This window comes from Amphiura filiformis, chromosome 8, assembly GCF_039555335.1.
Source record: "Amphiura filiformis chromosome 8, Afil_fr2py, whole genome shotgun sequence".
NCBI lineage: Eukaryota > Metazoa > Echinodermata > Ophiuroidea > Amphilepidida > Amphiuridae > Amphiura > Amphiura filiformis.
In genome coordinates this window covers 24,951,523-25,453,942 of record NC_092635.1, presented here as the reverse complement: position 1 = coordinate 25,453,942, position 502,420 = coordinate 24,951,523, and the positions used below count along the sequence as shown (strand labels likewise).

At 36.5% G+C, this 502,420-nt stretch overlaps 12 protein-coding genes, 1 long non-coding RNA gene and 1 other non-coding gene across 25 annotated transcripts; 6 read left to right on the top strand and 8 right to left on the bottom strand.

Moving 5' to 3' along the window:
* Positions 1 to 9,386: 9,386 nt before the first annotated feature.
* LOC140158850 (mitochondrial import inner membrane translocase subunit TIM44-like) lies at positions 9,387 to 26,486 on the bottom strand. The gene is made up of 15 exons (XM_072182103.1): positions 26,390 to 26,486; positions 23,441 to 23,578; positions 23,191 to 23,286; positions 22,316 to 22,393; positions 21,579 to 21,665; positions 20,744 to 20,893; positions 19,557 to 19,626; positions 19,008 to 19,074; positions 16,985 to 17,070; positions 16,472 to 16,564; positions 15,088 to 15,212; positions 14,135 to 14,185; positions 13,834 to 13,923; positions 13,239 to 13,349; positions 9,387 to 12,438 (listed from the first exon to the last, which is right to left on the bottom strand). The coding sequence occupies exons 1-15, from the start codon at positions 26,420 to 26,422 to the stop codon at positions 12,319 to 12,321; spliced, it is 1,395 nt and encodes a 464-aa protein (XP_072038204.1). The 5' UTR covers positions 26,423 to 26,486; the 3' UTR covers positions 9,387 to 12,318.
* A 2,850-nt stretch (positions 26,487 to 29,336) lies between these two features.
* LOC140159467 (probable ATP-dependent RNA helicase DDX59) lies at positions 29,337 to 57,198 on the top strand. Its single transcript, XM_072182953.1, has 16 exons — positions 29,337 to 29,397; positions 29,714 to 30,333; positions 31,726 to 31,911; positions 32,553 to 32,628; positions 38,160 to 38,279; positions 39,432 to 39,578; positions 40,531 to 40,613; positions 41,605 to 41,653; positions 42,823 to 42,899; positions 44,239 to 44,367; positions 45,453 to 45,556; positions 46,348 to 46,414; positions 51,627 to 51,824; positions 52,920 to 52,988; positions 54,464 to 54,645; positions 56,993 to 57,198. Exons 1-16 carry the CDS (start codon positions 29,337 to 29,339, stop codon positions 57,042 to 57,044), a joined length of 2,220 nt encoding a protein of 739 aa, XP_072039054.1. The 3' UTR covers positions 57,045 to 57,198.
* Positions 57,199 to 127,648: 70,450 nt separating this feature from the next.
* Positions 127,649 to 134,485, top strand: LOC140158849 (uncharacterized). Its single transcript, XM_072182102.1, has 4 exons — positions 127,649 to 127,722; positions 132,013 to 132,098; positions 132,881 to 133,115; positions 134,142 to 134,485. Exons 1-4 carry the CDS (start codon positions 127,720 to 127,722, stop codon positions 134,253 to 134,255), a joined length of 438 nt encoding a protein of 145 aa, XP_072038203.1. The 5' UTR covers positions 127,649 to 127,719; the 3' UTR covers positions 134,256 to 134,485.
* Positions 134,486 to 139,711: 5,226 nt separating this feature from the next.
* Positions 139,712 to 150,584, bottom strand: LOC140158848 (NADH-quinone oxidoreductase subunit B 2-like). The gene is made up of 6 exons (XM_072182101.1): positions 150,397 to 150,584; positions 144,098 to 144,235; positions 142,058 to 142,187; positions 141,066 to 141,292; positions 140,573 to 140,661; positions 139,712 to 140,119 (listed from the first exon to the last, which is right to left on the bottom strand). The coding sequence occupies exons 2-6, from the start codon at positions 144,226 to 144,228 to the stop codon at positions 140,022 to 140,024; spliced, it is 675 nt and encodes a 224-aa protein (XP_072038202.1). The 5' UTR covers positions 144,229 to 144,235; positions 150,397 to 150,584; the 3' UTR covers positions 139,712 to 140,021.
* An 11,736-nt stretch (positions 150,585 to 162,320) lies between these two features.
* Positions 162,321 to 174,612, bottom strand: LOC140158847 (NADH-quinone oxidoreductase subunit B 2-like). Its single transcript, XM_072182099.1, has 6 exons — positions 174,515 to 174,612; positions 168,923 to 169,070; positions 166,361 to 166,484; positions 165,828 to 166,054; positions 165,004 to 165,092; positions 162,321 to 162,918 (listed from the first exon to the last, which is right to left on the bottom strand). Exons 1-6 carry the CDS (start codon positions 174,525 to 174,527, stop codon positions 162,821 to 162,823), a joined length of 699 nt encoding a protein of 232 aa, XP_072038200.1. The 5' UTR covers positions 174,528 to 174,612; the 3' UTR covers positions 162,321 to 162,820.
* A 3,650-nt stretch (positions 174,613 to 178,262) lies between these two features.
* On the top strand, positions 178,263 to 255,349 carry LOC140158845 (SHC-transforming protein 1-like). 6 transcript variants are annotated; one of them, XM_072182097.1, is made up of 15 exons: positions 178,263 to 178,448; positions 207,262 to 207,482; positions 211,483 to 211,553; positions 220,321 to 220,378; positions 223,766 to 223,885; positions 230,927 to 230,980; positions 231,794 to 231,845; positions 232,671 to 232,797; positions 233,905 to 233,961; positions 240,068 to 240,233; positions 241,079 to 241,295; positions 242,642 to 242,938; positions 245,605 to 245,844; positions 246,813 to 247,114; positions 248,117 to 255,349. In XM_072182097.1, the coding sequence occupies exons 2-15, from the start codon at positions 207,312 to 207,314 to the stop codon at positions 248,267 to 248,269; spliced, it is 2,085 nt and encodes a 694-aa protein (XP_072038198.1). In that variant the 5' UTR covers positions 178,263 to 178,448; positions 207,262 to 207,311; the 3' UTR covers positions 248,270 to 255,349. The 6 variants fall into 6 exon arrangements, with proteins under 6 accessions (XP_072038198.1, XP_072038195.1, XP_072038194.1 ...); XM_072182094.1 differs by lacking the exons at positions 178,263 to 178,448; positions 233,905 to 233,961 and adding exons at positions 187,343 to 187,494; positions 234,809 to 234,844; XM_072182093.1 differs by lacking the exon at positions 178,263 to 178,448 and adding an exon at positions 187,343 to 187,494.
* A 2,002-nt stretch (positions 255,350 to 257,351) lies between these two features.
* Positions 257,352 to 261,961, bottom strand: LOC140158844 (zinc finger CCHC domain-containing protein 9-like). The gene is made up of 4 exons (XM_072182092.1): positions 261,316 to 261,961; positions 259,940 to 260,090; positions 259,225 to 259,389; positions 257,352 to 257,803 (listed from the first exon to the last, which is right to left on the bottom strand). The coding sequence occupies exons 1-4, from the start codon at positions 261,811 to 261,813 to the stop codon at positions 257,676 to 257,678; spliced, it is 942 nt and encodes a 313-aa protein (XP_072038193.1). The 5' UTR covers positions 261,814 to 261,961; the 3' UTR covers positions 257,352 to 257,675.
* Positions 261,962 to 262,469: 508 nt separating this feature from the next.
* LOC140159466 (uncharacterized) lies at positions 262,470 to 284,864 on the top strand. Its single transcript, XM_072182952.1, has 14 exons — positions 262,470 to 262,584; positions 265,451 to 266,314; positions 266,813 to 266,986; positions 267,650 to 267,856; positions 269,356 to 269,491; positions 270,185 to 270,351; positions 271,490 to 271,741; positions 271,784 to 272,726; positions 273,316 to 273,421; positions 274,146 to 274,296; positions 275,500 to 275,665; positions 278,121 to 278,340; positions 279,632 to 279,731; positions 280,236 to 284,864. The coding sequence occupies exons 2-14, from the start codon at positions 265,463 to 265,465 to the stop codon at positions 281,385 to 281,387; spliced, it is 4,626 nt and encodes a 1,541-aa protein (XP_072039053.1). The 5' UTR covers positions 262,470 to 262,584; positions 265,451 to 265,462; the 3' UTR covers positions 281,388 to 284,864.
* Positions 284,865 to 289,738: 4,874 nt separating this feature from the next.
* LOC140158843 (uncharacterized) lies at positions 289,739 to 296,947 on the bottom strand. The gene is made up of 3 exons (XR_011859831.1): positions 296,794 to 296,947; positions 295,392 to 295,716; positions 289,739 to 291,104 (listed from the first exon to the last, which is right to left on the bottom strand). It is a non-coding gene; the product is annotated as an uncharacterized lncRNA (long non-coding RNA).
* A 4,497-nt stretch (positions 296,948 to 301,444) lies between these two features.
* Positions 301,445 to 301,518, bottom strand: Trnas-aga (transfer RNA serine (anticodon AGA)). Its single transcript has one exon. It is a non-coding gene; the product is annotated as a tRNA-Ser (tRNA).
* Positions 301,519 to 303,031: 1,513 nt separating this feature from the next.
* Positions 303,032 to 410,571, bottom strand: LOC140158842 (E3 SUMO-protein ligase PIAS2-like). 3 transcript variants are annotated; one of them, XM_072182089.1, is made up of 14 exons: positions 410,514 to 410,571; positions 405,730 to 406,138; positions 371,886 to 372,027; positions 370,601 to 370,691; positions 357,808 to 357,942; positions 350,431 to 350,475; positions 343,462 to 343,567; positions 341,225 to 341,393; positions 331,777 to 331,842; positions 330,858 to 331,009; positions 328,126 to 328,312; positions 312,785 to 312,993; positions 311,352 to 311,392; positions 303,032 to 310,524 (listed from the first exon to the last, which is right to left on the bottom strand). In XM_072182089.1, exons 1-14 carry the CDS (start codon positions 410,535 to 410,537, stop codon positions 310,396 to 310,398), a joined length of 1,905 nt encoding a protein of 634 aa, XP_072038190.1. In that variant the 5' UTR covers positions 410,538 to 410,571; the 3' UTR covers positions 303,032 to 310,395. The 3 variants fall into 3 exon arrangements, with proteins under 3 accessions (XP_072038190.1, XP_072038191.1, XP_072038192.1); XM_072182090.1 differs by having other exon boundaries at positions 312,785 to 312,966; XM_072182091.1 differs by lacking the exon at positions 350,431 to 350,475.
* Positions 410,572 to 414,282: 3,711 nt separating this feature from the next.
* Positions 414,283 to 436,197, top strand: LOC140158841 (katanin p60 ATPase-containing subunit A-like 2). 3 transcript variants are annotated; one of them, XM_072182086.1, is made up of 14 exons: positions 414,283 to 414,372; positions 418,567 to 418,734; positions 420,137 to 420,209; positions 420,788 to 420,824; positions 421,439 to 421,610; positions 423,908 to 424,123; positions 424,738 to 424,914; positions 425,359 to 425,541; positions 426,227 to 426,321; positions 426,722 to 426,829; positions 427,875 to 428,040; positions 431,822 to 431,927; positions 433,457 to 433,489; positions 436,015 to 436,197. In XM_072182086.1, exons 1-14 carry the CDS (start codon positions 414,319 to 414,321, stop codon positions 436,149 to 436,151), a joined length of 1,725 nt encoding a protein of 574 aa, XP_072038187.1. In that variant the 5' UTR covers positions 414,283 to 414,318; the 3' UTR covers positions 436,152 to 436,197. The 3 variants fall into 3 exon arrangements, with proteins under 3 accessions (XP_072038187.1, XP_072038188.1, XP_072038189.1); XM_072182087.1 differs by lacking the exon at positions 433,457 to 433,489 and adding an exon at positions 432,915 to 432,932; XM_072182088.1 differs by lacking the exon at positions 433,457 to 433,489.
* Positions 436,198 to 446,341: 10,144 nt separating this feature from the next.
* LOC140158840 (cation channel sperm-associated protein 2-like) lies at positions 446,342 to 469,376 on the bottom strand. The gene is made up of 14 exons (XM_072182085.1): positions 469,235 to 469,376; positions 467,265 to 467,444; positions 466,358 to 466,537; positions 465,777 to 465,845; positions 464,379 to 464,551; positions 463,323 to 463,484; positions 462,645 to 462,769; positions 461,706 to 461,878; positions 460,543 to 460,675; positions 459,088 to 459,183; positions 451,569 to 451,658; positions 450,178 to 450,266; positions 448,080 to 448,232; positions 446,342 to 447,239 (listed from the first exon to the last, which is right to left on the bottom strand). Exons 2-14 carry the CDS (start codon positions 467,425 to 467,427, stop codon positions 447,193 to 447,195), a joined length of 1,653 nt encoding a protein of 550 aa, XP_072038186.1. The 5' UTR covers positions 467,428 to 467,444; positions 469,235 to 469,376; the 3' UTR covers positions 446,342 to 447,192.
* A 171-nt stretch (positions 469,377 to 469,547) lies between these two features.
* LOC140158839 (mucosa-associated lymphoid tissue lymphoma translocation protein 1-like) lies at positions 469,548 to 501,948 on the top strand. 3 transcript variants are annotated; one of them, XM_072182084.1, is made up of 18 exons: positions 469,548 to 469,706; positions 474,003 to 474,214; positions 474,955 to 475,121; positions 476,445 to 476,762; positions 477,151 to 477,365; positions 477,864 to 477,960; positions 482,858 to 482,887; positions 492,803 to 492,940; positions 493,610 to 493,771; positions 494,337 to 494,543; positions 495,980 to 496,157; positions 496,476 to 496,550; positions 497,239 to 497,360; positions 497,903 to 498,055; positions 498,468 to 498,625; positions 499,898 to 499,954; positions 500,669 to 500,725; positions 500,995 to 501,948. In XM_072182084.1, exons 2-18 carry the CDS (start codon positions 474,054 to 474,056, stop codon positions 501,199 to 501,201), a joined length of 2,502 nt encoding a protein of 833 aa, XP_072038185.1. In that variant the 5' UTR covers positions 469,548 to 469,706; positions 474,003 to 474,053; the 3' UTR covers positions 501,202 to 501,948. The 3 variants fall into 3 exon arrangements, with proteins under 3 accessions (XP_072038185.1, XP_072038183.1, XP_072038184.1); XM_072182082.1 differs by having other exon boundaries at positions 477,148 to 477,365; XM_072182083.1 differs by having other exon boundaries at positions 469,565 to 469,632; positions 477,148 to 477,365.
* Positions 501,949 to 502,420: the final 472 nt, after the last annotated feature.

The following is a 502,420-nucleotide window of genomic DNA, read 5'->3' as shown; positions in this document are numbered from 1 at the left end:
GCCTAATTTGCGTATGTTGCTACTATGTACTGCCCCAATCTTTTAATCTGTTTAGTTTAACATGATCTGATCCTTTCAGTCCAAAGTTGGACATTTTGAATATTGAGTTATGACCATTTCTTACTTGTTCTGTACTGGCATACTTGGTTGCAAAGTTATGAACTTTGTGATATTCATTTTCTGTCATTTTAATTGCATTTTTGCTCCGTATGTTTGCCTATTTATTTTACCAAATTTGATCTGATTGGATCAGTTTATGTCACATTATGTAAGCATTCAATGAATAAATGGATATGTAATGGTTACTCAGTTTATGGAAGTCTTCCTGTAAGAAAATGTACTTAACTGTTTAAAAAAAAGACCTGCTGCATTCTTTTTTGAATTAAGAAAAGATGTTGTTTTTGATGTTAAATATTTATATGACTGTCAGTTTGAGTTACCGAAAATAGGACATGGTTTTGCAATAAGCTGTTGGATGGATTGTGGCATAAGCATCTGGAATAAGTGTAGGAGACAAGTTGTTTTTTGTATTGCCTATTGTGTGTCATAATACATGTATTAAGCAAGTTACAAGGTGACAAAGTTATGGGTTTAAAAAAAATGTGAAAATGAAAGGTGCTTTTGATAATGTAGTAGTTGGCAGGTTACAGAGCCAGTGTTACAGAGTGTTTTTAACAGAGTCCCAGGTTTTGCTGATAAAAACTTGTTGCTTTCTCACAACAAAGCAAAAGGGCATTTTCACTAGGTCTCCTGCCCATTTTAAGTGAAGTTTTTTTCTGCTCCCCCACCAAAGATTTCTTCCCTGTGTATTAATTTTGCCATGTCAGACACTTGAGCCTGGCACAGCTATGTTTTCGGTGAGTAGGTGTTCACTAACTTTGTGGGATTTTAACCAGTTTTATTGCCACATGTCATGATATCTTAAGCACAGACACAGATAAAGCCTTGTATTAAGATGTGTTTTCTATGGACACTACATAAACTTGAAATTTAACACTAGGCCAATCCATGCATTTTTTTATGTAAACGATTAACCACATAAAAAGTCTGTATAAGTGTAACATGATTCGCACCCTCTACTCTACATTCAATTAAGTTTGTATATGACCTTGAATTGGTGGAATGAGTTGTACTATGAAATACAAACAGTTTACTATGAAATTAAAAACACAGACTTTCTTGATTGAGTTATACCCAGTGTCTTAGCTAGTTGTCCGTCTGCCTGCCAATTTATACCGGGGTGCTCCGAGGAAGGGCAAACTTATTGCCTTTGACAGATGCTCCATTGTAAGTGTTGAGAATGGCTATTTACCTTTTTAGTAGACCAGATTTGCAAGTCAAGTCCATAACAACACCTATTAGAACTCTTTGAACCCCCAGTGGGCTGTAGAAGTCTGGTACATATTTTAAAGGTCATATTTAGGACAGGCAATTTTATTAAAATGACCAGTAAACCTCAATTTCTACTAGTACTAGCTAAGAGCCTGGTTATACCATTAATTATATGTAGCATTGATTGATTTTATGCTGCCAATCATGTCAAGAGAGACAGCATATAGTTGTTAATTTATTTCATTGTTCATTAGCCTTTTCGAAGCATGGCGTACATAATAGGAGGGCAGTATTCAATATGGGTAAAACCCGCCAAATTCAAAAGATTTTACCCACTTCGTGCAGTGCCATCCTAGTGTGCCCGCCATACCTCTAAAAGGCTAATAGCATCAGGCATGTGTACATTAGCTGCATTACACATAGGGCTATACAGAGTCCCAGGTCTCTCAGTCTACCATTTTTCAGCCTGATGTGGCAGTGACGTCTGTGCATTTCATTGGGCACAGCTTCAAGTCGCTAGTGTTTGCACAAAGCGCAAGCGTAAACACACACGGTTAAAGATGCCGCATAGATGCGCGAGCCAAACAGCTGCTTCTCCGCTTTGATGTCAATGCTACATCAGGGTGAAAAAATAATTGTTTGGCAATCTGATGGATGCGTCACCCAATCAGCATGTGAAATGTCAAACTAAACTAGTAAAAAAAAAATTGGTCCTGGTTCAAAATGCACGATGGGTCAGTGGATTTTTCTTCATTATCATTGTCTTTTGTATTGGTTTTGATTAATATTTTCATTTAATGCGGGTAGAAATTAACCAATTTAATACAATTCCATGTCAATCATCAGGTCATTTTAACTTAATAACGTGTTGAAACTTTAAACAAAATTTTTGAAAATATAACAATGTATTATGTTTTAATATTGGGGCATAAAGTGTGATAGTCTGGAGAAGAAAATATATGCAGGAATTACTGTACATGTCTGTGTGAATTCATTCTGTACTCTTTAAGCACATAAAGCATTTTCCCGAATGCCACCTTGGGAAAACAAAAATAGCTACATGTATGTGTATAATCGAATGTCCCTCCTTTCTACAGGAGCACCATCCAGATCAAGGATGAACCGGAAATGAGATGAACAGCACATATTTGTGGCATATTTTTAAGCTCATTGCATATTTTCGAAAAATATGTTTTTGCTGTCATAAATCATGTAAAAGTCCGACCCTTACCATTAGCTCATGACCATGTGTTATATCAACTCTATCCCCAAGGGAGAAAAGAGCACATAGTCAGACTTTACTATCCTTGATGTTTAGGCTAGATTCAGTCATAACTAGTCCAATGCTCTTGACCAAGTGCCTCAGTAATTAAGCTTAATTACAGCATATAATTTTGCTATTCATGTTCAACATTAAATATTTTTAATTGCAATCTATTGATGTGGTATTATAGTAGTTTGACATTTCAAATTTCCATGCCAAAGTGATCACTAAGGCCTTTCATTGGTCAGTCTATGATGGTCATTGTGTCACAGACCAGTGAAATAAATTGTGTATTTTGGCCAAAGGGGCATGTAACAGAATTCGGGAGCAATTTACTTGAGTAATAGTAACCATATGCTGATATTATCAAACTCAAGAAGAGTTTTACACCAGAGATGATATCTTACCCTTCCCAGAATCCTTTGCAACATGATTCATCACATCATTACATCAAATGGCACTCCCATTACTTTGTACAGGTTCCCTTTGTTTTCGTTTTGAGAATAAAATGGCTAATCATGTGTCACTAGTCAAGAAATAAACACATTTTGTGAGATCTGGATGTGTCCTGTTCATTGAGGTACTTTTTGTCACTTGATAACAAATTAATACAGAAAATTTAAATGGATGAAATGCATTGTGGGAAGTGTAAGATATGTTCTTTGGTTTTACACTATGAAATAAAATCACTGAAATGTGATGTCATCAAGTAAAATCAGTCCAAATTTGGATACTACGTTTTTACATTTTGAAAAGTCTGAATAATTATGTCGGCTTGATTTCACTGATAATCCCATATTTCTGTCATATATCATAGGAAGTTGTTCAAAGTTCAGTCATTACAAAAACAAAGGAATTACGTAAGAAACACTGACACCCCCCCCCCCCATCTGCAAACTAGAATTTCTGACTTCCGACTAATATTGCTTGTTCACATAAATTAACACGGAAATGAGTAATCATTAAAAATGTAACCATTTCAGTGTAATTAGTGAATTTCAGTGTGATATTTGACCTTTTCAGTGATTTGATTTTATTTCATAGTCTTAGGCCAAAACTAAAATTATTTGGTTTTCCTCTTCCACCAATAAAAATGGGAAAACTGGAAAAAAAGTTTTATTCTGCAAAAGAATAACCTTCCTATTTTTTGAAAATACAGTAATACAAGTGTTTTCTTTCAAAATTTTAAAATTGTTCACAATATAATTATATGGAAGTTCATGCACATCTTATTAGGCCTTATTTGCAGTTTATTACACATTTTTTGACCATGAAAGGCCTGAGGACAACCAATCAGTAAGTTTCCACTTCCCTTTCCAATGCCCTCTGCCAGCATTTGAATATAGCATTTGCAATGAAATATTCAGCCCAAGTGCAGATCAATTTGGCATTTTACCATTAATATCAAACTGATTTTTGTTATTGAATGGACATTGATGAAATACTGTATAGTGGATATTTTCGCTGGTTTAATTTTTGGCAATTTTATCAATTCTGGACAGTTTAGTGGGTGTTTAATTTGTATTTCCAAATATATTCACATTAAGTACTAAGTGTAATACATATTTTTGCGGGATTAAATATTCACGGCAGCTTGTTTGACCATGAAATGCGCAGAAATTAAACTCCCCACAAAAATTTCCCACTATACAGTATATGGTAACTTCCATTACATAACTGTTTTGCTTCAGGAATCTTGTGGTCAGAAGTGTAACACTCAGTTCATTGTTGGTTTTGTTTGACTAATGTGTCTGCATGTATGTTCATTCTATAAAAACTAGGGCATTTGTGTTTATTCTTCATGTCCCAAAATGAAGTTATTTTGTATCAAAATTTAGTTATGCTGCACTCTGCTCAATGACCTATACATCAGGGACTGCCTTTTGAGGAGAGTGAGAGCAATCACTCTCTACTGCTCTCCTTAAATTTGATATATTTGGAGAGTTATTTTTAGCTCTCCTTAGTTGACCATTCTCTCTATTGTAAATGCTCTAAACAGCTCTCCTTGAAGGCTCTAGAAGAGCTATTTAATGCTCTCCTGCAAATTCAAAAAGACAGTCCCTGTATACATCATAGGTATGCTAACTGTGGATGGCATGCTAAGTGAGGATGGCATTGGCAGGTCTAGAAAGAATGCGGAATTCAAGAATCTTGTTCCCAGAAATTTTGATAATCTGGAGGGAAATCCTGCTATGATGGAGGGAAATTTGTCTACATTTCCAGAAAATTAACATTTTTTCCAGGCCTGGGCATTGAGAACATGAGTAAATTTACTGCATTACAAAAATTTAAATTGAATATTTGAATTGAACCAAATTTGGGCATTGAAGTATCTGTGGAGGAAAGTAACATTGCAAGAGATGGTTTTCAAATGTTGTAAAAGTACTCATATATTGAGAAAACTTTGGTTTAGCAATACTGCTTATATTGGTGGAGAGTTCTTTGAACGGATGTAAATTCCTGGAGCTCATGATCTATTTACTGACTTTATTTTGAAGTCAATGATGGGATGGCTCAGATGGATGATATGATGAATTTGTGACTTGCTGAAATTAAATAGGAACAACATTGGAATAATGTGCTAATTAGCGGCGCTATTCTTCCATGTAAAATTGATTAATTTCCAACATAACCACATCCCTTTGTAGGCACATTCCAAAGCTATTTATTAAAGCTGATTCAGTGTAGTGATACCAAAATTCCTCAAAATTAGCATTCTGAATGTTGTCAAATAATCTTGTTTCATTTCATCAAGTCATATATATCGGTGTAAAAAAAGTTAATCCAAATGTTGATGTAAAATTGCACCATCAATGCTTGTATATAAATAATCATGTGACAACTACCAAAGTATTTGCATGGATCAAGGTGCAAAGTGAAAAATATATAACTGCTTTTGTTTATATTATAGGAGACTGATTTTAAGTTGAATGGGATTTCATTTTGAGATGCAGGATTTGGATTGATAGGCAAAGAAAAAACAATGTATTCTTTTACAAGGCAAGGTTATACTCCAACATATACGCCGGTATTTTCTGTTGTGATAATCACACATCAGTTCTCTGCAGTGACTTTCAGTTCTCAAATGATTAGCTGTGGTCAGGGCTTTTGTTCTCCATCACATCTTTTTCAGAGGATGCTAACTGCTGCATCAGTTGCAACAGAAAATTACCTGCAATTATAACCTAGCTTTCACTGTTCACATCAAAAACTGGGACACTATTTGTCATGCATTAGCTGAAAAATGTCATCATGACCCATCACACTTGTGAAAAATGCTGATGTATTCAGTGCATGATGCAATATGAGTTTGCAACTTACAGGACTTCCTCGCTGAAATGAAAGCGCAAAGTGTTGCATTCTTCTGGTCTTGCCTTCTTGTAAGAATCACAGAATTTGTATAACCCTTACTATTAACCATTACCCTAATCCTTACCCTACAACCTAACCGTTGAATTGAATTATATGTGACTAATGCTTACATGAAGGTACATGAAGAAGCACTCTTTACTATTGCATGAAAATCACCATCTTGGGTCTTGCTTCCTGTCATAAATGCTAAGCTTGGTATTGAATTGGTGTAACATTTTAGTGTGTGAAACATGGCATGAATGGATGTTTTTTTACCAAGAACATTAGAGTATGTTAGGTTCTTATCGATTGATAACAATAGACCATTTTGGTAAATCTCGGAATCCTTTTTGATGCGCACATCAGTCACAGCGAATGTTGTGTTGTGCAGTGACAATCAGAAACCATGTGCGCATTGGCATGACATACTTGGATCACTTTCACAAAGGCTTGCGGGATTTACCAAAATGGTACTGTTTCCTGGCAATGTCTTGGCATTGTACAGGACTGTCCCGATTATTTTCTTGGAATGCCATGGTACATATAGTTTCATCTTAACTTCAACATGCAGAGATGCCACTTGGTTTTGTCATAATTTCCTGAAAAATCTTGAATATGCACTTTTCCTTATCCTTTTAGGGTAGAGCAAAAATTTCCTGAAATTGGTAGATTTTCTTCCAAAATTTCCTGAAATCAGGAAATTTCCTGAAAAGTGGTATCTCTGAATATGTGGTGAGGATTGTTACAAATAAACTGTTATTATCTTTTATATCTCCTTCCTTCCTTCCTTCTTTTATATTGAGTTATCAAGTTGATAATTTAATGGTACATAATCAGTTTTAAGTTATGGTAACATATTGTACATTCTATAAATAATAGTCATTTTGTAGGATTATGTTAGAACTTTTTTTTGTTTCTTTTATCTTGCCAACATGGAAAAAACAAGATAAAAGTTGTAATTATCATTCTGGTGATAATAAAGTAAGGAATTTTGAAGCAATTTAATATGACCAGTGTACAGATACTTTTCATTTCTGTTTTGTTCGTTAAAGTTGAGTTAGGGAATTAGTCAAGGTTAAAATTTATCCATGTAAATTCTGTTCTGTCTGTCATCAAAGTGTAACAGGTGTAAGTAAATTCTTCTGTGGTGAAATGGCCAAGTGGGACTTCCTGTTTAACAGACTTGCTGACTGCTGGTCATAAAAAAGATATTGACATGCATGTGCTAGCTTCCATTACCAGTTATTCATTTTGATGCAATTCCAAGCTCATAGCAAACAGTTTCAGGTCACATAGTTAAGTGTACAGGCAACAAATAAAAACCCACCCTGTGTTATGGGTGGATGGACTTGCCAAGTAGGTCAGGATCACACATTTAACCTATACTACAAACAATAAAATGACATGTTCCAAGTAGGTGCAGGTTGGAAACAAGTACAAACAATAACAAATATGCCAAAATTAAATCGGGCTTGAAAAAAACAAATCAGGCATGAAAAAATTAAATCGGACTTGAAACAAATTACTGACATTTATTTTAAAATATTTGATAAGAATTATTATGATTTTATGTCTTGGAAACACAACAAGCAATCAGCATGTCCACACCTTAAGGTGGCATTCTGAGATTTCAAAAATTTGTGCCCTAAATTTTGGTCAAAGTCAAATTTTTAATATGTACGCAATTTTTTGTCCATATACTTAGTAGCATCTGAAATTGTTAAAGCTAAAATCATCAAATTTCATATAAAATTGTATGATTTTGTATTTGCTCGAATATTTATCCTACTAGTGCTGTGGTGAAATTTCGTGCAAGTTCCCTTTAATATGTGCCACACAAATTATTTGAAGATCAGGTGAAATTTGAAAATGGCCGGCCAAAAAAATGTGTGTTTGCCTCCCCCTTTGCACAAGCCAAATTTTTGCAAATCTTAAATGGGCTACATAGTGAAGCGAGCATGAATTTTTGATTATTAAGAAAGTTTCCATACTGTTTTCCCCAAGCCTTTTGACCTTTTCCCCACTTTCTGATTTGCCAAAACCTTTTGACCTGCCAATATTGCTTTTTTCCCCCTCCTCCATAATTATTGCACAGCCTCCAAGTAATGCTGAATCTTGGTGCAAGTCAACTTAAACATGTATCACATTACACAATTTGAAGGTCAAGAGGTTAATCAAAGGTCAAATTAGTTTTTCACAAGTGATTTACCAATTTGTGACCAGCTCCAACAAAACCCAGAACAAGTCGCCAGGCATGTTTTTGAGTTATAGGCCTTTAAAGATGGCATTCCCATAAAAGAAATCAAATTTTGGAATTCTTAATTTCATGGTATTTGACTTTGGGACTGAGTAGACTTTCAAATCCTTGAAAGTACTTATTAAAAAGAGGTTTATTTAATCAATAATTGACAGTTGAACTATGATAATCCCTATTTAATCCTGTGTAAGGCAGGAAACTAATTAGCACATTTCTCAGACTAGCAATTTTTCAAAAATATCAAGGTATCATTTACAAAATTATCCATATCTGAGGTCAGATACATAAAGAGTGATGAATTTTCATGAATTGAAAGCCAGTATTTTGCAAGGTCATGAAGGCCATCCGAAGTCATAGCTAATAAACTTGAATTTTCTTGAAACCTAGTGGAAATGTTAGACCATTTCACATTATTTATCAACAAAGGCAAGGGACTGGTCTATCAATATGCTTGAACGAACCGCTACACTGTTCAATGGCTTTCTTGTACTATATGAAATGTGGTAGGCGATTTAAAATGCATGTGCCCTGAGCAAACTACGATACATACACACACTGCAGGGCAAAGAACAATGGAAATTGCCATAATTTTGTGCGCATACTGCCGGGCACTGACGTCACATGTCAAGTGGTCTATAAACCTTTGGGTACAACACAATGGCCAGGGCGACCAGGGCTGTTATGAATCACTGTCTTTTTTAATATGGTGGATACCCTTAATGACAAATCCAAACAATATTCAACCTGTTTTAACATCACAAACTTAAACAAAATCTACAGATTTCATAGATCACATATTTTATTCATAACATTTTTCTGAAGCAGCATTTCTAAACCATTTAAGGGGGTACTACACCCCTGTGGTAAATTTGTGACTATTTTTGCATTTTTCTCAAAAAATAATAACACACTGGTAACAAAAGATATGTATATTATTGGGGCAAGGAATCCAATTACTACACTGAAATTTCAGTGACTCAAGACAAGCGGTTCAGTATATATGATAGGAAACGAGGTACATCCTAGCGGTACCTTATTTTTTTTATCATAAATAACAAACCGCTTGTCTTGGGTCAATGAAATTCCAGTGTAGTAATTGGGTTCCTTGCCCCTATAATATACAAAACTTTTGTTACCACTGTATTTTTAGTTTTCGAGAAAAATGCAAAAATAGACACAAATTTATCGAGGGGTGTAGTACCCCTTAAGAATCTCTTGATCTATTATGATAGTGTTTCAAACCACAGCAGCTGAAGGGAGTATCCCATCATGCATTGCAGTGTATCTGCTTGCTCCATAGCAAACGCATACAAAAAGTAAGTAAAAGCTGCTTAAATTATGATACCTATGAGCAGTTTTCAAACAAAAGTCGTAAGTACCTTTGATTTAAGGGCTTGGATATGGACGTTTTCACATATTTTTTGTGGGACCTGAGAGCACATCAGACATCAAATTGCATTTTGAATATGAGGAATGTCCTGATATCAAATAATTTTGATTTTTTTTTAATTCGCGATATACTACATGTTTTAAAATGTTTGAAATGTAAGTTCTCAAAGTAAATTGTATAAATCTAATGATATGTACTTACAGTGTATATAGCTGGGATGAAAAGCTGTCCATCATGTGAAACTTTTGACCTTTCGTATTGAAGATATAAATTTTTTCCCCAAAAACAAAAAAAAAAAATGCACCGCCCTGTTAATGAGCGACATACTGCGCCCGAACAACATAATCAACCAATCAGGTTATCGGTCTGTTGTTATGATTGTCAGATGATTGAATCAGCCAATCAAAACCCCATGTTTCCGTGTTTACACTGTGCACGCTCTCAAAATGTAACGACTGGCACAAACTATAAGCACCTAATTATCATTGGATTTATAAAGTTTTCTTTGAGGTCTGTTAAATATCAAAAATATCATATTCAATTAGTTTGCGATAAAATTTATTTGATATCAGGACATCCTTGTGTTCAGAATGCAATTCCAAATGTCTGATGCGCTCTCAGGTCCCACAAAAAATACTGTGCAAACGTTGCTATCCAATTGGATTGTGTGTACATTTTCAATGGTACATGCAGACTGCAGTTCTACTATGGTACCGCAAAACATAATGGGATACTCCCTCAGCTGCTGTGGTTTCAAACTTGCTTGAAAATTTATTTATGATATGGCCTTGGGAGCTCTTGGGCCAATTGGACAGGGTTTAATGTTATGGTATAAAACTGTAGGACATTATAAAAAGATCTAATTCTTAGGGTAAAACTTAAAATAATATGTCATTTAAGTTGCATTCTATAACATAAGAATTTCAGTATGTCTGAAATTAATTTTCAATTAAAAACAAATACTATTATGAGAACAGTATAAATAAATATAGCTGAATCTTTACAGACCAAATTGGTCTCACCACATAGGTGTGTGTGGAAAACAGACATCTGAGAATATTGTGTACCAATATTTTTGTGAATCCAGATGTAATTATATTAATGAGGCCTCATTATCTGAGAATACCCTGGGAATAATAAAGGAGTATTTTGTGATCCTAGCATCCTCATTTTATAATATTTTTCAGTAGATATCCACCCATAAAAGCTTATTACCAAAATTTCAGTTCATTCCGATTTTGTGTTTGTGAGTTATGCATAATGTGTATTACACTGCTCCATATATGACCACTGTGTTGTAATTTCGTTCTGGTGTACCAGAACATAATTCAAATTTGGCAATATTTTTGCTAAATGAATTAATCTGCAAGAAATATTTTGCACATAAACATTATGTAGCCAAAGGTTTCCAGTGGTATAAAAATCTCAATATTTTTGAGAAAAGTGGGGGATGAGGCTGTAGATCACAAAATGCCCCTTTAACATTGAAGTGAACAAAGACTACATTGATGATTTCAGATGTAATGTTAAAAACTATGGATTTTATGTTGTGGACTAATTTGATAGGGGACTTTTTCTGGCACCAGCTTAAAAACCTCACCATAGGCTGATTTCTGTCTAGTCTCGGTCCTAGCCAGGTTGTACTCCTCCGTCGCTCAACAAATTGATCCAAGACCGCTGAATGGTTTATGAATAAAAATGTTTTCAATTGGCTATGGAGCCATGTAACTGCAGAATTAGGATGTGACTTGTATAGCATCGACTCTCAACAATACGTGATGCAATCAAGCAAAATGAGTCGGATGTCGGGAATATTGATTTTGAGATATAATCAATAATAGTATTGTATTTTATTGTTCTGAGCAGAACTAAAATGGCCATATCTCTGGAAACATGATGAAGTTTTCAGCAAAATAAAGCTCTGAGGATGGATCATATAATGATATTGAAAACTGAATTTTGATTTTGATCGACATCAGACACATTTTGCTTGATCGCATCACATATACCGGTTGTAGCTTAACTTAAAAAACCCAAAGTGCAAATGGAACATTACTTGCAGCAGTACTTGGAGCTTGTCACCAGACAGTGTTTAATGATGTAGGAGCACAAGAGAGCTGAGACGGAGACTAATCTCTGTCAATTTCCTTTGTCAAATGATATCCAACACTTTGCCCTCTGTCAACATTTTAACTGTATCAATACTGCTGTTTTGATATATTATCAGAAGCAATATTTCATACAATCTAAGCTCGTATTTCTTGCCTAGATGTGATGGGATACAAAATCATCTATATCTATGAATTATACAATCTCAACCTCGTTCATCCTTGTTACACAAACTGATTTGACATATATTGGTATTCTTGTTATCAGCAGCCATTTTCTCACATCAACAAACAAGTTTTTCAGCAGATGTAGGCTCTACAATTACAACCAGGAGAAGTTACAGCTGCATCAGTGACGCGCAAACATCCAGTGCTTGTATATCACACACAGTTACTGATCATGGTTTTGATTGATTAGGCTGATATAACACTGCAACCTGTCCATGCTGCCTTTGGTTAAAAACTTCATTTTGGTCAATTAGACTGGCATGGCCAATACTATTTCCACCATAGGTGTTGACACTGATAGCATTGTGAATTCATAATGCCATAGGCTACACACATCCTGACCACATGGCCATTTTATTCAAGTGTTTCGGTGTCTTATTTGTCAGTATCAAACCCATTGTTCTGTTGATTGTGCAGACATGTCTAATAGTTTCCATGCAGCACGAGGATCTAGAATTTCAGCTTCTTTACATAATGCCCATACGTACATCACACGTAAAACTTTATTCTGAAAAAAAATAGAAATAAATAAATACAAGGCTTAATGAATAAATAAATGAATATGATATATTTGATACACCCCAATGGTAGAAGTAAGAGTTGAATTCTGACAATTAGATATGCAAAGAAAGCCACCAGCATACCCAGCGACTGTTAGTTATTAGGTTCAGCGTCTGTATGGTACAGGAAATTATCTTACATTCAGTCGGTGTCATATTGGGCTTCACCCAGCCACTATGATACTTCGCGCACAATAATTTCATGTACTATACCGACGATAGAACTAATAATAAGTAACACTGTATGAGAGACTGTATGCATATTCATTCTACCAAGTCAAACTCAGCCCTTCTATTTAGTTCAAAATAAGAGCATACGTGATTTGCTTGTTGAACAGATGATAAGGGAAAGATTTATTTTTAAATAACAAGGGTCAAATTTGAGGGTAAATTTTTACTTAATATTGGAGGTCTCTGTCTGTACAGACACTTACAGCAACACACATTGAATGGAGCACCATATTTTATCAGCAGTACTGTTACTTCATTTTTCATATGAAAAGTGAAAATAATACCAAATGAGAATTTTTAGACTTCTTTACTTTACAGATATTTCTACAAATTTCCAATATTGGGCTATTCCAGTTGGAGTCACCCATCCAGGTAATCCCATTTGAAATTCACACTCCCTGTGTGGAAGATTAAGATCATGTCTTCCATAGGGGGTGTATGGGTCTCAACTAGAATAGCCTATTGTTATTAAAAGGGATCACTGAAAGTGCCGTTAATTATGTACAGGCCTACTCACCGGATCTCCCTCCACTACATCTCCTTTATTGTTCCTCACTACCATTATTTGTTGAGCTAAGAAGGTGATGAGTAACACTGGTCCCTGTTCCATCATCTTAGCCATATGAATCTGGATGTCAAGGCAACCAGGAAAGAAATATTGATAAAGTGGATAAGTGCACTGGCAAAACTTGTGAATAATAGTAGCCCATTGAGCTCTTGGATTAGGCGCAAATAAATAACATGTTTGCTGTGTTTCAAAAACCAAGACGTGAGATGCATTTTGTGCGTGTGGTGGGAGGCAGGTGTGAGTGTGGGTGTGTGCCAGGATGTATGACAAAACATATTCAAATCTCAAATATCGGTTGCAAGGTTGGTTTTAAATGTGTAAACCAGAGACCCTCAACAGGTGTCCTGTGGGCCAAATCCAGCCTGCCAACCACTGATATCTGGCTCTTGACCAAAATGTAAAGGAAAACATGAGAAACTGATGTGTATTTGACAATCCAGCCTGTATGCTTGAAATGGGTTTGGCCAATCTCTGGTGTAAACCATTAGAAAAGCTACAGATTGACTATTAATGTGTTATTCACATCAATTTATGGAATACTTACATCTACACCATCTACATCTAGAACTCTGTTATCATATTTGTAACCCATTGATGTGGCTTGTTTGATAGGGGTTGCTAGTTGATTGAATGGCTGTAGGACAGAAGAAAAAACAAACAAGAGTTCATGATAAAAAAAAAGTTCAGGGAAAAATTGGCACCCAATTACTCAAAATAACATACAGATTTATTATAAATGTTATCAATCTTACACTAGTGTTCATAGCATTGTAAAATGATGTTCAAAAGATTTCAATGTTTTATGAAAAATATATATACAAAATCAGAAATGCATAGATACTTACAGCTTCATAACACCAATCTTTTAAAACTTCTAAGTCACCACGAATAATAGCCTGAAATAATAAAATGTTGACAAATTTGAAATCATTATAATTATGTGCACACAAAAAAATAATATTCAAATACACCAGTCAGGGCTGCAGAAAGGTTGAAAATGTGGGGCGGCCAACACAAAAGTGGGGCGGCCAAAATACAAATATATGCCCAAATTGAAATAAAGATTTAGAGATAAACAGAACAAATTTCTCAAAAAGTGGGGTGGCCATGGCATCCCCGCTTGCTACAGCCCTGACACCAGTGTTATGTTATTTTTTCTTATCTAATAAAAACTTTGCCAACTTTCTTCTTTAAATTTTAAAAATCTCATTCTTTCAGACTGTCACACTGAAGTATAAGAGTCCAGTCAACACAATTAAATATAGAAATCTAGCAGACGACACAAATAGCAATCATTTCTGTAGAAATGGCAGCAGTGGCCCTCTCCAGATTGTGAACAAAATTAAATTCTATGAAAATTGTGTTTTGGGCTATCAAATCATCAATAAGGGTCTATTCATGGACTATTTGAGTGGAAAGTATCTTATTTGTGTGTTGCTTTTGAATTTAAAAAAAAAATGTAACAGATGAAGCCCCTACGGTTAAATTGTTGGCCAAACCCACACAAAACACATCTGTTACATATAGTAACATGGACTCAGGTGATTCCAAACACTGATCCCATTAGACCACTCAAAATTTTAGCCTGGGCCTTTTTCATCTTTTATGACTACATAGATCCTGGTCTGCAAAGAAAATATACATTTGAAGCAAACAGTCACTTTATAACTGAGAATATTGCATTTAAATAGCTCCCATTGTACACAGTAGAGTATAGGGGACTTTTATTGTGGTATGAACCCATAAATACCGAATAATGTTCTGCATCAATAATTGGCTATTTCTGAAATAATCTTACCTCTAGGACATTTGGTATAATTTCTTCTTCACACATCTTAAGGAATTGCTCTTTTGAAAAGGACGGATCAGTTTTGACAATTTCTGTCAGTACTTCTGACATCTCAGTTGCAGAGAAAACATTACCTAAAATCAAATGCAAAATACAACGGGATGGACAATTAAATTAAGTTAGAACAAACAAACTACACATCAGTTTCATTTAGTGAATTTTTTGGAGGTTTTGAGTTGCTTATGTGATCAAATTGTTGCAAAAAATTAGATTCTAAGCTAAAAAGAAAATTCCTTGGTACTTAAAGGGCATTTTGTGATCCACAGCATCATCCCCCCACTTCTCTCAAAAAAGTTGGGATTTTTATATCACTGGAAACCTCTGGCTACATAATGTGTATGTACACAAAATTTCTTGCAGATTAATTTGTTTAACAAAGATATCGTGAAATTTGAATCTGGTATACCAGAACGAAATTACCACACATTGTCTATGGAGCAGTGTAATACACATAATCATGCATAACTCGCAAACGCAAAATTGGAATCAACTGAAATTTTGGGAATAAGCTTTTTTCGTGGGTATCTACTGAAAAATGTCATAAAAAGAGGATGCTAGGGTCACGAAATTCTCCTTTAACAGCAGAATTTGTCAAGTTGAAAGAGAAAGTCTGTATTTACATTGAGATTCATTGATGTCTTGCCTTTATAAAAATGTATACTTTTATATGTCTTGCGTGAATAATTACGAAGATATGGCACTTTTACTACATGCATGTCTGAGAGTACACAGCTGCCTTAATATTAGTATTCCGGACTGAATAAAATAGTTTGCCGGATTGTCCATCTAGTATTACTTTATCTAAAGGTAATCAAAAACATTTATATTTGACAAGTGTTAATGATGAGGCAAAACAAGTCTGCTCAGCTTATAAGAGAGCGCGTGGCCTAGCGGTTAAGGCATAGGACTGTGAACCCAAGGGTCAAGGGTTCGAATCCCAGGTCCGGCTCTTTGTGTCCTTGAGCAAGACACTTCACTCTACTTGCTTAGTGCTTCGGAGGGCACTTTAAGCTGTCGGTCCCGATGTACATGCATATTTTCTCACATTAATGTAGTGTGCACGCTAAAGAACGTAACAGGCTATTCGAAAAGAGCAGGGGATCATCCCGGTCATGTTGACTTTACTTCAAAATACACTCATCTACTCTAGGTTCCAGAGTAAAAAATAAGTACAGCTTGTCTGTACGCAGTGCGACAATACTCATACATATCAGGGAGGCACTTATAAGGAAGAAGAAGAAGAAGAAGAGCTACCCTCTTGACAAACATGTAAGAACTAGCTTTGCCAGAGCAAAAATATATTGAATTGATAATCCCATGAAGTTATTCTTACCAAATAGTTGACCAAATTTATCTGTCACTACTCTTGTTGCCCTGATGACTACATTGTCACTCTCGTCATACTTCATTTTTAAGTCGAAAAATTCTGCAAAAACAAAATCAATCATTAATTAAAGACAGCAAGGTTGAAGTTGAACTCGTGCACATGCTCACAAACTAAAAATTGCTAAATGTTTCTTGTTGTGGTTTTCGTTATGCAACCTGTAATTGTGGATCTCAGAACCGAGGTTTTGTAATTAACGTATTGTTTTCACCATCCAATTCTTGTTTTCATAATTTACTACTTACTTGCTAATTCATTTTACAGAGTGTCATGCGTGCAGGCCACATACAAAATATTTTCCGAGAAAGACACACCTTCTCAGATTTTTGTGGGATTTTGAACATGTATGTCGATTATTAATTAAAGTTATTAACAATTAGGCATATTTGAGCCTTCTTATTTGGTGTACTAGAAGAACTTGATATTTAAAAACTTTTTCTTGGCATCTTCTAACCAACTTACTGTTAAAAACCTGATTGTTCTCCTTGAAATTCTTCCACTGTTGATAATACTTAGAATCCTTGTGTAGCACCATTCCTGTTGCATCCCTATGGATAGAATGAATGACACACAAAGGAAGAGTGTTGCATTATTGAGACATTACAAAGAGCTTACTTTTACTCCCTATTCCAGGAAAATACAGCACTAATGTTTTGGGATTAAAAAAAATATTATCCTGTTTTGCCAAATGAAACATAGGTAAATCCTAATCCTTTAGTTAGTCCTAACTAGCAATAAAATTACAATTTTAATATTTAGCCAATTCTTGGAAATAGGGACAAAAACATGCATTTTTAGAGTATTTTTCGTATGCCATGACAAACAAGCCCAAAGACTTGCACTAAGACTAATTTCAGTTTATGCATTCTAATTTTTGGAAAAGACATGTTTCATTCTTATAACCAATCATTTAATTAAAGTAACATAAAAAGTGAAAATTAGAGCAAAATTTCGGCATATACTCAAGATTTGAATGCTTAGACTTGCTCCAAGTCTGTGATTTTTGTGACTTGTCTGTCAGAAAACATGCCGAAAATGCATGTTTTTGGCTCTTTTCAAGAAATTGGTAAAATAGTGAACTTTTTCTCCAGTTAGGACTAAATGAATGATTAGGATTGAGCTATGTTTCATACGGCAGAACTTGATAATACTTTCTTAATCCCAATTTTTCTGGAATGGGGAGTACACAATGCCAATCTTCTGAGTTCCTAGACTTCATGCGCCGAGCTACACAACAACCAGAAAACAATTAAGCTTCATGGGGCAAGTCATTTTAGCTTGCTTTGTCAGACAAAAGCCTGCACACATGGAAAAGTGGTGTAATGACCAAAAAGTATAATAATTCTAATAAATTGAGTGGCTAAGGAATCTATCACATAACATGCCTTTTTGGTCACTACTTTGTTCTGAATTCACACAATGGTCATAAGTCATTACCGAGGGGACACGCCTGGATGATAACTTATCCTGGGGCTTTATTTAAAACATGATGTTAATTTTATACAAAAAATATAAGTGGATTCTATCAGGAAGACTCTATTGTGGATGTCAAAACTTTGTAAGGATTTAAGTATGAAGGGCAAAGTTGAGTTGCAGTTCTAGGATGAAAACTATTCAAAAGCACTTGACTAACTAACACCATTACAAAGCTAAGTGTCCTTCTCTGGCTTTGTATACTAGTCCTTTTAGTAAATTAGACACAAGACACCACACAGTGTCGACACCCTATATTATAAATATAAACTTAATACTCCGTTGGTGAGCGACGGGCGATGGTATTTCACCGAACGAAAGAAAAGGAGTTCTATCTGATTGGCTAGCAATCGATCGCTGGATCGCTCAGTGGTGAACTACAAAAATGGAGTGATGTATTCAATTCGACTGAAATCGATATTCTATTATTGACGCAGATAAAGAAAGTGTCATAGTGTGTATTGTATGACTTGTGATTTAATTTTCTAATACATGTGTTCCTTTATAGAATTGGAATTCTCAAACAGTTGAATATATCACAATTTTTATTTTGAAGATCAAAATCGTTACTTAAAAAATGCAGTAAAATATATCCACAGCAAAATACCGGTCCCCGCTAATTAGTGTATTTAATTCCCAGTTAGTGTATTAAAAATAAAACCTGGGATTTACCTGACAACAAATCAAATTTTCTTGTAATAGAAATATCATATGGGATACTGATCATGCGCAAATCGAAAAAACATAGAATAGAAACTGTGTGGCAGGCTCTGTGGAATCTCATATCGTGTGTAAAATGGTATGCTTAGCCTGAGTCGCTCGGCCTATCTCGAACAAAATCGCCATGCGTAGCTGTTGAAAAACGAGAGGATTCATCGTACTATCACGGCAATTTTTGACACGAAGATATAGGGATGATGACGCTGTGCACCATTTCTGTTGTCCCTAATTGTGGTTTGCTTGGATACTTGGGACTAAAACAGTAAATCAAACAATCACCCCATATACTCACTCATTGGCCTCGATTGGTCTGGACTCCATTGTGGAACTTAAAACATCTGTTCGCTTCCTAAGTTTTACTGCAATGAAAGCATAGTAATACACAACAAATTTTAATAATACATCAAGATGAACAAATATGAAATTCAAGGACAATATCCCAGGGAATCCTGGCATCTTTAGAAAATATATCCTGCATAGAAAATAGTAAGAATTTTTATTTCAGAGAAATTTACAAAACTCAATCAACTGTCCACATATTGCCCATAAGGATTTTACGATGGGTATTCATGATACCTTTTAGTAAATGGCTCTTTTCAGAGCCGCTGAATCTTCAGTTGGAAAGGGGCGTCTATAGCTACTACAACAGCTTTTTTCATTGGGCAAGGGTGACACACTATGTTACTTTGTTGACAAGGAGCCATCTATATGCAGAACTCCCAATACTTTGTCCTTAAGAAGACAGAGCCAATCCTGACAAGTTCAACAGTTTTATACTTTTGTTGACGGCAATCCTGCTAAAACTCTGAACTTTCCCCTTGTTCACTTTGTTATTACTTACCTGGTGGTTTGTATACCCGTGCACCACTAACAGTACTCTCATCAATCTCATGTTTCACTGCTTTCACACCCTGATAAGCAAAAAAATGAGATTAAACAATGTCATTTATGAAATATGAACAGGGAGTTTCATTGTATTAATTTTGGGCTAGGACCATCTGAAGTAAACCACAAAACATTGTGTGACATCATAAGAATTCTACCAATAAATTTTTTTGTTCAAGTTTCTCATTGATGAATAAGGTCTTTTGGTGAATCTGGTTAAAACTTGTAACAGCGTGCCTGTCTTTTTTGTACTATTGCTGTGCATCTCGCTTCCCAGCTCTAGTGCGAATTCAAAGGAATGAACAGTGTGCCCACATTCCTACTACTCAATCATGACAATGCTCCCACGCAATTATGTGAATGTCTAAAATTGCACACTGTGTCCATTCATTTGAAATTCTTACTATATAAGGCAGAACAACGGAGCTCATAATATATGCACACCATAAATCTACCATTTTTAATTCTACAGGCCTACTCACTTGATGCAAGTAACTACATTAGGGATGCTAATTATTTGTTTTGTTAGCTAGCTCACCACAACAAGTAATTGCCTGACTACTCCCCATTCCAGAAAAATACAGCACTATTTTTTGGATTTAAAAAAATATCCTGTTTTGCCAAATGACGCGCAGCTAGATCCTAGTCCTTTACTTAGTTCTAACCTGCAATGAAAGTCAAATTTTAACCTTTGGTCAATTTTTGAAAATAAGGGCCAAAAATATGTGTTTTTATGGCATTTTTCGTATGCTGTGACAATTAAGCTGAAAGACTAATTTCAAGTTATGCATTTTAATTTTTTTTAAACATATTTTCTAATCTTTTTCATAACCAATTATCAAAAATAACATTTTAAAAATATAATTTTCAGCTGAGTCTTTTGAATGCTTAGACTTGTGTCAAGTCTTAAGATTTTTGTGACTACAATTGTAAGAAAACATGCAAAATTGCATGCTTTTGGCTCATTTTCCCTCAAATTGAAAAAATATATTTAAATTTGATTTTTATTGCCAGTTAGAACTAACTGAAGGATTGTGATTTAGCTATATTTCATTTGGCAAAACAGGATAATATTTTTTTGAATTAAAAAAAATGAGTGCTGTATTTTTCTGGAATGGGGAGTAATGCAGCTAATACACTTACCTTTGACACTGTTTTAAATGCTTGACTCTTGGCAATCTCTTCACCTGACTTGGATACTTTTTCCGCTGCTGATTTGGCCGTTTTACCAAATTCCCTGGTAATGTCACCTGTCTTCTTCACCCATTCTTGCTTCTGCAAGTCCTCTGTACTCTATTGTGAAAGAAAACACAAAGCATTGTAAACACTACATGTATAATAGCAACATATTGTGTAACCTTTAAGGGGGTACTACACCCCTGGCCAATTTTGTGCCTATTTTTGCACTTTTCTCAAAAAGTATAGCACATTGGTGACAAGTAAGATATGTATATTATAGGGGCAAGGACTACAACTACTGTACTGAAAATTCAGCAACTCAAAGCAAGTAGTTATTGGATTTATTGATCAAATATTGGTTTTCCCTCATTTTTGACTGTAACCCCACAACTGTTGTCTGTGCTGAAATAAAATTTATAGTGCAGTAGTTGTAGTCCTTGCCCCTATAATATACATATCTTACTTGTCCCCAATGCGCTATAATTTTTAAGAAAAATGCAAAAATAGGCATCAATTTTGGCAGGGGTGTAGTACCCCCTTAACACAAATAAAGGGTAATCCAGTATTCCTTACACCCAAATGTGTCCAAGGTAGTAAAAACAAAAGTGTGATTTGAAGAAAAATATAACTTTTTTGACCAAATATTTAAGTTTACTTTAAAGGTGGATCGCCCATCGTGATCGGCTGTTTACTTCTGAATATTTTTTCTGAAGATGCTCATTAAACTTCCTCAACAATCAAATACAATGATTAATTTTCTTACCATATCATGTTGGCTAAATATGCAAGTTTTGTTTACCTTTGAAACTTTGTCCTTGATGTCTTCAACTGTCCTCTTGAGTGTCTCTGCTCCTACGGAGGTACCTTCTTCCACAAGCTGTCCAGCCTGTTAACAAACACCACAGGGCAAAGGTCATATGTCAAAGGTTAGTATATTAACTACAAATGTTACACTGTGTAGAGTTTGTAAATAAACTACTGCATGGCTAACATTCACTCACTTGTTACACTGTGTAGTCAGTCAATACACCCCCTATGGAAGACATGATTTTAATCTTCCATACACAGAGTATGAAGTTCAAATGGGCAATAAAATTTGTGACAACAGTGCTCGCTGTTTGGGGAAGTCAATATTGCCCTTTTAAATCAAATTTTCTACTTGTTCAAGTTGCAAAAGTTACTTATGACTAGTACAAGATGAAAATACTTGTTTTCATGGGTATATAAATGAAATTGAGGATAGGTTAAGACTTGTTTATGGTGCATTTTAAAATGTAAGTGTATTTAAACGTAGCACAGCAACCACAATTCAAGACTTTGACATTTTGCCTGTAACTTTGATCCAAAACTCTTACTATACATACAACTTGATACAAGTGCACTGAAATTGAGTGTTTTTAAACTCGACAACTCAAGTGAGTTCAGAGAGAAATACAGGGGCACAAATTAAGGGGTATTTGATTGGGTGAGCACACAATACACATGGTTAACAGCAGGTCTTCACTCAATACACATGAATATTTACTCCATACTTACATATTTCTTTCTTGCTTTAGTCAAACCCATAGACTGTTCTAATTTCTTTCTTTCCTCTGCAAATTTCTTTATATTATCCTGCAATTTACAAATATATTTAAAAATTATTATCTTATTTGCATCTTTTGTAGATGTAAGAAACTCCAGCCCAACCCCATTACACAACTAACATGTATACTGGGTTTCAGAGAAGAACGACAGTCCCTTGCTCAGATTGACGCGAGCGCCCTAATAATGAGCGACCTAGTTACGCGGAGCTTTGTGTTCCCTTCCCTTCAAGAGCGCCAAACTGCGCCAACCAACATTTTGACGCGTAATCTGCCAATCAGGTTATCGGTCTGTTGTTATGATTGTCAGACGGTTGAATCAACCAATCAGTACCCCACTTTCGTGTTTACGCTCTGCAAGCTCTCAAAATGTAAACAACTGCCGTTCTTCTCTGACAAAAACCAACCACCGTCAATGCGGACATTGACACACACTTTGAGTTTCATTCACATTACATTTTATATTGTACATACACATGTACACATTTTAGTTGTATTGGCTTTATACTACTGCCTATTGGGAGTTTAATTTGTCCCAGAGCAGACTGGGTGCATTTTTATGGACTGGGTGCATTTTTAGTGGCCTTCTTTACCTTGTTCTTTGTCTTCAAATCTGTTTCTCACTTCTCTTAACATACAGGTCAGCATGCTTATATAGGCTTTTTAGCCTGGCTTGAGCATTTTGTTTGAGCCTGGCCCCATCAGGACCCAAGCGTGTCAGCCATGTCTCCACACGGAGCGACCGTTTAAACAAACAAACAAACAAACAAATGTCTCACACAAACACTTTACATGATTAATCTGCAGGTAACGAAAATAACAACTTACTTTTAATTCTTTGTTCTTCTCATAATCTTGCATCATATTATCGATGATTGTTTTAAAAAAACCTTTTCTTTCTGGTTGCTGAGAATAACATCTTTCCTGGAAAATAAATAAATAAAATAATAGCTTGGGTAAGATGTAAGTAAAAATTGTAATGAGATGTGGTTTTTGTATTGTCATTATCAATCAATCAATCAATCATGCATATTCAAATTCTTGCTTTAGTTTACTTTTATCTAAATGCTATACTTACATGTTGCAACCTGACATCCAGAGGACCATTTGCACAAGTTGTAAGCTGTGGAAGACATCTATTGATGTTATAAACTCTAGTCTGTGTTGTTGTTGATATTCTCCATACATGTAGTAAGGACCTACTTCTTGTAGGAATCTGTAATCACAATTGAAATAACCAGTAATTAATGGAAATTCAGCTTGTAACTTTACATGATATTGTTCTGGGACTTCAAAAGTTTGACATTCCTGTAAATTAGTAAAAACGTCATAATAAATTCAATTGAATGAATACAGCAGGCTACCCAAGCCAGTAAGAAATGAGTCCACATCAATTCAGTGTTCAGAATACTGTTTTAGCCTGTGTCTCCTATCCTACTATCACTCAAAGAAAGATATCTCTTCACAAATTCACTCACCTTGCGATCCCACATCACCAATTGAAATGAACTCATAACTTCCCAAAAACAAATTTGTCATTCCTCAAAACAACACAAAAATGTATGGTAACTTAAATAAGGGATCTGGAATGAGCGTTTTGACAGTATTTTTTGTGGAACATGAGAGCACATCAGACATACATGTATCGAATTGCATTCTGAATACTGAAGAATGTCTTTCTGATATCAAATAATTTTCATTTTTGAAATTCACGATATAATACAAATTTTATGACAAATTATTAAAATTTGATATTTTTCACATTTTTGATAACAGTCCTCGAAGTAAATTGTATAAATCTAATGATATATTCTTAAAGTGTAGCTGGGAGGAAAAGCCAACGATCAAATTGAAAATTTTGACCTTTCATACTGAAGATATGGATTTTTTTCCAAAAAGACCTAATTTTTTTTGTTTTGGGAAAAAAATCTATATCTTCAATACGTAAGGTCAAAATTTTCAATTGATCGTCGGCTTTTCATCCCACCTACATACACTTTAAGTATATATCATCAGATTTATAAAGTTTACTTCCAGTATGTACTGTTAAATATCAAAAATATCAATATTTAATAATTTACCATAAAATGTGTATTACATTGCGAATTTTTAAAAAAATTCAAAATTATTTGATATCAGAAGGACATTCTTCGTATTCAGAATGCAATTTGATGTCTGATGTGCTCTAATGTCCCACAATAAATACTGTCCAAACGTACATACCCCATCCCATAACAACAAATTGAAATCCTAGATTTAACTAGTCAACTGTATCTTTGTATTTTACAGTCCAAAATTTTGTTCAAGTGCAATTTTAGCAACATTTTTGATGCAATCATCGCCCATCATAATCGGCTGTGTTTACTTCTGAACTTCCAATAGGCTAATGAAAGTCAATGTTATGTTTAGCGTAACATTTTTTTCATACCACAATGAGGCAACTTCTGCATTATTTTATTATTCATTATTTTGCAGCATATCTTATTTACAAAATAACGGCTATTTTATCAACAAGCAGCGCACTCTATACCCTCCAATACTGTGTTAAAACAAAACCCTGATCATATGCTAATTGTTCTTGTTAAAATATATTTCATATAGACCCATGCGATATATAAGGCATCACCAACCATGATATTTGCGAACTTTTGCGTTGATATAAAACATCAAAAAATCACTCAAAAATGTTAGGAAAAAGTGAAACCTTCATATTTTTATACAAAATACAAAATAATGAACTGTTTTGGGATTCTGGCATCTCGAACGTGGCCAAAAATTTATAACGCGGGCGAGTTACGCTAAACATAACATTGACTTTCATTAGCCTTACTTAACACGGACCACGGTGGCATGCTTCAGTGAATCCGACTAGATTTCAAATGCAACACCTCTAGCCTCCAATGTGAAACTCATCGGTGAGCAAATTTGTGGCTAGATTTCTTGAGCCACATATTGATTTGAATTTTTGTGTACGCTCACGCTATTTGCGCTATTTTTGAGTTACAAGTTACGCAAACCTGACTTACCACCAGTGTTCGAAATAGGGAAAATATGGAGGTTGTCCCGAGGACAACTAAAGCATAAATTCTGCTTGTCCTCAAAACAATTTGGTTGTCCCCAAAATGTGTCATATATTTGGAGGTAAAATATAATGGTTGTCCAGGGATAAGTACATAGCTCAATTTGGTTGTCCCCAGTGATTTTTGGACAAGAGGACAAGAGGATAAGTGCTTATTTCGAACACTGCTTACCACCAAGTTGCGCCAACCCCCACAGGCAACATGCCCACATTCCATGGTAAAGATCCTTCGCAGTTTTTATTCCACCTTCAACTCTAGTCCGAATAATCAGACCCAGAACTAAATATTAATTTCTGACATGATCGTGTTCTGGGTCTGAACTGTTTCCATTCGAAATCTTGATGCCAAATTGGACAAAAGAAGCACATGGTCCTACTTCACAGTTTTTTAATCCCCTATTCATGTTGAGTGAATCACTCTATTGTGGACCATCCTTTTGATACTCGAGTATTTGGACAAGTGGAACAGTTTTGACAGGCCCTTTGAGGCTTTGTCTACTTCTCTGTTTGTAAACAAACGAGGTCGAAATTGTCCTGCATCGTAATAGTACGGCACTACTTGTACTCATACGCTCGCGTAAATTCATGCCTGCGTCATGCGATTGATCGGCGATAGACGGCGAATGACATAAATGAGGGGCTGATGTGATGATGACGTGATTCAATTAGTCAATCAGAACCCGACTTCATGTTTACGCCATAAACTGCGAAAGAATTGTGAAAAAGTTAAAAGAAATACTAGAAAAGCAAGGACAAGGTTGTCGAATTCAACATACTTGGCATTTAAATCGTGTGTGTACGTGCGACACATGATCGATGTGCGTAACGCTTGTTTGGCATCACAAATCAGAAGCAAACTACGGCAATCATTTGTGAAATCATACTTAACAATACGGATAAGGTATTGAAGACAATCGTTGTCGTTTACTATCATTAAATCCTACTTACATTTCTTAAAAATACAGTCGTGGGAGTCGCCATTTTGTAATCTGCGGTAGAGTTGCCAGCTCATTGCTAATTGATAAACGCCAAATCTGCAATGAGAAAATCCCTGTGAAGAAACGACGATTGACGAAGAACAGACGCGCACATTTTATTTTTTAAGTCAGTTCGGCAACACTCATTTACGCAAAGCGCTGGCATGATTGCATCAATTTGCATGCAGGCTGTGCATAAAATTCGAATTTTCTGCTGCATGTTGAGCTATATTTATCAGATTACGTCATTCCGGAATCAGTGGTGAGTTTACTGAAGTGGATTTCATCATGTATTGTTTTTTTATTGCACAAATATTTATGACAAAATGAAAATAATTAAAACTCAGTTTTAAGCTTACCTCCAACCATTACCAACAATCAACATGTAGGCAATAGGCATGCTAGTTAGGTGAATTCAAATTTGCCATCAAACTGCATCATTTTACATATCAAATTAAAGCCCTTGAGTAAAGAAAGCCAAAACTGAAAACATTTTTGTCATAGCACTTTCCGTAACAAAGTTACATCTTGTCAAAGACAAAGATTGCGGACTTTCATCAAAAAGATTCTGCTAGCAAAATTCCCCAAAACAGCATTTAGGGGTGTTTCTAGATCTTAGATCTAGATCCAATCGGGCGAGTAGGTCAAAAAAATTACCCATCCGAACAAAATTTTACTCGGCCGCTATTAATCTCGGTCGCCAAATCGTGATCAGTGCTGTTTTTTGTGGGTCCATTTCCTCAGCATGAAAGACGCGGCAGTATACCTGATCTCATGTACCAATACCTTGTGTATTGCCTATTTTTGGTACATGATTCGCATTCGGCGAGTACATATCAGCAATAGCGAATAAATGGTCGTTTTTTACTCTGTTCAAAACGTCACATGTACACCAAATACAGCCCCCGAACAGGGTTCGATTTAGAAAATAAAATTTACATGCACAACTCTGGTTTTTTCCTCAAAATAGGCTGAATAACACAAAATTTTGCATGCACAGGAAAAATTCTACATGCACAGAGCCAAAGTTACATGCATTTGTGCATGTAAAACCCCTCTAAATCGAACCCTGCCCCCGAAATGGTCTACTTTTAGCGTGCCTTAACTCCGAAACAGTTTAGTCAAAGTTAAAAATGCGATCCCCAACCCTTTGCTTACCTTTGGACGAATTTGTTGTAATCTCCGCTTGCTCCGTGTTGAAAAATGTCCGGTACTTGCCCGGTACAAACATAGAAATGGCTGCAGACCCATTCCATGTCAACTCCAGGGATGTGCACCGCAGCACCTCTTCAATTTTTTTCTTTTTCTGTATGGTGGTAGATATTGATGAGAAAGTAAAATCCGGAAAATTTGAGCTTCATACTCTATTTCGTTTTCCCGTGGCATCAATTTGAAATTTAGGGGGGTCAGCATAAAAAATGTGTCGCAACGCGGAAAGACGACGTTTGGAGGTCCATAAATGTATAAAGGAACCCTTTACAACTTTGAAAAGTATGTATCCTGGGATACTTATTTGTGTAGAATTCAAATCTGGCATAAGAAAACTTGTAACTCCTTTACTTTAAAAGATATAGGGACCTCAAAATGCAACTTCGTCCATCCAGGACCAACTTTGGGGGGTCAGAACTCCAAAAGTAAAAATAATTTTATTGTCCATTTTTTTGCCAGTCAGAGCCCTTTGGTAGGACATTACTCTTATCCAATATTGAGCCCATTAGAATACTTAAAGCTGAGATATTACCCATGCAAAACCCCAATTGTACATTTTTTGTACATTTTGAGCCCCTTGAAAACCAATGTCAGACAATTTGATCCACCATCAAAACAGGTATGTACTACAGACGTTCTTTCGCTGAAACGCGATACAGGCTAGTAAGGCAGTCTGACGCGACAGCTGCCATGTGCATGAAGCCACAAATTTATCATTAATTGATGATAAAAATAAATTTCCATTCTTTTATATAAAAAAATAATGCAAGTGTGCGATGCCAGGAAACAGGGTTCGATTTAACTGGTGTTGTGGAGCAAAATGCTCCCCATTTGGACAACCTGCTACACAAATTTCAGCTTGCATAGCAATTTTTTACAATGTCATGAATGTAAACATATGCTAATGTTATAAGGGGCTGTGCAATAATTATGAGCCCTGGGGGAGGGTAAAATTCGGGGGCAAGAAATTTTTGGTGAGCCGAAAGGGGGTGCAAGCAATTTTTGGCCAGCCGAGAGAGGGGAGCAAGCGATTTTTGGCACGCATTCATGGGGGCACCTTTTAAATAAAACACTCTAGAAAGGCTTTTGAAAACAGTACGGAAATGCTTAAATATGCAAATTTTCCTGCTCGCTACGCTCGCAACATACATAGACCATTTGTGATCATCCAGCATAACTGAGCCCTGAAGTCGCCAATCATCATTTTTGAGATATTCAACCAAAATATTCTGCTTGAAATTAGGTTTAAAATGATGTATATCATGTCTAATAGTACTTGACATTTAAGTAGTGAAAAATCAATAAAACAGTCAATAAATCCTTTGTTTCCTATTGTTTATTGTTAAGTTCAATGGAGCATATCTCAATAGTGGCACTGGCGACATCCGGACTCAGTTGTGGAGGATGGTCACATTTAAGGTTTGTAAATTGGGATCCCAAAAATTTGGCATGCGCAAGGGGACCCAAAGAATTTTTGGCAGGCCGAGAGGGGGGGGGGCAAGCGATTTTTGGCAAGCCAAGAGGGGGGCAAGTGATTTTTGGCGAGCCGTTTGGAAATTTTACCCCCCCCTCATAACTATTGCACAGCCCCTAAGAACATATCACCTAAATAAGGTTTTCGCTAAAAATTGCTACCGTACGCAAATTTTTCAAAGTAAATCGAACCCTGCCAGGAAATCTTGCACTTTTTGTATGCTTTCCGTAACGACATGAACGATGGTTTGATGGGGGAAATCTTGGTTGATGAAATTCAGACAGACGAGTACCAATGTGCGGTTAATGTTTATTTTTATTTATCACAACCTGAAAATATTCACCCGGTATATTAAGTTAATTTTTTTCTAAATAATATCATAATTTGTTTTAGTTCATGATGAGCTTTCTTCTCAGGCCTTACTGCTGACCAATTGTGGAAAGACCGTCAAGACGGCTGAAAACCCTGTTTTTTTTTCCAATCAAAAGTCTGGCAGTTTTTTTCGAGTCCCAGCTGCACCCTCCCCCAAAAAAAAAAACCATTCACTAAATCCATGCAATATGTACTTTTGGTGACATTTCATCAATTTCATCATTCATTTGCTTTACATAGATGTTTGTGCCCAGATCTGTGAATCGAAACCTCCACCTAAAAAGCCTGTGAAAAGACTTGCAACAATAGATCCTGACAAAAGCACAGTCAGCAATGAAGAACAAAAGAAACAGAAGCTCACTCATAAATCTGATGATGATGAACTTCGGTTGGTTTCAACAAATGAAGACCAAGAAAAATCCATTCCTGAGCATAAATTAGTTGGTGAAACCTCCCTGAAATTAGACACATCTGACAGCTCAGAATTTGTATTGCAATCACTGAGGACATCAGATGAGTTACAAGATGATGACTCTTCACCAGTCGCTAGTGATGTTGCTAACAGTAGAACTACAAATGCAAGTAAACAACAAGATGAAATAGACATTGCAGGCAGTGCTCAAATTAAACCTGAAAAACAAGAAAAGGATGATGAAGAACAAGAAGGTGATGAAGCACCAATAGTTTCATTCAGTAAGAATCAGAGATGGCCGGAGCCAGATGAACCCAAGTGTGTTGTATGTGGACGTTATGGGGAGTACATCTGTAGTAGGACAGATGTGGATGTGTGTAGTCTGGAATGTAAAGCTAGGAATCTTGCCAGAAGTATCAAGAAAAATACTGCTAGTAGGTTGATGGAGGTATGTGGTTTGGAATTTTTTGTTTGTGTATTGTTATTACTGTGTGGGATGGTACATGTCTTGTATGAAATTCAGGAAGTTCCCGATCAATTTGGGCATATAGTGGTATTTGATATTGGTCAGTGGAAATCATAAAAATGTAAATATTTTGTATTTCAGCATTGATTGCTCAAATAAGTTAAAATTAATTCCTATAGATGAGTTGACTTCTGACTTCAATGCCTGGCAGTATATGCACATGCATCATCACAATTTCCATTGGTATTTGTCTGGCAGTATGCGCACACATCATATTTTGTTCAGGGCTCATGTTTTTAAAACTCCCGCCACAGCACAATAAGGCAATTGAACAGTGTAGTGGTTGCATGGGGTTCACTCAAGCATATCGATATACCAGTCCCTTGCCGTTGTTGATAAACATTGAGGTAAACTCATCTATAACACTGGCATGATATAGTTTAGAGTGCTTTCAGTGGATATCTCCAGAGGGAGTCAGGGGGAGGTGACATTCAGGGATCAAAATTGAACAAAAGCGGTCAAAAAAGCTCACAGTATAAAATATTAAAAGGCCAATATCCTACAGAGAAAGAGGATGGTAAGAGGCTTCATAGACTGAGTGCTTCAAGGATCTTACATGAATCGTTAGCCTACATATTATTAGGCTTGGGCATCGTCAGTCTTTTGCATATTGCATATCGCAGCCAAAAACATATCGCGATATCGCCATCTGACCATATTTTTATCCATACATGCATGCCATCAGAAGTTCACTGGTATCGGTGCAAAACGGACCGGCAAACAGTGAAGCAATTAGTATACAAATAAACAAGTACAAAACATACTTATTCAATCCACTGCCATCCTTCAAAACAGCTTCTTTATACGAAACGTTATTAAAAACAGTCTGAAACCATTTGCTGCCATTATAATTGTGCATGGTTTCCGCTATATTGCATTGCATGAACGGTAATGAACATTTAATAAGTTGATCGTGGCCTGCTGAGTGGATGGGGGACCACTGCTGCCCTCATGAGCATTGAACATTTCGTTGATCGTGGCCTGCTGAGTGGATGGGAGACCAATTATAAGTATATCGCCTGTCACTATTTCTACATATCGTTATCGTGATAAGGATTTTAATATCACAATATATCGCAGGGTGCGATATCGCCCAAGCCTGCATATTATGCCCTTCAAATAACAAAGAATAAGGTGTTGCAGGTGTGAAAATGTGTTTGAGTTTTATTTGATGATTTTGAGAAATGTGGGTATAGTAAAAGGAATTGTGATACACTGAGTAGTGTAGGTCCAGCAAAATGAAATAAAGATGCACATTTTACATTTTTGCATCTCAGCATCTGACAAACAACAAAACTAATGTTTTGATTTCAGTTGACAGGTATTCCAGATGGGTCATCATCATCATCCTCCATTGGTACTGATGAAGTTCAAGAAGAGCTGACTGATGACATTGAATCATCATCTCATCTTCCTGCTCCACCAGTAGGTTATACATACAATGAACATGAAGACATCTCTGATATCAGCAAGGAACAGGTGCAGGAGATTAGAGCACAGGTGTGTGTGTGTATTTGTTTTTATAAATGGTCACTCCATGTGAAAATATATGCAACCAGGCTCAAACAAAATGCTTGATTAAGCCAGGCTAAAAAGTCTGTATATAATTGAAAAAGAGTGGCTCAGATTTGAAGATAGAGATTTTAATAGAAAAAAAAGTAGAAAACACCAAAAATCGAGTAAACAGCCGGTGGGTCAATTGAAAGGTAATTCTTCATCCAGTCTCTAAGAAAAAATTTTCAGTCAGTAACCTCGTTCAAAACCATCACTTTTATTTTGGGTATCATTATTTTCCTCTTTTAGACTTGAAAATTTAACTTTATTTTTTGCTTTCTCTATGAAAGAATCGAAAAGCTGACAAAGGACATACTGCCAGAGAATAAATACACCAGTACGCAATCATGTTATGTCCAAATACAGCCGCGGTCAGCACACCCTTATATTATTCAAGTGCATAAAATGTTATATATCTTTTTGCATTTGGTTGGAATGCCAACTTTGGACCAACATTTAACTAAATGAAACTTGCCCAACTACAGCTTTGGCATCCAATATGCCAACATTGGCCCAACATAGTCTTGCTATCTGGGTGCTTTATCAGCAGTAATATAATACATTTGTTTGTGCTTTTTCTATGATAGGTTGAAATCTTTGTTGAAGGAGTGGATATTCCAAGACCCATAGTTGAATTCTCACATCTAGGCATGCCAAAGACTAGTAAGTACTTACACATACTTAAATGTGGACATGGGATTTAGTGAAATAATATTATACAATGCCATACATGCAACAGCAGAGCATAGCTATAGTATTCTGCAAGGTTCTTCAGCAGTGTCCTGCTGCTCTTCCTGATTATCACATAAAAAGAACTAGGTCGTGCCAGGGTCAGCGAACAAGGTACTGATGTGATGATGACATGTTTCAATTAGCCAATCACAACCCCTCTTTGGTGTTAAAGCTGTAAACAACACCAAATCGGCAAACCACTGAAGAACCTAAAGTAAACTATAGTAATGCTTAGATACTCGGCTTTTCATGGCAACATTCTCTACAGATTCTCTACAGGATCAGCTCCCTGAGTTTTGTACGGATTACAACAAGACAATTAGCATAAGTTCCTTATCAAGGGGAATTTCAAACTAACTCAATTTTTCCGGGTACGGTTCGCTATCTCTAAGGTTCGCTATCTCTAAGGTTACGCTATCTCTAAGGTTCAAGTTATCACTAATTACGAAAAAGGTCCGCTATCTCTAAGGTTCGTTATCACTAATTTCGATTAGGGTTCGCTATACCTAAGGTTCGTGATCACTAATTTTAAATAAGGTCCGCTATCTCTAATTTTAAAAAAGGTCCGCTATCACTAATTTATTGAAGGTTCGCTATCTCTAAGGTTCGCTATCACTAATTTAAAATAAGGTCCGCTATCTCTAATTTTAACAATCCCGGTATCCCTAAGGTTCGCTATCTCTAATTTCAAATAAGGTCCGCTATCTCTAAGGTTCGCTATCTCTAAGGTTCGCTATCTCTAAGGTTCGCTATCACTAATTTTAAATAAGGTTCGCTATCTCTAATTTCAAACAAGGTTCGCTATCTCTAATTTATAATAAGGTTAGCTATCTCTAATTTTAAATAAGGTTCGCTATATCTAATTTTAAATAAGGTTCGCTATCTCTAATTTTAAATAAGGTTCGCTATCTCTAAATTTAAATAAGGTTCGCTATCACTAATTTCAAATAAGGTTCGTTGTCTCTAATTCCAAATAGGGTTCGCTAACTCTAATTTTATATAAAGCCCGCTTCATATCTGTAATTGAAAATAAAATTAAGCTATTTTAAAATAAAGCCCGCTATCTCTAATTAAAAATAAGGCCCGCTATAAGGCCCATCTAATTTAAAATAGGACCCGTTATTTCTAATTTACTGTAAGGTTCGCTATGATCAGTAATTTTATTTTAATAAACATGATAAAGTTTGCAAGATCGCTAACTACGTATACTGGTCCGGTCCGAACAACCCAGAAAGAGATTTGAATCAGTTCACCGTCAGCGTACCAGTATAGGCCTACAATTGATAGCCGATCGCGTTGCGCTCAGGTGTTGGGGATATACATGTATGTTGTGTCCCCCTAAGAAGTGAGAAACCTTTCTAAAATGAAGACCTAATTAAAGTCATTTGGTGGACCATTTTGGCACAAGTTTTTCTGTTATAATTGTAGGCCTATAAAATAATTGTGTTAAACATAAAGTACCGGGTGACAAAAACGAAATCGGCTATTGTCTATGCAGGGGGAGGTGTCTGAGGAAGTTAAAAATTGGAAAATTTTCCAAAATTAAGGAAATTAATTCCAATTGAAGCCATTTGATGCATCATAATTTATGCACCCTATTTTACTTGATCAAACCAGAGAATATCTTTTCTGATCCAGTGGCGTAGCTGCCTGGCGGGTGGTGATGCGGTGGGGGGGGGGGCAGGTGGGACAATGACAAAATTGCCTATTTGGGCCCCGGCCCCTCAGACCCTGCGCCCCCTAGCGCTATTTGGGCCCCGCCCCTAGCGAAGGGGAAAAGGAGAGAGAGAGAGGAAAAAAGAGAAGGGGAAAAGAGAGGGGGAGATAGGGAGAGGAGGGGAAAAGAGATGGGGAATCCATACGATATGCAATACCACACACGATTGTCAATAAGCCTGGCAAAAACAGTGGGCTGTGTACTGCCCTCTCGATAATCTATGCTAATTTTTTTATTTGATTTGATTTGTTCGGGTTTTGACAACCCTGGATAACCCAAGAAAGCCTCTATTGAAGCTTATTTCCATTGGGGTCCATTTGAACACCGGGACGGGTTGGGAACAGTCAGGGGTTAACACCCTACTCATTTCAAACTGGCTGCGAAATACATATACAGGTATGGCTCTCTGCACACGGGACTGACGGCTTAACGTCCCTCCGAAGGACGGAGTACTTTCATGATTCAGTTACCCAATTCTAAATGAACCATGAGGTAGAGCGGAAGTCTGAATTTAATCTACAGAAGTTGCCAATTAATTTCAGACTTTTTTCCCTAAATCTACGTGCTAAATAGGGGTCGCGTTTTAGGACATTAGTCGAGTTACCTCCAACTTTATAATAATATTGTTGATATCATAAATCAGAACAAAATTCCGCATATCTGAAAATTACACCACATTTTTAGGTTTAGGCCCACTTTTTAAGAAAATTAGCGACAGATTTTCCCGTATTTAGACCCTACATCTGACTGCTAACCACGTTTTGAACTCGTATGTTCATGCGCACATAATCGTAAACATTGCTCAAATTTTTGCATTTTATTTTCAAATTTATAGAGATCACATTCACAAGAGCTGTAAAACACGATTTTATGCAAAGTTGGGACTATAGGCGTGATAAACTTTTGCCGGAAACTGCTTCACAATCATTAATTTTGGGGTTATTTTCTTCTATATATACTTTAGACACGCTGGCGAATTCAACGCATTATAGTTGCTGATTTGCAATTTTCATGAAGATATCAATAGATGTTAGGAATAAAAGTACTATCATCAAAAATATCAATTTATATCTTCCAAACAACATGTGATGGAAAGGAAAACAAGGATTTTTTCCCAACAAAAGGGGTCACTTTGGGGTCAGTGTCATTTGGAACATCCTACCATAAAGCAGTTACATCAATAACACATCAGGCTTCAGATTGGCAGCTTTACCAGCCATCCGAAGACCGCAGCCTCCTGCTTCCATCAACAGGTGGTAACTCCCACATCAAGTTTATAGTAGCAGGCCATGAAAATATGCATGACAAAATTCTCTATCTATTGACTACTTTATCTTGTAATTTAGTTTTAGTGTGTTTAAGAAACGGCTTTTTTTTTTTTAAGAGTTCGTGTACTTTATGTGTATATTTTCACCCGTATAAACTATTCAACTCGAGGGCGCCTTTCCCGCTTTATTTAAAATAACTTTTAAGTCAGAGATAGTGGGCTAATTTAAATTAGAAAGAGCGAACTTTATTGAAAATTAGAGATGTATAGTGGGCTTTATATAAAATTAGGAATAGCGGGCGCTATTTAAAATTAGAGATAGCGGACCTTATTTGAAATTAGAGATAGCGGACCTTATTTGAAATTAGAGATAGCGGACCTTATTTAAAATTAGAGATAGCGGACCTTATTTGAAATTAGAGATAGCGGACCTTGTTAAAAATTAGAGATAGCGGACCTTTTTAACATTAGAGATAGCGGACCTTTTTAAAATTAGAGATAGCGGACCTTATTTAAAATTAGTGATAACGAACCTTAGGTATAGCGAACCCTAATCGAAATTAGTGATAACTTGAACCTTAGAGATAGCGAACCTTAATTAATTAGGGATAGCGAACCTTATTTAAAATTAGTGATAGCGAACCTTAGGTATAGCGAACCTTTATTGGAATTAGTGATAACGAACCTTAGCGATAGCGAACCTTCAATAAATTAGTGATAGCGGACCTTATTCAAAATTAGTGATAGCGAACCTTATTTTAAATTAGTGATAGCGAACCTTATTTAAAATTAGTGATATCGAACCTTAGAACTAGCGAACCTTATTTTAAATTAGTGATATCGAACCTTAGAAGTAGCGGACCTTTTTTAGGTATAGCGAACCCTTTTCTCTATTAGAGATAGCGGGATTCTGTCTCCATAGACTTTACACGTTAGTGATAGCGAACCTTAGAGATAGCGAACCTTAGAGATAGCGGACCTTAGAGATAGCGGACCTTAGAGATAGCGGGATGTCACCATTTTTCCATGAGAGCATACTAAACCACCACCAGGGTTTGAACCCACAACCTCTTGCACCCTAGTTAGAGGCCTTATTAATTGAGCTAACTTGACTGCTCTTTGGTTGACAGGAGAGAGTTCTTTGTGGCTTTGGTCAAAAGCTGGTTAAAATCTTAAGAAGCACAGTCACATGCCTCCTGCTCAAAAAAAAGAAAGACACAATAGACACCTTAGAGGAGCAAGCAAACTTGACCCATGCGTGTGCAGTAAAAACAAATATAGAAGATCCACCATACTGTCACAATTTAGAATTGTTTAAAATTAATGCTTCTTATTTTTTACACCCTATGTATTTTTAAATCTTGCTCATATTTTGTTTCACCCTGCTTATTTTTTTCTGACTAGTAACTTCATTGATTTTTTAATTCGATAGCTTTTTATTCTGCTTTCTGACTTTGTTACTGCTCACCTGTTTTCTTCATCATTTCTTTGTTACATTGGGTGTGATTTTTTGCCCTGCTCATTGAAGTGTGTGAGTGGATGAATTTAGATCTGTCTGTGAGCAGTTTGCATCTGACAGTTGAAAGGGATGGATGTTACTGGTGTGTGAGGCCAAAACCTTTTGCTTTGCTTTTCAGCTTTGTGTGACTGGTTTTTAAATAATGTGATGGATGGGAGCTTTTGCATATAAGTTAGGCCTATTAACGTTGACAAAATAATTTATGTGCCTTTTTAAACAAACCCAAATTCTTCTTTTATGATGACCTTTCTGGTAAGTATTTTTTTTTAAAGATTTAGGCTTTCATTCTGGAATTAACTCCAGGATATGTTATGGTGCGATTGTTGTTATGATTTTTTTCATGAATTGTTCTGAAGTAATTTTGTGGCGGTAGTAACGCTATGCAGTGTTTATTTTATTTTATTATTTTATGTTTGGGAAAAGGGCCATTTTTATTTCGGTTGGTGCCCAGAATATGGTCGAAGTGCACATCATCGGATTTTAAACGATTTATTGGCCCAGTATTTTGTATTGGTCTGCAGAAAAACATTTTTGCAGGGGACTTATTTATTAAATATTGTTAATATTAAAATGTTGCAACTTAAAATCTCAGTTTTCAGACTTCATGCTTTTGGGTTGTTGATTCAAAATGTTAAATTTATTTGGTCTCATCCTCACTTTAAGACCACGCTACCCATGACCGGTGAAATGTCTGACTTCATCATAAGTCAGACTTTTATCAGTTTACCCATACCGCTGGTCTGTGATAATACTATAGTTGGGTGATTTATTCGTATACAGTATTCTTATACCATAATAAATAAATAAATTGTTTCAGACTGACTTTTCAAAAGTTGCATTGATTTTTTTGCAAGTTTTGATCAATTAGACAGGTATATGGAGTGACAAGCAGAGAGCCAGATGGACAAACAAATATACCAAATTTGCTTCTTACAAATTCTTTCCCATTTCTGATACAGTGCAAAGCAACCTGGAGACTGCTGGTTATATGAATCCCACACCAGTTCAGATGCAGGTTATTCCAACAGCTTTGTGTAATAGAGATACAATGGTGTGTGCACAGACAAGCTCAGGAAAGAGTAAGTGAATTACATAATGATAAAATATTGTGACACCCTCAATGTAGTGTACAACAAGGCTCAATGATTTGAAGGCAACTCCTTTTCAGTTCTACTGAAGCTATTTCTGGACCTATTCAGGGCCGTCGCTAGAGGGGGTGTGACACCCCCAATACACAATTTTGTCGGCAAAATATGACTGCTGTCGGCAAAACCATGTGACTGTCGGCAAATGTACGGTAGTCAAAGGTATGTGTGATTGTCGGCAAATTGTGAGAGCCATATAAAAGATTAATGTGTTACGAAATTGTGTTGTTACAACGTAATAGACCTACTGTGACTGGTATAATAGTTATTATTATTATTATTATCACTTTTTAGATTTCTGAGCGCCGTCCTGGCTAAAAAAATTTTGGGTCAACAGATTACAAAAACTTTCCATACTGTACACCCCCGAATCATATTGGTCTAGCGACGCCCTGGACCTATTCTCTTTACAGTTACGGTAGTTACTTTTCAGTCCAGAAAATTGCCAAATATTGAACATGAGTAATGAATTACCTCCTAAGCCAGTTGTTGTCAGTTTGGCTAGACCAGGAAGTCCACAAGGTCACCCATGATCTGTATCCAGTACATGCACACTATCCTTTACTGTGGGAGGCAATTTTCTTGTTGGTTTAATTTCATGTTGATGATAATGGTCAATATTCTAAAACTTTATCCAAATCCAAAAGAAGAATCAAACCTAGTCATTTATATGGGCCCAAAATTGTTGGATGCTGCAATAATGCAATATAAATGTGATTTCTTGATGTGTATATTGTTTCCTATTAGATCATCACATGCTGTTGTAAAGCCACGGTCAAATGGCGTTCCATCCATATTGAGCGTTATTCTAAGACTGCTTTTGAAGGTCCAGGTTATTAATCAAGTGATTTTATGTATAGATCATCTGGATAATTGGTTCCGAAATAAAAATAAATGACAGAAACTATACCATTTTTTGCCCTGATGGGGAGGTTTTGTTAGCGCTTTGAGGCAGCCATTTTGCATGCACATCTATGTGGCGTCTTTAATGAAAGAAATTTGTCAAAGCACTTGCTATTAATCTGGGACCTTGTTATTAATGTGTTGGTTTTATTGTATTTTTTTTTTTTAAATATTTCTTTTTAGCTGCTTCATTTCTTATTCCAACAATACTGAACATGTACAATATGGTATGTAAAGCAACAGAATGTAGAACTCCATTAGCAGTGATTCTAACACCAACCAGGGAATTAGCTATGCAAATTGAAGACCAGGCAAAGCAACTTATGAAGGGTAAGTGGACATAGATGTACATGTGGATTGTCTGTCACTTTGCCAGTCTGTGTAATTTTTATTTATATTTGCTCTGTAATGTACATGTTCTATAAACTGGGAAATCATAAATAAGGTGTAACTATTTGTATGATTTTGTTATAGTTCATTGTCAATTGACACATATACAAACTTTAACAAAATCATAGAACATCACAGAATTATTAATAGCTATTCCAGTTGAAAAACATACACCCTGTACAGAAGTCATGACCGTAATCTCCCACACAGGGAGTGTGAATTTCAAATGAGGTTACCTGAATGGATTACTCCCATTTAAAATCTATACCCCTTTGGATTGGATATTATGTCTTCTATAGACCACTTGAAATCAATGTTTATCAACAAAGGCGAGGGATTGGTCTTTCGATATGCTCGAACGAACCGCTTCACTGTTCAATGGCTTTCTTGTACTATATGAAATGTGGTGGGAGATTTAAAATACACATGCCCTGAGCAAACTACGATGCGCACGCACACTGCCGGGCAAAGAACAATGGAAAGTGCCATACTGCGTGCGCATACTGCCGGGCAATGACGTCACATGTCAAGTGGTCTATAGGGGGTGAATGGATTTCAACTGGAATAGTCCAATTTGCCTTTTAAAATCTTTAAAATGCTTAAAATCCCCATCCTAAAATGAAATGGCAAGAAATCCCTGTCAGTATCTAGCTTAAAAAAATCTTCACCTGTAATATAATTGACTTAACCATCACAACGTAGGTATGTACATGTACATGGTTCAAGTACATACTGCACCTGTGCATTGACGTATCAATGTATGGAATAATCTTATGAAAGGTCTGCTGTCATTGGTTCATTCACCATATGCATATTAAAGAGTTTAGTATGTTATAAATAATGAAAACAGTAATGCTGACAGAAATGAAGTTGTTGATATCATATTTTGTAGGTTTACCAAACATGAAGACAGCATTATTGGTAGGAGGAATGCCATTACCACCTCAATTACACAGGCTCAGTCAAGGGATTCAGGTAAATGTCTTTTTTTTTTACCAGTTTCCATTGAAAAAATTGTACCATAAATTATACCATAAGTAATTATTGAAGATTGGTTTTCCAAAGTCACACAGTCCTCTATCAGCAGCCAGGTGACTCTGCTTTACCTTTGGGTCACTCCATACCATATCAAGGAGGGCCCCCACCTGATCCCCTCAGATTTGCTTTATATTTTACTCATATGTTCCTGTAACTTTGAGGTCTGTAGCTCTTATGGATTTTCTATGGCAGCCATTTGAAGTTGGAGTAGGATGGTCTGAAATGACTCCCAAATATGAAATTTATTTTCAGGGCAGCTTTTGGGTCCAAATTTAGACCCCCTACTGCAACTTTAAATGGCTGCCACAGAAAATCTGTAAGAGCTACAGACCTCAAACTTCCAAGTTTTTAATAGTTTTACAGGTACAACATATTAGTAAAATATAAAGCAAATCTAAGAGGGTCAGGTGGGGCCCTCCTTGGTATGGTATGGAGTAACCCCTTTGCAAAACTCACTCAGTCCTCACGCCCTGGTATTGCACTTGCACTGGTATTGCACAACTTACTCTGGCTAAAAGATGATCTCATATTGGGTCAAAGTGGACTTGGTGAGTTTTGGGAAAACCACTCTTCAATTAATTCTAACAGGGTCTTAGTTTTGTTTTGTTCTGGTTTAATTAGAACTGTGTTAAAGAAATGTGCAGACCCATTACTGTTGTCTTAACCTAAATCAATTGAGCTCTATTTAAGTAGATTCTAATAGCCTCAATGTTACAATTCTCAGTTAAAATTCATTGCATCTGTTTCACTGTCTCACAAAAGCACAATGCAAACAGATGGCTGTGTGTTCCCCCTCCCTCTTCCTTCATATTATTCTGACATTGGTGGCCATTATTACCATTACTCAAAGTTTTTTGAGAAGTTTTCTTGATCTAGGTGATTCAGACTATATAATTTCTCTCTTGATATTTATGTTTTTCTATATTAGCTTATCATAGCAACACCAGGAAGATTACTGGAAATAATCCAGAAAAATGGTAAGTACATTGATTACGTCCATATCGGCAAAAGTCTGCACTACCTGTGTGACCATTCTCCTATGGCTATGAACATAAAAAGCAAAAGCAACACTTTTGCTACCTCCTGCTACAGGATTTATGCTAAATATTAAACGAATAGATCATGTCTCCAACACCATCATATGACATGACCAAAACTGATTCTCTTATCAACTGTAAGGAATCGATAGCTGAGATTCCAAGGGAACATCCTTTGTCTGCCTGAGGAAGAGTCTGCCAGAAGGTCTGCTGTCTACATAACACCTCATGGTAAAAGAACACCTACATTTCCATGTACCGTATTCGTTCCAATAAGCGCCCATGCCCCAATAAGCGCCTACCCAGCGACTTTGAAACAAACACAATATGAAATTATTAACCGCCCATCCAATGTTGTCAAAATACTTCCAGTAAGCTTACCTGTCGAGTGATTTTACATGCGTGTATGAGGGAAATTGAGCATCAAAAGTATCCAAAATGTTCACCAAAATTAAATTATGACGCTATTTCATAGTGTGCAGATGTATAGATATTAAAAATACTTCACAATAACCACCTGCAAATGCCTTTAAAAGGCCAAGTTTGAGCTAATTCTGTCTCAAATTCGTATTTAGTGCGCCCTCAAAAACATTTTGTCAATATAATATTAAATTAAGACACATATGAGGGCGCACTAACTGAGAGTAACTAAATACTTTCAGACGGTAATTGATGACTAAAAACCAGGTAAAAAATAAGCGCCCACCCAAAATGACTTTGTTAAGCGCCCTGGGCGCTTATTGGAATGAATACGGTACCTCATATTTAACCTACATCCAATGTGTGCAAGGGTATGATGAAGGTATGATTCAAGTAGTAGCCACACTTGCCAAAGATCGCTGAACATGGAGAAATCTTGTGGGCATCTCCTCCGCAGTGGAAGAATGATGATGAGAGATATGCAACTGTATGAATAGTTAAGAATATGGTTTGTTGTTGAAATGTCTCAAATGTGTATGTACATAGAGCAACAGATAGATTACATATATTAAGGTGTTTCATTACATGAAATGTGAGTGTAGAGTTTTGTTAACATTTTGTAAGGAGAAAAAAAAATCAATTTTATACTTAAATTTAGCCTTAAATTCCATGTTTATTGAATCACACAGGTGTGTCACTGCAAGCTGTCAAAGTTCTAATTATTGATGAATTTGATACAATGCTTCACATGGGCTTTCAACAACAGGTTAGTGAACTTGAATTTGCTATTTCAGTTGAAATTTATATACCTTCTGAGGAAAACATGACCTTAATCTCTGAATGGGAGACACCATTTGAAATCTACACCCCCTGCGTGGGAGATTAAGGTCATGTCTTCCATAATGGGTGTATAGATTTCAACTGAAATTGCACAATGCTAGAGAGTTGTACAGGGTGTCCCTGAAAGAACTATATCATCTGAAACTTGATTGTTTGGGAATTTTATCTGTATATTTTAAAACTAAATAACTGGTGTGGATCATATACTTCTTGAATTTTGACAATTGACCATGCACACCGTTCGTGAATTATAGGAATTTTATGAATCTCCCTCATTTTCAAACCTTTCCACAGATTCAAATATCAATCGATGATCTGGCAAGGAGTGCCAATCACTGCGCATCATCAGCGCATGAGGCGTCTATTGTCATTGATAGATATTTGACTCTGTGGAACAGACTGAAAATGAGGTAGTTTTATTTATTTTTTATTTAAAAAATGGGCGTTCAATTATCAAAATTCAAAAAGTATGATAGCTGATATATTCCTCAACCACATCAGTCATTTAGTTATGATTGGTTTATGCGTTATAATACCCAAACAGCTCAGTGTCCGACGATACAGTTCTTTCAGGGACACCTTGTGCATGTATACATGAACAATTGATTTCTTATATTAGGTGTTGAAATTAGCTAGTATCAAAAATGAATTACTTGTAAATGGCTTGTAAATTTAGATTTTTCGTATTAGAGGCACACCCCTGATCAATCACAGGGTATACACTTTAAAAGTTACATCCAAACAAATGTTTACAAAAAGTTCACAATCACAAAGAATTTACTTCAAAAAAAACTTGGTGTAGTCATTTCACAAAAATAAAAGCAGTATCAATATTCAGTGCAGTCCATTTCACAAAAGTAAAAAAAAAACATCAAACACTTGGAGCTAACAATGTTTGAATTTAAGAGAATGAAAAGCCTTACTTGATTTGTAACCTGCTCCCACAAAAGGAGCGTTAAGTTGCAAGTTGGTATATATTTTTGAGACCTGGCTGCCTAGTACAAGCTAGTAGTAAGTCTTTATGAATGGGGCACAATGAAGCATTGACAAAGGACATAAATATACTACTTGTACATGTACTACTTGTTCATGTGCAATATCAGTTCAGCAGCCAGCAGGAGGTCTCGAAACTACCAACTTGCAACTTTACGCTCATTCTGAGGGAGGAGGTCACATTTGGCATCACAATTTGCATATAAATTGTAGACATCCTGAACAAAACTTGTATTGATAACACCTTTGTTTTACCTTCTTCCAATATACAGGTTATGGATATAGTTGTCCATTTACCAGAGCCCCATCAGACATTATTGTTTTCAGCCACCATACCTAAGTCAAGAGAGCAAGTGGCTTCATCACTGCTAGGAAATCCAGTCTATATTTCTATTGGCACTGTAAGTAAAAAAGTTAACAAATAGGACAAATCGGGTCAAAACAACCTGTCATGTGTTGTGTACAGAATTCCTTGTAAAGACTGTGACAACATGGTGAGAAAATATATACAGCTCACATACGTCAGTCAACAATTCAAGGGTATACCAATTTTCACCCTGATGGGGCAGTGATGTCAACTCGTTGAGGCAGCAGTTTCGCGAGCGCATCTATGCAGCATCTTTAAACGCAGGCATGTGTATGCCATTGCTTTGAGCGAACGCTAGCAATTTGAAGCTGCGTCCAATGAAATGTGCACTGGCGTCACTGCCACATCAGGGTGAAAAATGGCATTGCTGATGACAGGCTGGGGCCAGACGGGACATGACATTGATTTTGAAAATGTTTCAATCTTTAAGGTAAGAGCATTTTTTCTCCCTGCAAGATTAAAGAGTCTAATTTTGATACACAAGTAGACCCAAACCCAAGCTCAATAGAGATAGTGGAAGAGACTTACCCAAGATATATAATAGCTGTCTCCTGTCAGCATCAACAACTGTTAGTTTTAACCAAGCAAGGAAACTCAGGATTGCCAGACATATTTTGCCTGATGATTATAGATGTTTTCAAAACATGAAGAGCTTATTTCCATACTGTGTTAAGTCCACAACACATGTTTCTCATTTACTTATGTGATACAATCACAGTTACTTTGACAAGTTTGACATTAGCAGCAATGAGTTGTATCATCATCAAGCCATTATTTACCACAACAATGCTGGGTAACAATATGCAGACTATTTTTCTCATTTGGGAATTGAAGGCCTCGCACAGAATTGTTACTGTGCATCCATCCACTGTTTGCTTTGTAATGGTGCATCCAACTGAAATTATAATACCTATAGCACCACAGTCCATTGCAAAATCGCACAGGTAAATCATAAACATGTGTTTGTGGACTTAACACAGTTTGGAAATAAGCTCTTCAAATGTTAGCAAGGTATGTATTCCTGCATTTCCTATAAACGTGACTGTCGGAGATACTTCTGACAGTGTTGGATTCAAATTAAAATCTAATAGTAGCTTTGTTGTTTGCTTGTTTTCTCAGCCAAGTACACCGTGTGCATCTGTTAAACAGATTGTCATGTGGGTGGAAGAACCTTCCAAGAAGAAGAAACTCTTTGCTATCCTGCAAGATCCTAGGCATTACAGGTATTGGAACATTCCATTTAAAATCCGCAGGATTTTTGAAATAACTTCAACAGGGGGAGAATGAATTTCAGATGGAATGAACACATTAGGCAGCTCCATTTGAAATGCACCCTCCCTCTGTTGAAGACACAGGGTGTATGAATTTCAAATGGAGCTGTCTAATGTGCTCATTCCATTTGGAATTCATACTGAAAAAATAGATAATTTCAAGCACAATTTTCTCATAAATGGAACAGCAAAAAGACATTAGTTAAAAAACTGTAGTGTAAAGACCACAATTCTACAGTGTGCCCTCTTTTTAAGGGACCTGAGAGGAACACACCGGTAGGGTTGGAAAATCGATGCCCAGCAGATGAATATTGGGGAACTTGTCATCAAAACTGTAAAATAATGATAGAAAACATTTCATTTCTGCATATTACTATGAAATTTGCACATTATTGGCTATTTAGCTTGGTGTTTTTCAGTGATTTTTAAGCACCTTTTTCAGATGCCATACAAAAACAGTCCTTTTATTCAAGTACTGCCCAGCTGTAATTAGTGGCAAATATTTGAATATATTCAGTGAACATTCCATATAAACTGAATGAATTTGTGAGTTGTAAAATTCTAGGCTCTTCCATCACTTTACAGAAAACAACTGTTTCTGGATCAAATGTCCAGGTTTATGTGTGTACATAAGCATGCACGTATGTCGTAGAGAACATACTGTGCTCTTCATAGAGAATGATTTCATCATATCAAATTCATCCATGTGTACCAAGCATATCCCAATTATTTTCTTTTGACAGACCCCCAATAGTTGTGTTTGTAGACTCTAAGCTTGGTGCAGACTTACTGGCTCAAACAATTGAACAGGTGAGTTATAAATGGGCTATTCCAGTTGAAATCCACACACCCCCTTTGGAAGACATGCCCTTAATCTTCCACACAGGGAGTGTAGATTTTGAATGGAGTTACTTTGAAATGTGCATTTCTTGTGTTGGAGATTAAGGTCACATCTTCCATTGAGTTTGAAATCCACACAGATTGATGAAGATTTCGAAATTCCATCCAAATAAGTTATTGGGGTTTTAGACTAATAACACTTCGTACTATTGACCTGTAATGTAAATTCTTTTTGCATGTATGCAAAAATTCAAATTTCTACAAATTAAATATGTTATGTGATCAAGCAAAATCAGTCGGAAGTCGGATATATGAACTTCAGATATATTTATTTATTTATTGGAACATACACTTTTATATCAGTGGCACACACCTAACCAGCGGTGCGTTCAAAAAATAATATACATATATAAAACGAATTTAAACACAATTAAATATACATGCAAAATTATAAGATATATAAAACAAAAGCAAAAGAAATTGCCTGTCTCAACCCAAGTTGACTTGAAATGGGTTGTAAGCAGGAAAATAAAACAAAATATAAAAATATTCAATTATACAGTAGCTAGCAACGCAGAATTCATCACATACAAATAAATACATTAAATATCAGTAGCGTTCAAACTCAATTCGGATCTTGCCTTCCATGCTCTTTTTACGAAGGATTTGCAGAATTTATCAAAGGTGTGATAGAAATCTTCTGCTTTACTTATATTATCAAACAATTTGACACTTCCAAGGGTCATATTATACTTTACGTCTAAGTTACCAGAGATGAATAATTCCCAAATATCTATACCATTTAAATTGATCAGCTCTTTCTCAAGTTTACTGTATTCATCAGCCCTGATTGTGTTAAGTGAGTGGCATGTGAAAAGGAAGTGTTTTACATCCTCGCGATCAATATTACATAATTTACAAATACCATCATTATCTGGTGTCCATTTACAAATTTTACTGTCTAACGGGAGAGTGTTAGAGCGAATTTTGAATTTCAACGAGGCGCCATGAAAGTCAGTTGCATCTAGAAGATATGTCTCCATATATGGAGCGTCTTTGATTGCTAAGTAATCAACGCAGTGAAGATTTAGTTTGAGCGTCCTCTTTCCATTTGTTATTAAAGATGTTATAAATACTACATTTAATCGAATTCACCCAATGTGGATTACGAGGAGGTTTTCCGACCTTTGCGCAGGCGATGACGTCATCTAAATCACATTCGTTTAAAATATTTTGGACACTAATTAGGAATTTGTAACGCAGCTTGTTAGGCTCGAATGTTTAAGCTCATCGTGTTCAAAAGCAATTTTGGCCAGCGATGAGATTCCAAATCAATAACACGAGCAAAATATTTTACTCTGAAAGAATTCTGAATCGTGGAAATAGGGACCCATCCCAAATCGCCATAGAGCGCTGCACGTGGTGTATTGTGGGGGGCTTTGAGAATGTGACGCGCCATCTGAAGCTGAAGATTTTCAATCTTATCAATATCGGATTGACTACTGGGAATCCACACTGCACTAGCATAATTAATTGATGGGAGCGCTATTGTTCTCCATAAAATATCACCATAATAAACACGATTAAAATTGTCGAAATTATCTATTACAGATTTGATATATGCAATAATTCTATTACCTTTTTTTTTTTTTTTTTTAGCGTGACCATGATCTGAGAGATTACGAGATATGGTAACACCTAGATACTTATAAGAGTCTACTTCTGATATGAATTTATCACCTAGTTTCCACAACTTATTTGCATCAGTACGTTGGCCTATTATTAATACATTAGATTTGTCATAATTAAAGCTTAGTTTCCATTCATCAGCAAATGCTGCTGCTAAACTTAACATTCTGTTCAACTCGTGTTCATTGTCGACTAATAACACTACATCGTCGGCCCAAAAAGGCTACCGACACATACGTTATAAATCCTTACACCAATTTCATGCTTTTTAAGCAATTTAGTAAATTCATGTATGAAAATACAGAATAATACAGGTGACAATACACAGCCTTGTTTAACACCTTCAGAGACATCGAAAAAATCAGTTTTAATATTACCAAATTTAACTTGAGCTTGAACATTGTCATAAAGCGCATCAATTAATCTCCACATGCGTCCCATCAACCCCGAGTTCCAGGCTGCCAAAAGAAGACCCTCCCTCCACACCGTATCAAATGCTTTACGGAAATCTAAAAATGCCATGAATGTTTTCTTCCCCTCCGCCGAACGACATGCGGCAATGCTTTTAAGTGCAAATATGTGATCATCACATCTATGGTCAGGGCGGAATCCTCCTTGAACTTCCAAAAGCGTATTTGAATTTTCTAAAAATTTTGAAATGCTCATCGCAATAATCCTATTGAAAACTTTTGAAACGCACGAAGTGAGTGAAATACCCCTATAATTATTCAAATCTTTACGATCACCCTTCTTGAAAATAGGAACGATTATCCCGCGATTCCATTCTTTAGGAGTTTTTTCAAGATCGATAAACATCTTAAACATTACTAATATACTTCTATGCATATAATCTGCACCATTTTTAAGAAGTTCATTTGTAATTCCATCTAAACCTGGAGATTTGTTATTCTTTGCAATGCTCAGTGCCTCTAAAACAATATTCATATTAATATCAACATCGTGCAAGCAAGTATCATCATTTACATTAACATTTGAATTACACCTAATGGAATTAACCATTGTATTTACCATATTTACTCTATTTGTACTCTCTTTGTTTCCATCTTCAATAATATTCATGTACATCTTACCTAAAGTGCGCCAATATTGGAGAATAGTTTGATTCATTTTTAATTTATTATAAATTATTTCACCCGATTGAGGCGCTTTTATACAGTGAACAGCAGACTTATTTTTACTGTTATCATTACTCTTAAGAATCTTCCAAAAGTCTTTACAAGCAGGGCCACCTTTCTTTGCGATATCGACAGACCCATTGACACGCATTTGAGTGATCTTACTCTTTACAAGATTTTTAACATGGACACGTTTGTCTTGATAGGATTTCCATAAATTATTACCTTCTTCCCTATTGTTACATTCATCATGTTGATCACTTTTTACCCACTTCCTGTGCTCCCTTGCTGCGTTTCTACGATCTTTTATAGCCAAATCAATGTCATTATCAAACCATGAATTGCATTTCCCTTTAATCTCTTTAGTCCCTAATCCCTCAGACGCAGCCGCTAAAACTTTGGTTTTCCATGAATCCCATATGACATCAGGATCGTCTAAGGAATCAATATCCCATTCACAGAAATTCAACCGCAAATTGTTTTGATAAGCTGCATAGTCTGTGTCTTTTTTAATATTCCAGATAATCTTGTTGTCAGTGTTACACCTTTTATTATTACCCTTTTTAATGTTTAATGTCAATAAAAGAACATTATGATCACTACCTAACCCATAATTACGGTCTTCATCAACAATGTTTGGCGTCATCAGAGCGTGGGCAAACGGTGGAGAGAACCACCTTCACGTCCGGCGCTTTTACCCTAAGTCCATTAACGAGTTCATTAAGTTCTTTACTCCCTTCAAGCGTAACTTCTGCTCCGTGGTGCAATCATTTGTACCTGCATGTATGCGATGATGCAGTCATATTGGGTGACGCCTGTGTCCTCTAGTTCCTTTTGATGTCAGCAACTTCGAGCGCCCTGTAAACAATTCACTTTGGTATCCTGCAAACCGCCTTCATTGATGTCCCTAATGATAGAATCTCCTATCAAGAGCACAGAGTTGGTAGGCCTATTAAATCCTGAGTCGTCAGACACGCGATCACTAGATTCATCAGCGCTAGAAACAAGTCCATTATCAAGTTCATTATCACTTTGATCTTCTTCGATATGGTTGGGCATATGTTCCTTAGTTTCACTTTCCACACGGCTTTGAAGGGCTTGGATTTCAAGTTGTTGTTCCTGCACAAGTTTTGACAAGGTCGCGTTTGCATTCCGTAGATCTGTAATTTCTTTGCTCAGGGATTCAGAAGCGGAGACCAGCGTTTTCATAGTATTGGGTATATCCTTGCAAAAAGCACAAATCCAAAATGTTGACCTAGCAGTGGGTCTGATCCCGACACATTCTCTGTGAAAAATTGTTTGGCATAGAGTACATTCCACGAGCTTTCCTTTGGTTGCTTGACCGCTCTTACATGTGCTGGTACAGGCGATGAAGCGGGCCGTCAGTTCCGGGGCGGAAGGCTCAGCTTTTGCCGGCTGTTCTGGAAGACGCAGGGGCCGTGGCGGCGGCGTGGTTAGTCTTGGTGTCCCGGTAGTCGCGGCTGATCTCGGCGGAGTTAATAGAAGACTGAAGTCAGGTTCAGAGAGTTCTTGTATCCGTGTCGCTATTTTTTCCTTTATCTTGTTGTACAGTATGAGAGCATGGTTGGCAATTTTTACCGAGTCCATGGTGCTGGGAAGGACGGCGACATACTTTCACGGATTTCACTTAGCATTAAATTTCCGTTTAGACATTTCAGATCATCAAGTTTCAGTGTTTTCAGTTTCTTTTGTTGTGCAGCGTATACAGCTTCTGCTGCCTGTGACACAGAAAGGTATGGATAGTCCTTGCGATTGTCCTTAGAAGGACAGTTTGGTTTCTTGGTTTTGGTTGAAGTTTTTGGTTTAGCAGCTATCAAATGTGGAAACCGCTTACACACGCAATTGTAGCATAGTGTTAAGTCCCCTTGTCTCAGCCCGACGTCCTTTTTGCTATTTTACAGTCCTCACACAAGATTGCATGATGACCATGATGACAGCGAATTAATAATCAGCAACAGCAAAGATCATGAAGATGAATATATAGATGTAGAATATAATTATAATATAAATATTATAATATAAATATAAATTAACACAGCAGAAACTATAACACAGTCGGTTGATCGATTGATCGATTGGTGTACGGGAGCGCAGCGTAGACACGTCTTGACTCCACGGAAGCAGGAGAATATAGCCAAACAAACACAATAATTTCTTTTGTTGCAAATTGTTTTGGAAACAACTGTTCATATCTTTGAACCTACAGTAAATGTTCAATTTCAATGGGGGTTTCAGCAAAATGTAGCTTTGTTAATGTTTTATACAATCATTTAAAAAACTGATAATTGAATATGCCTGACTTCAGACATTCATTCTTAATCATTCATGTTTTCAAGGTGTGTGAAATATCAGCAGTATCTCTACACGGAGATAAACGCCAAACTGAGCGGACCACAATCTTGCAAGGTTTTCTGTCAGGGGAACATCCTGTTATTGTCTGTACTGGGGTTCTGGGTAGAGGAATTGACTTACCTGGTGTTACCATGGTGATCAACTTTGACATGCCAAGTTCAGTTGAAGAATATATTCATCAGGTAAGTTTTCAAAGAGGTCACAGCATAAGAATCTAAAATAAGTTAAGGTTGGTATTTGCCATAGAAGTGACGTAATGGATGAATACAATTTTGAATGCATCGCCGTGCACTACAACCGTAATTCTATAGAATATTTATATCATGCTGATCACTCGCATCTGTAGGATTAGTATCTTTGTAAAGAGTGGTACTGTATTCAATCTATGATTGCAGACAGACGCAGGTGATGAGGGCAACCTGCTTGTAGTGCAGGGCGATATATTCAAAATTGTATTCATCTATTGCTATGGTAGTTAATCCGATTATTACTTATCACTTTTACGGCGAATAGTTCAATCGTGAATTATTATGATGTTGTATACTTTGTTCAACATAACATTGTGGATTGATATAGAATGACATTTATGCAGTTAGGCGCATGTACCTACAATAAGGACGCATTCTGTAATGTTTGCGCTTATACAGAGTTGGCTCTGTATCGACATACATAGTTTAAACAACAAATAATTGTCACTAGTTTAGGTTGAACAAAGTTTAGAAGTATATATCAGAACAACAAAGGTTTTCAAGATTCACAACTTTGCTTTGGGGTCTTTCATCTTGTGGGATAGGCTTTTACGACTGGAGTTCATAACAATTAGTAAGTTTTTAAGCAGGTTCGCCATCAGATAAGTTTGAATTGACTGACAGTGTAACTTGTTGTCTGACTACTTACCAATGCAGCATCTCAGAGTATAAAGAGCATTAAACAGTGCTCATAGAGCGGATATATTGGAATACTTACATGTTGTAATTACTATTCTGGCAGGGCCATATGCATGTGACATGTCACTATGGTTTGGTTCAGGTCAGGTTTGGTAATTTTGTCAATGCTTTAATATCTTTGTTACACCACAAGTGTGCCCTCAAACCACCCTTGTATGTGTGTGTTTACATTCTGTGCGATTAACTGTGCTGGGACCAGTGATATATGCACCTACGCCACTACCGAACTTGACATGAACCAAAGTTTTAAATACAGTCTCTTGTGCACAGTAGTGATATTTTACAGTAAGCCATGTAAATTGTATGTACACTTTTCTCTTGTCATTACAGATAGGAAGAACTGGTAGGCTAGGCAGCAAAGGAACTGCAGTGACATTTATCAACAATGGTGCTAAACATATCCTTTATATATAACTGAAACACACGCACCCCTGCACCCCTACATACACCATCAGAGACGCACATATTTTTAGTCCAGCATTTTTTTGTTCAAATAGGGCATTGTTTGGTCAAAAAATACAAATGTGTGTGTTTTTTTCACTCAACTTGGGATTTAACTAACCCTGTTTGATAGCCCAAGTTGTCAAATGATGTTTTCTTGCATGTTCATTTAAGGGGTGGGGTATGAACCTTTGGACAGTATTTATTGTGGGACATTAGAGCAAATCAGACATATCGAATTGCATTCTGAATACTGAAGAATGTCCTTCTGATATCAAATAATTTTGATTTTTGAAATTAGCAATGTAATACACATTTTATGGCAAATGATTAAAATTGATATTTTTGATATTTAACAGTACTCAGTAAACTTTATAAATCTGATGATTTATACTTAAAGTGTATGTAGGTGGGATGAAAAGCCGACGATCAAATGAAAATTTTGACCTTTTCGTATTGAAGATATGGATTTTTTTTCCCAAAACACCAAAACAAATTAGGTCTTTTGGGGAAAAATCCATATCTTCAATATGAAAGGTCAAAATTTTCAATTGATCGTCGGCTTTTCCTCCCAGCTATACATACACTTTAGAATATATCATCAGATTTATAAAATTTACTTCGAGGACTGTTAAATATCAAAAATATGAAAAATATCAAATTTTAATAATTTGTCATAAAATTTGTATTATATTCAGAATACAATTCGATATGTCTGATGTGCTCTCATGTCCCACAAAAAATACTGTCGAAACGCTCAAAACGCTCATTCCTGATCCCTTAATAGATCAGGTTAACATTTGTAATGGTCTTGATATCTAGAGGTGCTCAATTCATATAGATGTCAACATTCGAAAAATTTAGAAAATATCCTTAATCGTGCAGTTTTACAAACACACACATGGAACAAATACAGAAGTTTTGCCCATGTAATTCTGGATTTCTTTAAGGCGAGCGACATAGCAGGAGCCATATTTTTCAGTTCCATTCATTTATCTAAAAAAACTGCAATGCACTTCTTAAATATAATACATTGAATATAGGGAATGAGTTCAGGGAGCCAATAACCACATTTATATTTCCATAGGTCTTATGGTTCTCAGGTTAGGTCAATAATATATCAAAATATCATCAAGCATCTCTTTTATAAGCCTTAGGATCTCTTCAACCCATACCTTTCTTCTTGTGTGTATGTTTTATTTTCCTCAATATTTGAGTGCAAACACTGCTAAGTGGTGATCCCCTCCAACCTTAAGGATATCCTCCAATAGAGTCTAATGAATAAGACATATACAGAAAGGCAATTACACACATACTTAGGAAGGTTTCATTTTTTTAGTCACAATTTTAAATGTATTGTATGCACAATAGTTTCTCTGCAGTGTCAATCGCTTTGTATTACCCAGAATTTTCCTTGACTAACTTCCTCACATCTTTTCCTAGAGTTTGTCAATACATTGAAGCCCTTAGGAATTCAACTACCTCTACAGTTAGTCAACTCACAGCATCTACACAATCAAAGACAGAAGCACAAGTCCAAGAAAGCACAACAAATGAAGCAAAGTAAGGGCAACAGTACTGGGTACTTTGCCCGTAAACAGAGGGAAACCAACTGGTATGTTAGACAAATTGTGTACTTTCATTCATACTATACATATGATTAGAAATAAATATTGCAGGCCTTCACGTTTAAAATTTGGTGGAGCTCGATCAATCACACTCCTGGTTTTGTTGAGGAGCTCGATCGAGCTCCTCAAAATCACTCTCCTGCAATTTTCGAGGAGCTCAATTTGATGAACATGATGAAAGGTGCTAAAAAATACAAATAGTCAATGGAATCCAACAGGGCCAACAGACAGGCGATAATATTACGTACCGGTGGTTTTTAACATCACCAAAAATCAGTCCTTTTTAAGTTTAAATCTCACTTGTTTTAACAATTGTTTACTGTGCAATTCAGAATTTCCACGGCAATATCTGTGCCCAGCCATTATTATTACATTGACCGATCTTCAAAACGCCGCAGATTGAAAAGAAAATGGCCGTATGTGCGATCTCCGAACCATGCTTCCGAGCACTGCGTATCGTTCTAATGGAGAAACTAACTTCGCACTTGTATTTTCGGAACGATAATGAGATGACCCGATATGATTTGGGTCTCAAGTTGATTGTCGCGCTATTTCGTTCGCAGAACCTTTACTAGCACGCTCTTTCAACAGATCGGTATTCAGAGTGGCTGATGTGATACAGTTCTTGGAGTATTTATTTTTGACATTTCGTCTGAAATGAGCGTCAGTAAAATTAATTATCTCTTCAAACAATATTAAACATGAATAAGGAGCGCTGTTATTAACGCTCCTGACTATGCTTTGAGGTGCGCGGTAGGAGCGCCTGCGCGATCGCGCTCCTTAAAAATGAAGGCCTGATATTGACCAGACGTGTTTCACTGAAGGGTCCATTTTTGGTATTATATGTCAGGCATCGTCACTATTATTAATACTGGACTACAAATATTGTATTGTTTGTAGAATTGTAATAATTGATACACTTCTTTCAAAATGCTTTCTAAATGTTGATGTCAAAGATCACAACCCCTTTTCATATTAAACCTCATTGGTGAGATTATGATGTAGTTGGCAAGTAGACATGGAAAATTCATTGAAAAAACTTGTCTGTAAAGGATGCTTTCATATTTGAAGAATTCAGATGCAAATACCAATGCATTTTTCTTTATTTGAGATTTAGACAAATATAACTCATCATTTATAATAGGGATAACCATCAAAATTTCATGTTGCCCCTATTGCTACAAAAGATTGTTTTCTGGATAGAACTCATCAACAGAAGTATTTTGGTGGTTAAATGATCAAAATCGGTCAAAAACTTTTCGAATTATGAATTATCAAAGTTTCCCATTCTGACCGGTCATTGGAACGAAAATGACAAGGTCCAAAAATAGCAATTGGGAGCAAAATTGGCATAAGGTAAAAAAAAAAATATTTTGAAACAGTTATGGTTGCACATTCAGGTACTTCTTTTGAAAGTCCTAAACAAGGTATAGCCAGCAGCAAGTTGTAGATGGTATAGGCCTAAATATAAGAAAATGTTTAGGGTTGAGATCAGGTGAAAAATGCATCGAATGAGCACTCCAATGTGTCTTCTTAACATGATTCGAAAGGAGTATAGAAATTCCAAAGGAAAGCTGGTGATTTAATTTGTAACTCGAGATCTACACGTTCAATTTTTTAACCTTTTTACAGAGGGTATGATAGAGGTATTACTGGCAACTCTGCCAAATTACAGCTCAGTAGGCCTCGTTTTTCACCTGATCTTACTGATCTGAATATTTTGTGCCATTCTTGAGCAGTGCCATTCTTGAGCAGTGCTGAACTCAGCCACTGGCAATTAAGCGCACTGTGGCGATGGACCAATTTTGACTCGCACTTGCAGGAAAACAAAATAAGTTGCTGTAATTTGCAAGATAGTTACAAAATATAATTGGCTTTAACTTCCCCAATTTTTACAGAAAAATATTGAAAAATAAAAGAATGAGATCAATTTAGAAATGTCTGTGCAAGCAGTGCACAGTTGAGCTCCCTGCATGTCTATGGGAGTGTTCTAATCAAGTTGATGGTTCATTGGTCATCCCTATTTATAAAGAATACAAAAATATGTGCTATTTTTTATCATAGTTTTAAAATTGTGTTTATCGGCTGACTTTACACTTTAGGCTTTCAAACATGTGATATTCAGTGGCATAGATTTCTTTATTTACATTTAGGGGAGGATTTGTTTAAAAATATTCTTGGAAATGAGAGTACAGGCTGGGATGATTGTATGGACCACCAACCCCCCCCCCCCCTTATCAAAATATTAGGGGATTCTCCCCCACCAGATCTATGCCTACGGTGATATTTCTATTATCATGGTCATTTGTTTTCTATTTCTTATTTTGTTTTCAGGGACAGTGTAGGAGAACTGCTTGCTAAAAGGAAACGAAAGACCAAGTTATGACGAGTGAAAACGAAATGCAAGGAATATTGGCATGTACATGTATTTCTAAAAATGACATACAACTAAGAGTACTGAATTATCTAATGTCACAACCGCAACGGTATTAACAAATGTATTATTTCTTGACAACTGTTTTGGTTCAAGTCATTGGGCTATTCTATAGTGGGAATTCTAATTGAATGAAGGCAGCTTTTGATAGCGTGACGAATTTTTGCGTACACTGCGTGATGTACGCCAGCGTGTGCGACTGTGCGTGAGTAACGCGAAAGTGAATCCAACCATGCCAACGCACTCATGATTGGTTAGCATTGTATCCAAGGTCTTGCGTTAGCGTTGTAGTTTGAAATACGCGATATTCGATCGCGGTTGGATCGAGTGCAGCTGTTGAAAGCTGCGTTCATTCAATTGGAATTCTTACTATAGACAGTATAGCAGCCCAGTTGAAATCCATATACCCCCTATGAAAGACATGACCATATTCTCCCACACGGGGTATAGATTTCAGATGGAGTCAGCCATTCAGGTACCCCGTTTTAAATTTACACTCCCTGTGTAGACGATTAAGGTCATATTCCATAGGGGGTGTATGAATATCAATTGGAATTGCCCATTCTATGAGGTGTAAATGCTACATCTGCTGGCTATTTGCAGAAAGATAAAAATGAATTGATCAAATATTTTTTCAGATGCAAGTTCGCAAAATAGTAATTCATACAACTGTTGTTTTAAACCTACTGCTGTACTATTGAAATGTAGAAGTATTATTGGTACAAGGGTCATACAAACAGTTCTGTCTCAACTCTGTGTCTCTGCTTCTGAAAATGGTAGCCCTTTCAATATTCGCTTTTATATTTTTTCATGATTATGAACTTGGGGTTCACATACTTGTGAGACCATTTTGTTTTAATACCTTTTTCTAATTTTTTTAGGTCAAGTTAAACTGATGCCAATAGTCAAGAGCAATGAATATATGAGTGAGATTTAATCTTTCCCTAGAGAAGTCCTTTTCAGAGGGCTGAGCTTTCGGAACTCTAGCGAGTGCCATCTTCTTGGCACACTCTCAGGCCTGCTTGCACTACTCATCTTTTATTTTGATAAAAACAATTTTATTTTGTTAAAATTTCATATATCCTTTGTAAATCTGCCAATGATGTACTCAGATGCTCACAAGCAGAATTTTTTTCCAGAATGTCTGCTGAAATAGGTTTCTTCCGTACTATTGGGGCAGCAATAACTCTTTTATAGCCTTGAAGTGCTAACTTAACCATTGGGTTGTCAGTTGGAGATGACATACCTGCGAGGTTGTGAATAAACTTGATCGGTGGCTGATTTAGCCCCCAATTCTGCCAGATAAGTGATGTAGAGGGCAAAATGGAAGGGATTAACAGGAAATGTGGACCCACCAGACTTCGAGGATGCCCAAATATCCCATTTTTCCAAGCCGATAAGCACCTATTGATTGTTTATGATGTTACGAAGCAATCCTTTCATGGAATAAAGTATTTGTTACACTTGAATGACCTTATACTGTTCTTTTTTGGCGGTAGTTTTGAAGATAATTATTGTAGTAGATCTCCATATCTGCCAGTACTCTGTGTTGCCTGTCCAGCGTGAGCACTGTCAACATAAGAAGTCCAAACTGAGAAAAATATGATAATTCTATATCCATCGATGATGGACCAGATAAAAACAATTTTGAATCAGTCGCAAAAATTAGATGCAGTTCCACAAAGAAATTCTCCTGATTCAGTCGCCAAACCGATTATCTAATAATGATAAAAACAGGCCCAGTTTCCAAGTCGTTACTATGCATTAGTCATGAACAATATGGTGCATGTAGATTCATATGACTCAAGAAAAGCAAACTATCTCTGTATTAATGGTGCATTAAATGCAATGGTTTAATCAACTAAACTTTGGTAACTAAACTTTAAATTTAAACATGTAGAAATGTAGGTGCCATAAGTTGTTTCTTTAAAATACACCTCCAGAGCCTCCTTCATTAAGATCCATATTGGATATTTAAGTTCAGTGTCACTAACACTAACAGCCTCAGTCTCTTCTGTGATCATCATGCCAACATCACTTGGCATCTCTTCCTTAAACATGTTAAAGTCCAGTGCACTCAGACATCCAGTGATTGCAGTCACCACAGCCACAATTATCACAATGTTGCTACTGGCAAAATGGTCATCTTCAAATTCAACATGTTGAAGTTTGTCAATCCCACAGCTTGCCATGAATGTTGTGTTCTTCGGAACAGCAATGCACACTTAAGAATAATAATACAACTAGACGATTAAATATTTTACTTGTATCACTTAGAATAGCACATTGTTTGTTGTCACATGTTACTAGTTCATCCGTTGAAGGCTGTTCACAATAGCACCACAACCGCCCTGCATCTGTGTCACCTTCACTTGCAGTCACTGCTCCGGTGTTGCCCTCCCCTTCTGGTTCCTCAACGATCCCCTCCACATTGCTAACAATCTGTCTTGTGACCCATTTCCCTACAAGTTGTGGTAGTACTGAATACTTAAAGAAATGTGTCACTGCTGGAAGGTGAGTCAGGAAAAATTCATCATCTCGGTATATTCTTTGAACAAGAATACCCCCTTGTGACCAGACAATGAAATCACAAAAGACTTCTTGGTCACAAAAAGTTGAGTTTGCACTTGATAGAAATATTGGTGGTTCTTGTCAAGGACCCACACTGGCCATCGACAAGATTCATGCAGAAGTTCTTGGCAGAATTGTCCTCTAGCAGCTTATCTTTGCAGGAGAAGGGACATTTGACTTCAATGATTGCCACACCACAGCCACGGCGAAAAACAGCTGCTTACCGAATGGTTAAAAATAGACGCTATCTAGATGGAAAAGTAACTGTCGGTTGATGTCCCCTGAGACTAGTAAACTGGTTTACTAGTCTCAGGATGTCCTGGTCACATGACGACTTGTGTGAAAAAGATTGATCCAAACCCGAATTAGAGTACATCAACAGCGCGTTGTATTTTGTACACACAAAGTCAGTCATGTATTGTGAACCCTGACATGCCCGCCTTTTTGAAAATAGTTGTTTCATGGATAATTTGCGCATGGGCATCACCTGTTGAAGAATCTTATCTAATCCACATTAAGGCAGGGTTTTCGGGCGGGCTCGCTGGTACCTGCCCGAGATTACATTATCGGGGCAGAAAATTCTTTGCCCGGGTACCCGAAAATCACAAATGAAAATTAAAAAATTGTTTTTTCGGTAGTGTCCCTACCTGGACCTATAGCTAAATGCTAGGATCATTCATGGTTGACTTTAAAAATTAAACTCAACCATGAATGATCTGGCATTTAGCTCGAGGTCCAGAGAGACACTCTAAACCACCCTTCCCCCAAAAAATAAATTTGTTGTTGCAATTTCGGGTACCTGATTACCCGTACGAAAAATGTGTCGAGTTCAAATTTACCCCAAAATCCCTGGCTTAATCCACATGGTACAGGTCCCTCAAGCATTGCACAGCTTTCTTACTGGCATGACACATGAGAGTTGATACCTCACGGCACCTCTGCATACGAAGCATACTCTTCCCTCGGCGCATAGTATGGTTTTGGAGGCGGTCTGTATGGACGCTTCGGTCTACAATGCTCTTGTTGTGGTGCTGGTGCCTCCTTTGGTTTTCGCCATTTTAAATTCACAAAGGGAGGAATAGCCCATTTCTGTGCTCCAAGAACAGTGTTAGTATGACAGGAAAACCTCTTTATTGTTTTCTGTAGTATAGATGTAAAGGTTTTGTACCCTTTTGATCTATGTAGATGGAGATTGTCTCTGGCAAGCATATTTGGTGTAAAATAGCCAGCTATATTGACAAAATCAACATTTTCATATTTATCACACAGTTCTGAAAGTTTGAAGTTTGCCACGGTAGCTCCTTCCGTCAATGTTTCACAGTCAAACCGTGGTAAAATACTTGTAGCTAAAATCTTTGCCGATGGGTATCTTTCTATTGCAATGTTGATCAAGTCTTTATAGTCCCCTACCAGCGAGCAAGTTGGTTGCTCCAAATTATTGGTTCCAACATGGAACAACACACGGTCTACATCAAAGTCTCTGTATGATGGGATGGTTGCAGTTATGTCAGCAATGTGTGCTCCAGGAATATGAAAAAAATCAAAATCAAGGTTAATCAATATAATCTGCTAAATACTTTGTGAGAGAATCACCATATATGTGTACATAGGGATAAGTGGTCCGGTGATATACCCTGCAATAAAACAAATTAAATATGAATTTATTATATAATTTATGTAATTGACATTAACGCGACAAAAAATAATAATAATAATAATAATGGACATTTATAAAGCGCACAAAACAAAGGGTCTCTAGGCGCTGCACAAAAGGAAAAATACCGTAAACTACAAACATCTTAAAAACTACAGAAGCATAAAAACCCATCAAAAAAAATATCAATTATTAAATCTTAATCTACAACAGGATAAAACCAGCAATCATAATAATACACAAACATCAATAATGTTGAGCCAATTTACACTTAAAGCTAAAAAACGACTAAAATCAGCCAAATATACACATGCTGAGATCATTAAAACACAATCAATCATAGAGTACATAATCAGAAATAATGTGAAAAAACATGGTTCGCGAGCAGTTCAGCAGTAAGCCTGGTTGAAAAGATGAGTTTTGAGATGAGTTTTAAATTGGTAAATTGTGCCGGAGTTTTTAATATGAGAAGGAAGACTGTTCCATAACTTTGGTGCAATCACAGAGAAGCTCCTTCCATAGGTAGTTGTGTGGCTGGAATGCTCGCGAAGCAAGTTCTGTGAGGATGATCTTAAAACCAGACTTGGAGTGTACGCGACAATTAGATCAGAGAGATAGACTGGCGCCTGACTATGAAGATTCTTGAAAGTCAATATCAGTGTTTTGTAGGCTATTCGCTCCCTGATCGGAAGCCAGTGCAGCTGGTACCTAACTGGCGTAATGTGCTCAGATTTCTTTGTCAGCGTAACCACTCTGGCTGCAGCGTTTTGGACGCGTTGAAGTTTTTTGGAGAACACAATTACAGTTATCTAAACGTGAGGTCACAAATGCATGCACCAATGTTTGGTGTTTACAGAATCCAGGTATCGGCGCAATTTGCCAATCCTATGGATTAACGTGCGATGCACGCCCGACAGACACTATTGACATGGCTAGTCATTGACAACTTCTCATCGAACAAGACACCCAAGTTGCGAACCTCCACTGAAGAAGAAATGGTAGTGTCACCAATAGTAATGGTCACTTCAGGCATGTTTTTGGCGTACCGAGACCTTACATGGAGCAACTCAGTTTTACTGTCATTAAGCATAAGTTTATTGTCAGAAAGCCATGCCCGGATGTCACAAATGCAGGCTTCAAGCTTAGCCAACGTGTTAGTACGCTCAGATGGTTTAATGATAACATACAACTGGCTATCATCTGCGTATGACATATATGACAGGTCAGGAAGTTCAACAATGTCTTCTATTGGTGAAGAATAAGCAACAAACAATTCTGGACCAACAACTGATCCTTGTGGCACTCCCAATCCATGGTCGTAGGATCGGACTCTTTGCCATCAATGAGAATAGATTGCTTTCTCTCACTGAGATAAGAAGCAAACCAACAATGAGCAGTCCCTCTCACACCAAAAGCGTTCTTTCAGTCGGCGCAGCAGAATACCGTGGTCAACGGTGTCAAACGCCGCTGACATATCAAGCAAAACTAACACCGCTTCACCATGGTCATCAATTGCGTTCAGGAGATCATTGTTGACCTTAAGCAGAGCGGTTTCAACGCTGTGAAACCTTAAGCAGACTGGCTTTTATTGTACAAGTCATTAGCACTCATGTAAGACTGAAATTGTGTGATTGCAGCACGCTCGATGATTTTGCTGAGCATCGATAAATTCGACACAGGTCGGAAGATTTTTCATGTCTTCAACTTCGAGGTTGGACTTCTTCAATAATGGTGTAACACGAGCATGCTTAAGATCTGATGGAAAAACGCCCAATTGTAGAGACGCGTTCACAATGTCAGTAATTGGTGCAAGTAAATCAGGAAGCACATCTTTGGTGAGTTTTGCTGGCAGCGGATCAAGAGAGCAGGTTTTCACTTGGCTATGAGTGATAACCTTAAGCATATCTTCATTTGTGACCTTCTTGCACCTTATAAAACAAGTAAGGGTTGTCAATGTGGTTGGCGGCTTCTTCAGCAAGGATCCTAATACTGACTGCATCCTCTTCATGATGCTTGTTCTTCTCTATGTGGAAGCGGTGCTTGATGTTATTGATATCATGTCGGTTGACAAGATGATGCCATTCAAGAGTTCTAGAAGCTGGAAGAGAATCTCCAATATCGCCTACAATCCTTTCAGGATTGACACCCATACCAAACTTGCCCAGAATTGTAAGTTGATAAGACTCAGGAATAAGTAGTCTCTTTTTTAGCAGCAGCCAAAACTGAGAGACTGGCGATGGATCAAGCCACATACCAAGGTACTTAAAATGGTCAACATTATCAATTTTTCACCCCTGATTTTAATATTAAGCTGGCTTTGAGTACGACTGAGTCTTTGATGGGTACCAATTAACATATAGATTTTGGGTTTTTTTACATTAAGAGTGAGATAATTGGATTGTAACCACTGGGAAACATGAGCAAGTTCAGTGGTCAGAGTTGTATTGATTACATCGCTAGATTTCCCTTTAACAGAAATAGCAATATCATCTGCATAAAGATACACTCTAGAGCTACTACTCCTTATGTTACCAGGAAGATCATTAATGTAAAGTGTAAAGAGTAGGGGGCCCAGGATTGAGCCCTGAGGAACCCCCAAACTTAACTGGGGCTTTATTAGAATGGTGATCAGTGACTTTTGTAGCTTGATATCGCTCAGTTAGGTACGATAAAAACCAGTCAAGCTCCCGGCCCTGCACTCTATTGCTAATAAGCTTAATGAGCACTTCGTGATGGAGGGTATCAAAAGCTGCCCCAGTAAGAAAGCCCTCCCTCATATTGTTGAGCAAATAATCACACACTTCAACAAGACAGGTTTGCGTGGAGTGCATTGGTCAAGTCTGATTGGTTGGGATATAAAATTTGGTACTTTTGAATGAAATCATATAACTGTGTATGAACTACTTTTTCAAAGAGTTTTATGCAAGCTGGAATGACAGAGATGGGCCTGTAATTGCTGGTGTCCAGTGGGTCACCCTCTTTAAATATGGGGGAAACTCGACTGATTTTCCATGCTGAAGGAACTATGCCAGTAATTTTAAGATGAAGAAAGTTAAACAATTACTCAAAGCTTATTTTTTGCTCACCTGAGAGCTTTCGGAATGTATCACTATTCCTTGTTCACTCAGTTGATGGACTGGTGAATGATGAGTTCCATCACTACTGCATCTATGTCAACTTCGTTATCTCCATCACCCAGGACCAATCTCAAAGACTTCAACTTCAAGCTCGGTTCCCTGATATTCTTCAATCTCAAGCTCTTGTTTCCAGCTGCAGTGACCTTCTTTCCTGCCTGCTTCCTGTTTGGCCTTATATTGCCTCCAATATCCAACAACCACATTCTGACAGCAGCCTCAGCATCAAAGTCTTAAGTATCAGAGGGTCCTTCCATTGAGATGAGAAGCAGATCACCAAGGATCTCAGTTAAACTTCCCATTCCTTTACCGTCCTTTCAACTGTTTGTGAAAATTCTCAAGTGTTTGTTTTAATTCTTACACCATGACAATGGCATGAAGCCCACTGCTCTGGACAACTGGCATAATATCTGATAAAATAACGATTTTGTTGTGTCGCAAGTGGTCAATGATTAAATAAATTGGGCCAAGAGTACATTTATTACGGCAGTGCCAGAACCGTAAGATGACACAATTTAATGAGTAAAGGATTAGACGTTTCTTGGTATACAACAGAAGCTTGTTTATTGTTCGTAGTTATTTTCTCATTTCTTCAACAGTTTACACAAGGTAATCGCATACAAGTGAAGATATCGCAGAGACGCAAGACGCAATACAACTCACAAGCTCCGTGAAACTGTAAAATATAAAACAGTAACCCAGAACACAATTAGGTTAAGATTATAATAATGGGATACGCAAGCAAATCAATGGTAATATCAACGTATTAAATCACCTGGTAACCATAGTAACACCAATATACATGTACTTGTACTGTAAATCGTACCTGACACATTGTACAGTCTGTGGTTTAACCTTTTTTTTTTTTTTCGTTGATAAGCTTTGATAACATCTCAAAACATGACACCATGATGCTACCTTTATAAACGATAGAATATGTATCCCATTAACTCTTCATTCATCATTTAACTCTATGTTAGCTCTTAATAGGGATAACCATCAAAATTTCATGTTGCCCCTATTGCTACAAAATATTGTTTTCTGGATAGAACTCATCAATAGAAGTATTTTGGTGGTTAAATGGTCAAAATCAGTCAAAAACTTTTTCAATTATGAATTTTCAAAGTTTCCCATTCTGACCGGTCATTGGAGCGAAATAAAATGACAAGGTCCAAAAATATCAATTAGGGAGCAAAATTGGCATAAACATATATTTACCTTTATATATTTCTTTATTTTAACATATATGCAAACATGAAACAAGCATATTGTGAAAGTATCAAAGGGTTTCTTATGAAATGGCACTTTACTAGTCAATGGCATAAATTATTTTTTCAAACCGAGGCATTTATCATGCATTTAGAGAACATTTTGCCAAAAATCATCCAAGATGGCCGATATGGCACAAAATCAAAATTGCACTAAGTCCAGGTAAACTTTTTTTTTTTTTTTTTTTTTTTCAATGTTATTGGGTTTAATATGACCAATTAGTAGGTGTATGCAAATTAAATCTTAAGTGTCATTGAAGGTCATTGACTCATTCACAACAATAGAGGTTATCCACTTCACTCATCATGCTCATGTGTGACTTCTAACAAAAGGTGCTGGTTCCCGTAGTATTCCTCATCCAAAACAATTCAATACATGACCTCGGAGTTACCTGCATGACTTTCGCGGGCTATTTTGAAACAGTTATGGTTGCACATTCAGGTACTTCTTTTGAAAGTTCTAAACAAGGTATTGCCAGCAGCAAGTTGTATATGGTATAGGCGTAAATATAAGAAAACGTTTAGGGTTGAAATCGGTGAAAAATACATCGAATGGGCACGAAACTTCACATTTATGTTCAGAAAGGTGTCTTCTTAGCATGATTCGAAAGGAGTATGGAAATTCCAAAGGGAAGCTGGTGATTTAATTTGTAACTCGAGATCTACTTGTTCAATTTTTTAACCTTTTTACAGAGGGTATGATAGTGGTATTACTGGCAACTCTGCCAAATTACAGCTCAGTAGGCTACGTTTTTCACCTGAAATTATTGACATGAATATTTTGTGCCATTCTTGAGCAGTGCTGAACTCAGCCACTGGCAATTAAAGCGCACTGTGGCGATGGACCAATTTTGACTTGCACTTACAGGAAAATGAAATAAGTTATGTTGCTGTAATTTGCAAGATAGTTACAAAATATAATTGGCATTAACTTCCCCAATTTTTACAGAAAAATATTGAAAAATAAAAGAATGAGATCAATTTAGAAATGTCTGTGCAAGCAGTGCACAGTTGAGCTCCCTGCATGTCTATGGGAGTGTTCTAATCAAGTTGATGGTTCATTGGTCATCCCTACTCTTAATTAGTTCTTAACACTCTTACATAAACACTTACCACCTTTGGGAACCTTTACACATAAAAGTGGCACTTTAAGATTACGGAAACACTGACTAAATCAGCGCGTGTCAACATCCGGGCGCAGACATCGTATCGGGTAATTCAGATCCCTTTTCACCGATGACCACCGACGCGACTTCCCTCACAACATTGAACTTTTCTATATTTATCTCTGTACGAATTGTTGTAAGCATTTCGTAGATCTTAGACTGGAGTTGTATGTTTCCAGGTACATGCTTCGCAAGGCATTTTCCATTTTTTGTCAACATGCCAGGTACACAGAAGCTTTCATGGACCTTCACCATTGTAAAACTGATCAGCATCGTCTGACATGATGTATTCCACCTCGAGGTCTTCACAGAGATTTTGTTTGATGGCCTTCAACACAATGCTTAAAGTCACCATGTCTTCCCTGTTGCTTATTATGAATGCCATTGGTATGCCTTCACCTAGTTTGTCAACCACCAAAAGTGTAGTGAAGTATAAGTCATTTGTCTTATGCATTGAGTCCATACATATTTTTTTAACCTGAACCCAACAACTTCATAAGCTTGACCTGAATATTTCATTGAATTACAAGTAATATGTCTTATTTGCATAAGACTTCACAGTCCGGTGGTGCATCATCTCCCTGTGCCTTATAAAACAAGTAAGGGTTGTCAATGTGTTTGGCAGCTTCTTCAGCAAGGATCTTAACACTGACTGCATCCTCTTCATGATGTTTGTTCTCTATGTGGAAGCGGTGCTTGATGTTATTGATATCCTGTTGGTTGACAAGATAACGCCATTCAAGAGTTCTAGAAACTGGAAGAGAATCTCTAATATCGCCTACAATCCTTTCAGGATTGACACCAATAGCAAACTTGCACGGAATTGTAAGTTGATCAGACTCTGGAATATTTAGTATTCTATTCTTTAGCAGCAGCCAAAACTGAGAGACTTCAAAATGTCCTACAGATTGTCGAGCATGACTGGAAAAAAATTCTTTTTCATCATTTGGAATCTGTAGTACAGCCACATGGACAATATACCTGCTGTAAGTGCCGGAGAACTTTGTGCACATTGCGGCTTGCCTGCATTGGATGTCGACATCACATTGGTTGATTGCATAGCTTTCATCCCTGCAGACTGAATAAATAGAAAATAATTAGAGAATACGCTTAGGCACCAAATTTGTTTGATCTTTCAATCGACCGTTGATGCTGCTTCGATGCTTGTTATAGATGAGCTATCAACTAATTAATCAGAATTAATGCTAAATTTATATTGGTCAATATCAATACTGGCAAATATTCATATGATATCACAATTAACAATAGTCAATTAATTGATTTCATAAATAATAAGGATCGACCAAGCGTTGATGGTCAATCGAAAGATCAAACCAATTTGTTTCTATTGCCAAACAAGTCAAAATTAAAACCTGGTTAACTTACCTGCTTAAGCAGTAAGCATGTAACTTGCAAGCGTTATCATACACCACAACATCAGGGACTCTCTTGAAGCGTGTCTTGAAGATATTAAACGGCACTTGAGGTGATTCCTTCTTCCTCATCATTTCAAATCCGTAGCACACCTCATGTGGACAGTAGATTGTGAAGATACCTGCTGAAAGTGTTGGGTGTCCTTTGGCAAACTTTCTGCATGTGGAAGCTTGTCTACATTGCATGTCAACGTCACATTGGTTGATGGCATACTTTCCATCCCTGCAGAGTGAATAAATGCAAAGTAAAAAGTGAAGCACTGTTACAAACCAAAACTAGTAATAATAAGCAGGGCAGTAAACTAGCAAAGAGAGCCGAGAATACACTTACTTCCTGAGCAAGTTAGCAATGGTAATAACCCTATCTTCAAAATTTTCCAGTATAACTAATTCCTTGAAATATTAAAATGAGCTCAAATTATTTATGCAGATTGAAATTAACAAAACACTACACGTAATTTGCTGGCAGGAAGCTATGAAGGGGCTAATTTTAAAAAGATTCTGTTATGTCAGCTTTATTTTAATTACCAAACCCCAACTTTTAAGGAAACTATGAAAAGTACTGTTTCACTGTCAAGTCCACCATCCCTTGCTTACCCAAATTGTGTTGAGCCACAACGGAAGATAATTATCTCAATATTGATCATTATATTCCAGCTAGAAATTAATCACATTAAGTGAAAATTCAGAAGTAGCACTAGCATATATACTGTTTGCTTATTGCAATCTGATTCAAATTCCATAAATAAAATGCAATTAAAAAAAGTAATACCTGTGCAATTTAAGTGAATTTGGAAAGCAGTGAGTCCCTTCAATCATCTCCTCTACAATAGCAGCAGTGTAACTCCATTCAGAGGGGGCATTATAAGCTATCCTTCTAATCGGGATGATGTTTAGAAGCAGATCCTGTACCATACCAGGAATCTGGTCCCCTTGCTTGGAAGCAAAAAGAAATTCAAAGAAGAGTGGGAATTTCTTTTGAAGAAAGGCAATTTAGATGCAAGTACTGGCTCTTGAATATTAATTGGTTCGTCACTGACCAAAACCGTTTCCAAATAATCAAGATCCTCCTGTAAAGCACCTTGAAAAAGTACACATGCTGGACCTGGTGAGGCAATGTCCTTCACAAATTGCTTGTACTTTGCTGGCACTATAAACTTGGAGAGATCAAAATACCAATTTTTCAAGAAATTTGGGCCTATCGATATCCGAAATTGAGCATTTTTGGCCAGATTTAACACAAATGTGTTAATTTTAACAAACTATTATTGAAGCCAATATTTTACAGATGTTGAAAACAATTTAGGAATATAATAAGTATCACCTATTACCTTTTCTCAATTCTTGGAAATGCTGAGAACCCCAAATTTGGGCTCGCCAAGCTATCACTTCAACAACGGTTAACGCAACAAATGCGGTACTGAATCTGGTGTTTAATTTTGCATGGGCTTGGGGCAGGTGTTTCTGATGGATTATCTTCAAGCTTCATCTTCATGGCTTAGGTTAGGTAGCTATGACTTCTTTGTCCTGAATGTAGGCCAATTAGAAAATTTTGCGGATGTGATTGGATCCCTTACAAAGGGATTTCAAGCTATTAATTTGGCACCGGTTCACGCAACAAATACGATATTGAATCTGGCGAATCTTTCGTTTTGCCATGATGGAAATCTCTAGTTGTGTCAAAAGGTCAATGCCATCATCTTGTATCATCTGTCTAATTTTGTCATAGATGGACATGACATCCACATTTTCTGCACTTCTCTTTCTGTTGTCCCTTCAACCAGGAAACAAATGCATGTTTTCCACAAACTTTTATTTCTCCTTGGACTTGTAGATCTTTGCTTAAACAAAATTCTCTTTGAACACCATACATAAGAGCATTGAATATATAGTTTAGATGAATACCGTTTCCTGGTCCATTTGGAATTGAAGCACTATATCCAATCAGATTTGACAAAGAACTGCATGATGGCTTGGGCCAGGTGTTTCTGATGGATCATCTTCATGGTTTAAGTTAGGTAGCTGTTTAGGGTGAATGGAAGAGCTTTTCTTACTGACGATTTTGGCTTGAACTTAGTCCTGAATGTAGGCCTATCAGTAGATTGTGGCTGCAACAAGAAACTTTGCCCAGTTGATGTGGTTGGATCCCTTACAAAGGGATTTCTTTGCTGCAGGGAGGCATTGGTGTTTTGTTATCGATTCGCAGCCAACTATCTTACCTTTGCCTAACCAAACTTCCTGGACACCATCCCTGGCAGTGTTGTGTCTCATGTGATCTGTTACTCTGTGGAAGTATTGATCAGTCAGCTGTTTCCTTGAGCATGTTGATGTATTTTACCTTATGGCAGAGGCACTTATTCTCCTGTAGTACTGCACAGCTGTGAGCCAGTGTCTAGTCAATACAGTTGACAGGTTAACTTTGGTCCCTGTGTTGTATATGGACACAGGAATATCGTCACCCTGGTACTCCTCTGGCTGTGTTAGTACTCTGTTGACGTATATCTCCCATGCAAAGCCTCATCATATCTGCTTCTATTCTCCCATGCTTGGCGAATGTGAAGCTTGAAGATGCGGTTCACCGAGATATCGAGTGGTTGCAGCATCTTGGTCAAGCCGCCTGGTATTATTGCCAGTATGGTATCATGCTGCGTCTTGAAGATTCGTCGTACTTCTTCATCTTTGTGTGATGTCATGGAGTCAAGTACAAGCATAGCTGTCTTATCATAGAACATGTTCGGTCTTGCCCGGTAACACTTCTCTGCCCACGTCTTCATCACATCTGTATTCATCCACCTGCATAAGATAAAAACAAAAGAATGGAGAGAACAAAGCATGATTATGGTTTATAAACAAACAAGTAGGACCTAAACAAAAAGAGGGAGAGAGGGGGAAGACTGTGAAAGGGAAAAAATATACCTTTCTGATTGCAGCCTAAAAAAAAGGAATACCTGTGCAACTTAAATAAACTTGGAAAGCAGTGAGTTTCTTCAAATCTTCTATATCAGGAGCTGCATTTCACTGGGGTAATTGTAAGCTCCACTTCTAATCTGGATGATTTCTAAAATCAGATCCTGTGCCATACCAGGAACCTGGTCCCCTTGCTTTGAAGCAAAAAGAAATTAAAGAAAAGTGGGAATTTCCTTTTGAAGAAAGTCAATTTACATGTGAGTACTGGCTCTTGAATATTGTTTCATCACTGCCTGAAACTGCTTCCAAGTAATCAAGATCCTCCTGTAAAGCACCTTGAAAAAGTGCACATGCTGGACCTGGTGAGGCAATGTCCTTCGCAAATTGCTTGTACTTTACTGGCACAATAAACTATACAATAAAATATGCTATGAAATTGATGAAAGATAACAGACTGGTTACTTATAGCAATGGCAACAAGGTTTCCAGTTCTGGGCCTGACAAGTGGTCATTTGTAATATTGAATAAATAACTTCCTGGCAGAATTATTAGTAATAAATGTTCGGTCTTTGTACTGAGTACCTTGAATATTACCCTCCTTACTGGCTCGAGAGGTAGCAAATAATTGGTGTGATATTTAATTTATTTGATGAGGGTAGTTTCTGCAAGTAGATTACACATTGGCATCAACTGATCGAGTTATGTAAGCTATCCACCAGTGGAGCTTCTGCGACCCCTGCGCAGAACTTCCGATAGTGGATTATCTGCGCACGGTGGGCGCAAAGGAATCCACAGTCGGATTTTCTGCGCGCGTGCACTGAAAATCCCCTCCGTATATAGTTCTGGTGGAATAATTCTGCGCATGGTCGCAGGGAATCTACTGACGGTTTTTCGGTGCTCGTGCTCTGAAACTCCCCTCCGTCATAGTTCCGGTGGATGTAATTCTGCGCACGGTCGCAGGGAACCCACGGACGGATTTTCGGCGCCCGTGCGCAGACACTCCCCTCCGTATAGAGCTCCGGCAGTGATGCCAACGCCGCGCCTTAGGCGCACAATTGGGCTACTTGGCGATCACTTGCCGCTACTCAAAAAGCATGCCGCTACTTGTCTAAAATTGGGCTACTTTTGCCAGTCTCAGGCGCGGCAGTAATTTGATGTATTTTCCTTTCAATTTAGCCGATTTATAAAGGTTTTGAGTCTTTGAAGCTCCAAATTGAAATTACAATGGGTTTTGTGACCATTTATTGATCGGTCAGTAACTTCCCAGTAAGTACCGGAAGCTTTTAAAGTCAAGTGCCCAATTGGGTGTTTTGCGTTCTAAAATCGGGTAAATCCGCCCAAATATCCGGTATTAGGCGCTTTTTTGGAAGCTTAAAAAATCGGGCTACTTGAGAATCCTTTACCGCGGCCTGGCGAGTCAATGCGCCGCGCCTTGACGCTCAAAAGTTTTGGCAACACTGAGCTCCGGTGGAGTAATTCTGCGCGCGACGGTGCAGGGAATCCACAGACGGATTTTCGGCGCCGATTCTTTGTTATGATTTAATATTATTATGGTAGAAAGTAAGTAATATTATTTAGGCCTATATGTTTAGAGTCAGTTCGGTAGCATCAAGTATCATGTTTAAAAACATGTTTAAAAAATAACTTTGAAAGTAAGAAATATTATATATGTATTTCTGCATGCAGTGCAGGGAATCCACAGTCGGACTTTTCGGCGCATACGTGCGCTTTTGAAACTCCCCTCCGTATATAGCTCCGTGGAGTAATTCTGCGCCTGATGCAGGGGAATCCACAGACGGATTTTCGGTATGCGTTTTAATCATCTCATGAATTGTTATGATTTAATGTTATTAAATGTGATTATTTAGGGCCTATATGTTTAGAGTCACTTCTACGCATCAAGTTTCATGTTTAAAAAACCATGTTTAAAAAAATAACTTAGAAATGAGAAATATTATATATATTTTTAGAGTCAGAACGGTGGAGTTTTAATGTTATTAAATGTGATTATTTAGGGCCTATATGTTTAGAGTCAGTTCTGCGCTTCAAGTTTCATGTTTAAAAAACCATGTTTAAAAAAATAACTTAGAAAATAAGAAATAGGCCTATTATATATATTTTTAGAGTCAGAACGGTGGAGTTTTTCTGCATGCAGACGCAGGGAATCCTGATCGGACTTTCGGCGCCGCGATGTCAGAAACTTCCCTCCGTATATAGCTCCGGTGGAGTAATTCTGCGCACGGACGGATTTTCGACGCACGATTTAATCATCTCATGAATTGTTATGATTTAATATTATTAAATATAATTAAATGGTATAAAGTAAGAAATATTATTTAGAGCCTATATGTTTCTACTCCAATTTCGAATTTTATATAATAATGGGTGTATGATGTACAAAGTTTTGAATAATATGGCACCTGTTTACCTTAATGATTTATTTCATGAAATTAGTTCAATAATTTTTAATACGGTGGAGTATTTCTGCGCACGGTCGCAGGGAATCCACTGACGGATTTTCGGCGCACGTTTTTCTTGAATTGTTATGATTTAATATTTGCCTACCCTAGATTGTTTAATAAGTGATAAGATAAAAAGGGTAGAAAGTAAGAAATATTATTTAGGCCTATATTTTTAGAGTCAGAAGTTACGGTTCTGCGCATCAAATGTCTCGTGTTTAAAAAGAATAACTTAGAAAGTATGAAATGTATACATTTTTAGAGTTTATTTTAATACGGTGGAGTATTTCTGCGCACGGTCGCAGGGAATCCACTGACGGATTTTCGGCGCACGTTTAAAAATTAAACGTTAACATTATTAATTATTGCGGAAGGTGCATAAAAGCGTGCGCAGGTTTTGCGTGGGCGCAAAAACTCCAAAAATCGGAGGGTTTGCGTGCGTTTTAAATATTGTTAATAATGTTTACTACTCCAATTTCGGAGCTTTTCCGGATGCTACGCAAAAACTCCGAAATCGGAGTTTCTGCGCACGCCGCAAAAACTCCAAAATCGGAGGGTTTGCGCCCATCTATATAATAATACGCTATTTTGAATGTGTGTTTCTATTCGTTTCCTTGCGTGATAATAATTATTAATCTGCAATTATCAGACATATTGGTCCTTGGCTTCCGGAGTGAATAAGTATTTTTAAATGTATGTAAAGAATTTCACATCATAGTGCCATTTCAGCTATGCATACACAACACCAAAATGAACCAACTTCTGATTGGTCACAGTCTGCGTGTTCCGGAAATCGAATAAATCAATGTCCTTGAACATTTTAAGATCCATTGTTGCTTTGACATAGCTGTAAGCTGGATGACACTGTGTACACTCAATTATATATCATTGTGAATTAACATGTCTTTTAAATGCAGACGAACCGTGTTTAAGTTCAAATATATTCGATAAAATTCCATGATTATTGGGATATGATTCTATGATACAGCCGGGTGCGGCCACGCGTTGCCACCAACTATTAAAGCGCTCCACAGTATTGTACGTACAATATTGTAAGCAACATATCTACGTTATTTAATCTATTGCCATTCTATTTCCAGTAATGTTTAAGTTCTAACGAATGTTTGATGACGAAAAATCGATAATATGTTACATACAATATCTAGTAGAAATATATTAGAATTCGTTAGAACTTAAACATTACTGGAAATAGAATGGCAATAGATTAAACAACGTAGATATGTTGCATACAATATTGTACGTACAATAAAAAGTCTGAATACTGCTTAAATTTAGCTGTAGTTTCAGTCGCTGGAGCTCCGCACTTCAGACGATAAAAAGGCATGTAAATCTCAAAGTGTTTACACTTGATACATTTAATATTTGGCCTTTCTTTTTATAACGAAACGGTATACGAAATATACCAGCTTATAGTTAATAAAGAAAGGTGATTATACGTATTCACTTATCAATTTGGCATGGATGCAGGCCTCGTCTGCATAACATGACTACCGCCCGCAATAAACCAGGGCACAAATTTGAATAACAATACGCTATTTACATATCAATGCGCCTCATGCTAATGACTTGCGCCCTCTCCAGGAATTACTCTATGGTACAAGGGATGGAAGGCGTTTCCAGTCCCTCCATACAAGGTCCCTGATAAAATACAGTTTTACATGTTAAAAGAAAATAAATATTTACATAAACATATAATCCATCCATAAAACCATGATTAAGAGACACGTTGACGTAAAAGACATAAAAGATATGTATATACATTATTGAATATTTGATAAAATCATTAGAAACTTCATAAGAATTGTATAAGAATATAAATATTGACATAAACATATAATCGAACCATAAAAACCATAATATTAAGAGACATGCTGATGTAAAAGACATAAAAGATATATATATATATACATAAATAGGACAATTGATAAAAAACATTAGTATAAACATTATTAACAATATTACAATTGGATTTCTATTTAAACCCATGTCATAAATATTTTTTTTAAATAAACCGAATCTTAAAACCGCAAAACCCTCCGATTTTGGAGTTTTCGCGCCCGCCGCAAAACCTCCGATTTTGGAGTTTTTGCGTAGCATCCGCAAAAACTCCGAAATTGGAGTAGAAACATATAGGTACGGTGTACCATCTCCGTAATTTTCCTTTTTAATTTCCCCTTTTTTTAATTTCCCTTTTTTTTTTAATTTCCCCCTTTTTTTTTTTTAATTTCACTTTTTTTTTAATTCCCCTTTTTTTTTTTTTTTTTTTTTGAATTTTCTTTTTTTTTTTTTTCCCCTTTTTTTTTTTTTGAATTTCCCCTTTTTTTTTTTGAATTTCCCTCTTTTTTTTGAATTTCCCTTTTTTTTTTTTTTTTTTTGAATTTCCTTTTTTTTGAATTTCCTTTTTTTTTTTTTTTTGAATTTCACCTTTTTTTTTTGAATTTCACCTTTTTTTTTTTTAATTTCCCCAAGTAAAATAAAGTTTGGCAGAGGGGGTTCGAACTCACGGCGCAGGGCTTTGGATACTCTGTGGGCCTAGCGCCTTAGACCAGTCGGCCACTTGTCATATTGTTATGCTTTTGAAAATTATTTGAACATATGGTCGCAACTTCAACATAGGCCTACCACGTGACAAGCAAAGGCAGAAAATGCGGGAGAAAATGTACCATATTTTGGAATTTTATTTGTTAAAAACATTAATGTGTATTAATAGCGCTCAATTGTTGAGAAATCCGACAATAATAAACATGATAAATGGGCAATTATTATACATGCATTATCGATTTGAACTCGCTAGGCCATATGGTCACTTTGGCTGCACGCATGCTATAATACTCCTATATATATACCGGGCCGGGATACGGTATATACATGTGGTTCACATTATAGAACCTGCCATTTTTCGTGCATACACGGTCTGGATTTTCGCAATTTATAGGATAATTACACGTAGGTCCCCAAAGTTTCTTCCAGTTATTGAAGTGCTTATATAATGACATGATGTTGCATTCAATAATATAAGCCTACGTATACTTTTATACTTTACCTTTACTGTCACTATTATAATTATATAAACTTTTTCATAACCATTTTATTCTAGTATTTTGATGTAATAAATATCAGTATAATTTCGAGTTCAACTGAATGCTTTCATCATGATTAATAACATGTTTTATTTATCAAAAATCGACTATGGCATAGTCTAGGACCTACGTAAAATTTTCATAAAATTTTTACCATCAATAGAGTGTTAATTTTGACTAAATTCAGAAAATATTTTTAGGGCGTATATAATTATAAAATTGAAATAAAATTCTCTGCCTTGATTTATTTGTTTGTTTATGTATTTATTTAACAATTACCGTAATTGATTATTTGCTTATTTATGTGTTTATTTATCAATCAATGAATTCTTTTATTTAGGCTATTAATTTATTGATCAATTAATGATTTATTTTATTTATATTTACTAGAGTACCTGTAGCTGTAAGAGCACCTGTAGCCATGATAGTGCTCCCGTGATATGGAGAATTACTTTCACCAAGTTTAAGCCAAATCAGACAAAGTTTAAAATGTAGCTCCTGGATGACCTTTGACCTTGGATGACTTTGATTTTAAGTTTTACATGTTCCTCTCATATCAAGGATTGCACCCACCAAGTTTGAGCCCGATCAGACAAAGTTTGAAATTTGACCCCTCCGTAATGACCTTTGACCTCGGTTGACCTCAATTGTATCTCGGGCATATATTCCCTCGTATCAAGGATTCCACCCACGAATTTGAGCCCGATCGGACAAAGTTTGAAATTTGACCCCTCCGTAATGACCTTTGACCTCGGTTGACCTCGATTTTATTTCGGGCATACATTCCCCTCGTATCAAGGATTCCACCTACCAAGTTTGGGCCCGATCGGACAAAGTTTAAAATCCATGACCTTTGACCTTGACCTCCGATGACCTTAAAACTACCCGATAAACAGCGCCCTCCGGTACCCATCTATGTCTGAAATATCGAATGATGCGTCGAGCGCGCGAACGCATAGCCGGACAGACAGACAGACAGACACACTGAGCTCATTATTTTATTAGTAAAGATTTCTTTATTTAATCGTTTTCATTTAATAAATTAATTGATAACAACCGTATTCATTCCAATAAGCGCCCATGCCCCAATATAAAGCGCCCACCCAGGGAAGCTTAGGGATTAAGTTTAAAATGTAGCTCCTGGATGACCTTTGACCTCGGATGACCTCGATTTTAAGTTTTACGTGTTCCCCTCATATCAAGGATTCCACCCACCAAGTTTGAGCCCGATCGGACAAAGTTTGAAATTTGACCCCTCCATAATGACCTTTGACCTCGCTTGACCTCAATTTTATTTCGGGAATATATTCCCCTCGTATCAAGGATTCCACCCACCAAATTTGAGCCCGATCGGACAAAGTTTGAAATTTGACCCCTCCGTAATGACCTTTGACCTTGGTTGACCTTGATTTTATTTCAAGCGCATTATATTCCCCTTGTATCAAGGATGCCACCCACCAAATTTGGGCCCGATCGGACAAAGTTTAATTTTTTGATGAATATGCATTTTTTTTTTTATGAAATAATTTCCCCTTTTTTTTTTTAATTTCCCTTTTTTTTTATTTTCCCCGATTTTTTTTTGATGTGCGTATAATGTTGCAGCTAGTGGATTCATGTTAGTATACCGCTGGGGAGCATTAGCCTTAGTCAAGGCTTCGTCCGTTTCTTTATATTTGAACACAGCTGTCCAACATGGATAGCGCTTCATATAGCTTCTATTTTTTTTTTTGAATTTCCCTTTTTTTTTTTTTTTTGAATTTCCCCTTTTTTTTTTTGAATTTCACCTTTTTTTTTGAATTTCACCTTTTTTTAAATTTCCCAAGTAAAATAAAGTTTGGCAGAGGCCGGGTTCGAACTCACGGCGCAGGGCTTTGGATACTCTGTGGGCCTAGCGCCTTAGACCAGTCGGCCACTTGTCATATTGTTATGCTTTTGAAAATTATTTGAATATATGGTCGCAACTTCAACATAGGCCTACCACGTGACAAGCAAAGGCAGAAAATGCGGGAGAAAATGTACCATATTTTGGAATTTTATTTGTTAAAAACATTAATGTGTATTAATAGCGCTCAATTGTTGAGAAATCCGACAATAATAAACATGATAAATGGGCAATTATTATACATGCATTATCGATTTGAACTCGCTAGGCCGTATGGTCACTTCGCTGCACGTGCTATAATACTCCTATATATATACCGGGCCGGGATACCGGTATATACATGTGGTTCACATTATAGAACCTGCCATTTTTCGTGCATACACGGTCTGGATTTTCGCAATTTATAGGATAATTACACGTAGGTCCCCAAAGTTTCTTCCAGTTATTGAAGTGCTTATATAATGACATGATGTTGCATTCAATAATATAAGCCTCACGATACTTTTATACTTTACCTTTACTGTCACTATTATAATTATATAAACTTTTTCATAACCATTTTATACTAGTATTTTGATGTAATAAATATCAGTATAATTTCGAGTTCAACTGAATGCTTTCATCATGATTAATAACATGTTTTATTTATCAAAAATCGACTATGGCATAGTCTAGGACCTACGTAAAATTTTCATAAAATTTTTACCATCAATAGAGTGTTAATTTTGACTAAATTCAGAAAATATTTTGGTGTATATAATTATAAAATTGAAATAAAATTCTCTGCCTTGATTTATTTGTTTGTTTATGTATTTATTTAACAATTACCGGTAATTGATTATTTGCTTATTTATGTGTTTATTTATCAATCAATGAATTCTTTTATTTAGGCTATTAATTTATTGATCAATTAATGATTTATTTTATTTATATTTACTAGAGTACCTGTAGCTGTAAGAGCACCTGTAGCCATGATAGTGCTCCCGTGATATGGAGAATTACTTTCACCAAGTTTAAGCCAAATCAGACAAAGTTTAAAATGTAGCTCCTGGATGACCTTTGACCTTGGATGACTTTGATTTTAAGTTTTACATGTTCCTCTCATATCAAGGATTGCACCCACCAAGTTTGAGCCCGATCAGACAAAGTTTGAAATTTGACCCCTCCGTAATGACCTTTGACCTCGGTTGACCTCAATTGTATCTCGGGCATATATTCCCTCGTATCAAGGATTCCACCCACGAATTTGAGCCCGATCGGACAAAGTTTGAAATTTGACCCTCCGTAATGACCTTTGACCTCGGTTGACCTCGATTTTATTTCGGGCATACATTCCCCTCGTATCAAGGATTCCACCTACCAAGTTTGGGCCCGATCGGACAAAGTTTAAAATCCATGACCTTTGACCTTGACCTCCGATGACCTTAAAAACTACCCGATAAACAGCGCCCTCCCGGTACCCATCTATGTCTGAAATATCGGAATGATGCGTCGAAGCGCGGCGAAACGCATAGCCGGACAGACAGACAGACAGACACACTGAGCTCATTATTTTATTAGTAAAGATTTCTTTATTTAATCGTTTTCATTTAATAAATTAATTGATAACAACCGTATTCATTCCAATAAGCGCCCATGCCCCAATATAAAGCGCCCACCCAGGGAAGCTTAGGGATTAAGTTTAAAATGTAGCTCCTGGATGACCTTTGACCTCGGATGACCTCGATTTTAAGTTTTACGTGTTCCCCTCATATCAAGGATTCCACCCACCAAGTTTGAGCCCGATCGGACAAAGTTTGAAATTTGACCCCTCCATAATGACCTTTGACCTCGCTTGACCTCAATTTTATTTCGGAATATATTCCCCTCGTATCAAGGATTCCACCCACCAAATTTGAGCCCGATCGGACAAAGTTTGAAATTTGACCCTCCGTAATGACCTTTGACCTTGGTTGACCTTGATTTTATTTCGCGCATTATATTCCCCTTGTATCAAGGATGCCACCCACCAAATTTGGGCCCGATCGGACAAAGTTTAATTTTTGATGAATATGCATTTTTTTTGCGAAATAATTTCCCCTTTTTTTTAATTTCCCTTTTTTTTTAATTTCCCGATATTTTTTTGATGTGCGATAATGTTGCAGCTAGTGGATTCATGTTAGTATACCATGGGGAGCATTAGCCTTAGTCAAGGCTTCGTCCGTAGACTTTTATATTTGAACACAGCTGTCCAACATGGATAGCGCTTCATATAGCGTTCTATTTTTTTTATATCTTGGCCTATAGTGAAGACAAAAATTAAATCCAAACCTAGTAAAACAATCCGAATCCAATAGAGTGATCACGAGGCTTATATTAAAAGAGGCCTAATTTGAATTAGATTAGAATAATAATTGTTAATAATATATTAAATATTTAGACCCTTCCACTGTATAAGTCTTTATTCGCCTATAGCTAAAGCCACAATTTCTCCGTGTTCATGGTGTTCCAAAATCTAAAATCCGTCTTGCAAATTGGACGATTCCGTGATTTTCCGTGTCCACTGTAAAGCACTAGGCCTATGGCCAGAATCTTGGATCGTAGGCCTAAAATGAATGCTAGAATTGATTGTTTAATGGTTGATTACTGCTAAATAATCACTTTTCTTTGTTTTATTTTACAAATCAACACAAAAGTTAGACATTTTATACAGTTTTTCACTATTTGGTGGCATTTTCAAATTTCCCTGAGCAAACCCCGACATAAGATGAGTTTTTAACATCTTTTTAAACATAGTTACATTTTTAGCAGTTCTAAAATATATAGGCAATTCATTCCATGACGTGGAGCTGCAATTTCAAATGACTCATGTGCTCTTATTTTGTTTCTTGAAGAAGTTGCATGTTTCCAGATTGAAGAGTAGGCCTACGAATGGGAACATAATTTGAAAGAAGTTCAGATAAATATGACGGAGACAATAGGCCTATCATTATTACATTTATATACAATCAACATAAGTTAAACAACAATTCATTGGAACACAGGAAGCCAATGCAGTTCCTTACCAGTGTCTTATTAGTTTGTGAGAAAATGCAAAAATAGTCACATAGGCCTAATAGTCATAAAATAGCTCTATTAAATAGTGCGAATATGCCGTCCCTTTACATGGCAATTTTAATGGCAATTTTAAAACATTTGGCATGTGCAAAGGAGGGGGGGGGGGGGCGAAGATTTTTTTTGGCAGGCCGAGAAGGGAAGCAAGCAATTTTTTTTGCACGCCTTGGGAAAATTACACCCCCCTCACAGGCCGGGATAAAACCACTGCGATTTATATACTAGTATTCTTATGGTTTTCCGTGACTTGAAATAAGTCTACGGCCCTAGCACACAGGCTCCGCACAGGCTATATCAGTGGTGTAAATAATACACACACATGGTCTGACCACTGACTTCTACACAGTGGGTCTGTCCATATACTATATCCATGGTCTGTCACACGAGCAAATTCTTGGACCACTATTGAGTATGTGTCACGACCAAAATTCTGCTTTGTGAGAAAATAAAAGGAGAAAATTAAAAAAAAAGAGGGAAAATAAAAAATTAAAAAGAGAAATTAAAAAAAAGGGGGGAAATAAAAAAAGGGAAATTAAAAAAAAAGTGGAAATTAAAAAAAAGTGGAAATTAAAAAAAAAAGGGAAATTAAAAAAAGGGGAAATTAAAAAAAAAAATTAAAAAAAAAGAAAATTAAAAAAAAGGAAAAAAAAAAAAAAAAGGAAAAAAGAAAAAAAAAAGGAAATTAAAAAAATGGGGAATTAAAAAAAAAGGGGAAATTTAAAAAAAAAGGGGAATTAAAAAGGAAATTGGCGGAGATGGTACACCGTATATAGGCCCTAAATAATATTTCTTACTTTAATAATATTAAATCATAACAATTCATGAGATGATTAAAACGTGCGCCGAAAACCCATCCGTGGATTCTCTGCGACCGTGCGCAGAATTACACCACCGGAGCTATAGACCTTTTTCCTTCTATCCCACAATGCACTATTCCAGGGGGGTATGACGTAGCTCATTAACCTCATAGATCGTGTGCATCCGATGGTCTTTGCCAGGCCTTTGCAATTATTTTGTCTTAATATGGGCATACTGATTCCATATATGCGGATTATCGTAAAGGCCATCGATGTTACTAATTATGCAATTATTGAATACACGAATGATGCAGTTACGGAGCGATGCAGAACATCTGTGTAAGAGATTTATGTTTACGTCTTATTTTCATCTCCGAACAGACGCCGACAAAATATCACTGCGTGTCCCGTCATTAGTTTTTCACCATTAGGTCTATAAAATGTATACAAAGTTAGGTTTCAATAGCAGGAAACTTTTTTGGGTGAGGACACCGTGTCCATAAGGCATAGAAATGTTGTTTTTGCCCCGAAAGGTATTAGTGATCGCGCCATTATCGTGATTATCGGGGATTCTTTTTTGCGATGAAGGCACCAGCCGAAATGTCCGTATTCAGAATGTAATGAACATAACTCTCTACTCCCCGGGAGATGATGTATTTTGCGACACTCATACCCCCTGGAATAGTGCATGATGGGAAAGAGGGAAAAAGGTCTATATAGGGGCCTACGGAGGGAAGTTTCTGCGCACGTGTGCCGAAAGTCCGACTGTGGATTCCCTGCGACCGTGCGCAGAAATACTCCACCGTTCGGACTCTAAAAATATATACATGTATAATATTTCTTACTTTCTAAGTTACTTTTTTTAAACATGAAACTTGATGCGCAGAACATAAATGGCGATTTTTTTTTTGCAAAATAACTAAGAAGTATACACAACATGGGCAATCGAATAAATATAAATCTAGGAACTTTCCTGATCCAGGCATTCGATGTTTTTAATATAGTCCATATTCTGAATTTCGAACGATATCAAACTTTATCATGCGGTAGGAAATATAATGAAAATAGTTAGAATATAGAGACAATAAGCATAAGTAAAAAAAATAGACTAGGTAAATAGTAAAAGTACAAAAACAAGAATTATCAATACGTATTATATGCCTATGAAAATGAAATTATGATTCTCGCGGAATCGGATTATTCTTGGTATCATCATTATACCTCTTAAAATTATTTTCAATGCTGCAAAACAGCGGGGTTTCTCATCCCGGCATGACTCTAAACATATAGGCCCTAAATAATATTTCATACTTTCTACCATTTAATAATATTAAATCATAACAATTCATGAGATGATTAAAAGCGTCGCCGAAGTCCGACTGTGGATTCCCTGCGACTGCATGCAGAAAAACTCCACCGTTCTGACTCTAAAAATATATATAATATTTCTCATTTCTAAGTTATTTTTTAAACATGGTTTTTAAACATGAAACTTGATGCGTAGAAGTGACTCTAAACATATAGGCCCTAAATAATCACATTTAATAACATTAAATCATAACAATTCATGAGATGATTAAAACGCGTGCCGAAAATCCGTCCGTGGATTCCCTGCGACAGTCGCAGAATTACTCCACCGGAGCTATATACGGAGGGAGTTTCAGCGCACGCGTCCGAAAAGTCCGACTGTGGATTCCCTGCGACCGTGCAGAAATACATATATAATATTTCTTACTTTCAAAGTTATTTTTTAAACATGTTTTTAAACATGATACTTGATGCTACCGAACTGACTCTAAACATATAGGCCTAAATAATATTACTTACTTTCTACCATAATAATATTAAATCATAACAAAGAATCGTGCGCGAAAATCCGTCCGTGGATTCCCTGCGACCGTCGCGCAGAATTACTCCACCGGAGCTCTATACGGAGGGGAGTTTCTGCGCGCGCAGCGCCGAAAATCCGTCTCGTGGATTCCCTGCGACCGTCGCAGAATTAATCCACCGGAACTATATACGGAGGGGAGTTTCAGCGCACGTGCGCCGAAAATCCGTCAGTGGATTCCCTGCGACCGTGCGCAGAATTATTCCACCGGAACTATTAGGCCTATACGGAGGGGATTTTCAGTGCATGTGCGCAGAAAATCCGACTGTGGATTCCTTGCGTCCACCGTGCGCAGATAATCCACTATCGGAAGTTCTGCGTAGGGGTCGCAGAAGCTCCACTGGTGGATCATGTACATACATGACTGATCACGTTGACTGGTTCCATATGTGACCATCCAGCACAACTGAGACCGGATGTCGCCAGTGCCACTATTGAGATATGCTCCATTGAACTTAACAATAAACAATAGGAAACAAAGGATTTATTGACTGTTTTATTGATTTTTCACTACTTAAATGTCAAGTACTATAGACATGATATACATCATTTTAAAGCTAATTTCAAGCAGAATATTTTGGTTGAATATCTCAAAAATGATGATTGGCAACTTCAGGGCTCAGTTGTGCTGGATGGTCACATATAGGCATCTACAGGTAGATGATATTTTGTAGTCCCTCCACAACACAGTAAAGTTCTGGGCCTGACAAATGGTCTTTGCAATATTGAATAAGTAACTTCCTGGCAGAATTGTTGTTAATAAATGTTCGGTCTTTGTACTGAGTACCTTGAATATTCCCCTCACATGTTTTACTGCATCCCAGTGTGGTACCGTCGCATACCACAACTCTTGGTTTTGGTCTGCACTCTGGACAACAGAAGAGTTTGACTAACGGCATAATTGCGCCTTGGCCTCTAAACTTCTCTGGCGCTTGTCTCAGTACCTCAACACGGTTTTCATAACAGGAATTTAACAAATATGGGTCGTGTTTGGCCCTGCTGTGAACCACCTGATGGAGAGCGGTGTGCACTATCTCAGAGAGACCTTTTCCTTCCATGAAGGATATTCTTTCTCCGTGCGGTTTCTTTCTCAAATCTGTACAGGTGCTGAGCATATGAGTATCATTTCCACAGAACTCACACCACTTTCCTTTAGGTGTGGTTCCAGTCCTTTTCTCATCTGTATTTGCTGCAAAACTTGAACGCTTCTTGTGCACCGGTTGTTGACTCTTCTGGAAGTTCTTAGAGTTGGATTACAATTTTTTTATCTGTGGTTTGTTTCACATACCTTTGGCATCATGTGTTTCTTGCTTTTGTGTTGCCTGGTCAGCAGCATGTACATTCTGTTCCTTATCTGAGTCTGAAAAAAAATGTATAAGAGTTAGGACTCATGGCTGTGAGAGTCTTGACTAAAAATATTCTTAGTCAGTGGCTGTGGTTTAGCGTGTATAAGCACTAAATTTCATTAGTTCCTGCATGCCGTCTATAACACGGTATATGATATGGTTGGCGTAGTTACGGAACACGCTTCTTTAAGTGCGCACTAGCTGCGCATAACTAGTGATTGTAAGCGTTGTGCGTAACATGTGCACCTGAGTTCACAAAGAGCGGATTATTTATCATCCTTGTCTGTTTTTCTATGAAGTTCACAAATTCTTTAAACCCTGCTAGCTTTTCTTCTTGTGACTCATACTAGAGTGGTCAACTACTGATTTCAACTATTATAGCTGTAGTGAAATATTTTCATGTAACAAATTTGGTGGGTTAAACTCCCTTTCTTTCACGTAAAAAAAGTAATTGGTATATGATCCAATGCACTAGTGACCTTTTATTAAAATACTAACTTTAAAGAAAAAACTTCTGCTGGACTGAGAGTCTTTTCTTCCTTCCTTGAAAATGCATGTAAATACACATCATCTATCTTGTTGATTGAAGCATCTAGTATACTAATACTTTGTTCTGCAAGTTACTCATTGTATAGTTTTTTGTGAACACAATGACGTTTCCCTGTTATGTTCTTTATTCTGATGTGTTGCAGCAATTGCAATACAGTATCTGTCTCAACTGCCACTAACAACAGATCAAGTGAAAGCTGCTGAATGTTAGACAGAACCTGTGTGAGCACAGCAGCTGTGGGAACATATCTGATGATGTTCTCAAACTCAAAATTGCAGTTTCATCTTGTTTGATCCGGTAAGTCAAGTGTGAGGCATTCAGTTCTGAGATTAATGCGGGTGTTTGGGGATTGATTCTCAAACTCAAAAATTGCACTTTCATCTTGGTAACATTGTTTGATCCGGTAAGTCAAGTGTGAGGCATTCAGTTCTGTGATTAATGCAGGTGTTTGGGAATTGATTCTCAAACTCAAAAATTGCACTTTCATCTTGGTAACATTGTTTGATCCGGTAAGTCAAGTGTGAGGCATTCAGTTCTGAGATTAATGCGAGTGTTTGGGGATTGATTGACTGCATTCAATTACAGGTTTGTGCCAAACCCAACACTGTTAATGATAGGTGTGATATTTATTTCATATGATGAGGGTAGTTTCTTGGTAATAAGAGTCGCAAAACTCTGATGCATGTAGATAACACATCGGCATCAACTGATCACGTTGACTGGTTCCATATGGGCATCAACATATAGGTAGATGATAGTTTGTAATCCCTCAATAACACAGTGAAGTAGTAGACTAATACATTGTTCTGAAAATTACTCATTGTATAGTGAGTGTTTTGAGAATACAATGACGTTTCCCTGTTGGCAAGTGCACACAATGTTCTTTGTTCTGATGTGTTGCAGCAATTGCAACCCAGTATCTGTCTCAACTGCCACTAACAACAGATCAAGTGAAAGCTGCTGAATGTTAGGCAGAAGCTGTGTGAGCACAGCAGCTGTGGGAACATATCTGATGATGTTCTCAAACTCAAAAATTGCAGTTTCATTTTGGTAACATTGTTTGATCCGGTAAGTCAAGCGTGAGGCATTCAGTTCTGAGATTAATGCGGGTGTTTGGGGATTGATTCTCAAACTCAAAAATTGCAGTTTCATCTTGGTAACATTATTTGATCCGGTAAGTCAAGCGTGAGGCATTCAGTTCTGTGATTAATGCGAGTGTTTGGGGGTTGATTCTCAAACTCAAAAATTGCAGTTTCATTTTGGTAACATTGTTTGATCCGGTAAGTCAAGCGTGAGGCATTCAGTTCTGAGATTAATGCGGTGTTTGGGGATTGATTCTCAAACTCAAAAATTGCAGTTTCATCTTGGTAACATTGTTTGATCCGGTAAGTCAAGCGTGAGGCATTCAGTTCTGTAATTAATGCGAGTGTTTGGGGATTGATTCTCAAACTCAAAAATTGCAGTTTCATCTTGGTAACATTGTTTGATCCGGTAAGTCAAGTGTGAGGCATTCAGTTCTGTGATTAATGCGAGTGTTTCGGGGATTGATTGAATCATTTATCAAATACTTCACAAGATCAAAATATCCTTCATGGCCTGGACTGCATTTCAATTGCAGGTTTGTGTAAAACCCAACACTGTTAATGATTGGCGTGATATTTATTTCATATGAGGGTAGTTTCTTGGTAATAAAAGTCATGAAACTCTGATGCAAGTAGATTACACATCAGCATCAACTGATCATGTTGACTGGTTCCATATGGGCATCTACGTAGGTAGATGATAGTTTGTAGTCCCTCCACAACACGGTGAGTCTTCTTACCATGAATTATATAGGTGCCTTTCAAGTGACCTGTATCTATATCACAGTCAGTAAGAATACATTGTACAATTTGTCCACTATCCTAGGAGATATTACTTGCTGATGTTGATGTTGAAAATCATCATTGAGTAGCAAAATTTCTTCCTCTTTTGAGCTGTATTGTGCATATCTGTAGTGTTTTGTGAATACAATGACGTTTCCCTTGTTGACAAGTGCACACAATGTTCTTTATTCTGATGTGTTGCAGCAATTGCAAACCAGTATCTGTCTCAACTGCCACTAACAACAGATCAAGTGAAAGCTGCTAAATGTTAGGCAGACCTTTGGTGCACAGCAGCAGTGGGAACATATCTGTTGATGTTCTCAAACTCAAAAATTGCAGTTTCATCTTGTTTGATCTGTGAGGCATTCAGTTCTGTGATTAATGCGGGTGTTTGGGGATTAATTCTCAAACTCAAAAATTGCAGTTTCATCTTGGTAACATTGTTTGATCTGGTAAGTCAAGTGTGAGGCATTCAGTTCTGAGATTAATGCGAGTGTTTGGGGATTGATTCTCAAACTCAAAAATTGCAGTTTCATCTTGGTAACATTGTTTGATCTGGTAAGTCAAGTGTGAGGCATTCAGTTCTGAGATTAATGCGAGTGTTTGGGGATTAATTCTCAAACTCAAAAATTGCAGTTTCATCTTGGTAACATTGTTTGATCTGGTAAGTCAAGTGTGAGGCATTCAGTTCTGAGATTAATGCGAGTGTTTGGGGATTAATTCTCAAACTCAAAAATTGCACTTTCATCTTGGTAACATTGTTTGATCCGGTAAGTCAAGCGTGAGGCATTCAGTTCTGTGATTAATGCGGGTGTTTGGGGATTGATTCTCAAACTCAAAATTGCACTTTCATCTTGGTAACATTGTTTGATCCGGTAAGTCAAGCGTGTCGAGGCATTCAGTTCTGAGATTAATGCGAGTGTTTGGGGATTGATTGAATCATTTATTAAATACTTCACAAGGTCAAAATATCCTTCATGTCCTGGACTGCATTTCAATTGCAGGTTTGTGCAAAACCCAACACTGTTAATGATTGGTGTGATATTTATTTCATATGATGAGGGTAGTTTCTTGGTAATAAAAGTCTGCATGTAGATAACACATCGGCATCAACTGATCACGTTGACTGGTTCCATATGGGCATCAACATATAGGTAGATGATAGTTTGTAATCCCTCAATAACAGAGTGAAGTCTTACCATGAATTACATAGGTGCCTTTCACATGACCTGTATCTATGTCATAGTCAGCAAGAATACATTGGACATTTTTCCACTCTCCAACTGGTAAACTCTGTATGTTTTATGCCACACAAGTAATATGTCTCAGGAGGTATCACTATAGAATTGCTGCTGTTGATGTCCTATGTTAAAAATCGTCATTGAGTAGCAAGATTTCTTCCACTTCGTCCACTTCGTCCAGTGCTCTTTCCAAGATAGTCAGCCTCTCAAGTTTTGATCTTCGCAGAGCTTCGGGTGCTGTCTCCACATCCCAGGAGTGGAAGATATCTTGTGTATATCTCACTATAGACTTTGGAAGTAGCAATTATCCATTGTGATGGAAGTTGTTAATAGGGGAGGATGATTGTCATGAACCCATTGTCGTGCAATGATTAAGTGACAGTGCATTTTGTTTGTATATGAGCCAATTATGGTACTTCTCTGTTGTTGTTTTTTTATTCCATCTTGTTATCAGGAAGAAGATGAATAAGCTCATTTTGTACCTATATCCTTCAAGTATTCGCTCCTGAACGCCCTATGCGCCAGTTGCTTATCAGTTGCTGGAGGTTTCCCTATTGTAGCAACCGAAAATGGCTTGGTCCTCTTCCTTCCGTATCCGGCCTCTTTCTTCCGCTTTTCATTCTGTGTTCCAATCCAATTCTGCAACAGGTACCGGTGATAAAACAAAAACAAAATACAAAAATGTTATTTTTTTTACATTTTACAATTGTTTACCCTGGGCAGCCAAATGTGTTCATCATCAAGCTCATTTTGTACCTTTATCCTTAAAGAATTCACTCCTAAAAGCCCTATGCGTCAGTTGATTGTCATTTGCTGGAGGTTTCCCGATAGTAAAAGCAGAGAACGGCTTGCGCCTCTTCCTCCCAAATCCTGCTTCTTTATTCTGCTTTTCACGCTGGGTTTTGAAAACGTTATGAGGAACAAAGAAGTTCCTCATGAATACTCCTGATTCTAGGTTGATGTCGTGTTCACAGCTGGCACGTTGACTCCATCTGTTTGTATACGCCACTCCAAAACACCATGGGCACCTCTAAGTGCTTGTTGAAATAGGATGAATGGAGAGATTGAGATGCAATATAAATGGTACTTGATCTGGAACATCCATGTCCTGGTCTTCCTCATTATAATACCTAGTCCTATAGATGATGTGACTTCTGACGTCAATGCCTGACAGTATGCGCACGCATCATCACGATTTCCATTGTTTTTTGCCTGGCAGTATGCGCGCGCATCATATTTTGTTCAGGGCTCGTGTTTTTAAAACTCCCGCCACATCACAATAAGACTATTAAACAGTGTAGTGGTTTCATGGGGTTCATTCAAGCATAAAGATGATACCAGTCCCTTGCCTTTGTTGATAAACATTGAGGTCACCTCATCTATAGCATACCACTAGTGTAGGGTTTGCTTCTTATTACTTGAATGTAAATTGTTCAGTCCTAGCATACCACTAGTGTAGGGTTTGCTTCTTATTACTTGAATGTAAATTGTTCAGTTGCATGACCAAGACCAGAGAGTTAATACAGGTATTTGCTGTAGGTAGCCACGCAGTTCCTTTAAATACAATACTTGGTTTCATAGAGTAACCAAATGGTGGAAAGTCGTATAAAGAATGACATTACAGCCAAATAATTGAAGGATGTCTATGCCCTTCAATTTATCAACACTTGCAGAGAATGGATAAATCCTACTGCTAAACCATTGATATCAAATGCTGTCCTGAATTAAATACAGCAAACTTATACATAGGCGTTCAAGATATTTCGTATTTACAGAATTGTGTATCAGCAACATTAAAATATATTATCAGGTTATATTAGTAGGATACTTACATTTTTGTATCTTCGACACAGTAACTCCGGTAGTGTTTTGATTTTTCTTCCATTCCAAAACAAGACATGGTCAGTAATGGTATCAGCACGAGCTGTTGGAAAAAGACAATGATTCAAATTTCTTAAGGGTCATGTGGTATGTTTTGATTTAAAGGTCTGTGACCCAATCGACAACCCCATCACCCTGATGTTTCTCATACTGTTGATGAGTCTTAGGTGTCCGGGTCATAATTTTCTCCTTACCATCCTGAAATTGGAAGATGAATAAGCTCATTTTGTACCTTTATCCTTCAAGAATTCACTCCTAAAAGTCCTATGTGTCAGTTGCTTGTCACTTGCTGGAGGTTTCTCGATAGTGGAAACAGAGATTGGCTGATCCTCTTCCTCCCAAATCCTGCTTCTTTATTCTGCTTTTCACGCTGGGTTTTGAAAACGTTATGAAGAACAAAGGCGGTCCTCATGACTATTCCTGATTCTAGGTTGATGTCGTGTTCACAGCTGGCACGTTGACTCCATCTGTTTGTATACGCCACTCCAAAACACCATGCCACCTCTAAGTGCTTGTTGAAATAGGATGAATTGAGAGATTGAGATACAATGTGAATGGTACTTGATTTGGAACACCCATGTTTGCCATGTCCTGGACTTCTTCAAGAATATCACACACCTGTCTTGTCCTAGCTGTTGTTGCTGTTGATAATCTTCTTTGTTTGTTTGTTTGTTTGTCAGTCTGGACGTGATGAATGTTGTGACAAAATATTAAAAAACACAAGTTACAATTTTTTTGGTATACCTATTTCATTTCACCAAGGGTAAGAGTGGAGTTAAGGCACCCCCAGGTATGTTTTCAGGCAGTCATGGTAAAACAAGACTAGTTTACATGCTTCATTACAACACATAACCATTTTACTACTATCTCCTTGTTGGCAGTAACACCAGACCTCTTCATTATTCATTAGCTCTGCTGGAAGTTGTGGTGGTTCAGGTGGCCGTGTGAAATATTTACCAACCAACTCTGGAACAACGCCCAAACTGAAAAAAATTCAAAGATGCATCAACAACTGCTTCCTTCCAAATTGCATCATCTCTGTATATGCGTTCTACGTATAAGTCCTTCCTTGTCCATACGATAAAGTCACAGTAGTACCTATAAGCAACATGCATTTGTGTTTGCACCTGGTAATAATATGCATGATCCCTTTTCAGTTTTTGGTTTGACTTGCCGTCAACTTGTTCAAGACAGAACTTTGAGTCATTTACAGCATCTGTAATCAAATTGTCACACTTACAGTATGGGCATTTGATTTCACAAACCTCAGGACCACTTCGCAGACCAGGGCACTCATAGGAGACAAGGCCACCAGGGGTGGCACCAAACCATGGGTATTGCGGATTAATCATCAATCCTGAGTCCTCCACCTTAACATGACACAAAGAATGTTGTGTCCTCATGTATCAGGGTTCGGTTTTTGCAGGCAAAAACCTGTTTTTGCCATTGCCGGTGGCAAAAACTGGCAAAAACCTGTTTTTGCCAGTTTTTGCCCGGTTTAAACCGGCAAAAATGGCAAAAACTAGCATATAGTTACTCAAATATTAAAAAGTAACACAGAAAGCTCATAAACAGTAGCACACAACCTTTAATGAATCAGTCAACATATTTTTTGTCTCATCAAGTCCTTAAAATGAAAAAGTTTTGAATTTGATATACACTTGAGCAATGGAAACGCATATCTTTAATTTCTTAATATGTTACTTATAATTACAAAATCTGGCCTTGTTACACTCAGAAAATTATTTTTGTAACTTAATAATTTGTTTTGAGATGAAAAAACTGAACTAAAAATCACTTTTTAGTTTTTGCCATTTTTGCCGGCAAAAATTGCCATATTGCGCGCGCATACTGCCGGGCAATGACGTCACATGCCAAGTGGTCTATACTTTTACTTATAAATATTTAATTTCATTCATTTTGGGTAAGAGAGACCATGTATTTAAATGCAAAAAGTGGATACCTTATTGTAAAAAGGTTCATATAAATCATCAGCTTTATTGGTATCATAATCTGTGTAGATGTCCATGAGCTCCACAGACTGATGCGTAATTGATGCTGTAGTTATAGTCCACCGATTTACACCAGAATCCACCGATTTACACTCCTTATTACACACCTAATTAAAATAACTCACTCTGAAGCTTCACGACTTTCTTGTTTACTGTATTCTTGGTTCATAATTACAAGACATGTCCATAATACGGTAGAAAATGGTTAAAACTTGTGTCAGATCCAGTAACTCAGCATGTCAAATTAAATATGATCTATTATGTGATCCATTTTATCTCCTATAAGAACATGTGGCTTGTCACTTGTTTAGTGCAGCAATATAGCACATTTTTGCCCATGTTGTCTCCCCAACTTCGCCAATCAGGGCTGCCTGGACCAGCTACGGCTTCTCCATTTCTTTTGCTTTCTTTTGCAGGTAACTGTCCTTTCAATACAAGGTCCAGGACAGTGTGGGATGCCGCTGATGTTAATTTCCCAAAACCCAAAACTTTCATTTCTTACGCTGTGGTCACATCATGCTTCTTGCTAACCCAGTGTTTAATGTGAGCTTTCATCGGGGCAATCTTACGATCGCATATCTTTCTCTGACTAGGCATCTGAAAAGTCATATTGTTTTATACCGAACCCTACATGTTCCCCAATTGCAAGCAAAGACAAAATGAGTGCAGCATTATGGTAACATCCAGCATTATCACTTCGGAAATAAACCCTGCGTACTTTGCTTGTGTTTTGCTTCATGTTTATAAGAAGATTCTCTATAATGCTGGCAACAGCAAACCAGTTCTGCGTGAAAATTTGGAAAATATTTGTACATAACAGTTGACATTTAAATCGTCTGCATTTTCTTTCTTTGTGATGACTGCTCTTACGTGCCAGCTTACCCCTCGTTTGCCAAAAAAATCCGTCATTTTTTCACGATACTTTTGTGGCATGTATTTCATTGCTCAGTCCATAACGATAAGAGCACCGTCGTCTTTTAGTTGTTTCAAAGCCTCCTGCTTACCTATTTCTTGGTTTACCGTTCGCAATAGATGTGCTTTCCATTTTGCGATATCAGTTCCACATTTCCTGAAATCATGTTCCATTCTCAATTTGTTTTCCTCAAGAAGCCGACTGTCTTTAATCTTGCTGCATATGTCTTGCAATACTTTGTGCAGGGTTCTGCACCGTTCGCATATCAAATTTTGGCTGTGTTCACATGTTGACGAAAACTCGTCTAGAGTCTTAGAGTGCCTCTGTAATTTGCTCCCAGCTCCCCGACAAATGTTGAGGTTTTCAACGTGATGTGAATGGTGTCATCACTTGACAACCACACATTCACTTCAGTTATGAAAGTGGTAACGTCCTCTTGCTTGAAAATGTCCCAATTATCCCAAAGCATTATATCCATGTCTGCGATGTTGTCATTTAAGTACAAAAACACCGACCTTCTTTTCTTGTATGCAAGGTCAAAAAGACCTAGGTCCTAAACTGAACACAAACCTAGATTGAAGCGGTGAACCCACGCAGGACTTAGAAACGCCTTCTTCATTTCCATAATAAACTTCGTGACCACTTGAAAACTCCTGGCTTTATCCCTGAATCCCTGTGGGCCATCGTTGATAGTGTTGACTTTCATTGTTTGTCCATTGGGTAATTTGATCGTTTCCTTGTCCAGCAATTTTGAAGTTGGTAGATGGATGTTGATGTCCTCATCAATTTGGCCATGAATAATCGGCCAACACTTGACGTCCACTCTCTCAAACATAAGTGCTGTCGTTGGCGATGGCCTAACTGGGAAATTTGATCAGATTGTCCTGCAGAGCTGATATTAGGGTCTTTGTGTAGGTTTTATACTGGAATGCTTCTTCCGCCATGGCATTGTTTATAGCCACTTGGATATGACTGTTTAGATCCTGTGTTTGCGCCTCACTATCTTAATTCTTTGAACTTTTCTTCATACATGATTTCATTTTGTCAATCTTATAACTAGCCTTTTCTCCATTGTGGTGGCAATAATAATAATGTTCTGGTTTTGAAGGTCAGCTACTGTTACTGCCTTAGCCAAATCCACCCTACTCCGTTTTGGAGTGTTGAGGTCGGTGGACGCCGCTGAAGGTGATTGTGACGGTGTTGGAAAAGTACCTGTAATATATTAGTCTGATGTATTTCATGTATTTGTGGCTTAGGCATGGGGCTAAAATTTGATACACTTTTGATACACCACTTTTGATACGTATGAAAAATGTATAAATAAAAAGTATTTGAATTGGAACCCTCATTTCATGTATCAAAACTGTATCAAATTAACATTGCATACACATTTTATACATATCAAAAGTGTATCAAATGCCAAGATAATGTATCAAAAAAGTATCAAATGAAATGTATCCTTTCATTTCATACATATTTGATACATAATTATATCAAAAGCGTATCAATACAAAATCTAGGCCTATTCGTATTTGTTGCAAATGGGACATACTGTAGATCTTGATTGTGCTCGACATCTGGAACGGCTGTGCTTTTACTGGCAATGTGGACTTTGGATTTAGCAATTTCCCAGATTGAATTTCTAACGCTTTCGGCACTGGTATCTACTTGAAGGAGCAGTTTGCTATGCGCCTCTTTTCCTGTCTTCCGCTGCTCCTTTCGTCTCTTTAGTTCATTTTCCTGCTTCCTTACCATATCCAGTAGATCCATATATTTGGGAGGATGGTCTGTTCTCTCCCTCAACCGCAAGTTGATCAGAAGAATATCATCATATATTAGCCCCTTGATGAATTGGTTTAATCTAATGGTATCTGCAGCCTCTTCATCAATGGCACCCTTTTTAAGTGCAGTTCCGATTGTCTTCTGCAGCCTTGTGAGAAAAGCAGATGGTTGCTCATCCGTCAGCTTCTCAGTTTCATATGCCACCAAAACAAATTTGTCAGTATAAACCAGTTTCATATAAGCAAATCACATGATCCCAACACACAAACACACCCCGTTTGACAGATATCACTATTTGAATAATTATTGTGGACTAGATAAAACCTACTGTTTTATGTAAGCACTCAGAGTGCCTCTGTAATTTGCTCCCAGCTCCCCGACAAATGTTGAGGTTTTCAAAGTGATGTGAATGGTGTCATCACTTGACAACCACACATTCACTTCAGTTATGAAAGTGGTTACATCCTCTTGTTTGAAAATGTCCCAATTATCCCAAAGCATTATATCCATGTCCGTGATGTTGTCATTTAAGTACGAAAACACCGACCTCCTTTTCTTGTATTCAAGGTCAAAAAGACCTAGATCCGAAACTGAACACAAACCTAGATTGAAGCGGTGAACCCACGCAGGACTTAAGAACGCCTTCTTCAATTCCATAATAAACTTCCTGGCTTTATCCCTGAATCCCTGTGGGCCATCCTTTAAGTCATTATTAAATTTGAAATGTTCTTGCTCCTTGATAGTGTTGACTTTCCTTGTTTGTCCATTGGGTAATTTGATCGTTTCCTTGTCCAACAATTTTGAAGTTGGTAGATGGATGTTGATGTCCTCATCGATTTGGCCATGAATAATCAACCAACACTTGACGTCCACTCTCTCAAACATAAGCGCCGTCGATGACAGTGGCCTTCCTGGGAAATTTGATCAGATTAATGTGTCCTGCAGAGCTGATATTAGGGTCTTTGTGTAGGTTTTATACTGGAATGCTTCTTTCTTCCACTATGGCATTGTTTATAGCCACTTGGATACGACTGTTAAGATCCTGTGTTTGCGCCTCACTATCTTTGAACTTTTCTTCATGATTCTATTTTGTCTATCTTAACTAGCATTTTCTCCATTGTGGTGGCAATAATAATAATGTTCTGGTTTTGAAGGTCAGCTTCTGTTACTGCCTTAGCCAAATCCACCCTACTCCATTTTGGAGTGGGGAGGTTGGTGGGCGAAGGTGATGGTGATGGTGATGGTGACGGTGTTGGAAAAGTACCTGTAATGTCACACTTTGTCTGATGTATTTCATGTATTTGTGGCTTATGCACGTGTCCCCTGGCTGAAATTTGATACACTTTTGATACACCACTTTTGATACGTATGAAAAATGTATGAAATAAAAAGTATTTGAATTGGAACCCTCATTTCATACACTTTTATGTATCAAAACTATCAAATTAACATTGCATACACATTTTATACATATCAAAAGTGTATCAAATGCCAAGATAATGTATCAAAAAAGTATCAAATGAAATGTATCCTTTCATTTCATACATATTTGATACAAAATTATATCAAAAGTGTATCAAATATGTCACTGTATCAAATCAGCGTTCCAATTTAAACTATCAAATTAGCATTGAAATTCTAATCCTTTCATTTCATACATATTTGATACATAATTATCAAAAGTGTATCAAAACAAAATCTAGGCCTATTCGTATTTGTTGCAAATGGGACATACTGTAGATCTTGATTGTGCTCGATATCTGGAACGGCTGTGCTTTTACTGGCAATGTGGACTTTGGAAGCTGCCTCCTGCTGATTTAGCAATTTCCTAGATTGAATTTCTAACCCTTGCAGGCGCTGCAAAATTTCGGCACTGGTATCTACTTGAATGAGCAGTTTGCTATGCCCCTCTTTTCCTGTCTTCCGTTGCTCCTTTCGTCTCTTTAGTTCATTTTCCTGCTTCCTTACCATATCCAGTAGATCCATATATTTGGGAGGATGGTCTGTTCTCTCCCTCAACCGCAAGTTGACCAGAAGAATATCATCATATATTAGCCCCTTGATGAATTGGTTTAATCTAATGGTATCTGCAGCCTCTTCATCAATGGCACCCTTTTTAAGTGCAGTTCGGATTGTCTTCTGCAGCCTTGTGAGAAAAGCAGATGGTTGCTCATCCGTCAGCTTTTCAGTTTCATATGCCACCAAAACAAATTTGTCAGTATAAACCAGTTTCAAATAAGCAAATCACATGATCCCAACACACAAACACACCCCGTTTGACAGATATCACCATTTGAATAATAATTGTGGACTAGATAACAAATTTATACCTACTGTTTTATGTAAGCACTCAAGAGTGTCTCTGTAATTTGCTCCCAGCTCCCCGACAAATATTGAGGTTTTCAACGTGATGTGAATGGTGTCATCATTTGACAACCACACATTCACTTCAGTTATGAAAGTGGTTACATCCTCTTGTTTGAAAATGTCCCAATTATCCCAAAGCATTATATCCATGTCTGCGATGTTACGAAAACACCGACCTCCTTTTCTTGTATGCAAGGTCAAAATTACCTAGGTCCGAAACTGAACGCAAACCTAGATTGAAGCGGTGAACCCGCCCGGGACTTCGAAACGCGTTCTTTAATTCCATAATAAACTTCCTGGCCACTTGGAAACTCCTGGCTTTATCCCTGAATCCCTGTGGGCCATCCTTTAAGTCATTATTAAATTTGAAATGTTCTTGCTCCTTGATAGTGTTGACTTTCCTTGTTTGTCCATTGGGTAATTTGGTTGTTTCCTTGTCCAACAATTTTGAAGATGGATGTTGATGTCCTCATCGATTTGGCCATGAATAATCGGCCAACACTTGACGTCCACTCTCTCAAACATAAGCGCCGTCGATGGCACTCAGAGTGCCTCTGTAATTTGCTCCCAGCTCCCCGACAAATGTTGAGGTTTTCAACGTGATGTGAATGGTGTCATCACTTGACAACCACACATTCACTTCAGTTATGAAAGTGGTTACATCCTCTTGTTTGTAAATGTCCCAATTATCCCAAAGCATTATATCCATGTCTGCGATGTTGTCATTTAAGTATGAAAACACCGACCTCCTTTTCTTGTATGCAAGGTCAAAAAGACCTAGGTCCAAAACTGAACACAAAACTAGATTGAAGCGGTGAACCCGTGCAGGACTTCAAAACGCCTTCTTCATTTCCATAATAAACTTCCTGGCTACTTGGAAACTCCTGGCTTTATCCCTAAATCTCTGTGGGCCATCCTTTTAGTCATTATTAAATTTGAAATGTTCTTGTTCCTTGATAGTGTTGACTTTCCTTGTTTGTCCATTGGGTAATTTGATCGTTTCCTTGTCCAGCAATTTTGAAGTTGGTAGATGGATGTTGATGTCCTCATCAATTTGGCCATGAATAATCGGCCAACACTTGACGTCCACTCTCTCAAACATAAGCGCTGTCGTTGGCGATGGCCTTCCTGGGAAATTTGATCAGATTGTCCTGCAGAGCTGATATTAGGGTCTTTGTGTAGGTTTTATACTGGAATGCTTATTCCGCCATGGCATTGTTTATAGCCACTTGGATACGACTGTTAAGATCCTGTTTTTGCGCCTCGCTATCTTTGAACTTGTTCTTCATACATGATTCCATTTTGTCCATCTTAACTAGCATTTTCTCCATTGTGGTGGCAATAATAATAATGTTCTGGTTTTGAAGGTCAGCTACTGTTACTGCCGTAGCCAAATCCACTCTACTCTGTTTTGGAGTGGGGAGGTCGGTGGGCGAAGCTGAAGGTGATGGTGACGGTGTTGGAAAAGTACCTGTAATGTCACGCTTTGTCTGATGTATTTGTGGCTTGGGCATGGTGTCAGCAGCCAGTCTTGCTTCTTCCACAGTTTGTGGGTCTTTCATACCTACTGCTACAACCATCTGTTGGTCATTCAGCCCCTTAATGAAAAATCGTAATGATATAATTTCTCTTGTTGCCTCATCTGTAGTAGGATATCCTTTATGTACCAGGGGTCGTATGTCTGAAACATATTCTGTTAATATTTCCTTGCTGGTCATTTTGCGGTTTTCTAATTGCGACAAATAAGTTATTGTTGATTTGCGGTCCCCAAACCGAAGTTCTAATGCTAGATCTAATGAATGAAATGATGATCTAGCTTTGTCATCAAGTTTCTCAAAGGCAAATGTAGCAGCATTTCCCTTCAAACTTTGCATCAGACGAAATTGCATTTCTCCATCACTCCACTTGCAACTTTTGGCCAGATTCTTTAATTGGGTGGTAAACCGTTGCCATGGCACAGTGCCATCATATTGGCTCTTGACGTGGAAGTCCGGGTGGAAGTGGTACATCTCTAGTTAGTTCTCGCCTTGTTGCTATAGGTGTGGATTGGTACATTAGGCTTAAGGGCCCATCATTTTGTCTACAATGCTGGCCATAAGTGTTGGGACGGTTTGATAGGGTAATGTAAATAAGCCCCCCCACTCCCCCGATCAATGTTGAATTCGACTTTTTTGGTCACACGAGCCTTGTGGCACCCAACATTGATTGGTGGGGAAGGGGGGGGTTGGGGTGTTAGGAAAGTGTTTAGGCTTGACACCAAAGAAACCTCCACTTTATCACGTTAATAATAACGGAAATAAGGTCATACTATAGTGTACGTTTTCCATAAGTGTCCCAACACATTTTGGCCATGGTTGTATTTGAAAAGTTGAAAAAAAATCATCTAATTTCAGTTTTTTGCTTATAACTCAAAAAGTAAATATGATATTGACACCAAATTTGGAGCAGTTAGAGATCTTATCATGTGGCATTACCAAAAAATTTTTGGATGGCTACATTTGAAATTTAGGGACTGGTCACTTAAAATGTCTTAAAACGATATTTTGGCCCTGTCTAAGTTCACTATTCGTCACTTTAACTGTCAAAAACTTGGGTTTTAAAATGGAAAATTATTGTTTCCACCAATTAAAATGTTACATTACAGCTATAGAAGAAAATAAAAGTTATCACAACATCTCGTGATCAAAAAATAAATAAAGGAATCGAACCCATGCACACTTGTTTTCCCAATTTACCGCAGTCTACCACAAATGAAGCAACAAAATACAGAAAAAAAGAAGAATACATTGGCAAAAATTAATAGAGCAGCGAATATGATATGATGAAGGATATTGTAAAATAATAACAAAAAAGAAAAGAAAAAGATATATATATAAATTCAGGGGCTCGAACCCGTGTCCACTGTGCCTGTGGCAGATGCCGTATCCATTGCACCACAGAGCTGTATTACTTTAACAGGCTAAACTGTAATATAATGCTATTCAAGATGCATGTATATAAATATCTCGCTCTACGTCGATAAACAGTCAAACAAATCACACTTTACGGCATTTGTTTCATTAACTGAATATTTATCATATACATTGTAGCAGGTGTTGGCTGACATTTGTGCTCCACATATATTTCAGTTTTGGGCCGGGGTAAAATGATTTTGGGACAAAAACGAACGATATACACGTTTGTAAAAAGAAAAAGAAAGTAATATTATATTAAAATTCTTTACTCTTTAAAGACGTGTATACCGTCCGATTTTGTCCCGTAGTCATTTATCCCGGACAAAAACTGAACTAAATGTGGAGCACAATGTCAGCCAACACCTGCTATATGATAAATATTCAGTTAATGAAACAAATGCCGTAAAATGTATTTTTGGACTGTATATCGTGTGTAGAGCGATATTTATATACATGCATGTTGAATAGCATTATATTATAGTTTAAGCCTGTTGAAGTTACACAGCTCTGTGGCGCAATGGATACGGCATCTGCCACAGGCGCAGTGGACACGGGTTCGAGCCCCTGAATTTATTTAGATTTCTTTTTCTTTTCTTTTTTGTTATTATTTTACAATATCCTTCATCATATTATATTCGTTATTCTATTAATTTTTGCCAATGTCCGTCCTTCTTTTTTTCTGTATGTCTACCTATATTTTACTTTCTATACTTACTATAAGTTTCTTTGAAAGCGCTTTAATAAATTTCAGTCATAAAATGTAATTTAAGCCTACTCCTGCCGACTATGATTATATTTACACGATATACTCGTTGCAAATACCACATACGTTTTTGATGCAAACGATGAAAATGATTAAGGTTTTGTTTTTTTTCTTCTAAAAATTAGCTTTTTTTTTAATTTTAAGTATTTTTTTCCCAAAATCACTCTTTTAAAAGACTTCAATCAATTCCTGTCAACAAATATCATGTATTTCTGGTGATTAAATCACTACTCTTTCAAAATAAAACGTCATTTTACGCAAAATACGTAGTTGGCATAGGCTAATAATGTTCAGAACGCACTGTAAAATACATGATATTGCGTATAAAACGTGACCGTATCCCTAAATCACATGAGGAAAATGCAATAATTTTTATATAAGTGAAAAGATAAATAGTTTCTCCGTTTTCATGTAAAATTTGATGAAAATCCAAGCTATGGTTGAGGAGATATGGGCCAAAACACACATTTTAAAATTAGATTTTTTGTACCTTATAGACAATGCTGGCCATAAGTGTTGTGACGGTTTGATAGGGTAATGTAAACAAGCCCCCCCCACCACTCCCCCGATCAATGTCGAATTCGACTTTTTTGGTCACACGAGCCTTGTGGCACCCAACATTGATTGGTGGGGAAGGGGAGGGTTGGGGTGTTAGGAAAGTGTTTAGGCTTGACACCAAAGAAACCTCCACTTTATCACGTTAATAATAACGGAAATAAGGTCATACTATAGTGTACGTTTTCCATAAGTGTCCCAACACATTTTGGCCATGGTTGTAGATGACTGAAGTTTCTCAATTTCGGTATCTCCTCTCTGGATCTCGGTTTGCGACGCTTGGCATTCTTGGTGCATAATTTGCTCAGTACATCCACCTCTGCTTGTACCTCTTTGGACATATTGGCAAATGATAAATTCAATTTTGCTCTCTCCTCTAGAGATACGTCTATTTCTGCTTTTGCCTGCCTGAGTTCGTCACTTGCATTTTCTTGGGCTTCTTCCAGGGCTGCTATGGCAGTTTCTTTCTTCATGGTAGCGTGTTTTTTCTCTTCCAGTGCCCTCTCTAATTCTTCATTTAGGGTTGCGATTTCACCGTTAGTATCCTTCTTTCTGGGCATGATGAAGCATGTTAAAGTTCAAATATCCCACCGCTGCCACCAATGTTGTGTTCTTTGGAACATAAAATCCCGGGGAAATAATACAGCTGGACAGATATTTTTACTTGTATCAATCAGTCAGTTATTTTTTAGCAAGGTATAGAAGTTACTTTCTTTAAGAGAATCTGCATTTCGATAGGGTAAAGTTGGGGATGAGGCTGTCAATCAGGTCACCCACCTTTTCACCTGCTGCTGCTTGTCTTTAAGATTCTTATCGAAATCCATGCGGACTTGATTGATAGCTGCATTGGTCTTTTTTCTTCAGCGAAGCACACTCTGATTTAAGTTGCTGGTTTTCAGCACGTAGCTTTTTGAGTTCAGAGTGTAAATTGGCTACTTGAGAAGTAAATACTTGGTGTTCTGCCTGAATTACCCGGTCAACCAAACTGTACTCCAGATCTCGGATTGCCTTCAAGCAGGCAGTGAGGCAACCATTGTCTGTAATAGATGCACCGGTTGTAGCAACTGAGGTAGTTTGACATGAATATAATCACTTCTGATGTGGTAAAATTATAAATCTTGAGTCGCAAATTGCCTTGTATGCAGCCGGTGATTTGCTGTGAAAGTTTTCTTCAGTTGCAAGATGTTGTTTTTTCTATTTCCAGGTGATACGCCGTATCAATCATGGGAATGTCTTGAATAGGAATGTTTCTGTGCTTGTATGAGCATTTGATTTCTAAAAGTTTTGTCTTATGACACTGGCATGTTGCAATACCATCTGGCGATGCCCCCATAAATGGTGCATCTTTGTAGAGTATAAGTCCACATTCTGCAACCTCAAAGTTTTTATGGTCCTTCACATTGTCAATGACATACAGCTGATGGGCTACATCCCCATACTTCTTGCTGAAATCAATTGCTTTGCTGGTCACTGGTTCTCCGGTCCCTAAGATTCTATTCACTAAAGACTGACAGGGTTTATTCACATCTTTTACTGCTCTTATCACATCTGCAATACTTGCTGTGATACACCCCCTCCTTGCATTCATCCATGCTGGATCCCTCTGGTCCAACTGTCTAAGAGTCTCAATATCACTGTCAGTTGTGTTCTGTGCCAAATACCTTGTGAATGGAGAGTCACTGCCGGAAGATTTGTACTGTCTATAAATAGTCTGCACTGATGGAACTTCTGTTGATTTTTTTTTTCTTTTGACATAGTATGTCAGGCAAAATGCCTTTTATTCACATTAAATACACTATAAATATTATAACAACAAAAGTTATTGCACTGCACATAATCCATATATAATAGTAGATGTTATAAAACAAATTTACATACATGTATATAATAAGAAAATCAAACAAATAATTTAAGCAAAATGACAGAGCCAAGAACAGACACGGAAGTCATCCAAGTAACTGTTCATCTGCGATCAACTAGCTAAAGTCATCGCAGACCAAACCTCTCATACGAAGTTCCTGCCTAAAGAGGAACAGAAGACAAGGATGATCCACGTATCTGAATTTGCCAATGTACATTTTGCCAACACATATAACATAATTGATATATTTTGACCGATCACTGGTTATGTCATTATGATAATTAAATAAAACATTTTCAACAGAAAGCCTAAAGTTCTTACCAAGCCTTTGTGTAATAACCCTGTTAGCCAATTCCCAAATAGGAGTGGTCTTATTACAATGAAAAAAGAAGTGCTCTGGATGATCAACTGCATTACAGGAATTGCACAAATTTGTATCTTCTTTCCCCATTTTACATAATAAAACTTTTGTAGGATAAATGTTATGAATAATTTTCCAATTAAGTGAAATAAGTCTGGCCTCACTGGTACAACATGGTATTGAACCCCAAATCTTTTCCCAATCAAAATTGTAATTGGGGAATCTTCTACACCAATAGTTCATACAAATTGGTGGAACATAAATTTTATCAACCATGGCATGTCTAAAAAACTTTGAAGAACAGGCTTCTATAGGGACTGCATTAAAGACAATTGATTCAGTCCTAATTTGGTCCAGAATTGGTGCATTCTTCCAATCATTCGGCAGAGCATTGCAAAGAGCGAAGTACTGAAAAAGAGTGTTGCCAGTGCGCGGAATGCGGTGCCTAAAATACTCAAGTGAGTAGATTGAACCATCATCATCAAAAAGATCTTTTATAAAAATAAAGCCAGCTTCAATCCAGTCTATAGAAAAGTGTTTTCTTGTTAACAGTTACAGCATCATTGTTCCAAATGATTTGATTGTAGTAATCAGATATGTCAGCTTTATTTGAAGTACATTTAGTATTGAACCAGACTTTAAACATGTTGTTATAAAAAACAGGAAAGGTGTCAATAACATTCTTGCATACAGTGTTGATTTGGTTGAAGCTACAATTACAATTAAACACATTCATACCCAAACCAAACTTGTTGACATAGTAAAGTGGAATGTTCTTCCAGCAAGCAGGACTAGAATTGTTTAGTTTTGATCCAAGACATCTTTAAAGCATTGAAAAACATCTCAACCTGAAATATGTTTATACCACCTCTTTCATAATCTGCAATAATGGTGTTCCGCTTCACCGCTTCCACTCTATTCCAAATAAATTTAAAAAACATAGTGTTTAATTTCTTTACAACTCTCAGGAAGGTCTACAACTGGAGCAATGTATGAAAGTTATGAAGCCAACAATGTTTTCACGATCAAGTTTCTACCAACCATTGATAGGCCTCGCATCTTCCATGCACGGATTGAACACTCAATCTTATTCATTCTGTTGATGCTGCTGGTGGATCATTTATTGATTTCAGAAAAAGTGCTCCAGGGTGAGATTCTTGACATACCTTGTTCAAATGCTGTTGAATGTTGAAGGTGTCAACGCCTGTCATGTCCTTAAGTGGTGTGTAGTTCTGTGGCAGGGGTCCTGGTTTTTGTATGCGTTTTCTTTTCGATCTAAAATCCAAATCTTCAACTTTGACAGGCAGCGACTCCTTTCTAGGTTTGGTCCACGTAGACCACGTACATGCCTCATCAGCGGCCGTCCCTCTATCTGTCTGTCTATCGATGTAGTCAGCAACAGCAAACATTAATGCTACCACATGCTTACAAGACCCGTCATCCCTGTTAAAATAATAACAACAAAATGGCCAAAATCAGATCATTTCGCGAAAATTGAAAGTTGAAGTGAAGCAATTTATGTACATGGCATGTGCACATGCATGAAGTTCTATTAGGGACCGTTCACAAACACTTGTTAACTTGTTAGGGGTCCTGATGCAAAAAGGGTGCTCCCTAAAAATTTCCTGGGAAAATTGAGTTTATATGCGTTTCTAGGGGGTTGACCCAAAATTTTCATGTCAAAAAGGGGCCCTGAAATTTTTGAGATCTGAAACAGGGGGGGGGGAGATTTTTGTGATGAAATTTTTTTGCATCAGGCCCCCCCTAACAAGTGTTTGTGAACGGTCCCTTATGGGGAAAAGGTATCAATATAAGTCAACCTTATTTTCAGGTGCCAGCCACATGAATGATTATGGATCATTTTAAGAAGCTACCATTTTCAGAACTTACGTTATGAGTTGAGTAGAACATTTTGAATGACCCTTAGTATGGATGATAAAGAACTTTATAATTATGTTAGAGCCTGTATCTTAAAAACATGTATGTGATCATTACATAGTACTACAGAATAGTGAATCAATCTACCCCATAAGGTGATATAAGCAACATAATTGGCCCACTTGAGGATCACATATGCAACACGATCCGGTCCATGAGGGCCAAAGGAGGCATTTATGAAAATTGAATTACTGTAATTATTACATTTTACATACAATAGGCTATCATTTACTGAAAAACCAAAGGTCTAGCATACTTGGTTCTAAAGTTAATGAAGTTTTTTGATGTCTATTTTCGTATGTATTTTATTGTTTTTTTACTCCATATTTTTACTCAGTTTCAAACTTGCCGCCTTTGGCCCCCATGGACCAGATCGTGTCACATATTTGAAAAAGAAATGCTAGCTAATTGCCACCTTTTGTGGAATCTCAGAATTCCAATGTGTATGTAAATTAATACTGGGGTGAACATTTCTCAAATTTTGTTTTAAAAACCAGTCAGGAATCTTGAAACGTAATAATTTAACCTGTCTATGACTATTCTATGTCTATTCTAGCAATTAGCAAAAAGGGCAAAGGTCAACATTTGGGCTCCATGCACGTGGCTCCACACAGGTCAAAACAGAAAATTTCCCTCCGGTTTTGATAAAATCGCTTCAAAATGTTCAACTTGTTAAAACAATGCAAATAAGGTATAGTTTTCAATACCCAATGAAGCGGATGGATAGCTATTCAGTCCTATTGGTTATGATCTATTCTGTTGTTTCCTAGGTATCAAAATGTTTTAGATACAAGTGCAAACTATTTTTTTATTGCTTTTACAAGATAACAATTTTCATCCAAATCAGAGTAAATTTTCTGTTTTGACAAGTGTGGAACGCAAATGTTGACCTTTTCACCAAAAAATGTAGACTGGAAAATCATAGATACGTCAAACTGTAATATTTTTTGAATCACTATCACTGGAAGAATATTTTGAAATTAGTTTTAACAATTTGAATTTTGACCCCTGTATAAACTCAAAATTTTGGGATTGCACGAAGGGCTAACATTTCTTTTCCTATAGTTTATATGGCTTCCTTAAGGTGGTACTACACCCCCTGATAAATGTTGTGACTAATTTTGCATTTTTCTCAAAAAGTAACTACTGGTATTTAGACAAATGTCTCACTTGGAAATGTCACATTGTGTATCTAAAATCACGAAATGTCAGTATCATGAATAAATAATGAAACCAGGGTTCAATTTAGAGAGGTTTTTCATGCACAGATGCATGTAACATTGGTTCTGTGTGTAAAATTTTGCCTGTGCAGGCAACATTTTGTGATATTCATCCCTTATTCATGGAAAAACTGCACAGTGGTGCATGTAACTTTTATTTTCTAAATCGACCCCTGATTGAAATATTATTTCCAATTGTATTTTATATACACTTTATTGTACATTAATATTGCCTTACCTGAATTATGGAATACTTTTATGGGGAAATACATGTAAAGCTTACTTAAATAAAATTGTAAAAATTCAAAAATGGGCTAGAGATCACACAGTGCCATTGTTTGCTATTTATAACGTATTAAAAGTTGAAGATATGTACACACTGGGATTAGGTACATTCATGTACAGGTACTCCATAAATGAGCTGCCCTGTTCATTTGATAATTATTTTACTAAACGTTCTAACATACATGACTACAAGACAAGATATGTAAAGGACCTAAATTTAACTAAAATTAAGAAAGTCTTTTTTAATCATGCCATATGTACAAGAGGTCCCCGTCTTTTGAATTCTTTAGATAAAAATCTGAAAGCTTCAAATTTCCGCAATCAATTCAAAATAAATCTTATCTCTAAATATAATTAATCTTGTCTTTTGGTTATGTTTTGTAAAGTTGCTTTGTTTTGCTAATTTCATTTGATTTTAGGGAAAGGCTAACTTTCAGGCCTTTTTGGTCTTCCAGCCTTTTCCTCCATATGTATCGTGTTTATATATTTTTTGATGTTCTTGATTTTTATGGAAATAAATATGAATGAATGAATGAATGAATGAATAGTTTTTATTTTATAACATTTGTTATTTTTTGTCTTTTTATAGACATGAGGGGATCAAAAAAAAAAGGATCAACTAAATTTTAGTATTTATTAACACTCCCTTAGCCCATAATAAGAAAGATACCAAATGAAATGTCTGACTCGTCTCATGTTATTTTTCCGCTATCTACTTTATAGTATTTATGAAATACAAAGAAATTGAGACAGTTTTGTTATCTTCTGATGATATAGCATTTTGAGAACCTAATGAAATAATATGGCCTGCAATAGCTTAAAAACAAACAAACACACAAACAAATAAAGATCAAAAACAAACTTTCCTAACAGACGTTTCTAAATTTGTGAAAAGTTTTCTGTTGTTTTAGTAGGCCCGCAATGCTATCTTATCTTCAGAAGATAGCCGTTTGCGCGTTCCGAGAAAATGATGCAGATCGTAAGTGGGCTTTGTGCATGTGTGTTTGACAGCAGATGATGCATGTCTCAAAGGGCCTATAATGATTTGCAAATCGCACCGTAAATGTTATCCTGAGTAGATAACAAACAAACATGTAATATAAAAAAAATATGCCAAATGAAATGTCTGACTCGTCTCATGCTAAATCTATGATTTTTTAAAAATTATTTCATGCTATCATCAGTAGGTAACAAAATATTTTCAACCTTTCTTAATTTGTTTATTTGTTATTTTTCCGCTATCTACTCTATAGTATTTATTTATGAGATACAAAGAAATTGAGACAGTTTTGTTATCTTCTGATGATATAGCATTTTAAGAACCTAATGAAATAATACGGCCTGCAATAGCGTAAAAACAAACAAACACACAAACAAAGATCAAAAATAAACTTTCCTAACAGACGTTTCTAAATTTGTGAAAAGTTTTCTGTTGTTTTAGTAGGCCCGAAATGCTATCTTCAGAAGATAGCTGTTTGCGAGTTCCGAGAAAATGATGCAGATCGTAAGTGGGCTTTGTGCGCGTGTGTTTGACAGCAGATGATGCATGTCGCAAAGGGCCTATAATGATTTGCAAATCGCACCGTAAATGTTATCCTTAGTAGATAACAAACAAACAAGCAAACAAACAAACATGTAATATAAAAAAAATATACCAAATGAAATGTCCGACCCGTCTCATGCTAAATCTATGATTTTTTTTAAAATTATTTCATGCTATCATCAGTAGATAACAAAATATTTTTAACCTTTCTTAATTTCTTTTGTTTGTTATTTTTTCGCTATCTACTCTATAGTATTTATTTATGAGATACAAAGAAATTTAGACAGTTTTGTTATCTTCTGATGATATAGCATTTTAAGAACCTAATGAAATAATACGGCCTGCAATAGCGTAAACTAACAAACACACAAACAAAGATCAAAAACAAACTTTCCTAACAGATGTTTCTAAATTGATGAAAAGTTTTCTGTTGTTTTAGTAGGCCCGCAAAGCTATCTTCAGAAGATAGCTGTTTGCGCGTTCCGAGAAAATGATGCAGATCGTAAGTGGGCTTTGCGCGCGTGTTTGACAGCAGATGATGCATGTCGCAAAGGGCCTATAATGATTTGCAAATCGCACCGTAAATGTTATCCTGAGTAGATAGCAAACAAACAAGCAAACAAACAAACATGTAATATATAAAATATACCAAATGAAATGTCTGACTCGTCTCATGCTAAATCTATGATTTAAAAAAAATTATTTCATGCTATCATCAGTAGATAACAAAATATTTTCAACCTTTCTTAATTTGTTTGTTTGTTATTTTTCCGCTATCTACTCTATAGTATTTATTTATGAGATACAAAGAAATTGAGACAGTTTTGTTATCTTCTGATGATATAGCATTTTAAGAACCTAATGAAATAATACGGCCTGCAATAGCGTAAAAACAAACAAACACACAAACAAAGATCAAAAACAAACTTTCCTAACAGATGTTTCTAAATTTGTAAAAAGTTTTCTGTTGTTTTAGTAGGCCCGCAAAGCTATCTTCAGAAGAATCATTTCCTTTCGATAGTGGTAGTGATACCCAAGTTGATTTCTATGATCAGGCTGTCAAGAATGTTCTTGATAATCATTGCCCCATGAACACTCGTTCGCATGTGTTTAAGAGTAACCCTCAGTGGTATACCAAAGATGTTCTCCTTGCAAGACGCAACCGTCGCAAACTTGAAAGGAAATGGCAGAAAAGTGGTAGCTTTGAAGACCATCAAAATTATCTTGATCAAATCCATCAGTTATCAAAACTGATTCGTCATGAAAAATCAAAGTATTACGTTGCCAAACTTAAATCGGCAGACACTAAGACTGTTTTTAAGACACTTAATACATTGCTGAATCGTTCTGTCTCATCTTTACCTTCATGTGACTCTATGGAACTGCTAAGCAATCGCTTCAATAACTTCTTCAAAGAGAAGGTTGTCACTATCAGACAGAATATCAGATCTTCTGTCTCCACAAATGATGGCACTGAGGAAACTAACCATAGCACCAATGGTGCCAATGTCAAACCTCCTGTTCTGATTCAATTCTCACTTCTCAGTGAGGATGAGGTTGCCAAACTTGTTGGGAAATCGCCCAATAAAACATGTGGGTTAGACCCAATGCCTACTTGGCTTGTCAAAGAGAATATTGACATCATGTTGCCTGTGTTGGTTTCCATTGTGAATACATCTTTGTCTAGTGGATCTTTTCCTTCTTCTTTGAAAGAAGCTATTGTCACCCCTGTCCTTAAGAAACAAGGCATGGATTGTAACAATCTTAAGAACTTTAGGCCTGTCTCAAATACAGCCTTTCTATCTAAACTTATTGAAAAATCTGCTTTGTGTAGTGTTAATAATCATGTTTGTAACAATAACCTTGCCCAAATGTATCAGTCCGCCTACAGGCCGGGCCATAGCACAGAGACAGCCTTGCTGAGAGTCAAGAGCGACATCATGAGTTATATTGACAATCAACAGGCTGTCTTCCTGGTGTTGCTCGACCTGTCGGCGGCTTTTGACACCATTGATCATGATGTTCTGTTAAACAGGTTGACTAGTGTTTTTGGTATTTGTGGTACTGTTTGTGACTGGTTTAATTCATACCTGAGTAATCGCACAAACAGAGTGAAGGTTGCCGGTGTACTATCTGATTCACAAACTTTGAACTTCGGCCTGCCACAAGGCTCTGTAATTGGCCCACAGTCATTCTCGTTTTACACTCATCCCATTGCAAACATCATCAGCGTTCATAACGATGTAAAATACCACTTCTATGCCGACGACATACAACTTTACATTCCATTCAGTCCACGCAATAAATCTGAACTGGACAATGCACTGAGCACTCTCACTAATTGCATCATGGATATCAAACTTTGGATGGACCGCAACATGCTTCAATTAAATAAAACAAAAACTGAGTTCTTTGTCATATCCAGCCCACGATTCGAGCACTATATATCAGAGGTGAGGCTGAATATTGGATCTGATGTTATTGTTCCATCTACTACCATAAAGAACCTTGGTGTTGTGTTTGACAAAACGTTATCAATGTCAAACCAGGTCTCTTCGATATGCAGTTCAATAAGCTTCCACCTCCGCAACTTAGCGCGTATCCGAATGTTTCTAGACCAAGCTGCCTGTCAAGATGCAGTTCGAGCCATTATAACATCCAGGCTTGATTATGCCAACTCCTTGCTTTATGGTATTACATCAAAAGACTCAAAGAGACTCCAACGTCTACAGAACCGTGCTGCCAAGCTCATCTTCAAGGCAAAAAAGTATGATCATGCCACACCTCTCCTTCGTGAACTCCACTGGTTACCAATACCTAGTCGCATCCATTTCAAGCTGTTAACCATTGTCTACAAATGTTTCATGGACTCAACAACATCTCCATCATACATCACTGAACTCATTCAGCCTTACATTCCCAGTAGAAGTGGATTACGCTCTGCCCAGGACACCAGGCTTCTCATTGTTCCGCATACACGCACTCTAACTGGTGATAAAGCCTTCTCTGTAGCAGGACCTTTTCTTTGGAACAAACTCCCTCGCCATATCCGCCACTCTCCAACGCTGGCAAGCTTCCGGTCTAATCTAAAGACTCATTTATTTGATATTTGATTTGTTGTTTGTTCTTGTATGTTTTTTTTTTTTTTATTTTCTTTTGTAAAGCGCTGTGATACATGGTTTTCTTTGTAAGAGCGCTATAAAAGTGCCTGCATAGTATAGTATAGTATAGTATAAGATAGCTGTTTGCGAGTTCCGAGAAAATGATGCAGATCGGAAGTGGGCTTTGTGCGCGTGTGTTTGACAGCAGATGATGCATGTCGCAATAATGATTTGCAAATCGCACCGTAAATGTTATCCTGAGTAGATAACAAACAAACAAGCAAACAAACAAACAAACATGTAATATAAAAAAATATACCAAATGAAATGTGTGACTCGTCTCATGCTAAATCTATGATTTTATAAAATTATTTCATGCTATCATCAGTAGATAACAAAATATTTTCAACCTTTCTTTATTTGTTTGTTATTTTTCCGCTATCTACTCTATAGTATAGTATTTATTTATGAGATACAAAGAAATTGAGACAGTTTTGTTATCTTCTAATTCTGATGATATAGCATTTTGAGAACCTAATGAAATAATACGGCCTGCAATAGCTTAAAAACAAACAAACACACAAACAAATCAAAATCAAAAACAAACTTTCCTAACAGATGTTTCTAAATTTGTGAAAAGTTTTCTGTTGTTTTAGTAGGCCCGCAAAGCTATCTTCAGAAGATAGCTGTTTGCGCGTTCCGAGAAAATGATGCAGATCGTAAGTGGGCTTTGTGCGCGTGTTTGACAGCAGATGATGCATGTCGCAAAGGGCCTATAATGATTTGCAAATCGCACCGTAAATGTTATACTGAGTAGATAGCAAACAAACAAGCAAAAAAACAAACATGTAATATAAAAAATATACCAAATGAAATGTCTGACTCGTCTCATGCTAAATCTATGATTTTTTTAAAATTATTTCATGCTATCATCAGTAGATAACAAAATATTTTCAACCTTTCTTAATTTGTTTGTTTGTTATTTTTCCGCTATCTACTCTATAGTATTTATTTATGAGATACAAAGAAATTGAGACAGTTTTGTTATCTTCTGATGATATAGCATTTTAAGAACCTAATGAAATAATACGGCCTGCAATAGCGTAAAAACAAACAAACACACAAACAAAGATCAAAAACAAACTTTCCTAACAGATGTTTCCAAATTTGTAAAAAGTTTTCTGTTGTTTTAGTAGGCCCGCAAAGCTATCTTCAGAAGATAGCTGTTTGCGCGTTCCGAGAAAATGATGCAGATCGGAAGTGGGCTTTGTGCGAGTGTGTTTGACAGCAGATGATGCATGTCGCAATAGGGTCAGTCCATGCCGAAACAGATTGAGTGTACACCCACCCTCTTGGATTTTGCTCTCCTTTGGCTCAGGGGTACCTTTCATGGATCCCTAGGTGAGGTCACAAGAAAAAAATTCAAATTCCATTTCGTTTGCGAATGGCGGGCAATCAAAGTTTGGCGACCTCGACCAAAATTGTGAATTTAAGGGGTCCAAATGACAAAGTGCTCTCTTTGCGGGGCACTTTCTTCTTAATTGAATCAGTTGTGATCCTCTTTTTGAATGTGGTCACTCACTGGCTGTGTCTGAAATACCTAATGCCAAAAAAGATAGATTTCGGAATTTCGTTGGGATTTCAGAGGGGGTCAAAATCAGCACTTCGTACTGTTCAATCAAATTATCTTGATTTTGAAGGACCCATGATAATGTCACGGTGCACTTATAGGTCCTAATTATGTTCAGAATGGATTAACCATATGCCAATGTCTATGAGCAATTAAAAAAAAGAGAAATTTCTAGACCCTACACAGAATTTTAGGCCACCCCTAAAGTGGTTCAGCCACAAATGGCACTTAAAGTCGGCAAATTTTGACCCCTAATAACTTTAGGTGTACACCAGATATGAATTTCTAGTCTTTTGCATCTGAAAGAATGTAGCTTAATGTTACTAGGAACATAAGATTTGTTTTGTATTTTGTGTGTGGTAGTATTAAGTTGACGCTTTCAAAAATAGTCATTTTTGCCTAACATACCATGCATACAGGATACGGTACAAAATGCCAATTTTAGTATGATATTTTTTATATTTTTGATCACTTTATAGCCATTTGTATTATTTATCCTGATATTTCAAGTTGCTCTTGAGTCAAGTAATAAGAAAAAACTACTTTCTAATCCTCTGTATGGATTTTAAGGGGGTCAAAAATGCACTTCCTGGCAACGATGCACATGCAAAGTACAGGTTATGGGGTCAAATTTTCAGAATGCTCCCAATTATGTCAAGTAATATATCAAATTACTCGTATGGTCATGAGGATTCCAAAAATGTATAGTTTGTTATGTGTCAGACCTTTCAGGAGGGCGCTATGACGAAAAATGTTTATAGGTCAACGACCTTTTTGAAAGTATCAAAACACAAAAATACAAAACAAATCGTATGTTCCTAGTAACATAAGACTACATTCTTTCAGATGCAAAAGACTAGAAATTCATATCTGGTGTACACCTAAAGTTATTAGGTGTCAAAATTTGCCGATTTTAAACGCCATTTGTGGCTGAACCACTTTAGGGGGCCTAAAATTCTGTAGGGGGTCTAGAAATTTCTCTTTTTTTTTTTTTGCTCATAGACATTGGCACATGGTTAATCCATTCTGAACATAATTAGGACCTATAAGTGCACTGTGGCATTATCATGGGTCCTTCAAAATCAAAGATAATTTGATTGAACAGTATGAAGTGCTGATTTTGCCCCCCTCTGAAATCCCAACGAAATTCCGAAATCAATCTTTTTTGGCATTAGGCATTTGAGACACAGCCAGTGAGTGACCACATTCAAAAAGAGGGTCACAACTGATTTAATTAAGAAGAAAATGCCTCTCAAAGAGAGCGCTTTGTCATTTGGACACCTTAAATTCCCAATTTTGGTCAAGGTCGCCAAACTTAGATGGCCCGCCATTCGGAAACGAAATTGGATTTGAATTTTTTTCTTGTGACCTCACCTAGGGGTCCATGAAAGGTACCCCTGAGCCAAAGGAGAGCATAATCCAAGAGGGTGGGTGTACACTCAGTCTGTTTTGACATGGACTGACCCAATAGTGATTTGCAAATCGCACCGTAAATGTTATCCTGAGTAGATAACAAACAAACAAGCAAACAAACAAACATGTAATATAAAAAAATATACCAAATGAAATGCCTGACTCGTCTCATGCTAAATCTATGATATTTTTAAAAATTATTTCATGCTATCATCAGTAGATTACAGAATATTTTCAACCTTTCTTAATTTGTTTGTTTGTTATTTTTCCGCTATCTACTCTATAGTATTTATTTATGAGATACAAAGAGATTGAGACAGTTTTGTTATCTTCTGGTGATATAGCATTTTGAGAACCTAATGAAATAATACGGCCTGCAATAGCGTAAAAACAAACAAACACACAAACAAATAAAGATCAAAAATAAACTTTCCTAATTACAGACGTTTCTAAATTTGTGAAAAGTTTTCTGTTGTTTTAGTGGGCCCGCAATGCTATCTTCAGAAGATAGCTGTTTGCGAGTTCCGAGAAAATGATGCAGATCGTAAGTGGGCTTTGTGCGCGTGTGTTTGACAGCAGATGATGCATATCGCAAAGGGCATGATTTGCAAATCGCACCGTAAATGTTATCCTGAGTAGATACCAAACAAACAAGCAAACAAACATGTAATATAAAACAATATACCAAATGAAATGTGTGACTCGTCTCATGCTAAATCTATGATTTTATAAAAATTATTTCATGCTATCATCAGTAGATAACAAAATATTTTCAACCTTTCTTTATTTGTTTGTTATTTTTCCGCTATCTACTCTATAGTATAGTATTTATTTATGAGATACAAAGAAATTGAGACAGTTTTGTTATCTTCTAATTCTGATGATATAGCATTTTGAGAACCTAATGAAATAATACGGCCTGCAATAGCGTAAAAACAAACAAACACACAAACAAATAAAAATCAAAAACAAACTTTCCTAACAGATGTTTCTAAATTTGTGAAAAGTTTTCTGTTGTTTTATAGTAGGCCCGCAAAGCTATCTTCAGAAGATAGCTGTTTGCGCGTTGCGTGAAAATGATGCAGATCGTAAGTGGGCTTTGCGCGCGTGTTTGACAGCAGATGATGCATGTCGCAAAGGGCCTATAATGATTTGCAAATCGCACCGTAAATGTTATCCTGAGTAGATAACAAACAAACAAGCAAACAAACAAACATGTAATATAAAACAATATACCAAATGAAATGTCTGACTCGTCTCATGCTAAATCCATGATTTTTTAAAAATTATTTCATGCTATCATCAGTAGATAACAAAATATTTTTAACCTTTCTTAATTTTGTTTTGTTTGTTATTTTTCGCTATCTACTCTATAGTATTTATTTATGAGATACAAAGAAATTGAGACAGTTTTGTTATCTTCTGATGATATAGCATTTTGAGAACCTAATGATATAATACGGCCTGCAATAGCGTAAAAACAAACAAATAAAGATCAAAAATAAACTTTCCTAACAGACGTTTCTAAATTTGTGAAAAGTTTTGTGTTGTTTTAGTAGGCCCGCAATTCTATCTTCAGAAGATAGCTGTTTGCGAGTTCCGAGAAAATGATGCAGATCGTAAGTGGGCTTTACGCGCGTGTTTGACAGCAGATGATGCATGTCGCAAAGGGCCTATAATGATTTGCAAATCGCACCGTAAATGTTATCCTGAGTAGATAACAAACAAACAAACAAACAAACAAACATGTAATATAAAAAATATACCAAATGAAATGTCTGACTCGTCTCATGCTAAATCTATGAACAAACACACAAACAAATAAAAATCAAAAACAAACTTTCCTAACAGATGTTTCTAAATTTGTGAAAAGTTTTCTGTTGTTTTATAGTAGGCCCGCAAAGCTATCTTCAGAAGATAGCTGTTTGCGCGTTGCGTGAAAATGATGCAGATCGTAAGTGGGCTTTGCGCGCGTGTTTGACAGCAGATGATGCATGTCGCAAAGGGCCTATAATGATTTGCAAATCGCACCGTAAATGTTATCCTGAGTAGATAACAAACAAACAAGCAAACAAACAAACATGTAATATAAAACAATATACCAAATGAAATGTCTGACTCGTCTCATGCTAAATCCATAATATTTTAAAAATTATTTCATGCTATCATCAGTAGATAACAAAATATTTTTAACCTTTCTTAATTTTGTTTGTTTGTTATTTTTCGCTATCTACTCTATAGTATTTATTTATGAGATACAAAGAAATTGAGACAGTTTTGTTATCTTCTGATGATATAGCATTTTGAGAACCTAATGATATAATACGGCCTGCAATAGCGTAAAAACAAACAAATAAAAATGAAAAATAAACTTTCCTAACAGACGTTTCTAAATTTGTGAAAAGTTTTGTGTTGTTTTAGTAGGCCCGCAATTCTATCTTCAGAAGATAGCTGTTTGCGAGTTCCGAGAAAATGATGCAGATCGTAAGTGGGCTTTACGCGCGTGTTTGACAGCAGATGATGCATGTCGCAAAGGGCCTATAATGATTTGCAAATCGCACCGTAAATGTTATCCTGAGTAGATAACAAACAAACAAACAAACAAACAAACATGTAATATAAAAAATATACCAAATGAAATGTCTGACTCGTCTCATGCTAAATCTATGAACAAACACACAAACAAATAAAAATCAAAACAAACTTTCCTAACAGATGTTTCTAAATTTGTGAAAAGTTTTCTGTTGTTTTATAGTAGGCCCGCAAAGCTATCTTCAGAAGATAGCTGTTTGCGCGTTGCGTGAAAATGATGCAGATCGTAAGTGGGCTTTGCGCGCGTGTTTGACAGCAGATGATGCATGTCGCAAAGGGCCTATAATGATTTGCAAATCGCACCGTACAATGTTATCCTGAGTAGATAACAAACAAACAAGCAAACAAACAAACATGTAATATAAAACAATATACCAAATGAAATGTCTGACTCGTCTCATGCTAAATCCATGATTTTTTAAAAATTATTTCATGCTATCATCAGTAGATAACAAAATATTTTTAACCTTTCTTAATTTTGTTTGTTTGTTATTTTTCGCTATCTACTCTATAGTATTTATTTATGAGATACAAAGAAATTGAGACAGTTTTGTTATCTTCTGATGATATAGCATTTTGAGAACCTAATGATATAATACGGCCTGCAATAGCGTAAAAACAAACAAATAAAGATCAAAAATAAACTTTCCTAACAGACGTTTCTAAATTTGTGAAAAGTTTTGTGTTGTTTTAGTAGGCCCGCAATTCTATCTTCAGAAGATAGCTGTTTGCGCGTTCCGAGAAAATGATGCAGATCGTAAGTGGGCTTTACGCGCGTGTTTGACAGCAGATGATGCATGTCGCAAAGGGCCTATAATGATTTGCAAATCGCACCGTAAATGTTATCCTGAGTAGATAACAAACAAACAAACAAACAAACAAACATGTAATATAAAAAATATACCAAATGAAATGTCTGACTCGTCTCATGCTAAATCTATGATTTTTTTAAAATTATTTCATGCTATCATCAGTAGATAACAAAATATTTTCAACCTTTCTTAATTTGTTTGTTTGTTATTTTTCCGCTATCTACTCTATAGTATTTATTTATGAGATACAAAGAAATTGAGACAGTTTTGTTATCTTCTGATGATATAGCATTTTGAGAACCTAATGAAATAATACGGCCTGCAATAGCGTAAAAACAAACGAACACACAAACAAATAAAGATCAAAAATAAACTTTCCTAACAGACGTTTCTAAATTTGTGAAAAGTTTTCTGTTGTTTTAGTAGGCCCGCAATGCTATCTTCAGAAGATAGCTGTTTGCGAGTTCCGAGAAAATGATGCAGATCGTAAGTGGGCTTTGTGCGCGTGTGTTTGACAGCAGATGATGCATATCGCAAAGGGCATGATTTGCAAATCGCACCGTAAATGTTATCCTGAGTAGATAACAAACAAACAAGCAAACAAACAGGTAATATAAAAAATATACCAAATGAAATTTCTGACTCGTCTCATGCTAAATCTATGATTTTTTCAAAATTATTTCATGCTATCATCAGTAGGTAACAAAATATTTTCAACCTTTCTTAATTTCTTGAGTAGATAGCGGAAAAACAAACAAACACGCAAACAAATAACCATCAAAAACAAACTTTCCTAACAGACGTTTTCTAAATTTGTGAAAAGTTTTCTGTTGTTTTATTAGGCCCGCAATGCTATCTTCAGAAGATAGCTGTTTGCGCGTTCCGAGAAAATGATGCAGGCCGTATTATTTCATTAGGTTCTCAAAATGCTATATCATCAGTAAATAATTTGTTTTTCTTAATTTCTTTGTATTTTATAATTAAATACTATCTAGAGTAGATAGCGGAAAAAATAACAAACAGACAAATAAACAAACAAACAAACAAAAACATCAAAACACACTTTCCTAACAGGCGTTTTCTAAATTTGTGAAATATTTTCTGTGTTGTTTTATTAGGCCCGTAGACTTCTCCGTAGTCCACTTGCCAATTGTGCACTACTCTGGCTATTACATTGAAGCTTAAAACTCTGATTTAATTAATGAGTGCACAATTGGTAGATTTTCACAACTGATCTTTTCAGTCACCGTACGCCCTCTGTTTGTTAGCTTCCCAAGTGGACTACTGACTTTGCCTTGAGAGTTAGGCCAATTTCTGGCCTAACTAAAATTGGTGATGATGTAATGCATCTTTAAAAATGAATCTGGCTTGTGATTGGTCGCCCAGATTTCGTTATTGTTTAAATCCTCCCGACGCGTACTGGTACCATTATAACTATACATGGTACACAACTATCTAGGGAATGCGGCGCTTTTGTGCTGGTGGATGAACGTATGCATCTAGCGCGTATTGTACCACCATGCTTAGTCTTGTGGTTAGATTTTATTGATAAACAAGTATGATTGACAGTGTGTGAGTCCTGGGGTAAAGTTCTGCTTAAAAGTGAAAGTCCATAGTCGGTTTTTCGGATAATAGACTGGCAGATTCTAAAATTAGAATTGTTCAGTATTGAAGTGTCATTATAATTATGCCATTATGATATGTTGCATTCAATAATATAAGCCTACGTAGGGCCTATACTTTACTTTTACTGTCACAAATATAATTATATAGCCTAAACTTTTTCATAACCATTTTATACTAGTATTTTGATGTAGGCCTACTAAATATCAGTATAATTTCGAGTTCAACTGAATGCGTTCATCATGATTAATAACATTTTTATTTATCAAAAATCGACTATGGCATAGTCTATTAGGCCCGCAATGCTATTTCAGAAGATAACTGTTTGCGCGTTCCGAGAAAATGATGCAGGCCGCGGCCGTAAGTGGCTTGCTCGCGTGTGTTCACAGAAGATGATCCATGTCAGAATTGGCAAATCACACCGTTAATCTTGTAGATAACAAACAAACAGACAGACAAACAAACATGAAATATTTAAAAAAATACCAAATGACCTTTCTGACTCGCCTCATGCTAAATCTATGATTTGTTTATTTTTTGTATCATTTCATTAGGTTCTCAAAATGCTAATCAGTAGATAACAAAATATATACAATTTCTTTGTATTTTATAAAATAAATACTATCTTGAGTAGAAGCGGAAAAAACTAATTAACAAACATACAAATAAACAAACAAACAAAAAACATCAAAACAAACTTTCCTAACAGACGCGACGTTTTCTAAGTTTGTGAAATATTTTCTCTGTTGTTTTATTAGGCCCGCAATGCTATCTTCAGAAGATAGATGTTTGCGCGTTCCGAGAAAATGATGCAGATCGTAAGCGGGCTGTTTTACAGCAGATCAGCAGATGATGCATGTCGCAAAGGGCCTTGAATGATTTGCAAATCGCACCGTAAATGTTATCCTGAGTATATAACAAACAAACAAACAAGCAAACAAACAAACATGTAATATAAAAAATATACCAAATGAAATGTCTGACTCGTCTCATGCTAAATCTATGATTTTTTTAAAATTATTTTATGCTATCATCAGTAGATAACAAAATATTTTCAACCTTTCTTAATTTGTTTGTTTGTTATTTTCCCGCTATCTACTCTATAGTATTTATTTATGAGATACAAAGAAATTGAGACAGTTTTGTTATCTTCTGATGATATAGCATTTTAAGAACCTAATGAAATAATACGGCCTGCAATAGCGTAAAAACAAACAAACAGACAAACAAAGATCAAAAACAAACTTTCCTAACAGATGTTTCTAAATTTGTAAAAAGTTTTCTGTTGTTTCAGTAGGCCCGCAAAGCTATCTTCAGAAGATAGCTGTTTGCGCGTTCCGAGAAAATGATGCAGATCGGAAGTGGGCTTTGTGCGCGTGTGTTTGACAGCAGATGATGCATGTCGCAATAATGATTTGCAAATCGCACCGTAACAGTCAGTCGTGAGCACGGTCGCTAATGAGCTGAATCGGCTAGTTGTGAAATGAGAATCTCGAAGAATCTCATGGTTTCTCGCTCGCAATCCGTGTACAATAATTTAGACAAAAACACGCTCAGCACTGGCTGACCCACAGATAAGGTTTATACTGTAATCTGTTTTCCGAAAAACATTTCAAAATTGCTTCAAAATTGCTAAGGAGGCATGTACATTTAATTCTGTGACAAAAAACGAGACCAAGTTTGCTTTTTTTTTGTTGTTTTTGATCATTTAAATGACACTAACTTTTTGTTCAATTTTTCCAAATTGAAAACCTTAGGCGACATTCGTCTACCTCCCCTCCGATTTACCTAATCATGAAATTTTTTGACTTCATTTTCACGTAGTTCACATAATTCCGCTTCGTTTGGTATATTTATAGATATGTGTTATTTAGATTAAGTGTCTAAATTGTTCTTCAAAATGATGGAAAAATGCGAATTTTACTGAATTGCAGGCCTTTCTCGTGGTATTTTTTGCGTCACCTATCAATCAACATTCGGGTTGTACGCGCCCTAACACAAATACCGCGCCGGCGCGCGGTTAACTTTGCGTGACGCTCGCGCTATGCAAGTGGTGTACAGTGTGATACGCGTTTAAGTTCGCCACAGCATAAATAAGTAAACAAAAAATTTTTAAAAAACCTGAATATTTTCAAAGCTCATTTTATCATCGCCGATAACTGTCTACCTCCCGGGTGATTTACGTCAATTTGTACAACATTTTCGTGGCATTTGTGTACAAAACCGTTTTATCTTTCATATTTGTGATTTTTATGATTGTGTTATTTAAATTACAAATACAAAATTAAGTTTAAGTATGATGCCTTTTTTCCCAACTTTTTACTGAAATTGTTTAGTTCAAAACACACGTTTATTTTTCATCTAAATAATCTTTGATTTCCTTCTTTTTTGTGACATGCAAGTTCACTAGTTTGGAATGCTAATTTGAGAGAGTGATAATTTTTCGTGTTAAAATAAAGAAATTAGAGCTCTTCAAACAGGGTAATGTCATGGGCTGATTGTTCTCGAACCTCATTTTACCTTCCCAAAAAAGTGTCTACCTCCTGGTCGATTTACGCCAATTCGTACGGATTTTTCGAGGTATTTGTATTCAAAACCTTTGTATCGGTCAGATTTTTGAATTATACGAATGTGTTATTTCAATTACCGCAGAAAAATGGAATTTAATACTGTGTTTTTTCCGACATTTGTACTGAAATGTGCTAGTTCAAAACACACGCTATTTATTCATCCAAATAAACTTGGATCTACTTCTTTTTTCGCAACGTGCAAGTTCATTGGGTTGGCATGATAATTTGAAAGTTTCGTAATTTTTCGTGTTAAAACAAAGAAATAAGAGCTCTTCAAACAGGGGAATGTCATGAGCTAATTAGTATGCATAATCGGTTACGGAGCATTACGCGCACTGGTTGTTATGCATATTTACTTTCACACAGAGCAGCGTTTGAGCGGGCTCACGACTGACTGGTAAATGTTATCCTGAGTAGATAACAAACAAACAAGCAAACAAACAAACAAACATGTAATATAAAAAAATATACCAAATGAAATGTGTGACTCGTCTCATGCTAAATCTATGATTTTATAAAAATTATTTCATGCTATCATCAGTAGATAACAAAATATTTTCAACCTTTCTTTATTTGTTTGTTATTTTTCCGCTATCTACTCTATAGTATAGTATTTATTTATGAGATACAAAGAAATTGAGACAGTTTTGTTATCTTCTAATTCTGATGATATAGCATTTTGAGAACCTAATGAAATAATACGGCCTGCAATAGCTTAAAAACAAACAAACACACAAACAAATAAAAATCAAAAACAAACTTTCCTAACAGATGTTTCTAAATTTGTGAAAAGTTTTCTGTTGTTTTAGTAGGCCCGCAAAGCTATCTTCAGAAGATAGCTGTTTGCGCGTTCCGAGAAAATGATGCAGATCGTAAGTGGGCTTTGTGCGCGTGTTTGAATAGGGATTCAATCATGTTTCACCGTTGTTCATCACCGTTTAACAACTCGCGTCCGGCGCGTCTGCGTGGTTTACTTCGCTCGGGCAGCTTAACAACGAAAAGAAGCTAAAGATCGTATAATTCACGATTATTTCACGAGGAAATGTCAGTTAATCATTGTCACTAAGCCTTACAAAAACTTCGATGATTTCTCTGTTAATATCATCAATAAAACTACAGAATAAAACGGCAAAATTTAACCGCTATCTGAAAATACTGAATTCAACTTGTAAGCTTGCATACGCACAAAGGTTCCAGGCATGACGAATTTTACGCGCTCTCGCGTAACGCGTAGTCTCGCTCGCGTTCGCGTATACGCTACAGTAAAAGTGTGGGTTCATCACGGATTAACAACGGTTGGCTCCTGTACAAAGGTATAGGAGGAGTTGTTGAACAGCAGATGCATGTCGCAAAGGGCCTATAATGATTTGCAAATCGCACCGTATATGTTATACTGAGTAGATAGCAAGCAAACAAACAAACATGTAATATAAAAAATATACCAAATGAAATGTCTGACTCGTCTCATGCTAAATCTATGATTTTTTAAAATTATTTCATGCTATCATCAGTAGATAACAAAATATTTTCAACCTTTCTTAATTTGTTTGTTTGTTATTTTTCCGCTATCTACTCTATAGTATTTATTTATGAGATACAAAGAAATTGAGACAGTTTTGTTATCTTCTGATGATATAGCATTTTGAGAACCTAATGAAATAATACGGCCTGCAATAGCGTAAAAACAAACGAACACACAAACAAATAAAGATCAAAAATAAACTTTCCTAACAGACGTTTCTAAATTTGTGAAAAGTTTTCTGTTGTTTTAGTAGGCCCGCAATGCTATCTTCAGAAGATAGCTGTTTGCGAGTTCCGAAAAAATGATGCAGATCGTAAGTGGGCTTTGTGCGCGTGTGTTTGACAGCAGATGATGCATGTCGCAAAGGGCATGATTTGCAAATCGCACCGTAAATGTTATCCTGAGTAGATAACAAACAAACAAGCAAACAAACAGGTAATATAAAAAATATACCAAATGAAATTTCTGACTCGTCTCATGCTAAATATATGATTTTTTCAAAATTATTTCATGCTATCATCAGTAGGTAACACAATATTTTCAACCTTTCTTAATTTCTTGAGTAGATAGCGGAAAAACAAACAAACACGCAAACAAATAAACATCAAAAACAAACTTTCCTAACAGACGTTTTCTAAATTTGTGAAAAGTTTTCTGTTGTTTTATTAGGCCCGCAATGCTATCTTCAGAAGATAGCTGTTTGCGCGTTCCGAGAAAATGATGCAGGCCGTATTATTTCATTAGGTTCTCAAAATGCTATATCATCAGTAAATAATTTGTTTTTCTTAATTTCTTTGTATTTTATAATTAAATACTATCTAGAGTAGATAGCGGAAAAAATAACAAACAGACAAATAAACAAACAAACAAAAAACATCAAAACACACTTTCCTAACAGGCGTTTTCTAAATTTGTGAAATATTTTCTGTGTTGTTTTATTAGGCCCGCAATGCTATCTTCAGAAGATAGCTGTTTGTTTGTTTGTTGCGCGTTCCGAGAAAATGATGCAGGCCGAAAGTGCTGTGGGAATGCTTGCGTGTGTTCACAGAAGATGATACATATCGCAACGGGCCTATAAATTATAATGATTGGCAAATCGCACTGTTAATGCTATCTTCTCGAGTAGATAACAAACAAACAGACATACAGACAAACAAACATGAAATATAAGAAAATACCAAATGACCTTTTTGACTCGTCTCATGCTAAATCTATGATATCTTTCTTTGTTGTAGCATTTCATTATAGGTTCTCAAAATTCTATCATCTGTAGATAACAAAATATATTCAACTGTTCTTTGTATTTTATCTTGAGTATAGATTGCGGAAAAAACAAACAAACAAAACACATCAAAACAAACTTTCCTAACAGACGTTTTCTCAGTAAATTTGTGAAATATTTTCTGTGTTATTTTATTAGACCCACAATATATCTTCAGAAGACTACGGTCTTTCACAGGGGCATTTATTTATGTACACCAATGGCCATTACAAATGGTGCAAAAAGTACTAGAAATTCGAAAAAAATTGAGGGCGTTGCTGTGGAGCAAATCACACACAGGGATCACACATATGGCTTTAAGAAAATTGGGCTGTTTTGCCAAACAGCCCAGACCTAATCCTTTAGTTGGAACCGTAACCTGCAATAACAGTCAACCAATTTTTATACTTACCAGTTTTTAGAAATAAAGGCCTTAGGCCTAAATACCGGTATGAAATTTAACATTACAATTTTTTTTTTGTAGTCACAAATTCAAAGACTCTAGGCCTATTACTAGGCCTACTCTCAATCTGAGACGAATTTATAACCGGGGTTTAATATAATAGGCCTAGTACTATCATGTTAAATTTTTTTCAGTGGTTAACTCAGAAAACGTGTTTGCTAATAAGACTGATATTAAACTTTGTTCAAGTCTCAACACCCTTAAAATGCATGTTTTGTCCCTTTTCCCTCAAAACTGGACATGAGCGACTGTTATTTCTTCCAAATATATTTCTCAACAAATTGATACCATAATTATGACTAAAAACAATAGCTAACAATATTGATGCACGAAAATATGACAATTTTTTATGATATTTGACCGACCAAAGTTACCCCTGCTGACCGAAGTTACCCCATTTTACGGTATGAAATTTAGCATATTTTCTTACAATTTTTTTTTGTAGTCACAAATTCAAAGACTCTACACATGTATTAGGCCTACTCTCAATCTGACTCAGTGAGAGAATTTTAACCGGGATTTAATATAATTACTACTATCATGTTAAATTTTTAATAATTCAGAAAATGTGTTTGCTAATAAGACTGATATTAAACTTTGTTCAAGTCTCAACACCCTTAAAATGCATGTTTTGTCCCTTTTCCCTCAAAACCGCCACATATTTCTCCAGGAAAACTGTTTTTCGATGCCGCAGCCGCGCCGCCGCTGCCTTTCATACTGGTACATGGTCACAAGGTTGCGGTTGGGACACCCTGTATATCAATCAATCAATCATAGAGGGCGCGCAGTATAATGACCTAGGTCATCTAAGGTCAAAGGTCGTCCTTTTCGTTCTTGGACTCTAGAAAAAATGGTAAACACCCGATTCGAAGTGCCGAATATATCAAGAAATATCTGATTAACCAAACCCCATCGCTTCAAATAAACAAATATAAATGACATATCATAGTATAGCTGATATCATGGGATAAATTTGATATACTTTGAATTCGCGGGTCTCAATTTATATTGAAGGGAAATCAACGGTGTGCATGTGTAAATTTTAGAAACATGGAAAGGTTGGGATTTCAGACATGGTGAATTGGAATGTGTAGTAGGGTCATTCTTGAAATCGGGAGAAAAACTTCATTTTGGCATTTGCGAGGGCAGCCAGGCAATTCTTCCAAGGCCTGTAGGGCACCAAAGGCAATCGCATGTTAAAGAATACGTCCAACAAAGTTACTCGTTTTGACTTCGAGGGGCACCAAATGCAAAATATCAAAACATGAAAATATTTGTCATGTTTGTTCGTTTGATGCCAGAAAAAGTTGCTCGAGAAGTAAAATGCAGTAAACCTTTGACGAGTGCGTATTGTAAGTATACATCGCTAGTTATTTACTGCGTTGGACGCACTTAACTTGTCTCTGATTGGATGCTGAGGCGATCTGCTGCATGTTGCCGAGTGGAAATTTATGAATGAACTGTGCGCTGTCCGTGTTGTTAGCGCCGAATTTGCAACATCACGGCCGGTAGTCGAGCTCGTCAAAGCCTGCCAAGAATTTGCTCACTGATCATGCTGATAGCTTCACATTCTAATCTAGGGCTAGGCTCGAGACCATTGCCATTTGCATTCAATTAATCTAAAATCAAAATTTAAAAAAAAGTTCGTCATGTTCGTACAGGCGTAAATTCCAGAATCATACATTTTAGGTACGGTATGCCAGGCCCAGGCAAACCTAGACTCGCTTGCCAGTCCTATATACGCCGTACCTATGTATATTGAGGACTGGCTTACGCCATTTTGGATGTCAATGGGAAATACACACTTAACGATTTGCGCCGGTTAGAAACTTGAAAAAAAATCTTTAAAATTTCATCAATGTATATAAAAGTGGTACCAACCGTATTGTGCTTGCTAATTTAAGACTCGGTTGAAACAAAATTAAGGATCGAAAGCATTTTAGTGTCCAAAAGGCAAAATTATCGTCAAAGTTCTGCGAAATCGGCACCCTTGCGAAGGGTTCAGAATTGAATCGAACGAAAATATCCGATCTTTGCGATCAAAAACACAAAATTACAACTTTAAACATACTATTGGCAAAAGACATTATTACCAAACAATACAGAATAGAAAATTTGACATCATTTTCTCAAAATATTGAAAAATTTGCTCACTAGACATCGAAAAAGTACGCAATCCAATTCCCGTTCAAACGCGTGGGAAACTGAAAGTGCGATAATCGTGACTAGGCAAACCTTAATTAACACATAAATAATCAACCAAATTCGCCTAGAACACACAATACATATTTTACATACTCATAGAAATTTAAAGGGGGGTAACCCTATCGGTTTAGGATATGGATTCTCTTCAAACTTACAAGTTACATACAATGTCAAATATTGTCCCCTCTATCAATCTATGTGAGAAAACGGGAACAATTTCAGCATAAATGTGAATAATTAGCATATTAGCAAGCCAATACACTGGTACGCGTGAATTGCATTCTGGTCAGGCATCCCGAAACAACGGCCGAGCGCATGTCCTGGTGGAAACAGGAAGTGTTCGCCTTGGCACTGAAAACCGGCTCGCCCCTGTACACTTTTATACCCTCTATTCATACTGATTAATCTTTAAAAACATTACATATCACTGCGCTCATTATCATTTTTGACAAGATAGCCCATGCTGTATTGGCTTTTCTTAATTATTTCTTTATTTTTAGCTATATGATGCACATTTTCACATATTTATGATTTTTCTTTGTTTTATTTTTTAACTAATTTTTTAATGGGGGAGGTGCTCTCATAATTTTTTTCATATTCCTCGTATCATGCTTGACAATATAGGTCATGTTTCCTTATTTATTTCGGCTCTTATGTATTTCTTTATTTTTGTTTTTTGTTTTATATCATTATAGCGCCATCTATAGTTTGACATTAGGGGGCCTATTTGATGTATTTTTGCGGACGAATTGGTACTGGGTGAAGTCTTCCGAATCTATTCCGATTTCATTCTATGACTATACCCAAAACTCCCGTGTCGTGTAAAATGCGAACAACTGGTAACCTGTAAAAACCGCTGTGTTTCATGATTTCTCTGGGAATACATCGACTTGGAGCGTCAAATTTCAGGATAGTAATGAGAAAAATAGTATCTATTATGTGATACCAAAACCTCATCAACAATGAAAAAAATCGGGGGGATGATGCTGTCGATCGGGTTACGGACCTTTAAAAGAACAGATAGGTCAAGGAAACATACATAAATCTGTTTTCTATAACTATACTTCACTTGCATGCTTGACCCAAATAATGAATATGATTTTGATGGTGATGAGACAATCGCACATGTATGGAATTTTAGAGGGATTTTGATAGCAGTTCCATTTAAAAAAGCTGCTATCATAATGAGACTAAGATCTAGAAACACGGACTAGCCAGCAAATTTTGCCAGCAGAATCCTTTTGATGACAACAAATTATTTTGATGAGTGACGATTGATACGGTCACAAATTTCATGAAATTTGGTCATTTTTACACCGTGAAATGTACCCAAATTTTTCATACATGCACCAAGTATATGTTTTGTTTAAGTCTTTATCTTCACGTGAGGAACGTTAAGAAGTGATATTTTGTTTTTAAAAATTGGATACTGTGTACCTTGACCAGATATGCCTAGCCTCAGACCTTCATACGGAGAAGGACAGTGGAAATCGTAGTGACGGAGGTGCCAGTACCTCGGGCTAATATTTCCTGTGAAATACAAATTATGGGTCATTATTTCTCAAATCACCCAAAAAAAATATGATTTTACACCTCACCCCTTCAAATTTGTTCAAAATTGGTATACAGGGTGATTTTGACTGGCAAAGCTCAAATTTCAAATTTTAGCTTAATAGGACGTACGGTTTTCACGCTATGCCGTGCCTATTTTTCGCGATTTCGGCGAAAAATGGCGCATACATCAATATTGTCGCGACCACATCTCCGTAACCGTAGGTCCTACTGAGCTGAAATTGGTGTCATTTTTTAGCTAATCTCTCAAAGAATCCAAATCTACTATCATTTAGTGTGTCTAAGGAGGAAGAGAAAAAATATGACCTTTTTTTCTGTACTTTGACCTTGAATTTGACCTTGTTGCCCACGTGACCGTAAGGCGAATTTGCGTTGGAATTACACCTCCATATGTTGTCTACATAATATCAAAAATTGGAGGGTAATATTTTTTTGTTTTCTTGCTAGGCTTTCATAAAGCAAGCATGTGGTTGAAAAACTGTAATTTTGCATGTAAGCTCAGTATACTGTAGGCCTACACATGATACTATTATAATATAGGTCAAAATTAGAGGCCTATATTTACAAGCATTAAATACATGTGTTTTCACCTACATGCTTGCTTTGTGAAAGCACTCTAGCATCGAAAGCGTAATTGTGTGCAAATTCAAAGCTAGAGTTCTTGAGTAAGAAAAAGGTTCATTTTCAAACGGCAATATTTTACGAACAGAACCACAGATTTGAGTTCTGTTTTAGCTAGTCACTCAAGCTAGCAGCCAACAGCCATCTTGAATGCCAAAAAAACATGAATTTCCATTTGTCTGACCCTTTTAAGGTGGTACCGGGTACGGTACTACACCCCTTGATCAATTTGTGACTACTTTGGCATTTTTCTCAAAAAATAATAACACAATGGTAACAAAAGAACGATAGGGGCAAGGAATCCAGTTACTACACTGGAATTTCAGTGACTCAAGACAAGTGGTATGTTATTTATGATAAGAAAAGAGGTGTAAACCAGTAACACTAGAATGTACCTTATTTCTTAAAATAAGTCATAACGAAGCACTTGTCTTGAATCACTGAAATTTCAGTGAAGTAATTGGGATTCCTTGTCCCTATACATAACTTTTGTTACTGGCAGTGTGTAGTTATTAAAGAAAAATGCAAAATTAGTCACAACATTTATCAGGGGGTGTAGTACCTACTACCTTATGTGTAAGGTAATATGTGATGCGATCAAACAAATATCAGTCGGAACTCACAAATATTGATTTTGAGATATAGCCAAACAAAGGAGACATTTCCTTTTGTTCCTTTTTGTTTTGGTCTATGATGTACTTAACACATAGAAGTAACCCTTGAATTCCATTTTATTTTTTTGCAGGCTGATGTAGAAGTCAAGAAGAAGCGTACTTTCAGGAAGTACAGCTACCGAGGTGTTGACCTCGATCAGCTGTTGGACATGTCCAAGTAAGTTGACAGGCCAAACACCACCACAGTGTTTAATGTCAAAAAAACTACCATGTTGATTTATTAAAATTCAATAGTTTTTCATTTTTGATTAGTCATATGATAACAAAATGTGCTGTGAAATGAAGAGTACCTGAACTTACCCTGTTCATTTGAGTACGGTACACCCTTGTTTTGTTGCAAAATAAATGGCTTGAAAATAGGCATGAATTATCCTGTGTAGTTTCTCGTACATTACACAAATAGTTTTAAACGAAAGTGTGATGTAAACATGGGTCACATTCAAAGAAACAATACCATGCAAAATTTTGCTCCAACCCTGTCTGACTGCATGCTGATTGACCGGTGCTCCTTGAATTAAAGGAAATAGTATTGAGATTGAGATAAACAATGTCAATGGCATCCCACAGTGAGATAGTCGGCCGTGAGCAGCATTGGAGAATTAATTAAAATTGTGTAGCATGAAAGTTGGAATGTTTGTGGACTACAGTAGAGATAAATAAAGAGCTATTGGGGCTGCCGAAGTGTCTGAGTCTCAGCTTGGTTAAACTTACAGAGCAATTTCTGATTTTTTTTTTTTTTAAAGTTTGTGTTTTCATCTACGTTACACGAGCATTGTGTTCATGTCACGGTATGACCGTGTTACGTTTACATACCTACTTGAAAAGGCAAAAGGTTTGCATCATAGATTATCATTTTAAAATGCAAGATTCAAATAATCCTTGCTCTGTGATTAACACATGAAGTGTTAACATCTTACCTTTTTAAACCCTAAATTGCAGCGAACAGCTGATGGAACTTTTCCCGTGCCGTGCACGCAGACGGTTCAGCAGAGGTTTGAAGCGCAAACCAATGGCTCTCATCAAGAAGTTGCGTAAAGCAAAGAAGGAAGCCCCAGCACTTGAGAAGCCTGAGTGTGTCAAGACACATTTGCGCAACATGATCATTGTCCCAGAGATGGTAGGCAGTGTAGTGGGTGTGTACAATGGCAAGGCGTTTACTCAAGTAGAAGTCAAGGTAAGGAGCCTGAGTGTTTGTGATGGCGTTCAATTAAATCACACTATAAATATTTAAAGGATTAGAATCTTGATTTTACCTCCTTTCTTTTTTGCTCTCATGGTGCTAACCAAAGTGTCACAGGATATCAGTACCGTACTTGGTAGTGCACGTGTTCTGTTACCTAAACATTACTGAATGAAGTGACAATCAATCGGGTTCATGAGGTATTTTTGAGAAAAATGCTAATAAATATAAGTCTGATCGTTAAATTTCTTTGAGTAGTGTATTTCCTTCAATGTTCTTCTCTAGATCTAAACGAGCAGACCAAAAGTATCGATAAAGTCCTGTGAGTTTCGTTAGGGAGGGAGGGTTAAAAATGTCAAGTGTACATGTACTCGGAAGATGCATGGATGTTATTTTGACCCATTTCTGGTTTGTTACCGATGAAAGGAAAGGATTGGTTATGAAACAAGGATAGTTACATTTGTATAGACCACTTGACATGTGACGTCATTGCCCGGCAATATGCGTATAATTATGGCAATTTCCATTGTTCTTTGCCCTGCAGTGTGCGTGACGCATCGTAGTTTGCTCAGGACACATGCATTTTAAATCGCCCACCACATTTCATATAGTACAAGAAAGCCATTGCACAGTGTAGCGCTTCGTTCATGCATATCGCTAAACCAGTCCCTCACCTTTGTTGACAAACAATGGTGTCAAGTGGTCTATAAATTTGTTCCCTAATACAAGCATATGTGCAGGACTGAAAAAGTGGAGAATTCAGGCAGTTCTTTTCCACATTTTATAAAGAAATAAACAGGGGGAATGTTGCTACCTTTATGGGTAATTTAGCATATTTTCCCCAGGAAGACCTGCTTACAAGTTCCAGCCTGCTGAAAACTCTTTTAGCATATTACAAGTACATTTAATGAGAAACTGATTAACTGAATTAGTTCATAATTATAAATTATTGAAAATGCACATTCGTGTTCAAATATTTTGCTAATAAATTGTGTTTTTTCTCAATTTTTCGTTCAACAGCCTGATATGATCGGACACTACTTGGGCGAATTCAGCATCACATACAAGCCTGTAAAGCACGGTAGACCTGGTATCGGTGCCACTCATTCTTCAAGATTCATTCCTCTCAAGTAAAGAGGCCCTTACCTGGAACTATAATCATATCCTTTGAAGGGAGTCAGCTTCTACATGCCATCATTAGATGACCCAAACTTTGTTACTTGTTGACAGTTTGATGTGTGCATGTAGAAACTTGCACCAAATAGCCGTTCTAATCTCATCAGCTGAAGATTTCAATATCAAAATCATTGAAACACGATAATGTGTGGAAAATAAATTCACAACACATGTTGTAAAAGACCAAATGCAGGTGTTAATGAGAGTGTCATTTATGTTGTACAAATGTAGGTGTTTATGAGAGGGTCAGAAAAATGAATGTGTGAGTCCTGGGTTTGTCCACTGGGAAGTCATTTTGACTGAAATTCCTTCCGTTAATAGAAATATATGCATATTGCAATAACAAATGAGATGGATTAACCCCAAGCTGTATCTACATGTATTATCATGCAATATGTCTATTATCTTGCGGGAAGAAATTTCGGTGCAAATTGACTTGTGGGAGAGAAACCCTGGATCCACATATTGAGGATAATTATTTGTGCCTTTCTTGTGTGTCAGTTTCAGAAAAATGTGACTAATGTTTGAACCTTAAGGTGGTACACTGGTACTACACCCCCTGATAAATGTTGTGACTAATTTTGCATTTTTCTCAAAAAATAACTACACTGGTAACAAAGTTATGTATATTATAGGGGCAAGGAATCCAATTACTTCACTGAAATTTCAGTGATTCGAGACAAGTGGTTCATTATATATATATTAAGAAACGAGATACATTCTAGCAAGGGTACCTCTTTTCTTATCATAAATAAAGTACCGCTTTTGTCTTGAATCACTGAAATTCCAGTGGAGTAACTGGATTTCTTGCTCCTATAACATACATAACTTTTGTTACCAGTGTGTTATTATTTTTTGAGAAAAATGCAAAAATATTCACAAATTTATTAAGGGGTGTAGTACCACCATAAACTGGTCAAGGAGAGATTGTTTTGCTCATTTCAAATGTTAGTCAATTTCATCTTTATAATAATTGAATGAGAGAAGGATACAATTCCTGCCAGTATTGACTCTACTGATCTGCCATCTTGCTACCAAAGGGTTTCCATGCACAAAAAGTGCTCTTTGTTTTTTGTGCTTTTCTAGCAATGTGCCAGAAGGATTTTGCAATTTGTACTCTGTAATTAAAATTTGTTTGTGTTACAAGTTAACTTTACTGACATCCAGAATGGCCTATTAGATCATAAGGTCCAAAAAAGGGTCCAAGTTAGAGGGTCCAAGTGGCAGAGATGCCACTTTCCAGGTTTTAGCCTGAAGTCAGGTTTTTTGTGAGTGCAAAGTCCCGCGTTATTTATTTTCGGCCTGTTTTGGAGCTTTTGGCCTGCATTCACTTGCTTTTTCAAGTTTTTCTTACCAGTTTTTTTGAGTAAAACTGAGTGTTAAGACTGGGAGTAAAATTGTGATACCCGGGTACAAAACCAGCTGTTCGATACCTGAAGGTCATTATTTAAATATTTGCATCTAAAGTTGGCTTGAAAAGCTCATTGGCCCCATGGTGATTTGAAATTTGACAGAGGGCAACCTAGCTTCTTTTTTGATGTTCACTGATGTATGTAGACAGCAACCTTATTTTAGTAGGCTATTATAGTATATCAAAAGGGTAGTTTCTTGATGCACAAATCCATTGTGGAATTGGATGTTTGCACATTAAAAAAACAATCTAGATGCATTTTTTTATTCCCGACTTGGTATTTTTATGGTATTTTGAGAAAAAAATTTTCGCCGAATTTTTCTGGAAAAAACTAAAGAAATTTTTTTGTTTGAAATAAAAAAAAATTCTGCATTTCTTTTTTTTCAAATCTCGCGATTTTACAAATGTGTGCGCAAGCTTGAAACAAACCTTTTTTTTTTTGCCTTATGCAGCTTCAAATTGCAACCTCGCTTAAGGGATCTAGAATGAGCGTTTATTGCGTTTCGACAGTATTTTTTGTGGGACATGAGAGCACCTCAGACCTATCGAATTGCATTCTGAATACGAAGCATGTCTTTCTGATATCAAATAATTTTCATTTTTTGAAAATCACAATATAATACAAATTTTATGACAAATTATAAAAATTTGATATTTTTCAAATTTTGATATATAACAGTCCTCGAAGTAAATTATATAAATCTAATGATATATTCTTAAAGTGTATGTGGCTGGGAGGAAATGCCGACGGTCAATTGAAAATTTTGACCTTTCATATTGAAGATATGGATTTTTTCCCCAAAAGACCTATTTTTTTTTTTTTTTTTGGAAAAAAAATCCATATCTCCAATAATGAAAAGGTCAAAATTTTCAATTGATCGTCGGCTTTTCATCCCACCTACATACGTTAAGTATAAATCATCAGATTTATAAAGTTAACTTCGAGTACTGTTAAATATCAAAAATATCAATTTTTAATGATTTGTCATAAAATGTGTATTACATTGTGAATTTCAAAAAATCAAAATTATTTGATATCAGAAGGACATTCTTCGTATTCAGAATGCAATTCGATATGTCTGATGTGCTCTAATGTCCCAAAATAAATACTGTCCAAACGATCATACCTCAGCCCTTAAGGGCTGACGTGCACATATAGAAAGACAACTCAAAGATGTACATTGTGAAATGCTTGCCATAACATGTTATGTCACTGGACTGAAATTGCTATTATACTGGCTGGCTGGAATGGAAGCACTGCAGTACTCAAATAATAGAAAACAGAGTCAATAAATTACAAGGTTGACATTTAAGCATGGTTCTATTAACAAAAATCTTCCTTGGGGAAAATACAATGTAACTACGAGTTCTATCAAAAAATAGTTCTACAGGGTGTATCAAAATTATTGGTACTCATCAGCTTTCAGTGATTATGGAAAAGACTGTCAAATAAAAATGCAACATAGGAGCTACCTTATTTATAGATGAATGTTATATACGTTCATACAACTATTATATAAATCCTGGGCATTTCAAGGAGATCCAATGTTGCATATCAAAGAAGCAGGCTTGTCAATAAACACCAAAAACTTTTGTACCGTACCAATCATTTTGATAAAGCTTGTAGTTATCAATATAAATAAAAATATCCGCATTAAAAATTGACTAAGTCAACAACCTTTCAGGCAAAATAAAAAATAGTTTAATCAAACCTTAAGTTCCAGCTATCAATATTAAATAAATAGCAGAAACAAAACTTGACTATGTCAATAACCTTTCAGGCCAAATGAGAAAAATAGTTTGGCGCATTTGTTGCATTGATAAATATTATGCCACATAATTAGTTAAACATGATGCTGTCTTTTTCTCCATAAAGTGAAAAACGTTAATAATCTAGAGGATGAGGGTGCACCATTAAATCAATCCACATTTTTTGTACTGTTAATGACGATCATAACTTAGTGGATTTACTTTCTTAAAATAGATTTGAATTGGCACATTTTAGCCTTTTTTTGACAAGTCATATAAGTAGCTTGAAAAGAAACCGTACATTTTGGTTTTAGAACTACTGTATTGTTCCTAATAAGCGCCCATGGGCTGTGAGATTTCATGAAGGGTGGGCATTTATTAGGGATCAATTTTTTGTGTGTACATTTTTACATTAAATTACCAAAATAACACCGCCCATTTTAGTTATAGACTGGTCTGTTTGCAGGAGGAATAGCTTATCATCATGAGAAATGAATTTCCTATATTATCCAGTGAGACCTAGGAATGATTACCATTCTTTTCATGTATATTTGCACTTAATAATGGTAAATTTTATTTCTTTTTCGATTTTCATTTTGGAAAATTTTAGGGGTGGGCGTTTAATAGAGACTGGGCGCTTATTAGGAACAATACGGTATTATGATGTAAACTATCTTTAATATGGATGCTCCTTCAATATAAACTTACTGGTCTCCAAAGAGGCTCGGATAACTAGAGGCATACAAAAGTACTTGTACAAATATATACAGCATGAACTTAATTTCTTTAAAAATAGTTTATGGTGTTGGGGGGATTCTCACAAGAAATATATATTGTACATATGTACGTGTAACCAAACCAAATCTTACTATAAATAGGCTAATGTTGTATGTGTGTATGTATGTATGTGGTTCATGTAAAAGGCTCCGTCAATTTCGATCCAAATGTCGTCAAATTCATACGGAGATCTAGGAATATCGGAAATTGCCTCGACTTTATTTGGTTGAAATCGGTCAAGAATTGGCTGCAAAAACAGTGAAAATATGGGTAAAAACGGGGTTTTTGTTATGAAAATCGGTTACCAGCCTACGCGGCACTGCAGCTGGCCGGCAGTGCGTCGGACCGCGTGCAGCGCGTCAGCGCCGAGTGCGTAATGCGCACTACACCAATGCGCGCGTAAACGGTGCAGAGCCACGCGACATGCGAGCCAGACCAGTGGACATGATAATATAGAAAGAAGGAAAAATAAATAGAAATAAAGGACAAAAAGGTACATGGACGGGTTAAAGTAACTATTTGAAATGGGAACGAAATAAAGAAGGAAAGAAACTAATCAGGAAATGTAAGGAAAAAAAGAAGCTCAAATAATGAGAACAGAATTAAATAAAAAACATGGAAGCGGAAATCACAAGCAGCAAATAAAAAAAAAAAAAGCTAAAAGGAAAATGTAAGAAAGAATAGAAGTAGTAAATAATGTGAACGGGGTTAAATAAATAAATAAATAACATGTAAGCGGAAAATCACAAGCTAAGCAGAAGAGAAACTAAAAAAAGAAAATGTAAGAAGAGACAGATTTAGATAAATAAAATGTACCTTTTCAAATGATTCTACCTGTTCAGTAATTCTTCCTGTTATAGTGAACGCTCCCATTTACTCATCTAGCGGGGACCCGCGCGAAGCGCGGGTATCCCGCTAGTGGGTATAAAAGTAACACAAGTTTTTTGTCACATGAAGGGTTTTGTGGTTGTCAAACATTCCTGGATTCTCATAAGAAACTTGTTCACAGGTGAAACTTGATCAGAGGTTAGCCCTTAGTGATCTTGCGCTATAAACCTGTGGCATCATTTACAGCTTAAAATTGTTGTTCGGTGCCCACAAAATATGAACAAGTTGCATCCTAGTAGCAAAAGTACATAAAATGTGCACTTGTTTTGATTTCAAGTTACACACATGTATTTAAAAATTAAACTGGCAAACGCCATCCATTTGACCATAGACCATGTTTTAAATGGTCTATGATTTGACAGCCACAACTCCACCATGATAAACACAATTGACATATCAAGCCCTTGCTATATATGTACTGAATGTGCTAAGAGCAACAACATCTTAACTCCAGTCTGAGTCTTTTGCACTAAGCGTCACAAAATCTTATCGCCATTGAGTTACAATGTGGTTTTGTGTTTTCTCAAAAAGGTAATTTTGGAGTTGAGATACTCAATTGATGCATTGAGTGCTCAATTGATGCTCAACTTATACTAATAAGTGATTGAATGGCTTCAGTTGTAAAGCAATGTGGCTTGACAGTTACCTTAATGTCAAATGGTGGCCATTTGACTCTTGGGCATGCTAGTGACTTCTGATCGATATATTTGGCAGTCACTTATCCGATCAAGCAACAGAAATACCTTAAAGAATGGCCACGCTCCTTATGATTGCCTAGTATGATGCAGGCTTCAAACAGCCTCTTGGGATGGTAACATTAAATAATACTAGTGGACGTTATGTTAAACTAAGATGTGACATTGCAGCGTTGAAACTTGAATAGCAGTTATATTGTACAGTTATTTGCGATACCACACAGCCACTGTCTTGGAGCGCTTGATTTTCTTCTGTAGTTGTAGCACACCATAAAGAAGGGCTTCTGCTGTTGGTGGACAACCTGTCAAAAATAAGCAAAAATACAAATTGCCAAATGTTAATTTTCAATTGTATGCAATTCATTTCAGTACCTGCAGTCTTTAAGGGGGGGGTGGCACCTAGTTTTTAGATGCAAAAGACAAAAAAAGCTCTACAGCTGCAAGGAGGGGCTGGTGGGGACCCAAATGCTAAATTTTTGAACAGACCCTGCCATGCCAGTACGCCACTGATTTATCCTCCCCCCTTTTGTATCAGAAGATTGTGGACTCATTTTGTGGAATGCCCACAGTTGTGAATAAAGTATTGTATAAATGTCTTTGTCTGATGGGGCTCTTACAGATGCACACCCCTGGTGCACCCCCCACACACACACAAGATTTTCAAAATGAAACATCAGTTTTTGACATAATTAATTTCATTTAATATTACTGAAATACCCTACTTAGTACAGCATAAAAATGGTTGAAGTACTTACCAGGTACATAGATATCCACAGGTATTATTCTATTAACTCCACGGACAACAGAATAAGAATAATGATAATATCCACCACCATTTGCACAGCTGAAAAACAAAAACCAGAATGATTATTATAACTAGCCTTCATAAGAGAATATTCCTGTCCAGCAAATTCTGCCTTTATAATAATATGGACTGGGACCTGTATTGCCTGTTGTATTGTCACTTTTGTCAATGCAGTTGTAATTATATAGGCTAGTCCAGTTGCAAAGTGTATGGTTTTCATGCATTTTTTGTGCAAAGGCTTGGAACCACGTTATAAACTCTGCTGACGACCTTGAAATACCAGAAAAACTTTGGTCATACACGGTTCAAATTTCAAAATTGATCAGATTTTGTTCAAAACCACGCCAAAGTATCAATTTGGTCAAAACAATTCAGAAAAAGTATAATTTAGTCTACCTGCGACCAGAAATACCAAATAGTGAGCGGGATAGTGAGTTGCTTACCTTCCCATTGAAATGACCCATCTAGGTTCAGGCATCTGATCATATACCCTCCTTAGTGCAGGTGCCATTTTATTTGTTAGTGTACCAGCTACTATCATGCAGTCTGATTGACGAGGACTTGCACGGAATACCACTCCAAATCGATCCATGTCATATCGAGGACTGGCAAAATGCATCATTTCTATAGCACAGCAGGCTAACCCAAAAGTCATGGGCCATATTGAACTCTGGAATACAATATTGAATTTGTTAACATTCAAGTTAGTTCATTTGTCATGTTTGTGAAGTTTATTTTGCCTTCTTAACCTTAGACAGAACTTGGTAAAAAAATTAATCTCAGTTCTCAACAATGCCAACTTCTCATAACTCATATCATGAATATTATTTGTTAAACTAAGAAAATTATTCCCCTGGAAGATGGGTCTCTGGAGGTTCAAGCCCCCCTGTCACACACACCCACCCCGGGACCCACCCACCCGCACGCTCTTTTTTGATTCTGCAAAAATTAAAATTAAGTATATCAGCAATATAATAACATTCCTATACATGGAGAAAAATATTTGTTTATTATTCTTGTTAGCAAAGTTTAGATATATTAAAGTAAATATCAGTAGAGCATGTCTTGATTTTTAAAAAAATGGACCTCACATCACGATGGTGCCCGGTGAGTTGAGCCCCTCACTTTCAAAACACTCTGTTGGACCTGCAAATGGCTTAATTTATAACAACAATAATGATAACAACTTGATACTGACGTGTAGTGAGTGCAAAATCAGCCCATTTTAGCAAATAAAGTCTCAAGGCCCCCAAATTTACCATCCTGGATCTGCCCTGCAGTAAAAAAATTGAAAACTTTTTAGGCCCAAACTGCAAACTTTTGCCTCCCCCTAAATTTTTCTTGCCCCCCCCCTCGAAAAAATTCTGGTGCCCACCACTGGTGATTGAAAAACTAAAACATAACCAAAGCATGATTAATGGGCCATATTACATACCCGTCTTCCCCAGTTGATTAGGTCATCTATTCTGGCAACTGTGAATTCGGCAACACTGTTCAGGGTTCCTCCTGTTTTGGGTTTTGCTTTGGCTGGAACTACAGAACCTTTCTGCCTGTATGGAACCAAACTGGGTAGGAAAATGACAAAAGGTGAAGATATTTGCATGAGAGAAATTAAATCTGATGAAATAAGCACATAAATTAACCAGTCACCCCAGCAAAACACAACATTTTCAATATTATTTGCAAAAAGCAGTTAAAAACACTTTTTGAAAACTTATCGGTAAGTATTAACAGAATGGGGTTTTTTAAGTGTTGAAGAAATATTTTTTGTTTAATGTTTGAAAAACATTTTGCTATTAACATTTTGACAACTTAATGTTGTTGTAGTATAGACGAATCCAACGAGCCAAGTCATGGTCAGGATTTGGTCGGACATCTTTGGGTAGCCGCTAGCACCAACCTGGTGTTTTGAGCGTCCAATTGTGCAAATAAAATCCGCCTAACACCTAGAGAAGATGCAAGGACGAGGAGGGTTAATAGAATAATAGCTAATATTATATATAACTAGATTTCGCGGTTCTCGGGTTGGGTGGTTCTCGTGATAGGACTATCTCTAATTACCCAACACCCGTTACCCATATAGGCCTACCTGCCCTGACCTTTTTAATTTAATATTGCACCCCGGAAATAGTCATGTTCTGCTGTAGGCCTAATAGGCCGTATTGAAATATGTTGAAAATAGGCCTATTGATCACACCTGCACGATTAGCCACACTGTAATGCTTTCCGATGCTCGCACTGCGCCTGTCGGTACTTCGCGCACTACGCGATAAAGCACGCGACGCGCACCGCGATCACACGATAGCGCGCGGACAGAGGGACGGACGGACACGCCATGATTAGTATTATGATGATGATGGAGATAATTCCGCAGGTAATCCCGTCGCATCTATTCATACATAGTCCTTTTGTTCGCAAGTACATGAATGCATAGATACCGCGTGTAGTTAATCCGATTATTATGTCACTTCAACAGCGAATAGACCATGTAGAAGCTTGTAAACTTTAATCATTCTTTTGTCTACCTGTGTTTTGTAGCCAAGGAGGTGTAAAACGGGTGATGGAATGCAGTTTAAAATTTCTGCCAAGGCGAATCATTTCACATTTTGAGTGCATTGTAGCCGATTTGCTACCCAACTAAAGGCTGCTAGTCAGGTGTAGGAATGCGTGGATTTGGATTCCTCTATAGTGTGCTTTCATGCAAAATGTTTCATGACATTTTCATTATCTTAAGGGGGTACTACACCCCTGCCCAATTTTGTGCCTATTTTTGCATTTTTCTCAAAAACATAGTGCATTGTGACAAGTAAGATATGCATATTATAGGGGCAAGGACTACAACTACTGCACTGGAAATTTCATTTGTGGAGTTACAGTCAAAAATGAGGGAAACCAATATTTGATCAATAAATCAATAACTACTTGTCTTGTGTTGCTGAATTTTCAGTGTAGTAGTTGTAGTCCTTGCCCCTAATATATACATATCTTACTTTTCACCAATGCGGCCTGCGCTATAATTTTTGAGAAAAATGCAAAAACAGGCACAAAATTGGCCAGGGGTGTAGTACCCCCTTAATATAACCCAACATTTAATGATATCCGTTTTTACTAAAAGCAAAACCTACTATCAGACACCCAACATGTGTTTACTGGGCACATGTACAGTGAGTCATTGATTTGGGGCAACTGTTGTCTTTCTGCAATGTTCATTGAGATTTTTCAAAATGACCACTTTGATTAGGGTACACAGGCATTTTGGGGAGAGGTCGATTATTTGGGGAAAGCACACTCCCTCTTTGTCCCCAGAAAAATTCCTGGTGCCACTACTGCCCCCTATTATGTCATTCAATAAAATTATCTATTTCAGGGTGAAAACAAATGATGCCCTCTATTTTATGGACTCCTCCGAAGAGAATAACTGCCCCTTGTACATTTGTATGTTTTAAAGCTGTAGATATGTGTGTTCTGGTCTTACCTGGTACACTGTGACATTGGTGTGATATTCCTAGTTGTAATGTGCTCATGGAGATTCCTCACACTTTGTATCGATGCTGGAAGGTGCCTGGTCATAGGAAGCTGGCAAAATCTCCCAGCTAGAACAGCCATCCTGACACTGCTAGGCGAAAAAAATAATTGAAATAAATGAAAACAAATTGTAGAAATAAGAAGATTTTTACTGCCCTTTTCAACTGACCTTAAAATCTAAAATAGGGCTGTTTTTGTGTTATTTGAATTTTTGGTATAAAATTTACAAAAGGTGATCAGTCTCTAACCCACTGCTGGTATCAGGTAGTTTATCAGACGCCCATCTACTGCTGACATCGGGTAGTTTATCAGTTCCTCATCTACTGCTCATATCAGATAGTTTATCAGTCCCTCTTCTACTGCTGATATCAGGTAGTTTATCAGTTCCTCATCTTCTGTTGATATCAGGTAGTTTGTGAGACAGCCATCTACTGCTAATATCGGGTAGTTTATAAGTCCCTCATCTACTGATATCAGGCAGTTCATCAGTCCCGCATCCACTGATATCAGATAGTTTATCAGTCCCTCATCTACTGCTGATATCAGGTAGTTTATCAGTTCCTCGTCTAATATGCTGCTATATCAGGTAGTTATCAGTCCCTCATCTACTGCTGATATCAGGTAGTTTATCAGTCCCTCATCTACTGCTGATATCAGGTAGTTTATCAGTCCCTCATCTACTGCTGATATCAGGTAGTTTATCAGTCCCTCATCTACTGCTGATATCAGGTAGTTTATCAGTCCCTCATCTACTGCTGATATCAGGTAGTTTATCAGTCCCTCATCTACTGCTGATATCAGATAGTTTATCAGTCCCTCATCTACTGCTGATATCAGATAGTTTATCAGTTCCTCATCCACTGATATCAGATAGTTTATCAGTCCCTCATTTACTGCTGATATCAGGTAGTTTATCAGTTCCTCGTCTAATATACTGCTATCAGATAGTTATCAGTCCCTCATCTACTGCTGATATCAGGTAGTTTATCAGTCCCTCATCTACTGCTGATATCAGGTAGGTTATCAGTCCCTCATCTACTGCTGATATCAGATAGTTTATCAGTCCCTCATCTACTGCTGATATCAGGTAGTTTATCAGTTCCTCATCTACTGCTGATCAGGTAGTTTATCAGTCCCTCATCAATTGCTGATATCAGATAGTTTATCAGTCCCTCATCTACTGCTGATATCAGATAGTTTATCAGTCCCTCATCTACTGCTGATATCAGATAGTTTATCAGTCCCTCATCTACTGCTGATATCAGGTAGTTTATCAGTTCCTCGTCTAATATACTGCTATCAGGTAGTTATCAGTCCCTCATCTACTGCTGATATCAGGTAGTTTATCAGTCCCTCATCTACTGCTGATATCAGGTAGTTTATCAGTCCCTCATCTACTGCTGATATCAGGTAGTTTATCAGTCCCTCATCTACTGCTGATATCAGGTAGTTTATCAGTCCCTCATCTACTGCTGATATCAGGTAGTTTATCAGTCCCTTATCTACTGCTGATATCAGATAGTTTATCAGTCCCTCATCTACTGCTGATATCAGGTAGTTTATCAGTTCCTCATCTACTGCTGATCAGGTAGTTTATCAGTCCCTCATCTACTGCTGATATCAGGTAGCTTATCAGTCCCTCATCTACTGCTGATATCAGGTAGTTTATCAGACACTTATCTACACCTGATATCAGGGAGTTTATCAGTTCCTCATCTACTGCTGATATCAGATAGTTTATCAGTTCCTCACCTACTACTGATCAGGTAGTTTATCAGTCCCTCAGCTACTGCTGATGACGCGGCGGAGTACTCAAAGAAGGGGAGGGCATGCTGGTCAGCTCCCCACATTCCACACTTTTGTCAGTCAGTCGAGGGAAATGCATCCAGTCGGGGCTACCAATTACAGCCAGCGAACAGACCTACATTTTCAAGCAGTTATGGGAATTGAGACCCATGCATGCCCTCTTTAAAACCTGTTAATGCCATTTACTGCTCAGTCATACATGGATATATCCTTGAAAAGCAATGCATAGCAACAATCCATAATTCATTGCTCCTCCCCCAGAAAAACCCTGACTACACCACTGTTTAAAAGACATTTATGCATGGTCACTACATACTTAAAAATAGGTAGTCAAAAATATACAACTATACATCGAACCCAGAAGTGTCAAATTCGACCATGGTGATCAAGTGAAAAATTTGACCCAAATTGGGGGCTGGCATTTTCTTCGAAGGGGGGGTCCCAAAAATACAGGGGGTCATAGAATTTTCAGACCAAAAATAGGGGGTTATAATTTGTTTAACACCCAAAATAGGGGGGTTATAAAATTATTAAGGGCTTGTGACTCAAAAATTTCATTATTTAACTTCACAATCGAGATGTGCGTACAATCTATGCAAAATTTTTACGTGATACGCGCACCTTCTTTACTCTTGCGATAAAAATTTTAACGTGCTCCACGCACTTTCTGCACCCTTAGGTTTTGCGCGCTCTGCGCCTTAGTTCGCAATGAATAATTTGTCTTGAGTCTTGTGTAGATGGAAGGGGGGGGTCATAAAATTTTCAACCCAAGATAGGGGGTCGTAAAAAATTTTGCCCGCGATAGGGGGTCATAAAAAATTGACTCGGTCACCGACATATTTGGGACCCCCCCTTCCAAAGAAAATGCCAGCCCCCTTGTAGTTAAAAATGACTACATTTTAGGGTAAAAAAAATGATTTGACCCTAATAGAGTCAGTTGAAAAATAACCCTATTAGTGTCAAAAAATGACTATATCCAGGGGTCATGATTAGAAAATTAAACATGGTTAGAAAATGACCCTGAAACGTGGGTTGAAAAATGACTATATTTGGGGTCATTTAAATATGACCCTTTTAGGGGTCAATAATATGATGTCAACAACTGAAAATTACCCCGACAGTGGTTGATTTAACCACCAATAGAATAGAAAATTGACCCCGTAAAAGGGTTGATATTTTGACCCGTTGTTTTAAGTGTAGGGATATCAACTATCAGAGTCCCCCCCCCCATTTCCCTAAGTTGTGCACGCATCTCACAGACAATATTACATCTAACAATATTATGATGCTGTCGATACTGATATTTTTAAACACTGCAGTGTGCCAAATGATACAGACAGTGGTGTACACACTAAAAACTACGGGGTTATATTTTCCGTGGTCATTTTGAATTGACCACGTTTGGGGTTGTTTTGACCCTTCAAGGGGGTTGTACTGTTTTAATTTGACCACATTCACGAGGTCATGTTAGCCACGACGAGCGTGGTCAAAAACTTAGTGGTCATTTTGCCGATACCGTCGCGCATTGATATCAGTTTCAATCTTCCGCTTTGAAAATCTCAATTCATAAATGAGTTTAAACATGAGCTGCAATTAATGTTTGTTGATTAATAAATAAAACTAATTTTTTGACCGAAGTTACCCAATTTGTCAACTTTATAATGACTTCCATTTCGGAACTATTTGCACACACGGTGTGCATCGGCTCACGTGGTCACATCAGCGCCATATTTGTTCTGATTGTGCAGCTCAGCGGATTGTCGTGTGTGCTTGTCTGCATGATGGAATATGAAAAGTTAGTTGAAAAGTGAGACTGCAAGGATGCATAGACCCTTGTCTATGCACGCAGATTCATTCCAATTTCATGCTGTCGTGGCTGGTGTCTTGGCTGCAGTTGTTTTAAGCTTATATCATGTAAGCTTATAATACGTGAACTAGCTGTCATAGGCGATGACTGACTGTGTGTGAGTGTGATACACAGACGCATTTTGCAGTTTGCTGTTTATGTAATGCTTTCTCTGTGCAGAAACACACTTATGTCCTGGTGGGACCATCATGACCATAGGCCCAGGGGTGTCTATTCTTCCAGAAAATTGAAATTATTCCCTCACCCTACCGCGCGGTGTCACATCCGTCCCCAGATTCTTCCCCAACTGAAAACCCCCAAAACTGGACCAAAAAGGAAAAATTTTAGGTTGGTTGCTATCTCCGAGGGGGGGGGGGGCACTCCCATATAATGACATACATCATGAGCCCATGAAAAGACCCCATTATTTTTGGCAAATCCTACACCCAATGACCCTGGTTTTTTCAGTAGACTACACTGAATGACCCCCTTTCTTGAACAATTGGTCCTCAAAATTGAAATTTCGGTGCACTTCACACACATTTTGAGCAAAATAAATGAGTTTTGTCTATGTTGTACTGTAAAATTGGGTAAAAAGCTATTTTAGATTGTCAATGATGTGAAATTTTAGGCGCTCCCATACAAAATCACTCCATTTTTTACATTGCCAACACCGAATGACCCCCTTTTTTTCTAAAAATTTCCACACCGATAGACCCCTAGTTTCATAAGCTGGTGGGCACAGGTATGTCACTTTCATATTCGAGTGCCTCCCCCGGGTGCTATGTACTTTTCCTTATTTTCTTGTTCCCTCCCTTCTCTGACTGAACATAGGTGTGTTGTGAGTTGTTATATTCTGTCTTCCCTAAAAACATCAAATTCTTCCCTAGATGGTACAGTCTGGACACTGAACCATTGCATCTAAGGACTAATGGTTCAAAGGGAAGACAGGCTGGTAAACACCTCTAGGCTCTTTATTATTTTACGGGCTAGCTGTGATTTATTATTTACAGGGGTGTGAGAGTTCAGCTTTTTTGTTTTGATTTTCAGCTTTTTTTTGTACCAGTACACTTGCTCTGTATAAAAGTATAGGATCTTCCCAAAATTGCAGCTTTTTGCTATCTGGTTTTTGCGTCTTCAGCTCTTTTATATATGTGGTGACTCGCATGCCCCTGATTTATAAAGCCTTAGAATTAAAATTCTTCTGTTGCAGAGTTCAGAGAAAGCCACTGAACTATTGCATCTAGGGAAGAATAATCAAGGATTTGGATCTGAAGCTGAGGTTTAAAAGGGAAGATAAACTTGGACAATAGAGCTGAACTAATTGATGGTTCTTCCCTTAGAATCCCAAATGCTTCCCTAGATAGGCAGATGTCCAAAGTAAAAAGAAAATGGATTTTGTATGAAATATGCAAAGCAGAGATCCCTTAATCTTAGTGTGCAAACTGTGCATTATTACCTATAGTATGACCACTAGTCACTATTACCCAGGCAGGGAAGAATTACTGACCCAACTTTTCCCTGTTTTGTGATAAAGTCCATGGTTTCCCTCAAATAATTATTTTTGGAATGGAAATGGGTAAAAGCCAAGGTACCACTTACGAAATTACGAAATAAACATGCTAATGTTATGTACCCATTATAATTCTTCCCTAAATGACACTTGATGAATTCACCCACCCTGTAGAGCAGTCACTGCCAGCCAGTGACCATCTATTTCATTCCAAAAATACCATAAAACATAATAATACATGTTCCAGTTATACATTGTTGGTTTATTTCTTCTTTATACTGGGTCCATATTCAGGGGAAAATTTAAGTATTCCCCTGCCCTTCCATATGGCCCAGTTTTCCCCCAAATTAGTTAATTTTATTTTTAATTTTCCTTGAATCCTGTTGACTTTCTCTGTATGTGTTTTTCCCCTCTCTTTTTTTTTCTTTTTCAAAATGCAAAATTCTTCCCCAAAGGGGTAAAATTATTCCCTCCCCTTTGGGGGCCATTAACGGAAGAATAAACGCCCCTGCATAGGCCTACTAAAAAAATCCAAACAACCCCTAAATGTGGTTATTGAGTAACCCTATAAAACAACCCTTTCAAATGGGTCATTTCATTTGACCCCAAAATGAGGTCATTAAGTAACCCAATAAGGCAACCCTTTTGAAGGGGTCATTTCATTTGACCCCAAATGTGGTAATATTTTGACCCCAATGGGGTTACTATTTGACCCAAATACGTAGTCATTGCAATGACCCGACCAATGGGGTCAAAATGACCCCGTTAGTGGTATGGTGTTTAGTTGATAACTATGCTGGGGTCAAAAATGACCCCGTTTGGGTCATTTTTTGACCCCGTAGTTTTAAGTGTGTAGCCAGGATTTATCAGGGGGGGGGGGGCAGGGGGAAATTGACGAAAATATGCTATATTAAAACAGTAGCCTACAAAAAAGGCCTACAAATCAAGGGATATCTGGGCGGGTTGGCAAAACATTTGAGTAAAAAATAACAAAATTAAAATCTGATTAAAATCGTACATTATAGCTTTAATGCATACCAAGTACTTTGTGATACTGATATGAGCTAGCTGTAATATATCTTACCGTGCACTCAGCTCAGCTTGGACAGAAGAGATGGAGCCTCATGAAAAACGTCCGATAGAAAATGAGTATTCTCGACGCGATTCTACTGATTTAGCTTGATTTGAACTCCAAAGAAAGCAACTGTGCTTACATTTTCTCTGCTTACGTGACTAACGTGATACCAGGGCAGCTTCCGGCTCTAGGTCACATTCAAAGGCATAAATAATGTTAATTTTCTTCCTGTTACAAATTTTGTGCAGCAGGGCGCCTGCGCCGAGAACTTGAAGCTGAATTTATACTCCAGTCGCTAACAATATTGATGCAGTTCAATGGCTAAGGTCAATCGCTCATACTGTTGGAGTGTGAATTTAGGATGCCAAGTGCGATTTTAGCGGGAATTATTAAAGTTCAAATTAAGATAAAAGGCTGGGGAAAAATGTTTGTTTCCTGTAGTGTTGGTCATGACCTGTCATGCGAAATGCGCCTTTTATTTAATATTTTTGCTGAACCATGAAATGGTATCAGCCTATGTATCTTACAAGTTTCTTACTTACTCACTGACCAACCAGTCTGAAATGAACATAAATGCCACAAAGGTATGACACCCAAAGTGGTGTCAAATTAAAGAGAAAAAAGAATATAATAAAAATATTTTCCCACTCAACATGAGACCCGGGTGCCGGTCCTTTTCGTAAAATGCCAAGAAGGTATGAACCCCGAGTGGTGTCAAATGAAAGAGAAAAAAGTAAAGACCCACCGGGGGTAACACTCCTCATAGGACTTGGGTCAGTATTCATATTTTTGAGTCCTTTTCATATCTCGAAGTGCCAAGATGGTATGAGCCCCCGAATGGTGTCAAATGAAAAAGAAAGAAGTAAATAATGTATATTAAAAGTATTTCCCCACCGGGGGTGACACTCCTGATAAGACCTGGGTCAATATTCATAGTTTGGGCCCGTATGAAATTAAATGAGTGGTGTCAAATGAAAGAGAAGGAAGTAAAGAATGGAGGCCTATTCAAATTAGTTTTACCACCGCGGGGGTGATACTCATAGTAAGACCCGTGTCAAAATTCATATTGTCCTTCTCATATCTTGAAATGCCAAGAAGGTATGACCCCTGAGTGGTGTCAAATGAAAGAGAAAAAAAATAAAGAATATAGGCCTAATAAAAAATAATTTCCGGGGAGACACTCATCATATTACTCGGGTCAATATTCCTATTTTGGGTATCCCAAGAATGTATCACCCCGGGTGAAAGTGGTATACCAAATATAATGCCAAAGCCTATTCAACTTAAAAGCCCATTCAGTGATCCCAGCGCAAGTGTAAAAAAAATTAAAATGGTTTATAACTTGCTTAAAAGAGGTAATTCAAATTCTCATTTGGTGTTTTTGAAATGAAAAATTTGGCAAAAATGAAGAAAACAGCAGTACTGACGAAGTTGAAGCCCCATTCAAATACATGTAGTTTAGATACTGTCAGTCTAAATAACAGATTCGTGTAAAATGTCTCTATTTTTGTATTAAAAGGGCATTTCGTGATCCACAGCCTCACTGATCCCCCCACTTTTCTCAAAAAAAGTTGAGATTTTTATATCACTGGAAACCTCTGCCTACATAATGTTTATGTACAAAATATTTCTTGCAGATTAATTCGTTTAGCAAAGATATCGTGAAATTTGAATTTCGTTCAAGTGCACCAGAACGAAATTACAACGCATTGCCGGGGGAGCAGTGTAATACACATAATCATGCATAACTCGTGAACGCAAAATCGGAATCAACTGAAATTTTGGGAATAGGTTTTTTCGTGGATAATGAAAAATGACATAAATAGAGGATGCTAGGATCACGAAATACTCCTTTAAATACACGGCTTTCGGCTGAACCACTTCCAGACTATGTTAGCACATGTATGACCGCATACTAATATGGTCGCATTAGTTATCCAATCCCTCTGTCGTCATTGAACTGTGAGAGGACACAATCCAAAAAACAGTACTCCCATCCTGCACCAACCTTCTTCAGTTGTAGACTCAATGCCCTAATTTTGCTATCAAATTTGTCTGATGATGATAGGCCTTCTTTCGATTTGTCAAATGATCTGTATCAAGACTCCCTGAATCTCAGAAAACAGCAGCTAACAGCGATGAAGACTTTGCATGATGATCTTTAGGGGTGGGAGATCCAGATGATTCCACTGAATGGACTCCTAGGCCTAATTCCAGTGATTAATGTAGGCCTATGTCTTATGACCTTTAGCCAAAAATAGATGAAACTTGTCTCGGTCCTCATAAGAGGTGTAGACCTGATTATGTCAAACGGTGTCAATTTTTTGCCTGAAGATTCTGGGACTCAATCTAGAAGATACCATGGAATAACCAAATGTCAGTGGATTTATGTTGAAAACACTTTCATCAGAGTTGTTATATTTTGTGGCTACCTCATCTTTCTTGTTTTTCTTTGTGAATTATCAATGTCTTTGTATCAGCACGTAGGCCTATGTCATTAGTGGTGCCAGTCGGCAAGTCTTTTGGACGGACGATCTTCAAGGACACTTATCCCATCTCTGGACCCGAAGGACCCATTTCGTTGCTGTTGAATATCAAAGACTTCAGCACCATTCCCAGCAACTGTACATTGTTAAATTTCATTTGTAAGCAGGGTGTCCTGTCCATTTACAGTGCCATCATGCAAAAGTGGAACTTTTTTGCAGCAATGTTGTGAAGGAACAAGCTTTCGAAGCTTTACAAACTGAGTAGCATATTGTTCTACACAATATTGACCGACCCTCAGGTACCATGATATCATTTTGCTGGACCGATTCATGTGGTTCACTTCGTGTGACATATTATATAGGCTGGCATTCGAGCCGGCCGCTTTTGTGAGATTTGAATTATGCTCCAGGAGCATATACTCCTGGAGCATATGGTCATGGAGCAGTCAGCGCCAATCAGCATATTCGAACTATCGATAATAATGTCGGGGTGTTCTCCAGGGGATTGCTGAGCCTGACATTGGTATGATACATCATGCTCCTGGAGCATTCTTATTCATATCATTGTACAACAACAGGAGCAGATTTGATATAATTTGTTAAACTATACTTATGGCCGGGACTTATGGGCAAGTAAAGCAGTGACTGTATTTCGAAAATTAGACATTGGTATATGATGCTCCTGGCCATTTTCATTCACATCATTGTACAGATAACATAAACATGCTCCAGGAGCTCCAAGTAAAGCAGTATTAGGCCTAACTGTATTTCAAAATTCAGACATGGGTATGATGTTTCTGAAGCGATTCTCATTCACATCATCGTACAGACAACATATTACATGCTCCAGGAGCAGGTTTGATCAAATTTGTTATATTATACTCTACAATATGGGCAAGTAAAGCAGTGCTGTACGTATTTCAAAAATCATAGTAGGATACATCATGCTCCTGGATCATTCATATCATGTACTTGCAACATAAACATGCTCCGGGAGCATATTTGATATGATGTGTTAAACTGTACTTAATGGGCATGGCACAAAATAGCACCAAAATCTCACAAAAGCGAGCCGGCCGGCCTACACTACACTGAAGTAAAGCAACATAAGTAACGCGTCATGCATTAGGGAACAAACAAAAAGATCGATGATGTCCTATAAACTTTACTAAGGTATTATCATAGCGATTACCGGCCCCTTATCTTACTTATTGCTGTGGATGTTATGAGTGAATAAGGGAGCGGTCATTATTTACACCAGGGTAATGAACCCGGGGTAATGAATGAGGATTTTAGGGAAATGCATATTTTTGTGAGAAAGAGGGGGGGATGAAGGAGAAATTTCATGAAATAAGGGAATGTAGAAATTTTTAAAAAGAAGCAAAGGGGAGCACAAAATTGTTCGTCAAAAAAAATCAAAAGCCCCCATTCCCCCATTGCAAATAGTGACCAGTCCCCGAACCCAGGATATCCAGGCCTACCTACTGGTTTCCCAACACTTTTCAAACTTGAAACCAAATATAAAAGGCACTAAAACGAGAAACAGGGATCTTAAATTAGAACCCTACACGTGATAACATGTTATTTGTGGTGGGGGGGGGGGGCAAATTATGAGGTTCCCATTTGCGAGACACCCGGGTATAACACCATGATCACAAATACAGGGTGTCCCCCCAAAAAAGAGGCCCCTCATTGCACCCTCTTTTTCTCCTATTTCAGAAAAGTTGATCAAGTATACGTTGGTATGTAAAGCCTTTACCCGTTATCTTTAATAAACCGAAACAATTATTTCAAGATTTTGAAAATATGCCCTTTTAAAGAAGTGTATCTGTTTTTCACTCTGTCCACGGAGGCGGTTTGGCTACTTCAAAGACTGAAAAGTGCATACATGTATACCATGCATGAATATAAAACTTTGTCCAAGTCTTAATCAAACTGGTAGGCCCAGCCCATCATCACCCCCCCTCCCCTCCGTAGCCCCTGTAACCCAGGAAACATGGCATTTTAAGGGTAGAATTTCATCCCCTAGTATGCAAATAATAAAGAGTTAATTATATGATTCTTTATAATTGTATAATGTGCCGACCTCCAAAGTTTATCAAAATTAATTTGATCAAAGCAAAAAATCAACAAGAGCACCACTGGTGCTGTAGCTCATTTGTTATGGGTTATGGTCAGGAATACCATGCATAGCTATGTATAGCCATGCATAGCGATGTATAGCCATGCATAGCTATGTATAGCCATGCATAGTTATATGTATAGCCATGCATAGCTATGTATAGCCATGCATAGTTATGTATAGCCATGCATAGCTATGTATAGCCATGCATAGCTATGTATAGCCATGGATAGCTATGTATAGCCATGGATAGCTATGTATGGCCATGTATAGCCATATGTAAAAATGTCATAGCCATGTATAGTCATGTATAGCTATGTATACAGGGCTGCCAACTTTGAAAAACACATTTCAGTATTCTCAAACCTCAAAATCACCATAGTGCTGTGATCAAGCAGAAATCAGCATTTTGAAAATATACTTACGGTTCTCAAGATATTTCTTTATTCAAGGTATTTATTTATTTGTACCTTTTGCTTGTCGAGTATCCTTTGATTTTATTTTGTTTAATACAGTTTTGTTTGTATATTTAATGTCTTGGATGCACAATCGGATAGGATCCTGTGTCACATACTGGGGTACCCAAAAAGGTGGCTTTGTTACATTTTGATGTGCAGCTTGGATTTCAAAACACTGTCTCTTGAGTATTCCTTCACTTAGAAGATTCAATTAGGTCTTAAATTGAGGCTAATTTATTCTAGATTACTCATGTTTTTATCATGTTTTAAAATATTTTTTAATCATTTTCTTATGACGTTTGCCATGAAATGTGCCAAGGGTGGCTGAGGATTAGGGGGAGGAGGATTAGGGGGAGGGATTCATATCGTAAATTTGATTTAAAACCCCATTAAAAATTTGAATCTAGTAAAAATGTCTAAATGGACTCCCAGACATCTAAACCAAGTAAATAAATACAGAAGTTCATCTAAAAGACCAATACTTGCTCAAAATGATTGTAAATGTGGAAAAAAGAGGCGGGGTTACATCCTCCCTACTTTGTGATTGTTTTTGCCCTCACTCTCTCATTTTTCAACCGATTTCCATAAAAAAGGTGTCAAAATGCTCAGGAGGATACACCACTTCAAATGAGATGTGTAGGTAAAATGTTTGAGCCATTTAATTTTTTTACTATGTAACACAAAGGTACCCCAGGTTGTGACACAGGACCATAGACGAGTGCCACTGATGTAAAAGCAATTTCCAAATAAAAACTTGAAACTTAAAAACTACAACAATTTCATGGTAAATGCCATGCATAGCTATGTATAGCCATGCATAGTTATGTATAGCCATGCATAACTATGTATGGCCATGCTGCATGCATAGCTATGTATAGCCATGCATAGCTATGTATAGCCATGGATAGCTATGTATGGCCATGTATAGCCATGCATAGCTATGTATAGCCATATGTAACCATGTCATAGCCATGTATAGCCATGTATAGCTATGTATACTGGGCTGCCAACTTTGAAAAACACATTTCAGTATTCTCAAACCTCATTGCTCCATTTTTTTAAATATTTTTACCCGATGACCCTTTTTTAAAATCTTATACTCAATGACCCCCTTTTTTCAAAATATTATACCCATGACACCCTTTTTTTATTTTGTTTGTACCCAATGACCCTTTTTTAAATGACGCTTTGTACCTGATAGGCCCCTACTCATGACGCCGGTAGGCACATACCGTCACTTCTAAAGTGTGTCCCTCCCCGGGACTCACTCACTACAATCTTCACTCTTAAACTGTGTTTTTCTGAATGTGCTGATCATGTTGATTGCTAGTCGGAAACTCCTGCGAAGCTATGGACATGGCATCTTACCTACTCCATTCTATAACAGTCTGCCCAGTGCCTTGTGTGTTTTCTCTTCAATCATTTTGTTGAATGTAATTTTATGAATCAAATAAAAAAGATAGAAAGTGACTTCACATAAGTTATGTGTCATTTTATTTATAATAAAGAAGTTATTAAATTAATAAAGTAAGACAATTTATTTATCTATAAGTGCATGTCAAATGGGGTACATTGTTCAATACTATAGGCCTACATGAATAAATTATGCCCATATTATAGCTAGGCCCTAAAAACTTTTATTTTGTATCGGATTTTTCCCGTTGAAAAGACAAAACTGATGTTAAAGATAGCAACCATTTCATCAATAACATTTTGAGTTATTTTTATCCATAAAACGACACAGGATATGATAGATAACTACTTTCACATCAATAGGGTCCATGTGATCACAGGTTGTTGAGAATCTGTGATATGATGAAGATTTTGATTCTATAGATCTGTTATCAACATGATATCACGCTGTTCAGTGGTCAAGGAGTAAGGACCCCCGGTCAAGGACACTGATATGACATCATAGGTGATGTCAGATTTTCTTCTGCTGACCATACGATGCTGTATATTAACTATTATTGTTACATTTAGGCCTATACCTAGAACTTTTAAAGTCATAATTAGTTCAAACATAACTTGGGTAATACTACGCTCGTTTTCATTCGTTGAAACGGCAAAACATACTTACTTTTCCTTACAAATCGAATAACAATAATTTTAAAACATTCCACCTCAGAGAGGGGTTGTCACCCATATACTGATATACCAGGCACTGAAAAAGTGCTACTCACCTTGAGTAAATGTTTACATAACTAATTGGGTTTAGTGACTGGGTAGATGTGTGATAAATGAGTGAGATGTTTGTTCATAGTCAGGGTTGCCAACCAACAATTTTGTAGCCCAAATTGGGAGAATTTGAGACACTATTTGCTCATGGCTCGTGCACAGAAGGGCCTACACAGCACGAGCCCAATTGGTGCTTTATCTATTGACTTGCAGAATGTAAGGCACAGCAACACTGAAAAGCAAACATTGTAGCCGCACTGAAACAGTAAAGTTCAACATCTCTTTTACAAATTCGCACGATCAAGGAGTTTGTACAGTGTTTGTAATATGAAAAGCACCACAAACAGTCTGCATAGGAGACTATTCCATGAAATTTGCTAAAACTTTTCGTAAGAAAATGCTCCAAAAATGATACTTTCTGTCCGAATTTTCTTAGCTAAATAAGTAACAATCATGAACGATCATGCAAAGATCACCGCCTCAAATTACCAAATCCATTGCTCAAACGATGTAACAAAAAAAAAAAAAAACATACAGAAAAATGGATCATGCCTAGAGTTCATTGCGTTACGCAATGAGCTAAAAATAAGAACATAGAAATCAAATATACACACTGGAATCACTTGATTTATTTTCAAGAATAAACTTTCCATACAAACAATTCATTTCTTGTAATCATTTTGTGGAAAGGTTTTGTGCTTCTTGACAAAATTAACATGCAATCATTTCCAATATACATTTAGTAACAGGCAGGACACAATTTGAGGTTTTTGAGTTATTCCAGTTGAAACCCACACACCTATGCAAGACATGACCTTGTAGATTTCAAATGAAGTCACCCATTCAGGTAACCTCATTTGAAGTTCACACTCCCTGTGCGAGAGATTGAGGTTGTGTCTTCCATAAGGGGTGTATGGATTATAACTGGAATAGCCCAAATGACAGAATACATTGCCATGCAAAGGTTATGCGTAAGACTCGTCAACACAATGCAGATTAAATCGTAGTATCCATACTTTTGGTCAGTAGCCTTAAATTGAGTACCGTAAACACTTGATAGTTAGCATATGTGCTTACTATCGAGCGCTTTTGAAAACATGAAATTGAACTAAAATCTGGCGCTTTACCAACTGAGCTAATGGGGTTGAGACACAAATTTGCAGATTCACTGTTCGTATATGTATTGATGATTTGCTCGAAACCCTTAACACTTTTGTGGATGGGGCTCTTCATGTTTGCATGTTTCAAAAGCGCTTGATAGTAAGCACATATGCTAACTATCAAGTTTTTTGATATGTTATGAACAGAAAATGACATCCTGCAAACGGAAGTCTCCCAGAAAATTCTGTTAATCATATTAAGCTTATGTGATTAAAATTAATCAATTACAAATAATCAATTTTATGCAACATTTGTTGATTTTGCCCCGAAAAAAAATCCTGGCGCCGCCACTGCAATTAGGGCATATTCAGAAATTGATCAAAACCTGAGTATCACATTAGGAAATTGCATTAAACACATCAGAATGCCCAAGTAATATATAACAAGGATGCATTTTTGAATAAAGCTATGAGGTATTATTTCAAGGCACATCTTAGATAATACATTGCTTGGTATAAAGAACAATGTTTTCATCAAATTTGTTCCCCAATATATTTTGCTTTTTGAGTTTGAAAAGTTGAATAAAGTTGAAGACAAAACAGAAAACCAGCAATATGGGCACTCCCATTTGAAATCCACACCCATGCCCTGCGGAAAATTTCTGGAATGGGTTACTCCATTTGTAGTCTACACCCCTGTGTGAAAGAGCACGGTTGTGTCTTCCATAGGGGTTGTATGGATTTCAAAGGGAATAGCCCTATATGTACTGTAATGTCAAATGATCCTAGTTATTGACAAAACTATATACAAGAATTGGGAAGGTTAAAGTGAAAATTTCTTGCATTGGGCTGAAACATGATTCACAAAATGAACAATTCAATCATCCATTTTAGACACTCTATTTGGAATTCATATAATGATGTTACTTTGTGGATAAGTTTATCTTGTATTCTCTGTCAAGTATATTGACGAGTGCAAATACAAAAATATCCCTGAATGTTTCAGAATACATGTATTAATATCCAAGTGCCTCCATTCAAATATAGGGTCCACAAACTCTTACAAGTTCCCCCCTAAATACTTTTTAAAATAAATCGAAAAATATTTGACGAAATGCAAACGAGTAATAAGGTATAAGTAGCCTTATTTGTTTTACACATATATGGTCGAATCCAACCAAAAGTGTCCACGGGCCAAAAATAAAAGTCCGAAATAAAATGTCTCCACAATTTTTTTTTTTTTTTCATTGATTGATGACATATTGGCCTTACAGGAACCAAAAGTGCCATTACTAATCTTGAAAAATAAATCCAGGACGTGTGATAGTAAATGTGATATCAAAACCCAATGTTACCTACGAATACCACTAGGATGCTTTCACTATCGCAATACTAATCAACGTAAAACAAATGGAATATTCCCATTAACGCTTTTTTCGTGTAATGTAGACCACATGGTGTCAGGAAAATGCTAGCTCAACCAGAAAATATTTGTTTTTATTTTTATAACGCGATCAATATGATCTTAGTCAACTTATGCTAGTTTATTTTTGAAAATGAAGTTTAGGTCAGTTTCTGTATTTTATTTATCAAATGAGTATGAATCAATTTACACATTGTATAAGAACGAGTAGGATATATGTTTTCAAGAATATTAGGAATTATACGCATACACCTAACGCTTTATACAATGAAAAGGTAAAGAAACCCTGGTATTCGTATTTAACATGAGCGATTTAACAATATCTATATTGAGTTTAGAGGTTTAAATTTTGCTATTATGGTAATGAATTAATAAAAGCTAGTTTTTAGATCTCTTTCAGATGGTACGTCCAAATGAATAAATGCTATTACCTTAGATCAAAAATTTTTGATGCTTTAGCAAGATTTTGACCACTTCATTTTGATATACAAGTAGTTAATCAGCAATTTTACATGATAAATAATTGTTGAATGAATCCGTATATGGGTAATAATAGTGTCCTGGGGTACCGCTTAAAGTTTTTGACAATTAATTTCCATTGGTAGGGACACTTCATTACACATGTCATGTATTATGCTGTATTCGTAAGTAACATTTCAGTATTTGTAGGTAAGAATTAGACTTTTGGTGGATAACGCAATTAAACCTTCATTTTATAAAGCACATTGAATGTATTATTTTCTTTATGTGCGTTTATTGATACTTTAGACCCTATCATGTATTAATAATGTCGGTTCACAGTGGTTGAAAGAGGATTGAAGTAAAAAACAAAGGCACTAAAGTGACTTTAATTTGTTAATTGCACATAAATCGCTTAAAACCGTTATTGCAGACTTGTGAAGTCCATCTTGGAGTCAGTTACGTCTTGTGGCCTTTCGTTTGAGGGCAACTACAATTAGCTTTATACCAGGGTCCATCACTGTGTTGTCTAGATCATGAGACAATGACAACAGTCGTTTTTTCCATGGTATTCGTAGGTAACCTTAGGGAAAACGTCAAAAGTTACCTTCGAATAAATCAATTTGGACACAAATTACTCAGAAACCAGAAGGTCGGTAAACATTTAAAATGAAGCACACATGACAGTTGACAAATCCAAGTATTTATCCCTTCTAATCTTCTTTGAATCTGATTTTTCTTTCAAATGAGCAGACCGTCGTCTATTTCAGTACATATTTTTCAACAATTAAGCCGTATTCACTTTTGCATGGTGGGCATGAATGTGAATTCGCAACTTTCATTGACATATGATTTGATAGCAAACATACAGGCCTTCGTTATGTACCAATATGGGCATTGGCATGAATGGCGGTGTTTCACAATACTGTCATGATGTCAAATTGTATTCGTAGGTAACATTCGGTTACCGAAATTTACCTCTGAATACTTGCTTTATTGTTGACATCTCAGAAATATTTAAACGCAGGCTATTGAAACTTGGTAGAAATAAAGAGTGTATTACCCTGCACCTATTGCTTAACTATTGTTTACTATTCTCTCACTTTGTGGAAATGACACAGCTTTTAACATGTATTCGGAGGTAATGCATATTTTTTACCAAACCTACCTTTGTGCCATTTAGAATTTCTGGCAGCTAAACACAATAATAAATATGTCCGAATGCAATACATTTCAGTATTGGACATATCAAAGCTTGTATCAATTATGCATTTATTAGTGATTTCCATTTTTAAAGATATATCTAGTGCTATGAAAAATTGTATTCGTAGGTAATGTAAAAAAATACCACTCAAAAAATTATCACAAAAAAATTCATAATTATGTACAAATATGTGAAAAATTGAACAAGCAATCTTTGAATACACACCTTTCAGGAAATCAATTTAGATTCAATCCAATGACTTCTTTTCATAACTGATTTAGATGTTTTTAAAAATACCTTAAGAAATATTTTGAAAAATGGGTAAAAATAGCACGCTTTTGGGGTCTCTGTGTCTAAGTTTTTCACGGAAGGGGGTCTTATTATATATTGCCCGAAGCTTATGATCAATGCGAATAAACACAATACAAAAACGAATGCCAATTGATTAATACTTTTAAGTTATGGCCCTGAACATGCCGTGTACACTTTTGGTTGGATTCGACCATATATGGACCAAATTATAGCGTCACACGTCATTGCGTTCAGTCACAATGGTTCATTATGTAAAAAAAGAGACCATTTTAAACAGTGTTAAAAGTGGCATCTGAGTCCATAGGAATCAGATCTCAAACAATACAGTAGGCCAGGCCTATTCATGTGTTTGTTAAAGAAAAAGGGCTCATATTGAAATACCCTACCACGTTTTCACACAGAAAGATGGCAGGATTCCCCTCACTAAGCGGGCGCCTCAGGAAAGCTCGGTCATAAAACCGATGGATTATATGCATCAGTGATACACCCTGCCCAGGATTTTAACAAAAGAAGGCTAGCACAGGAAAGCTGCAAGATGGCGCACACCTTCCTGTGTAAGGGAATTTCAATATGAGCCCTAAGCAAAGTCCGTCCAATGTTTCATAAAACAATTAATCACCTGCCATGTTCACCATGTGCTAAACACATGCACACAGCAAGTGATATATATAATCAGTTCTATTATGTACAGTTATTTGCGATACCACACAGACACCACCTTAGAACGCTTGATTTTCTTCTGTAGCTGTAACACACCATAAAGAAGGGCTTCTGCGGTTGGCGGACAACCTGTAAAACAGAACAAAAATTTCACGCAATGAACAAGTTTACATTGCATGTAATACATTTATACAGAACATTTTCTTTATTGTGTTGGTCATATCAAACTTTGACGAGCCTGCGTTGGAAATAGCTGGTATTACGTTGCAAAATGCTACATAATTTTATCAATTTGCTACACAATTTTGGAGTTGAGTAGCATTTTTATGGAAATTTTGGTACGCATAAAAAATGCTTAATTCCAACACTGGTCACAAGACACCCATCTTTTATAACAAATACCTTTGGAACTGTGATAGATTGAAGCCTCAGATAATGCAGAATTAGTCTTAACCTTGAGTGAATGAGTGGCTCACCACTTGTGAACCAATATCATCACAAAAGGCTATAGGTCTCATGTATGGCCTGCTCTGTGCCCCTGCATTCTCATCATTGGATTCACCTTGAGTAGATGAGTGGCTCACCACTTGTGAACCAATATCACCACAAAAGGCTTTAGGTCTCATGTATGGCCAGCTCTGTGCCCCTGCATTCTCATCATTGGATTCACCTTGAGTAGATGAGTGGCTCACCACTTGTGAACCAATATAACCACAAAAGGCTTTAGGTCTCATGTATGGCCTGCTCTGTGCCCCTGCATTCTCATCATTGGATTCACCTTGAGTAGATGAGTGGCTCACCACTTGTGAACCAATATCACCACACCAGGCTTTAGGTCTCATGTATGGCCTGCTCTGTGCCCCTGCATTCTCATCATTGGATTCACCTTGAGTAGATGAGTGGCTCACCACTTGTGAACCAATATCACCACAAAAGGCTTTAGGTCTCATGTATGGCCTGCTCTGTGCCCCTGCATTCTCATCATTGGATTCACCTTGAGTAGATGAGTGGATCACCACCAGTGAACCAATATCACCACACAAGGCTATAGGTCTCATGTATGGCCTGCTCGGTGCCCCTGCATTCTCATCATTGGATTCACCTTGAGAAGATGAGTGGCTCACCACTTGTGAACCAATATCACCACAAAAGGCTTTAGGTCTCATGTATGGCCTGCTCTGTGCCCCTGCATTCTCATCATTGGATTCACCTTGAGTAGATGAGTGGCTCACCACTTGTGAACCAATATCACCACAAAAGGCTATAGGTCTCATGTATGGCCTGCTCTGTGCCCCTGCATTCTCATCATTGGATTCACCTTGAGTAGATGAGTGGATCACCACCAGTGAACCAATATCAACACAAAAGGCTATAGGTCTCATGTATGGCCTGCTCTGTGCCCCTGCATTCTCATCATTGGATTCACCTTGAGTAGATGAGTGGATCACCACCAGTGAACCAATATCACCATACAAGGCTATAGGTCTCATGTATGGCCTGCTCTGTGCCCCTGCATTCTCATCATTGGATTCACCTTGAGTAGATGAGTGGATCACCACCAGTGAACCAATATCACCACACAAGGCTTTAGGTCTCATGTATGGCCTGCTCTGTGCCCTGTATTCTCATCATTGGATTCACCTTGAGTAGATGAGTGGCTCACCACCAGTGAACCAATATCATCACAAAAGGCTATAGGTCTCATGTATGGCCTGCTCTGTGCCCCTGCATTCTCATCATTGGATTCACCTTGAGTAGATGAGTGGCTCACCACTTGTGAACCAATATCATCACAAAAGGCTATAGGTCTCATGTATGGCCTGCTCTGTGCCCCTGCATTCTCATCATTGTATCACAGTTCATATACTTGGTAATCATGATGTTTATAACAATCTAGCACTTCGATAGACATACAAAATTGCTATATAAGTAGTTGAACCTCCTCTTTTTTAGCACTTAAAGAAAGCTCAATGTTTGTCACACAACCCCAATAAAATGGTAGGCATGAGATATGATTCCTTGAGATATTTGATCCTGTGTCACACCCGTACTGTTCTATGGGCCATATCATGATGAATGCTTTGTTTCTACATGTAATATCCAAAGCAATGGAGCAATTGAATTCAAAACTTGGAATCAAGATTGTTTTGGTGATATACCTGGATGTAAGGTACAAAATACCATAATAACAGATTATACCACCTAATGACTTACCAGGCACATATATATCCACTGGTACGATTCTATCACATCCACGGACGACAGCGTAAGAATAATGATAATATCCACCACCATTTGCACAGCTGAAAAACAATACAAATGAACCATATTGGAATCTATAACATGATTAACATTACAGTCATTACTTCACAAGAGAAAATTAAATATTAATTTTGTTGTTTTCTTATGTTCTAACCATGAGGATGTGGACCAACGATTTTGATGGACCCAGTCCTTTATTTTTGAGGAGCATGATCGCACAGGTGCTCCTACCTCGCACCACAAAGCATAGTCGGGAGCATTAATAACAGCGCTCCTTATTGGGATTTAAACTTTAAGGACAGATTGTTGCCCTTTTTGTTGATCATGTCTGAAAGAGAAATCGCAAGGCATTTAGGAATATCTGAATGAGCAGTATTTTCAACTTGCAGGTGATAAAAACCACCGACATGACCGACACGGTACGTACCATTATCGCCTGTTGGATTCCAAATTGAGCTCCTCAAAATCACAGGAGAGTGATTTTGAGGAGCTCAATCGATCTCCTCAACAAAACCAGGAGTGTGATTGATGGAGCTCCACCAAATTCTAAATGTGAAGGCCTGTGGACCACGATGTGAAGACGATAATCCCCTCCTGCTTTTGCAAATTCGGAGGTGGGGGGGATTATCCTGACCATCATCACGAGAGCATTATTTGTAGCCCACCTGCAATTTTACAAAACTTTATCTCAAAATGACCTTGTTACCCCCCCCCCCCCAAGTTTTTACCATCTTCATACAAAATATTCCAGAAATACTGAATAGTTAGTTGCTTACCTTCCCATTGATATGACCCATCTAGGTTCAGGCATTTGATCATATACCCTCCTAAGTGCAGGTGCCATTTTATTTGTTAGTGTACCAGCTACTATCATGCAGTCTGCTTGACGAGGACTTGCACGGAATACCACTCCAAATCGATCCATGTCGTAACGAGGACTGGCAAAATGCATCATTTCTACGGCGCAACACGCTAATCCAAAAGTCATGGGCCATATTGAGCTCTGAAATTACAAGATGAAAAGCAGCAGTTACATACAAGTAAAAAGAGATCCTTTTTTTGTAACTTTATTTTGCCTAAATTATGGGAGACATGAAAAGCTATGAAACATTGGTATCCCAATCACATATCATTGCCTTGCTTGGTGTGATCCCACCCTTTTTACATGATAAACAAGAGTGCTGTTCTTCTCTGCCAGGTAACTGTTGTGCTACCCTGCAAGGAAAGGGATGGATTTTAGCAATTAGATGTATATAAATAAAACTATGAATCAATAATGAATGGAATACCAGGGAGTCTTGTTACTTACTCGTCTACCCCAGTTGACGAGGTCGTCTACTTTGGTAATAGCAAAATCTGCTGCATTACTTAATTTTCCTGCTCCTGCTTGAACTGGTACGGCTGCTGAACTCTTCTGTCTGTATGGAACCAAACTAGTAGAAAAACACAAAAATACAGCAAATGATAATGCGAGAAAGTTACCCCTTTCAGAGTCCTGCATTTTAGTAGCATGTACTCACAATGTCTGCATTCAGGCAGCATTGTGTTTTTAGTCCTCTTTATAGTCAAAGGTAAACAGAGTGCCGAAAGTCATCAGGGTAAGTCCATATGATATCAAGGAGGTCCCCACCTGACCCCCTCAGATTTGCTTTATATTTTAGTCATATGTTGTACCTGTAAAAATATTAAAACCTGCAAATTTGAGGTCTGTAGCTCTTACGGATTTTCTGTGGCAGCCATTTAAAGTTGAAGTATGGGGTCTAAATTTGGACTCAAAAGTTGCCCTTTAAATAAATGTCATCTTTGGGAGTCTGTGACTTCTTTACAAAAAGAGAGAGAGGTCTGAAACCTTGTATACACACTAACTGCATGACAATTTGTCAAAAAAAAAAAAAAAAAAAATCTGTAATTGCGCGTTGTGTCACGGGGTCATTAAATATGCAAGAAAAAATGTAATGTTTTGTAAACTGGCAAGTTTAGCCCCCCTAAATTCACATTTTTTGTCAGATTAATTATTTTTTGTTGTCACTGATGCTAAATATAGGATAAATACAATACATATCCAAACAATTGAGGTCACAACTCATTTACATTTCGAACAGCGCCCTCACGAAGATGAAATTTATTGCAAATTCAACATTTTCAGGGGGTCCAAAGTCGATGTGGTCCACCTTCAAAATTTATAAAACATTTTTTTTATATGACTACTAGTCTTATATTACAACTTTGCAAAGTCTCAGTAATTGTCTAGGTTGACTTCATATAAAACGACAAGCCCAAAGTTGACCATTTTCTTATGATTGCATGTACTGCAAAGGTGCCGAATTTGGAAGGCTTAAAGTCAAATTGGCCCCAATATTGAAAATAAAATGGAAATTAAAGTAAATAGGGCCAATAACTACGCATCTAGTCATTTATTTTCAATATTGTGGCCATTTTGACTTTTAAACCTTCCGAATTCGGCACATGTGAATTTAGGGGGGCTAAAACTTGCCAGTATACAAAACATTAATGTTTTAGCCCCCCTAAATTCACATTTGTTGTCAGAATAATTGTTTTTTGTTGTCACTGATGCGATATATAGGACAAATACAATGCATATCCAAGACATAGAGGTGACAATTTATTTACATTTGAACAGCGCCCTCCAAGCAAAGATGAAATTTAAGTTGCAAATTCAACATTTTCAGGGGCCCAAAGTCAATGTGGTCAACCTTCAAAATTCATAAAACATCACTTTTATATTGACTACTAGTCTTAAAGTACAACTTTGCTATATCCCAGTAATTTTATAGGTTGACTTCATATAAAACGACAAGCCCAAAGTTGACCATTGTCTTATGATTGTATGTACTGCAAATGTGCGAATTCGAAGGTTTTAAAGTCAAAATGGCCACAATATTGAAAATAAATGACTAGATGCGTAGTTATTGGCCCTATTTACTTTAATTTCCATTTTATTTTCATTATTGGGGCCAATTTGACTTTAACCCTTCCAAATTCGCACATTTGCAGTACATGCAATCATAAGAAAATGGTCAACTTTGGGCTTGTCGCTTTATATGAAGTCAACCTAGACAATTACTGGGACTTTGCAAAGTTGTAATTTAAGACTAGTAGTCATATAAAAAAATGTTTTATAAATTTTGAAGGTGGACCACATCGACTTTGGACCCCTGAAAATGTTGAATTTGCAATAAATTTCATCTTCGTGAGGGCGCTGTTCGAAATGTGAATGAGTTGTGACCTCAATTTTTGGATATGTATTGTATTTATCCTATATTTAGCATCAGTGACAACAAAAAATAATTAATCTGACAAAAATGTGAATTTAGAGGGGCTAAACTTGCCAGTTTACAAAACATTACATTTTTTCTTGCATATTTAATGACCCCGTGACACAACGCGCAATTACATATTTTTTTTTTTTTTTTTTTTTTACTTTTGACAAATTGGGCATGCAGTTAGTGTGTATACAAGGTTTCAGACCTCTCTCTTATTTTGTAAAGAAGTCACAGACTCCCAAAGATGACATTTATTTAAAGGGCAACTTTTGAATCCAAATTTAGACCCCCATACTCCAACTTTAAATGGCTGCCACAGAAAATCCGTTAGAGCTACAGACCTCAAATTTGCAGGTTTTTAATATTTTTACAGGTACAACATATGACTAAAATATAAAGCAAATCTGAGGGGGTCAGGTGGGGACCTCCTTGATATCATATGGACTTACCCATCATGAAGATGTCGCATGCTAACAGGCCTTGCATAATTGCTTTTCTGCAAGTTTTTAACACTTGCTACTATTTTTAATAAAATTAAAAGTGGATGCCAATTATGTGAGGTTAGACTGTGCACCTTCTGGTCTTACCTGGTACACTGTGAATTTGATGTGGTTTTAGTTGTCGTGTGCTCATGGAGATTCCTCACACTTTGTATGGATGCTGGAAGGTGCCTGGTCATAGGAAGCTGGCAAAATCTCCCAGCTAGAACAGCCATCCTGACGCTGCCACCCAAAACTGAAATGAGATGAAAATTGAAATTATGCATGAAATTGTAAATCAGGAGTACAGGAAGTTAGCAATAAACCAAAATGCTGTGAAATCAGCAACATTGATGTAGTAGCCAAGGGTGGAAATTTATCAAAATGTTTCTTGTATCCCTGTGAAAAACATCAAAATCATTTTGAACCAGTTTCTAGTTTTCATTTCAGAAGGAAGTAGAGGGATCTCATTTCATCTCAGTGTATGGTGCTTATTAGACTATGCCATAGTTGAATTTTATTAAAAATATGTTATTATTAGTCATGATGAACCCATTTCGTTGAACTCAAAATTATAGGCTACTGATGTTTATTAAAATTAAAGTATTCAATAGTAAAATGGTCATAAAGAGTTAAAAATATCAGACGATTAGTGACAATAAAAGTAATTGAATGCAACATTATCTTGCATAATTATAACGGCTCACTTTAATACTGAACAATTCTGATTTTGAAATCTACCAGTTTATTGATAGCGAACCCCGAAATTTCGACTATGAACTTTGAATTGTAAGCAGAACTTTACCCCCTGGACTTTGCTCTCTAAAAACACACTGCCAAGCATACTTGTTTATCAGTCCATTAACCACAAGTACGCTAGATGTTTGATGAGAGATTAACTTTCAGCGTCAACACAAAAGCGCCGCAAATACCACAGACAGTTGTTTAACGGTGTAGTTAATGGTAATGGCGCAGGCCCAGACGATTTAAACCATAGCGAGGTATGGGCGACCAATCACAAGGCAGATCCATTTAAAGATGCATTACATCATCGCCAATTTTAGTTAGGCCAGAAATTGGCCTAACTCTCCATAGAGTCCCGTGTTAAAAATTTTAACCGCAAGGCAATGTCAGTAGTCCAATTGGGAAGCTAACAAACAGAGGGAGTAGGGTGACTGATCAGATGTGAAAATCTATCAATTGTGCACACATTAATTAAATCAGAGTTTTAAGCTTAAATACAATATCCAGAGTATGCACAATGGGCAAGTGGACTACGGGGTAGTCTAGGTGCTTATCATCGTATAAGTTCTTCAAAATCAATTGCCATTACAGCGTGGTATTTCCGTGATACAAGCACGCTCGTAATATCATTACCGTATACATTTAAAGTGTATTTTGGTCAATCTTACTATAAATAGGGAATGTTGTGGTGGGTATGTGAACGAACCAGCTCCGTCAGTTTCGATCCAAATGTCGCCAAATTCACACGGGAAATCGAGGAATATACGACAATGTGTTTAAAGTTTATTTGGTTGAAAACGGTCAAGAATTGGTTGCAAAATTGTTATGAAATTATTATGAAAATCGGCTGCCAGCTTACGCGTCACTGCAGCTGGCCGGCAGCGCTGTCGGCGCCACGTGCGTGAAAAGCGCACTACGCCAATGCGCTGGCAGAACGGCGCAGATCCACGCAACTTAAGAGCCAGAGACCAGTGGACATGATAATACGGAAAGAAGGAAAATAAGTGACAAAAGGTACATGGACGGGTCACGCGATTATGATAATGCTTGGACACGTCCGCAGACACTCTATGAGAGGACGTAATAAATACGGGAAAAAGATATATAAACAACATGAAGCGGTACTATAATTATAATTAAAATTAAAATTAAAATGACGACAAAAAAGGTACGAGTAATTATAGGCCAACGGGTTAAAGTGAAACGGAAACGAAACAAAGAAGGAAAGAAACTAATCAGGAAATGTAAGAAAAAAAAGCTAAGGGGAACGGGGTTTTTAATAGATAACATGGAAAACGGAAAATCACAAGCATGACAAGCTATAAGCAGAAGAAACTAAAAAAAGAAAATGTAAAAAGAGACAGATTTATATAAATAAAATGTACCTTTTCAATGGTTCTACCTGTTCAGTATTATTCTTCCTGTTATAGTGAACTCTCCCATTTACTCAGCTCCGCTAGTCATACATAATAATGCTATTCTCGGATTATATTGATTTAATTGTTACTGCTTAAACGTATTGATATGTATACCATTGACTCTTGTTTACATTTAATTTTATTACTTTGTTAAGCTGTTAGTATCACTTGTATATATATATATTGATGTTGATGATTGATGAAAATAAAATATGAATGAATGAATGAATGTACCTCAGTACCGGTACCACAGTACCATTCAATGGTCAAATCTTTGATTATATTTCCATTCAATGGTTAGTTTACTACAAATCCTGAAATGCTCAAAGCATTGCATTTATCCCGATACAATGCTTGAAAATTAAATGCACTACTATTACTGTAATTAAAATGGAAGAAAAAATAATTAACATACATATTAGTACGGTATAATGTTTGTTTTCTTGCAATGGATTGAATATTTTCATTTCCTGTAACTTACTCGAGAAGGCTGGCTTCGAATTTGCTCACTGATAGCTTTGCATTTGAGGCTAAAGTCCCAAGCTATCAATAGTAGAAATCGCTGAAGTATGACACTGTGTGATGCAATGATCACAGCTGATCAAGACAGGCGATCAAAAAAAATGCTAAAATTGCACTTCACCTCAATTTAATACTGTAACACAGTGTAATTTACCCCTAGTAATTGTATGAAATTAATTTTATTACAATCAATTTCACACGCCTCTTTAATGATGACTATTATATATTCAACTTGACAGCTCTTGACATTGTGACCACATTCTATTAAAGTTCTAATGGGGAATTTCTCAAGTGGATTGATTATCAATTTACCGAGGATAATAATTTTTCATGATGAAATGTATATAATTCACTGCATGTCAAAACACGAGCCATCTCATGTAAACAAGTAAGAAACAAATTAAATAGATGACTAACTAGCTGAGTAGATAGGCCTAAACAACCCTGCTAACTTATATTATTACCAAGTTTGACACTAAAAGTACGACATTAATAAATTTGATTAATACATCCCCACGTAAACTAAGAAACCAATTAAATAGATGACTAGCTAGCTATAAGTAAATAGGCCTCAACAATTACCTTGCCAACTTAAATTATTACCAAGTTCGACACAAAAAGTATGACATAAATTTATTCCGACATAAATTTGATTAATACATCCCAAGCGCAAAATAAATGCACCACATATATTGCAGTTCCCCAAGCGGAAAAACACCAACAATATTGCACATTCCAGGGTTCGGTTTTTGCCGGCAAAAAAACCTGTTTTTGCCTGGTTTAAACCGGCAAAAATGGCAAAAACTCATTTAAATTATAGTCACTCAAATGTTAACAAGTGCACAGAAAGCTCATAAACATATATCTTTTAATCAATCATTCAACTTATTTTTTGTCTCATCAAGTCCTTAAAATGAAAATATTTTGAATTTGATATACCACATTTCAGTAAATGGAAATTAATTTTTGAATGTAATAATTCGTTTTGAAATCAAAAATCGGAACTTTAATTTCACTTTTTTAGTTTTTGCCATTTTTGCCAGCAAAAACTGGCAAAAACCGCGGTTAAAACCATGGGTTTTCCACCTGCGGCAAAAACCTGCGAACCCTGGCACATTCCCATGGCATGGCCATGCGGAAATGCACCAAACTGAAAAATATTGCACATCCCCATGGCATGCGGAAATACACCAAAACTGCTGGTATAAATACAAAAGTTACTAGTACTAATAGGTCGCATGTCATGAGGTGGTCCATTTTGTGTTACATGGTCAACATGGTCAAAAAAATAATTTTTTAATATGTTATAGATATTGTAAAACTGCAACATGTCATACCATTTTTACCTCAAAAATGTTTATCGTTTTGGCGTAATTGCCTAATTAATAACTAATTAGCCCATAGGCTGCAATGTAAATCAAAATTTTCAAATGCGTTTTTCTCAAATTGGACCTTATTCACATAAAATACCCCACAACAAATGTCTGAAGTTGGATTTTGTCCAATGTGCTAGGATATGTTCACAACATAGTGATGCATCAGTCTCACCCTTCAAAAAAAATTATGTAATCGCATTCACGATATACAGGGTGCGCCAAAAAAAGTTGATATTTTTAAATTAAAATTTAATTAATCATTCATATTTTCCCAACACTATTTCCTATCATTTTTATAATGCAAAAATTAGTTTCCTTGTGCAATTTCCTTTCAGAAAATACATACATTTATCATGGTACAGTGAATATTAAAGGAGATATGGACCTTTGCAGTTTTTGCACGTGATTGCACTGACTTCTGTGCATGTAGAGGCAACCCGTGGTACAAAATGTAATGAGAAACTAATTCTGTCGGTCGGACATCCGGGCTATCTCTAGTCTCGGGCCCAAACTGCATGTGGCTCACGGTTTGTTGTGAACGACAGAACCCGGCTGTGAAGGAGGCTACATAGCGATGTTGCTGGAGTGACGTTCAATTTCGGAAAAAACGACACTCGACCATGGAATTTAATTTTAAGTTTGTCAGTATATAAACGGTAAATCAAGTAAGTTTCTTTCTCTTAAGACTTAGAAACGGTTGTTTGATTCCACTGACTATTTGCGATCGAAATTTACATAACACCAATGACAGAAATCATCAACAAAAATCGAATTACGGACTTGTTTTCACTCGAACATCATCAACCGGAAGTGACGTGACACGGACCGACAGAATATGGAATATGAAATTGATCAATTTTGAAGTCAATCTTGTTTCTTTGAGTAATTGGCTCTAAAATGAGACATTAAAAAAGCTCAATATGACAAGGAGTTATGAAGATACAATAATTTATTCAAACTAACACTATGGAAATCTTACATTTTCCTATCCTAATACATTACTCCTCACCCACCTGCTCCTCACCCACCTGCTCCTCCACCCCGTCAATTTTCAATTCCAGCTGATGTCATTTATTTAGATTGACTCACTTTTCAGTACTAGTTTACACAGTTTTAGCCCTGTTCTTTAGCTTTAAAATGAGACCCAAAGTAGCTCAAAAGGACAAGGGGTTGGTTCACTATGACATTTTTCATTCGCCTACATTCGAAAAGTTGTAACACCTCCACCTTTTTTGGGGTACCAACTTGTGACATGCGACCAATACTATAATTTTATTACGAATTTCTTGGCCAACCTGGAACACGGCTATTGCGTCCATGTAGCGTACTAAGCGTGTACGCAATGCAAGACGCGTGTATGCTTTCTTCTGTACCGCGTTATATTCGCGCGTGTTTAACGCGGAGCCACTAGCGTTTATAGTGTTCCAGTTTGGCCATGAAATTACTGTAAATATTATAGTATCATACAAAAATGTACCAGTATATTATAATATAGGGGCAAGGGATCCAGTTACTACACTGGAATTTACTACACTGGAAAATTATGGTTGCACATTCATCACCCCACGTTATTACAAATCGATAACATAAAACATTCAATATTTTGGTAAGCTTTAAAATCCGAGAAAAAAATTACATACCGTTCGCCGCCATGTTTGTGTAAGAATTTTTCAGGACTTGCCGGTGAGGGCTCTCTTTCTTTATTATTGAAATCTCATAACCAGAAGCAAAAGTTCAGTAATATTGGAATACTCACAGATGCTCTCACCTGTGATCCTGTAATGAAAGGGGAGAGCCAAGGGGAAACTTCTTCTTCTTCCTTATAAGTGCCTCCCTCATATGTATGAGTATTGTCGCACTGCGTACAGACAAACTGTACTTATTTTTTACTCTGGAACCTAGAGTAGATGAGTGTATTTTGAAGTACAGTCAACATGACCGGGATGATCCCCTGCTCTTTTCGAATAGCCTGTGACGTTCTTTAACGTGCACACTACATTAATGTGAGAAAATATGCATGTACACGGGACCGACAGCTTAAAGTGCCCTCCGAAGCACTAAGCAAGTAGAGTGAAGTGTCTTGCTCAAGGACACAAAGAGCCGGACCTGGGATTCGAACCCTTGACCCTTGGGTTCACAGTCCTATGCCTTAACCGCTAGGCCACGCTCTCCTCTACTTGCAGGGACTCCATCTTAAAGGAGGGTTTCGTGGTCCTAGCATCCTCTTTTTATGATATTTTTCAGTAGATAGCCACGAAAAAAGCTTATTCCTAAAATTTCAGGTGAATCCGATTTTGCGTTGGCTAGTTATGCATGATTTAGGCCTATGTTTATGTAGGCTCCACTGCTCCACTATTCAGTAATTGCAATTGTGTCAAGTTGTAATTTCGTTCTGGTCCATGTGTCATCATGATACCCAGAACGAAATTCAAATTTGGCGATATTTTTGCTAAACGAATTAAGGGATGGGGTATGAACGTTTGGACAGTATTTATTGTGGGACATTAGAGCACATCAGACATATCGAATTGCATTCTGAATACGAAGAATGTCCTTCTGATATCAAATAATTTTGATTTTTTGAAATTCGCAATGTAATACACATTTTATGGCAAATGATTAAAATTGATATTTAACAGTACTCGAAGTAAACGTTATAGGCCCTAAATCTGATCATTTATACTTAAAGTGTATGTAGGTGGGATGAAAAGCCGACGATCAATCGAAAATTTTGACCTTTCGTATTGAAGATATGGATTTTTTTTCCCAAAACATTTAAAAAAATTAGGTCTTTTTGGGAAAAAAATCCATATCTTCAATATGAAAGGTTAAAATTTTCAATTGATCGTCGGCTTTTCCTCCCAGCTACATACACTTTAAGAATATATCATTAGATTTATAAAATTTACTTCGAGGACTGTTAGGCCTATATATCAAAAATCAAATTTTAATAATTTGTCATAAAATTTGTTTTATATCGTGAATTCCAAAAAATGAAAATTATTTGATATCGGAAAGACATTCTCTATATTCAGAATGCAATTCGATATGTCTGATGTGCTCTCGTGTCCCACAAAAAATACTGTCGAAACGCTCATTCCAGATCCCTTAATCTGCAAGAAATATTTGGTACATAAACAATAGGCCTATGTAGCCAGAGGTATCCAGTGGTATAAAAATCTCAACTTTTTTTAAAACCTCATCATTGGCAATTTTAGCCCTCCGAAGTGCAATTTTTTCGCGCTACGCGCGAATTTATTCAACTTTTGCACAATATTTCATCAGTTTAGCTTCAAAATGCCAAAAAATTTTGGCCATTAACTTATTCTGTCGCCAAAAGGGCCCGGATTCACTATAATTCAAGAATTTTTTTCCACCCCCCCCCCAATGTCAAAAAGAAATCTACGCCACTGTTTTTTTGCCCATTTTTTAAACTAAAAACCCCATATTTTTGTTTTCCTCAAAGAAACTTCTTTAACGCAAATATGCCCTTCCATGGCAATGCACCCCTCCAAGCGATGGAAGTGAACATTTTTGCGCGATTATTTTCAGCACAAAATCATTTGAAATATCAATTAAGACCGATATTCAACTTCATTATAATCAAAATTAATTAGTGGTAGGCTCTATTTGTGCAAATTTGTCGATAATGACCCTATAATGCAATGATAAATTCGTCAGTTACAGCTCAATTAATTTATAACACAATCAATCGACTGAGTCAAATCAAAATCCAGTCAGTCATGGATGGATGGACAGAACCAACTGATCAATTAATCATCAACTAGGGCCTACATTGAACAATCGAACAATCAATAAAAATCACTGAAATCAATCAAATCAAGTCCGGCAACTTAAAAGTTATGAATTGTTGAAGTTGGAAACACTAAGGGAGCTAAAGGGGATTCCGAAAATTTTGAGCGGATGTGAGGGGGCAATTTTTGGTCATTTTTTTTCTTCAATGAATTGAACTCTCCATCCCATGAGACTCTAAAATACACTGCAGGCTAGAAAAATACAGCACTAATTTGTTTGGATAAATTACGGTATCCTGTTTTGCCAAATGAAACATAGCTAAATCCTAATCTTTTAGTTAGTCCTATAACTGGCAATGAAAGTAAAATTTTGATATTTGATCAATTTTTGGAAATAATGGCCAAACTTACATGCAATTTTAGGGCGTTTTTCGAACAAAGGCTAATTTCAAGTTATGCATTTTAATTTTTGGAAAACACATTTTCCAATCTTTTTCATAACTAATTAGCAAAAATAATATATAATATAAAAATTATGAGTTTTTACCCTATACTCAAGATTTTGGATGCTTAAACTTGTGCCATGTCTTACTTACAATTTTGTGACTACAATTGTAAGAAAACATGCAAAATTGCATGTTTTTGGGCCATTTTCCCTCAAATTGCAAAAATATTAAAATTTGACTTTTATTGCCAGTTAGGACAAACTAAAGAATTAGAATTTAGTTAGCTATGTTTCATTTGGCCTAGGCCTAACAGGATAATACTTTTTTAATCCAAAAAATTTTAGTGCTGTATTTTTCTGGAATGGGAGTAGGTCAGCCTTGTCCGCCTCACAATGAATGGTCCCTTAGTAGGCCTAATAATAATTTTGCTTTGTTATTGTTGTGGTTAGTTTTAGTTTACTTTCTTAGAATTATTCAAGATAATTCAAAGGCTAGGGCACTGAGCGGCTATAAGGCTGCGTTCACATAGAAGTATACTATTCGGGTATACGGTGCACGTTTTGCGTATAGCTTAAATCGAGCAAGGCAATTTCATAGTACCGGGTCACATAAGGCTACGACCGCATAGAAGTATACTATTCGGGTATACGATGCACGTTTTGCAGGTGCACGCGTATAGATTAAATCTAGCAAGGTAATTTCATAGTACCGGGTCACATAAGAGCTATTCGAAAAGGCCGTATACCTGCATATAGTATAGTATAGTGGGAATTGCGCATGTTCGATTTTAGTGCAGCGTATACCGTCCAAATTTTAAAAACCTAAACCATACGTGGGCAAATTCATTTTTTTAATAGATGCACTATCTAATTCTGCACATTATGACACCTCATTGAATGCAATGTGACCTCAAGAAGTAAAGTTACAAGCATTTGATAAGACGAAGAAAATGGGTAAACTGACAACTCGCTATTCGCTATACGAAATACGCTCATTCGATCAGGCTGAGTTCACATAGTATACTCCTATATGAACTCAGCCTGAATGAATGAGCGTATTTCGTATAGCGAATACCGTATACCGTATACTTCTATGTGAACGCAGCCTAAGGGCCCGTATTATAAAATCGATTTTGTTACACCCTATATGTTTATTGCAGCGAACGCAGCCATTGGGGATGAGGTTAGTCGAAAAACGGCAAGTACTTCCGCGAAATCAATGGTCTCGGCTTGATGTGCAATTAAATCCCTAATCGATGACGCCTGACAGCCCACGTAGATTACAATTATAGCACTTTGTCAAATCATGACCAGAGCTTGATGACTTTGGCATCTAATTCTGTCCGCTGCTGATCGTTGAGAGCTTCTTGAAAGGTAAGAATTGTTTCAAGTTTCAGTCGATGTTAGTTGTAAATTTCGTCGTCGGCAGTACACAGTACACACACACTGAACTGTCTATGACCTTGTATACAATTACAAACCATGCATGTACATGATGTGAATCATGTCACTAAGCTAAGTTACTAGAAAAGAAAACAAGCAAGGTACACCAACTTGATGTGGGGAAACAAGTACAGACTAGACAATATGCAGGGGCGGGGGGCAAAACCAGCAAATGTAGGCATAGGAAGTAAGTAGGCAAAGTTCGATAGCCAAAAATTACCAGTTCCAAGGCTCGCAAAAGTGCTAAACCTGCAAAAACAACAAGGATAAAGTAACCTGGAGCAGACAAACAAAACCAAACAGACAAAAAGTTTACTACTTAAGGCAGCTTTTACATGTTAGCAGAAGTTTGAGTTCCCAGTTCAGTACTTGCTTCTTGTACAGTATGTTAACATAGTTTACTAAATTGGTATAGAATCTCCGAGTAAAAAGGTCACTGTCGACATGATCGAGCCCGACATGACAGAGCATGATGAGGGGATGATGAGTATTATTTTATAGTACTACTAGTAGTAATTAATTTCAATAAATTTGGTTATGCCGCCATTGCCACATCTGACAGAGAATATGCACTTTCACTTCAGTTTCCCACGTGTTTGAATGGGAATTGGATTGCGTACTTTCCCAATGTTTGGTGTTCATATTTCTCCAATATTTTGAGCAGTTGACGTCAAATGTTCTATTCTATATTGTTTGGTTATAATCAGCCCTCGAATTAAGGATCTGAAGGGGCACTGCAACTTTTTTAGGGCAAGTTGATAATTGCCTTGGATTTTCACTGAAAAGGCAAGGCAGCACGGCAGTTTGTAATATTTCAAGAGGGCATCGTGGCAACTGTCAAAAATTTGAGAAGGGCACCAAGGCAATTTCTCAAAAGTGAAGAAAACACACACAAACAGTCTGATAGATGATTTTATAATGAAGGGGCAGGGCTGGGGCACCGACGGCAACTTCATTAGAGGGCGCAGCAAGTGACTGCCTTGGGTAAAGGACATATTTTGAGGGCATGGCACCCACGGCAAAATGCCATGGGTGCCGTGGGTTAATTCGAGGGCTGGCAATAATGTCTTTTGCCAATAGTATGTTTACTTTAACTTTAAGGTTATAAATATGAGGTATTGTAATATTGTTGTGTCGATTTTCATTATCTTGAATCAATATATTATTGAAAAATAACACTTTGGTGTTTTGCAATTTAAGTTCATTCTACAAATCATATACTTTGAAAACTTGCATAATTAAAGGCATCCTCTTTTTATGGCATTTTGCAGTAGATATCCACGAAAAAAGTTTATTCCCAAAATTTCATTTGATTCCGAATTTGCGTTTGCGAGTTATGCCTGAATTATATGTGTATTACACTGCTCCATATAAATGTGTTATAATTTCGTTCTGGTATTTCAGAACGAAATTCAAATTTCATGATATCTTTGCTAACCAAATTAATCTGAACAAAATTTTTTGTACATAAACATTATGTAGCCAGAGGTTTCCAGTGATATAAAATTCTCAACTTTTTGGAGGAAAGTGGGGGGATGATGCTGTGGATCACGAAATGCCCTTTTAATTTATTGTTGTTTTATATGAGTTATGTACGACACGTTTTACATTAAGTGTTGTTATTTCAGCCCTCTTTACAACATAACTCAAGAACCACAGGACCTACAAATTTGTACAAAAGTATATCTGTGATATTTGAATTCTTCTACACGCTCGCTATGAATTGAGCAATGCAATTTTTGCTAAAGCTCACTACCATTCGCAAGATGCTGTGAACTACTTTTTTCTGCTGCTTCGACCAGCAATACATCGTATACCCTTAAAGTTGTAATTTTGTGTTTTTGATCGCAAAGATCGGATATTTTTATTCCCGATTCGATGCTCAGGGACGCAGAGAATCCACGGTCGGTGTTACTGCACTTGGAAGCAAAATAATTATGTTTTCTTATAGCGGTGAATTATTTCTGCGTTCAAGCGCAAAGAATCCACTATACGGGAGTTACTGTGCCGTAGCGGGGGATCATTTCTACGCTCAGGTGCAGATAATGATAATCCACTACTGGAGTTACTGCGCCCGCCCTGGGCGTAGTTCCTTATGTAGCGGTGGATCATCACGGCAAATCCACTGTCGGAGTTACTTTGCTCGGAAGCAAAATAACATATTTTCTTATTATAATAGCTGTGGATAATTTTTTTTATTTTGCTTCCGAGTGCAATTTAATAACTATGCTGTTCATATGTAGGCCTATAATGCTTGTATGCAGAAATGATCAACCGCTATATTATAAAATAATAAGAAAATATTTTATTTTGCTTCCGAGCACAGAAGCTCCAACAGTGGATTCTCTGGGCCCGAGCGCAGAAATATTCCACCGCTATATTATTTTGCTTCCCAGAGCAGAAGCTCCAACAGTGGATTCTTGTGTATGAAATAGGTTAATGAACTCGTATTACTTGTTGCTCGAGAAATTATAATTATTTTGCTTCCGAGCGCAGTAAATCCGACAGTGGATTATCTGCACCCCCGAGTGCAGAACGTCCACTACTGGAAGTTCCACTGGTGGATCACGTACATAACTCTTAGCATAGTAAGCAAAGAAACATTAGGAAGCATTATATTTATTGCAGTGAGAGAGTGTAAAATCGTACTGCATTGGGATGAAAGCGGTTGGTTTCAAAAAGGAATAAAGATCAGGTTAGCATTTCGGTTAGTACAATTGTTAATAGGAAATCATGTTGTGGGGGTTGTTGGAGCAGAATTAATTTTTCGCATATTTAATTGTTAAGGATTGTTTTCCAAGTGGACATATGATATAACTGTTGGTTGTAACACCTGACAAAATTGCATGCCTGGTTATTGATTTAATGGAAAGTCGCCGCGGATATAAGGTTTTAAGAGCATTTAAAATTGTTTTACACATTTAAGGTTAAATACAATTGATTTTCAAGGCTTGATTCCAGAGGGGCGTAAGTTAATAATGGAAACAGCCATGCAGAAAAGAATGAACTCACACGTGCAAGAGTGTATCAATCTGAACTAGGGCCACGGACAAACCGCGGGTCGCGTGAGTCATCCTATATGTATGGATAGGGAAGGGGCGACCATCACAGGACCATATGGGCTGATGGGGGGGGTGTGATTGTGGGCAGCCGCTTTTCGGCAATTTTCCTTTGGATTTTCTAAATTTTCATTTTTTAAAATTATCCTGGATGATATATGTCGTGAAATAAATCAATGCTTCTATAGGCTATAATAGCTAGTATGCCTATTTATACCCTGATTTTGCAATATGTAGGCCTACAACAATAACTACAACAACAGTAACAAAACCAACAACCAATATTTTGTTAATCTAATTTGTAAAAATATATTCATAGGCCGTGCCTATTAGACTAGTATAGCCTAAAAATTCCTGAATTATATAATGAAAAAACCCGGGCAAAAACAATCAATCGCTGCAGTCAGAAAGAAAAGAAACGAACAAGAAAAAAAACAAAATTGAGAGAAAAATAAAATAAAATAGATGGAATGGACCACATAGGGACTCGAACACGCATACCAAAGTTTTCCAGCTCAAAACTATAGTATTATATAGTCGAACGTGACACCAGCGCGCTAACCGATTGAGCTACTGAGTGATCTGTGAAATCGATTGATCTCAAACTGACTATTATGGAATAGTGTATACCAGGCTCTTATGATAAACAATCTCATCACCGCTGTAAATGTCGGAGGTATCGATGGCGAAAAACCTCGATTTTTGCAAAAGTAGCTTAAATTTGGAGTGAAATTCAAATGGTAAAGGAATCGACATACTTTTGAGAAATAATGTAGGCAGTTTTAAATCAAAATTAATGTTCCACAATCCAGATATCGATAATGTAACATAACAGTGTTTTGTGGTACAAGATTCTCGAAAATTGTTCCCAAAAACGGGCTAATAAAATTTAATCGGTACTGTTTTTGGTTCTTCCCCATGGCAACATTATTTCTTTGGTCGATTTGTAGTACAATACAAAAAAGGAGAAAACAATCACTCGGCGTAGTTTTTTGATCTTGTGAACATGGTGCGTAAAAATGATTTAAACGAAGGATTTTCAAACGGATTCTAAAAATTTGTATTTAAACAAACAAAAATAATGTTAAGATACATCAATGCACCAACATTTGACTCACTGCGATATTTGATTGCTGAGAAAACGCGGTTTTAGAGAGCAACTTTATACGTCTTTTATACGTTTTTTATACGTTTCTTCGTGTAACCTTAAGTGACACAAAGGTCACAGTGTATTGGGTGTTTTATAAACCCAATAATTTTGCATTTCAAACAAAGATGACAAGCCTATACAGACGGGATTTTAAGGATTTTTTTTAAAGGTAAATGTTTAAAAATAACACAACAAATGTCAATTGAAACTACTGCGCTAGATTTTCCAGGGACAAGAGACCATCCATCCCTGTTTGTTTTTTAGAACTGATGAACAATGTTTATCGATGAAATTCTTGGTTCCTTGATCGACAAAGCAGCTTTTTTGGATCAATGCCGCATCAAATCATACCGCTCTTCGCGATCCGATCTTAATAGCGGAATCTCAATTGAAAAGCGTTGGTGTTCTTATGAGTCCGTTAATTTTGTATTTTAAACAAAGGATAAGGGCCTAGACGCACAAGATTTCATCCCGTGCATATTGTAAACAATAATAAAATCAAAACCAAACAAGTTTTGTTTTTATTGCTGGGCATACTTTAAGCAAGACAGTTGCGTAGTAAATCTAGCAAGACCGAAATTAAAAGCATTTTGCAAAGTCAAGCCAATTAAGGAGCCCGTCGTAGCGGGCAGCCCAAAAATTGTGGAATTCAGGGAGCTGATTTTCAGGAAATTTATTTTGTATTTGCAGGGAAATTTTATTGCTCCAGGACGTAAGAAACACAAGAAATTATTGAATATTTTGCTATTGTGGAGTGAAATTCGACAATTACTCAATTAATTTTTTTAATTTCTAATATTGTAGACAATCTCTGTGGTACAAAATATTGTAGACAATCTCTGTGGGAATAGTGTGGTGAAAAGAAAAGCCTGTAAAAGAGGCTAATTGGAGCCCTTGTAACACCTTGGGGGAGATCTTCATAGTCTGTTTCACAGTCTTGAAATTTCAGTGGCAAATATTTTTATGCAGTGTTTTGAATATAATGCATGCAGTATGATGTGAAAGACTAGTCAGTGTATTGATATCCTGGTGAGGTGAAGGAAACAGCCTTAGTCCTAGTCAGAGAGACACCGTTTATGGTGAATTTCATCTGGATAGGTGGAAAGTGAAACGCAAATTCGGGAATTTTTTTCCAAGATCTGTGGTGGAATTACTTTCCAGCAATATCTGTGTTTCCACAAAGATACTTGGTTTCCAGGATCTTGTGTGGACACCCAGACAGGGGCCCATCTGATTTTTGTAATGACCAAAGAACTGTCACCTTACATTTTTGTAGTGTCTGGCTGGGTAAATAAACCTTGGTAGGCTTAGCACTTGTTACGTGCTCAAAGTACTGTACCATGATGACAATCCAACTCATAAACCACCCCTCATCGCACTGACGCGCTCAACGCTGCTTCTCGGGAACAGAGCCAGTTCTAGGTTGGCTTACATGTACATGTAGCCTGTAGGATCTATTAGATAGGGAAATGATGCAATTTGGCCTTACATGTGTATGTAAATATGACAAGAGTGGTATTGTGGTAAAATATTCTTTAGTGGGTAGGGTGTCAACACTTTCCATCAAGTGAACAGGACAGATTCAAGGAATACATGTGATGTGGGCATTGCAGGGGACTTGGTGTAGGGAGGCTCATTAGCTACAGGCAGTGGGAGGGTTGTGGAAGTTGAACACAGCCACAAAGCCATCTTCTGAATTGGATCGGGAATTTACATGTAATATCAGGTTTGGAGGTTTTATTATGACCACAATCAGGGGCGGATCCAGGAATTTCCCATAAATGATTTATTCATCATGAAAAGAGTAAACGCACAAATACGCTACTCATATGCCCCCCTTTCCTATTCCCCGATCCCTCATGTTCGCTAAAAAGATTGTGCCCAGAGCCAGCACTCTAATTTGATAGTAAAATTAGCCGGCACTCAACTTGGTCTAGCTACAACCCGCCGCCGCCGCGGTTTGGCGCCCACACAATTGACACAAAGTCAAACGCCGCTCTGCAAAAATACAGAGTCAGGTGCCGATCTGCAAAAAATGGAGGAGCGTGCGCGCCGCCGGGTGCCCCCCCTCTAAATCCACCCCTGACAATGGAAACGTTACATTCATTCTCCATTGTAGCTCACCCTTGTTGAAAAAAGCAAATAAACTACATGTACTGTAGGACTACCCTTAAACTTAAACAATATTGACACAGCTACCTGGTGGTGAATTTAACTAGTAACCATGGTAACTACACAGGAACTTTGAGAGTGTCAAAATAACCTTTGATTGTCATACAAAAAGTTAAGAAATCTAGTATTGTATTGTGTTGAATGTTGGTAATTTGATGCCATTCTCTGTGAAAACATGTGATGTTGATGTCAAAATATTGTGTTTATGTTCACTCTGTTACCAGCTGCAAACAACAGTAAGGCAGTTTAAGTTTCCTTGTCAACAGGTAGGGGCAGTTTATTTAACTCTCTTCACGCGGGTGTCGACTGCAGACGACAAGTTTCAATTTTTTTTTTTAATTTTAAAAATTTCAAAAACGTTAATTTTCATGACCATATTTGGAATCAGCATGAAAAATGCATTAAAATGAGTACAAACAATCCTAGTATTGGTTTAGTAGTTCTAAAGATAGCTCTTGATATTTTGAGAAAATATTTCAAAACTTGATTTTTTTTCCATTGAAGCGCATGGCTAGCACCCAGAGCATTAAGATAAAAACAGATCAACATCTCCAGTCATTCTGAGTCCAGCTGCTATTTGACTCATGCAGCTGAGAGCTTGTGTAGTGAAGAAAAACTTTGGGGCAAGTTAAGGATTTAAAAGTTTCTCAATGCTAAAGCAAACTGAAACCTGCCATTAATGTGAACTGTAACACCTCCCCATGACTAGAACATGTTGAGTTTTTTTTCCAGATAATAGACTCCCAGTCAACGCCCTCCCCACCCCACCAGAATGAGTAAAAAAAAGAAAAAAAAAGTAGCAAATCTTTGTTTTTGAGTTCTGGCCATATAGGGCCTATTCATTTCTGGATCATAAGCTTTAAGTTAGCTCAATCGATAAGGCATTAGACTATGGTGCGAGAGGTTGTGGGCTCGAACCCTGGCGGTGCCTAGTACGCTCTCGTGGAAAAATTGAGTTAGCTTGAAATTCCCCTAGACAAGGAACTTACTGCTAATTTGTCCTGCTGTAACCCGTAGGAAACTCGGGGGAGCTGATCCTGGTTGCGATGGTTATTTGTGGAATATCTGGGGTGTGCGCTCTTGAAGCAGCAAAGTCCCCGAATTGTTGTTTAATGGTTTATGGAATGATGTAGGGCCATGTGAATCAACGTCTAGGTGTTGTGCACTATTAAATCACTGCGCTTTTTTTTTTTTTTTTTTTTTTACAACTTCACTTGGTATTCAAAAGTCAATATATGATTTCTGCCATGTTCAATGTTTTCGTGAGAATTGGTTTCATGTATTAAATCAGAAGATGAAATGATGGATAAAATACTGGAGTCTGGGCTAATCATAGTATGCAAATTTTCATCCAATCTCATTTGACTTTATTCAGCTCTGAGTAACTCTCAGCATGCTTTCAACTCCGGCTTTTAATTTCAATAAAAATGCAATTTGTGTGCAATAAAAGCCCTTGCTGAAGGTCCCATTTAAAAAATAAAAGTAAGCTTTTATAAATGACTTCAGGTTTTATACCAACAATGAACTTGTTTTTTATTTGCATTACACACAATCAGATTAGTGTCTGCATTGAATGAATTCGCAGAATACCTTGCAATTCAATCGGACCTGTCACACCGCATGTTGTGTGCCCGGAGGTACTATTTACCTGGCGTTGCTAAAGGTACTATTACCTGGCATAGAAAAATAGCATTGGAAATGACCCTTTGTTAGGCATTCAGGCCATTACCAATATGACCACACCATTGTCTAGAAGGGTAAAGAACCGTACAAAATTGCCTTACATGTGCTACTATCAAACAACTTGTCTATATTTGTCATACCTGAAGAATGGTAAACACACTTTGGTTTGTTTGTTTGGGGTTGCCCTACTCATCAGAAGTGGAACAGTCTATAGTTTGTTCAAATGCATGTGAAAACAAACTTGATTTTGAAGAAAGTCAACATACTGTTTTGTTAAATTTCATTTCAGATTGTTCAGTTTTGTTTGTCATATATTTGAGAGTCAAACATCATATTTGGAAAACTGAATACCTACATAGTGCGTAAACTTTGCATGGTGATAGGGTACAAAGCAATGGATAAAGGTTGTATTCATATTTGCCTGAACTGACTATAAATCCATGTGGTTTTCTAGTAAATGTGGGTAGTTTACAGTTTGCACTATAAACTGCATTACTCATTCCTTGTCCAAACTATTTTGTTAGAGGAGTGAGTAATGCTCATTATAATACATTACCATATGTGGAATAAAAATTGAATGAAAAAGATTTGGTATCAAGGGAAGCAGATTTCATTTCAGTCACGTCACAAGTGCTTGTCAAGTGATTTTGCTGATTTTTAATTAGTCGGTATCACAGTTTGTGGTCAACCACTGAGCTGGTGAGATTGGAGTGAATTTGCAACTTTGTAAATTTGAACAGCCTGCTGAATTCCCATCATTGCATTTTGGTGTACCGGTATTTAAAGAGGGATATATTTCATCTAGGGATATATTTATCATCAGGATTTTGTCGTGGACAAATAAAGATATCTGTGTTTGTTTACTTCTGATTGTATACCATGTGTGATACTGGAGGTAATGTGGTTCATGAAGGTGAGTGCTATATTGTAATTGTAATTTTACTGAAAACATACAAAATATTGAAGTTAAACCAAGGCCTATGGTTAAACAGTATTTGGGTGTGTTTATCTGTGCATGGTCAATCCTCACTATCCCCGGTCACTATCCTGAGTATCCTCAAAACTCTGGTGGAACAGGAAAACAAAAAATTGTTTAAAAAAATGTAACATTGGTTTTCAAGACAACCTTTGAAATATTTTGAAGTTTAAATTTTGTTTTTCATTACAATGAAGACAATAACCTGGGAAAATATGTCCGAATATGTTATCTGGTAAAATGTCTCAACTACACTGGGTTTCAAAGAAGAACGGCAGTCCCTTGCTCAGATTTACGCGAGCGCTCTGTTAATGAGCGACATATGCGGAGCTTTGTGTTCACTGCAAGGGCGACGATCTGCGCCGACCAACGATTTGACACACAATCGGCCAATCAGATTATCGGTCTATTGCTATGATTGCCAGACGATTGATTCAGCCAATCAGAACCCCACTTCCATGCACATACACTCTGCATGCACGCTCTCAAAATGTAAACAAGTGCTGTTCTTCTCTGACTAAAACTTTAGATGTTTCAATGCTGTGCATTTTGCAGGGATGTGAGAGTTCCTCTTTTCAGCTGATTTCCTCTTTTTTTGTTGCCAAAATTTATGTGTTTTTCTTTTATTTTCAGCCCATATTTGGCGTTTTTACCCCGATTGTACGCTGTTTTTAGTGATTTTCCTCGTTTTTGGTCTGTGGCCTCTCACACCCCTGATTTTGATAATCAATGGTGGTGATGCAATTTTCTTGATTTATACAGTTTATAGGCTTAACAAAAGAACTGTTCAAACCTTTGCATTCATGCAAAATGCTTTATTAGAAATTCTTTTTTAGCAATTAAACAATTATTTTCCACGCTTTGGCTCTTGGCAAAAAATACCAGAGGTAAATTGTTTAGTTCCCAATCACCATGTATAAAATAAAATACATTTCCCATTTAAGCATTACATTGGACTTAATGAAATCTCTGATGAAATCTGTACAATAATAAATACACACAAACATACCCGCATTTTTATGGGAGTATTGATGATGGGTTTTAGTAGTGTGTAATACTGTAAACTGTTGCCAAGGAAGATTTAGCCAACATGTGCATGGGGAAGCCCTGAATGGAGAGATGACTCATCTCTATGTCAAGTTCAATTTGGTAGCCAATGTATAACTTGATATTTTTATGGTGGGTTTTTGATGACGTTGTGTGGTCTGGTGATGGTATAGTCACATGTGCAGTAGTATTGTTGTTGGATGGTAGTAAATTACAATACCATGTATTCTGAGTACACATTTCGTTTTAAAGTGATGCAGACTTGTTTTGATGCCCCTTCCTTATTTATTCATTTTGTAATGAAACCAGAGACACTAGGATCCACAACATGCTCATCTATTATGGGCACAGTTCTTTAATCCCAATACATTGTACAATCATTGAATGACCTTTGAAAATTTGGGTACTAAAACTCATACTCTGCAACTTGAGGTCAAATTTTGCACTTTGAGTGTTTAATTGAGGTTATTGAACTATGCCATTGGGATGAGGCCATTGTGGTTCATAATGAGAGCAGTGGTGTAGATTTCTTTTTGACATTGGGGGGAATGGGGATGGAAATTTGTTTAAAATCCCTTGAAGTACAGTGAATCTAGGACCTTATGGCAACTGAATAGGGTTCTGGTACAAATGGGGGCAAAGCGTGTGAAAAATGTTACCATATTGAATCTAAACTGGTGAAAAACGGTGTAAAAGTAGAATATAATATCGTGCATGAAAATCTGCACTTTTTAGGCTAAAATGGCCAAACATGAGGTTAATTTGGTCACAAATCCACATACAGGCATCAGCATGGGGGGGGGTGATGATTGTATGGGCCATCCCCCCTATCAAAATATTGGGGGGGGTTATTCCCCATCCCCTAGGATCTACATGTACATGTATGCATGCTAGGGAGGGATATTACAGAATTGATGTACATGTATGCTGTGTAGAGCTGGGAAGTGTTTTCTTTCATGTTTCATCCATGCTTGGTGCCCTTTTGAAAAACTTTGGCCCAGGTGCCCCTTAATAATATCATGAACATTTTCTTGCCTCTTTAAGAGTTTTTTATTTTATTTTTTTATATTTTAAACATAATTTGTAAATCAGCAGAGCATCACATTAATGCCATGTGAGAAAACCAAGTGTGCTGTGTTTGGTAAAAAGTGCACACGTGGTTAGTTTATGAGGCGGGCAAGTCTGGCTTCGCTTCAATCGCATCCAATATAATATGATGTTGTAGTTGTACTTGGATGTTATTAGTTTAGCTGGAGAAAGAAGGAAATGAACGCGATCATGCGATAAATGGCAAACTTAATAACCAGGATTCACCGTATCTTGTGTGAAGCTAGCAGTACTAGTGTATATTAAATACACAGATGGGTAGGTTTTCTGTGCACTTTATTCCGATAGGTCAAGAACAGGTTTGCCACATTTATATTGAAAATCTGTTGACAAAGTTCCATGTAGGCCTATATCAAAATTAGTCAGTTGCATGCTTAAAATATGGTTGTGACATTGAATACTTGGCATATAGATTTGCAATTGTTAACATCAAGCGGAAGTATGCTGCGCTTCGAAAATTTTGCAGCAAAATATTAGGCCTATAGCGCAGATTTTCTTAGCAACAACACATCATGATTTTCTCATTTTTCTTTTCGTTTACATTGTAATGAAATAGATCATGTTACATACTAGGGTTGCATGTAGGCCTACAGGTGTGCAGACACTGTTGGTGATTCACTCAAATCTGAAATTCTATTTCTAAAAAATTCACTCTGCTAGTGGTAGGAGTGAAAGCTATTAAATAGGGACACAATTTGATATTTTAGTTGGATCTGGAGGTCTCCGTCAGTATAGACACTTGTATCATCAAGATGCATTTCAACAGATTTTCATATCTTTACTGCTCTGCTATTTTCTTCCTTTTTGAGGAAATAGGAATTTAATAGATTTATCCTTCACTCTTTACGCTATTCCTAGTATTTCCTACAATTTCAAATATTTTGAGACATTATGTATTTATCTTTTTTTAACCAGGGTGACAATTTATACATTGTACAATTTCATAAACTGAAGTTATAAATTAAATTAAAAGCAATTACATAATACATTATTTACATTGTACATCAGGTTCTTCAGCGAACATAAGGTTCATCAGGTTCTTCAGTGATCTTCATTCATGAAGATCACTGAATTTAAATTTTGTTTGTTTCATTCATTTGCTGGTTCGTTTGTTCATTCATTAAATTTACTTTCAATGTTTATTCTATGTACATCCTATCTAAGTATTCTGTTTTTCTGTGGGATTGAAAAATCTCAGTGATTTGGTATTAAAGAGGCCTGTGCGTCTAAAACATAAAATGTCAAATTTGTAATGTCAAGAAAGGCCATTAGCGTTGGTCAGCATTCTGGATATAGAATTACATGATGATATGCGGAGGATAAAATAGTCTGGTCTGGGATGAGGTGAATCTTATTTGCCGTTGTCTGGCTATACTTGACTACAAAAAGGATTCAATGTAAACACTGAACATTGTGTTTTAATGGATAAGATACTGATGGAAAATGTTCACTACCAGAATAGGGACATGAAAATAATTTGAAATGTTTGTCCAATCAATGGAAACTTGGTTTTATTTGAAATGGGCTATTCCAGTTGAGATCCATACACCCCTATGGAAGACTTGACCTTAATCTCCCACACAGGGAGTGTGAATTTCAAATGGGGTAACCTGAATGATATACTCCATTTGAAATCTACACCCCCTCTGTGAGGGATAAAGGTCATATTTTTGAGAGAGGGAGTATGGGTTTCAACTGGAATAGCCCAATGCTATATTCTCTGCAAGGCGATGAAATTAGTTTGCAAGGAAAGTAGTTAAAAGTTGAAATGGAAAGTAAGTTCCATAAAATATTATGGATGCAGCATTTTATTTACTGAAACAATAATAGACTCATAAAATGGATTCTGTTTTATTTGAGAAGTTGATGAGATTGTGGAAAGGGGCTAAAAAAATTAATAGGTCCTTTGCCAAGTGTGGGTTTAAAGCCATGCAGGGAAATGTGGCACTTTCACTTCCCTGCTAAAGCTTACAAATTGGAAATCGGTGGGGAGGAAAAGGCTGTACATTATGATGCAATTATGTGGGTTACTAAAAATTTCTAAAAATATTTGATTTATTTTTAGTGTATTTTTTTTTCAATTGAGCTTAGCCAGCTTAAAGTTGTACTTCAAAAATATAATTTTAGAAAGTAATTGGGTTTCTAGTCTTGAGCCTAAGGCCTCTAAGGCTTTAAATTTGGCTGAGTAGTGTACTACACACATTATACTTCTAGTAGCTTCTAGTAGTACTTGGAAAAAAAAAAGATATATAAAAATAAAAACCCAAACTTTTCCCGACTGACCGACCCAACTACTGAAAGTGATCTATGGACAAGCAAACAACTTTTTTTGGCTTAAAGCTTTTAAGGCTAGACATCATGACTTGAAATCAGGCCATATAGCTGTTCAGAGATTGAAATATCATATCAACATTTCTTTTAAGATCATACACACATTTTGTAATCGGATTCGATAATTTCTTCGTTAGCTGTACAAAAATTAATAAAACCTTGATTGACCTTTGAAAAGCAAATAGTCTTTCCTGTTCAATATATAACAGTCAGTTGGGAGCTAATACATTTTCAAGGTTTACAGTGCTCAGAAATTACCAGACTGATAATCTGCTGCAATCAAATTATCCTTGAACTCGTAAGTCCTTAAGGTGGTATTTGAGGCATTTTAGAAGTGCTCTATGCATGTTTTAAACAATAATTTAGCAGAGCATAGTACACTGATCAATATGATTTTTGTTTGAAGCAAATCGGACATACAGTTTTCATAATACATCAATTTATATTTTCTTTGTATCTTATCGTTTTTATCAATAAAGTTAATGAGTTAAAATGACTGGAAAAGATTGTAATTTTTGGCAATATTTTGCTAAATATCCATGCAATAACGTTCAGGGTACGGTACTTTTATTTTGCATACTTTTGCCTTAAAACTTGGGCAAAGTGTTTTTAATATGTTCTAATGTATTATATAATCTAGCTGCCCTCTAATTTGCATATTTACATAATTAATTAGCATTTATGTAAATGAGCTCAAAAATTCCATATTCATGAACCTTTTCAGTCATTTTAGCTCATTAAGGTTATTAATTATTTTAAACTGTTGTGATTTGGTAGTTCACAGCATCTTACGAATGGCAGTGAGCTTTGGCAAAAACTGCATTGCTCAATTCATAGCGGCGTGTAGAAGAATTAAAATATCACAGATATACTTTTATAGGTGCTATGTTCTTGAGTTATGTTGTAAAGAAGGCTGAAACAACAACACTTTTGTAAAAGGTACATAACGCATTAAAAACAATAAATTAAGCAAGTTTGCAAAGTATACGATTTGTAGAATGAACTTTTGCAAAACATCAAGGTGTTAATTTTCAATAATATATTGATCTAGATAATGAAAATCGATTTTAGGTTGCTTCGACCAACAATACCTCGTCTACCCTTAACTACATGGCTTATTGATAAAAACAGTTTGAAGATATAAATTGATGTATTATGAAAACCGTAATGTCCCATTTGCTTCAAACAAAAAGCATATTGATCAGTGTACTTTGCCGTACGGTACTCAATTAATGTATTGAAAATATGCTCAGTGCATTTCCTAGTTTCCAGAAATATCATCATACATTTGTACCACCTTAATTAATGTGATGCCATCAAACTTGGCAAATATTATGTGGCAGATTTAGAGTGGGGATGGGGTTGTGGCAACTAAAGGGTTTAATTTATAGATAGAAAATTACAAATTAACGTGCCTAGCCAATGAAGGCGGCCATGGCATCATCACAGTTTTATTTTATGTGGTGTCAGTTATTGTTTTACATACATACTCTAATCAGGATTAGTTGAATAATTTTACATGAATATTCCTTGTGCTATTTATGGCTAAAAAAGATCACTAAATTTCTAATTTTTTAAATCCACTTGCTAATAATGCTTGTATGAATGCCCTGTTAATATGCAGTTAAATTTAATTATGTTTTGGGTATGTATTTTATTGTTTGCCATTGACAAAACCAAAGTAGGTCCTAAATTTAATATATTCAGCTTCTAAATTTGCCAGTTTTATCATTAAACTAAATTTGCATCATTTTGCTGAAGCATTTTTCCTCATGAGTCCACTTGGTATACTTAAGCACTTTAATGTTTATCATGGAGTGTGGTAATGGTGCCCCCAGTGTCAGCACTTGAATTTATAAATTTGTATTTAATTTGTGTGTCTCTGACTGATTATTATGCAAAATGTTGTATGAGTGTCTGTCTCAGGGCCGTAGCAAGGTATGAAATAGTGGGGCGGCCATATGGCGGGGGTCTGGGGGCCGGCTGAGGCCCCCAGCGGGGGTCAAGGGGGCAGAGCATTTTGAGGTACACAATGTGCATAAAACCCGGTATGTGAATTGAAACTACTCACATCATTTGTATGAATGTAAATGTACATAAAGTGCTAAAAACTAGTTTTAGGGGTATCAAAACTTGTATCGTTTTTTTTTTACTGCCATATGGTCAAAAATTGGCCTATCTCATTTAGATGTTTTTAACCTTAACGCAAGAACTACACACATATAATTCAAATGCGCTAAACAATAAAAAATAACTGTCTGATATTGTGATTATTGTTAGCATAATAAATAATAATACCGATATAGAATGTTGGAATGATGTGGTGAAAATCGTTCATGTTTAAATATTTTTCTTGCCTGCAAGAGCTTTTTCTTGCATGTAAGAAATTTGAACGTAGGTCATCATACACAAAATGTATTGTGTTTAGTTTTCAAACACACAAGATAAAGCTTTTGCATGCAAGTACAAAATGCAAACATGCAAGAAAATTATTCTTGCATTCAAGAAGAAAATTCATGCATGAAAGATTTTTTTGTATTTCCAAAATTCTTTGGAAGGTTTCTCCTTTATTTTATTAGCAATATCAATCGGGTAAGTTCAATGAAATGAGGCTGAAGAAATTAATTAAAACACAAATTGCATATTCATGCATAATAACACTAAAAATAGGTTAGCCAAAGTTTTTTATATTAGGGAAATTAATTTTTCTCCCAATGATTATTTACCTGGGGGGTTCTGGGTGAGGGCCAAGGATTTGTATAGTTCAGGGTTAAGCCTGTACGGTTTTCTTTAAATGAAAGGTTAGGACAAAAAATAAAACAATTATAATTATTGATAGGAGCGGCACGGGCCAGCCTGAAAATGAAGAAATCGACTAGACATGGAGTCTAGTGAGGTGTCCCTAAACTATAATAGTCTATGATCTGATGACTATTTCTCATTGATATTTGGTTGCATACTATTTTCTTCTCGGGTGGCAAGGATGAGAGGCTGGTACCGTGCAGTGCTCCCCCCACCCACCCACACCTTTATCTTTTTTTTTAAAAAAAAAAAAAAAAAAAATCAAATTTTTTTGTTTTTTGATTTTTTTGATTTTTTTTTTTTTTTGGCAAAAAAGTGGCGGCCATGGCACTTCAGTTCTGCACGACCCTGGTCTGTCTCATGTCTAAACTCTTGGGATGTTTCAGTGATGCATCACAGAAGAAGGGTGTCCTTCTGGGAAAGCCATCAAGCATGACAAGAAAGTCAGTCAGGAAAATTGGGTCTTTCATTTACAGGTCATTTGTCATTTGGAGTTGGCGCTGTGTGCATCTGCTCATGTTTTGTGCTCATTGTGCAGGCATCGCAATCCTAGGGAACTGAGCAGTTCTAGATCTCGCGCGCAGACTGCCTTTAGAATGAAAATCTCTGTCTTACAGGCTCATTTTTACCCTCAAATAAAAACAATTGTATGTAGAAACTAAAAAGTTTTACTCTAGTGAGTTACAATATTGATAGGAACATCCATTGCTTTATGTAATGTTTGTTTCCATAGTCTATGACTTAAAACAGAGAATTCTTCCCTTCGCTTACATGTATTTTATGTAGTTGTACGATTTAAAATAATTTATGGTATATTTTATTTCATTGGAAGTGTTTTTGAACATGACACATTTTCATACCGAAGCTGCAAACTTTCATTCATTGGGTCTATGTCTACAACCATGTTACCTTAGGGTGTTATTGCACTTGCCCTTATCACTAGGGTTGTGGCCAGTAGTAACCTGTGGTTGTTTGTGAAACCCCCTACTGAAAGCACTGGGCAACACAGCTGAGGTACTATCAAATAGGTGTGCTGTATCATTTACACATGTTCATGTGTCATGATCAAGTGTTCAATGAGAATCATTGTTCTCAAATTTGCTAAAACCACAGAGACATTTGTCAAATATTACCATACATAAGGACTTGAATTTGCTACTTGCCCATTCTAAAATGATGAGTGAGAGGTGTTAATAAATGGGCTATTCTAGTTGAGATCTATACACCCACTGTGGAAGACATGACCTTAATCTCCTACACAGGGGTGTAGATTTCAAATGGAGCCACCCATTCAGGTAACCCCATTTGAAATTCACACTCACTTTGTAGAAGATTAATGTCATTTCTGCCATGGAAGGTGTATGGATTTCAACTGGAATTGCCCAACCTACACTTAAATCTACTGTCACTTCCCTTGTTTCACCTTCCAAGTTTGTATGGAGGTATGTATTGCTAAGGGCAGTTGTCAGCAAGCACTGATGTCACTAAACTCAAGGTGAAGCAAAGTATAGCCAGTTTGATCAGCTCGTAATCGGCGGGCCTTATAACATCGCAGATTAATATCTGATTGATATATTTTCTTTCGAGAATTGGCTTATATCAACTCGTCAGAAGTATCACGAAATATTGATTAAAGTCCTATACTTTGCCTACTTTTTTACCACACACAATATAGACCAGACGGATCAACTGTATCACTCTTATTGTGGATCTATTTTTCGGCGTAGGGGTAGCCTAACATTTCTCGCCGATTACGAGTTGATCAAAGTATATGTGGACAAACTGGGCATGCTAATGAAAATTATGGGCATCAGCCTTGCTCTATATACATACTCTTACCTGTCACCCGACCTGTGCAGCAAAGAGGTGAAAAAATTATTCAATGAATTTGTTCTTGTCAGGATTTGCTTTTGGAGGATTAGATCTGGATGTCACATCAAAGTGTGGCAAAAATTAATCTGGTTTCACACCACTTCAAAAAGCAGAATAAATTTGAAAGCTGATTTGACCTCTGAATGAAAACGGACACATATTGGTACAATGAAGGCCTACTAAATTCTCTTCAATATCTGTGATAGTCCAACATGTATCAATAGTTTGTGAACAAGACAGTAGAATCTTTCATTTTATGAGGCAGGATGACACTTTAGCAAGGACATGTTCCGGTTCATCTAAGATTTCATCTTTTTGCCAGGAGCAATTCTGTGATACACTTGACCTCATCTCAGAGGTGAATATAAAGTTTATGATAGGGTGAATAGTAAAACTGATTTGGGTAAAATATGAAAGGAATGCAGATCGTTAAGGGCAATGATTTCTAAAAAATGCATTGCTTGAGCTGTCTGTTTGTGTTTCTGCTGGCTGGAGATCACACACCTATTTTGAGAATTGAGATGATGATACCTTAATCCACTCTTAAGATTTTTACACAATTAATTCACATTCATTTTTAAATAATAATAAACATTCTACTGTTTTTCCTGTGGGATAAACTAACTTTGACCAGGAATAGTGGGATGAGTGGGTCCAAGAGTTCATTTCTCTTACAAAATTATATTGGGAATACACATTCAGTTTGTGGGGTGGGGTGGGGGTTGTTACTGAAGAAAGTATGGTGGAGAGCTGCATTGAAACATAAAGACTCAGTACACCGGTCGATCTTACCGTTTCCGATGTTGATTAAGATACTTCTTGCATCGATCCCGAGATGCGGAAAAACCAATAGTCATTTTGTCCCACATAAATGAATAAATAACAAAAACCCCGATCCCCGGTGGACTCACCCAAAAGGTGACGTCACACCATATGATCGTCCCTTATCCTCCTTGGTCTCCGACTGACACAGACGTGCCTATCGATTGTTCATAGCACTGTGTATCAATTTCTCGACCAAAGGCGAGATATCGGTTGTAGTTTCACACCTTAGGTAAAACCAAACCGGTATTGTTCGGCTGAGGATAGTTTTGACGGCATTTTCTGGCGAAAAAGTGACAAAAAACGATCCAAAACTTAGCTACATATCGTGCCTCCGTTTGTATCACGGGACACACGAGCAATTCAAAATGGCCGCTCGTTGGCGCCATTCATTTTGTTTCCCACGTAAAACAACCATTGCAGCCTGTAAGTTACAATAGATGTTTGTACATACACATTGTATTTCATGTACGGTAGGTTATTGTTGCTATGTTAGGGTGATTACTCTATCGTTATGTCTTCATTACCGTCCAATAAAGACGAGTTAATCAGATATTCATACGGTGGGGATTGGTAGGGACCCGTCTGACATTTTAGTAATAAAGTTAGCCAGTCCTTACTTTTACCACTAACGTTAGCGACCAGCCTCCGTGCTCAGGTTTGCTTACTGGGCTTGAGTCGCGTGTTGGGGGGGGTAGTGCCCCCTCCCTTTCTCCTCGCCGCCTCGGCCCTGTCGGGCTTGCCCTTCCCTGGTGACGGAGCGGGACCCACACCCGCTCTGTTTCACCCACAGGGAGTGCTCACGATCTTCTAGATGTCTTTCTTTTGCTTAGGACTCTCGAGTTCCAGCTTGACGATTGGGATAGGCTCCGTCCATCGCCATAAGACGAAGAAGAAATCTACCAAGGGCACTGGTAAGGTCGACACGGTGGATTCTGCTGTGACAGCCCCTATGGGTCATGGCAGGTCTGCTTAAGGGGCTCCGGTCCCCGGACAAGCAGGCGGTTCCTTCGGGACTGCTAAGCGCGTCCAAAGGCTCAGCAGCCAGCGAAAGCACTGACTATACGTCGGAGCAAAGTAGCAGGCAGCAGAGCGGTAACCACCAGCGAAAACCCTAGCGGGTTTTGCAGCAGGAGGATACCAGTCGACACGGTAGATTCTGCTGTGACAGCCCCTATGGGTCATGGCAGGTCTGCTTAAGGGGCTCCGGTCCCGGACAAGCAGGCGGTTCCTTCGGGACTGCTAAGCGCGTCCAAAGGCTCAGCAGCCAGCGAAAGCACTGACTATACGTCCGGAGCAAAGTAGCAGGCAGCAGAGCGGTAACCACCAGCGAAAACCCTAGCGGGTTTTGTAGCAGGAGGATACCAGCCCTCTAGCGAAAATCCTCACGGGTTTTTAGCAGGAGGACACCCGTCTGTTGCAGGCATGTCTCACGGGCTCAAACAGCCACAGTAGTAGCCAGCGACGGGCAGCATTCAAAGGTACCCCGGGCTGGCCTGGGTTGAACCCTAGCATGCATGGGTTCAGCAGAGACGATACCGCGGCTAACGCTGTGGGTGTAGTCTTAGCAGAACCAACTGGGGTTGTCACACGCAGCAGCGTTCCATGGCGGGACCGCCGAGTGATACCCTGGGCCCTAGAATAGCTGCTGGCTGTCCACAGGGACTGGCTGGCGATTATTCAGGGGTTGGGCTCGCAGTCTCTCACGGGACAGCGACCCAGGTGCATTCGGTGGCAGCTACAAAGGCGAGCTACGGCTTGACTTCAGTGGTAGCCGCTATGCACCCGCCCATAGCTGCCGTGAGTGGTCCGCCACACACAGCGACCTTAGGCGAAGCTCTAGAGGGTACAGTAAGTAGCTTGAACAGCCTAGCTGATCAACAACCCACTTATGTCCTCGAGAGCCAGCGGAGCGTGGGTGATCCATTACCGTCAATGGGTCAATTACCCTCTCTTGATCGATCACTGTCAAATCAACAGGGCATAGCTCCATTGATTGGCGCTGCCTATTCAGGTGGCGAGGTGATTGATCGGGGTATCTGCACGCTCAGCTACCCGTGGTACTAGGCAAGCTCCCTCTAGCCAAGGGACAGCCGGTATAGCGGGTACCCATACACACGGCTTGATCCCCTTGCGGGGAACGCAGTGAGGCATGGGTACAGTGGTACACAGCCGGAGCCCTCACGGGCACCTACGCTAGTATGCAGCGCCGGTACCACGCCAGCACACAGCTTGATCCCCAAACAGGGAACGCGGTGTGGCGAGGGTACAGCGGTCCACAGTTGGGAACCCTCACGGTACCCACGCTGATACCGCACCGGTACCGCAGCACCGCTTTAGTCGCCACAGTCTCTGTGGCAACAAGGGGGGGAGGCGGTGCTGGTACTGCAGTACCATGGGGTTACCCTGGTGGCGGATCCTATCAGGGTCAGCTGCCGGCCGGGTATGCCCTGTGGTACCCGCCGCAGGGTGTTTCTTCCACGGCCCAGCACCGTGGCAAGTGTCGCCAGCGATGGCCACGCAGTACCAACATCAGCTGTTGACCAGGCCAGCCGGCATGGGGCTAACCCAGATCTTGATCAGGGTAGGCCCGATGCTGCTAAGCGCTAGGACGACGGCTGCGAGAGCATCGGACCCAGTGGTGCCATGGCGGATACCTCAGGGTCCTGCGGGAGTACTCCCTCTTCTGCTGGCAGGTAGTCGGCGAGCCACACAGTGGTTATGCCTTCTTACCCGCTTTCAGATGCCCGTCCTCAGTTACCGTCATCATCGGAGCATGATCACGGATACTGTGGGCGAGGAAAGGAGTCGGAAGCTGAGTCCGGTAGTGACATCACTACAGTCTCCTTCCCCGCTGCCCCGCGAGGGGAGCAACAGCACTGATCTTCCTCCGGACACCCCCTAAGGGGGAGTCCATGGAGGAGGCGCAGGGGATCCTTTCAGTAGGATGCTCAGCTGCTGCTTCCTCACAGGGGACGCCTGCACTCTCATTCCCGGCAAACCTCACGGGTAGATATCGTGGGGCTGTCGAGCTCAGTAGAGCTATGGCGCCGCGTGCTTGCACGCTTCCTCTGCGTGTAACGCAGGAGGACCACGGGACCTACCTGAGGGGATCCGAGAGGGAGCCAGCTGTCGTCAAGCGTATCACGCTCAGACAACATCTGAGCTCTTCCGCGAGGGGAGCCTATTAGCGGTGCTAACAGCTAGCCTCAACGCGAGCTCCATGGGCCTAGCCCATAGGGTGTCCACTCAGCGCCGGGGAGGGGCCTGCCACTCCAATCGCTCAACGCGATGGAAAGGCAGGGTCCTTTTTCTCTTTGGATGCTTCTGCGCCACGGTGGAGGACCGTGCAAAGAAGCTACCAAGGAGCACTCTGAAGAGGTCGGAAACTGCCCTTACCATGGGTAGGAGCTCCGACTTCAGCAGGCCGTGCACCACCAACAGTACCCGAGCCCACTACCTCTGCAGCACCCATTTCTGGGTGTCGCAAGGATACGGCGGGCACCGCGAGCTAGCCCCGAACCCGAGCAAGCGCTCTTCCAAGGGAAGCTAGGCAGAGCATTCCTGGGGGGCTCAGCGGTTTTTCCACAGGGGGATCTCCCAGTGGGCGACCGCTTATGGCTTTCACCCAGAGGTGGGAAACCATCTCTTTGGCGCCTGGGTATGGTCAGTGGTGAGTGGGGGTTACAGACTGGCAACCCAGTCTCCCCACATTCGTCTGCACATTTCAGAGGTCCACAGTAGTACCGTCAGACGGCCCCCAGCGTCGGGCACTACTGACAGGGATCACACAGCTTCTCACGAAGCGGGCGATTGTCCCGGTCTACCCCCGTTCTCTACGGTGATCTTGGAGCCATTGGCTCCAAGGAAGACCGGCGACGGAGCCCCATCCGAACCGCAGGCTGTTGAACACGTTCTTCAGGCCCAAGAGGTTCAGAATGGGGACTCTCGCCTCGGTGCTAGCCTGCCCCATCAGGGGCATGGGAACAACATCGCTAGATCTCTCGGACGCCTATCTGCATATGCCAATCGCCTCTCAAGATCGGAGGCATCTGCGCTTCTAGGTACAGGATCAAAATTACCAGTTTTGATACCGCCATCCGGCCTGTCCATCTCTCCCAGGGTGTTTAACACTCTTGGTCAGAGCGGTGGCAGCGTACCTGAAGCACAGGGGTGTCAACATCAGTTGCTACCTGGATGTTTGGCTCATATCTGGACGCACTCCACTGAAGACTACGGGTCTCATGGGGTTGATAGTCCGTGAGGGTGCGGACCCTGGATTTTTTTTTGATCAGCTCAAAAAGTCCAGCGTGGTCCCGCACGCAACACCACTATTTGTAGGGGCCCAGATCACCCTCACGGAGGGTTCGCGGTGCTCTCACCCGGCGGGTGATTTAACATGGTGCGGTGTGCCTGACTCTTGGCGAGTCTCGGGCAAAACCCGCTGTGGCATGGATGAAGGTGGTAGGCCTAATGGCCAGTATGGTAGACCTCGTACTGTACTGCCGTTTCTACGTTAGGCTTACCCAACTACACCTTCTAGCCTGCTTGCAGGCCCAGTCGTCACCCAATATCCCTCGCGGTTCCGTTGTCGGAGATCGCGCGAGAGGATCTCTGGTGGTGGACCCATCAGCCCAATTTGACCCAGGGTGTCAGGTTTCCTGCACCCCCGGTATGTCACGTAGTGGCGACCATAGCGTCAAAAAGCGGGGCTGGGGGTCCACATCCACGGAGACTCCGTCTCGGGCCTATGGGGGCCATAGAGACAGAGTTTCACATCAACCTCCCTCGCTTACGAGGAGGTGATCGTGGAATCACATACCGTTGTCCTGACGGATAACACAACCGTGGTAGCCTACCCCAACAGACAAGGGGACTACGGGCCACCACGATTGAGCCTGCATGCACGACACCTGATAGGGTGATGCAAGTTCAGGCAGATTACGATGGGAGCGATACACATCGCGGGCGTCACCAGCATCCTCGCGCACAATCTGTCACGAGGAAGGGTGTCGGGACCAGCAGAATGGTCCCTTGCTCCGCAGGTCGCTCAGACGATCTTCAAGGGGATGTACCACCCTCGAAAGATCTGTTCGCATCTCATCGCAATCATCCACTGCCGGTGTACTGCTCAAGGGTCGCGGACCCCAAGCATTCACCGTGGGCGCTCTGTCCATAGACTGGGGAGGATGACAGCTTATGCAGTCCCTCCGATCTCACTACTCATGAGGGTGGTGGCCAAGATCGGGTGGGAAGACTGCATTGTCATTCTGCTAGCGGCAAGGCCGCTGGCACTCCCAGTACCAGATCTACTCCGGATGCCGGAGCGGAGGTACCAGTCTATCACTAGAGCACCTGCAGTTAGCTGCATGGCCCTTACCAGGGAACACGCAGCGGAGGGATACTTTTCATCAGAAGCTGTTTTTCTCATCGCCGGGCTGACGGAAGTCTACCCTCCGTGCGTATAGCCAGAGTCTGGCTCCATACTACGCTTGGTGCAATGAGACAAATAGCTCTCCCGCTAGAGCCGCTGTGCTGCTAGGTCCGGAGTTTCTGACAGAAAAGTTCCAAGCAAGACTTCAGCGGGCCACTGGGGCCAGCTATAAGTCAGCTGTCCTCTCCATTCACCGAGGTTTCGAGGCGGTTAGACTATCATAGCCGATGGTTACCTTATTAGTCTACGCCTCGACGGTATGTTCAACGAGTGTCTACCAAAAGGAAAGTGATCCTCCTAAGGGATCCCAACACAGTCTTAGATTACTTTAAGGGTCACCCTTTTGACCTTCCGTCAAAAGCGGCGCTTAAATACGTAACTCTCAAGATGGCTTTCCGGTTTGGCGTTGGCTTCGGACGGCGGTGCTGAGTTGCACACGGTCTCGAGGTTAGCTTCCGTGTTCACAAACACTGGAGCGACACTGTTTCGGCGCTCTGTTCTCGTGACTACGCACGGGCGCGGTGCATACCGACATTCGTCCCTCTCCAATCCCCAGGGTTGGGCAAGGTTCGGCTGAAGCCAAAGATAGGCTGGGGTGTCCGATAAGGCGCTGCAGCACTATTTCTTCGAACACAAGCCTTGCGAGGACTCACGACCGCATTCATCACCCTTACAGAGCCTTTCGGTCCAGCCGCTGTCGCAATGGCTGGTCCAGGTGTTGGTGGGGTCCGGGGATCGCGAAGGTTTCGCGTCCCACGACCCACTCGACACGAGCTATCTCATCATCTTGGGTATACCGTTCGGTTGTCCCTTGAGGAGATCTAGCAGGCGGTGTCCCGGAAGCCACCTTCGCCCTTCTCTACGATACTTCCGTTTACGTTAGTAATCAGAGGCGGGCGGAGGTTTACCGGACATTGTTCGGCGATCATCATACGGTGGTGTACGGGTACCAGGTTTTCAGACTATACAGAATACTCAGCATGGTAAGAACCAGTGTCGCTATTCTTAACCACCAAACTTATTAAGTAAGGAGGTTTAGGTCTGTGATCGCGTGGTCTTTTTTGTTTCCCGACCGTTGGGGGAAGATATTTTCTGACCTCGCGAAAACCATCGTTACCGCTCCCGATCCCTGATCAGATGCTGACCAATCTTGTACCTCCATCCGTCGGTTACTTGCTAGATCGATCTTTCAGATGTTGATGCAAGAAGTATCTTAATCAACATCGGAACCGGTCAGATCGACCGGTGTACTGAGTCTAGTCCCAAACAAAATGTTTGGTAGACTCATAACCGGTGCGATCTTACCTTTCCGATGTTGATTATCCCGACCCCGCCACCCCTACAAGTTTGGTCCGAGTAGGGGATCCCAAGTCGGATAAGGGGCGATCATATGGTGTGGCGTCACCTTTTGGGTGAGTCCACCGGGGATCGGGGTTTTGTTATTTATTCATTTATGTGGGACAAAATGACTATTGGTTTTTCCGCATCTCGGGATCGATGCAAGAAGTATCTTAATCAACATCGGAAAGGTAAGATCGCACGGTTATGAGTCTACCAAACATTTTTGTTTGGGACTATTTATGTCTGTTAATCATGAAAATAAAACCAAAACAGTGTGCAGTATGTGTGATGTGTGTGTAAGAACTATTAGAAGTAGGGTACATTATACAATTTTAACCATAGGAACTTTAAGTTAACAAGCTGAAACTTTGGGGCAACATTTTACACCCTGCAAAAGAAGCCTGGAACAAGACACTGCAATTGAGTACCTACATTTTTCCAAAGTGTCCATCATTTAGTTAACTTTCAGCACTGTTATTTAGGTCTTGTCAAGTCAGTGACAATTCACACTACCCCTAAAGCCAATGGCTTCCTATTTGGCTTTAAAGTTAATAGCAAGGGCTAAATTGGACAGCTTAAACCATGTTAGGTTAATCCTTATCAAAAGAGGTAACATAGATAGGATAAAGTGAGATTGAAGCTAATACATGTACAATCCCATGGGCACTACTGCCTGAAAGTTCTTACAATGCCCCTGATTGGTAAAATTACACGATATAATCATCTGAGTAACCAATCAAAATAAAGCTTTTAGATCTCTTTGCAATTTTAAGCTTAATCTGCTTCAGCCCTGCTGACTATTCTAACCATATCTCTGATTGGCTCAATACATAATGCAACCCATTTTGTATCCAATCAAAGTAGTTCTTATATAGGCCAGTAATGCCGATGGGGTTCATGTCTGGTCATAGATAGAAGGCAGTTAGTTTAGTGTGCTAAAGGTACTCTATGTAATTGACAATCTGGTAGATCTTCTTTCTTTCTTGAATGTAATGCAATCCTAAGCTTCAATATGATATTCATAAGAACATTTTATGTTGCTTGTCATATTTGCTGGATGTCCTAATAGATAATGTAAGGCATCTTAAGTGGTCAAATCCTAATAAGCCCCATATAAGCATTAAAATCCATTAGAACTGTGTGTTGGATTTGTGGATTTACAATGTATTACAGGTCTTTGTGAAATTGGATACTGAAGGAAAATAAAATTTGATAGTTTATATGGTAGGGATGTAAAAATTATTATTAATACAAGGAACTTGGACTGGATTTCAATGTAATGAGGAGTGTTCGAGATTTTCCCGGGAGATTTTACTGCATGGAAAATTTTAGAGAGGGATATTTATTAGGTATAATTTTTTTAATGATATTCGCTGACTATTCTGAACAGTTTGTGTATTTATTTGTGGTTTCAAAGCACTATACATGAAAGCTTTACAAGTTTTATTTCTGCTGGTCTAAAATTTACGCAAATGTGTGAGAATAAAAACCTTGCAAGAATGTCCTGCTATGTCGGTACCAGTAATACAGAATCGCAGTGTGTGTTTCAGCAGTATAGTTGACTTGAAGTATGTATGTAATTTGTATTTTTATAATTAGGAGATTTTTTAAAGTTAGCATACTTGCTTATTTTCTTACTTATTTTGGGTGGTTTTCCTGAACCTCACCAGCTCTCCATGTCCTTGCGTCCTGAATCGAAGTTCCCAGATAAGATATCTGCAGACTCCAGTCCAGTGTCCTGCTTGAGTACATCTTCATATAAGGAATGGCCTACTAGGGATTCTTGCTCCATGTTTGGATGCGCAACTGATAAAATTGGCAACAGGTTCACTCTTACTGCAAATGTATGTCTTTAAAATGCAGATTATCTTCTGATTAGATAAAAAGTGAGTCACTTGATATTGGATTGTTTTATTTTACCTTTTAGATCTGAGCATATTGAATAGATGTAAACCATTGACCACATGTTCAGAGCGGCAGAGCGTGATCCCTTTTCCTCTCATTAACCACCAAGAAGTTGTTCACTGGACTTCATCCCATTTTAATATTGAGGCCAAGTACATTGATCTTAATTCTGGGTAGCACATGTTCATGTTGAAAAGGCTAAAGTACCAAAATAAGACTTCTCACATTCTGTAAAGATTTACATAATGGTGCTATACATGTATGGGCTCACCTGACATAAGTAGAATTTTAGCCACAACCTAAGAGTGCCCTCTCAGGGTTGTTGATTTTTTTGATTTAAAAAAAAAATTAAAAAAATCAGATTTTTTTGATTTAAATCGGATTTTTTTATTTAAATCGATTTTTTGATTTTTTGATTCCAAGAACTGCTATACCCCATGATAAAGTCAAAAGAGTACCATTGGAATGCTAGTCATAATGCACAATCTATACCAGGTATTTACAAAAAATCAAAACATGTTTTTACATGTGAAAATTTCAAAGAAAAAATTTGGTAAAATCATGGGAAAAAACCTGTTGAATTCTGCACCTTGAATATGAATTTTTAGCAATTAACAAAGTGACATCATAGAGGTATTTTAATTGTATCCAAAAGTTGTAGAAGCAATAAGAATGAAGTAAAACAGTCAACAGTCAACAATTATCAAAAATGGTAAAAAATGAAAAAAGTTCAATTTCAATCAGTGATTTTTATAAAAAAATCACTGATTTAAATCGGCATGATTTAAATCAAAATTTTACAGGAGGCTTCTGTAAAATTTCCACCAGCAAGTATTAAGGGCACATAACCGTAATTCGTTTAGGGATTTCAGAGGAGGGAGCTCTCTATTTGAACATGAACAAAGGAGCCCAAGTGCGCTATTAGGCAAATCTTCACGGTATATAATGCGTACAAGTTTGTATGAAGTCTAATGCATTGGTATATTGAATTTATTTCAATGTTGTAATCAGTTATGTATATTTTTTTCTGCTTCTTTTTACAGACCGAGAAAACAATCTAGACCAAGGGCTCACACACTACTTACTATACGCCATGGCGGGCGTATTTAACAACTTCAAGAAGAATAAAGGCCCCAACATGGTGGGGCAACGAGCTAATGAGGAACTGTGGACCAGAACAGGAACATTTGTCAATAAACCTCAGAGAGGGTGGTTACATACAGAAGAAAAGGTGAAAGCGGGTGGCATTTGCTATGGAGTTAGAGTAAGTTTGATATATTATCAGTTTATTATCGCCTACATGTATACTGTGAATTGTTGAGGGTTTGGGCAAGAAGGTCCTATCTGCAATAGCTGCCATGTATCATACATTTAGATGAGTACAATATATAGAATGCAGAAATTGTGAAATGTCTGTAGGGCAGCTATTGAAGATGGGCACTGCTCCCTTCATGTGTTGATTTAGCTATTTTGTTTTAATTTGATTAACAAAAAGCAAAAGCTACTTTCGCCCAAACTACCAAAAATCTTACAAGGAAAAGCAATGTGCATGCATGCATCCTATGTGCAGGTTCTTTTGCCGGTCCAGCAAAATCCCTGTAGATACTCCTCGGTGAACTTGTGTTTGGCACACAAGGGGTCTAAGGTTCAATCCCAGGATCACCAAGCGACTTCTTTGTTTATCTTCTCTCTTTTTTCATTCCTTTTTTCCCTTCCAATTCGCTGGCGTAGTGCATGTTAAAATATGACCGTTGCTAGGTCAACTGGCTCACGCTTTCTTTGTTTTGAACCACTGATCGAAATGATCACATCACAAAGCCTATGGCATATCAAAATTCGGAACAGGTGTATGAGCCCAGGCTTGAACCAGTAACCAATGGTTACTAATGTGTACTACGGCAGCGAAGATCAAAACCCTTGTCTGTGTTAGGATTAGTAGACAGATAGTCCAATTAAAAAATTTTCCACTTTAAATTGTATCTTTCAGGGAGTTGTAATTAAGTGGATTTGATCAAATGTGCACCAAAACGCTGGGAGAGTTGGGGTTTAGTCTACATTTAGAGCTAGAATTATGATATTATTTCTTACTATGTATAAAGGGTAGAATTAAGTCATTAACTACAGCAGCAGCTGAAACCAAAAACAACAAATTATCAGACAAGTGTATATGGAAAATCCATCAGCCTATTTAGTATTAAACATCGCTCATATTTATGCAGAATGCATTGGAGTTCATGTCCACGAGATTCAACGGTGCATAGTTCCACCATGCCAGCCACGGTATTACGGCTCGCGAGTGCCAGCCAGACAACGGACCACTAGACAAGCATGTGTCTAATATGCATGTCAAATTATGCTCTTATCTTGATTCTTAAAGATAAAGGGAAGACATTTGAAGAATATGTGACATTATTTTGTAGCCCAAGGGTATGAAATAAATATAAGCTTCCTACATGGTATTCTCATGGAGTGACAGATAGTGATAATTAGTCACATTTTGATTTGACTTTCTTGGAAACATCAGTTACATTTCTGAAATATATGAAATAGTTTCAACTACTATCCAAAGATCATCAGCCTTATCAGACCTGAAACTTTCAGTATTTCAGCATTTTTGTTGCTCAAATTTGTGTGTTTTCTTTTATTTTCAGCCCAATATGAGCTATTTTACCCCCAATTTAATACCATTTTTCTTTTCAGCTTTTTTTAGCATTTTCAGTGTCTGTTATTCACTAGACTTCTCCATAGCCCACTTGCCCATTCTGCATTATCTGGCATTAAGCATAAAACTCTGTTTTGTATTAATTTGTGCACAATTACTGTCACTAATTATATGAACTTTTTTATAACCATTTACTATGGCATAGTCTAGTTATTCACTTTATTTGTATTTTGGTAATCAGTGAGATTATTTACCGAAAATTTTTAACTTTAATATTTATTTGAAATAAATTTAATCCAACTTTTTGTTTTTGTTCAGGGTCATATCATAGGAAATTGTGGATATTTGTGCTATATTAGCACAACTTGTGGAAAGTAATTTAAAATTTGGGCTTAATTAGGGGCTTAATTAGAAAGCTAGTAAAAATTTCATATATTCTATTATGAATATGAAACTGGTTGAGGGTGGGTGTGTGGCTGTGTGCTGGGGGATACTCAAGTTTGGCTTGGGTAGGGATGTGCCACTAAGAATTTGAAAGTGGTCCCATGATCCCCCGGCCCCATCCACATAAAATGGGACCCATTGCCCCGCCCATTACTATACCAAAACTTATTTTTTTGGCCAAATTTAATGCAAATTGCCAAAAATTGTGGCAAATTTTCCAAATTTAGCTACAGTCAGGCAAAATTGTACACTGTGGCTCATTCACCTTCATGTTGTAGCCATTTTGCAATACAGAGCAGACGGTTCATTGAATCTGCTATATTTGTAAGTTTATTCTGGCTTATTGAAGTTAAATCAATTGTGTTTAGTAAATAGACTAAAGTGTAAATAATCATTGTGATGTTTAGAAGTATGTGGGCGTAAAATTATACAATATAATATTTATGGGTGGACAATATTTCGATGAAGAAGTTAATTGTTGGGGTGCTATTAGGTCCAAGTACAGTTGCTGAACCAGGCTTTTTCACACAAGACACAGGCCTAGGCTCTAGACATAAAAACTGGTAGTATTTCTCTGTGTGATAACATTGCATTTGAACCTCTAAAAGTACAGAATAAAATGAACAAACAATGAATGTAAGGAAAAAAACACCCATTCACAATGAGGAAACTATCACTTTTTTATTTTTTCAAAAGTAGCCCCTGATTGACCAGAATTTGAAGCTAGAAGTATTTGACGCTTAATTTTTAATTGATTTCATAACGTCCCAAACGTTCGAACTGGAATTTTTGTTGTGTGTGTTTTTTTTGTGACTATTTTTGTCAATAATCTTGGAATGATTTAGTTGCAAAAAAATCATCCGACACGAAGAAGCTCAACAAAGGTAATTTTCCACGTTTAAAAATTCATGGAGTTCTTGTCCGCCATCGTTAAATATTAAATTTAACTATATAACACGACTGTAGCATCACAGCTCTTCAATTTGCAATTAGACCTCATTGTTGGAGAAAGGAGTTTGTATAAGAGCTGAGTGAGAATGCACAAATTTTGGCATGCCAGTCACTTTTGGAAAAAAAACCCAATTAAAAATACCCTGAAAATGACTGATTCATCTAAGAAAAGTGGTCTATGGCCAAGCAAATAACCTTTTTTTTTTTTTTTTTGGGGAGGGGGGTCTATAGAAATCTGAACAGATCAATATCCCAAGCTATGTAGTGTGAACACAGCTACCCACTTAGAGCTCATATTGAAATACCCTACCACGTTTGCGCACAGAAAGAAGGCAGGATGCCCCTCGCTAAGCGCGCGCCTCAGGAAAGCTCGGTCATAAAACGGATGGATTATATGCATCAGTGATACACCCTGCCTTTTGAAGTGGTCCATGACGAATGGGAAGATTTACTCTGACTACGGCTCATCGCACAACCCAGGAAAGCGCTCCCTAATTTAAGTGGCTAATTGCAGTGTTACAATCACACAGGATTTTAACAAAGAAGGCTAGCACAGGAAAGCTGCAGGATGGCGCACACCTTCCTGTGTAAGGGAATTTCAAAAGAGCCCTTAACCAACATGTAGTACATTACATTTTATAACTTGAACATTCACCTTTAAAAGCAAAGCTCAATGAGGATTTCTTTGTGAGTTGTTGCATCCCTTTAACATGTTTAAAAAAAAAAAAAAAATAATGTCACAAACAATAATCAGCTGCAGCCTTGCTGGTAATATTCCTGTTGTTTGCAACAAGTGTAGAATTCCACATAGAGTGCATCTTTCTTTGAGGAAACAATTGAAATTATGAATTGTAATGATGTTTGAAAAAAATATTGATATTTTTCATGAAAAATAATGAAAATTTGTCACAGATAACCATTTTCAGGGATGTTTTGTAGGCGGCAGTATCAATCCCTTATAATACATTGCTAATGAATAGCCGGGCAATGGGAAACACTTAATTAATCTATCTTACGTTAGACCCATTACGTACTCCACCTACTATTACACAAATGAACTTATAAGTTGTTCAAATTCCTCCCAATGATCTATTAATAATTTACAATGATGTAAATGATACTAAAATGATTCAGCAAAATAATGAAGGTTATGGTTTACTCCAGTTTTTAAAAGTTACTGTTTCTGTGTGTTTGTTTGTTTTTTCAGTATGTTGGATGTCTTGAAGTAAAACAGTCAATGAGAACACTTCCATTTGAAATGAGAGGACAAGTTACCAAGTAAGTAGCACTATAAGCCATAATAGTCTCATATACAGTTGACACAGTTCCTTAACCTCTATGAACAATCACAGCTCAAAATTTGACCTTAAGTTGTGGGGTATGAGTTTTTGCACCCAATACATTCAAAGGTCATTCTGTGAATGTACACATACATTGGGGTTAAAGAACTGGCATAGTAGATGAGCATGTTTGAAATCCTAGTGTAACTTTGTACTTTGTGTACAAGAACCAGCAAGTCTCCAATATGACAGGTGGCAACCTACTACTTTTAACAGCTCTTTTCAGAGCCACCTTTTCATAACTTAATAAGAGACAATCTACTGGGTATATATTGGACAAAGGACTGTAATTCTGAACAAATTGATTGAGTGGAGTTGTAAATTTTTGTCTACAATTGTTATTTTATTTTTAAGAATTTCTTTCTTTAGCAAATTACCATATATGAAAATGACTTATGATTATTCATTCCTTCATGCAGAACCATGACAAGAGTCTATACAAATTTTACAGACACAGAATTTTATTGCACAAACATGGGCTAAAGTTAATTATAACTGGCCACCTCAAGATATTAAAATTAAGGTTAGAGTTTAGATTGAGGTTAGGCTAGGGTTATTATTATGTTGGTGGCTGGTGGCAATGATAATTAAGTTGCTCCGGAATATGACAAGTAAAGATCAAATACCACTGGTAAAAGTAAAATGTATCTCTGAAACTTTCAGTAAATTGAGCGCATACATCTTGGTGCATTGAGGCACACAGATTCATGTTAGATGTATTTTGTGATGTTCTTGGATGCAGTACATGCATCATATTCCAAATAAAATTTCTTTTCTTTTATGATATTTGATTACTTGAGAGGAAAATATTCAATATTTCTAAAATTATCCACATTCTAACAATAGAATATCAGTCTATATAGAAATAATTATTACATTTTCCTAAAGTTTCCACCCATGTTTATTTTTTACCAAACTAAATTTAGATTCAATATTTGAATCATTTATTTTAGTCATTCAAGGTTTGCAGGAGCTCAGCCCATTTATTGGGCACTTTCCAAAGTTTTTATGAAAAAAAAATTCCAGGGTTATAATTAATTTAGAAGAGGTTAATTTTAGAACGGGGTGATCGGAACGTGATCGGAACCGGATCGTTCCCTCCTAGAAACAAAAACCAGAAACAGGAAGAACAGGGAGGTGTGGGCAGGAAGGTTATGTATTACTCCTATATCAGCACTGGGGACCGATTAGCCTCATCTCACAACAGATTTCAGACAAGGGTTCTTTCTTTTAAAAGGGGTATCGATCAACCCTCTTAGTCTTAGGACCATGCAAGGATTTTTACAAAGGGATTAACCGTGTCGCAATCAGTAGTATTTTTTTTTTCAATTCAAGTGTAATTTTGAAATTGACCGGTGGATGCTTTGATGTGGGAATGATACCCAGAATGTATTATAACTCTGGAGTTCATAAGTTCACTCAATTCTGTCATAAAGGAGTCTTTGGCAGGGAGGGGCACTCATGTACAATGTAGTATGGTACACGCCAAGTGCCAAAGAGACCCATTATTTTAGTCCGTTGTCACCCAAAGACCCCATATTTTTCCAAATTTGTCGTTCATGTATTACGCACAAGGCCTACGCCTACAACACGCTACAAACGTGTGGCGTGCCTAGACAAACGTGTTGTGTGTTATTAATTCCTGACGTGGGGTCATCTACCGCTTGAAAGATTACATCCAAAATCATGTGATTGTCCAATCAGATTTTGTGTTTCCACACTAGACCACACCCACTGAATAAGAATCTTCTAGAGATGAAAAACTTACTAATGTTAGTATTGCTACTAATGTTATATTTATAGGTTAATAAATACGTATCACTTGTTGACAGTGAAATTGTACAAAATAATACCCGCGTACTGAGATGTTGATGTGTCTAATGCACAAGCCCCAAAGGGGGGAGTGCATTAAATGCATCAACATCTCAGTACAAGTGCATTATTTTGTACAATTTCTCGAGAAACAAGTGATACGCATTTATTAACCTATTTCATACACGAGAAAAAAGTTTTTTTTGCTATTTTTATAACAAAATTGGCACTAAAAATGTTGAAAAATATGAGCAAATATATAATGCATCAACCCGCAAGAAAAATGAATCGATCCTACACGATGCGAACGCGTGCGAAAGCACTGTGCGTAGTATGCCGAGTGTGCGCCTGTGCAATTATACAATATTAATGCACTCCGCATATTTTTCTAATGGCTTTTCTGATTGGCTATGTGGTTCTAAGAGTGTATGAATAATAATTATATGAATTATGATGCATATAAAAGGTTATTATTTCTTTCAATAGTATATATTGCTTGAGATTGACATTATGTATCAGTGTGGACCAACAGTGTCAGTCAAAAGTTCTTTACAGTCATAGCATGTTATATCACTGTCAAATCGGTAGGAAATTGAAATTGAAATTAATTTTCAAAATAGTTGTGTGATGTTTGCAAGTTCGGAGGGGTTCTGGTGTAGTTCAATCCAGGAGAGCTAAAAATATGTTGGCCTTAGGTCAGGTATGCAATTATAGGAGATGTGCAGGGGTTTAGGTATGCCTAGGTAGGAGGCACCACTCTATCACATTCACTAAATATAAGAACATGAAGAAAATTCTATAGACTTTAAAAAATATTTATGCGATTTCTAACGGGATAAGGTCACTTACAGATTAATGATATTTAAAAGTAAAAAATGTAGAAATGATATTTATGCACCAAATATATATTGTTCAGTGGTGCTAGTCTTTCCCCAAATGAAGATATGAATGAAGTCGTTCATGCTTTGCAAAGATTAAGTGACTTCATCGTTGACAGTCCTGATGAAGTCAGAGACACATCTGATGAAAGCTCAACGCCTCGTACAGATGACAGGCTGCACTAGTACTGTGATAACAGATGGCGCACTTCATAGAAATACTATGCGGTAGAAATCCGTCTACAAGTATGCCTCTATATGAGGGTTTTTTTAGATGAAAGAGATGAAAGGTAGACACAGTGACACCTTCCACAACTGATACAGGTGGCTGTACAAACATGTATTATTGTAAGATCAATCAATTGTAATGTTTTTGTGGATGGTGTCTGCCTTTCATCTCTTTCATAAAAAAACCCTCATCTAGAGGCATATGCTTGTAGTCGGAATTCTATGGTAACTTATTAAAGATTAAACTCACAAATTGCAGTAAAACTAATTCTGTCATGTAAACTGAAAAAGTAAGTAAGCATGCAAACAAGTTCCAAAAAAGTAATCAAGCAAGCACGTAAGTCAAGTAAGGTTTTAATGAATCATCAGCTATAAACATGTACAAGACAAAAGGACAAAAGTTCAGATGTAATAGTTCAATTATCAGATATAAATCCGGATTCACATGAATGCTTTTGTTTACACTTGACAATCTTTCTTTCAGGGTGACTGCCTATCAAGTCAAATTCACAGTATTAAAATGAAATCGCTTGTGCATGCAGGCTACAATTGATGTCATATGGAGTAGTTTCTTATAGGTATTACATCATGTGTTACCAATGTTTTTAGTAGGAATGATTGAAAACTTTCACCTAGGTACAAAAAAGGAAAACAAAGTGCTGTTACTGCCCACTTCCTTTCCTGTATAGAGTTTTGTGATGTATATTAATGTGCCATAGGATGTTGCAACTATTTGCCACATATTATAGGCATATCCGTTTTAGGGGCATAGGGTTAGCCGAATTTTCCATTGAATGCTCTGAGGTATTATGGTAAAATTTTAAAAAAAAGTGTTAAATTTGTCAAAGATGACACTCATCGGTTCAATGGTTTTTCACCTGAACATGTCTAAAGCAGGGTGTTTCTCACTTTTCTTTTCAGAATAATATAATCAAGTATTGTCCCCTGGGAGGGGCCACATTGTCCCCTGGGAGGGACCACATTGTCCCCTGGGAGGGGCCACTTGTATTTCAAGTTGTATATTTCCTGCGCGTACAAGACTTTTTACAAAACTAGTTTGGTTGGAAGTGTCCTATAAATAAAATATTTTGCAAAAATGTTTGCCAAAATAAAATTTTCAGTTATATTTTGATAACATTTAAAAAATATTTAATTCAACATTTAAATGTTATTTTAACATTTTGAAACTAAACCAAAATAGTTTTATAACAGGTTTATATTATAAGAGGTTTATAATATTTTAAAATTTTTTGCTGTGATCTCTACATGTATGGTTTTGTGATCCTACCATGGAACTGTCATAGTTGTCCAGAGCAAATCATAGGTTAATGGCCATCAACACCCAACATCTCGGATCTTGTTTTTCATACCAAGTCTGCTGGTCAATGATGCGATTATTTGTTCAGGCATTTCCGGTGCCTTGGGCACGATACAAGTTTGCAAATAAGATTTGTCATCATCGTGATACCATATTGTATATTATATTATAGGCACGGTCCAGCAAGCAGTATAAGTAAAAGGCTAAGTCTGGTCACTACATAAATCGGTTAACTCACCTATTCAAAATTGTATTAATTTTTCAGTGACCCGTGATTCACTGCTGATGGTATCTGGGTTAATTTGCCCAGAGAAATTATTTTCCACCATGGAAGTACATGTAGAATAGAAATACAAGTGGAGCAAAATCCAATCGTAGATGAGACGCTAGTTAATATTTTTGACAACACACTTGAAGAAATTAAAGCCATATTATAACATTTCTTTAAAAATAGATTAGTATTTATTTTCCATAAAATGTTAGCTTTTACTGTCAGATATGTCCCCTTTTAATTTTGAGCCGAACAAGTAAGGTAAAGCAAAGAAAATTGGAATTTACTACTAGTACTAGCGCCAATGCATGTTACTCCGGCGGTTGTAATACAGTTGCCAAACTCGAAGTGAAACAAATTATACATTTATCAAACTATAGAGAGTTGCCGTGTTTTCAAGCGGAACGGACTACAATAGTGTTTATAACGTGATTCGCACCGCCGTATTCCTCATTCCTTTGATTTGGTCAATGACCCTATTCGTGCTACATTCTACAAAATAACATTTGCTAATTATTGCGCGAGTGTTGGTATTCTGAAAATTGTAAACGGAGTTTAGGTTTCCCTCCAAGATGGCGGGTAACCCAAAACACGGGAACTCTCTATTGTAGAGACCCTGATCTGTACTACATTTGTAGTTTGTTGGACCTTTGTTGCACACATACAAGATGAACATTTATGGACACACAAGTAAACAACAACAAAGGTAACGAGGATGTGACATTGGGAAAATAACTTCCTGGAAGTCCAGGTCAGCAACATTTGTTACCTTATTGTTAGCAGTCAGAAAATGTGCCAAGTTTTATTCATTTAATGCAACTAGCCATGCTGAATGACCGTACACATTAAATGTATTTGTGTTCCAGGAGTTTTGTTTTGTAAATACCAGTCTTTCAGTTACATAAAATTTAATATTTTGAAGAAGAAATGATATAATCAAACGTTTTATCTCCCTTTAAACATTTAAAGGCATATTCACAGATTTTGTGGGGGTGGTGGACTGAAATTGTTAGAATGTTCTTATGTGGTAGTCATAATTTAACATGAAATACCAAATGAAAGTTGCAACATGTTTATTTTGACAAAAAATAATGACAATGTATGAAAAGTACAATGTTTTCCAAGGTTCCTTTGACAGCGTTAACCATTGCGTATACGTGCGCGACGTCAAGCGTGTGCATTGGACCTTGTGCAAAATAATACGTGCTAGATGGCTAGCAGTATGCTTAATTTGTAAAAGGAAATCTGAATAACATTATAATGTATCCGAATTGTGTTCAACAGCTCTTGCTACTCAAATGAGTATGTATCATTCTTTGATAGGGTTTATGTTTCATTTGTAAAATTTCATGCAAACAAATGCAATTGATTATTTGTTAAATGATGTTAAACATACCTAACAATGACGTTTCATGCATCATAGCACTTTCTCAAATCGACTGACCAATTTTCCCAGTCCTCCTCGTCTGCTTCCTGTCGGAGCTTGACGTTGGTGGCGCTGTTTTAGGTGGTTTTAGGAGTTGGTCATAGAAGTGATTTCCTTCATCCCGGTTTGTTATTTTGTGTGAATAATTTGTAGTTGGAAGTTCATACTAAATAAAATTCATTGTAGCAGTCAAAATTAGGTAAGCTACAACCCATGAAAAGATATAATTGCAATTGAAACTCAAAATCTGTGAATGTCCCTTTAAGATGTACTTTTTTACACCATGTTTGCCAAGCATTCATGAAAATAAGTACACTAAACTTGTACACTTGAGTTATCAATATGGTTTAATTGTAGGTGTAAGACATGTGGATAAAGTAGAAAAAAAAAGATCTAAAAATAATCTTACCGTATTAGAGCTAGAGTTAGAGCTAGAGTTAGAGCTAGAGTTAGAGTAATTAGCAGTGTTCGAATTAAGGAAAAATAAATGGTTGTCCCATGGACAACCAGATTACAATTGCGGTTGTCCGTCTAAGTGTTTGGTTGTCCATAGGCCTACAAAGGTGACTTTTGGCTACAGATTTATGGTTGTCCGGCGGACAACCGAATCAGTATTTTTGGTTGTCCGACGACTTTTTTAGTTGTCCCGGGCGAACGGACAACCAAATTTTCGAACGCTGGTAATTACAGTTGCACATTGACTTTGTGACTCTTTTCAAAGTACACCGATTTTTATGGAAACTTAATAGGTCCACAAAAATGTTCTATAGCCCCTTTCTGGACATACCCAAATTTTGATTTCCAAAAACATTTGCGCGAAATTAATGAAAATCATACTTACCAAGAAAAAAGTTTTTAAGAACGTCTCAAATGTTTGTACTGGGAACACCTAATAGTACACATGAGTATGTATACCTGGTATTGATTGCAGATCGGAACTACTAGAGAACAGTTGCCAACATGCTTAACAAATTAATGACATCAGTTGGTGGTTTGTATTGGTAGTATTAAATTTACCGTAATTATATAGCCTCCATTTCCTGTAGAATAAAAATACCACTTTTTTTTTGAGAATGATAATTTGATAAACCTCAAGTAATTTTATAAATAGATCAGCAGCAAGTCTGATTATAAAAACTATCTGAACAATGCTGACGGCGTAGATTGAATATTTGAAAAGAAGGTGTTTGGAAAAAAGTGGAGTCGCAGGAGTAACCAAAAATGAAACAATATTTTTGCAGACATACTTAATTTTGTGACGAACAGTGACCATCATTTTCACGCTAAATTTTGTGAATCCAGAAATATGAAGGCGGGTTGGAGGGGAGCATGACTAGCCGGTGTTTGCACTCAAATATGGAGACAAATGAAACCAACATGGGATGGGTTCTATAAAGTGGCATAGCGTGGATCATCACATTGGGGGGGGGGCACCGACCATGATGGGGGGCACCGGGTCTGATTAGGGGCACAAGCCGTTTTTCGGCAATTTTCCTATGGGATTTTTTACAATTTCAGATCGATTGGGAGGGGGCACATGCCCCCCGTGCCCTATAACGCTATGCCACTGGTTCTTTAAAGGAGTTCCTGAGGAATAAGGGGTGCCATTTCCACCCCATGTGCATGATTTTTCTTGGGGGAAAAAACCCAAAACTTGCATTTTGGTATATTATTGGCTTTAACTCAAGAACCGCAAAGACCTATGGAACTATAATAATGTGATTATAAATTGTCTTTCTTGACTCACTTCCTTATAAGATAAATGTATTGATATTTAGAATACAGCAGTGTCTTAGGCAAATGGCCAAAAGTGGAGAAATATGGCACCTGCAATGATAAAGAGTGCCATCCCACTCACATATAGGGCACCTATCTAATTTTATGATGCATAAATTATCTGGAAGTCATAATGAATACTTTGATCATGTTTCAAGCCAATATTCTGTAACATAAAACTGTTATGAACATGTATGCATTGTTTAACATATTGGTGACAATTACATATTTTTATTAATGAACACTTTCAAGTCAATATTAGCTCATTTAAACTATACTGATTATTGATAAAAACAATACAATCCAAAGAAATTTAAAATGTGTATTATAAAAATCGTATGTCTTATTATTAGCCTCAAACAAAATGTACTTTCACTAAAGAAATTGAAACTAAAAAACTGCATTGTGGGAAGTTTAATATAATTTATCTTCTATATCTTCAGCACCTGTGAAAGCTATTTGTTTATCAAAGCAATAATAAATTCAAATACGAAGGTGTGAACGATATCTTGTCATTCAAAAAATGATCAATTATCGTATGTATTATTTAAGGGTGGTGTATTCAGATCGTGTACACTATAAGTTATTAGGTCACCATGACATTATTGTGTGGAGCAAACGGGTAACTTGTACAGTGAATTCTGGTAGAAAATATTGAAATTGCATTCAATTAGCATTTACACCTTCATCCACACATGTCTAAGAATCTGTGAATTTATATTCAAAATTAGAAACATTCAAAATTTAGCCATGTATTGTATTCTTCAATTTTGAAAGAATAAAAAATCCTAACTGGTATGAGTCCTGGGTATCTGAAGCATGAATAACATATATCTGCAATTGTTAATGTATGAACGTAAAAACGTAATAATGAAGCCCTTTGGATTAAAGAAAGTTGGCCATTCATTTTCTGAATTAGAAAGTGGTAAATGTCATTCTTGCTAAAAAAAAGCTTCTCATAAATTTGTTTTCTTTTGTGTTTTCCTATTTTAACAGAGAGGCTATTTTCAGAGTGTGTGATGCAGCAGGGTTTAGGTATAATAGGAAAAAGAAGGTGAGTAACCATGGAAACCAAGAACCTAAAAACAAGGATATGTGAACTGCCATCAGTGCCCAAATACATTGCTGAGCTCAAAATATGGTCACTCCTAACAAATCATCTGAAAGTTAACATTTCACTTGTCCCCTCCAGATTTCACTTTTCCCCTCCAGATTTCACTTTCCCCTCCAGATTTCACTTTCCCCCTTCAGATTTCACTTTGCTCTCCATATTTCACTTTGCCACCTCCAGATTTCACTTTCCCTCCAGATTTCACTTTCCCTCCAGATTTCACTTTCCCTCCAGATTTCACTTTCCTTCCAGATTTCACTTTCCTCTCAGATTTCACTTTCCCCCTCCAGATTTCACTTTCCCCTCCAGATTTCACTTTCCCCTCCAGATTTCACTTTCCCCCTCCAGATTTCACTTTCCCTTCCAGATTTCACTTTCCCCTCTAGATTTCACTTTGCCCCTCCAGATTTCACTTTCCCCTCCAGATTTCACTTTCCCCTTCAGATTTCACTTTGCTCTCCATATTTCACTTTGCCACCTCCAGATTTCACTTTGCTCTCCATATTTCACTTTGCCACCTCCAGATTTCACTTTCCCCTCCAGATTTCACTTTCCCCTCTAGATTTCACTTTCCCCTCCAGATTTCACTTTCCCCCAGATTTCACTTTCCCCCTTCAGATTTCACTTTGCTCTCCATATTTCACTTTGCCACCTCCAGATTTCACTTTCCTCCAGATTTCACTTTCCCTCCAGATTTCACTTTCCCTCCAGATTTCACTTTCCCCCTCCAGATTTCACTTTCCCCTCCAGATTTCACTTTCCCCTCCAGATTTCACTTTCCCCTTCAGATTTCACTTTCCCCTCTAGATTTCACTTTCCCCCTCCAGATTGCACTTTCCCTTCCAGATTTCACTTTCCCCTCTAGATTTCACTTTCCCCCTCCAGATTGCACTTTCCCTTCCAGATTTCACTTTCCCCTCTAGATTTCACTTTGCCCCTCCAGATTTCATTTTCCCCCTCCAGATTTCACTTTGCCCTTCATATTTCACTTTGCCACCTCCAGATTTCGCTTTGCCCAATCAGATTTCGCTTTGCCCCCTCCAGATTTCGCTTTGCCCCCTCCAGATTTCGCTTTTCCCCTCCAGATTTCGCTTTTCTTTGTGCTGCCACTGGGCTTAAATAATGTTAGGTGTGGCTCTCTTTGTTGCACTCTATAATAATGTTGTTTGTTTCATACATCATATTTTTAGTACCATACATTAACACTACCATAATATAATCTCCTCAAATAGTAAGAGTTTTCTATTTTTATTTCCAACCATCGTTGCCAAGACAGGATTTTGCTAACCTGATGTGGTTATGGTTATGGCTTAGGTTTCAATATAATTGATGCTGGGTTTCGATGACAAGAATAATTTTACCATTCTGATATTGCAGGTATTTTAGGTTGTTAATGGGTAGTGGGGCACTAGTTGGGTTGTAGAGTGATTCTTACTCTTAGGGATACACCGATCTAGATCAGGGGCGATCCAAATCGGTAGATTTCAGTCAGATCAGTTCTGAATTGGGATTGGGGAAAATCGATTTATTTTCCGATCTAATGACGGATTAATTATTTTCATGCAATATCAGTATTTAGGCTTCAAATTTCATTATAGCAATTGGCTAACATGTTGTATTTTACCGGAAAAGTTGTTTATCAGAGGTTTTCTTGAATTTAACTACCGTATTTCGTCAAATAGTCGCCCCCCTCAAATAAACGCCCCCACCACTTTTTTCAACCAAGATGTTTAAAAAATGCTGATATTTCCATGCTATCTTGTGTAGTAAGCTTACCAAGTTATCCACATGGTCGATATTAATAGTGTCAAAAATTGGCGAAAATCTGGATTGGAAACCCGGAAGTGAACCAGAAGTCAGTGTTTCTAGTTCATAGTTTGTCATTTTAGCGTGAGTTTTACGTTTACCTAATGATTTTAACGGGAATTATTGTTCTAAAATTGACCTTGAATAAACGCCCCCCCTTTGGGAAAATGTAACGCCCCCCGGGGGCGTTTATTTGACGAAATACAGTATTTTCTGTCAGTCACAGGGATCGGAATCCTATCGGCCGATTTAGAAAACAAACTGATAGGTGATTAGCTGGTTCAAACAAAAGGGTGGATCGGCGCATCCCTAGTGATTAAGAAAAAGACTTCTTTAAGGGATCCAAAATGAGCGTTTATTGCGTTTCGACAGTATTTTTTGTTGGACATGAGAGCACCTCAGACCTATCGAATTGCATTGTGAATACGAAGCATGTCTTTCTGATATCAAATAATTTTCTTTTTTTTTAAATCACAATATAATACAAATTTTATGACAAATTATAAAAAATGTGATATTTTTCAAATTTTTGATATATAACAGTCCTCGAAGTAAATTATATAAATCTAATGATATATTCTTAAAGTGTATGTAGCAGGAAGGAAAAGCCGACGGTCAATTGAAAATTTTGATCTTTCATATTGAAGATATGGATTTTTTTCCCAAAAAGACCAAATTTTTTTTTTGGTGTTTTGGGAAAAAATCCATATCTTCAATACTGAAAGGTCAAAATTTTCAATTGATCGTCGGCTTTTCATCCCACCTACATACACTTTAAGTATAAATCATCAGATTTATAAAGTTTACTTCAAGTACTGTTAAATATCAAAAATATCAATTTTAATGATTTGCCATAAAATGTGTATCAAATTGCAATTTCAAAAATCAAAATTATTTGATATCAGAATGACATTCTTCGTATTCAGAATGCAATTCGATATGTCTGATGTGCTCTAATGTCCTAAAATAAATACTGTCCAAACGCTCATACCCCAGCCCTTAATAGGTTTTTCAAATGGTCATTTTCATTTGCCCTTGCATCACTTTCCCTTCAATCAGTGGTATCAAAGGTTTAATTTGAGAAATCCAGAAAAAAGATAAAAGCACAAAATACTGTCTCATATATGTGTAAACTTACAAACCAGATGATTTCAATAACACTTTTGAAAATCATTATAGTTTCCCTGCAAATTCTATGTTCACACCTACTTTGCAACTTGGACCATAAAATAAGCATATTTACCCTACATGTACATGACACAAAATATTAAAATAAAAACTGCATCTGGCATCTTCTGTTCTATGCAAATGTACTGGAAACAAGCATGTTTGGTCTCAGCCTTTATATTATATTATGATATTTATAATACTTGTAAAGCCTTTGCATGTAAAATGATATCATATTGACACAGATTTTAGAGTGGATTCACTGGATTGTATTGTTTTTCTTTTGCAAGTATAAGTACTGAGAACCTTACTTTGTACTCGTAATTCTAACACGTCGTTCTGTATTCTTTCTTGCAGGCTCCCAAAAATATTGGCAAAATTTTAGCAGATTCACCCAATATTCAGTTTGGAGCCGCAAATGTCAATCTTACCATCTCAACAGCTAGCATTACACTTACAATAATGGAAACAGGCAAGGTAAGCTAAGGACAACAGATACAAATATTATCAAATGAAATCAAGAGAATTACTTACAGAAATTAACATTCAGTAAGAAAGTTAAAAGAATTCATTATTTGAAGGAATATTCCATACTTGATATGGTTCAGCTTAAAGGCCAAATGTGTCTATTTTAATAAAATATTCAGCTAATTGTTCCTGCCTTTTGATGCAAGAAGCCTTATGCAGTGTGAGAGGTTTTAAACATTACATGTAGCAAAATGTGAAGAGTGAATATTTTCTAGTCTAATGAACTCTTTTATTTTCTTAATTAGTTTGTTCTTTCGAAGTACCCATGTACATGTAAGAGAGGTAAAATGTAAAGGCCAGTATAAAAGGGCATATCATACTAAGCAATCGCTAGGAGCATAGCATTTTTATGACGTCACAATTGTCGCTGATCGGCAGAGCGACTACCTGCCGATATCTAATCAATAAGGAACTAGCATGCCCAAGCCTCAAGGTACAAGCCAGTTGACTTCAAGGTAACTTTGATGCTCCTACCCTTGCAAACAATTGTACGCTGCTGGCGATTGTGAATGCGCTACCAGCGTTTGACCACTAGCGATTTTTAAATCTCACGCTGCGAATGTAAATATGATATGCCCTTAAGGCCGACATTATGTGCGCAATTTTCCATTTCAACAGACACAAGTTTCACAAGACATGTATAGGTTTATGACATTTCTTGTCAAATCAGGTAGGTTGACATTGAATAATTTGACAAAATTAAAGTTAGAAGGTGACAAGGAATCGAACCAGCACACTAATAATCCTTGGTCATGAGTCATAATAATGACATGAATCAGATAAGTACTGCTACAGTTTGTCCACTCTGAAGTACAAAGTAACAACGCGCGCGTATACATCGCGTTAACAGTGCGTAGTGCTGCGTCTCTGCTGCAGGTATGCGTGCCTTCAAAGTCGGCACAATGTGTGCGTCCGTGTCGGTACTTTGTACTTCAGAGTAGACTGACTGTAGAAATGGTTCTATTCTTACATTGTAAGTATTTAAGTAGCCATTAGTGTTGAAGATCAGATTTCACCAGATCCAAATCAAATTCTTGTGTTCCCCAACCTTCCATCTATCAGGATGTCTTTTTTAAAGATATTTCTTGTTGGCATTTTAATTCAAGAGACAAATTGTGAGATTTGGCATCACCACAGTGGCACAGTAGGGTATGTGGAAATGCAAACAAAAAACATGTGGAATGATTGTGATAAATCTGATATTTTTTCTCTCTTTTCAGACAAATTGTCAATTGTAATCATTAGTTACACATGATTTATAACTCATTTTTTCATTGATCTATTAAAATGTCATGAGTATGAAACATCTTGCTCTATTTAACCACAATTTGGTATGAATTGCAGCACATTTGTAAGAACTCTGGGGATTTGCATAATCAGCGAAGAAACATGTCCATCATTATCAAGACCTGCTTCAATGAGCCATATGATGGCATTCAAACATCAGGCATAAAAGAGGAACCAGTATGCATGTGAATTCATCTGTATGGATTATGTAAAGGTTATCCAACCAATGAACCTGAAACAGCTCAACATCCATGAAATAAAACATGAGTGCCAGAGAGATCTAGAGCAAGCATAATTTTTGCTTTAATTGTATGGCAAAATGCCGCACATAACATGAGATATACAATGTTGAGATGTTTTCACTAGATTATGCACTGATGTTAGCATCGGAAACTCGATAGGGAATGTGTTTAATCAATCAATCAATCAAAAGAGCTTAACCCTAATTCCTAAAAGGGTTGCTTTTTGGCAGAATATCTGGTTGTCACTTTTTGACCATGGGCCTTACTAGCTAATGAAACCTATGAGATGCCTTACTAATGAAACCTAGAACTACAATCTACGAAAAAAGTCCTTGGAACGCTTGGTACACTCTGTCGAAATCCCGTGCAGAATTTTATATGATCATGGAAATGACGTATATTTTGCCTGGAAACAAGCATGACATCTACAGCAATGATTTACCCTTCCCCTCTCCCCATCAATCAATGTTGGAACACATTGGGAAACCGCTGAAGACATTGGCATTTCTCAACATTGAGCGGGGAGAGGGGGTGAGAGTTTTCCGTTATTTACACGCAAGCGTTCCAAGACATATTTCGTTGATTGTCTCTACCGAATGCAAAATATTTCATATACATTTCGTTTTTGTGTCATAACTCAAAAACGGAATGTCGTATGAGCTTCATACTGCACACGATTTGAGAGTGGATATTTGGCTTTGGAATCATAACAAAATTGTTGAATAAGAAATTGGTTTATTTAGGAAGTGGTCACTGAAACCATCCCCTATGCTAAACTACACACGTTTCATAATTATGGCTCTAAACTGCTCTAAAATGTCATTTTTGTCCCATAACTTGAAAACAAAATGTAGTATGAGCTTCATATTGCACACGATTTGGAAGTATATAATATTCCTTTGAATCATAATAAAATTGTTGATAAAGAAGTTGGAATATTTAGGGAATGGTCACTGAAAACACCTCCTTTGCTAAATTACACACGTTTAGTAATTATGACTCTCTACTGTATGATACTGAGTCAAATCTCGTTTTGTCTCCTAATTCAAAAACACTACAAATATAATTTTTAAAGAAATATTACAATGTTTGCAGCATGTTTTCTAAAATGTTTTTGAATTTTATTAAAACGTTCTGTACCCTTTATAATATAACCTAACATGTAAATGTTTTCTGTAAAACTTGCGTTTGCTGAGTATAGGCCTATCCGAACGAATCAGAAAGATTATGATGTAACAATTTGAAACAACTCATTTCTGAATATTATTTATAATAAAATACGCTTTGTGCCGTGAGAAAAAAAAAAAGAAAACAACAATTAAATACACTTAAAGAAAAAATCGACCACCACGGGGACTCGAACCATTCACATCAATCAATAGTCAAAAGATTATGAGTCGAAGGTCTAAGCCGTTGCGCCACGCTGTCATTTCGCAAAGCGAAGTAACCAGTTTTGGTCTTTTGTAGTAGTCAAGTATCGGGAAAGTGTAAACCTGTATAGTGGAAATGGCAAAGTGCATCAGTTTACCATAATGACAAAATGGTCCAAAATCGACATTTTATGGTTTTTAGGCCGCATCTCATGAAGCGTGACGTTCGTTTACCTTGGCTATACCAATTGAGAATGTTTGAATACAAAAGGAATGACAGATTGATCGCATTTATGACATTTGTTAACAGTTTGCCATTTTGAATTGAAATAAATATCTATACGTATATATTAATATCAATGCAGGGCAAACTGCTCAGTATGCACGTTATTCAATGTAGCAGTTTACCATTACAGATTACCATTATGGGTTTACACTTTACACCCTTTGACTATTCGTGTTTTAATTGTGTGAATCATTGCTAAATTATGCATTCATTATTTTCTATGCTTCTTTTTTTCTTTCTTTGTATTAAAAATAACTAAAGAAAAAAAGAAAGAAAGAAAGAAAGAAAGAAAGAAAGAAAAAAGGAAAAAAAGAAAAAAGAAAGAAAGAAGGAAAGAAAAATGAATGAATGAATGAATGAATGAATGAACGAACGAAAGACATTTGAAATAAATAAAAACATGAACGTGGAAAAGGGTTGAAGTGACCGCTTATAGGTTCAAATTGCAAGCAGCTTACGTGGCCAAGTGGTTAAGGCATAGGTCTTGTAAACATGAGGTCCTGGGTTCGATTCCCATGCGGTATTACTTTTTTCTGTTTCATTTATTATTTGCGACGGTGAACCCGGTGAAAATATTTGTTTATCATAAATACATGAAGTATACATTTTTGATTTATTTTTTCTGTCTTTCTTTCTTCCTTTCTTTCTCTATGTTTGATTAATTAATTAAATTCTTTCTTTCTTTCTTCAAAAGCCCCCAAATGAAATACTTTCCGATTTAAATGTGATCTTATAATAGTCCTAAAAACCTCCTCCACCCTACCCCACATACATCCCACGCCCAACACCTCGCATGCACACACCCGCACATTATACACACACCCCATGTATACACAAAAATATGAAGCACAAATCTGCTGAAGATAGTTGTTACATCATGTCAAAAACAAGTTAATGCTATCTACTGAAGATAGTCGTAGTTTATTATTTACTTCCTTACAATCTTAACGTAGGCCTACATGCGGTTTTAGTTTTTAATTAAAACTCATTTTTCTGTTTTCTAACGCTCGTTCACCTATCTGACAGGTGCTATGAAGGTGAACTTTAAATATTAATTTTAAAATAAATTAAACAACTCGGAATCATGCAGCTTAGAGCCGTGATAATGATTTCTCGGTTTTGAGATATAGCATAAAAATTTCATTAAATGCGTGTATGCTAGGGTATGGGGTGTTTCAGTGTCCACTCCTGAACCAACCAATTTCTTTATCAACAATTGTATTATGATTCCTAAGTACATGGTCTGCTTCCAAATCCTGTGCAATATGAAGCTCATACAACATTCTGTTTTTGAGTTATGGGACAAAGACGACATTTTAGAGCATTTTAGAGCTATAATTGCGAAATGTGTGTATTTTAGCATAGGGGGTGATTAAAGTGACCACTTTCTAAATAAACCAATCTCTTTATCAACAATTTTGTTATGATTTTAAAGCATATAATCCACTCTCAAATCGTGTTTAATGTAAAGCTCATACGACATTCCGTTTTTAAGTTATGAGACAAAAACGAAATTTAGATGAAATATTTTGCATTCGGCAGAGACAATCTCTGAAAAAAGTCCTTGGGCGCTTGGTACACTCTGTCGAAATCCCGTGCAGAATTTTATATGATCATGGAAATGACGTATATTTTGCCTGGAAACAAGCATGACATCTACAGCAATGATTTACCTTCCCTCTCCCCATCAATCAATGTTGGAACACATTGGGAAACCGCTGAAGACATCAGCATTTCGCAACACGGCGCGGGGGGAGGGGTGAGAGTTTTCCGTTATTTACACGCAAGCGTTCCAAGACATATTTCGTTGATTGTAGTTCTAGTTACTCGGGGGCGGAACGCCAACGAGGCGCTATAGGACTGATGGATTTTGTAATGTCAGAGAGGGGTTGTCATGGTCCAATACAGGCACTGAACAAGTGCTAATGAAACCTATGATGAGACCTCAACACATTTAAGCAAATAAAAAAAGTTCGAAGCATTAAAGCCTCTGACATAATTTAACATCAAGCATCACATTTTTGATACCATTCTTGAATTGTGAGATTCTCTAATAATATACAATGTTTTTTAAACTCTTGAATGATGCTCATAGATATTCATTAATTGAGGCAGACCAGACAGATACATCCAGCTGAAGCACTATAAATGTAACCATTTCTCAGAATTTATGAATAATTATCTAGGGAATGCAGCTCAATAAATAAAGTGATAGTCCTGCCATATTAAAATGGAATGAGACAACAGCTGTTGAAAATACACTCTTGGTGTGAATTTTGAGATTATATTGTATATGATTTATTTAGCCAAAGAGACTAACAATAGCCAATTGTTAATTACATAGGTCTATTCGCTGATCACACGGTCATCTCAAAACGAGTTTCTGTCAAACGCATGCTTTATTTATAGCGTACGCTTTGCAAAAGCCTTCTGGCGTGTTGCTAGAATAGCGCGAGAAACAAAAATGCACTTTTTGCGCCCCACTTTTCCTCCCCCACACACATTTCATTAAATTTATTATCTTCATATCACCCTGAAAAATGCAAGTGTTCAAATCCAACAATTTACTGTGTATTTTGTTAATAGAGTAAGAAGGAAGTTTTAAAAATATAAAGAAATTTAAATGAATTTGAAATAAATTTTGTTCAACTTGACGCCCTTTACATGAATGCACGTTGTCATCATCAGTTTGATAAATGAGGAGCCAGTGATGAGTAATGTAAACTGTCAACACTCTTTATATAATACCAAGTGAGTTATTGTAAACAAGTCTGTCACTGCAAAGCAGGAGCTTCCAATGATATTGGCTGTTTGGTATTTGGAACATACATTAGTACATGATGTGGAAGTGATGTTTTGTTATAGTTTGTTTGTTATATAGTTTGTTTTATTTTAATTTTGAAATTGGACTATAATTATTGCTTCTAAATTTGGTCTAGTTATCTATTTGCAACAAACAAACAAATTAACTCATAACAAACTTTTAAAAATTAAAAGAAGACTTACAGGGCATTGTGAGATTTCACTAAAAAAACATTCCCTCAGTTTTTAACATTTTTGCAATGTTTGTCCTTAATGCTGTTCAGTGATCAGCATCTGTAATAGTTAAGCTTAAATCTGCGTCTTTCATGTAAAATTCTATGATTTTGTAAATAATGTCTGGATCCAGACCTTTAATTCCCCCACACAATTCAATAGGAGATAGGCGTAATAATGCAGAGCTCACAATATGTCTCTTTATGTTCAATATATAGATTTTGTCTGCTAAATTACTGCTCGGTCTGAGTATTCAATCTAGCAAAATAAAGCGCAATTTTCTGAGTTGATTTAACTGAGAAATCTCTCTGAGCCCCTAGTGTGAGAAAAAGCACTAATTTTAAGTCTTGTCTAGAAGTCTGCAGTTGTGTCACATTACATTTAAAAGGAATCCATGTTTTGTACATTTCAACAGAATCCTATTATTGTATGCAGCATACATACATACATCAAATTTGGAGTGACAAAACATGCCACAATATACCACCATTTTAGTATTATTGTATACTAATCCTCCCAAGCCATTGCCTGATGTATATTGAGGAGTTACCCAAGAAGCCCCTATCTGCAATAGCTGCCCTATAGACATTTGGCAATTTCTACATTCTATATTGTACACAGCTAACACATGGCAGCTATTGCAGATAGTCTTTCTTTGGTAAACCCCTCAAAGTGTAGTCTGCTATTTTTTCATATTACAGTGAAATGAATCCCCATTTCAATTTATATAAAGCTTTTTTCTTTCTTTCTTGTTTTTTGCTTCCTTTAGATGATTGCCAGCCATCAAATGCAAGGTATTTCATTCGCCTCAGGAGGTGATCAGGTAATTATTGCTTGTTTTTCTTTTCCATTTCACTTTTTTTTTCATTTATTTTGAGTTTATTGCTATATAATCTTTTGATGTAAATTTATTTCACATTGTTGTAATTTATTGTGTGTTATTTAGTGTTTAGCAAGCTGTGAGCAATTTAAATTGTATCTCACATTTAATTTCATTCTATTGATTTCAGTATCAAATTACTGCCAGCAGGAAATTAACTTTTAAAAAAAATATTAAATTTAATACAAAGGGCAAATCTAATAAACAAATATGAACAAATATTTCCTTTCCGGTCTACTTTTTATGTCTTGTTACTTGAGAAGTAGGGGAGTAGGTTTGTTGTCTGGAATAGCCATACTGATGGCAGGAAAGGATATGTGGCAATTTGGCTTCACAGGCTAATTTGTCAAACCATAGTGTATCTTGGATATAAAAAAGACAAATTTGACACCAATTTATGCCATGAATTGAAATTTCTATACAGATAAGCTTGTGATGTAGGGAAAGAGATACAAATTGCAGATAGGATAGAAAAAAATCATAAATATCTTAAATAGTTTCAACAGCTTGCGTTTGGATATCAGTACATGATCACCCATTTTGGCTTGCAAATAATAAGAGCATGTCTGATTCACTTGAGACTTTTATCTTATCATTAGTAAAAAAATATTCAAATCATGGAGGAACTTTTCATCAGGGACAGTTTATAGTTCTACTATCATGATTATTGGTTTTGGTTTCAAAGAAAAAGGAAATTTTGGATGGCATTTATGTGTAATCAGTGGAAATAACATATATATCTATTTCTGCTTGCAGGAAACGCCAGAGTATGTCGCATATGTTGCCAAGGATCCTGTCAACGGACGAGGTATAGTTGTATAGTAGATATAAATATTAGTGTACTTTTATTGACGTAAAGGGGAAAGATTCAATTTTCTGGGGTGATGATTGAGAAGGGGCACTTTTTTGTAAGTTGTGAAAATGATGAGTGCAAGAGACTTAATCATTATTTATTAGAATCAAATAAATAGTACAGCTGCTAAGCTGAAGCATTGTGCACTTTGTGATAAAAGCAGTAGAGTTTCCACGCATAAAGTTCAAGGTCCAAAGTTTATTTTAAGATGGGGAGGCATTTTGGATTTGACCCCTGGTAATTTCTTGAGGTCACAAAAGGTCATATAGGGGTACAAATTAAAAATGCTCCAATCGTATTAAAAGACAGGCCTATACCAAATTACTCTGATCACAAGGATTAAAGAAATGTATAGTTTGTGTATAGCTTGTGCTATCTGCAACCTATCCTTTATGGGGTGGTTCTACAAAAACTAACATTTTGGGTAAAAATTTCAGCTTCCTCCGATTTTAGGCAGAAATTGTGGTAAATTATTTGTTTTGCTGATAGGAGTCAGAAAAGGAATAGTTTTACCTATCTATTGAATAAGCTTATCTAGATAAAGGTAAAAGAGTCAAATGCCATTGGCTGGCCAATTAATGGCCACTGTTGATCCGTGACTTCCATTGCACATGACAAGTAAAATAAACAGTTAAAGGAAGGCATGTTTAATACCTTTTCTTGAATCTTTTGTCAAGACTACACAGATGTAATAACTTGGGGCCCAGTTATTGTACCACAAACAGTTTGGCTTATTTTAAGCCCTGCTAACACTGTTCCCTGTACTTTTCAATTTTGCAGCATGTCATGTTTTAGAGTGCCTTGGAGGATTAGCACAAGATGTTATCACCACTGTTGGCCAGGCGTTTGAAATCAGATTTAAGGATTATTTGCGTAATCCACCACAAGCAGTCAGTACTCCAGACAGGTGAGTGCCCGTTGTTGTGACCTTTGACCCTTAACCTATTTGACCTGTTTATGGTCATAAGCAATATTGTGATGGCTGGTCAAAGGGGTACATTTCTGATGGGCTATTCCAGTTGAAATCCGTACACTCCATATGGAAGATATGACCTTAATCTCCCACACAGGGGCATAGATTTCAAATGGAGTAGCCCTTGACCCCATTTGAAATTCATACTCCCTGTGTGGCAGATTAAGGTCATGTCTTTCATAGGGGTGTATGGATTTCAACAAGTACATGTATAACCCAATAATGGTGTGTCATTGGCTTTGTTCAAATCTTCATCATTGCATAACAATTGCTTTTTGTAAAAAGATTTTGTAACTCCTATTGTTAGGTTTCCAGAGTGGCTATAGTGTGTCTTGTCTCATGTAGAATTTTGCAATGGCAGATTGGAATCAGTGAGTTTATTTCATTGCATCCCCAGCCTACAGACAAATCACCCATCGTCACATGTGTTTATGTCGTAGATTAAGTTTGCAGGCACGATTCAAATCTTTGACTGCAAAATCTAATATGGGGTTACTCTCAACTTGAGATGAGACAGACTGTAATAGACATGGGTATTTGAAGTGCTTGGATGTGTGAAACGTCTCATTCTTAAAAAAATATATTATGCCTAGGCCCTAGGCTTAAGATATTTTGGAATTGTTAAATCCTGAATTTGATGGAAAGCTCTCTATTGTGAACCCAGTTTACTTAATAGGCCTTTTGTGGAAAATTGATACATTGCAAAATGCTAAGTTATGTAATGAGGTTTAATCTGAGCCATTGTCTTGAAAAAATTTATTTACGCTGTTGCCAGCCATTGTAATGTACTGTAAAATTTATCAATTCATTAAGTCGCATGGATTCTTTCACTTGTAAAAGATCCAACTAGGGAAAAATGATGAATGAATTAACTGTTTGTAAAAGTCTTAAGTATATGAGTTTTTGTTTAGCATCAAAGCCTTTTTTTATTTCCAAATTGAACATGTTGATTATATAAATAATGGCTGTTTTAAGATTCGTACAAGTAACAAGTATGTGTACCAAACAGTGATGGACTGCCTTTGTTTATTTTAATATCAGTTTCGATAGAAGAACGTTATTATCAACACAACAGTTTCCACACCATTGTAAGCCTAGGTATGTGGTAGCTATGGCAACCCGATCACTAAATTACCCACAATGCTATTCTGCTTTCCAACCCAGTTCATTTTTCGTTGTATCAGGCTTTCATATAAAGCATACCTGGCAAATATCTCTGCTATTTTATGCTTCTTTTTTTATCTATCCTAAATCAGTTCTAAGATTTGTGTATACTCTGATTTTAAACCCTCACCCGGGATCCCCACATACTTCTTCAAAAAATATGGCACGTCATTGCAATAACATGAGAATTGCAACTATAATTTGAAAATTTACATTGATGTATATACTTATTTTTGATGTATTCCAGTCTGCATGTTGCATTTTATATTGTAGTGCATTTTGCTTCCCCAATGTGATGATGGTAGTGCTTTTATGCATATGTGACCTCCACATAACAACATATATCATTGTATAGCATGTTCTTTACATGGAGTAAACAAATAATGTAAAATAAAAAATTTGTTTAAACAAACTGAAAATGTGAAAAGGTGAGTTTTGTATTCTGTTTGGGAAATAAGCGCAATAAACTGTTATGATCCAAAAAGGTCTCATTTCCAATGGCATGGTTCATTAATCCTCATTTAATAATTATAGCTCCAAACCTCAACTTGTGGGGGATGAGTTTTTGTACCCAACTCATTCTTGTGAGTGTATAAACATATAGGGGTTAAAGAACTTTGTAATTACAGATGAGCATGTTGAGATCCTAACATTTGTGATTTTTTTCAGTCATAGTCTGTCAAACATAAAAATACAAAATGTCAATTTTGTATAAAACAGGATAGTGATACCTGCATTACAGCAAATTTTTGTTATGATTTATGTGGAAATATTTTTTCAGATTCCAATGGTCAAATCACAATCAAATGGGTTCAGTGTGAGTAAATGATTGTAGATGTACATATAGTTTCCAATTTATGGAAGAGGAATATTAATTATGCCATCAAATAACAAATATCAAATAGACATTAAGTCAGGGGTGGATCCGGGGGAGGGGAGGGGGGCTTCTAAAAATAACCCCTAATTTTTGTATGTGTGGGGCTACCTTAATTACGAACTGCATAATTGTAGTTGGACAATTTCATGACTAATAAGAGAGGGGATGGCTAATAGATGTGTATTGCTGTAAAATTTGGCTGAGGAAAACAAGCCAGAAAAAAATGGTGTACCCCCTTTCAAAACCTGGATCCGCTCCTGTATAAAGTAGAATAGCTATTATTATGCTTTGTTTTATTCTTTCTTTGAGCCAGTGATGATAAAATTTCAGTGCAGCTGGGGAGATAAATGTTTTGCAGGTCATGATCTATGCCCATTAAAACCAGAGTGTGCAATGTACTTAATACCTGCAGTATATTGAGGGATTAGCACAAGCAGGCACTAGATCTGCAATAGCAAGGGCTGCCTTGCACTAACCATGGAAATAGTAGGCCTTCTTATCTACTATTTCCATGCACTAACCACTCAATATGAACTATGTACTGGAATCCTGACTCAAAGAAGGACAGAATATATTTGAGCATTCTTGCTGTGTTGTAAAACAGAATATTGTACATAATAACATCATATCTGTAATAGTTAATACAACAAACTTTCATCTGCTTTCTTCCAGAACATTTCATGTACATAGCTGCCAACTGTTGTGTGTAGGGATGGGGATTACAGTTGTACTTGTAGTTGGGAATGAGATGGGGGGGGAAATTAAATTCTATACATAATTAGTCCAATCCTTAGATGTAATTTAGTTCTGATATTTTTAAACAGTAAAAAGTAATAAACATGTAAAGCATGTGTTGCTTTGGTTTTAAGGCAAGCTACACTTGGCATATTGAATGATATGTGACACGATCTGGTCCATGGGGGCCAAATGAGGAATTTTGAAAATTGAGTTACTGTAATTATTACATTATACATACAATAGGCTATCATTTACTGAAAACACCAAAGGTCTAGCATACTTGGTTCTAAAGTTATGAAGTTTTATGATGCCCATTTTCTTATGTATTTCATTGTTTTTTACTCCATATTATTACCTTTATCTCAGTTTCAAATTTGCCGCCTTTGGTCCCCATGGACCAGATCGTGTCACATATATGATATCAGTAGTACATTAGGATCTATGGTCATCTCACTGTTATGTAAATAATGTTCTTATGTCAGGGGTTTCCAACTATTTTTTTAGAAGGTGACCTCATCTGAAAGTTGCACTTGTTGTAACCTCTTTTTATGCCTCCACCGAGGTATTATATTTCCTGGTTGTCCGTCCGTCTGTCCGTCCGTCCGAGCTTGGGTGCAATATCTCGGAACTGATAAGATGTACAGTGATGCAATTTGGTGGAGGGATGGTCATTGGCGGTCTTCAAATTCCAGTAGGTTTGGTTAGTGGTTCAAGGTCACCCAAGGTCATCTAGGGGTCATCTGAGGTCAAATTGGCAAAAAACGTTGTATGGGCATGAAACTTGGTGGGTACTGTAAACATTTAGAACCAAATTTTTTGAGGGTCATTTTGGGGTCATCCGGGGTCACCCAGGGGTCATCTGAGGTCAAATAACTTAAAACTGTCATATGGGCATGAACCTTGGTGGGTACTGTAAACATTTAGAACCAAATTTTTGAGGGTCATTTTGGGGTCATCCGGGGTCACCCAGGGGTCATCTGAGGTCAAATAGCTTAAAACTGTCGTATGGGCATGAAACTTGGTGGGTACTGTAAACATTTAGAGTCAAATTTTTGGACGGTCTTTTGGGGGTCATCCGGGGTCACCCAGGGGTCATCGGAGGTCAAATAACTTAAAACTGTCATATGGGCATGAAACTTGGTGGGTACAATCAACATTTAGAGTCAAATCTTTGGATGGTCTTTTCGGGGTCATCAGGGGTCACCCAGGGGTCATCTGAGGTCAAATAACTTAAAACTGTCATATGGGCATGAGACAAAATGGGTCAAGGATCTTTCATTTGTTACACTTTTTCTAAAAACCTACACTGTCATCTAGAGATGGCCAGTTCCTAGTGAAATTGCACCAGTTAAAATGATACGCGTCAAGGTGGAGGCATTGCGGCCGACGCTTTGCGTCGAGAACCGCGCAAGTCGAGAACCGCTCTAGTTAATAATGTGTCACATGTTTTCCACTTACTCTTGGGTAGTGTGATACTGATGTTGAGCTTGTGACCCAGGGTTTGTGGCTTGTACTAGCTTGGAGACCCCTTTCTTGTGTCATCACAGATAACATGACATGTACCTGACTACCTGTACCAATCACTTGTTTGTAGTATTGCTGTGAATTATGTGTCATATTTCAGAACATATCCATGTATCAATGCTTGCTTGGTCCTGTCTACAGAAGCACTGTCATGTGTAACCTGCTGCGGTAGAATCAGAATAGTACACAATCATGGTTTTGGGTTTTTTTAATTCTCAGATACTTTGCATCCAAATATTTTTGCAAGAAATATCTTTGCAAAACACCTTCAAAATATTTGTGCAAAAATGTCCAGGCTTAAATCCATCACTGTTGCATTTTACAAAAATATATATTGTAGTGAACAAAACTTGGTCCAGATTATGATATTGCAAAGGATGGCATTATAAAGATATTAGATCCATAGAGAACAGACTCATAAAGCTATGGTCAATCTACCATCTTGTTTTGTTTTGTTTTGTCTTGAGTGTTACAAAGATTTGCATATTATGTAGCACTTAGCATGCATTATCAGCGCAACATTGCCATACAACTGAAATGACAGTTAGTTAATGCTTGCATGCTGGCCATAGCCTTCAACATAAAAAGTCCCAAGTTTTTAAGATATTCTCTAAATATCAAGAGCTATCTTAAGAACCACTGAACCAATACTAGTCTTGTACTCATTTTAATGCATTTTCATCATGATTCCAAATATGGTCATGCAAATGAAAATTCTGAAATTTTTGAATTTTTAAAGAAAATTTGAAATTTGTCATCTGCATTGGATAGGGTTCAATTTCACAAAATATGATCAAGGTTATAGTGAAAGGGACTGTATACACCTGGAACCTGGTTGAACAAGACTTCCTGTTTTTGCAGCTCCTCACAGGACCAAGCAGGCACATATGGAGTCATTTTCTGCATTAATTTCCTCTCTGTTCAATATCAAGCTAATTGCATCAACTTGTGCAGCTTAATGCAAGACTTCTACCAGCAAGCTTTTGCTTTGAGCCACATAAAAACCTGGTACTCTTGTAGAATATTTTTCAAACCACTTATATGAGTCCTACTTTTTCTGTCAAGTGACTTGAATTTCTTCTTCAACTCCCACTATTTTGGTGAAACTTCATGCATGCTTCTTGTAAAATATGGTTATGAATGTTACTCTCGCAGCAGCTCAAGTCATAAAATGTGTACCAAAAAAACAACACAATCTTTCAAGTTAATAGATTTGGTAAAAAATTCAGCTAGAATGCTATATCATTCATAACAATTTACAAAAATCATTTAAATTTTGAGGATATTTCAAGTACTATTCCAAAAAAACTTTTTAGATTCATAATTTGAAATTGAAATTATGAAGTAGGAAGAGCCCTTTCCCCTTTGGCTTGATGAGGAGGGGGCGAGATCAGAAGAGGAAATTAGCAAACGTTTCCAGATTAAGCTAAAGTTCCTATACTGAATTACCTTTTTTTATTGAATTGTTGTCATTTTTGTTGTTAAATTTAAAGCACTTTAAGAATTTGTAACATATCACTCGTACATAAATTCTACTCAGTTCATTGGTTGATTAACATTCAATAATGTTGCCATCAACCAGTGTGCCGTTAGATAGTTTTTACCATCCCAAGGACATAATACTGTGCAATACATGTAATGAATTAGTAAAATAGTGAACTTTTTCTTTTACCTCCAGTTAGGACTAAATGAATGATTAGGATTGAATTTTGTTTCATTTGGCAGATCTTGATAATATTTTTTTAATCCCCAAAAATTAGTGCTGTATTTTTCTGGAATGGGGAGTAGTATACATAGCGTGTATGTGCAAGGAAGAAACTTGTGTTTACGTTGCTTCTTGTACTTTCTGATTTAGTTTGTTGGTAAATTATTGGAAATATGTGTTGTGTTATGGCAAAACTTGATGTTGACAAATGAGTGTAAAATATTCTTGAAAAGTTAGAGAATTTATTAATGAGTGATATGAAACAAATATTTCTTATATATCTGTAATGGTAGAAATATAATCACTCGGTGAAAAATTGATGACTCCATTTCCCTTGCTACATTCTATCCTTCACCTGATGATTATATTTCAACATAATATTCATAGAGAGTTTTATATGTGTATAATATGTGACATGATCTGATCCATTCCAACCAAAGTTGGACATTTTGGAAATTATTACCATTTCTAACTTCCAGAGTACTTATGCTTGATGTTGAAATCTTCTTGTCCCTGGCATACTTAGTTGGAGAGTTATGGATTTTCTATATTTCCCACTCAATTGGGCAAAAAATTACTAGCATTCCAAGTACTTGTCAATGCAAAATTATGAAACATGATCTTTATCCATGGCGTTGCCTTTTTTTAAAGACAGTTCTTGTTTCTGATGTGTTTTGTTTTATTTTGCCTATAGACGAATCCAATTTCACGCATTCCTACACCTCAATGGCAGAAATAGCTGGGTCCCCGTCGGCTCCATCTCACCTAAAATGTGAAATGATGCCACTTTGGAGGGTATTTTAAACTGCATTCTATCACCCGTGTTACACGTAGACAAAAGAATGATGACAGTTTACAACACAAAAGAATCAAACATCTAATTTTAAGCGGCTTTAATCCACCCAATTGGGCAGTCACAACACCAGTTTGGTGCTGCGGGGACCCAATAATGGCTGACCAAATCCTGACCATGACTTGGCTTGCTGGATTCATCTATATCTTAATTTCATTATTGCTGACTGTGGTCTGATCTGATGATCATGTCACATATATTAGTTGCCATTATTATTCCCATTGACTGATTACATTTCAAGTAGATTGACTTTAAAGATGTAAATTATTGAAGCATTATCATCATATAACAGTTAACTTCCTCTATTATATAATACCAAATTCTTCTCTTTCCTTTTTTACAGATTGGCAGAACCAATATTTGGTGAGGAAGAGGAATCAGCATGGGGCGACGACCCTGATTACTATAACGATATTGCCAAGTTGGCTGCTAGTAGAAACCAAGGAGAACCACTACCGCCCCCTCCTCCTGGACCAGGACAGTACATGCCAACTAGTAATGCCATGCCAGTAAGTAAAATATTAAATCGGGCGAGTGGATTTCTAAGTGGACTTGCTCAACTGGGAAGTGGACATTTTAAAATATCTTTGAGGCCTGTCTGCAGGGTACCTTTGAGTAAGATCTGTCATAGCAAACTGAATTTGAAAGTAGATATAAAGACATTAACATATTACACTGATCATAAGGACCCTTCCAAAGGGTTTCCACGGTCCTTGAAAGTCCTTGAATTTGAAAACACCTTTTCAAAGCCTTGAAATTCCTGGTAATTTGCATAATTTGAAAGTCCTTAAAAATTGGAATTTTACCCAAAGTATAATTTTGACAAAATTTGGGAAGTGGAGAGGTGCCGCATGAAGAGTCCCATAACAAGATTTTTCTGTTGTGATAAGTCCTTGAAAATCATGCTTTTGGACCTTGAAAAGTCCTTGAATTTTAAATGCTTCAAGGTGCGGGAAACCCTGCTTCCAGTTGTAAATATGTATTCTTCTCTGAAACTGCCACTTCCAACTTTTTAAAGTGTAGTCAGTAGTTTTTACACATATTTACAAAATGACCTCAAATGACCCCTAGATGACCTTTGGCCTCAAACCTGTTGACATGCATGTCAATTTTTCCCAGTACCATTGACATCCAATAAAGCATGTAGGAGGAATCAATGAAGTGTTAACCTGTTTTTGCCAATGGTTAGCGTTTTTTGCACACACACACACCCGACATACATCGGGGCTCATGTCCCCCGCTCATTTCAAAGTCTCTTTTTCAAATTTCTTTGGCGGGGCAAAAAATTAGCAGATAGAGGACTTCTGGTAAACTGTTTTTAATATCTTGAAATTGAAACCCTGTTGCATTTCAGACTGAAAACACTGGCTACCAATCATTAAAAAGTAACCAAAGGCATCAGTACCCGCCCTCAGCACCACCAGCAGACAATACAGTACCCGCACCAATGGTATACGATAACAGAGCTAATGCAGTACCAGTCAACAACAACAGACAACCACCAGTAGGGAGGTTAATAGATCTAGATGACACACCGGCAGCACCGATGCTGGACAATCCTCTTAGTCACTGTAAGTATTGGACACACATGAAGCAGTATATGACTTTGTGGATAAGAGTATTTATGAAGTCCTAAACCAGTGTTCTTTAATACAAATCTAGATTTTATGTTACGTACCTCAGTGACAGTTTTGTGCTAACTCTTGGCACTTTTTCAAACTGAGTTACTAATTCCTGTACATTGATGGCTTCTTCCAGTTGTAGCTGATGTTGATGGTGCTGTTTTATTGTTAAATCTTTGTCATATATATCTGGAAGAAAGTAGTGCCCTTCATCTCTGTTCAGTGTATTGCCTACCCCCTCTTTCTTATCCAGATGGCTTCTGTCTGTCTCCTCTTCCTGTTTTTGTGACTCCTTCCATCCAAAAATTACATTGTTTTGCTCTGCAACATGATCGGTTATGACTGGTTTGTTTTCCTCCACTAGAATGGCACAAATCAATAACAGATACGCAGGAATTTGTCATGCAATCTGAGAAAGTGCATTGAGGTACATAACGTGAAGTTTGGATTTGTATAAAAGAACTTTGGAATATATGTTTTATGGACAATCCTGATGAACTCCCTTGCGGAAAAGATTGTTTAATTTTTAACAAACCCTGGTTAAGTGGTTTAAATTAGGCAGGTCCGATACTTTTATACCCCACTGAATATTGGTTCTGACAATCTGAAGAGATTGTTTTCTGGATTCAGATTCCATCAAGATGAAAATTATATCTGCCATAATTTTCATAATCTTCTAATTTCACAAGCTTTTGTTTTCATTGTAAGAGTAATAACACTAAATATTTAGGCAGATTCATTATGCTTGATGCTATAATAACATATGGGAAAGCTAAGGTTTTTTTGTATGCATAACTTCACTTTGCAAATACACAAGAAAGCAAATTGGTGTTTTCTTATTTTTTTTCTTCAGCTTTATAGATCGTTTACCTAGCTTTCACTCTTTAGTTACTGTAATACTTAATCATATAAATGGAACCCTTCACAATTCATATCTGATTTGAGTAACTTTCTAATTTACTAATTTTTGACTCTGTAAAATCATATCTGATGATTTCTAACTGCCCTGCCCTGTTTCTTTATTACCATTTTTAAGCAGCATCTGCACATTAGTATCAAATTTTTACAAACCTTGCACAATTTGAAATAGTAAAATTACAAATTTGCACAGAATTCAAGTTCTGTAATATTTATATAGTAATGTAGCATGATGTTATATTATCAGTTTGTGTTTTGATGTTTTTATCCTCAACCTGTTCCCGCCAACTTTTGTGTTATACTTCTTAGTTCTATGTTGAAGTCACTCCTTGTATCAACTTGATCATGACACCGCATACATACTCTTCCCTTTCTAGTCAAGCGGAACCTCAGTCAGCAAAGTAGCAAGTCAGATTCGGACGAGGCACCTGCCCTTAAACCACGCAACTCCCAGAGAAAAATGGCCGGCAGTCAAGTCAAGAGGCGGACTCCCTCCCTATATGACAATCCACCTTGTAATGTATCCAACAAACGACCCAATGACATACACTTTTACCAAAATATGAACGGTCCTGATTGGAAGAGGCTTGTGGAGGCCGGTTATGACAATTTACGAATTCCGCCACGACGGAGCAGAAGTACTAAAAGTAGCTCCCCTTCATCTTCCAGCAAAGGTTTATTGGATTGATTTTTTATTACATTTCTGTCATGATGCACCCCATGCATGCAACAAATTTTGCTGATTTTAGTGCTTGTTACAGGGCCATCACCATTGAAAGCATGATGATGCATGCAGCTCATGATCTAATTGCATGTTGCCCCGGAACATGAATGAATAGTTATGTTTGCACCCTCGTTGTTCCTTTGAACCAGTTCCATAAAATGCTACTAAGTAAATTGCATGATGTGTGTTTTACTGTTTTCCTTGAATCACTGACAATTTAAAGAAAATAAATTACACAAAAATGGTAATCAAATCAAGTAACTATACGTTGCAACCAAATTACTCGGCAGGGCATTTATTTATGCAGTCAAAGAACCATATACCCAAGCTCAGTTTTAAACCAAAATTCTGACATGCACAATAGCAAATTCAGTTAACATTTGTGATCCATATATCCATTGTCTGATCCGTGATAATGTATCCACTGCAGACCTATGTTGCAACCATTTTACATATGTAGAGTTTACTAAACTAAATGACATTTATTGCAGATCTGTGTTGTGATAGCTACAACATCAAAGGAAATCAAGTTAAAGGTGGATAGTCTGATCAACAACTTCATCCCTACTTTTATTCATAAAAATAGAGATTTTGGTATCAGTGGAAACCTGGGGTTTACCTCACTTCCGTACCACAAACATTGTCTTGGTTCTTGAAGGTGATGATATTTTGTTGACCACGGATGGTGGTGGGCAACTTGTTCCGGAGGCGTGCCCTTAGTTGAAAAGGCACAAACTCCATCTTGGTTTTTTGGAATGAGGCACTTTGAATGCAGATTGAAGTGTATAGGAAGTTTTGTGAGTCCAAGTTGAAAATAAGAAGAGATGTAACCAGGTGAATAGTATGGAAGGCTTTGAATGTCTGGACAAGACTCTTAGATCTGATGGCTAGTGGCCGGCTTCAAGTTTAAGCCAGTAAGCTAGCCCTACCAATGTGGATACATTTTATTGTGTTATCTTTCTAGGTGATGTATGATGTTAAGTTGTAAGCACTGGTATATAGGACTAATTGGGCTTAAGCCTGGTGGCTTACGAAGCCTGACCACTAGCCATGCTTCAAGAAACCAACCATTAAAGACTCTTGAATTTAATATTACCTCTTTGGATGAACTAGATCTAGACATTTTTGCCCCCAAAACATATCAAATTATCTGCTATTTTGATGTTGTGCTTCCTTAACAATGACTGTACTTTCCTTGTGATAATTACTTACTATGTCTATATGTGTGGCATAAGGAATAAGCTGTTCACTTCTGCATCTGTACTAATCTGTTTTGCTTTAGTATCTTTTGCTTCACCATAACTAACTCATTGTGCTGTGTGTACTGTGTAAAAGATGAATTCAAAATGTAATATCAATTGGTTGCGCAGGTGTTTCAAAATTACATCAACCAAAGACAGGTGTTTTATAATCAGTTAAGATCATAGAGAAGTATTCCATATCTTTTACAATTGTTTTGAATTATATTTGTAAAGATGGGTGGGCCAATTGTAATATACAATGTTTTCTACCTCACATTGAGGCCCATCAATGAAACATTCCGATTCCAAGGTTTGAGTTAAATTAGACTAGCGATTTGGATGCTACAAGCAAAATTGTGTATCACAGTGGCCTGTAAAAAAAACAAGATTTCCAGAGGGGTTACCCTCAAACTGCCATGTTTGTATTTGTATTCCCTAAATTATACATATTCTAGTCCCAATAGTTCACTGGGATTATGAGAAAAATATGAGCTTTCACTTGATACCAAAATCCACATTTTGATGGGGGTAAAGTGGAAGGAGAGAGGGTAATGCTGTTAATTGGGTCACACACCTTTATAAGAGACAGGAGCCAATTGATGCATTTTGAGTACTCTTGTATTTCAGAAATTGTTACAGAAATGACTGTGTTCACCATTTTCATTGCATTTGTCACTCTGGACCAGTGTGAATCTTGTTTTAGCAAGATCAGAAGGATTTTAATTTAGAAATAAAACAAACAAAAAATTTAAAAAACCAACAAAAACACCAAGACAAAAGATTTTTGATTCATGAACCAACTATATCTGTGCTTCTCATAATAAATTTGTCTTTTGCTCACCTATATGAAACAAATATAGGTTGGCTTTCTTTTTGTTCGGTACAATATTTGTTGTTATCAACTTTTGCATAAAATGATGTCAAACATTTGATCTTTTTTTAAATATCATGTTTTGGAGATGAAATTTTGATGGAAACAAAAAGCTCCAAAAAATGGAAGTTTAACACCAACAAAAATTCTACATTACTTATGGATCAAAACGGTTCAAATGGTGAAGACATTTATGACACGATCTGATCCAAGCAGACCGCCAAGTCGGAAATGTTGAAAATTGAGTTATTGTGATTTCTAACTTGTACATAAGCTTACCTAAGTCCCTGGCATACTTGGTTGCAAAGTTGACCTTTTAAGGTCCGTTTGCTTATGTTTTTTACTGTTTTCTTGCTCCTTATTTGTGCCAATATCTCAATTTTATTAATGCCGACTCTGGTGTGATAGGATCAGATAGTTTCACATTTGTTATTTTGTATCACTATTATATCTAGCATACACTATTTGTTGACATTTTACCTACCATTTGTTTTCCTACTACAGTTGGTGGTTCACAAGTATACTCTGAACCCAAACTTCCCTCCTATGATGACAGTCAGTATGATGTCCCACCCACACACCGGCAACCCGTACCTGAACCAAGCCTGTACAATGTGCCTCCTACAGCCAATCAACCATTAAGTACAAGTCCACATGAAGCATCAGCGCCACCACAAGCTTCAGAGCGTGCAGGTCACACCCAAAATGGAGGCCAGCATAATCAAACAGATGCATTTGATATGGGTAAGTTTTAAGGTTTTGTGTGTGTGGGAGAGGGGTGTATGTTTGTTTCGGGTATATGTATGTGAAAATGTGTAAAAGATATTGGTCTGTTCATTTTTTGCACAGTAGGGATATGTGGGCATGGAAAAAACAGTGGCATGATCGACGGGAATTATATAAATAAACAACATTTTTCACCAGGTTCGCCGTCGCAAATAATAAAGGAGACAAGTCGAACCCAGGACCTCAGGTTTACGAGACCTGTGCCTTAACCGCTGGGCCACGGGAGCTTCATGATTAGGCTGGTTGAAATTTGAACCAATAAGCGGTCACTTAAACTTATCTCCTTGCAAATAGCCCATAGTAGCTAGGGCCGTAAATGCGAGAAATAAATTGCCATCCTCCATGTGAGGATATGTGGGGTTGATATCAGGTAGTTGTACTGTGATAGAAGGGATCTATATATGTTACATAAGATATAGTCTATATATCTACCTTGAGTCACTGGCACTAGCTTTGAAGTTCAGCGTGTGCGATCAAGGTGCTGCATATGTACACGCAAGAAACCACGATAAGCTAACGCAGTACACGCTGAACTTAGATATATATATAGACTATAGTTGGGGCATGGTGGATCAGTGGGCAAAAACTCATAATCGCAAAATGGTTCTAGGTTGTTGGTTCAATACCACAGTATTTACATGCTGTGCACTTAGGCAATGCTCTTCACCCTAGTACCTCACCCCACCCAGATGTATAAATGGGTGCTTCAATACGGGGAAGGTTACAGACTCACTGTGGAAGAGATGTAGGGATCGCCTAGCAGCAACATTTCATGGAGGAGTCTGGCCCAATTGCTTCGAAAGAGAGATGGCCACTCAGGCCTCCTTTACCTTTACCTATTTTAGAAGGGTTCTACAACTTTTATAGAGGGCCCTTAATTGTTGACATTAGTTACAATATCAATATTTTATATATTTTTTCATCAGAACCATTTAATCCAACAGCATCTGCACCACAGAGTAGAACACCTCCTGCAAGACCGGTACCACCAAGAAATCCTCCACCTGCTAAACCCCCACCCCAACAACCATCAACTCCTGAATCCAAAGAATTAACAGAAGAGGAGTGGTTCCATGGACCTATGTCAAGGAAAGAAGGGGAGGCACTCCTTGAAGAAGATGGGGACTTTTTGGTGAGGGAGAGTACAACATCAAAAGGACAGTATGTGTTAAGTGGTATGCAGAATGGCCAACCCAAACATCTTTTGTTGGTGGACCCTTCTGGAAAGGTAAGGATACTATAAATGATCAGTGTTATATCATTCTAATATGAATTTTAAATCTGTCTGGACTTACCATAAAATAGTAAGTCCAGATAAATGATTTAAAATTCATTTTATTTTGTTTATCTACCTGGATGATACTGATAGAGAACATTCACAAATACAATGTTATATCAGGTTTTGTGAAAAGGTGCCATTAGAAAAAAAACCCAGAAGAAAACCATTAAAAACTACAATTATTTTGTTCAAAGTTGTTACTGTAATGCCTACATTTTCTCATCTGGATTTTTCTCATCTGTGTTTTTGCCATCTATGAAATACCCAGTGTTGGTGGGAAAATACCATGGGGTTTAGGGTCAGAGAAGGAATAACATTTGAGGCTCTAAAGGGATATAATACTACTACTAGGCAATTTGTGACATTACTTCTGGCGCTTATTAGAAAAGCAATTATGATATCTAATCAATAAGCCTAGCAAGCCCCAGGGTCAAGTCGTAAGCAGTTGATCTGAAGGCACCTTTGTTGCTACATTTATACAGTCCAACCTCTCTTATCCGAACCTCTTTTATATGGATCTCTCTGTTATCCGGATATGTGATTTTCATAGAAAAACATGTTTTTCATGTTTTGAGAACTTGATTTCATGCACAGAAGCATTTAGAAGGACATAACTATGTGGCATACATAACTCGAATACCATATTTCAGTGTTATTACCCCATTTTGAGTAACCTCTTGCTATCTCAATGTTAGCACTTCAGACATTCAATGCAGAATTATATGTAATTCACTTATCCGGATTTTTTCACTTATCCGGCCAATGCTTCTAGGTCCCATCATGGCGGATAAGAGAGGTTGAACTGTAAATTGTACGCTGTGATTGCTAGTATGATATGCCATCAACGGTGTTGGTTGTTAAAATATATTTATCAGGTTGTTGTAGTAGCATTTATGATGTTTGTTTTATGATATTATTAATATAATCATTCCTTCTTTGTTCTGTCTGCAGGTTCGAACCAAAGACAAAGAATTTGACAATGTCAGTCATTTGATAAACTATCACCGTGGCAACAACCTACCCATTATCTCAGCTGGTAGTGCTGTATACCTTAAATTTCCAGTTCTCAATGCTATGGCTGCTGGGAAATTATATAATACATAGAGGTGATCAAAACTATGGCATATTATACAAAGTAAAGAACATATGAAGAAACTTACACAGAGCTGAGCAGCTGTAAGAAGAGAAATATTGTACTACATTTGAAGATATTATTATATTGACTTTTTTATACATCCTAGCTATTTGTTTTACAAAACAATCGCTGGAATAGAGACAAGCGTTTTTATTTCATTATCAAGCATATTTGCTATAACAATGCAAGATTATAACATGTACATGGGATACTGAAGATTACTGGAGTTTCTGCAATTTATGGACAGTATAATCCAACAGTTTTATGGTATATCATGATGACCATTTTTGTATAACATTTGTTGGCTACAAATAATGCAAACTGTTTACAATGTATTTTAACCTTCCTAAAACAAAGTGGTGCCTATCAGTTTCATTTAAAGAAACATGCAAATTTAAAGAAACATGCAAAGTTTCTTTGTCGTCATTCATTTCCTTTGATGTACAGAGAAAAGATGGGGATGATCAGTCTCTTCAACAACATGTGGATTTGTGCCAAGTATAATGTATTACATACAGTGATGACAGTATGCTACGTAATAATATTTTTTTAATATACATAATCATGTGTCATACTTTACCTCACTTCGGACCAAGCATTTAAACTTGTAGTCCACAACCTTTTGTTTGGAATTAGAGTAAACTGCAAGTTGTAATAGTTTGTATCTCAAGTCACAGATTGATAATTATATAATCTGTATAACTACCTTGAGTCACAGGCACTAGCTTTGAAGTTCATCATGTTCTGCGTTAGCTTAGCGTTACTTGTTGCGTGTACATACTTTTACTCGCGCGATCAATGTGCCGCATATGTACACGCAAGAAACCATGCTAAGCCAACGCAGCACGGGCTGAACTTCAAAGCTTGTGCCTGTGACTCGATGTAGATATATAGACTGTAGCCTATGTTAAACATGAACTTTATTAATAGGCTTAACATGAAAGCAAAATACCTGACTGATTTGCTTAGTTGCTCTTTATGTAGTTGCTCTAGGTGGCATACAAGGTTTACCATGAAAGGTATTGTGTATACCATAAAAGGTATTGTGTATACCATAAAAGCATTGTCTGTCCCATGGTACATACAATACATTTTCATAGTCCATAGTCACACTACACTTTGTTTCACCTTGAGTGTGGTAATTACGTAGGAGCGTATTTCGCAGGTTGCAGTATTAAATCACATGCATTAACTTCATTGTGCAAAGCTTCACGCTTGTAGCGCAACCACATAAAAGCATTGACGTCACTAGCAAACTTGAGGTGGAACAAAGCATAGTGATGTGATACTTATTGAAATAGGACTGGGTACAAACAATACAGGTACAGCCTAGCAACATATATTTTGGTTATCACTTATCAAGAATGTTATTCTTTTGAAATTTAATGCTATGGACACTACTGTCCAATCGGAAGAGGGCTATATTATACTGAGAGACCTAAAAGCTCTATTTTGATTGGTTACTTGTATGACCAATCAAGGGCACTGTAAGAAAGACAGTAGTGCACATGGGGCCAAAATGTGATGACATTTGTGTCACTTTTTGTTTACAATTTTTGAATGCTCATTTGATCTATACTCATTTATGGTGAAAGTTACTGCTAGTTCATTTTGTTGTCAATTCACTGATTATAGAATCGTTGTTTAAAACTGTTTTGTAGGTTGTTGATGGCTATGTTGTATCATACGGTTGTGGGTATGGTTTTGGATAGCTATCGGAATCTTGATTGTTATTATGTCCCAAATAGGCAAAGCCTATCAGCCTGATCATCTCTAGTAGTATGGAGTCTTGCATTTGCAAAATTGAAGACCAATTCAATTGTGGTTACCTGAATGGGTGACTCCTTTTAAAACCTACACTTTCTGTGTGGAAGATTAAGGTCATGTCTTCCACATACAGCTATCCGACTTTACCATTACCGCGGTGTCCTCGATTTAAAACTGTGGTGTCCCCAGGTCAGGGATTCCATCCATTATTTATTGTGTGCTATACAGAATTGTACCTGGGAATTGTACACAACAGTGATATTCAATACACAATCATGATATTGAATTACGAGTTAAATCTCCCGCTCTGGTACATCTGTATTTCCGTCAATAGAGGGCCAAATAAAGTAAACGCTTCTCGGATTGGTGTATAGGAGGTGTATGGATTTCAACTGGAATAGTCCGATATAAGAACCAGAACTATTCTAATGTTACTAGAGACAAAAAAGCATAATGCCACTGCTCTGTCAAAAGCTTAATCTTGTATGTGATTTTTGACTGCCTTGTGAAAAAATCTTATTTTGGTCATATGTGTGGTTTTGATTATACAGCAGTGTCTATGCATGGTACAATCAGAACCTTATGTGACCACGTAATCATTGGATATAGAGGGCGGAGTGGTTTTTCATAAGGCAGTAAAAAATCACAAGGTTTTGACAAAACAGGTACGATATGCTTTTAAGCTCAAGCCAGTATGCCTAGAACATCAAATATTTGTTTCTATAAAAATTTGATGGTACATGGGAAGTAGTGTTTATTAATATTCAATGAAAATTGTATTGGGTGACAACTTTCTTCAAATTAGTTGTCAAATAACGACAAGAAGACAAACACAACTCTTACGGTGCTTTGATTTATTTGCTTATTTTTTGTTTGTTATTTTACACAAAGCCATGTATGATCAATCATAATTATGTCACCCAACACATTTAAACACAGCAGTTGTGGGAACCATGCATATATTGAAAGATAATTGTAAAAAAAATTAAGTAAACAATAAGTAGAGTTGGGCGACTATGACTTTTTCCTAGTCAACAGGAAAAAATCACAACTACAACTATACGCTGGCGAAGTTACGTAATAATCGGATTAACTACCATAGCAATAGGTGAAAACAATTTTTGAATATACCGCACTGCACTGATACTTTCACGCGGTACCTCTGCATTGAACCATATCGTGCTGATCACTTGCACCTGTAAGATTAGTATCTTTGAAAAGACCAGTATTGTATTCAATCTATGATTGCAGACATCCACAGGTGATTAGTTCAACCTGCTTGTAGTGCAGCACAATATGTTCAAAATTGTTTTCACCTATTGCTATGGTAGTTAATCCGATTTATTACGTAACTTCGCCAGCATATAGTTGCGACTATCTGTGGTCAGAATTGGACCAAAAAATCGGGTGAAAGTATGGTGCAAATTTACAATACCAAGTCAACAAGACCAATTTAATGATGATTTATGGACATTATGATTACTTGTTTGTATAGTGTTACTATTGGTAAGGTAATGACTAACATTTTTATCACATTTTCACAGTTTATATTTAAGTATTTGGTTGGTTTTGGTGCGGATATCTGGCGCTTTTAACTTGACATTTGGTTTTCAATAGTCATAGTCGCGACTACCAGTAATAGTCGCGACTTAGTCAAGGAATTTAATTTTACTCTGTAGCTGACATCGATGTGAAAGCAAATGATTAACATATCTGAATGCACATTGGGCTATGCCAGTTAAAATCCATACACCCCTTATGGAAGACATGAGATGACCTTAATCTTCCACAGGGTGTGTGAATTTCTAAAAGGGATTACCTGAATGGGTGACCTGCATTTGAAATTTACACCCCTTTTTGGGACATTGGGGTCATGTCATCAATACAGGTTGTGCATATGATGTATCATACTGTAAATATGGTGGACTTCTCAAATACATTCAACAAAAGTATGATTGCAATCTACCGTGACAGTTCGTCTCACACACATAATAAATGCAATACGGTCAAATGGGTTGATGACAACATTATATTGAATGGACTGCACTGCGCCATGATTACGGTGAAGGACACCAGTTCAAAACCTTCATGGAGCCAATCAATAAAAGCATGCAGGTCCTCTATAGGAGGAATGTGGATTTCAACTGGAATAGGCTATTTTCAGAGGCAACTCATGTTTTGATGTGATGGTCAGTGCACATTGTACTTTGAAAGTGGCAATGCTCATGCATGTAATTGTTCATACTGATTTGGAACCACTTTGTACACTCTTACTTTTCATACATGGACCTATGCATAAAAGAACATATTCATGTGTTTTTGTTTTTTTTACTTTTGTGGTATTTGTGTTGCACATGAAAAGTGAAAATCAATATTCTCCACTTCCACAATATGCTTAGTAAGCAGGGAATATCTGATCTTGCCATGATTCTAACAAGTAAGCCAAGTAAAATGGTTAAGGCCAAGACAAAATCATATAGATTTTCAATTAACTGTTTAATCAGGTTTGATTTCATAATGTTTGCCAAAATTAATTTAGGAATGATGCACACAAGTTTATGGTATCATTTACTATAAAGTATTAAGACAGCTTAGAAGACATTAGACAACACTAGGTGAACGAGTGTGAACGCAGTACGTAAACATACAATGTCATGTGATGCTAACCAGTGCCCTTGATGAATAACACCAAATTGACATCACTCATTCACGTACTGCGTTCATATATATACTCGTACATCAACTGCTCAGTGCCAGAAGTGGGTAAGTTCAAAGCTGCCATGTGTAGCTACCATGCCAAATGTTCACAGGGCACATATTGCACTTACCCACTTCTGGCACTGAGCAGTCGACATGACGGACATGTTCACCTAGTGCCGTGTATTATGTGAGCTGTAACAATTCGTAAAGTCTTCAAAACATCTGATGGGTCCACATTTACTGGTATACCCAGTATTTTAAATATTTGTTAAGACATCTCACTAACTGAAAGGTTATTAAATGTAATCTTAAAAATTCAACATGTTACAACATGTTATTTGACCAAATTAGTTATAACAAGGATATAAATCATGTTAGCTAATTGTTTACATACCATGGTCAGTGTACAAGACAAGTAAGTGCAGAATAATGTAATAGCTGCCTTATGTAAAACACATGTTTGCAGCACAATCAACCTCATTGTAAATTGTTGATGTTCTGTTTTACTTTCCTGATGACCACTAAGCTAACCCAAGATTGTGTGTTATTGATCAAAAGTACATTTTATTGCAATATTGCAAATGGCAGCTATTACATTCTTCTGCACTTGTGATGGTCTTTGCACTCTGCCTATGATACATTACATTATAATGTTTAAAGGTGTGATACACCTCGTACTTAATCACTTGTAAATACCTATTGTTATTAAATTGTCTGTTATTTTATGGAGCATATCATTGATAATAAGAATTATCTAGTGGAATATGTCCCACACAAGTGTTTACCTATAGGATACATTAATATACCACTTGAACATATTTCTAGACAGTTCATTGGCTGGTTGCCATTCAATTCAATTTTTTTACCATCAACCAACAATTGTTAATCATTTCTACCAGTAGTGTAGCCAGGATTTCAGTGTGAGAGGGCAAAGCCACTTTGTTCCCTCGCATCACTGAGTCCTGAGTTCAATCCCCAGCCGTTCTTAAGGACACTTTACTCTTTGCCGTCCCCATTTTCTCCCTGAAAAATTTCTGTGGGTGGCAGTTTGCCCCCCCCCCCCTTGTCTTCCCCTGGCTACACCCCTGGTGTCTACCACCCGAATGATGCTTGTGCCAGGCTATACCTTTAACCAGATGTAGCATACATGTCATGCAAATGCATGGAAGAGACTGATTCCTAGTGTGACTTGAGCTTACGTGGCTCACACTTTCTGATTTAGCTGTGGGAAAATGATTGAAATTTGAATTATTTTGTGGCAAAATCTTCCTGACAAATGAGTATAAATTATTCTGAAAATGTTGTGGAATTAATGTGTGAGTGATAGAATTCACAAATTAAAAGATGTTTTTTTTCACACATTTCAACCATTACGTTACTATTTATGGATGCCAACCACAGGTAATATTTGTGTATATGCCAACCACCAAAAGCTTCCTTTGACAAGGGTGAAAATATAGGGGGGTGGTATTACATGTTAGCATACTCAAGTCAAAGGCAGGGATTATATAGCTTACGGAATAAGGCTGTCTAATCCCTCAATGAAGTCATAACAATAGGGTAATTTGTTTTATACTTGCATGAAGGATACACCTGTGAGGGAGATGAGCTTCCTTTGTTCACATCAGCTGTAAGCCCTTTCACAGTCTCAGAATCAAATTGCATTGTTGGTAATATGATGATGTGCAGTCCAAGATTAACAAACAAGTGCAACTTTGGTTATGTTTGAACAGTTCTTATTTTCACTTTTCCAATCAAGCAAAGGAAATATGTCATAAAACTGTTACGCTCCTTGTGATTGCATAGTATGATACAAGCATAGGTTTTCTTGTTTTTTAATTCCATTCATTTTCATATTTACAAATATTAGGATGACCACTTGAGTGAATGTAATGGCAATCAGAACTTGCTATGCTTGGATCTTTTTTTTCTACAAAAATGTTGACAGTGAAAGTCTGAAGAGTGTAGCCCAGGGAGTATAGCATATGCCATTGGCAATGGTTGTTCAAAACCTTGTGATTTTTGACTACCCACCTAACAAAAAACAGCCTGATCTTATTTTTATGATAAATTGGCTATTCCAGTTGAAATCCATACACCCACATGGTAGACATGAGCTTAATCTCCCACACAGGGATTGTGAATTTCAAATGGAGTCACCCATTCAGGTAACTGCATTTGAAATTCACACTCCATGTGTGGGAGATTAAGGTCATGTCTTCCATATGGGGTGTAAGGATTTCAACTGGAATAGCACATAGGTCAGAAAGTAAGGTTTTGATTGTACAACAAAGTATATGGTACAATCGCAACCTCCGATGTGACCAGTCAATCATTAGAATAAGAAGATGGGGAAGTTTGTTGTGAGGTAGTCAAAAAACAAACAGAAGAGTGTCAAAAAATAGGACCGATTGAATCTTGAGACATGCATTCTACTAGTGATTTATTCTAAATCAGTGATTTGATCCATATTGCCTTGGTTACCTTTTTTTACGTATTGTAATATACACTTTTAATAAAAAATGTTGTATAGTAATATATACTTAATGAAATGAATAAAAGCACTATTTTCCTCCCTCTTATTCTTGGTTCTTGTCATCTTTTGTATTAAATAAATGTCAGCATTAGCCCCAACAAAAAAGATTGTTTAGGTCTTCCACCGACCGACCCTAATATTTTGTGGCCTTATTATAGCGCCTTTTCAATTTGTTTAAAGCGCTTCAAATTTATTCTGCCGCCACTGAGATATTATATGTAGCTGTCAACAACAGCGCCGGTATGACTGCCCCTAACACCTGGGTGGAGTGAAGCAATCAGAATAAAAATACCTTGCCCAAGAACACAAGTTGGCCGTGGTGTGACCACCATGTTCCCTATTATTGAGGATTTTGTTTGTAGAAAAGAATCTTGGCATTGACAAAAGCGGGTCAAAACTGGAGATCCTGGAGAAACCAGTGAGGGCGAGTATGGATCAGGATTAACCAAGTGCACATACATTTGTACAGTCCTTGGGAGCGGCTGGGGATTGAACCTGGGAATCATTGGTGTGAGGCGAGGGAACAACCCCTGTGCCAACTTGCTTCCCCAGAAGAGTTAAGCCTGTGCATAGTAAGTGTCAGAGCTATTCGAAAAGAGAAGGGGTTCATCCCCAGTTCTGATACCTGCATCCCACCCTCAAAGTTCCAGAGGACATCCAGTATAGCCTTAATAAACACCTCAAAAGAAATAAGTCCCCCTCTGAACATGTCGTCATAACATCGTAAGGTTTCATTTTGTACCAACAAAACTAACTTTGAAATAATTATATGACTGTTTACTAAGTACTGTGTGAAAATGAGAGATTTCCATGACTTCAGGGCTGAATGAGCCTAAATTGAAGGCAAAACTGCCCTTTTCAAAAGTCACAAAGTAGGCCTATGCTTGTCACAAAAGTTGATTCATGGCTTGTTACCTATGGAAAACCCCATGCGTTTGAGTGCAGTTTAAAATCCTCACCAAGTGAACATTTACTGTAATGTGTATTGATTCTTGATCATTCAGCCATGCAAATCCCCTTGGTGCAGAGTTCAGCACAGTGAGTTGTAAGATGGTCAGTTCCATTCCTTGTCCCAATCGCCTTGCAGTTAACAAGCATAGGCCTACTTTGTGACTTTTGGAAAGGGCACTTTTTGTCTTTAATTTAGGCTCATTCGGCCCTGAAGTCATGGAAATCTCTCATTTTCACACAGCACTTAGTAAACAGTCATATAATTATTTCAAAGTTAGTTTCGTTGGTACAAAACGAAACCTTACGATGTTATGACGACATGTTCAGAGGGGGACTTATTTCTTTTGAGGTGTTTAGTATAAAGTACTTGATGACATGAAGCACAAAACATTTCAGCTTGTCAAAAAGTAATTTGATTACCTCATTATCCCATCATTACTCATTATACGTATTACACTTTTAAAGGTCTTACTTAGCTGAACTAAGACCTGTGCCAGGTGGTGTGAGCACCCACCAAAACGTTCACTTTTTGTGAATGTAACACTAATGCGATCTTTTCCTTTAAATTATTACATTCCTTTTATTATAAAACGTCTGCTTTAAACAAAGTTGAATGTGCATGGCCCAACTGGACATGTTCGTATGGCACAATGCCCATTGTTGACACACAAATTCTCAATTTTGGTTTGGGTGGAGATGAGCAGCTATGACTCCAAAACACACCCCAAAAATACACCAAATTTAAATTATACTTATTTTGTAGACTGAGAAATTATTATGAAATGTAAATTTGTCACATTCTAGAAAATGTTGACCTTTTACAGATTTTGAGGAAATTATGAAAAAGTGCCCATTATCTAGACCAACCTTTTGTTTAATTTACACCCTAATTCTAAACCAATGATGATAAAAAATAGATAGAAATAAAACACTGCATTTATGCTAATTGTACTAGTACAATCAATTTTATTTATTCATTTTTTGACATAAATACATACATCATTGGATTAAGAGAACACCAAAAACCATTTTCTTGTTACATTTTTGAAATTGGATTAGGCCTGCTAAGAATACACGATTTTGGCTCCACCACGATTTGGATTTGGAGAGTCCCTGGACTTAGCCATGTGCTGAAATCATTCGCAGTTGATTTTAAATAAATTTGGAAAAAATCATCCAAAATTACAATTTTGTATCCAAAAGGGACCAATTTGTAACTTGTGTTCACTACATAATCTATTAATGATCTAAAAATATATTGGTTTTGTACACATCGCTATATCTTTAATAGATTCTGAAGTGACCATAAGTTACATCTGGGCTGTTTGGATACAAACCTAGGTCTGAAACCACATATCTTCATGTATAGTGATAGCACAACCTAATTCTGCATTGGTATTATAAGTTATGACTGTGTGAAATCAGAATTTGACAATTTTAGGTTGTTTTTTCTTGACTGGCACTGCTCGTCTTGGTGCTTCAAACATCTCGGCATCAGCACTTTGATGAGATGTGTTGCTGTATGTTGCCACAGTAACCTCCTTCATACCTGTATCAACAACACATAAAAATTAAAAAATATAATAAATATATACGGATATTAAATTGAAATACTGATTTAGGGATTCAATCATGTTTCACCGTTGTTCACCACCGATTAACAACGATGCGTCCGCGTCGTCTGAGTGGTTTACCAAGGGCAGACACGCCGGACGCGAGTTGTTAATCGGTGATGAACAACGGCGAAACATGATTGAATCCCTTTCAACAACGAAACAAGCTAAGTCTAATCCACATGATTGTTTCATTCGGAATGTCTGTTTGTCATTGCCACTCAACCTTACAAAAACATCGCGGTATTTCTCTGTTGATATCAGCAATAAAGCTCAAGAATAAAGCGATAATATTTAGCTGCTACCGCAAACATAAGAGAGTTCATGTTTACGCATACGTTCCAGGCATGCCGAATTTTACGCGCTCATGCGTACGCGTAACCTTGCGTTCGAGTATACGCTACTGGACTGTGGATTCATCACCGATTTACAACGCTTGGCTTCTGTACAAAGGTATGGGAAGAATTGTTGAAATCAAAAATTTTGGACACTATATCAGATATACCCGAGACTGTACAAAATAATGTTTGCTATTGAATGATGGGAACAGCCCAGAATGGTCATTAGTCTGACAAATCATTAAGTTAGGGTTTAGAGCATTTTACGTTGGGGAACAAACCAACGGTTTGATGACATCCTATAAACGAAAGTGCTTTTGTTAGGAGGCTGACCGCAAGTGTGAAATATTTAAAATTCCAACCCCAAAAGATCAACTTTGACCAATATTTTAACAAGTTTCTTAAATGTAAACAGACTTGACTTTTTGACCCCTCCCCCTAACAAAGGACTTTCGTTTACAGGACATCATCAAACTTTTGGTTTGTTCCCTTTAGGGTTAAGGTTAGGGCTAGGATCAGTCAGAGTTAGGATTAGAGTCAGGTTTTAGGATTAGGGCTTAGGATGTAGGTTAGGGTAAGGGTAAAGTTTAGGGTTAGTGTAAGGATAAGGGTTTATTGTCAGGGTTGTAGCTACAGTGGTGGTGATGGGTGGCAGAGCCCACCACTCAGTTTTGGAGCCCATCACTCAGCTGCAATTTTGGCATTGGAGCCCACCACTCACAAGTCCAAAACTGCACAATTTTGTTGAATTAGTCAAGAATTTGATAAATTTTGACAACAAATGGCCAAATATGCAATATTTTCATCAAATACCACCCAGCACTAAAAATGTCCTAGCTGCAACCCTGTTTACAGTATTTTTAATGAATGGCATATTGATTCCCCTTCCCTTAATTTCAGGATTCCTGAGTCCTGAATAACTTGATCATACATGTACACAATGATCCCTGTCACAAAAAATGTATGCTTATTTGCATTCTCTCTTTCTCTTATTTTCCCCCTTTCTACAAATAGTTTACCTTTGGGTGTCTTCTTATGTGGACAATTCCATGACATGTGTTCTACTGACTCACAGAATTCACAGCACCCACCCATGGGATAAAGACCTTTTGGGTTGTCTGGGCAGCTTCTGGAAAGGTGGCCCATCTCTTGACAGATGAAGCATTTAGCAAATGGAAATTCTCCTGAAAAATGGAAGTTTCATATAAATACATATAGAATGGTCAGTGATGGGACTAAATGGAAACTTCAATGATGTACACAGGATCGGTTTGGCATGAAATTTTACCATAACAAAGACATGTATGAAAGGATACATTTTTGGAAAAGAAAAAAAAATGATGACGGGAATTCAACTGTATCTTTTAATTTTTGAAGGAAATTAAATCAATTTTTGAAAAGGTCCAAAAATGTGGCTATGCCACTGTTAGCCATAGTGCACACATTGTAACAAAAATACATTTTGCAGTTCATTGTGGTGATTGTCCTCAACCCCTCATAGAAAGACTTGTAATTATATGTATGTTTGGAAATGTTGAATAGGTTTATTTCCTGTATTAATCGGTAATTATTTTAAGTTAAAAAAGTTTACAAATCCCCAAAATTTCAAGCATTCTAACATTTGACAAAATTGCTATGTATCTTGCCCCTAAACATGAAATCTAAATGTACATGACTTCAATTTCCTTGGCCTTGGGAAATTACAAGTTTGTATTTAAGTCCCCATAATTTTACCTTCATTTGGATCAATCCTTGCAGTACACTGACTGGAATCGTGTTCAGTAGACCCACACCTGTAACAAACTCCTGTGCCCTGTTCAGCATCAGCAAGAGCTCTTGGACAATCTGCTACGCCATGACCAGCTTCTCGACAATGATAGCAAACCTGAAATTATAAAAAATACAATTTACAAAATTAAAATACAACCCATTTTTTCAAACATAAAACATTACAACCTCCTTTAACTTAGGTGGTACTACACCCCTGGCCAATTTTGTGCCTATTTTGCATTTTTCTCAAAAATCCCAATATTAGATCAATAAATAGTTGTCTTGAGTCACTGAAATTTCAGTGTAGTAAGTTAGTAACTGGATTCCTATCCCCTATAATATACATAACTTTTGTTACCAGTGTTTTAGTTTTTGAGAAAAATGCAAAAATAGTCACAAATTTATCAAGGGGTGTAGTACCACCTTAAATTCAGGAAGTTTCTTTTTCTTTTTTAATTCTGTTTTCATTCTGTATTAATTGGAATAATTAATTAATTAATTAATGCACATAGTAAATTTTGTAAACAAACTGTCCCAATTCTGACTATACCGAAAATATTAATTTCTCGATCCTGAGAGTATAAACGTACTGTGTGCAGTGTGTAAATGTCGCAAGTTTAGTGGAATGACACAATATCGCGATCACTACAAGCACATAGATGTACAGGAAATGCAGCACTACCCAAAAGCCTGTGTGGTACGCTTGACGCAATTGTTATTGCGTGCCGATTGAGCTCTCAGGGTCGAGAAACTAAATATTATTTTAGCTACAGTCCCTTTGTACACCCCTAACAGCCTGTTAAGAATCAGTTCACTTCTTGCTTCTTAGTTCAGTTCAGTTCTGTTTAGTTTTTGTCCAATCATTAAACAATTAAAACTGCAGTATTTTTTAATTTACTTTTGAACAGTTACCTGCCCTGATACAAAATTATTTGTTCTACATGTAAATGATGTACATGTATTGGTACTATTGGCCTACATTAAAATGGTACACCTTAAACTGGCAGCAATATCACTTCACTTGATAATTATATAGAACTGTTGTGCATATGATTGAAAGTACAAAGTCAAATAAATAAGAACAGTGATATATGAATAAAAATCAAATCAAGTCATAAAAAATAATTACTGTATGGCAAAATACCATTTTAAAACTAAACATTTAAGTGTATATCACATGGTCATGGTGTGAATGGTAAAATTGAGGAAGTGTACAACAATATTTGATTTTCAAATATAAACATGATTTCACAAATTTCACAAATGAAAATTATATCTTTATTGGATTTTTAAAATTATGATAGTTATCATAGAATCTATATAGGAGAGATTCAACAAACCATTTTGTTTAATTTTGTATTCTGTCGTTTCAACCTTCTCTCCTCTCTTCGTCGGTCTTTCTTGTCCATTTTCCCACTTCTAGCAGTACCCTTGTTTTGTGCTTCTTCATCTTCTATACTTTGAGATCTCCCCTTGTGATTTAATTCTTTTTCACCTATCTCTATCATTTGTTGTCTATCCATTTCCTCAAGTTCTTCTATCAGTGACTTTGAATTTTGGCTACCAAATTCAGAATTGGAAGTTCTGGGACTGGGTTTTTCTTTTGCAGAAAGTTTAACTTCGGTTTTGCCCATCTTCTTCTTAAACTTGGGTTTTGATTTGAGACGGTGTTCACCGTTGTCTTGTGCATGCCTTCCCGATGTAGTCCTATTCTTTCCATATCCTGACGAGCTCCTGGAAGAGTTCGGACTCGGAACAGATTTCTTCAATTCCTGCCAAGATGAAGCATCACTTGGTTTTTTCTTGTTCGCAGGTCCTCCTCTCGCAAATCTTGTCATTATGTTATCTCCAACACTTCACGACATGGACAAAAGTAAGCAGAAAAACTGAAGACAACTCGTTGGTCACTTAAGCTTACATAAATTTCTAAGCTTTTTGACACTACTTTTCTTTCACCATGGGCGCAGCCATTGCTATCCCAGCATGCAGCATATAGACCATCTTATTATTATAGAAGGTATGAATTAGTATTTGTCGGAAGGATTTCGGAATTTGTAAATTTTTTCGGATAAGATGATCAAATGAATCAGCCTTGTTATGCTTTTATTTGAAAGATTATTATATTATTATTTCTATTTTTAATATATAATTGATTGTAAAGTCAAAAAATTAGGTGTACAAGTTTCGGATTTAAACTAAGGTTACCTATAAAAAATGTTTTAGCCCAAACACTGCCCCCACATGTCATGTAAATGCCAGTCAATCAAGGAAAATGGACGATAGAAGAATTGTTTTGTCCAGATTGTCGACCTAAAGCATCGAATTTTAAGGCTTGTATGCAACGATCATTTTAATAAATGAATTTTTCGTTGATTTCAGTTATTTTGGAATTTTCAGACATGCAATCTAACAAAGATATGTTTGCTTTCACTCCCGCAGATTATGGTTGAACTTCATGACATTTTTACCAGACATTGCATTGGTTGCAGCAGACCATGAGACACACTCACACTGACTCTCACTCAATCTCTGATCTTGCTATAAATAATTGTTGATTTGACAGCAAGGGATAAGCTGGACTTGCAAGAGCAGATCTGCTAGTGCTGAAGGTCAGTAAACGTTAATTCTTATTTTGCAAGCCTGTTGATTGGCTCCTTCCTAGCTCCTCAAGTTCAAGTTTGATTTGAAGGTGTGCACAGCGTCGTTATCCCTATCTTCGTGTCGAAAATTGCTGTGATAGTACGGTAAATCCACTTGTTTTTCAATAGCTACGCATGGCTTTTGTTCGAGATAGGCCGAGCGACTCAGGCTAAGCATATCATTTACACGATATGAGATACCACAGAGTTTCTATTCTACACGTTTTTACGATTTCGATAAATTGCGCATGCTTTAGTACCGGTACCCCATATGATGTTGCCATTACAAGAAAATTTGATTTGTTGTCAGGTAAACATGGTAAAACCCAGGTTTTGTTTTCAATACACTGACTGGAAATTCAATACACTCAGCGGCGATTGCTGTTTTCTTTAAACGCATATATTTTACTGCATTTTCACCATAACAATTTTTAAATCGTATGTTAAAAATGTGATATATTCAACCAGTGTTCGATTTACCAGAAAAAAGTTACTTGCATTTGTGCAGGTAACATAGAAAATCTACATGCACAAAGTGAAAGTAACTTACAGTTACACACAATTTAAAATAAAAAGTTTGTGCCGTGAATCTAATCATCTTTTTTACAGATGAAAAGTAAAAATAGGTGTAATTTCATAAGGGATATTTATATTACTTCTTTGATTTAGAAATTAGAGGCACAATTCTTCTTTCCCCTGTATAGAGGCACATTGTAGGTATACCAGGCAAACCTTAATTAACTCATTTGTTAGTCGGCCAAAGTCGCCTAGAACACAATACATATTTTTTACATAGAAATTTAAAAGTACAGGTAGGTCAAGGAAACCTACATAAATATGTTGTCTATACTTCACTTGACCCAAATATATGATTTTTTATGGTGATGAGACACTCGCACATGGAATTTTAGAGGGATTTTGATAGCAGTTCCACATAGAAAAGCTGCTATCATCATTAGACTAAGATCTAGAAACACCACCAAAATGCTGTTTTGTAAGCTGAATCTTTTTGATGAAAGTCAATCTTTGACAAGATGTAACTTTGCTACGGAAAGTGCTATGACAAAAAGGTTTTCAGTTTTGGCTTTCTTTACTCAAGGGCTTTAATTTGATATATAAAATGATGCAGTTTGATGGCAAATTTGAATTCACCTGGCATACCTACACATTGTATATATTTTAGATTCCAACTGTGTACATTTGAAAAGTTACCTGCACAGAATCAAAGTCACCTGCATATGTGACCGTCCATGTCGAAACGCTCGTAAAGTCGGCCCCTGGTCAATTTTGTTTTCTTCCGTGTTTAGAAAATATATATCATAAGTTGTACAATGATATATCATTTGACTTCAAACGATCTAGAAGCAGAGTTATGGCTTGTTAAACTTTGCTCCTTCAGTAAAAGAGTACATTATTTTGGTGCTACATTATTTCTCTTTTTCCACATTGCTGGTATTACATTATCAAATGGTTATAATTGGTGGTCACTTCAAATCATCCCCAAGTCATCAAGGTCAACTGAGATACAGGGCGTTCAAAAGTCGTACATAATGTTTATGATTTTTATTACATTATCATCAATTAAAACTTTTTTCCTCCATGCCCTATACAAAAACCAGTGGCATATTTGAATTCTGCATCAAATTTTCGACCAAAAAATGTTAACTTTTACAGCATTTAGAGTAACTCCTTCAAGAAATATGACCTTCTGAGCATAAATGAATACTTAACACAGTAACGTATATATGAAAAGCCTAGAACCCATGACACATTTATGCAGCATACTTGCAACAAATTAACTTAGCTTGGAGTAAAACTGGTCACATTTCAAACTAGACACAAATACCAAAATAATAGTACGGTACCCGGTACATAATAATCCATCTCAATACCTTGCTGGGTTAGGCATTTGTTCGATCTTTGGATCGACCGGCGATCCTGCTTCGATGGTTGTTATTAATGAATATTAACTAATTAATCGGAATTAACGCTAAATTTATATTGGTTACTATCACTCCATGCACAAATTACTATTTTATCCCAATTAACAACAGTAAATTATTTGATTTCATAAATGATAAGGATCGACCAAGCATCGATGGTCGATCGAAAGATCGAACCAATTTGTTTCTATCGCCTTATGAAATATTTTTGTGATTCACTAAAAATAAAAATTTCCTATGCCTCAACCGTAGGAGCCTCAACCGTAGGATCCCCCACCCCTGACTTCACATTGTTTGAATTACAATATCTCAAGAAGTAAATAAAGTGGGAAGTTTTTGAGCTATAAAATTAGCAACAAAATGAGACCAAAACTAGCTAGTTCAGTATCCCTCTCCATTCTTGAGATCTGGTACAAAAAGTCCTGAAAAAAATGGAAAAAATGTAACACCTCTGCCTTTTCCTATACCCCAATTCATGATGCACGACAGTGGTTTTGTGTGCCTCTTGATCTATGATTGTTGCCTCGTCCCAGTTGATAACATGATTGCTGGCTGTGACATGCTCAATTATTGCCGATTTGTGAATTTGGGATGTAGATGACTTTCTTTGTGATCTGGTAAAATTTTTAGAACTTAATTTTTCGGCTTCAGTTTTGTGTTCAAACAGTCTAGTTTTGAATAAACGGCCTGTCTCTCCAATGTAGACTCTTCATTGGCATTGGAAATAGATGGGGGGGGGGGGCTTTTATTAGAAGGGCATTTAGCCTAGTTGGTAGAGCATCAATTGATGGGTGTGGTGATCCAGAGGTCTCAGATTCAAATCCTGAATGGTCAGTGATTTTTTTTCACTTGGCTGTCACTGTGACTTTTCATTTCATTTTTTGTGTCTACAGGAACTTGGCAATATGGAGGAAGAACCAATGGAGATTGAAGCTGGTTCCAGTAAAATGAGCAACTCTTCAAATGAAAACAGTTGTGATGCCAGTCATAGTAACATCATCAATGATGTAGGTGATGGTAAAGGGGCCAAAGAAACAAGCGACAATGATGTCACTAGTGTCCGTAACAAATCAGAACCTGCTACAGACAGTGTCAGTGTTGAACCAACAAATGAGGCTGTCAGTAGCTCTGAAAATAGTCAAGAAAAAACTGATGAGATGATAAATGACAGCAGTGTTAAGGACCAGTGTGATGAATCCACATCCAATCCCAAGATTGTCACTGTGGAGAGTGCTTCAAATATGGATGAAGCAACAAAAGAGCTCTCAGATAAGGAGGGACAGAGTGTGGACCCTGGTAGTGTAGAGCAAACTGTTTCTGGTAGTAAAGCAGCCAGTGATAAAGAATCTGTTCCAGGGTCAACAAATGTAAATGAAGGACAAGCTGAACCTGAGGATGCTTCTAAATTGACTGATAATATGGAAAGTCTGGTAGATGAACCTGTATCGGTAAATCAGACAATTGCCGAAAGCAAGGACAAGCAAGAACAATCTAAATCCACAACAAGTTCAGAACTTTCAGAAGATAACCAGCCTGCAAAGCATGACAATCAAGAAGACTCTGACCAAGAAATCTTTGAAAGCATTGATCTTGATGCAGAAGATGAGGGTAAAGGGCATGACAGTGGAGGAAGAAGTGATGATGATGAAGGTGTTCAAGAGATACATGATGTGGAGCCTGACTATGAGGAGGAGGGAAATACAGTGGGCGATTTGAGAGAAGAAAAAGTGGGGGAAGCTGATCATGCTCCTAATAAGGTAAATTATTTTTTGTTGTATGATAGTATACATTTCCTGTTCAAATATATTGTAATTTGTTTAGGACATTGCATCCATTTGAGGAATGATGATAAATCAAAATGAAGGTGTTTTAGTTTATAGGAGGCTGACCCCCACCCCACCCTAATGAAAGGTCTTTTGTTTTCAGGACATCATCAAACTTGATTTGTTCCCTTAGATCACAAATATTATTGACTAGTATTTGGTGTGTAGTTGCCACATTTTACAAGTATTATAAAGAAATAGCGAAATTCTTGTTAGCTTCATCTGTGAATTGCTGCCAAATGGTCTTGTCAGTTTGGACAGGAAGGTCAACGAATGAATTTGCCAAGCTGTCATGAATATGTCAATTACAACTTTAAAGGAAAGATATATATAATCTCTAAGCCTGATAGAGCACAATTTGCACTCTATGTAAGGTACATGTAAGTACTATAAAAATTACATTATTTATTATTCATGTACTTCATATTTCAGGATGGTTTTCTATCTTATGAAGCCAAGATCCAAGATCTCACCAAGAAGGTTACCAGTTTGCAATCAGAGTTAGAGGAGACGCGGAAGAAGCTGACAAGAGCAGAGAAGAAACTAAACAGGTCAAGACGACATAAAGAGAGTGCTGAGAGTTACAACTATGATTTGAGAAGAAGGGTATGTACAGTAAAACCTCATTATAACGAAATCTGATACAAGAAAAACCCTGTTATAAAGAAGTATTTTTCCAGAACCAAGATACAAAATTCTTTTGTTATTTATTGTTTTACAACCCTGATATAACGAAATTTGGATATAAAGAACTAATTTCTCTGTCCCTGACAACTTCGTTATAATGAGTTTCCACTGTAGTATGAATGATTGTAATTAATACTGGAGATTGAACATGGATAAATTATCATGGCATTTACATATGGAAGAATAAGATTTAAAAAACCCACAGGAATGATCCTTTTATGGGTATTAAAAGTAAAGATGATTATAATTGTTTTTATTTCCATAATCCTTAACAGGTTGCCACTTTGTCCTCTGTTTTCTCTGTTTCACAATAGTAAGAAGACATTTCATAGCATTGTCATAATATTAAATACCCCCTCCCAACAATCTTAGCCAAAAGTGAGCTAAATTGGGCAGCAATTGTGATTACACAATCATGTATCAGTTATTAAGTTAATGCAGCTTGGAGTTAAAATCAAGTAATATCACAAATATTTGCTTCTAATAAACCTTGAGTAGAAAAAATATGAAAAATATAGAAAAATATGTAGCATTTGATATGGGCCTATTGCAAGTAATTTCAAGCTTTTGGTTTACTTTCAGGTAAAACACCTCAAGAAAGAAGTGCATCGTTTTCGTAAAGCAGCCAAGAAAACATTTGCAGAAGTTGGTTGTCAAACCATGCCAACAGAATCATCAGGAGGAGCACTGGCAGAAGCTGATCATGATGATGTCATTGAAATACCAAGCACATCAACAGGTGGATTGGGAATAGGAAGCAGTAGAGGTCATGGAGGCTGGGGATATGGGGTGAGTGAGTGTACAACGGCAAACTTGCAACTTATTTACTCCTGATTCCAGAAAAATACTGAACTAATTTTTGTGGATTCAAAAAATATTCTGTAATGTAAAAAGAGTTTTTTTCCCAGGAAGATAAAAAAGAAATCGTACAATTTCCCTGGAATGAGCTTCCTGGATTCCACATTTTTCCAGACCTGAAAATATTATCCTGTTAATCAAATGAAAATGTACATGACCCCCCCCCCCCACTTTTTGTCTGTCAGTCAGAGAATCAGGGTTAGCGGTGCCTGGTCAAAATAGGGGGTCCAGTGGAAATTATTTAGACCCCTTAAACCCCCCTTTAGTCTGAAAACAGGGCGTCCAAACCTAAAAACAAAGGGTCCAAAACCCCAAAATCTTTAAAAATTGAAAAAAAAAGAAAAATACCAAAAAAGTTAATTTTTATTTTAATGTAATTTAATTTAACTTAACTTAACTTAACTTAACTTAACTTAACTTAACTTAACTTAACTTAACTTAACTTAATTTACTTAACTTAACTTAACTTAATTCAATTCAATTCAATTCAATTCAATTCAATTCAATTCAATTCAATTCAATTCAATTCAATTCAATTCAATTTTATATCATCTATATATTCCATGTCTACCGCCTACTGCCTATAGAGGGCAGTATATTTTTATTTACCAATGACGTCATTGTTATTTACATAAAATCCAAGATGGTGGACTCGATCTCATAAAGTTCGCGATACGGCCAAATGCTGCAGTTACTGTAAATTCTACTTCACAAATCAGTATTACTGTGATATATTAATTATTGAAGTAAATTAGTCCATAATTCACCATTTTAGGGGTACAGTTGTTTGGAAAATGATGTGCATATTATGCAATTTGGAGCCTAGAATGCCGGACTTTCTGAAAGTTTTGGAATGCTAAAATAATGACCGGCAACGATGAGAACTGAAAATTGATGGCGCCCAGCCTTGGATTTTCCGAAAAACAATCACTTTTTGTGGCCGATTTTGAAAATAAATGACACCTTTATGTGAATAAATAGTTAACATTGTTAAATGGGGAGGATTTTTATTTCTACACAGCAAATCAGGCTGCGATTTGGATGCGTCCAGTTGAGATTTTTTGGACCCCCTAACCTCCTTGGATTTCAAATTCAGTGCGTCCAAATTTACCCGTTTTCAAAATTTTAGTCCAGGGCACGCAATGACGCATTAAAACGCGAACCCTGCAGAGAATTGCACAGTCTAGGGAATTACCAAATCAGCAAATCAGGGGGGGGATTAATGGGGCTACAGTTAAGAGTAGTTGATAAAGAACAAACTGAATTTACAATGTTATTATCATTCAGTACCGGTACAAGGGATAATCTGTTAAGAATATTTGTATAGAAAGTATGTGATTATTTTGCACTTCCTTCTAATATTATGTTATTAGAATCAGTTTATATTATCCCATTGATTCTAGTATTTTTCTTGCATACCATTAATCCAGGATGACCATCATCACCAGTCTCTTGCAGATAGTTTAAAGGCTACTGCTGAAGCTGCTTTATCCAACTCGGGTTATGTGCTAGATCAAACTTCTGGTCTGTATTACGACTACTCGACTGGATACTACTATGACCCTGTAAGTAACTCGGGGATTATTTATCTTGTTGTAAGAGTTGGATTAACTTACAGCAAGTGTATTGAGTGTGAATATCAAATTTTCAAATTAGCGCAAAGTGTAACTTCACTACAGAGGTGACGTATATTAGGGAACCATAAACAAAATACACAAAAGGATTGTGAGAGGTGTTATAGGTCGATTTGAGGGTGTTAAGTTCGAATCCGCTGTATGTAAATTAGTTAATTCTGAGGAAAGTGGTTAAATTCTCATTTTAAAGGGACACTATCCAATACAGGTGTGCAATGTCAATATTGCTCAAAAGATTTGAATTGAAATTTCAAATAGGGTTCATTATTTTTCTTCCTCTTACTTGGTAAGCCAGTTCATTTTTTTTTATTTACATAATTTACCCTCTATGACTTGGTTGAAAGCAACACCAGTAAATAAAATACAAAGAAACTATAGTATTTTTCACCCAATGTGGCAGTGAAGCGTATCCATGCAGCATCTTAAAACATGTGCCTGTGTACGCTAGCGCTTTGAGTGAATGCAGGCAATTTGAAGCTGAGCCCAATAAACTGCACACTGATGTCACTGCCACATTGGGGTGAAAAATAGCATAACAAGCAAATGTGTAAAAGCAATTTTCTGTTTTTCATAACACCGGATTTCTATCATATATTCTTCTTTATGTGTGATTTTTTTTTTTTTTTTAACCATTTGTATTATGACCCTAACACTGGTGTGTACTACTACTATGATCAAGGCAGTAGAACCTATCAGTTTCACTCGCAAGTCACCGTTGACCCTACTGGCATGTTACCTCTTGTATCAGACAGACCAAGGAGGGGGAAACGCAAGAAAGATAGGAGGCAAAGGGTAAGGAGAGTTGTTATGTCGCTATGAGTCCATCATCCCTGTTAGCAGGTGCACGATGTAAAATACAGATTATGAGCAATGAGCATTATATTCTTTTTAAGCTATGTTGTCCCTTAATGAAAGTCTTTACACTATTCTTTTGTTCACCTCAAGTTCGGTAGTGACGTCAATGCTTTTTCTTGATTGGACTGTAAGCATGCCTACAAACCACCCTTGTATGTGTGCGTGGATGCTCAACATTAACTTCACGCACTTGATTTAATACAGCGAGCAGCAAAATATGCAACTACGTCACTACCGATCTTCGGACGAACCAAAGAAAATGATAATGCTTGCTAATAACTGGACATTTTCGCAGGACATTGATTTTAGCACTTTTCTTGCTCAACACAAATGACAAAATTCTTTTATTTTAGATCTATGGAAGAAACCAAATAACTGGTGAAATAGTTCCAAAATGGCAAAACACCTTTATAAAGGACAAGTCTAACCTTTATGTGGTTAAAGTGGTTTACTTTCTTTAACAGTTCTTTACACTTTATGTCAATGTTTTGTGTGTACGAAAATATTATGGCTATAAATAAAATAAAAGCAAAATCACATTGCATGACTTAGTTCTGTCTAGGCACTTGAAATAGGAATGAATAGGAATAAAGGTCACATGAATGCAAGGGTGTAAAACCTCAAGCAGACACATTCACAAAAGGAGCTCTGAGTTGTCAAATTAGTCTCGCTTAAATCTCTTGTCTTGTATTCAAGGTTGAAACAACTATGGTATTTATCGTAAGATAAACTTTATTTCACATTCTTTGACATAAAGAAAACAACAAAAGGATACAAGAGATACTCAAGAGCCCTGACGGCATGAAGTGAACACTACTTTAACATTTAAAACAAACTTTTTTAACAAAATTTTTAGGCCAATACCTTATAACTTTTTAATGTTTGCAGTGTATATAATGTATAACCAAATGCTGTCATTCTAGTTAAATGCAAGCAGAATATATTTCCTATACTTCGTGCTGTAAAAGATATCAGTTAGTAGGTATTCCTACTTGCACAAAAATACTGATATTTTGCACAGGTCTTATAGATTCAAATTGTTTAGTTTTGGTCATAATGCCTGTGTTTTTACAAGGAATCTACGCCAGAGTACAATGACCTCGAGGCAGCCATGTCCAATTTGAGTATCACTTCCTGGTCAGATCTGAGTACTACTTCCGGGTCACCATCATCACCTAGCCAAGTTGCCTACCAGGGTCAACCTACGAGAAACTACCAACCTATCGGTATGCAAAATTGTAATTATTTATTGTTGTTTTTTCTTCTTTTTCTTCCAAAACTCTTGCTCCATCCGTCCATCCATCTGTCGGGTTTCATCAATACTGCTGTGAACATCTGAATTTGTGCTCATTGTGGCATTATCTGACAGCAGAGGGAAGTTGGTGAAGACGGTATGGAATGCGAGGTTATAGAGGTCCTTGATGATGACAGTCCAGAGAACAAAAGACCCAAGAAATCAAGACGTAAATCAACAAAAGGAAAAAAAGCACCTCATACAACCACTACAAGTGAGGACCCAACTAACAAGGAGACAGATGACAAAGAATTGACTTCAAAAGATGAGCAAAGCAAATCAAAAGATGCAGATAATTCAAAATCATCATCATCTCCGAAAGAGAAAACTAGCCAAAAGAAAGCATCTAAGAAGTCATCGAAAACAAGCTCAAGTGAACAGAAAGATGCAAACAATTCTGAAAACAAAACGCAAGAGGAGATGAATGAGAAAGAGAAGACAAAGCAAACAAACAAAGAAAAGACCAAGGATAAAGAAAGTTTGTCAAGTGCAGAGGCTGAAAATGAGACTTGTAAAGATCCAGCCGACAACAAGCAGTCTGATGATGATGCCTGCTCTGATTCTGAACAAGTCAAAAGTAAAGAGACAGAAGCATCCGCAAAAGAGGGTTCTTTACAGGAAAGTAATACAGAAGTAGAAAAGCAAGGACCAGAATCAGAACAAACTGCTCAACCCCAAGGAGACAAAGAAAATGATGAAGCAACAACATCAGTTACAGCAACAGCAGCATCAGTTACAGCAGCAGCAGCAGGAGCATCCGGTGATAAGACAACCCCACCTGTTTCAGAAAAGGCTACAGAAGGGTCTCCTGATGAAGAATCTCGCATCGTAGGTGACGATGAAATTATGGAGGTTGAGAGCAAGAGAAAGGAAGACATTGAAGAAATCACCATACTTGATTCAGAGGATGACGATTCGGAGATGGAGGAAGGCGAACTGTCTGATAGTTCAGCAGATTTTTCCTCCAGTGAGGAGAGCTCAGAGTGCGAGAGTGATGTGATAGCGGAAGTTGTGGCGGGTAAGTGATGATGAAAAGTAGAATTAGTTTTAATTTGATTGAGAGAGATGCAGTATGAAAATTGGATTTGATTTCTTCAACTTGGTAAAGATGACACCATTTAAAAATGTTACATGTTGTATTTTTCCCTCAAAATAAAAAACTTCCAAACACTTAAATCAGTTAAGTTTTATCAGTCAGTTGTTATTGGACTGCAAACTATAATCACAATATAACAGCTTTAATGAGAAATGTAAGTTTCCATTCCTTAATTTATATGCTTCCCAGCTGTATGAACTGTTGTAGCATCAACAACATTTGATGATACGGTAATTGGCACCTCAACAGTCATGGTAGTTGATGGAGGTACTTGGGTTATCCTTGGGGGAAGAGAGCACAGAACTTAGCATATACATTATATAAATTATGCACAATTTTCTGTGATATTTTATTAATCATCTTACACAAAGGATACACCAATACGTTTCGCCATCAAGGTACGATAGATTAATTTAATTGTGCTGGGGAACAGGTGAGCATCAGACCTCTCTCTTTTTGTGACTAGAAACATGTTTATTTATATTATTTGATCTAATTTATTCATATGCAGTGAGACAGGAATTCCCTCCATGCATCAGGATGATTGTTACCAGGTCAGACAAGATACAGCTGGGATCATTGTTTGTTGTTACTTGTACTGGAGGTACCATTGGCAGGTGAGGCCAAGATAAAATGGGTGAATTGAAAGAAAACAAGATCTTATTTGTTAAATCAATCAAATGTTGCAGGTTTGGGATGGTTTTGTTATTATCCATAGACTTATTTTCCCAAGCAATTTGTTAATTTTAACCCAGCACGCCTGAGTACTACAAAGTACTACTTGATATATGCACTGTGTGTGTGTGCATCTCACATGATGTGATGATGCAATCATCCTAAGTATAGGATAAGTATATTCATGCTTTCATTGGCCCGGCCAGCGAAAGACCCGTGGCTAATTGTCGACATAGTGCTTGGCATGTTAGGTGTCTCAGGTTTGAATCCCACCCAGAGCAAACAACTTCTAAAAACCCTTATGTTTCCTTTAAGGCTTTAAGCATCAGTAAAATATATAGTTTAACTTGGTTGGGACAAATTAATGGCCATGATCCAAATTTGTTTGATCATTGAGTCGGCCGTTGATGCTTATAATTAATGAACTATCGATTAATTAATCAGAATTAATGCTAAATTTGTATTGGTCAATGCATTAAATACAAAGATCAAATGTTATCAACTAACAATATTCAGTTACTTGATATTTCATAAATAGAACCAAGCACCGATGGCCTAAATAAAGGAATTTTTGTAACAGATATCATTTTAACAGATCACAAATGTGCGAAACAAAATTCTATTGATCACCGTTTTCAATTTGTTTGACTTTGTTTGTTAACCTAGAGAGGGCAGTAATCATGTGGTAACCATACCAGAGCTTGGTGTAAGCAAACAGCATGCACAGATTAAATACAATGATGTCTTGAAACAGTACAGTATTACAGACTTGGGCAGCCAGAATGGGACACTCATTAATGGAAAAATGCTATCAAAGGTAAATATATTTATATTGTACAGGGTGTTTCTGAAACATTGGCACTGGAGCTACAATCAACAAAATTAATAGTTGGCACACCTTGACAATATGTTGGAACTCTTCATTGTTGCTCTGATGGTTCAGTGAAATTAGTATAACTATGTTTGAGGAGAAGTACAAACCTTCTTTCCCCTTCCCTCCCCCATTCCCCCTCAATCAATGTTGGGGAGCCTGGAGAGCCCAATGGAAAAAAAGTGCTTTCATCAACATTGAACTGGGGGAGAGGGGTGGTGATTTACATTTAGTATGCCAGAGTGTGCCCACATTAATTTTGTTGATTGTAGTTTCGCTCCTTGCCTTTACTTGCAAGGATGAATATCCTAATTGAAACTCAGAATCACAAAGTATGGAGTGTTACCAATATTATCCTTGTTGGATCATCAAATTTACATATGTTGTTTAGGAAATTCGTGAAAAAAATAAATTTCTCCACGGATGATTAACTGCTACACACCACATATCACAACTAACTAAAGGCGAAAGTTGTGGGGTTGTTAATAAGCCTTCACTCCACAAGGACGGGGGCAGGTGCAGACTTACAGGAATCTACAAAACTTATGAAGGATCATTGTCAAAAAAGTCATTACCTGAAGATGCAGATCACATATCACTGTTGCAGATGAAAGATGGATACACCATCAGAAAGTTCTGAGATGGGAATAAATTCATATATTTTCATGACTAAATGATGGTTTATGCCCAAGGGCATAAACAACGTTTAGTCATGAAAATATCTGAATGAACACCGTTCATATATACGCAACATTCTGCGTGCTGTCAATATCCTCCACAATTAAAAATACCATTATTTTAGACTAAAAACTACCAGTTCCTTATCCTTTTAAAAAGTTTTTCCATCGCTAATTGTGAGAAAATGTTTACCTCCTCATTAGTCCATTGTGTTTGGATGTGTGTGAACTTCGCGTTCATCACTCGCGCTTTGCATAAATAGCTTGCGTGCATATGTGCGTACATCGTACTCCCAAGCGTCCATTGGTTCTAATATGGCTTGTTTACGACCGGAAAGCCAGGCATATACCTAGCTTATGCCCGCCTATCGACCAATCACACATGCTGTTATATAGCGCGTATATATGAACACTGTGTTTGGATCATAAATTTTAAACTTCAATCATGTTATTAATGTGTTTATATTTTCAGGCTCGTTCTGTGAGTGAGCCCCATCCAGTATCACACAAAGATTACCTCACAGTAGGCAGTACTACACTGAGGGTACACATCCATCCGGGTACTGACACATGTGATGAATGTGAACCAGGACAAGTACAGGCACTTATAGCACAACTCAACCCAGAAAATAATCAAGGTGTGTATGTTCTCACTAATGCTCAAGTCACTGCATGCCAAGGCTGTAAGTCAAAATTATTGAGACTGTTAAGCAGTCAGGTTACTCAATCAGTATAAAGGTGTTATTCTCTGTTCTTAGCTGCAAAATAAGTGGTTGCTAAATAAATAATAATAATAATAATAAAAACGCATTTATGTGGCGCCTTATGCCAGAACTGACCTCAAGGCACCTTACAATGATATACTAAACTACAAATATAAAATATCTTAAAAGTACTATCTTAAGCTACAACAATGATAACAATATTGGCAAGCATATAAAATATATATACAAAAGTAAAAGACATATCATATTGGCAACCATATAAAAGACACAGGCCTACCACAAAGGCAAGCATAAGTACATAAGCATGATAAGTAAATTACACAATAAATCAAAATAGACAAATCAGAGAATAACATGAGTCCAGCAAACAGTGAATTAAACGAGCCAGTCCGTGATGGTTAACCGGAACAGATGAGTCTTGAGTAGGCCCTTGAACTGCGAGATGGTGGCAGCATTCTTAATGTTCAAGGGCAATTGATTCCACAATCTCGGGCCGCGACAGCAAAAAGACCGAAGTCCGTAAGAAATGGTGGCATATCGCGGGACACAGAGAAGGTTTTGATCTGCAGAACGAAGACCACTGCGGCTTGGAATATGCGGTTGAATAAGTTCACTTATGTAAAATGGTGCAAGACCGTGAAGTGCCTTATATGTAAGTAAAAGGCATTTGTAAATGACACGCTTCTTTACAGGAAGCCAGTGCAATGAGTCTAGGATTGGGGTTATGTGATCGTACTTTCTTTTCCTGGTAACAAGTCTGGCGGCCATGTTTTGAATACGCTGCAGCTTACAGATCTGCGAATCTGGAAGGCCGAATAACAAACTGTTACAGTTGTCCAGACGTGAAGTGATAAATGCGTGGACAAGTCTTTCTGCAGCACATTGGTCGAGATAATCGCGTATTTGACCGATTTTCCGACGACATGGACGCAACACGGCAGATGTTGTTAACGTGCTTTGTCATTTGAAGAGAGTCATCCATAACAACTCCAAGGTTCCTGGCGCTTGAGACGGTGTTTACAGAAGCAGAAGCGATTGTGACTTGCGAGAGTAGATGATTGCGAAATCTTGACGAGATGTGCATAACTTCGGTTTTTTCATCATTCAGCAGGAGTCTATTTTCAACTGTCCACGCTTTGATGTCTCTTATGCACTGTTCCAGCTGTGAAAGCTTTGTTGATCTTTCAGACATTTTGGACACAATGTATATCTGGGTATCATCAGCGTATTTCATACATTCAAGTCCGTGCATGTTGATAATGTCCTGCAAAGGCCCGGCGTACATAGCAAAGCAGAGTGGGCCAACTACCGAGCCTTGAGGAACACCTTGATGTAACTGTTGCAGTTCCGAGACTTGATTGCCGATTATAACTTCTTGCATTCGCCCAGATATATACGATGCAAACCAGTCGTGCACTCTTCCGCCGATACCATACCTTCGGGTGAGCCGATTAAGAAATTTTTGATGGTTGATGACATCAAAGGCGCTCGAAAAGTCAAGCAGGACAAGAATACCTTCTTTCCCTTCATCAAGAGCTCTCAGGAGATCATTGTGAACTCTTACAAGGGCAGTTTCGGTACTATGACACCTACGGTAGGCCGATTGCCTACTTGCATACAGTCCATTAGTTTCAGGTAATTTTGAAGTGCAGACGCGACAACTCTCTCAGTGACCTTTGAGATAAAGCTCAAGTTCGATATAGGACGATAGTTTTGAGATCGCTACGGTCTGCATTGGGTTTCTTGATGAGTGGAATCACACATGCTTTCTTAAATGAAGCAGGAAACTGACCCTGGGCGGCGTAAGCGCCACGAGTCTTGTAATAGCGGGAAGCAACACCTCGAGTAATTCTTGCTTTAAAAGACACGTGGGGATGGGATCCAAATTGCAAGTCTTAGTCGGAGATTCGGATATGACTTTACAAACTTCTTCCTCTGTGACAGGCTGGAATGTCACGTACTGTGTATGACATGACTCAGACACTTGAGCATAGACAGGGTTTATATGGTGTGTCTTGGGCAACAGTGATCAGCAAATTCCTGTAAAGTGTGCATAGGTGACATTCTTTCAGATTATGTTTTTCATTAGTATACTTATTCAACTCAAAGCACACTCTTTTGTGAATTCACACTAAGGACCTTTTTTGATGACATGTAAACAAACCAACATCATCAACTATAAATAGTTTGGTTTGTCAAATTTGTCAACCAGGCTTATGGAGATCATTATGTACCTCTGAAATGTGGAGGTCAGCAGAGACTGAAGTAATGGATGTATTTTCTTTAATCAATCTGCTATGTTTGAAAAAATGTGTACAAAAATATGGTAACATATTTAACATATTTCTTTTGGTCATCTGGCTTTCAGTTACATACACCGTCGTCTCGGCAGCAGATAAGGAACAAATGCGCAGAAAGGAGCTGAGAAAACTAAAGAAGAAGTATAATCTTGCAAGAGACAATTATGTGCAACAGCAGGACCCATCTAGCAGTAACTCATCATATGTTGATAGAGCTGGGGCTAGGAGGAAAACTGTTGGTAGTGATAATCCCTATCAGCCTGATGATGCACCTGCTTCAGTTGATAGGTAAGTTAACCCCATGGACACTACTGCCTTTCTTACAGTGCCTCTGATTGGCTAGTTATGTGATATGGTCATCTGAGTAACCAATCAAAATAAGAGCTTTTAGATATCCTAGTAATTTTCAGTTTGATCTCCATCAGCCCCACTGATTATTCTTACCATATCTATGATTGGTTCAATAAATGATATAGTCTCAGAGATGCCACTTTTCAGGTTTTAACAGGTTTTTTGCAAGTCCAAATTCCTGCATTTTTATTTATTTTCAGCCCCTTTGGCTTTTTGTCCTGCATTTGCATGGCTTGTCATGTTTTTCTCACCTGTTTCAGGTTTTTTGAGTGAAACTTGAGTGGCATCTCTTTAGTTCTCTATGTAACCGATCTAAATAGTTCTTACAGGCTGCTAATTTGGCCAGTAGCGCCCATGGGGTTTGCAATTTTAATCTAAGTGTGGTACGGTGAAAAATAAAGTAAATTGTTTGATACATTTGTAGTCCATGTACTTGCTGGTGTTTATCGATCGAGTAGAAGAGGTGTGGTTGACGCGCTGATGACCAATGGGTCAAACGTCTTGTTGTCAATACCGTTGATCAGCCAATGATTGTCGACAATGTGATTGTTTAGCACTTCTGCATTAATACTCGTGTATGCTTAACACACAACAAAGACCACAAAAGTATTAACAAATTTACTTTAGATGGTGATGTTAAAAATCATATCGATGAATGCTTGTCTATGTTGAAGGGGTGTGTTACACCAGGTATTGAATAAGCTCAGCACCTTTTGCACTTGACGTATAATTGAAATGTAATGTTATCAGTCAATTACAGTCCTAGTTAAAATGCCCTTGCCTCCAAAATAAGAGTCGACTTGCAAGGTGTTACGTAACCAAACTTATTTCTACTTACCAGCAAGGTATTGTTCTTCTTCAACTCATTCCAAAATACTAAGGCATTCCTAACTTTAACTAAACATGGATATTGTTCATCAGGTTTAACAGGTAAATGAGAGAGCCACATGCATAGTTGTCCTTGAGTTGCTCTGCAATAAGCATGGGGGGTCGACCAGGAATATAAATTGATCATGATAAAACGTGATCAAGGCGGAAGAGCGTCATCGATAAATAATGTAGCGAGATATTTTTTTTATATACCCAGACTTGTGTGTTTCATGATGCAGTTCAGGTTTACATTGTTCTTTCTTGAGTGAGTGGGTTTCATTAAAATAATAACAGTTAAAGGTCTGTGCCTCGGATTACAAGTTTAATACTCAAATTTCTGTTTAACAATTGTCAACAGAGCCATCAGTGACACTAACGTTGGACGTAAAATGCTAGAGAAGATGGGATGGAAGGAAGGCAAAGGACTTGGAAAAGGAGACAGTGGCATCAAAGAACCGGTAAGTTGGATAATTTCCTACATGTATTATACGCACAATAAATAAAAATAGGGTCATTTGCAGTGAATTGGAGGCCAAACATGCTTTCACACAAAAATGATTGTAATTCATCTCAGATTTGTCAGAAACCTACAATTTTTATATCATCATAAAGATAAAAGTGTAAGGAAGACAATTTTGCAACTCGTAAATTGATATACAGGGTGCCCCAAATATCATATAGGGTGGACAAGTGATAGTTTGGTTCAAAAAGTATAAAATGTTGTTCCCTCTTCTTTGCTACCATAAAAACTTGTTCTGTTAATAACTTTATAGATATGCTAATAACATTGTAGGCTTTTTTAAAAAGTAAACTTTTGTAATAATGACTAGAGTTATGTTTCCTAACTTCAAGAAGTTATTTAATTTAATTTACAGAAGCATTGAATTCTTACGAATTTGATATTTTGAGTTCATATGCAAGTGATAATGTTGTGCATTAACATAATTTTTTCCCCCAACTAGATTCAAGTGCTGGTTCACAACAAGAATGCAGGCCTCGGTGCAGGAGTCGGCGTGTCCATGGACCAAGCACAGTACATGACTCAAGGACGTAAAAATCAGCGATGGCAGAGAGCGAAAGCAAGGTTTGACAAGGTCCAGCAGCAAGAGAGTGGAGGAGCGTCGTCTTCGAATTCCAACATGCCGACACAATGGGTAAGCGGTGGAACTGAAGCATTGGATGACGTCATGAGCAAACCAGCAGATGGTGACAATGAAGCTGATGCGCAGGAGGACTGCATTGAGATCCTGTCACCCGGTAGTGAAGATAACCCATTGTCACCTGTTGAGGTACAATTCCCTTCATCATCTCCATCCTCAAGTACAATCCAAACAGATACTGTGTCAATAAGTAGTACATCAACAACATCTACGGTAACTGCAGCTACTTTAATAGCTACTGCTGCACCCAATCCAGCCACAGAAACAAGACCAAAGATACAAATGAAATTACAACCGAAAAAAGTGAAAGAACAGTTGCCTACCAGTTCGGTAGTTCTTGATGATGGGGATGATGATGATGATGTTGAGGAAGCCATGGAGGTGAGTGCCTCTGGTGATCAAAGTAGGGACACAAGGACAAGTGCAAGGAAAGGTACACGATGGGAGACAGGTGGTAAAGATGAAAACAATAAAGAAAGTGAAAACAATGGAGATGATACTCCTGCAGAGAATAGTACTGGACCTGAGAGTGTAATTGTACCGGAACCAGTGGATTCAGGACTTGAAAACAATGTTGCCTCCTCTAAAGGGGGTACAGAACTTGACAGCAATGTTGCTGCCTCAAAAGGGGATGCAGGACTGGAAAACAATGCTGCCTCCACAAAAGGAGGTAAAGAGACGACAAAGTCATCAAAAGGTAAATCAGGGAAATCACCCAAGAGTAAGTGGGTTAACATTGGAGTAGGTGGGAATCAAAACAAGACAGACAAAGGGGAGGAAGAGAACAATGATTCTCAGCAAAAAGAAAAAGGCGCAGTATTGGAGGAAGGCGCTAGCAGCACAAGTGCAATAACAGATACGCACAATGATTCTCAAACAGACTCAACAAGAGGGAGGAAAAGAAGGACTAGAAGAAATGCTAAGAAAAATGAGGATATGTTTGCAGACTTATGAGAGAGGCATACTTCATTCTAGTGTCCAATGGGTAATTCCATTTAAAGCCCCCCCCTGTGGAAGATTTCATTGCTATCTTTGATTAAAACTATACAGCTGGAATATTTGCATGTTTTGTGCTAAATTCTATTGAAAATTGTTAAAATTTATAAAAATCCATTATGAAGTTTACACAATTTTACCTCAAGTGAGTAAATTTTGCAAGGAATTCTAAAATCTTCCATACTTTTAAATCTTCCCCAGTGGGGTGTGGATTTCAAATGGATCAATCCAATTGTTTGGACACATTATGCTTGGTACTTGCCACTTATTACCAGTTTTTGATGCATGTTTTAGATGTTGTCTGCAAATACTGCTCCTGTACCACAAGTAGGTAACTGACTATAAATTACTATGACTTCTACATCCATGACATCAATTTTCAGAAAGTCTGTGCTTTGAAATTTTTTGATGAAAAATAAAACATGTGGCCTCTCCAAATTGAAAAAAGAAAATTCTATAAAAACTTGTGTTTAGGGCTAAATTTGTTGTCAAATCATAAATAACCAAGCAAACACAAAAATCTTGTAAAACACTTTTCAAAAAGCTACAAAAGTAATATGGATTCAGGTCTTGGTGATTTAAAACCATCGACCCCATTCGACTGGTTGTCTATCAACATTTTATACTTGACCTACCTTTTCCCACCTTTTATAACTACCCTAGATAATGGTCTTCAAAGAAAATTAAGATTTGAATCAACCAATATTATAGGTGAGAAAACTGGTAAATGTCTCATTTTTAACCATCACAATATGCTAATTAGGGTCAGGGGTTACTAACCCTAACCCCCGTAACCCCTGACCCTAATTAGCATATCGTGGTGGTCTGTCTTAAATGAGCCATCTACCAGAAAACTGTATTTGAATAGCTGTCATTTTGCACAGTGATAGGGAACTTTTATAGTGGCATGGACCCATTTCTTGATAAGAGAAAATTTTGATAAATGCATGCCTCTTAAGATTGTCATGCATCTATTCCTGTGGAACTTATGCATTGGACACACGTTATTTTTAAACACTTCAGAAAGTTCCTGCAATCTTATTGGTTCTTTGCCTTATCATATGGAATGATAATGATATAATACGGTTCAGCATGTGCGTGTTGATGCTATATGCATACTTGCTATTTGAACCAATCAGAGGCACATAGCAACAACAGGACTGATTGATTTTAAGCCCAGGGTTATTCCTTGTCAAATGTAGGATTTAATTTGATTAAAATTCATTATATGATTAATATTTTTATTTGAATTGAAGTGTTTAAGAATGAGAATAAGGTTGAAGGTCATTTGAGGTCAACTTGTAAAATACCATTATTTACAACCTTTAGGCCCTTCGCACTTAATTATTAGTTTTCTGTTTACCGCCCCCGTCCAAAATTGTAAATCACAAAATAATTAATTATTTTATTTTTGTTTCTGATTTTCTCCATTAAAATAACTTTCAATTACCTCTTGCCATTTTCTGACTTTAATACCATAATATCAACAATAATGATGAATAAACAAGGAGTACAACTCCACTTTCACTTATTTATAAAATCAAATATTGTTGTGAAATAATTTAATGCCCGCTCTAGTCAAAATGAGTTGAAGGTTGCTTGTAATTGTTCTAAATAAAGAAAATAATAGATAATTAATAATTAAAACTTAAAAGTGGCCTCGTTCCTTTTTCAAAATCTTTAACAGGAAACTAATAAGTGTGAAGGGCCTTAGTTAAGATATGGTCTCATATGAACAGTTTTTAAAAATCCTAATGCAACCAAACTTGCTGCATTTTGGGTATCATCATGTGTTGGTGGTATCCAAGGTCACAGACAGAGGTCAAAGGTCATTTGAGGTTATATTTGTTTGTTTACCACTCATACAGTTTGACATTTAGCTGTTATAATATCTTTCCAAATTTAAATCGTCCCATGGTGGAGGCATCCCAATCGATGTCTTGCGTCGGAAACCGTGACATATCTAGTTAGCTGCTGCTGTGCATCTATCGTCTCACATAAGTCACAGGCAGCACCATTATTATTAGCGTAAAACAACTCGAACGATGTCGCCCATGTTATATGAGACGATAGATGCACGGCAGTGGCTAAAAACAATACCTTTACTCACTAAACATTAAGGGATGAAATCAAAACTCGACCAGCTGTTGACCGCCAGTTCCGTCTGGTTTCTATTGTTCTAAACAATGGGAACGGGCGGTCAAACAATGGGAACCAACAGTCAACTGCCGGTCAAGTTTTGATTTCATCCCTAACTGGAAGTTCATTGATTTGTCTAAATTCTTCAGCAGCTTTTCATATTTAATACTTAAAGAAACCTGTGACTTTTTTAATAGCAAAAAGTGTCATTAAAATGATCTGAATATATTAATGCATCCACCTTCAAGGAAAAAATAGACGAATCTCATTTCACACATTCCTACACCTCAATGACAGCCATAGCTGGGCCCCCGTAGTGTATATCCTACATAAAATATGAAATGATGCGTCCTTGGCGGGGATTTTAAACTGCATTTCATCACCCGTGTTACACATAGATAATAGAATGATGAAAGTTTACAACACAATACAACATAACATCGATTTTTAAGCGCCTTTAATCCACCCAATTGGGCAGTAACAACACCAGTATGGTGCGCCGGGGACCCAGTCATGGCCGACTAAATTCTCACCATCACTTGGCTTGTGAGATTCGTCTATTGGTATGTGCATGAAATTCATGCCTTGACAATGTTATAATATGACAAAAGTTCATATTTGTGTGTTAAGCTCACAATCCAACCTCAATTTGCAAAATTAAGACTCGCAAAAATGACCACTTGTACAGTGATCTTGTGACTTGCCATGGATTTTTGCAATTAATGTTTCATACTGTTGTAGAACAACATAACCCATCGGAAAAGCGGTTAGAAAAATACACAAATATTGTAAAATTGCTCTTGTGCATCGTGCATTCATATTTATTCCATTGCCTTGGAAGGTGGGTGCATTGATATTGGTCAAATTTCCGAACGGTTTTAGTATTTTGTTATAAAAAATTGCAGAAATTCTTTGTCGTGTATGAGGTAAATAAATGCGGATCCTTTGAGAAATTAGACATAATGTTGTGCTTGGTTGAATATTGATGCGTCCAATGCACTTCACCAGCGTACAGTAGGGCTTGTGCATTGGACATATCATCTCAGGGCGTATGCATTATTGAGTCCGATTTCTCTCTCAACAAGTGATATGCATTTATGAACTTATAAGTGGCAACAATTGATCCATGGTTATTTACCAATCATAATAATGACCAGTTTAATTGGTCTAAAATTATTGTAATCACAGTGAAAACTGGTGATTTGTAAAAAAAATTGAATGATGTACAGACTATTTTGTATTTGCATTAGATGCAATAAAACCTACTGAATGTTCAGTTCAGCTGACATTAAATGATATCATTTTGTTTCTTACAGTAACTATTGCCTGCTCTCACAAAAGAGCCTAAAGTCACAAGTTGATATAGCCCTTGGCTGCTGAGTTGATGTTTGACACACACCTGAACAAGCCAGTTGTATGTCTCTGTGAATTTGGCATTCTGCAAACCAGTATATGTCCTTTGTGAATGGGGCACAATGGGCATTCACAAAGGACATACATACTACTGGCTTGTACAGGTGCAGGTCAAACAAAGAACATCTCAAAACTAGTTCAAACTACCAACTTGCGATTTTATGCTCATTTTGTGGGAGCAGGTCACATAGGGTTTCAATTGCAAAAATAGAAACTTCATGTATTCACTGTGCCCCAGTTGATGCATTTACGCATCAGCCAAGGGTTTATTTCATTAAGCTTTCAACAAATCACAACATAAGTAAGGGAACAAACCAAAAGTTTGATGACATCCTATATTTCAAACTAAAGTGCTGTATTTAGGAGACTGACCCCACCCTCCTTGGGCAAAAATAATTGGGGTCAACCATTCTCAAGTCCAGTCGGTAAAAAAATATTTCTGTTGGTACTTTAACAAGTTTGTGTGCCTCCCCTGAACACCTGGCTATGCCACTGACCTTGACCTACCTTGACCTATGCCGTTCACTCCAACTGGGGGTTGGGTGGTGGCATCCGCATCACAATGTCCCGCCAAACTGTTCTGTCATCTGCTGTACGGCTGGCATTTACTATGGAGTTTAGGTTAGTTCTTTTGCAGTCAGCTAGCAGGCACTTTCTCCACCTCTTTGGTGGTCTTCCTCTAGGTCTGACTCCCTGGATGTGACATTCAAAGGCCATCGTTGAAGGCGTGAGGGAGGCATTCTCTGGACGTGGCCAAAATAATGCAGTCTCTTCCGGGTTATTCTGTCCAAGATGGAAAATTCAACACCCAGGGTTTTGCGGATGATGGTGTTTCGGATCCTGTCTCTCCGTGTTACTCCCATTATCTTCCTAAGGCACATCATCTCAAAAGTGAGCAGTCGATTCTCATCCTCTTTTTTCAATGTCCAGGTTTCTGCTCCAGATAGCAATATTGACAAAACAAGGACCTTGTAAAGCTCAATCTTGGTGTTGGTTTGATGTCCTTAGCACTCCAGATACTCTGTAGTCTCTGCACAGCTCCTAGGGCTTTGCCTGTTCGAAGTTTTATTTCTTCTGAGCAGGATCCTTTTTGGGTGATCTTTCCTCCCAGGTATGTGAACTCCTCCACCTGCAGAAGCTGGGTATTGTCAATTGTGATGTAAAGATGGGTGTCCTCTTTGCATATGGCCTGGACTTCTGTTTTAGCGATATTTATTTTGAGTCCAAAAGCTGAGCTGCTTTGATGAATGAGGCTAACTAGTGTCTGGAGGTGCAATTATTAAAAGTACCACAGAGCTGCACAACCTACAATGTTTAGGTCAACTGATGTTGCTTTGATGCTTGTTATTAATGAACTATCAACTAATTAATTGGAATTAATGGTAAATTCAAGTATTAATTAGTAAATATTACATACAAAGATCATTGTCAATTGATTTTATAATGAACAAGCACTACTGCGATGATCGATTGATGGATCAAACTAATTTGGTTCTATTACCTACTTTTACAAAGTTGTAGGACTTTACTGTAGTAAAATACATAACATTAAATCACAATGATTATTTTTGCAAGAAAAGTAAAGCTACCAAAACTTAATTGAATACATAATATGTGACCCGTTCTGACAAAATCAGGAACAAGTCGCATTTGTGACATTTTATAATTTGCATAAAAATGTAAGCACGGGACAATAAGCTTTAAAACGATACCAAAATTATATACATAGCATCAATACTTTTCAAGATATGTATAATTTTGTAAATGATACCTTGATATTTTCGTGAGATTGTTATTCTGAGTAATTGGGCTAATAGTAGGTATGTCACAGTGGCTGCACAATAATTCTGCTACACTATGCATGCAAGCATAACAGTGAATTGAAAAGGGCGCGCTTCAAATTTGGCCAATTTTAGAAAACATCCATGTCGATAAATGAATTTCCTCATATGCTTCATTTATCCAAATTGTTTAAATTTTTAATATATGGTGTGTGAAGCCTTTCCGAGGCTAACAGCGGGTACTAAAAAATTAAAAATTGTTTTGTTTAAGAGCTACTGCCTGTTTTTATGGATTTTTGAAGATCGCTCATAAATCAGTAAATATAGGCCTATTGAAGTAAAGGGACCTACCACCATTTAGCTGAAATACTAATCTTTCTTAGCATGTAAATTATTTCCGTCGACAACGAATGAAACACTTCCCTAAAACTAGTTGAAGCAAAACATTAATCAATGATATTTTTAGGGAGTAATTTTCCAAACCACAATAGCTCTAAGCCATTGTGTGTGTCCAAGGCCATACTATTTTTGTATACGCGGTGCAGTAGAATGGGTGTTCCTTTTACCGATTGTCCTCCCTTGTTAATCCAGATGACAAAACGTTAATTTAAAGTCTCATTGCAACTGAATGTTTACTTTTACTTTTCGGACTTGGCTTTGGGTAATGGTGACACATACCATGTTTACAGTAAAAATGAAAATTATATTCCAGACACCGTCAAAATGTCAAACTTTTTTTATTTTTTTTGCATTGTTTTTAAATAATTAACTGCAGTTCATTTATTCAACCTCATAACAGGATCATACTTAAAAAATTTATGATGAATGAGCAGACGTTCATTAAATATTGAAAAAAAAACCAAAATTATGCATGCCTAATTTGCATAATAATATCATAAATACATAATTAGCTGTAATTACCTAATTTGCATAATTAATTACTTTTTGTGTATTTTTTGTTATCAATTGAAAGAACTTTGTATACATATGTGCTCAAAAAAACCCGCACCTTTATATCATGTACGGTTTTCTATTGGCATCAATTTTGCATATTAATTAGCTCAACTTTTTTGAGATTTAATTTGTCTGCAGATTGGCCGAAATTGCTAAAATAGTATATTTGGTTAATTTGTTATAATTATTCAATGATAGATTTTTAAATTTAGTTTTCTGTAACAAAGTCAGGAAAGATAGGCATTTAACATGTGATATTTAAATTAACGCTGCTTTTTCAAGCAAGCGTCCAAATAAACCTTCCAAATCTCGAAATGTGCCAATTTTGTCATTACAGCCATTTGTGACAGGATTTCATTCCATCTACGAGCATCTTGAAATTAACACTACATCACAATGCATTGACCGATTTCAATTCTGTTTTTTGATTTTTGATGCTTTAAGGGGGTATTACACCCCTGGCCAATTTTTTTGCCTATTTTTGCATTTTTCTCAAAAATTATAGCACATTGGTAACAAGTAAGATATGTATATTATAGGGGCAAGGACTGCAACTACTGTACTGAAAATTTAGCAACTCAAGGCAAGTAGTTATTGATTTATTGATCAAATATTGGTTTTCCCTCATTTTTTACTGTAACTCCACAACTGTTGTCTGTACTGAAATAAAATTTCCAGTGCAGTAGTTGTAGTCCTTGCCCCTATAATATGCATATCTTTACTTGTCACCAATGCACTATAATTTTTGAGAAAAATGAAAAAATAGGCACAAAATTGGGCAGGGGTGTAGTACCCCTTAATAAAGCTTAATAATGTAGGAACATTAAATAACGTGTTTCTGCTGCGATTATTTTTGAGGTGATGTGCCTACTAATAGTTTACTGCTTTACACAGGATTGAATAGGGATTATCATAGTTCAACTGTCAACTATTGATTAAATAAACTTCTTTTAGTACTTTCAAGGATTTGAAAGTCCACCTAGGCCCAAGGTCAAATACCATGAAATTAGGAATTCCAAAATTTGATTTTTTTTGTGGGAATGTCATCTTTAAAGGCCTATAACTCAAAAACATGCCTGGCGACTTGTTCCGGGTTTTGTTGGAGCTGGTCACATATTTGCATTAAATGTCTGAGTAAGAAATTGATATATATAGCAACACCAATTACAAGCTGTATCAAAATGATTGTTATTCATCAGTTTCCAGTTATTATGGACATGCCTGTCGCATCAAAATGCAACATACGATCCACATAGTTGGTTGATTAATGTCATAAATAATCATATAACAATAAATAATGGCCATTTCAAGAGGATCCACCGTTGCGCATCTGGAAGAAGCAGGCTTTTCAATAACCATCAATAACCAATTGGTATCAATTATTTTGGTACAGCTTTTATAAGCATATTAAATATACACACTAGTCTTAATCTAAAGTCTGCACAAAAAGTAACTCGGCTGTTTTAAATACGCCTATAGATTCAGAACTAATAATTGTTTTCACAATATTTCAACATAAAAAGCAGGATGGTTTATTTACGCGCATTTTGATACCCCATTTGGCCAATTTTGTTCATTATTATGTTTTGATGGATCCAAGTTGTGATAATATTGGATCCAAAACATAATAATGATAAAATTGATGATTCACTAATATTTATTGGTCTCGCTATGAGTTTTAAAATATTGGTACTCGAATATGTCTCATCCAATATTTTTAAAACTCATAGCTCGACTAATAAATATGGGCTCAACAATCAATTTTATATCAATATTGACAATACAGCAGTGTTTTGAAAGAAAAATACCCCAATTTAAAAGTTGCAGTTATTTGTATTGATTTGAAGTAAGCGCCAAGATAATGGCGGGCTTTACGTGTTTACAGTGCTGGCATTATAACCATTGATCGCTGTAAACAACTGCTTTTAAATTTGGGTATTTTTCTCTACAAGCACTACTGTGTTGTTAATATTGAACGACATTTGACTAATGGGGTATCAAATGTTGAAATATTATGAAAACAATTATTAGTTCTGAATCTATAGGCATATTCATAACAGCTGAGTTACTTTTTGTGCAGACTTTACTTCTAATATTACTACTTGTTGGGCTTTGTTGGCTACACAGCAAATATGTATTTTCAAAACATGGTCTAACATTTAGGCAACATAATCTATGTGTTGTAATTCAAACAGCCTTAGGCCAAGTAAAATAAATAACATGTATATCGTCCGCACCCTCAACGATTTTGGAGATTAAAAAATATTTGTTATTTTTCTTAGCTCCTTTACTTGGTTTCTAAAATTGTTGTGATGAAAAGATATGTTCTTGGTTATCATTAATAAACACATTGCAAACACTCTCTTCAAGCTAGGGGTAGGGCTTTGGGGAAATAACAAAAATATTAGGGGCCTCCCTGTTTTTATGATGTGTTGACAAGACTTTGCAAATGCAATTTTACACAGAAATGAATGGTAAAAAAATAATATAACAAATACTAGTATTAATTAAGGGCCTCCCTCACAGATTTTTGAAAAAGTCTGGACGATATACATGTTATTTTTTTTTTTTTACTTGACCTTAAATATTGTTGTATATCTACATTTTCCTTTTTAATTGTAGTTGTCTTTTCATAGAGGAAACTGCCAAGGATCTAATGATGAGTGTAACAATTAGATATGATTTTAATGTTTTTTCAGCACTGTCCGATATGCAACATTTCTTTGTTATATAATCTATTCCCATTCTATTTCCAGCATTAACTTCTAACAAATGTTTAATATATTTCTACCAGCCATCATATATAATTAATTTTCTGTCAACAAACAAAGCAGTTAAAAGAAGATAAAAAAATGAAATAGATCAAATAACTTGTTGAATCAACATTCTACATCAAAAATATGGAGTATGGCCCTTTAGGATATCAAAATTAAATAATCAAAATGATCCAATCAAGTTGTACAATACCGTAATTCTTCCTCTAATTATAATTCTGAAGGTTATTAAACTTGGCCTATTTTACCATTATCCATATATCCTCAGTGATGTGACAATTTACTTTGTTGTAGTGGAAGAGTTTGAGGTGTAAGAAAACTTGATTGGATATCATTTTGAATTCTTTATATATATCAAACTGGCTGCCATCATAGCAATTATGCACTTCGGCTCATTTGCCAACTTTGGCATCTCAATTGTTATACTTTCACTCCAAAGACAGAAAAGTAATAAAAAGTGGAATTTTAATTATTGTTAACAAACATTTTGTACAAATTTAGTTATAGCTGCAGTATATCAGGTTTGTCTGTAAATGTAACTTCTATAGCCCCTGTATTAATGAATTCAAAGTTGAGCTCCATATTTCTGTTAATCGACACTTTGTTGCCACATTCTGCAAAGAAAATAAGGAAAGGTAGACAAACATGAACATATGAATTAGAAAGATTCTTGGTGTTGTAATTTGTTGAGCAGCTATTATATAGCTTTCACATACATTTAAATTCAAGAAAATCTTTAATTTTTGCTTTAAAAACAACAGGACTGCCATAATACGATCAGTTCACAGCAGGCCCGTATGCAGGAATTTTTTTTTTTTTGGGGTGCTGATTTTGAAAAAGTGGACTTTTTCCCAAGGGGGGAGGAAGTGAACTTTTTCCAAGGGGGGGGGGGGGGATTTTGTGAAAAGTGGACTTTCTCCCCAACATTTTGGCTACGCTTGCAATTTGTGATATTTTGGGACTTTTTGTATACTTTTGCAATATAATTTTTTCCCTATTTTCGTTCCCATTTTTGTCCCAATTTTTTTTTACGAACCGCAAAAGCTGGATTACACTGAACTTGCCAGGTGGATTTTGCAAGTTTTACTTGCTGTATTTCTTTCAGTACAAATTCATTCAATTTTTCCGTTAAAAATTGATGACTATCTTGTGATACGTTTTGTTGTCTCGCCTGAACTTTGTTCAGGATGGGACTTAGTAATCACTATTTCTGTCTGTCCGTGTGTGTGTGGATGTGTGGATGTATGTATGTGTGTCCGTCCGGAGCTGTATCTGGGGAACCGTAAGACTTACGGCGACGCTACTTGGTGGGAGGAAGGGTATCCAAGTTTGCTCCGTAACCGTATGTTTTCGGTGAAAAATATGCAAATTAACATAGCTAATTTGCATAATTTATGCGAAAATAAGCGCAAATTGATAGCGGAGTTTGTGGACATACTATCTCAAGATCCGTCGGGCCCATGGTAACGAAACCTGGTGACAGGAATGATACACACCTGCTGATCACCTGATTAGTTTTTCGGCGAAAAGTATGCGCATTTAGTTGTTAATTTGCATAATTTATGCGGAACGATTCTACAAATATGGTTGGAAATCTGAAGATCCGCCTTATGGAGCTGTATCTGGGGATCCGTAAGATCCATAAGCCCTATGATGATGAAACGTGGTAGGGGGTAGTATGACCAGAGGATCTCAACCCGATTCGATTTTCAGCGCAAAATATGGTAATTAAGAACCTAATTTGCATAATTTATGCATAAAATGCAAAAACCTATTTTCTCAGAGACTAGGGGTCGCACGTTCTTCAAACTTGGTGGGTGGGTGCATCTTCACCCCAGACAGAACAAGTTTGTATTGGTTAGTGCGTCAAGGTCACCCGAGGTCATCCAGGGGTCATCTGAGGTCAAATGACTAAAAACTGTCGTATGGGCACGAAACTTGGTGGGTACGGTCAACATAACGTGGTAGGGGGTAGTATGACCAGAGGATCTCAACCCGATTTGATTTTCAGCGCAAACTATGGTAATTAAGTACCTAAGTTGCATAATTTATGCGTATTTGATGCGTATCAAGCAAAAAACCCTTGTGAACAGCTTATCTGGAGATCCGTATGGGGTACAGTGACGTAACTTGGTGAGGAGTAGTGGGGCCAGAGGTTCTTGACCTGATTAGATTTTGAGTGTAAATTATGGTATTAAGTACCTAATTTGCATAATATATGCGTAATAAGCAAAATACCTTGTGAACAGATTATCTGGAGATCCGTATGGGGTACAGTGACGTAACTTGGTGGGGAGTTATGGCCAGTGGTACTCGACCTAATTAGATTTTCAGCGCAACATACTTTATCCAATTTCGTGAGGTCAAAGGTCACATACAAGGTCAAAGGTCAACTGAGGTCACCAAATCTTTTAATAACTAATTTTCAACTGTGCATCACATATCCAACTAACAGCTTGATCGATCATGTAATTAAGGAAATATGACGACTTTAAGATAGTCGCTTTCCATGTAAAGTATAGCAAAGTAGCACTTTCAATGAGTGATAACTCGTAAAGGAAGCATCTTTCTGTTTTGATTTATTTCATGAAATAGTTCTTTGGTATTGCCAAATTTGATTTTTCAGCGCAACATACTTTATTCAATTTCGTGAGGTCAAAGGTCACATACAAGGTCAAAGGTCAACTGAGGTCACCAAATCTTTTAATAATTAATTTTCAACTGTGCATCACATATCCAAATAACAGCTTGATCGATCATGTAATTAAGGAAATATGACAACTTTAAGGGCTGGGGTATGAACGTTTGGACAGTATTTATTTTGGGACATCAGAGCACATCAGACATATCGAATTGCATTCTGAATACGAAGAATGTCATTCTGATATCAAATAATTTGGATTTTTTGAAATTCGCAATTTAGTACACATTTTATGGCAAAGCATTAAAAATTGATATTTTTGATATTTAACAGTACTTGAGGTAAACTTTATAAATCTGATGATTTATACTTAAAGTGTATGTAGGTGGGATGAAAAGTCGACGATCAATTGAAAATTTTGACCTTTCAGATTGAAGATATGGATTTTTTTCCCAAAACACCAAAAAAAAAAAAGGTCTTTTTGGGAAAAAATCCATATCTTCAATATGAAAGGTCAAAATTTTCAATTGACCGTCGGCTTTTCCTCCCTGCTACATACACTTTAAGAATATATCATTAGATTTATATAATTTACTTCGAGGACTGTTATATATCAAAAATTTGAAAAATATCAAATTTTTATAATTTGTCATAAAATTTGTATTATATTGTGATTTTCAAAAATGAAAATTATTTGATATCAGAAAGACATGCTTCAGATTCAGAATGCAATTCGATAGGTCTGAGGTGCTCTCATTTCCTACAAAAAATACTGTCGAAACGCAATAAACGCTCATTTTAGATCCCTTAAGATAGTCGCTTTCCATGTAAAGTATAGCAAAGTAGCACTTTCAATGAGTGATAACTCGTAGAGGAAGCATCTTTCTGTTTTGATTTATTTCATGAAATAGTTCTTTGGTATTGCCAAATTTGATTTTTCAGCGCAACATACTTTATCCAATTTCGTGAGGTCAAAGGTCACATACAAGGTCAAAGGTCAACTGAGGTCACCAAATCTTTTAATAATTAATTTTCAACTGTGCATCACATATCCAAATAACAGCTTGATCGGTCATGTAATTAAGGAAATATGAGGACTTTAAGATAGTCGCTTTCCATGTAAACTATAGCAAAGTAGCACTTTCAATGAGTGATAACTCGTAAAGGAAGCATCTTTCTGTTTTGATTTATTACTTTGATGAAATAGTTCTTTGGTTTTGCCAAATTTTTGGAAGGTCATTACGGGTCATCCGAGGTCACTCAGGGGTCATCTGAGGTCAAGTTATTAAAAACTGTCGTATGGGCATGAAACTTGATGGGTACAGTCAACATTTCAAGCCAAATTTTTGGAAGTTCATTTTGGGGTCACCAGGGGTCATCTCAGGTCAAATTAGTAGAAACTGTCATATGGGCATGAAACTTGGTGGGTACAGTCAACATTTAAAGCCAAATTTTTGGAAGGTCATTTTGGGGTCACCAGGGGTAATCTGAGGTCAAATTAGTGAAAACTGTCGTATGGGCATGAAACTTGGTGGGTACAGTCAACATTTAAAGCCAAATTTTTGGAAGGTCATTTTGGGGTCACCAGGGTCATCTGAGGTCAAATTAGTGAAAACTGTCGTATGGGCATGAAACTTGGTGGGTACAGTCAACATTTAAAGCCAAATTTTTAGAAGGTCATTTCAGGGCCACCTGGGGTCATCTGAGGTCATATTAGTAAAAACTGTTGCATGGGCATGAAACTTGGTGGGTACAGTACAGAATACCATCAGCCAGATAATCGTGCCCAGCCGATAACAGCCAAATTCATTTACCTCTCTACCAACAGTTATCGCAAAAGCAGGCGGTTACAAAAGCAGGCGGTCACAAAAGCAGGCGAGACTCGTGGTTCGAGAACCGCCTTGTTTCCCTACAATGATATAGAGGTTGTCCACTTTACTCATGTGTGACTTCTAACAAAAGGTGCTGGTTCATGTAGTATTCCTTATTCAAAACAATTCAGTGCTTGACCTCGGAGTTACTTGCATGACTCTGGCGGGCTATTTTGAAAAGGTCATGGTTGCACATGCAGGTACTTCTTTTGAAAATCCTAAACAATGTATAGCAGTCGCTGATAGGATATCCAGCTTATAGAACACAGATAACCTCTATTGCAATATCAAACAGACATCCTCATTTACTTGTGCTAGGTCACATAATTTAAAATTAAATTCATGAAGTTGAATAAAATTAAATCAGAAAATGCAATGTTTTTATTTACCATTTGTCTTCTGCTGTGTTAGGCATCAGTTTAATAGTACCTGTTGGCTTTTTTATATACATAGTAAGCTCCTGCACCAGCAAATATAATGATGCCAATTCCGATGCATAAACTTAGTATTATTGGTGACACAAAACCAGAGGCAGCAGCTGCACATCCTTTACCAACACATTCAATGCCAACAATTTCAGGGGCAGCAGCTACACATCCTTCACCAACACATTGAACAAAAGCCATTTCAGAGGCTGCAGCTGCACACCCTTCACCAACACATTCAATGAAAGCCATTCCTGTAGCAGCCATTAGGATCTTGATATGTCACAACCTGAAAAGAAGTTAATAAAGCATTTCAGAAAAATGTCAGTAATTTTAACTTTACCTGTATGTCAATATGAATCTTACTCCAAGACACTTTAAGGAATCGGATAGCAATGTTTGGACGGTATTTTTTGTGGGAGCTGAGAGTTCCAAAGTAGTTTGGAGAAAAGGCAAGGTGACTTTCATGTGTTAAAATGGGCACAAAATACAAAACCACTACTTTAAAATCAGGTAGGTCAGCATTTCACAGGGGGAAGTGGTCAGAAGGGGGAGGGGGAACTTCCTAGGAGGGGAGGGGAATGGCTAGGAAAGCTCATTTCCTTCTTCATTCTCCCTCCTCTCTTTCTCTCCCTTCCCTTTTCCTCTCATCCCTCTTTTTTCCCTCCCTTTTACCTCTTTTTGCAAACCATAGCTGGGGTGGGGGTGGCCTTGACGCTGCCCCTGGAAGCATGGTGATCATTTATTAACCCTGAGTTATACCTCCATGAAACTGATAGAATGATTTTAAAAACAATTACTTGAAGTATGCTAAATTTTCCTTCGGGAATAAAGTGATATAATGAAAATATTGAGATATACTCATGATATACTATATTTCATTAACATTTTAATGTTTAAAAGGCTAATTTTGAATGGTTAACCAGGGAAATGCCAGTGTTAACAAAGGGTACTTTTTCATGTTCAAAACAGTCAAGTCAAAAGTCTTGTAACACACACAAAAAAAACCCCTGATTTTTGACAAAAATTGACCTTAAAATGCCACAATTTTAAAAATTGGACCTCTAAGACACTTTGAAGTGCTAAAATCATAAAATACAGGTCAATAACATTACTTTTAGCCACCACACTTTGGATTATTTTTACACCTACATATTTCTTTTCACACCCACAGCAAAATCAGGTCTTGAATGAGGTCATATATACGCTCGTAAAGTACTAGTAGACACTACAAAATGTAGACAATCCATCAATTCTGTATTTTTATTGAGTCAAATACTAAAACATTTTACGATTATTTAAAATTGCCGATTCCCAACACTACAAATTAGTCTTCTTTATGTTCCAAGCTAGTATTTCCACTTACCTTGTTTGCCTTTGTAGTATTTCTACCCAACCTTTTTCGTCTTGGCATTTAATGTCACTGATATGGTATGTCGGTACATAAATCTGCCCACATTAATTATTATAGTACATGTACATGTACACGTACAGATCGGCCAGCTCAGTCTGGAAATTCCCGCAACATGAAATCAGTATTGCCAATGTTCTTGAACAAAACCCCACCAAATTGGGCTTGTCATACAATGCTTGTATGACATTTGGAGCTGTGCGCACACATAGAAATTAGTTGGATGCCCTTTTTTTTTAGATGCCTTTGTTTTTCTTTGATCCATTTTATATAGTTTATGCATTTTGAGCTTTGTTTTGATTCAGAGATTGCAATCTTTGGTTTAAAAGTTGGATTTTTCTTATGACCAGACACTGTGCTAGTTGGCCTGGCCATATGTCATGAAATACTTTATAGACAACATGTAACTACTTGTTTTCCATGCTAGAATGAGCATCAACAATAAGAAATATCCTTGATCTTTCATTTTGTGTTGTTTTAAACTACGTCATGACTGTATAGCTGGCTGATGCAATATAGCTGCCTATATATAGCTGCTTGTATATTTTGCTCTATGTTATATATTTTTGTTCACGGAGTGAACATTTCCCCCACTTGAACCCATATCTCATATGCACTGTTTATCCCTTGCATATACACTGTGTCTTGAATAACTATTGTAGCCCATCAACCCTGTGATTAAGAGGCTAGGAAATAATTCCCAATGTCTCATACCCAGTTTGTATCCCTTAATCTAATCCTGCCCCACATGACAAGGACTTTTTAGCACATCTTATCTTGTATTGGGACAATGACAGCCAGGACTATTTTATTGCCTTTTTCTAAGCATGTTTATCTATTGGATTGAGCCATCACATGATTATAATATGCTTTACTGATTGGTGGGTAAGGTCAATGCTTTTGTTTATTTTGTGATAAGGCTGAGCATATTACTGCATATATCAAAAAAACACTGCATATTTTGATACAGGCGATTTACTCAATTACTTCCAACCACAAAATTTAGTTCCTGTTATCCACCCAGTAATGTTTGCTTATCTTAATTGGAACCCTATAATCTGCATGGTATATCACCTCCATGGTACAGTGATATTGATTTGAAAGTTAGTAAGTTACCAGGGTCAGGATGTAGGTATCATTATGCCTCAAATCACTAATTTATTGTAAGATCAGTGCAGAGTAGGTTAGATATGAAAATGGAAAGTTAGAACAAATTACTATACACCTGGTGAACTGTGTCTTTTTGAAAGACTCTTCTTGTTTCATCAAATTAACAATTAAATCAAGGTGCATATGCTCATGTAAAGAGATGCATGCATATAATGATAACCAAAAATCAATTCTATGCATGATGCACTTCACACAAAAATTATGCAATGACATGGACATACTATTTTTAGATCATTTGCAAGCAAATGAACTATAGTCGTAGTCTAGATTTTTCTATGTTTTTTACTTTCTCTTGCTACATCGTTTAAGCAATGGAGCTGGTAATTTGAGAGAGCGATCTTTGCATGATCGTTCATGATTGTTACTTATTTAGCTAGGAAAATTTGGACGGAAAGTGTGATTTTTGGAGCATTTTGTTACGAAAATTTTTACCAAAAATTTCAGAGAATAGTCTCCTTTGTAGACTGTTTGTCGTGCTGATCATATTACAAACACTGTTCAAACTCCTTGTTCATGCGATGCTGTGGCATTTTGTAAAAGAGATGTAACAGAATTTTGCTTGAATGTTTGCTTTTCAGTGTTGCTTTGCCTGACATTCGGCAAGTCAATAGATAAAGCACCAATTGGGCTCGTGCTGTCTATAGGCCCCTACTTCTGTGCACGAGCCATGAGCAAACAGGGTCTCAAATTCTCTTAATTTGTGCATATTCAGAACTGTTATAGCAAAACTTTGTTTATATCATTGGCACTGAGGTGCCAAAAGATAGCAGCCTTTATGTAAACAAATGCTTTGTCAGGCCAGGCAAACATGTTGTGAAAGTTGTAATTATATCGAGAAGGTTTTATCTGCAATAGCTACCCTATAGACATTTTACCATTTCTACATTCTATATTGTACATAATCTTAAAATAAAGCACCTGACATCTATTGCATAAACCCTAGATATGTGTTTTTACAATTTTGTGTATTTAAGAGATATTTATTTATTTATTTTTTTTATTTATAACATTCGGCCCAAGCCAGGCTAAACCCAATAGTGCTCAGAGGCTACTAAATTCAAGGGATGCCTCCAGATATGACGGGACAGGGATATGGGAAGAGGTCCGATTTTAGAAGCAGGAGGAAAAACCTGCGAGGACGAGCATGGATCGGCAACCAAACTCACATGCGGCACCGCGGGGAATTGAACCCGGCCCACAGTGGTGAGAAGCAAGTGAGAAGACCACATTAGGGTTTAGGGCAAGAAAACCCTATCTGCAATAGCTGCCAGGTGTTATACTCTATTTATGTGTTCAATATAGAATGCAGAAATTACCCAAATGTCTATGGCGCAGCTATGGTCCTAAACCCTCAATATAAACACCCAGATGTTTGTCTCCAAGATAAGTACTTAGTGGTTGAATTATAGCATTATTGTTATCTTATTGACTCGATGCAGGTCCTAAAAATTTGGCCCTGCGTTATATTAAGGTGAGACGGGTGTAATTTATTTTTGTGTGAAGATCATAGAAATTCAAAACTTGGTACAAAGTAACTGATATAAACAAAAAATACTTTAACTCAAATATTAAGCATATTAATTAGCTAATTTGCATATTTAATTAGGGAAAATTCTAGTACTTATGAATATGAATTCCGTGATGTCTTGAAGTAATTTGGCAACTCAATTTTAATGTTATATTGCATTTTCTAATGTATTTTATAGTGTTTTTTAAATGTGTTTATAATTATGTACTGTGTAATTTTAGTTTTATTTGGTGTGTGTATAAGGAACCCCATCTAGTGGGCCTGTGTGCCTGTTCGGGGTTGCCCTTTTGCACCATACACCCGGGACCATACACCGCATTTTGATATTTTCATGTGAAATGAAGGTAGTAATTAAACTAAACTAAACTACACTCTTTATCACAGCCCTGTCAACAAACTAATAAAAATTAACAACTGCACTTACAAACAACATAACAAATAAAGCCTGCACACAACCACCAACACAATGAATTTCAATTCCTGACCATAACCAATAACAAATGAGCTACAGCACCATTGGTGCTCTTGTTTATAGGACCTCAGTAATATTGTATACTAACCTCGATATACATACATATATAGTTCCAAATTATGGGAACAAAATTGTCGCAAGGGTATAATTATTGACACATCAAGTTCGATTGTGATTGACGGCAAGTTTCTAATTTCCCTTGCAAAAATATGTGAAAATTAGAGCTTATTGTATTTATGATATTTGATTGCAAAATAAGAACATACATGTACAAAATGACCAAATATCAAAACAGATTTGATTTGGTCTGAATTTTGTGTAGGCCACATACCCAAGCAAAATTAGCTATAATTGCATCTAAGAATTAACCATATTTGTATGCATGTCCACTAAAAATTGAAGTACTTTTAAATTGATTCAGACCTAACTTATTGGCTGGGAATTGATGAAAGAAACATTTTGGCGTTTAAATAATTTTAATCGGATGTTTCATTCCAGAGATATGGCCTTTCGAGTGTGCACTCACAGTTTTAAATATAGGGCTGCTAGAACATGTTAAAAAGTTTAAGTCCAAAATGGTTGTTGCGGAGCCACCTTAAATTACAAACTGTGTAATTCTAGTTGAAACTAGCAATTGTGTAATTCTGAATGGATGATTTGAGGAGAATCAATCATGATTCTCTTGTACAAATGAAGTATGAGAATCATTGCAAGAAAAGTTTGTTTGATTCTCATTAAATTTGAATCACTGAAGTTCTACACCTTTCTGTATTTAAAAGTTCTACACCTTTCTGTATTTAAAAAATTAAATATGAACCAAAAAGACCAAATAATTTGACAAAGACACAATAGTTATATAACTCTTTCAATGTTTAATTTCATATGTACACATATTTTACATGGCAAATTTGCAAGATGCTTGTGAAAAAAGTGCATTTGTGTTGTGAGAAAGAGCTTCAAATGATACAATTCATAATGATACATTTATACATGTGTAACTGTTGGATGTAACAAACAAAAGTTCATAAAATAGCACCTGATTAAACCCCTTCACACAGTCACACTCAAGTTTGAGCCTTTATCAAAACTTCACTTTTATAATGTTCAAAAGAACATCAATATAACCAGATATTGTCTGTATCATGAATTTGAAGGAAAAATGTAATCCCTACCTGATGAATGTAAAACTGCAAGTTTTCTTGTAAGATAGTCAAACTGTTAAAATTTGCCACATATATTTATTAAAAAATCCCTCCAAATGCCATTTCACAAGAGCTTCTTGGTTATGCCATTTTCCCAGACTTGAATATAAGCGGTACAGTGTGTATCAAAATGGTTGTATACCCATCAGCTATGTTGCCTAATGAACATTTAAAAAAATCTTTCCCCAGAGTAGCCAGTGCACATAAACGTTGAAAAAATAAAACAAAAAACAGTGCATCCGGCCGGATTCGAACCGGCGACCTTCGTAATTCTAGAACGATGCTCTAACCAACTGAGCTAAAGAGACATGTTGGACAAGAGCAGAAGATATAAATCTATAGGTATTAGGTTCGAATGAAACGACTGCTTTATCCAAATTCAACATTAGATCCTTTTTAAAATGACTACAATTAATTTATAGTTTTATGACCTTTCATAACATTAATCTACAAAATAAGATGTATATTTTACTGCATTTTGATGGGGCAGTCTTGGCCAACTCATTGGATATTGATGGGTACCAATCATTTTGATACACCCTGTATTCATGATCATTTTAATTTAATTTTAATTATAAGTTAGGTACAGCAATTTAAAATGGCAGGGTCCTCTCATTTGTTAGCACAGAGAAGTATGTCCTACCAATTCTATAATTACTTGTCATGGAAATTAACAAAGAGGATTTTAGATTTGGTAAGTATTAGCCACCATTGTTAGATTAGTATGATGGATTCTCATATCCTCGATTCGGTGCTCTTTGTACCATACCACAGAAGTGCCCAGTGACGGTGCACAAGTGTTGAGGGACTGTACCCAACTCCCAGTGTGCCTTTCAAGATGAACACATGATTACAGCCTATTCATACAGCATTCTTGTCAGATGGTCATAATGAGGCCACCTCAGATACTACCAAAAATGCCTTTTTCAATTCATATTTTGGTTCATTATTTGGTTTAGTTTGATGATTTGGTTTAGTTTGATGATGTTTCAGCCTGAATTAATTTCTGAACATATGGGCAATATATATGGCCACTTTTGACTCCATCCTCAACATTTCTTAATACTTTCAATATTTAATATCATATGGGATGGGAACCCTAATTATCCAACAAACTGTTTGAACAGAAGTTTGGAGCTATGAATAATTGAATATACACATTTTGATGAACAACAAGCATAATTACAAGAATAGAAATGCTTGCATATAGGCATGCAGGCATGCTTATAACGTGTATAATAAATTAAGGTGATTTTGAATGTGCAAATGGTATTACATTTTACTATGCAAAACTGTGGTTTATCCTTAAGCCATGCAGATTTCAGTACTTCTCACATTTGTGGCTAGTAGATCTTAATTTCTATCAGATCACCTCGGGACTATGTTAGCCTCCATTTCCCCAGCCATAAAACATGAAAGTGGACTCAAATTTTACATCCACCAATCCAATATAGTACTATGATGGTCCGGGTAAATTAGCTATATTGATTGAATCGTTTGTCTCAAAGCTCTTCAGAAATTCAGAAGTTAAAGAGGGGTGGTCAAATTTTCATATTGTGTTTTGTACCTCGCATTGAGGCTTGTACCAAAACAATCCGATTCCCAAGTTTTAAGTTTTGCAATAGTGGTATTGATATTAGAAGCAAAATCATGTTTCACAACCAAGATCTACTTTGATCTTGTAAGTGGGTGGGGGTGAGGCTGTCGAACTGGTTACACCCCCTTTAACAAACAATGCAGTTTAACTTCCTTTTATTTTGTTACAATATTTTTATTTTGTTATAATAAATAATATATTTGCCACTGATTTGCATTTTAAAAAAATGTGTGCCTTTTCAGGCAACTATAATGTGAACAATTTTCTTACTGCATGCAGGGCTTTGAAATGAACAATTCAATTAATGTGGCCTATAAGGGATAATACAGATTGTTTTTTTCAGTTACCAATACACAGATACCTTGTTTTACACTTAGCAATGACATCCACTTGAATTAGGGGTGTGAGAGGCCACAGATCAAATGAGGAAAATTACTTTAAAAAATCCTGAAAAACAGCATGAAATTGGGGTAAAAACAACAAATATGGGCTGAAAATATTAAAAAACTCATACATTTTGCCACAAAAATGAGGAAATCAGTTGAAAAGAGGAACTCTCACACCCCTGTTGAATACTTGTCTGCCTAGTCTTAAAAAAGACCATACTCCCACTTGTGTAAATCACCTTGCACAACATCAACAGTACAACCATAAAAAGTAGTATTAAATTTTTTGTGCAAAACATTTTTCAAGCTCTCAAGTATTACTTTATGTATACATGGTACAGGGGTATGATGAAATGGAAAAAAGTTGTTTGAGTTGTAAGCGGTCTCGGGGGAAATAGTAGGCCCACAGGCTCCAGTTCACCTCCGGGACCAATAGCTCCACCAGATCCCTCATGAGCAGTAAATATTTGTACAATGAAGGAATATTTTAACTAAAAGTGCAACAAAAAAAAGATGTGTGGGAATAGTGTAGTTTGGGATTGACCTTTTGGGTAACTCCCATAAGCCTTTGCGGGTAGACCTGTGATGTCGTCACGCCAATGTGCACATCATTACTGTGCACATTTCACAGCTTTGAAATGCACAGTAACGATGTTCGCTAAACGATGTGCACATTGGCATGATGACATCTCAGGTCTACCTGCAAACACTTGTGGGATTTACCGAAAAGGTCAATTGACAGATTTTTGACTGTCCCTATAACCCTCATCTTACCAAGGGGTGAAGGATTCTACCCTTAATACACTCCTCAAAGTAATTAAAAGGATCAAAAAATTTCATTCAATATTTTTCAAAAACAAAATTATTTTTCAAGATGTTTTAAAGTGCCACATGAAACAGTCATGACGAGACTTTTTACAGTATTCAGAAGAGCATGGACAAGGCCACATAATATAAAAAGATATTTTGATTAGGTACAAGCATGGACGTACTAATACGCCCATGGTACAAAGTATGGTCAAGATAATCTGGATGAAATTTGTTGATCCTTTAATTACTTTGAGGAGTGTAGTTTGTTTCCCTGCACACTAAAACAGGCCATCAAATGACTTGAGGCTAATCGTGGGACTATCACATGCACTCATTTCAGCTGGGAACATAGACCTGCTAATTTACATGGGACTAGAATCAGGGCTGTCAACTCTCACGCATTGGCCGTGAGTCTCATGCATTGGGTCACTTTCTCACGGTCTCACGCCAAGGTAGTATAATCTCACGCCTAGGTAGTAAATCTCACGAAAAAAGCTTTTCACATTCTCGAGCGCCGTGGCTCAAATAATCATGGGACAAAATGAACATTGGACTCGGCAAACCCCGCTCCGCCCCTGTCTCACGCCAAGCAATTCCAAAAAGTTGACAGCCCTGCTAGAATGGACAATCAAACTTCAAAGGGGGGGGGGGTGAAGCTGATTGATATTTATTTTTGCTATCTTACAATTATGCAACACATTTTAGTCCAACTTGGCTGGACATTCATTATAGTAAAAATCATAATTTACAGAAAAGCTTGAAGGTCAAAATTTGACATATCTGGAAGCTTTAAAAGGTAACTCAAAATTCATATTTTTTTGGAATATGAAATAAACACATTACGTTTTACGTTTCTATGTGTTCAAAAACCTTGTGGAACATATCATTTTATGAACTGATCTACAAGCCCTTGACCAGTCCTGACTTTATCAACAACACACATCACATACATGGTCATTTCAACACACTGAGCTTATGCAAACACAGTATTACACAGGCCTTAAATTTAATCAAATTTTCTTTTCTGACAAGTAATCATTATTGTCAGTTTTCAACTTCTCAAATCATGTTAAATAACCCAACATACACCCAAATGACATCAACAAATATTATAATCTTCTTTCGTACTTTCGAGATAGATACATACACATATATATAAATATTTGCATTTGAAACAAAAAGCACAACTTTTTTTAGAAACAATCACAAAACAATCACAACAAAATATATCTGCTATGTATATTTGTGTACACGATATTTAACTACTTGCTAACACATACGATCCATGGGATTAATACAGTCTACTTGAACACACAATAACCTGACATACACTAATACTGTTTTGTAATAAATAATCAACTAAAAGTTTCAAAACATAGTTAATACATTAAAATTTCTGTTATTTACAGAGTATGTACATTAAGAGAGTTTATTGTCAGTTTTATAAAAAGAAAACCAATACATATAAAATATAACATGAATATGTTTACTTCTCACAACAACATAATGGTTGTTAGGGTTAGGACTAGGGTTAGGGTAATGGTTAGGGTTACATTCAACGTAGTGAACCTTATATTCAACATAGTGAGCCTTAGACATAGCAGGCTGTAACTAAAATGTGTCCTCTTATCTGGGAAATAAGATATCAAAATACCTAATTTGACATTATTTTCACTTTTACATCCCCACATTGCCTGAAAATATTTCTTTAGGGATAATTAGTCTGTCCTGCTTGTTATGCCTCTGATACTAGAGCACTAAACCAGCAACCCAAAAGTCATATCATTCATATGTTGTAGTGTGAAGTTTAAATATATTCATGTTATATAATTACCCACACTTTAAGCCACTTTTTCTTAAAAATATAAATGTTTATAATAACAATTTCAATACAATGACCACAGATTATCATTTGTTAATCAGCAGTTAGGAAAGAGATGTACATTGTTCGTTACTCCAAATTAGTTACAAAGTTAGTGCACATCTCTATAATTCTAGACCTGAATACAGCAAGTTGTCAAATAAAAAATTACTTTTTTACATTTTTTTTCGGTTTTCACATCCAAGCCTTAATTTGTACAATTTTGAGGATCACATGGTGAAAACTAAGAGTTGATAGGTGCTACTTCTGATATGCATATCAGATCTCGTCATTGAATATAATTGATACATTGTTGCTTCTCTGATAATTAGCAGTGATGTCACCAGCAGTGTAGGGTACTGTTTAAGTTTAAGCTCAAGTTTTCCCACAACCTTCTTGAAGGCACAATCTGTGATCATGCAAAGCAATAAAAACATTGAATTTTATGAATGGCTTAAAAGTGATAGTCAGTAAAATAATCATTACGTGTTTTTTCATATGAAAAGAATTGGTAAAAAGGAAGAAAATGGCAGTGTTGATAGATATGAGGCTAAAATTGATTAAAATGTGACCTTTGACCTTTTAATATTAGGTCGTGTTCAGTCTTATTACTTGCAGGATATATAGTACGATACTCTTTATAAAAATCTGATTTCCTATGATATTTTGGATTTTCTTATTTAACAAATCACTGATACGGCCAATAACAGGATTTATTTCTCAAAATCACCCCTGATGCCGCCTCCCCACCCCTGAGAAAATACTGGTGACACCAACATTGATAATTAGGAGATTAGCATTGTATCTCTGCTGACAAATGTTTTCAAACTGTGGAATGTAAAAACAGTAAGTCTCTTTGAAGGTCAAATGTTGCTCTTAAAAATAAAGGTTATGGTTATTTTTGTAATAATTCTGAGAACAGTTTCTGACAGTTAATAAGCTCTTGTGATGAATAGAAACCTGTGAAAAGGAAGATGTTTGCTAGCAAGTTTGGTAACAACCTGATAACTGCTTACATGTCTGAGAACAAAATGGCAAATAAGCTATTCAAGTTGAAATGCATACACTCCATATATGGAATACACAGGGAGTGTAATTTCAAATGGGGTAACCTGAATGGGTCATTCCATTTGAAATCTACACTCCCTGTGTAGGAGATTAAAGTCATGTTTTCCATAGGGTGTATGGACATCTAGCCCAGCATATAGAGAATATAACTATCTAGTGCAAAGTAGCATTAGCATAATTGCATAATATAATCCCCCAGTTAGGGTTAGCATTAGGGTTTGGCTTGACTATATTTTTGCATTTACTGCAGCATTAGTCTTTAGAAATTTCACAATATTTTATATATTTTTTTATTATTAAGCATTATCCATATTTATAATGTACTTTTGTTAGTGCACACAAGACTTGAGCACTGCAAATGTGCCATTTATTTTCTGATTTATCAGCTAGCGTGAAGAAAAATTTGGCACTCCAACAAGCAATTTGAGGTGGAAACTTTGAGGACGCAAATTTTTGAAACACCATGCTTGGCGTACCATTAATTACAATCACAGTTAGCCTCACATGTCAAGTAACCTTTTTGATGATATGTAAAATTCAACATGTCCACATTGGGATTTGAATTCATAAACTAATGAGATACAAACTAAACCACAAACAGCCAAAGTAATGAGGGCCGATCGTTCCATGAAGTGTGGCAGGCGAAACTGCTATGCACATACAGCGCATTTTTACGACGTTTCATGCAAACGCGAAGACACACAATGCTCTATCAGGCATGCAATGCTGGTGTGATTGTTAGACATGTATGATCAAATGATTGGCCCTCATGAATATGCGAGAATTCACAGCATACAAAGCACAAGAACTTTGACTGTTGGTGAATATAGTCTGTATCTCTTTAGTAAGATAAAGATCTAAAGCTGAAGACAAATTTTAGAAGTTAAAACAACACTATTGCTTCTGGTATTTGTCCAATGTGGGAATAATTCAAATCCACAATCATCCAGCCAGTGTAAGGAAGCTTACATAGTTACATAGGGGAGAGAGAACGATCCTTGAAAATACAGTTTTTGGAAAATAGAAGACCAAGTTTCAAACCACATCCACATTGAGTCACCTATATAGACATTTGGTGAACTTAGACCAGGTCAATATCTTAGACAGAGACCACAGGTGGTTTGAACAAGTGGTCAAGGAAGCAGGCAGTGCAAAACAAAGTCAATCTCTCAACAAAGACAGGGACGGTTCAAACTTCCAGGAGTCCACATGACTGTGAGCAAGATGATCAGCATCACAGTCTCAGTCTCACTGATGAAAGATGGAGTAACCATCTGAAAATTCCGAGAGGTAGGAATAACTTCCTTGTATTTGGATCAAAAGTTTTAAACTTTAATCAAATCACATGATGTTGAACATTTTTCATACAATCAATGAGATTGATTGCCATCCAAAATTTAAGGAATAAAAACTTAAAATCAATGCACATAGGTTCCAGCCCATGAGCTAATTCATCACAATCCCTTGAAACTAATATTAACTTTCAGATCATTAGATTGATTGTCAACATGAGTAAAATGTGTATTATTGATATGTTGGAATGAAGCAAAGTTTGATGAAGTGTTAACCCCATGAGAACTACCTGCCGATTGGCCAAAATGAATATTGTGTCCCAATTTTAAACCAATCAAGGAGGGTATTAATAAGATCATCTGCAAGTGCAAGTTTGACCATAAATAGTTTAAAGCCTAGTCATAATTGGCAATTGAAATGAGTATTTCAAGTTATCAACCAATCAGGAGTGATGTTAGATGACCAGGAGGTTAACACCCATGTCAATGACAGCTAGTATTATATTAAACTCACGTTTGACAAAAAACAAACCAACAAAAAAAGTTCCCCCTTTTCTCTAGCTTTCATTCAATGCATATATTTATACACATACATACATCCGGTGTGTGAAATAGCCAAAGAGATTGAACCCAAAGAGTCTCAACTGACAAAAGCTAAATCTGCCATATTGGTTTGTCGCAAATGAGATCAAAATAAAGTACCTTCCGAATTTAACAGCAAACATACGCCTGATATTGAACAATATTTTGCATCTTTAAAGGTTGATCATTACAAAGGGTCGAGCATTTAGCACTTGGCGCACATTATCGACACAATGCATTACACAAGGAATGCAAACATGGATGCACTTTAATTTTAAAGTTTATCTCATGCTTAGTGAAATAATCTGGATTTTGCCCTCCATGAGCAACACACATGGGAGAGTCAGTACTCTTCGTTCCTAATCTCTATGGGAATAACATAAATATAACGACCGTAAATGTTCGCCTAATGGCACTATGGGCTCCCTTGACATAAGTGGAATTTTAGGCACAAACTAAAAGTGCCCTCCCGTCACTTCCAGCCAGCAAATCAGGACACGGAACCTTAATTCTTGTTGGGATTTCAGAGGAGGGAGCTCTCTATTTGCACATGAAATTTACCCCAAGTCAAAGGAGCCCAGGTGCGCCATTAGGCGAACGTTTACGGTATACATAATACAGATATTTCATTTTCTTTTCAGACTTTCAAGGCTGATGTTTATTTGGTTTTAAACCTGGTATAAGTAAAACTGAATTAGAAAATCACAAAAGCTGAAGTGCGAAGAGAACATGTCCTTTTTTACATTGTTTTGTGGAAAAATATTCTTTTTTTTACAAAAATTTACAAAAGTATCAAAATACAATCTCAACTATGATTTTTTTTTTCGTTTGGACAATCTACAAGTCTAAAACTTATTAAATCAATCAATTCTTGGTAATTTAGAATTTATATTTTATACAATGTTTGCAGGGCATGTTAACATCAATATGTTGTCTCGCAAATCAATTCAACTTGCTGAAATTCAATTTCATCAAGTAGATTTTCTTTCAGAACTTACAAAAGTAAGTTCTTTGAAAAACAAGGTATGAGGGTCAAGTTTATTTCTTTCACATATCCAAAAGCATTTATGCTGCCTACACTAGACTTTTAAAAAGTAAATTATATGTAATAACTTCCTTTATAAAAAAAACCACACTTATGAGTTATTCTTTATTATAAGTGTTTCTATTCTTTAATCAGCATTTCTATTCTATTTTGGTCAGAAAGACAACCTATGTCAGAGCAGGGGACTTTGCACTTCAGCTTTATGTGAATCTTCACCCTGATGATAACAATAACTACAATAGAGTTAACTGTAACAAAACTTGTGAAATTATTACTTTACGTAATTAAACTTCACAAATTTTACTACAATTTTTCACTCCCACTAGCAGTAATTACCTGTAATTGACTGCAACCACCACGGATTACATGTAGATCTATGGTTGTTATTTGTACTAAATGTTGTTGCTGTAGCTGCAGTTGAGTTGTAAAGCATACTATTAGTATCCTGATAACTGTCAGCCTGATGACTGAACCAAGAGGGGTTTCTAGGAGGTGAGGATGCCTGCCTCATCGCATCACTTCCCGTCGCCCCCCTTGCTGCTAGTCAATCTAGGGATATTATGTCGGGTCCAAACCCATTACCGCTTCCCGTGCTGGCTGCTCTACTTGTGCTGGCACTGTTGATGGTGCTGTTACTGCTCTGGTCTAAGTAATGTAGTGGTGGGGTGGTATACTGGAAATGCAAATATCAGACAAATGTCATGTCATTATTTGACAAAGTGGTTAATTTTGCTCTTGACTTTTCTTGATGATTTTATAGGGTGTTCTGGGCAGGGAAATAATTTAATGAACCATTCTTTTACACTATAGTTTGATCAGCTCGTAATCGGCGGGAATTGTTAGGCTTTTACCACTATGCCAAAAAGTAGACCAACATTAAGAGTGAAATAGTTTACCTGTTTGGTATACATTGAGCTTGTGAAAGAAAGTAGAAAAAAGTTTAGGACTTGAATTGATAATTTGTGATGCTTCTGCCAAAATGTCAAAGACAGTTCTCAAAATAAAATATATCGATATTAATCAGAGCTGTGATAAGGCCCGCCGATTACGAGCTGATAAAACTATAAAGTTATGGTGAAAGAGGATCATCTTTTCAGAGTTCAACAGGCCTGTAACCAGGGGGACTGGGGCAAAACATTAAAGATGTCAGAAAAAGAACAGACCAAATCAGCCCTATCTGATCATGTCGCCCGGGCCAACCATGTAACAAATTGGGATGAGTCAAATATCCTTGAGAGGAGGACACATATTTCTTAAACCACATATACGATCCGCTTTTAAAGACTGGAAAAGAGACTAAGCAATACCGGAAACCAGTTTACAGGGAAAGTAGCTGAGATGACCATATCAGCCAACATACCTAAAGAAGTCTTCTAATGTGAAGGATGAAATATTGTAGTGTGTAAAAATTTACTTGGTTTGTCAAGCTAAAATATCAATTAGTTTATTTAATAATCAACAAACATGATGAACATATTCAAGTAAATTATTTTATCTTACCTGTGCAGGCTCACTGTGTAATAATGAGTACAAGTCCATATCTGAAAAATACACAAACATACAATGGATGCTGTGAGAAATAGCAATCACTTCCAACAGATGTTCACAAGTGTAATGTGAATTCAAAAGTTCAGTTCCGAATTGAAGTTTTTTGAGTAGGGTTTTCACCTGTACAAGTGTCCCCATATTTATGCCACATTTGTGACTCCTCGCCACAACTGAGCCCGGATGTCGCCAATCATCATTTTTGAGATATTCAACCAAAATATTCTGCTTGAAATTAGCTTTAAAATGATGTATATCATGTCTATAGTACTTGACATTTAAGTAGTGAAAATCAATAAAACAGTCAATAAATCCTTTCTTTCCTATTGTTTATTGTTAAGTTCGATGGAGCATATCTCAATAGTGGCACTGGCGACATCCGGGCTCAGTTGTGGCGAGGAGTCACATTTGTCCTTTTCTTACATTTATTTCATAATGATTGAAGATAATGACACCCTGTCTGCATACCATAAAAACTCAATGGTTAGCATAGTATTATGTGCTTACTACCATGCGCTTTTGAAAACATGAAATTGTACAAAAGTCAGGCGCTTTACCAACTGAGCTAATGTGGTTGAGACACACATTTGCAGGTTTACTTGTTTGTATTTAATATATGTCTATATCGATGACTTGCTCAAAACCTTTTACATTTTTGCACATATATGCTAACTATAAAGTTGTTACTGTATAATATAACCAGCGTTCGAAATAGGGCCGGTCAGCCGGCCATTGGCCTGTAACTTTTTGGTCTGGCCGGTAACTTTTCTGACTTGCATCAATAGTTGCCGGCCCGGCTGGCCGGTAACTTTTTAAGGTCAAGCCCGGCTGGCCTGTAACTTTTTGAGGCATATTTCGAACACTGAATATAACTATCTAAAACTAAACATAATGCCCATATCTAAGCAATCGTAAGGATTGTGGTGATTTCTATGACATTTATGTTGCTTGATCGTTAAAACAAATGCCGATATATTGGTCAGCATGCCCTAGCGTAGAATCACAACCATTTAGCCAGTTAACTTCAAAGCAACTTCGTAGCTGTGATTGAACGCTGGTGTGCAGTAGCAATTTTTTGTTGTACATTGATTGCTAGTATGATATGGGCATTAGGAATATTAATATCAATACACAATATTATGTGACCTGCATATTTTATAATCAGGCTACAGACAGATAACAAAATAGGGCTATTCCATTTGAATTCCATACAACCCCTATGGAAGAAATTCCACAAGGGGAATTTGAAATTTCAAATGGGTTACCTAAATGGGTGACTCAATTTGAAATCTACACCCTTGTGTGGCAGATTAAGATCATGTCTTCCATAGGGGTGTGTGGATTTCAACTGGAATAGCCCATTGACAATCATTAATTTGAGCACTTACTATTAGATGACACAGGTGGTATACCAAGAATATGACTGTAATCAGGAAATATCGGCGGTGACGTAGGATGAGCAAGGTCACGAAGCAAAGAATCCTGTAACCCATGTACCAAGTTACTATGCGTCATTGGAGGCGTGTTGAAATTCCTGGGAGGTACCATATAGTCTAGAGATGGTGAAGGCCTGGAAATATAAGAAAGAAACGATGAACTGTAAAGAGAAAATTTTAAAAAGTGTTTAACAGTAAAAAAATTAGGGAAAAATTAAACATGGGTGAAGTATTATAGTGGATACTCGTTAACACAAAATCTGTTAACACACAAAGTTCCTGCTAAACAAAATGTTTTTCAAAGGTCAAATGCGCATTCAATTCACCAGAAGTTGAATATGTTTTGATGATCATGCTTGCTCAGTATTTTTCGTATTTGTTAAAGTCCTCCTGAAAAGATTTATCATGTGCCCTTCTTTTAAGCCCTTGCACTATAATATGAGCTTGCTTGTTATATGCCCTGGCTAATTAAATGTAGTTGTTGTAGTACTGCCTTCTCATTCTTCATCTTTCATTGTTGTATTTTTTTGTATATCTGTATGTTGCAGAGATGCCAGTGACTTGCCAAAATGTTTTAGAAATAATACAGACAATTGCGAGCAATAGGGAGCGTAGCAACTGGAGTGCAGCATCTCACATCCGGGGGTACATTCACAGCCCAATAATTGGCACCCAGCACAAGAAATCTGTGAGAATGTGTATACATAAGGTCCTTACACACACAGATGACAATTTCCAAAGAGTAAGTGGAATAGGGCCGATTTCTGCTTTTCACACACTTTCTTCAAGAAACAGGTCGTGTTCTACACTATTCCACTTTACTCACAGATTTCTTGTGCTGGGTGCCAATTATCATGATTATTAGGCTGTGAATGATGTCCAGGAAGCTGTTCCATGTCAGTGCATTTTGATTTTGCTGTTGTGTCAGTTGGACAACTGCTTGGTTACTGACATGGGTTTAGAGTAGAGTATTGAAGTAACCCTGTGTGTAATTTTGGTTCATTTTGATGCACAGGATTTTAAGATAACCTTGTGAAAAGTTTCTTTTTTGGCTTAGTGTATGTATTTACTGTAAACCAAAATAGTATTCCAGGCATTTTGTATAATTAAATTATGTCAAAAAAAATGTCTTACCAGTCAGAGTCAGAGAATTAAATAAAATTCAATTTGGTCACAAATGACGCAAATTATAGTTTGATATTGAAACACAAAATTTTAAACAAATCTGTCAGTAAAAGTGGACCAATTTGCCAATTATTGATGGATGTCCCACAAAAGGGCAGTGGGGCAGTTACACCACTGACAGGCCTATCCTACAATATAATGCCCTATAACACTGACACACTCATATGAAGTATCATTTATGTGTTCCCATCCTCAAGCAGGCCCTCACATTTTCAACCTAAAACACTGACATACTATGTGAAAATACTAATCATTGAACATCCTTAAAATATTCTTAATAAGGACACCCTTTTCCACTGACCACTTTTTTTTTCACAAAGATTTCTTGATCCCTGTGTGAAATATGTGGGGAAATGCATGGTCAAGTTTATTATAGCCCTATTGAAATCAGGATTGAAATGCTTACCTGAAAGGCTGATTTGCAGGTCAATTGTGCCATTTTTTAGCACAGACAACTGAAATTGGGACCCTAAATGTGGTTTGTGATGTTGGGCAAGTGTGATGTCTACCCTTTCTGCTTGAGGATGGCAACACATTGAATTTGAGTGCTCCCCTCCATCTGATATGAGTGTCAATTTGAGACAATATATTGTAGCAAATATACACATTGAATCTCTTGGTGAAATTAGTACTGTGACACTGTGTATTGAGAATGGTTCTCTATAGTTGCAGTGTTAGAAATTCGCCAAAAGTTTCCTTAGCCCTCAGGTGTACAAATCCATGGGCTCTCATGTTGCATTTCTAAGAAATTTGGCCTTTGTTGAATGTGATGCCTTTGATGAGGTAGAAGCACAGTTCCGGACCCCTGTTTTTTGTGCTGTTTATGGAGGACAAAATAGTGTTCCTCCAGATTATTTCACCATGCACCTGGTAAAGTTCAATTTCTTGTTTGTGTTATGAATCTAATGTGTTGTGCCAATAACATAAGCTTAGTGCTAAGTGTAGACCTTTGCTATGCTCAAGCATAAAGACACAAATTATTGTCAATTGCAGGCTTTGCCAATAAATGTGGGACCTCCATATGACAGACTAAGATGGTGGATTTACCATAGCGTTTTACACAGGGTAGTTTTCAGTCACAACTCTTGGGTTATATATCTAAATGGATGCCTTTGTATTACCCAAAGCCCTTTGAATAATACAAATTATTCTCATAAACAATATTTGATTACATTTACTCCATTATAAGCCACCCAGGGTTTTCATAAAAGTGCACATTTTAGGTTCTCAATCAGAAGGCGATATGAGTCAAGCAAGGTTATTACTGTATTTCATTTAGCTGACTTACAGTCACTATCAAACCTCTATCACTGATTTACCTATAAGCAGAATACAATAAAAGTGATCAAAATTTGGATTGGGGTATTTTTGGAATAAGCATACAATGTGCTAATTAAACCTCAAGTGGCAAATATGATTGAAAGGAATTGAATAAAGGGGAAAATCTGAGAATTAATATGAAGTAGATGTGTCCAGCAAAGCTTTTGCTCAAGCCATCAGGGCATAACAATACATAACAATACAAATAAATGTTAAAGTTTCCGTTTATAAAAACCTTTTCATAACATTAAAAGTTGCTACAAAACAGTGTAACTGTTTCTAAATGTTTGCCCAAAATATTTTACAGTAACATTATAAAATCATTGGCTTGATACAGAATGTTTATAAAAATATGGTATGTTTGTTGGATACTTTATTGAGTTATTGGGCAATTTCATTTGCCCCCCCCCAGAAGATTTTGAAATTCCAAATTGTTGTATCCAGACCCAACATTTTTATCCAAAAACAATGGTAAAGGGTTGTTCGTGCCCCAACATTGAGACTAATAAAGTCCACACTGACAGGGAAAGGTATAGGCTCAACATGCAAGATCCCAAGGCTCATTGTAACAGGTTCTCTTTTTCCCCATGTGCATGATTTTTCCTGGGAGGGGAAAATATCAAAAACTTTTGTTTTGGATTATGCTTTGTCATCAAGTATAAATCACATTAGGTCTAAGGCTGTGCTAACACTTTTCTTTGACCACAACTTTTTATTTTTTCAAATATCTTGAAAATTCAAGCTAATTGAACAGACAGTAGTGACTTCCTTGACTCAATTCCTATAAGATCATATTACCCTTTACTATTTAAGCAAAATTACCAAAACTGTAAAAATACGGTCTGCAGACTCGCCTTACATAAAACATGCACAATATTTCACCTGCAATGACCGAAATTAAATAGAGATACCAGTGTCACCTTTCACAAGGGGATGTGGATTTGACATGGAATAGCCTATTTTGTGAACATGGTGAACATGTCACCTGCTCCCACAAAATGTGTGCAAAGTCCCAAGTTGGGAGTTTCAAAATGTTCCAACTATAGTCTCTGAAGTACAAAGTACCGACGCAAAAGAACACATTGTGCCGACTTTGAAGGCACGCATACCTCAGCAGAGACGCAACACTGCTCACTGTTTACGCGCTGTATACGCGCTGTATATACGTGCGCGTTGTCACTTTGTACATCAGAGTGGACAAACTGTATTCAGTTCTTCAATTCTGTCCCCATTCACAAAGGACATACCACTGGTGACTTAAACAAACAACAGCAACTCAACTAATGGGAAGGTCTTGAAACCACCCACATGTAACTTTATGCTCATTTTGTGGGAACAGGTCACATATTGTAATTTGTATGCAGAAAATCACTGGAAGTAGCTCTAAGTTGACCTTAAGATTACAAATTTCAACCCAAAACATTGCTCCTGCTAAGTTTAACTTTCATCTTTATGTTTGCTCAACAATGTTACTCATACTTTGATAATTACTCAGGGGCCCTTATCCAATTCATTTCTTTCTTATTTAATCATTGTATTGTATTCATTCACAGCATAAAGATTTACATTGGGATCTTCTCTCCCTACACCATATTTGACCCAAGAACCCCTTCCCCCACCCCCGGTGATTTACCAAGTCATCTGAAGCACTAAATGATAACCATTTCCTGAAAGTCAATCTGGCATTTTTTCAAGCAAAACAATGTTGTAATTTAAGAGTACAAATATCACAGCTGTGGAGCACATATATACCAAGATAATGATACAACCAGCATTTGCCTGAAATTTCATGCTAAAAGTGCACACCAAATGAAGGGGGTGATCAACAAGTTCACAGGCCCGCACTTATCGGGAGAGGGGTAATTAGTTCCACTACGGTAATCAAAATTATCTAATCAATCAATCTATATGTACTTTATCTCTTACACCTACACCTGGTTTATGTTGTGAGACCTGCCTTTTAATTTAAACAACTTCTATAAATTCTATAATGAGTTAGTAATTAAGAATGTGAAGTACAGAAATATGAACACAAATTAAACAGGTAGGAAATACACCACACATCTGGCATGCAGGATTTGTGTTTTGCAAGCGCTAAACATTTAATAATAACACTGCCGTCTATCATATATACAATCTGTACACATACATACGCTATATAGAAAAGAAAAAGGGAAAATACAAACTACAATGAGAAAAAAATGAAGTGATAATATCTAAATGTAACTATTTACAAATTTCAATATATTTTATATCTTTTTTTTATAACAGTAACTGCCATATTCTCATACTTACTGCAAAGTTCAAAAATGTTGAAAAATGAAAAGAGGAAACATCATTTTGCTGTATTCTGTTGATGAGAATTTTGTACCCAAACAATGAACATGCAGGGGTGTGTGTGGTTTGTCTTTCTTTCAAGTTGGTGAAGGCCTACTATTGTGCATATCATAATGTATATATTATTCTGCTAATGATATCTATGATCATACTGGTTAAAAAAATAATCAAAAGAACATATATTAGTGTGGATAGAGAGCAAAGTCCCCACAAGAAGTTAAAAGGTTTGTTTGTTTGTTAGTATGTACTGTACAAGTTTCATAAAATAGATAAAAAAAATTATAATTGACTCATTCAATTATGTAGACAACTAATTTAAAAAAATCTGCTTTTGCTTTATGTACAAAACTATTTTAATCGATATTCTCAAATAATACAGCACCAAGTATCCACTCAAGTTTCATTTTGGGGCCGCTACATACTTTTTTTAGTGGATGCAGAATATTCAATGTAATATGTCTTTGTTATTTAATCTATTCCCCTTCTATTTCCAGTAATTAATGTAAAATCAATTTAATATATTTCCACCAAACATTCTACATTTACACATTTTTTTTTATCATCAAGCATTTGTTAGAAGTTAAACATTACTAAATAGAATGGGAATAGATTAAATAATGAAGACATGTTAGGCCCATGAAAGTCAATTCCGAGTTTATCGTCCCTTTTTTTTCCCGGGTTGGTGAGGTGACTTTTTCATTTTTCATTATTTCATCAGATTTCATTATTGACCTAAAATGCCTGTTGATTTAAAGCCACACTCATACATGTTATTTATAAACAGGTTTTTATATGGGTAGGGACTAGAAAAGTTAGAAAAGAGCCTCGTTTTGCTTCCAAGTTATGAATTTATGTTTTACAAACAAAAATATATGTTTCCAATTGCTAAAACTGGTGAAAACACAGATACTTTGGAAATAATGAATTATTTTGGCACTTTTGAAAAATTGATGCGGGTGTTTTTGGTTTCCAAAAAGTGACGCGGGCGGGGGACGATAAACTCGGAATCGACTTTCACGCGCCTTACATCAAATATTCTATGTTGAACATGAGTCTGTTTGGCCTGTAAAACATACTGAAATATATCCCCGATTTCAAGTGCTCTCTGTGCATGTTTGGTGTATTAAAAAAAATTGTTTATTATTTTAATCCATATTCTTAAATAATAGAGCACCAAGTATCCACTTAAAGTGATTTTAAACATACTCAAACATGTATCTCTAATTTCAAGTGGTCTGTGTGTGTGTTTGACATATTCACTTGTTGTTTTTAATAAGGACATGCACAAGTCTTTCAGCTGGAGCGTAGGTACCATTTTTTGGCCCCTTGTCCCCAAGAAATGTTTGAATACCAATGCTGAATTTTCATTTTACTGAGATTCAAATTATCTTTGAACTTTGCGTTGTCTTATGAGAATACAGCAGCTACCCATCATGCACTCCTGACACAGGAATGCCACAGATAGTTTTATGTTATAGATTGTAACAGAAAAGTATTGTTTTATTTATATCAAAGCCGTAGCCAGGGGGCAACGCACTCCCCAAAATGCCAATCTGACAAAAGGTCCGCTTGTTTGAAATGTGAATTGGCATTTGACCATAAAATATGTCTGGCAATTTGGAACACAGCTATTGGGGTAATACATTTAGTCCACACTCCCCCTATGGAAACATCTTCCTCAGGGAAAGCATGGATGTCAAATAGAATGTACAAATTAGGCATCTCCATTTGAATTTCATACACCCTCTGAGAATGATTCAACCTGAATCTTCCAGAGGGAGGCTAAGTTTCAAATAGAATTGGTTAATGCGCTAATTCCATTTGAAATTCTTACTTCCCTTGTGAATGATTTGGGAGATAATGGGAGTGTGGTCTTAAAATGGATGACCCCATTACTAGCCCAGTATCTAGCTTACTGAAAGGGTAAGAGGGAGACATACAAATGTCTCCATGTTGGCATAATTAAATGAAAATAACTAATACTGGTAATAAATAAAAATACGTATTTGGCTTACCTTGAAATAAAACAATGCTTTTTAAACATCCTAGAAATATACCCAATACAGTGAAATGAATTCAGGAATAATAATTTTATATGCAACCCCAAAAGAAAAGTGGCATGATAATACTGCAGTGATAAATCATATTTATGCACATCAAAATTGGCCACATACTGGACATAGGTGCAACATGCAGGCTTCTGTATTTATTTGACACCACATGTTTGCAACATACATCAAACATACCATTAAAAATGTTTTAAAAATTTTAAATGAGCACTTCTGTACACATACCTGTTATTTAAGGCTATTTGAAAGTATGCTCAATCATGTTTTGAGAAAATATCTGGCTCTATGAACAACTTTCAAAACAGTTTTTTCCATTATACGGAAAATGGATTTGTCAACAAACTGAACAAACTTGAAATGTACAGGAATGTTCAACACATATGCACATCAAAGTGATTTATTTTTGTCAATGAAAAAATAAACAAAAATCTGTGACAAAGCACATGCAAGTATTGACTTTGTAATTGACAAAATCTCACAGTAACTAGAATTAAGCGGTTCGTAATTAAGGTGGCCCCCACACAAAGGTGTGTAAATAACAAAGGTTTGTAAATACAAATAATTTGCAAATAAGCTCCTTAATATTTATAAATATGCAAAACTATACAGCACATCAGGCCACAATATCCAATCACCGTACCAAGTTTGAAGTTGATCGGTTATTGTGTTGGAGCTGCACAATGCATTAATGAATTTGCTTCTGCCAGGACAGCCAGCCAAACAGACAACCATTTGGATGATAACATAAGCCCCACAGATGTGTGGGGGGCAAAAATGATACAAAACACAACTTCATCCCAGAGAATCACAACAATAAATCCTGATCATTTTAATCTAATTAGCTCAATAATCTTGTTTCAACCATCCCAATCATAATCAATAACCAGAAAATTCTCACACATTTTCTGTAATAATTTATGATAAATTTTGTTGTGCGAGACTCCCACATGTATCACTTAGTATACTGTTAAGATTTAATATACTATCTTTAACTCACACTTGAGTCTGTTTAGGCAAGACCATTGCAATTAAGATCTTATAACAAAAGCAGCATGAAATGCCAAGGACTTGTGGCTTTTTATACATCAACAATACCCATAAAAGATGCTTTTCCTTCTTTCACTATGATGATCCAAATTGAACTCATATCCAGTGGCAGAGTTCATTAACCCTGCATTCAACATTAATACCATTTGACTTTGGAGTATGAGTTTTCATACCCAATGCATTCAAAGGTCATTACATGAATGTACAAAGATATTGGAGTTGAAGAACTGTGGCATAGGGATGAGCATGTTGTTGACCTGAATGTTCATTATCTTATTATTCTATGCAACTCAAGGTTATTTCTTAATATTCTTGCATATAAGAAATGCCACATTAACTGCATCATTTGCATTTTCTGCATCTAGACACGTGCTAATTTTGATATAAATGATTTATGATGGAACATAACAAGTTATCACAAAATCTATTTGCATATTTTGAAACTGTTGAAAATCTACTCGATGGGAGATCCCACTTGTTCATGTTTCAACTCTATTTGCCGTAATATGGTTAAGCAAATATTATAGAGATAACAGATGTAGTTTGTTCACGTTTAAGAACAAATTGGCTTTAAAAATCGGTTGATCAAACAATAGGAACCTATTGTCATACATAAGTTGAGATTCAAAGAGTATATGAATGACAATTGAAAACCATTAATGTGTTTTCTTTTCATTCCATTTACCCTGCTTGCTGAGACTATCAATTAAAAGTATGACACAGCTGCATTGTTTGAGTAATAATTTAAATATAGATTAATGCAAATCATTTACAGTGCAGAGTAAGAATAATATATGCCGATCTTTGTTAAAGGGGAAAACTCAATTAAATGCACATAGTAGTGTGTAGATCCCTTACGATGACGAAAAAAACCAAGTCCAATAATTTAATGGGGAAGAAAAGTTTTGATTTCTCTTCCCAAGTAAGGATAATTTATGTATTACTGACTACAATCATTAGTAACTACCAATACACCCATGTTTTTCCTGCATTCATTTCACTGTTTTAGGCATTTAAATATATCAGCACAAAATACATGACTTTAGACTAGATCTTTGGAACTAACATATTAAAACATCTTCAAATGATTATACTTTGGACAAAATATAGCCAGCACAACATTCATCATTAAATAATTTGTATATATACAACTTTGTACAACATAATTGTAACTTTTTATCGTTTTCACATTCAGATTTTTCTTTATGATAATGTGTAATTGAGTTGAAATTTAAAAGTTAGGCAGATTCTTTCTGCTCATTAGAACAATTCTTCGGAAGACTTTCATTTCAAAAGCTGAAGGTATTTTTGTATCGGGTTAAATGTTTTCAATTAATAATTCAACATGCAATAATCATAAACAAAAATTGAATTAAATCTTTGCATTTTTGTATTCCTTACTGTTCATAGTACAAACTACTTTCTTTGCATTCGTTGAGGTGAAAGCTATTTTATAGCCAACATGTTTTAAAAATGATTCGATTCTTATTAAAAAGTACCTGTGACAGCTGTCAAATTTTAAAAAACTTCTCTTCAGTAAAATCTGTTAACTAATAACTTAAATTTTTGCAAAAGCAAGTATTTTAAGAACATTTGGTAAAATTTGCAATTGCTGAAATATTGGAACTTTTGTCTGTATTTCTTTTTTCCCGCAAAACTTCCAATTTTACTTACAGTCAGAAGTTGCGAAACCATAGATCTAAGTCTGTGCAACATGTTTTTATCCTTTTACAACTCTGCACACTAAGTATTTTAATAAATCAGATTCACAAACAGATTTCTGTTAGTTTTCTTACCCAATGTGCTATTCCTGTTGAAATCCTTACACCCCCTATGGAAGACACAACCTTAATCTCCCATACAACGGGTGTAGATTTCAATGGAGTCACTCATTCAGGTAACCCCATTTAACATTCACACTCCTAGTGTAGGAGATTAAGGTTCTGTCTTCCGTAAGGGGTGTATAGATTTTAAGTGGAATAGCCCATTCCGTTACCTTGATTAGTGAAGAATATAAATGATTAAGCTTTTTATCTGCTATTGAATTAACTACAGGGAGTAGAGAGCCTTCTAACAGCACATAATGGCAGCCAATATAGAAGCCTTATTCTATATGGCGACCGGTGGGCTATGCATTTAAACGGTTGGTCACACAAAAACATTACAAACAGTGGAGTTGACTCTCCAACTCCAGTGGACATAGAATGACACAGTCCCTTTTGGATGCTAGACAGGTATCAAAATACACCAGACAACTTCCATCCCTGGGCTATTCCAGTTGAAATCCATACACCCCTGTAGAAGACATGACCTTAATCTCCCACACAGGGGGTGTATACTTCAAATGGAGTCACCAAATCATGTAACACCATTTGAACTTCACACTTCCTGTGTGGAAGATTAAGGCCATGCCTTCCATACATGTAGGTGTATAGCCCAATCCCATGCATATTACCATGATTACATACGGTACATCCCTTAAATTATCTAGGAACTACTGATGATAATGTTGGTGGTAATGATGATGATGAAGGAGGTCTTATTACTAGTTATGCACTCATGTTATTTTTGATAAATATAAATTCTTGGCATGTTTTTGTAGCATGATTTTTATTTCCTGTCATTGGTTTCCAAACGGTCTTCACTATTCTTGGAAAAGCAACAAAATACAGGACAAAGGAAGTGGAAGCCCAGAAAACTCATAAATTGAAACCTTTTAATATTTGGTGGAGGCGATTTTTGAAATTGCATCATTCCAGATTATACATGTGTTGGAAATGAATCCCAACCCCTTATGTAATTTTATTGCAGAAGTTCTTTGCTTTGATTTAATATCATTTGTGTTACCAGGCTCTATAGAGGCTGGTGAAATTAGGTCAACTGAGTAAGCTACAGACTAGTGATATTAATAAAGATATGGTGTTATACAGGTATTAAGTGTCTTTGACTATGCTGGTTAAAATAGAATCACTTGATGAAAGATGTATTGTTCCATTCCACTCACCGGCAACATTACACTAATTTAAGATAAGTTAATATTTGTTTGTATCACTTGTACATAAATTCAATAACATTTCAAGAATATTTCACAACACAAAAACAAAGTTCTGGCATTACCGCATAGCTTAATTTATTTTATCAAAATTTAACTGCAAATTAATTGGCCAGTCCATGAAGTGATGCATATAGTGGTGTAGCCAGGAGAAAGGGGCAGCTTCCCCCCTGTGAGAAGTCTTGCCACTGTGGGACGCTGGCCACCCAAATATGTTGGATTTTAGCCCGTTTTGTACTTTTTAGCTCATTTTTTACCATTTTCTTCAAAGTTTGCACCCCTTAAAAGTTGTCTCCCCCCCCCCTCTGAAAAAGTGCTGGCTATGCCACTGGAAGCATGTGCAAATCGCGCCAAAGAGCAGTCTCTTCCCTGCATGTACACAACACGCACATGTCTGACCAAGACGTGGAGGCTTGTTAAGTATTGAGCATCATGAGCGTCTGTCATTGGGATGGTAACAACCATTAAACAGCGTTGGTTGATGTTAAAAACATCAAATGGTAATTAACTAATGAACTGTCTAGAATTTATGTATGAGTGATATAATATTATCTATGTTTACTATCTATTCCTTCCTACACACTACTTCTAATACATGTATGTACCTAAGCTTTTTATGCTGCATTATATAAAGGGGGTACTTCCTGATCCACATCCTAATCCACAGCACCCTGCCCTGAGATTTTTTTATCCCAGCAGAAACCTAGGACTACATAATATTTGTGTGCATAAACTTTCTTCTTTTTTTTGCCACAACTTTATTCCCTGTACTTGAGTCCAGTTTGGTCATTCAACAAAGTACAAAGATATCGTTCATTTTCGGGTTTTCTACCGCCCAATATTACAACACAGAGGCCTATTATAGGGGTGCTGCAATACATGTAATTATGCGTAACTTGCAAATTCAGTGTCGGAATCAACTGAAATTTTGGAAATAATTTTTTGTTGTGGGTATCTATTGAACCATACCCTGAAAAGAGGATACTAAAATCATGAAATACCCCTCTCAGTAGAAAGCATGAATATTAAAGCTGATGATAAGGTAAATATTTCGCATTAACTTATTGTTTACATAAACTATAATTTGCTTCATAATAATTTTCTAGTTTCCTGTATAGAGGTTCACACTATAAAACAATTCTGTGTATTTGTAGGAAGTTAGTGTGAACAGAAATACAAATGGATTGTAAAACACAAATCTGGGACAGTAGTCATAAAACAAATAATTACTTCCTCACTTAGGGCATCACATTGGCATTAAACATGATACACAAAATACACAAATGTTACACTGTGTAATGTCATCTAAATGGGTGGGTGGGGGGAAGAAGTGACAATGAAAAGTATATTTTTTTAATCTAAAACAATCGTTTTTATCAGTGTCAAATATTCTCACTTTGGAGTCCATACCCATGACTGCACATTTGACCGACTGCATACAACACTGACATCCCTGAGGTATGGTCTGATAGTTGTTACCAGAGTCTGCAGTTCCATATTGCAGGGTTGTTTTAGAAGAAGGGGGAAATGTAAGGCAGTGGCATTTTACGGTCTTTTACGGTGTTAAAGAACTATCATGTCCAAATGGATGAGAATGTTTGAGATCCTCAATAGAAGCTCAAATATTCTCATCTACAAGAATACAGTTCTTTGATGCTAATATATACAACTTCAGGTCAAAATTTGATTTTTGATTGCTTAACTGAGGTCAACAAACTTTGCCATTGGAGATGATACCATTCTGGCTCAGTGCCTGATGAAGGTTTGTGGAAATGAGCTGTCATGTTTACAGGGTCAGGTAAGGTCACATCCCCTAGTGTAAATCATGTCAATTTCCTTCTTGTAATATACCTTCACAAACATAACCTTTATTTAACCTTGCCGGCATATTAATGATCGTAATTGACGGCAAGTTCAGATCAGCATCTTGGTGCATTGTGTGATCGCTTAAAATTCACTGCCCTCCTGGACTATTTCACTTATTTCAATTGATAATTTTATGCGAAAAATTATCTACGATTGTGGTAAGACAGGTTAGACAAAAGTCATGCATTTCCTACCTGGTTCTTAACTTTCATTAGAGTGGGGATGTGCAGCTCAAATGATGAAAACAGACCCAGAAAATATAATGGTCTGAGATTTCAATTTCAATTAAACTTAATTTAATGAAAATGTTTAAATTATCTCATTTCCTGAGTTTCAGAGTAAATTTAAAAATGCACCCCTTCTTCAAATGAAATTATGTGACCCCAAGTACCCTAGACATCTGAAGTGCCCCCCCCCATCTGAGCTGCACATCCTTGTACCCCCTCCCCCGATTTCATGAAATAAGATTCCACTTCCTGTAGTCGCAAATCGCAATATTTCCCGAAAATATGTCATGCTTGGAGTTCACAGCGGTAATTTTATGACCATTCTTAACTTTTGCTTTATACCAACATGCATGGTCATTTAGCTTTAATATGGGTTGATAAATGATTTCATAATGGAGTACACTCACACACACATAGCACAGCTAGGCATAGCTAAAGATAGATACATGCATTAGATAAAACAAGAGATGGATTACCTGATCTTAATAACATGCATGCATCAAAATGACAAAAAGGCAAGCCTCACAACACTTTACCAAGATATTCAGTAAATACTGTCTTCTTAATACTCCTTACTTCAATATTAGTGACTACTAATTATACTGTAACAGTTGTTTTGTATGAATGAGAAAAAATGTTTTCCCATTTTGAAAATAATACATGACAATGATATAAATTCATCAGCTTTACTGTGAATACCCAAAACAGATGTCACCTTTTCTCATTTGTGTACAATAAATATGGATGGGCTTCTAATGATATTGGTAGTACCTGGGAGATGAGGTGTAGATAGTGTAGAACACACAGGAAATGTCAGAATACATGCATATTCAAGTGAATAAAGCTCTATGCAATACTTTCAATTTATTATCTTTCTGTCTGTCTGTTTGTTTGTTTGTCTGTCTGTCTGTCTATACGTATGTGTGGGCGATTGTATAATGCATGTCTGTTTGTATGCACATGTACCTATTTAAGCGATGATATGCATGCAATTATTAAATTTGCTTTGGCCCTATAATTCGTTCCCAACTATGCGGAGTTTGTCAAACATTGTGACACAACACCATGTGTTATATGGCAGTATATAATTAGATTATCCCTTACAGAGTAAGTATGGTTTCAATTATGTGCTCCTTTTGCCCTAGCCTTTTTTTGTTCAGTAATTCAAAATACCACGTTCATTGGGCCATTCTAGTTGCAACCCATACACCCCCTATGGAAGGCATGCCCTTAATCTCCCACACAGGGGGTGTGAATTTCAAATGGGGTTACCTGAATGGATGATTCCATTTGAAATCTACACCTGTGTGGGAGATTAAGGCCATGTTTTCCATAGGGGGTTAACTGGAATAGCTCAATGTCCACACAAAGCTGTGACATACTTTTTGCATTATATGCCAACATTAACCTGTCTGGTCAACTGGTTTGATAGACAAATTCTGCTAAACAGATGCTCAATGAAATATTATCATGCACATGAGATGTATATGGTTTGCATAAAAGGGGGTATGTGCTTACTGTCCATCCCAATTTACAGTGTTTTCCCTTTGTTTGCTTGTACTATATACAACATAATCTGATCCACTCATAAGGACAACATCAGAAATCAAAGATAAAAATCAGGTGTAAACTAAAGTAAATATGAAATGACAGAGCTGTTGAGTGTTCAACATTATATGCTTATACAACGGTCAAAAAATATAACAATGATAACTAAATATTAGAAATTCCAGACATTGTTATGAATGAATGGATCAGATTGTGTCACATATACACAAAATCTAACGGCACCAATACAGAATCAAATGCGTAACTTGAATAAAAACCCAGAAATATTTTTGTAAATCCGATCTAATTTGATGATATGTGCTGCTTGTAATGAGATGTACTGTTGGACCAAAAAAAATAATACTCAATATGGGATAGCCAGCTCTTCTAAATCGGACAAATCAAGCACCTCATCTTCAAACTGATTTAGCGACGGTAAATAGGGTAGAGGTGGGAACGTGAGCCCACTTTGCAAAAAAGTTCCTGGCATCAAATGCCGGCCTATGGGGATCCAATAAGCTTGCAAAACTATAACTGCTAGATGGCGGCATACTGCTAGTGCTGGGCATACCAATGGTGCGGGGACTGTGTGAGGTATCATACTCGGGAGTGCCAAGATTAATAATAGGAGGGGTAACGGACCCTTTGCTTGTGAACGGTGGAATCGATGATGCAAAGTCGTTTTCTCGCACAAGTTCCGGCGTCTCTGATTTGGGCTCCTCTTCTACAAGATCATCCTCGTCGCTGGAGCTCTCTATCGTCAGATCGATTATTTCGATTTTTGATCTCTTCTTTTTTGGCGATGAGGAAGGCGGTGCTGGCTTTTCACCTGCAACAAAATTGGGAAAATAATTATTAAAATATAGTGGTATAAATAGCTAACAAAATCCATTTTATCAGCTTATTTGCTTTGACATTCAAGATATTCTACCAAAAATAGCTTCCAAATTGAACTCCTTATATATATTCATTGCTGCTTGGATAACAATAAAGCACAGGAAATTGCACACTATTTTCAGCCAAATCCAAATATCATTTTTCACAACAAGCAACATATTTTGCTTGTTCATGTAAATAAATACAAAACACAAAACATTTGTGTGTATGACAATTTTGCAAGTGATATGGATTCACAACTTGTTCATACTTTCAAGCAAAGTCTAAAGGCCTTTAATAAAACATATTAATTTCAGTAAAATTACTGGCCACAAAAATGATGGTTCTTTTCCAACTGCAAAAATTTCTGCCATAAAAATATGTTGCTTTACATTATTTACGCTATACGTAGTGACATCCAAACTTATCACAATATGTAAGGTTATTTTTAACATGGATAAACACATGAGAGAAATAACAAAATATTCTCAATTTGAAACATGTTAATTTGAAGTCCCCTACAAAGTGAAACATAATTTGGAGTTAAAGCAATAATGTGCTATTTGCTCACAGCAACACCCTCCATTTTGTTTACTTTCTACTTTTTGCATTATTGTAAGGGCTCTTTTTGAAATTCCCTTACACAGAAAGGTGTGTGCCATCCTGCAGCTTTCCTGTGCTAGCCTTCTTTTGTTAAAATCCTGTGTGATTATAACACTGCAATTAGCCACTTCACTGACTTAAATTAGGAGCGCGCTTTCCTGACCGAGCTTTCCTAAGGCGCGCGCTTAGCGAGGGGAATCCTGCCTTCTTTCTGTGTGAAAACGTGGTAGGGTATTTCAATATGAGCCCTAATACACAATGGTGTATTTACATACCCTGTGAAAGGCTAAGCTGACAATGCTTTAATTACAGTAAAATTGAAGAGTTTTTAATAAACCATGAGGGGATCCTCATGGTTTATTTGTCAAATCTCCCATAGTTAAGTGGCAAGTGGATTTTCTTTCATTTTACTACATTATTTTGGGTTAAAATGACCCAAAATATTTAGGCAATTAATAACAACAAAATTAAAATTTGGCCGAAATTACATATTATAGCTTTAATTTAGAATCCCCATGCAAAGTGAAAAATACAGAAGGCAGGTTTCTGTACACAATAGTAGAATTTTATCACACGATTGGTTCTTTTTCCAAGAGCTAAGAGAATTATTTTTAACCCCGTGGACAGTCTGCACAAATTATCAGCTTCTAAAAACTATTTTGATTGGTTATAAAGAGGCCTATATCATATACTGAGCCAATCAGAGATTTGCTAAGAATAGCCAGTTGGGCTGAAGGGGATTTGTACTTAAAAAGTGCCAAGAGATCGATTTCGATTGGTTACTCAGATGACTATATCATGTAATTAACTAATCAGAGGCACTATAAGAAAGACAACAGTATCCACAGGGTTAAGGACTCACGTCTCAATATACTGTGTGCCTTTAAGGAACTAGTCGTCCCTGCAAAATGAATGTTGTACTGTAAACAGTCAACGTCCCAGACTTGAGTGCCAGTGTTTACATTGAGTAGAGTCAAGTCTGCTCTATTTGAATACTTCAAATTAAAAAACCTGCAGCCACTCTCCCACAAGTGATTTGTCCTAGCAAGGTAGCTTGATAGCTGGTATTTTGGTTAAGTGGATACACAGACATGGCAATATTTTAAGAAATTGAAATTCACAAGCTTTGTAATTCTAAAGAGTCTGGTGAATTTCACACTTTGCCAAAACACTTAATTAATTCCATGGCAAAATAAACCTTGTTTTTGTTTTTTAATATGTGCAATACAAAGTTATCAGTGAAAACACAGCATTAAACAGTAACCAGTTTCTGATGTAAAACACCTGCAAGCTTTGCAACAAAAAAAAGATTTCCTGTGAAGATACTTTATACAGGCTAATATTTTCGCATATAAATTTTATTTCGTGATTTGAAGCTAATTTAATGATTTGTTACTTCTGCGGTTGCTCATGCATGCAAATCATTATTGAAAGTTGTGTGTGTCTTTAATTTTACGGCGTGGCTCTGTTCATAAAATTTGCACAAATAAAACCTTTGTGAAAATAACCACCTATTTCCTTCTGAATGCCCAAATTTCCCAGCTTCCTGGGATTACCCACCTTTTCCCATGTTCTACAATGCAAATAAAGGCTGCCGCTCAGCTAATGTTAATACAGTAAATAACTTTACAAGATTCCCCATATAATGCAGGTTTCTCAAAATTAGCATGCAACAACTAAATACATGTAATCATCCAATTCATCTTCCCTGACATCCATCCACATGATAACATAAGTCCAGTACAACATTGTTTTTTAAACCAAAATAGGGACAAAAGCCCTAGTCACCATCCACGAGTTGCTAAATTCCACGATGGAAACTTTGATCTTTACATTAGTCTATCTCACATAACTTTCACTAAGGATACTCCCAAAAATTGTTGTATGCTACTCACCATCTATAGTGACGTTCTCAAACTTAACAGGTGTATTAGTAACACTGACAGGTTTCCTATCTGTAGGCATAGACCTCCATGTTCCATCTTCTAAGAACTGGATCTCATCACTTTGTGGTGGCTTGTGAGCATTCAGAATCTCTAAAAACAGACTGGTTACATCAAAAGGATGAGGTTAGTAACACTACTAAGGCCAAAAAAAGTTTGTCTCAAAGCTCACGAGTGGTTTGAAAACAATTTTTATTCCCGACTTTGTATTTTTATGTTTTTGGGTTTTTTTGGCCTTATCAAGAGGCATTTTCTTGCAATTAGGAAAATGCTGTGCACAGTGCATGTATTTAAAACGATTATCCAGGAGGGTAATATACACTGATCAATATGCCTTGAAATACTGATTTTACTTTCTTTATAATTTTCCTTTTTTGTCAATAATCAATGGGTAATGAGATCAAATGACAAAGTAATCATGATTCAGAAACGCTTAAAAATGCAACGTAAAAGTGACATGAACATTTATGCATTGCATTTTACAAACTAGCAAACTAATTGCAAATATTAAAAAAGAAGTTCAATGTATTACATAGTGTAGCCACCGTCTAATTTGCATATTTAATGAGCTAATTTGCAAAAATATAACTTAATTATGCTTAATTACCCAAATTAGCATAATTAAAAGCAGATATTGTAAACTAGAAGTTAACAAAACAAACATTAATTGGGCTGATCCTGATCCAGTTGAAATCCATACACCCCTTATAGAAGATATCATCTGAATGTCCCACACAGGTGAAGATTTTAAATGGAATCACTCATTCAGGTAAAACCATTTAAAATTCACACTCCCTCTGTGGGAGATTAAGGTAATGGCTTCTATAGGGGTGTAAGGACTTCAACTGGATAAGCCCATTCTGACACTTACCCATCTATAACTAATTTATTGAAAGGAGCTTTCTGATCACACACAGGACATATCCATGTTGGCTTCCTAGAAATAAAAATATAGACACAATGTTTAGTTTCAGTATTTATATTGTTTTTGTCTCAAAGGTATTATTACTTACTACGCTGCCATCATTGTTATTATCACTATCAATGTCATGTATATCATTACTCCCCATTCCAGATAAATACAGTGCTAAATATTTTGGATTATAAAATATTACTATGTTTTTCCAAAGGAAACAAGAGCTATATCCTAATCCTTTAGTTAATTCTAACTGGCAATGAAAGTCAAATGTTAATATTTGGTAAATTTTTTTTGGGAATAAGGGCCAAAAACAAGCATTTTTAATATGCCGTGACAATCAAGCCCAAAGACTTAAAGGCCCTTTCAGCGATTTCACAGGAACATTAAAAAAAATGGAAATTTGTCAGAGTTGCTTAGAAATAAAGAATAAGTCTACAGAATTTCATTAAACCACTTTCCCCTGAATACATCGACAAATTAGTCAAAAACAGAAGTTTTAGAAAGGTTTTCTACTTCAACTCAGATTGACTCGAGAAAATCGAGATTTTCGTACAGTGCGCCACCAATCGACTGGAAAAATTCCTAGTCCAGTGTTTCTAACACGGGGAAGTAGAGTCTAAATTGATTTAAAACAGACGCTTAATTTTTGTAGTAGAAAACAAAATAAGCAATTAAAGGTCACCGAGGCAAACTAACGGTCAAAAATAGTAGCTACTGATGTAATAAGTAGTAGAAACAATACGCAACACGTGTTGGTACGGTGGAGAGCTTCTTTCGATCTCGAGTCGGACTTTTTGTACTGTCAGTATCAAAAGTCCAGAATCATGCAAATGCTTTATTTTGTCTAAAATACACAGCTTTCGACCGAACCACTAGCAGGCTATGTTAGCACATCTATGCCAATTACAAAGGTACCAAAATCTGAATTTTGATGATTTTTACGATCGTCCGGATGAGCAAATCACTGAATGGGCCTTTAAGTTGTACAAAAACAAATTTCAAGTTTTGCATTCTAATTTTTGTAAAACACATATTCTAATCTTTTTCAAACCCAATTATCAAAAATACATGAAATATTAAAATTATGAGCCAACTCTTCTACACTTGAGATTTTGAATGCTTAGACTTGCGCCAAGTCTTAAAATTTTATGACTACAATTGTGGCCCTGGAATTGCAAATATATCAAAATTGGATTTATTGAAAATATTACCTATGCATCATTTGGCAAAATAAGATATTTTTTGAATTTCAAAATTAGTTTTTCTGGAATTGTGAATACACCCTGGCTACATAAAACAAACAATTCTTTAATAATCATTGTGGATTTGTTAACATGCTACTTGCTTATCATTTGTATAAGCCATGTAAGGCCATGTCGAGTGTATTTTTGTAAAGTATTCATTTCTTCCCAGTTAGTTCACTATGTGTTATTTTTGGACATATAACGAAACAACTCGCTATTTACATTGTATACTATTAAAGTAATAATTCTGAAATCTGATTTAAACCCAGAGATATCTAAAACTCCAGACTCCAAAATTATCATGCTCAAACAATTTAATACATGGCCTCCCTTGAGCTATTTGAAATGATTACTCCTTACACTGCAACTTGGTATACCCTGGAATTGCACTGAGAATGGATTTATGTACCATGGTGCATTCAGTTTCAACCTTGCATATAAATACAGTAACACTAGAATGAGAAATTCTTCAATCCAACGGGCTATTCCATTTAAAATCCATATCCCCCATAAAGAAGACATGACCTTAATATTCCACACAGGAAGTGCAAATTTCAAATGGGGTTACCTGAATGGGTGACTCCATTTGAAATTTACACCCTCTGTGTGGAAGATTAAGGTCATGTCCTCCATGACGGGGTGTATGGATTATAACTGGAATAGCCCAATATTAAAGCAATATTAAAGAAATGTTTCATTATCGAATCTTCTCATTCCTGCAACCTGTGCTCGCCTAAAAGATAGCAAGCACACTTTGCTTAGTTTTGTTTGTTTGTAAAAGCTAAATATGTCATGTAATACTTGCAGTATTTTGCGGAATATTAATTTTCGTATTTTTCATATTCAATCCAGGCACCATGAAAATAAAAATGTGCAAATGTGTTCTTTTATATATACTAGCTATCTATACAGAAAATCTAAATCACAACTTTAAAAAACAAGCAAAGTAATTAAATATCAGCACTGAGAGAGAAAAATTACAGACATGAAGTGATGAAATGATAGTGGACTATATGCACTGTACAAATGAATCACAACTCACCAAGATTTTACTTCTCATCCATTATGGATGTAAATCACTGCCATCTCAGAATTCCATCTACAAGCATACAGGCCTAGGCTTTATTTTGACAAAAGAGATGAAAGGCAGACACCCTCCACAAAAACATTACAATAGATTGGTCTTACAAAATACATGTTTGTACAGCTGCCTGTATCAGTAATATAGTTGCTCAAACTCAAAATAATGTTTTTTGGGAGGGGTGTCTGCTTTCCATCTCTTTCGTCAAAAACCCCATCATTTAGAGTATATATTCTTCTTGTAGAAGGAATTCTATGGTATAACATAATTTACAAATACATCATGTCAAAAGTTCCTTAGCCCCTACTCAATAATCCATACCAAATCAAGCTATAACATGCTCTGTGAAATAGCGCACATCTTAACCACAGTCCTGTAATAATTAATGGCCGGTGGTGTGTTGTGAAACAAATTATTTACATCTTGTTCTGTCTGCTTGGTGCTTCATCTTATTACAGGTAATGATATCATGATCTTTGAGATACTAACTGGGTGCTCACTCTACGTTGATGTTATAACATCAATAATAGTAAACCACTGCCTAATTAAACTAGTCTGATATGCGATATTAAGTCAACGTCGCCCTACAGTCTGTTTTGACAGTTTCCCAATATGAAATCTTACACTACAGTTATGGAAAGAACTACTTGGTGTCTTGAAGGAAAATTGGTAAGGACTTCAAAAACAACACTACGGATCAATCAGTATGTCTTGTGGTTCTTCAGTTGCAGCCAAAACAATGCCAATGAGAGTTTCCATTGGTCCATATCTTCAGAACAAAATGTGCTATTGAAAAGGTATCCTTTGCATCAATTTAATTTCATTTTCCTTGACCTTCACCTAGATCATATCTATTTTGTTTGCTTCATTAAATACTTGGAAAGTTCTTTATTTACATCATATATGCGTGTGATTTACGTGTGAGAGTGGTATGACGTGTTTTTTTTTAATTTAAAAATTGTCCTTCCAGCTAATATTCAAGCATAATTCCAGACTCTTCTCTGTACAAAAACAAATTACGACACAATGTCAGAATTTGATAATTGTATTTGGCTAAAAGCTGGATTCAACAGACTCTAAAAATAACTTTTATCATTCTGTAAACAAGAAAAGTGTCTCCTCCTAAGTATGTTTTCATTTATGCTTATTTTCTACACCAAGTTGTTTTTGTTTGTTACAAGTGACTGCAAATAAACACAATGATACGTGAATATTCTGCCTTTTAATTCCATTACGTATCACAGTAGCTGAGCATCTTCCTCTTCTTTTCGTACGTTATACGATAAGGTGTATTTTGAGAATATTTTTGACTCAATATAGACACCAATTAAGTGTTATCTATATAATTTATAGTCATTGAATGTCTCCACTGGATGGCAAAATATGTATTATATTACTCCCTATTCCAGAAAAATACAGCACTAATTTTTGGGATTAAAAAAATATTATCCTGTTTTGCCAAATGAAACATAGCTACATGTAAATCCTAATCCTTTAGTTAGTCCTAACTGGCAATAAAAATAAATTTTAATATTTGGTCAATTTTTGGAAATAAGGGCCAAAAACATGCATTTTTAGGGTGTTTTTTGTATGATGTAACAATCAAGCCAAACTTATGTACGAAGACTAATTTCAGTTTATGCATTCTAATTTTGGGAAAAGACGTGTTTCATTTTTATCACCAATCATTTAATTATAGTATTAAAAAAAAAAGAAATTTGAGCAAAATTTTTTCAAATTACTCAAGATTTTGAGTGCTTTTAAAAGACTTTCCAAGTCTTTGATTTTTGTGACTCGATTGACTCTTTTTCAAGAAATTAGTAAAATAGGGAACTTTTTCTTTTATCTCCAGTTAGTACTAAATAAATGATTAGGATTAAGTTTCATTTGGCATACCTTAATATTTTTTTAATCCCAAAAAATTAGTGCTGTATTTTTCTGGAATGGGGAGTAGTTCTTAGAAATACCTGTAATGAAGATTGCTACATGTATTTTTCGTCTATCTTTTTGTGCATAGACTACCAAATGAAAACATTTCTAAATTGAGAAAGATTTTGATTCAATTGCTTTGATGTTTTATGTATTCTAATAAACATTTTAAATTATTCTGAAGAAAATTTGTGATGTAAATTTAGTCTCTATGAATACTTTCTTTATCCATAAACTTATATGACATTATGTTAGAGAACATCTATGAATATTTCAACCCTTTATTGAGTACTTGGCAATGTAATGTGTTGTGGCATTAATTTTCATTGGACACAATTTACGATGTAAATTTAGTTATTATTATTATTTTAAATATCACATTTTATTTTATCCGAAAACTTGTTTGTCAAATGACTATTTATCTTTGAGAACATCTATGAATAATTTCAGCCCTATATTGAGTACTTGGGGATGTAATAATGTGCATTTATTTTCATTGGACACAATTTATGTATGTAAATTTATTATTTTAAATATCACTTTCTTTATCCGAAAATTTGTTTGCAAAATGAGTATTTATCTCAAAGAACATATGAATATTTCAGCTCTATATTGAGTACCTGGAGATGTAATAATGTGTTGTAGCATTTATTTTCATTGAACACAATATGCGATGTTAATTTATTATTTGAAAAATCACATTTTCTTTATCCGAAAATTTGTTTGTAAAATGAGTATTTATCTTAGAGAACATCTATGCAAATTCATTCCCTTATCGAGTACCTGAGGATGTAATGTGTCGTGGCATTCTATTTTCATTGGGCAAAATTTGCGTCAGCTATGTGTAAGTGACATAGAATATGTAACAATATACAAACACTGCCTATGATAACACACGACAAATCCTATTATTAGTGTTCCATTTGCATCACAGCCATGTTGTCCAGAGTTAAATCATCCAATTTCTGCTGCCAACAAAATACAGGCTGTATCAAAATGATTGTCCTCCATCCATATTTTCTATGTTTTTTGAAAAGCCTGCCCCCTTCCAAATTAGATCCACTTGGAATTCCCAAACTTTATACGGCACTATCCTATAATTCAAAGTCTGGTTCTTTCAAGTGGATTCAATGGTGCGTATGGAAGAGACCGACATTTGAAAAACAATAAAACCTGATGGAGAAAACAATCATTGTGATACAGCCTGTATAACAAGAAATGCAGACTAATAGCTATAACTTGAATCTATAATTCTCAACGTGTACCAGGATGTAAACCACTGCTATATGCTACTTATGGAGTAAAGTGGCAATTCAATTCAGACCATGAAGTGCTTACTACAGCTTGGCCACAGTTAATATTATCAAAGTGATTGTAACCAATGAATACTAAATGAGCAACACCATTAATTAGTCTCTATATTTCAACAGATTAACTTTGAAATACATTACTTAAACCTAGTTTGCATTAAGGGTGCAAAACGGGGTGCAAAATGGTGTAAGGTGCAAAGTGAATGCACTATACTGCTGGGGGAGGGGCGCACTCCATATACCTTGCAATACTGGTAAGCCCCCTTTTTTTCAAGCTCTTTTTCCATTCTAGAGAACCTCTATCACTTTCTGTTCCAGAGAACCCAATTTGAAGTTCACTGCCCTCTTTCGGGTAAATTTTCCTCCAATACGCTAAAATTAGCTTAAGGTCGTGTGTCTTGAGCTCGCCACCAAAAAAAAAGGTGGCGACGTTACATTTTGCCAAAGTCGACTCAAAACAAATGATGATATCTCTGTCAAGCAAGAAGTTATTGTCATGCTTGTGGTCTCATTTTATTGCTAAATAAAATGCACTTTCAACCCTGTAAAAAGAAATACTTGAACTTTTTTAATACTGACGCTGTGCTTCATAGAATTCAGAATGGGCAGGGTGGCGGTGGTGGGGGATGTGGTGGTGGGGGATGTGGTACACACAAACTCTATGGGATTGGTAATTTTAGTGCGTAATCTGCTTCTGTAAAGGCTGTAAATTGGATTTGGACTCTATTTAGCATCTAAACAACTCACGGCCTTACAGCTAAACAATTCTACTAATTGTTTTTAATCATTTATGATTGGTTTAGTGTAGAAAATACAAACTTTTCCATACAAAACTACCCATTGTCATATTAAACACTGTAGTAAGTAATACAGATGTCTTCAAAATCTGAAAGTTACTGTAAAATTTTAATTTATCCTATCATAGTCAAAGTATAGATTTTCTGTAGGGAAATTTGACGAGGAATCTAAATATGGACATATTTGTTCTGTATGGGTTAGGGGAAATGTTTAGGTTCAAAATATGTTGAATTGTAAAAAAAATCTAACATACTTTGGGACACCCTATTTCCGAGATTACCAAACAGCTGTGATTTTGGTTTCTTCCGAAGTCAGTTGACTCTCCATTTCCTCTAACCAAATGAATGTTGTTTACTTCCAGTTTATTACTGTAAGTTGGTAATAAGCAATGCATTGAGTGACCCATTTTTTATTAAAATCTTTTTTATTCCACCCTGTATAACTTGCAGGTCACCCTGTATAATGAGTTGAAATGTATATATTTGAATTGCTGACGCCTTCAGCTTTCCAAAAATGTATACTTTTGCTAGTTTAGGGTTGATGATTGTCGAGATAATCTAATTAGAAACCCGGTTGGTGTAAAAATTCATAATATTTGTCATGTAACGCTAAGGGTGGCGAGTTCAGGACACACAGCCTTAAAGCACTCCTTTCTGGATATTTGTGACAATAGGGCAAAGCCCCATTTTCAGTTCTGGATACATTCCTGATTTCTGGCTTTATAACAATGCCTGTGGTGTTATTGACCAGATTATAGCATTATGAACAACTGCAATAATCTGTTAATTTATTTGGTTTATAAATTTCACAATAATCATTAATGTTAATCTTGAATCAATAGTGATGAAAGTCCACTTTTGACAAAAGCCTGAAAAACAGCATGAAATTACCAGAATAGCCCTGAAAATAAAAGAAATTGGGTAAATCTGGGCTACAAAAAAGCCTGAAAACTAACATCCGTGAATAAAAAATGATCACTTTTTATTGGAAATAATAGATCTGCTGTATATTAGGGTGAAATAAGAGATTGGGTTTTTACAGTTGAAATCCATGATACAACCCTTATGTTAGACATTATCTTAATCTCCCACACAGAGGATGTAGATTTCAAATGGTGTCACCCATTTAGGGCTCATATTGAAATACCCTACCACGTTTTCACACAGAAAGAAGGCAGGATTCCCCTCGCTAAGCGCGCGCCTTAGGAAAGCTCGGTCAGGAAAGCGCGCTCCTAATTTAAGTCAGTGAAGTGGCTAATTGCAGTGTTATAATCACACAGGATTTTAACAAAGAAGGCTAGCACAGGAAAGCTGCAGGATGGCGCACACCTTCCTGTGTAAGGGAATTTCAAAAATAGCCCTTAGGTAACTCCATGTGAAATCCACACTCCCTCTGTAGACGATTATGGTCAATTCTTCCATAGGGGGTGTAATACCGGAGTATGTATTTCAACTGGAATAGCCTACTGCAGCATCACTTCAGTATAAATACAAGGAAATAGCTTTTAAGTAAATATTTTCAGTATTTAACACTTTTTATTGTGATGTTTCCATCCGTGTTTTCAATCCATGCATACACCCCCACATCCATTTGCACAACAATGTCAACAACAGTATAAGAATCTGGCACATACACAATCTATTTGTTTCCAAAACATATAACCCTATTTTTAAAAGAAAATTAAAATTTCTCTTGAATTAATTGACATTAAAACAAACATCAGCACAACAGATTGGTGTGCTGTGATTTATTATATTATATTCAGATAAATAAATAATTGATAAACCATTTTACATGAATTCGTCTGCATGGAAATTTGATCATTGCTAAGAATTCTATGCGATAATGCACAGACATATGAGCCAACCACAAAACTCTGTGCTTTTATGTTCAACACTACCTACAAATATTCCAAAACATGAAGGTAAATTCATACTGCAACCTTTCCCTTCCTAACTAGAACTGTTTTGTATTGCATTGCAAAGTTTACAGCCAGACATTCACAACAACACACCAAGCAGTGAATAAGTATGTAAATGCCATCTTGAATTTGTTCCAGACTACTACTAGTAGTTTGATTTATTTTGGACGTCCCACATCTCACACAGTCAACCGTACAAGTGGAAATTTTCACGCTACATTTATTTTCGATTTTCACGCATTCCAAGCGGCTACCGTGAAAATAATAATTTGCAAATATATTCCTTTTGTGTATAGATCAATGCAAGGATGCATCCAATTTAAAATCAAGTTAAATGGGTCAAAATTTGCAAAGCGCAAAAATTTAAACCTGCGAAAAAATTTCCACTTGTGTACAGTATTGAATATGTTAATATCCCCAATAGAGAGGAGAGAGAGAAAGAGAGAGTGAAAACTAAATGCATGTTGATATAAAATCCAAATGAGACCGAAAGAGAGAGATAGGGAGAAGACAAGAGTAACAGATAGTGAGACACAGTGACACAAAGAGAATGAAGAATTTAGAGTTTTAAGATGGGTATAAACAGAAAGCAGGAGACAATGACAGAGACAAAGAGAGAGGGAGACAAGTAGGGGAGAAAAAGCAATAAAACATAATGCGACTGACTGAAATGCATGTTGATATAAAATCCAAATGAGCCAGAAAGAGAGAGATAGGTAGAGAAAGACAAGAGTAACAGATATTGAGACACAGTGACACAAAGAGAATGAGGAATCAAGCAGACGGGTATAAACAGAAAAGAGGAGATAAAGACAGAGACAGACAAAGAGAGAGGAAGACAAGTAGGGGAGAAAGAGCAATAAAACATAATATGACTGACTGTAAATGCATGTTGATATAAAATCCAAATGAGACAGAAAGAGAGAGATAGGGAGAGAAAGACAAGAGTAACAGATAGTGAGACAGAGTGATACAAAGAGAATGAAGAATCAAGCAGACGGGTATAAACAGAAAAGAGGAGATAAAGACAGACGGAGGGAGAAGAAGACAAGTAGGGAGGAAGACAAGTAGGGAGAGAGAGCAATACAACATAATACCACTGACGGTAAATACTCACTTTTCGTTCATCTGTAAATAAAGTGATGCATCAAAGCACTGTAGATGTGTACAGGTGATAGCTCGACATGGTATTGTCATTCTCATTTTACCTAATGGACACATCAATGATACTCTCAGGCTAGTTGTGGCTATCTCACTGTCGGGATCATGATGAAGTTTCTCTTTGACTGTGGAGTTGTTGGAAAAGATAGAAATCAGTTGAAATTGAATGTAGTGACATAAAGTAGAAAATGTTAAATGATGACTTTATTCTTTGGCATCATTAGCTGGAAGATTCCAGTTGAAATCTATACCCCCCAATGGAAGACATGGCCTTAATCTTTCACACAGGGTGTGTGAGTAGACTAATTCCAATCAGCCGTCTACACTTCGCATGTACATACCTGCCAACATTATAAAAATAAAAATCTGTACAGGGTGCGCGCGACCCGGAGCGCGCGAAGCACACGCTCACCTGTAACGGCGCATACTTGCCAACCTTTGGAACTAAGGTTGGTGTCTAATTAGAGTGAAGCGAGAGCGAAACAAAACTTTGGAAAAAAGAAGTTATAGACCCATAATTAATTGCTATTCAAGGTTGGAAATTTTTTTTTTTTTAATTAAATTTTTTTTTCTCTTAATTTTTAAAAAACAATTTCAAAGTTTTTGGCAACTTTAGAGAACCACTGGACCTATTCTGAAGTGCTAACATCATTCACAGGTAATTTGAAAAAAATTTGAAAAAAAAATTACGAAAAAATTACAGTTTGTTATCCTTAATATGTAAACCATTAACTGGTGTTTACCTCTTCATGTACCACATATTATAGATGCATTGGTTTTCCATGCATTATAATATATGTGCTACATGAAGAGGTAATAAATATTGGTTAATGGTTTGCATATTAAAAATAACAAACTGTAATTTGTTTGTAATTTCTTCCAATTTTTTTTAATTGTGAATGATCCTTATGATCCTAGCCCTTCAGAATAGGTCCAGTGGTTCTCCAAAGTCGTCGAAACCTTTGAAAAAAAAAATTAAAAAAAAAAAAAAAAAAAAAAAATTTTTTTTTGCATTTTCAAAAATCGGATTTTTCCGATTTTTGTGACCTTTGACCTCAAAAATCGGAACGAATCCGATTAAATCGGAACGGTTGGCAGGCATGCATGTACTGTGTATGCTTCGTAGTGACGACTGATTATCTTACAGCCAATATCATGACGGACTTCTGAAAACTATTCAATGCGACTTCAGTTGTGCGCCAGAAGGCGCGACTGACTAGCGGCGCCAGCGTGCAGCGTCGCTGTACCGCGCCGCTGTGACAAGATCGCGCTCTGAACTTCTAAAAACAACAAACTCGGTCAAAAGGTCAATTTGGACACAACTGCGCAAGATGCTCTATGCCACAGGAATCCTGTTGCAAAATCCGTCACTTTTTTTCCACGTAGTTTTCTCAGTCGTCAATCCAGACGGTTGACGACTGAGGGCAGCAGTCTAGTGTGTGAGTTTTCAAATGGGATTACCTGAATGGGTGACTCTATTTGAAATCTGCACCTTACACTACTCATGTGTATGAGATATTGTCTTCAGGGGGTATGGATTTCAACTGGAATAGCCCAATGGCTGAATTGGTACATTTAGCCAATGTAGATTTACAAATCCTCTGCAAACTTAAACAGTAATATGTGTTCTAGATCAGTAAAGTATTGTGTTTTTTTGTTTGTTTGAATTGAGTTAAACCTACATTTAATGTAGTTTAAAGCCATAATACAATTTTGGTAAAATTTAAATTTTTTTAATTCTTTGCCAACATGGGATAATTTAAGTAACAACTGTCAGGAAGGTTTCTGTCCATAATAAACCGAAATAAAGTAAAATAAACGAAATCCACTTACTGTCTTGGCTGCTTACTTCTGGAGCTCTGTGGGGGATTTAATATTTGGGTTTTTTTCTGTTTGTTTTTTTTGTGCCATTAATTCAAAATTGCTCTGTTGTCCTACAAACACAACAAATTTGGCTGAATCCAATTAAGTGTCATTTGGGACATTTGTAAACATAAGTCAGGTTTTAAAAAAAAATCATTTGAAAAAAGATTGCAACATGTTATAGGAATGATATAAATTCAAATAACTGATAATAAAATGACTTGATGCAGACCGTCTAGGTACACTTGCATATTGAATCTCTTAGCCCAAGCCACATAATCAAGGAATAGGGACCTAATATAGCAGGTAGAACAAGGCTATCATACTCACTGAGAGCTCTTGAGTGGTCTCCGTTCCGGATGCCTGAACCCCGTAACCTTGAAAGGAGGGTTTCCGACGTTACTTGCCTTACTAGATATACACCAACACAGTACGACTGCAAAAGAGAAGAGACAATCAGAGAAACATAAAATGTTAATTTCAATGAACCAAAAGGATAATGCATGGAGGTGAAAAGTAAATGATTAATTCAACCGATAGAAAGAAAATAGCAGTGAATATCAAGACTTTTATGAAATGAGTTACCTCCGGACACCCTTCACACAGTGTTTAACTAAAGATATATTGATATATTGTTGTTCTTAATGCCATACTGTGTATTTTTGATGTATTTTTATTTTCTTTGTACAGCGCATTGATCCATGGGAAATGCGCTTTATAAGTTCTTTGAAATAATAAATAATAATAAAGAAACCTGAACCTAATCCAAACCAGAATCTAAAATTAATCCAACCCCTAATCTTAGCTCTAAATTTACATACAAAATAAGACAAAACACTGGGTGCAACGATATTCAGATGTTGTGCAACATGTTACATAATAAGACAAGTTACAATCAATTACAAATTATGTTAGTACAGTGCATATTTCACATATCTAAGACAATGGAGGGGCTATGGAAGGCCGATGAGGAAGGGAACGTCCACCAATATCTTGGACTAATGACATGAAGTTGGTTTCTAACCAATGCAAGGTGCAACACACTTCGCATCAGATCGAGTGAGATGGCGTACTCTTGTGAAGACCACAGCAGCGCTACAGAGCGCCACCTGACACACACAGAGAATATATTACAAATGACCCTAAGTCATAGATTAACACAACTGATGATGCTGAAAGCAGGAATTCCTGCAAAAGCAGGAAAACGTGCATCCCTGTGTATTACATATAATAGTTCACTTGAAATCGTTAAAGCCCATTTTCACATGTACATCTCTTGAAAAATTTTGTGCTGATTATTTCCACAAAGGCTTGCAACACACATTCATTTTCTCATTTAACCTTTTTACCTTTAAAACTACCGTACCTATAAATGCATGCATTTTTAAATATCAGATTTTGTGTTTTTGTGCATATTCTCCGAAGTTGTGCAAATCAGCTAATTTAGCTTTGACAAGCCAAAATGACCATTATCATAATAATATCCAATCCGCTTGCAAGCTCTAATCAGAACGAACCCTGAGACTCCAATTACATTAAAATTTCAAAATGGTTCAGCTAGACACCTCACCAGGGGCTTTGCCTGAATTTACAACACTTTCCGTGAGGTAATATTCATGGCAGATTTCTTAATGAGTTTTCTGATTAGTGATGCTTTCCTGATGGCCATGAAATGTCTGCTGTAAAATCCTAATTTTTTTTCATGCTACGTCCTAGTTTTTTGTGAAAGTGAGAAAAGTAACAACTTGCTCTTTTTCAGAGAATTTCTTATTGTTGATTTCTTGGTTTCTATCGTTCATTGAGCAAATCCTAAATATGTGACGTGGTATATCGAAAGGAGACAGCAGGATCGTAAATGGTGAAATAGCAAAAACTCTGCCCGAGGGTAATTTTTTCACAATTTAGGTGTCTTGCAAATTTGTGATGTTAATAATCTTTAAAATATTGTCTGATAGTTTAAGGCCAGAATATAACTGGCATCTTATATTTTTTGAGACATTTTCAAGGTCATTCCTACTCTCAACATAGTCAACAATATTTTTAAAAGGTCGACATCTCAATTTCCCATTTTATAATACCATAACTTATGAACTCAATATCTTTGCTTCGTAATGTCTGATTTCATTGGGGAAAACGGTGTTGTGGAGCAAATTATCTCTATATTTAAGATATGTAAAACACTCAATATTGATAACCAGCCCAAAAGTGGCCCTTTTTGATATACCGGTACCACGTCACATAATTTAAAATTTTGTTCTGATGTAATACTAGAAATCTACCACACCTGATCCCAATTATTACTACTAATAAAATTACAAATTTATTCTGATTTCATACTTCAACAAATCAATGTATTGCTCTAATAATTTTAACTTCCTCAAATAGGAAAAGTGTGCACACGTGTGTGCAATGATTAAACACAAATCTAGGCACTTTTATCTGAATGTATTTGAATCTTATCTTAGTATCTATATTTCAGTGCCTAAGGACAATAATTGACATTAAATTTACCCCCCTTTAAATAGGTTACATCCACAATCACTGTGTCTAACCAGGGATATGGTGTAACTGTTCCAGTAGAAAACCATTAAACCGATAAATTGTTTTGCTGGCCCAAGTTTAGAAGAAAAAAAATTATTTAGCTGGCCCACGTCTGATTTCCTCAGACTCATTTTTTGGCCTTTTCAAAATGACTCTGTTCTACAGATCCGAGTAACCCATATTTTGAGGTTTAGGGATTTTTGCCCCATTTTTTTGCTGTATGAATTTCAAAAACAAGTCATTTTTTGGCCTAAGTCGATTAATTTTGACTGAAATTTGTTGAAATTTTCCCCCCTTCATATCGATTTGTTATTGTAATTTCTACAGCCTCTTCCACACAAAAAAACAAAAACAAAAATACCTTGACTAACAAAACCTACTTCAAGACTGTCCACCCATTTTTGTTGTCATTGTTGTCTAAGTGTGGAAAACCATCTTTATTTTGTGGGCAATTTTGCTTTGTGGGAAAAATTGACATTTTTTTGCAGATCTGATATTAACTCCGGATATTAACATTCGATATTAAAAACTCTATGGGATTTCATCTGGACCAGGAAACTTTTAGTTTGTTGTTCAATCATTTCTTTGCCTAAAAAACTTTCCAACACAGATTCTATGGGATCAATCTATGGTTCCATGCTATCTCATTGAGACAACTCAAGCTGAAGTGCTAACAGCAAAATGATCACAGATCTATATGAATTCTACACAAGGATACTGATAACTCAAGTTTGTAAGGTGGTCTTAATAAGAAGCTTGGCATTCACACATACCTGTTTGCATGTAGGAGATGATACATTTTGCTATTGTAAATTATTGTAAAGGAAGAAATCATAAGATTGGTCAAGTATTATGTAAGTTTTTGTTTGTTTCATAGCTGACCCTTTCTCCCTGCCTGTATCACACCGGCGTGTAAAGATAACATTAGTGATATTTTCTAAGAGCAAAGAAGAAACGTAATCATCATTTTGGACCCCCTCCCTAGAGCTCTGACAAATCTAGTTTAGTTCTAATAAGATTTCATCATATCGGTTTGTTCACTGAGTAGTACATATGTCTCTACACATCTGTATTTATTTAGGTAACTTGAAATGTTATTTGGTTAATTTTGTCAAGAATATATTGCCTCATATGGTTGCATGTATACTAAATTGTTGCAGCTCTTAATTGAATAGCAGGCCCGTACACAGGATTTCATTGGGAGGGGGGTGCTTTTTGAAAAAGTGGACTTTTTTCCAAGGGGGGGATGAATTTGTGAAAATTGTACTTTCTTCCCAACATTTTGACCTTTTTTGTCCAAAAAAGCATAAAAAACCTGCTATACTCGCAAATTCTGAAATTTGTTGGCCTTTTTGTATACTTTTTTCAAATATGGGGGTGCGTGCATGCCCCCCCCCCTGAACAGGCTTTTGTTTTTTGGGTAGTACTTGTTTGAAATGATGATATTTGGACTTAAAGATCTAGATGTAAAGGATAAACCATCTTGTAAACTAAATTCAAAAGCCTTGTTTTAAGTGCACATTAGGCTATTTTCCTTTAAAGCATTTTCATCAAGCAGAGAAGTATAAAACTGTACAGGTCCTCCCTGGATATTACATGTCGTTGCAAGGGATTACGAGTTAAATGTGCTTGCTGGGTTTTATTAATATCTACAACAGTGCACTCGGATGAAGCATAGCTCATTGGGCAGGCACAAACAACACATTTTGATCACAATTTTGAGTTGACTTTTTTGCTAGTATGGTACATCAATCCAAACACATTGCAATCATACATGGGTAATTAAGTAACAATTATAATTAGCTGATGATAGTCAAATCGAATGTCAAGTAATTTTCCCCGACAGGAGCCTCACTGCTAACTTACATTAACGTGGTTATTCTAGATACCTTGAACACACCTTGCTGGGAGCTTTTTTCATCAAATCTTAAAGGTTAGAACAACGGAACATTGTTTACTCTATGTATGCATTTTGTTGTCTGCCATCATCGCCATCATCTCGTTTAGCTTTTGCAACATCCATCTTGGTGGGTTTTTATTATACCTTATATAAGTTCTAATGATTTTTTCATATCAACTACCTGCAAAAGAATTCATGCGTGCAAAAAATGATGCCAATAAAATTCATTAAAAATAGATGTCTCCCTGTTGACAAGTTAGCAAGCAAATCTGGCATTGCAATAACATTGATCAATCCAACATGGGTAGCTTGTGAGATTTGCTAAAACATTTTACATAGGATTGGGGAAGGGATGACTACTTGTATGATCATATGAAGGGAATGGTTTAATGTGTTAGTTTGAACATCAACATTTTTAGGGGAGACGGGTAGGACTGCTCCTCTAAAAATGGTCATGGATTATTAATGAGAGATGCGATTTATTCTGAGATATGAATTTCTCTATGATGCAGATATAATGCCAATGGAAATGAATTACATGTTTCCCGTTAGTACCCATATCAACTCCCCTTTTCTTGTTTAAAGTTATTATTTTGTTGAAAATTTAATCTATCTCAAACTTTATTAATTTGATACCCTTTTAAAATACCAAAATGTGCAAGAATATGATTAATAATTACTTTTTACTTTTCAGATCAGATGGATGAAGTGTATCAAAATAATGAGTGGCGGGAAATAATGAATAAGGCCAAGTAAAATAAATAAATAGCATGTATATCATCCTCACACTCACCGATTTTTGGAGATTTTCAAATATATCTGTTATTGCTCCCTTACTTTGTTTCTAAAATTGTTGCGATGAAAAGACATGTTAAGAATTTCTTGGTTATCATTTATAAACACATTGCAAGCACTTTCTTCAAGCTAGGGGTAGGGCTTTAGGAGAGTAACAAAAATATTACGGGCCTCCCCATTTGTATGTTGTGTTGTCAAAGCCTTTACAATTGAAATTTTACACAGAAATGAATAGTAAATTTGCAACAAATAATAAGGGCCTCCCTCACAAAATTTTGAGAAAGTTCGGACAATATACATGTTATTTATTTTACTTGGCCTAATGAAAAGTAACCTCACCAATTGGTCTAAATTCTTGATGGGTAGCATATAATTCATCTCCATTGGCCTAACAATGAAATACATGCAGTTCAACACTTTTGTTTCATCTAAAAATACATTTCTAAGTAGCTCAGTCATCTTGCTTGGCATCAGAATGTCAAGACCATTATTTATCTAGCAGTATCCACCATCACCAAAATCACTTCTATTATAACATCAGAAATGTTGCAACTACGTTTTACATCATGACAATTGTGAATTTATTTAAAGGCAACATTCTTGTGGTATTTTTTTTAATGAATTCTATAGTGGTGACTAAAACCTTAACTTCAAAAGGCAAAATAAAATATGGACCATATTCAAAGGCAAATAATAATGAACCCCAACTTGCAAGGGAAAAAATAAGCAGGCTCTAGGCTCTTTACATGCCTATTGGCTACCATGGAATAGCTCCCAGTTTAGCTTTTTGTACAACATGACCAGGAGCTACTTTTAAGCTGAAACTTGATCCTGAAAGAGTCTCAATATCTCATAATTTGCATGCCAGAATACATGTAGCGTTGAGTTAGTTTGAACTCTTCTTTAATTGCAAATAGCTCCCAGTTCACACAAATCAACTTCAAATGGACTTTAAAAAAATTAAAAAAAAGTAAAGCCTGGTTCAAACCCTGCTATTATTTCCCTTGAAAACATGTTTTAAGAATTTAGACATGTCAGTAAGCCTAGAAATATACCACAATAGGCGAAAATAAGTGTTTCTGTGTTTGTAATGTTAAATATGTTATAATGGATTATGAGGAAAGGTGTGTGACCAGACAGTGTGTTTTCTACGAACTTTACCTCGCATTGAGGCCCATCACTCAAACATTCTTATTCCAAGTTTTCCAAGCTCTAGCAATTTGGATTCTAGACGCAAAATTGTGTATTCTAGTAGTAACAGAACAGTGCACGAATACCGGAGTGGTAACTATCAAACTACCATGTTTTTGTTCATTCCGTGCAAAACATATTCCAGGCCTAAATATTTCACTGGGGTTATGAGAAAAATATGAACTTTCACCGTATACCAAAATCATCATTTTGATGGGGTAAAGTGGAGGCGGGGATGAGGCTGCCAATCTGGTCAAGCACCTTTAAAACAGAAAGTAACAGAATGATACTTGACACTGTAATTGAATCTATATGGTACAATCAAATGAGGTTAGGGAGGTTAGATGATGTTACATGATATCAGAATACACACAGGTAGAAATACACAATAATTTGATGTCCCTTTGCTGAGATTCCTTCACCACAAAAAATCTTTCAGTTCAATTGATAATGTGCTTGCATTTGAAAAACATTCAAACAAATCTGCCACAATCTTCTTCAATGTTGTATTTGAATTGGGCTTTACCCACCAGGGTAAAGATGAATATTTGTCTGCTCATCGTGTCGTGTAAAAGGCATTACGTTAATACTTTTTTATTGTCCGTATAAAACTATAATAAGGTACAAGGATGTATTCATGTGCTTTTCAACTACATTATGTGTTTAAAATGATAATGTTGTGAAGATGTGAAAACATTGACTATGTGAGACAGACATGGATTTTATCCGCAGACTTGAGCAGATGTTCATAATTGACATAATTACATGATAAACAACAAAAAAGGTTTCTTCTCAGGGTAGTATGTTACATGAGTGACAGAAATTCTAGTTAGGATCTGAATAGAACAAGGAATGTGGGATACATCACTTACACCAAACAAATTAGCTCTATCTTCAAATTCATCTTGAGACATTTCCTTCACACACAAAAAAACACCAAAATCAATCAATCGATAAATACAAACAAATGAGCAAACATGAAATAGACAGGGCTTTAAAAAAGAGATTAATTTCACCCATCCAGGAACAAAGTGCTTGTCCGAAGTGAGGAATAGATGGGAGGTTAGTTTATAAATAGTATCACCCAAAATTTTCAGACTATTCAAGAGTTCTCATGTAATTTGCATGGATGCAATTGTCAAATCTGTGAACAACTATTGAATACATGTACCTTTTGCACCCTAAGACTAACCCTAACCAATGTTTACTACAAGGCTAATTGGCTAAAGGATGAATTTAACAGTCTAGTCAAAGTTAGTCTCAGTCTGAATCCTCCTTCCTTCATCCACACATATCCATTCCCAGCACCCCCCCTTTTATGACCCCAGCACCCCCTCTTTTATGACCCCCCCCCCCATGTGGAGCTTCTGTGTGTTTCCAATTGTGGAGTTTTCACACAAAACATACCCACCCAGTTTTTCACATGTACACAAAAGACTTACTGTGAAATGGGAGGTATTATACCATACCCCTCTATGTTTTTAACCTCCTGGAAATTGCTTTAAAATGGATATTTTTCCAGTGAGCAATTCCCAGGAGACTGTACGAGCTGGGTATTTACCGTCATAATGCAACTTTCTATGTATTTAAGTAACACAATGTACACAAGCACAAACACACACCCCCGCCAAACAAACTATCACTACGTATACCTGCTATTGGCCTGCTATACTAAAAAACAAGGGATCTCATAATGTACTTTTTTGTAATGCCGTCTGTGCGTAGGGGGGAGGATCGGATATACTTGCGTATTTGTGTGGGGGTGTCTGTGCATGTTAACAAACTGTACCACATGACAAGTCTACATCTTCTTGATTTACAACCCCATCTTCACCATTTAACCATCTATATACAATACACAGGTCTAAGTTGTGAAGTCATTGTAGAGAGAGCCGTTGGCAATTTGTAAGCTCTCTCATTACAACTGACATTAGCAGTCCATTAGAGGCTCCTATACATTGCTATATCTACTGCTTGGCCAAACAACAAATTGGGTTAAATTAGCTTACTGCAATTGCTGGGAGACCCATTGAAATATGTTTCACTTCAACTCACCTCAATTTTTTAAAGTAACACAAATTATCAAATGCAAGGATGTCAACAAAATTTGTTAACTCTTTTGCATCTGCCCACAAGATATTAGCATAATGTGTGATGGTGTTCAAATGCCCATGTGACATCAATCACCCACAGACATTACTTAGGATCATATACAGTGCGTATCAAAATAGAGTAAACCGTTTGCAACATGCCACTAGATTAAAAAGTAGGAGGTATTTGGTCAAAATGCTCTCGTTGATAGCTGAATTAACATCTTGTACTCCCCTGACATGTGACCACTCTGTGGCTATTTTTGTGAACCAACCAAGTACAAATGCAGTTGCGCGAATAAGGCCATTTTGTTTCAGCATGCTTGGTGGGCACAAGATGGTGCTCCTCCACGCAGAAGGAGAACTGTGACACCTTCCAAAATTGTTTGGCAATTGTGTGATTGCTTTGAATCACCAAGTGGAATGGACCCACAATCTCATAATCATACACCACTGACCACTGGATTTCTTCTTGTGAGGCTATCTGAAATCAAAGGTTTTCACAAGTCCTCCTGCAGATGTTGATGAACTCAAGAGACACATAATTGCACAAGCTGACATCCTCAGGTGTTCCTGCAGGACAGACCTCTCAATAGATGTGGTGTGAATGCCATGAATGAGCGCTAAAATCTGCATACAGAGGAATGGTGGCCATGTGAAAGACTAAGACTGTCAATTACTGTTAATAAAGTGATGAAACATGTGATTTTCATGTTGGTTTGATTTTAATTGACTTTTGTGCAACTACATTTTTACATGATTTTTAGCTGAGTCCTTATGGTCACACGCCAATGATTTTACAGTTGTGGGAGAAGATGTTGATTCAGCTATCAACTAGAGCATTTTGACCAAATCCCGTACATTTTAATCTAGTGATATTCTGCAAACTGTTTGCTTTATTTTGACACACATAAATTACAGCTTACTTCTGTGTCCACATGATCGACTATACTATCCCCCTCACATTTCCCCTAAAAGGAACAACATGAATCGGAATATGCCAGACAAACATTGATGTCACCATAATGCTGTAAATTATACAAGCTTAGTACTTCAGTATCAAAATTTTAATAATAAAAAAAAAAGTTTCAATGTTTGCACCTTGGAATGGGTTGTCTAGAAATACATTATTGTATTATTGTTATTACTAATAATAATGCCCTTAAGTTAAAATTTATAAATTATTTCTTAAATTTTCTTTATTTTTAATAATTTGGCAAAATGTAGAGAAAATAGTGAGCCTTATTTTAACCTGTCCTAGAGGTTCCATAATTGCTTGTGCAATTATGGCACAAGGACGAAAAAATCCATACTAACAAATTACTCCATATCTGAAGGTGTTGCAAGTGTTTCACAATACAAAGGGTGGGTGTAACACTCCCACTTCCTCTATTTTATTTATTATTATTATTAAGTAGAAATCTTGCAATTACAATTTTACGAACATCCAAAAATACATCTACTGAAATAAAAATGTGAAGGTCAGTGCAAAAAGGAAAAAAAGCATGATTTGGCCAAATAAAACATAAACCTTTGTTATGTCAAGGAAACCACTGACGCGTTTAAACATTCAAGGTCATTCAATGTATATTGCGCAATGCAGGAAACATTTTGAATCACACAAAAAGGCCTACGTGCAAAACTACACTACTAAAGGCAATTAACTGTTCTAGTACTATGGCTTCATGATATGGTCTGGCTTTTAAGAATATGTGGGCTGAGTACAATTACAATCAGCGAAGAAATTTCTAATTGATGCAATTCTTCTTTCCAGAACTTTTATCTCTCACCCCTTTTTTATGGTGAAGGAGAAGCTCAGGGGTGGTGCAATAATTATGTGTCCCCCCGGGTGATGAATTATAGGGGCAAAGATTTTTGGCAGGCCAAAAGGGGGGAAGCATTTTTTGGCAGGTCGAAAGAGGGGTCAAGTGATTTTGGCAGGTCGAAAGGAGGGGGGGGGGCCAAGCGATTTTTGGCACAAATATTTTGGGCACTGTTTCTTTATAACGCTCTAAAGAGGTGTAGGAAAACATTAGGAACACGTTTAAATATGCAAAATTTCCTGCTCGCTGCACTCGCATTATAAGACAATTTAAGGTTATAAATTCAGGTTCCCCAAAATCTTGGATGTGTAAAGGGGGGGAAAGATTTTGGCAAGTCAAAGGGGGGGGCAAAGATTTTTTGGCATGCCAGAGGGGGGGCAGGCAAGCGATTTTTGGCAGTCCATTTTGAGAATTCACCACCCGGGGGTACACATAATTATTGCACCACCCCTTATAAGAAAGTGTCTAAAGAGTTATGAAGGGTGGTAATCAAATGTGACCATAATCACTAGGGTCTATGTTATAGTTGGATGATGATAATGTTGATTTGGACCAGGGTCACATCTACAAGTTTTCACCTTTGTGTCATTTCTCAAATATAACGCAAATATAATTAATGAAACCACATACATCCTCATTGTATCATGATAATTTTTTAAATTGTTATGTCATGTGGGCAGACTAGGTTAATATCATGATTCATTGAGTAAACATGATTAAAACACATTGAAATGCGAAAACACTAAGGAATTTTATGTAATAAAAAACAAAAATCTTATGTTAAAAACTGACCCCATAGATCATGACGCTAATTCACCAATGACACCAAGTAAATTTGCGCTTCTCATGTCGTAATGAAAAGATAACATGATTGTAATTGGGGAACTTTTTATGTGAGCCCAGTCTAAGAAAACATAATGCGATGAGATCAAGTAAAATGAGTCTTTGTCAAGCAAAAGCAAAGTTCAGTTTTGAATTTGATTATATAATATTTTTGTCAGTTCCAGACATTAATGTTACTGCTCAGCTCACAACAGTAAAGTTGAATGCTATTATTGGCTATACAGGGTGTTCCATAAAAGTGGGCTCCAACGAATGTGGCTATATTTTAAAATGAGTTTTCAACCACCATTCAGTGTTAATATACATGTGTATCCATAAATTTTCTATCTTTTATCAAAATTCACAACATAATAATTGTTACAATAGGACTTGAACTGTTCATATGAGATCAAATTTTAACCAAAAGCCTGCGACAAACACACAGACACCCCCTCTGACTCGCGACTTGTAATGCCATGAGGTCTTTTCCTTCGGACAACATATTTCGGACGACCTAATAAAAATGTGGCTTTCATGTATGTTAACACAGAATAATGGTTGAACACACATGTATATAATATTACCACAGTCGTTGGAACTTGCCTTTTATGGGACACCCTGTGCATCTCAAAATCGTTATTAGCGACAAATGAATCATTTAGCTTGATCGCATCAAATCCATATACTTTGGTGGCAATTAAATATCTCAGATTATTTGGATGTTAGTGAAATGCTATAGTGAAGTTTCAATTCAGACTTGGTCTAGACTATAAGCATTGATTGACAGCTGAGGCACAGCTTATATAAATGTCACTTAATATATAATGCGTAAAGAAAAAACCCTCATCTTCATCTCAATTTGATATTTTCACCTCAAATATATTAAGTTGCTTAACCTGAAAGCACTGTTCAGTATTAAGAGTCATGCTCTATCTGGTTAAAACACCCACAAATAAGAAACATTTGACCGAGTGACTGCACAGAATTCATTAAGGTGTGTGGGATGGCAGGAACGATATTTGACCAATTTTAGCCATTAAACTAGAAAGCGGCAGTTAATTTCTTAATATAAATACATTGACCTTATAGGAAATAACAATTTAATTGCATTAATAATATTTCCATATGTCTTGCAGTTCTTAAGGTAAGGCTTATATATATCAAAACATAAGTTTGGGGCATTATACCCTTCCAGAGAAAATTCATGCAAATGTAGGGGAAATGAAACCCATTATTTATAATCAAGCCTTGGGATCGCCTTTATAGAACCCAAGCCATTCCTCTTGTGTGTCAGCTTTTTTTGTCTCAATATTTGAGTGCAAACACTGTGTACAGTCATGCTCCCCTCCGACCTGTCTTAACTGGTTTAAATTTGTGACATAAAATACAGTGAACTTTGTAGAACTTCAGATGTGTAATTGAGCTTCATAAATAGAAACATTCAAATCTTGTGTAACTGCTGTATGTAAAGCATAGAATGTTTACATGCATACAAATTTCATGGGTGCAAAATTTTCATGCTACAAATATTTCTTTAACCTACGGTTCTTTAAGAAAATGTATCAATTTTGCAAAAATTACAAACCACAAAAATTGTGCTTCTTTTCAAATCATGAAAATTTTGTTCTGTATAAATATTGCGCAATACAGTTTGTGGCTTGAATTTTGTTTTCCTGTGAACTCTGACATTTGCACGGCCTTGAAATTATTTTTAGCAGCATGACTAAGAGGTTTTTTTGTTTTCTTTTTTTAAACGAGACTATTTTCACAGTAACAGCTCAGTTAATAGCTTATATCCTGCAAAGTTCCCAGTTCATCTTTTAATAATACAGCAAATATAATCCCAACATTCAAACTCAATTATTTTACAATGCAATAAATAGGCATGTGCTGTGTCCATTAAAACAATAGGTTTTTAATGGCATTTGTAAGGAGACAAAAATTTCAGGTGCCAAATTTGTGGCTGTTTAATGAGGCATGTAAAATCAATAAATCACAGCCACCTTCTATATTATACAAGGGTTTTGAATGTTTCATACAGCCAAGAGGATCAAATGAGGCAAGGGAGAAATTTGAAAATCTATAAACCAGCAAACATCCATGAGGCACACAGAAAACTATAATATTAACTGTACATGACATTGTTTTTGTTGTCTTTTTGCTTGCTAAAAGCTTTGTCAATGAGCTTATAAACATGATAAACATGAACTACCATAATTCTCTAATAAACGCTCCCCTTCTAATAAATGCCTACATATTTTTTTCAACCAAACTGTTCCTTAAATGCTATCAAAATACCACAGTACCCGTATTTTTGAACATCAATCACAGATTTTACCATAGCTATGTGTGAGCGGCCATTGTTGTTGACAGTTTTTAAAGTAGTTGTAGAAATTTTGTATTGTTTGTGAAGCACCACAGCCCCGGGGGGATCACTCGCATGTAAAGGTGGTACAGGTATGTGCGCGGTCAAGGGTCCCTTTTTTTGCTCTCTGGCAGTTCTTTAAGACCCACATTTGCATCATGTTCCAGTTCATTGAGCCTCAATCTCTGACAATTGTAGCTCTTTAGTTCAAATGTGGAAAATTTTGGAATTTTTTAGCTCCAAAGCCTCTAATTTGGCCCAATTTTAATTCACAGACCCCCTCAAAATGTTAAAATTTCAGTTCATCAAGCCCCTATTTTGCCTAAAAATCAGTTCTTAGTTCCCAAAGTCCAGCGCTCCACGCCGCACACCCCTACCAAAATTTAAGTTTAGTGCCCCCCCCCTCCCCGGACCACAGCACTGCCAGTACTAGTGATGTTTTTAATGGAATTATCATTGCAAAAACAAACATTAATAAACGCCCCTCTCAAAAATGTTATGCCTTGAGAATACACGTTATATGTGACATGATCATGGGGAATGAGTCGGATGTTGCTAATATTGTTTTTGAGATTTTGGCAAAAACAGTGTTCAAATTCTTTTGTTTTATATTGTTTTCAGCCATTGATAAATTGCTCATAACTCGGTAACCAGATGTCCAATTTTGATGGGGTTTGCATCAAAATGTAGCATTTGTAAACTGCTAGAAATTGATGTAAAAACGTGCTGACATGTGACTCATTCCCCTTGAATATCGTCACATGTTAGGTGCAATTTAACTTAAAATAATAAGAACGTTTGGATGATAAGCCTCAACGGGACTTAAATACTTCAGGAGTTACAATCAGAGACCACCCGCCTAACCCGCCTTTAAAAAAATCAAATTGATTTTCAAATTTGTCCAGAATTCCATTCCTGATGCAAATATCTCTACTTTACAAGAGTGCTCGAAACTTACTGGCTACATGGCTCTCTGCAGGGCTGACAAATAACCTACATATGAGAGTCCATAGCCTAAACCATTTGGACTAAAATATTGAGCTTCTGAAAATAACCCATGCAGTTAAGATTCTGTGGACCCTTTCTTGGACTCTTGAGGTTCCAGAGGCTAACCTACTACCCCGGCTCTTTGGAGATACCTGTACTTACCCTGCCAAATTCTGGTAGCCATTGTACTTCTATTTGGTTAGGATGTGTTGCTGATAGTCTTGTCAGAGGGGTAATGTTTACTGGTCTGCTCGGCCTCTTGGGTTCAGCGCCTGCTTTGGTCTGAGGTAGGAATGGCTATAGGTGAAACACATAAACAAAAAGAAATTGGATTTATTTACAACAATTTTCATGACAAACAATTACAATGTCTCTTGAGATAGTTCAGAAGTGAAACACCATGCAATCCTCACACTAAGCTAGGCACCGGAGTTTCACGCGATCGCACAAAAAATCACGATTTTGGGGGTCCATCGCGATTTTGGTGGTCCATCGTGAATTTTGAGAATTTTGCCAAACACACTACTTTTCAATGTAAATTCACCAATATTCCATTTGATGCAGGCCCAGCGCCTGTTTACTGAGTCCAGACCAGCACAATATCCTCCCCGGAAGCCCTTCCGTGATATGCAAAATTACAAATGTCCGATTTTTTCCATGACGTGTTACCATGTGTGGTAGTTAATTCTTTACATCGATCGTATGTATTATGAGTGACGCCAAAAAAGTACAGTTATGCATTAAAATGTTTATTGTACAGTACAGTAGTAGCTTTTCACATTAAATTTGCATTGTTCACATAATGTATCAACTTCATGGAGAGAAAAAAATCGGACTAGTAGCACGTGTGAAATAGGTGCAGAATTCGGCATACTTGATTTACTTCGAATTGCGTGTGACTTCATCAATGGATACAAAAAGTGGTGGAAAACGCATTTTCGCGCTTTATAAAAACCGGCCGCGCATTTTGCCGTTTTAAATCGCGCGAAACTCCGGTGCCTACACTAAGCCAACCACAGCGATGGATTTAGGACAGCCCGGTATTTGTTTGTCCACAAACATTTATGAAGAATCTGCACTTTTTTACTGTACAAATTATTTCCTCCTCCTTATTCTAGATGGAATCTATATTTATATGTCCATGCTCCTTTCCTTCCACTCAGACTAGCATCAATTACTATTTTTCATGATATCATCCTTTTTCATATCACTTACGCCTCTGGTTCTTGTGAGATTGAAACTATTAAAATGTTAAAAATAAAACATTAATGTCACTGAGATTTCCGATGTGAAAGAAAGTGCATAGTTAAAAGATTCACTTCAGAATATCCATTTCAACAGTTTCATACAATCCAAAATTCCAAATTTGTGGAAGAAAAATATTTTTTTGATCGTCATTGTCAGAAAACAAATACCCCAACCTTCATTTATAAATTCAGTTCATTCCTATTAGAAATTCTTCAATTTCAAGCTACAAATTGTGTAATAACACTTTAGCCCTTGCATACTTTAGTGTCAGAATTTTGCATAACAAAATTTCAACAATATTTTCATTTCTATAGCAATATCGATATGGCATACCCCTCTGTAGTTGCATAGCAATTTGGCTAAATTCTGTAGCAAAATGCAATGCTATACCAGATTTTACCAGCTATATTGAATGCCCTGAACTTTATCAATTTTTGCCTTTTTGACAAATTAATTTATTGAAATGAATTGTTTCTAGCATCTGTATGCTAACATTTAGATATTGTGGATGATTATCGCCATCTGTTCTTGTTATTATCACATATTTTACTTTGAAGGTATTTTTTTACTATTATCTATATGCCATTATCTTCATTGTGCAACGTGTGCTGTCACTGTGTCAGTCTATCAGTCTACTGGCAAAATGCCAACATATTGTTAAAAATTGGTCATTTGCTCTAACATTGCACCATTCCAAGTTGAATCCGGGGAATTTCCCATTTTGTTACTTCCCTGTGTGTATTATCCAATATAAATCAATCATTAACAATATCTTTTTAATCTAAATGTAGTGTGTAGTACAAATTAAGTGAAGTTTTCATTTTTGGTTGTTTAAATTTGCCTGATCTCAATCCAGGATGACAATGCAACAAAACAAACAAAGAGGAAGAGAAGAAGCGAATACAATCAAGACTTAAATGAATGTTTTATAATAATGGGGAGAGGTGAATATCAAGTCTCTGATATATGAAACTAGAAAAATGTACACAAACCTTCTCAATGCGCAAACCATAAAATACAACCAAATTATATAGTGTGCAAGAGACTAAAATCAGTCTCTAACACTTTGAACAATTATAGTGGTGTCCGACTGTTTTTAGATTTACAACCCCCTTCCTTATCCTAAACTTCCGACCATTTTGGGGACATAATAATACTTCAATGCATGGAACATAAAATGCGAGAAATGATGTATTGTCACTTTGCTTATCACTGTGCTGCCAACACTTAAGAGATAGAATTGTATTGGACTGCTAGTTTCAATCAAAATGCCCATTAAAAACATCTTCAGAACCATTTTCTTTTTTCCTATAGATATCATGGTCATTTGCACCAGTTTGCTTGCTGTAAATGTATGATCAATATGCCAAGAACATTTGTCATCCGCTTCGTGGAAGATGTTACTGCCTGCTTCTTGATTACTGTGATGTGCTTGGTCTGGCTTTATTTATAACATCCAAGAAACTCTACACTCGCTCCTACGACTACTTCAATCCATCATGTTTATATTATGTTTGGTTTTGTACAGTATCCGAACGACTAAAACTCCATTTTTGAAATTGAAAAAATGTAATTTGGGAAAGTTCTGCAATCAAGACATTTTTGCAAAATACTATTTAAGGTGAAATTTTGTGGTAGTTTTCTTTTTCGTACATTTCGTGGTTTGACATAGGCCAGCATTGTGCTCAATAATGAAGCTTAATTAAAGGTGAACCTCATTGAAAATAAAGTTATATATCAATGGAAAGCTTATGATGTCAGGAAGCAGAAAAGAATATTTTTTATTTGCCTAACGTACCAGGCTAGACAAAATCTCCATGCAAAGATTGGATATTGGCACCCCCCTAAATTGCAAAACTAAATCGTTCAAATTGGGCGCTTTTCGTTGATGACGCCAGCTTCGGGACACACAGTTACTTCGGGTTTGATTGTAAACACAATGTCCATGCATTACTGTGCAGACATGCCAACTTTTAAATCCAGATTTCCGTACTCAGAAGAACAAAAATCCGTATTTTGCACCCTAAAACCGTATTTTTTAAATATGTACCTTTTGCATACCTGCCAACCCCAGAAACTCCAAAAGTAGAACACATAATTGAGAGGGAGCAGTGGCACTTGTGCGCCCGAGCACGTAACGGCCCGGGTCCAGGGGCCCACTTTACAAATTTGCAATCAAATTTGGCAATACCAAAGAACCATTCCATCAAAGTAATAAATCAATACAGAAAGATGCTTCCTTTACGAGTTATCACTCATTGAAAGTGCTACTTTGCTATACTTTACATGGAAAGAGGCCATCTTAAAGTCGTCATATTTCCTTAATTACATAACTGATCAAGCTGAATTCCGGATATATGATGCACAGTTGAAAATTAATTTTTAAAAGATTTGGTGACCTCAGTCGACCTTTGACCTTGTATGTGACCCTTTGACCTCACAAAATTGGATAAAGTATGTAGACCAAACAAATTGGGTTGTGTTACTTCTAATGTTGTTAGAAGCATGCTTTGTTAAAACTTTCAAGTTCAGAAAATCATTGATCATCATCATCTGAATCTGAATAAACAAAGTGGGAAAGCATCTTGTAGGCCTATACATATTTCTTTAATGTGCATGCATGGTGCGAAAGTCGGGAAGTAAAAGGAGGTCTGAAACCTTCTTGTAGGTTTATTCTTTTGCACCAATAGAGCTAAATAGTTAACTAAATACCTTCAGAAGACATAGCATTAGGTGGTTAATAAAAAATATTAATGTGCATGAAAAATCTGTAAGTCAGAAGAAAATTATTTCGGAAACCATCTTGTAGGCCTATTAAATATTTCTTTAATGTGCATGCATGGTGCGAAAGTCGGAAGTAAAAGGAAGTTGGAAACCTTCTTTTATGCCTATTCTTTTGCACCAATAGAGCTAAATAGTTAACTAAATACCTTCAGAAGACATAGCATTAGGTGGTTAATAAAAAACATTAATGTGCATGAAAAATCTGCAATTGGGAAGAAAATTATTTCGGAAAGCAAGGTGTAGGCCTATTAAATATTTCTTTAATGTGCATGCATGGTGCGAAAGTCGGAAGTAAAAGGAGGTCGGAAACCTTCTTTTATGCTTATTCTTTTGAACCAAAAGAGCTAAATAGTTAACTAAATACCTTCAGAAGACATAGCATTAGGTGGATAATAAAAACATTAATGTGCATGAAAAATCTGCAAGTCGGAAGAAAATTATTTCGAAAGCATCTTGTAGGCCTATTAAATATTTCTTTAATGTGCATGCATGGTGCGAAAGTCGGAAGTAAAAGGAGGTCGGAAACCTTCTTTTATGCTTATTCTTTTGCACCAAAAGAGCTAAATAGTTAACTAAATACCTTCAGAAGACATAGCATTAGGTGGTTAATAAAAAATATTAATGTGCATGAAAAATCTGCAAGTCGGAAGAAAATTATTTCGGAAAGCATCTTGTAGGCCTATTAAATAAAATTTTTTTAATGTGCATGCATCACTGAAAGTCGAGAGAAAAACGATGTAGGCAACCACTTTAACAGACCAAGAAAGTGGTCAAATGATACCAGTAATTCAGTCGGTAGTCTAATCTTGCAGCTGTTTATCTTTTTAAGACACAACATTTTATTATTTTGGTCAAAATTCTGGAATACCGTATTTTTGGGGGTGACCGTACTACCGTATTTATCACGTTTTACCGTACAAAATACGGTGAAACCGTACTAGTTGGCATGTCTGACTGTGTCATGCATCGGGCCGATGTACGAATTCAGTCATTGCCAACTTACTTTACATGAAAAATATCTTCAATAAAATAAGAATAAAATGAAGGAAACATCATGATCAAATAAAGAAGTTCCTGAATAAAGTGTGTGGATAAAAATGGAAAAAGTGTTGGCCAAGCCATCCCAAGCCATCCACGATATGCATAGGGAATATTACAGTAAAGCACGCGAAGAGCGAAGATTCAGCCAAGAACCGGAATGAAAACAGATTGCAAAAATAACTGCTAGTGCTACCAGTTCAGATCGTCCCACCAAGTTGAGATGAACTTATCACAATGAGAAAATGAGGGAATAGAATAAGGTACATGTACAGGATTTTTAAAATTATTTCTTAGCTTTACAACCGGTCATGTATGATAGCGAACTCGTAGATACGTCGTACGGGATGAACCATGGTGGATGAACTCAGTGACTGATCGAGTCTCAGTCGCCGAGTGTATCCGCGACTGTACTGTACTTGCAGACAAAATGACCGATTTGATATTCACATTCTGATATTTCCAACTTATTGCTACTTCATCAGCAAAATTTATTCCTGTAAATGTTCATATCAAGGAACGATTGATCAAATCAGCTAATAGTCCTACACAGCAGAAATTCTCCCGAATACGACGCGCTGTTTGGTCATACCCGCCTACGCAGACATCAGCTCCTGCAATTTCTGGAGTATGTCGCTACTACCATCATCCATACAACAATTTACATGGATGTTTTTCTTTTTCAGTAGGGCTACACCGATTGTTCTATCATCAAGAATTGAGACAGAAATGACAATATTATAATTTAGATTTCAGAATTCCATCAAATATTCGGTCTACTAAGCCTAAATTGTATTTATAAAGTATGTTTCTTTCAATTGTGAATTCATGGAAAGAATATTTTCCGCAATGAATGATATCCGACCGGGAATGATCACGGCGCTAGATATGAAAACCTTTTTATGAGCTGGATTTAATGAAATCTTTTTTGATTACTGCAAGACAATATTTTTTAGAAATCAGATATTTTATAATGAATCAAGAACAGGGAATGTCACTTGATAAGCAAGTATTTGATGTTTATATTATGCCATGACCGGACACCGGTCGCAGCAAGCATTTGCGCATGGAACTGATTCCAGCGCGAAATTCGAACTCAATAACCCAATTATACCCATCCAGTTTCGACTGATTTTGTCAAAAATTTACGGAAAATTTATGTGTTGACAATAATTCTATTATTTGCAACTTGAATATTCCTCTAATTTTAAGCTTTATTGCGAAAATACATAGAATAGGGAATGTCACAAACAAGTATTTAATTTGTTTATTCAGTCCATGACATGAGCGGTATACGGTAGCAGCAAGCACTGCGCATGGAACTGATCCCAGCGCGAAATTCAAAATCAATTACCCAATTATACCCAGCGAGTTATGACTGATTTTGTCAAAAATTTACGGAAAATTTATGTGCTGACAATAATTCTATTATTTCTAATATATATAGAAGGAACCAGCAACTTGAAGAGTCCTCTAATTTCAAGCTTTATTGTGAAAATCAGACTTGCCGGACAGCTTGCAAAGTACAGGAAGCAAGTCTTGTTTACATGTTTCCGAGTAGGTTCACGTGACTCATGAACCCTGAGCTTACGTCCACGAGCATTCCCAAGGTCATAGACGATTGATTTGGGTGCTTTTTGGGCGCTTTAAAAAGACCAAAAATTCATTCATTTTTTAATTTTTCAGCTTTATTGGCCATCAAAAAATCGGAAAAATAATTTTTGGTATCCTGACATCATAAGCTTTCCATTGATATATAACTTTATTTTCAATGAGGTTCACCTTTAAGGACTAAATCACTTTAGCAAAATCATCATCCATGAAAAATGCTTAAGTGCCAAACAGAATATTTGAGTTAACATGTCTTCATTATTTAATCTATTCCAATCCTATTTCCAGTCATCAAACATTTTGAGTTTTTTAAAACATTACTGGAAATATGGGAATAAATATTGAAGAATGGGAATAAATATTGAAGCAATGTTACATTGAATATTCTAAATCCACTAAAAAAGTCTGTAGCAGCCCTCATTCAGTAAGTTATGCTAAATATGCTTTGACAGATAAATTCATGCAAAGAAATAAACAAACAAACCAAATAAGCTGAACCATGCAAACTATTATAGTATGTACAGGATATTAGGTGTGTTTAGACGGTAGCCTACTTTTGAATGTAACTTTCATTAACTTACGCAACAATCTTTCTCTTTTATAAGGCTAACATTTTAATTACACCAGCAACTACCAGATGTGCATAATGTAGTCGTGTTCACATTTTGAGTTACACCCGGCGTAAACTTACGTTAACATTGATCAAAATTCCACAAATATTTTCCCTACTCCTACCGCGTGTCCACACCTAGCCTACTCCTAGCATTACGCCGACTAGTTCCACCAAGTATTCACTTCTGGTCGGCGTAAACATTGGCTACCACTTCGGTGTTTCTGTGACCTTTATCAACCACGCGATATGTAATTTCTTAGTTCCGACCAACAAAAGGTCAAACTTACTCCGGCTGCCAGGCGTAATCTGCGTTTACATTGCAACTTACGCCTGGCGGAAGTTACACTAGCTCGCTACTCCTGACTTTTGTCAGGAGTAAATCGTCGGACGTACGCCTGGCGGAACTTACGCTGACCATCGTTCACACTGCACCTACTCCTGGCAGCACCTACCGGTACTCCTAGCAACTTGCGCCGACCAAGTTCCGCCGGGCGTACGTCCGACAATGTGAACACGACTTGTGTGTAGTTTCCTCACAATGTTCAAAGCCAGTCAGCCAACTGGTAAGTACAAATGGTCAACATCTATCCTTACAAAAATCATAAATTGATACAAAACTTTCATTTACCTACAAATGGTCAACATCTATCCTTACAAAAATCATGAACTGATACAAAACTTTCATTTACCCAATTATGCATTGACTTTGACATCATGTTTTGAAAATGAAATTATCTCATGGTCTAGTATCAAGAATGATAAATGGAGAAAAAATGTTTGTTGTGAGGTTACATGTAGTTTAATGCTTGATGAGCTTGTAATTATATTATAAATGAGCTCAGTAAGCCAACTGGTGACTGGGTTTCTACACGTTTCTATGAGCTTGTATAATGGATCACAATCCCTGTGTTTTAACTGACATGTACATTTATTAATACTATTAATATGCAATGCTTTGCAATTATATTACATTTTAAAATATGCTGTGAATAGTAAAAATCTTGATACTAGGCATGGGTCCCATGTGTGGTATGGAAATTAAATATTAACTGCTATTTAATCCCACCAGGTGGCCTTACAGCTGAATGTGTGCGCTTTCTGTAAAGTGTGCAATTTACGGATGTGTTGAGAATCTGTGGTGCAATACACTAGATTAAAATTTTGTACATGTTTTCATTGTTTCCCATTATATTTCTTTAAATTTTATTAAGTACTGCATTGAGCCCAACATGACAACCTGACTGCTTGCAAGTATGTAACAATGTTTAAAACACACCCCAGTGCTAATATTGAGCAGACCCGTATCAGATGTACACCTGTACACGATATTACGCACCTCACCCAGAGGCCAGACTGAAAGGAAACCCTACACTGTGGTCGCAGCATGATTTCTAGTATACAATTTCTCCCGCAATTTCTCATGGTAGCCCAGCAAAATGTGATTTCTTGGGGCAGAAAAACAACAGCGTCCCTTGTCAAGAGCCTGTGAATCCTCGCCTGTCAACAAAGACATTCTCTCCTACATTGTAATACCACATGTGTTACCAAGTGTGTGCTCTAGGATCCTCGGGTGAATCATAACATATTATAGAGAACATGCTCAAATGAAAAAGCATATCTGACAAAATCTACCCTTCAATGTTCTGCAATTTCACAGCACACACTTCATATCTCTAATTGGACCACATAGGTTTGTCCCGGAGTTTTGTCTTGAGTTTTGTTTCAATGACTGTTTTTATTTCCCCCAAAATGTAGGCCTATGTGTAACTCAATGTCTCAATATTTGGCTCTCATCAGATTGAAATTGTTTGACCCATACTCCCATAACAAAACAATGCCATTGAACTTCTTTTTCTCCAAGAATTCCTAAAATGATTTAAGGTCAAGGTCAAGGATATATAAAAAAAGTGAAAATATTTTGGATCTAGAAAAGAAAAATGCAGTGACACACCCTTAATTTTGTTGCATACACATTCCCAATAGGAAATCAAAACGTTTTCTAAAAATGTATTTGATCAATATATTTTCAAACATTGCAGCTAAAAATATTCTCCAAAGTAACATCCCGGATAGCAAGAATTTAAAATGCTGATCTCAAAGTTATAAAAGATTCAACCACAATTTTGTGTGAGAGTCTTGTATTTAAAATATTTAAATATAATGTTTATAACCTTTTACTTAACAAAATTTCTCCGCTTTTTCCAATGTACCAAGCCAATTTTATAGTAAAGATCTACATTAATTTTTGATCAAATTAAATGCAATTTCTAGAGACTAAAGTCACTATTAGGTAAAATGCCCAAAATGGTAAACTGTGTGGGGCATGATAATTTCACCTAGGCTCTGACCGAATAACTCATCATAGGCCATGTTGTTGCTTGACTGTTTGAGTGTTTTGTTTTTAATGTTACCTGGTATTGTTAGTTTTTAAATTTTAATAGAAAGGTTTCCTCCATCAAGTTTATCAATCACACATATCAATGCTTGTATATTAGGTACAATCAGACAATCAGCCTGATCTGGATTTGTTTTAATATTTGAAAATTGAAAGCCAAATCTATTAACTGCAATTTGAATAGAAAATTAACTCTACCCAAACAAAAGCTGCAAAAGACTAAATCAATCACAAAGCAACAACAAGGGCAAGTATCCCAGATGATATAATTGCATCAGCGTGCGATGCACATACACAGAAAGCTTAGCTGGCCACAGTACACCCCTGTAGTGTGCCATCACTTGTCATTCTCTTCATCTTCTTTCTTCCTTCCCCTTCCCTCAAAAGCTTCCAGGAAGTTAGGGAATTGGATCTCTGATTAGGGTTAGGTTCATCCTGGAAACACCATCCTGACTACCAAAACCAGAAACCAGTAACTATTATCAAATCATAATTCAATAGTACCGGTATTTAAAGGGACCGATCGTTATTTACGGCAGGGGGAATGGGCGTTTTGGAAAAATATTGACAAAAATTTTATGTTCCCCCTACGTCCGCTCAAACTTTTTATGTTCCCCTTGTTTTCCCCATTTAAAATTTAACAATCCCCCCTCCTGGTTCAACTAAAAATTTCAAGTTCCCCCCTAAAGACCCAAAAAAAAATTTGTGTTCCCCCCTAAATGTTCCCATTCCCCCCTCTGTCATAAATAATGATCGCTCCCTTAATAGGCTAAATTTACACAAAAAGTGAGTAACTTCTGATGCTGACATACCTTCAGCAAAGAGTTAACATTTAATTTACCAGGTGTATAAAATACTCTTTTTTTTTTTTTTTTTCTTTCTCCATTTTAAAATATTAAATGTTTGTCATATTGTGGCAAGTAAATTGTGCAATCATTCGATTTTAATATTTAGGTGCGGCACTACGTTGTATGTTACTCTCTATTATTCTGTAAGAAACTACGCTGAAAATAAACCTCTACGGTTACAGTTTTGCAGAAATTATACAATTCCGTCATTTTTGTTTTGCTGAAATCATTACAAATTCATAACAGTAAAATGCAAGATTGTCAAAATTGTATGATTTTGATTGTCATTCTAGCTGGATGAGTACTCAAATCCTTCTGGAAGCATCTCATCTCTTTTTGTTACAAAAACCTATTCTTTAAATAATAATATTCTTTATATTAAATTCCAAGTTCAATTTTGCCTCAAATCACACATAAACGGCAAGGGATGGGCAAAATCGGAAACCGTCATGATAGTGACGGTCTCTAACGAAATCAACGCTACAGGGGAAAAAGTGTTATTAAATGTTGTTTTCAAATATTCGACAAGTAATCCAAATCCACATGGACCACAAAAACAGGAAGTTCCTCCTTTCACAAAGATTGCTGTGTGGGCTTCGGCTGTCCCTCAGTTTGCTCACGAGTGAAAGAGAGACAGAAAGCGAGAGAGAGGGAGAGAGAGAGAGACAGAAAAATCAACTAACATGGTGAACATTTCTCCATACTCTGTGTGTGCGTGGAACAAACAGGCAAATGTACAGTATCCACTCCTATACTCTGACCAGCTGTGTACTGTTCACAAGCAATGGCAAGGTCATTGTCTTTAATTTTAAAAGAAATGAAGAGTAATGTATTCATTACAGTCAAGTACTGTGTCCGAGGCAGTAAATATAATTATTTAAATCTTTTCACTGCCGATGAGATAATACTGCAGCAATCTTTGTTTCTATTCTATTACCACAAAATAGTGTGATTTACTGAGAAAATGTCACTTTTTTGCCCAAACATTGTAAGTTATTTACATCAACTTAGAGTGCATCCATGTATTCGTGGAAGTTGTATGCGTAACTAAGACTAATGCTCTGTGTAGATGGGGTCACATTTTATTGCGTATTCGAGCTTATTAATTATTGTGATTAATGTAATGGACTCTCATGACACCTTTATCTAGACAAATCAGTGTGCAAATTTTGGAGGGGGGATAGAATTAAAGTTAATGTATTTTTATTGGATTTCTGCTGATAAACATATTGGCAATCTTGCCTCTCATCTCTCAATGTAGAAAATATGTGTAGCTAGGAGGTGGCTGTTACATTATGAATCACAATACGAGTATGGAATATATATATTTCAGCTCAAAAGATACAGTTTGAGTTGGTATATATATGATAGTAGATGCTTCATCAAACATTTCTACAGATTTTTGTTCATCATATTTGTATCATGCCTTGTAACTGAAAACTACCTTTTCCGTTCTTCAATTTGCTTCAACTATGTTTTTGTTTATTTGTGCTTTCATTCCCGCTTGTAACAATAGCGCAGTTGACATGCGATGTGATCAATTTAAACGGATCGTTTGTCGCGCTATATCAGTTTTCATCTATTCACATATTTGCCCTTTTAACAGGCTACATATGCTACAAAAACACTAAAATTGGACTTGCAGCCTCTGAGGTATGGATATTTCGCGCTACAGACAACAACGAAATATATGAAAGAAGTCAGTCACCTCTTTTGAACATATTTCAAAATCGATTATATTCACAAATAACTCATCTTGGTTCATCATATCACATATATATTTACAAGTTTCTGTTCTATTTTTTGTTGGTTATTTACACTTTACCTGGCTGGATCTTAGCTGTGTGCAAAATGTAGACCTAAAATTGCTTTGGGGCTAAAAAAATCATACAATCAAGCTATTTTTTACTGGATTTGTGGCTAAATATAAAAGGAAATCACCAATCCAATCTGAATATCAAGTTTTGGTCTCAATATTACTTAGAATATTTGTGTAAGAGAAAAATTAAATGTCAGCCTGCCCACAAAGTTTGATTGTCCAACCCACCGAGTATTGGTGGTAGGTCACACCCAGCCCTAAAATGAGCATGGATGGTCCTTAGATTATTAGCCCAATAATTTGAGTGCTTATACAATACATGTACTTCATTTTAGCACACTGGGAAAAATCTATTAGGAGAAGTTGGAATAACTTCCTCTTGCTAAGGCGGGGGTTAAAGCAAGCAAACAAAATACAGCAAGCAAACTTTCAGCTGTTCTTGCATTAAAACAAACAACCAGAAAATCTTGCAACTGCCATTATCAAAACAAGTTACATTCATAATGAAACTCACTTTATTGATATGAGAAATAGCATGAAATGTTGGATTTGACTTGGAAGAGGGGGAGAGGGATTTGTGTTTTGAAGAGGTAACCTACCGGAAGTGGACAGAGCTTGCTGTTAACTTTGACACAAATACTAGCTGGAAACTTGTCATCTTGCTCACAACTTGTCTCGGCTAAACAAAACCTGATATGCAAAGAAACAAAAGACAATACATATTTGTAAAGGCTCAAACTGGTGTTAAAACAATGGCTGAAGAAGAATCATAATTTCTACACAGATAGTTTAGCAAGGCAGGCATTTTTGGTCGGGTTTGCGGGTACCTGACAGAGATTTCACTACCCGGGTAAGAGAGCCAGCATCGGGTATCCAAAAAACAAAAACAAACAAAAACATTTTTTAAGGTTAGGTTATTTATATTTTCATATTTTCGGATTTGGAGTGTCCCTGGATATAAAGCTAAATGCTAGGATCATTCATAGTTGACCTACAAAAAAAAATTGTTAGTGTAACTTTTAATATGCAAAGTGATAATTTGTGTTCATGTCACACTGACATACTCTAGATATTAACATGATTAATGATTTCAAAATGGATACAAATTCAATTTTTTTTTGTAGGTCAACCATGAATGATCCTGGAATTTAGTTTTAGGTCCAGGGACACTCCAAACCCGGAAAAATTAAACAACCTAACCTTAACAAAAAACCTTTTTTTCTCTCCTTTTTGCAATTTCGGTACCCCACTACCGCCCTAAAATGCGTCGGTACCGGGTACAAAATTACCCAAAATGCCTGCCTTATTGTTCAGGCAACAGTATTGATCAGTCTCAGTCATAAAGGACTTCATATCCAGCAGATCAATGTTGAATATTGAAATGAATTTGTGACTTCAAAGAAGCATTCTGGCATTCATTGGCGAGAATAGAATTCTGAGATTTAAGATAATATTTAAAGTTCAACATCAAACGCACTTAACATGAGACAAAAATAGCATGAATATTACTTTGCTATTCCAGGGAGGTATATTGAAAGTCAATGCCATCTGCTAAGTTACTTACGTACTACTTTTAATCAATTTATTTTTGAATGATTGAAAAATCAATGTACCACTTTGTAGCTTAGTTAGTTATACCATAATGTGATATGTTCTGATCCAATCAGACCGAAGTCAACAATAATAAATTTGAGATATATCTATATAGGCAAAAACAAAATAAAATTGACAAGTAACTTTGTAATCAATTAGGCCCTAAGAATTTCAACATCAGTAAAATAGGTATTGCAAGTTATTAATGGTAATTAACTCCATTTTCAAAATTTCCTACTTTAGTCTGAGTAGATTAGATCAGGCCACTAGAAATAATAACCTCTCTCTTACCTTAATTGCACTTGAACAGAATACTCCAGTCGTATACCCGCCCTGGGATCTCTAGAGTCTAATATCATGTTTATCTGTGCTGGACTTAGATGAAATAGAACTGTTCTATGGACTTCACGAAATTTTGGACCGCCTGGGGGCACTGCAAGTAAAACATGAAAAACAGAAAATTAATATTAAGATTGTAAAATGAAATGTAAAAATTCTCCTGTGAAATCATCTTTTGTACTGAAACTGTCCCAAGTTGCAATATTGACTTGGGTTAGGGTAACACATAGGGTTTGCCGTCTTAGGCGTAACAATACCATGTCATCATCTGTGATTGACAAATTTGTAAGTCGGACAATGTTTACTCAATGACCTGCAACAGAAGCCGAGCGTGATGTTTTCATGTAGCAGAAGTGAACAATGTATAAATTAGCAAGTTCATACATCCGCTTTATCTAACATTGCGCATACCTCCTCTAATAAATGACCTCCACTATTTTTTAACCAACCTGTTCCATAAATGCGGTTAAAATACCGTACTATAGCCAAAATTATCGAAACATGTTTCACGATATCCATGCATGTGTGTGGTGTGCCGCTACTTTTATCAACAGTGTTTACAGCACAAATTATCCATCAACAGTTAAAATCCCTGTGCTTTGTATCCTGCAAATTCTTGCATATTCATGAGGGCTCATCATTTGTGTATAAGCAGTCACGCCAGCGTTTCATCCCGATAGATTTGTGTATCTTCGTGTTTACGCGAAAGAGCATTAAAATATGCGGTATGTGTGTAGCAGTTTCATCTGTCGCACTTCATGTAACAATCAGCCTTCATTATCTTCTTTTCTACTTCCCTCTCCCTACGCCCAAAAAAGCAGTTAAGTGTGAGGCCTAAAGACCAGTTATCAGGGGTGGAATTTCGTAAAGTGCCACAGGAGTCCAAGTGGATTCTCGCAAGAGAGTTTTGCGAGAGTCCATGGATTCCCGTAAATGGATTCTTGTTGTACAATCTTGCGGGAGTCCAAAAGGTATTATATGTAGGGCTCTCAACTAACGGGTAATCATGTACTGGTACCCGATTGAATTTTCAAGGGAATCTGGCAATCAAAATACGGAAAAAAAATCAAAAAAAAAAAAAAAAAAAAAATTTAAATTTTTTTTTTATAATTTTTTTTTTTTATAATTTTTTTTTCAAAGTTTTCGGCGACTTTGGAGAACCATTGGACCTATTCTGAAGCGCTAGGATCATTCACAGTTAATTTGAAAAAAAATTATTTCCTTTTCTTTTTTTATTCTTTTTTTTTTTTTTTTTTTTTTTTTTTTGAAGTTTTTATTCCCTGTTCTTGGAACTGGTGGAGGAGAAAAACATACAAAATGGGCCACCAGTTCCCAAATCGATCATGAATTAAAATATAATATTATAGTCAAATTTTTAAGAACAGGTACAAAGGACAATCACAAAAGAGACAAAGACGATGGACAAGGAGAACGTTCACTCTTACAAACAAAACACAAGCACCAGTCTTGTGTCAAACAAGTGCACACATTACTTGGTTACACCCATCTCGATCTTGCCATAATCAGTTTGAAAATAATTGAAGAAAAGGACAATTTAAGATGCTTCAAGATCAATGGTCCATTTTTTGAAATGGAGCCGCAGTTTACCTTTACTTTCAGCAATTTTATACTCAATTTTCTGCTTCAATTTGACCATATTCAGAAAGGCATTGAAACTAAGGTTAGTCTGTTTAAATCTGCACTTATGAATGTAAAATTTAAGGCACAGAAAACAGTTTGTTATTCTTAATATGTAAACCACAAACTTATGTTTACCTCTTCATCTATCACATATTATAAATGCATTGGTTTTCCATGCATTTATAATATGTATGAAGAGGTAAATATTAGTTTGTGGTTTGCAAAGCAAGGTTAACAAACTGTAATTTTTTCGTAATTTTTTTTCAAATTTTTTTTTTTTTTTTTTTTTTTTTTTTCGGTACTTTGACCCGTGAATTCGGACCCGGGTAGGCCAAGAACGGGCGGGAACTCGGGTACCCGGGAATTGGTGAGAGCCTTAATTATATGTAGGCCTACGTAAAATGCATTCAAACAAACAAACTAACAAATAAACTAACAAAGTTAAGTTTTTAATATATGTGTCATCATACTCTCACTTCCATATGTCATTGCATCTTTGGCGACTTTTCCTTTATATTTTGCAGGCTTTGAGTTTTAAGGCGTGTTGAACTTAAACATAAGTTCGCTGATCCGATCATTTCAGCGAGAGTCCACATGGACTCTCAATAGGATTTTACGGGAGTCTCTGCGAGAGTCGACTCTCAGACTCCCGCGAAATTCCACCCCTGAGTTATGGAGTTATGGTTTTAAGATATATGTTATTACGGTTAACCTAAATCTTCTACACTGTAGGGAGTGTGAATTTCAAATGGGGTTGGTTACCTGAATGGGTGATTCCATTTGAAATCTACATCCCCTGGATATGGATTTCAACTGGAATAGCCTTAACAATCAATGCATGAACAAATTCGCTGATGCATTTAACAATAAACATATTATAAAAGTCAACAAACACAGTGACATATCAAAGAGCATAAATCAGCGGTAATATCTGGCTTTTCAGTCTTAAAAACAACTAGAGCGGTTCTCGGCTTTCGCGGTTCTCGGCATTCGCGGTTCTCGGTAGTGTGGGTTGGTCCGTATGTGACGTTTCTGTTCAGACCCTTGTGTGACCCTTCCCCCCCCCCAGAAAAAAATCATCCGCCACCACTGGTTATAACAAGGGCCTTGTAAATGCAACTGGTGAGACAGAGCCTCGAATGACGTGTTGTGTTTTCAGTCTGATTTCAGTTCCCTAACAGGTACAAAGTTTACGCATTATCATTAGGCCTACCAAGTATTGTATGTCCTATAATCTCTTATGTATGACATGGATCTTTACCATGATTGTGCAAGCCAAAAAAATATCATTTCAATACCCCAGACATGCGATAAAAAAAGACCATGTTTTACACATGCAACCTCAAGTTTAGACATATAATTTAATTTTCCTAAACCCTCATGCACGGAAAAATCATGCCGCCACCATTGGTTATGACAAGGGCCTTTTAGGGTGCACACCAGTAAATAACCCCCACTGACTTTCTGTACAGACAGGGGCCGAAAACAACTCAGTTCTTCAAAACTTCCCTTTCTGCAAGCAGAAGGTCAGATGACGACATCCATTGTAAAAATTAATATATGGATTTCAGGATTTTTTTCCAGAAATATTGTAAAAAGTTCAACCTATAACCCATACAGCTAACGCCACCTCACAAACAGCTTGGTGTTTCTGAAATGTAACACATTTTGAAAGTCGTCATAAAAAGTCGGATCCTGCTAAATTTACACAGACAATCTAATTTACAGGCCTAAATGATGATTAAATATGAATCAGGGCCTAATAGTTGCCTTTTAAGCCTTTTCTAATGTATTACATTAAGTCATATTGCACATTTCCTCGTTTCAAATACTGTTTTTTTCCTTCCAGGGTGTAGCTAGACTTCTCCGTACTCCACTTGCCAATTGTGCTTCTGGCTATTGCATTTAAGCTTAAAACTCTGATTATTATTTGTGCACAATTGATAGATTTTCACATCTAATCTTTTCAGTCACCGTACGCCCTCCGTTTGTTAGCTTCCCAAGTGGACTACTGACTTTGGATTGCGGATAACTTTTTAACACGGGATTCTATGGAGAGTTAGGCCAATTTCTGGCCTAACTAAAATTGGTCATGATGTAATGCATCTTTAAATGAATCTGGCTTGTGATTGGTCCCCAGATATCGTTATTGATTGAACAAATTCATCAGGATCGGTAGAGTAAACTAGTAAACCAGAGTTCGTAGTATCTGATCCAAGAAAATGCACTTACTGTGTATGCGTTTCAACAACCACTGTTGTCTTTGTCAACACTTGATGAGGAGTGACTGCAATCTACTGACAACCAACGCTAGAGGGATATGTAAAATCAGGCGGTTTTGGCGATTTTAGCCATTAAGCCCCCACCGCATAAATCTGAAAGCCCCTCTGAGCCCCCCTCCTGGAGACGCTTATTGCAAAATCAATGGAGAGAAACTATACTACCTTGTTTCTTAATAAAATGTAACGGGTACATCAGGCAACTATGAGAGCCAAAAAGGCCTCAAATTGAGCAAAGAAAGACATTAATTTTCACGTGCATTTCAACCAAGACGCTTCATTAGTGGTGTTCGCCTTAATGTCATATTATCATGACCGTTTTATTTTGTTTTATGTTAAGGGCTGGGGTATGAACGTTTGGACAGTATTTATTGCGGGACATTAGAGCACATCAGACATATCGAATTGCATTCTGAATACTAAGAATGTCCTGATATCAAATAATTTTGATTTTTTGAAATTCGCAATGTAATACACATTTTATGACAAATCATTAAAATTGATATTTTTGATATATAACAATCCTCGAAGTAAATTTTATAAATTTAATGATACATTCTTTAAGTATATGTAGCTGGGAGGAAAGGCCGACGATCAATTGAAAATTTTGACCTTTCGTATTGAAGATATGGATTCAACCCCCTCCCAAAAAAAATAGGTATTTTTGGGAAATAAAATCCATATCTTCAATATGAAAGGTCAACATTTTCAATTGATCGTCGGCTTTTCCTCCCAGCTACATACACTTTAAGAATATGTCATTAGATTTATAAAATTTACTTCGAGGACTGTTATATATCAAAAATTTGAAAAATATCAAATTTTAATAATGTGTCATAAAATTTGCATTATATCGTGAATTTCAAAAAATGAAAATTATTTGATATGAGAAAGACATTCTTCGTATTCAGAATGCAATTCGATATGTCTGATGTGCTCTCATTTCCCACAAAAAATACTGTCGAAACGCCAAAACGCTCATTCCAGATCCCTTAAGTATATGTCATATTACATGTTTCACATTTGTACGATTTTAAATAATTCTTTATCATGTTTATAGGACATGCTCTGTTATTTTTTTATATCCTCTTTTCATTCTTGAAAAGATAGATCATGCTTTTTATTTCACCCATTGGGTATTTCTTTATTAATTTGTGTTTATATGGCGATTTCAAGTGGGATAATAACTCTTGGATGACGTAAGCATAATGTTGATAGATTTAAATATCATTATAAATAGGCACTTAATAATAATGATATTGAAATAAATTGATAAATAGATAAATTAATAGATAAATAAATAAAAGATATAAGCCTAGATAAATAATAAATAAATGATAAACTAGGAGTAAATTGCAAACATTAAATATCTTAAAGCAAATGAGCATTTAATAAGTTTTTGCGACAAATATTTTGCCACTTCTTGTACGTTTTATCATTATTTTATCTTTTACTAATTTTTTTTGGGACATGCTCGCTTATTTATTTTTTATGTGTTCCTCTTATCATTTGTGAAGTATTTCTTTATTTTTGTTTTAGTACAAGTGATCACTGAGTATGTTTAACTGTGGAAATATCGGTAGATAAGGTGTTTTTTATTTCACCCTTGAGTATTATTTATAAGTGTATCAACATACATTTCACATGTCATGATTTTTCATTGTTTTATTTTAAGGGGGTACTACACCCATTGGATTTTTTTGCGGGTTTTCTGCATTTTGTGGAGAAATGAGAAAAAAAATTGGTCAAAGTGGTATGCAAAATGAAGGGGCAAATCTTCTCGTTCTATTGGTGGCATCGGTATCAATGTAGCTTACATGCTTTTAAAGGTAGAAGCTCGGAAGAGGTACATAGACCTCGATTCACAAAATCGAGTTTCTTTAGAATTTCAGAATTGATACCGTTAATCCAATCACTCACACTTGTTAAGCATTTGTGACAGACGCATAAAGTATAAAAATTATTTTTGGGGGGAAATTAATTAATTATGCACAGCTTTGAAAACATTAATATGCATCAATTTCATGTTATCAATGAAATTAAACTTATTTCCCCCCCTTTTAGTTGACAATGATATGCAAAATTTGTGTTCGCAAGGCAGCATATTTGTTTCAGGTTTGATAAGGTTGAAATTAAAGAACAGTAAATGCCTTGGTTTTCAGTATCAGGTGAATTTTTGCTCAGTTTTCTGAGGAAATACGCGTATATACGGGAAGCTTACAAAACATGATTTATAATGCATTTGTAATGTGAATCGGTATGTTCACAATGATAACAGCTAAATGGGACACCCTACTAGTTCACGTGTATTAACAGTTTATCACTTACCTGTACCGCATGCTGAAATCATTCCACTTTAAGAAAATCCATTATAAATCCAGTATAAATCCATGAAACTCACTGTATTCGCTTGCGAAAGACTTCCGCATACATTTTTGTACAGACGCCATTTTTTGGTTTTTCTAGCGGTGGGCGATTCGATACCATTTTGGTATCGGTCAATTTACGATACAATACTTTTATTTTTATGGAACGTAGGCCTATTGAAAACAAAAATAATTATTCGAAAATTGAAAACAAATATTAAATAAAAAATCTTTCATTCTCTATTAGCGACTTCAGGTAGCGAATAAATTGTGTGTGGTAGGCCTATAGGGACCGTCGACCGTTCACAAACACTTGCTGGGGGCTGAAGCAAAAAATTCATCACAAAAAATTTCGGGGCCCCTTTAGCCTACAGACCTCCTATCATTCACATTTAAAAGTGTATAGAAACTAGTTTACGCTTAGGAATCCTCATTTCATACAATTTTTAACAATGTTTCACACACCAAGTTTTCGTGTTCTTGAGCATTGTAAAGTTGCAATGTTCGAATCCAATCAAAGTAGGCCTATATAATTGCAAATCTTTTACAAAATATTTTACAAACACCACGGTTATATGTTATGAAAGATTTGAAACTATAGCCAATGTATTGGTTTTGTTTAATGTTTACAATTAATTTCAACACAAAAATTGTGTTAATAATGTTTTAAACTTAAATTGTCAACAGAAAGAGTCAGCTGATCATCAGGTTTTATGTCTTCTTTTAACATGAGTGGAAACAAAGGAACCCGAAGAATGTGCAAAGTTATTGACTTCGGCTAGCATCTTAAATTTAAACTCTGAGTCAAAAATAAGCTTTGTTTCATTAATTAAAAAGAAAGTTGTAAAGTTGTTGTATCTTGTTGGTAAAGTGAAGTTTGCTCCTGGTTTTATTATTACCTGTGTTGCGATTTGAAATCCCACAAAGAGTAAGTAAGTTCGGTATTAAATGTGGTAGGCCTCAGTACTCCCCTCCAATCCCCAACATAGGCCTACACATGGACTCAATTAAGGCGCTGATTCAGGTGGCTGGCGCGCCCCAAATAAATAAATAAAGAGAAGAGAAGGGGAAGAAAGGAGAAAAAGAGAAGAGAAAATGGAGGAAAGGAGGAGAGAAACTAAATTGCACGTTATTGAGTAGGCCCATGTGTAAATAACCGCACAGTCGGGACGATTGGAAGTAGGTCCTATAGAGGCCTGCGACTAGGCATTGCTTGAAGGCGGGTCCTCGTCCTAAAAGCACGTGAAAATTACTGCGGGTCCGCCGATATGCAGGGCCCCTCACATTTTGCCACCAAAGTCAAAAATTAAGACGGACTCCATAACGACTTCATCGATTTATGCATGCTTTAGTAATAGCCAATCTCAAGTTTTGCAAATTGATTTCGGGCCCTTTTTCTGTTTAAAGCAATTGATTCCAATAGTAGTGTAAAAACAATGCAATCAATGGCTTCAATTCGACCTTCATTTTGCAAATTTTTCAAACTTCTCAGGGGGAACATCCCCTCAGACTCCCCATGCGTGGTGGATAAACATATGATCATTTTCGCTCTTCTTCAAACATTTGCAAATTTAAGCCCAATTTATGTATAGGCTTACAGGGAAAACTTGTCCAAGGAAGGTTTCATGGACCATCATTTTACAAATTTGCGGCTTTTTCAAACTAAAATTTTACACACTAGTACCAAAATGGTCCACCAAATCACTTCAATTTAGTCTTCATTTTACCCTCCCCTCGTAATACAAGTGGCCATTTTAAGCGCTTCGCTTGCTTTCGCGATTTATGTTTAAAACAATTTATAGGCCTACGATAATAGGGAATTCGCAAACTTGTCCACGAAAGGCTCTCACAAATTTTCGGCCGCCAAACTAAAATTTTACACTAGTATATAGGCCTTGGCATAATAGTGCCAAAATTGTCCACCAAATCGCTTCAATTAGATCTTCATTTTGCACACGTTTTTTTTTTTTTATTTCTGAGGGGGAACACCTCCCTCAGACAACCCCTCGTCGTCATAAGCGCGCTCCATGCCATTTTTTTTTTCATTTTGTTTTATTTTTCTACAAATTGCACCCAAACCCCTGACTGCTCTAGTTCGACAATGGGTACCAAAAGCTGGTATCGCCCATCCCTATGAAGATTGCCTACGTACTCTCGCTAAATAAAAAATCCCTTAAAAAGGGATGAATAAGCGGCCTTATCAACCAATCAACTTTTAAGACAAATAGGTGAAAAACGATGTTTTTTCATAATTTTTTTAATTTCACATGATCCGTGCATATATCGCCTAGCTATAAATGAAAAAATATTTTTTTAGACCAATCAAACCAATATATGGGTGTAGTACGCCCTTAAAGCAATTCTTTATTGGGGTGCATGCTCTCATATATTAGGTGTGTTTTTTTTCATGTTCCTCTTGTCATTCTTGATAGATGGCTGTTTATTTATGTCACGTGTTAAGTTAATTTTTGGTCGAAGTGTATAATCATCATCACATGCTGTACGCTGTTTATTTATTTCGCCCTCATTTTCTTTACTTTTGTTTTTAGATCTTTAGTTCTTTATTTTTGTTTCTGTGAATATCATGCGAAAAGTAGGCCTTCTGCACATTATGATTTTTCCTTGCTTTATTTAACTCTTTACTGGGGTGCATGCTCTCTGCTGGGTTTTTTCATGTTCCTCTTATCATTATTGACAAGATAGCACCTGCTGTACGCTGTTTATTTATTTCGCCTAAATTATTTCTTTACTTTTGTTTTTAGATTTTGAAGTTGATATCATGATATCACACGCTATGTTTTATACCAACCGCATTGTCTGGTTAAAGACAGTTCTTGTTTTAAATCCTGAATACAATGTCAACATTCAGTTCGTTCACCTCACAATGCGGTGCGATGTTATATAACTGTATATATTGCAGGGTTGCCAAACCCGCGATGTAATAGGCCTAGGTCAATAGGATGAGTTTTGAAGATTTTCCTCGCGACAATTTCCTGTGCTATAGACACCAATTGATGGTTAAGAAAAATATTGCATGACTTCTCAACATTGGCTTACGCGACTTCTGGTAGTTTTTTATCTCATAGAAACCAACGGTTGATAAAAAAAATATTTCAATGATTTGACCAGCGGTTTGCCCTCATTTGTTTGGCAACCGTGGTCTGTGTTAAGTGAATATATTTCGGTAAGAAAATAATTATCATAGACCATGTAGACAGAACGGACAATAGTCATAGGGGCTCTCCTCCATTTTGAGAAATATACTTTTACACACACACTACATTTATAATTAAAATGATCAGCCTTAAAGTTTTACCTTTTAGTGGGTTAAGCCAAATCTAAGTGGATGAAATATAAATCAACACTTCTGGCACTGATTGGTTTCCGTAGTTGTTATATGGAATACGAGCTGTCTGTAGCTACAAAATTGTCTGCAAATCGGCTTTTGCCGGGCCTCTCTTTTCAAGCGTTTTTCTCATTAAATTAGGGTCCCGTTCAAATAAAAAATAAACTGGTGTCTAGATGTAATCACAGTTAACACACCAGGAAAATTATAGAATATACAACAACCTAGTTACACCTGTAGACTGCGAACAAACATGCACCTGGCCAGACCTGGCCGTAAAACAAAGTGTTCTCCCTACGGATACCCTTAAGGGTCACACAAAAAGGAGGTAATCTTTTTGCATATTAAAATGGATTATGAATTATACAATGTAGATAATTTTGACTCATTAGAAGGCAGTAAATTACTTCAATTGCTTCACAAAGTACTTCTTTTAATATCATAAGAGCTCAAAATCAGGCACTGGAGGAACCTCATTTACCTCAAACACACTTGTGATTAACTTACTTTTTTATTGCCTCATATTTTAAGTTTAAAAGCAATAACTTAAAGGGACCATCAGAAATCCGTCTAGGACTAAACAAATCTGTAACATTTTAAATGAAGTCGCTTTATCCAGTCTGAAAGTTTGGTTGACACCTCCCCCCCCCCCCAATCCAGCTTGTCATTTGTAAAATTGAATCTAGAACTGTGAACCACTCCAACATTTACCTATAGTTTCCTTTCCCAAATCATTTTCTGGTAAATATTTTTGGACAAAACCTTTAAACAGATCATTCTTGAAATTACACATTTTTTGTAGATGTGTACCACATCAGAACATTCCATTTTCAAAAAAAATTCATCAATGCAGTTCTAGATAAAAAAACAAATGTTCAATGATGTCCTATCAACAAAAGGGGGGGGGGTGAGGCTGTCTCCTTCATCATTATATAATTGGCCGCTGAGATACAATGAGAGAGTTATCATGGGGACTTAAGTTGAGATTGCCCGAGTGCCGACTGTGAACTCAGGTAGTGCAGTGGTAAGACTCTGGACCGGTAATCCAGCGACCAGGATTCAATCCCCCCTGAGTCCTGATTTTTTCTCTCTCAATATTTTAATATGTCAGTTTGCTTGAGCCCCAAACACATCAATTAAGTTTTAGATTGACCTTTTCGGTAAATCTCATAACCCTTTGCGAGTACACCTGAGAACTTGTCATTTGACGTCACGCCGACTTGCAATGCGCAGTAACGATGTTCGATAAACGATGTGCGCATCGGCGCGGAGCGGCGTGACGCAGAATGACGAGTTCTTAGGTGTACTCGCAAAGGGTTATGGGATTTACCGAAAAGGTCAATTCTGTTACAAAATTCAGCATTACAAAGTGCCTTAATGGCTGACACAGTTGTGTTTGCGTAAGCAATTTAGAGTGAATGTTCAACATTGCATTTGTGACCTGACCAAAAGCTTCATCATATTTTGCTTGGTTGTGATTAAAAGAACATCCTTGACATAAATTTTGTCTTGAGAATTGCTGCTATCTGAAATATCGCGGTGCAGTTATGAAAGCATGCAAATTTCCATTCCAATGATACCTATTTGTTTTTTAATTTGCTGTATGCTGCCCATTACTAGACTGTTGTAGGCTCTATATGAAGAGCTTTGTTTCAAAACCCCTTACATCCACTTGCCCAATTTTGAGAACACATCAAACAAGTACCGTCGGATCCGTAGCGGTCGCTGCGGGACAAGGAATTCAATTTTGCAGTGTTGGTGTCTTTGAAGCAGGTTCAAGTTTGACCCCTATTTTGACCTGTAACCCCTCTGTGAGCTTAACCTTTGAGGGCGCTCATCTTAAAATAATGCCAGAAAGGGTATTTCCATCCACACCAAAAAAAAAATCAAAATTTGAAAAATTGTGTTCGAAACCGATTTCGGACACTTTTGATGTCCAAACGATTTTCGGGAAAAAGCATCTTGACATCAAAAGTGTTCGAAACCGATTTCAGACACTTTTGATGTCCAAACGATTTTCGGGAAAAAGCGTCTTGACATCAAAAGTGTTCGAAACCGATTTCGGACACTTTTGATGTCCAAACGATTTTCGGGAAAAAGCGTCTTGACATCAAAAGTGTGCGGAAACCGATTTCGGACACTTTTGATGTCCAAACGATTTTCGGAGAAAAAGCGCCTTGACATCAAAAGTGTTCGAAACCGATTTCGACATTTTGATGTCCAAACGATTTTCGGGAAAAAGCGTCTTGACATCAAAAGTGTTCGGAAACCGATTTCGACACGCTTGATGTCCAAACGATTTTCGGGAAGAAAGCGTCTTGACATCGAAAGTGTTCGAAACCGATTTCGACACATTTGATGTCCAAACGATTTTCGGAAAAAGCGTCTTGACTTCAAAAGTGTTCGGAAACCGATTTCGACACTTTTGATGTCCAAACGATTTTCGGAAAAAAGCGCCTTGACATCAAAAGTGTTCGAAACCGATTTCGGACACTTTTGATGTCCAAACGATTTTCGGGGAAAAAGCGTCTTGACATCAAAAGTGTTCGAAACCGATTTCGACACTTTTGATGTCCAAACGATTTTCGGGAAAAAGCGTCTTGACATCAAAATTGTTCGAAACCGATTTCGGACACTTTTGATGTCCAAACGATTTTCGGGAAAAAAGCGTCTGGACATCAAAAGTGTTCGGAAACCAATTCCGACACTTTTGATGTCCAAACGATTTACGGGAAAAAAGCGTCTTGACATCAAAAGTGCTCGAAACCGATTTCGGACATTTTGATGTCCAAACGATTTTCGGGAAAAAGCGTCTTGACATCAAAAGTGTTCGAAACCGATTTCGACACGCTTTGATGTCCAAACGATTTTCGGGAGAAAGCGTCTTGACATCGAAAGTGTTCGAAACCGATTTCGGACACATTTGATGTCCAAACGATTTTCGGAAAAAAGCGTCTTGACTTCAAAAGTGTTCGAAACCGATTTCGACACTTTTGATGTCCAAACGATTTTCGGAAAAAAGCGTCTTGACATCAAAAGTGTTCGAAACCGATTTCGGACACTTTTGATGTCCAAACGATTTTCGGGGAAAAAGCGTCTTGACATCAAAAGTGTTCGAAACCGATTTCGGACACTTTTGATGTCCAAACGATTTTCGGGAAAAAGCGTCTTGACATCAAAATTGTTCGGAAACCGATTTCGGACACTTTTGATGTCCAAACGATTTTCGGGAAAAAAGCGTCTGGACATCAAAATTGTTCGGAAACCGATTTCGGACACTTTTGATGTCCAAACGATTTTCGGAAAAAAAGCGTCTTGACATCGAAAGTGTTCGGAAACCGATTCGGACACTTTTGATGTCCACACGATTTTCGGGAAAAAAGCGCCTTGACATCAAGTGTTAAATCCCCTAATTTCCCTTAATTCTTGTCAATTTCCCTTAATTCACCAGAATTTCCCTTAATTCTCTTCAATTTCCCTTAACTTCCCTCAATGTTCCCAATTTCCCTCATTTTCCCAAATTTCCTTAACTGCCCTCTATTTTCCCAAATTTCCTTAATTCTTGTCAATTTCCTTAATTCACCTGAATTTCCTTCAATTTCCCTTAATTCTCTTCAATTTCCCTTAACTTCCCTCAATGTTCCCAATTCTCCCTCAATTTTCTCTCATTTTCCCAAATTTCCCTTAAATTCCCACTATTTTCCCAAATTTCCTTAATTCACCTGAATTTCCCTCAATTTCCTTAATTCTCCTCAATTTTCCCAAATTTCCCTTAATTCCCCTCAATTTTCCCCAATTCCCCTCAATTTCCCTTAAATGCCCACAAAATCAATTAATTCACCTTAATTTCCCTCAATTTCCCTTAATTCCCCAAAATTGCCCTTAATTTCCCGCATTCCCCTCAATTTCCCTCAAGTTCCCCACTTTTCCCAAATTTCCCTTAATTGCCCTATAGGCCCTCTCCCTCACCAAGTAGTACCATAGCCATGCGACAAACGATGTTGACGTAACAGCATTTTTTAGAAATTGTTGAAAATCGTGTTAAAATGCCCTTTAATGACCTAATTAGCATATTTCGACTGAAACTCTTTTCCAGTATGGGGCCGGTACCTGCCTTCCCCCTCACCAAGTACCATAGCCATGCGACAAACGATGTTGACGTAACAGCATTTTTTAGAAATTGTTGAAAATCGTGTAATTTCCCCTCAATTTCCCCTCATTTTCCCAAATTTCCCTTAACTGCCCTCTATTTTCCCAAATTTCCCTTAATTCTTGTCAATTTCCCTTAATTCACCTGAATTTCCTTCAATTTCCCTTAATTCTCTTCAATTTCCCTTAACTTCCCTCAATGTTCCCAATTCTCCCTCAATTTCCCCTCATTTTCCCAAATTTCCCTTAAATTCCCACTATTTTCCCAAATTTCCCTTAATTCACCTGAATTTCCCTCAATTTCCCTTAATTCTCCTCAATTTTCCCAAATTTCCCTTAATTCCCCTCAATTTTCCCCAATTCCCCTCAATTTCCCTTAATTGCCCACAAAATCAATTAATTCACCTTAATTTCCCTCAATTTCCCTTAATTCCCCAAAATTGCCCTTAATTTCCCGCATTCCCCTCAATTTCCCCACTTTTCCCAAATTTCCCTTAATTGCCCTATAGGCCCTCTCCCTCACCAAGTAGTACCATAGCCATGCGACAAACGATGTTGACGTAACAGCATTTTTTAGAAATTGTTGAAAATCGTGTTAAAATGCCCCTTTAATGACCTAATTAGCATATTTCGGGACGAAACTCTTTTCCAGTATGGGGCCGGTACCTGCCTTCCCCCTCACCAAGTACCATAGCCATGCGACAAATGATGTTGACGTAACAGCATTTTTTAGAAATTGTTGAAAATCGTGTAATGCCCCTTTAATGACCTAATTTGCATATTTCGGGACGAAACTCTTTTCCAGTATAGGGCCTGTACCTTCCTTCCCCCTCACCAAGTACCATAGCCATGCGACAAACGATGTTGACGTAATAGCATCTTTTAGCGTTTGTTACTAACGGACTAACGGACGGACGGATGGACGGACGGACTAACGGAGAGACATGGTGAGAGCTGCTACCCGCAGCTAAAAATCATCAAAATAATCACTGATATAAGGTGTTTTTCAACAAAAGCAGTTTTTTGCAGGATGCTCATCCTACCCAAGCATCCCACCAAAAACTGTTTTTGTTGCAAACCCCCATATATCAGTGATTTTTTTGATGATTTTAGATGTGTTCTCAAAAATGGGCAAGTGGATGTAAGGGGTTTTGAAACAAAGCTCTTCATATATGTTAAATCATAATCTTTGGTTAAGTTGTGTATTTCTTTTCCTTGTAATCATTTTGGGACAATGGTGATGAGTTTAATTGAACTACTGTATATAGACCTTTTTCTGATGATGTCACCTAATCGATATTGGGGTCTCAGATGTAAACAAACAACATGTGCTTTCCCACGTGTCCAGGGTATGAAAACATCAAATATTAAAACATCCAATAGTGCATATTTTCTCATCAGTTTTGTCATCTTTCACTTTAGCTTCCATAAAATAATTGTTTAGACGAGAACTGTATAATGGTTACCTTTGTTTCAGCTTGTTTTGATACTACAAAATACAAAAGATACGGAAAAACCGCGATGCTATTTGAAAATCAATCTTTGTTTTGTTTCACATTTATGTTTACTTTTTACACTGTGACGAACTAACACGTACTGCGAACTGGCAATCCCGCGCAGGACGCCTAGCGTGGCGCAAAGTTGATCGCGCGCGCCGGCGCGGGATTTGCGTTTGGGTGATGATGACTCGAATGCTGGACCCAATATCGATTGATTGGTGAAGTCTGAGAAAAAGGTCTATATTGTTAACCTCTGAAGAGAGCGCATACTTCTGCGATGACAACTATAAAGGCGGAACTCACAACCCTTATGACAACGTGTAGGATGCGAAAAACACACATGTTTATGTATGGTACTACGAATCATAGGCACCTTGTCAGTATTATGGAAGTACATTCTCTCTTCAAAGGTTTCAAAATACTACAACTAGTGGGTTTGGTGAGTTTTAAGTTATGATAACACATTTCCACTTTTTAAACTAAAGAAATAAGGCCACTACAATCTAGATGGAGAAATATACTTCCTACATGGTGATGACATCAAAATATATTTTACAAAGTAATTTTGATCACAAACTTGTGTCATTTCAAATAAAACATCAAGCCGGCTTTCTAACAAATTAAACTTTCAATGACCCCTACTACTGGCTGGCCCCTGGCTTTTTATTTAGCCAGATTCTATTTTTAGACTGATTTTGACCTTTGACCTTTAATGATTAGCAAGAGCTCTGGAAAGTTCTAGTCATACATGTAGCAAGAATGGATAGGGGCTTTTGCACGTATTGCATGCTTTTGTAATAGCAGAGGGAATCGGCTTTGTATAAATGAATTCAAATTTCCCCAGGTTATTCCTTTAACAGTCAAATCAAAGTACAGACATACTTTGCAAATTTGAATCTTATAATACTTACACTGGGGAAGTACTTAATTTATCTACTTAACATTCAAATCGATCAACAATATTTATAGACATATTGTTTCAACTATTATGTTCTTTTTTTTTTGTTACAAGTCATTTTATACTTCCCATCCCAGATCTACAGTGCCATTAAATTAAATTTAGTATTTTAAAATACCTTACTGTATCATCATAATTCACACTAAACCACTGCACATTCTTTTTTCAATACCTGCAGTCCCATACAATACATGTAGACCTGCAGTCCCAGAGATCTGCAGTATGCAGACAGACCTGCAGTCCTATACGCCCCCTATACATGTATGTAGAAATACAGTCCAATATATAGACATGCAGATCTGCAGTCCAATTGTTAGAAATGCAGTACCATAATGCAAACCTGCTGTCCCATTATGTAGACCCGCAGTCCCATATATTGACCTGCAGTCCCACATGTAGATCTGCAGTCCAATATAGACATGCAGTGAGTGCAGTCCCATATTTAGACCTGCAGTCCTATAATGTAGACCTGCAGTCACATTATGTTGACCTGCAGTCCCACATGTAGATCTGCAGTCCCATTGATATAGACATGCAGTGAGTGCATATAGACCTGCAGTCCCAGAATGTAGACCTGCAGTCCCATATATTAACCTGCAGTCCCACATGTAGATCTGCAGTCCAATATATACATGCAGTGAGTGCAGTCCCATATTTAGACCTGCAGTCCCATTATGTTGACCTGCAGTCCCACATGTAAATCTGCAGTTCCATATCTAGACATTTAGTGAGTGCAGTCCCATAATGTAAACCTGCAGTCCCACATGTAAATCTGCAGTCCCATAAATAGACCTGCAGTGAGTGCAGTCCCATATTTAGACCTGCAGTCCCATAATGTAGACCAGCAGTTCCATATTTAGACCTGCAGTCCCATAATGTAGACCCGCAGTCCAATTATGTTGACCTGCAGTCCCACATGTAGATTTGCAGTCCCATATATAGACCTGCAGTGAGTGCAGTGACTGCAGTCCCATATTTAGACAGGCTGCACTCCCATAATATAGACCTGCAGTCCCATAATATAGACCTGCACCATATTTATACTTAGAAAATTGAAATGCATGACAGCCACAGACATTGTGTTATTAGATAGGAGTCTGCTCTCATTTCTCATCCACTCAGTAACTGTAGACCAATTTATCTAACCTATAATATTACAAACTGGGCAAAATAAAATAATGTGAAACCTTCCAATATATGCCAAAGCAATGTTCCTAAGCATACCTTTCCTTCAAACATTTTATAAGCACCCAACACGGCCCTCCTCTCTATTTTTAGACAATGAAATTTCACACCGAATTGATGATTTGCAACTCCCTAGAGCGCAGCCTGCACATGAACATGAATAAAAGGATGCACTTAATTTCCTGAACATCCAATCATGATATTGATTTCATGTTTTCCTAAAATAATGGGTCCGCCATGCTGCAATGTGAAATGAAGTTTTCACACTGACCACACGCTGTCCATAAACATTGAAAGTATGTACTAGTTCTGAAAAAAAAAAACACCACATACAATTCATGTCTCTAAAATTACATTCAGTCGCAATGATGAGAATTCCTTATGTTGCTGGCAGCTTCTCTGAAACATAAATTTTGTCCTCGTTGGCATCGTTTAAACTTTAAGGTACAAAATTTAAAATTATCGAAAAGAACTGTAGGCCTACATATTTAATGAATAACTAGATGAAAAGATAAATTGATAATCACATAGAATATGAACAGGAATATAATAAGAGAAAATATAACAGGGGCCATATAGGTGGTATTAAAGGGTGAATCTCCTTCACAGAAGCTACCTTCTTAAGTTTCTAATATCAATAATCCAATGGGAAACAGTACAAGAAGTTCAATTTCATAAAATTAAATTACACAAAAACTTGATGGACAAAACAGACACTAAAATCTCCTTGAACAACATTTTGAATTTTAAGTTAAGAACTAAAATGATATTGAAAGGGTGACAAGCCACAATTCAAACATGTATACAATATACATCTTGGAGAAAAATAGAAGGGCTGTGCTGTGACATGGGGTGATTTGAATAAAACTGCTGGCAAAATTGCTTATAAATATCACAACGCTTTCAGCATGTTAAGTAATTATGAATCAGGAGCTGAGCTATTGGACTGTAGGGGTAAAGCTTAGTGGCTCAAGAAGCATACATATGATAGAGCTACTGTCAGCTACAAATGGAGTATGGGATTGGTGAAGAAGCTATACTTGTTCGAAAATAGATAAAAATGTAAAGGATAGTAACTAAAAAAGAAATTTCATTTAAACTTGGATCCAGGTCCGTATCCCTGGATGGTCCAACCTGGGGGTTTGGCTGTAACACAAGATGTTTTCTACCGCACATGTGTTTAGTTTTATTGCATCAGCAGTTTGGTACTATAATCCAAGGTAGATCCTTCATGTAATTATTTCATGTAAGCTAATCCTAACCCTAACCCTAACTGGAGCAACAAAATGTTTCAATATTTGGATTTTGTAAGCCAAAATTATGTGTGCGTCTACCCCCGGCGTCTACCGATCTATTATTCACTCAGTATTCTACGAGCTTTCAAATGAATCTATTTGGCTCTATATCAAAATGGATAGATGGGGACCATCATCATGGCCATTCAATCAAGATGAACACTAAATGTGATAAAATCGGACCATCACCCTTTAAGGAATTCTTTATGTACTTATACTTTGATCAACTCGTAATCGGCAGGCCTTTAACATCGCGGTATTCGCGGATTAATATCAAAAAAATACTTTTGGAGAATTTTCTGGTGACATCTCGCCAGAAGCATCACAAATTACTAATTCAAGTCCTATGCTTTGTTACTTTAACGTGGGTCTACTCTCGCCTATTACGAACTGATCAAACTATATACTTTATACAACATGCACATTGTTTCATGAACATCGCATGTGCACATTGTGCAGCTCTGCAATGTTCTTGTACTTCATTTTAGTGTGAGGCCACACCATTAGCACTATGAGTACACACCAAAATGGTCTCAATTTCAATGGCACAGTTTATTTACTTCTAGCAAAATTTGAAAGTTCTGGAGTATAAGTTTCTTTCTGTATCCAACATACATGTATGGGTTGTTTTACAATCAGGGTATGTGTCTCATAGGGGGGTGAAAAAACCATTTTGTTTTACCTCAATTTTGTGTGGGAGTCTGTAAAATTTTGAGGCATCATGTAAACAAATCTGCAGTCTGCACTTGCTGCTTGTAACATACCATAACCACTCGGGTATAAGCCCACCCCCCTAGATGGTAGATTTCACTTCAAAAATGGGGGTGGGCTTATAACCTTGGGAAGGGCTAGTGCTTGAATTTAAAAATAAGAACAATCATCCCCATGTGTATATGCCCAATGTACATGTACCAGTAATTTCTATCAACTATGTCAATTTAAAATTATAAGTGTGGAATGTTAATTATCAACTGATATTTTTTTATTGTTCTTAAATATGAGAGCAAAGCATTGATTTGATTTAAGAACTTGGCCAAAATTTAGTACTGGGCTTATACCTGAGTGCACCCTTGTTCCCAGAATGTTTTGAAAAATAGGGGGTGGGCTTATAGCCGAAGGTGGGCTTATACCCGGGTGGTTACGGTAATAATAGTCATGGGTCTTTTTAGGAAATGACACTTTTTGAAGGAAATTAAATCCTAACATTAAAAAATTGTGAAGTTTGTAGGATGAGTTTTTAAAGAAAACTAAATTTTATTCTTGGGCCATGTTTAAATATGCCCTACCACATGTGCTGAATTAGCCGAGGACATTTTTGACAGAATTATGATACCAGATTTTGGTGCAATGTCACCATTTTTCGTGCTTTTGCGCGTTCCAAGCTGCTACCGGGAAAATAATGGGTGAATATATTCTTTACATGTATTGTATGTAGCTAAATGTAAGAAAACTTAGAATCGTAAATTTCGAAACAAGGGAAACAGTTCAAAATTGGCAATGCGTGATGTATTGTGCGAAAATGTCCACCTTTAGAGTACCTGTATTTGAGATCCTAATACAGCAATGGGCTACAGTGCCGCTACACTCACACACTGCAAGACAAGTCTGCAAAATGCACATGGAGTTGAAATAAGTTTAATCACAGATCTTTGACAGTACCTCAGGAGAGATATCAGTATCACATAATGAATGACATAGACGGTACTTACACTTGGCATTCTATATTAAAGGGATACTTATTACTTAAGTCATTTTGCCAGTTAAATAGATATCAATTTTGACATTCCAGTTTAAAGGCCAGGCCATACTCTTGACTTCTTGCAGGTGATTTTCTGGGCAACAGACCCTGCGGTTAATTTTCTGCCAGGATCTTAATTTGATGGCTGTAAAAATATGACTGTGTCTTCCACTGCGGAAAAGATACGAGGAGAATAAAGCCCTGAACAATGCTGATTTAATCACAGTGGAAAATCAAGGTTCGGGCACCAAAAGTCACTGCGGAGAATGCAAAATTTGAGATCTGTCGCAACCGAAAAATCATGTGCACAAAGATGTCAGACAATAATATTCTAGCCTTTAAATGAAAACCAAACCTTAACTGCTTTTCACACCAAAATTTCAATTCAAGGAAAAAATTAAAGGTGAACTATCCACCAAAACAAGAACTGCATGTGCAAGATGGCAGCTCTGTACTCTGTGTAGACTAGTGTATAAACACATGACGGACGGACAGACGTTTGGAGGCGATTACATGGAGGGGGTGTGTGTATTTTTAATGACATAAAAATTATGACAGTATAGGCTGTATACTGAATGTATGTATAAATGTTTACAAACAGTGTCCAAAATAAGGAAAATATGGAGGTTGTCCCGAGGACAACTAAAGCATGAATTCTGCATGTCCTCAAAACATTTTGGTTGTCCCCAAAATATATATATGTGAATATGTCATGTTTTTGAGTGCAAAGAATCCAAATAGTGGTTGTCCAGGGGTTTAAGTACATAGTTCAATATGGTTGTCCCCAGTGATTTTTGGACAAGAGGACAAGAGGAGTGCTTATTTCGAACACTGCTTACAAATATTGCATTAATAAATACTTTTTTTTTTTTAATTTTTTTATACAAATATCCAGAGATACCAATTTTCAAGTTACATTATTCAAATAAAATGTCAAAGTTTAAATTACTAAATGCCCAAAAATCCCACTGTCAATGTGTAAATCAATTCATGTGATTATCTAAAAAGTACTAGCAATTCAAATTTTTGCGATGTATTAACAATTTCATATCATCACTTAGCAAACACACTCCTCATTTTGTATTTATTTAAAAGGTCAATGATATCCCAGGATAATTACAACAAATCAAGAGCAGTTAAATTACATAAAAATAAATAGATCTAAATTTTATGACTTGCTCTGTAGGCTGAACTTAATGGATTTTCACATGGATGGATGGATATGTTGTGGAAATTTCATGCAGTCTGGCACTATATTGGATGTCATCACCTTTGAGATACTGGTACCGACAAAACAACAATGTAAAATTTGGTTTTTCTATTGTTTAAATACCTGTTCATATCTCAACAACAACAACTACTGATTTAATTTTGATGTTTGTTCCACGAAAGTGCTGTGTTGGCATAATTTGGCAATGTGTAATAAAGTGACCAAAATCCAGATTTTAAAAATATTGTTATCATTATATATGGGGTCAGCAGGGTTAGCGCTGGGTCAAAATTTACGGGGTCCATTGGACCCCTTCAACCCCCATTTCCAACAATTTCAGGGTCCGGGGTAATTTTTTCGGGTCCCAAATTTTGTTAAGCATTTTTGGGGTAATGTGATATATGTACACATTAAGAGTGGACATTAAGAGTAGGCCCTACTGAAGACGAACAATAAAGAATTAAAGAAACAAGGATATATTTTGTGACTGATCATGTTTTGAAAAATTTTGCGACAATAATTACAATTACCACATGGCCACCCATGCATGGAAAACTGTAACATTTGTTAAGCTTATTACTGGGTAATTTTGTCATTTGGAAGGAAATTTACTAGATGTGAAACAGTCAAACTTACTATCTGCGCCGGTAGAGGCAACGTTATGCAATTGCAGTGTTGCAACTTGCAGGCCGAATGTGGTTCAAAATTCGGCACCCTAACTTCTTAAGCTGATTATCATGTGCGCTTTCTAACGCAAATTTTCCTTCAGTAATCAAGAGAAGTTCTACATTTTTGAGTAGAGGAAACTCACAAATTTACCAGCTGAAGCATTAAAATAATGTGAGGAATCTATGAAATCCTGAAAATCTTGTATAATTTTGGAAGATTGTCACGCAAGGCAGTACACACGATATTTTCGTCTCACCACTGAACTATACACCCATATAAACATTGCTACTTCTATGACGTCATAGTTGTCTGGCTGCTCTAGCATTAAGTTTGGAGTATGAGATCCATGAACACACATAATTTGCATACTATAATTTGCATATAACGGAGAATACTGTATTTAGTTTGATGATCAATTGGCGAATTTCAGGGATCTTTCTTGCATTCTGAAGACTGACATTGAAATTGATTGCGTCCAGTTGGACGCAGAAGGTTTGATAATTTCAAAATTAATGCGTCCGGCGCTCAAAAAAAGCGTCATGGACGCGAAGACGCGATCTGGCGCGAACCCTCCATATGGTCCCACTCATTTTGCTTGATGGGCGAAGTCCCTGCTTGTACATTTGTTCATGTCTTTTTTAAAACAAAATAGTTTTTTGGTCTCAATTGGTTTGCAAGCATGCAACTTTGTCCTAGAGCTGCAAAAGTGACAAAATACGGTACAGGTATAAGAAATTATAATGAAAATATCCAAAAAGTTAATTAAATGTATTTAGTAAACACTTTTATTATTGGGTGTTTGGGGCTTCTGACACCAACCATATTCTTATTATGGGCAACTTATCAATTTTAAATTGTTTAATGCCATGTTATCTGTAGAGTGCATTTAATTTGATGTAGAGTTATGAAAATTTGACACTACTATAGAACACATCAATATTGCTCTATCAGTGGGTTTTTTTTCACCAAATTACCAAAGTGATCAATTATTAGACAGTTTTTGGCAAATTTATACAATATTTAATGAACAATTTTAAATGTCAACTTCACTTATTATCGCTTCTTCTTAAATCACTTCTGAAAATGTCAGACAAGATGCTGTCACTAAGGCTGGATAATGGATATTTATGTCGAGTAAATATATTCACAGGGACAGAGTGTCCCAATAAAAACAGAACCCTAATTGCACCCTCTTTTTAACATTTGTTCTCAGGCAGTGATCAAAACAATTGTTACGGTGTCAATGTTAAACTCTTAATTTGTCAACTTATGTATCAAAGAAATAATTTCAGTTGAATGAATAATTTTGAAAAAATAGCATGCTAAATTTTCTTTTTTGATAATGGTGGCTGATATTTGAGTTCAATTGTTTTGAAACTTTTTGCAGAATATTCTGATCCAAGTATGAAAGCAATAATTCTGACAGTCAGGGATATAATGCATTTTTCAGATCGATAGTCTGAAGGGTTGCATTTTTCCAAAAGGGGGGCGTTTTAATATTGGAAGTGAATTTTCAGTGAAAAAAACTTTAAAATCGGGTTAAATTTCCCAATGGTGCTCCTATTGAAAGGAGGGATTTCGATTTTCTAATATGGCGGCGCCCATGGAGTAATGACGTTTTCGTGGTAAATACAACATAATTACACCCATAAGTGCATCATCAAGCAAGAATCTGATGAAATTAGTGAATAATTAGGCAATGAAATGGATGGAAGTTTGAGTCGTAGTAGGTTTTGTCCATGCAATTTAGCTAGCGATCGTCACTAACATGACTGACAATGCAAGTTTTAAGCTTACTCAAAGTAAAACGATATGGCATGGAAATGTTTGCATTTTTGTCAATTTTTCATTGAAAAATTGGACGGGGTGTTGATTAGAGGGGGAATGTTTATAACAGACAATACGGTAGATCCAGTGGTTCTCTAATGTCGCCGAGAACTTCGGGGAAAAAAATTTAATAATTCTTTTTTTTTAAGATTTTTTTTGCGTTTTTCGGTACTTTGACCCGTGAATTCGGACCCGGGTAGGACAAGAACGGGCGGGAACTCGGGTACCCGGGAATTGGTGAGAGCCTTAGCTCACACACAAAATTAGTTCTACATGTTTGTATACAGTATAGGTTTAAATTAATTTGTTCACTGATATTTGACAAAGACGGTTGAATCCGGTTTTGCTTTTTATTGGGGCACCTTGTAATAAAGTTCAGGACAGCGGGAACGTGAACTGCTGTTTGGAATATTTTCTGCGAGCGCATGAACGGGAAGCGCCCGGATGCTCCTAGGTTTAATGCTTTTTTGGGCAAAAATCATTCCCTTTTGGTTGGGGCAAAGGTGTTAGGTTAGATGGGCTTGGGTGGGTTTGTATAGTTACAATAAGGTTTTGGAGATGGGTTCGTGTAAGGTTAGGAAAAACATTGGAAAAACTAATTTTTTTTTAACTGACTTTTTTTTTCTCTGCGACTATGATTTTTTTTCTGGGAACGCAGGTACCACGATCACGATACCGTGGATTTCGTAGCCCTGATAAAGTTGTTCATGCTATGAAGTTTGAAGCTGTGAAATTATTTACGAATGAGCACTAATGGCAAATTTTAACACCTAGCCTGGTTTTGTACCAAATAAAATTCAAGCAGTATAAAGCAGACTTGCCCTGATGGCCGTTATATAGTGTTTGGTGACTTGTGAAAAATTTACCAAGTTTTTTTACTAAATTTTAGTGGGTTCGCCATTGGACAAGTTTAGGACTTGTCCGATGGCAAACTTACTATTAAATTGTTATGAACTCCTGTCGTAAAAGCATCCCACAATTTGTAAAATGTACCGTACCTTACATGTAGTTAACCTAATCCTAATTACTGTCTGTTCAATTAGCTTAGATTCTTGAATTTTTAAGATATTTGAAAAAATAAGAAATTTAGGCCAAAGTCATCAAAGAAAAGTGTTAGCATAGCCTTAGACCTAACGTGATTTATACTTTTCAAATTCCCAAGTTCAATTTAAAACCCAATTTCTTTTCAATTTTGCCTCATTTTAGGCAGTTACTTGGGTCCACCAAAAGGGTTCGCGACCTTTGTACAAATCGAGTGGGATGGTCCATTCTATCCAATTTAGCAAAACAATCTGTCCACCAGTCTGTCCTGCCATTTCAATTGTTATACCGTTCCGGTTATTGGATAGGTTCTATAATATTTATTTCAATTGCCATAAATTACAAACATGAAAAAACATTAAAAGCAATTTAAATGACAATCCAGGAAAGAAGAAATAGACTAAACAGTCCAAGCACAATGTGTTCTTCTTTCCTGATTATATTAAAGTACATATAATAATAATAATAATAATATAAATTAAGATAATAGATATGCATTAATTAAACCAGAAACATTTGTAGGGGAAAAAAAAAATAAGTGAAACACTCTATGACATATCTTATGCACACATGATGTATCAACAGTGCACAAAATAGGCAGTACAGAAAATAAAACATGCGTGAACAAAGTCATTGCCTTAGAGTGGGCCTACATGCAACTCAAATTATACAGCTAAATTACCTAAATTTAAACAAAATGATAACATGCATATGAAAAACATAATTACATCATAAAATGTTCTTTACACATGGCCTTAAACAAGGTAAGGGAGTGCAGAGCGTACATCAGTGGGAAGTTCATTCCACAAACGTGGAAAGGAAACAAAAACAGAGTTGAAAAAGGCATTGGTATGAGAACTACAGTGGAGATACCTAAACTCCTTAACCTTAGAAGGCTTGAAAAATTGGCAAAAAGAAGAAGAAGGACCAATTCCATTAACCAATTTAAAGCAGAAGATCAACCTCAACAAATCAAATAAGTCGCATGTTTTAAGTAATCCAAATTCATCTAATCTAGACTCATATGAAAGATCAGAAGGACACCTCTTCCTATACATCAAAACTTTAGAAATCTTTCTCTGACTCTTATCTAACCTATCAAGCAGGCCAGTCTGACAAGGATTCCAAATAACAGCACAGTAAGTAAGATGAGGGAGTATCAATGCTTTAAATAGATGCAGAAGAGCACTGAAGTGCATATGGCGAGAAGTTCTGATGACAAAACCAGTTAGGCGAGAAACCTTTTACAGATTTTATCAACATGTGAAGAGAATGATAAGGAAGAATTGAAAACAACACCAAGCAGTTTATACTCATCAACAACCTTAATTGGAATACCACCTAACTTGTATGTATAAAGACTGCAAGCCCTAGACCTCGAAAAATGAACAACAGCACACTTAGAAGCATTCAGGGGGAGTTTATTCTCAATGGTCCACATGTGAATTGTGTCAATATCTTTTTGCAGTGCAACTTGATCCTCAAAAGTTCTAATAGAGCGTACAAGTGTATGGTCATCAGCAAATTGAAATAAGGGAGAGGACAGGTTATCATTAATGTCATTTACAAATAACAGAAACAAGATGGGCCCCAAAACAGAACCTTGAGGAACACCCGATGTGACTGAAGCCCAATCAGATTTAGCTCCGCCAAAGATAACTCTCTGTTTTCTACCAGAAAGAAAACTTTGAATCCAGTTAAGCACATTATTCCTGATACCATAGTAATGAAGCTTTTGTAACAAAATTGTATGATCTACTCTATCAAAAGCAGCACTAAAGTCAAGAAAAATCCCATCCACCAAATTACAATATTTGCTGTTATCAAGGTTACCACTGAGAAAATGATAAAATTTAGCCAACATCTGCTCACAATTCCTACCATGTCGAAAACCAAATTGATTATCTGAAAGAATGTCATGCTCATCAAGATAACCAAGAAGACGCTTACAAACTAATCTTTCCATGACCTTACAGAGGATTGCTGTTAAGGAAACTGGTCTGTAACTCGAAATAGCATTCTTAGGCTTACCAGAACCTTTGTAAATAGGCACAACATTTGCACACTTCCAAGCAGACGGAATTTCACCCTTTGAAATACATTCATTAAAAAAGGTACACAAAACAGGAGCTAATTCACTTGCACATGATTTTAAGAAAACTGGAAGAATACTATCAGGACCTGGAGACTTGTTGGTATCAAGACCCTTAAGAATATCAACAACTTCATCAACAGAAAACATGTCAAAGGAGAGACAAGCTCCACCATGAGAGGGGGGAGAGTCAGGAAGACAATACACATCAATGGTAGAGGATGTCCCAAAGTTACTTGAGAAATGCTTATTAAAAGCGCAAGCAATATCATCGGGGTCAGTCAAATCACCACTATCAGTAGTAAATGAAAGCTGGGAAGAGTCCTTAGAACTAGATCTTACATAATTCCAAAATTTCTTAGGATTACTCCTAGCTAGTTTGGAAATACCAAGAGAATAATTACAATGACTAGTCCGAATAGCTTTTTTCAAATTCTTACTAAAAGAATAAGTAATTGTTGATGAGCAGACGTGTACTCCTGAGTGCTCCTAAATTCATACAAATTTGGACTGTTTCCTGATTGCTTTTGTGCTTGTATTTCATACCATTTTGAAGCTGTAAACACCAGGATGATTTATATGTACTTTGTTTCTTCAGAATATTAGCAGTTTTTGTGTATTTTCCATGAATTTGGAATAATTTGGAATACTGATATTGGACTTTAATGTGTGACTGTTATTGACTGTTATTGATTATTGATCTACTACCAGCTCTTCTGAACTTTCTACATAATGGCCAGTACAATAGGCCTATTGAATACAACAATGGACTCAGTGAGTCATAGCCAGCCTTCACCTTCCTCCATGTTTAATGCTACAAATACAAGCTCAAGTTGTAGTTTTGATGGTTTCTCAACTACTGATCTTTCTTATGTTCCACCACATATTTGGGAACTTTTGCCAAGAAAAGACTCATTAACAATCCATGTCCATAACAAGTCTGCTTTTCAATTCATGTCCATAACAAATGTGCCTTTCTCAAAAAATCCTGATAGTTTTTGGCAAGAAAGCTTATGCCGCGTGCATTAGGATGAAGTTTGTCATTCCCTAAGTTCTGAATTGCAGTATTATCTATGAATGTCCAGTTATTTTGAGTACATATATTATGTAGTTTATCATTCACAGCATCCAACTTAGGTTTGAGGTGAGGTTTATCTGTCCTTTGGATGATTGATGAAATAGCAACGGAACACTTGGGCATTTCAGATTTCACGCGCTCACACATGGTGTTATATTTGTCAGTTATAGTTTCAATAGAGTCTCTTTGAAGATTGTTGGTACCAACATGTATAATGATAGATTCAGCATCAGAACTCTTGTTCACAGAAATATCATTGCAAACTTGTTCAATATGACGACCACTTTCGCTGTGATTGATGACTTTGGCACTGCGTGAAAGTCGTTCACTATCTATCCTCTTGGAAATGGAGTCACCAAATATTAAAATCTTCGGCTTTGAGAGAGCAGCATCAGGTTGTCTTTTTGTTACATGTTTGTCCTTAGATTTAGCCTGTGATGACTTCGTAGATGCATTGTTAGTGATCAAATTTGAGGCGCGGTTTTTCACTGATGGACGTGTAACTGCTGTATCGTCAGAATCTTGCGGTTCCAGCAAAGTAAACCTGTTGGACACTGGAACATTATATTGTTGAGAAGATACATTTGGCTTTGAAAGTGTAGATTTATTGTTAGATTGAGTTGAAGGTTCAGCAAGAAAATGCTTCAACACAGAAGAGGGTGCTGAGGTAGACTGCTTGGTAGTGGTAATGCTAAGTGATGGGGTACTCACTGCATCACTGTATGATGTTGTCTGTGTTGATGCTGTACATGTAGATGTGCTGCGTTTGCAAGATGAGAGGTCTTGAATTTGTTGAAGCAGATGTTTTCTCTCTTCTGAGAACTCTTCAGCAAGCTTAGAAGAAAGCTTATCAACCTCTTGTGTCAGCGATGCAACTCTTTCTCTCAGCATTGAGTTTTCTGTCTTGTACTTAGTTCTTTCTTCAACACATGTGATCAGGTTCTCCACTAGTGCTAACTGAAGCTTATCAGTATTATCAGCGTGATCAGAATTTGAAGGAGATTTGAGGGAGATTGAAGGAGATTGTGAAATTCTTGACTTCTGTGGATGAACTGGTGTGGAGCTCAGAAGACTTCCAAGAGAAAAGTTTGGCGCACTTAAAGGTGGTTGGCTTGAAGATGATTCTGTAACTGTGGATGGGCTGCATACAGTTGGATCTGTTTGGGATTTATCAGTCACATTGCCAAGTTGTGCCATTACTGATCTGGCTAGTTTGGGAAGAACTTTAGTAGCCCAATGGGCATAGCCTCCTCCCTGTACTCTTACAGTTCCAGTTTGATATAGAGTAATTGTAACTCCTTCTCCACTAGAAACAAAGCCTCTATAGGTGATGATGGTCTGCCGGTTTTTGTTACACGAAATTATATGGCGCGATTACGTTTTATGCATAACATTATTCTGAGCATTATTTTTTCCTAAACAATGACATTAAAATTATGGATTTCGTTGTTATTTCAACTGGTTTACAATGTAAATTGAGTTGATAGCATCATTCCTTCCCAAGATCATCTGCATTCGCTTGACATTTTCAGATACGAGGGGGTATCAAAAAGTTTTAGAAATCGCCCAGAAGTGAAAGAGCTATATCAATGAAATTTTGTCAGTGCAATCACTGGTCCTTATGTACACTATGATGCAAAAATGGTCTCATAAGAATGTTTACTTTTTTTGCAGGCGACGCTAGATGCTAATAACCTGCTGCCCCAGTTACTGCACATAAACTGCAAGATTGAGAAAATTGAGGCAAGCAGCATTATTAAGATCCTGCATTTGAAGGGTTGCAGTGCCTAGAAAATCGAAGGAAAAAATTTAAGGTGAACTATCCACCAAAACAAGAACTGCATGTGCAAGATGGCAGCTCTGTACTCTGTGTAGACTAGTGTATAAACACATGACGGACGGACAGACGTTTGGAGGCGATTACATGGAGGGGGTGTGTGTATTTTTAATGACATAAAAATTATGACAGTATAGGCTGTATACTGAATGTATGTATAAATGTTTACAAACAGTGTCCAAAATAAGGAAAATATGGAGGTTGTCCCGAGGACAACTAAAGCATGAATTCTGCATGTCCTCAAAACATTTTGGTTGTCCCCAAAATATATATATGTGAATATGTCATGTTTTTGAGTGCAAAGAATCCAAATAGTGGTTGTCCAGGGGTTTAAGTACATAGTTCAATATGGTTGTCCCCAGTGATTTTTGGACAAGAGGACAAGAGGAGTGCTTATTTCGAACACTGCTTACAAATATTGCATTAAATACTTTTTTTTTTTAAATTTTTTTATACAAATATCCAGAGATACCAATTTTCAAGTTACATTATTCAAATAAAATGTCAAAGTTTAAATTACTAAATGCCCAAAATCCCACTGTCAATGTGTAAATCAATTCATGTGATTATCTAAAAAGTACTAGCAATTCAAATTTTTGCGATGTATTAACAATTTCATATTGAAAGAGCTATATCAATGAAATTTTGTCAGTGCAATCACTGGTCCTTATGTACACTATGATGCAAAAATGGTCTCATAAGAATGTTTACTTTTTTTTGCAGGCGACGCTAGATGCTAATAACCTGCTGCCCCAGTTACTGCACATAAACTGCAAGATTGAGAAAATTGAGGCAAGCAGCATTATTAAGATCCTGCATTTGAAGGGTTGCAGTGCCTAGAAAATCGATGATGAAATGAAAGTTATCTTCGGTGGTGATTGTGATATTGTCACTGTTGCTTTTTGGAAAATTTTTTTTTTTTATTTCATCACAGATTTTTTGGCACTGTAACCCTTAAAATGGAACTTAATCATGTTACATGCCTCAATTTTCTCCATTTTGCTGGTTATGTGGTTACATAGGCAGGTACTGACATCTAGCGCCTTTAAAAAAGTAAACATTCTTATGAGACCATTTTTGCATCATAGTGTACATAAGGACCAGTGATTGCACTGACAAAACTTCATTGATATAGCTCTTTCACTTCTGGGCGATTTCTAAAACTTTTTGATACCCCTCGTACAGTGACTTCACAATAATTATTTCTTGTAACCTGATTGTTTTAAATAATATTTTCTTGTTTCCAAATGTCCTTCTAATAATTTGTATTCAACAAACCAAACGAAATAACAAATTGCATGTGTAGTTTTATAATAGGCCTACACCTTCTCAGGCCCATTCGCAAAATCAATCAATCAATCAATCAATCAATCAATCAATCAATCAATCAATCAATCAATCAATCAATCAATTAATTAATTAATTAATTAATTAATTAATTAATTAATTAATTAATTAATTAATACGCAAGGAACAAGCCTTGAAATAAGCAGACTGGAACCAGGAGCAATTGTTTTTTTAACATTGCTCCTGGTTCACTGGTATTTTACAAGAACCAGGAGCAATTTCTGAAGAAACAGGAGCATTTCTGCATATATACAATACAGCATACCAGCACTACTGCATCAAGTGCATAATTGGAACCAGGAGCAATTTGTTTCAGAACATTGCTCCTGGTTGATGTGAATTTTACAAGGACCAGGAGCAATTGGTGGCTTTACGAGAGCAAATTTGCTCCCCGCGCCCGCTTATTTCAAGGCTTGGCAAGGAATGTATTTATATAAAGCTGGGTCTATTTTAGAATACTTAGTTCATAAATAATAACGTAATGTTTCAACAGAAGGGTTTCAACACAATAGGCATACTGGCAAATATAGCTATTTTGCTTGACAATACTTCTTGATGCGGATAGTTGAATAAATACTCTCAGCGCATTATGACTTGTGTCCCCATTGCTCTAAATGGATTGATTCAAAAAAGTTTATGGTGCCCAACGTTCTACGGCTTATTATTAAAATATCGCGGGAAAAGACCAAAATTGAAAAGAAATGGGGTTTTAAATTGAACTTTAGAATTTGAAAAGTATAAATCACGTTAGGTCTAAGGCTGTGTTAACACTTTTCTTTGATGACATTTTCTCCCAATTTGTTATTTTTTCAAATACCGGTATCTTAAAAATTCAAGAATCTAAGCTAATTGAACAGACAGTAGTGCCTCTTCTCTCTGTAATTTTTAGCATCCATGGGGACCTTTCTTACATGTTTCAGGCTCATCTAAAATCACACAAAAACTATTTGGGCATTGAGTAGCAATGGTTACTATACTTCATAAATATATATATTTCGAGAATAAATGTATTCTTTTTAGCTGCTGGCGTGCATCATCTCATATAACATGGGCGACATCATTATTTTAAGTAAAACAACAAGATATTGAATCTAGGCAACTCATAATTGGAGGGTAGTGGATTTGAACCTTGGTGGAGGTGCAATAGTGTTGTGCCCTTAGACAAGGCTCTAATACTGTAACAGGACTGAGCTTGCCCCTGATGCTTTTGTAAACGACTGGCAGTGTCTGCAATAAAAGCGTAACAATTTTCATCATTTGCTACACAATTTTTGAGTAGCAATTTTGTACCATTCATAAGCATTCGCTCCCAAATTTGGTGAGCATTTTTGCTCCACAAATAAAATTGCTTAATGCGGACCCTGACGACTGGTGGAATGGTAGCGATTTGTGACTGTCTGACTCCTCAGATTTCCCGCAGGTACTTCGGGTTTCCTCGCCCTATCTAAAATTGGACCTCTCATCATATTCCTGTCCCATCCAGTTTACCTTGTTGCATCTTATATAAAGCTGCACTGCACATCACATCAGTGCCTTGAGATCCATTTGGTGGATAAATATTTGCATTTTTAAATGTTATACTCACCAAGAAGATTTTTAACATGGACCAACTGCTGCATGTTTTTCTTCCGTACACATTATATATACATAAAGTAAAAATTACTATACATAATACGTAAATTTGTACTTTCCTGGATCATAATTATTTTGAGGTTTTGAACAACATTTGAGTTACCGGTATTTTGAATTTTGACCTGTATAGCTTATTGTTTGGCATCTGTAAAGTGTAATATTATCTATTCTTATGCGACAAAAAGAACCCCTGTTAGGTAGTAGTAGGGTCAGTCAAGTCAGGCGGTTTTTCCTTGTTTTTTTTCCCTGGAGGTAACCGTAAAATTTCCCCAAAATCTGAAAAAAAGATTTTTTGCAAACATATTTTCTAAAAATGTTCAGCCAAAATTAATAAATTTTGGCCACAAAAACAGCTGATTTTACATGATTTTAGCAAATTTAAAAAACATTCTTCAAAACGCAAATTCTGGGTTGGTCGGGCCCATATAACAGGGTTTTATTTCCCTCACCTTATAATTTATCCTCTTGATCCTTGAGTATCATTGAATGATTTTACACATGTTGTCAACATTGGTATATTTCTGTACTTTCCTTTCGTTTACTGCACACAAATTAAGACCGTATGAACTACGATTATTTAAATAATAAAATATTTTTGTATACTTACTCAGACCAGTAGGCTTCAGCAGTTCTCCTAATGGATCATAGAATGGTAATGATCTAAACTTTACATCTGGATGGATAGGTTGCGGGGGACATGGGTTCAGAGGACTTGGTAACTGATGTGCAGGTGGAGCTGTTAACTGCATAGAACTACTGTATGGTGGTGGTGGCCCACTGGGTGGAGGTGGTTCTCCATTCACCCCTGGTGGCATAAATTGCGGCGGCGTGATCATCCGCCTGGGAAATCGTCTTCTGTATAAGTCCTTGATTTTGATTTGTACTGGCGTAGCACAGCCATTTTTTAATAGGTTCAAAGCTCTAGCTTGGAGTTCATGTTTACGGCCACTCTTGTTCCGACCGGCATATCCTAATAGTACTTGTAACTCCGACACACGAAAACTCATAATCATATGCTGAAAAGTGGTAATGAAAAAAGAACAAAATTTAAAATATGATATTACGGTACACCCTGCCCAATTTTGTGCCTATTTTTGCATTTTTCTGAAAAATTATAGTGCATTGGGGACAAGTAAGATATGTATATTATAGGGGCAAGGACTGCAACTACTGCACTGGAAATTTTATTTCAGCACAGACAGCAGTTGTGGAGTTACAGTCAAAAATGAGGGAAAACCAATATTTGATCAATAAATCAAGAACTACTTGCTTTGAGTTGCTGAATTTTTAGTACAGTAGTTGTAGTCCTTGCCCCTATAATATACATATCTTACTTGTCACCAATGTGCTATAATTTTTGAGAAAAATGCAATAATAGGCACAAAATTGATCAGGGGTGTAGTACCCCCTTAAACTCTTTGTCTACGATATCTGCAGGGTTTTAAGTGTGACCTGATTGCACATCTAAAAAAAAAATATCACCAAAATTTTTTTGTATCCAAATAGAGCAGATTTGTAACTTATGTTCACTATCTATTAAAGATACATAGAAATGTGTACAAAACAGTCCAAAGCACTGTTAGATCTTCAATAGTTTCCAGTGAATATGTTTCAAATCTGTCCCTTTTGGATATTTTTTTATTTTCTTTTTTTCCAAATGTTTTCCTTTTTCAATCATGAATGATTGCTTGGTGTTAGGTACAGGGACTTGATGATAAATCTATGAAAAAATAAAAATAAAAATTGCAAAAAAAAGTTAGATTTTGCATTTTGGCGGGAAATCTCATATATTTTTTTTTTATAAATCGAGGTGCGTTTCCTAGCAGCCCTAATTATAATTAATTGCTCTATACCTTGCCACCCAAAATAAGCAAATGTTCTCGCAAGTGTATTTCAAAAGATAGCATGATCACAAAGAGCATTCCTCAATTTCAACTCTCCAACAATGAATTGCTTCAAGACAGCGCCGCGGTGGATAAAGCCCTAGCCAAGAAGTTCAACAGATTTACATTTGGAGTTGGATGTCTATGGCAACAACAAGTCTCCAATTAAAAATATTTCCACCTAAGTTATCAATATCATGCAGTGAATAATAGGATGAAATTGGGTGGGCATCACAGGACAACAGCCCTATTTCCTGAGCCCGAAGAACAGGTGAAATTACTGAATACAGGTGAAAAAATTTCTTCAAGCATGCAATTTGTAGCACACTGCACACACACAGCTCACATCATGTTTTGACATGTGTGATTTGTAGTACACCTTCAATTTTCAAAAGACAAGGCCTGTTAGTAAGTCGTATTGATAGTTGTCATGGTTGTAGTCGCAAGTATAAGCGATAGTTACAACTTTCTCGACTTGGCATGCTTGGTAATAATAATCGACTACACTGTCTCTGGAAATTGCAATTGAATGACAGCAGCTTTCAAGAGCTGTACTCTATCCAACCGGGATCGTACATCACAATTTCAAACTAAAACACGAACACACAACCTTGGAATATGTATAATTAGTACTAACCAATCACAAGTGAGTTAGCATCATTAAATTCACTTTCGTATTATGCACACACAGGTCACAGTCACACTGAGAGTCGCACAGGCTGGCCTACATCGTGCAGTTTGCTCGGGAAGTCTAGCCAAGAATTTGCTCACCGATAGCTTCACATTTTAGGCTAGAGACCATTGCATTCAAAATCTAGTCGGATTCGCTGAAGCATGACACCATGTAAAGCACTGGAAGTTCATAAGTAGGTATGCCAGGTGAATTCAAATTTGCCATCAAACTGCATCATTTTATATCAAATAATTCAAATTAGAGTCCTTGAGTAAAGAAAGCCAAAACTGAAAACCTTTTTGTCATATCACTTTCCGTAGCAAAGTTACAGCATTTCGGTGGTGTTTCTAGATCTTAGTCTCATGATGATAGCATGCTTTTCTATGTGGAACTGCTATCAAAATCCCTCCATGTGCGAGTGTCTCATCCCCATAAAATATCATATATGGGTCAAGTGAAGTATAGACAACATATTTATGTAGGTTTCCTTGACCTACCTGTTCTTTTTAATTTCTATGTAAATATGTATTATGTTCTAGGCGAATTTGACTGACTAGCAAATGTGTCATTAAATTAAGGTTTGCCTGGCATACGTATCATAAGTAAACACAGCCGATCACGACAGGCGATTGCTTCAAAAATGTTGCTAAAATTACACTTCAGCAAAATTTTAGACTGTCCAAAATAGGCAAATCTTGCTCAAAAGATACAGTTGACTCATTGAAATAACTTTTATCCAAATTTCAACATTAACTGAATAAACCTCCGGTGCAAAAAATTGCACCGCTGTCCGACCAAAACACCCATGCACCATACCAAAGCACTCTATAGCTAAAATAATATTTTCTCGATCATGAGAGCTCAATAGGCACGCAATGACAATTGCGGTCGGCGTGCAACGCCTACCACACATGCTTTGGGTAGTGCTGCATTTCCTGTGTGTGCACATTCGATCGCGCTAGTATTGTGTCATTCCACTAAACTTGCGACTTTACGCAGTGCACACAGTACATTCATACTCTCATGATCGAGAAACTATTATTTTAGCTATAGCATCGAATGCGTGCCATAACTATCGTGTGCAAATTCGAAGCTAGAGTTCTCGAGTAACGTAACGCGCAGTGAGTGAGTGACTGAGTGTACACAAAAATGAAAAAATCGTCATGCTATGTTCATTCAATTTCTAGTATATTGATGACAACAAAAAGTTGGGTTTTTATCTGGGAAATAAACTTTGGGGCAACAACCATGATTGATAGGGTATATTGCTGATCCATTAATTATCCTTTTCTGGTGCATTGTGGGATAGAAAAGGGAGCAAATTAGCGATCGATTTGCCCCCTTTTCAATCCCACAATGCACCAGAAAAGGATAATTAATGGATCAGCAATATACCCTATGGTAGGGACAGGCACATCTGTGTGAGGGCGCTATTTATTTTACTTGATAATAAAGCCCTATGTAAATCTGTGCCATTTTGTGCCACTGAAAACACCATTTTGGAGAAAATGATGAATAAAACCAAAATTAATCTGTTTCAGATGCTCTAGTTTGCATTGACAACAGATTCAAAGCTTTAGGAAGCAGAATGCAACATTGTCTTCACTTTTGAATATTTTTTCTGTGAGATATGCCTTGGTGAAAATCACCGTTTTGGTCAAAAAAGGGGTCAAAAGGGCCATTTTTGGGAAAAAATTCTATTTTGACCCAAAATTCATCTTCTGACAAAAGGGAAACATGGTTTGACAAAAACTTTCATCCTTTTCACATAACAATTCCAGTTTACTTATTTGCTAGGAGAAAGCACTTTTTTGTTATCGCTTGGGAAAATCATTGTTTTGGCCTAAAATGGGCCCAAAATGGCCGAAAAATGGCAAAATTTGACCAAAATTAGCACAAAAATCACTTTTTTACCACCTTAAAATTGGAATTTTCATACAAAATTTCACAGATGTGTTGAAAATGATAACATACATAATATTCAACAAAAATTAGATTAAATTACAGTGAAAACAAAAAAAATTGACAGGGGGCACAAAATTATCAAGTCCCCCATGCACTCCTATGGTAAGTCTTATCAGAGAAAATGGCTCAATGTTCCGACAGTAATTTCGTCATAACTTCACTTAGCAATACAGTAGAAGATTGGTTTTGGTGTCAAATTGTTTCTGAGAAGTTCTCTCTTCCAATAAACAACAATTCATGTTAATATAATTAATTTGAAATTTTTATGCCTGTCCCTACCTATGGGGGGGCACGGGTCCGAGTCACTGACTGATGGGGTGGGGGGAGGCACCACAGACAGTTTTTCAGCAATTTTCTAGGGATTCTCTAAATTTTGCAGTCGATTGGGGGAAAGTGCCCCCTCCTCCATGACGCTACGCCACTGATTCCCTACTAGTACTCTGGTACTAACTTTCTTTGTGTGCGGTATTTAGTTTACTTCACGTTTGCATTCATTTCATGCTATTGCGATTGCCCTGGACTTTGTTCGAAAATTTCTAACTTTCGTTTGAACAACCGATCCACACATTAACTATCGTGTCGTCGTGGATAGTAGATAGATTTCTCGATCAACCTGGACTGCATGCCTGCTGTAGCCTGTATAGTACTGCACTGCATTGACGCAATCCAATGAATGGATGGACGGTACGAATGTACCGTACTTGTCGTAGCGCCAATACGGCGATAAATTGGCATGAATTTTACGGAATCTGGCTACTCCATGATACTCACGGCCCTTACGTTGTCTCGTCTAAGTACTTATATTGATAGAAAATTGAAAAAACACAATTTTAATTCAAAATGCCGCTGATTTCGAAGTCTTTTACGTACCTTTAAGTCGTCGTAGTCCGCCATCGTTATGGTTTTTCTGAAAAACAAATTAGGGATGGGCAATATGAATATTTCTAAATTCGGAGGAGTAATCGAGATTATCGTCCAAACACTGTGTGTGTCCATTCCAACTTGTTGAGGGGTGGTGCAATAATTATGTGTACCCCGGGGGTGAATTATAGGGGGGGGCAAAGATTTTTTGGCAGGGCAAAAGGGGGGGAAGCATTTTTGGCAGGTGAAAAGGGGGTCAAGTGATTTTTGGCAGGTCGAAAGCCCGGGGTCGAAAGGGGGCAAGCAATTTTGGGCACAGATATTTTGGGCACCGTTTCTATATTACGCCCTAAAAAGGCGTAGGAAAACGTTAGGAATACGTTCAAATATGCAAAATTTCCTGCTCGCTGCGCTCGCACTATATGATAAAACAATTTAAGGTTTTAAATTCGGGTTCCCCAAAATCTTGCATCGTAAGGGGGGGGGGGCAAAGATTTTTTGGCACATCAAAAGGGAGGGGGCAAAGGTTTTTGACACGTCGAAAGGGGGGCAAAGATTTTTGGCACGTCCAGGGGGGGCAAGCGATTTTGGCAGACCATTTTGAGAATTCCCCCGGGTAGGCCTACACTTATTGCACCACCCCTGACAAAGATTCGGGGCAAAGATTCTAATTGTGTTAAAATTATTCTGCACACTCTGTTTTATTTGTTTAATTTTGTTATGATTCTCTGAGTAGTGACGCGAGTTGAGATATTATGAGTGCAGTCATGATATGACCCGGGGTTTAGGCTTATACCAAATAAGGCCAACTTAAACCGAAAGTTTTTGCTATACTGGTCCCCGGTCTGAAAAAATCATGCACATGGGATAAAAATACAACCCGGCCGTTCCCAGCAAACATTATAATATTGGCCCAGTAATGGCTTAAACCGGTCTACTTCTGGCAATACCGGACACGGCTGACGGTATAACGCCAGTACAAATCCGATACTGGTCAATGTTTGGCCGCCGTTTTCTTACCAGGATAAGCTGTGCCGTACTTGGTCCATTATTGGGCCAATTGAAGACTACCCGAATATGGCATCGAGCCGGCACATACATACTGGTCCAGTTGCGGCAGACACTTGTAGGCCGGGCTTGTAGGCCCCCGAGTGCCGGCCCTGTATTGGCCCAATGTTGCATTAATGTGGGCGTGGTTTTGAAACCCTGACATTTTCTACTATCAAAATACAATATTTGATCAGCATCATCTTCATTTTGAAGGGCCACATGTTATTATTATTATAAAGAAGAGGCAGTGAGTTTGCGCTTGTTCCGAATATTTCATTTACTGCCTTGTAAAAAATCTACGTGAGCATGGTGAGCAAGGCATAATTTTTATCTGATGACACCATAGAATATATATTTCATTTATCAATGGCTCAGTTTTGTGAGCTTGGTTTGTTATCGACCTTTAATACTTTGCACATCAGTTAACACAAATTCAATTGTGCTGAGTGCAAGTAACCTGTAGGTCTCCTTTATAAAGAATTAGGAGATTTGGTTCAACAGGTGAAAATGACCAATAATGCCTGAACCAACCGGGTAATCGAGGAATGAATAGAAGAATATTCCACAGCTAGACGTGGACCAAAATGAAATAAAATAAAAAGGACCAAAATTGGACCATTACCGTTTGCTTACGGTTGCATAATGGGAATATATTGGCAATATTATATTGGCCCAGTACAGTATTGAATAAATTGGACCTCTACTGGGCCAATTTCAACCCATTTTGGCCCAGTGCTGGCAATATCTATTGGGCCAGTCGAATGCCCGTGTGCACGACCGTGTCGGACCAATACAGGCTGCCATTCTTGGTCCTTTATAGCAGCTTTTATAGAGCCAGTATCGGGCCGATTGTATAATGTTTGCTGGGTTGGGATCTCACATATTTGAACCCACTCCTTTTCATTGGAACATAAAAATTTTCTTCACATTATGTTGCAATAACAAGTAGGCCTATACTTAATATTCTGATGATATTAAATGTGTAATATAAAGTGGGGCAAAATGAGGTACGTTTTGAAAAAAAAATGAACAAATATAGTCCAACTCCATGTAGACCTCATAACCAACCATTGCTTTTTGTTTTGTTTTTTCATTATAAAGTTGGGGGTCAATGGTCATGGGCCCAAAGACCTATAATTGTAGACATGAACTGCATGATAATCATATGACTTTTGGATTTACTTCCCACGAAAAATGTATTGATATTTTTTAGTTTAAATTAATTTTTTGTTTTCCTTCATCCTATTTGTTAATTTGAACCTATAAGAGCTTCATGCATTTCCTCTCCTCCCTAATGCCATGCCACTGCGGAGGACCAATCATAGTACGACGACGGGCCTAATGATCAAGCCTTGGCATAGCCGCAGCGTAGGCAGAACAGTACACAAGCATTTTAAGCTATCTCGGCTTTCTGTTACGGTAACTTCCCTTGGGAAACTCAGTATCACAGACAAAGCTGCATCTACACTAAAAGCTGGTTAGACCAGTTACTTTGTGTTAGCTTCCGATGCACCTGCTGGCTCCTGTCAAAAAACGCACCATAAAAGTTGAACAGTCTGATTTTGAAAAACGAATTATTTCATATGGATTTAGTACAGGCCCTCTAAATTATATAGGGAGGTAAATGAACAGGTTAACTGGGGCATTTGGTACACTGTGCCCACTCTGCCCTATGGTATATCTATACCCATGGGCTTATGTGAACAAAATGATTCCGCAAGTAAACTGAAGTCATGTGAAGTGTACAGCTAGTTTAGCCTACGTGCAAATAAATCCAATTTATTTGCAATTTTCTTGAGTGTATTTTTCCCAGTTTTTGATCTGATTGGAGTATATAATCATGTTTGTAGAGATATCAAATTATATGATAAAAATGCCAGTATTTCCTAGACCAACCCAGATGTTGCTGATCATCTTTAATGTCATATTAATTTATAGATGGGCCTATGTGTGCACTATAAAGTGCCATAATTTTTTCAAACAAAAGCACCACATGTTTAGGCCTAAACATGTTAAGTTAAAGTGATACCCTAGAGAGCCTCAATGCGCGCGGAAATTTTGGGTTTTAGAGCAGAAATCTTTTTGGCCCCTTTCGAAACACCTAAAACTTTTTGGTTCCCCATCTTTTATTTTTAAGGTCCAAAACTTTTTTGGCCCCTCCCTTTTTACTTGCCCATCATATCACATACCCCACCAAGGTATTCCCTAAACATGTTTAATGATTACTAGTATCGCCCAGCACTAAGTTTAATAAATTAACGCATGCGTACATTTGGTTCGATGTTCCCAATTATTATATTGAAAAGTTTTTAAAAAGCAATTTTGAATTATTTTGAGACTGTTTCGCTGTATTAATAAATAAATACTAATGAAAATATATTTAAAAATATAAATTTAATAACAAATATAAATATACTTGTATATTTGTATTTCGTAAAAATACTAATTCTTAGAAGTAATTAAGGATCTAAACATAACCTATGACCTAATTTGATTCCCTGTTTATTTTTCGAACCCATACTTAGCCTGAATCCTTCCAGGCCCAGAATTGCGGCGTCTTTATATTACCCACAATCCTTCACGTTGCCTTATTCAGGGCCTGAATTCGTAACATGAAAAATTTTGGTGCACTTATGACCGTGCGTAGATGTTGATAGGACTGGAGGATTCAGTCTAACCCATACTTTTTTGTTTAATTGAATTTTGGAAACCAGCCACTACAAAAGTCCAGGCAACGGAGGACGCTGATTTTGACATACTGAGGATGGAGTCCTTGAGTTATGTCGCTCTAAAAACGGCAAGTCATGCCAGGGAAGCGGTAAGTATCCCGTCATATGATGGAAATAAGAGTTCTTATGTTTGTGTCCAAGTATCAGAACAAATACTGCCTAAATAAGTATGTGGTGATAAATCAAAATTTTCAGGTAACCGATTTACCAACCATGCCAACCCATGTTTAATACCATGCACGGCAGTTGCAAGTTCAAGTTGTAGAAACGTTATCACTTCCATGCTTCTGGTTCTGGTTGCTGTACTGCTAAACACCCCCTTGGCTTGCGGGAGCCAAACTAGCAGGACGGTGCACGGCTTGGTTACTTGGTGTTGGCGTACTCCCGGGCGTACTATATACTGGGTTACTGCTGCCTTAGCTTTGCTTTGGGCTTAGCCCGAGGACGAGGTATAGGTATGCCAGGGGTAGACATGTCCACATTCCTTATTATAGAGGGCGACATTCAATCCAAAAAGGGAAATACAAAAATTTGAAATTTGGACACCAGAAACTTGACGACGTAGTCTAAAATGTGCCGGTACTTCATCCTTGATACAGAAGTCAGCATGCAGTGAAAGTTAGATTTCATAAAATAAAATCGCCTTTGTGTAAAATGGATCGCCGTGGTGAAAAATGATGCATTCCATGTTTTTTTTTTAAAACAGACATTTGCCCATAACCGCTAATTTTTGACCTACAGACATGGTTGACCCCTCATTTTTTAAGTTAAATAATCACCTTTTTAAACAAAATAATTTCCATGTGAAATATCCTACTTGAAAATTTTGTGAACATGCCTACCAGGGGAATTCAAATTTGCCATCAAACTGCATCATTTTATATATCAAATTAAAGCCCTTGAGTAAAGAAAGCCAACACTGAAAACCTTTTTGTCATAGCACTTTCCGTAGCAAAGTTACATCTTGTCAAAGATTGACTTTCATCAAAAAGATTCTGCTAGCAAAATTCCCCAAAACAGCATTACGGGGTGTTTCTAGATCTTAGTCTCATGACGATAGCACCTTTTTTAATGGAACTGACTATCAAAATCTCTCTGAAATTCCATGTGCGAGTCTCTCATCACCAAAAAAATCATATATTTGGGTCAAGTGAAGTATAGACAACATATTTATGAAGGTTTCCTTCTTAAAAAGCTTCTTTTTAATTTCAATGTAAATTTGTATTGCCGGTTTAGGCCATTTTGACTGACTAACAAATGTGTTAACTGAGGGTTTCCCTGTGATACCTACGAGGTACTCACTCACACCTCCAACTCCGTCACTATGTCCAGCGAGGTCATGTTACACTTCCGGTGTGACATGTCCAGAACTCCCATACATTTTCAGAAGCGACAGACAAAGTTATTGCAGAACAGAGTGCCAATTTAAGCTTCCTGTAATATCTATTGCACATAACATACGAAGTCACAAACTTACAAACTTCAATATGAACTTCAAATACGGTACACCAGACCAGCTGTTAATCATTATGCTTCCGTCAATTGCAAGCCCGGCTACCAGGGACCCGGGCATAGCGGGGGAGATTACCAAAGGCAATTGTAATAATCCCGCTATGCCCCGGGTATTGTCCCGGTACCGGGGCACAAATTGTGGGTGAAACCCCCGGTACTGTCCCCGCCCATGCCAGCCGGGTTTCAAAGTGCTGTATTAATTTTCAATGTTTTTAATCAGCAATTTAAGTATTTTCATGGCCCGCTACCGGGGCGACTGATTGTACATCCCGGGTACAGTCCCGGGTACCGGGGACGTACTTTCTGGTAATTTCAGGGTGACAGTCCCGGGTATTGTGTCTACAGTGCCCGGGTCCCTGGTAGCCGGGCTTACAATTGACGGAAGCATTACCGATCCTTCAGAACGTTTTACTCTTGCAGCTGTTTGATGTAAAATGCGACTTCGCTATCTCCATTTTCCCTATCGAAACGTCAGGCGTTGTTTACAATTTTACGGAAATGTGGGAAATCGCCAGGCCTTCTTCTGGAAATCATGCAAGGCATTGTGGGAAATTGTCAGAGCTGTGCACGTTGTGTAGCCTAAGTTCCTTGGCCCCGATCTCAAACAATAAACATGGCGGAATAAAATGACCGTGCGTAAGCAGTAAAGGGACTGGTGGATCAAACCTATGTAACTCATCGGTCTGACAAGGTCAGGTCATTACGCATCATCAGAGTTGGTAAATCGTCATCTGCTTAATTATTCATAGCTACGCTTGAACCGCTGGAATACATGGATTACGCCATTGTTGTAGCCGAGAGAGCAAGCGTGAGGTCTGGACACTTTTCGTGTTCTGGACACAAATTTGTCATAAATATATTGGCGATGTCCAGTATTTAAGGGCACTTTTTATATATTGGTACGTTTGCTTGTGATGATAGGGTAGATTCGATAGCTGTACAAATTGTACAAAATATCAATTTCATACTGACCTCAAATTGTTTACAAAAATATATTTTTCCATACGTTGTCATTGTATCCAGTTGTTTGACGTTTACTCCGTCACAACGCCTACGGCACGATTTCCACTGTCCTTCTCCGTACGAAGGTCTGAGATAGTGGGGATTATGCACTTTTAGTTTCCCACACGTTTGAACGGGAATTGGATTGCGCACTTTTTCAATGTCTAGTGAGCAAATTTCTTCAATATTTTGAGAAAATGATGTCAAATTTTCTATTCTATATTGTTTGGTAATAATGTCTTTTGTCAATAGTATGTTTAAAGTTGTAATTTTGTGTTTTTGATCGCAAAGATCAGATATTTTCGTTCGCGATTCGAATTCTGAACCCTTCGCAAGGGTGCCGATTACGGCAGAACTTTGATGATAATTTTGCCTTTTTGGACACTAAAATGCATTCGATCCATAATTTTGTTTCAACCGAGTCTTAAATTAGCAAGCACAATAAGGTTGGTACCACTTTTATATACATTGATGAAATTTTAAAGATTTTTTTTCAAGTTTCTAACCGGCGCAAATCGTTAAGTGTGTATTTCCCATTGACATCCAAAATGGCGTAAGCCAGTCCTTAAATATACATAGGTACGGCGTATATATAGGACTGGCAAGCGAGTCTAGTCTGAGACTCCTGAGCCTATCTGGTCCAGGGTACACATAAAATACCACTTTTTCTCATAAATACCACTTCCTACCATTCCTCACTGAAGATGAGACTTAAACAAAACCTATTTGGTGCATGTTCGTAAATTTTGAGGATGTAAAACTTAAGACCAGACTTGTGACTGTTATCGTCGCCGTGTTTTGAATTCTTCCTATAAATAGATGCCGTCAGTGTGACGTCATCACGGCGACGTGAGTTCACGGTGCCCCGTTTCTACGTACGTACGTACAGCATTCATGGCCCTATGGTGAGGAAGGAACAACTAGGGCCATGATGTTTCGGGCTACTGCTGCCTTTAAAAACATGTTAAACTTGTCTGTCCTTAATTGAGGTTAACTTATGTGTTCGGGTATGGCATTCCAGTCTAACAGTGTTTTTGGAATGTAGGAGTACTTATAACAGTTCTTGTTGGTTTGTATTTGGGTATACTTGACGCGTGACGTGTCTTGATGAACGTTGGGCTGGGCACTTGTTACTGTTTAAAGGACAGTTGTAGGAAGTGCCATGATCATGTCTTCAAGTTCAGTGTTAAATGTTTTCATTAATTGTTGCAAAATATTAATATTGACAATAATGAACAACCTGTTTGACCTTTAAATTCCATTATATTCATACCATATTCTCTACCTCCATGTTCATACGTCATGTACATTGCTCATCTGCGCAGCATGTCTGTGTTTTCATACATTTTGTCATTTGTGGTGAAAAATAATTACAAATTAAATGTGTAATTTGCAATCATTTGTAGAGCAAAAATGTCTTCGTTCCGACGGCTCTACATGTGAATGCACATTAAACTACGATGTCACATACACAGCCCTTCTTGGAACTCCCGGAACTGGTTCATGCATGCATGACATTCATAATCATGATGAACCTTTCTATTATGAATGAACCTTTCTATTTCTAATGAACCTTTCTAACCTTTCTAATGAATTTCTTTTCCTCATTTTTTTCCTACATGCAGGAAAAACAGAAATCTGAACAGAGGAGAAAGAATCTGTTAATATTAATGCTTCACCATTTACTACAAGAAGGCTACAGCCGCTACACATTAATTAAATGAACCTTTCTAATGAATCTCTTTTCCTCATTTTTTTCCTACTTGCAGGAAGAACAGAAATCTGAACAGAGGAGAAAGAATCTGTTAATATTAATGCTTCACCATTTGCTACAAGAAGGCTACACAGAATCAGCAAAAGCATTAGAATCTGAAAGCAATTTATGTTTCAACAAATACGAAGTTTGTGATAATGTGGACTTACAAACAGTGCTTATGGTAAGACATGATACAGCCAAGTTGCAGTCAAACCATGCAAGGTGGTAGTGGTAGATTATATAAATCAGATTTGGGCTAAGCACAAGTAAATCAAACATAGGGGAAAACATTGGGCTATTCTATTTGAAATCTACACCCCCAGGAAGATGACATGTCTCATTTCCAGTTGAACTATATTGTGAAATTTTTTTGCACATTTCATATGTAAAAATGCAACTGAAAGATAGATGGAAAATACTGAAATCTGGTTGGATTTTTCAAAAAATAAAATTTGGAATTCCTCCCAAAATCTAAAATCTTCTACAATTTTCAAACTGTATTCGGATGAAAATTGTTGGATCTGGCTAAAACTGTTGAATTCCACAATTTTCCGGAATATTTTGCTTTGATTTTGTGTGGTATTTCAAGTGGAATCAGGCGAGCAACAGGTGCATAATTACCAGCGTGAGTGGTTTGAGGGGAAGAAAACCTGGTCCAGAGCTGAGAAATAAAAAAAAAATGTTTATTTCTCTGGAAGATCAACAAGCTCACTTCAAGTAAAACAAAATTTCACATTTAATGCCTTATGTATTTCTAGTGTGTGAAAGCAAATCTTTACTCCAAATCCCACATTGAGGAATTTGTCCTGGTTTGTAGGGAAACTGGATACAAAAATGGCAGATTTAAGTTAACACTACATTGCATTCTTTATGCTCTGGTTTACTAAAAGTATTTTTCAGAGGGACAGGCTGCCCCTCTACCATCCTCTGGGTATGCATATAAGCCAGTGTTAGCCAATCCAGCCCAAGATCTGCATCACAAAATTGACAGATCGGCCGATCCCAATTCAGATTAAATATATCTTGGAAAATACAAGATCAGCAATCTATTTTAAGTAACACTGTTGCTAGAGGCAGCGCTCTTATACTTATGTTGAAAATTCTATCTCGAAAAAGAAGTTGCCAAACTATTTTTAGTAACATGGTTATCTGGAAAATTTTATCTCGATAAAGACATCACTATCTATTTTTAGTAACCCAGCTATCTGAAAAATGCCTGCGAATCACGATCAGTAGTGCCAAGTGTTTATTGGTGACGAGTGCTTTTTTGCTTATCATATAGATGTGAGCAATTTAAATTTTAAGTTAAAACTTCCTGAATATTCTGCTGTAGTACTGTGTGGTTTACAGGTTTAAGTGAGGGTTTCAGAGATCTGTAAGTAGATTGGCAGTTGATAACATTTCCCCCGATCCCGATTCAATTCGGACCGGTTCAATTTCTCACTTGCCAATCTGAATCATCCAAAACTAACACAAGCAGCAGCAAAACATCAATTAGCAAAGAAACCAAGATTGATTCTTAGATAATACTTTAAAACATTTAGAATTAATGTTCACTCTCCTTTTTTCTTTTGGTACAACAGGAATACGAGTCCTACTACTTTGTCAAATTTCAGAGGTACCCAAAGATAACTAAGAAATTATCAGCTGAAAACAGTAAGTTGTACTTTTTAAGAACAGTTTTGTTGTGTTTCTGAAAATGGAAATCCTTGATTGAGGGCTAAGTGCAACAGTACCTCATCGCCAGTAGCTCCCCCTGGTTAAGTTATCCATATAAACATATGATTACATTACCCAGGGGAGCTTATGAAGAAGAGGCAGTATTGCAGTTAACCCTCAACATAATTTAAAGTTTTGAACCAGTTTGTGCACTGTTCCCATTTCAAAAGTCCATTGTAGCATCAGCTCAGGTACAGGGTTTTCTTGTGATCGTCAAAATGCAGATGACTAATTTTTTTTGCTGTATCCTAATTGGTGCCCTATTGGTGCATATACTTTTCATGATGATTCCAAATTTGACCATGAAAATGCAAACAATTTTCGATTTTTTTAAAAGAAAATTTGGAGCTTATCGTCTGCAGTCAACACCTGAGAGGGTTAACTATTGTGTTGTCAAAGTTAAGGTGAAAGTATACAAACTGAGGAGACATTGCTGTGGATATAATTAGGTCTAATGTATGAATGTGTGATTTAATGCCAAACTGATTTTAAGGATGTATCTTTTTCCTTTACAGTTCAGTCCCCTCAGAGGTCAGCAGGCAGAGGAAAAGGGTAAGTTTTGGTGCACAGTAAAATTAATGATTGTATGTAAACACATGCATGTTTTTAAAACATTTTGCAAACAAATAGTGTTTTAATAACCATGAGTTTTCAAGAACATCTCAAGATACATTTACAGATTTTGTGGTGGTGGTTGACTGTTATTTCTACAAATATAACATAAAATACAAATGTGACACAATATGTACTGATCGGCTCAGACCAAAGTCAGAGATTTGGAACTTGAGTTATTACCACCACTGCCTACATTGCTCCATACTTCAGCTTACTTTATGTTTTTCATTGGTTTTTTTTTTTTTTTTGCTCCTTATTTTTGTCTATCTCAATTTCATTATTGCAGACTTTGGTCTGATTGTGTCATATGAAAGTAATATATATCCATGTGTATTGGGTTGTAAGAAGATCATAAAAATGTTCCAAAATAATTTGTGTCAATATTATAGTATCAAAATATTTTTAGGAATAATAATGTTGATAAAATATTTAAATTATTAAAAAAACACATTGTATGCAAAACATTTTTGCAAATGGTATGTGGTTTCATCTAAAAATGTTATAAAAACATTTTATAACCCAATAGTTGAATATTTCCCCCTGTTTTTTAGGAAAGGCACTACAACGCCAACATTACCGAGAATTCCACATGCTCCAGGAGATCAGACTAACACATCATCATCAGCTAACAGCAATACAAGGCGGAGACCCAACTCTAGTAATGCAGCACCAAATAGGAGGCAATCTAGTGAACGCAAAGTTCAAAGAGAAAACTCAAAACCAGTAAGTTTAGTCCAAATTATATGCATCAAACATACATCACACAACAATGCCTTGAACATGCAAGCAATGGGTATATCAGGTACATACACCAATTGGTAAAGTAGTCAAGATTTTGTCAGAGGTGACTCTGACTTCATCAGGACTGAAGTAAGAAATAAGAGCAGTAGGTTATACTTTAACCCAGGGAGTTTTAGTTGTTCTCTGGGTGATGAAACATAGGGGACCTCTAAAAAGATACAAAGACTGCCTCAAGTCATCTCTAAAAGCATCGACCCCATACACTGGTCTACCCTGGCTGCTGACCATAATATTTGGAGACACACCATCCATCAAAGCTGGCGCAGCCTTTAGAGTTATGCAAAGAACCTAGCTGGAAGACAAGAGAAAGATACGAAAAAAGAGTGCAGCAACAGGGCCCCAACACTGATCTAGACTTTTATCTCCAAATACTGCAGTTGGACCTGCCTGTCCTGCATCGGCCTTGTCAGTCACCAGCGAGCCTGTAGCAAATGTGGACAACAGCCTTTAGATTTTCGTTAGCGAAGCCAAGCCAAGAGAGAGACTTGAAGGCAACTTTGATTCATTAGTGATTTTTTAATTGCAGTGCGAATACATACCTGCCAACTACTCCGATTTTCGCGGAGTTACTCCGATTTTCCGAGTTTTAAACCCCGAAAATCGGAGTACTCGATTTTCTGAAAAGAAAAAAAAATTAAAAAAAAAAAAAAAAAACATTTTTTTTTTTTTTTTTTTTTTAAATTTTATTTCTTTTCCAAAGTTTTCGACGACTTTGGAAAACCACTGGACCTATTCTGAAGTGCTAGGATCATTCCAAGTTAATTTGAAAAAAATTGGAAAAAAATTACAAAAATTACAGTTTGTTATCCTTAATATGCAAACCACTAACTAATGTTTACCTCTTCATCTAGCACATATTATAAATGCATGGAAAAACCAATGCATGTATAATAATGTGATAGATGAAGAGGTAAACATTAGTTAGTGGTTTCATCATATGATAAGAAACTGTAATTTTTTGTAATTTTTTCCAATATTTTCAAATTAACTGTGAATGATCCTAGCACTTCAGAATATGTCTAGTGGTTCTCCAAAGACAACAAAAACTTGACATGTTTTTTGTTAAATGGATTTTTTTTTCTGAATTTTTAACTTTGTATTGTGCATCATATCAGTGTTCTATCAGTCACGTAGGCCTTGTTATAAAGCCAAAAAATCGCTTCAACGAATGATCGTTATGTATAAAAGTATAGGAAACTGCATTTTTCAAAGCACATTTTCTATGTGAAGGAAGCATATTTTTCAAACTTGTAAAAACAGGTCCCAGAATGTTTTTTTCACATTTTTTCAAAGGTTTTTTTTATCAAATATGTGTTGAAAGTTTTGCCAGATATGGAGTATAAATACCTCCTCAAATACAAACCTTCAGAATAGGTCTAGAGGTTCTCTAAAGTCGCCAAAAACTTTGAAAAAATTAAGAAAAAATTGATTTTTTAAAAAATGTTCACCTTTGTATTGTGCATCATATCAATGTCCTATCAGTCACGTAGTGTAATTTTTTTCCAATATTTTTCAAATTAACTGTGAATGATCCTAGCACTTCAGAATACGTCTAGTGGTTCTCCAAAGTCAACAAAAACTTGACATGTTTTTTGTTAAATGGATTTTTTTTTCTGAATTTTTAACTTTGTATTGTGCATCATATCAGTGTTCTATCAGTCACGTAGGCCTTGTTATAAAGCCAAAAAATCGCTTCAACGAATGATCGTTATGTACAAAAGTATAGCAAACTGCATTTTTAAAAGCACATTTTCTGTGTGAAGGAAGCATATTTTTCAAACTTATAAAAACAGGTCCCAGAATGTTTTTCACATTTTTTTCAAAGGTTGTAGTCATCAAATATGTGTTGAAATTGTTGCTAGATATGGAGTATAAATCCCTCCTCAAAGTGTATAAAAGCCTAGGGCTTCATTTTCACCTTGTTCTTTATTGTTGTTTTTCTATAAAATGTGTCTTCTGTGAAGGGGCTTATAAGGGTTTTTACAGTGTAGAAACCTCAACCCCCACCGGGGCTTTGCCCCTGGACCCCTGGGGGCCCTTAAGCGGGCCCCTGGACCCCCCTGTCCGTCAGAGGCGATACTACTGGCGCTTAGCCCTCGTTCGCCATGTACTCTGTTTTCTAGGTTTTCAATGTTGGCAGGTATGCGAATGCCAGTATGATATGGGCATTGCGCATAATTTTCTTTTGTTTATTTATGTTCTTGTCTTACTTTGTACAGCAAATGAATGGTCATGCAGACCCACTGTCAGATCTCTCTGTGTCAGGATCAACAGCAGTGTCATCTAATGAGCATACAAATGGCAAGCAACAGAACAGCAGAGGAGATGGTGTTAAACTAGGGCCAAAGAGAGGACCAATTATTGATATGCGTGCAATGCTTAACAATGCCGTCAAAGGTGCCACACAAGAGTACATGGCTGATACAGATCCCTCAGTAAGTACTGTGTAATTTACGTAAAGAGATTCATTTGGTAGGATTGTTGAAAAAATACCAGTTTACTGTGTAATTTAATTTATGGCAGTAGCGTAACATCAGAGGGCCATTAGAGGCAAATACCTTCTAAACAAAGTTTGTAACAATAGTCTTCTTGATGATATAAAGTCTGAAATTAAGCATTTCTTTAAATTAGACATTCAATGAGTTGAACTCTGTTTCGCTATGACCTTGTTTTGTATATCTGATCTACTTAAGAAGTTCAATAGCCTTTGTCAACAGCTACAATTATAATTTAGCATTTGTGAAAGCATTTGTCTTGCCTGTCCCAGGAGCAAACTCCCCATTCAAAACAATGGCTACAATGTTGCATGTTCCAACCATTCCCACACAGCTTCTTAAATTTATTTAACCACAGCTTGGATATATTGATAGCTTTTTGAGTGTACAAACTTAAACATGATATATGAGCAATGAATGCTTCAAATGTTTGACTTATCTTCTGTTATATAATCTACCAAATTATCTCTTTTGTCAATCCATTTCTGGTATATGACCTTTAACCTCTTGTTTAATTTTCAAGTCTTACCTTACTGATGTGTGTTTGTCAACAGGAGAGGTTATTGAAGCCTTTAGGTGGTTATTCCGGCTACACATTAGAATGGAGGGAGCTAGCACAGAATATAAGCAAAGATATCTATCTACACAATCCAGATGTGAGATGGGATGACATCATTGGTTTAGATGCTGCCAAAAGATTAGTCAAAGAAGCTGTAGTATATCCTATTAAGGTGAGTGTTGAAGACTATACATATCGAGGCCCTATCTGCAATAGCTGCCCTATAGATATTTATCACTTTTGAATAAAGTTTAAAGGAGACTACTGGACTTGGAACATTTGCCTGTTAATTTTTTTTAATTGGTTTTCTCAGAATCAGCCTAGTATGCATGTTGGTGCCACCTGCCCTAGTGTGTATCCGTTTGTATACTAGAGGTTATAATTGAAGACCAAATTAAAAAAGACTAGTTTGCATCTGACATCAGTGATTGGTTACTGACCTGCGCAGTATGGCATTTTTGGTCTGGTTGACAGGATGTCATACGCAAACTAGTCTTTTTAATTCGGTCTTTAATTATAATACATGTATCCTCCCCAACCTCATCTAGGGAAATAGTGAAATTAGTATTTGATAAACTCATTTTCCCATATATATTTTCATTTTTTTCTATCTCAGTATCCTCAGTTATTTACTGGTATCTTATCACCTTGGAAAGGCTTATTATTATATGGTCCACCAGGTACTGGAAAGACGTTATTAGCCAAGGCTGTAGCAACAGAGTGTAACACAACTTTCTTTAATATCTCTGCATCAAGTATAGTCAGCAAATGGAGGGGAGATTCAGAGAAACTAGTTAGGGTAAGTGATGGAGTAGATTTTTTGAAAAGCGCAATGATTTATAGTACCCACAAGCTATTTGCTGACCACTTTTGCTCATGACACTATATAAACCATTTAGCAACAAGCAGGGATTTACAGTTAAGAATGCACACCCTGTACATACCACAATAAACCATTGCGGCCATGATCAGCTCCTCGGGTATCATATGGGTAATTGAGACAACACACAGATAGTTTCTTCCCATGGGGGATTTTAAGTTAGCTTAATTGTATTTCATGAGGGCTCAAACTCATATCGCCAAACACCAGTTCACTGTAGTCAAATGCCTTGCCGACTAAGCTAACTTGACTGCTTTTTATAGCAGAGGGTCAATTGGATTTGAGAGGTTTAATTGGATATCAATATTTCAGAAATTGAATTGAAGTCAAAATACTGCTAATGTTATTACATTTTGACATGTTATAACATTTATGCAACAAATAAAAATGGAAAAAAAATGGTTCTCCATAGAGAATATAATAGGTAGAGAAATAACACTGAGGAAACCATACATTTGCATACATTAAACAAATTAGAATTTGTACAGGTGAGTCATTTGCATCAATCTACATCCTGATCATTTTTGTTCAAATCTGTGTACATCACCATAGCAGTTATTATTAACTTGTTTTTGATAACTTATTTATTTGTTCTCTACAACAGGTCTTATTTGAGCTTGCCCGATTCCATGCTCCATCTACAATATTCTTAGATGAGTTGGAGTCAGTTATGAGTCAAAGAGGAGGGATGGGTGGAAGGTAAGCTGATTTTATCACACTACTGAAAATCAAGGATGTCCAATTCATATTTTTCGGAAAATCCAAAAAGCTATGCAATTTACATTCATTGCGCACAGTAAATATGCGTTCATCGATGATAATTTGCCAGGTATTCAATCGCAAAGGCTTTTGGGATTTCCTGAAAAGGTGAATTGTGACAACATGGTAGACATGCAAACATGGTCCACAGCAACTTGGCCTGTGGGCTGGCATAGATTGGATCATTTGTTGATAGATTTGGAGTTCATTATGTATCTCCATTAATGAATTTCTTTTCTTGATTGAAAATACTTCCTGATTATTTAAAATAAAAAATTGCAGATGTATCTGTGTATATGTTTGAATAGTTGAATCAATTGATGTGAATAATATTTTGCAGTGAACATGAAGGAAGCAGGCGGATGAAGACGGAACTCTTGGTTCAAATGGATGGCTTAGCAAAAACAGATGATTTAGTGTTTCTATTAGCTGCTTCTAATCTACCATGGTAAGTGACATACATTATGTGGCTATTCCAGTTGAAATCCATACACCCTCTAATATGGAAGACATGACCTTAATCTTCCACACAAGGAGTGTGAATTTGATTGCACAGGGTGTATCAAATCACTTAAAATATATGAAGAGCTTATTTCCAAACCATGTTAAGTCCACAAACACAAGTTTCTGATTTTCCTGTGCGATGGGTTGTGATGCTATAGGTATTATAATTTCAGTTGGATGCACCATTACAAAGCACAGTAACAATACTGTGTGATTTTGATTCCCAAATGAGAACAATAGTCTGCATATTGTTAACCAGCATTGTTGTGGTAAATAATGGCTTGTTGATGGTACAACTCATTGTTGCTAATGTCAAACTTGTCAAAGTATATCACACAAGTAAATGAGAAACTTGTGGCAGTGGACTTAACACGGTTTGGAAATAAGCTCTTCATATTAAGAACTATAACTTGCAATATGCAAACCTCTGCACTCCGTGGTAGGATTATATTAAACATCATATGCAACAACTGTTCAGGCTTCCTGTATCCAAACATAGAAGAGAGCCCTACTCCATGGCAGAGCATGCTAGAACCACAGGGCACTATATTACAACTGTCAAAACACTCTGTTCACTGTCTGACATTGTTCACTCTTAATGTTAATGTTATTCAATGGGCTAAAGAAAGTCAAACTAGTTGCTGACAGACAGCTACCAATAGTTTGACGATTTTGTATAAATCAACGGGCCTTATAACATCTCAGATTAATTAATCAATTTTGAGAATCGTCTTGTGACATTTCACCAGAAGCATCACAAATCATTAATTGGGAGTCCTTTACTTGCTCTACTTTCTTTAACATGCTTAATATAATACACCTCAAGTCAATTATATCACTTTTAATGTGGGTCTACTTTTCTGCAGAATGGTAAAGCCTAACAATGCCCGCCTATTATGAGCTGATCAACTATACAGGTGAACTGTTTTGAAAAAAAAGAAAGAAATAATATACCAACCTATTTTCTATTATACACCATTGCTTTACAGGGAATTAGATCATGCTATGCTAAGGAGGTTAGAAAAGAGAATTTTAGTAGACTTGCCAACAGAAGAAGCTAGAAAAGCCATGTTTCAATTCCACCTACCAACGGTCATTAATCCGGATTGTGCCTTGGAAATCAAAACTGATGTGGATTATGACCAATTAGCATGGGTAAGTGAAGTGCAGCTTTTAACTTTGCAAAACTTTTCTGAACATTTCATTAAAACAAACAAACAAACAAAAAAGTAAGCATGTAAACATTATTGAGGAAAATGGTCATCATCCTATGATCACATCATCAGATATGGAATGGTGTACAATTTGTTGAAGGTACAAGCACACAAGTGTACAATTATAAACTTTGACTCTGGTCTATGTTGTTTAATTTTGACTATGTGAACTGTGTGTGGCTCAACAAGCTCAAGTAATTAAACAAATCAATGCACTTGCACTGAATGTTGATGCTTGTCCAATTAGATGCATCAACATCTTAGCCCACATGCATTGATTTGTTAAATTTCTCCCTCATAAGCAATATGCAGTAACCTATAAGTACACTATATAGCTTCCGAATTATTAATCATATTCACAATATTTTAATTTAGAATGAAAGATGAGTTATTTATGTGCATTTTGATAAACCATTTTCTCTATTCAATATTAGCAAAATGGCAATGTTTTGAAAGAAAACAGAATTTAAATGTTGCATTTACAACAATCAATGGTTATTAATTGCAAGTATTGTGGCATGTAAAAGCCGTCATTATCTTTGTCCTGAATTGATATTAATACAATTTACTTCAAAAATGGAAATAATTAAGATGGAGAGCACAAGACTTGATAATAAAAAAAAGTGCAGTGATTTATAGTGCGCTACACACAGGCACAATGCCTAGACGTTGATCCACAAGCCACATCACACTTTACAGATTGTCGCTGACCACTACGGCTCCACAGCATTCCATAAACCATTTAACAACAATTCAGCTCCCCGAGTTTCGTACGGGTTGCAACAAGACAATTAACAGTAAGTTCCTTGTCCAGGAAATTTCAAGCTACCTCAATTTTCCATGTGAGCGTATAAGGCCCAGCCAGGGTTCGAAACCGCAATCAATATTCGCAAATAAGTTCATCAGGATTGTTGGTAAAATAGATATTTGAAGGTTTCTTTGTACAAATCCAAATATTTGGGTTGATGTTACGTACCTCAATGACAGTTTCGTGCTACGACTTAGCACTTTCTCAAATTGACTGACCAATTCCTGCACATCGTCGGCTGCTACCGGATGGAGCTGGCGTAGATGGCGCTGTTAGGACTTGGTCGTAAATATCTGACAGAAAGTAATTCCCCTCGTCTCTGTTGAGTGTCTTGGCCCCCTCTTTCTAATCCAGATGGCTTCTTTTATGTGTCTCCTCTTCCTGTTCTGTTCTCTGTCTTTGATTTGGGACTCCTCCCAACCGATTACATGGTTATGATCGGCCACGTGATCTGTGATAGCAGATTTATTCTCCTCCCCCGTAACGGAGGCCTGTCTTTGCGCTCTGGTATAAGCTTTCTTGGAAGCTTTGTCGGCTTCTGTTTTGTGTTCTTTGAGCCGTGTACCAAAGAGTCTTGATGTTTCTCCAATATATGATTTATCACAGTTAAGGCAGGGAATTTCGTAAACACAGTCAGATGTTTGCTTCACATCCCGCTTGTCCTTAGGATGGACCAGTATATTACGAAGAGTCTGGTGTGGCTTAAACGCGTGTTGATGCCGTGTTTTTTAAAGACTCGCCTCACCCGTTAGAGAGACCTTCTTTATGCGGAAGGACTACCATTCCCTGGATTTAGTCTCTGATTGTTCTTTGCGTTGCGATTTGCTTTTGCTTTCCGTTTGTTTAAATGCCCATTCAGGGTAGCCACATAATTTTAGGGCCTCTTTGATTTTGATTTCTTCCTGAATTTTGTCTTCATCTTCTGTGATAACTTTATCTTTGCGGTCCATTAATGTTCTTATGACACTGAGCTTGTGCTGCAATGGGTGATGGGAGTTAAAATGTAAATACTGATCAGTATGGGTCTTTTTGCGATATACCAAAAGCTTGATCGAACCATCTTGCTTTTTGACGATAAGAGTGTCGAGGAACGGAATTTGATGGTTATCCTCCGTTTCAAATGTGAATTTGATATTGTCCGTCTTATCAATTTGATTGATATGCGTGGTTAGTTGTTCTGCTGTATCTTTTTTCACAATCTCGAGCACATCGTCCACATATCTCTTCCATAAACGTGGCTTGATATCTAAAGGGGCTGATGCTATTGCTTCTTGTTCCAGCCATTCCATATAAAGGTTAGCTACGATGGGACTGACGGGGAACCCATCGCAGTACCGAATTTTTGTTGATAGATTTGACCGCGGAATGAAAAATAGGTGGTAGTAAGGGCAAATTCTAACACTTCCATAACGTCATCAACTGTTAACTTGGTTCGCTCACTCAATGTTTTGTCCTCAATCAACCGTTGTCTTATGATTTCAAGTGACTTGTCAATTGGCGTATTTGTGAACAATGACACAACGTCATGGGAAATGAATTCTTCGCCTTCTTCAACCATGATCTCTGCGAGGTCATCCGCTAGATCTTTAGAGTTTTTGACGTGATGTTGAGTTTGACCGACTAAGGGGCCTAAAATTCTAGCGAGCTCTTTAGATGTTTCGTACATTATGGACCCACAGTAATCCACGATTGGTCTAAGTGGGGTACAGCTTTGTGGATTTTGGGGGTACAATACATGCGAGGTGTATTTTCGGCTGTAGGATAGAGTTTCCAATACTCTCTTTCAGTAATTTTATTGACCTTTTTCCAACCGGTGAGAATTAGGTTGAGTTCGGACGAGCGGCGCGCGGGGGGAGCGTGTAGAACTCGGTGGTCGGCGTAACAGTAAAAAAAAATGATGGTAACTTTCTCCTCGTACTCCTCTTTGTCCAGCACAACTGTCGCTTTCCCTTATCCGCTGGTAAGATCATGATTGACTCCTCTTTTTTTTGAGGTCTCTGAGAGCCTTTTTCTCAACTTTGGTGAGATTAGGTTTTGCATTATTTGTTGATTTGAGAACTCCTACAACCTCCGCTCGCAACTGTGATAAATCATATATTGGAGAAACATCGAGACTCTTTGGTACACGGCTCAAAGAACACAAAACAGAAGCCGACAAAGCTTCCAAGAAAGCTTATACCAGAGCGCAAAGACAGGCCTCCGTTACGGGGGAGGAGAATAAATCTGCTATCACAGATCACGTGGCCGATCATAACCATGTAATCGGTTGGGAGGAGTCCCAAATCAAAGACAGAGAACAGAACAGGAAGAGGAGACACATAAAAGAAGCCATCTGGATTAGAAAGAGGGGGCCAAGACACTCAACAGAGACGAGGGGAATTACTTTCTGCAAGCATATTTACGACCAAGTCCTAACAGCGCCATCTACGCCAGCTCCATCCGGTAGCAGCCGACGATATGCAGGAATTGGTCAGTCAATTTGAGAAAGTGCTAAGTCGTAGCATGAAACTGTCATTGAGGTACGTAACATCAACCCAAATATTTGGATTTGTACAAAGAAACCTTCAAATATCCGCAATCAATATTGTAATGAATGAATGGCCAAAATTACTGTAGTTAAATTTTCTTTTTCCTGGTGTTAATTGTAATGAATGAATGAATGAATGACCAAAATTACTGTAGTTAAATTTTCTTTTCCCTGGTGTTTTCAAATACCAAATACAGTCAGTTGATGGTTTTAAAGTTACAGGTGTTATTTTTTGTGAGATCTTTATATACATCTTTTGCTGTCATTACAAGGGAAACACAAAGTATTGTAGGTTGATACCTTGACAATGGTAACTTTCCTTATTGTTGGTAGTCAGAGATGTGGCTTCTCTTTGAAATTCACCCTTTGTGTGAATATCCTTTGCAGATGACTGATGGATATTCTGGTTCAGATATTAAGTTGGTAGCTAAGGAAGCAGCCATGAGACCTGTTAGGAAAGTATTCGACATCTTGGAATCATATAGTGAAGGAGGTAGGATTTCAATAATTCAATGACTTTAATTATAATTGAAATAATATAAGAAATATTATATTGTAATCATTATGTATATCTCAGGTGACATATAATTGCTTGCTCCTTTTGTTTTATGGCTTTATACACAGAAGAATCAGATATATTCATGAACAGACACTAAACATTGAAATGTTTATGCATGAAGATATAAATTGCCTGCTTTTATTAACCTCAGTGCAGATTTATTTACTGAAAGGAATTATCAGAGATTTCCAGTACAAAATATTTCATATAACAGCACCACCAATCAACAATTATATATAGGCCGATTTGATCACAACATATCAGTCACGTCTTGCATAATAAAGCATGTAAATTACCTGGTCTATAGTATAAATCGCTATCCTCTCAAGATAAGAAACTGTGAAGCAATACAAGTTTGAACTTGTGTTTATCAATCTTCATTTTGATGTCAGATTTCGTCTTAAGCAGTTTGCTTTCACATTTGCCATTTATCCACTTCAGTAACACGTTATTATATGCTTGTTCCAAAAATTCAAAAATCAGAATTTTGATTAATTTTTGGGTATTCTAATTCTGCAAATCGCTGATAACCCCTTCAAACTGTTCTGAATATATTTCATTCAGATACCCAGATCATCATCTAGTGAGATGTATTTTTAACAATATGACAATTTTAAATCGTAATATATAAGCCCATCAAAATACAGTAATATTACAAAATTAACAATCTTAAAATGGGAAATTTACTATGTTGATGAACATAGTGTGACAACATCATGTATGTGTGGCTGCTGGGAGACACTGGCAATATGATACAACTGGATCTCTGCATTAGCCATGAACCGTACTGAATGGATTAAGTTTGTGATCACCTGCTCCACAGCCGATTGAAATGAATGTGTACAGTACAATAGTTTGTTGCATTTTGCAGACACATAATTATTTACATCATAGTTACTCTTATGTCTTGCTTCCATACAGAAAGATTTTCCAAAATAGGTATTTAACAAGATTGCTTATGTGGTGACACAGGGCATATATAATGATACTCCTAATAATCCAGCTGAACATACTTTCATTTGTGACATGATCAGATCCACACCATGGCAGCACCAGACATTTTTCTTTTTTTGGGTGGAATGGGGAGCAAATTGAAATCTGGGTGGGACAAAAATCTAAATTTTTGCCTAAAATTTTGACCAAAATAGTTTGGTAATTTTGTTTATCCTGACAGGGTAATCCTCAATGGTGCTTCCACTGACCCACTAAGGCCAATATCAGGAAATTTTGAATTTTAAATAGCTGTAAAAATGTGGTGTAAAAAACAAAATAAACTACCAAGAAAATAATCAGTACAAAACACAGTTTGTTAATATTGGCATGATCTGCCAAATTTTCAAAATGGCTGACATTAATAAGCCTGGGTATAAGATTGTGTCACAAGTTGCTTTCACTCATTAATGCTACCTCTGTAATAATAATATCCTTTCATATTATTTGCAATGGCTTATCCCTTTTCACAGCACAAGATGGCGATATTAATGTACAGTGGCACAGTGAGTAGTTTGTCACACTGGACCATTAATTTGCTGTAATTAGACATCACAAATGGTGGAAAATAGCTTGTGTGATTTATTATCATTTTATACAGTTTTTTATTAGTGATAATAATTCATTCCATTGATAATAATAATTTGTGCACATTCATCTATAAAGTCAACAGTTGAAATTAGTGGGGAATTTGATGTGAAAAGACTAATAAGACCATACATTTGTGAATCATTTGTTTGTATAGAGAAAAATAGCTTCACTATAATGTGAACTCACCAGTGCTACATCATTGGGCTATTCCAGTTGAAAACCATACACCCTTTGTGGATGACAAGACCTTAATCTTCCACACTGGTAGTGTGAATTTTAAGAGGTTACCTGAATGGGTGACTCCATTTGAAATCTACACACCCTGTATAGAAGATTAAGGTAATGTATTCCACAGGGGGGTGTATGGATTTCAACTGGAATAGCCCATTGTAGAACAGTCCATATGCACCATACTAATGTCATACTTTATAGTTTTCACTCATTGCATTTTATGACAGGGTATCATTAACTCCAGACATGTTTGATGTGAAATAAAGAGCATATTAGTCTTCCATGGCACTGAATTATTTAGTTCACCATGACTACTTTCTCATGATCTGTTGGTGTTTTGCTCTTAATTAGGCATGTGTGTGAATTCACATTATGTTTGATGTGGTTTGTTTGTACACTTTATTTTTAACCCACTTGTGTGCAAATAACAAGGTAGCAGTATATGTAAATAATATACATATAATTTTGTCCTGCTTCTTATCATTAGTAATTTTATTATTATTTACAAATATTTATATGGTGCTCGACAGCTATTCCAGTGCCGTACAAAGCAAAGAAATCAAGAAGCATAAAAACAAATACAAAGCAATCAACATGATTGATCAAAACTGCAGTAAGAGAGAAACAAATAATTGATCCTCAGGACATTTGGGGAGGGAGTTGGCACAGTGGTTGTTCCCTTGCCTTGCACCATGGAGTCCCAGGTTCAAGCCCTTGCAATTCCCATCAAGGACTGTATGTGCACTTGGTTTATCCCGATCCATGCTTGCTCTTGAAGGTTTTCTTTGGGATCTCTGGTTTCCTCCTGCTTTCAAAATCAGCGATTAGTTGTTAGGTTATCAAAAACTTCCTTCATCCAATGGAATTTGGAGAGCTAAACGTGATAATTGGAGGACATTTCAATTTGAGTGCGAATAGGTTTGCGCTTCGGCTGCAACAGGCCTAGTTGATGCGATCTGACTCTGATGATTCACCAGTGGCAGTGACATTATGGTGCTTTGAATCTCCTGGAAAAATGTGCTTTATAAATCCAAAACATTTATTTATTTATTATTCATTTAAATTTATAAATGAGTTTTTAGATGGCTTTTAAAGATGGCTGCATTCAATCAGGTTTAAAAGAAAATGACACCTAGTAGTGCACCCTCAATATGGTCCTTTTAACAGCTATATTACATCCCTTTCTGCAGAGCTCAAATACCTTGTTTCCCCAAATGCAGTAAATTGTACTTGCCATACTTCCCCCGATTTAATATTAGCTGCAGAAAATTACACCTTAGTACGTATGATTCAGTTGCCAACATTCATAGGGAATTATTAAATGCAGTGGGCAACCGAACTTAGGGCAACTTAAATACTTCAAATGAACTTTGAAGGATGTTGCTCTGTTAGTTATTGAATAGTTCTTAGCAAGGTACTTTCACACTAGCCTAGACTATATATGTGCATGCCCTGTTTATCATGAATATAGAGCTAGACCATGCCTAGACCACACAATTACATTAACCAACACTTCATCGTTTGGTCAGGAAAAACCTCCTGTGTTTCATTGGCCCCTGAAACATGTTCAAGGGCCACAAGTACATAGGAGGTTTTTCCTGCCCAACGACGACTTGATAAAGCGCCTTTTGGCCATGTGTCATGAAGGGGAGTTCCTGTGCATTTCATCAGTAAATTTTAAGGATCACACATCAAACACAAAAACCTGTCACATAAAAGCTATAACGCATATCACCAAAACAACCTTATTGGTGCAAAGTAGAGGCAATGGCCCACCTAAAAATGTATACTTTGATAGGGCTGCCCCTAGTTGCTTCAGTCTTGAAGCTTTCGCAGAGTTCAGTTGTTTTTGTTTGATACCATTGAACAGAAGATTATGCGATGCTATGTGGCTTTTTCAGAGAATGAAGTGCCGATATTTCAGAGATAAGCACTGATGATGTGATTAAATTGGCCAATCAGGATCCCACATCTGTGTCTACGCTGTACACGTGGTACATTGTCAAAACAGTGCAAACAAATACTTGCAAACCGTATAGTATGCATCCTGTCAGTTACTTGCTTTAAATATTGCACTGTTTTGAGCAAGAAAATTTGCCCATAATTTGTGAAAGTGTGAAACTATAAGCACAAATACAACTGCATCCATCAAAAAAATTGCTAAGTAGTCATAGTCACTAAAACATACTTTTTATGTGTGTAATTGCAGAGGACACAATTCCAGATCTTCAAGTGGATGCAATAACAACTGATGATGTAACAGCTGCTTTGGCTCATACCAAACCATCAGCAAAACTACTCAAGGACAAATACTTGAAATGGCAAAAAGAGTATGAGTCTGTGTGAACAACAAGGTACCCTATACCAAAGCATCAGCAAAACTACTCAAGGACAAATGGGCTATTTCATTATAAATGACACGTTCACAAAAATGGCTTTTATCATATCTGGTTGATATAATTAGGGTGATAATGCAGTGTTATTAACTTAATTCTAAGTATGCCACAAACTACAAGCTACATGAGCATTTTTACAGAATTCTGTCTATTTTTTGTATAAAAAATTGCCAAAAGGTACATTTTAACCCAATTTTGGAGTCCCATTTCATTTTGCCCATGTATTCTGAATTAATTCTTTGAAAAATTAGGTACATTCTATGGCAATGTGCTTGTTGCAATGAAAATATGATATGTGTGGAACATCATGCAAGTTGAATGGTGAAAATTGGTGCAAAAATGTTAAAATTCAGAGATTCTTGCAAAATTGGCATTTTATGTTAAATAAAAAAATGAGTGTCCTCTCCAATTCATGCCTCCATTTTTGTTAACATTAAAGAGGAAATATAAACCCTTACCCTACCTGTATAATCTGTGTTATATTACCAATTGATGGGACAGGGCACTGATTGAGGAATTCATTTATTTTACATACAGTAGACCACTTGTTCTTGATACCACAGTTCCGTTAAAATTTGTCCTCTCCAGAACTGAAGTTAATTACTAATTGTTGAAATAAGAAGGATTATATCATAGAATGTGAAATTTGTAGAGGAAGAGTGGTCTTCCTTCTACCAAGGTGGCACATGATTTGGTATTTGTTGCATTTTTGCAAGCCTGTATCCACGATTCTGTTTGCAATTTAACAAATGTCCTCTCCAGCACAATTATGTCATTTCCATGAATTGGTAAACAAACTAAAAATAAAAATTTCAAAGAGCCAAACCCACAAGAAATTTTTGCATTTTATTGCAAATTATGCTTAAAAACCACTTTAGTGTTCAAATTATTGTCCAGTTGTTGAGAACACATATGATATTATTCTGCATTGAACTTCGGTTAGCTAAAAATTGCAATATTCCTAATTTAACCAGAATATTAACCCTGTTTGTAGTGGATTTTAAATGCTGGGGATCTTTTATGCAATAATATTGATGCAATAATATTGATGCAGCTATTTCTAAAGTTAAAGTATATGCTTTATTATGTGTTAAAAATGTGTCCTATCCAGAACAAATGACACAGGAGGTGTCTTTTATTTTAGGTTTTCCATGACTAGTACAACAGATTGACGCAGAATACTCACTTATGCATCAGTGTAGCTATTGGGCAGGACAAAATGACTATTTCATGAATTTTTCATGTGAAGATAAAGTTTATCCTTAAAATATGTAGTAATTTTGCACCATTTATCTGGATTAGTATCAATTTACTAATTGTTTTATATTGAAACTGGCATATTTAAGACACTGAAGTGTAAAGGAGCATACAACAATTATTACAGACTAAATATGAATAAGTATGAACCCAATGTTGGTTACATATACTCTTTCAAAGTTGTGTATTAAATTGTTTAAAAAAATGTCCCCTCCAGACGGCAGCTATGTTTTACACAGCAAAAATTCAATTTAATTTTTTTAATGGTTCCTGAGGGTTTGACGCTCTAATATTTTGAGAATTATTGACACACCATCTGAACTTTGAAATGATAATGAATTTGCATGAAATAAATGAGTTTGAATTTTGACCCCTTTTGGGACTCAATGTTGTCATTTATAATGAAATAGCCCAAATACTTGAAATGGCAAAAAGAGTATGAGTCTGTGTGAACAACAAGGTACCCTATACCAAACCATCAGCAAAACTACTCAAGGACAAATACTTGAAAGAGTATGAGTCTGTGTGAACAACAAGGTACCCTATACCAAAGCGGCAGCAGAACTACTACTCAAGGAGACATACTTGAAATGGCACAAAGTGTGTGAACAACAAGCTGGCCTACATGCACAAATGTGACCTGCTACCATGAAATCAGCGTAAAGTCGCCGCCACTTTATACTCATTTTGTTGAGTTAGTAGTTTCGAGATATTTGGTCTGACTAAGTTGATGTTCTTTGTTTGCCGCCACCTGTACATCCAAGCCAGTAGTATTATCCTTCGTGAATGGCCCATTGTGCCCCCATTCATAAAGGACATACAGACATACTTAGTGGCTTTAACAGGTGAGTGAACACCAAGCAGTAGCCAGGGCGTATTGCGTGACTAACACCTTGTGAATTTACGCTGATTTTGTGGTAGCAGGTCACAAATGGTGTTGATGGTAGATAGCGCTTTGTGGAAAGTGAAGAGCAACCATTTTGGTGATAACAATAACATCCAACTTGTGTTTAACTACGCTCTCTCTTTGAACTCCTTCAAAATATCTCTTCAAAATTGTGTAGTCTGCAAGAAAACTTTCCATCCTTTTGGGTCAGCATTTATGGAGAAGGAAGGTAGCAACATTATGCTTCAATATTAGTACTATGTATTATTATAATTATGCAACAGCTAATTTCAAATAGTTGGCCTTTCCCCACCAAAAAGCATCGAGTCTTAGTCACATTGATGGAACAGTAGGTAGTCAGATAGTAGTAGGCACAAACCTTTACATTGTGCATACATTTTTATTACTTATTCTGAATAAATAACCATGATGCGGTTTTGAGCTGGTGTTGAGGGGGTGTGCCACTCAAGTTTAGTGTGCTCATTTGTGACCAGATATTTTCAACACATAGCCTAAACAGCTAGGATTTGCCCCTTTGAGCAAAAGACACCCTTGAACATGAATTTAGCGCAGTTTTGTAACAAACTTCTCACCTCTCAACCTCTGGAGGATTGTATCTAAAAGGTACCTTTAAGCGGAATTTCATCTCAAAGGAACCACCTTTACACTGGGCGGGTACTCGAGGTACAAGTATCACTAAGGATCAAGTCATAGTGGAGTGCAAAATGTGCACCTTTTTTTTTAACTGATGATCTCCAAAAAGTTGTGTGTATGTAGCATCAATGATATTTATTGAAAATATATACCTGCACAATATTTAATGTAAACAAGTTAAACAACAGCTTTGTTTGACATTGAACTCTGGCCTCTTGTAATTGGATTTTGTGGCTACTACTTGTAGGACCACAGGGACCAAGTTTATCAACTCACCATGTGGACATTGAACTTTGCAGGCAAACTTGTCAGCCAAACTGGGTCAGGGCAAGGCTTTTAGATATATTAAATAGTGTCCTTTTGTTTGGAATTCCAAAATATTACGTAACATTTCCAGCTTTTGTGGATGAAAATGTTTGGATTTTGAATGATTCAAACTGTTGAATTTGGTTTGAATCCAACATATTACTCAATGGGGGTGTGGATTACAAATGGATTAGCCCCTAAGAAGAACCAAAGATATATGTTTGCCTTATTATAATTCAGCTATTCTTTCTTAGTGAGCAGGTAAATTGGGGAGTGGGATGAAATTGATATCACTGCAAAGTAATGCTGTTAATCCAAATGCTAAATTTTCATAGTTTGAAAACATAGGTTGCATTGTGTTAACATTCCTTCAGTCACACAATCACCTGTACGATGACAACAGCAGATCGTTTTATAAGCCATAATGTATCATCTTTTGGTTAATTAATTTTTCCAAATCTAACTAGTAAAGACCCCATCTGTGCTTTTTGTGTGATATTAGATATGTATAATGATATTTCTTTCAATTCTCGCGTTTCACAATACGATGCGCCGCCAGCGGTTGCTCTTGGCAGTCAAATTTTTGACTCCAGAGTCAACATCGTTGTTTTAGCTGCTATTGAATTTTCACACACGTGTGATAATAAATATGTTGAAAACAGCTCCACAAAGGATTCCCTGTGATCAATAGATAGAAAATGGATCTAATATAATTGTAAATTGTTGTTTTAGTGTGCATTCGCATGTAACATCATTATGATGACATTTAAACCCACAATGATGCATGTTCCTGTATTGTATTCGTATTACGTGGTCTTTGGATGTCGACATTTTCCCATGATGCACTGCGTATTTTGGCCTCGACCCAGCGACCGCTGGAGGCGCATCGTATTGTGTAATGTGACAATTGATAGATGCGTTGGAAATATATTGCCAAGATGTCAGTTTCTGACATAGTTTTAAAAACGATCTGATGATGATAATATTATAATTCTTTTTGATGTGAACAAACAAATAGCGAAAGTATTGAATACAATGAAATCTTTGAAATAAATTTGAATCTGAAATTATTTCTACTTTTACTTTTATTTAAAGTGGATATGATATGCCATTGTAATTACTCAATATGCAAAAGAAATTTAGATGAGTGTATTTAGAAATATAATGAACAATGGATATACCAGTCAAAATAGTTGGGCTATTCCAATTGAAATCCATACACCCTTATGGAAAATATGACCTTAATCGTTCACATAGGGAGTGGGAATTTCAAATGGGATTAAAATCTACACCCCATGTGTGGGAGATTAAGGTCATGTCTTCCATAGGGGGTGTATGGATTTCAACTGGAATAGCATAATATGCAACAATTCAAGCTGTTGTAATACTGTAAACATTGTCATTTTTGCAGGTCATGCTTTGCCCATTTTGGACTTCTTTGCTTGTTTTTAAATTGGCAAATTTGGAGGTTTCGTACATAGTCCAATGCATAAGGCAAATATATTTGTATGTTTTTATTTTTGCGGTAGCTGTGTTTAGCACAAAAATTTCTACTTTACCGTTTTGGACTTTAGAATCATATCAAAATTACTGAATTTATAAAATAAGAAACAATTTTTTCCCAATTACTTTACACTTGTCACTATTATGACAATTTAAAAAAATCTTTTGTTCAAGATCTTATTTCCTTATTTTTATGTAGTTTTAAGATAAACTATAAAACAACTCTAGTAGATGATAATTATGATCTACTTTGGGGTAACAGATTCAACTAAAAGATGTAGGGGTAAATATTTTGAAGTGTTTGGCAAGGATCTTGATTCTTGATAAATACGCTGCTGTGTTGACTTAAAAATTTACATGAACTAACATTGATTTGTCCCAATCTGTTATCATATGAGGATATTTGCAAGAATTGATTTAAGATTTCTTGCTAGAGCTAGCCACTATGAATTTTGTGTATCTATATGATTCATAGAATTAGAGAAGGAGAACCGGGACTCCCTATTGTAGTGCCACGTACAATCGCGCCATCAGCTATAGGTTGAAAATTGGGTGTATTCGAGACAAACGAAAACAATTCTGTGTCTTATCTGAAGCATCTGGTACTCGCGTACAGGTTGCATCAAATGCATCTCTCAAACGCGCCCATCATCCATGTCGCGCGTGCATGACAACGAATGCCTCGAGCGCATTCAGAGGGAAACCGAATACCCCCAATTTTTGCTCCATGCCTGTATCAAGATGGTGATCAAGTCCCGGTTCTCTTTCTCCAATTCTGTGATATGATTTCTTAAGTTTCCTCAATGTTAAATCAGACATGATTGTGTAACACATAGGGTATATATATGCTGGGACCTAATAGGGCTCAAAAAGATCAAATTTTTGCCTATCAATCTCTATCAGCAATATACCCTATAAAGACCAACTATAGTCTGTCAACTCAGAAGTACAAAGTAAACAGACATCTGAAACTGGAGGTATGAGAATAATTATTTTAGTGCAGTGCGTGTGTAAATGCTTCTTTGGCATGTCAACTGCTGCGCGATTTGTACTTGCCGAGCGCACCATGCTCTTTATGCGTCACATTTTTTAACACGCAGTGCATCACGCAAAGCATCGATCCCAGATGCCACAGATTTGGTTTGTACTTCTAGGTTGAAGCAGTATAGTGTACTGAAAAGTAAACATTTTTGCTACAATTTGCTAAATAATCATTTTTTTGTCAATTTAATTAGTAAATTTTGCAGTGCAATGCATACTATTAACTTAATATTTGTATAGACTACTTGTATAAACTGTATAATAGCTAAATATTTGTACATTGGAAAAAAACAAGATATATTTGTATGTGCTGCCATAAATTGCTCATTGTACAAGTTTTTTCTTTATTTTGTAGGCAATTTATATTTTACATTTGAAAGTTGATGAGATTTTTGTGTGTGTATTGCTGTATCAGCAATTCAGATACTGATGATGTACCATATTCATTCCATTAACCACCCATGCCCTATAAGCGCCCACCCAGCAACTTTACTACACATGGTCCCCAATCATTATGTGCAAGAACCAACTACACATAAAGATGGAACCATCTATACAATTAAAATCAATATTTGGGGACATTATTTCCGTTTACAATTATGTAAACAATGTCAAATATAAGCGCCCACCCAAAATGACATTGTTAAGCATTCTGGGCAGTTAATGGAATGAATACAGTAGATGATATTTTTAGTTTCCACTATAAGTGGGTTCCCTCTTGTAATTATGAAGGTTCATTTTTATGAATGGGCTATTCCATTTGAAATGCATGCACCCCCTATGGAAGACATTTAAAAGTTAATCTTTCACACAGGGAGTGTAGATTGGTAACTCAATTTGAAATACATAAACTCCCTGTATGGGTTTCAAATGGAATAGCCCAATATAGAAAGAACCTAAAAAACCTTACAAAAGAAGTTCTTGTTGAAAAAAATTCTAAAATGATCTTGTAAAAGTAATCAGATACCACAGAAAATTGGGCTATTCCAATTATTGAACTCCATATTGAAGATTTTTCCTTAATCACCCACACAGGTGTAGATTTCATATGGAGTCACCCATTCAGGTAACCCCATTTAAAATTCATACACCATGTGTGGAAGATTTCAACTCGAACACCACCTTTGAAAGACATGACCTTGACATTTCTGAACTTGTCTGATGGCAAACCCGCTAAAAACTTACTAATTGTCATGAACTCCCATCGATTTGGAATAGCTTATTCACGCTAAATATTTTTATTGAATATTTTGGCCTGAAAGTGAAAGGAAAATTCGATTTATTTATTTTCCATGCCATTTTTCACCCTGATGTGGCAGTGATGACAACGCGTTGAGACAGCTGCATCGCATGCATCTATGAACATGTGCATATGTATGCCAGCGCTTTGAGTGAACACTAGGGATTTGAAGCTGCACCTTTTTAAGGCCAGAGTAATGGAAGACACATTCGTTCACACCCGAATTTGAGATTTCTTGATATTTATCAACACTAAGATGTATTCTTTCACTTGAAACTGATAAAATACAACTTGCTAATATTTACTTGTATTTTTGATTGATTTGTTTCACTCTTTTCAACTCTAAAAAGTCACATGGCTCAAGACAGCTTAGTAAATTGGGGGGAAATAATGAGTCAGAAATGCGCGAATGCGAAATATTTGGGTTATGGCGCAACTCTGCGCCAGTATGTCCAACGCAGTCTAGGCGCATTCGGTTTGTTGTTCACGCCAGCAAATGTGGTGTAAACAAAACAAAAATTTGCAGTCAAAATGGCACTTGGATTTTTTAATTATTTTGAATTTTGGCGCAATGAAAACAGACATTATAGATTTATTGGTGCAAAAAGATGCATATTTAGACCATGCACCAGATACAGCTTTTACAAGCGTGAAAGTCTTACCGCTTTTAAAATATAAGGACGCTTTTGTGCATAATTTTGACATTTTTTACTAAAACATCGATTTCTCAGAGTTCACTTTTGACAATATTGCACGATTTTTGTGACAAGATAACTTTCGAAAAATATGCAAGCAAAAGGTAAACTTTTGCACTATCGCTTAGAGTACATCAAAGCCTAGGGAAGGTTTTCTCATTTTTCAAAATATTTGTTTTAAACAAAAAATATATACCATTCTGTGCAATTTTTAGCTTAATAGAGTGACAAAATTGCTTTTTTCACATGTTTTTTTAATATTTCAAAAAGAGATGAATTTCAAAAAATAAAAAACCTTCCCTAAGTTCATGTCTCTTCTTTATGAAAAGCTAACTGATTTTTTTTTATTCCGAACGAAGTTGTCACAAAAAAATTTGTGTAAAAAAGTGAATTTTTGTGATTTTTTCAAAAACTCGAGATTTTTAAACAAATCTGACGTCACCATGGGATTCCTTGACTCATTTCCTTTCCAAAAATGTATAGTTTTATATACTTTTGACATACAATTCAGAAATAATGATGCTCGAAAAGGTCCATGTTCTCTCCCATTATGCTGGCCTTAAGGGGGTTCGAAACGATGTTTCTGGAAAACAGAAACTGAATTTAGAACCATTTGAATAGATTGAATAAGTTAAGCTAAATACACTGAGCAAAATAGTTTTTGTTTGAAGGAAATCGGACATACGGTTGTCAAGATATACATGTTTTAGTTTTTTGTATTCTATTGTTTTTGCCAATATATTGATGAAGTTAATGAGGAAAATTGGCATAATGTGCTCATGAATATTCATGTTTGCCAATATTATACCAATATCTTATGAACAAACCTTCATACTACTTTTATTTTATATGATTTTGACATGAAACTTTGTGTTTCTATGGCCTAAAACATTAACATGTGATTTTCCATACATCTAATTTGCATATTTGCATAATTAATTAGCATTATACTTAAAGCTAATTAATTATGCAAATATGCAAATTAGATGGGCGGGAAAATCACATGTTAAAGGTTTAGGTCATAGAGACACATTGGAAAAGTTTCAGGTCAAAATTCTTAAAGGTAAAAGTAGTATGAAGGTTTATTCATAAAATATTGGGAAAATATTGGCAAAAATTAATATTAATGAGCACATTTTGCCAATTTTCCTCATTAACTTCATCAATATATTGGCAAAAACAATAGAATACAAAGAATCTTTCAACAGCAATATCTCAAAAACCGCTTGTCCGATTTAGCTCAAATTTTGGAATTAAGATTATTTTGCATATCTCTCTGCAACAAGTCTATTTTAATCTCAATCAGAGCAACTTGATTTTGCCTTTCGTACCACCTTAAATGTGCACTGACACATCAGGGTGAAAAATGGATTATCAATTTTGTTATTTCGAAAACGAAAAGGATCAAGATAGTTGGGTAGTAAATACAACCCGCCTTGTTAAAAGTAGTGGGAAATGTACCCAATTATAGCATAATAGACTGTCTTTGATGGTGTGGAAAGCTAATCATCTCAAAATATCCATGTATCACCTTTTCTGTCAATCAAATGCGCCTAAAAATATAATTATGAGTGTGGTAAATCTTCCAAGTTCCAACTTGACTAGCAATAACTGTTTAACCGAAGTGTGCTTTGTGGTAAGTGTGCCTTTTCAATATGATCTACTAACAGCAGATGAAATAACCAGGTTCTGGGGCAATTCATGTGTTGTGGTCCCATTTTTATTGCACAATTACATCTTTATTTATGTTAAAGGTATTGTCAAAGTGTTTGTGGTCAGAAATGACAATGTACCTAATTTTTGGCAACATTTAGAACAATCATGCAGTTTTATAGTTGAGTTGAAGCAGAACCTGGTCATTTCCTGTGTCGAATTCATCAGAAGCATATTGATGCCAATAATCTTTAATTAGACCAAATTCTATTGATGAAATAATGTGTGTGATAACGAATTAAATCCTACAGACAACTTGACTTGTTTTGTTATCAGTTTGTTTTTATTTTACTACACGTACAATGTACGGGTCGTCGTACATGTTGAATACAACAGCAAATCAAGTTTGCTACCTGCTTTTATGGAACTCATGCAAATATTCTTGTTATTTGATTGGTTGCCCGACTTGCCAATTATAGTTGTGGGTGTTGCTTGTAAAATAAATATAGTGAGGATATGTTTCTTTTAAATTAAATTAAGTAAAAGAAAGGGAATTTATATTTTTGAGTTGCATAAAACAAATATTGAATGTTTTTTATTCCTTCAATGGTAAGAATATTTTCATTCAGTGAAATATGGGCTGTTCCATTCAACTTGGCAAAGCCTCGTTGAATGGAACAGTCCATATTTAAACTCATGAAAATATTCTTACCATTGTACTCATATAAACATTCAATATTTGTAAATCATATTGCACAAACATCTTGAATTTGAACAGAATGACATGCTTAGGCAAAACAAAATATTTCCTGCTTGTCCTTGCCTGACCGACTCTAAAAATCTGGAAAAAAGATTTACTGTTCAAAAGATTACCTTATTGTTGGAAATTCCAGCAAGTATTTTTCTTTTAGAAACAGTTTCTTTGTATTTCCAAACTGTTTCAAAGCATGAATGGAGTAATACAGTAGAGAAATATTCAAATTCACACCTGCAAGTGTTCAGTTTTTTTTTTTTTTATGAAGCTAATGAGTGCGAGGACAAGGAAACATTTTTTCTTGGCCTAATATGATAAAAAAGGACTGGCATCGATATTGAGCAAGCCTAGTCCCAGACTCAAATGAGGTTCACAGGCATGAGAATGATCATCCATGAAAAAACCTGAAAAGTTTGAAAAATCCTGAAAAAGCATGTGAAATGAGGCTAAAAAGGCCAAAAACGGGCTGAATTTAAAAGTGCGGAAATTTGGACCACAGAAAAGCAGGAAATCCTGCAAAAGCAGGAAAATTTTCATGCCTGGGTTCAGTTTCAAAAAAGGTTGGACGCCTTTGATTTAGAGCCAATGTGGTTTTCCTTTATGTTGTAAAATCATTCCGACATAGCATTTCACTTTGGTATTGAAAAAAAATTGGACACAAAGGTCCGTATGCACAAAACAAGTTAGATCAGGTATAACTTTAGGCCTAGCCTAACTGTAGAGATTAGTTCTACAAAGAAGGATCTTTTTGGGTATTTACATACCTTATTCTCTATTATTGTAGATCCTATTAAGAGCAAATATATGTAGCTTAATATTAGATGGCTGCAGCAGTTTTAATTTATTTTTGGACTTTGCTAAGGAGGAAAAGAAAAGATTGAAGGGATCCCTCCCGAAGTCTAGCCTCCAGGTCTTAAGTTAAGACCTGTCTAACTTGTTTTGTGCAAACGGACCAAAATAAATAAGTAACATGGTGGTGGTGGGTTGAGCTTAGTTGTCCATTTAATAATTTCTTGGAATGGAATCGAACATCTGCCAAAGAGCGTGATCTGAAAAAAGACAAGAAAATGTAACAGGTAGTTGTCATCATTTCTAAAACCTCAATGATATTACATGGTCACACAAATTGATGAATTCACTATAGCTGATCATCAAAATAGATCCTTTATTTTTTTAAAGATAATGCGGTACTGTCACATATTACTTGATTTACTTGATTACTTGATTTTAACACCAGCACATGCTGGTGTGGCAACAAATGTGACGTGTCATGTCAAAAGGAGACACTTTTGGGCAGGTTATGAATTTTGAGGTTTTTACATATTTTAAATATAAAGATATTTTGCTCCACAACACCGTTTTCCCCAATGAAATCGGACATTCCTAAGCGAAGATATTGAGTTCGGAAGTTATGGTATTATAAAATTGGAAATTGAGATATCGGCCTTTAAAAATATTATTGACAATGTTGAAAGTAGGAATTAACTTTAAAAATGTCTCCAAAAATACAAGATGCCAGTTACATTCCGGTCTGAAACTATCAGACAATATTTTTAACATGAAAAACATCACAAATTCGCAACAAACCAAAAAAGAAAAAAATCACCCACAGGCAGATTTTAGGCTATTTCTCAATTTAAGATCCTGCCCAAAAGTGTCTCCTTTTGACATGACACGTCACAAATATCCGCCAAGATTGTAATTTCCCATGAATCATTGTATTTTTGTTTTCACTTCAAGACAGTTAGGCAAAAGTAGGAAATTCTTCAAAGCAGCAAAAAGTTTGGCAAAATTGTAATTGTTATTCCCTCATTTGTGCACCCATTTCATCGCGATACAAAAGTTGAGATTTAACTTATATTAACCCTATGATTTTAATATGTACTTACGTGCCAGTCTCTGTAGGTCTTCTCTTTCCTGCAGGTTCTCCTGTAAAGCTTCCATCAGTTGAAAATACGTAAACAAAGTGTCTTTAGGCCATAGTGTGTCTGATGGTGTCCTTGCTAGAAGCTCCAGGTTGTCATGCACAGTTTTCTCCCAATCTGTAGGGATGGATTGTGAAGTAACAGATAACAAAAGGGTATTAATTATAGGTTAATAACTGCGCATTAGTTATTTGGAGGGCATTGTGAAAAATCTAAACATTTTGCCTTTGGAACCGAGGAATATTCCGAGGTCCAAAGCAAAATGTTTAGATTTTTCACAATGCCCGACTTAAACTGATGCAAAGTTATTAACCGAATTCATAACCGCCACTTTTAACTCATCACTCAACCAAATCTCAAGATTATATTCTCCGAAATTTGTTGAAATAAACAATTTTTATCAAAACTTATATTTCGCCCATCAAAAAGTCGAACAGGTTAAAACGGACTTACCAATTACAGCACTGCGCAATCACGCCATGTGCAAATATGGTAGTTGCGCGCGCGTGTAGAGTTCGGCGCAACATATGCGCACTCTACGCGAAAGTCATTGTATCGCGTAAGCATACGCGGAGGTCATTGATGGATATCAATAACCTCCGCACCGGTGTGCGTATATCATCTAACGACCAATTTAATTGGGACGCACATACGGCGTGATACGCTGAGGTTATGAATACTGGACAACCACAAGGGATTAGGCTTTCAGAATCTGTTTCATTTTCTTAAAGATTGAAACAGCGCGCAGTACAGTCACTATTTTGTTGAGAGAACTGTTTAAACTATTCATTCTAACAAAGTGCAGTACAGGTTTGTAGATCTTATTGCAGAGAATGTATAAGTTTGCATATCGCACACTCAGTCTTGTGGTTTTTTATTTAGATGTGTGTTAATGTATGAAAATGTTTTGGCCTTATCTCAAGGCGACATACCTACAAAGCTACAAGTACTGAGCTAAATCTAAATCTGAATTCAAACTCCTAATAGATTCAATTCTGATGCACATACCCATTTTAAAAGTACAGAACATACAACTTGATCTTTGGGAGAAAGCCAACTTATTTTAAAATTGATTTACAAGGATAGCTTCAGAACAGGGAGTCATAAATTTCTGTAGAATTTTATATCAACAATGTCAGAAAGTATAGAGAAGTCGTAATGAATAAAACCAATAAATTTCAACAAGAATTTGTCATATTTTTACAGTGCTTTTACTGTAGTGAAGTCTGTCAAATTGCAAACATTCTCTCAATGCCCTGGTGTACAATGAATTTAAAGATGCCGAATAGATGTATGCGCCAAACAGCTGCCGAACTCATGCCATACTCTGCACTAGGTTAAAAGCACTATTGAAGTTTGACCAAGTACAGTCACATCAAGACTTAAAAGTAAAATAAACCAAATTAAAGCCATATTGTAACATTTGTGAAAGAGGACACCCCCAACATTTTTCAAAATTTTGTTTTTACACGGTTGTAATGTACTTTATTAAACTAACATACCCTGCGAAAATGAAGACTTTATATAAATTTTTTCAAAATTCCTTTTACAAATTAAGCGTACAGTAAACTGTACAGCGCGTATTATTTTCCACAACTTCTTATGTGCAATCTTGGCGTCGCACACGTAGACGCAATGGTTAATGCATAAGAGGAATTTTGCAACAGATTATAGGTGCTGTAATTTTGTCAAAATCCGAGATTTTGAATACATGTAAAACACATGAACCATCGTTTAATTATTATGGCGGAAATATTAGTTGAACATGTACTCGATGTTCATAACACAGTACGTACATGGCGTGCTGGATGATCATACACACAATAAAGGTCCGTACCGTACCGTAGCACGACTGATGGAGTGACAAGCATTGGCGACAGCTGCGCTTTAGTAAATTCCAATTTTCTTTGCTTTACCTCAGTTGTTCGGTTCTAAATTATAAGGGGACATATATGACAGTAAATTAAAGCTAACATTTTGATGGGAAAAAATACTAATCTATTTTTATGGAAATGTTACAATATGGCGTCAAGAAACACTGAAAGTTTAACAGTATTCCTACCATCCGATTCCTGCACTGTTTCTGCCATGTGCATGCTGATTTTCTGTACCAGTTCTTCACTTGCCTCTGTATTCATTGTAGAGTCACTTCTGTGTTTGGGATGGAATCAAAACTAACATTTGGCTATTCCACTTGAAATCCATACACCCCCTATAGAAGACAAGACCTTAATTTCCCACACAGGGGGTGTAGATTTCAAATACGTTCATATACAGTTACCCATTTGTGCAACCCCATTTGAAATTCACACTCCCTGTGTGGGAGATTAAGGTCATGTCTTTCATAGGGGTGTAAGGATCCCAACTGGAATGGCCCATCATTATTATATACTTGATTTCATTGATAAACAAATCATCTGTACCGAGTAACTCCGATGGGCGGGGGCAAAACATTACCAAACTTGTAAAGCGCTTAATATGAACACACAGCACCTCAAAGCGCCACATCCTCCATGCATGCGACCGTAGTGTACATCAATCAGATTACAGTACTGCGGTACCGGGATGGACTGCAACAATCAGGGATTTAGCCCCTACTCATTTTGAAACTGACTGCAAGCTACATGTACAGGTATAACTCATTCATTTATTGACTCTTTTGTACATGGGACCAACAGCTTAAATGTCTCCTATGAAGGACGCAGTACTTTAATGAAGTTCATTCACTTAATTCTAAATGTACCATCAATCATAAATATACCATGGAGAGAACAAAAGTCTGAAATTTAATCTACAGATGTTGCCAATTAATTTCTGTGTTTCAAGTCAATATCCCAGCAAATCTGCACTGCCAGGAATTGAACAGGAGACCTCATGCACCAAAGGCAATTACTCAAACCACTAGGCTGCACTCTTGAATGGATAATTGAAGTTGCTCAAAAGTTTGAAAATGTTTGATTTTATTTTTATTCTATTCATTGCAGATCAACATGGTTATCTTCACCACTTTGAGGTCTCAGCTAGGATATGAAAAGTGCCTGTCGTTCCACTAAAACTACCTGTACAAAATTTGACCCTGAAAACATAAACCAGAACTCTGCACCTTCTGGGTGTTCAGTCAGTTCAAATAGCTATTGCTATATAGCCTTGATTTATTAGTCTGATCTTGTTTTGAGTTCACAGAACTTATTCAAGCATCATTTTTAGAATTTAGCATATGTCGCATGCATTAATTTAGCCTGTCCCAGGAGCAAACTGCCGGTCCAAAATGACAGGTGGACGGGTGGCTAGCTAACACCCTGATGTATACTATCTTTTGTCTCAGCAAATTAGCGAGGTCAATGCAATGATGCAGCTGTTTTGCACATGCATCATCACGCTCACCGATGCTGCATCCAATGATGTCCACTGACTCGCCAAAGTGAAAATTAGTATAGGTTATATGGCAGTTACCTGAATGAAACATTAGAGTGACTTGATTTATCATCCTGAGTATTCTCCCATGCCAATGCTGCTCCAATGTCTTCAGGACCATGTGATGTACTGAGAAAAACAAAAACATCAAATTGTATTGTGTACTTATTCCCCTATAAATCACCTTCAAACATTGTGCAGATTTTAATCACTTTTTTGTACACAAACAGACATAATTTTATGTTATACATGTATATCTTGAGGAGATTATGGGCATGTTGACAGCATGCATTATCTGTGATGAAATCAGGTAACTTAAGGGATCCAAAATGAGCGTTTATTATGTTTCGACAGTATTTTTTGTGGGACATGAGAGCACCTCAGACCTATCGAATTGCATTCTGAATACTGAAGCATGTCTTTCTGATATCAAATAATTTTCATTTTTTAAAATCACAATATAATGCAAATTTTATGACAAATTATAAAAATTTGATATTTTTCAAATTTTTGATATATAACATTCCTCGAAGTAAATTATGTAAATCTAATGATATATTCTTAAAGTGTATGTAGCAGGGAGGAAAAGCCGACGGTCAATTGAAAATTTTGACCTTTCATATTGAAGATATGGATTTTTTTCCCAAAAAGACCTAATTTTTTTGGTGTTTTGGGAAAAAAAATCCATATCTTCAATACAAAAGGTCAAAATTTTCAATTGATCATCGGCTTTCATCCCACCTACATACACTTTAAGTATAAATCATCAGATTTATAAAGTTTACTTCAAGTACTGTTAAATATCAAAAATATCAATTTTAATGATTTGCCATAAAATGTGTATTAAATTGCGAATTTCAAAAATCAAAATTATTTGATATCAGAATGACATTCTTCAGATTCAGAATGCAATTCGATATGTCTGATGTGCTCCAATGTCCCAAAATAAATACTGTCCAAACGTTCATACCCCAGCCCTTAATATCACTTTCAGAAAATACAAGGTTTGTTTAAATGAAGATGGTAGATCTTTAAACCGCATTATGAATTGTATGACAATAATGTTCAGTGAACTCATATTAAAACATAGCAATCTTCTAAGGATAGGCAGAATTTAGTTAACTAACATCACTGCTATCTTCTTAAAGGGGCATTTCGTGATCCACAGCCTCATCCCCCACTTTTCTCAAAAAAAGTTGAGATTTTTATATCACTGGAAACCTCTGGCTACATAATGTTTATGTACAAAATAGTTCTTGCAGATTAATTCGTTTTGCAAAGATATCGTGAAATTTGAATTTCGTTCTGGTGCACCAGAACGAAATTACAACGCATTGTCTATGTGCACATAACCATGCATAACTCGCATAAGCAAAATCGGAATCAACTGAAATTTTGGGAATAGGCTTTTTCGTGGATATGTACTGAAAAATGTCATAAAAAGAGGATGCTAGGATCACGAAATCCTCCTTTAAGGTTGTAGGTAAAAATTTTTGTAGATAGTGGACAATTCAAATAACCAACATTGATATCATCTATCTGAAGATTGTATGTTACTTAAAGCAACATTGCTATCTAGGGTAGGGGGCAAAAGTTTTCTTCTAAAATTTCCCATTAGTAACTACTTTCTACTATTAGTAACTAATAACTCTACTGTCTCATCCCATACCCCTGCTAGCCACCCATCAGTTTAGCAACATTCAAATGATTCAATGGAATTCATACATGTTGACAATATCGGGTATTTCTATACCAAATCATGGAATATTTGAATGCGTAAATTGTCAAGATTTTGTACGCATTGGACTTTGGACTATCGATTTGATGGGGTACAAAAGTGTGTGAATGCGTATAAACATTGCTATATCTACTGAAGATAGCAAATTACTCAAGTTGACATTGCAATCTAAGGAAGATAGTTGCATTACTATCTACTGAAGATAGCATGTTACTCAAGCTGACAAGTGTTATCTACTGAAGATAGCAGGTTAATCAAGTTGATAACATTGCTATCTACTGAAGATAGCATGTTACTCAAGCTGACAACATTGCTATCTACTGAAGATAGCAGGTTACTCAAGCTGACAACATTGCTATCTACTGAAGATCATGAGATAGCAGGTTACTCAATTTGACAACATTGCTATCTACTGAAGATAGCAGGTTACTCAATTTGACAACATTGCTATCTACTGAAGATAGCAGGTTACTCAAGCTGACAACATTACTATCTACTGAAGATAGCATGTTACTCAAGCTGACAACATTGCTATCTACTGAAGATCATGAGATAGCAGGTTACTCAATTTGACAACATTGCTATCTACTGAAGATAGCAGGTTACTCAATTTGACAACATTGCTATCTACTGAAGATAGCAGGTTACTCAAGCTGACAACATTACTATCTACTGAAGATAGCATGTTACTCAAGCTGACAACATTGCTATCTACTGAAGATCATGAGATAGCAGGTTACTCAATTTGACAACATTGCTATCTACTGAAGATAGCAGGTTACTCAATTTGACAACATTGCTATCTACTGAAGATAGCATGTTACTCAAGCTGACAACATTGCTATCTACTGAAGATAGCATGTTACTCAAGCTGACAACATTGCTATCTACTGAAGATAGCAGGTTACTCAAGCTGACAACATTGCTATCTACTGAAGATAGCAAATTACTCAAGCTTGTGCTATCTACTGAAGATAGCAGGTTACTCAAGCTGACAACATTGCTATCTACTGAAGATAGCAGGTTACTCAATTTGACAACATTGCTTTCTACTGAAGATAGCAGGTTACTCAAGTTGACAATGTTGCTATCTACTGAAGATAGCATGTTACTCAAGTTGACAACATTGCTATCTACTGAAGATAGCATGTTACTCAAACTGACAATGTTGCTATCTACTGAAGATAGCATGTTACTCAAGTTGACAGCATTGCTATCTACTGAAGATAGCAGGTTACTCAAGCTGACAACATTGCTATCTGCTGAAGATAACAGGTTACTCAATTTGACAACATTGCTATCTACTGAAGACAGCATGTTACTCAAGTTGACAACATTGCTATCTACTGAAGATAGCAGGTTACTCAATTTGACAACATCACTATCTACTGAAGATCATGAGATAGCATGTTACTCAAGCTGACAACATTGCTATCTACTGAAGATAGCAGGTTACTCAATTTGACAACATTGCTATCTACTGAAGATAGCAGGTTACTCAAGCTGACAACATTGCTATCTACTGAAGATAGCATGTTACTCAAGCTGACAACATTGCTATCTACTGAAGATAGCAGGTTACTCAAGCTGACAACATCGCTATCTACTGAAGATAGCAAATTACTCAAGTTGACATTGGCTTGCTATCTACGGAAGATAGCAAATTGTTCAACTTGCATTACTATCTACTGAAGACAGCATGTTACATAAGCTGACAACATTGCTATCTACTGAAGATAGCAGGTTACTCAAGTTGACAACATTGCTATCTACTGAAGATAGCAGGTTACTCAAGCTGACAACATTGCTATCTACTGAAGATAGCATGTTACTCAAGTTGACAATGTTGCTATCTACTGAAGATAGCAAATAGCAAGTTACTCAATTTGACAACATTGCTATCTACTGAAGATAGCATGTTACTCAAGCTGACAACATTGCTTTCTACTTAAGATAGCAAGTTACTCAAGTTGATAACATTGCTATCTACTGAAGATAGCATGTTACTCAAGTTGACAACATTGCTATCTACTGAAGATAGCATGTTACTCAAGCTGACAACATTGCTATCTACTGAAGATAGCAAGTTACTCAAGTTGACAATGTTGCTATCTACTGAAGATAGCAAATAGCAAGTTACTCAATTTGACAACATTGCTATCTACTGAAGATAGCATGTTACTCAAGCTGACAACATTGCTTTTTACTGAAGATAGCAAGTTACTCAAGTTGATAACATTGCTATCTACTGAAGATAGCATGTTACTCAAGTTGACAACATTGCTAGATAGCAAGTTACTCAAGTTGACAATGTTGTTATCTACTGAAGATAGCAAATAGCAAGTTACTCAATTTGACAACATTGCATATCAAATCCTTTTATTGAAAATGTCAACTTAAGTTATTTAGCAAAATGCATGTACAATGTATAGTGAAGCTCATAACCTTGAATGAACGAGAGTCCAGTGCAGCTTACATGCAAGCTCATATTACACCAATCCACTAACAGCTACTAACCTATGTCTGCAGTCATCTGTTTCTGCATACAACGCATGCATGCGTTGCTATGAATGCATGTGTTGGAGGCTAGTAGCTGCTAGTCACTGAAAATTCAGCGAGTAGCTAGTAGTTCCACCAAAACTTTTACTATAATTTAGATTCATGACCCTGATATTTGACCTATCATGATGTATTTGCCATTGTTAGTTCCAGGAATAGTACAAGAATACTCCTGGGACTGGTGAGTTAAAATGGATGGCGCTAGTCCACGCACGGATAGAAGAAAGAGGTAACATTTGGTCAAAACAGTGCACTGACACAGTAAACTCACAGAAAAGAAGTAAAAACTTGGCACTTAAAAATTTCACGCGACTTAACAAAATAACCTGTGGACTTATAAATAGTCTAGCAGCATGGAGAATATTCTTAGCTCCATTTTGGTACCAGGTGAGGCCTATACAATCCAAAATGTTCATGCTGTGTTGAATTAAACAAAAAATGACCCCATTTTGGCAACTTTTGTGGATGAATTGCAATGGGACATTTCGTGCTGGACAGTTCTTGTCTAAAGGTTGACAAAGGATTTGATATGTTATCTACCGAAGATAGCAAGTTACTCAAGTTGACAACATTGCTATCTACTGAAGATAAAAACTTATTCAAGTTAACAACATTGCTATCTACTGAAGAAAGCAGGTTACTCAAGAAGTGACAACATTGCTATCTACTGAAGATAACAAGTTACTCAAATTGATAACATTGCTATCTACTGATGAAAGCCGGTTACTCAAGTTGACAACATTGTTATCTACTTAAGATAGCAAGTTACTCAAATTGATAACACTAGCGGGCTGCGTGGGTCCTGCTAGCTGAGTAAATGGGAGCGTTCAGTAAAAGAGGAAGAATCACTGAACAGGTAGAATTACTGGAAATTGTAATGATAAATCTGACCTTTTTTACATTTCTTTTTAGTCTCTTTCTTTTTTCTTCATATTTTATTTCAATATTTGTATTATTTTGAAAATAAATGTATGCCTTTATTTGCTTTTAATTCGCATGCCCATATTTTGTTGAGATAGGTTATGCCTGTATTTTATTGTGCCTTCATGTTAATACTTTTACTTGATTTGCCTTTATTTGCTTAATTAGGCCTGTTATTAAATTAGGCCTGCCACATAAAAAAGTAAAATACGAATATGGAAATTGTATAATAAATGCAAAACATGCAAGAATGTTTGTATTTCATTTAGCTTAGTATTATTTAAAAAAAAAAAAAATTTATGCCTTTATTTGCTTTTAATTCACATACCCGTATTTTATTGAGCTAAAAAAGTTCTCATAATGCCCGTCCCCGTCCATGTACCATTTTGTCCTCTGTTTTTCCTTCTTTCCGTATATCATGATTCATGACCACTAGTCTCTGGCACGTAAATAAGTGACTCTGCGTCATTTACACTCGCAATGGCGTAATGTGTGCTTATGTGCATGGCGCCGACGCGCTGCCTGCCAGCGCTAACGTGATTGGTTGGTAACCGATTTTCATAACAACAAAAAAACACCAGTTTTTAACCATATTTTCACTGTTTTTGCCAATTCTTGACCAAAGTCCATTGTATTTCCTGTATATTCCTTGATCTCTCGTATGAAATCGGCGACATTTGGATCCAAACTGAGAGAGCCTTTCAATCTTCATACATACATACAAACAACTTTTCCCTATTTAGAGTAAGATTGCTATCTACTGAAGATAGCAGCGTACTCAAGTTGGCAACATTGCTATCTGCTGAAGATAGCTTGTTACTCAGTTGATAACATTGCTATCAACTGATGATAACAAGGTACTTTTAAGTAACAACATTACTATCTACTGAAGATAGCAGGTTACTAAGTTGATGACATTGCTATCTACTGAAGATAGCATATTACTCAAGCTGACAACATTGCTATCTACTGAAGATAGCAGGTTACTAAGTTGATAACATTGCTATCTACTGAAGACAGCAATTTATTAAAATTAAACATATTGCTATCTACTAAAGTTAGCCGCTTACTCAAGTTGACAACATTGCTATGTACTAAAGATAGCAGGCTACTCAAATTGACTAGTGCTATCTACTGAAGATAGCAGGTTACTCAAGTTGATAACATTACTCTATTGAAGATAGCATTACTCAAATTAACAACATTGTTATCTACGGAAGACAGCAATTTTCTAAAATTAAACACATTGCTATCTACTGAAGACAGCAGCTTACTCAAATTGACAACATTGCTACCTACTGAAGAAAGCAGCAAAATATTTTAACATAATGTCAATTAAGCGTTGACAAAATATTTTGCAATAATGTTTGCCCCAAAATATTTAACAATATCATTTTTAAAATGGTGTTGTAGTGCTTTTTTATATAAAAATGTTTATATAACCCAACATTTAAATGTTATTGAATGTTTTGAATAAATCCAAACCACATTTTTAACACATTTATAACATTTTAAGAACATTTTTGTGTTTGCTGGGATATTACCCGAGTTGACAACATTGCTATCTATCGGTAGATAACAAGTTTACAACAATGCTAAGATACTCAAGGCAGCAACATTGCTATCTACTGATGACAGCAGGTAACTGAAGTTGGCAACATTCTATCTACTGAAGAAGCAGGTTACCCAAGTTGACAACATTGCTATCTTCAGTAGATAGCAAGTTACTGAAGTTGACAACAGTGCTATCTTTGGTAGATAGCAAGTTACTAAAGTTGTCAATGTTGCTATCTACTAGAGATACAAGTTACTCAAGTCAGCAACATTGCTATATACTGATGACAGGAGGTTGTTTAAGTCTACTGAAGATAACAGGTAACTAAAGTTGACAACAGTGCTATCTGCAGTAGATATCAAGTTACTGAAATTGATAACATTGCTAGATTGCAGATTACTCAAGTGGACAGCATTGCTATCTTCAGTAGATAGAAAGTTACAAAAGCTGACATCAGTGATAATTTTCAGTCAGTATATAGCAAGTTAATACAATTGAAAGCAATGCTACCTGCAATAGATAGCAAGTTACTAAAGTTGACAACAGTGCTATCTTCAGTACCTAAATCTTCAACACATAAATATAGTTGACAACAGTGCTATCTTTGGTAGATAGCAAGTTACCAAAGTTGATAACATTGGTATCTTTAGTAGACAGCAAGTTCACTAAAGTTCCTCAAGTTGATAACAGGGCAATCCATATTGGATTTTAAAATGTTTGCAAGCATGCTTTCTTTTAGGCCTGACCAAAATTCAATTTGATTTAGGTTCAAAGTGAAGTCTCACCTAGGACCTGCACCATCTGATGAAGCAGCAGCAGCATTTGTATCTCCTGAAGTAGAAGCTGAAACTCCATCAAAATCTTGGAACATTGTCATCCGTCTACGTGATAACAAGCACACATAAAAAGAGTGCACAAACAAATCAGAATTTAGACCCAAGGCAAAATCTAAAACTATTGCTGCTACTAATGAAAGACGCTATCTGTAAGACAATGAAAATGATTATTTTTTTCAGATTATCTGATTATAGTTTGATCAACTCCTAATTGGTGACAATTGTTAAGCTTTTAGGGACCGTTCACAAATACTTGTTAGGGGGGCCTGATGCAAAAAGGGGGGCCCTGAAAATTGTTGACCCTCCTAAGGGGGGCCCTTGAAAAAAATGACCACAAATTTTCCTGGGAAAATTGAGTTTATATGCCTTTCTATGGGGTTGACCCATAATTTTCATTTCAAAAAGGGGGGGCTGAAATTTTTGAGGTCTATAAAGGGGGGGCCCCGACAAATTTTTGCGATGAATTTTTTTTGCATCAGGGCCCCCCTAACAAGTGTTTGTGAATGGTCCCTTACCACTGCGCCAAAAAGCAGACCCACATTAAGAGTCTGGTTTATATGTATGTGTTAAAGAAAGTAGACAAAGTATAGGATTTGAATTATGTTTCTGGTGAAATGTCTCAAGACAATTCTTGAAATAAAATAAATTTATATTAATCTGTGATGTTATAAGGCCAGCTGATTACAGACTGATCAAAATATAAGCAAATCACTGAGTCTCTTTAATTAAAAACAAACAGAAACAAAACTAAATTTGTTATGTCCATCATAAGCTAATGTATCACATTCATTAGCGCCAATCCGGCTTGAAATGTGGGGGGACACCCAGTAGCATATCCAGCAGGAGGCAGGGAGACAGAGTGCCACCCCAACAAAAAAAAGGGCAAGGAGCCCTTTTCCACCAAAATTCAAACAAATCATGGGCCAAAATAGTGTAAAATACAATTTTTTACAGCGTGCACATTTTCACAATAAAGCCCATTTCATCCCAATCATGGGCAAAAATAGTGTAAAATACAAAATGTTTGCGTGCTACGTGCGCACATTGTCCCAGTAAAGCCTTTTTGGAAGCTTCAAGACATGTACAATCTCTATAAAAAACAAAACCGGTTATGTATGTATGATGCAACTGCAATTTTTTTTTTTTTTTGTGCCCTCATAATTTTATTTTACCACCCCTGACCAAGAAAGCTGGCTACGCCCCTGGGGACACCTGACCAAAATTGTTATAAAGTGGCTGAAAAGAACAAAAAATGGATCATTTTGCCGAAAGGTGGGGGGGGGGACACATCCCCCCAGATTGAAGCTACATGTACCACACTTGTGTCTTTGTTTCCTGGATGCCAACACCTTTTTGATTTGAAATTCTCACACATTTTGAAATATATTTCTTACTTCAACTTACCTAGCTTTATTGAATTTTTCTTGCTTTGCTAGTTCTGCTGTAAAATGTTCTTGATCCAACAACATCTGTCGCTCTTCTGCATGGCCTTTGACCTCTTCAAACAATTCATTTCGAATGGATTGAAAGTTGTTTACTGTAAACAAAAATTGAAAAAGGTACCAGTAATAAATAGAGTGTATAAAATGGAATTATTTCTCAATAAAAAGTTAAAAAACAAAAACAACAAACAACCCCCAACAAAAAAACAAGTTTGTTTCCTGAAGGTGGCCTGAAAATAAAAAATGAATTAAGCAATTAATATAAATTAAAGGAGGATTTCGTGATCCTAGCATCCTCTTTTTATGACATTTGTCAGTAGATATCCACGAAAAAAGCTTATTTCCAAAATTTCAGTTATTTCCGATTTTATGCTTATGCGAGTTATGCATGATTATGTGTATTACACTGCTCCATAGACAATGTGTTGTAATTTCGTTCTGGTGCACCAGAACGAAATTCAAATTTGGCGATATTTTTGCTAAACGAATTAATCTGCAAGAAATATTTGGTACATAAACATTATGTAGCCAGAGGTATCCAGTGGTGTAAAAATCTCAACTTTTTTTGGAAAAAGTGGGGGGATGAGGCTGTGGATCACGAAATGCCCCTTTAATATAAATTAAGTAATTAATTATTTTTAGAGTGAGGATGTACATATTTGGTAACATATCACAAGTATGTAATAAAATTAGGTTAGATATGAAAATGATAAGCTTTAGGAGATTGATTTCATATTGCTTGAAAAACAAATGTAAAAATTTCCAACTGGCATGTCAAAAATGGCTTGCCCGCCCCCCTTGACCTGCCAAAATTGCTAACCTTTTTGGAGTGTTTTATTTAAAACCTGCCTTATAAACGTGTGCCAAAACTTGCTTGCCCCCTTTGGCTTGCCAATTATTGCTTCCCCCATGCCTTTCGGCTTGCCAAAAAATTCTTGCTCTCCCACCAATTTACCCCCCCCCCCCCCGAGCTCATAATTATTGCACAGCCCCTAAAGAACAAGGAAAAGAATGCCACTCCAACAAATCATATGAACAATTTTACTGTCCACCTTTGGGTCAAGAGAGGAGAAATATTTAATCCGATCTCAAAGAGAGGTTTGTCAAGGTATATATGCATCTCACCCATGATTCCTACAAAGATATTCCTGAAGATAAATGATCCAATACATATCCACAAGGTGAGGTAAATGGTGGAGAAGAAGCCATCCATAACCTTCCAGATGTCTTTGAGCATCTTGTACCACTGGTCTAGAGTAAACAACTGGATCAATGTCACCATGGAACGCCCCAGAGAACTGCGTGATAGATAAAGTACAAAAATAAGTTGGTTTACAAATACATATAGCTACATATTTCAGTAACAAGCCAGCTAGATCTCAATTTTCAAATTTGAATGGCAACTTCTATTCAACACTACTTGCATTATGTGTTCTTCAAATTATAAGCCTTTTTAAGGTAGCAATTCAATATTCTATGGGAGCGATTACCGAATAGGGTGCAACTCTACTAGTCTTATTACAAGACTGCCCTACCCCAACCATAAGCCCTAACCCTAAACTCCCTAAATGAGGACTAGACTCAAGTCTAGCAAGTTGCACCCTATTCGGTAATTGTACCATTTCTTCATCTCTCAACCAAAAACCTATTTTTAAATATTTTTGGTCAACTTATGTCTTTAATGTCAATGTCTCAACCCAAAACATTTGGACTGAATTCTTCCCTGATTATTTACTTCATCAGACCAAACAGGCTTAACTACACCCCTGATGACAAACAATGTGGAAAATGTAGTGGATGGAGCTAAGATGTAGTGGATGGAGCTAAGATGTAGTGGATGGAGCTAAGATGCAGTGGATGGAGCTAAGATGCAGTGGATGGAGCTAAGATGCAGTGGATGGAGCTAAGATGCAGTGGATGGAGCTAAGATGTAGTGGATGGAGCTAAGATGCAGTGGATGGAGCTGATGTAGTGGATGGAGCTAAGATGCAGTGGATGGAGCTAGCAACTTAAGATCAATATGATTGTATGTTCAATCAATTTTGAATTACCAAAATCACTTACCTGAAACTTGTTTTATACTGCAGGTCATCTCTAGTAGAATGTGTGTAACTGTCAAACAAGATGATACCACCTATGGCAAAGATGTAGGCAAATACCAAGAACAACAATCCTATGAAAGTCATAGCCTGCAACAGGGAAGGAAACAGATGGTGTCAGTCATAAGGGGCTTGACAGAGGTGACAGATTGCACTCCTCTGAAAAAATTCAGGTGAAATTAGGATGGAAACAATACACATATCTATAAGATTATTTTAAATCAATCCTTTTTGGATCTTTTGGACAGGGGGTGTCAGTCATATAACAACACAAAATACATTATTGCCTTTGGAATATGTGCTATTTAGGGGTCTTTTGGTGAAGATACAAGTCTTTTTCAAAGAATCAGAAAAGTTTCAACAGTGAGGTCTTTTAGTGCCAAAGTCATGTCATTTGAAGAAAAAAAAAGTCTTTTCTTAAAATATGTTGTCCTAAAAGTTAATTAATGTAAAAACGTGTAGTCTTTGATTTCAAAATTAGATCTTTAGGGATTTTTTATTTTATTTTTTAATATGGACAATGCCGGTCTAAAACTATAAGAGGTGTCCTCTTTGGAACATTTGACATACTTAAATGTTAATTGTTATGAAAGTATATACTCCCATAAATCAACCTGGAAGGTACCTAAAAATCACCACTTACATTGAATGCTTTTGTAATAGCCAGAGCAATAAGTCTGACTTGACGGAACCTGGACACCATTTTGAGGGAGCGCAGAATTCGGAAGACTCTAAGATTTCTGACAATCACTCTCAGTTCGGTCAAATCTCCTGCTGTAAAAGCTATGATTTCTGGAACAAATGACTAGGTAAAAAAAGAATGAAAATAGATTATTTTGGTTATTGGTATTAAAATTGATATTAGATATAAAACATGTTAGGCAAATGTGTGAGTCTCTGAGTATTTCTACTTGATAGAACTGGGCCCAAGCAGTGATGAAGTCCTTAGCATTGTTGGATGCAGATGTTTTTGCTAACTTGGAACTTGTGCTGTGTTCAAGGATAACGCCGATCACAGCATTATATTTCAAGTCCTATAGCCTTATTTTGCAGCATGTCTCCAAAACAGTGGGAGAAACTCTACTTTAAACCTTACTCAGGCTAATATAACTTTTTATGCCAACAGTTTATAATCTTTTTTCTTTTAGTTATTTTGTCTCCAAAAAAAACTTTCGTTACTTGTAATAATTGTGTTTTTTGAAAATATGGAGGTAATACTAAATAGATTCTAAGAAAAAAAACATTGAAATATTTTATTTGTTTTCATTTTTATTATTATCATGCAGAATATCTCACCACTCACAATTTAGAGGTTAATAGCTATCTTGGTGTCATCCCCCCAGTCAACCCGTCAGCATTCAGTACCTAAATAGATAACTACTGTTAACCCCCTCAGCACTACCTGCCGATCTAACATTGCCTCTGATTGGTCAATTACATGATGTTTTCACTTAATCACCAATCAGAATGGAGGTTTGCAAATCACCCCAATTTTTTGTGTGATGAAATTATTCTAAAAATGTTGCTGATTGGGCCAATTGATAATGAAAACTTCTTTTTGGCCAATCGGCAGGTAGTTCTCTTGGGGTTAATACCTAATCAGCCTTGACATAAAAAAAGAAGTAAAATTACACAGTTTTCCAGATACATAGCTCATAAATTGCATCATTATACTTTTGTTAAATTTATTTTAGCTTACCCCAACAGTAACAATGAAGTCGAATATATTCCAGCCATTCTTCCAGAAATTAATGAAATCATCAAGCCACTTGAGAACAATTTCCACCATGAAAAGAAATAAAGAGCAGTAGTCAAAGATATCCAATGCGAGACGTAGTCCTTCTCCAGTAGGCTCATCACTGTTAGATACCTCTGTAAGTAAAGACATAGTACTTATCGTCAGCCTGCTATGCTTTTTGCCTAAGTCATTTTTTTAAATTTTGAGAACAAAGTACAAAATATGGTTCAAGCATGCATTTAAGCATATTTATTCACCAATCTTTGCACAAGAACAAATGATAATGATACAAATGAAAGGGAACAATCTGAAATAATTAAGAGTGATTAGGCCCTTCGCACTTGATTATTAGTTTCCTGTTTAAGATTTTGAAAAAGGGAGGAGGTGACTTTTAATTATTAATTATTAATTATCTTTTATTTTCTTTATTTGATTTGAACTATTACAAGCAACTATCGACTCGTTTTGACTAGGGCGGGCATTTAATTATTTCACAACAATATTTGATTTTATAAATAAGTGAAGGTGGAGTTGTACTCTTTGTTCATTCATCATTATTGTTGATATTATTTAAGTCAGAAAATGGCAAGTAGAAGTAGTTGAAAGTTATTTTAAAGGAGAAAATTGGAAATAAAAATAAAATAATTAATTATTTTGAGATTTTCAATTTTGGACGCGGGCGGTAAACAGGAAACTAATAATCAAGTGCGAAGGGCCTTATGCAACTGATGCATGCTTGAACCACATTTTGTTCTTTGTTCTCAAAATTACAAAAAATGACTTAGGCAATTAGTGTAGCAGGCTGACGTTATGTGACATGATCATAGGGCAAGGAAAACAAGAATAGAACAAATAAAATTTTACATCATAACTATAGCCCTTTAAAAAATGCTACATTTTGATGCAAACCACATGGAAATTGAACTTCTTGTTCATAGGCTTCAGAACTAGGGTTATAGCAGGAACTCGACCCCTCCCAATAATTTGGGTGCAAATACCATTCACCCCTCCCCCATAATTTCAGGTGGAGTAAAACAAAAACTATGATCAGATACCAGAAAAATGAAAATTTTGACCTATTTTTTGCCACATTTTCTCCACATCACCAAAATTTGGCTTTGTCATATGCCCTCTGAGGAATATTCAACCTGAATCTTCCACAGAGGGAGGGTGAGTTTAAAATAGAGTTGGTAAATGTGTTAATTCCATTTGAAATTCATACTCCTGTAGAAAATATTTCCAAAATCTTACACAGGGGTAGTGTGGATTTTATATGGAGTCAATGCATTTTGTTCAGCCATATGTATATATTGGATAATAAAGATATGAATCATATGATTGATATATCATATTTCTTACCTGATTGTATTCCAAGTGCAATTGAGTTTGTTAAAATAAGCAGCAGCATCATATTCTGGAAAAGGGAGGCTATTTGAAATACTGAACTGAGGAAAATAATTATATATAGTTAACTAAAAACCCAGGCTAAAAACTGAGATAAGATAAAATTTCTATTCAACCTGGATCCACCACAAACAAACAAACACACACACCCCCACACACAAAACAAGCAAAAAACAATCAAAACAAAACATATTTGACCGAAACTGAGGAAATTAAACTACAATCTCCATTCGACCTGACCATTGTTTATAGGGTACTTCAGGATTATCAGGAATGCCCCCCATAAAAAACCCCAATAACTAACAATATCAACACAACAACAACAAACAAACAAAACAAATCAGAATATGAAAACTGTGTATTTTTAACTTTAAAAAATCCCAGTGGCATTTTATCAGATTGGGCTAAAATGATAAACAAGTAAAGAAGTATAGATTTCAAATATAATTCAAGATTGTTGACTTTATAACTGCGCATTAACTAAAACATCACATCGCTTTTTTATACGCAAATGATATTATGACAAGAAAGGATACTTTCAAGTACGTAGTGTGCCCACATATCCAGTGGGGGATTCTTGGAATTTTTGTTTTTGATGCGATTCTTTCGTCTGTCACTCCTACTTATTTCCACCTTGTCTTTGTTGGCTGAATAGACTTGGAACTTGACTAATCCATGAGGATTATCTAACATCATCTTGTCCAGATTAGCATCATCTAGAGGTTTACAAAAATAAAAACAAAACAACAAAATATTCTTGTAAGTTAGATGCTACATAATATATGCTGATAATTCTACTATTATTGTTGTAATATTAGGCATTTTATGAAATGTTTGCTTGTCCTTTGGGGGGGGGGGGGCAGACCTTAATCTGGAAGATTTTTTTACTATACAAAAGAATAGGCACATACTGACTGTAATTTTTTTAATCCCAGAAATTTTTTGGAATTTTTGCCTTCATTATTTTTGTTTTACTTTTAGAGAAACATCCCAAGTCACATCTATTTAGGTTTTTAATTAAGCTAACTAGACCTATATGTAACATGTTTTGGCTATGAAATCAAAAAAAATAAAATATTAATAAAAAAAAAATCTGACTGACCTGACCTTTTCTTCCATGAGAGTGAAAGCTAGGACATAAACAAACAATTGATGCCTTTTTTGCCTTATTATACTTGTAATTAATATTATTAGTATTACTAAGTCCTATTATCATCAGTATTTCTTTTATCATAGCACCACATGAAAATGATTTTTTAGGATGCAATCTCAAAGACGGACACAGCACTTAAAAGGGGTTTTCTTCATTTTGTCAATATTTCCAAGAAGACAAAGGTATAAGGGCAATTTCCTAATTTATTGACCATTTTTTGAGTTGACTTCAGAACATATTACAGGTTATTATTTTTTTTCATTATTTTTTAGTTTAGTTTTAAAATTTGCCTTGAAAATCTTTTGAATGGAACTTAGGGGCATCAGATCGGCCATGTTCATCAAAGCTGTCCAGCAAATGGAAGTCTTCAATAAGCTTGCTTCTGAATGTTTCTGCTCTTGATGAAAGGTCGTCAAACTTTGGCGATGCTATATCAGCTTTGCTCTTCCCCATGATGTTTGATTTAAAGCCTGCAAATAAAGGTTACCATGTGTGAAAAATGATTCAGAAACAAGCAAGTCCTAGTTCAAATGGCATTGAGGATATCCAAGAAAACCCCCCAACTGGCAGACTGACTGATGTTGACCTTGTGAGTTTAGGCTATTTTATAAAAGGCAACATATAATACCCATGTGACTATTACAGCTTCTTCCAGCAGCTTCGAGACAGCAATTCACTTGTTTCCCCTAAAAAAGATTCCTGGCATTGCCACTGAAAATGACCTTTGGCTCAGAGCTCGTCTTCCTGAAGTTCCTGCATGTACATTTCAATTGGAAAGCGTCATTGATATCCATCAATAAATATTTTTCTGGCAGTAAATACTTTCAAAAATTTATAGCTGTACACAAAACATTCCAATCTCCAATTGTGTAATAATTTAGCTATACATCATAATACTATTTACAGAGTGTCCATCCGTCTGTCTGCTCGCTATCGCGTGCACGCTGAGCGATCGAGGAGTATCATCAGGTGTGTGCGTCCGTGCGCTATTGCGCGCTTGTGGAGTGCTATTGCCGAGTATTAACGTGCGTGTGTGCGGCGTACCGACGTACGCAGTGCATTAGGCCTACAGTGTAACGAAAATGCATCTCAGTGTGACTAACAGGTGCATCTCATCGGACCAATATGCTTATTTTCAACACATATTCCAATATGGAACGCGTGCATCGGCCTATTTCAGCAGAACATGACTATTTCCAGCGTCCTCCAGAATGATTAACAAAACAATAATCAGTTATGGTAAGGCCTATAACCAGGGTCTTAGCTAGAAATTGAGGGTTGCCCGTCAGTTGAATAAAATGTGCATGTTGCAATGAATTATGGGAAAATCATGACGTCATCCCCATCAGTACGTACGAGTACGTATAGGCGGGCGCGGACATCTGGGTGCTTAGCAACAAATTGAGCTAAATTCCCTAGCAACAAGTGAATCAAAATAAAAACATTCCATGCACACACTCAACGTAAGCGTCACGCACGCGATGCACATGCACTATGCAGTAGGCGCAATGTGCAGTGGCCTTTATAATTGATTTGTGCATATTGTTTTCACCAGGATTTGTTTATTTTCACCGGCACCCCGGCATGACATAGATCCGCCCTTGGCTATAATTATGTACTAGTACGCCTTTGTCTGCACTATTAAAGCGATTTTGAGAAAGTTTTAAGCAACTTTGGAAACTTTGCATTAACTAAACTTTATACTATTTTGACAATTTTGGGCAATTCCTCTGTGACATGGGCCCGCTGTAGGGTAGTGTAGGCCAGGGCTACATTTCATGATTTCCCCCATTTCCAGAGCCACTGATCGACTAAGCAGCCCGGGCTAAGCAGTGTTCGACACAATGCCTCAAAAAGTTACCGGGCTATAAAAAGTTACCGGCCAGCTGGGCCGGAGCCAGTCAGAAAAGTTACCGGCCAGGCCAAAAAGTTACAGGCCAATGGCCGGCTGACCGGCCCTATTTCGAACGCTGATCGACTGGCACCAGGGCCTGCATGGGTACTGCATGATCGATTGCCCACACTTGGCATGCATGCACATGACATGTGCATATGCATTGTCGACTGCCATCACCCCGGCATATCACTCGACAATGACTCAGTGCTGTCTGTCTGCGGACGGACATGATCTGGGCCGCCGGCCGCCTACTTTAGGTAATATAGGTACAGAGTAAGATAAATCGATCGTTATTATGCTTTTGTCTTCTAATTCCCAGTTTAAATTTATAGTATTTATGTCAAAATATACTTTACCCTCTACCGTATTTACTTCAATCAGCTGTTCAAAACATTCCTCCAATCGCGCGCTTCTGACGTCACAGGGGATTCCCCGTGTAGATTAAATCGCCTTTTCGGCAATGTCATTAAAAAACTCACTCAATATTTTATTTTATAGGTGATTGCGAATTAATATAATCAGAAATTTATGCACCACTATAAAAACATGCTAAGTTTCTGCAGAAGAAGAAAAAGAAGCAACATGAATTTAAATTAATATTCATATCTAGGTTCATGGGTCATAAGGTCATAAGGTCATTTTGTTCTCATGTTTATTAATTAGGGGAATTCCCATTGAAATCCCTTCGTTTCCGAGTTTACACAATTAAAGCTGTGTTCTGAATTCTGTGAATATAACCACAATGCCGGATGGGACTCGGAGTAAGTGTTACTTGAACGGATTATGATTACCATGTAGAACTTTGTACATCATTGGCTGTCGGACGAAGATATCGGTAAATATCATGAATACCATGTCCATCCATGTGGTGTTTGTAAACAACACTATATTATAGACTTGGCAGTGTGCATGCGTCTCTGTGTGTCTCTGTCTGAATTTGGTCACTGCATGTCATATGTCATGATATGATGTGTTTTGTGTTTAATAATAATACGTGTATGTACTGCTACATATTATATGCCATAGGCTATGGCATTTGGTTTACATGACTACTAGGAGTATAATGACATGAAAAACATAAAAAATACATGACATAATTGTTATAATGCATTGATCATGTTAATCATGTACATCATGATAATGCTTACTCGAGAACTCTAGCTTCGAATTTGGAATTTGCACACGATTACACAAGTACATTGTTATCGTTTTTCCATTGGACAGCGTTGGTATTTTTTGCAACGGATGTTATTTATTCTGTATTTCTGTTAATGTTGAAATTTGGTATTAAAGGTATTTCGATGAGTGAACCGGGTGAGTGAACTGTATCTTTTGAGTAAAATTTGCCTAGATTTTAAACAGTTGAATTTGTGCAATTTTAGCAACATTTTTGATGTGATCACCCTTCGCGATCAGCTGTGTTTACTTCTGAACTTCCATTGCTTTACACTGTGTCATGCTTCAGCGAATCCGACTAGATTGAATGCAAAGGTCTCTAGCCTAGAATGTGATGCTATCGGTGAGCAAATTTGTGGCTAGTACAGGCTATAGGTTTCTCGAGCAAAATTTATACTTGACAGATCGAGAAATCTATCTACTACTAGTACTATCCATGATGACACAATATAGAATATTGTGTGGATTGAGATAGAACATGATGACCGTGGAACTATATTTTCTTCACTTCAATCACTCAATCGTCACCAATTTTCAAACATACCGGTATTAAAACAATTCTTTGTGAAGTTTAATTTTACCTAAATTTATTTTGATGACATATCTGTATTTTCTTCAGAGCAAAGTTTGCTAAATTTTAAAGAAATTAACCATGCTAACAATTCGCCTTTCGATGTGTCATTAGAGCAACTTTTACGGGCACTATACCCGTCGTGATTAGCGTTGTTTTACTTCCGAATTTCTGTCATACAATGTACTTCTATTCACATCCATCGTCAGTTATCAGTGGCCTGGATTGAGAATAGACTAAATTCGATCAAGGTTATATTTAAGCAAATTCCCTAGTACAGGTAGTTCTAGTTTTACTGAACAGTACACTAGGTTATTCATGTAGATACTCTCCCCTCAGTTATCTTATGTCATGTTTGGTACATGTATGTATGCAGATTGCCAATGGAAGTTAAATCCTAGTTTCCCGTTACCCTACTTCGCTCAAACCAATTGCTGGCCAAATATTTCATTATTTTGAATAAAATGTTTATTTCTAACAAACTTTAACATACCAATAAATAATTGTGGTTTTAAATATATCATAAATCTCTTTCTGTTGATTTTTAGGGATTTTCTTTGCAGTAGGAGCATGGTATAATAATGAATTAATAATGAATACCTACTCAATTCTCTGTCCCGCACTTTTTGTTGATCTGCTCTGATCTCATCCCGTAAAAACTTTCGATAATAGTTGTACAATCACCTTCATGTGGTTGTAAACTATGTACATCTGTAAACTACCAACTGTGATTTTTCACATGTATACATGGGTAGTAATTGGTTTACACCTGTAACAGATGCAATAATGAAATGGTATAAAATAATGAATAATGAAAAATGAAATGGTCACCTACACAGTCATGAAAAATAAACTATGAATTGACTTTCATTGGCCTAATGCAGATAATTTGATTCTTCTTTCTCAAGTTTCTCATGGTCTTCAATGTGCGGAAGAGATAATTTGATAAGTAACTCGTCATGATGGATGTACCCGGGGATGTACAATGTAGTAGGCTCCTTATCTGTTAAAAACTCTTAATAATTGTAATTTTCTCTGTATTTGTCATAAACGACAGGCTAGCAAAACACTCATTTTAGTTTGTAAACTAATTTTAGGAGTTTTTCGAACAGCTACAATCCCCAATAGACTGTAAGAGCGGAGTTAGGTAGTTATCCATTACTCTTCCTATGATGTCGTTGGCTGTCAAATATTGGAAGCTAAATAATTCCTACAGGTATGGAATGTCAAAATGCACTTGTTATATTGAGGCCCTGATTGACAATAGAATTAGAAAACAATTGGTAACAGCATGCCAACAATACCAACATTCATGTATTCTCACTCGGTTTACAACTTGCTGATGAGGTGTGAAGACATGGTGGCTCAGTGGTACTGGTTACGGTCTTGGACTCATAATCTGAGAGCTTTCTCAACGTGCGTAGGTTTGAGTCCCTGGGCAAGGCGATTTGCCTCACTTGCCTCACCCCACCCAGGTGCAATGGGAAGCTGTAGTCACAGTCTTTGTTCTGATGAACCCTGCTGTGCCATTTGTAGGCAGCAAATTAATGTGGTTCTCACATGTTTTAATGATGGCGGAATAAATGTAAAGTGCTTTGAGGCTGTTTACGGCATAAAGCCATATACATGTATATTTTTTTTGAGCTTCTTTGTGGCAGACAACTTTTCTACGACGGAATAATTTCAAGATTTTGGATGAAAATAGTAAAACAAAAAAGTTATAAAAATGTTTTTTGGTCGGAGGAGGTAGGACAAGCAAACAGTATATAAATCTTTTTCTTTTTTCTTTCGTTCTTTTTTTGCCTTAAAAAATTTCAAGCTTACAATTTTGTTCCACCAGGACAGAATTAAAGACACTGCAGGGGCTCTGGTAGAAGTTTGTCACACAGTATCTTTCAAGTTGCCCTATATTTGTTTGTGAAAATCATGTCATTCTCACCCATCTTTACTCTGTAAACAAAAGTTTACAAGAATTAAGTTTAATTCAAATTTAAAGCCTGAAATTTTGTCTTTACATATAATCATGTGATGCAGTGTGACATTTTGTATTTGAATGTTTTAAAATAAAAAATTTATGCTCTCAATTGTAATACCAGTATGTGCATGATAACTGTTAAGACAGTAGCAAATACTGCCACTAGACGGTACAAGATATGTCCCGTCCGATATACATAATACATTGTGCACTGTATAGTATTGAAGAGTGCATTTGCACATGCCCTGAACCTGTTCAACATTTATTACACTCGTGGACAACATAAAATATTCGGGAATTCCCCCACAAGTATGTGGGCCTCAAGGCATTGGGGTGTGAAATAATGAAATGCGTTCATTCAAAGTTATCCATGGTTGAGTTCATTTGACCTTGGACTATGAGTGAAAGTTTTGGTTGATATTCAGTAACCCACCATACACATGACTCGGTACAATAAGAACAAAGTCTGCACAAACAATTTCATTCATTATTTTACTTTCAGTGGCAGGTGAATACTGAGATAATATGACAGATGATATTTTGAAAGTGAATATAAAAAGGTGACTAAGTACTTCCTTATTTAGGCACATTCAAATCAAAAGTTTCGAAGTATATTTGAATTATAAGTAACATCACTGTTTGTCCGGCACGCTTTCAACAGTGTGGAGGTTTGAAATTCCGAAGATTGTTAAAAAGGGTGGGGTTAATATATTAGTGTATAAAGGGTGGGTTTCTAAAAAGTGTGGGAGCAAAATAAAGCGTGTGGGTAAAGCTATCAATTGAAAAAAATTAAAATTAAGTAATTTGATTTTTTCAATATATTAATATTTTCTTGGTAAATTCCGAATTATAATTTGCAGAGTTTTGCAATCCGTTCGACGTCACCTATGTATAAAATAGAATTGATGGATACTAGTGGTGGTGAATGACCGAAGTGTGACCCTTCTTTACAATGTCCTTTTTGTCTTTCTACAATGTAGAAAAATCTTACTCTAACATTATTCGGACAAAAATGTGAGTGTTGTTGAATAGGTTTAGACTTTCCTTTGAAATCATTTTCTAGTGGTGCAAAACTCTTTTTTTCCCATTTAATTCCATACTCATCTGCAGCAGTCTGATACTAGTGGTGGTGAATGACCAACGTATGACCTTTACAATGTCCTTTTTTGTGATTATAGAAAAATCGTACTCTAACATTATTAGACAAAAATGTGTGTGTGTTGAATAGGTTTTGAACTTTCCTTTGAAATCATTTTCTAGTGGTGCAAAACTTCTTTTTTCTTTCTTTTTTTTTGGTGGGTTATACAAATGAGTATAATTTATAATGAAAATGAAAGTTATCTGGTGTTACCTGTGTCTCGAATTCTAATTCTGATTGGCTAATTTGAATGTGTTTGTTTTTGATACAGTGAATGCGACCAAGTAATGTCAACTAGAGGACCCATATCGGTGACTGCATCATGCACAACTTGAACAAGATGGCACAGAATTTGGATCCAAATACAGCGATATATGAGCTGCCGTATGTGATTCTACATGAGTTGTCACGGTTGCTGGATGGTACTAGTACACAAACTAATTGGAGGGGGCTCATTGCAGCGATCCCAGAACAAATATATGAGTGAGTTTTCTGATGCAAAATATTAGAATGTAAATCATTATTTTATAGATCTCAACTGAAAGTGTTTTTTTCAGTTATTTTTGTTTCAAGTAAATATGCTGGGAGCTAGCACCACTGGCTTTGCATCCACCAGGACTTTAACTAAACTAGAATTACAACTTAACTAAACTAAACAAAAATTAAAAAGTGGCCCTAAGGGCTGGTATCAATTGAAGGTCAACATAGAGGTTAAATTTCAAAAACCATACCAAAGTATTCCTCTCAAGGATTTGGAAAAAGTATAGTTGGACATATCTGCGACATACCTTTCTTGAGTTTTTGCCAGGGGGGTCAGAAACTAAAAGTGCTCCAATTTCACAGAAAATGGTTTCAATTTGTTTGTCATGTCATGTACTGGTAAAATATAGTCAAATAAGGAGGTGAAATGAAATTGAATGTTTGTGAAATTACTTTTGCCTTTGAAATACAGAAAAATTGAATTGAGTTTCCAAACAACCATACATGTACACTAAGCTTGTTTCTCGTATGCTTTCATTTTTATATTTATCATGCATAAATTGATACCTTTTCAACTCGAGTGTTGTGGATATGTACAAATGTAGGTCAAAATGTAGGTCTTTGGTTTAAATCTAGGTCTTATAGTTTAATTGTCTTTATTCTTTTGCAAGGACGATTTTTAATGCATTAAGTTCCGGAAATGCCATTTGTCTAATTTAATTTCTTTTGTTGTTTACTTGCAGTGATATTACAATTGAACACTTTTCACTAGAAATACAGCGTTATGGTAAAAGCCCATCTATGGCTCTGTTACGTGACTTGGGTAACAGAGGGCGCACAGTAAAGCAACTTATCTCCTACCTCGATAAAATGCACCACGAAAGGGCGCTTATGAAAATAAAACCACATGGTAAGTTTTGTAGCATTATTAAATTCCAGAAGAAGTTCCAGAAGAAGTTCATGCTTGATTGTACAGGGGTTGCACAATAATTATGAGCCAGAGGGAATTGCCAAACAGCACACCAAAACTTGCTTGCCCCTCTTAGTTTGCCAAAAATGGCTTCCCCCCTATTCTCGACTTGTGAAAATATGAAAATTGTTGCTAAAGGATTAGGATTAGGCTATGTTCATTTTGCAAAACGGGATAATATGTTTTGATCTCCCAAAATTTACAACACATGCTGTACCTGGAATTGGGAGTAAACCTGAAACTTGACTCAAATATATCTATTGTGAAGCCAAGGAAGTTTTGTAATTCAAGTTTAAGAATTGAAAGTGGTTCAGCCAGAAGTTCACCACCCTTTGTGGTTCTTCACACTATTACTATTTGTTTTATTCCACACTTCTGGTTTTTCACCAGTGACTCATTATGGATGTACTTTATTCTTCCTCCTTACCCCATACTGTGGCAATGCCCATGTATTTGCAGTTGCATAATGCTGTTATTTTCGCGAGGGTATTATTTTTGGGAATTGTCGAATGCATGTGCAAGCGTGAAGATAATGCAAAAATATGTTTATAAAAGTTGCATTATACCTTATTCTTATTATAAATATTCAAATAAATAACAAAAGCAACATTATCAGCACAGTATACAGCTTGTTGTCCTGGTTTTTTTTACTGTTGATCATAAGTTTTCATAACCATGATCAGAGAGCAGAATTAAAGAGGAAGTTTTTTATACTTTTTTATCACTTTTGCAGAAAAGCGATTGTCACACGTGCTCAATGTTTACTTCCGTTTTCAGAGTGTACACTGAATTTAATTTGGAATGTATAATGTAGCAAAGCACTGTCAGTTTATGCATAGCAAATTCATTAAATAAAATTTATTTGTATTTTAGGGTTGTGACCTGATTGACAGCCTCATTCCCCATTTTCTTCATAAATACTGAGACTTTTGTATCAGAAGAAAGTTCATATTTTTCTACATTACCCACTCATCTTTAATTCAGGGACTATATGCTTTGTTTAGATGGTGTGAACAAAAATGTGGTGAATGTTGAAACCACAACCGAAAGTATGTACTATCCTATGGGCATTGTTATGCATTTTTGCTTCTCCTATCAAAACCGCTTCATCAATACAACTCAAAATTTGGAAACATATTGTTTTAATGTCAATTAAGTCTCAATGTAAGATAGAAAACAGAATATGAACAAATTATACCATACTCCTTTAATTAAATAAAGAAATTTCACTCAATACCTTCACATTTTGATCTTTTTTTCCAGAAAAATTACGGATAACGCAACAGCCCAGATCAGTGGCCATTAAAGCTGGTTCAGAGACTGCTATGTTAGTATGCAATGCAAAGGGATTTCCATATCCCAGGTATCAGTGGTTTAAAGCATTTGCCACGGACGAACCAGAAAGAAAAGAAGTATCCTACGAAGAAGTGAAAAATGAAACGGACAGGATTTTTAAGATTTCCCCGGTAACGGAGGAAAGTGCCGGTGCTTATTGTTGTCAAATATATCATAATTTTAACAGAGAGCCAGAACAGGTGTTTACAGAGTGGGCTTATTTACAGGTTTTAGAGGTACCTGAAGGTAAGATCATTTCAACTGATTGGAACACAAAAAGGTCAACTGCATAGGCTGCCTGATGCACAAAATGGTTAACTGCTAAGGGTAAACAAAAGTGGTTAATCCTTTTGTACTCTATAAGGCAGCTAATGCAGTTAGCCTTAGCCTTTTTTGGATATGGGCCCTTTTTAAATTCACAGAGGTGATAAAACCATGAAAATGAAGAGAAACAAGAAATGTCTTTAAAAAGAATAAAGTGGGGAGTAAAGTGCACTTTTGCATGTATGCATGGCAGCAAATTTATTTAAGGGAAAATGTCCACTTTTGGGAAATGCTTTATTATTATTATTTATATTATTATTTATCATAATTCTTAGATCCTGATTATCTTTTTTAAATTTTATTTTAGAAGAGAGGTCCAATAATCCCTTAAATGACCAGCCATCAGAAAAACCTGTGATAATCAAGCAACCAAGCTCAGTCAGTGTCCAGTCAGGTCGGTCAGTCAAGTTGGAATGTAAGGCCACAGGATGTCCAGCACCAAAGTATCAATGGCATAAAATGGCCAAAGCATCAGGAAAACTAGAACCTTATCCTCTCAAAGATCAGACATCATCAGAGTTTTATGTAAGTGTAATCATTCTTCTTTTTCCCAGTAAGACTTATAATAACTGCTGCCACTAAACCATGCTAAAGAGCAAGGGTGAAATTAAGTGGGAGACAGGGACCCAAAAGAAACTCTGAAATGGCCCCTGGTTCCATCTCAATTTTAGTTGACCAGGGGATACTTTTCTCACAAAAATCAGCTTATCTAGGCATGGTGCATTCAGAAAAGAAAGTTTCCTGCTATAAAGACTTAACTTTTGAGATGGTTTGTATGGTTGAAGGTGCAAAATTAACAATAAGGTGCACAGATATACCGTCGCGTTCAGCAAGTCATCATCAGTGCTCAAGTTTGATTGACAGATGATGTCAGACATGATTTAGTCTTTTTATCTCTGTCTTTCATTATAGCTGCATTTGCACTAAAATATTGAGACAAATAAAGCATTTCAAGTTAATTTCAAGATGTCGCATTCATTCATATTTTGTTTTTAATTTTGTTTTATTACTCTCAACCACCAGTGGGCTCAGGTAAATCCAGATGATAAAGGTCAATACTGTTGTTTAGTATACAATGATGTGGGGAGAGAGTGGAGCTGTACGGTTGAAATACTTATAGGTAAGTTTACATGTAGATGCTGAGTTTTTTTTAAGTTTGTTTATTTATTGGTCTCTTTGTTTGTTTAGATTGTTTTCCTGTACCCTTTTGTTTTCTTTCCAAAAATGTATAGTTTTATATACTTTGGACTTAACTTCAGAAATAATGAAGTCGGAAAGATCTGTGGTCTTTGAAAAGTGTATACCCGGGTGTATACATACATATGTAGGGCGGAAATGACATCCCTTTTTATTAATTTTTAGGCCCAAGGTTGGTGATACTGAGTTATTCATACATTTAAAAAGTAACAAAACTAAGTGACCCTTATATCATTTAGTACAACAAAAGATAATTGTTATCTTTTTAGAAGCTAGACATGTAGAGCTAGTAATGGGATTCATACATGCATTCAGACCTCCACGTAAAATAGATATATCTATCATTGTTTGCAGCTGGTTGTATAATGGAATTTTATACTCATCACTTCCTCTTTTCATTATGATTTCAATGCAGGATAATTAAAAGTCATGTCAGTTAGAGAACAATCAAGAATTAATAGAATTGTTTTAGAAAATACAAATAAACATTTAACTATTTGGGTCATGCCATATATCAAGCAAGGAGTGTATAAGAATATGTCTCTGGGAAGGAAAAAACAACAAAAACAAATGCCAAGTAAACAGGCAAATAAACCCCAAATAATAATCTATATAAAACAACAATAAGGCCAAAAAAATAAAGGTTTGTCTCGAAGCTCACGAGTGGTTTGAAAACAAATGCGAAATGCGATTTAAAAAAAAATTATTATTATTATTATTCCCAAAAAATGAACAAAATTTTTTTTTTTTGAAATAAAAAAAATTTCTGTATTTCTTTTTTTTTTTTTTTTCAAATCGCACAATTTTACAAATGCACGCGCGAGCTTTGAGACAAACCTTTTTTTTGCCTAAGCAAGAATGCAAACAAGAATAATAACAATATTAATTGGTCAAATTAGTAATTTAGTAAACACTTAACAGGGAAAAGTGCTCTAATTTTGATAAATATCTCAAATTGTTTTTGCTGACATAACAAATCTAATAAAAATAGTTTTGAATACTTACAATTACATTATTACATTATTGAATTGATGACCTATTCTGTACATTACTGTAGCAAGTCATTCCAGATAGTGCAAACTATTCTTTATTATAATTATTGTTGTGAAAGAATCAACAAATTGAGACCTAGTTTTAATACATGTGTGGATCCAAAAACGTTGCCTAATCATTTTCTGACCTCTTCTAACAAAATGAATATTTACCTGCATGGGTTGTAAACAAATTTTGAGCATTTTTGAATCAAAATAAGAAAATATGAAATTAAGGCATTCCATTCACACCCACCTACAGGGAAATCAATCTAATTTAATCACCTCTTAAACACTATTTCCTCAAGGAAGTAATACAATTCTTGAATAACATAATTTGTTATGTTTCCGGTATGCTGACAATGACATTAGGCAAAACTCCACTTTTACTTGGGGTAATTTTGTAATCACTAATCAATGTTGTATTCATGGTATGTCATGTCCTATGGGTTAGAACATCTTAAGGGTAGACTAGGTATTGTTGGTCGAAGCAGCCAAAAAAATTGATTTTCTTTATCTAAATCAATATATTATTGAAAAATAAAACACTTTGATGTTTTGCAAAAGTTCATTCTACAAGTCACATACTTTGAAAAGCTTGATTTATTGTTGTTAATGAGTTATGTACGTTTTACAAAAGTGTTGTTGTTTCAACCCTCATTACAACACAACTCAAGAACCACAGGACTTACAAAAGTATATCAGTGTTATTTGAGTTCTTCTACACACTCGCTATGAAATGATCAATGCAATTTTTGCCAAAGCTCACTACCATTCGCAAGATGCTGTGAACAACCAAATCGCAACAGTTTAAAATAGTTGCTAATCTTAAGCCAAACACCTGTACCCTGTGTTTGTTATGTTTATTCTCTGTAGTTTCATATGTGTGTTACTGTTTGTGGGTGTTTCTGTGATAGATATAATTGTTGTTATTGGTGTGGATGATAGACTACCCCGTAGTCCACTTGCCCATTGTGCATACTCTGGATATTGTATTTAAGCTTAAAACTCTGATTTAATTAATGTGTGCACAATTGATAGATTTTCACATCTGATCAGTCACCCTACTCCCTCTGTTTGTTAGCTTCCCAAGTGGACTACTGACATTGCCTTGCGGTTAAGATTTTTAACACGGGACTCTATGGAGAGTTAGGCCAATTTCTGGCCTAACTAAAATTGTCCATGATGTAATGCATCTTTAAATGGGTCTGCCTTGTGATTGGTCACCCATACCTCGCTATGGTTTAAATCGTCTGGGCCCGCGCCATTACCATTAACTACACCGTAAACAACTGTCTGTGGTAATTGCGGCGCTTTTGTGTTGACGCGAAAGTTAATCTCTCATCAAACATCTAGCGCGTCCATGCTTAGTACTTGTGGTTAATGGACTGATAAACAAGTATGCTTGACAGTGTGTTTTAGAGAGCAAAGTCCAGGGGTAAAGTTCTGCTTACAATTCAAAGTTCATAGTCGAAATTTCGGAGATTCCAAAATCAGAATTGTTCAGTATTAAAGTGAGCCGTTATAATTATGCAAGATAATGTTGCATTCAATTACTTTTATTGTCACTAATCATCTGATATGTTTAACTCTTTATGACCATTTACTAAATACTTTAATTTTAATAAACATCAGTATAATTTTGAGTTCAACGAAATGGGTTCATCATGACTAATAATAACATATTTTTAATAAAATTCGACTATGGCATAGTCTAGTGTGGATGATAGTAAATTGCTGATGTAAAAATTTGTGGGTTATTATAATTTTGCATTCTTTTTTGCTGTTTTTCCACATATCTAAAGCCAGTTCAAATTCTATTATGTGTGAAAACAAACTGTGTGTGTGTGTGTACACCAATAATTGAAATCTAAATGACAGCAAGCAAAAGAGACAAAGTTACCATGTACATTAAAGTGTTAAAATAAGATGCTCTCAAAATTATTTTGTGTAAATCCAAAGTCAGGTGTACTCATGTGAACAGTTTACTGCTGTGGTCAGAAATGTATTATGAGAGAAAAACTATTTATTAATTTATTAATAATCCCATCCCTTGACTGTAATGCTTACCAATTTAGTTGTTATAAAATAGACCATGGTGAGTATACTACATCTAGCCCTAATTGGTGTGAATATGTGCACTGGAATGTTCCCTACCCCTTTGGAAGATTTGGGGTCTTTGAATTAACAAAAAGACTTGTCATAGCCTATAATTTATACATCACCCTAACAGGGTGTAAGACATTGCAAGACACAATATATATTAAGATCGGAAATAAATGATGCAACCCTAAGACATTTTGATAAAAATGAGTTTGGACAAACTTTGTGAAGCCAACGTAAACGGACAAATGCTTATTTTAGACAGAAACATCTAATGATAGTACATGTAGACAATGTATATCAGCTTGGTGTGAAATAAACAAGTGAAACCAACAAAGCAGCAAATCAATGTTGAATATTATGTGCATTTAACACAGTTTTGAAAAAAAAATACAGGCAGCTGCTGCAATATGACCATTTGTTGGAACATGGTGAGAAGCTTGAGAAGCCTGGAGTGAACATAAAACCAGTGGTCTTTGTATTACCGTATTTGTTCCATTAACCACCCATGCCCTATAAGCGCCCACCCAGTGACTTTCCAACAAGCAAATGCTCCAATGTAATATATTAGGAAACACATGAGACATGACTGAAATATCTCAAATTGGTGATTCTTGGCCACTGGTATTTTAAGTACCAATTTGTCACTGAGAGAGCTAAAGTAGGCCAGCATTTTAACTATTGTACATGTTGGAAAAACTTCATCTTTAATTTCTGCACTTCTTTGCAGCTATTTTTATACAAAAAAGATTAAAATAACAACTTATTCTACTCACAAATGACGACAACACAGAAAAATAGCTGTACCTTTTGGCTAAAAGTTGCCCATGTCATTCCTTGATTAAAGGAGTATGCTGTATGTGGTCCTAGCATCCTCTAAATTATGTTATATTTCTGTAGATATCCATGAAAAACAGCTTATTGCTAAAATTTCAGTTGATTCCGATTTTGTGTTTGCAATTTATGCATGATTATGTGTATTACATAGGCTCCATAGGCCACTGTTGTAATTTAGTTCTGTTAACAGAACATAAATACAAATTTGATGATATTTTTGCCAAACAACTGAATCTGCAAGGATTTTTTTGCACACAATCATTATATAGTGAGGGGTTTCCGATGGTATAAAAATCTCAACCTGTTTTTTTAGAAAAGTGGGGGAATGAGGCTGCTAATCACAAAATGCCCCTTTAATTTGTGAAATATTATACAGGCATTGCATTCAGGGAAGTACATTACAAAACAATCACATTATGTTACATTGATAAGCTCACATATGTGGGATGCAAATTGCATCACAGATGCCTCATTGCACTGAATAGAAATACCAGAGTAAAAAGCTCAAATATCAACCTACAAATATAATACAAAAATGATTTCCCTAAAACAAATATGAATTACAACAAGAATCACAATTATGTACAATTCTCACTACATCAGGAATTAAAATTACATCTTAAAAATTACAATATGATAAAAATGACTAAATGAAAATTAAAAATAACATCTATATAATAGCACCTATATACTAACAACATGCAAGGCAAATGGTAAGCACCCTACAGACAAAATGGAGAACAGGAGATAGATCGCTATTATGTTGTGGATTTGGTGTTTTGGTTAAACTAACTTACATTCATCTATTGTCAATTATTAATATGTACACAAATTTCTCTTTCTTCATAGATTCACAAGTGTCTGCACAAGGTGCCAAAGGTAAGCACTTTTGAAATTTTACTCTTCCATTAATATAGCTCCACTACCAGATTTCTATTATGGCCACCTGCACAGGTACACCGTCACCAAGGAACTTGGCTGGTAGTATGCAGTACCAGGGGAGTACCAGCGTAGTACCAGTGCAGTACCAGTGCAGTACCACTGCTTGTCGGTCCTGTGCAATAGCAGTATCGGTACTGAGTAGGTACTCTATGTGTATCAGTTAGTTACCTTGGCGATGGTGAACCTGTGCAGGCGGATGCAAAAGGTATCTTATAGTGTAATTAGCGCCCTCAGGACTTGAGCAGGGGCTGTACTTCAATGTAAAGGGGCAGTATGGATGGCTTGATTTTCCAGCCACTCCATAAACATGTTAACCGCGATCTGGCTTACCGGCGATCTCATTGCTACACCTAATTTCTGCTTGAAGATGACACCCCTAAATTGAAAGTGTAGTTGTAAGAACAAATCTCATTAAGTCCATGATGTCATCAACTTCAAGTAATGTTCTATTCTTAAGGTCCGTGTCACGAGAAAGGCAATCTCTAATTATCTCAAGCGTTTTGGAGACCGGGGTAATTGTAAACAAAGAAACTACGTTGTGTGACACAAAAATATCCCCCTCTTAGAGAATAGAGGCCATCAGCCTTTCGCCATCTTGTGGGTACAAAAGATCTGTGTGTTCATGCGCCGGACACTACGCGCAGGGCGCAGCTTGTCACGCAGCTGTTATCGCGCATCAACGCGGTGATTTTGCTGTTCACGCATGGAGATCGAACGACCATCACAGCGTGTACCCACAAGATGGCGGCATATGACGTCACGCTGACGGCCTCTATTACTTCACCTAAATCTTGAGCCAAATGAAGGGAGTTATTGACATGATGGACTTTTATTAAGTGTCTAAAGTGGATTAAACCACACAGTATTCAACAGGACATTGAAATGTACATTTTGTCTTGTGGAAAAGGGATTCAATACCATGTGGTGAGTAAGGGTCATTGTCTGTGAAAAACAATTTTGCAATTCAGGATACAGAAAAAAGTAGTGAATACGAGACTATGGAATACTATATCAGGATAGTTGTAGATCTAAATTAAATAAGTTCAAAGTACAATGAGGCAGCACTGTACATCTTATCTGAATCTCCGGCTTTATATTGATAATAATTGGGTAAGTCTATAATCTTAGTAGTTGGGAATATCCCTTGAGCTAAAACTATCTTTATCTATCGCAGATAGAGGACTAATGGACTTTGATCGTTTTTATTATCATAATATAAAAAACATCTGATGGCATTTGTAAAAGCTGCACCTAATGCCATTCATCATTGCATTTATTTTTTATAGCAAAGTAAAAGTTTTCATTATTTCCTGATACTTGTTATCATTATTTTATATATCTTAATTTATTTTATATTTATTTAAAATTATAATTGTTATTATCTTGTGAAATATAAAATATCTGGTGGCATTTGTTAAAGGCCCATTCAGTGAATTCCAATTTTCTTTGCTTTACCTCAGTTGTTCAGCTCAAAATTAAAAGGTGACATATCAGACAGTAAAAACTAACATTTTTATGGAAAAAGAAATACTATTTTTATGGAAATGTTGCAATATGCTTTGTCAAATGAAACCTTTAATGCCATCCATTTATTTATTAATTCAATTGTTTGTTTGTCATTCATTCATTCATTCATTTGTTAGCCCTGGCTGAAATTTGATATACTTTTGATACACCACTTTTGATACGTATGAAAAATGTATGAAATAAAAAGTATTTGAATTGGAACCCTCATTTCATACACTTTTATGTATCAAAACTGTATCAAATTAACATTGCATACACATTTTATACATATCAAAAGTGTATCAAATGCCAAGATAATGTATCAAAAAAGTATCAAATGAAATGTATCATTTCATTTCATACATATTTGATACATAATTATATCAAAAGTGTATCAAATATGTAACTGTATCAAATCAGGGTTCCAATTTAAACTGTATCAAATTAGCGTTGAAATTTTTATCCTTTCATTTCATACACATTTCATACATAATTTATATCAAAAGTGTATGAAATATGTAACTGTATCAAATCATGGTTCCAATTTAAACTGTATCAAATTAGCATTGAAATTTTTATCCTTTCATTTCATACACATTTCATACATAATTATATCAAAAGTGTATGGAATATGTAACTGTATCAAATCAGCGTTCCAATTTAAACTGTATCAAATTAGCGTTCAAATTTTTATCCCTTCATTTCATACACATTTCATACATAATTTATATCAAAAGTGTATGAAATATGTAACTGTATCAAATGAGGGTTCCAATTTAAACTGTATCAAATTAGCATTGAAATTTTTATCCTTTCATTTTATACACATTTCATACATAATTTATATCAAAAGTGTATGAAATATGTAACTGTATCAAATCAGGGTTCCAATTTAAACTGTATCAAATTAGCGTTGAAATTTGTATCCTTTCATTTTATACACACTTCATATCAAATCAGGGTTCCAATTTAAACTGTATCAAATTAGATTTGAAATTTTTATCCTTTCATTTCATACACATTTCATACATAATAATATCAAAAGTGTATGAAATATGTAACTGTATCAAATCAGGGTTCCAATTTAAACTGTATCAAATAAGCGTTGAAATTTTTATCCTTTCATTTCATACATATATGATACATAATTATATCAAAAGTGTATCAAATATGCCACTGTATCAAATCAGCATTCCAATTGAAACTGTATCAAATTAGCATTGAAATTCTTATCCTTTCATTTCATACACATTTTATACATAATTATATCAAAAGTGTATCAAATATGTCACTGTATCAAATCAGCATTCCAATTGAAACTGTATCAAATTAGCATTGAAATTATTATCCTTTCATTTCATACACATTTTATACATAATTATATCAAAAGTGTATCAAATATGACACTGTATCAAATCAGCGTTCCAATTCTAAAGCTGGCCAGCGGGACCGCCCTATTTTTTATACATGCCATTTGATACACTTTTGATATAGTTTTCTGATACACTTTTGATACATTTTTTTTGATACACTTTTGATAGTTTTTTTGATACACTTTTGATATAGTTTTTTATACACTTTTGATACAGTTTTTATACACTTTTGATACAGTTTTTTATACACTTTGATACAGTTTTTCAAATTTCAAAATTGGTCCAATCAAGCTCAAATTCAACAAGAATTATCCTTACATGATCTAAACGTCAATGGTCAAATTCTGTATGCAGCCAGAATTTGACTAAGTCCAATTTGATACACTTTTGATATACATCTAGCACCAAAAATAAACTAAGTTCATTTTGATACACTTTACATACACTAAAAAACTGCAAAGTCCAATTTGATACACTTTTGATACACCACAAGCATGGCCAAAATTAACTAAGTTCAAATTGATACATACACTTTTGATACATTTTGATACAGTTAGGTGGTATTTGATACAGTTTTGATACCCTATATTTTCTGTTGATACATTTTCAATACACCCTTTGTATATCAAAACTGTATCAAATTGCCGTTTGATACAGTTTTAATACACTTTGATACACTTTTGATACACTTGCTGTATAGAATTTCTGCTAGGGAGTTCATTCATATTGATTAATTGTCTTTGCTTTTTGCTTCAATTTCTGCTGCATTATTTTCATTTCTGTAAAGTACTGAAATGATTGTTGATGATAATTGTAAATGAAAGAAAATAAGTGTTGATTTGATTCTTTGTTATTATGGGATTAACTGTGGTAGCCCCCCCCCCCCCACTTGCCCTGGCCAGTCAGAACAAAAAAAAATATTAGGTAAATATTCAGTTCTTCTCCTCTCCTAGATTACACTTTCCCCCTCCATCCCCAGGAAATTGGGTAGAATCATATCATCATTTTGTGTGCTTATTCCAAGAATCACAAAATCTGAATTTCGTAAAATTCTGTAGGTTTTTTTTGTGATCTGTGATTATTAAACCAATACAATACAATTTTAAAATGAAAAAAACAAAACAGGTCAGTGTTGTTTCATATATCTTCCATTTTCTTTAAAGCCTCTCCATAGATTTTCATGCGTATGATGAGCATGTTTAAATTCAGATTATCATAATATACTTGAAATTTTGTTGAAAACAGCATATTTATCTCACTAAATGACAGTGAGCTACAAGTTGGTGGCGGTTAGGGGAAATCCCATGCCTTAATAGTTACCATGGTAACCTGTCTCTTTAATGCACAGCGGGAGAACTGACTGACTCACTGACTTCAATATTTACTTGAATCCCAGATTGTATAAGCTCTAATTGTGATTTGTGTTTGCTTTTAGTGGCATTACGGTGGGTATGGGGATGTGCAGCTCAAAAAGGTTCTGTATTATTACTAAGCTGTAATTTTCACTGCGGTTTAATTTAGCAGATTTTGTGCATTGGCATGGAAATGTTAAATATAAAGACATTCATAACATGGTGTATGCATGGGTGTCAATCCCGGGGGACAGGGAGGATGTGTCTCCCCCCACCTTTTGGCAAAATGACCAATTTTTTGTTCTTTTCAGCCACTTTTAAACAATTTTGGTCGGTTATCCCCCCTTCCACACATTTCAAGCCAGAGTGGCGCTATTGGGTGTATGGGATGTTTGTAGCACATCAGGCGATCAACTTCAGTCATGACCGACAGACTAATATACACATTGACAGTTATAGCCACTGAAAATTAGCAATTTTCTTTGTTTGGTGCAAAAAATGAAAGGAGACATATCTGACAGTAAAAACTGAAATCCAATTTTTAATATGGAAATGTTAAAAATATTGCTTTATAAGTAGAATTATTTCCTGAATCTTGATATGTTTATTATTGCACACAAAAACCTCTTCCTCTCTGCTTCATCTACAAGTTTCAAATTTGTTATTCCTTAGTAATATAAATCTGTATGTATTAGCATAAGCAACTCGGTATGGATTATTGATTGAAGGCATAATTTGATTTCAAGGACTGCTCGGTATTGAAATGGGAAATCCTTCAAATGCAACAATAATATCCCTTGTTGTTGCCTTGATAATATCGGCGCACGAGTGGTTTGTTTTCTTCTGTCACTCACGGTCATGGTTTTGGATTTGAATTATTAATTAGACTGAACCTGCTATTCTTGAACAGTTTTGTAGGTGTTGTACCACACGACATAACAAATTGTTGTGGTTTTGGATTTGAATTACCATAATTGAACTGAACCAGGTATTTATTTGATTTGGTGTGGTTTGGTGGTTCTGATAGTTGAATAGTTTAGTAGGTGCTTAAAGGCCCATTCAGCAAGTGTAAAAAAATTAAAATTGTGTATAAGTTGCTTAAAAGTGAAGGGTAAGTCATTAAAATTGTCATTAGGCATTTTTGATGTGAAAAATTCAAATAACAATAAAACAAGGAAAGCAGCAGTATTGACAAAATTAACCCCTATTCAAATATGTGTAGCTAATTTCTCTACTTAACTTAAGGGATCTAAAATGAGCGTTTATTGCGTTTCGACAGTATTTTTTGTGGGACATGAGAGCACCTCAGACCTATCGAATTGCATTCTGAATACGAAGCATGTCTTTCTGATATCAAATAATTTTCATTTTTTGAAAATCACAATATAATACAAATTTTATGACAAATTATAAAAATTTGACATTTTTCAAATTTTGGATATATAACAGTCCTCGAAGTAAATTATATAAATCTAATGATATATTCTTAAAGTGTATATAGCAGGGAGGAAAAGCCGACGGTCAATTGAAAATTTTGACCTTTCATATTGAAGATATGGATTTTTTCCCCAAAAGACCTATTTTTTTTTGGTGTTTTGGAAAAAAAATCCATATCTTCAATACTGAAAGGTCAAAATTTTCAATTGATCGTCGGCTTTTCATCCCACCTACATACACTTTAAGTATAAATCATCAGATTTATAAAGTTTACTTCAAGTACTGTTAAATATCAAAAATATAAATTTTAATGATTTGCCATAAAATGTGTATTAAATTGCAATTTCAAAAATCAAAATTATTTGATATCAGAATGACATTCTTCGTATTCAGAATGCAATTCGATATGTCTGATGTGCTCTAATGTCCCAAAATAAATACTGTCCAAACGTTCATACCCCAGCCCTTAAGTAGAGCTATTACAATTTCATATACAATGTCAAATTTTGTCTTTAATACATGGCTGTCGCCTAACTGCTAACACTGGTGAAAAATAATTGAATTTTGATGATTTTGGTGATTTTCAAATCACTAAATAAGGCCTTTTACCACACATGATATCATAATAGTATGAATTACTGTAACTACGGCTTTTGTTTGGTTGGTTTTAGTTTTGTTTGTATATTTATTTTATTTTTTTTTTTCCTGTTCACAATTTCACATAACAAAATATTATTTGTTTTATAAAATTACTCTCATGATCTTTTAATTCTTGGAAACAGGACTTTCTTAATTGTGATAAATTCTAGATCAGATATGAATTTATTTGTTGACAACTAGGAATTAATGACATATTAGTTTTTAAATATGAGAAGAAAAAAACAACGTCACCCTGCTACGATAATTGCCAAAGTCATTTTGTGTAAATTTAAGAACAAGTACCAAAAACGGTTCAAGCATGCATTTTAACACATTTATTCACCAATCTTTATACAAGAATAAATGATAATGAGACAAATTAAAAGGGATAATCAGAAATGATTAGGGGGATTTAATATGTTACTGATGCATGCTTGAACCATATTTTGTACTTGTTTTCAAAATTACAAAATATGACTTAGGCAACTATTGGAGCAGGGTGACGATAATTTGCATACTTCAGTATAAATCCTGTTTCGGGTGGATGTTTATACTGTTCTTGTTTTTACTATAGGTGAGAAAGGATTCCTAAATAAGTCTGAGTTAATAGCTCAGTATTATCATGTTAAAATATTGAATATTTTCAGTCATCCAGTTGTTGAAATCACATATTTGTTGAATTAAGGTGGGTCGGAGGGGAGTATGACATCTATAGCTGTGTTTGCACTCAAATATTGAGACAAGTAAAACTAACACAAGAAAATGGTATGGATTATATAAAGGTGATCCCAAGACTTGATACACTGTAGTGTCATTTCAACGTGCATGATTTTTCTCGGGAAGGGGGAGGGGGAAATGCCCTAATCTTTGTTCATTAACTCATTTCCTATATGAGATGAATGTAAAATATTAGAAGTCCAGTCTCATCATACTTCTTCAGGTAACTGGTGAGCTGGGTTGGCCATAGAAGTGGTCTGTTTTGTCTTTATGGGTTAAGTAAAGACCCCGGGGGGGGGGGATCTCAGTACAAATGACCATACGGGGACGTGCCGCAAATATGGGTCGCATTTTCAGCCTCTTGGTATATCAATGACCCCTTTTTCAAAGTCTATTTTGGTATATGAATGGGTCCTTTTTTTCAAATTTTTTTCGGAAAATAGCCCAATTTTTCCATAATCTAGCAAAAAATTTCCAAATTTTCCCAAAATTTTTGGAAAATTTGTAAAAACTAAGACAATTTTGGTTAAATTCGGCCGAAAAGTTTGACTTTTGGTATATCAATGGGTCCAAATTTCTTGAAAAATTGGTATATTTATGGGTCCACTTTCAAAAACCAAACTTGAGTACCCCCCCTGGGGTAAAGACATGGCAGAAGTAATAGTTTAAAAGAGCAATGAATTTATAGAGATGGTTGAACCCAGGACTTCTGTAATACCAGGGACTTTTTCTTTAACCCCATGAGAACTACCTGCCGATTGGCCAAAATGAAGATTGTGTTCAATTTTGAACCAATCAAGGAGGGTAATAAGATCCTCTGCAAATGTAAGTTTGACCATGAAAAGTTTAAAGCCTAGTCATAATTGGCAATTGAAATGAGCATTTCAAGTTATCAACCAATCAGAAATGCTGTTAGATGATCAGTAGTGTCCAGGGGGTTAAGCATTGGATTGTACCCTTGTTGTTTTTGACAATGTGGTTATCATAAAATGAATGGTGGTTAGAAAGTTCAATTTCCAGGAATTTTTTAACAATCAAAACTGTTGGTTAGAAAATAGTGGTTAGAAAACTTGAAGTTTCTAACCACAATTCATTTGTGAATGGTGTTTGACAAAAGTTTGTAGTGTATTACAGTTATTTATGCATTTGTTTTTGCCTTTTCACATAATTGAAGTTTCTAACCAACAATAATTTCATAATAAACCACATTGTCAAAAACAACAAAGGTAGAACTTACCCAATGCTTAACAGAAGTCCCTAGTTATTATGGTTATTATATGCATTTTTTTGCCCTTTCACAGGAAAAATTGACTGAACATTGATTTTAATGATTTTTTTCTGTACACTTTTCTCCCATTTAGTGCTAGATTTAGGATTAGGATTGGTCAATGGAAAGCAGTTTTGATTTTTTTTTAATTCCTGGAAATTGAAGCTTCTCCCCACCATTCATTTCATTTTATTTATACATGTACATGAAGAGGCCCAGATCAGTCTAAAACATTCAGGTTGCTTTTAAACCACATAATTTTTTTTTTTTTTTTTTGTTGACAGCTGACTTTATTCAAAGTTTCTTTAAATCACATCATGATGATTATCATTAGTTACGGTTGCCACCAGGAATTACTATTTGGTGAGGTTTTCATTCTTTGTGTTAGTGTGATTAATTAGATATGAAAAAAGAATTACTTCTAGGATGTGAATGAATCATAGGGCCATTTCCTTGTTGTTGCAACAGAAACCCGGACAAATTGTTGACAAGTAAGCTTATCTTATTTGGTTGTGATAATATTATCAGAATTAATGTATGGATCATTATCAGGTAAATTAATGGACCATTATCTGTACGAATTAGGGACAATTCATTTATTTCGAAAAGTTTTCCCTGAGGTTCTTTATTAGGGTGGTGCTGATCAAGGTCTTAGCTAGGATTTGACAAGTGCTCATAATTTTCACCAAAACTGCCTGTCCACAAAAAACAGTCCTCACTCCTCTGGCGGTTCAGTCAGATCTAAAAGCTTGATATAGCCTTGATATATTAGTCTGGCTAGTCTTGTTTTAAGTATAACCTGTACTTGTACAGCCTGTGTGTTTTGCTATGGCTTTGTTATGTTAACTTTGATTATAATTCAGCATCTGTCAGAGGCATTACTTTTGTATATATATTGGTTGGTGTGTTGGAATGAAATGGGATTCTAAATACTTAGCCCTGAAATTTACCCAAAAGAGAATCAAAAGTAAATGATCTTTCAGGAGTTTGAAATTATTTCTGTTGAAAATTCAGGTAAATTTACTAAATTCTGGATTTTTGTTGTTGTAAAAAACACCCATTCTTTGCATCGGTTTTCTTAAATGTGCAAGCCAGATCTAAACTAAAAGAGCAAGGCCCAGATAGTATATTTTGCTGGTCTGCGTGCCAACTTTTTCCATTCAATTTTACCAAGCGATTCCTGCGGTTGTTTTGCTCCACTACAGCACCCTATTATCATGACAGATGTCGCCATTGTATGCTGAAGAAGCATCCATGTATGCTGAAAAGGTGTCTGCGTGCAAGTCTGTTGTACGCTTTGGCTCGGTAGTGGTCCAAAATACATGATGGCTGGGTAATGACAGCTTACATAGCTTTGCTGAGTGCTACTTAAACTGCCGTCTCCCAATCTTATGTAATCCCTGCTAAGAGCCTGAAAATGCTGCCTGAATATGCTGCACATCCCTGTACTCTGCTTTCCATCTCGTCTTGTCTGTCTCGTCTTGGTAGAATGTAACATTTTCATGGTGCATATATATGTATCACACACGACCAACTATTACATTTGTTTTTGATATTACAGAGACAATAGATATTGTCAGACACCCCCAATCTATGGTATGTTCCATTGGTGAGGCGGTTACATTAGCTTGTAGCGGATCAGCATCGGGGCAATCGGCTCTTCTGTATCAGTGGTTTAAAGATCAGCAAGAAATTCCAGGTAAGGAAAAATAGGGATACAGATGTGGGGGTGTGCGTGCGTAAAACGTGTAAAACGGGGATATATTTCTGATTTTCTACTGTGTAACTGGGGTTACACCTGCAAGTGAGTGAAACGGGGATATCCCCGGTTGACTTTTTACATTAATAGGGCTATACAAGCCCCCTAGAGGGCGCTAAACGCATTAGTTAGGCATAGGCCTGCATGGAGGGGGTGATATCCCCTATTGCATAGTACAGAATCCGACCAATCTGATTCCATACTATCTAACTGGGGATACACACACATGATTTTTTCCAGCAAAGTGGGGATTATCCACGCATGCAATGCAACATAGCATAGCGCATTTAGATAGTCTTGGTTGAATAGTTTACACACACATATCCCCGGTTGGCACGTTTTACTAGTATGTGTGTGTGTGTCCGCAGTTGAATAGTAAGATAGTATAGGCAGTATCGCTGTCTGCAAATATTTACACAAATTTTGAGGTGTACATGCATGGGTTTATTTCTGTGAACTTCTAATCCCGGGCTTCTAATAGGTCAGCTATATGAGCGAAGTTATAAATTCCTACTTCTTAGAGGCGAGAGAGGTCATGTATTAAGAAAATAGGGTATTTGAGGACAAGATAAACAAAATCTGAAATGTTATTTTTCCTTACCTTTACAGGCTCAACAAGTCCAGAGCTGATTTTTAATGCTGTGAAACCTGAAGACCGTGGCAAATACCAATGTCGTGTGAGCAATACATTTATTACAGTGTGGTCTAACCACGCTACTATAGATATGCAGGGGGTACCCAGGCCAGGACCTGCAGGCAGACAATTTCATGGTAAGGATTCCTCTCAATCTTCCAATCTTCCCTTGGTTGTATATCTGTGTAATTTAGTGTATGGATACGAAACACATTTTTCTTGGGACTCAAATCCATGCAGGATAACCCAATTTTTCAGTTCACAATGTTCTTTCATTTTCGAAAGTTTCTTAAAATGGCATAGTGAAACATAATGGTAAGTGTACCACATAAAACACACCAATGCCAAGGATTCTTTTCTTTTTTTAAATTATTGATGAAATAAGGCATACTTTTGACTTGAAATTATCTTTTAGGCAAAAGTTTCATTTGTAGCCTAACGATACAGTATTCCATAACAAGAGAAAAAAACATGTCTGTAAGGCGACGGAAAAAAATTCCGAAATTTGGGTTGGCATTCATTTGTACAGGAAATTTTTTTTCCCAATTTGTTCAAAATCTGGGTCGGTCGGGCCTGTAGAACAGGGTTTTCTTCTTTCGTCGCCTGAGTAGGCCTAACAGTTAAAATATAGTGTAAAGAAATGAAATATTTATTTTCTCAACCTGCTATATATAAACAAAATTTCTTTCCATCTTGTTTCAGCAACTGACAAAGTAGCCCTACTCATTGGTAACCAAGACTACAGGTCAGCGCAACAGTTGAATGCCCCCGAGTTAGACGTAGGACGACTGTCTAATATTTTGTTTAGTCAATGCGGGTTCAAAACAGTCACTCTACTGAATCTGACACTAGAAGAAATGCAGTTTGCAATGAAGGCATTCTGTGAATTGCTGAATAACGGTGTATATGGTAGGTGTTATACTTCGCATGAGTACAAGAAAGTTGTATGTAGAATATGCAGCAGAATTAAAAACTTAGTAAAAAGTGTTTGTCTCTTTAGGGCTTTGGGTTTTGAGATTGTCAGGTGTTTAAAGTTGCTCCTCGAATCTAAAGTCCACAACCCTCAGACACCTTATAACAGTACAGTGCTGCACTGAAATTTTAAATGACAAAGGCAGCTTTTGCACTTTCTTGCACTCACATGACAACATATGTATATAAATCCATACACCTACTGAGGAAGATGTTGGATTCCAACCAGATCCAACCATTTTCATCCGTAAAAAATGGAAAAGTTGTGGAAGATTTGTGAATAATGGTGTATATGGTAGGCCAGGCCAAATTGTGTAAATTCCAACTGGATTTTATAAATATTGGCAACAATTTCCAGCTAGATTGACATGTATAATCAAGGAGGCAGTAAATCTTCCACAGAAGGTGTGTGGATTTTAAATGGAATTTCTGAATTAAAGGCTGTAAATTGAAATAGCATAAAATTGTGCAACTATTATATGCACACAACTAAAGGCACACACTTAATCACATCGCATGATGATGTGGGATACAACACAGGCAGTGTTCGAAATATGCCTCAAAAAGTTACAGGCCAGCTGGGCTTGGCCTTAAAAAGTTACCGGTCAGCTGGGTCGGCAACTAGATGCCAGTCAGAAAAGTTACCGGCCAGGCCAAAAAGTTACAAGCCAACAGCCGGCTGACCGGCCCAATTTCGAACGCTGAACACAGGCTCAGTTGTGTATACAATAGCTTTACAATTGATATGTAAATTGAGATATTACTATGACTGTTAACTGTGGAGACATAATGCTTGTGCTGGAATATGAATATAATCCCGATTTAGCCAGAAAATTGTCATAGACCAGCTGAGAGTTTGAAAACTGAGTAACTAGATATATAAGGTCATACATTTTCAATATAGTTGTTCTGCTGTACATTATTATAAATAATTGCAATTATTTACATGTACCTTATTTTGAACAAGAAATTTATAAATCCAACTGTACAATATGGTGCAATTAATGGGCTGTACCAGTTGAACTCGATGCACCCCCTATGGAAGACATGACCTTATTTTCCCACACAGGAGGTGTAGATTTCAAATGGAATCACCCATTGGTAACCCCATTTGAAATTCACACTCCTCTGTGTGGAAGATTAAGGCAATGTATGGATTTCAAGTGGATAGCCCATCAAGTTGAAGCTTGGCCGTAAGATGGTTCCTTTTGATCGTACTCATTTTGTGACCTGTAAATTTATCATTTACCTTATGAACTTTCACCCCGCTAATTTCAGACATGGTTGACCTGCTGTATGTATAAATAGGAATACTGAATTTCACAGAATGAGATATGCCTTTTACATACACGATACTCTTGTCTCTTCAACAGGTTTATTTTACTTCAGCGGTCATGGTTTTGAGAGTGATGGACAGAGCTACCTCGTACCAGTTGATGCAGGGTCAGGCTATTCTACAGACGAGTGTGTTTGTGCTCAACAAGTACTGGATCTTATGCAGAGTAGGGACACAGCCCTCAATGTACTTCTGCTAGATATCTGTAGAAAAAAGTAAGTAAATACTGTTCTATGCAACATCTTTTAACATGTGCTTGTTTACGCCAGCGCTTTGAGCGAAACCCCCGTTTTGAAGCTATGCTCAATGAAATGCGCACTGACGTCACTGACTCACCAAGATGAAAAATACTTCGATAGGTTTCATGATATATAATTTGAAGTGTTTTGGGGAATTTCAATAATGTTACAGACAGATTCCATTTTATGTTATTGTGGGGTGTCTGTTACGCTTACAGTCAACAAGCCTACATATGGTCTGTTCATCCATATTATTCAAGTAATTTTAATTGTTTGTATTTCAATAAATTTCAGCAATGACTATAGTCCTCATGCTTCCAAGAAATACACGCCACAAGTCAAAGGAAATACAGTATTTGGATATGCAGCGTAAGTATTAAAAATTCATGTAACCACGTGCCTTTCTTACTGTGCTTCTATTTTTTGGTTAATACATTATAATAATCATCTGAGTAACAAATCATGAATTATTTCCATTTTTGAAAGTAATTTTTTTTTTTAACAAAACAAACAAGTAAACAAATTTTAATCTATAAAGAAATATATTGGTGACCATTGATTTTTTTAATTATTGAAGTACAAAGATGCTTATGTTTGTTCACCTCATTTTCAGAATATAACACCACTCATGTTTTAACAATGAAGCAGACAGCTTGAGAAATACATTAAAATCAGAATATCACATACCATCAATATTCTCAATCCTCGCAGGTGCATAGATTTAAGCCTATATTTAATACCTGGCACAAAATTCACACAACATTTGACCAATATTTTCGGTTTTTAATGTTCAACCTAGATGTATTACAGTATTTACAATGTAAAAACACAGTCAATCGGGACAGAATTCCTTGAGGGACATTTTCTGGTGACGTGGAATCTGTAGCTTACATGTCGGTCGAAGTTCATGAAATTGCAGCTGAAAAACTGTTCTTCCACACAATCCCAAAAATCCAAAATTTATATTTTTTTTTTTTTGTCCTCATTTTGCATGATTAGGATATTCTAAATATATGTATGTGTAAAGCATGTTTTATGTTTACCATTGCAATAACAGGCAACACAACTCACAGGCATATGAGGTGAAAGGCAAACCATATGGTATATTTACTGAATACCTCATCAAGAGAATCACTCAACATATAAAGGTCTCACTTGTCATTGAAGATGTCATAGAGGGTAAGTTATTAGTGTGCATGATTTTGTGTTTGTGAAGTTTGTTTTATGTTTGTCATCAAATAACAGGTAAGAAACTCAAAAGGTATGGAAGTTAAGAGGTGGTGGCATATTTACTGAATACCTTACAAAGAGAATCACTCAACATAAAAAGGTCTCACTTGTCATTGTCACCAACAGAGGTGCACTAGCACCCAAAAAGTGGATCATATCGTGACTGAGAAAATGGGCCCCTTGTCTCCGAGATGAGGGGCCCATTTTCTCAGTCACATATATGATCCACTTCTGGGTGCTAGTGCACCCTCTGTTGGTGACCAATCAACCAGAAGGAAGGATCAAGTACCATCAATGCAATGATGGCCTTCTACCAATTAGCCAAAACTGTCACGTCAGTAAATATTTTTGGTTTTGAAGATTCCGTTAATTGTATCACACAAACCAAATGAATTTCTTCCAGAACTTTTGGTTTGTGTCCTAAAAAATAGGTATACAAATTTTATTTAAATGTATTTTTACACCAGTCTTCTTTTTATGTTTTTGTCAAGATGTGAGTCAAGATGAAGATGCCAAAGATTTCCAATTTCCAGCACTATCGTCTGATCTTAGAGAATCCAGATCTATTATGGACCCAATACAATTCAGAGGAGGTCATACTATGGAGTACTGTCATAGAACTCAACTGTGGACAGAGGCTCATGGTGAGTTAGATAATCAATTTATTCATAATGTGTATAGAGTTATCCATACGATGTTGCAGCGGTTCCCAAACTTTGGGTCATGACCTCATCCAAAAGGGGATGCAGGACTTGCTGGAATTAATTTAAAGAATACATCGCCGCGCATTAAAGTGCAGTATATCATCATATTGGTCAAATGGAGTCTCCCAAAAGTCTTTCTGAAGTCACCTTCCAATGTTGTACATGTATGTTTGCAGTGAAACAGGATGTTACAAAATATAGGACAAACATTTCTGACACCAGAACTATCAACATACCAGTTAAATGATCAACTTCATATAGCCTTTGGGTAGTGTGATTTTCTTCTTTTTTTTGATTGTTGCTTTATTTATTATAACCATTTACATATCTTGTTTTGTTTTTAAATTATCAGAATTACCTGAGAGTCCCATATGGAAGCAATTCAGTTATGGTGTACGAGTAGGTATTCAGCTGTCCGCAAGGTTCTCTAACATCATTGATATAGATGTGTTTGTTGCTGACTGTGGTGCAATGGAATCATGTACGGCACAGCTAGAAGAATTCAGTACGGTAAGTAACTAAAAGTACAGGATGTAGGCCTGCCATGTAAAAAGTAGAAGAATTCATCGTTGTAATAAAAGGTGGGTGGTCATGTGACTTGATCAAGGGCAATGAGTCGGATGTCGCTAATATTGTTTTTGAGATATTGGCAAAAACAGTGTTCAAATTCTTTTGTTTTATATTGTTTTCAGGCATTGATATATTGCTCATAACTCGGTAACCAGTTGTCCGATATTGATGGGGTTTGCATCAAAATGTAGCATTCATAAACTGCCAGAAAATGATGTCAATCCCATAATTGCAAATTGCCGATTTGTGATTAATTCCTCTTGATCATGTCACATATGATGTTTTCCTACATGAGTCCCATCACCTTTATTTGAAGTTTTGAGTTAAATTGCTCAAGTGGTTTGGATTCTAGAATCAAAATTGTGCATCTCAGTAGCCCATAGAACAGCGCATTGCTAACTTCCTGGGCGGTAACAACAAAACTACTGTGTTTTTGTTCTTACCCCACCCCACCCCACTCCCACCCCCACCCTCAACATCACATTTCAGGCCTAAAATGAGAAAACTAAATTATAAGCATTCATCTGTTAACAAAATCTGTATTTTAATTCTGACTGAATGCGAGTTATTCCACTTGAAATCCATACACCCCTTATGTAAGACCTGACCTTAAAGGGGCACTTCGTGATCCACAGCCTCATCCTCATCCCCCACTTTTCTCAAAAAAAGTTGAGATTTTTATATCACTGGAAACCTATGGCTACATAATGTTTATATACAAAAAATTTCTTGCAGATTATTTCGTTTAGCAAAGATATCGTGAAATTTGAATTTTCGTTCTGGTGCACCAGAACGAAATTACAACACATTGTCTATGGAGCAGTGTAATACACATAATCATCATAACTTCATAAGCAAAAATCGAAAACAACTGAAATTTTGGGAATAAGCTTTTTTTTGGATACCTACTGAAAAATGTCATAAAAAGAGGATGCTAGGATCACGAAATACTCCTTTAATATCCCACACACTTCAAATAGGGTCACCCATTTAGGTAATCCCATTTGAAATGCACACTCCCTTTGTGGAAGATTAAGGTAATGTCTTCCATAGGGGATTTGTGGATTTCAAATGGAATTTGTGGCAACCCTAACTATTTGGTGCATGTGAAAGTTTTAGTAACAAATAACTTGCAATTAGAAAAATATATTTTCCATCTTTGTATAATTTGCCATGAATTCACTTTGTTTTTCTGTTAATATTTTATTGCAGAGGCTTGACATTCGTGTTGATGACACGTTTCTGAATCTTTTCAATCCAGATGAGCAAGTAGGTGTTACATAATTCATATTGGGAAAAAATGATATAAATATTAATGGGTTTATGAATTGCCCCCTCTAATAAACACTAATAAAAGTGACAGAAATGTAAAAATTTCTATTTCATATCATGTGAGCATAAAACTGGTATTTCCTGAAATCACAAAATTGCTTGGACGAAACCTATTGTTAATGTTTTTCATCAATCTTATTGATAAATAGATATCTGTTTGACATAGAGGGGTGGAGATGTTCCTCCATAAATGATTTTAAAAAAAAATAAAAATAGAACTTAAACCAGGAAGTAAACAGGAATTGTGTTGTTTTTTTACCTATTTCATACCGTTTTTTATTCAAAATTTGCTTGTACAAATGCAAATGCCCTTTAAAAAAAATCACACACCCCAGGGGCATTAATTCGTCAGCGAAGTGGTTTCATAACACCCTGGTAACTGGATCATGCACATTTTGGAATTGGTAGTACATGCCATAGACTTTGTGTTGCGATCATTTTGATCGTGGCGCAGAACTCAAAATCGTGATCCAGTTGACATGGTTATAATCGGATAACAAGTAACACTTCGCAAGTATTTTCAAATTTGCCAAGTTCTAGTTACTTGATCAGTAGTCCTAAAGTGTAGGCCTACGTTATAGTAAACTAAAAGTTAACATCAATAGAGTAATTGAAAGTCAATCACTGAGAATCCATATTTTCACTTTTCAGAAATCCTACAAGGTACCTGCGAGGAAGACCAACATTAGACATCTGCAGAGACTACAGGTGAGTAAGAATCTTGATTGATTTATCAAGCAATTGATCAACTAGCCAATCAATCAAGCATGCAAGCAAGCAAACCATTAAACGTTAGAAGTTAAGCTATTGATGTGTTATTAACTTTGTGATTTGCACAGAGTCAGCAGATGCTCAGATAACCATCAGTCAATAATATTGACCAATTAATTAATCAATCAATCAATCAATTAAATAATAATCAAAATAATGATCAATCAATTGCTTATTCAAATATTTTATTTTTATACTTTTTACAGGGTGACCTTACAGCCACACTTTGTGTGAAGTGCAGAACTCGAGATGGGAAGTTGCTATCTATGAAGCAGCAGTTGGTCATTGAGAAGCCATTAGTGGCTAAACTCTGGCAAACAAAACATTATGCACTACCCAGTGAGGAGTGTTTCCCAGACTCAACAAATGGTAGTTATGGAGATGATTTTGATTCATCCATGTATAAGGAATAGAGGATTTTTGTTTCTGTGGCTAAACTCTGGCAAACAAAACATTATGCACTACCCAGTGAGGAGTGTTTCCCAGATTCAACAAATGGTAGTTATGGAGATGATTTTGATTCATCCATGTATAAGGAATAGAGGATTTTTGTTTCTGTTCACCAGTATCTTGGCTCATAATTGTGGTTTACCCGTCATATGGATAACATTGCAATGTTTGACATTTAAAACACTATCCAGACTTCTTGAGGGAAGAGGCTTGGAGAGGGGGAGGAGGCCAACTAGACTTCTTTGGGGACGGTTGCTATGGCCTTGTTTTGTAAATCTGATCTACTTACAAGTTTGACACATACTTTCTCAACAGCTTTGATTATAACGTAGTATCGGTCAAATGCATTAATATTTGCAATCTTTTTATGCATAGATATCTAATAAGATATCCACAAAACACAGCTATCACAAAAAAGGCACATCAGCCTTCATTCCAAACTATCTTTTTAATTTAGTGTGGTTCTTTGAATAAATGTAAGACCATCCTGCTGACTTGCTCCTGCTGACTTGCTGTTATTACCCCCCCCTTCGGCATTCAGCAGTACACTATTGTTGTAAAGGTACTTCATACAGGCCATATAATCACCTATTGAAAGACAAATTGTGCCCTCTACATCCTGCTGTAGTGCAAGTTCATATCTGCTTAGATCTGTCCTTAAAACGTCTGTAAAAAAACCCATGATATATGAAAGTTTATATACTGTATTTCCATGCATTTTATCTAAGTACCTACCAGTGCAGTAGCTAGGGGGGCAACTTCCCCCTGTGAGTCTTGCCCCCCCTCTTTCCCCTCTGTGGGATGCTGGCCACCTTGATATGTAAGATTTTTAGCCTTTTTTGTACTTTTTCCCCCGTAAAAGTTGGCTTCCCCCCTTCGCCCACCCTCTGAAAAAGTGCTGGCTACACCACTGATACATGTACCTACCACAAAAATGGCAACACACAAATATAAACTCTTTGTATAATGTAAACCAATGTAAGGAAGCTTAGAATTTTGAATTTAAAGACAAATCAAACAGTTCATAATTGGCAAAGCGTGGAAAAATTAATCCTGTAAAAATTTCCACTTTTACAGTATGTTAGAGTTAGAATAAGTTATTTAATTGTTGATAGCAATATTTAATATTAATAAAGGCAAAATAAATATGTGATCCGTCAAACTACATATATACCAAAGATG

Coding starts and splice junctions, on each gene's coding strand:
- LOC140158850 (XM_072182103.1), bottom strand. CDS start 26,422: ATGGCGACTCCCACGACTGTATTTTTAAGAAAT. Junction 19,075..19,556: donor ACGGGTATACAAACCACCAG/GTAAGTAATAAC, acceptor CTTTCATTGCAG/TAAAACTTAGGAAGCGAACA. Junction 14,186..15,087: donor TTATACCAAATGTCCTAGAG/GTAAGATTATTT, acceptor TTATTATTTCAG/GCTATTATTCGTGGTGACTT.
- LOC140159467 (XM_072182953.1), top strand. CDS start 29,337: ATGAACGATGGTTTGATGGGGGAAATCTTGGTTGATGAAATTCAGACA. Junction 31,912..32,552: donor TGCAGGAGATTAGAGCACAG/GTGTGTGTGTGT, acceptor TTTCTATGATAG/GTTGAAATCTTTGTTGAAGG. Junction 51,825..52,919: donor TTGAAGAATATATTCATCAG/GTAAGTTTTCAA, acceptor TTGTCATTACAG/ATAGGAAGAACTGGTAGGCT.
- LOC140158849 (XM_072182102.1), top strand. Junction 132,099..132,880: donor CAGCTGTTGGACATGTCCAA/GTAAGTTGACAG, acceptor CCTAAATTGCAG/CGAACAGCTGATGGAACTTT. Junction 133,116..134,141: donor TTACTCAAGTAGAAGTCAAG/GTAAGGAGCCTG, acceptor TTCGTTCAACAG/CCTGATATGATCGGACACTA.
- LOC140158848 (XM_072182101.1), bottom strand. CDS start 144,228: ATGGCTGTTCTAGCTGGGAGATTTTGCCAGCTTCCTATGACCAGGCAC. Junction 142,188..144,097: donor CCAATGTCACAGTGTACCAG/GTAAGACCAGAA, acceptor TTTCCTACCCAG/TTTGGTTCCATACAGGCAGA. Junction 140,662..141,065: donor TGGGTCATTTCAATGGGAAG/GTAAGCAACTCA, acceptor TTTGTTTTTCAG/CTGTGCAAATGGTGGTGGAT.
- LOC140158847 (XM_072182099.1), bottom strand. Junction 166,055..166,360: donor TCGTCAACTGGGGTAGACGA/GTAAGTAACAAG, acceptor TTGTAATTTCAG/AGCTCAATATGGCCCATGAC. Junction 165,093..165,827: donor TGGGTCATATCAATGGGAAG/GTAAGCAACTAA, acceptor ATTGTTTTTCAG/CTGTGCAAATGGTGGTGGAT.
- LOC140158845 (XM_072182093.1), top strand. CDS start 187,461: ATGTGTGATACTGGAGGTAATGTGGTTCATGAAG. Junction 223,886..230,926: donor CAATAATGGAAACAGGCAAG/GTAAGCTAAGGA, acceptor TGCTTCCTTTAG/ATGATTGCCAGCCATCAAAT. Junction 242,939..245,604: donor CCCTTCATCTTCCAGCAAAG/GTTTATTGGATT, acceptor TTCCTACTACAG/TTGGTGGTTCACAAGTATAC.
- LOC140158844 (XM_072182092.1), bottom strand. CDS start 261,813: ATGACAAGATTTGCGAGAGGAGGACCTGCGAACAAGAAAAAACCAAGT. Junction 260,091..261,315: donor ATACAAAATTAAACAAAATG/GTTTGTTGAATC, acceptor TTATAATTTCAG/GTTTGCTATCATTGTCGAGA. Junction 259,390..259,939: donor AAGGATTGATCCAAATGAAG/GTAAAATTATGG, acceptor TCCATTTTTCAG/GAGAATTTCCATTTGCTAAA.
- LOC140159466 (XM_072182952.1), top strand. CDS start 265,463: ATGGAGGAAGAACCAATGGAGATTGAAGCTGGTTCCAGTAAAATGAGC. Junction 270,352..271,489: donor AGAAAGATAGGAGGCAAAGG/GTAAGGAGAGTT, acceptor TGTTTTTACAAG/GAATCTACGCCAGAGTACAA. Junction 273,422..274,145: donor ACTGGAGGTACCATTGGCAG/GTGAGGCCAAGA, acceptor TTGTTAACCTAG/AGAGGGCAGTAATCATGTGG.
- LOC140158842 (XM_072182089.1), bottom strand. CDS start 410,537: ATGGCGGACTACGACGACTTAAAG. Junction 406,139..410,513: donor CGGACTACGACGACTTAAAG/GTACGTAAAAGA, acceptor ACCACTTTTCAG/CATATGATTATGAGTTTTCG. Junction 370,692..371,885: donor TCTGTTCAAGTGCAATTAAG/GTAAGAGAGAGG, acceptor TTTGCATATCAG/GTTTTGTTTAGCCGAGACAA.
- LOC140158841 (XM_072182086.1), top strand. CDS start 414,319: ATGGAGTCCTTGAGTTATGTCGCTCTAAAAACGGCAAGTCATGCCAGG. Junction 420,825..421,438: donor TCAGCAGGCAGAGGAAAAGG/GTAAGTTTTGGT, acceptor CCTGTTTTTTAG/GAAAGGCACTACAACGCCAA. Junction 426,830..427,874: donor GCTGCTTCTAATCTACCATG/GTAAGTGACATA, acceptor ATTGCTTTACAG/GGAATTAGATCATGCTATGC.
- LOC140158840 (XM_072182085.1), bottom strand. CDS start 467,427: ATGGGGAAGAGCAAAGCTGATATAGCATCGCCAAAGTTTGACGACCTT. Junction 462,770..463,322: donor CTATTACAAAAGCATTCAAT/GTAAGTGGTGAT, acceptor TCCCTGTTGCAG/GCTATGACTTTCATAGGATT. Junction 450,267..451,568: donor CACTCTAATGTTTCATTCAG/GTAACTGCCATA, acceptor TCCCAAACACAG/AAGTGACTCTACAATGAATA.
- LOC140158839 (XM_072182082.1), top strand. CDS start 474,054: ATGCACAACTTGAACAAGATGGCACAGAATTTGGATCCAAATACAGCG. Junction 493,772..494,336: donor TGCAGGCAGACAATTTCATG/GTAAGGATTCCT, acceptor ATCTTGTTTCAG/CAACTGACAAAGTAGCCCTA. Junction 496,158..496,475: donor CTAGATATCTGTAGAAAAAA/GTAAGTAAATAC, acceptor AATAAATTTCAG/CAATGACTATAGTCCTCATG.